This window comes from Schistocerca americana, chromosome 1, assembly GCF_021461395.2.
Source record: "Schistocerca americana isolate TAMUIC-IGC-003095 chromosome 1, iqSchAmer2.1, whole genome shotgun sequence".
Taxonomy (NCBI): Eukaryota; Metazoa; Arthropoda; class Insecta; order Orthoptera; family Acrididae; genus Schistocerca; species Schistocerca americana.
The window spans coordinates 1248391688-1248968403 of NC_060119.1; the positions used below are offsets into that span (position 1 = coordinate 1248391688).

At 41.2% G+C, this 576716-nt stretch overlaps 1 protein-coding gene, 2 non-coding genes and 1 pseudogene across 3 annotated transcripts; 1 reads left to right on the top strand and 3 right to left on the bottom strand.

The window, feature by feature from the left end:
- Nucleotides 1-94668: 94668 nt before the first annotated feature.
- On the bottom strand, nucleotides 94669-94750 carry Trnas-aga. The gene has a single exon. It is a non-coding gene; the product is annotated as a tRNA-Ser (tRNA).
- Nucleotides 94751-104884: 10134 nt separating this feature from the next.
- LOC124598582 (mucin-6-like) lies at nucleotides 104885-437059 on the bottom strand. The gene is made up of 12 exons (XM_047136011.1): nucleotides 436956-437059; nucleotides 380653-380820; nucleotides 351043-351115; nucleotides 304661-304715; nucleotides 261509-263294; nucleotides 245991-246159; nucleotides 236654-237179; nucleotides 231374-231534; nucleotides 175138-175652; nucleotides 168450-169989; nucleotides 106792-107446; nucleotides 104885-106716 (listed from the first exon to the last, which is right to left on the bottom strand). Exons 3-12 carry the CDS (start codon nucleotides 351054-351056, stop codon nucleotides 106567-106569), a joined length of 5571 nt encoding a protein of 1856 aa, XP_046991967.1. The 5' UTR covers nucleotides 351057-351115; nucleotides 380653-380820; nucleotides 436956-437059; the 3' UTR covers nucleotides 104885-106566.
- Nucleotides 194525-194599, top strand: Trnat-ugu. The gene has a single exon. It is a non-coding gene; the product is annotated as a tRNA-Thr (tRNA).
- LOC124552619 lies at nucleotides 371374-371491 on the bottom strand (annotated as a pseudogene).
- Nucleotides 437060-576716: the final 139657 nt, after the last annotated feature.

Sequence of the window (576716 nt, forward strand, 5' to 3'; positions counted from 1 at the left end):
TGTGTGGATAAGGAACGTTCTCTCAAAACAGACTTGCTGTGCCTTTGCTGGAAAATCCAAAAGACTTAAAAATCATCCAGCCAAAAAGATTCTCAGTATCAGGACTGAAAGTTATGTCCCTGGCCTCAGTTTTTATAAATGGCTTTCATGGTAAATTGACCTTACAATGGAGTGTTTTGCCTGTTGTAATTGACCAACCATTGAACTGTTGAAGTTAGTGTGTGCTGCCCCCCTAATTGGAAACGTTTTTGAAAATTGATGAGACTTATGATGGCCTCAACTTGAAAGTTGACTGTCTTGCCATTCACCTGCAGTGAAATGAGAAACACACAGTATTAATGCTCATTTGATTTTGTGATTGTGAGACAGGAATGGCAGCCCAACAAACAGATGTGAGGTGACCCAGAATGGACAGTCATCTCTAGCATGCTTCTGTAAACAGTCCGAGCAGAATGGATAAGACTACCACAACCAGGGGTGGCATGAGACCCATTGTTTACGTGCGGTGCAGCACATTTACTTTTGCTTGTGTATTGCTGCGATGTCAACACTGGCTGCTGAATCTGCCATGTATCTGGGTTCCATGTTTACTGCAGCAACTTTCACCCAAAAATCTAAGTTGCAGGCTGCCACTTGTGTGGCTTCATAGGACTGCTAAATGCAACACCTCATCTAATTTACTCTGCTATGGAGTGTAGCCATGTATGGAAGTGAAACATGGACGGTAAATAGTTTGGACAAGAAGAAAATAGAAGCTTTCGAAATGTGGTGCTACAGAAGAATGCTGAAGATTAGATGGGTAGATCACGTAACTAATGAGGAAGTATTGAATAGGATTGGTGAGAAGAGAAGATTGTGGCACAACTTGACCAGAAGAAGGGATCGGCTGGTAGGACATGTTCTGCGGCATCAAGGGATCACCAATTTAGTATTGGAGGGCAGCGTGGAGGGCAAAAATCGTAGGGGGAGACCAAGAGATGAATACATTAATCAGATTCAGAAGGGTGTAGGTTCCAGTAGGTACTGGGAGATGAAGAAGCTTGCACAGGATAGGGTAGCATGGAGAGCTGCATCAAACCAGTCTCAGGACTGAAGACCACAACAACAACAACAACATTTACAATAAAGTGCCTGGCAGAGGGTTCAATGAACCACCTTCAAGCTGTTTCTACTGTTCCACTCTCGAACGGCGCACGGAAAAAATGAGCACTTAAATTTTTCTGCGCAAGTCCTAATTTCTCTTACTTTATCCTGATGGTCATTTCTCCCTATGTAGGTGGATGTCAACTGAATATTTTCGCAATCAGAGGAGAAAACTGGTGATTGAAATTTCACGAGATCCCGCCACAACGAAAAACACCTTTGTTTTAATTATTGCCTCTCCAGTTCACATATCATGTCTGTAGCAATATCTCCCCTATTTTGTGATAATACAAAACAAGCTGCCCTTTGAACTTTTCCGATGTCATGTGTCAATCCCACCTGATGCAGATCCCACACCGCAGAACAATACTCCAGAATAGAGCACACAAGTGTGGTGTAAGCAGTCTCTTTAGTAAATCTGTTCCACCTTCTAAGTGTTCTGCCAATGAATCACAGTGTTTGATTGGCTCTACCCACAACTTTATCTATGTGATCGTTCCAATTTAGGTTACTTGTAATAATAAACCCTAAGTATTTAGTTGAATTTACAGCCTTCAGATTTGTGTGACATATCACATAATCAAAATTTACTGGATTTCTTTTAGTACTCTTGTGAATAACTTCACACTTTTCTTTATTCAGAGCCAAATGCCACTTTTTGCACCACAGAGGTGTCTTCCCTAAATCATTTTGCAATTCGTTTTGGTCATCTGATGACTTTACAAGACGGTAAATGACAGCATCATCTGCATATAATCTAAGAGGGCTACTGAGATTGTCTCCTATGTCATTAATACAGATCAAGACCAATAGAGGACCTATAACACTTCCATGGGGAACACCGCATATTACTTCTCGTTTTACTCAATGACTTTCCATCTATTACTACGAACTGTGACCTTTCTGATAGGAAATCATGAATTCAGTCGCACTGCTGAGGCTCGCAGTTTGGTTAGCAGACACTTGTGAGAAACGGTGTTGAAAGCCTTCTGGAAATCTAAAAATATGGAATCAATTTGACATCCCCTGCCGATAGCACTCATTACTTCATGAGTATAAAGAACTGATTGTATTTCACAAGAACTATGTTTCCTGAATCCATGCTGACTATGTGTCAATAAATCGTTTTCTTCGAGGTAATTCCTAATGTTCGAATACAGTATATGTTCCAAAACCGTAATGCAAATCGACTTTAGTGATATAAACCTGTAATTCAGCGATTAATCCTATTTACCTTTTTGCGTATTGGTGTGACTGTAGCAATTTTACAGTCTTTAGGTAAGTATCTTTCTGTGAGCGAGTGGTTGTACATAATTACTAAATATGGAGCATACACTGAAAGGAACCTGACTAGTATACAGTCTGGATCAGAGGCCTTGCCTTTATTAAGTGATTTAAGTTGCTTTGCTACACCGAGGATATCTACTTCTATGTTCGCAGTTGTTCTTGATTGGGGAATTCAGGAATATTTACTTCGTTTTCCTTGGTGAAGGAGTTCTGGAAAATTGTGTTTAATAACTCTGCTTTAGTGGCACTGTCATCAGTGACTTCACCATTGTTATCACGCAGTGAAGGTATTGATTGCATTTTGCCACTGGTGTGCTTTATGTATGGATTTTCTGACAGATTCCGAGAGAGAGTTTCCTTGTGGAAATTATTAAAAGCATCTCACATTGAAGTATGTGCTATATTTCGAACTTCTGCAAAACTTTGCCAATCTTGGGGATTTTGTGTTCTTTTAAATTTGGCGTGCTTTCTTCATTGCTTCTGCAACAGCAATCTAACCCATTTTGTGTACCGTGGGGGATCAGTACCGTCACTTATTAATTTATGTGGTATATATCCCTCAATTGCCCTTGATAGTATCTCTCTGAAACAATTCCACATCTTTTCTACGCTTACATGATCAGAATGGAAGGAGTGGAGACTGTCTCTGAACCTCTTCAGTCCCGAAGATAAACAAAGAATGGAAAAATGTTTCCCTCGCATTTTTTGGTGTAGTTGATCTCAAAGTAGCACAAAAAAAAACTAATTTTGAAATTTTATTTTAAATAATGTTAGAAAAATTGAATGTACACATATGTGTGCATCGTGTCTTTAACAGAGAAAAAAATGCTATTCTCGTCATCTTTTGATATTTTTCTTTACAATGAAAAATGTTCGCATTACTTCTCATGTTTATGAAATTTAGCAAAACAATTGTTTTTTAATATGCACAAATAAACATTGCACTTTTCGCACATCATGCGAGAACGTGATTTGCACCCTGGTAACCGACACTTTGAGGCAAAAATACTCTCAAATATATTCAGGTAGGTGGCCAGTCCTATCACATTTGCTTTCTCTAGTTGGCTTTGTCACAATTCGTCTTCTTTTTGTGTGGTTTGATGCTCCTCGTCTTCATCAGAACTGCTGACATACTCCTGTGTTACACTCGGAGAAATTTCTTTCGACAGTTCCAGTGAGTCTACAATTCTTGAAGATTTTACCAAGTCGTGGGCCATGTCAATTCTGAAGTTAATGAGAGGCATCCCCTTTTGTTTTGGTATCCTTTTGTACATAATCCATGAATTAATTATGGCTAAATCAGTGAAGTGGTTGAATACTCTGACAGTCCATTTTTTTGTCGTGCTGTTTGACCTTTAATATGCCATGTATCTATCATAAAGATCAATGCCACCCATATTGTGATTATAACTTTTGATTATGGCTGGCTGTTTGACACTAACTTTTGCTTTCTCCGTGTTACACCACCATTTGCAGGTACCCTCTGGTTTGCTCCCTATGCACAAGGATAACAAAGTGACAGATTTATTGCCCTTCCATTTGAGGGCACAAACTTCCTGGTCCTCCCTTATGTTCTCATCCCATTGTACCCACTGTAGCTCCTGGTGTGTCTTGAACTTAGGCGGTACTTCTTTCATTCTGTTGGCCATCTCAGTTCCTGTTTGAAATATATTTTTGTCTAGCAAAATATGAACAGATTTTGAACTGGTGAAAAATGTATCACTGTAAATTACATGGTTGTAATCATTGGGTACAGTTCTTGCCAGTAGTTTGAGTATACCCGCTCCCAGGCAATGTTCTTTTTGATCGCTTTCAGGAATTGTTCCTTTGCCATTGTATATAGCAAAATCAAGGACAAGTCCATCTGATGACGCCAAAATAAAATTTTTGAGGCCAAGTAGATTAGGTTTGGGAGGCACATATGTCCGCATACAGACATGTGTTGAGACCTGGGTAAACTAATACATTTATTTCTAAAAGCATCAATTACAGGTCTAACCTTCCAGAGTTTGTCATTTGCGTCATGATCTTCCAAATTATTTACAAAATGTAGTTTATTCCGTAGTTTGTAGTATCTATCTCTTGTCATGGGTGATGATACAAGTTGAATATCAAGTTCCATATCCCAGTACAGTTGTGCCTGGTGCAATTTCAATGCAGCCATAAATATCTCATTGCTGACAAGGCACAAAATGTCATTAGTATTTGTACCAAGATTTTTTGAGTTCTTTTGGCAATGATATAAATTAGTTTGTCCTGCAACATTTTTCAAGAAATTTTTATCAAAGTACTCGAAGAAAAACTGTGAAGGGTTTCTCAGTTCACCGTCTATCTGTTCTTCAAAGTTGTCACCAGAAGGCTGTCGATTACACATCCTGCTAACAAATAGTACCACTGAAAAATACTGATCTGAATTGTGTCAGATGACACACAGAATGACACCAGTGTATTGCTTACTTAGATAGTTTCCATCTTAGTGGAGGACAGTGAGAAAATGAAGCTGATGTTTCAGGATTGTGTGCGTCATTGTCAGATGGAGGTGCCTCAGGAGTAATAGCCACACTGCATGCTTCAGCTTCAAGCACACTAGTACATTCAGGTGGAGTTGGAAGTTCATCAACAGTATCCTCATCTTCATCTGACAAGGTACTCAAGTCGCTCGTCTCATGTAGTTTCATAATTTCATGTCGGTCAGAGCTGAGAAACAAAAATTTAATAAAGTGAAGGTAACTGTTGAAGCAATTAAATAAAGAAATGAAAGGGAACCTAATAACTAAATTAAAATTTTTAGAGATTACTGTGATTAGTACCCAAGACTAATGGATTACAAATCCAGCATGCTACCCGTAACACCCACAATGACTTTGTTCCTATTCTACCTTATTAATAACTAAACTTTCAGATTTTAATTTAGATTATGTTTTAAATTACGATTTCACAATGAGATCAGTCTTAGCATTAGCACCACAACATTCTGTGAGCTAAGACCTGATGTACACAAATGTGTACTTCAAATTCAACAGCTGATGTTTGTAAAACAACAAAACTATCATTTTAATTGCATGCACATATCGCTACCTTGATATCTTGTTTGGAGTAAGACACGATAAAAACAGCAATACAATTCAAAAACGAATATTTAAACTGAATTTACCTTTCTCGCGTGTCGCAGATGACGCCAACTTTAAGATCGGAAATTTCAGGATGCGAGAAAATCCGCTAAAACTGACATGCGCGTGACCTAGTTGCAAAAACAGAAACCACATGATGTGCACAGTCATGCACATCAGGTGTCAATTCGTGAAAACTACACTTGGCAGAATGGCACCACAAAGTCCTGATGTGCACATATGCATACGTCGGGACTGAAGAGGTTAAGAAGGAGTTAAGAGCATTTTTATCAGCTTTTTTTAAATAGATGTACTTCGCGTTTCATTTTGATGGTTGTGGGTGTTACGGTATTCAGTCTAGCAGCAACTGCCTTGGTGTCGCTTATCCCCGTACCCATCATGATACTGTCTATTTGTCCAGGATTATTTGTTGCTAAGAGGTCAAGTATGTATTCACAGCCATTTATGCTTCGAGTGGGCTCAAGAACTAATTGTTCAAAATAATTTTCTGAGAAAGCATTCAGTGCAATTTCGGATGATGTTTTATGCTGCCAGCAGCTTTAAATGTTTAATTTTTCCAGCATATCGAGGGTAGATTGAAGACGCCACTGACTAATTCTATGTGCGGTACCTATTTGAAATGAGACTCATTTTCTTTGAAGCGTTCAGCAACTATATCTTCTGAGGCCGGGGTAGTCAGTAAAACGATCCAATTAATAGTTTAGTCTGATCGTCAAGTATAACCTCTACCCATACTATTTTGCAGGCGCGATCCAATTCAATTTCACTGCAAGGTAAACTACTTCTGACAGCAATAAATACTCCTCCACCAACTGTATTTAATCTATCCTTTCTGAACATTGTTAGGTCATCTGAAAAATTTTGGATGAACTTATTTCTGGGTTTAGCCAGCTTTCTGTTCCTATAACTATTTGAGCTTCAGTGCTTTCTATTAGGGCTTGGAGCTCTGGTTCCTCCCCAACACAGCTACGACAATTTACAACTACAATACTGATCATTTCTACAACTGCCTTAGTGCGTTTTGCCTGCCCCCTTTTAGACAGACGCCTTTTCTGTGGTTTCCTGAGACCCTCTAACCTAAAAAACCACCCAGTCCCTTCCACACAGCCCCCATTGCCCATGTAGCCACTTCCTGTGTGTCATGGACTCCTGACCTATTAAGCGTAACCCGGAAACTCACCACTTGATGGTGCAAGCCAAGGAATCTGCAGCCTAAACGGACACAGAACTGCTTGAGCCTCTGATTCAGACCCTCTACTTGGCTCTACACCAAAGGACCACAGTCGGTTCTGTCGACGATGCTGCAGATGGTGAGCTTCGCCTTAATCTTGCAAACAAGACTGACAGTCCTTACCATTTCTGCTAGCCACCCAAAACCAGACAGAATCTGCTCCGATCCAAAGCGACACACGTCATTGGTACCGACATGAGCCACCACCTGCAGTTGGCTGCACCCTGTACTCTTCATGGCATTTGGAAGCACCCTTTCCACATCCGGAATGACTCCCCCCGAAAGCACACAGAGTGCACACTGGCTTCCTTCCCCTCCTTGGCAGCCATGTTCCTAAGGGCCCCCAAAACGCTCCTAACGATGGAGCTCCCAACTTCTTCGGCAGCGGCATCCAGATGTCATTGTTTCTCACCTTCCCCCTTCCGTTCAAAAATGCTGGGTTGGTTACTAATCTCTTTGGCCTCTCTGTGTATCTGTGTACTCTTTTGTAGTATCAGCTTGCGGCTGCAGTTTCTGCCCTTCAACAGTTGCCCTTATATTCCTTTAGTCATTTCCTGACCGTTCTGATTACCCACGCCCACCTCTCCACAGTTACATGTTATCTTGTAAAATTCTGCTTTTTTTTTGCTAGCATCCTTCACCACCTTTTCTGTATGTTCTGGGTTGGTTTGTAGATCCTAACGATATTCCGGATCGTCAAAATCTTTTCTATGCTGTCAGTGACTTTTTTTTATGAACTACAAGAATACCTTGGATTTTGCAGACAGCTGTACATCGCTATGTTCATTTCATGGCCGTCTTAAGGCTCCTTTTATCTCCGCAGACGAGTATCCATTTTTTACCGAAGTATTGGTGAGATATTCCAGTTGCACGTCCAGCAGCGTTGACTCCGTCGCCGAGCGCGTGGCTCAGTGGTTAGCGCACTCTAGTCGCATGCAGGAGAACGATGGTTCAAATCCCCGTCTGACCATGCAGATTAAGCTTTTTCGCAATTTCCCTCAATCGCTCCAGGCAAATGCCGGGATGGTTCTTCTGAAAAAGGCACAGTCGTTTTCCCTCCCCATCCTTTCGTAATCTGAGCTTTATCTCTATCGACGGTGCTGTCGACGGGACGTAATACTCCAATCGTCCTTCCCTGAAGATGTGCGCAGATGGAGACGAAGTGTTGGGTTTCAAAAATAAATTCATCTGTTTCATCAGCCCACGGGATAATAGCAGGGAATATTTTAAGAATTGTGGTATTTCCGATTCTGAAATTTTATATTTTACGATTTTAGTGCAATGTTTTCTAAATGGATTATGTGTAACAAAAATGCCATGTTATGTAGATGGTGATATCCTCATTTTTCTTTTAAAACAAGAAAAGAAAAGAAAAGAAAAGAAAATGAGCCAAGTGTACAAAATATTATCAAGCTAGGAATAAAATTGTCAATTTCTTAACGAACATACATATACATGACCTTCTGTATACTTCTTGTCGGTGACACACTTTTGCGGACTAGTAAAATTAGTACTTGGAAGCAGGATTTTTTAATTTCGTGTAGGCGCTAATTTTCAATGCCTTTTAGATCATGTTCTTGAATAATATAAAACGAGGTGCATACGATTCGCACAACCATTGAGTCAACTTCCCGGAATTCTAGCCCGAATGTGAAACCAGCGGCTTAACAGTAATCTTTAAGTAACCTCGGTCGGTGTAGTGATTAACCCATTGGAAATTACTCGTGGATGACTTGCTTCCTTTGTGGAGAGGTTTTTCATACGCCGTCCACAGAGTCACCGCTGAATATGACCCCGTGTATCTGTCTCATATTATAGGAAATATTTACCCTGTTTATCATTTTCAGCTCTTCGTTGAGTCGAAATCTTCAACTTGTTTCATATATCTAGGCGCACATGAATGAAATGTGTCGGAGAAGGAGGTACATCTACTTCCAGATACATACTGTGCATCCCACCATATGGTGCCTTGCAGAGCCACCTCGTATCACTGTTGTTCCTCTCACAAATGTAACGAGGCAAAAACGACTCTGATTTCTTTTCTCTTCATGAATTTTAATTTCTTTTCTCTTCGTGAATTTTACGAACACGTGCCTCCTCCCCCACCCCTCACCCCCAAAAAACCTGTATTTTAGTGGAAGTGCCTATATTTTTAAATACATCAATTCCCAAATTTCACATGAAAACTAAAATATCTCAAAAATGGCTAAGAGTTTTATAAATTAGTAGCTACGCTTAACACAATGTACTTCTCAGTTACTTGAGAGAGCACCTTGCGTACTTGAATGGGTTTCGATCTAATCGGTAATGTTTCAGCCAGATTAAGTTGCACACTCACAGGCTGTCAGCAACAAATCCGAAGCGATTCTTGAAGAGTACAGGACGAGGGAAGGGAAGAACCCCCCAAAAAGGAAATAGAAGACCGGCCTCAAGAACGTAGGTGGAACAACTGAAATTAACAGCTTTCCATTCACCTCGTTTGCACATCCCACAGTCGTAGTCTGAAGACCTGACTTCATAATCGTAGCGCTTAGTGCGATACTGATAATGGTGAATGCACACCGTACCTCTCAAATTGTCAGCAGGCTGCCGTTCAAATACTATATTCCTCTGAATTACAATTTCTTGGAAGTTATGCTAAACAGAGTTACTAAGCACAAAGGGAAACACGTTTTTATTATGATATTGAAATATTTAATATGTGGTGGTGTTCATATTATTAAAATTGCGGGCATTTGTTTTACGCCAAAAATGGATGTTACGGGAAGTTGTGCCTGGTGTGTGTGTGTGTGTGTGTGTGTGTGTGTGTGTGTGTGTGTGTGTAAGGGGTGGAGAGGGGCAAGTAGAATCATTCTGCACGCTATTGCAAATGTCGGTTGTGGGGTAGGGAGGATTAGCACTTGGAAGGAAGCAGGTTAATCAGAGTACTAGCAAGGAATTTTCAGAAGTTCTCACTGGTGTAACCGCTTTAATGACACTCAGTCACTCTGCCCTGTTATCCTACTGATGCATTGCCCACAATATCATGGACTAACCCAACAGATTTTGTCATTCACAGTTAATAAAATGTTCCGAGCTATTATGGCGTGGTCGAATGGATTTCACCTTAAAACCCAACATTTCGTCCCCATCTGCAGAGGAAATTTTCAAAGGTGATCGAAGTTTCTTTGAATGTCCGATTCACTCTCCGGCCCAATACTGACTAGCAGAGTGCAAACCGGACATGCAAAGAAGCTACGATCCCCTTTGAAAATGTCCTCCATAGATGGGGACAAAACATTGTGTTTCAAGGTGAAATCCATTCGATCACGGCATAATAGCCCGCAACATTTTATTAGGTATATTTCCGGTCGTGAAAGTTTACATTTTACAATTAGATTTGTCATTGTCACCATCACATTATTGATGCGCTTCTTTCGTTTCTGAAAAGGGTAACACTACAAAAATACAGCAAGTCGCCACTAGGATTTTGTTTTTAAAAATGTTTATTCAACAACTACAATCATACAGGTTATTTTTTTCCACTGCAAACAAGATGTTCATGTTTTTGCCATGCCACTTTATTAACAAATTATTCCATTTTTAAATTAATTTAAGGTCAAATATCAACATCTCGTGTGTTTCTACATGCACTTGTTAGTATACTATCTCAGTATTAATATGAAATTATTTACTGCGACTACCGACAACAGTAATACAGTGCGGTAATTATGTTATTTTAAGTGACTGATTAAAACATCTTTGAAAAGAATCAAATCTCGGTAAATTTCTCCATCACAACACACAGTTGTGCTATACGAAAGTAAATTTTTGTGAGTAATAAAATCGCATGCTCTACGACATTCGCCTGTACAACTATGGACAACCGCTATAAACAAGGTATTGTATGTGGAGTTTTAAGTAAGGAGGGACCTTTCATTCGTCTACCGCATAACCAACTATCATTATTGCGTACGGTCTTGAACGAAGTTACTTAAATAATAACTGAATAGAAGGCTTAATTTTGAGTATTTCTTTGTAAGTTGTCGAATTTTTATTTATTTTTTCTGTGCCTTTTATACTTTCTTTTGTTTATAAATGTTGCATTTTCCTCTGCTTCAGTGCCGCTAATTGGCGACAGTAAATGACAAAATTTTCAGATTTCTCTAATTATTTGCACTTCATGCATGCTTTCTTCACTGTCTTAGTAATTCTTATTACCGATGCATCAAATGAGCCTATATTAATACTTTCCTTTGCGCTGCTGGTTCCTGTTGCATGGTATGTTTCTCATGTGCTACTCCGGCCTTCAGAGACAAGCACTTCTTCAGTATAGTGTTTGTCGCTCTGTGGAGATAATCGTCATTGCTTTATTTGCATCAGTTTTTTCACGTTCGTCAGTGCATCTATTTCCTTTCCATGCATACAAGACACAGGGCAGTTATTAATGCCTGATACCTTAACAAATAAGGCTGTTAAAGACATTTAGTGACATAGCACGACTAATCCAGAGTTTGATTGTGTTGGCTTTTACGTAAATGCTTAACTTTTCTCTTGCAGGCACTGAGAACTGCAAAGTGAGGTCGTGCCCCTATTTCAGGCAACTTTACAAATTCGGTAGCTGTTTTACCAGCATGTTGTTGTTGTTGTTGAGGTCTTCAGTCCTGAGACTGGTTTGATGCAGCTCTCCATGCTACTCTATCCTGTGCAAGCCTCTTCATCTCCCAGTACCTACTACAACCTACATCCTTCAGAATCTGCTTAGTGTATTCATCTCTTGGTCTCCCTCTATGATTTTTACCCTCCACACTGCCCTCCAATACTAATTTCGTCACCCTTGATGCCCCAGGACATGTCCTACCAACCGATCCCTTCTTCTAGTCAAGTTGTGCCACAAACTTCTCTTCTCCCCAATCCTATTCAATACTTCCTCGTTAGTTATGTGATCTACCCATCTAATCTTAAACATTCTTCTGTAGCACCACATTTCAAAAGCTTCTATTCTCTTCTTGTCCAAACTATTTATCGTCCACGTTTCACTTTCATACATGGCTACACTCCATACAAATACTTTCAGAAATGACTTCCTGACACTTAAATCTATACTTGATGTTAACAAATTTCTCTTCTTCAGAAACGCTTTCCTTGCCATTGCCAGTCTACATTTTATATCCTCTCTACTTTGACCATCATCAGTTATTTTGCTCCCCAAATAGCAAAACTCCTTTACTACTTTAAGTGTCTCATTTCCTAATCTAATACTCTCAGCATCACCCGATTTAATTCGGCTACATTCCATTATCCTCGTTTTGCCTTTGTTGATGTTCAACTTATAGCCTCCTTTCAAGACACTATCCATTCCGTTCAACTGCTCTTCCAAGTCCTTTGCCGTCTCTGACAGAATTACAATGTCATCGGCGAACCTCAAAGTTTTTATTTCTTCTCCATGAATTTTAATACCTACTCCGAATTTTTCTTTTGTTTCATTTACTGCTTGCTCAATATACAGATTGAGTAACATCAGGGAGAGGTTACAACTCTGTCTCACTCCCTTCCCAACCACTGCTTCCCTTTCATGCCCCTCGATTCTTATAACTGCCATCTGCTTTCTGTACAAATTGTAAATAGCCTTTCGCTCCCTGTATTTTACCCTTGCCACCTTCAGAATTTGAAAGAGAGTATTCCAGTCAACATTGTCAAAAGCTTTCTCGAAGTCTACAAATGCTAGAAACAGGTTTGCCCTTCCTTAATCTAGCTTCTAAGATGAGTTGTAGGGTCAGTATTGCCTCACGTGTCCAACATTTCTACGGAATCCAAACTGATCTTCCCCGAGGTCGGCTTCTACTAGTTTTTCCATTCGTCTGTAAAGAATTTGTGTTAGTATTTTGCAGCCGTGACTTATTAAATGATAGTTCGGTAATTATTATGTTCTTCTTGAAGTCTGAGGGTATTTCGCCTGTTTCATACATCTTGCTCACCAGATGGTAGAGTTTTGTCAGGACAGGCTCTCCCAAGTCCGTCAGTGGTTCCAATGGAATGTTGTCTACTCCGCGGGCCTTGTTTCGACTCAGATCTTTCAGGGCTCTATCAATCTCGTCGCGCATTATTGTATCTCCCATTTCATCTTCATCTACATCCTCTTCCATTTCCATAACATTGTCCTCAAGTACATCGCCCTTGTATAGACCTTCTATGTGCTCCTTCCACCTTTCTGCTTTCCCTTCTTTGCTTAGAACTGGGTTTCCATCTGAGCTCTTGATGTTCATACAAATGGTTCTCTTATCTCCAAAGGTCTCTTTAATCTTCCTGTAGGCAGTATCTATCTTACCCCTAGTGAGATAAGCCTCTACATCCTTACATTTGTCCTCTAGCCATCCCTGCTTAGCCATTTTGCACTTCCTGTCGATCTCATTTTTGAGACATTTGTATTCCTTTTTGCCTGCTTCATTTACTGCATTTTTATATTTTCTCTTTTCATCAATTAAATTCAATATATCTTCTGTTACAGAAGGATTTCTGCTAACCCTCGTCTTTTTACCTACTTGAACCTCTGCTGTCTTCACTACTTCATCCCTCAAAGCTACCCATTCTTCTTCTACTGCATTTCTTTCCCTCATTCCTGTCAATTGTTCCCTTATGCTCTCCCTGAAACTCTGTACAACCTCTGGTTCTTTCAGTTTATCCAGGTCCCATCTCCCTAAATTCCCACCTTTTTGCAGTTTCTTCAGTTTTAATCTACAGATCATAACCAATAGATTGTGGTCAGAGTCCACATCTGCCCCTGGAAATGTCTTACAATTTAAAACCTGTTTCCTAAATCTCTTGTCTTACCATTAGATAATCTATCTGAAACCTGTCAGTATCTCCAGGCTTCTTCCATGTATACAGCCTTCTTTTATGATTCTTGAACCAAGTGATAGCTATGATTAAGTTGTGCTCTGTGCAGAATTCTACCAGGTGACTTCCTCTTTCATTTCTTAGCCCCAATCCATATTCACCTACTACGTTTCCTTCTCTGCCTTTTCCTACTACCGAATTCCAGTCACCCATGACTATTAAATTTTCGTCACCCTTCACTATCTGAATAATTTCTTTTATTTCATCATACATTTCTTCAATTTCTTCATCATCTGCAGAGCTAGTTGGCATATAAACTTGTACTACTGTAGTAGGTGTGGGCTTCGTATCTATTTTGGCCACAATAATGCATTCACTATGCTGTTTGTTAGAAACATGATATATGAATTCTTAATACGTGCATATAACGTTCTCATACGTACAAGTAGGAAACGAACACATCAGTGTTCCAGGTTTTGCTGGTGTTAAGTATCCATATTGAGAGATAACAATGTCTTTTTATAATCGAAAATTTAACATTTTTGTCATAAAAGACTGGTATTCTTATGTGACATCAGGAAAGATTTTTAAAAACTGCATTTCGGTAAGAAAAGAAGGACAAGGTCAGTTGACAAGTAACAAGAGAAAAAAGGGCTAATAAATACATAAAACATGCTCTGAGAATAGCTGATATTTTAGAGACACTGTGGCCATTCAAAATTTTACGGGAACGTAGTTGAAGTTTTGTTTCAGTTTTAATGAATGTTCTCTTGTAGTAGGAGTTCCACTTCATCGGCAACAGTATAAAAGGCAAAAAAGTAATTAAATATCAGAGAGCAGTAGTGCATAGTGTTTCAATGTGTCACTTTTATTAGCTTAAAGATTATTACGCGGACAGATCTCGAGAATTATTTATTGCAGACGAAACGAAGTGAAGAGAGATTAACTGTTTATTCCGAAGGCGAAATATGTTTCTAAGGGTTAAACGTGTGTCGTCTTTATAATGATTACTTAATGGCATGTTCGTTAAATTAAGATGTAGTTCCTGAAAACAAAAGTAAATTGCTTGAGCATCGTTATTAGCTCTGTTTAACAAGTCCATGTCTAAAAGCTACCATGTTAATATGACCTGTCAACATAGTTCCTATTGCTCCATGAGACAGTTCAAAATTGTTTTGTTGCAGCCTTTCTGTGGACTATAATATGTTTCGATATAATTTGGATTAACCGTCTTGTGCCAATTTCTTCCCTCTCACATAGCTCTCGGAAAAAGGGAAGACGTGTGGAATAATGCAACTACCAAGAGTGATTCTAAATTTTTAATGTGATTTCCTTATCTTTGTTGATGCATTGCACGAGCAAGATAGTCGTAGTGCGTATGATGCTATCATCATGTCGACACTCTCTTCAAAATAATGAAACATGGACAAAATTTGTACAACAAGGCAGATAATATGCGTCTCTCTGATAAACATCAAGAACCTTGTCCGCCCTTCGTATGATCAACGGGCCAGACACGGTAACTGCATCAAAAATTCATCCTCCGAATTCACTTCCTTCTTTTACCATATTATGATAATAAAGAAGACAATTTTTTCTTGTACCAGTTTTACATTTGGAAATAATTACCAATAGCAAAATGCAAAAGAAATGCATCTCATAATTCTTCAGTATTTTATTTGTTCGCTATGTTTACATTGTGTCTGTGAATAAAAAATGATATGAGACAAAGTACACAGAAAAAGCAAGTATTATTCAGATGGTTACAGATAGTAATTCGTTTGTACAGAAGATGACAAGACATGTAAAGTATGAAGAAGTAACTATATAAGAGTATCTTTCACTAACTGATTATTCTGTGTTAAGTGTAGTATTCAGGGTCTCAGGCCTTTTTTGCGTAATTCCTCCTAACCAACAAGGCCAAAACCTTTCTGGCTGCAGATCATAGCTCGAAGAAACTGGCTTACACGTGTCCCAGATCTGTGTCCTTGTGCTGCGTACTCTTCGTAGACTTTTGTGTTAGCTTTATTTCTAATAGTAGTCTCTTCTGCACACTTTAATCAGTTCCTATAATCTAAATCTGTAGTAGCTCATCGTCTTGTTGTTGTTGTTATGTCGAGTCCGAAGACTAGTTTGCATTTATTATTTATCGTACCGTAAATTCTCCCTCTCTCGGCATTTGGTGTGAGTTACGAACATGGACAGCTAATATTTGCATTCTCAGCATAAAAATTGGCACTACGGTGTAAGGCAGTAACGGATTTCCCGTTCAACTAAATCTCTGTTACTGAATAATGTGACGCTTTTGCAACTTGCAAGAAGGAAAATGTTATAAAGAAAACGCTCTAATTACATTGAGTGATTAAACTTTAATAAGGTTTTAGCAGGATGGCTTCCAACTATTGTTAAGTATTATGTTTTAGCTTGGATTTCGCCATCATATAACCACATTACTAATTATGGTGATATGATATCAACTCTGATGTCTGTGCACCGTATTCCTTGGCTTGCACCGAACGACTTGGCAATGTGTTGGGACACTGCACACCTATTCAACAACAGAGGTTGACAATTTCAAACCTCGCCCGTGGAGTTTTTGGTCTCGCAGTCTGAAATATTTGACTGAAAAAAAAAGTCAGCCTTACACATTTAATACTTTTTTTAATGCAGTCTGCTGTTGTATTTATTTTAACAAATACAAATGGTTCACATGGCTCTGAGCACTATGGTACTGAACATCTGAGGTCATCAGTCCCCTAGAACTTAGAACTACTTAAACCTAACTAACCCAAGGACATCACACACATCCATGCCCGAGGCAGGATTCCAACCTGCGACAGTAGCGGTCACTCGGTTCCAGACTGTAGCACCTAGAACCGCTCGGCCACACCAGCCGGCTTAAGAAAGACAGTGAGATTCGTTGTTTACTAACATGTGCAGATAAGTTGTAGCTGCATTCGGTTTCATGTGTTGCACACAGTCACCTCAGTAATATGAATGCTGAGTACAGCATATGAAGCCTACTGATTGCTCTGCAACAGCGATTAGTCTACAAATGTTCATAAGAAAGAAATCAACTGTCATCGTAAAAATAATGATAAACCAGAATAAAAGACATTATAATAATTCAGTTGTTGACAATGTGTCAAGTTTTCATCCAGATTTACCTGTTTTACCTTGTTGGTTCCTTCCAAAACGTCTGCAGTCCATGTTGTCCCATCGTAGTCCAGTCCGCTCTCGTCCTCTGCGCCTATGGACTTCGCCCTTAAATCTGAACAGTCCTTCCTCAAGTCTGCTCAGACTCATATAAGATTAGTTAAACATAAGAAATTTCTCTTCATGTATAATTTTTTAGTACAAATAAATCAATAAAGCAGATGAAGCATAACTTATTGTTTTCATCTGTCACAAGCAATTCAATTTTCTATACCCTTCACCAGCATGAATGGAAGAAGACTAAAAGTCAGGTAGGTTCACTGAAGAAGCAGTGGAGCTTCTTTACTCCCTTGTCCCTCCGACCTATCACCCCTCCCAGTATTCATTCTTCCTCCCTTCTCCCTCTCTCCTTCCCCCTCCTTTCTGTTCCAGATGGTGCAGTACTTAAGACACAGGATTCACATTCAGGATGACGGTGGTTCAAATTCCCGTTGTCATCCTGTTTTAGGTTTTCCATAGTTCCCCTAACTCGCTTAAGACAAAACGCCACGACCTGTTGCCCAAACAACAATTGCCTCTGATGATGTCTCCAGCACTAGTAAATCAAATATTAGACGCAGAAACATGCCTTAGAGGACTGCCTAACACCCATATCGCTACTATTGCCAAGGACATTAATATCGTCTGTGCATTGTATGGTGAAGTGCAGTCATTCTGTAATGACACATCGGAGACCATGTGTTCCTCATTCTCCTCAGCCCCGAGAATGGTTCGCTATGAACAACTTAATAATAAACACACAGAAAACAAACACTGTGCATCTACACACAGTGCAGAATCAACAGCCTCTAACTGCAACCATAGAACTGTTAGGGAAAAGACTTGAAACTGTAAATAGCAGCAAATTTCTAGGAGTAGATGACCTAAGATGGCAGAACCATACACAACACCTATGTGTTTACTTCTGCCAGTACCTCATCTCCTACCTTCCAAACTTTACAGAAGCTCTCCTGCGAACCTTGCAGAACTAGCACTCCTGAAAGAAAGGATAATGTAGAGACATGGCTTAGCGACAGCTTGGGGGATGTTACCAGAATGAGATTTTCACTCTGCAACAGAGTGTGTACTGATATGAAAGTTCCTGGCAGATTAAAACTCTGTTCCGGACATTCATTCTGGAAACATCCCCCAGGCTGTGGCAAAGCCATGTCTCCACATATCCTTTCTTCCAGGAGTGCTAGTTCTGCAAGGTTCGCAGGAGAGCTTCTGTGAAGTTTGGAAGGTAGGAGACGAGGTACTGGCAGAAGTAAAGCTGTGAGGACGGGGCGAGAGTCGAGCTTGGGTAGCTCAGTTGGTAGAGCACTTGCCTGGGAAAGGCAAAGGTCCTGAGTTCGCATCTCGGTCTGGCACACAGTTTTAATCTGCCAGGAAGTTTAATACCAGTACCAGTTTCGCAAGCAAGTCAGAAGATTAAAGGCAGAAAAGATTAACTCGAAAATACAAAATTCAGATTGTATCTCCAAGACGTGCTGGTCAATAGTAAATGAAATAAGAGACAGTAAAACAAAACTAAAAGGTAATATCAACATACAGATATCTAATAACAATATTGATGTCACCAATCCTCAAGAGATCAGTAACATTTTTAATGACTATTTCATAGATATCATAGAATCTGACTTTTGTACCAGAGATAAAGTACCTATTGGAAATCTTGCTGGGGACAATTCTGAAGCTAATCAACTCCATGATATTGAAATCAAGGATATTTTGCAGCTCATCAGAGAATGTACAAACAAAAAATTCCGCTGGCTGGGATGGAATTTCTCCATTTCTACTTAAACAGTGCGAAAACAATCTAGCATATCCTTTGGTGCATCTAATAAATAGTGTCTTAAAAGAAGGAGTGTTCCCTGACATACTAAAATTAGCCATTGTTAAACTTCTCTACAAAAAAAGGTGATAAACAACTAATAGAAAATTACAGACCACTCGCTTTAACTTCCGTTTTTAACAAGTTAATTGAAAAAATAATTCTGAAATATATGTTCGAGCATTATAATAAGCACAACATCCTGGGAGATTTTCAGCATGGTTTCAGAAGTGGTCGTAGCACCATGACTGCAACACTTCAATTTATATTGAAAGCTCTTTGACAATATTGATAAAGGCATGCAAATAGCTGGAGTTTTCCTAGACCTATCAAAGGCTTTTGATAGGGTTGATCATAAGGTACTTCTGTCAAAACTGGCCAGAGATGGCATAAGTGGAAAACTATGGCACCTCATCACATCACATTTCAATCTCACACAATAATGGAGAAACATTATAAAGTTATACATCAAGGGTCAGGAATATTAAATTTGGTGTGCCTCTGAGATAGATAATTGGTCCCTTCCTTTTTATATGTTACGTCAATGACTTCCCAAAGATAGTAAAAAATGATACCTTCATTACAATGTATACAGATGACACTTTAGGCCTTTGTTGGGGAAATGATATTCTTAATCTCGGTAATCATAGAGGTAAAAAACTTTATAGATATTGCAAAGGAAAAGTTTGAAAATGACAATCTAAAAGTCAATTACAAAAAACAAATATAATACCCTTCAGTGTTGGTGATTTGCAAACTTGTATTGATTCTCAAGATTGTAATATTTTAGGGAAAATCTGCAGTGAGTGTAAATTCCTAGGAACATGCATAGATAGCAAACTACTATGGACACAACAAATTGACAATATATGTGTAAGGCTATCATCTAGCCTATATGTTTTAAGAAGAATGGCTCCATATGTCAATACCCAAACAATGAGGATGATGTATTTTGGTTTAATACATCCATTTCTAGCATATGGTCTTACATTGTGGGGGGGGGGGGGGCTTCCAAAACTCATGTAGACCAAGTATTTAAACTCCAGGAAAGAGCCTTGTGAATATTAGGCAAAAAAGATGCTAGAACATCATGTAAGGGATTGTTTATAGAATTTAAAATTCTATCTATTCAATGTATATGTTTGAAACAATAGTATTAACTGTAGAAGATAAGAAATATACCTGTCATAGTGCAGAAATTCATGATCACAATACTAGACAAGCACAAAATTACCGTATGATACAAAGAAGACTGAAAAAAATGCAAACTGTCCATATATTCATGGAGCAAAATACTTCAATGCATTGCCAAATGAACTGAAGGTAATAAATGACGAGACATTCAAAAAATATCTAAAATCGTGGCTCATTGAGCAGTGCTTCTATAGCTTACTGTAGAAACTAAAATGTAAAGTGTTATTATGCCAAATAATTTGGACTACATTCTTTAGTTCCTATTATAAAGTAAAATTAGATTATGTACTGTTGTATTGTACTACCAATTGCTATGCATGTAATTACATGTTTTATGCAAATTACAAAACTTACCACAAAGATACTTGACATGTTGACCTCAAGATAATTTGTCATCCAAATATACCCCTAAAAACATAACTAGGATCACCAGATGGTAGCTTGTCTTTTAGACTAAATACTATCTGCTGAGTTTTATTTTCATCAAGCAGAAATCCATTTGCTTTAAACCAGGATTATGCTTGAGCAATTGTCCCTGTAACACAAGTTTTAAGACTATTGAGGTCATTACTGCTGTTCAGAAAAGTTGTATCATCTGCACATAGTACAGTTTTTGATTTAATACATGACGGCAGGTCGTTAATCATTATTAGGAACAGGAAAGGGCCCAGTACAGATCCCTGTGGGACACCTACCTTAACTTGTTCTACACTGGACAATTCTTTGCCAACACAGACAGCTTGCTTATGGTTCTGTAAAAATTATCTTAATAGTTTAAGGCTATTACCTCTAACACCTTAGAAGTCCAATTTTTCAAGTAGTAGTGTATGTTGTACACAGTCAAAGGCTTTGCTTAGGTCACAGAAAGTCACTTGAGCAAAGTCTTTATCCTCAAATATTTGATGGATGAATTTTACAACAGCATCTATCGCATCAGTTGTTGACATATTTTTCCTAAAACCATATTGACATTCACTAATAATTCCTAGATTATCAAAGTAATTAGATAATTATTTGTAAATTGTGCATTCCAGAACTTTAGAAAAAGATGGGGCTATGGAAATTAGCCGGTTACTTGAGGCGGAGTCTTTATCCCCTTTTTTATAAACTGGAACTACCCTAGACAGGGTAGACATTTGTTTATACAATGTGTTAAGAGGTATACTATACTGCCTATGACTTTCTTCAGTATGTTACAGGATAAGTCATACATGTCTACACTGTCTGATGATTTTAACTGTTTCACTATTCTTAATACCAAATCCTGTGAGACCTCAGAGAAACTGAAGATACTTGTATTTGTTGATGATCTACAACTATTTTTTGACAGTGACTGTGATGAGCTGATTTCGGGGTTAGCAATACCACTTCCTACTTCTTCAACCGATTTATCAAAATAATCATTGAATTTTTGGGGAGAGATATTAATTGTAACATTTCTTTCATCTTTAGCAACACTATTTATTAGCTTCCGAGCAGCTTTGCACTTGTTGGTGGATTTCTCAATACTTTTGAGATTGTGTGCTTTTTTTGCTTCTATGATCTCTTTTTTTATATTCATTCCTACATATAACATAGGCTAGTTTAGCTTGATTAATCTTCAGTCTACAATAAACAAGCTTGATTAATCTTCAATCTACTATAAACATTGTGCAACAACATATCTTGGTTTTTCAGAATGGTCAACTGTTCTGTATACCACGTATTTGTCTTTTTGGAACTTAAGTTTTCAGGACTCAATCAGTTAGGCCTTCTTTGAATTTGTTTGTTGGAATGCAGTCATTAAAGTGTGCCAAAAATACTTTAAAAAACCTATCAAATAGTATATTTGCTGGCAGATCGTTACTTAAAGTATAGGGTGTGTCGCCATAACACTGGCGAAACCAGTCTGTCAGCAAGGGAGTTACAAAACCTATGACTTTTTTCATCTGAGAGAGGTCTGGTGATTTCAATTTTTGGGGCAGGCTTAGTTGTACTAGTCTTATCAGGAGGGAACCTACTTGTATAATTTAAGGTTACAGAACTATGATCAGAAAATGTAATCTCTGACACATCACATGATTTGTCTGTTGTTTTAAAATTCACATAAATATTGTCAAGACATGCTTGTTCTCTTGTGGGCCTATTATTGACACAGTATAAGTTGGATTGTCTTAGTAGAGTTTGAAGTTCAGTGAAACTACGTTTGTGTGTTGTTACGTCAAAATCTGCATTCAGATCAACACCTATTACAATATCGTAATTTATCCATCTAGTTTCGCCAAGTACATATAACAGCTGGTCCAGTTTCTCTAGAAATACACTGATGATGCCCTTAGGTGATATGTACAGGGATATTACCAATAACTTAAAACTGTCTAAAACCATACCAGCAGCTTCAAAGTTCAGTTCATCACATAAGAAATCTAGATCCAATCTATTGATTGAACATCTAAGTGACTTGTTAACATAGATTGCTACACCACCTCTTAAAAGCAATTTTCTGCAGTAGGTATTGGCTATATTATAGTTATCAAATTTGACAAATGTTAGGTCATTCTCAGTAGCCCAGAGTTCACTCAAACACAAAATATCAAACCCCTTTTCTATTCCTTATCCCTCACTTCTTGAATGTTGAGATAGCATATTTTAAGATCAAACCTGTATTTCCTCACAGATGAACCATTATGGCGAGGGGCTATTAAATCTCCTGCACTGTTTACCTTATGGGCTTCTTCTCCTTGCTGGCTTTGACTAAAAAGTTGTTTAGACAGAGAGGAGGAACTGTTAATTTCGCTTACCCACAACACTTGACACTGCTACTGCTCATTGAACTCTCTTCCCTTCTTCGTGTTTTCTTGTCTTGATCTCAATGACTGGGTTCCCCTTGTGGGTAGTTCCGATGTTGCCACAGAGTGGACACCTGTACCACTTGATGGAATAATAGTTTTTGTAGCTGAGTATGCTGCCACCCTTGCTGTTTCTGTTTTCGCTGTTCCTTGCTGTGTTGTTCTATCTGTTGTAGCTGTTAATATGCCTGCTTCTCTACCAACACATTCTTCTGTAATCAATGTTTCTTCAAGTTGTGTTACTGCAGCAGCTGGAGTAGTTGGTAGGCAAGATACATTGCAGCTCTCATTCACTATCAGCAATGGGATTGGATTACATTTCTTACTTCTAAGAGAAACACTTTCCACTAGTGCCTTGATCTTCTGGCTGAGTAGCGATTCGCCCCATTTATTTAAATGCATTCCATGTCTAGTGAATTGCTTTCTCTCCAGGTCATCAATATTAAGGAAAAACACATTTGAAGTGGCCTTGCAGATCTTTTTGTACATCCTGTTTGCTTTTTGGATCTCTCTGTTGACACAAGAAGATTCAATAAGATCATATCTGTGTGGTATGCCTACCACGATCACGTTTTGATTCACTAATGTACATAGCGCATTTCTTAACACACTGTTTGCCACTTTTAGTTGATTCTTATACACATCATTTGCACTGCCCATTATTACTATACATTCACTTTGCGACATGCAGTTATAGTTTTTACAGCCTTTTAAAACTTCTGTCAGACCTGCTCCAGGTTGGGAGGTGAAGAATACCCGCAACTCCTCTCCTGTGGCTGTCAGCAAGCAAAACTGTAGGCCTACTAAAGTTTATTTTCATAATTTTACTTGCATTGTCGCGGCAGTTACGATTTTCTGACATTTCCCATTTTCGTCCTGCCACTTCAGATAAATAATCTTGGTGCGAATTGCCGGACTCCTCATTATTAACTTCACAATCTGTAATAAGTCACTGAAATCTGTTTCTTAACAGAACTTTAAAATTGTTTGAAGCAGATTTAGGTTTTGCACACTTCTTTGGTTCACTTTGCCCCTGAAATTGTTCAAGTTCTTTAAGTGGTGGACCAGATAGGCTTTTAACCATATTTTCCAACAACTGAACATGTTCTCTTGTTGCTTTCAGTTCATTCTGCAGTGTTTCTAGTACCATAAATTCACGATTTGCACCGTACACTTCAGTTGCAGCCAAATGTCCGTTTCACTTAGTTCCATAAGCACACGAAAGGTTCTCTTGATTTATTTTCGTGAAGCAGTGTGACTGATATCATGTATGCATCACTGAGCATGTTCTAATACCACTTGACACAATTCTGTCACATAATATGCACCTTATAGACGCTAAATACTCGCAATTTATGGAGCGATTTACTACCACATCTATACTCGCCGCCGTCTTACCAACCATGGGGCTAGCATTAGAACATGTATCAGAGCATGCATTGGCATCTGTGGTGTTCACACACCCTATTAAGAACCATATCTTGCTGTTTGTTGTGTACTGGGGACTATCTTGATTCGCGGTGACTTCATTATACGAGAGTTGGAACTTTAATAGTGGCAACTATTTATTTGCAGCTCATACAAAATCGATACATGTTTCAAAGTTTTACTGAGCTTCAAAGTAGTCACCAGCATTGTGTATAACCCATTGCCAGTGATGTGGAAGTCGTAGGATACTCTTTAGCAGTGCCAGTTGTGTTAACAGTTCAAGTGGCGCGATCTATTGCCTGACGAGTTTGTAGCAGTTCTGAAGCGAATGCCGGAAGTGTTTCCTTCATTTTAGAAGTCCAGTTGAACTCACGAGCGCTTAAGTCAGGGGAGGGCAGTAGGTGGTATAGCACCTAGCAGCCCCATCAGTCAAACAAATCAATAACAGTTTGCGCTGTACATGCTTGAGCATTGTCCTGCACAATGATGGACAGGTCCTGCAGAAAGTGTCGTCACTTCTGTCTCTAAGCTGGTCGTAGGTTGTGTTAAAAAATGAACAGCATAAGAAATAGAAGTGATGACGCTTTCTGCAGGACCTGACGAAGATAGTTGGCAGGATGTTGTGCAGTGATCATGAGGTCCACACAGATGATGATATTAGCTCCAGGGTAAAAATAGACAACCAGTTGTAAGAGTATAGAGCCTAAGTATATGTGGCTTGGGTAGCTTATAAGACAGTGTGTACTAATTTGAACTTCATAATATGGGTGTCCCAGAAATGTTGTGACAAGCTTCAAGGAGTTGTAGAGAGTGTCTTGAAGAACAAATCAGGGTAGGAATCTGTATCCTGAATGATGTTACAGAGCATCAGAGTTATAGGTGCCAGCACCTATCACTAGTCCACCCTTCGGCAGAAAATGTGACTGTACACTGACGAACTGTAGGTGGAACATCTTGCAGTGTTGTTTATTATTCAGTGATCACGACTGATTGCCACAATCATTAGTGAAGGAGATGGAGCTAGCTGCTGTATAGAAGGGCCTTGTCTCATATGAATCCAATGCTCTGTTGCCTTGGTGAATGATGGTTTCAGATATGGGGTTCCATCCGCAGTTTATTTTTTTCCTGTATACCAACAAACATAGGGTATTTTAAGAGGGTGCCAGGAGAAAAATAAACTGTAGATAGAAACCTGTGCTCGAAACTGTCATCCACCAAAGCAACAGAGTATCGTATTCTTAGGAGACAAGGCCTGTCTCCGCAGTAGCTAGCTCCATCTTTTTGCTGGTGACCGCAGCAATCAGTCATGATCAATGAATAAAAAACAACATCATGAGACATTGCACCCACAGTCAGTTGGCATACAAAGTCACATCTGTTGTGCAGGGGTTGATTGAGTGGTATGCGCCAGAGCCTGTAACTTCAATAGCCTGTATCATTGTTGAATGAAGTTTCTGGAGATGGGTTCATATCCTCAGTTTGTTCATCAAGACACCATCTACAACCTCTCAAAGTTTGGCACATTTCCATTGGACCGTATATGAATGAATGCTTCCAAATATTCCCACAATTGTAAGTATATAGGGAATAAAGGCTGACAAAAATTATTGCCATAAAAAGTAGGTAACATACAGGGTTATGAGTTCATACACCTGTGTAAGCTGGAATAATTATTCACCAGACATAAACTTTTTGATCCAATACATCCTGTAGATGAAGAGAACGTGAGTCATTAGAATATACCAGTATGTAATAAGTGTGTCACAAGAGATCTACTTGTACATGCATTCTGGCTGGGACCTGTCTCTTGGCCAGTACCACTACTGGTGTGTTCATCTGGAGCTGGGGGGTTGCTATACTCCTGACGTCAGTTGCCAAATCCAGCGTGTATGCAGGCATTCTAAACCGTGGCCAAACACACCGCATGATTACTAACATTGGTGGACACAATATCAGCAAACCAATGTGCGTACACATCAGATGGCGACAGTCACAAGTCTCTCTGTGTACCCCTCAGACACTAGCAGGCTCCTCAAGAAACATTAGCATCGCCTTGTGGCTGCACCTCGCTGCCACCTGTTGCGAGCGTTCACCAGCAGCAGTTCCAGCACAGCTCAGGGTGCCAGCCAGACACCATCCCCTTGGAATTTCCTGACACTGTGAAATTACAATGAAATCCTGACCTTTAGCTACTTACAGGCATTGATATATATCAACCTGGACAGTTGAAAATGTGTGCCCCGACCGGGACTCAGACCCAGGATCTCCTGCTTACATGGCAGATGCTCTATCCATCCAAGCCACTGAGGACACAGATCATAGTGCGACTGTCCACACACTACATTTGTAGTACCCCTGCCCACTATAATCAATACTCGTGGCAGTCAATCTGCCAATTCCCATAAGAGTTTCGACATTGTAAGTGCATCAGCACTGAAGAAGAAGATCATTGGCCAGTAAGCCTTATCTATATGAAGATGGTATCTGTTCTTTCATCCATGGGATACTGAATGTATAGAGAGAAAGGCAACACAAATGGCCAAAGGTTTATTTAATCCATGGAGTGGTGTTACAGAGGTACTGAAGGAACTAAACTGGAAGACTCTTGAACGTAAACATAAAGTATCCTCAGAAAGCCTACTAACAAAAGTTTCAAGAACTGGCTTTAAATAGTTACTCTAGGAATATACTGCAACCCCCTACATATCACTCACATAGGGATCGTGAGGATAAAGCTGGGATAATTAATGCACACACAGAGGCATTCAAACAATCATTCTTCCCATGCTCCATACGTGAATGGAACAGGAAGAAACCCTAATAACTGGTACAATGGGATGTAACCTCTGTATTCACCTCACATTGGTTTGCAGAGTATATATGTAGATGTTAGTTTGAGAATTCATAATTAATAATTCCAGTGTTCATAGTTTTAAATGTGATTGAAACACATTGGAAATATGAAAGATGATAGTGTTTCTTGAAAAATAATGAAATTAGTTAATATGTGTTGTAGATCCGTCATTTGAACATTGATTCTTATATCTGGACAATATTAGAAATAGAATAGATTGCTACTCACCATAAATATGATGCATTGAGCTGCAGACAGGCACAACGAAATGACTGTTACACATGTAGCTATTGGCCACAGTCTTCCTCAGCAAAGAAAATATACACACATTCACATAAGCAAGCACAACTCATGCATACTCAGCTGCCACCAATGGTCAGAACTGCAAGTGGCGGTGGCTGAGTATGTGTGAGGTGTGCTTGCTTGTGTGATTATTTATGTGTATTCCAAAGTACAAAACAAAATGAAAATGCTACCATTAATCAGTTCCAGGGGTGGTTTAAGTGCTGCCAACAAAAGAAAACCAAGGTGAGCAAGAAAAGGTCTTCACAAGCATTCCTGGACTCCGTCAATCAGTCTACTTATTTTATGGGAGTAGGGGAAGCCATTAACAAGATTTCTGATAAATGCAATCGGTCACCATAGCAGCAGTTTTGAAGCAAGGATTTCACCAAATGTCAACCGGAGACATTGTCCAGACAATTGTAGAGCATTTTGCAGTGACTACTGGCACTGCCAGCCAGGGTCCATCATTTTGTTGGTACTGTGAGACCATGGAGAGGGCTGAGTTGTACTTCAGATCCAACTATTCTGAGTTGTACAACTGCCCTTTATTCTGAGTTGTACAACTGCGCCCTTTATCCATGTGGAAGCTGGATGTGACATTGTCAGAAACTTGTGATACTGTGCCCAGTCATGACCAAACCCAGCACAGGATCTGAAAAAACTTGCAGACAGTGTCGAAGGAAATCCTAGAATATTTTAATTTGATTTGCAGACGGGACAATTTCCCAACTCGCGGAAAGAGGCAACTCTGATACCTTTCCTCTGAAACCAGAAGTGTCTGGGGGTTAAAATAGTGTTACCTTAATGAGCTGTGTAAGAAAGACCTTGGAATGAATGTGTCAATTGCGTTCTGGTCTGGATATTAGAGACCAGGCATCTCCTTAACCATTTTCAGTGTGGATTTAGGAGACATAGATCTATTGTCAACAACATTAGCCAGCTAGTGCTGGCTTTCCAGCAGTATTTCCTACATAACACTTTTTCAGGTACCAGGCTGGTGACATGCTGTCGAATATTTTTCAGCAGGAGAATAGTAATGCCAAGGGAAACATAAGAGCTAACCTCTTTGCCATAGCCATAAAAAGCATGACATGAATGGTAAGGTGTCATATGTGATATTCCTTATTTGTAGACGATATTTCAGTTTTTGTTCCTCCAATACTGCAACAATGACTCCTCAGTTGCAACGTATCAGTGACGCTTTTGAAGGAGTGGGCTGCAAAGACAGGTTGTCCGTTTTCTGCAGATAAGTGTGTGGGTCTGTTTTTAACTATCATCCCCCCCCCCTCCGCCATGAACCATGGACCTTGCCGTTGGTGGGGAGGCGGCTTGCGTGCCTCAGCGATACAGATAGCCGTACCGTAGGTACAACCACAACGGAGGGGTATCTGTTGAGAGGCCAGACAAACGTGTGATTCCTGAAGAGGGGCATCAGCCTTTTCAGTAGTTGCAAGGGCAACAGTCTGGATGATTGACTGATCTGGCCTTGTAACAATAACCGAAACGGCCTTGCTGTGCTGGTACTGCGAACGGCTGAAAGCAAGGGGAAACTACAGCCGTAATTTTTCCCGAGGGCATGCAGCTTTACTGTATGATTAAATGATGATGGCGTCCTCTTGGGTAAAATATTCCGGAGGTAAAATAGTCCCCCATTCGGATCTGCGGGCGGGGACTACTCAAGAGGATGTCGTTATCAGGAGAAAGAAAACTGGTGTTCTACGGATCGGAGCGTGGAATGTCAGATCCCTTAATCGGGCAGGTAGGTTAGAAAATTTAAAAAGAGAAATGGATAGGTTAAAGTTAGATGTAGTGGGAATTAGTGAAGTTCGGTGGCAGGAGGAACAAGACTTCTGGTCAGGTGACAACAGGGTTATAAACACAAAATCAAATAGGGGTAATGCAGGAGTAGGTTTAATACTGAATAGGAAAATAGGAATGCGGGTAAGCTACTACAAACAGCATAGTGAACGCATTATTGTGGCCAAGATAGATATGAAGCCCACACCTACTACAGTAGTACAAGTGTATATGCCAACTAGCTCTGAAGATGACGAAGAAATTGAAATAATGTATGATGAAATAAAAGAAATTATTCAGACAGTGAAGGGAGATGAAAATTTAATAATCATGGGTGACTGGAATTTGAGTGTAGGAAAAGGGAGAGGAGGAAACGTAGTAGGTGAATATGAATTGGGGCTAAGAAATGAAAGAGGAATCATAGCTAACACTTGGTTTAAGAATCATGAAAGAAGGTTGTATACATGGAAGAACCCTGGAGATACTAAAAGGTATCAGATAGATTATATAATGGTAAGACAGAGATTTAGAAACCAGGTTTTAAATTGTAAGACATTTCCAGGGGTGGATGTGGACTCTGACCACAATCTATTGGTTATGACCTGTAGATTAAAACTGAAGAAACTGCAAAAAGGTGGGAATTTAAGGAGATGGGACCTGGATAAACTGAAAGAACCAGAGGTTGTACAGAGTTTCAGGGAGAGCATAAGGGTACAATTGACAGGAATGGGGGGAAGAAATGCAGTAGAAGAAGAATGGGTAGCTTTGAGGGATGAAGTAGTGAAGGCAGCAGAGGATCTAGTAGGTAAAAAGACGAGGGCTAGTAGAAATCCTTGGGCAACAGAAGAAATATTGAATTTAATTGATGAAAGGAGAAAATATAAAAATGCAGTAAATGAAGCAGGCAAAAAGGAATACAAATGCTTCAAAAATGAGATCGACAGAAAGTGCAAAATGGCTAAGCAGGGATGGCTAGAGCACAAATGTAAGGATGTAGAGGCTTATCTCACTAGGGGTAAGATAGATACTGCCTACAGGAAAATTAAAGAGACCTTTGGAGAGAAGAGAACCACTTGCATGAACATCAAGAGCTCAGATGGAAACCCAGTTCTAAGCAAAGAAGGGAAAGCAGAAAGGTGGAAGGAGTATATAGAGGGTCTATACAAGGGCGGTATACTTGAGGACAATATTATGGAAATGGAAGAGGATGTAGATGAAGATGAAATGGGAGATATGATACTGCGTGAAGAGTTTGACAGAGCACTGAAAGACCTGAGTCGAAACAAGGCCCCCGGAATAGACAACATTCCATTGGAACTACTGACGGCCTTGGGAGAGCCAGTCCATCTGGTGAGCAAGATGTATGAAACAGGCGAAATACCCTCAGACTTCAAGAAGAATATAATAATTCCAATCCCAAAGAAAGCAGGTGTTGACAGATGTGAAAATTACTGAACAATCAGTTTAATAAGCCACAGCTGCAATATACTAACACGAATTCTTTACAGACGAATGGAAAAACTAGTAGAAGCCGACCTCGGGGAAGATCAGTTTGGATTCTGTAGAAATACTGGAACACTTGAGGCAATACTGACTTTACGACTTACTTTAGAAGAAAGATTAAGGAAAGGCAAACCTACGTTTCTAGCATTTGTAGACTTAGAGAAAGCTTTTGACAATGTTGACTGGAATACTCTCTTTCAAATTCTGAAGGTGGCAGGGGTAAAATACAGGGAGCGAAAGGCTATTTACAATTTGTACAGAAACCAGATGGCAGTTATAAGAGTCGAGGGACATGAAAGGGATGCAGTGGTTGGGAAGGGAGTAAGACAGGGTTGTAGCCTCTCCCCGATTTTATTCAATCTGTATATTGAGCAAGCAGTAAAGGAAACAAAAGAAAAATTCGGAGTAGGTATTAAAATCCATGGAGAAGGATAAAAACTTTGAGGTTCACCGATGACATTGTAATTCTGTCAGAGACAGCAAAGGACTTGGAAGAGCAGTTGAATGGAATGGACAGTGTCTTGAAAGGAGGATATAAGATGAACATCAACAAAAGCAAAACGAGGATAATGGAATGTAGTCGAATTAAGTCGGGTGATGCTGAGGGAATTAGATTAGGAAATGAGACACTTAAAGTCGTAAAGGAGTTTTGCTATTTGGGGAGCAAAATAACTGATGATGGTCGAAGTAGAGAGGATATAAAATGTAGACTGGCAATGGCAAGGAAAGCGTTTCTGAAGAAGAGATATTTGTTAACATCAAATATAGATTTAAGTGTCAGGAAGTCGTTCCTGATAGTATTTGTATGGAGTGTAGCCATGTATGGAAGTGAAACATGGACGATAAATAGTTTGGACAAGAAGGGAATAGAAGCTTTCGAAATGTGGTGCTACAGAAGAATGCTGAAGATTAGATGGGTAGATCACATAACTAATGAGGAAGTATTGAATAGGATTGGGGAGAAGAGAAGTTTGTGGCACAACTTGACCAGAAGAAGGGATTGGTTGGTAGGACATGTTCTGAGGCATCAAGGGATCACCAATTTAGTACTGGAGGGCAGCGTGGAGGGTAAAAATCGTAGAGGGAAACCAAGAGATGAATACACTAAGCAGATTCAGAAGGATGTAGGTTGCAGTAACTACTCGGAGATAAAGAACCTTGCACAGGTTAGGGTAGCATGGAGAGCTGCATCAAACCAGTCTCTGGACTGAAGTCCATAACAACAACAACATTCATCCTTAAACTGTAAGTAGTTTTTATTCAGTAACCCGTTTGAACATAGTTGTTATTTCTGTTATTGCTTCTGTAGTGAGGTTGCTGTGAAATGTGAAATTTTATTCTATGACTTCTATTGTTTCTGTATAGGGATGAAGTGAATGTATTTTCTAGACTATGTGATCAAAAGTATCCGGACACCCCCAAAAAACATACGTTTTTCACATTAGGTGCATTGTGCTGCCACCTACTACCAGGTAGTGAGGGGTGAGATTAATGTTTAACATCCCGTCGACAACGAGGTCATTGGAGACGCAGCGCAAGCTCGGGTGAGGGAAGGATGGGGAAGGAAATCGGCAGTGCCCTTTCAAAGGAACCATCCCGGCATTTGCCTGAAGCGATTTAGGGAAATCACGGAAAACCTAAATCATGATGGCCGGAGACGGCATTGAACCGTCGTCCTCCCAAATGCGAGTCCAGTGTGCTAACCACTGCGCCACCTCGCTCGGTCTACCAGGTAGTCCATGTCAATTGCCTCAGTAGTCATTAGACATTGTGAGACAGCAGAATGGGGGGCTCTGCAGAACTCACGGTCTCTGAATGTAGTCAGGTGATTGGGTGTCACTTGTTTCATATGTCTGTACGTGAGATTTCCACACTCCTAAACATCCCTAGGTCCACTGTTTCTGATGTGATAGTGAAGTGGAAATGTGAAGGAACACATGCAACACAAAAGCGTACAGGCTGACCTTGTCTGTTGACTGACAGAGACCATCAACAGTTAAAGAGGGTTGTAATATGTAATAGACAGACAGTTATCCAGACCATCACACAGGAATTCCAAACTGCATCAGGATCTGCTGCAAGTACTGCAGCATCTACTAGTCAGTGGGGCAAGTCCTTTCTGGCACTGCTACCATTTACATCTACTCTCTACAAACCACCATGAGGTGCATGGCAGAGGGTATATCCCTTCGTACAAGTTATTAGGGTTTCTTCCTATTCCATTCATGTATGGAGAATTAGAAGAATGATTGCTTTAATTCCTCTGTATGTGCAGTAATTATTTTTATGTAATCTTCACAATCCCAGTGTGAGTGATAAGTAGGGGATTGTAGTATATTCCTAGAGTAATCATTTAAAGCTGTTTCTTGTAACTTTGTGAAATACTTTCTCGTGATAGTTTACTTATATCTTCAAGAGTCTTCCAGTTCAAATCCTTCAGTATCAGTGTGACACTCTCCCTTGGATTAAAGAAACCTGTGACCATTCCTGCTGCACTTCTCCATGTACCTTCAATATCCCTCGTTAGTCCTATCTGGTACGATCCCACACACAGTTGCACGAGTGATTTGTAAGCAATCTCGTTTGCAGTTTGATTGCACTTCCCCAGTGTTCTACCAATAAACCAAAGTCTACCATCTGGTTTACCCATGACTGAACGTATGTTGCAAAGTGTCACACCCAGGTATTTGTATGAGTTGGCCGATTCCAACAATGTCTCATTGATATTATAGTCATAGGATACTACACTTATTCATTTTGTGAAGTGCAAAATTTTGCATTTCTGAACATTTAAAGGACGTTGCCAATCTCTGCACCACTTTGAAATCTCATCAAGATTTGACTGAATGTGTATGCAGTTTGTTTCAGATAGTACTTCATTACAGATAACTTCACCATCTGTAAAAAGCTTGATTTTACTATTAATGTTGCCTGCAAGGTCATTAATATACAACATGGACAACAAGGGTACCAACACTCTTCCCTGGGGCACACCCAAAGTTACTTCTACATCTTACAATGACTCTCCATCCAAGATAACATGTTGTGTCCGCCCTATCAAAAAGTCCTCTGTCCAGTCACAAATTTTACTTGATACCCCATATGATCGTACTTTTGACAATAAGTATAGGTGTAGTACGCAGTCAATTGCTTTTCAGAAATCAAGAAATACTGCATCTATGTAACTGCCTTGATCCAAAGCTTCCAATATGTCATGAGAGAAGAGACAGTTTGGTGTCTCACGATCAATGTTTTTGAAATCCATGCTGGTGGACATTGAGGAGTCATTCTGTTCAAGATACCTCATTACAGTTGAGCTCAGTATATGTTCTAAGATTCTACAACAAATGAATGTCAAGGATATTGGATGGTAGTTTTGAGGGTCACTTCTACTACCCTTCTTGCAGAGGGGTGTGACCTGTGATGTTTTCCAAGAACTAGGCATGGTTTTTTGTTTCAGGGATCTACAATATATTATAGTTAGAATAGGTGCTAACTCAGCTGAAAATTCAGTATAGACTCTGACAGGGGTTCCATCAGGTCCTGGAGCTTTGTTCAGTTTTAATTATTTCTCAGTACCACTGACACTAATACCCATTTCATACATCTTTTCAGTGGTACAAGGATTAAATTGGCACTTTCTCGTGGATTTTTCCTTTGTAAAGGAACATTAGAAAATTGAGTTAAGAACTTCAGCTTTTGCTTTGCTACCCTCAATTTCTCTTCCTGTCTCATTCACTAGGGACTTGACACTAAGTTTGGTGCCACTAACAGCCTTGACATATGACCAGAATATCTTTGGTTTCTGTGAAAACCACTTGACAAATTTTCTGCTACAGTAGTCATTGAAGACATCATGCATTGCTCTCTTGACAGCCAAACACATTTCATTCAGCATCTCTTCATCTATAACCCTACCCTTTGTTTTACCCCTGTTATGCAGTAATCTCTGTTTCATTAGAAGTTTCTTTGCAGTGACTGTATACCATTTAGGTTGCCTCCCATTATGAACTGTTCTACTGGGTACATGTCTATCCAGTATGTGGTCAGCTATTCTTTTAAACATGAGCCAGAGTTGACATCCTCCTGCCCTATGGTGAAAGTTTCAAGTTCCTCATTGAGATATGACACTGCTAGTTTACTGAACATATATATCTTTCAGCTTGTTTTAGTTGTCCTTTTTTCTTTGGTAATCGTTGTTGCCACAATCGTTTCATGGTCACGGATACCAGTTTTGATGTGGACATCCTCAAAGAGTTCAGGTCTATTTGTTCCCATTAGGTCTGATGGGATCTGACACAAATGCACTGTTAAATGCTCTGAGGGGGTCATTTGTATGCAGCAACAAAATGAGACAATGGAACTATCCAGTCTAGGTAGTTTTCAGAGAAGGCATTTAGTAAAGTTTCATAAGATGTGTTATATGCCCACTACTAACAAAACTGTAATATTCCCAATTAATTGTTGAATGATTAAAGTCTCCACTGATGTTTACAGTAGGATTGGGGCTCTTAACTTACAAGTGAACTGAGGTTTTCTCTAAAGTTTTCGGTTACTGTACATCACGAGATGAGTCTGGTGGCTGATAAAAGGCCACCCCTGTGACTGAGCCTATGTGGTCATTCTGTTTCATATCCCTTCAAAATATTACTCACAAGTATTTGTGCGATTTGGCTTATTCCAGCTGTGACTCATTGATATTATAGTCATAGGATACTGTCATACTTTTTTTTTTTCATTTTATGAAGTGCACAGTTTTAATTTTCTGAACATTTAAAGCAATTTCCCAATCTTTGCATAACTTCGGAAGTTTTTCAAGGTTGTGTTGTTGTTGTGGTCTTCAGTCCTGAGACTGTTTTGATGCAGCTCTCCATGCTACTCTATCGTGAGCAAGCTTCTTCATCTTCCAGTACCTGTTGCAACCTACATCCTTCTGAATCTGCTTAGTGTATTCATCTCTTGGTCTCCCTCTACGATTTTTACCCTCCACGCTGCCCTCCAGTACTAAATTGCTGATCGCTTGATGCCTCAGAACATGTCCTACCAACCGATCCCTTCTTGTAGTCAAGTTGTGCCAGAAACTCCTCTTCTCCCCAGTTCTATTCAATACCTCCTCATTAGTTATGTGATCTACCCATCTGATCTTCAGCATTTTTCTGTAGCACCACATTTCAAAAGCTTCTATTCTCTTCTTGTCCAAACTATTTATCGTCCATGTTTCACTTCCATACATGGCTACACTCCATACAAATACTTTCAGAAAAGACTTCCTGACACTTAAATCAATACTCAATGTTAACAAATTTCTCTACTTCAGAAACGCTTTCCTTGCCATTGCCAGTCTACATTTTATATCCTCTCTACTTCGACCATCATCAGTTATTTTGCTCCCCAAATAGCAAAACTCCTTTACTACTTTAAGTGTCTCATTTCCTAATCTAATTCCCTCAGCATCACCCGGCTTAATTCGACTACATTCCATTATCCTCGTTTTGCTTTTGTTGATGTTTTCAAGGTATGATTGAATATTTGTGCTGTTTCTTTCAGAAAGTAATTCATTAAGGGTAACTGAATCAGCTGAGAAAAGTCTGAAGTTACAATTAACTCTTGTGTGGGGGTACCAGTTTTAACAAAACAAGCAATCATACTGCATAATTTGTACACAGGTAAAGAATAACTGTTTCTATGTTTTAATGTAATCATGTATGAGCAGAATGACAGTTTAGTCTTAGTTTAAGTAATCAATGATAAAATAAACTTTTACAAGCTAAAACACTGTTTAATTAAACAATAACAAAAAAACTTCCATTGTCTCATTCTGTTGCTGCATACAAGTTTTACCCCATAGTAATGACCCCCTTGGAGCATTAACAATGCAGTTGTGCCAGATCCCAGCCAAATGCTTATTTAATTACTGTTTATTTTGTAGACAACTACTTCATTGTGGGATTGTACTGCTAGCTCAGAGTCTGGGGAGTTTTTTTTTTTTTTTTTTGCATGGATCATAAAGTTTTTCACATAGCTCTGTTTATTTTATATTACTGCTGTTTACTTGGGTGTACAGCACCACATCTTATCACTGTGTTAGCTGAAGCAATAATGAAAGTACAGGTTCGGGCTCACAATTGTGAAACAACTACAGAACGGCACAAGACAAGTTATTTGTTATAAGTGCACACTATATGCAATGAACATGGGTTGCTAGGCTGTATGAAAAGTATTCCTTGGTACGGAATGGGTGGCAGCATTCAAAGTGGAGGTGTAGTTTGTTGTTGGTAGGTTTGATGCGGATCGAGGTTCTGATGTGGCCCCATGCTTCCTCCCTTACTCCCACCACCCACCCTAGCAGATTGCTATTCACACAGTCGCAGCCCAGTCCTGGTGCCCGGTGATTGTGGCCCCGTGTGTGTGGACTGTGATTGTGTCAGTATGTGTGTGTTTTTTATTTTGGAAGAAGGACTTTGTCCAAAAGCTTAAAATATTTGAGCAGTCTTTTTCACTGTGCCTGTCTCTAGCTCAATGAATTCTCTGTGTGGTGAGTAGCAATCTGTCCTCAAATTGTTGTTACTTTGGTAATTATTGTTGCTACATCTGCCTCTTGGTCATTCATAATAGTTTTGACGTGGACATCGTCAAAGAGTTCAGGTGTATTTAGTGCCATTGGATCCAATATATTTCCATCACGAGTAAGGTTCTGAACTGTCTTTTCAAGGTAGTTTTCAGACAAGCCATTTAGTAATGTTTTATAGGATGTCTTGTCACACCCACCACTAACAAAACTGTAATTATCCCAATTGATAGATCTATGGTTAGTCTCCTCTGGTGATAACAGTATGATTGGGGAACTTATGTACAAGGAAACTGAGGTTTCTTTTAAGTTTTTGATTGCATCAGGAGGTGGGTCTGGTGGTCAATAGAAGAATCCAAATACAATTTTATGCCCATCGTTCATATTGACTTTTGCCCATATGATCTCACACACATTTTCAAGTAATATCTAGGTGGATTTAAGTTTGTTGTCCACTGTGATGAATACGGCACCTCCATTTCCCATTTGCCTATCCTTTCAATTTGTGCTTAAATTTTCCCCAGAAATCTCACTTCTGTGAATTTCAGGTTTTAACCAGTTTTCTATACCTAGTATTATGTGAGCTTCACCGCTTTTTAGGACCACTTCAAACTGCGGCACTTTGTTGCAAATGCTTCAGCAGTTATCTACTAGGATTTTAATATTCACATCTGTTGTTGTGGTCTTCTGTCCTGAGACCGGTTTGATGCAGCTCTCCGTGCTACCATATCCTGTGCAAGCTTCTTCATCTCCCAGTACCTGCTGCAACCTACATCCTTCTGAATCTGCTTAGTGTATTCATCGCTTGTTCTCCCTCTTTGATTTTTACCCTCCATGCTGCCCTCCAATACTAAATTGGTGATCCCTTGATGCCTCAGAATATGCCCTACCAACCAATCCCTTCTTCTAGTCAAGTTGTGCCACAAATTTCTCTTCTCTCCAATTCTATTCAATACCTCCTCATTATTTATGTGATCTACCCATCTAATCTTCAGCATTCTTCTGTAGCACCACATTTCGAAAGCTTCTATTATCTTCTTGTCTAAACTATTTATTGTCCACTCACACCTATGAGGAGCATATCTTTGGACCTTACACTGATACTTTGGGGTCTGCTATAGCTTTCAATATGTGGAATGGATGGACTCTTAATCTGAAAAGCCCTTGTGTGCACCCCACGCATTGTCAGCTACATGGTACTAGTCTCTTATGTGTAGTACACATCTGACCCATATCGGGGGACCATAGAATTCTCAGGATTGTGCCACAGGATTGCCTACTTTGATCTTGGCCACAGTTTGGCGGTGGCCATTCATCCTGGTAGCCACCCCAAAATAAAAAATGTCATATACCAGCTCCACTGCAATCATTGGCCAGCTTCTCATCTTCTCACCCCTTTTGTGTGCCATCCTCTGCCAGTGCACCCACTCGTCTTTCCTCTTTCCCACTCCTCTCCTTTTCCACTCTACATTTCTCACCCTCCCCACTTCCCTGCCCCACAACCTCCTGATGCTGTACCTGCTGGCAGTCTTATGCTTCCTTCTAGTCCCTGCTATCCGTTCCCCTTCATCACCCCCTCCTGATTGCTGCTTCCATTCTATGTGACAGTTGCATTCTGGTCCGAGCTGCTGAAGATGGCACTTTTGTGTGTGTGTGTGTGTGTGTGTGTGTGTGTGTGAGGAATGGTTGCTTGTGTGAATGACTGTGTGTGTGTGTGTGTGTGTGTGTGTGTGTGTGTCCTTCTCTGAAGAATTCTGTGGCTGAAAGCTAAACGTGTAACAGTCTTTCCATTGTGCCTGTCTGTAACTCAGGGTGTCATCTATATGTTGATTAGCAAGATATCTCTTTCCTTATATTGTTGATATTCCAACCTGGAGTTCCCATTGTTCTTCACAGTCTCCCATTCAAGCCTTACATTCAACTACAAACTAGGGAGTCATGAACTTTTCTGGGGAAAAGTGCTGTAGATTGTGATCCTTGTTGAAATTCTGTGAGCAAGGATGGCATTCTCAGTCTTCTCTGCCAGTCGCTGGAATGATCCAAGTATGACCTTAGGGCCCAGATGATAGAAATTGTTTGTTCAAATGTGCACTACAGTCTGCAGTTGCTTACATCCTTTGCTGCTGGAATAGCCTCTTCAACACATTAAATGAAGTCTCCAAGCATACACACTGAGTGCACGTAGCATTCCTTCCCATTCCTTGCTGCTGTTTTCCTGAGAGGTTCCATTATTTGCCATCCATTTGAATTGCCAACAATTAACAGACTATGCTTTTGTCTTTGCCTCCTCTTGACACAAGATAGAGCATAGTTCCCAACAGGTAAAGTGATTCTCAAATGGCTCAGTTTCAGTTTCAGTGGAAGACAGCGGCTCAGATTTGTTGGTTAGGGGGATGGATTTAACAACCTGAGTTCTCACTGGTGCCTGTCTCCTCCATACACAACACCTTAACCTACTGAATGCCGTTCACAGTCAGGTGTAACAGTAATGATAGAAAAATCTGTTTTCTGCAGAACAGACAATATGCACTGGAGATGGTAGTACTTGAGGTACATTTGTTATCTGTGGTACACAACTCTCAGTAGCCTTCCAACAACTCATTCTCACCAACTTCCAATTGCTTGGCAGTAGTCTGTTCAATGACCTTCTGCATATGAACAGTAACTAACTCATCCCGTGCGTGAAAACAATGTGTGCAGTGGGGCTGCATTATGCCTGGTGCAATATCTCACAGAACATTGTTTGTTTGCTCATACAATGGGTACTGACATAAAATTTTAAAAGATTTTTCCCACTGCTCACAAATTTGTTATGTTATTACATTGTTATAGTTCTGTTTAAGTTTTCAGTTATATTTTCTGATAATTTTTTTTCATTTGTTCATAATCTGTTTTACCTCAAATTTTATATTATTATCTGAAAGAAATTCATTAATATGTGCAAAATTAAACAGTTACAAGAAGTTACATAAACAAAATTGAATATATTGTCCCATTTAATGATCTGAAATACCATTGTTAGCTTCCATTCTCCTAAGGATATTATTAGTACTCATTATTTATTTATTTATTTGTCCATATAAATCTCTTTTCCAGTACATATATTGTACACAGGATATTGGACAGAAAACCTTTTTAGCTGTTAGTTTTTCAAACGTCAAACATACATTATTTGAATTTTTATGACAAATTGGATCCATACAGTTAATCATTACAAATTTTTGAAATACTGTATATTTATAACTTATTTCCTACAATTATATGTACAAATTACATTTTTTCTTGCATAAGATACTGTGAGATTGAATAGTAGCAGTTTTTCAGAAGGTAGGCTGTCACAGACTTTTTAAAGCTTTATAGTTCAGGAAGAGATTTTATATGTCTTGGTAATCTGTTGTAAAGTTTTGTTCCTGCATGATATACACCTTTTTGGCATAATGTAGTGTTACAGTGATTAACATGTATGTCACTGGGGCACTGAATGACTCACTTGTTACTTTACACAGTCATCATCAGACACTCACTGAATACTGATTTATGCAAGATGCCTATTTATAAATGCATAGGTTACAGAAATTGCAAATTAGTAAAATATAGGACAAATATGTTTTAGACAGTAACAGCAAAGATAGAAAAAGTGAAAGATACAGTATTCAGTAAAGTAAATTTATCCAAACAAAATCTCTATGATTAGAAAACGGCAAAATATAGGTGCTATTTTGTGAGAGGGAAGTCTTAGTGTGCACTGAGATTCCCAAAGTTTACCAAGAATTTTCTAAAAAATGAAATTTTCTAATTAGGGTTATTAACTAATAGGTTACTTTATTAAAAGAACGCATTTTTGGAAGCAGGAAGTCAGGGCTACCAAATTATAACAATTATTTTTGTAAAGAATTACATCTGAAGATTGAAACAATCAGGAACATGAAAGACTAACTTGACATATCAAATTTTTGGACGAAGTAAAACTGTTGTTTGAGCGAGGAGATGGGGGCTTTCAAATAAAGTGAGAAACAAACAGTGTTTAGCAGATTCAAACTCTGAACTGAACATGGTGTATACATATTGTAAATTTGGAATATTTCTCTAAATAAATTATTTCTACATGACAATATTATGAAAAGGATAGATTGCTACTCATCATATAGCGGAGATGCTCAGTCGCAGACAGGCACAAGAAAAAGACTGCTAAACATGTAAGCTTTCAGCCAGAAGACCTTCTTCTGAAATAACACACACACACACACACACACGCACACACACACACACACACACACACACATATTCACATAATCACAACTCACATGCACATGACCCTTGTGTATGGAAGCTGGGGCAGACTGTGATCAGCTGTGCATGATGAGAAAAGCAATCTGATAGGTGGGGGTAGCTGGATAGGGAGGAGGAAGAAGAGCGGTGTGTGGGTGGGAAATGGTAAAATTATAGTAAAGCACTTTATTCCACCTGTACCCTGCACTCCCTCCCCCTCCTTGCCCCAGCTTCCCCTGCTATCCAGATTCCTTCTCTCATCATGCACAGATGCTTGCAGTCTGGCCCGGCAGCCAGAGACAGTGGTCATGTGTGTGCGAGCTGCGTTTGCGTGAATGTGTTTGTGTATGATGTGTGTTATGGAAGAAGGCTTTCTGGCCAAAAGCTTAGCTGTTTAGTAATCTTTTTGTTGCACCTGCCTGGGACTTAACAGCTCTGCTATATGCTGAGTAACAATACTCGTATATCCTTTTCATAACATTATCATTGTTCTGTGGCATGGAGCACCATAAATATCGATATTTGTTCTGTGCGTAAGTGTGCTATCTTTGAGGAGAGGGCTTTATGGCAGGATGTTGGACGCTAACAGGAGTTAGCCTCCGGACTTGTATCTGTGTAGAAGCTAAGTGTGAATAAATTTGTATCTGAGAGAATTCTAGTTGTTTACCTACAACTATACCATATTCCCTCACTGGTGACCCTGCTTTTGTGTAATACGCGTCCGAGTTACCGCCCAAAGGTTATTTACGCGCCTACCGCATCGGGTTTCTCCGCGATCACAAGGGCCTTTGTTCAGCTCCAGACAATGGCCTTTCAGCATTCACCGCCGCCCGGATTCCACCAACATCTCTCCAGCACTCCTGCCGTCGTAGTGGACATGCTGCAAGAATCTTCGGAATCCTTCAGCCAGAACATGCAGTGGAATTCATCGAGTGCCACCAGTTTCTTCCAACCGCCAACGGTCGTGGACTCTGGCTTTGTTAGCCTGGACCTTCCCATGTGTTCTCCACAGAGTGTTGGTCGGAACATTCCTACTCCTGTGTCGAACAAATAATTCAATACAGTTCATGGCGTCGAGTGAGGTTTTGCTACTTTGGAAAATCCAGTAGTAAATTCAAACTCGAATCAGTTCCCGCCACGTGTGTATCCTTCTGCGCCGGCTAGTCAACAGGTGTTCAATGCTCGCCAAACAGCATATATCACACCGAGTGTGCATCCTAGTGGAAGTGTGTGGGATCCTTGTGTTGCTTCTAATCAGGTCAACAATTCTATGCTGGACAGTAATTACTCCGACATCTACAATCAGCCCCACCACTCACAGTCGAGTGAATACTGTGTGCATAACGAACATTCACTGGCGTACTTAAGCACTTGGGGCTTCTCTCCGAGCTACCACGTCAATGAGAATGCACATTTTGACTACGATCCTCACACCGTTCGAGCGTCCGTCGCTTCTCAGGCGCCCCCCCCCCCTCCCCCCCCCCCTCCTCCGGCGTCAAGTGAATTTCGCGATTCCTGCATTACAGGACGCCAATAATTCGGACTCGCAATCTTCTGCATGCTCTACTTCCGTCCGAAGTAATAGGCGGGCCTCCCCAGTGACTGCAGTGCCGAATCTGCCAAAATTACCAGACTTCAAAACCGCTCACTCGGAGTTCTGGTTTAACCTGGCTGAGCAAACATTCAATGTCTGTGCTTTGGACGACAACGCACGCTTCGCCTGCCTCATGTACCATCTTCACGACCGCGTCGATTTAATTTACGATCTGGTCAAAGCACCCCCGTAGCAGGGAAGTATGCTGTGGCGAGACAGACGATACTGGAGCGCGTCTCTAAAACCAGGAGAGAAAATGTGCGACAGCTCATCTACGAAGAGCGTCTCGGTGACAGGTCTCCGTCCCAGCTGTGGCGGTGCATCCGTCTTCTCATCGATGACACGCTCGCAGAAATGTGGACTGAAAAGCTGCCTTTGCCTGTCCAGACTGCAATCTCTGCGTATGAAGATAGGCCAGTAAATGAACGTTTACGCGCCGCCGACAGAGCATACTCTGCCAGGCAACGTGAGCTCCGTGCACTGCATTCTGGACGTGACCGCACTAAGACGCTTTCTGACGCCATGCCATTGTCTGGTGCTGCTAATAACAAGTTTGTTAAACTAGCCGCCCTGCCTGCACCTTCAACTCCCCGCAATGACAGTGCATCGGCCTCGGTGGAAGACTCTGGGGCACATACTCCATCACCTAGCAACTACCCACAGGAGCACAGGCCCGCCCAACCTTACTGTTTCTTCCACGCGAGATTCGGGGAGCAAGCTCGCAAATGCCAGTCACCGTGTTCTTACCCAAACTCCAACCGCAGGTAGGCTACGGTGCCACCTCCTGCGATGTAAACAGTACTTTGTGCAGTGAACTTGTCTACCCTACAGTGTTCGGGTTCCACTTTGTATACAGTGAAACTTTCGCCTGAGTGCAAGCTGGAGTGGACGTTCCTAGTGTCAACAATTGAAGAACCTATTCTCAGAATTGATTTCCTCAAGCACTATCAGTTGTCACTAGATTTTGTGCATAATACTGTGTTTTACCCCCCCCCCCCCCCCCCCCACCCCCCCTTAACAAACATATTCCTTTCGCTTCGCTGAGTGACAGTTCGGCTAACACCAAACGTGTGCTGTGCTAAGAAGTGTGTAAACCTATCCTTGGAGCTGCAATCTTGGGCAAACAAGTGGCTAGTGGAGTGCACCAAGTCTTCGAAGTTGCGGATGGAACGTATGGAAATGCTGCTGCATCTCCGCGACATACACCACGAGTTGGCCTCCACACAACAACGCCTCGCGGCACTACAAGCAGACGACTCGTCGGCTACAGACAAGGTCAGTCCGTGCCAATCTGGTGTCCCCGTGCCCGCACACGTTAACGACAATGTTGTGAACTCTGTAAACTGTGTCAGCAACCCCTTTTGTAATGATAGGGTATGCCCGAGTGCTCATGCTCCTTGCGTTCCGAATGGACAATTAACTTGCCAAGCTCGTGGTAATGAACTACGGCCATCTGCTGTTCAGCCACACCCACTCGTGCCTACAGCGCTGGTAGTGGCACGGCCCGCTACCAGGAACCAGTGTACCAACCTCGCCCATGTTAACATGTGTGTGGCCATTACGCAGCCTACGAGCGGGTGGCACACCTGTACTTCCGTGCCCTCAGCGCCACAGCTTGGCCCGTCCGCCACTGCCTGCTCCGCTTCACGGACATCTGACTGTCGTGCCATGCCACGTATTGCAGTAGTCACTAATGGCACAGTTCATCGGTTACGTCTAACCGATGGGCCGCCCGTATCGCAACGCCCACGCCGCCTCAAGCCGGAATTTATGAAAATTGCAAAAGAACAATTGGACGATCTGTTTCAAAAGGGAATAATTGAACCTTCTTCCGGTTGCTGGGCTAGTCATATCCTGTTTGACCAAAAGAAAGACGGTACTTGGCGTATGGTCGGAGACATAGGCGTTTAAATGCCCGCACCATCAGTGATAAATATCCGGTCCCACACATCGCAGACTTCAATCATACGCTCGCAGGTGCAAAGTACATCTCTGTTTTGGACTGTAAGCACACATTTCATCAGATTCCTATGGCTCCGGAAGACATTGAAAAGACTGCCATAACCACTCCCTTCGGGCTGTTCCAATACAAATTTATGCCGTTTGGGTTGAAAAACGCCTCCCAAACGTGGCAGCGTTTTATCAATCAAACTTTATCCCATCTAGACCTTTGTTTCGTATACATGGACGACATATTGGTTTTTGCTTCTACTTTAGAACAGAGTGAGGAGCGTGTTCAAGTTGTGACAGATATTTTAGCAGCCGCTGGTATTGAACTGAACAATAAAAAGATTCAATTGCACCAGTCATCCGTCAAATTCCTAATGTCATCAGACGGTCTGACACCACCACAGGACAAGATCAAGCCTGTTCTCGAGATGCTACGCCCTCAGACCTATAGGGAATTGCACAGGTTCATTGGAACAGTTAATTATTACCGGAAACATTGCCAGCCGCTTCTGCGGTGCAGGCTCCTCTCACAGATGCTCTCGCTGGCCCACAAACTTCTGGCACCTCCCAGGTACCATGGACACCAGATATGGACAAGTCATTTAATGAACTCAAACAGCTGTTGGCCTCCGCTGTCACTATTGCTCACCCACAGGCGGACGCCACAATGTTTATCACTACTGATGCTAGTGACAATGCTATCGGCACAGTACTGAGTCAGACATACAATGATGTTACGAACCCTCTGCAGTTTTTCTCAAAAAAGCTAAACAACGCGCAGAAGAAATACTCAGCATTCGACAGAGAATTACTTGCAGTTTACGAGGCCATAAGACACTTCAGAACTGATGTTGAGGGATGAGATTTCTATGTGCTCACTGATGATCACAAGCCGTTGGTTCCTGCCATAAAACCTGCGGCTGATCCGCCCCCACGACGCTTTCATCACATCGATTACATCTTGCAATTTACAAATGACATTCGCTACATCCGAGGAGCGGACAATGTGCTCGCTGATTTTCTCTCGCGTGTTGGTGCTGTCACAACCTTAATTGACTTAACGGACCTACCTCGGTTGCAATCGGCAGACCCCGATACCATGCAGTTAATTTCAGACCACAGCTCCTCTCTCCAACCGGTACGCTCTACTTTCCCTGGCATATCTGACTTAGTGTGGTGTGATGAATCGACTGGTACGTTGCGGCCATTCATTCCTAAGCCCCTTCAATGCCAGGTCTTTGACAAACTATACACTTTAGCACACCCCGGTGTCAAAAGCTTCCACCCGTCTGGTAACTGAACGGTTTGTCTGGAGAGACATGCGCCATGACTGTCAGTCTTGGGCAAGGGCATGCATGGTGTGTCAACAGAACAAAGTTTCCAGGCACACTTCTCCACCCCTTGGCTGTTTTGCCCAACCGCCAGGCCGGTTTCACCATGTTCATGTCGACCTCGTAGGCCCTTTGCCCCCCTCCGAGGGTTTCCGTTACTTGTTTACAGCTATTGACAGGATGACTCGGTGGGCTGAGGCTGTGCCTATTCCGAACATTACCTCCGAGACAGTAAGTCGAGCATTCTTAGATTCGTGGATCTCTAGATTTGGCTCACCTGTTTACCTCACCACTGACCAGGGGCGACAATTCGAGTCTTCAGTTTTCTCTGACTTATGTAAAATGTGTGGTATTCTCAAAATTCATTCTTCTGCATACCACCCCCAAATCAATGGGCTTGTCGAGCGATGGCATCGCACCTTAAAGTCTGCCCTGCGTTGCCATGACTCACTATGGACAGAGGCACTGCCCTTCGTGCTTCTTGGCCTTCGTGCGACTTTCAAGGAAGACCTCAAGGGTTCCGTAGCCGAGTTTGTGTATGGCCAATCTCTGGTTTTGCCTGGAGAATTAGTCTCTCCGACCCCACTTCCACGGCCCTCTGAACTCCCTTCACTTCTCGAGTGGGTGCGCTTGCACTGCAGCAAAATTCAGCCGCCACCTCCAGCTGCTCATACACCTCCGCGCGTGTACGTACCGCGCACGCTAGACTCTTGTGAGTACGTGTTTCTCAGAGACGACTCAGTCAAAGCCCCGCTTCAGTCGCCCTACACAGGTCCCTACAAGGTCGTCAAATGCTCTGAGAATAACATGGATCTCCTCATAAAAGACTCTGTAACCACAGTCTCACTCAACCGAGTGAAACCAGCTTTCATTGAGCCTCAGGTGAACCTCTCTGATTCTGCCCATATTTCTCCTACTCCTGCTTCGAGTGGCCATCCATCTTCCCACACCATGCATTTGGGTATTGATTCTCCACAGCGTGCTTCTCTGACGAGCACTGCTCCTTCTCCGCGTTCATCTAATTCGAGTGGCCAATCTTTTCGGGGCTTCACTCCTCACAGCCCTTGCAGTCGAACTGCCAACCACTTGGATTCTACCATTGTGTTACCATCTACGTGTGACAGCTCTTTGTCACGCCGTTCAATCCACGCTGGCTACTCGTTGCCTTCGGTCACGCTCCCTCGTCTGTCAGCTGATCGCCCGAGGTTGTCTCCTCCGCAGTCCAGTGAACCTGCCACCCCCCTCTTAGCAGATGCTTCCCCCTGCCATGGCTTTCCTACACCTCCCTGCCTCCCTACCATTGCTCGTACAGGTGCCATCCAAAAATTCACAACACATGTGCACCCTGATGACATACATAAATTATCTGTTGTTGTAGATGGCGATACGGTGTTTGTGGTACTCGCGTGTGACAATACTGAGGGAGGAAGTGCAGAATCTCATGTGGTGCGCCGCTTTAAATTGAGCAGAAGTGCTGCGTGTGGCAATTTGCGTGCCTTTGTTAGGCCTTCTGGCAAGGTGATTCTCCGCCTGCTGGCTGACGAAGTGCTACACCTCCACTCCAGGACGGGACGTCGTCTTCAGCCGCCAGCGTCGCTTGCTGACTTCACCGTCGACGTACCGGGTTTCACCCCCCGGTCTCCTACCAGTCGACCACTTCCGCCTGACGCAGAAGAACTGTGCGTTACCTTCCTAACTTCTCACCCCCCCTCCCCCCCCATTCACAAGGACGTACTCCATACTGTGCGGGGGGGGGGGGGGGGGGGGGGGGGAGGGGGGGGGGCTATGTGGCATTGAGCGCCATAAATATCGATATTTGTTCTGTGCGTAAGTGTGCTATCTTTGAGGAGAAGGCTTTGGGGCAGGATGTTGGATGCTAACAGGAGTTAGCCTCCGGACTTTTATCTGTGTAGAAGCTAAGTGTGAATAAATCTGTATCTGAGAAAATTCTAGTTGTTTACCTACAACTATACCATATTCCCTCAGTTCCATCCTGGATTTTCCATTATTTCTACATGAGCTATTTACACTACTGTCATCAGTAAACTATACTGTGAATGGTAAAACTTAGAAAAATGTAGCTGGAGTAGGAAATTAGCAGTTCATGTAAATATTGTATATGTGGTTCTAATTAAGAGAGATTAGGGAACAAAATAATAATATTAGCATCATGAGTGGTGTAATAACAAGTAAAATATTTTACATTTATTTATTTTTGTGTTCCGTTGATCCTAGATGCGAATGTATCACTAGGATGTAGAATGTGTCAGGTTATTACAGAAATAGCCACATGTAGATGATCATGAGGCGACCAGTTTAACATATATAAGCAGATACGTGAAAAAGGACATCCACATGTCAAATAATTACACACAAAAATTCAGATAACAACACAGATAATAGTACTGTAATGACATAGATGATAATAATATTGCAGTAATGACATAGATGATTACATAAACAAATTTAAAGAAATTCATCTAAAAATATTCTGCCAATAAGTGGTATGTTAATCTACATAACCAGTTCTATTAGAAATGCATGAAATTAAACATAAATTCAAGAAGTATTGCACATTATCAAAGAATTGCTGCAAAGAATAGAAAGAATTATCTGAAAGATAAAGTTTTAGCTCTGTTTTGAATTTAGTAAGATCCCCAATGACTGATTTGATATGGACAGGAAGTTTATTGAACACTTTTATAGTTGAATAAAGAACTGCTTTCTGTGCCACACTGAGATTTTTTAAATCTTTGTGAGGATCATGCTTTCTTTTTGTATTGTGATCATGGTACGCACTATTCATTTTGTAAATTGCAGAATTTTTGTTCACGAAGCACATTACTGACAAGATGTATTGACAAGGCATGGTGAGGATCCCCAGCTGTTTGAATAAATATCTGCAAGAAGATCTAGGATGCACTCTACTCATAATCCTGATAACTGTCTTCTGTGCAACAAAGACTTTATTTGCTTGTGGTTGAATGAAAATAACCAACGTATGCAGTTTTGATTGTTTCCTTGTCACAAACAGATCCAGTAGAGCAAATGACAAATGCTGCTGAATTAAGTCCTTTACATAGGTCAGTGATGTTGACAGACCAGTTTTGTTTGCTATCAATATGTAAACCCAGAAATTTGGATGATACAACTTTCACTATTTCTTTGTCCCAACCTTTTATTTCAACATTTTCCAATTTTTTGTTTATTGTTTGAAACTGAATGAAATGAGTCTTATTAACATTGAGGGACAGACCATTGGCAGTGAACCAATCTAGAACTTCTTGGAATATAGTGGTCGCAGAGTTCTCTAGACTGCAGGTGGGTACCTTGTCAATCACAATGGTTGTGTCATCTGCAAATAGGGTGAAGTGCGCTTCTTGGGTCACACACCATGGGAGGTCATTTACAAAGATTAAGAAAGTAAGGGACCAAGCACCGAGCCCTGCGGGACTCCACATTTTTTTTGTACCCCAATCAGACCTGGCACATTTGCACAATTGTTTAATACTACCTTCTGATTTCTGTCATCTAGATACGACTTAAGCCACTTCCCTACTTTATCTTTTAAGCCATAATGCCCAGCCTTTCTTAGTAGAATCTTGTGGTCTACACAGTCAAATTCTTTTGACAGATCAAAAAGATTCCAACTGGTGACATGTCCTTGTTTATTGATTCAAGGAGTTGGTTGACAAATGAGAAAATGGCTTGTTCAGTCAAAACACCCTTTTGGAATCCAAACTGATTTTTATTAAGGATGTCATATTTATTAAGGTGAGCCATGATTCTATTGTACATAAGTTTCTCAAGGATTTTTGAAAGACTTGTTAACAATGAAACTGAACGGTAGATAGAAACCTCTTCTTTATCATCACTTTTTAAAGAGTGGTTTAACAACTGCAAATTTTAGTTTATTAGGGGCAGTACCTTGATTTAGAGATTCATTAAAAATGTGACACAGAACTTTAAGAATATATTTGTGGCAATGTTTCAGTACTTTGATAGATATATTGTCCACACCAATGGAATTTTTGTTTTTCATTTGGCATATCACCTTCTCAATCTCATCTGCTGTGATGTAGGGTACAAAAAGGTGAATGGCCTTTAGATTAGATTAGATTAGATTAGATTAGATTAATACTAGTTCCATGGATCATGAATATGATATTTCGTAATGATGTGGAACGAGTCGAATTTTCCAATACATGACATAATTAGGTTAATTTAACAACATACTTAAGTTAATATAACAACATTTTTTGTGTTTTTTTTCTTTATTTTTATTTTTTTATTTTTTTATATTTTTGTTTTTTTTCTTTTTTTTCTTAATTTATATCTAAAAATTCCTCTATGGAGTAGAAGGAGTTGTCATTCAGAAATTCTTTTAATTTCTTCTTAAATACTTGTTGGTTATCTGTCAGACTTTTGATACTATTTGGTAAGTTACCAAAGACTTTAGTGCCAGTATAATTCACCCCTTTCTGTGCCAAAGTTAGATTTAATCTTGAATAGTGAAGATCGTCCTTTCTCCTAGTATTGTAGTTATGCACACTGCTCTTACTTTTGAATTGGGTTTGGTTGTTAATAACAAATTTCATAAGAGAGTATATATACTGAGAAGCTACTGTGAATATCCCTAGATCCTTAAATAAATGTCTGCAGGATGATCTTGGGTGGACTCCAGCTATTATTCTGATTACACGCTTTTGTGCAATAAATACTTTATTCCTCAGTGATGAATTACCCCAAAATATGATGCCATATGAAAGCAATGAGTGAAAATAGGCGTAGTAAGCTAATTTACTACGATGTTTATCACCAAAATTTGCAATGACCCTTATTGCATAAGTAGCTGAACTCAAACGTTTCAGGAGATCTTCAATGTGTTTCTTCCAATTTAATCTCTCATCAATGGACATACCTAAAAATTTGGAATATCCTACCTTAGCTATATGCTTCTGATTAAGGTCTATATTTATTAATGGCTTCGTACCATTCACTGTACGGAACTGTATGTACTGTGTCTTATCAAAATTCAGTGAGAGTCCGTTTACAAGGAACCACTTAGTAATTTTCTGAAAGACAGTATTGACAATTTCATCAGTTAATTCTTGTTTCTCAGGTGTGATTACTATACTTGTATCATCAGCAAAGAGAACTAACTTTGACTCTTCATGAATATAGAATGGCAAGTCATTAATATATAATAAGAACAACAAAGGACCCAAGACTGACCCTTGTGGAACCCCATTCTTGATAGTTCCCCAGTTTGAGGAATGTGCTGATCTTTGCATGTTACGAGAACTACTTATTTCAACTTTCTGCACTCTTCCAGTTAGGTACGAATTAAACCATTTGTGCACTGTCCCACTCATGCCACAATACTTGAGCTTGTCTAGCAGAATTTCGTGATTTACACAATCAAAAGCCTTTGAGAGATCACAAAAAATCCCAATGGGTGGTGTTCGGTTATTCAGATCATTCAAAATTTGACTGGTGAAAGCATATATGGCATTTTCTGTTGAAAAACCTTTCTGGAAACCAAACTGACATTTTGTTAGTACTTCATTTTTACAGATATGTGAAGCTACTCTTGAATACATTACTTTCTCAAAAATTTTGGATAAAGCTGTTAGAAGGGAGATTGGACAGTAATTGTTGACATCAGATCTATCCCCCTTTTTATGCAAAGGTATAACAATAGCATATTTCAGTCTATCAGGGAAAATGCCCTGTTCCAGAGAGCTATTACACAGGTGGCTGAGAATCTTACTTATCTGTTGAGAACAAGCTTTTAGTATTTTGCTGGAAATGCCATCAATTCCATGTGAGTTTTTGCTTTTACGCAAGGTTATTATTTTCCTAATTTCAGAGGGAGAAGTGGGTGAGATTTCAATTGTATCAAATTGCATAGGAATGGCCTCTTCGATTAACAGCCTAGCATCTTCTAATGAACACCTGGATCCTACTATATCCACAACATTTAGAAAATGATTATTAAAAATATTTTCAACTTCTGACTTTTTGTTTGTAAAGCTTTCATTCAATTTGATGGTAATACTGTCTTCCTCTGCTCTTGGTTGACCTGTTTCTCTTTTAATAATATTCCAAATTGTTTTAATTTTATTATCAGAGTTGCTGATTTCAGACATGATACACATACTCCTGGATTTTTTAATAACTTTTCTTAATATAACACAGTAGTTTTTATAATTTTTGCTAGTTTCTGGGTCACTACTCTTTCTTGCTGTCAGATACATTTCCCTTTTCCGGTTACAAGATATTTTTATACCCTTAGTACGCCATGGTTTGTTACAAGGTTTCTTACGAGTATATTTAACTATTTTCTTGGGGAAGCAGTTTTCAAATGCATTTACAAAAATGTCATGAAATAAATTATATTTTAAATTGGCATCAGGTTCACGGTACACCTCATCCCAGTCTAACTGCTGTAGGCTTTCCCTGAAATTTGCAATTGTTAAATTGTTGACTGAATGTACTACTTTGGAGGACTGTTTAGTATTGCTGAATGGAGCTATGTCATATATTGTAACTAGCTGTGCACCATGATCAGAAAGACCATTCTCAACAGGCTGAGCATATATATGATGTGCATATTTTAACTTTAAAAAATTTTTATGCTGCAACACGTGTTAAATATAGTCATCAGCTGTTCAGGAAAGCTGATCCAGTTGCTGTAGAGACCTTTGTAAACCTTATAAAGGAACAAGAGTGGCAAGATGTTTATAGCGCTGATACAGTAGACGATAAATATAATGCTTTTCTCAAGACTTTTCTCATGCTCTTTGAAAGTTGCTTTCCATTAGAACGTTTAAAACAGGGTACTAGCACAAACAGGCAGCCTGGGTGGCTGACTAGAGGGATAAGAATATCTTGTAGAACAAAGTGGCAATTATATCAAAACGTTAGAAACAGCCAAAATCTAAATGCAGCAGCCCATTACAAACAGTATTGTAAGGTGCTTAAAAATGTTATTAGGAAGGCAAAAAGTATGTGGTGTGCAGATAGAATAGCTAAGTCTCAGGATAAAATTAAAACCATATGGTCAGACGTAAAGGAAGTTGCTGGTCTGCAGAGACAGGTCGAGGATATAGAATCAGTGCGTAGTGGGAATGTCCGTGTTACTGATAAGTCGCATATATGTACAGTATTTAATAATCACTTTCTGAATATAGCAGGTGAACTAAATAGAAACCTAGTCCCAACAGGGAATCATATAGCACTCTTAGAAAAAAAGTGTTCCGAGACTGTTACCTGAAATGCTCCTCCATGATACTGACAAGAGGGAGATTGAGTTAATAATTAAATCACTAAAGACCAAGAACTCTCATGGATATGATGGGGTATCTAGCAGAATACTGAAGTATTGTTCTATGTATGTTAGCCCAGTTCTCAGCCATATCTGTAACTTTTCCTTTAGGAGTGGTCAGTTTCCTGACCGATTAAAGTACTCGGTAGTGAAGCCACTTTATAAAAAGGGAGACATTGATAATGTTGACAATTTTAGACCTATTTATATGCCATCGGTGTTTGCTAAAGTTATCGAGAAGGTTGTATATACAAGGTTACTGGAGCATTTAAATTCACATAATTTGCTGTCAAATGTTCAGTTTGGTTTTAGCAATGGTTTAACAACTGAAAATGCTATATTCTTTTTTCTCTGTGAGGTTTTGGACGGATTAAATAAAAGGTTGCGAATGCTAGGTGTTTTCTTTGATTTAACGAAGGCTTTTGACTGTGTTGACCACAAAATATTACTGCAGAAGTTGGACCATTATGGAATAAGGGGAGTAGCTTACAATTGGTTCGCCTCTTACTTTAAGAACAGAAAGCAGAGGGTAATTCTCCGCAATATTGAGAGTGTTAGTGATGTTCAGTCCCAATGGGGCACTGTTAAGTGGGGCGTTCCCCAAGGGTCGGTGCTGGGGCCACTGCTGTTTCTTATTTATATAAATGATATGCCTTCTAGTATTACAGGTGATTCAAAAATATTTCTGTTTGCTGATGACACCAGCTTGATAGTGAAGGATCTTGTGTGTAATATTGAAACAGTAACAAATGATGTAGTTCATGAAATAAGTTCGTGGCTTGTGGAAAATAATTTGATGCTAAATCACAGTAAGACTCAGTTTTTACAGTTTCTAACTCACAATTCAACAAGAACCGATATTTTGATCAGACAGAACGGGCATATTATAAGCGAGACGGAACAGTTCAAATTCCTAGGGGTTCGGATAGATAGTAAGCTGTTGTGGAAAGCCCATATCCAGGATCTTGTTCAGAAGCTAAATGCTGCTTTATTTACCATTAGAACAGTATCTGAAATAAGTGACACTTCAACATGAAAAGTTGTCTACTTCGCATATTTTCATATGCTTATGTCATATGGCATTATTTTTTGGGGTAATTCTTCTGATTCAAAAAGGGTATTTTTGGCTCAAAAACGGGCTGTTCGAGCTATATGTGGTGTAAGTTTGAGAACCTCTTGTCGACCCCTATTCGAAAATCTGGGAATTCTGACATTGCCCTCACAGTATATATTTTCTTTAATGTCGTTTGTTGTTAGCAATATTAGCCTATTCCCAAGAGTTAGCAGCTTTCACTCAGTTAATACTAGGCAGAAATCAAATCTGCATGTAGAATGCACTTCCTTGACTCTTGTGCAGAAAGGAGTGCAGTATTTTGCTGCATCCATTTTCAATAAGCTACCACAAGAACTCAAAGATCTTAGCAGTAGCCCAAACTCTTTTAAGTCTAAACTGAAGAGTTTCCTCATGGCTCACTCCTTCTATTCTGTCGAGGAGCTCCTGGAAGAGCTAAAAAATTAAGCAAATTCCAGTGTTACATTGTTGATTTTCTTCATTTAAACTTACGACTTGTCACCTGAATATGTTTTTTTTTTTATATTTCATTTTATCTGTTTCTAATATTGTGTTATAATTTCATGTATTGACTCGTTCCATGCCCATGGAGACTTCTCCTTAATTTGGTCCCACGGAACAATAAATAAATAAATAAATAAAAAATAAATCCATCAGGCTAATTTTTCTCTGCAGTGCTTTTTGTAGAAGGTTCATTGCTTCATCCATAGACCCTTTACATTGTTCTATTACAGGTTTTCCTGAAATATATATAGTTTCAACATATTGTTGTTAGGGAACCAGCAACTTTATAAAATTTCTTAAAGTGTTTATTAATGATTCTGTTAACAGTTGCAGTATTTATATTAGGCAACTAGTTTCAAATCTTACAGGTTCATTTTCAATCCTGGCCTACTGAGGCTGCCCTGACAGTGCCTGATCTTAATTATAAATATCAGCGTGGCGACACATGCTTCATAAATGTTTGCAGAATGAAAGCCACAATCCACACATGCCTCTTACCAAGTCAAAATCAAGTTGCGATACTGCAACTATTGGCTGAATCATTAATAAATGGTTTAAGAAAAAAGTTATAATGTATGCTTTATTATTACTATTTACCTGTGTTTAACTTTTTACCAAACCCCTTTGTGTTATTTACGTAATTGTTCACATACAGAGTGCAAACATAGTGAATATGTTAAGGAATGAAAGAAAGTATTTTATGTCTTTACTTAATATGAACTTGTCGCCAAAACATTATTGACCAACATAGTCTCTTACAGAGTAGAAACATTATTTGAGTAGAAATTTTTAAAATTTTTCTGCTATAAGGTTACTGCCATCTTCTAACTTTCTGTTGTAGACTGGCAGTTAGTTGTGAAGTTTAACATCTACATGGCTCACATCCCTTTGTGTGGTCTTTTTGTTTGGTGTATGTGGAGTGCTGTATTATTTAAAGTGTTGTAGTTACGACGTTCAGCATTTGTCTGAAAATATTCAAATTGTATATCTATGTTGAGGGTATTGTTAGTATTTTAAGCTTCCTGAATATGAATCTGCAGTATTTCTTTGGAGGCCTGTAGGTTATTATTTGAATACCCATCTCTGTGTAAGTTTTATTACATACCTCAGTTTCTGTGCAAGTTTTATTAACCCCGTACATTAGCTGCACTATCTAAGGCAGTGGCTCCCAACCTGGGGATGCTTACCCTGTGAGTGGTAAAATGAAAAAGGCTGAATTTTGTTTTGGGAAGGAAACTAAACTAAAAGATCTTTAATGTTATCACTATTTCATAAGACTGTAATGCTGGTTACTAAAGTTACCAAATACTAGCATTAACATGTGGCACAATGTGGTGGAAGTTACAATTGTTAAACAAATGTATGAACAAAAGCTTCTCTCTCTGTCCACCCACTACACGTGCTTCTATGACAGGAAAATTGAGATATATCACATATGCTGAAATATCTCATGAAAATGCATACTCCCAGTTGTTCTCGCAATAGACTAGATATTGCTTCATTGTCACTTTGGAACAATGAACAAACTTGAGGTGGATGCTTGGGTGAGATACACCAAACAGCACCTTATAATCAGGAGTTCATTTATTTACCTCTTCACACAAGTAAGGCTTACAGAGAACTGGATGGCGGAACTACACAAAGATAATGTTTTGCTCAGTTCAAAGATGATGCTCAGATCGATACTGGTATCGATCTCATTGACGCCACATAGCCCCCCCCCCCCCCCACCACCACCACCACTACCACCACAGTGTAGGGTACCACTAAGAGGCCGGGGGGGGGGGGGGGGGGGGGTGTTACTATGGCGTCGGCAGGGGTGGTCCGCAGGAGCCGGGCCACGGGCAGCGTGACTGTTGTCGTGGAGCTATGTGGGTAGATGTCGTGAAGGAAGGTCCGGCCACCGAACCTGGAAGTCGTTGAAGCGCTTGGGGTGTCGTGCTGGTCGTGCGGCGACAGGTAGACCGGCGGTTTGCGGTGGGTGTGGCGAACACACGAAGCATGTTCAGGTCGACGTCAGGCGAGAGGGGAACACATTTCTCCAGGTGGCAGGGAATGGCTGAGGTTGTGTCCTGAGCACCAGATGAATGGGAACAGTGAATCATTGGGTAATATTATAGAGATGTCGTGGATTATGTCTGGGGGGGACAGGCACAAACACCTCAAGCGAGGGCACGTTCAGGATGGGGAGGTGTGAGAAACCTTGACAGGGCGAGGCAGGCGACGGGGGAGAGGTCGAAGGGACTGGAGAAGGGCCCGGCGGAGAGGGCATGATCGTAGGTAAGTTCGACGTAGGGAGCATGTGATCACTCGACGGAGTCTGTGAGACTGGAGTAGACAAGGACGAGGTCGGAGAAGAGCTCGACGATTGGAGCTGAAAGTCACTCAACTGAGTGAGTGAGTCTGACGTGTAGGGAGTGATTGGAGCATCATGGGCCACGACAGTCGACGATTGGAGCTGGAAGTCACTCAACTGAGTGAGTGAGTCCGACGTGGAGGGAGTGATTGGAGCATCATGGGCCACGACAGTGAGTGGCGTGGTCGTGGCCTGAAGGGGGGTAGAAGCGGGCTCAACATGAGCAGGCTTAAGTCTGTTGAGAGAGACTGTAACAGCTGAATCGTTCATCTGGATATCATAGGTGTTGGCTGAGCGCCGGAGGACTCGGTACGGGCCGGTATATGGGGGCTGGAGGGGAGCACGGACAGTGTCATCTCGGAGCATGACGTACTCGCAATTGTTCAGAGATTTTGGGACGTGAACCTTAGGGCGGGAATGGCTGGTGGGCGGAGGGATATGGAGATTGATGAAGTGGCGTCTGTTGCGGTCTACGAAGGAAGGTAAGTCAGACTGAGGTGGAGAAGTGGAAGGGCTCACAAGTTCGCCAGGGAGAACAATGTTCTGGCCGTATACGATCTCGGCTATTGTGCCTTTGAGGTCTTCCTTATAGATTGCACAAATGCCGAGTAGCACGAGGGGAAGGGCCTCCGTCCATAGAGGGTCATGGCATCGAAGAGCTGCCTTGAAAGTGCGGTGCCAGCACTCAACTAGCCCGTTACTTTGTGGGTGATATTCTGTGGTATGGATGCGCCGGATGCCGCAAATGTTACAAATCTCGTTGAACAGGGCCGACTCAAATTGTCTGCCCTGGTCAGTCGTGATGATAGTTTGACATCCGAAACGCGATACCCATGACTCGACGGAAGCTCGAGCAACAGTTTCTGCCGTGATATTGGGGAGGGGTACATCCTCAACCCAGCGAGTTGTTTGGTTGATAGATGAAAGAACATAACGAAAGCCATTAGAGGGGGGGGGGGGGGGGGGGAGGGCCGAAAATGTCAATGTGAATATGCTGGAAACGCCCAGGAGGGATCAAAAAGGCACCGAGGGGGGGTGAAGTGTGCTTGTGTACTTTGCAGCGTTGACACGCAACGCAGGAGCGTGCCCATTGCTGGCAGTCCTTGTTGACATTTCTCCACACAAAGCACTCCGCTACAAGGTGTGCGGACGCATGCACGAACACCGGGGTGGGCTAAATTATGCAGTGCATCGAAGACAGCTCGACGGAGCGTGGTTGGGATGAGGGGGCATAACATGCCTGTACTGTCGTCGCACCAGATCTCACCAGAAATGCCAGGGAAGGTGGTGCAGACGAAGTGTAGTGAAGAGGTAGAGTCTGAAATCAGGTTTTGTGTGTGTCCTCGTCAGCGAGTTGGAGGTTAGGCAGTTCAGAGAGGTCTAACAGCGAATGAATGGCGTCTACTGCTGAAAGGAAATCAGCAACTATATTTTCAACACCGTTTATGTGTCTGACATTGGTGGTGAACTGAGATGTGAAGTCCATGTATCTGAAACGGCGAGGAGGTGGGTCAGCTGGCGGGTTTGAAATGGCCGCAGCCAGGGGTTTGTGGTCTGTTAAAACATAGACAGGGCGTCCCTCAACGTCGGTCTTAAAATGCTTGATCGCTTTGTAGACCACGAGCAACTCCCTGTCAAACGCAGAATATTTCCATTGTGCATTGGTGAGCTTGCGCGAGAAGAACTGCAGTGGCGAAGTTTGGCCGTCGACTGTCTGGCTAAGGACAGTGCCGATGGCAGTATCGCTTGCATCTGTGGTGGTGAAAAGCTGCACATTGGGATGAGGATGCGCAATGGTGCAGGCCTCAGCAAGAAGATTTTTGAGGGCAGTGAAAGAGTTGGTCATAGCAGGGGTCCATGGAACGGGCCGAGATCCAGAAGTCTTGGTGCCTGCCAAGGCGTCCGTCAGTGGAGCCTGAATCTCTGCAGCCCGAGGTAAATGGCGGCGATAATAATTAACCGTCCCCAGAAAGCGCCAGAGTTCTTTGAATGACGAAGGTCTGGGTAGGTTTAGTATTGTTTGTACTTTGTCAGGGGGCGGTGAAATGCCTTTGGCAGAGACCCGAAAACCAAGAAAAGTGACAGCGGGTTGATGTAGCTGCAATTTGTCGTGGTTGGTCTCGATGCCTGCTGCCGCGAGAGTGTTCATAACAGTTTGCACATGTCGAATGTTGTCCTCGACAGAGAAGCTGAACACAAGAATGTCATCAAGATATGCAAAGCAGAATTTTAGTTCGAATAGCACTTCGTTGATGAAGCTTTGCCAGGTCTGGGTTGCGTTTTTCATACTGAAGGGCATTAAGCGAAACTGAAATAACCCGATTGGGGTGGTGATTGCTGTCTTCTCGATGTCTTCAGGAGCCATGGGGATCTGGTGGTAGGCTCGTTTGCAATCAATGACAGAGAACGTGGTCACACCTGCGAGGGAACTGGTAAAGTTGGCAATGTTGGGTATGGGGTAGGTGTCCATAATTGTTCGTGCATTTAGTTGATGGTAGTCTCCGCACATGTGCCAGGACCCGTCTTTCTTGGGTATCCTCTGCTGGCAGAGGGTTCGATAACAGCGGAGCTTAGAAGTTCAGAAATTTGATTTTAATGTCGGAGATGCGCTCGGATCAAAGTCGACGTGGTTTACTGGAGATCAGGGGGCCTGGCGTGAGGCGAAGCTTGTGAACCGTGCCATTGATGATGATGGAAATGTTGCCAGCGGCACAGGAGGCAGTTTGTTTACAATGTGAGGCGGGTGGGGCAGGTGAGGCGAGGTCATGGTGTTCGGAGCCACTCAGCGGATCCGACGGGAGCCGAGGCGGCAAAGTGTCCCAGCAGTTAACGTGACAAGATGGCTGCCGGCCCGAAGCAGTGGCACCATGGCCGGGTGAGCTTGATAGAGTTCGTGAAGCGTTAGTGAGTCCATTGTCCGAGGGTGCTGCCTGTGGCAGCACAGTCGCGGGTGAAGCGCTAGGCGCAAGTGCACTGTTTGTATTGTCAGTGGCGGTCGCACGGCAGCGTGCAGGAGCCACTGTTGCATAGTTTGAGGTGCTGTCCGCGAGGGGAGGGGTAGGAGCTGTCAGTACGGGAACACGTGACGCTCATCATGCATGCACACTCGTGTCCGGCCGAGTGTCAAATGCTGCCATGTTGGAGAGTGTGGTCCTGTGGAACTGTCAGTACATGTAATGGTAGACTTGATAGCACAGTTGCGAGGGGTAGTGGGAGGTAAGCACACGGAGGCTCAATTGCTGGGACTACAAGCAGATCCTGCACACTTAACTGACCCTGCTTTGTCCTTGCTGCAGTGTCTGTAATTCCTTTGCTGCTTCGGATAGCTGGAGCTGAGTTTCGTGGAGCCGGAGGGAGAGCTCGAAGTTTTCCTTGCTTAGGCAAGCGACGTTTCCAAGCTCGACAAGGCACTTGTGCGTTGTTTCTTGTAACGACGTCGACAGAGCCGAGCATGTACGGATGAGATGAGCCCGGACCGACGTGTCACAGGGGGGTTTGTTCGACGTAGCACAGGGGAAGTGAGTTTTGGACAGGTGATGAAACACGGTGTTTTGCACTAGGTCTGGTGAAAGTTTGTGGTGTCGCAAGAAGTCAGTGCCTAGTATAGATTCCTCAATATTCCACACTAAAAAAGTCCACTCGAGTTTGCAGTTTGCGGAGAGTGAGACGACGTGGGAGGTTGAATCCAAGCATTGTAGTTTTGAGGAATTCACAGCTTGCCATGAAGTATGATGAGGGCGGATGTTCGACGACACTGAGGACATAGGCAGCAGCGAAACATGGGCGCCTGTGTCCACTAGGAAAAAATATCCCAACGAAATGTCTTTAATATAAAGTCATCTGTAATTATCTAATTGTTCCCGGACAGAATGGAGCACTGGGAGGTGCCTGTCATGTTGTGCACAGGAGGCGGCACCCAGAACTACCTGCGATTTGCATTTGGGAAGCAGCATGGTGGTTTGCAGTTCCGCGCCGCCTCACCAAACCATGTGTGGAAATAACAGTATGGGTAGTGCAGCTGCATTTCGTGCAGAAAGTTCGTTGCCAGAGCCAGTGGCCGAGGTTCGGAGGCCGCAGCCGGTTCCATTGCAGGAGGGGGCATGACCGAGGGCAGAGCCGGTGACGTCCCAGCTGTTTGTATACTGCGCCCCGGAGCGAGCGGAACGGTCAGTACAGTGCAGCCCCAGCTGCGTCCGGCCGCGGGACGAGGACCCTGAACCTGAGACTTGCCAGGTAGGCAGTGGCTGGCGAAATAGAGCAGTGATGCTTCATGTAGTTTGTCAGCAATTGTCATTCATTGCTTGACAGGTTCGGGAGACCTCTGAGCCAGAGCAAAGCGGATGTGGGGAGGTAGTTTATCTGCACAGATGGCGAGGAGATCTGTGTCGGAGAATAGATCGTTGCTGACCAGGGCCCGTAGCCATCTCCAAAGTTGTGAAGGGTTGCCATTGCCTAGTTGCTCGACGTGGAGCACTTGCCGTATTGCTGTGTCAGTTGAGCGCGCAAGCCAACGTAGAACTGTCTTTTTGGCTAGAGTGTACTGGGTAGCTGAGTCCGAGGCGTCGACCAGGTCAGCAATCAAGTCGTCCTGGTCGTGCAGGTGGGTGATAAGGCACAGAAATCTGATTGATTCGTCGAGTTTGAGATGGTCGAACACTTCATCCACAAATTTGTCGGTGCACTGCCCGAAACGAGCTGTTGTTGCTGCAGTATTCCAGGAGACTGTGTCTCCAGTGTATGTGGCGACGACAGCTGGTCAGGTGGCAGCATGAAGGTGACACATTGTGGTTGAGCGTGATCCGTTGCGAAGCGGCTGAGACACCGTAATGTGTCAATTGCAGTTGCAGAAGTTCGACTGGAGCCGGGGGGGAGGGGGGGGGGGGGGCACAGGTGAGAAAAAGTTCAAAGTTTGAAAATGCGTGCCAGTCCGCCGAAAGCTCGATGTATGATCAGAGCCAGCGCCACCTGTGTTGCAGGGAGGCTGCGGAGGTGCGGGCTGTCCAGAAGCACAGTGTGGGAAATGATGTCGAACGTGGGATGGAATGTGTGAATGTTCACTGTTCATAGTCACTCCATCCAAAATGGTGTGCGGATAAGGTGACTGTCGTGGCACAAAACACTGAGGTGTAGCAATGGGATAGAGGTGGAGGTCAGGCACAGATAACAAGTTATTGTCCCTGTTGCAGGCTGAGGTATCGAAGGAGGAAGGCATTTGCTGATGCTGAACTGAGGCAGACACGGGTGTGGTCGGATACTGAGGAGGTTGACCTGTGAACGAAGCAGTTCTGGCCACGTGGCAGGAATCCGCGTGTGGTACTGCACAGATTGTGGCATGGCAAACCGTTGTCCTGGCGGTGGTAGGTTATCCAAAGGAGCATTTGCAGAAATCGGCATTGATCCCGCCCTGCATGGAGATCCGTAAGATGGTTCAAATGGTTCAAATGGCTCTGAGCACTATGGGACTTAACAGCTATGGTCATCAGTCCCCTAGAACTTAGAACTACTTAAACCTAACTAACCTAAGGACAGCACACAACACCCAGCCATCACGAGGCAGAGAAAATCCCTGACCCCGCCGGGAATCGAACCCGGGAACCCGGGCGTGGGAAGCGAGAACGCTACCGCACGACCACGAGATGCGGGCAGGAGATCCGTAAGAGGTAACTGCACCATCAATGAGGGAGGGCACATGTGGCGGGAACAAAGGCGTCTGATATTCGCAGTCGTGCACATTCCTAACCTCACTTATTGTTGCAGGCATGAAAACGTCCGACGAAATCGGCGTAATCGACGAGTGAGAGGCATTGTGTTGCAATCCTGGTGGGTGTACATCGCCCGCAACACGATGCATGTCGATCACAAAATCCGGCGTTAGGCGTTGGGCCAAATCCATTGTTCGAATGTTGTGTTGATGTAATACATGAGAAAATAACCGACGCAGAGGCCGCGGACACAGTAAAACGGCGAAAACAGATTACATTACAACTCTGGGTCACCAGAGCTCGGGTGAGATACACCAAACAACACCTTATAATCAGGAGTTCATTTATTTATCTCTGCACACAAGTAAGGCTTACAGAGAACTGGATGGCAGAACTACACAAAGATAATGTTTTGCTCAGTTCAATAATGATGCTCAGATCGATACTGGTGTCAGTCTCATCGGCACCACAAACTAATTGACAGTACACACAACAGTAACTATATAATGGCTGCTACAATGCTGTATGGTCTACACTTTGATATTATTATTATTATTATTATTATTATTATTATTAGTGGCAGTTGAAACATACAAAGCGTTGGCAGCTGGAGGTCTTCCAATTTCTGCCAGTTCACGACTATGGAGTTCAACAATGAAGTGGTCTACAAACAGCACCCTAACAAATTTTAATTTTGTTGATTCTAAATTGGGGTGCAGGATGTGTATGAAACAAGTGATACTATGGAGAGAAGTGGTGCATAGTTCGCATGTTTTGCAACAAGTGTCTACCCTCAGTGTTGATCACTAGCTCTCTTTTCTGAGAAGGAGTTTAAGTAGGACTCACAGTGTACTGAAAATTGCATTCTGAAGAGGGAAAAAAAAAGTATATCCAACTGTCTCATTGACTCATTGGTTAGAGGTTTAATAAAACAACTGCAGAAACGAAATATCATTTGTCTTTCATCAATGTAAAAAGCAAAGTGTTGAAAGGAAATTCTTTTTCATTCTAATGATTATTTAGGTGCTAATGTTGTCCAGTGATTGGGCAGGTGAGGGAGGGAAGGAAGAGGAGGGGGGTGTGGGATAAATCTAATGTCTGACTGGATTCAGGGATAATTATCTCTCTACTGATGTAAGGTGTGTGTCATTTGTAGAAATGTAACGGCCTGTTTACTTCTCAACTTTCACTCTTTTACATTCTATGGTATCATCACTGGAGCAACTCTGTGCCTTCATAAAGAACGCTCTTAAGCCAGAAAGATGTAGTCAAAATGATCTCAGTTATTAAAGAAGTTGCGCAGTTAAAGCATCTCTCAATTCTAACTTTGCCATCCTTGTACATAAACTCTCACCTGCAGTTAATAATGTTGACACACTGAAAAGGGGCAAAGAATACTAGTTAAAAAATGATTTATTCTTCGAAATAATTCCTGTAGCAGTTCTACAGAATGATGTACTCTCTTGAGTCGTTTCTGAAGGTTTCCTTCTCAATAGGCCACCAGCAGGCTTGAGAAATTTGGGTGATATTTTCTAGATTTCAAAAACTTCGTTCAGACGTACTCCACTTATTCTGTGCTGGGATTCCTTGCAGTAGTTTAAAGGCTTGACCTCTGCACTGTAATACGTGGTATGTTGTTGTTGTGGTGTTCAGTCCTGAGACTGGATTGATGCAGCTCTCCATGCTACTCTATCCTGTGCAAGCTGCTTCATCTCCCAGTACTTACTGCAATCTACATCTTTCTGAATCTGCTTAGTGTATTCATCTCTTGGTCTCCCTCTACGATTTTTACCCTCGACGCTGCCCTCCAGTACTAAATTGGTGATCCCTTGATGCCTCAGAACATGTCCTACCAACCAATCCCTTCTTCTAGTCTTCTCCCCAATCCTATCCAATGCCTCTTCATTAGTTATGTGATCTACCCATCTAATCTTAAACATTCTTCTGTAGCACCACATTTCGAAAGCTTCTATTCTCTTCTTGTCCAAACTATTTATCGTCCATGTTTCACTTCCATACATGGCTACACTCCATACAAATATTTTCAGAAACGACTTCCTGACATTTAAATCCATACTTGATGTTAACATATTTCTCTTCTTCAGAAACACTTTCCTAGCCATTGATCGTCCACATTTTATATCTACTCTACTTCGACCATCATCAGTTATTTTGCTCCCCAAATAGCAAAACTCCTTTACTACTTTGAGTGTCTCATTTCCTAATCTAATTCCCTCAGCATCACCCAAGTTAACTCGACTACATTCCATTATCCTCTTTTTGCTTTTGTTGTTGTTCATCTTATATCCTCCTTTCAAGACACTGTCCATTGCGTTCAACTGCTCGTCCAAGTCCTTTGCTGTCTCTGACACAATTACAATGTCACTGGCGTACCTTAAAGTTTTTATTTCTTCTCCATGGATTTTAATACCTACTCCAAATTTTTCTTTTGTTTCCTTTACTGCTTGCTCAATATACAGATTGAATAACATCGAGGATAGGCTACAACCTGTCTCACTCCCTTTCCAACCACTGCTTAGCTTTCATGCCCCTCGACTCTTTATTACTGCCATCTGGTTTCTGTACAAATTGTAAATAGCCCTCTGCTCCCAGTATTTTACCCCTGCCACCTTCAGAATTTGAAAGAGAGTATTCCAGTTAATGTTGTCAAAAGTTTTCTCTAAGTCTACAAATGCTAGAAATGTAGGTTTGCCTTTCCTTAATCTATTTTCTAAGATAAGTCATAGGGTCAGTGTTGCCTCACGTTTACAATATTTCTACAGAATCCAAACTGATCTTCCCCGAGGTCGGCTTCTACTAGTTTTTGATTTGTCTGTAAAGAATTTGTGGTAGTATTTTGCAGCCGTGACTTATTAAGCTGATAGTTCGGTAATTTTCACATCTGTCAAAACCTGCTTTCTTTGGGATTAGAATTATTATATTCTTCTTGAAGTCTGAGGGTATTTCGCCTGTCTCATACATTTTGCTCATCTTTTCCATCTGAGCTCTTTATATTCATACAAGTCGTTCTCTTTCTCCAAAAGTCTCTTTAATTTTCCTTACATTTTTCCTCTAGCCATGCCTGCTTAGCCATTTCCACTTCCTGTCGATTTCATTTTTGAGACGTTTTTATTCCTTTTTGCCTGCTTCATTTACTGCATTTTTATATTTTCTCCTTTCATCAGTTAAATTAAATATTTCTTCTGTTACCCAAGGATTTCTACTAGCCCTCATCTTTTTACCTACTTGATCTTCTGCTGCCTTCACTACTTCATCCCTCAAAGCTATCCATTCTTCTTCTACTGTATTTCTTTCACCCACTCCTGTCAATTGTTCCCTTATGCTCTCCCTAAAACTCTGTACAGGACCCATCTCCTTAAATTCCCACCTTTTTGCAGTTTCTTCAGTTTTAATCTACAGTTCATAACCAACAGATTGTGGTCAGAGTCCACATCTGCCCCTGGAAATGTCTTACAACTTAAAACTTGGTTCCTAAATCTCTGTCTTACCATTATATAATCTATCTGAAACCTGTCAGTATCTCCAGGCTTCTTCCATGTATACAACATTCTTTTATGATTCTTGAACCAAGTGTTAGCTATGATTAAGTTATGCTCTGTGCAGAATTCTACCAGGTGGCTTCCTCTTTCATTTCTTACCACCAATCCATATTCACCCACTACATTTTCTTATCTTCCTTTTCCTACTATCGAATTCCAATCACCCATGACTGTGAAATTTTTGTCTCCCTTCACAACCTGAATAATTTCTTTTATCTCATCATACATTTCTTCAATTTCTTTGTCATCTGCAGAGCTAGTTGGCATATAAACTTGTACTACTGTTGTAAGCACGGGCTTCGTGTCTATCTTGGCCACAATAAGGCGTTCACTACGCTGTTTGCAGTAGCTTACCCGCACTCCTATTTTTTTTATTCATAATAAAACCTACTCTTGCATTACCTCTAATTGATTTTGTATTTATAACCCTGTATTCACCTTACAAAGTCTTGTTCCTCCTGCCACCGAACTTCAATAATACTCACTATATCTAACTTTGACCTATCCATTTCCCTTTTTAAATTTTCTAACCTACCTGCCTGATTAAGGAATCTGACATTCCACGCTCCGATCTGTAGAACGCCAGTTTTCTTTCTCCTGATAACGACGTCCTCTTGAGTAGTCCCCGCCCGGAGATCCGAAGGGGGGACTGTTTTACCTCCAGAATATTTTACCCAATAGGACGCCATCATCATTTAACCATACAGTAAAGTACTGTATGGTTTGTTGTATATACTGCTTGAAGTTGTGTGTGTGTGTGTGTGTGTGTGTGTGTGTGTGTGTGTGTGCTTTTTTAGTTTTTATAGTCTTTTGTTTTTCTTTGTAAATTTTCTTATCAGATTTCTGTGAATTATGTTGTGACTCATTCTAAGACCAAGTTCCTTTGACTCACATTGTCACTTAGAAAACAATAGTTAAAAAAAAATCAATCAATAGAACTGGCTTGTAGTGGCTATTTCTTCTTTTTAATCTGCAACTTGACTTTTTCCACATTCCTAAAGGCTCTACCTCATGATGGGATCTACTAAACACTACATGTGGATGAATGAACAGGAGGGAATTCACTGTGCAGCAACAAAAATGTTTGGTTACTTGTTCAATAATACATGGTGTCTGGCAGGTAGTAAAACAAATCTTAACACTAATGAGAAATCATTTCCTGAGGTGACTTCCTATTCTGTAAATGTATAATTAAACAAACAATAGTAGTACAGTAAATGAAGGTGGTTCTTCATTGTTAAATTTATGTACCACTTGTAGTACAAGTACTGATATCTATAATATATTTTCCTTAAAATGTAAGGTATGCTGAAGTGAAATTTTATGCCTAATCGTATTTTACAAATTCTGATCATAAGCTTGGATTGTTAAGAAGTGCTCAGGGTCAAGGAATATGGTACTAAGTTTTCTGATGTCATATTTGGATAAGGATTATATGTATACAATAAATCCACTATTATACTGACTTTGTCCTGAAAGTTGATAATGCAAAATATCAAAAGTAATAATTAATGCAAAAAGTCAAAAATAATAATAAGCAATCATGAGTATAGCCTAGTAAAGATTGATGCTGGACTTTCAAATTTGCTCTTATAATTCTGACACAAAATTGTCAATTGACCAATGCAGTGACTGATACCCTATTCAGTTTGGACCACATTTCGTGGGTCAGTTGAATTCACTTTATTGTTTTCCAGTTGTTGTTGTTGTGGTGGTCTTCAGTCCTGAGACTGGTTTGATGCAGCTCTCCATGCTACTCTATCCTGTGCAAGCTTCTTCATCTCCCAGTAACTACTGCAACGTACATCTTTCTGAATCTGCTTAGTGTATTCATCTCTTGGTCTCCCTCTACAATTTTTACCCTCGACGCTGCCCTCCAGTACTAAATTGGTGATCCCTTGATGCCTCAGAACATGTCCTACCAACCGATTCCTTCTTCTAGTCAAGTTGTGCCACAAACTTCTCTTCTCCCCAATCCTATTCAATACTTCTTCATTAGTTATGTGATCTATCCATCTAATCTTCAGCATTCTTCTGTAGCACCACATTTCAAATGCTTCTATTCTCTTCTTGTCCAAACTATTTATCGTCCATGTTTCACTTCCATTCATGGCTACACTCCATACAAATACTTTCAGAAATGACTTCCTCACACTTAAATCTATACTCGATGTTAAGACATTTCTCTTCTTCAGAAATGCTTTCCTTGCCATTGCCAGTCTACATTTTATATCCTCTCTACTTCGACCATCATCAGTTATTTTGCTCCCCAAATAGCAAAACCCCTTTACAACTTTATGTGTCTGCTTTCCTAATCTAATTCCCTCAGCATCACCCGACTTAATTCGACTACATTCCATTATCCTCATTTTGCTTTTGTTGATGTTCATCTTATATCCTCCTTTCAAGACACTACCCATTCCGTTCAGCTGCTCTTCCAAGTCCTTTGCTGTCTCTGACAGAATTACAATGTCATCGGTGAACCTGAAAGTTTTTATTTCTTCTCCATGGATTTTAATACCTACTACGAACTTTTCTTTTGTTTCCTTCACTGCTTGCTCAATATACAGATTGAATAACATCGGGGAGAGGCTACAACCCTGTCTTACTCCCTTCCCAACCACTGCTTCCCTTTCATGTCCCTCGACTCTTATAACTGCCATCTGGTTTCTGTGCAAATTGTAAATAGCCTTTCGCTCCCTGTATTTTACCCCTGCCACCTTCAGAATTTGAAAGAGAGTATTCCAGTCAACATTGTCAAAAGCTTTCTCTAAGTCTACAAATGCTAGAAACGTAGGTGTGCCTCAGATGTTCCAATATTTCTACGGAATCCAAACTGATCTTCCCCAAGGTCGGCTTCTACTAGTTTTTCCATTCGTCTGTAAAGAATTCGCGTTAGTATTTTGCAGCCGTGACTTATTAAACTGATAGTTTGGTAATTTTCGCATCTGTCAACACCTGCTTTCTTTGGGATTGGAATTATTATATTCTTCTTGAAGTCTGAGGGTATTTTGCCTGTCTCATATATCTTGCTTACCAGATGGTAGTGTTTTGTCAGGACTGGCTCTCCCAAGGATGTCAGTAGTTCTAATGGAATGTTGTCTATTCCCGGGGCCTTGTTATGAATTGGATTATTGAAATATTTTGCTGCATGTTGCATAAAAACCAATAGTTGGTTATACTTTGATAGGCATGCTGAAAGAAATTATTATCAGGAAGTCTTGTGTGTGGGTGGGTGGTGGCAGGGGTAGGTGACTCCATCTTGTCCCAGTTATGGTAGTTGTAGGAGACCCTAAAATATTAGTGTAAGATCTGAAGAAATCACTCACAGATGAGATGATTGAAAACTTATGAGCAACTGCTAAATGAGTCACAATGAAGTCCCTGTGCTTGAAATACTCATAAAAAGTAGTTGAGTTCACACAGCTACAAAAAGCTGGGCAAAATGTGAAATTGACAATACTCACTGAGATTTTTTGCGTGACTCTAACAAGGGAAATGTGCCTACTTGTCATCACTGATTTTGTCCACATTTATGATATGTACAAGGTCTGTTCAAAAAATTCCAGAACATTCTTAATTTTGTGCCAATGGTGTGTTGGAGCGAAAAGTGGTCGGCATCCCTGCACACACCAGTGATTAATGCGTAACTGCCAGAAGTTTCAGTGTTGTTTGTGTGTTTGTTATTGTTGAGTGCTGTATTGGGTAGAATGTTGTGTCGCACAATTTTGTAAATTTCGAGACAGATAGAGCAGTGCATGTGCATTAAATTTTGTACGAAACTCAAGAAAATTCTTACAGAGAGACACCAAATGAAGCATGAAGCCTACGGTGATGTGTGCTTAAGCTGTACTCGGTGTTATGAATGGTTCACATGATTTAAAAATGGCTGGACGAAAGTTAAAGATGACCCTCATTCAGGATCCCCTTCGATGTCTACAGAAGACACTCATGTCAAGAAGGTCTACAAAACTGAGCATGCCAATCAACAACTGACTCTATGAGAGTCTGTAGAAGAATGTAACATTTCAGTTGGATCATTTCGTGAAATCCTGCTGACACAACATCTTGCAATGCATCGTGTTGCTGCCAAGTTCATCCCATGGCTCATCCCACACCTCATGAGTCAAGATCAGAAAGACCTTCGCTTTGCAATCTCTGAAGAGCTTTTGGATCATGTAAATGAGAACAAAATGTCCCTTAATAGAATAGTTCAAATGGCTCTGAGCACTATGGGACTCAACTGCTGAGGTCATTAGTCCCCTAGAACTTAGAACTAGTTAAACCTAACTAACCTAAGGACATCACACACATCCATGCCCGAGGCAGGATTCGAACCTGCGACCGCAGCGGTCTCGCGGTTCCAGACTGCAGCGCCAGAACCGCGCGGCCACTTCGGCCAGCTAATAGAATAGTAACTGGTGATGAGATGTGAGTCTATAGTTATGATGTTGAGGCCAGGGTTCAGTCTTCACAATGGGTCGGGAAAGGTTCTCCAAGACCAGAAAAAGCTCATCAGGTCAGGTCAAATGTCAGAGCCATGCTAATTGTTTTCTTTGACTTTGAAGGGTTAGTTCATCATGATTTCGTGCCACAGGGACAAACTGTTAATCAGTGGTACTATGGGAACATGTTGCAATGCCTGCAAGAAAATGTGAGAAGGAAATGGCATGAAATGTGGCTCTTGCATCACAAAAACACCCACACATACATCCCTGTTGGTGCATGATTATTGCCACTGTGCTGCCTCATACTCTGTACTCTACAGACTTTTTTTATTTCCAAAGTTGAAAACTCCATTGATAGAATGAAGATTTGCAATGATAGATGAGATAAAAGAAAATTCACAGATAGCAGTTCGCGCGATCCAGCAAGAGGTGTACCATGACTGCTTCCGGTAGTGGAAATGGCATTAGGAGCAGTGTATCAATTGTAGAGAAGAGTATTTCAAAGAAGATCATGCACAATAAGTAAAAGGTAAGTGAAGAAAATTTTTGTGGACAAAATTCCTGAATATTTTGAACATACCTTGCACAGGAATGGATAGAAATGAAAGTGACAGAAATGGGGGCACCAGATGAATAAGTGATTAGAAAAGTAGCATTTTTGGTGCTGATCAGGAGAAGCATTAGCATTTATGTTAGCATACTTTCCAGGTAGTGGATGACATAGTGGAAAAAGTATAGAATGGCAATCCAAGGATGGTGGGGTTGAGTCCCTAAGCACACTTTTCTTTCACATTACTTACCCTGCAAGTAAACCAAAACAAACAATGCTCAATACATTGTATTCAGTAATATTTTCATAAAAGGTGTGAAAAGGAAAGGCAAAGGAAAATTTTGGATCAGGGGATTCAAAAAATAGGTTATAAATATATGGCAAAATATAGGAATCTCATGATTAGTTTGTCAAAGTCTAGCAAACATAGAACAACATCATTAAAAAAAATTTATTGATGTAATGAAGCCCTACGTGCAGGAGAACAAATGTATTCTGCTAATGACTCGTGCCAAAGACATGCTAATTACTCATGCCAAAGACAAACTTATGTACAACTATAATATGAGATTTTTGGAGATGAAGGATTGCCATACCGTAGTACTGAAGCGATTCCCCTTCTCCAAATGCATTCTACTAACAGCAACTCTGTGATGACTATTTTATTGCAGGGTAGTAAAGAATGTGATCAGAAAGCTTCATAACTTCTCATATCTCATAGATAGGTAGAAAAGAAATCACATCCTGAGAAGACTGCCTCAAAATACATTCCATTGTACACAATCAGCTATCCCCACCAATATTTGGTGAAATGTAGAGTTATGCATGGCTTGCTATGAAATAGTGTGACGAGGAAGAACCTTTTATGAATGTAAACCGAGTTTGTTTTTGCAACTAAACTTTAAAACAACTACATTACTGTAAAAATTCTGCATTTATAAGTGTTCCAGATGCTGAGAAAATTATAGCTTTCCCTCTTGTTTTGATCAATATTGCCCCAGAAATTGTAAATCATCAACTGTATTGTAATAAAAGTATCTGTTTGTGCCCTATATCTTGTCCTGCAAATTTATTTTGCAATCCTAAATTTTTCTTAGGCGCTCTTTTTCATGCCTTTTATGCCATCTGGAGCTTCCAATTCTATCACGTTTATTTCTGGCCAAGCTGTACATGCAATGCAAATCTGGACAAAATTGGTGATGGTGAGTAAGTGTGGTCCCCATGTAAGTCTGTTTCAAAAGGATAAACTGATGGAAAAGTGTATTCACCGCAGTGGACATGAAAGGCATACCCAACAAGATATAAATCGAAACTGCCTGGGAGATCATTTGGACAGGACTCAGTATCAAGTGTAGACATTAATTTATAATTGGATCCTTCTACTGACCACCAGACTCACTATTAAATTTAACCAAAAACTTAAGATAAAGCCTCAGATCACTATCCAACATACTGTCATCACTGGACGAGACATTATGGAATCAGTAGGGTAGTTACGGTTTTGTAAGCGGTGGGCATTACAAGACGTCTTGTGAAACAATAATAAATGCTTTCTTTAAAAGTTAAGGACAATATTATGAAAAGAGTAGTTGCTACTCACCTTATTGTGGAGATTCTGAGTTGCAGATAGGCTCATAGTCTGGCCTTGGTAGTCAGAGACTGTGTGTGTGTTTGTGTGTGTGTGTGTGTGTGTGTGTGTGTGTTGTCTAATTCTGATGAAGGCCTAGTTGGCCAAAAGCTTTGTTTGACAGTCTTTTTGTTGTACCTATCTACAGCTCAGCATCTCCAGCTGTAAAATAAATTCTGTGAGTCTTAGAAGCCACTGAACTAAAACAAAATTTCCGTCTCCAGAGGAGTGATTTACCAGGGATATTTAATAGTCTTCAAAAAATTTGATGCTTGCTGTTGACCCAAACACATCCATACCATATATATTCTGGAGAATAATGGAATAGGCTTACATCTGGTTTACAACAAACAGCAGTCTGTAAAATGTAAACTTTCATGGCCAGAATTGTCAAAATTAATAAAATATTCTGGGCTATTATCCCTTGTTCTAAGGGATTTCACTTCAAAACCTGACATTTCATCACCATCTGCGGAGGACATTTTCAAGGGGGATCATAGTTTTGTTGAATATCCAATTCACATCCTGGCTTGCTACTGACATCACATGTTTTGAATACGTGATCACTATTGGCTGCTGTTGATTGCCGTCGTCTGCTGTTACTATCATACCATGGTGGAAGACTGGTACACATCTTTTTCAGCACCGGAATACAAATTTCATTCAGTTTCATGCCCTCCTCCTTCTTATTAAAATTCCTGGGTTTTTTACAATCTCTGTGGCCTCTCTGTATGGTCTTTCGTGGTATCTGTTTGTGACTGCCAGTACTTGAATCCAGTCAAAATGAATGTGATGGTCTCCTGGCTATAAAACATGTTCCACAATAGCTGATTTGTCAGTCTCCCATCCTCTGCAACTGCCTTGTGTTTTTTGAGTCATTTTTTGACCGTTAGCCGCTGGGCTAGTGATGCACCACTTTACGTTATCGAATAAATCATTGCTTCCTTTGCTGATGGCCAATGAAGCTCTCAATTTAAATGTGCAATCAGCACACAGGTAAGTAATCATAGTAAAAGTCTGACATGGCTAAGTCAAATATTTTGGGCGAGAGAATTGATTTAAATACACTACACACAGTAGACGAGCTCTGAACTTGCTCTTTGGAGATACGGTATATCTATAGTTTTATAGTTATTCAGTTGAAACTTCTCACATCTTTATGATTATACCGGATCTCCCTTCTACTTAAATTTAAACATCCTAGCCTTATTTATTCGCCTACCTAATCTATCTTGCTTCCTTAATTTTTTAAGACAAAACCAGAAAATCATGAATTTTAACTAAAATTTTAATTTGTTGGATCCAGAATACTGTTTCTACTAAATTATTATGAAAAAGGAATCTAAATATAAATTTTTAAGTTTCTAGCTCTTTTCTGTTGCTCCAATGATTTTTACAGAAAAACGTCCAAATTTCGATTATGGTTAAAGTTATTGAACTGATATTCAGTACGTATTGATTTAGTATTACTCCTGACATGCTAGAAACGTTTCAGGTTATTTACTTGATTTTTAAAGTATTGCGCAACATTTATGACGTCAGAGCTAGTCACAGCGAACTAGGCTGGCATACAATGGAAAGACTGATGTGAATTTTATATGGCATGAGTAGGCTGCTTCCCTATACTCTCTTGAAAATGTCCTCCGCAGATGGTGACAAAACATCGGATTTTGAAGTGAAATCCCTTAGCCCATTTCATAATAGCCCAGAATATTTTATTAATTGAAGTAGCAATCTTACAAAGACTCAAGTCAATGAAAAAAGAATTACAACAAAAATCATCAAGATCCATCCTTGTGGTAGAACCTGACCTACAGTCTCTCCTTAAAACCTCAGGTCCCTTACAAGGACTAACACTTTTGAGGTAATCGGCGAGTTGTGGCGCACTGAAAATATTCCAAGTTCGGAGTTGGCGTGGCTGCGGAGGCCGCTCGGCAGGCTGACCGCATGGTGCCAGACAAGAAGAGTAGCCCCAGCTCATGGTACAGGCCGCTTGGCTGGGAATTCCATGTTGATGCTGTGATGAGGACTGTGCTTTGTGTCGGTGAAGGAGATTTGTATGCCAAGAGTGCCAAAGATGGCGGACTTTGTGAAACCTTAATAGCAGACATTTCACAGTTCATATAGAAATTAATAGTAGCCAGATGAATCATGATACCTCAAAAAGAAACGTGTACATTTCTATGATTTGCAGAATGATTCTGATGGTGGAATCAGATTTTCAGTACCTTTATTGGTTTAAAGTTTAGTATCTGGGGATAAAGTATACAAGTAACACCCAGCAACGAATTTCCAAAATCTAAATGGCTCATGCACTTTTGTCGATCAATGGGTCTTTAGAAAGCTATTAGTGTAAACCCAAATTGGTATAAATTACAGGAATGTGACTTGAATAGTACATGAGTTATTGGATGTCAAAGTGGCCGATTACTATCAATCGCCATAAGTACTCCACAGTTACACAAGAAAATGGTAACAGCATGCTTATTTATTATTATTGGTGTTTCGCCCTTAAAGAGCACAGTTGGACTAAACTACATGGCCAGTTCCTTTTGCTGCCTTCCTTGTTGCCCAAACTTCCCTCATTCGCTCACTGTGTTTCTGTTTCCGGTCCTCTGTCCATGCTTCTTGTCGGCTTTGTGTCTTCGGCTTCATCTTGATTGCCTTTTTGGTTGCCCATATTTCTTTCATCTTCCGGCTGTGATCTTGCTTGCGTTCTTCGGTCCATTTTACGTCTGTTCATTTGTCACAGTGTATCTCATGTCGTTTACTTTTCTTAATGATGTTTCTGAATTTTATTGTGTCGTTTATTGTGTCTGGTGTTATGTTGAGTTGATTCAGGTGGTTTTTTACCTCTTGTTGTTGTTTCTAGTGGTTACCCAGTCAAAGATCTGTTTGGTCAGTCTGTGTTATAGCATTCTGCATTTTCTAATCTTTTTCTATGATTGTCTCCGTATGCTTGTATAGTTCCTCTGTAGGTTTCTTGATCCATACTCCCTTGTTATTAGTTGTGCCAAATATTTTCCGAAGTACTTTCTGTTCTACTTTTTCTAGTTGTCTGATACGTGTATGCCCTAGGATTAGTGTGGTCTCTGCTGCAAATAGCACCTCGAGAAGCACCACCGTGTCGTAGTAGTGTAATTTGGCTTTTTGGTAAAAATGGAAGCAGCATGCTTATATATTTATTCATCTACATCTTTGTTTATATCCAATATATACTATTCATGAAGTAATTGGTCGATTATTTACTGTGTTTTAGAAAGCACAGAGACATTAGGCTACTGGCTTACTGCTGTTCTATGCCTTTGATATATGTTTATTTAATTTGTTTATGTATTTAATAATGTGTGTTAGAGTGTATTTATGGTCCAGTCGTAGGAATATTTAGTTAATTTCAAGTTATTTCAATGTAAATCCAGTTTTCGAATGTGTTTCAAAATGTTTGTGAGTGTGCATTGGCTTGGAGGCATGATGGGAGCACTGTCGCCAATTACAGCGCTCGTTACTAAGGGAGGCCACTACCGAAGTGAATGGAGGGGGAGTTCTGTACAGTGCGGCACAGGATACGGCCGCACAGGAAACGGGGAGAGTCCTGGACAGTACTGCACGACGGACGCACGGTCGCGGGAGAGACTTGGACAGTGGAGCAGTTTGCGCCTGGTCGCAGAAGGTAGAAATATTTCGTAGTGCCAACTTGTGCACTTCTGAGATTTCCATAGCTACTGCAGTGAAGATGTAGTATGTGTTTAGAAGTGAATATCTCATGATCCATGTTATTGCTCATAACTGATTATGTGAAGTAGGAGTCTATTGTTTCCCTGTTATTCAAGTTATATTTTATTTAATTGCTGGACCATCAACACCAATAAGTATTTTACAGTAATAAAGAGCATTCTTAAAGGTACTTCTGCTGTTGTACTCATCATTTAAAGTCGTTAAAATAGTACCTGCAGAATTTATTTAATTGCAGTCTTTCATATATAAATGTCTAAGTTACATTCAAAATTCGCAATTGCCGAGTGATAGGAACCTTCGACCATTTGATTCATGTGTATATTCATATTGTATATTGTACACGCAGCAGTATTTGGCTTGTAATGCGACGGCTACGTATCCCAGTCCCTAGACAATGAAACCAGCCAAAACTTTTAATATTTCAACTCTTGAGTCTGAGGGCCCACACAACACCTCATTTACTATTTTTGAAAGCCCGCAATTGGGGGCTCATCTGGGATTTGTGCCCTGCAAAATGGTAATTCCTTTGCTCTCTGTTATTTGGCATACTATGTGAAGCGTAAAAACATTTGCAAAACCAATAGAGGTTTCTGTAGAGTGAGCCTCTCACAACACAGAGTGTGAGATTGGTTTTTTTTTCCCCCGCAAGTAGGTTTCTGGAAATAGTGACATTATGCAGTAATTTTCACAACTAACACATGCTATCGATAGAGGTCCTAATCTATCATGTTAAAGGCAATTTGCATGGGGGCTCAGAGTCTAAATAAGTTGAGTGCAGGGAACAGTATCGCTTAGCGCATTTAACAGACAGCTGTATCGGATATGGTTGGAACAAGCGGTAACGGGCGGCAGCTACGGTTACTTCAGTTGCTTCTCCAGAGGCAGACGCAGCTCAACAGCAGTACCATGGCAGCACCTTTGAGTACTCCAGGGCAGTCTTCAATGTCGTCTTCGACTACAACCGACGGCATCACCATGGCAGAGGTAACCATCTCAAACAGATAAGTGCCTGCGCAAATAGTGAGATAGTGTTTAACTATGAAGTTAAAGCACCACTTATAGATCTTGCAAGTATAAAACAGTCACCTAGTATGTGTGCAATTCTGAAAACGAAAGTGAGCCGGTTAGTCCGAAATCAAAGCGCGAATGTGTAACCAGTAGGAATTCAGGCAAGGGGAATGAATTTGGGGGGGATATGATGTATCAGCTAATGCAAGTGATCCAGGCATTGGGAAATATTATGAACACAATGGCAAATAATATCAGTACAATTCGAACAGATATGAGTACAATGTGAACTGAAATAGGTTCCGCTGTGAAAGAGGAAGTTGAAAAAATTATAGGTAACCTTGAAAAAGCAATTGATGATAAATTAAAATGTGTCCGAGTGGATATGGGGGAAATTACAGATGAAGTTGTAATAGTAAAATCTAAAATCGAATCAGTGGAAAGAGATCTTGGGGAAAAAATGGATAAGATACAAGCGGAACTTGGGTTCAAGGTAAGCGACTGCATAAAGGTACAAGATGCTCATAAGAGCGATATAAATTTAGTAATTAGTGACATTGCCAATTGTGTAGGTGAGGGGGAGAAAGTAATGGGTAAAATTAAAGATAAAATAGAGTCCAGTATCAATAGTGAAAAAGAATTTAAAAAACAAATGCAACAGATAAAAAGTGATTCAAATTTGTTAGCATCCCAACAGGCCACACCGGTTATAAATATCCCTTAGGCAAATACCAGATCTGTGAAATGTTACTCAGATGACGGAAGATATCACCCAGTAAATTTCTTGGCTGCGTGTAGGGACGCTTTTGTTCGCGGCATGTCAGACGAAGCGAAAATAAAATATATTAGATGGCATTTGGAGGGAGACCCACAGTCTTGGGCAAATGTTAAATGTAGTTCATGCAAATTGTACGAAGAGTTTGAAAAATGTTTTTTGAATAAATTTTGGAGCGAGGCAAAACAGATGCGGATCCAAAATGAATTCTTAAAAGGGCTGAGTTACAGGTACAGTAATGGGACGCTGAGAGATTTTTGCAAGTGCGAACTTAGCAAGCTTATGCATGTGAAACAGTGGGATCTTGTCCATTGTCCATGTGATTCCGTGGATGAATTTCAAGAATTTGTAGAAAAATTATAGAGGGCTATAAAGTTCAAATATCAGAGCAAACTGGGTGGTATTTATCAAAATGGGGATCCAAATAAGCATCACCAAAATAAGAATTGTGAGAGAAATCAAATGAATTCTCAGGGGGATAGTAGTTGGAATGAACAGAATGGTCAGAGAATGAACAGGAGTGATAAATTCTGTGAATGGGACCCAAGTAAAGAATGCAGATTTGATGGGGGAAATTCATGCGAAATGCAATCACGTAACAATCAGTTGGGAAACTGATGTTTTCCGCATCTCAGATCCGGGGATGGCAATCTGAACAGGTGATGAAAAGGACTGGAGATAATGATAATAGTAGAAATGTTCACAGGTTTGGAGAAAGGCAACAAATATGTATGATTAGATTAGATTAGATTAGTACTTGTTCCATAGATCATGAATACGACACTTCGTAATGATGTGGAATGTGTCAGATTAATTAAAGGCGCCTATACAAGATATTACATTACACAAAATATTACATGACACTTATTATATCCAAAAATTCATCTAATGAGTAGAAGGAGTTGCCATTAAGAAATTCTTTTAATTTCCTTTTAAATGCTATATGACTATCTGTCAGACTTTTGATGCTATTAGGTAAGTGACCAAAGACTTTCGTGGCAGCATAATTTATGTTAAAGTCAAAGGCTATATAGGTGGCTCTTTCAATAACAGCAGGCATGAACGGTGGAAGCATAGATTTGTGAGAGATTTAAGTAAAAGTAATGGGAATAAATTTGCGGGGAATGATGTAAGTTATGAATGTGTAATGAATGAGTGTGTGAATGGTGATGAATGGAAGATTCAGTGGTTCAAAAAGAAGTTAAAGAGGAGATGAATTTTGTGAAAGCAAATTGTGTGGAGAGTTCTGAAGAGGTATTAGCAGATAGTAGCAATTGGACTGAGGGTGCGTGGAGGTCAGTGACCTCATGGATTTAAGTAAAGTATGTATCGATTTATGCTTTGTATAAGAGTGTGGCAAAGAATGAAGTGGTAAAGTTGAAGGGTATTAAAATTGCAATTGTATGTGCACGCATTTTTTGGTGCGTGGAGGTAGGAAGGATTTATTAAAGTCAATTAAATAGAACTTGTGGGAATTTGAGCTTACTGTGATTCAGTCGTTTGCCTTGTGACTTTGTTCCTAAAGTATCGTTTCCACTGGAGGGAATCTTTACCGAGGTTCCTAGTTGGTTTGGGAAATGGTTTATTGACAGGTTTCTACTTTTGGTTTTCGTTGTAGACAGATCTGTCACGATAAATGGTGGAACTCGGAATTCAGAGGCAGACACGATTTCTGCGAGGCACTTGGTCAAAAGACTGATGTGAGTTGATCAATACTTCATGCTAAAATCCGTGTGAGCGTGTGTAGTACAGCAGAAAAAATTAGTGCATGAAGGACCCTTAGCACTGAGTGAGTGGCACAAGAAGTGCTTACAAAATTGCACATAAGTAAAAGTGCATTTAAAAATTTTATTTCTTGTCCAAAAAATTATTTATGCATAACTGAAATGCATGCATTTATTTAATATGCCATTACATTGATAATTTGTGTTAGTTTAAGTTTATTTCAGAATTCATGCTTGGTTCTGCATAACTGAAATGTAGGAACTTGTTTAATATGCCGTTACATTGGTAATTTGTGTTAGTTGAAGTTTCTTTGAAATTCATGCTGCTCCCACACCATGACAAAAATTTTGCAAAAAAACTGTTGGCCCGGCGTTTTAATCATTCTTTGCAATTTCTTTTATATGTACTCATATGAACTGAAGGTTGCTGCTTCTGAACATTCGGGCAACTAGAATATTAATAAGTGGAGGTGTGTGAGGTAACGGGAGAGTTGTGGTGCCCTGAAAATATTCTAAGTTCGGAGTTGGCGTGGCTGCGGAGGCCGCTCGGCAGGCTGACCGCATGGTGCCGGACAAGGAGAGTAGCCCCAGCGCATGGTCCAGGCCACGTGGCTGGGAATTCCATGTTGATGCTGTGATGAGGACTGTGCTTTGTGTCGGTGAAGGAGATTTGTATGCCGAGAGTGGCAAAGATGGTGGACTTTGTGAAACCTAAATGGCAGACATTTCACAGTTCATATAGAAATTAATAGTAGCCAGATGAATCATGATACCTCAATAAGAAACATGTACATTTCTATGATTTTCACAGTGATTCTGATGGTGGAATCAGATTTTCAGTATCTTTATTGGTTTAAAGTTTAGTATCTGGGGATAAATTGTATAAGTAACACCCAGCAACAAATTTCCAAAATCTAAATGGCTCATCCGATTTTGCCAATCAATGGGTCTTTAGAAAGCTATTAGTGTAAACCTAAATTGGTTTAAATTACAGGAATATAACTTGAATAGTACATGAGTTATTGGAGGTCAAAGTGGCCGCTTACTATCGACTGCATAAGGCCATAAGTACTCCACAGTTACACAAGAAAATGGTAGCAGCATACTTATATACTTATTCATCTATGTCTTTGTTTATATCCGACATATACTATTCATGAAGAAATTGGTCAGTTATTTACTGTGTTTTAGAAAGAACAGAGACATTAGGCTACTGGCTTACTACTGTTCTGTTCCTTTGATATATGTTTATTTAATTTGTTTATGTATTTAATAATGTGTGTTAGAGCGTTTTATGATCCAGCTATAGGAATATTTATTTAATTTCAAGTTATTTCAATGTAAATCCAGTTTTCGAATGTGTTTCAAAATGTTTGTGAGTGTGCATTGGCTTGGAGGCATGATGGGAGCACTGTCGCCAATTACAGCGCTCATTACTAAGGGAGGCCACTACCGAAGTGAATGGAGGGGGAGTTCTGAACAGTGCAGCACAGGGTACGGCTGCACAGGACACGGGGAGAGTCCTGGACAGTACAGCACGACGGACGCACGGTCGCGGGAAAGACTTGGACAGTGGAGCAGTTTGCGCCTGGTCGCGAGAGATAGAAATATTTCGTAGTGCCAACTTGTGCACTTCTGAGATTTCCATAGCTACTGCAGTGAAGATGTAGTATGTGTTTAGAAGTGAATATCTCATGACCCATGTTATTGCTCATAACTGATTACGTGAAGTAGGAGTCTATTGTTTCCCAGTTATTCAAGTTATATTTTATTTAATTGCTGGATCATCAGCACCAATAAGTATTTTACAGTAATAAAGAGCATTCTTGAAGGTACTTCTGCTGTTGTACTCATCATTTAAAGTCATTAAAATAGTACCTGCAGAATTTATTTAATTGCAATCTTTCATGTATAAATGTCTATGTTACATTCAAAATTCGCAATTGCTGAGTGATAGGAACCTTCGACCATTTGATTCATGTGTATATTCATATTGTATACTGTAGACTCGGCAGTATTTGGCTTGTAATGTGGCAACTATATATCCCAGCCCTTAGACGATGAAACTAGCCAAAACCTTTAATATTTCAACTCTGAGGGTACGTAGTTGAGAGTCCACACCATATGATTATTATTTGAAAGCCTGCACACTTCAATCCATGGGCCGTCTTGCCCTACCAAAACCATGCACTCCCATCTGTTATATTCTTTCTAAGACCCGCAAATGCAAAACCACCGCCGGCCGCTGTGGCCAAGCTGTTCTAGGCGCTTCAGTCCGGAACTGTGCTGCTGCTACGTCGCTGGTTCGAATCCTGCCTCAGGCATGGATGTGTGTGATGTCTTTAGGCTAGTTAGGTTTAAATAGTTTCAAGTCTAAGGGACTGATGACCTCAGATGTTAAGTCCCATAGTGCTTAGAGCCATTTGAAACAAAACCATCGTGACTGTTCCATTGCTGCTTGCTTCAAAAGCACCCTCTGAAGGTCTCTGTACCGTGGTTGATCAACACCTGCAGCCTGCAGAACAAAGACACCCGCCCATATGAAAGACACCAGCTATTTTCTAGATTGTCTGAAATCTGTGCCCATCCATTTCCACCACACACATAGCTTGTCACCATTGATGCTACCTCCCTCTATTCCAACATTCCCCATGTACATAGTTTGTCTTGTGCTGAATACTACCTCAATGAACACCCATCTGATTCCAAACCTATGACATCCTTCCTGCTCATCTTAACAAACATTATACTTACCAACAACTACTTTACCTTTGATAGGCAGACAAACCAACAGATCAAGGGTATAGCCATGGCAACCACAATGGCTCCTTCCTAACCTAACCTTTTCATGGTTTGCTTGAGGGGGACTTTTCTGGATTCACAGGCCTTCAGCCCCTTGTTTGGTTTAGATACATTGATGTAATTTTTGCCGTATGGTCTCATGGTGAGACTAACGTGTTGAAATTTTTGGAGTCTCTGAATCTACGTCTGCATCTAAATTCTGCAAACCACTGTGAAGTGCATCTTTTTCACGTTCCATTGACATATAGAGCACCCAAAGAATAATTGTTTAAATGCCTCTGTGGATGCTGTAAATAATTGAATCTTGTCCTCAAAATCTCTATGGGAGTGATATGTAGGGGCTTGTAGCATATTCCTACCATCTTTTAAAGCCGATTCATCAAACTTTGTTAGCAGACTTTCTAAGGAAAGTTTCTGTCTGTTCAAAAGTCTACCAGATCAGTACAGTATAGAGTGTGACCTGGTAAAGATTGCGTCGGCATCGAGACACACCAATGTTGAATTTGTATCTGTCCTGAGACGCCATGACCGGCCTCATTTGAACTCTTCTGTTGGGAGAGTTAATTTGGAGTTGGAACGGCTGCTTGTGTCGGGTGCGGGGGCTCATATTGGTGTGGTTCCTGTTGATTATCTCAGTAGGTGGGACTATACCAGGCACGGCCTACATCTCAACAGGAAAGGGAAGGGGAAATTGGCTGGGGTAATAGCAGGAAATTTAAGGGGGGGAGGCACTGCCATGAATGGTAAAATACCAGTGGTTACAGGTGTTGGAGCAGCACCTTTTTTAGAATAGGTAAGACAGAAAGATGTCAAGTTCTACGAGAGGTCAGGATTGAAACAAATCTTCAGTTTAGGAAAGAAATTCAACAGCACAATTCTAGCACATTGGATCACCAATCACAGCTATCAATTATAAATTTTCATCAATCACCAGAAATTTTATCTCCACCAAGTTGTATCTCAGTCCTAGGTAATTGCATTGATGAACTAAAGTCACCCAACCCAATTGACATAATCTGCCTCTCTGAACACCATGTGACCATTGGTATAGGAACTAGGCCTAAGCACAATGAGAAACTCAGACAGGAGAGTACTGCAAATGTTAGAATAAGGAAAGGTTCTCATAAAAGTATAATTAAAAATAATGTAAGTATATTTCATCAAAATATTGGGAGTTTAAAGAATAAAGTAGATGAGCTTCTGGTTTGTTTGGAAGATTTAGAAGCTGAGAATGAAATAGATATACTATGCCTGTCTGAGCATCACATTGTTACTGATATGGATAAGGTAAATGTATGTGGTTATAAGCTCTCTGCACATGTAATGAGAGAAAATATGGAGAAAGGAGGAGTTGCCATATATGTCGAAAGTTATCATTGTGCAAAAAGTATAGAAACAAAAAAGTTTTGTGTAGAGAAACATATAGAAGCATGTGCCTGTGAGCTTAAATTAAATAAAGGCACATTTATAATTGTAACTGTATATAGGTCCCCATCAGGAAATTTTCATCAATTTCTGAAAAATTTGGACTCCTTGTTGTGCTATCTGTCAGACAGGGGGAAGCAAATTATTATTTGTGGGGACTTCAATGTAGATTCTCTGAAAGAGGGTAATAGGAAAAATGACCTTGAAGTATTACTCGGTTCTTTCAATTTGACACCCGTTATTGATTTTCCTACTCGGGTGGTAAAGGATAGCAGCTCACTGATAGATAACTTCTTTATAGACCAAGATAAGTTTAACCAGATAAATGCTCAGCCTGTTGAGAATGGTCTTTCTGATCATGGTGCACAGCTAGTTACAATATATGACATAGCTCCATTCAGCAATACTAAACAGTCCTCCAAAGTAGTACGTTCAGTCAACAATTTAACAATTGCAAATTTCAGGGAAAGCCTACAGCAGTTAGACTGGGATGAGGTGTACCGTGAACCTGATGCCAATTTAAAATATAATTTATTTCATGACATTTTTGTAAATGCATTTGAAAACTGCTTCCCCAAGAAAATAGTTAAATATACTCGTAAGAAACCTTGTAACAAACCATGGCTTACTAAGGGTATAAAAATATCTTGTAACCGGAAAAGGGAAATGTATCTGACAGCAAGAAAGAGTAGTGACCCAGAAACTATCAAAAATTATAAAACCTACTGTGTTATATTAAGAAAAGTTATTAAAAAATCCAGGAGCATGTGTATCATGTCTGAAATCAGCAACTCTGATAATAAAATTAAAACAATTTGGAATATTATTAAAAGAGAAACAGGTCAACCAAGAGCAGAGGAAGACAGTATTACCATCAAATTGAATGAAAACTTTACGAACAAAAAGTCAGAAGTTGAAAATATTTTTAATAATCATTTTCTAAATGTTGTGGATATAGTAGGATCCAGGTGTTCATTAGAAGATGCTAGGCTGTTAATGGAAGAGGCCATTCCTATGCAATTTGATACAATTGAAATCTCACCCACTTCTCCCTCTGAAATTAGGAAAATAATAAACTTGCTTAAAAGCAAAAACTCACATGGAATTGATGGCATTTCCAGCAAAATACTAAAAGCTTGTTCTCAACAGATAAGTAAGATTCTCAGCCATCTGTGTAATAGCTCTCTGGAACAGGGCATTTTCCCTGATAGACTGAAATATGCTATTGTTATACCTTTGCATAAAAAGGGGGATAGATCCGATGTCAACAATTACCGTCCAACCTCCCTTCTAACAGCTTTATCCAAAATTTTTGCGAAAGTAATGTATTCAAGAGTAGCTTCACATATCTGTAAAAATGAAGTACTAACAAAATGTCAGTTTGGTTTCCAGAAAGGTTTTTCAACAGAAAATGCCATATATGCTTTCACCAGTCAAATTTTGAATAATCTGAATAACCGAACACCACCCATTGGGATTTTTTGTGATCTCTCAAAGGCTTTTGATTGTGTAAATCATGAAATTCTGCTAGACAAGCTCAAGTATTGTGGCATGAGTGGGACAGTGCACAAATAGTTTAATTCGTACCTAACTGGAAGAGTGCAGAAAGTTGAAATAAGTAGTTCTCCTAACATGCAAAGATCAGCACATTCCTCAAACTGGGGAACTATCAAAAATGGGGTTCCACATGGGTCAGTCTTGGGTCCTTTGTTGTTCTTATTATATATTAATGACTTGCCATTCTATATTCATGAAGAGGCAAAGTTAGTTCTCTTTGCTGATGATACAAGTATAGTAATCACACCTGAGAAACAAGAATTAACTGATGAAATTGTCAATACTGTCTTTCAGAAAATTACTAAGTGGTTCCTTGTACACGAACTCGCACTGAATTTTGATAAGACACAGTACATACAGTTCCATACAGTGAATGGTATGACGCCATTAATAAATATAGACCTTAATCAGAAGCATATAGCTAAGGTAGAATATTCCAAATTTTTAGGTATGTCCATTGATGAGAGATTAAATTGGAAGAAACACATTGATGATCCGCTGAAACGTTTGAGTTCAGCTACTTATGCAATAAGGGTCATTGCAAATTTTGGTGATAAACATCTTAGTAAATTAGCTTACTACGCCTATTTTCACTCATTGCTTTCATATGGCATCATACTTTGGGGTAATTCATCACTGAGGAATAAAGTATTTATTGCACAAAAGTGTGTAATCAGAATAATAGCTGGAGTCCACCCAAGATCATCCTGCAGACATTTATTTAAGGATCTAGGGATATTCACAGTAGCTTCTCAGTATATATACTCTCTTATGAAATTTGTTATTAACAACCAAACCCAATTCAAAAGTAAGAGCAGTGTGCATAACTACAATACTAGGAGAAAGGACGATCTTCACTATTCAAGATTAAATCTAACTTTGGCACAGAAAGTGGTGAATTATACTGGTACTAAAGTCTTTGGTCACTTACCAAATAGTATCAAAAGTCTGACAGATAACCAACAAGTATTTAAGAAGAAATTAAAAGAATTTCTGAATGACAACTCCTTCTACTCCATAGAGGTATTTTTAGATATAAATTAAGAAAAAAAAGAAAAAAAATATTGAAAAAAAATAAAAAAATAAAAATAAAAAATAAAGAAAAACAAAAAAACACAAAATATAAAGTTGTTATATTAACTTAAGTATGTTGTTAAATCAACCTAATTATGTCATGTATTGGAAAATTCGACTCGTTCCACATCATTACGAAATATCATATTCATGATCCATGGAACTAGTATTATTCTAATCTAATCTAATCTAATCTAATCTAATCTAATGTAATCTTCAATATCTCTACAACACTCCCCTGCAGGTCAGAGAAACTTGTGACCATTCATGGTATCCTTCTCTGTATATATACAATATCTCTTGCTAGTCCTATTTTTATGGGTTTCACACTCTTGAGCAGTATACTAGCAGGGTTCACACAAATGACTTGTTAGCAGTCTCCCTTGTAGAATGATTGCATTTCCTAGTATTCTGCCAACAAATTGAAATCTGCTGTGTGCTTTACCCATGACAGAGCCTATATGATGATTCCATTTCATGTCCCTACTAAGTGTTATAACCTGATATTTATATGGATATACAGATTGTAGTTGTGATTCACTGATATTATATTTAGAGGATACTATGTTTTTCTGTTTTGCGAAGGTAAAATTTTACATTCATGAACATATAAAGCAAGTTACCAATCTTTGCACCACTTTACAATATTAGGAAAAAGATGATTGCTACTCACCTTAAAGACTATTTGTTGATTTGCAGACTGGCACAATGAAAAGACTGATACACATTATACCTTTCAGCCAAAGCCTTCTTCAGCATAGAAAACAAACACACACACGCGTTCACACAAGCAAGCGCACCTCATGCACACAAGCACACTACCACCAGCAGCTCCAATGGGAATTTGCCTGTCACAGGAATAGCAGTTTGGAGTTAGGTGGGGAAGGGGCAGGGATAGCAAGGTACAGGTGGGGGGAGGGGGGGGGGGGGAGAGAAGTGCACTGTGTGGCGGGATGTACAGGGATGAGAGATTGCCAGCCATAGCATCAGGAAGTGAGGTGTGGGGGAAAAGGAGAGGAGCAGGGAAAGGGGAAAGAATGGGTGGGTACATAGGCAGAGGCCAGTGCACTAAGAGAGTGAGGGTATGTAAAAAGGAGGGGATGATAGGACTAAGGAATGGAAACTGTTGTGGGCAGGATTGGTGACAGTAGGCTACCACACGTGGGGGGGGGGGGGGGGGTAATTTCAGGAGGGGAGGATCCAGATGGCCCAGGTTGAGAGTCAGTCATTGAAATCAATCATATTAAGTTGAGCTGCATGTTGCACCACGTGGTGGCCTACTTTACTTGTGCCCACAGTTTGGCAGTGGTCGTTCATCCTGGTGGATTGCTAAATCTATGATAACCTTCTGTCCCCACACCCTCCAACAAAAAGTTTCTGCCCCCTCATCTTATCAACTTCTCCTTTTTGCACATTCCCTCACCCTTCTTGTATGCTGTGCTCTGCAAATGTACCTGCCCATCCTTTATCCTTCCCTGTTGTTCTCCTTTTCCACTCCCTGTCTCCCCCTCCCCCCCCCCCCCCCACCCCCTCCCACCCACACATCCCCTACCTCCATACACTGCAGCTGGCATTCTCTAGTCCCTGCACATCCCACCAGCCAGTGCTCTCTCTTTCCCCACTCGTACATTGCCATGCTTCCCACTTCCCCATCCCACTCCAGATTACTACTCATGTGACAGTCACATTACAGTCGGAGCTGCCAGTGGCAGTAGTCTTGTGTGTGGTCTCTTTACAGTGAACAGCAATCTGTCTTTTTCCTAATATCCAGAATGAGATTTTCACTCTGCAGCGGAGTGTGCGCTGATATGAAACTTCCTGGCAGATTAAAACTGTGTGCCCGACCGAGACACGAACTCGGGACCTTTGCCTTTCGCGGGCAAGTGCTCTACCAACTGAGCTACCGAAGCACGACTCACGCCCGGTACTCGCAGCTTTACTTCTGCCAGTACCTCGTCTCCTACCTTCCAAACTTTACAGAAGCTCTCCTGCGAACCATGCAGAACTAGCACTCCTGAAAGAAAGGATATTGCGGAGACATGGCTTAGCCACAGCCTGGGGGATGTTTCCAGAATGAGATTTTCACTCTGCAGCGGAGTGTGCGCTGATATGAAACTTCCTGGCAGATTTTTCCTAATATTATTGATATTCCAACCTGGAGTTTCCATTGTTTGATTTTGTACCACTTTGAAATCTTCTCAAGGTCTGACTGAATATTTGTACAGATTCGCTCACAATGTACGTCTTTGTAGATAACTGCATCATCTGTGAAAAGTGAGGTTACCTTTAGTTTTGTCCATAAGATCATTAATATACAATATGAACAGCAAGGGACCTAAAATAGTTCCCTGCAGTACAACTGAAGTTACTTCTATGTCTAGCTATGACTCTTGATCCCTTATAACATTTTGCATTCTCCCTATTCTCAATCCAGTCACATATTTCGTCTGATGTTCTACATGATTCTACTTTTGATAATGAGGTTATGTGAGGTATTGAGAGAAATGCTTTCTGGAAATCGAGAAATCCTTCATCTGCCTTGATCCATGGCTTCCAGGGTATCATGCAAGAAAAGCGCAGGTTGGGTTTCACAGATCTGTGTTTTCAACTTCGATACTTGTTGATGTGGATGAGGTAATTCTCTTCAAGGTACCTCATTATGTTCGAGCTCAGAATATATTTTAAGATCCTGCAACAAATGAATGTCGGGGACATTAGCCAGTAGTTTTGTGGATCACTTCTGCTATCCTTCTTGTAGACAGGTGTGACTTGTTCTTTATTCCAGCTACTGGGCATGGGTCAAAGGAACTACGATAAATTATAGTCAACAGAGTGGCTATCTTAGCCTTGAATTTGGTATAGAATCTGACAGGTATTCCATGGGCCCATGGGGCTTTGTTCAGTTTTATAACTTCAAATCTTTCTCAGTGCCACTGGCTCTAATATCTGTTTCATGTATCTTTTCAGTGATAGGAGAATTAAACTGGGGTACAAAAGGAACATTTGAAAACAGACATAAGTATTTCCAGTTTCATTTCGTATCTTGTTTGTGAGTGAATGGACTTCAACTTTTGTGCCACTAACAGCCCTTACATGTAAACAGTATTTCTTTGGGTTTTGTGAAAGATCGTTTGACAGTATTCTGCTAAGTTATTCATTTAAGGTTTCTTGCATTGCTCTCTTGGTTGCCAAATGTGTTTCATTCAGCAGCATTCTATCTATAGCCCTATGCAGTAGCCTCTGTTCCTCTAGAAGTATCCTTACAGTGACTGTATACTGTGGAGGATCTCTCCCATTGTGAACTCTTCTACTGGGTACTTATCTATCCACTGCTTAGTCAACTATTCAACTTGGGCCATATTTCCTCTGCATGCCTCATCCTGAGCAAAATGTTTCAAGTTCGTCATTGAGATATAACAGTACTGCTTCTCCATTTAGTTTGCTGAACATATAAATCTCTCAGCTAGTTTAAGTTGCCCTTTGTACTTCAATATTCATTGTTGCCATAACTGTCTCGTGGTTGCTGACATAAATTTTGATGTGGACTTCCTCAGGCAGGTTGGGTCTGGTTATTGCCATAAGACCTAACATATTTCCATCATGAGTGAGGTTCCAAACTAATTGTTCTGTGTAGTTATCAGAGAAGGCATTTAGTAATGGTTCACAGGATGTCTTGTCATGCCTACGTCTAATAATACTATAACTATCCAAATTGATTATTGGATGATTAAAGTCTCCTCCAATGATTAGAGTGTGATCAAGGAACTTATGTACCAGCAAACTCAGGTTTTCTCTAAAGTTTTTGGTTACATGAGGAGGTGAGTCTGGTGGCCGATAGAAGACACCCATTATCATTTAATGCCAACCCTTGATACTGAGTTTGCCTAAACTGCCTCACATTCAGGTTCAGTTTCTATCTTTTTGAATTTGAGTTTCTTGTCTAACCGCAATAAATACACCACCTACATTTCCCATTTCTCTACTCTTTCGGTATATGCATAAGTTTTCCTGAGAGATCTCCCTACTGTCAACTTTGGGTTTTAACCAGCTTTCTGTGCCAAATATTATGGTAGCTTCAGTGCTTTTTAGGAGTGTTTCAAACTCTGGCACTTTGTTCTGAATGCTTTGGCAGTTGATCACTAGGATTTTAAACTCTCACCTGCAGGAGGCATTTCTTTGGATCTTACAGTGATACTTCAGGGTTTCCTGCAACTATCATTATCTGCGTGTGACGGAGAGTCGCCTAATCTAAGAAATGCTTGTGTGCACCCCACACACAATCAGCTACTTGGGTAGGTGCCCATGTTGTGTGGTGCACATCTGACTCGTTTAAGGGGACCCTACAACTCTCACCCATGTGGTGCATGTCTAGGAAGTCACAGCCTAGCCTAGCTTATCACAGGACCCTCATTGTCTCTGGTTCAAGCCTTCACACACAATCAGCTACTTGGGTAGGTGCCCATGTTGTGTGGTGCACATCTGACTCGTTTAAGGGGACCCTACAACTCTCACCCATGTGGTGCATGTCTAGGAAGTCACAGCCTAGCCTAGCTTATCACAGGACCCTCATTGTCTCTGGTTCAAGCCTTCCTCTCAACCCAGAACCAGGGAGCCACGATGTGTTCTGGTGACAATGCTGCAGATTGTGACCTTCATTGAAACACTGTGAGCAAGGCTGATATTCTCAACCCATTTTTCTAGTCATTGGAATGGTCCAAGTATGACTTCAGAGCCCACTTGATAGGCATCATTTGTTACAGTGTGCACAACAATCTGTAGTTGGTTGCCCCCTGTTTCCTGAATGGCTGCCAGAATAGCCTTTCAAGATGCTGAATGAGGCCTCCAGGCATACACACTGAGTGCTCCTGGTGTGCCTTCCTATCCCTGCCATTTCCCTAAGGCGTATCATAATTTGCCATACTTTTGAACTGTCTTATGATTAAACAGACCCATAACTCTTTGCTTTTGCTGTCCATTGACATGGGACACAGCAGGTTTTCCAACAGATGAAGCTAGTTCTACTGGCTCAGTTTTGGTTTCAGTAGAAGACAGCACCTCAAACCTGTTGGTTAGTTGGATGAGTGTAACATCCTGTGTTTTCCCTGATCTCAGTCTCCCATGTGCAGGATGCCTAGATCCATCATTGACACATCTGTCATGGTCAAGTGGGCGAGCAATAATGGAGCTTGTATTTCCTGCAGGAAAGTCAGTATCCACAGGAGAGGATAGTACCATAGGTATTTTTGGTACCTGTGGTACATAACTTTTGGTAGCACTCACAAGACACACATTCACAGCAACTTCTAATTGTCTGACAGTAGTCAGAGTGATTTCCAGGTGCTTATGAATAGCAACAAACTCATCCCTTGCCTAATAACAACAAACACAGTGGGTCTGCATTATGCTAGATGCAGTTTTCTATGGAACAGTAAACAATACCTTATGCCCAGTACATTTTTTTCTTCAATAGTAAACAAGTTCCTTTATACTAAGCTTGCTGAACACACTTCCCCAGTTAAATTTCACATGGTCCTGTTCCAAATCTCATGCCACTTTTCCTGATGTTGACCTTCCCTTACTAAGGGTTAGCTATACCTTTCTATTCACAGTAAACCTAAAAACAAACCAGAGTACTCACATTTTGACAGTTGCCATCTTTCCATGCCAAACATGGCATTGGAGCCAAATGTATTTGTTCAGATACAGACTCTTTACACCAGAGCACCACCATTCACAACTCAGCCTTCACTGTATGTAATTATCCCACCATCCTAGTTCAAAAGTTGATATCTTGTGTTGTCATGGCCAATCCTGGTCCTATTGTTCCACCCAGAAAACAGCTTAGTAGTATGCCTCTTGTTACTCAGTTCTGCCATGGTGTTGAAAATATTAATCAGTTACTTCAACAGCTTGAGCATATGCACTGCTTCCCTACTCCCGCATACTTACTGCTTCTCCCATTTCTACCACTCCCCTCAGCTTGCAGTCACTGCTGCCACCACTTCTTGAGCTAGCCTAGCAGCTGCCAACGAGGGGCAGGGAGGCATGAGGAGTGGTTTGTTTGGATCTCATTCTCAGAGATTGTTGGCTCAGCAGCCAGAAATGGCGGTCATGTGTGCATGAGTTGTGTCTGACTGATTGTGTGAATGTGTGTGTGCTTTCATTTTCTGACAAAGGCTAAGGTCAAAGATTTAGTTGTGAGTGTGTGATTGTCTTTTCTATGAGCTTGTCTGCAGCTCAGCGATCATCTTCACGGTGAGATGCTACCTATTCGCATTAATGTTGATTCTCAGAGTAATTGTGTAAGTTATCTGTAGCATGGATTGATCACCGTGGGCTCATTTTGTCAACATGGAGTCTGTGACACTTGACTAGCTGGCCACACAATTGAACTTCCATGATGGGTCAAAACCGCAGACCGTTTCTATTGGTATCTCTGATGGTTTGGGACCTGCCAACCTTAAGCTCATCATTTCTCACTAATGTGCAGGCCCTGTCCCTTGGGTCTAGTCTCACTGATCTGTCCACAGGCTGGGTCTGTTTGTGTGTGGCGTAATCTGGTGGATTTTCATGGTTTATCCATGGTCACAGGACTGCAGTGCTCCTCAGCAGGGCAGAGGCCACAGACAATGGATTTCAGGAATTGCGACTGTCTGACTGCAAGTACATTGTATAGAACCAAGATTTTATTGGTGGTCACCTATATTTATTGTTTACACAACCGTTCCCCGCCTTATACACTTCTTTCGAGAGGCCTACTTTTTTCTGAGCTTACTTCTGAAATCAGTGAAGGTATTTTAAATATGTCTTGAGACTCCAAGGAAATGCATACTTTTGTCACCAAATGTGTTTTGTTTTATTGAAATAAAATAACATCAGTGGTCTTAATGAAACACATACACCACTTGGCTTGCTTTCTCCATCTAAAAACAGTTCATTACAAAAAATGTTAATGTTGGTACTTAAGATTTTTGCTCACACATTTAGAAATACAGAAGTCCTTACATTCTCTCTCTCTCTCTCTCTCTCTCTCTCTCTCTCTCTCTCTCTCTCTCACACACACTTTTTCTCTCTTTGTCAACTTAAAATTCACAAGCATCTCGAATGCAATGTTTCCCACGTATTCGCTCATTTCACGGTTCCGTTGGAGATGCTCTTCACCTCTTGACACAAAAATGAAACGCAGTCGGTAGGACTCGAACCTACGTTCCCAGAGGGAATCGGATTTCTAGTCAGACGCCTTAACCACTCGGCCAAGACTGCCGGTCGCAGAAGCGTCTCTTGAGAAGTGAAACTGCTCCTTTTAAAGCAACCTGATGGCAGAAAACGACATGGCCTCACTCGTTTCTGTAGTGCTTCCGTGGCCAGCACAGTAGCCGTTACGACTTACCCTTGAGATCTCAAAATTTCTCAGGGAATAATGCTAAAACTTATCTGGAAATCAGTGAAATACAGGGAATTTCACTTGGAGTAACTTTGGCAACCATGCTGAAGCATCCCCCTACCATGACCTGCACTATCCCTGTAACTGACAGAACATATGCTATCAAAGGGAGAGCCACATGGGAAAGGCAAGCTATGTACCAGTTGCCAGCAGTTATGTAAACTCTATTCAACCTTTTATATTGTTATGACTACTACCAAGTTATCTCTAAGGGCTAATGGTGTATACTGACAACACACTATATCGTTCGTTTTGCAGAGTCGACTCTACAACCATACATGCCATGTGGATTCTCTCTCCTGACACCAGTTTCTCAGTGCCTCATGGGTGGGAACTGACTTTACAACAAGTGCTTGGCTCTTGTAAAGTTACATTAATTTCTGTGGTCTCACCATTTCTGTCCACTCTGTATGCCCTTCTCCCTCCCACTCATCTGTCTGTCATGTCCATGTGTAATGCTCTTTACTTTCCAGTCTTACTGATTCTGTCACATTGCTTTTCAGTGACCCATTTAGTTTATTACCCAGTCTTTCATCTTTAAGTTCTCAGATTTCTAAATCTTGTCCAGTGCCATCTTTCTTTGTCATCCAGTGACCTGGTGTCCTGGATGTCTTTTCTGTAACCCAGCAGTCCTTTTCCTTAATCCATCTTCCCTCCTCTTCAACCCTTTTGCCAGAAAGAGCCACTGGCTCCAAAAGTACACATGTTTGCAAATTTTTTGTGTGTTTTACCCTTCTGTTGCTTGGTTAGTAGATTTTTATCTACCCATACTATATTTTCAAAGACTCAACAATTAAAAAAATAAATTTACTTATACCTAGACAGTGATCAGTGGACATGTACTGGATAATGTGCCATGTATGAAGTTCCTAGGCATCCATAAGGCTAATAAACTAAACTGCATCTGTATGTGGGTAAGTTATGCAATACACTCGGTTCTACATGCATTACACTTAGATATATCTTTCATTGTGTTGATGTGCTGATGCAGTTGTTAAGCATACTTTCACTCAGCACTGTTTTACTGTGGAAGAACATTAATGACCACAATGTCATGTGCCCTTAGGCGAAAAAATTACAACAACCTACCTTGAACAGAACTGTAAAGGCAGAATTTTATTCTTGACATGCACCTAATATCTGTTACCACAGTTTCCCCCAATAGCTGCACATTCTTTCCCAATTCAGTGCACAGAGAATATTAAATTATGAAATTTGTATTCAAAATTCTGGATATAAATACACATTTCGACAATTTTAATATGCATACAAAATCTATTGCACAAACACATTTTTGTAAACATATAGGTTTTTCAAGAATTTCTTCACAACATTTTAATACATTTCTTCATAAATTAACATCTCTTTTAAGATATTGAGAAACATTTAACATCAATATTTTTTAAATTCTTTTGATTTGATTCCACACTCGGCTGATCTGAGCAAACTGTTATAAAACCACTTTTAAAAACAGCCTTCTACACAGTAAAGAACTCACAAATAGCAATGGCAAAGCTGCTGCTATTTTTTCACAAAACAAAGACTTTTAGCACATATAGCAGCAGTTTTTTTATACTTTTATAAACACACAATCTGCACATGTTTGTGTAGTGTGAATAGGTCGGTAGCCTCTTCATCGTTAAAAATATGAATGTTAAAATAGTTTGAAATATATTTTGTAGGAAGAGAACTTTAAATTTTCTCTTTTGACAATAGATATTGTATTTACTAACTTCAATTCCTTTCAGAATTCATGCAAAATAATAATCTTAAACTTATATTTTCCTTACATGTAATATAAGTCTTTCAAGAAAATATCTTGTTTCTTTTCTTTTGTTTAACAAAATTTACTACCATTTTTCTTTTATGGCTTTTTGGAACTGCCTGTTTTGAATATTAAGTAGATCATATTTTCTACACACCTGCTCACTCTTGTTGTGAGTAATTTACAGTGGATGAGGTATTTACTATGAATCATATGAGATCCTAATCCCATAATGAATAGTGATTTAACCCAATGCTTTATACAGAGACTAGAATGAACTATTAAATTTTCAGCTGAAGATAGTGCCAACAATTGACTACAGATGGATGTCGAAGAAATTGTGTAATTTTGTAGAGGCACGATGTTGTTATGTGAGAATGTAGCTCAGTGAATTTGTTAGCTGTGGCTTTATTTAGCATGAAAGAATTACTCTGTCTTGCACAGTAAGAAAACCTATGGGCCTTTCAGTCTAATTAATAATTTGTTGTGATCTAGCCCTTATGAACAGAAAAACAGTATGTACATGGGATTCTGGTGGTCTGTACATAATCAAAAGCCTTCGAATTGAATGTAAAGCCATGCTTGAATAAGTAAATTTATGTCTTTCTTGGTTAAAGGAAGTTTGGAGAAACAATTTTTTTGGTGCCCAGTCTTGTGGAAGCACTAAGAAAATGTAATGATGGTATTTATATTCAAGAATGCTCCTTTAAGAAATGCAAATGGATATGTTGCCAAAGTTGTCATAACTGAATCTTTAAATGCAAGTTGGTTCTTTAACATTCATATTGTAATTAACTTGATTTAAACGAAAGTACTGATATATCAGTGAAAGTACTGATCTGTATGAATAAAAATAGAAAATTAGTTAGACTAATAATAATGATGAGACTATGATTTGCTGACACATGATGGCAGTGTGAAATGTTGCAAATAAAATATGATGTACTTAGATCAGCTGTACACAAGATTGAAAGATTTTCAAAGTTTCTCTGTGACATGCAGGAAAAGTAACCGAGTGTAAATGTAATTAATTCATTAAATAGAATAAATGAGTCTCAAGGGTGAACCATGCAAAAGGGAAAATGTAAAACACAGAGAAAAACAAAAGTTGTATGATTAATTAAAGGCTGAAAAATAAAATTAAAGTAACATTGATCTGGCAAAAAGGCATTTGGAGACATATCTTCACATGAAGAAGCTGGCAGTTGAGAATGAGATATGTGGTTAATTATTATTGTGTGAGGTCATGTGCAATTTCAGTGAGGGTTAAAAAAGTTGTCACCAACTAATTTTTGATATATCAGTGACAGAAGAAAGTATTCAGGCAACTGAAAAAGAATACTGTGCACTCACGTTTCACATCCTTCAGATTAAAACACTGCACTTTTTCTCTTTGGTAAATGAAACAACCATGCCTCTCTTCCATTCTTGAATACTTAACTGTTATCACACATTTCGTACAGTGTTTGTATCTCAGATATTGAGAATGGAGAGAATAATTTTGTGTTTGCATCTTTGTATAACATTCTCTTTGTGTTAAAACCACATCACATTTGAGTAGAAACTCAGACGTCCAAAGAATTGCTCCATTTTCATTGACAGTCTTCTCCTGATGATGAAGACTGTGCACATTTTTAAGAGCTTGAGTTGTTGCTATGTATGTGGTTTAACACTAATGGGTTTTCATATTGCTATTGCTGAGCATCCTTCTCCAGAGCTGACAGACAGAAACAGAAATACACACAAACACACACACACACACACACACACACACACACACACACAAATATCAAAAATTAGTTGGTGACAACTTTTTTAACCCTCACTGAAATTGCACATGACCTCACACATTAATAATTAACCACATGTCTCATTCTCAATTGCCAGCTTCTTCCTGTGAAGATATATCTCCATATGCCCTTTGCCAGGATAATGTTAATTTTATTTTTCAGCCTTTAATTAAGCATAAAACTTTTGTTTTTCTCTGTGTTTTACATTTTCCCTTTTGCATGATTCACCCTAGAGACTCATTTATTCTATTTAATGAATTAATTACATTTACACTCAGTTACTTTTTCTGTGTGTCACAGAGAAACTTTGAAAATCTTTCAGTCTTATGTACAGCTGATCAAGTACATCATATTTTATTTACATTTCACACTGCCATCATGTGTCACCAAATCATAGTCTCATCATTATTATTAGTCTAACTAACAGGGGGAAGGTGGGATATGCTCAGCTACACTTTTTGGAGTGGGCTTAACAATGAATAAGAAAATATGAGGTAAGCTACTATGGACTGCGTAGTGAACACATTATCTTAACCAAGGTAAACACAAAGCCCGTGCCTACCACAGTTGTACAAGTCTATATGCCAACTAGCTGCACAGATGATGAAGAGATTGAAGAAATATATGATGACAGAAAAGAAATTATTCAGATAGTTAAAGGAGACGAAAATTTAATTCTGATGGGGGACTGGAATTCAATAGCAGTAAAAGGAAGAGAATAACAGGGGAAGCAGCCTGGTGGAATTTTGCACAGAGCATAATTTAATCATCGCTAACACTTAGTTTAAGAATCATTAAAGAAGGTTATATACGTGGAAGAGATCTGGAGGCACAGGAAGATTTCATATTGATTATGTAATGGTTAGACAGAGATTTATGAACCAGATTTTAAATTGTAAGACATTTCCAGGTGCAGATGTGGACCCTAACCACAATTTATCGGCTATGAACTGTAGAATTTGCGAAAAGATAGGAAATTAAGGAAATGCGACCTGGATAAGTTGAAAGAACCAGAGGTGTTTGAGAGTTTCAGAGGAAGCGTTAGGCAGCAATTGACTAGAATATGGGAAAGGAATGCAGTAGAAGATGAATATGCAGCTTTAAGAGATGAAATAGTGAAGGCAACAGAGGATCAAGTATGTAAAAATACAAGGACTAGTAGAAATCCTTAGATAACACAAGAGATATTGAATTTAATTGATGCAAAAAAAGATTTTAAAATGTAGCAAATGAAACAGGTGAAAGGGAATAAAAAGTCTAACAACAGATTGACAGGAAGTGCGAAATGTCTAAATAGAAATGGCTAGAGGACAAATGTAAAGATTTAGAAACATTTTTCACTAGGGGAAAGATAGATACCCCATAAGGGAAAATTAAAGAGGTCTTTGGGGAAAAGAGAAGCAGCTGTATGAATATCAAGGGCTGAGATGGAAAACCAGTCCTAAACAAAGAAGGGAAAGCTGAAAGGTGGAAGGAATATATAGAGGGTCTATACAATGGAGATGAACTTGAAGGAAATGTTATAGAAAGGGAAGTAGACGTAGATGAAAGATGAGTGGGGATATATGGTACTGAAAGAAGAATTTGACAGAACTCATGAAAGATCTAAGTTGAAACAAGGTCCTGGTGGTAGACAACATTTCATCAGAACTATTGATAGTCTTGCGAGAGCCAGCCATGACAAAACTCTTCCATCTGGTTTACAAGATGCATGAGACAGGCAAAATACCCTCAGATTTCAAGAAGAATATAGTAATTCCAATTCCAGTGAACACAGTTGTTGATAGGTGTGAAAATTAGCAAATTATCTGTTTAATAAGTCATGGTTGCAAAATACAGACTCTTTACAGAAGAATGGAAAAATTGGTAGAAGCTACTCTTGGGGAAGATCAGTTTGGATTCTGGAGAAATGTAGGAACTCGCAAGGCAATATTGACCCTACAACTTCTCTTAGAAGATGGGTCAAGGAAGGGAAAACCTACATTTACAGCATTTGTAGACTTAGAGAAAGCTTTCGGCAGTGTTGACTGGAATACTTGCTTTGAAATTCTGAAGGTTACAGGGGTAAAATGCAAGGATCGAAAGGCTATTTACAACTTCTACAGAAACCAGACGGCAGTTATAAGAGTTGTGGGGTATGAAAGGGAGGCATTGGTTGAGAAGGGAATGAGAGACAGGGTTGTAGCTTATCCCCATTGTTATTCAATCTGTACTTTGAACAACCAGTTAAGGAAACCAGTGAAAAATTATCAGTGAAAAATTTGGAATAGGAATTAAAGTTCAGGGAGAAGAAATAAAAACTTTGAGGTTTACCAATGACATTGTAATTCTGTCAGAGATAGCAAAGGACTTGGAAGAGCAGTTAACAGAATGTACAGTGTCCTGAAAGGGTGACTTTAGATGAACATCAACAAAAGCGAAACAATTATAATGAATGTAGTCGAACGAAATCAGGTGATGGTAAGGAAATAAGATTAGGAAAAGGGCTGCTTAAAGTAGTAGATGAGTTTTGCTATTTGGGCAGCAAGATAACTGACAGTGGCCGAAGTAGAGAAGATATAAAATGAAGACTGGCAGCAGCAAAGTCAGTTCTGAATAAAAGAAATTTGTTAACATCAAACATAGGTTTAAGTGTTAGGAAGTCTTTTCTGAAGGTGTGTAGACATGTGTGGAAGTGAAATGTATGATAAACAGTTTACACAATAAGAAAACATAAGCTTTCAAAATGTTGTGCCACAGAAGAATGTTGAAGATTAGATGGGTAGATCATGTAACTAATGAGGAGGCACTAAATAGAAATGAGGAGACAAGAAATTTGTGGCACAGCTTGTCCAAAAGAAGAAGTCAGTTGATAGCTTACATTCTGAGACATTAAGGGATCACCAGATTAGTATTGGAGGGAAGTGTGTGTGTGTGTGTGTAGGGGGGGGGGGGGGGGTTGAACATCATAGAGGAGACATGAGATCAATACAGTAAGTAGACTCAGAAGGAAGTAGGTTGCAGAAGTTATTCAGAAATTAAGAGGCTCACACTGGATAGAGTAGCATGGAGAGCTGCATCAAACCAGTCTTTGGACTGAAGACCACATCACCACCACCAGCAACAACAACTACTTTTTCCAATCTGGCTACATTATCTCAACAATGCACCCTATCAGGCCAGTAGCACAGCTTCACTGATGCAATTTAGCCCTTCAGGACAATGTAGCTGTCTGTGTTTTTGTTAGTACACTCTGAAGGAGGACATTAGTAACAATTTCATTCTTCTTTGTTTGCCTATTGACCACTCACTGCCACTGCTATACAATGAGTGTTACCGTTATTACCTTCAGCACTTATATTAACGTAGAGTTTGATGACATACAAATCAACAAAATCAAACAATCTTGAACATACATTCTATAAAGATATTGCTTGACACATTTAAAGGTATAAACAATGAACAAAAAGAATAAAACATTGCCCATTGGAGGAAATTAATTGGTTATTTTTGTTAAATTTAGCATCCTGTGCCATGATGTATGTCAGTTATGGGATCTCCCACTCTGTTCACATTTCCCATGTACTCTGGTAAGCAACATTCTCTGAAATATTATTCCATATCTATCACACATTTCTGTGCATATTCAGCATGATACCACTTTTATTTATTCATTTACACACAGTATAAAATAAAGCAGATTGAGATGTACCAAAAGGATTCAGATTGGCATTATGCATGATTCAAAATAAAGTTATTGGTGAATGGAGGCAGTATTTGATTTGCATCTGTCATAGAAATTAATTGGTGAAGATAGTATGCTACAATCACCAAGCAGCTATAGCTTCGTGAAATGCTGTCAGTCTTTGGCAGATTAAAAATGTGTCCCAGACTGGGACTCAAACCTGGGACCTTTTATGGGCAAGTGCTCCTCTAACTGGGCTAACCAAGAACAACTCATGACTTGCCCTCAAACTATTTTTGTTACTTCATGAGTGTACAAGAATAATGATTTTACAAAGGATTAAGTTATAAAAGTTCACTCTTTACATCAGCAGAGAGGACATAAATATCTTGCTTGTCAGTAGTTTTAGTGGAAAAGTGGTTGGTCGGAATACACAAATGCAGATGCTGTGTCCTGAGATATAAAAACATTTGTCTTTGAAAACATGCAGTAACAGAGCAGGGAATAACTTTTTGTTAGATCACTCCAGTAGAAAAATAAGTGCCCTTCTATTCTCTTGGTACTGTTAGGAAGAGGACACTACTAACACCATAAAGTGGATAAGAGCATGTTGTGACTGACTGTTAGAAAAAAAAAGAAATATTCTACTAAAAAATTAACAATGCCCTCCACTCAGAAGGTGGCATAGCAGTCATAAACCAAAATTAATGTTACCCACTCATTAACCGAGACTTTCAGGTAACAAGTAATATGAAGAATGTGCGAGTGTAAGCAGATTAATGTAACAAATGACTTGTCTCCATGTTCTGGTTTAAGGAACAGCTAATCCAATGACCTCAGGATACAGTACCATGTTTTTCCATGTGGCAGACTTGTAGACCATAGTCTAGCCACATTATACAGATCAGCCTTTATATACATCATATTCAGCTTGTAGCTTCCATTTTTTACTTTCGTATATCATGATCAGTGCACAAGAAAGGAAAAAATGAATAAATTGAACTTAAATAATACTATCAACAGCTGCAATTTATGATTTTCTTCCTTTTGTTTGACTACACATACATCTGCACTTCTTTTCATTCTAAACTTAATGACCGTCTCAATTTCCATTACACCTGAGTACAAAGCTGTGTGACAGATGATAAATCATGAATTGTTCATCCATCTGAGGAATGAGGATGTTTGTTAAACAGCAAGCTTCATATAATCTATGGCACAGTGAAGCATAATAGCACATCAGTATTTAATATTTTAATAACAGCAGAAGATGGCAAGGGAAATATTTTCTGTTGAGATCAAAAATTAAAAACAATCCAAATCTTATGAAAGGTAGGGAGATGAAGAAAGTGAGAAAAAGAATGAGAGATGAGCACCTAAACAGTATTCCATCAAAGTAACTGTATTTGATTATTTTCATGATTTACTGTTACCTTCACATCTTTAATTATTTGCCATTTACATTTTTTTGCATGTGTGTCACTCAGCTTGTGTTAATGTTTAATTATTGTTATAATGGAAGGAAACATTCCACGTGGGAAAAATTATATATAAAAACAAAGATGAGGTGACTTACCGAACAAAAGCGCTGGCAGGTCGATAGACACACAAACAAACACAAACACACACACAAAATTCAAGCTTTTGCAACAAACTGTTGCCTCATCAGGAAAGAGGGAAGGAGAGGGGAAGACGAAAGGAAGTGGGTTTTAAGGGAGAGGGTAAGGAGTCATTCCAATCCCGGGAGCGGAAAGACTTACCTTAGGGGGAAAAAAGGACAGGTATACACTCGCACACACGCACATATCCATCCACACATACAGACACAAGCAGACATTGTGTCTGTATGTGTGGATGGATATGTGCGTGTGTGCGAGTGTATACCTGTCCTTTTTTCCCCCTAAGGTAAGTCTTTCCGCTCCCGGGATTGGAATGACTCCTTACCCTCTCCCTTAAAACCCACTTCCTTTCGTCTTCCCCTCTCCTTCCCTCTTTCCTGATGAGGCAACAGTTTGTTGCAAAAGCTTGAATTTTGTGTGTGTGTTTGTGTTTGTTTGTGTGTCTATCGACCTGCCAGCGCTTTTGTTCGGTAAGTCACCTCATCTTTGTTTTTATATATAATGTTTAATTATTGTTATTCATTTGTTCTTCTGTCAGATCATTTTACTGACTTCCACATCCTTTATCAGCATAAGTCAATTTTTTTTCATTTCTTTTACAAAATCTTGTGCTTGAAATTAACAAGTTCCCTTTGTCTGACATCTTTCGAGTCTCATAGTTTATTTTGTTGCTGTAATTTGTTCACTGTTAAATGACTTGGGAATTTTTTCCATTAATATCTTTGTATGTATTGTGTTATGTTTGCCTGGAGAAAGGATTTTCTCTGGCCACAAATGGTAGCTACTTCTATCAGCTTTGTTGTTAGGATACTTGATATTATATTAGTGCAAGAATTGTTACAGGAGTATAGTGTCATAATGTGCAGATGGTGCAGGTACAGAATGCAACAATTTGTCCCTAACACTCAATGGAGCAGGTTGTTCTTTATACAATCACATGGTTTAATACTTGAAGTCTGAAGTAGATAATATATTAGTATCAGTCTTTTGACAGATAGAAATACATTGTCATAAAAATATATTATCTAAAGAAACAATTTATAAGATTACACAATGAAATATTAAGATTTCAGTAAACTCTTTTTTATAAGTACAAAATTTGTTTTTGAGCATTTTTATTTATTATTACTGCTAAGCAGCAGTGAATACAAATAGCAGATGATAAAAATGCTGTAATTTTCATCATGTTGATACTACTAGAAAAATTCTCTACTTCAGTCTGCACACAAATGGGTAACTTTCCTCTCTGAGAAGTGTTGCTTTCATACTTCAGTCTTTATACATATAGGTAACTTCCCTCATTGAGTGTTGCTGGAATACATAACTTTAACACAATGTCAAGTTACATACATGATCTTTGTAATTTTCAGAATGAACCAAGTAAAATTCTTCACACAGAACAATAATGCTAACTTCTGTCAGTTATAAAAACAAAGTCAGTATAGAAAACAGAAAGGTAGTAAAATATAGATACATAGTAGTGTTCTTAGAAAACACCAATATTGTAACAAAACAACCACAAATGGTCAAATTTTAACTACACACAATGTTCTTCCTTAATCATTTCTTTGCCTGAAATACTGGCCTCAGAATAGAAACACGAATGTCATAAGTTTAAAGCACTTCCTTTCAACTAATAACAATATAGCATCAAAAATCTATATTACCAGTGCTGTTAACGTCAGCTCTTTTCTTTGCTACCACTATTATTCTTTTATCACAGTTTTCCTTGGGAACCATTGTTTCTAATAAGAGAAAACATTTAATTTACTTTCTTTGAAGGGCCACATACAAATCAGCTGCAGTAATTGCCTCAGACCAACAGCTTCATTGGTACTACTGTAAGCTGTAATACAAGAAAAATAACAACCAGTAATGGCACACAAAAATGCTTATGCTTCAACTCGAGCATGTTGATAGTCGCAACTATCTGTATTTCATGCTTGCTTATAAATGTGTAAAAATAATATGCTGGCTGTGTGCACATTGTAGCTGCTAGTAGGAACTGGTATGCTGATTGCCTTGAGAGATTTCTAAACATGAGTTTCATAGTAAAAATTGTTGTAGTAATGTATACAACTTGCTGTATATTGTGGGGAAATCCAGCATGTATTATAAATTAAATGTCGGGTACATTATGAGAAACAGACATCTGGGATTTAGAAAAGTTATGGAGTAAAAATAACAGTAAATGTCATCAGCAAGGCACACAGTCCTATATTATATTGCAAGGCAATGATGCCATTTAGAGTAAGTGATAATGTCCTTCAAGATCAATGTTTCTCATAATAACATCATTAGTGCCATTCTCAAAAGTTATTTTTCTGTTAATGTTTAAAAGATTTGACATCTATTAACAAAGGTGGATAATACATATCTTAAAGGGCACTGGCCCTTAATTTAATTCAGTAATGTTCTGCAATATATTTAACACATACACACACTACACACACCTAAAGACATACAACTAACACTAGTACCTTAAAAGTAATCATTCTCACTGACTTACAGTTATAAACCTGACCAGTTATGAATGATAATATGCAACTTTTCTTCAGTGCAAATATTAAAATTATTAATTCTGAAAACATCAGTCAAAAAATGAAAGCTAAAACTTAGATTTTCAAACATTTTGTAAGCACATAGCACCACATATATCTTATTAGATAATACTCTTTTTTTAGAAATGAGTCAAATAGCATTCAAAAATATAGATATGTGATGATAGAAAAATATTTTTATTACTGCTGTTTACTAATTTAGGAACTTCCTTTTAGGTTTTTAAAGATTACATGCATTACGTCTTTGATCGGCGTGTGGAATATCTACGTTTCACACCTTTCCGAGTTTGCTGAGCCTGAAATGTGGGTGATGCTGTGTCACTTGTCTCATCTGCTGTGGCTGCCACTCTCATATCTGTTGCAGATGTACTGTCAGTTGATACAGGCTGGAAAATAACCTGGGAATCAGAATTAGAGACAAATTTAGCCGACACTGTCAAATTTGCATCAGGATTACTTACACGGGTTGCCTTTCGGAGAGCATTCGCAACTGCTCTACTGTTTCTAGGTGCCACTGCTGTTAGCGGTCCATTTCTAGTATTGATACTAACAGGAACAGTAGCCATAGCTGGATCAGTTATTGCTTCAGATGAAGTACATGTATGTTTGTATGCACTGTTGTGAAGAGAAACTGGTTGAGCATGAGATGTATCATCAAGTGTAGGTATAACTTCTTGGGCACTATCACATTTACTACTAAGTGTACTGTCTGATGGAGGCTCAGTGTCCATATCTTCTTCTTTCTCAAATGATGTCCTTGATCGCCGCAGTTTTTTCCGTTTCGCTTTTGGCCCCTTGGCGTCAGGAAGTGTTTTCATTTGCACTGGAATTGGTGAGGGACTACTCTGAGGCATTTGAACAACGGGGACCAGATGAACAACTTTTGAAGTACAGTGGTCCTCATTCAGCTGTTGCATGGTCTTCGAAAGATTGGAAGCTGTTGAACCATTCATTGGGGACTGACAATACTCGGATGTTCGAGTCGTGTGGGAGGGTGGAGTTGCTGGTACATCAGGAATTTCAGACTGCTGCAGTGACACAACTGCATGGTAGGCTGCATTCAGATCTGCTTCTTCAACATCTGTGTCCTCCATTCCATCCACATTCAGATAAGATCTGAAAATATATGGAAATACAAACATCAAAATACTTTGAAATAATATACATTATGGTAACAAAAGTCATGGTTTAGCAATATACACTTATACAGATGGTGGCAGTATCGTATACTCAGGGATAAAAGGGCAGTGTATTGGTGGAGCTGTCTTTTATACCCAAGTGATTCATGTGAAAAGGTTTTTGTGTGACTGTGGCCACATGATGGGGATTAACAGACTTTGAACATGAATCATTTCAGACATCATTAGGGAAAACAGTAGTGTGGCGAGAATGCCAGATTTCATGCATTACACCTCACCGTGAACAACGTTGTGGCTGACAGCCTTCACTTAACGACCGAGAGCAAGGCTGTTTGCATAGAGTTGTCAGTGCTAACAAACAAGGAGCACTGCATGAAATAAACACAGAAATCAATTTGGGATGTACGATGAATCTATCCATTAGAGCAGTGCAGTGAAAATTGGTGTTAACGGGTTATGGTGGCAGACAATTGGCGTGAATGACTTAGCTCACAGCATGAAATTGCCTGCAGTGCCTCTCCTGGGCTTGTGAGCATATTGGTTGGATCATAGATGATGAAAACCATGGCTCAGTAAGATGAGTCCCGATTTCAGGTGGTAAGAGTTGATAGTAGGGTTCGAGTGTGGAGCAGACCCGACAAAGCCATGGACCCAAGTTGTCACCAAGGGACTGTGCAAGTTGGTGATGGCGCCATAATGGTGTGAGCTATGTTTACACAGAATGTTCAGGATCCTTTGGTCCAACTGAACCGATCATTTAGTAGGAAATGGTTATGTTCAGCTATCTAGAGACCACCTGCAGCCATTCACTGACTTTATGTTCCCAGTCAACCACGGAATTTTTATGTATAACAATGTGCCATGTCACCAGGCCACAGCTGTTTGTGATTCGTTTGAAGGACATTCTGGACAATTTGAGCAAATGATTTGGCCACCCAAATCACTTAACATGAATCCCATCAAAAATTTATGAGACGTAATTGAGAGGTCCGTTCGTGCACAAAATCCTGCAGCGACATCACTTTTGCAAATGTGGGTGGCTGTAAAGCAGCACGGTTCATTATTTCTGCAGGGGACTCGCAACAACTTGTTGAGTCCATACCATATCAAGTTGCTCCACAATGTGCCAGGCAAAACAAGGGACAGCAAATTATTAGGAGGTATCCCATGACTTCTGTCACCTCAATGTGTTTTCAGACTGTTTGAAATGTGTTTAGCATTAAATTTTCTCTTCTGTTGAAATTAAATATTTTCTTAAAAGTTAAAATTAATGGTGTGATAAACATCTTATGAAGACTATCATCAAAATTTGTGACTTAACAGGGTGGACTACTGGGCAGTTCATATTAAACTTTGCTTGTATGATTGGCACTGACAAACAACAACACATATTCTCTCATGGGTCAAATAATAAAGATATTATTAAGAACAAGGGGTGACAACAAGAATAAAGAAGGGGCAAAAGTTCTATGAAGTATAAAACATTTGTTATAGCCCACTGCATGTCATTCAGTTTACAAATAATGCTATGTAGATGGCTTAATGTATTTTCGTTTATAGTTAGATTTTGTCTACTGTCATCATCATATAAGAACTTAGAATTTGTGAAACAAAGTCAGCGTTCATTACAATAAAATGTAAGCATAAATAGGGCAGTTGACATAATGCAAAATATATATATATATATATATATATATATATATATATATATATATATATATATATATATATATATATATATATATATATATATAACACAAACGCACTACCTTTGAACACTTTGTAACACAAACCCTTTATCTTAGTGTCTTTTTTATGCTGTTTTGATGATATTTTATTCCAAGCACCACTGTTCCATTACATTCCAGATGACAAGATGCTCTACAGTAGAATTCCTACTTCTGGACTGCCTCACAATAAATAAATAGTTCATCATAAATAGTTCACCTAAATCACCTTTGTGTCATTGATCACAAATTGTAACAGTAATGCTTCAGTTACTGCCAAAACTCGGTACATTATTATCAACCAGCAAAAGGCATCCAGTTAGCTCAAGGACAAATTGTACAGGCTGAAAATTATTTAATGTGTTTACTACAAAGAAAAAAATAGTAGCTTGAATACAGTTAGACAGTGTATTTAATTCATCCATTATAGAGGTAGGTAAGAACTTATTAAAGCAGTGATATACAAAATTACTGGTGTCTTACTGTAATAAATTAATTGAGACTCATAAAACTACCCAAAACACACAAATAAACGTACATTATAAGTGCCAAATTTATACTGAATATGTAGAGAGAAATCAAAGTGAAAATTATGTAAGCAACTACAAAATTTAGTTCATATGAACTAGAAAGTAAGTTAAATAAAATGTGGATTCACAAATGTAGTCAATACTGTTCTAAACTCTGACCTTTTTACTGAATGTCTTCAGGTGTTTTTCAAATATACTGAGATATACACTGAAGGATTCAAATTGTAAGTGCAAAAAATAAATAACACTGAATGACTGAGAATCCTTGAACTTTTAACTCCACTAAACTTTTTAAATACAGTATTTGTAAAAAGAAACTGGCAGACTAACTTGCAATAAACTTTTTAGTTGTGTTTCTGCAAAGGTTGCTTCAGACACTGTTCTGTGAATAGTCCAGGTTAACCTACTGCAATGATCTAGCAAAGACACTGAATGGCCTATGAAAAATGTAATGCATGCTGGGAAATAAATATCCAAGTTCAATAAACAAACTCTTTGATTAAGGAGGTCACTCAGTTAGTATACAGATGTTCTTAGTATACACATTAACTTTTAAACAAATAAAAATCATCACATGCAGTTACAGCCAAAGAAAGTAACAAGTGCAAGTAAATGAAACATAATATATGCTTTCGTGTTGTAATGGATAGTATCTGTTCATCAATACATTTGACTGTGTAGATAAGCATTTGACTGTGTAGATCACAAGATTCTACTAAGAAAGGCTGAGCATTATGGCTTAAAAGATAAAGTAGGGAAGTGACTTGAGTTGTATCTAGATGACAGAAATCAGAAGGTAGTATTAAACAATTGTGCAAAGGTGCCTGCCAGCTCTGATTGGGGTACAAAAAAAATGTGGAGTGCCGCAGGGCTCGGTGCTTGGTCCCTTACTTTTCTTAATCTTTGTAAATGACCTCCCATGGTGTGTGACCCAAGAAGCGCACTTCACCCTATTTGCAGATGACACAACCATTATGATTGACAAGGTACCCACCTGCAGTCTACAGAACACTGCGACCACTATATTCCAAGAAGTTCTAGATTAGTTCACTGCAAATGGTCTGTCCCTCAATGTTAATAAGACTCATTTCATTCAGTTTCAAACAGTAAACAAAAAATTGGAAAATGTTGAAATAAAATGTAGAGACAAAAATATAGTGAAAGTTGTATCATCCAAATTTCTGGGTTTACATATTGATAACAAACAAAACTGGTCTGTCAACATCACTGACCTATGTAAAAGACTTAATTTAGCAGCATTTGTCATTCGCTCTACTGCATCTGTTTGTGACAAGGAAACAATCAAAACTGCATATGTTGGTTATTTTCATTCACTTACGACATATGGCATCATATTCTGGGGAAATCAACCACAAGCAAATAAAGTCTTTGTTGCACAGAAGAGAGTTATCAGGATTATGAGTAGAGTGCATCCTAGATCTTCTTGCAGATATTTATTCAAACAGCTGGGGATCCTCACCATGCCTTGTCAATACATCTTGTCAGTAATGTGCTTCGTGAACAAAAATTCTGCAATTTACAAAATGAATAGTGCGTACCATGATCACAATACAAGAAGAAAACATGATCCTCACAAAGATTTAAATAATCTCATTGTGGCACAGAAAGCAGTTCTTTATTCAAGTATAAAAGTGTTCAATAAACTTCCTGTCCATATCAAATCAGTCATTGGGGATCTTACTAAATTCAAAACAGAGCTAAAACTTTATCTTTTGGATAATTCTTTCTATTCTTTACAGGAATTCTTTGATAATGTGTAATACTTCTTGAATTTATGTTTAATTTAATGCATTTATAATAGAACTGATTATGTAAATTAACATATCACTTGTTGGCAGAATATTTTTTTAGATGAATTACTTTAAATTTGTTTATGTAATCATCTATGTCATTACTGTACTATTATCTGTGTTGTTATCTGAATTTTTGTGTGTAATTATTTGACATGTGGATGTCCTTTTTGATGTATCTGCTTATGTATGTTAATGGGTTGCCTCATGATCATCTACATGTGCCTATTATTGTAATAACCTGACACGTTCTACATCCTAGCGATACATTAATGTCAAGGATCCACGGAAGTTGAAAATAAATAAATAAAATAAATAAAAAAATAAATACACTTTGGAATGAACCGTGTTCAGAGTAATTTTTGATTATCAGTATTTCCTAATTTGCTGACTTCTGTGCAAAAATGATGGCACATTTTGCATATCTTCACACTGTGGTTTTATGCGGTGTAATATCCTGCCATACTGCAGAAAAACTGCAAGGTATTTGTGCTTCAAAATCAAGCCATAAGAACACTTTTGCAGTGTTTGCAGCTGACTACCATGAATTACCTTGTTTGTTAAGTGCCATAGTGCTGAGAGCCATTTGAACCATGAATTACCTTGTTCATAGACATCTTGGACACAAACATAAATGAAGGGAACTTATATCAAAAGCTGTAAGACAAGCCTGAAAAGTAATTAAAAAGACTTGGACTACATTTCACTTCTTGCTGCACTTTCCAATAACTGATACACAATCTGAGTTGCAGTTGTGTTTGCTGGTGTGTCATGAGAGACTCCTTGTATAATTTCGGATGTCTTAGGATTAAAGATCAACTCAGTGAATGAAACTGTCATGTGCAGACAAATGGCGAAATTCTGCATAACCCACTGAAGTGTCGGAACATCGATGCTGCCAATGACCTCCTGAATGTTGTTTCATCTCAGCAATGGATTTGAGGTTATTGCTGTTCACCTTGTCTTTAATACAGCCCCACAAAAGGAGTCGCACGTGTTCAGATCCGGAAAACATGGTGGCCAATCGAGGCCCATGCCAGTGGCCTCTGGGTACCCCAGAGGAGAATGCGGTCCCCTAAGTGCTCCTCCAGCACATCAAACACTCTCCTATTTCAATGGAGCCAAGTTCCATCTCGCATGAACCACTTCTTGTCGAAGTCAAGGTCACTTTGGATAATGGGAATGAAGTCATCTTCCAAAACCTTCACCTACTGTTCAGTAGGCACTGTGCCACACCAATTGTTCCATGACCAGCCATTGCACACTACACAGACACCCGTTGAGAGTGAAAAAAACTTCTCGATCAAGAAATGTGCCCCAAATGTACCAATTTTCCTTACTGACGACATTTACATGTACAAATCGCTGACAACAACAAGTTGCGAGCACATGCATATACAAATTCCCATCATGCCTCATGGCCAAATGTTCAGTTTGAATGACCCAATGCATACCGTTCAGAAGTTATGATGATTTTATTCCATATAGTTCAATAATTGTCACCCTGTAAGATTGCATATATCGTTGTCAAGAAACTTCTACTAAATTAGATTCCGTTTTTGTTCAATAGACCCAAAAAATGAGATGATTGTCGTGGGTGTCGAGCATGTCAGAAAGTATAACATAAAACGTTTGAATATAATACTTACTACCCCGATAATTTGTCAGGAGATTGTCGAAATAGGTGAATACAATACAGTAAATAGCTAATAGCTACAGAATTAATATGCTGTCAGAATGAAACATTGTTATGCACTATTAATAAATTTATTATACACAAAATACCTAATCTTGACTGTTGTGACAAAGTGCTGTCAAAACTGAAATCTAACAGACATTTTTACTTAAGCTGTCTTAACAGTCACTGTTAAGATATTCATCTATAGAGTATGAGGAGTAGCCTGTCAAAAAGTCTTTCAAACTCTGTTTAAACCCTGCTTTATCTGAAACCAAGTTTTTAATAGTCGCTGGCAATTTATTGAAAATGCATGTTCCTGAATATTGGCCCCTTTTTGGACCAAGGTAAGTGAGTTTAGGTATTTATGTAGTGGATTGTTTTTATTTCTAGTATTGATATTATTGGTTGGAAATAGAGATATATTACTTGCAACAAATTTCTTTAAGGAATAAATATACTGAGAAGCAGTGGTTAGACTACAAAGTTCCTTGAACACGTTTCTACATGATGTTCTTGAATTTACACCACAAATGATTCTCACCACATGCTTTTGGACCCTAAGAACTTTTGTTCCGTTTGATGAGTTACCACAGAATATGATACCGTATGACATAATAGAATGAAAGTAAGCAAAGTATGCAAGTTTTTTTATATTTATATCTCCTACATCTGATGACATTCTCAATTCAAATACAGACTTGTTTAGGCGCTTAAGCAATTCTATGGTATGCCCTTCCCAACTGAATTTATTATCAAGTTGTAATCCCAGAAATTTAACACTTGTCAACCTCTTAGATCTGCATGTCTTCATATGTTATACACATGCTGGAAGGAAATCTCTTACAGGTTCTGAAATGCTTGTAGTGGGTCTTCTCAAAATTTAAAGACAGTGAATAAGCTTCGAACCATTTATTAATGTCAGTGAAAATTTTAGTAGCAGCTATTTGACCATCTGCACATGATTTGCTACTTATTACAATGTTTGTATCATCTGCAAGCAAAACAAACTTAGCATCTGGCAATGTAACAGACAAGACATCATTAATGTACACAAGAAAAAGCAATGGAACCTTGAAGAACACCATATGTAATTAATTCCCATTCAGATGAAGGCTGACTGCTTACTGCACAGGTATTTTGCAATGACATCCTTTGTTTCCTGTTAGACAGATAAGATTCAAACCGTTTTCAGCATTGCCAGCGGCCCTATAATATTCTAATTTACTTAAGAGAATGCTGTGGCTCACATAGTCATAGGTCACAGAAAATGCCAGTAGCCTCTAATTTATTATCTAATGAATTAAGTACATTCTCAGTGTAATTGTAAATAGCTTTCTCTATATCAGAGTCCTTAAGAAATCCAAACTGTGACTTGGACAACATATTATTTGCAGTCAGATGCTTAAGGAGATGCTTGAACACAACCTTTTCAAATATTTTTCAGAAAGCCGGCAAAAGTGAATTTGGTCAATAGTTTGATGGCATTTCTTCTTGTAAAGAGGCTTAACTTCAACATATTTTAGCCAGTCTGGAAATATTCTGCTGATAAGGGATTGATTACACAAATAACTTAAGGTAGAACTGAACTCGCATGAGCACTCTTTGATTAACTTCGTTGATATGTTATCATACCCACTGGAATACTTAGATTTTAAGGATTTTATGATGGGTACTACTTCTTTGGGAGACATGAGTGTCATTTCCATTTTACTGAAGTTATTTTTAAAGACTGGTCTCAGGTACTCCATTGTACTGTTCACCGAAATTGATGACCACAAACTGTCACTAACAAAAATGAAGTACTTGTTTAAGAGATTTGCAATGCTACATGCACTTGTTACCAAAGTCTCATTTATTTTTAGAGCTATCTGTTCCTCTTCCTTTTTGGCCCCACCTGTCTCTGTCTTCACTATATCCCATACAGTTTTTATTTTGTTGCCTGATGTAATTATCTTTTTCTCATAATAATGCTGCTTCGATTTCTGGATTACTTGTTTCAATATTTTGCAGTATTCTTTATAATACATTACAATTCTAACATCAGAGCTGTTCCTAGACACTAGATACAGCCTCCTTTTTGTCCCACATGATATCTTTAGTCCTTGTGTAATCCACAGTTTATTTTTTGACTTCTGTGTGATTTGAGTTACCTTTAGGGGAAAACAATTTTCAAAAGTGGAGGTAACATTATTAATGAATGCTTTGTCTTTTCCATTTGAGTCAGAAGTACTGTAAAAAACTATCCAGTCCACATACTCAAGCAATTTTCTGAATTTCTCAATTTTTAACTTATTTGTTACCCTCCTGTACTCAGATTTAATAGATTTTTTATCCTGGCAAGTTTCAGCTTTTAACGCAAGATGGTGCATGTCATGATCAGATAGCCCACTTCTATTGATTTTTTGATATGACTTTTTCCCTAGATTTGTCTACAAAGATATTATCAGTAGCAGTCCCAGAGCATTTACATATCCTAGTAGCAAAGTTCAAGGTAGGAACTAATTGAATGATAGTGTTACTGACTGCAATAATTGTTCAGTGACAGAGCTTTTCAATAAATCCACATTAAAATCATCAGCAACCATATTTCCTTGTTTTTTACTGTGAGATGGGACAACGGAGCTTCCAGATTTTTTATGAAGGTGATCTGTATATACATACTATTATAAACGACCTACTATGAAACACTACTTCTGTTGTATAAGCTGCTCTGAACAGTATTCTTGAAATCAAAACAGTTTCTGACAAATGTGGCAACTCCTCCTTTCTCCATATTTTCTCTACAGAAGTAAGAAGCTAACTTGAATCCTGCAGCATCTAACATATCTATACCAGTGGTCACATGATGTTCAGAGAGGCAGATTATATCAACTGGTTTGCTTAACTCTAATTCTTCAGCACAAATAAGCAAATCATTAAGCTTACCCCATAGTCTTTGGAATTCTGATATAATAAGGATAACTGATTTTGCACTGGCTGAATTACAACTGGATGAAACTAATTTTCTAGTCAAATTTTGAGTATCTCTAGTTTCAATCAGAGACTGTCTGCATGAATTGTTGACACTAAAATTTGCTTTCTGGCTGCTGTTTTATCAATGTGAATGTCATTTTCACCCTGTCTCTGAATATCTTTTGTTTCTGCCCTCCCTACCCTGAAAAAACTGCTGATCTGTCACTTGTAAGCACTGGTACTTTACCACTTGTGACAGTGCCCCTCCATAAGTTATTTGCTATCAGCCCAGACAGTTTCCCCTTCCCTTTGCTGTTGAGGTGACGGCCGTGCCTAGTATAGTCCCACCTGCTGAACAGGAACCACACTGATATGAGACCCCATTCCTGATTGAAGCAGCCATTCCACCTCTAAATTAACTCTCATAACAGAAGAGTTTAAATGAACAGCACAAGCCCAACACCAGTATGTCTCGTTGCTGAAGCTATCTTTACCAGGTAACTCTCAGTTGAAAAATAGGGTTCTATGCTGATGCCCACCCCACCCACTATTACCACGGTGTCTTCCTTTGTGAAATCTTTGCAAAGTGAACAGGTTTAAAAAGCTGACGTGTGATTTTAACTACCTACAAAATAATTTTCCATGCCATTGCTAAAACAGTACTGCTAAACTGTTTCTTGTCTATTTTCTGCGTAAATGCAAAAGCATGTGCAGCCAAATTACATTGTTATTACAAATCTCCTCATGTTGGAAAGTAGTTTTGAATCATTATTTCAATTGATGGAAGCTGACAGTTTATCACAAAATTATCTTTTCGCCAAGAAAGAAATTGTTGCTCACTTGAATGTCTTGTGTGTGGCAATTTGTTTTCAAGAGTGATTGGCAGCTGCCAGCTACAGCACCCATAGTAAAGCCTCACCAGGTCTTCTTACAATTTGCGACAGTATTCTTACATTACAACCTCCCTACACGCAACAGCATCATCCACCAAAAGCATCACAGAGCTTTCAGGACTACGTTTATGTGGAATTTCATTCTTTCGCAGTTATAATTGACACCTTGTTTGACTTACATGGTACTCTTTCAACTTGATTTTCATTGCAGGAAACTGAAATTCATCATTCGTGCAGTAATGACAGGTCCACTGATCAAGTATGCCAACTGATTGAATAGTACATCAACAAAAAATATATGCATTTAAAACCACATGGTAACTGGTATTACACTCAATATTTACTTATCATTACACATTTAAAATGCTTATGCCATCTTCAGGGTCAATCTTGATCCCAGTGTGTCAGCAAGAATATTGTTTTTGTTATACTTGTGCCATATATGGCCATGTGGAATTTTAATTCTGTGATAAGTTCTCCATGTTTACGCTACACCATTTTACAGTTTCTAGTCTGGTGACTGACACTTTGCAATTTTTATTTTATCTTTCTATCAATCATTTCATACTCCAGTTCTGCTGAAGATAAATCACACAGAGCTAAGGGAGCCATATTAAAATTTAGATCACGTGCTGAACTCTTATCAATAACACTATAGTACAGTATAATATTGCATGTATGTCTGAAGGAACATTGCATTGCATTGTATTTCTGAATAACACAGGCACTGCTGTATCGTATTTATCCGCCGACATTGGACAAGCTACTTTCAGTTAAAATGTCTCCCCTGTATGGGAACAAGTGCAGATTGTAGACACATGATTGACAATATGTGGAAATTTGGATCTGGCCACAAGTTGTGCTCGGATAACCTAATGGTAAGGCGACCGCTTGTAATCCGAGTTCAAGTCCCAATCTGCACAAATTTTCACTGTTGTCGTTCCATTACATAGCTGGTTGTTGCCAATATTGGCAACCGTGAATGCATTTTGTGCAGCACAGTAGGACGATGAATGTATGCTTACGTTCCTTTCTTCATTCCCGTAAGGCATTCATGTTTGTAGCACTTTTCCCACAATCTGTGCAGGTAACAGAGTCAGTGTGTGTGGACAAAAGTGCTCTGTCTGGACAGGTAAATAGTTCATCTTGGATCTCCTGTGACAAGACTGGAATAATCCCACTGTCCAAGAACATGTGTTAATGGTTTTATTACTGGACCATCAGTTATAATTAGTGATGGTTGGAAAATACTAACCTGGGCAGTCTACAGAAGAATGGCACAACCTGGGGGAAGATCAGATTAGATTCCAGAGAAATGGAGGAATGCACAAAGCAATATTGACACTACTACTTATCTAAGAAGACAGATTGAACAAACACAGACTCACATATATAGCACTTATAAATTTAGGAAAAGTGTTCTCCATTGTTGATAAAATATACTCTTTTGAATTCTGAAATTATCAGAAATAAAATACATAAAAATGAATGGTATTTACTACTTTCCAGAAACCACATTGTAGTTATAAGAATGTAGTTATAAGAATTGAAGGCCAGGAAAAGGGCACAGCAGTCAAGAAAGTAATGAAACAGGATCAGAAACAGTTCCCCATGTCATTCAGTTTTATCCACAGAGCAAGTAGTAAAGGTATTAATGAGCATTTTGAAGTTTAATTCACGTTCTGAGAGAAAAAATAAAAACTCTTGTTTGCTGATGACAGTATAATACTAGACAAGAAAGGATTCAGAAAATCAGTCTTCCGAAGTGCCTTGAAAAAGAGAATATAAGATAAGCATCAACATAAGTAAAATAATGAAATCAAATTAAGTCAGATGACACAGAAGATTAAAATTAGAAATTAGATGCTAAATGTAATAGATGAGTTTTGTTATTTGAATAGCAAAATAACTGATGCTGGTAGAGGTAAGTAGGATATAAAACGCAGACGGGCAATAGAAAGAAAAGTATTTTTCTTGATCTTATCTTTATATGGAAGTGAAATGTGGACAATTAACAGTACTGACAATTAAAAAACAGGAGCTTTTGGTATATCATGTTACTGAAGACTGCTGGAAATTAGATGGATAGCTGAAGAAGAGGGTCTGTATCAAACGAGGGGGGAAACAGCTTTATGATACAACTTGACAAAAAGAAGATATGGATTGGTAGGACACATTCTGAGGTATTGAGGAATAGTTATTTCGTAATCTTGTGAAAAAGGACAGGGACGGACAGTGGGGTAAAAGTGTGACATAACAAAGAACTCTCTGACATGCTTAGATTTATTATGTGATTCTTGAGTTTCTCCCGGCGTATTTGATAGTCAAAATATCCACGGGTGTGCTGCCGGTCTATAGTGTCCAACGGGCACAATATTTCGGCGATCATACATGTCGCCATCATCAGGTGAACTGACGGACTGAGCTCCTGTGAACGTGCCGGCACGGAGATCCGTACGCTATCGGCGGCCGATTTAAATACCCTCCGCCCGCGGCGCGCTCTCTCCGCTGTCCGCGCCCCGCGCCACGGTCGCGCGGTGGAACAGATTGCGACGGCGTCTGAGATGACGTCGGAGTGATGGCTCTGTCCGCCGTGGTCGTCACAACTATACGTTTGCTCGATTTACTCTTGATTAACCCGATCGCTGGTTCCCAAGCCTTGCTAAGATTATAGCCACAGTCACGGTTTATGAGGTCGTCATTGGTGCGAATTTCGATGGCCTCTCTAACAACGCTGTCCCAGTATCTCGACGTCTGTACCAGAATCCTCGTGCGGTCATATTCCATGGCGTGATTTTCCGACAAACAATGTTCAGCGACCGCCGACTTGCTCGGATACATCAGGCGAGTGTGCCTCTGGTGTTCACGGCATCGATCCTCGACGGTACGCATCGTCTGACCAATATACGACTTGCCACATTGACACGGAATCTGGTACACGCCGGCCTTCCTCAAACCGAGGTCATCTTTGGCGCTCCCCACCAGTGCACGAGTTTTATTTGGAGGACAAAAAACAGTTCCGACCCGGTGTTTCTTCAGAATGCGAGCGATTTTCCCCGAGAGTGCGCCTGTGTATGGAATAAATGCAGTGCCTACCTCCTCCCTCGTGACTTCATCCATCTCAAGAGGTTGTGCTGCAGTGGTTGGGCGGAGAGCACGTTGAATCTGCCACTCTGAGTACCCATTTTTTCGAAATACAATTCTCAGATGTTCCAATTCCTGGGGTAGACTCTCTGCGTCAGAGATAGTGCGCGCCCTACGTACTAGAGTTTTAAGTACCCCATTCCTCTGTGAAGGGTGGTGGCAGCTGTCTGCGTGCAAATACAGATCAGTGTGCGTAGTCTTCCGATACACCCCATGACCTAGGGTGCCGTCCGCCCTTCTCTTGACCAAGACGTCAAGGAAAGGTAATTTACCCTCCGTTTCAGTCTCCATAGTGAATTTGATATTGGGGTGTATGGAGTTTAGATGTGTAAGGAAGTCAAGGAGTTTATCCATACCATGTGGCCAGATGACGAACGTGTCGTCCACGTAACGGAAAAAGCAAGTAGGTTTCCATACGGATGACGACAGGGCTTCCTCCTCGAAGTTCTCCATGTACAAATTCGCTACCACCGGTGAGAGTGGGCTACCCATGGCGACTCCCTCCGTTTGTTCGTAGTATTCTCCATTAAAAAGAAAATACGTCGAAGTCAAGACATGCCTAAAAAGTTCAGTGGTCTTCTCGTCAAACTTCTGACTAATCAATTCTAGTGACTCTCGCAGGGGTACCCTCATAAACAAGGAAACGACGTCAAAACTCACCATGATATCTGACTCATCCAACCTGAAGCTGTCAAGGCGTTTAACAAAATCCACAGAATTACGGATGTGATGAGGGCATTTACCCACATAAGGACTTAATATTCCCGTCAGGTATTTGGCCAACAAATATGTAGGTGCCCTGATGTTGCTGACAATGGGGCGTAATGGTATCCCCTCTTTGTGAACCTTCGGGAGTCCATATAGTCTAGGCGGTACCGGACCTTGGGGTAACAATTTCTTAGCGTCACCCTCCGGTAAATCTGCGTCCTTGAGAAGCGCCCTCGTCTTGTTCTCCACCTTCTTTGTAGGGCCAACGCTGATCTTCCGGTAGGAATCGTCATTTAGCAGGCTCTGCATCTTATCAGTGTAGTCCTTATGGAAGACAACAACTGTAGCATTGCCTTTGTCAGCCGGTAAGACAACAATTTCAGAGCGCTCCCTCAGATCACGAATGGCCGCCCTCTCTTTACTGCTGATATTTGACTTCATCGGCTTGGATTTCGTCAACGCACGACAAGTTTCACGACGTATTTCCTCGGCTGATTCTGGCGGAAGTCGAGCTGCAACCTGTTCAACAGCACTAACAATTTCTGCGACTGGAGTGGACTTGGGGGTGGGAGCGAAGTTGAGACCTTTCTGCAAAACCGAGACTGCATCATCACTCAACACCATGCCACTCAAATTGATGACAGTCTTGCACGGAACCTGCAGAGATGGTTTGTCAAGGAGACGTGAGAACTTAGCTGTTTGACGTCCCGTAGCCTTCTTATGGGCGGAATCAGCTGACACCCAGGTGACACCATCAATCCAATCCCAGGAACAAGAAGTAAACTTACTAGCCAGTTGCAAATGTAGTTTGAGTAATTCCTGTGAGATAAACTCAAGGCTCCGGCGGGTGAATTGCACTCTCTCACGTACCAATGTGAGGCTGGCTCATTTCTTGATTCTCTTAGCTGCTGCAGAATCGATGTGATGCATAACCTTAGCAAAATTTGGAACAACATTCTCGGAACGACATCTCTTTAGAAAGGCAAGAGTACTTAGCAAACGACATCTACGGTGGCGCAACTTTTCAAATTTCTTCATGCTGCGATACATCTCCTCCCCGTAAAGGTGTATGATGTGATTCTTGAGTTTCTCCCGGCGTATTTGATAGTCAAAATATCCACGGGTGTGCTGCCGGTCTATAGTGTCCAACGGGCACAATATTTCGGCGATCATACATGTCGCCATCATCTGGCTAGTAAGTTTACTTCTTGTTCCTGGGATTGGATTGATGGTGTCACCTGGGTGTCAGCTGATTCCGCCCATAAGAAGGCTACGGGACGTCAAACAGCTAAGTTCTCACGTCTCCTTGACAAACCATCTCTGCAGGTTCCGTGCAAGACTGTCATCAATTTGAGTGGCATGGTGTTGAGTGATGATGCAGTCTCGGTTTTGCAGAAAGGTCTCAACTTCGCTCCCACCCCCAAGTCCACTCCAGTCGCAGAAATTGTTAGTGCTGTTGAACAGGTTGCAGCTCGACTTCCGCCAGAATCAGCCGAGGAAATACGTCGTGAAACTTGTCGTGCGTTGACGAAATCCAAGCCGATGAAGTCAAATATCAGCAGTAAAGAGAGGGCGGCCATTCGTGATCTGAGGGAGCGCTCTGAAATTGTTGTCTTACCGGCTGACAAAGGCAATGCTACAGTTGTTGTCTCCCATAAGGACTACACTGATAAGATGCAGAGCCTGCTAAATGACGATTCCTACCGGAAGATCAGCGTTGACCCTACAAAGAAGGTGGAGAACAAGACGAGGGCGCTTCTCAAGGACGCAGATTTACCGGAGGGTGACGCTAAGAAATTGTTACCCCAAGGTCCGGTACCGCCTAGACTATATGGACTCCCGAAGGTTCACAAAGAGGGGATACCATTACGCCCCATTGTCAGCAACATCAGGGCACCTACATATTTGTTGGCCAAATACCTGACGGGAATATTAAGTCCTTATGTGGGTAAATGCCCTCATCACATCCGTAATTCCGTGGATTTTGTTAAACGCCTTGACAGCTTCAGGTTGGATGAGTCAGATATCATGGTGAGTTTTGACGTCGTTTCCTTGTTTACGAGGGTACCCCTGCGAGAGTCACTAGAATTGATTAGTCAGAAGTTTGACGAGAAGACCACTGAACTTTTTAGGCATGTCTTGACTTCGACGTATTTTCTTTTTAATGGAGAATACTACGAACAAACGGAGGGAGTCGCCATGGGTAGCCCACTCTCACCGGTGGTAGCGAATTTGTACATGGAGAACTTCGAGGAGGAAGCCCTGTCGTCATCCGTATGGAAACCTACTTGCTTTTTCCGTTACGTGGACGACACGTTCGTCATCTGGCCACATGGTATGGATAAACTCCTTGACTTCCTTACACATCTAAACTCCATACACCCCAATATCAAATTCACTATGGAGACTGAAACGGAGGGTAAATTACCTTTCCTTGACGTCTTGGTCAAGAGAAGGGCGGACGGCACCCTAGGTCATGGGGTGTATCGGAAGACTACGCACACTGATCTGTATTTGCACGCAGACAGCTGCCACCACCCTTCACAGAGGAATGGGGTACTTAAAACTCTAGTACGTAGGGTGCGCACTATCTCTGACGCAGAGAGTCTACCCCAGGAATTGGAACATCTGAAAATTGTATTTCGAAAAAATGGGTACTCAGAGTGGCAGATTCAACGTGCTCTCCGCCCAACCACTGCAGCACAACCTCTTGAGATGGATGAAGTCACGAGGGAGGTGGTAGGCACTGCATTTATTCCATACACAGGCGCACTCTCGGGGAAAATCGCTCGCATTCTGAAGAAACACCGGGTCGGAACTGTGTTTTGTCCTCCAAATAAAACTCGTGCACTGGTGGGGAGCGCCAAAGATGACCTCGGTTTGAGGAAGGCCGGCGTGTACCAGATTCCGTGTCAATGTGGCAAGTCGTATATTGGTCGAGGATCGATGCCGTGAACACCAGAGGCACACTCGCCTGATGTATCCGAGCAAGTCGGCGGTCGCTGAACATTGTTTGTCGGAAAATCACGCCATGGAATATGAACGCACGAGGATTCTGGTACAGACGTCGAGATACTGGTACAGCGTTGTTAGAGAGGCCATCGAAATTCGCACCAATGACGACCTCATAAACCGTGACTGTGGCTATAATCTTAGCAAGGCTTGGGAACCAGCGATCGGGTTAATCAAGAGTAAATCGAGCAAACGTATAGTTGTGACGACCACGGCAGACAGAGCCATCACTCCGACATCATCTCAGACGCCGTCGCAATCTGTTCCACCGCGCGACCGTGGCGCGGGGCGCGGACGGCGGAGGGAGCGCGCCGCGGGCGGAGGGTATTTAAATCGGCCGCGGCCGCGGCCGAACCCAGTTCCCTCTGAGCAGCCATAGCGTACGGATCTCCGTGTCGGCACGTTCACAGGAGCTCAGTCCGTCAGTTCACCTGATGATGGCGACATGTATGATCGCCGAAATATTGTGCCCGTTGGACACTATAGACCGGCAGCACACCCGTGTATATTTTGACTAGATTTATTATCTTTGTCGTAATAGTTATGTTCAGTGCATTAACTTTTAAGTTACTTTTGTGGAACATTCTTGTGTGCATTTATGAAGAATAAAAAGTTGCTTCTGTTTGTTATTTATGTGGATAGCCTAAGGGGCCACATAATGGGTGACCCTGCCTAAGAACTGTCATGCCCCTGAACGACATTTCAAACAAACAGTTGAAATACACGCAGAGATTATGAACAACAATGACAGATTATTCCACATCATCACTGACTAAATTAGCTTGCTGTTCCCCTTATATGAGCATGAAACTCATACAGTGCAATAAGAGCAGCGTAAAATCTGCAGCACCTGCATGTCGCAGCACAGTGAACAGTTTTGTTGAGATAGAAGAAGCTGTTAAACCAGACTTAAAGACCCTATCGGCTCAGATAAATACTCTTGGGTTGCAACCATATGTAATGATGAAATCTATAACAGAACCGTTACCACTGTTCAAAACAATGAGATGTATGTTGGCCAGTTCCAGCAGTGTGTTTGCACTGCCCCTGCAATTGCGGGCACCACCATTTTAAGTCCACCCAACTGAAAAACGTAGTTTGTGGTAATGGAGAACATATTTCATCAGCAACAAGTGATTGACAGAAACAACCTTGATGATAAGCAATCTGGACCAAAAACCACAACATAGGCATCAGACATTATAACACACATTCTGCCTGATGGATCTTACAACAAGCTGAAAGATGCACTGATATCTTGCTGTACAAAGTCCACTGACCTCAGAGTCAGGCAAGTACTATATCAGAAGAAACATGGTGACAAGTCCCCTATCAGATTTCTGGCAACATCATTGTAATTTAGTGAATAGCTCCACAGTGTCTGATGACTTGTTACTACACATAAGGGAGCAACCACTACCAAGATAAGTACAGATGTCATTAGCAGTATACAATTATAAGTCACGCAACAAATTACTGAAGGTTGAAGGTTGCCGATAGCATCCATGAAATGCTAGAGTTCCCCAAAACAATTTCCACGACATCAGTGGACCACACTGGTCCAGCTCATCTGAGCCGATGACTGGACTGCACAGCCATCAGTCAAGATGCCCATCAAGCATTTCCAAAAAAATCCAAAGCTTAAGAACCACAGAGGAAGCACTGTCAACACAGATGTACATGCAGCAGCAATGACACATGCTAACAGTTGAACTCAAGATCAGCAGAAGAGCTCCTGCGGGCTATGCTGGTACCAAAAACATTTTGGCCAACATGCTGCAAAATGTACCTCACAGTGACTAACAGTCAGTGGGTCCACAGTAGCAGTGCTGTGTCTACCCATTGTTGGCAGCAGCCACCTCCATACATACATTCAACTGTGTTGAAATGACTGCATTTGTCAGACAGGCATGCAGGCATGATGTTGCTTGTAGACATTGGCTCAAACATCAGCACACTGTCAGCTGTGTGCCAGACAACAAACGGGTTGTTCAAGCATGACTGAAGGCAGTCGACAACTCTGCGATCAACCCTTGCAGACACAGAGTTTTCACTTTCAACATCGGTTACTCCAGGCCTTGCACATGGTCATTTGTAGTTGTCGATGTCTCGGAACCTCTTTTAGGCACCATCTTCCTTGCGCATTTTGCACTAGCAGTGTGCAGGGAACATGATTACTGAGCCCAGTTGACCACTGTGCAGTATCAGGAACTAGAAGGACGTCTGCTTATGGTGTGCTGCAGAGGATCAACAGCTCATGCTCCTCTAATAAATGCAGCACCTCTGCAACACAGACACCTTCTGAGGATTGTGAAATTAAACCATCAAGTGAGTTACAGTTACAGGTTCACTGTAATGGCATCAAGCACAATACAGTGCACCCAGACAATCTGTCTCACTACATGCACACAGAATTAACCCTCAAGGCGTAACAGAAACAAAGGCAATTTGGAGGAAAAATTACAGGATGGAATCATTTCCCAGTCTGACAGGCATAGTCTTTGCCCCTACAACTTGCCTGCAAGAAAGATGGCTCATGGATGCCACGTGGCAATTGCCAGGCCTTAAATGCAAGAGCAACACCAGATGGATATCTGGTCCCCAACATACAGAACTTCATATGCATGATAGCTGTCACAGGAGTTTTTAGTGTCTTTGACTGTAAAAAAGCATATAAGTGGATACCAGTAACAACTAGTGACATTCCAAAGACTGCGGTGATCATGCCACTTGGTTTATTTGAATTTTTATTCGTTCCTTTTGGGCTCAAAAATACTGCTCAGGTGTGCCAACATTTTGTGGATTTTGCACTCAAAGGACACATTTTGTTTAGCTTATTTGGACGTCATCTTGGTACTCTCCCCTGGCACTCAAGTGCATGAACAACAACTGTGCAAAGTGTACCAATGGCTATTTGGCCATGGAATTGTATTAAATGAAAACAAATGCATCATTGGGAAGGCTCAAGTCATCTTTCTGGACCTACTGGTTCAGCAACCAACAATCACCTATTGGCACTAAGGATTCCAGTGCTACAATCTTTGCCAAAGCCAGCAGATTACCAACAGCTGAGATGATTCATGTGTATGGTAAATTTTTATCACCACACTACCTGGCAACAGCAACTGTACAGACACCATTCACGAATGCACTTACAGGCCATGATGCCACTCGATGCAGACCTCTTAAGTGGATACCTGAAATGGACAAGGCATTTTGCAACCTCCAGGTGATCTTAAGTCAAGCAGCGTCACTTGCTCACTCAGTATCTCATGCATACTCGGTTGTAGTTGTTGATGCAAGTCAGTTGGTAATCGGAACAGCATGCCACCAACAAGTAGATCAAAATTGACAGCAATCAAGTTTTTCTCTAATGGTTGCAACCATCCCAAAAGAATGGAGTGCATAAGATGGAGAGCTGTTAGCAATCTATGAGTCAGTCAAATGCTGTTGACCTCTAGCAGACGCTCAACCAGTGACTTTTTTTACACATCATAAACCCATTACCAGAGAATTCCAGAACATTAGTGACAAGTACAGTTTCAACACATTGGGTTCATAAGTTTATGACAGACATTCGATGTGTACATATTCAGTTCATAAGTTTATGACAAGCATTCAATGTGTAAAAGGTGCTGAAAATTTAACGGCTTCCTACATTTCTCATATTTGTGATGTGGCAGAGATTATAGACTACAGAGAACTGGCTGTAGAGCAGGCAGTGGATCAACAATTACAGAAGTTGTTGAATGACTCTTCTACAGGGCTATGCCTCGACTAGATTTCTCTGTCCAACTCTTAAGCTGAAACTATAGTGAGACACCTCTCAGAACAAACCACAGCCGTACATTTTGTGGATGCTCTGCAAGACAGCCTTCGACAGCGTCCAATGCTATGTTCAGATTGCTTACAGACTGCTTTGTGTGGCCTTCCATGTAGGATTTATTTAGGAATAAAGGAGACGACTCACTGAAAGGCAAAAGTGCTGTGTCATCGATAGTTATACAAACAAAAGGTACCAAGCTTGTAGGAAAAACATGCACACACACACACACACACACACACACACACACACACACACACACACACACACACACACATGCATATGTCTGTCTCCATACATTTTGCTCAGTCAACTACAGTTCTTTCCTGGCCCAAGGTGAGTGTGTTGGGGTGAAGTGGGGGTGTGGGTTGGGGTGAGATGCGGGATGGAGAGAGAGGTGGGAGGCAGGAAGGGGGTTGGGGGAAAAGCGGCTCATAGGAGAGTGGTGAGCCATCTGTGGGATAATTAGGGGTGCAGGTAGAGGGGGCAGGTGGCAGACAGCTGGGCATGCAATTTCCTAGACTAGGGCATGAGATAACAGCACACAACTAGCTGATGTGGGGACACGATTTGGTCAGGGATACTGGGACAGGGTGTACATACACACACACACACTATTGGGTGGAGGTGAGGGGGCAATGAATTACATTAGGTTTAGGCTAGAAAGGTTACGGAAGTGAAGGCTGTGCCATAGGGATAGCTCCCACCTGCACTGCTCAGAAAAGCTGGTAGTTGTTGGGAGGATCCAGATGGCACAGGTTGTGAAGCAGCCATTGAAATCTCGTACCTAATGCTCTGCTGAATGTTGTAACACTGGATGGTCCACCTTGCTTTTGGCAACAGTTTAGCAGTGTACCTAACGATGATGCAGCACTTCTGCCTTTCAGTGAGACATCACCTTTATTCCTAAATAATTTGTAATTCTCACCAGAACTTTCTATACATGATTATACTTCCAAGTACAAAGATGCACACACTTGGGCACCTTTTTGTGCCAATAGAGTCAAGTGGATTGTCATTCGACCTGGTACGGCCTCTTAAATCATTGGATGGATACAGATACGAGTTGATTTCAGAGAACAGTAAAAAGAAGTGGAAGGAATTCTCAAAGAAGAAACTTTGAAAATGATACAAGAAGTAAGGATGCATTGGAACTCCACATTTTACATTGTAAGAGTTTTGCATTTTTGAAATATTGTTCTATCCTAACTCATCAGAGGCCATCTGTGTAAGCAACCATGTCCTATACCAGCTATGATTGCACAGATTTTTATATCGGTATGACTACCAACCAGCTGCCCACCAGGACGAATGGCCACCTCCAAACTGTAGGCAAGAACAAAGTAGACCACACTGTGGCTTAAAAACAGCTGAACATAACAAACTTGATTTCAATTGCTGCTTCACAACTGAGGTCATCTGAATCCTTCCTTCCATCATCAGCTTTTCTGAACTTCGCAGATGGGAGTTATCCTTGCAACACATTCTCTGCTCCTAAGGTAACCTACTGTTCTCACACCCTCCACCCGACAGTTCAACCCCATCTGTCCTATCACCTCCTCCCTATTTCATACCCTCACCCTCTTTGTGTGCTGCCTTTGACAATGCACCCAGCACCCACCGGTCTTTCCCCTCCCCCTGTTTCTCTCCTTTCTGGCTCCCCCCCCCCCCCACCCGCCTCCCCACCCCCATGCTCTCTAACCTCTCATATTGCATGTGTTGGCAGTATTGTCATGGCCCCTTCTAGACCCTGCACACTCTGCCAGAGAGCACTCTTCTCTCACCCCACCTGTACACTGCTATCACTTCTCATTCCCCGCCCCTCTAGATTGCTGTTTCCATTCTACATCACAGTTGCTTTCCAGTCCAAGCTGCCAGATATGGCAGTCATGTGCTTGCGTGTGTGAATCAGGGTTCATATGTTTCTTAAAAGTGCTTAAAAGTACTTAATTTTCATGCTGTGCAATAAAAGTCTTTTAAGCACTTTTTATCCATTATTTTTTTTATTACAGTCCTTATAAGTATTTATTTTTGTCTTTGCAGTTATATTCAAGTTCAAAAATCAATTAACTTGTCGGTTAGAAAGGAAAAAGAAAGACTGCATGTGGAGGTCGAAGACCAAAACATTTACGAAGGTCATTCAGCTGTGAGATGTGTAGGGCAGGGCGAGAGAGATAAAGCTATTCCCACCTCAGGCATGTAGAATATAGTTGGGGGAGGGGGGTATATGATAAAACACATTACTGGCAGCTGACACCATTTGCTGTATGTAAACTCATTACTGCAATGCCGACAGTAGGAGATACTATACGTTGGCAGCAATGGCAAAGGGCATGGAAACCTTATCCAAATAGAACACCTGTGGCAAGAAAATATCTGTGGCAAACTATCAATCTGCAATTTATCGGCCTTTCTTACTTTTTTGGTGGAAACATGGCAGAACAGGCGTGTTTTTAAAATACTTGGAAAGTGTGCATTTAGCCAACTGTAGAATGAATGTAAACAGTGGCTAGTGCCATCAAAAGACATTCACAAAGAAAAGTGTAAGATTTACATAAAGGACATTGGTATAGTGCTGATGGGAGAAGCAGCATTAAAAGCCAATATGAAAGGTAAGTAATATATCATGTTATATGTAACTTGATTAGAATGACATAACTTGATGTGCTTATATTTCCACCACTTATAATTATTTGTATTGATCCCACTTCCTTCCTCATCCTTGCATATTTTGGCATTTTATTTACACATAGCCCTGCACCTGCTATACGGACGTCTGAGTCACAGCTCCTGTACAAGATAAGTAATTTAAGTAGTAATAAACTGTTTTTAACACTTTAAACTAATTTATTACATTAATTATAGTGCTCTTCAAGCGTACCATTAAAGGTTTTTGTCTTACTCATGTATTTTCACAATAATCACGTAAAGTTTGTTTTGTTTACATATCGCGGCCAGGCCAAACTTTTGAGCTTTCAGATTACACTTCATACAGCAATTTTAAGTGCATTTACTGATAGTTTAGTGTGCTAAATACGTTTGCTGCCCCTTTATATCTGTAGAGTATCGTCATCTCTTAAGTAATTTCCAGTAAAAAACTTCTGAACCACTGTTTACATAGTCGCAAGTAGGCCTAATTTTTTGTACACGTATTTTCATTGTTCTCCGGCAACTTTATTGTCTTTCTGTCACTAAAATCAATTTGTACCATGAGTGTAAAGTACCTGATGTGCCGTAGAATCGTTAGCTCTGGGGTCTGGTGTGATGGATGTAGTAACTTTTTTCATTGGGGCAATTGTAGTGGCGTGGGAATTGGGAAAATGAGCGAGACTCATCAGTAGTTCTGTAAGCTATGCAGTAGAGATAGAAAGATTGTGGAACAGGAGGGGAAAATTGCTGCCCTTCAGGCTGAGTTAGATGAGGCTAGGCGAGAACTGGGCAGGTTAAGGGGGGAGAAGGGTAAACAGGGGTGGGAAGTGGCAACAGGCATAAGGAACAGGCCAAGAAATTCTTCTGACGGCTTTGTTATTAATGTACAAAATAGGTTTGACCTGTTGCCTCAGTCAGAAACTGATGAGCCTCTCACAGAAGTAGATGTAGACAGGGCTCAACAAGCTTTCAACAGCAAATTGAAGAAGAATGTAGGGAAGTCTGCAAAGAGAAAGAAAGTCTTGTTGCTAGGTAGTTCGCATGCTAGGGGTGTGGGCCAACTTCTGCAGGATGAATTAGGGTCAGAATACCAGGTCACAAGTTTTTTCAAACCTAGTGCTGGACTGGGGCAGGTTACAGAGGATTTAGGTTCACTATGTAGAGGCTTTACTAAGGAAGATACCGTGGTTATTGTGGGTGGGCCGGGTAACAGTATTGACAGAGATCCAAAGTACAGCATAGAGTGTGACCTGGCAAAGATTGTATCAACATCGAGTCATACCAGTGTTGGGTTTGTGTCGGTTCTGGAGCGCCACAACCTACCTCATTTGAGATCTTCTGTCAGGAGAGTTAATTTGGAGTTGGAACGGCTACTTGGATCTGGTGCAGGGTCACACATTGGTGTGGTTCCTGTTGATTCACTCTGTAGGTGGGACTATACTAGACATGGCCTACACCTCAACAAGAAAGGGAAGGGTAAACTGGCTGGGCTGATAGCAGGAAATTTAAAGGGGGAGGAACTACATCTCATGGTGGAAACACTTTTTTTAGTGTAAGATCAGTGTCCAGTGGGAAACTCAGCCAGGCAAGTACTAAAGATGTTAAAAAAGTTCAAGATACTCACAAAAGTAAAGTGAAAAATAATGTTAGTATATTTCATCAAAATATTGGGGGATTGAAGAATAAAATTAATGAGCTCCTGCTTTGTTTAGAAGATATAGAAACTGAGAATGTAATAAATGTACTATGCCTGTCTGAGCATCACATTGTCACTGATATACAAAAGGGTAGCATCAATTGGTACAAATTAGCTGCACATGTAAGTAGAGATAATATGATGAGAGGAAGAGTTGCCATATCTGTCAAAAGCTTCCATAGTGTAAAAAATTTAGAAACTAAAATTTTTTGTGTAGAGCAACATATGGAAACATGTGCCACTGAACTTAAACTAAATGATGGCACTTTCATAATTGTAACAGTGTATAGGTCCCCCTCAGGGAATTTCCAGCTATTTCTAGAAAACTTGGGTGCTTTGTTGTGCTATCTGTCAGACAGGGGGAAGCAAATTATCATTTGTGGGGATTTCAATGTTGATTCCGTGAAAGAGTGTAATAGGAAGACTGACCTTGTGGTATTACTCAATTCTTTCAATTTGAGCTCCGTCATTGATTTTCCTACTCAGATAACAAAGAACAGCAGTACATTGATAGATAACTTTTTTATAGACCAAGATAAGTTTAAGGACATAAATACTTATCCTGTTGAGAATGGTCTTTCAGACCATGGTGCACAGCTAGTTACAGTACATGACATAGCTCCATGCAGTATATCAAATCAGATAGTTAAACATAATTCCAAGAAAACATATAAAAAACCTTGGCTAACTAAAGGAATAAGAATATCTTGCAACTGTAAAAGAGAACTGTATCTAACAGCAAGAGGGAGTTCTGACCCCGAAATTGTTCAATATTATAAAAACTATTGTGCGGTACTAAGATGTAATTGTAAATGATGTTTTTCACAAAATTATTAAGTGGTTCTCAGCAAACGGACTCTATTAAAATTTTGATAAAACACAGTATATACAGTTCCGTACAGTGAATGGCACAACTCCAGTAGTAAATACAGACTTTGAACAGAAGTCTGTAGCTAAGGTAGAATTTTCGAAATTTTTAGGTGTGTCCATTGATGTGAGGTTAAACTGGAGGCAACACATTGATGGTCTGCTGAAACATCAGAGTTCAGCTACGTATGCTATAGGGTTATTGCAAATTTTGTTGATAAGAATCTCAGTAAATTAGCTTACTATGCTTACTTTCATTCACTGCTTTCGTATGGCATCATATTCTGGGGTAATTCATCGTTGAGTAGAAAAGTATTCATTGCTCAAAAACGTGTAATCAGAATAATTGCTGGAGCCCACCCACGGTCATCCTGCAGACATCTATTTAAGGATCTAGGGATCCTCACAGTAACCTCACAGTATATATATTCACTTATGAAATTTGTTGTTAATAATCCAACCCAGTTCAAAAGTAATAGCAGTGTGCATAGCTATTACACCAGGAGAAAGGATGATCTTCACTATGCAGGGTTAAATCTGACTTTGGCACAGAAAGGGGTAAATTATGCTGCCACAAAAGTCTTTGGTCACCTACCAAACAGCATCAAAAACCTGACAGATAGCCAACTAACATTAAAAAATAAATTAAAAGAATTTCTAGATGGCAACTCCTTCTACTCATTGGCTGAATTTTTAGATATAAATTAAGGGGAAAAATAAAATAAAATAAACAACAACTTAAACATTAGTGTCATGCAATATTTTGTGTAATGTAATATCTTGTACAGACAGCTTTCATTAACCTGACACGTTACACAACATTACGAAGTGTCTTATTCATGATCTATGGAACAAGTATTAATCTAATCTAATCTAATCTGCCACACAAACTTGTGGTCCTTGAGCTACCCAGTTCCTCTCTCTTCCCTTATACCAACACACATATACTCCCATACCTCACATGTTCCTTTTCTCACAAGCATTTGTGCATATTTTTACATAGTTTCACGCATTTATAGGCATTTTTCTATACTTTACATATCTCAGTATGTCTTTACGTGTTTTTACATGTCTTTCTGTTATCCAACGCCGTCATTTGCCCATTTCCCCATCATTCCCGTTTCCCCTACATCATCCTTGTCACAGTAGTTTCCTGCTCCAGCTGTCTGCACCAATTCATAAAACTATCCCTTTCCCTGGGCAAAACCCAGTCCCATTCTCGTTTTTTAAGCTGCCTAAAACCATGGAATCCCCCCCCCAGTGGCTTACCATGAATGTTCCTTTTTCTGGGTCATATCCCTCCTTTCTTAATGACCTTCACCTTTTTAAGATTACACCAGCCCCTGGCTCTCATACACCTGGTACTGCAAAAACACATCATCACTGCACAGGCATCTGAGAAATAACTCTGCTCCCTGCACAAGATACTGCTGCTCTGCATTCTTTACATCACGTCTGTGTAATTGAATCCCTTGCTCTCCGAACTGGCCTCAGAAAGCTGAATGGTACTGAGAGACTGCTGTGTCGTCCTCAGCTGACAGGCATCACAGGATGCAGATATGGAGAGGTATGTGGTCAGCACACCACTCTCCTGGTCGTTGTTGGTTTTTATGACCTGAGCCGCTAATTCTCAGTCAAGCAGCTCCTGAGTTGACCTCACAAGGGCTGAGTGCACCCCATTTTTCAACAGCATTTGGTAGATCCAAACCATCACCCATCCAAGTGCTAGCCAAGCCCGAGAGCATGTAACTTTGGTGGTCTGACAGGAACCAGTGTTACCAATGCGGCAAGGCTATTGGCCCAATAATAGTAAGTGTATATCAAGCACCTGCAGGTAATTTTAATCTGTTGGAAAATCACGTTGAAGCTCTACAGACTTATTTAACAACAAAAAACAATGACATAGTGGTGGCTTGTGCCTATAACATTGATTTTATTAAAAACTCTCCCAGCAAAAATCCAAAAGAGGCAGTAACACTATGATTTGACTTGATTGCTACTGTAAACTTCCCAAGCAGGGTAGCTAATTGCTCACAGAGAGCCAGTGATAATATCTTTATAGAAAGATCTAATGAACAAAATTATATTACAAAACCAGTAGTCAAAGACCTGTCAGACCATAAGAAGTAGTTTCTTTTGTTAAATGTTAATACTGAACAGGAAATAAAATTTGTCAAATCTGAATTCAAGAGGCTGTTCAGTAATCCAAAAATTGGTTATTTTAGTACACTTCTCAAAGACATGAAGTGATGTTTACACCACTAATGGCATGAATGAAAAATACAACACTTTTATTAATAAAGTACTTATCTTATTTATTCAGTTTGCACTGAAACTAACCTATATTAGACCAAAGTCTACAAAGAAATCATGGATTACTCAAGCAATAAAGGTATCATGTAAAACAAAGAGGAACTTGTATCTGTCAGTCAGAAACAGCTCTGATGTTGATGCTGTAGCACATTAAAAGATGTACTGCAAAATATTAAAGGTAGTAATATGTATGTCAAAGAAAATACATTAGAAAAAGTCACATCAGATAACAAAAGAAGACAATGTGGGATATAGAGGAAGAGGAGATTGGTAGAACCAGATTTGAAGAGGAGCAAATAGCATTAAGAGTGAATGATACACTGCTAACAGATGTGTGCAGTGTTGCAAAACATTTTAACAAACATTTTGCATCTGTTACTAAAAAGATTAAGCAGACACTGCCATGGAATACCTCAAACCAGAACTTCACTATCAAGAATCTGATCCTCACTACTCAAGCAGAAGTAATGCCCATTACAAAATCTTTACAATCAAAAAATTTTAGTGCTTATGATAAAATATGAACAAAGTTAATTAAAGAGCATGGTTCTGAGCTTAGTAACTTATTAAGCTACCTGTGTTTCAAATAATGTAACTGGATAGGTAAAAAATCTACTCACCAAGCAGCAGCACGAGAACACACATATAAGAAGAGGTTTTACGTATGCAAGCTTTCAGAGCCAGTCCTTTCCTAATAACCACAATCTTCAGCAGGAGAAAGGACAGCCATGCTTAGCCTCAAAACAATCCTGACCTAAACATTTTACCTGCAGACAAAGGTTCCACCACTATCATTATAATTACAGTGACAACCTGATGGAAGGCCTCTGCCTTCTCCACCAATAAACTCTGTCAAACGTAACCTCCAATCCCTGCTTAAAGCCTTAGGCCCTTTGCAGAACCTCTCCCCTGAATCCATTTCTCTCCACAAACCCAACAATCCTGGACACCAGATTGTATCTGATTATTGTGTCCCCCACTAAAAGAATTTTGGCTCTCATTGACCAACACCTCCAACCAACTGCCTGTAATCTAGCTTCCCAAGTCATAAATACCAACCACTTCCTTCACTGAGTCTCCACCATCCCCACCCCTTTGCTTCCTTGGTCCCTACTCATCACTGTTTATGCCACTTCCTATACATTAACATCCTTCAAGCCTATGGTCTTGTCGACATTGAATACTACCTTTCCCTACATCATTCAGAGTCCAAATCTATTCTGTCATTTCTCGTACACCTTACTAACTTTATAATAAGTCACAAATACTTCTTCTTTAAAGTGAAGATACAGAAACAAATCAAAAATCAATGGCACAGCCATGGACACCTGCATGCCAACCTGTTTATAGGCCATCTAGATGAGACCTTCCTAGCCTCCCAAAACACCAAACCCCCAGTCTGGATGAGGTTCATTGATGATATCTTCACGATCTGGACTCAGGGCCAGGACACCCTATCCTCATTCCTTCACAATCTCAACATCATCTCTCCCATGCACTTCACCTGTCTCTCCTCAACCCCATGTGTCACCTTCCTGGACATTGACATCTTCCTCTCTCATAGTTCCAGCCACACCTCTGTCCACATTAAACCCACCAACCACAAGCAGTACCTGCATTTCAATGGCTGTCATTCCTTCCACATCCAAAAATCCATTCCATACAGTATGGCCACTCAGGGACAACATATCCACAGGGACACAATCTCTCTTGTTCAGTATGCTGATGGTCTCACAAAGGCTTTCACAGACAGGCACTATCCCCCAGGGTAATCCACAAATAGATCTCCTGTGGCATTTCCATACACTCCCTCTATACTCCCACCATCCTCAAGAACCAGCCACAAAGGAGCACCACTTGTGTCATGCAATACCACCCCTAACTGGTACAACTGAAACCCATGCCTCATCAGGGATTTGATCCCCCATGGAAGACAAAGATGCAAAATCTGCACAATCCACCCACCCAGTACTTAATATTCCAGTCCTGTCACAGGCTTATCCTACCCAACAGAGTTCGAGCCTCCTGTGAAAGTAGCCATGTCATATATCAGCCCTGCTGCAATCATTGCACAGCTGTTTATATTGGTATGATTACCAGCAAGGATGAATGGACACCATCAGACTGTGGCCAAGAGCAAAGTAAACCATTAAGTGGCACAACATGCAGCTGAACATAACGTGCTTGATTTCAATGGCTACCTCACAACCTAGGCCATGTGGATTCTCCCCTCTATCACCAGCTTTTCTGAACTGCTCAGATAGAAGTTATCCTCACAACACATTCTCCACTTCTGAAATTATCCCAGCCTTAACCTATAGTAACCTAATGTCCTCACACTCTCTACCCAACAGCTTCTACCCCCTCTGTCCTATTATCACCTCCCTATTCTCATCCCCTTGTCTTCTTTCTATGCTGCCCTTTGCCATTGCACCTTCTGGTCTTTCCCCTCTGCCGTTCCTCTCCTTTTCCACTCCCCATTTCTCCTCCATCACCACCTCCCTGCCTCACAGCCTCCCAACTCTGCACCTGTTGGCGGTCTTATCATGCCTCCTTCTAGTCCCTGCATGTTCCACCAGAAAGTGCTCTTCTCTCACCCCACTCATACCCTGCTATGCCATCCCCATCCCCACCTCCTCTAGATTGCTGTTTCCATTCTGTGTGACAGATGCCTTCTGGTCCGAGCTGCCAGAGATGGTGGTTGGTGGTTGCGTGTGTGTGTGTGTGTGTGTGTGTGAGGTGCTTGTTTGTGTAAATGAATGTGCATGTTTCCTTCTCTGAAGAAGGCTTTGGCTGAAAGCTGAATGTGTAACTGTCTTTTCATTGTGCTTGTGTACAACTAAACGTGTCATCTTTACTGTCAGTAGCAATCTGTCTCCTTCCTAATAGTGTTGATATTCTAACCTGTAGTTTCATTGTTTTTTTTATAATGTTTATGTAATTTTCAATTTTTTTTTACAATAATTCAATTGATTTTGCCACCTTTTGTGAGAGTGAATGAGCTGGATGAACATTTGTATGTCTAAAACATTCAAGCTGTCCTGAGCCACAGTACTGGCATTATCAGAGATGGTTCAGTCCTTGTGCTGTGTAGCAAGACAACAGATTATAATATCTTATGACATTACATTCAAAAACTAAAGAACATGTTAAGTGATTGTGGTGAAAGTGCGTCCATGAAAATTTAAAGGGATCTGTGAATTTTTCGTATTAGTGGATTATGTGCTCCAATTTATTATTGTTTCTGCCAGAACTTTTCTTGTAAAATTTATTTATTTGTATTATTCCTGTTATGATTATTGTGAGGGCCAAACACTAGTATGTAATGATTTAATATGACTTGTTTAATGCTTGTAGTTACAGAGACATAAAGGCAAAAGAACAGAGGAAAATATGATTTTTATTGTTATTATGTTTATTATTATTATTGTTGTTGTCAAATTTCTTCCCTCTAAATGCTATGGAAACACTTTTAGTTTTTCATTAATTTCAGTGTTACTTATCTGATGGGCAGCAGCCATCTGTTAAAAAATCATGCTATTAATTTTATTTATATCAAAATTTTGAGGAATAATTGTGATAGCACAAGTCACAGCATTCACTAAAATATAATAAAAAGTTATGTATGTAATCAAAGAGATGTTTTAAGTTGAAACAATGTAATGAATGCACCGTTTGGTAGCTAGTGGTTGTGATATCAGGCAAGGGGTGCAGGAAGGGACACTGTGTTTGGTGGCCTTGAAGGAAACATATATTGTATAGGATCATAACCTATGAGATCAGTAACCACGTTCAGTGAAAGTGGAACTTTTATTTCAATCAATCATGGATATTACTCAAACGTTTAATGACTTGTATTTTTAAAATTGTAGAAGAACATCACAACAGCATTATCAAGATTGGACCATAGATTAGTGGAAATTTGTCACCTGGTCAAATGAATCATGTTTCATGTTACAGCAGGTCAATGGCTATGTCCAGATACGCCATCATGCAGGCAAAGCTGCTTGAAGCATGGACCATGCCATAAATGCAGGCCAGTGGGGCAGTATTATGCTATGAGGGACATTGACCTGGGCTTCCATGGGACCTGCCCTACTAACCGAAGGCACCAAGACAACTGTGGATTACATGGACATTATTGCTTGGTATTAATAAAAGGTGCCATACAACTGTGGACTATGTGAACATTATTGCAGACCACCTACATCCCTTCATACTTGTCTTTCCCAATGGCCATGCTTCTTCCAGCAGGATATCTGTTTGTCACAAGACCAGAATTGTGCTCAGTGACTTGAGGAGCATTATAGTGTTTTGTCTTGGCCTCCAAATTGCCTGATCTGAATAGAATTGAACACCTCTGGGATTTTATCAGATGCTAGCTCCACACACAAACTGTAATTTATGGGAACTGCATGACCTGTAGTCATCTCAAGCCACATGCTTCCTGAAACCTACTGAGGACTTGTCAAATCCATGTGACACAGAACCTCTGCTGTATTGCATTCCAAAGTTGGACCAACACACTATCAAGTAGCTGTAGTCATAATGTTTCAGCTCATCAGTACATCTTTCAGAATGTGTTTTCCATTATTCATGGAGGTAGAATATTGAATTTTTTATTTCAGCATAGTCAAATACTATTTGGAATAACACTTATTTCATGTTCTCCGGAATCGTTGTTAGTGATGCTATGAGTATGACCTTTGGAAATAGCGGCTAAGACGAATGCCATCCATACATACTATAAAAATGGATCTGTGTGTGTGTGTCCCACATCTCCTCCTAAACCATTGGTGGAAGGAGACTCATGAAAAACTGCCACATCATGCAAGACTTTTAAAATTTATTACTTCTTTTCTACTAACTATTTTTACAGTGATTTTGCAGACAGTACCCACATATGCCACAAAATGTACCTACAAAAATATATTATTGTATGACATGTGGTTCATGAGATATGTCATCATAAATACTAAGGTGCAAGGGGGGAGGGGGGGGGGGGGGAGAGATGCATCATGCATTAAGTTTTAATACATTTACTCTTTATTACTAAGGCACTTCTACAGTTGAGTAAAATTAAGGAGCACAAACGGCTGCAGGCTAAGACGTGCGAAGCAGCTGCATCCAGTGTACAGAAACTGTCCATGATCATCTCACACCAAGTCTACTGCATAATTTCAGACATGTTTTCATTAGTACATGGAACTGAAAGTTTTTCAATATTATGCCACAATGTAGTTCATCTTATGCTTTTGTTTGTAATAGAAAATTGGCACCATAAATATCCAGGCAATGCTGAGTTTGTCAGCTAGTACTAAAAATCAACATGGGATATATTAATGAAACAACAGGAACATTCATTTATGCATGTGATCATGTAAAGATTGGGGGGTGGGGGGATGAGAGAGAGAGAGAGAGAGAGAGAGAGACAGCTGTAGCCTACAGGTTCAAAGCTATTCTGTCGCATTTTCATGTGATCTTCGTTTGCAAACTTGACATATTCCATACACTATTAGAGGTGTTAACAATTGCTGGATATGTCAGACATTTTCTGTATGAATTTTTTGTGTCTTCATAACATTTTTCATTGCTAATATTTTTATTATTTTATATTTATGGTGCTGTATGGCAGCAGACTTTCATGATATGAAACAATTTACACTGCCTTAAACAAAACTCTTTCGGAATTTACTCTTTTACTTTATTGAGAATGTTAGGTCCATATATTTTATACTAGGCCCATAGATTTTCCACATAATTGTTTCAGTGAATAATCTGAAATATTTCCAGTAGCTGGGCATGTAAATTATATAATCAAATGAAATTATTAGATGATTTTTCTAGAAATTGGCTGCTTCTGTACTTCAACAAAATATTGATGTACAATTCCATACTGTAAAAGATTTTATTAACAATAATGCATAAGGGAAAATCAATACACTAATCATAGTGCACTGAATTTTGGGATGAGTTCGTCCAGTCTTAGAGTATTGTTCGTCTGTATGGAACCCTTACCAGTTGGGTCTGATTCAAGAGATTGAGAAGGCCCAAAGAAGAGCAGCAAGATTCATGACTGATACATGTAGCCATTGTGAGAGTGTTACAAATCTCATAGAATGTTTGAAGTGGGACACACTTGCAGATAGACGATGCGCTAAACGGAAGGGGCTGCTCACTAAATTCTGAAATTTGATCTTCGTGAAGGATATAGAGCATATATTATTGCCACCAACTTTCAAATCACGCAATGATCACCACTCGAAGATAACGGAAAATATAGCTTGTACTGAGGCATTCAGACAGCCGTTTTTCCCTCGTGCAATCCGCAAGTGGGCAAGTGGAACAGTGGGAGGGATATGACTTTGACGCAAATTGTGCCCTCCGCCACACACCATTTGGTGGCTATCAGAGTATACATGTAGATGTAGATTGATAGGAGCTTGAATAGGTTGCTATGTATCACAGATATCCTGTAACATATCTGGTCTTTGGTCTTGTGGTTAATAGTGAACTTTTATTATATTCCATTATAATAGATGAATTACCTTTGGATGTTACAATTTGGAGCTTACTTTTAACAAAAGTGCTACATTTTGTACATAATGGAAAATTGATGACAACAAAAATAAGAAATTTTAACGTTAACGTTCCTAAAAAGCTCTTGAGTGCAGGCTCATAAGATTCTCACTCCATCACATGAAGGAAAAACGAGAAACTTTTAAAAATATTTTATAAAAAATAAATTTTAATTGAAAGTTTAAATTATGCTTATCCCAACATGATACCTTTTTATTCTATAAATAATTTTTTGGTCACTCAAAACTACAGCATTTCAGCAAATTCATTTTGAGTGATTTTTAAATAAACAAGTACATCTGATTTAAATGTATGTATAATAAACCTTTTTTGTAATTGCCACTACAGAAATGCTTAAAAGTTAATTTATTTAATATATTTTACCAATTAATGTTTTTGACTGGAATACTCTCTTTCAAATTCTGAAGGTGGCAGGGCTAAAATACAGGGAGCGAAAGGCTATTTACAATTTGTACAGAAACCAGATGGCAGTTATAAGAGTCGAGGGGCATGAAAGGGAAGCAGTGGTTGGAAGGGAGTGAGACAGGGTTGTAGCCTATCCCCAATGTTATTTAATCTTTATATTGAGCAAGCAGTGAAAGAAACTAAAGAAAAATTCGGTGTAGGTATTAAAATCCATGGAGAAGTAATAAAAACTTTGAGGTTTGCCGATGACATTGTAATTCTGTCAAGAGACAGCAAAGGACTTGGAAGAGCAGTTGAACGGAATGGATAGTGTCTTGAAAGGAGGATATAAGATGAACATCAACAGAAGCAAAACGAGAATAATGGAATGTAGTCGAATTAAGTCGGGTGATGCTGAGGGAATAAGATTAGGAAATGAGACACTTAAAGTAGTAAAGGAGTTTTGCTATTTGGGGGAGAAAAATAACTGACGATGGTCGAAGTAGAGAGGATATAAAATGTAGACTGGCACTGGCAAGGAAAGCGTTTCTGAAGAAGAGAAATTTGTTAACATTGAATATAGATTTAAGACACTTAAAGTAGTAAAGGAGTTTTGCTATTTGGGGGAGCAAAATAACTGACGATGGTCGAAGTAGAGAGGATATAAAATGTAGACTGGCACTGGCAAGGAAAGCGTTTCTGAAGAAGAGAAATTTGTTAACATTGAATATAGATTTAAGGGTCAGGAAGTCATTTCTGAAAGTATTTGTATGGAGTGTGGCCATGTATGGAAGTGAAACATGGACGATAACTAGTTTAGACAAGAAGAGAATAGAAGCTTTTGAAATGTGGTGCTACAGAAGAATGCTGAAGATTAGATGGGTAGATCACATAACTAATGAGGAGGTATTGAACAGGATTGGGGAGAAGAGAAGTTTGTGGCACAACTTGACTAGAAGAAGGGATCAGTTGGTAGGACATGTCCTGGGGCATCAAGGGTGACGAAATTAGTATTGGAGGGCAGTGTGGAGGGTAAAAATCGTAGAGGGAGACCAAGAGATGAATACACTAAGCAGATTCAAAAGGATGTAGGTTGCAGTAGGTACTGGGAGATGAAGAAGCTTGCACAGGACAGAGTAGCATGGAGAGCTGCATCAAACCAGTCTCAGGACTGACGACCACAACAACAACAATGTTTTATATCCATGTAGAGTTGCTAGTCTCCCATTTGGCACCTATCCAGGTGGCAAAAAGGGGAATGGTCACCAGATATGATGGGTACCAGGGAAGTAAAATTACCAGGATGAACTAAAACTAGTGGCTGCTGCCTTGTAGCATAATACTGGCTTATCAAAGGCTAAAGCAAGGAAACCTTAAGAATAAATTACCTGGTTGTCCAGGTTGGGGATTGTGCAGTGGGCCAGCTTCTCACTCACATGAAAAAATTAAATTAATGTAGTAATATGCCTCAGAAAAAACTGGAATCTTAATGACAAAATGGCAAAGGTATAAGGAAAATAACATTTGGTTGCTGGAATGTGCAAGGTGTCTGCACAAAATTGAATGTATTACCAACAGAACTTGACAGGTTCAAAATAGATGTTGTCATACTTTCTGAGACCAAGAGGAAAGGCAAAGGAGAAGAAGAAGTTTGTAATTATGTACATATTTGGAAGGGTTCCCAAGCGGTAAGAGCCTAAGCAAGAGTCTCCATTATGATAAAAAAAGCATGGAAAAAGAGAATCACAAATTGGTGACTTATTTGTGAATGTGTTGTTCTAGCGGAAATGACTCCATTTGCCAGGAATTATTTATTGGAGTATACACACCCAACAATGATACAAGAGATCAGAAGAAAGCACTTTCTGGAAAATCCTTAGAGAGACTGGAGAAAAAGTCCCAAGGAGGAAAGAACTAATTATTACGGGGATTATAAACTGATTAGTAGGAATTAGAGAATCATGTACGATAGTGGGGAAACGTGGAGAGACTGAATTTAATGACAATGGAGAATGATTTATTGAAATTTGAGAATTGGTTCAATTTGAAAATTATCAACAAATTTTTTAAACACAGGGATATTCATAACTGTATGTGGCAACAGAATATTAGAGAACTTCTTTCTGTAATAGATTAGAGTGGGCCAAGTAAAAGTGGCCTGGAGAACAGAGTTCCAGGGTGCGAAGAAACAAAGCAGAAGAAAGGAAATACAGTACTAACCTGACACTAGCATATGTTGAAAGGGACTAACATTCATCTCTTTGCACTTTTGAGCACTGGTCAGCAGGTTGCTGAAGGTGGTTCAAAGCTGGATTGCTGGAACTCCGCAGTCTGATCCAAAATGTTCTGCTGCAGATTTTAGATCTGTCAGTGTGTGATTACTTTTTATGGAGAGCCATGAAGTGTAAGGTGTATCACAACAACCATCATAGTCTTCTAGAACTGCATCAGAACATTTCGGATGAGACTGCAGCAGAACAGCTTTGAACCACCTTCAACAACTTGGTGACCAGGCCCCAAAAGTGCCAAGAGATCAGTTGTGGTCACTTTCAACATCTGCTATAGTCAGATTAGTACTGTATCTCCTTTCCTTTGCTCTGTTTCTTTGATCCCTGATACTCTGTTCTCTGGGCAACTTTTATTTGTCCCAACCTTTGTTATCATTAGACAGACAAGAAATTTCTGGGCAGCACATGTTAGATCTTATAGACGAGCCCAGTGTGGATCTGACTATTATCCAGTAACAATGAAGAGTTTTTGGTCATGGAAGAATGCAAAGAATGATACTAACCACACTAAAATGAATTTTTCTGAGAAAGTTCAAATTGGGCACTTAAATATTGATGGTCTACAAGGTGAAAATGTACAAATGTTCTTTGCTGCCAGAATGAAAATGACATTGGAAGAATCATTAGAATGGAAATGACATTGGAAGAATCATTTGAAGAAAGTACAGAGGAAATGTATGAATACATAAAAATCAACATTACAAGTTAGCAGCAGAGGTGCTGAGCATAAGATGAAACAATCACAGGCGTACAATAGAATAATGTCAGAGGAGAAAGAAGTAGTAGTTAAAGAAAAGAGGAACGCATTCAGTCAGTGGTTGAACGATAAATTGCAAGCAACAAGAACTGTCTACAGGGAAAAGAAAAATGAAGTGAAGAAAAAATGAAGATAGCAAAGAATGAAGCATGGGGAATGGCATGTGCTAATGTCAATAGCAAACTAGGATTTGGGAGAGTGAAAGAAGTGTGGTCAGTATTAAAAGGGCTTCGACAAGAGATGAAAGCCAAACCCAATCTTCAACTGATAAGACCAAAGAAATGGGAAGAATATTTCTGGAAATTATTAAATGAGGATAGAGAAGATTATCTGGAGAAAGGAACAGAGGAAGGGAAGGAACAGGAAGAGAAGGAGATCCAAATTTTAGAGGTGAGTAAGGTATTACGAACAAGGAAGAATGGTAAATCACCTGGATCAGGCAGTATCAGTCTGGAGCTCTTAAAATATGGTGGTGACAAAATTGTGAAACTAATAACACAGTTATTCAATAAAATGTACCCAAGGAAATGAAGCTAAGATATATTAATACCATATTTAAGAAAAGGGATCGCTAAAGCTGCTCGAACTGTCGAGGAATTTGTGTTATAAACATTAATGAGAATTTTTGTGAAAATAATTAAAAACAAGTTGGTAATAAATTTTAAAACCCAGAAAGAATAATGTAGCTTCACATCTGGTATCATGCATAGATCATATTTTCACATTACAACAGATCATGCAGGAACATAGGGAAAAATCAAAAAACATAGGATTAATTTTCATAGATTTAGAAAAAGTGTATGGTACTCTCCTGATGAAACCACTTTGGAGAGTGTTACATATGGTGAACATAAAGGGTCCTTTAATTAAAATAATACAATAAATATTTAAAAATAACACACATCAAGTGAAAATTGGTAAAATAAGAACAAGCAAGGGTGTTTTACAAGGCTGCCCCATGTCACCAACATTGCTTTAAAATCTAAATAGACATTAGTCTTAAGTCATGGTCTCATAATTGCAATGGAATATGGGTAGAAGTTAAAGACAGAGTTTATTTGAACCACCTACTATTTGCTGACAATCAGGTAGTTATAACACAAGGTGGGGAGGATGAAAATTATGTACGTAATCAGCTAGCAATGAAATACAAAAACTGGGGATTGAAGAATAATTATCAGAAAACAGAAGACCTCACTAGTAATCCAAGTGACTTATATATAGAGGGAAAGAGAATTTAGGTCAGTTCGTTCTGTTATTTTGGATCCATTATAGAGATGGAGGGAAAATCAGAGGTAGAAATTAATAAAAGAATTAGCAATGGAAGGAACATCATTGAGATGCTGTATTCAATCTTATGGAGCAGAAATGTGATAAACCAAACCAAAAGAGTCATATATAAATCAATACTAGATACCATAGTTGTTTATGGAGTGGAGACAGGTACTAATTACCTGAAACACATAAAGAGCTACAAACAGTAGAAATGGACCTCTGGCTAAGATAAGCAAGAATTTCTACAAAAGAGAACATAAGGAACGATGAAATAATAAAGAGAATGGAAGTGAGAGAAAGAATACATGACGTGATATACAGAAGGAAGAACAAAGAAAGCCACAATACCAAAAATCATCCTGGAATAAGAACCGGAGGGAACAAAGAGAAGAGGATGCTTGGTGACCAACTAGCTCCAAAACATAGAATTAACAATGACAAGTCTTGGCGCAGAGGAAGGAGATACAGAAGGCCGGGACATCTGTAGGGACATCGTGAAGAGATGAATTAAGATCTTATGTAACAGAGATAATAGTTTCCTGGTGTTTGTTATGTTGGAGAAAAACCTCTGTACAGAGGAAAATCTCAATAAACAAATTTTTAAAAAGTTTTTGGAAAAACTTTCCACAGAGGAAGAAAGTGTTCATTGCACATAATATGGACCTTTTCAGTTGCTTTTTATGTAGCTTGGTGACTGAAAATAGCATCACTTCCATGAAGGTGTTCTCAACAATAAGTTCGGAAAAGGATACTATTATTCAATATACTTGACACAAAAATAAACTGTGCAGCAACAAAAAATGCTTTACCATTTTTTCACAGCTGTGAAATCTTCCCCATTCTGAGAAAAATTCTTAACCAGTGAAAGAGAGCAAGTGATAAGGGAACATTGTGGGATCCTCTTTCTTCTCTGCAAGTGAACTTCCAGCCCCCATACACATACGAAAGTAGGATAGTAACTGCTGATTAAAATGATGGAATGTACCTAATCTTTCTCAAAAATGTAGGAGATAAGCCTAAGCACAGGAATGAGATGCTGTTCCATTACATTATGTCTGCCTTCAGATTTGTGGAAATACAACTCATTCACAGAGAGATGTAGCCATCAGATAATCACTTTGTATGCTCTGTGAAAAGTCAGCTATGCTCAACATACTGTTTTCTGTTTGTACTTAAACAGCCTATAAATGAAGAAAACAAAATTATCAAGAAAGCTGCTACCATGGAACAAACATGTTTCATCTATTTACAAAGCTTCATTTGACCTCACACTGTAAGAGCAGGAGTAGATCTGAAGTGAGCATTACACCAAGCTGTTGTGTCTAATTCATAGGAAGAACTGCAAGTAAGATATGGTTTTAATTTCTTTTCAATTTGTAGATATCCACAGTTTATTCTGCTACGTCTCCTAGCTGGGAGAGCAGTCTAGTAAAATTTATTTTTATGGCCTTTATAGTGTTAATGTTAATTATAGTTAGTAAAAAACTTATTTTTCTTATTAGCAACAAATACATCTACAGCTACATGTATACTCTACAAATCACCATGAAGTGTATGGCAGAGGGTACATTTCATTGTACCAGTTATTAGGATTTCCTCCCACTCCATTCACACATTGAACATGGGAAGAATGATTGTTTGAATACCTCTGCATGTGCTGTGATTAGATCTTATCCTCCTGATCCCTATATGAGCAATAAGAAGGGATATGTAGTATATTCCGGTTGTGGTATATTCCTAAAGCCATCATTTAAGGCCGGTTCTTGAAACCCTGTTAGTAAACTAGATTTTCTCAGATAGCTTACATCTGTCTTCAAGAGTCTATCAGTTCAGTATCTGTCTGACAATTTCCCACAGATCAAACAAACTTGTGAACATTCATGTTGCCCTTCTCTGTATATGTTCAATGTCCCCTGTTAGTCATATTTCGTACAGGTCCCACACACTTCAGCAATATTCTAGAACTGGTTGCATGAGTGATTCATAAGCAATCTCCTTTGCACACTGATTGCACTTCCCCAGTATTCTACCAACAAACCAAAGCCTGCAACCTGCTTTACCCATGACCGAGCCTATGTGATCATTCCATTTCATATCCCTACAGAGTGTTACACCCAGGTATTTGTATGAGTTGGCCAATTCCAGCAGTGACTGTTGATGTTATGGTCACAGAATAGTACTTTTTTTCATTTTTTGAAGTGCACTATTTTCAATTTTTGAATATTTAAACATTTGAAGCAAGTTGCTAATCTTTGAAACACTTTGACATCTTACAAGATCTGACCAAATATTTATGCAGCTTCTTTCTGACAGTACCAAATTATAGATAACTCCATCATCGGCAAAAAGTCTGATGTACTATTTATATTGCCTGGAAGGTCATTAATATACAGCATGAGCAGGAAGGGTCCAAATATACTTCCCTGGTGCTCACCTGAAGTTACCTGTACCTCTGATGATAACTCTCCATCCAAGATAACATGCTGCATTCTCCCTGCCAAAAAGTTCTCAATCTAGTCAAGATTTTATTTGATACCCAGTATGAGCTTACTTTTGACAATAAACATAAGTTTGCTACAGTGCTAAATGATTTTTGGAAACCAAGAAATACTTCATCTACATGGCTGCGTTGATCCAATTTTTCTGTATGTTGTGAGAGAAAAGTATGACTTGGGTTTCACATGATTGATGTTTTCAGAATTCATGCTGGGTGGAATGGAGGTGGTCTTTCTGTTCGAGATATCTCATTATGTTTGAGCTCATAATATGTTCTAAGATTCTACAATAAATCAATGTCAGGCATATTGGATGGCAGTTTTGTGGATCACTTGTACTACCCTTCTTGTAGACAGGTGTGACCTGTGTCTTTTTTTCCAAGAACGGAGCATGGTTTTTTGTTTGAGGGATTTATGATAGAATATAGTTAGCAAGGGGGCTTACTTAGCTGCAAGTTCAGTATAGAATCTGACAGGGATTTCATTGGGCCCTGGAGCTTTGTTAAGTTTTAACAATTTCACCAGTTTCTCAACACCATTTACACTAAATCCTGTTTCACCCATCTTTTCAGTAGTACGAGGATTAATTTGGGGCAGTTCACTGGGGTTTTCATTTCTAAAGGAACATTTGAAAATGGAGTTAAGCATTTCAGCTTTTCCTTTGTTACCCTCAATTTTAGTTCCTCTCTCATTCCCTATGGACTGGACACTAACTTTGGTGCCACTAACACCTTTTACATATGACCAGACTCTCTGGATTTTGTGAAAGATCATTTGACAATATCTAGTACGGTGGCCATTGATGGCATCACTCATTGCTCTCTTGGCATCCAAATGCATTTGATTCAGCATCTCTCTATCTATAGTCCTATGCTTTGTTTTACACCTATTATGCAGTAATCTCTGTTTCTTTAGTAGTTTCATTATAGTGACTGTGTACCATGGAGGGTCCCATCCTCCCATTACTAGTGCATGATGAATTATTCTTTTAAACTTGAGCCATAGTTTTCTACATTCTTCTGCAATGTGCTGAAAGCTTAAAGGTCCTCACTGAGATATGGCGCTACTGCACTACTGATTTTTTATCTATTTTACTCAACATATATATCTTTCTGCTTGTTTAAGTAGTCGTTTGTAATTTGGTAATCACTGTTGCCACCACTGCATCTTGGTCACTGATATCAGTTTTGATGTGAACATCCATCATGAGCTGGGTTCTGAACTATTTGCTCTAGATAGGTTGCAAAATGGTTCTGAGCACTATGGGACTTAACTTCTGTGGTCATCAGTCCCCTAAAACTAAGAACTACTTAAACCTAACTAACCTAAGGACATCACACACATCCATGCCCGATGCAAGATTCGACCATAGCGGTCGCGCGGTTCCAGACTGTAGCGCCTAGAACAGCTCGGCCACTCCATAGATAGGTTGCAGAGATGGCACTTAGTAATGTTTCACATGATGTCTTACCATGCCCACCACTAACAAAACTGTAATTTTCGCAATTGAATGGTGGATGATTTAAGTCTCCACTGATAATTACAGTATGATTGAGGAAGTTACGCTCAAGTGAACTGAGGTTTTCTCTGAAGTTTTCAGTTATATCAGGAGATGAGTCTGGTGCACAATGAAGGATCCAGTTATCAGTTTATCCCCATCCCTGATACTGAGCCTTGCCCAAAAAGTGTCACATCCAGCTTAAATTTCTATCTCAGTGGATTTGAGTTTCTCACCCACAGCGACAAATACACCACCTCCATTTCCCATTTGCCTATCCTTTCAATATAAACTTAAATTTCCCACAAAAATCTCACTGCACTCAATTTCAGGTTTCAACCAGTTTTGTGTACCTAGTATTATGTGGCCTTTACTACTTTTCAGGGGCACTTCAAACTCTGTTTCTTTTTTCCAAATTCTTCCGCAGTTAATCAGAATGATTTCTCTCACCTGTGTGAGGCAATTTTTTTTTTTTTATATATCTAAATCTGATACTTTTGGGTTTCCTACAACTATCATTATCTGGACTGAATGGAGAGTCACCTGATATATAAAATCGTAGTAAGCATCCCGTACACAGTCAGGTACCTGAGTAGCAGCCTCTGTTGTATAGTGCACTCCTAAACCAATTTGAGGGACCTTGTGGCTCTCAACCCTATAGCGCAAGGGCAGAAATTCACAGCCTAGCTTGTCATAGAAATTTCGAAGTCTCCAGTTCAGCCCTTCCACTCAATTCAGCACCAAAGGGCTGTGATCGGTTGTGGGTCAATGCCGCAGATTGTGAGCTTCATTGAAACTTCATGCACTAGGCTGGTCTTTCAACTTTCTCTGCCAGTGGCTGGAATGACCCAAGTATGAACTTGGAGCCTGCATGACAGGCATCAATTGTTCCAGTGTGCACCATGATCTGCAGTAGGTTGCACCCTGTTCGCACAAAGGCTGCTGAAATATCTTCTTAAACATGTTGAATGGGGCCCACAGGCATACACGCTAAGTGTGCCTAGTGCCCTTTCTTGTCCCTTGCTGCCATTTCACTAAGGGATACCATCATTTGCCATGTGTTTGAACTGCCAATGATTAATAGACCCCTACCCTTTTGCATTTGCCTCCTCTTGATTCCGGACAAAACAGGTTTCCTCAAACCAGGTGAAGTGAGTCCCACTGGCTCAGTTTCAGTTTCAATGAAAGACAGCACCTCAGGGCTTGTTGGTCTGGGTGGATCGGTACAACACGCTGAGTTCTCCCTGGTCCCCACCCATCCTTTACAAGATGCCTAGCTCTACCATTGAATCAACTCTCACAGTGAAGTGGACGAGTAATGACAGATCTCGAACTTTCTGCAGAGGATGCAGGATGCACAGGAGCAGACAGAACTTGAGGTACCTTTGCTCCCAACACATTGATTTGCAGCAGCCACCACTCGTTTGACAGTAGTCAGGGCAATTTCCAGCTGCTTACGAGTGTCAACTGACTCATTCAATGTTTGACAGCAGTATTCGCAGTGGATCTGCATTTTATCTGGTGCTATCCATTACAGGACAATGAGCAGATAACTTTAAATTTAGCCTGATCATTATCTGTTGGGCTAAAAAGTTGCTAATTCCTTGTAAGGATTGAAGCAAATATATCACAATATAAATGAGTATTGTTACAATCAATGAAAGATTATCTAGAAGCAAGGCAAATGGTAAAATATACAAATCTAGAATTTCAAATTGGCACATGAATCTTGGGTGGGTGGTCTCACACAAAGGAACATTGTAAAGTTGGCTTTTATGTATAAATAAGTATGTGAATTGCATGGATTTTTCATTTATCTGTTTCTGTGCCAATTTCTATACTGGTGCACCAAAGACAAACACTGTAGCATAAGTTTATTTCAGTCAGAATTGCTACCATGTGGAGCACCAAAAAAGCACATCTTTTGCTTGTTGCAGTTTAAGAAGTAACTTTAATGGTAGCCAGGTACAACAACTACGAGATTCCTGAAGTGCTGAAGTGGTCCTTGCAAGATTTGTAGTTATCCATTTTACATAATTTCTTGTAGCAAACGTTTACCACATATGAGGGTGGTTTGGGAAGTCTGGTAAAAAGTAAGAAAAAATGTTGTTGAGTAAACAACTCACTAGGTCCATCAATACTCCAACTTTTTCATCCCATTAGCAGAATACTTTCTGTCAAACTCTGCAAAATACTATTTTGCTGCAACCATCATATCCTCATTTGATGAAAATTTCTTCCTGGCAAGCCAAAATTTCAAGTTAGGCAACAACAAGAAGTCATTTGGAGCGAAGTCTGGTGAATAGGGTGGGTGAGGAACCAATCAAAAGCCCAATTCAAGCACTTTAACTGATGTATGGGGTGGAGCTTTATCGTGGTGAAGGAGCCCTTTTTTGCATACCAACCTTGGTCTTTTTTCAGCCAATGTAATTTTCAAAATAGGCCAACAATGAAGCATATTAGGTTCTAGTTATGATTCTGCCTTCTTCCAAGTAATCTATGAGGATTATTCCTCGAGAAAACAGTGTCCATCACCTTACCAGCTGACAAAATGGTGTTTGCCTTCTTCGGTGGACTTTCACCAGCCTTTATCGATTGTTTTGTCTGCTGCTTTTACTCAGATGTGTAATTATGGATCCATGTTTCATCAACAATCACAGATTGGTGTAAAAAGTCTTGCAGATTGCGATTAAACATCGTCACACATTGTGTTGAAATGTTGTGCCAGATGCGCTTTTGGTCGACTGTGAGCAATCGCGTCACACTGCTCACATACAACTTCTTCATAGCCAATACCCCATGCAGGATATTACGCATTCGTTCACCTGAAATGCCTACAGGTCCAGCAATCTCATGAATTTTTATTCAGCAGTCTTGCATTACTATATCATGGATTTTGCCAAAGGTTTCCTTTGTGGTGAGCTCAACTGGGCAGCTGTAGGGCTCTTGAACTTTTGATGCATGTCTGACCATGTATAAATTCATTAACCCAAAGTAAATGGTCATCGATGGTGTTGTGGAAACCACATGATCTTAAATTTCTGATCTGATTTGTGCAGCAGTCCAACCCTTCAAATGACAATGTTTAATAACAGCACAAAACTAGGTTTCCTCCATTTTCAATCATAGTTGACATACTGACCAAGACAAACAGCTGTCACCAACGAACTTTAGGCTGTAAAAATGTTACATTCTTTCATGAAAATATACCAGACTTATCAAACCACCATCATAAATACAAGTCGGTGCAATTCCAAGCAGAAAACATGCCAAACTGAGCTTCAAGTTTATCTATAAGTTGAAATTTCAGTTTATAAAATTCCAACTACACACCTTGAATTTTTATGCATAGTGTTTCTTTTAATTTCAGACTATTAATGCTTTTTTTTATACCTACACAACTGTTTTATTGGCATAAAACTGAGTGACGTGAGTTGTTTTGAGATTAAGATGCTTAACTGTGAACATGTAGCTGGGTGTGGCTATGTTTTCATATAGTTGAGACTGAACCCTTATTACTGTTTTTGATCCATCTTTAAAAATTCTTAGGCCAATACTTATGGAGGTTAAAAACAGGAGTTAATTTAGTAGCACTCATTTAAGGTTTCCAAATCCTCTGTCTCCTCATTATGAGCTTAGTTTCACTTCTGTGCTGCAGTTTGCCACTGGCATGTTTTCCTTCCCGTTATGAAGATAAAATTTTTTGACAGTAATGACACCTCTCTTCTGTAACGCTACCAGCAGGATTTTATGCTCAACACTATTAAAGTCATTGGGAAAATAACAGAATATCCTAACAGGATATATTTTCCTTTTTAGTTCATAATGGGTTCATTTGTGGTAATGTATTCAGTAGTCTCTCTAGAGAATCGTTTGTGGCAGTTAACAAATTTTTCTTGATAGAGTGGGGCACTATTGTATTCCAGACAAATTTCTCAGAGAATTTTGGAAAGACTGTGCTGAGTGAAACAGGTCTTTAATTAGAGGTGATTTATTTAACTTTATTTGTGTTCAGGAGTGTTACTACTTAATATTTTAAGTATCTGAAAATATGCCATCAGTAACTGACTGACTTCAGAGATAGTTGAAGGTCTGTCAAGCATAGAGTTTCAGTACTCAGCTAGAAATGTCACTACTAGGGCTTAACAATGTAATGATTTTTGTGATTTTTGTAATTCCATAGAGGGTTCTATATTTGAAAGTAATGTCAGTTCATAATGTGTAATATGTCTGCCACAATAAAGCTAATGTTTTTTGTTGTTTCTTTTTAATCATATCATGTATAATACTGGAATGTATTTCCAATATTTGATTACAGTCCATTGCCTTTATTAGATTTAGCACACTCGTCCTTCCAAAAGATACTTTAAAAATATAAAGCACCATATAGATATAAATTCTTCATATGAGCAGTTTGCTTTCTAAATATCTTCCCAGTGTTCATCCTGCATGTTCTCACTAAGTGCTGGAAACTGATTCATTTGTTTTGATACAATTATTTCATATTTTCTTTAGTATTCAACTGTATCTGTTCAGCACATTGTATTGTTAGCATTTGATCTTTTTGATTCATTACACCTTTTTTTATAGAATCTTCACATTTTTGCAGTGTACTGCTTATACTATACAAGTTACAAGCTTGGAGCTGTATGCAGTGAATTTCTTGTGCCAATGTTTCAGCCGAGAATCATCCAGCCATCTTCTGAACTATGAGAGATGGTGCAGTCCTTCCATACTCCTGATAAATATATCACTCATGCTACTGTTCATGTGGACACAGACCATCACAACTGCAGAAATGTCACTAAGACTGTAGAGACGTATATTACTGGCATGTGATCTATAATGAATATTGTGTCACATGTTCTAGTTTATGAACATTAGTGCTTGATTTCACATATTACCATAAATAAGTAAATTGTTTGTTGGATGGATTTTGATTACTTTCTTAATCACAAAGTCTTGGAAGAATGGTGTAGATGTTGGGGTCTTGATTTCTTAGTCCATGGAGTGACCTCTCTCAATGCTGTGCTTGAGCACTGTAGATTTGTCAGACTGTAGCAGACAGTTGAAGCATTGGTCTCCATGCAATATTCTTGAATGATTCATGTTGTTTGTCTAACATATGTAAGTGCACACTGGCAGGGGCCTTGTGTACACTTACCTTATGTAACAAATAGTCATGCTTCACAGAAGTGATGGGAGTGGCTGTTCATGATGCTGGGGTTAACTTTGTCTTTGTGCTTACAGAGAATTCAACTTTTGTCAGAAGAGAGACTTCCTACATATTGTAGGATGGCCACGGATTTGAGCCTTTCCTCTTCAGCATCTTGACCTATGATGTTCACCTTCAATTTGAATAGAAAATCCTTGCATATTTCGGGTGGTAGGTACCTATTATATTCAAAAATTTTTTTGAGGTGTTAAAGTACCTCACAAGATGTTTATCATCCACAATAGTTTGTGCCCTCTGAACAAGTGTATTGAGGACACCACTTAGATGTGATGGATGGTGACAGTTGTCTGCTTGCAGATATAAATTCATATAAATCCATTTGTGTTGGCTTAGGGTAGACTCCATGTCCCAAAGTGTTATTTTTTTTTTGCAATGAACTAAAGCATCAAAAAAACAGGGAGGTATCTGGTCTTTCCCATGCCGATGACATTTTGGATATTTTCAAGGATGGAAATATAATAATGCAAAAATTGATGGAGTTTCACCTCACCATGGAGTCACATCACAAATGCATCGTCAACATACCGCCAACAAATATAGGACTTAAAATTAACAGTACAGCACCTCCTCCTCATAGTCCCTCATGCAAATTGCCCATCAGATGTGATGGAAGGCTCTCCATGTTAACATTGTCTTTCTGTTCATAAGAATTTGCTGTTTATTTAAAAATATGTTAAAGTAATCACATGTTGAAATAAAGTTATGATCTATTTCTGGAAACAAAGTTAAGGACTCCATAAAGGGAACTTCAGTAAGCAATAATACTTCATCAAAAGTGACTAGTAAATTTGAACTGTTATCTGTTATGAGTCTTCAGCCTGCTGATAAATTCAGTTGTTTTCTGTAGACAGTCTTTGGTGGCCCTGCACCCCAGGTTTTTAAAACTACTACAATTTCTTGAGGGAAGGAGAATCCATTCTAGAGCACAGCCATCATTTAGGCCAGTTAGTTAGTGAGGTCCAAAATTTTATGAGGCTGCTGAAACCATTGTTGTACTAATTTGCAAGGTAGTAAAATTGTTTGGATGTTATATGACATCCGGAGTTCTAAAATTTCAGTGTGCTATGCAGTTGCACATATCTCAAGATGAATAAGGTGTCCTCACTTTTAGGAGCACTTGTTGAGAAACGTTCTCACCACATTCAGAATTCAGATGAATTTAATAGGTGGTTGAAGATTCTCAGGCTCCACAGTACAGACTCACATGTCAGGTTTGATGCAGTTTTATTGTTTATCACCAAATCCAACACATAATCCTTATCTTTGCTTGCAAAAGGTTTTCATAAAAAGATAATAACTTTATTTCAGCATGCACCCATGTAATATTTTTTATTCAAATCTGATTTCTTTGCACAGGCTGATGGTGTTGCCAATTGGAAGACCTCTGTCACCTCCGGTGACTAATTTGTTTACACACACTTTGAGGAAAAGCCATGTAACTCTGCTAACTTTAAGCTCAGTATTTGTGTGAGGCATGTAGATGACACATTTGTGATATGGCTCCATGGTGTGGAGAAACTTCATCAGTTCTTTGCCACCTTAATTCCATTCTGGAAAACATGTAATTCATGATGGAGATGGAAAACGGTAGATGCCTTCCCTGTTTGGATATTTTAGTTCATCACAAAACTGTGGCACTTTGGGGCATGGAGTCTATTGTCAAGCAGACCCCTATCACCATTGATCGTGCACTAGTTGTGTAGTTATGTCCTCAATACACATGTTCATAGGGCACATACCAGATGACCAACAGGAATCAGATATTTTTCGTTGAGGTAGAGTGGGGGAACCTTCAGCAGTGCTTTTGCTACCAGATGCCATTTTAGTAGTGATGGTGCAGTGGGCAGCAGAGCACTGCATGAGACAGTTGTTGATTCGGAGTCTATATTGTTCAGCAGCTGAAGGGAACAGATAAGCATCAAGAAGAGAGGACTTTACCATCTGAAAGCATGTGCTGCTTGAAGACACTGTAGCTGTGATAATCATTGAGTGATGAGGCTCATTTTCATTTGAGTGGGGAGGATAACAAGCAAAATTTTCAATACTGGTTTTCTGAGAATACACTTGTAATTCATGAAACACTGTAACTATGTGCTTGTGATTAGCTGTCTCATCATTGCCCCCCCCCCCCCCCCCGTATTTTCTTGAAGATGAAAATGGTGTCACTGTGACAGTCGACAGTGAACATTATTGCATCCACAGCTGTGACGGCGATGTCTACATGACAAGAACAATGTTTATTTTCGACAAGATGATGCCACCCCACACACTGAATGTAAATCTATGGTCGTGGTTTGTAGTATTTTTCAATGGTGTGTCATTTCCCATTCCTGTGATATCCTGTGGCCTCCAAGGTCTGCCAGTTTAAGCATTTGTGACTCCTTTTTGTTGGCATACATAAAATCGCAAGTTTATTCCCTTGAATGATTTGAAGAAGGTAGTTATGCAGAAAGTGGAAGCAATTGATCATGAGAAGTTTGACCATTTACAGTGATTTTCAGCAAGGACTTGAGATTTGAATTTGAGAAAGTGAACACACTTGTTGGACATTATCTTTCTTTCATAATATGCATTTCAAATGGCATGTAATTACAAAGATGTAGTAAATTTACATCTGAATTACAAATTAGATGCATACTGTTCATTTTGACAATGTCCAATTCCCATCAGTCATCCTGTACTACTTTGGGCAATAAAGTCTGCATGAGGAACTTCAACAACTCAAAAAAGTGCTATCAACTGTACAAAGTACAAAAGGCTTTGCTATTAAAACTGAAAGTGGGTCAGGAAGCTGACAGAGGAAAATTTCAAATTCATGGACTTCTTACTATATGTAGTGAGTCTTTTTTTTTTCTCATATATAGCAGATCCTAGACTGGCAATGGCAAGGAAAGCGTTTCTGAAGAAGAGAAATTTGTTAACATCGAGTATAGATTTAAGAGTCAGGAAGTCATTTCTGAAAGTATTTGTATGGAGTGTGGCCATGTATGGAAGTGAAACATGGACGGTAAATAGTTTGGACAAGAAGAGAATAGAAGCTTTTGAAATGTGGTGCTACAGAAGAATGCTGAAGATTAGATGGGTAGATCACATAACTAATGAGGAAGTATTGAATAGGATTGGGGAGAAGAGAAGTTTGTGGCACAACTTGACCAGAAGAAGGGATTGGTTGGTAGGACATGTTCTGAGGCATCAAGGGATCACCAATTTAGTATTGGAGGGCAGCGTGGAGGGTAAAAATCATAGGGGGAGACCAAGAGATGAATACACTAAGCAGATTCGGAAGGATGTAGGTTGCAGTAGGTACTGGGAGATGAAGAAGCTTGCACAGGATAGAGTAGCATGGAGAGCTGCATCAAACCATTCTCAGGACTGAAGACCACAACAACAACAACAACAACATAGCAGATCCTCTGTAAGCATAACATGAAGGTCACCCAGCATCGAGGACAATCACTCTAGATGTTTCTGTGAAGGATGACTAACGCTGTGTACGACATGCATACAAAATCATCTGCCAGTGTCAACTCTTGGATATTGGGCAGGAGATGCCAGCTATTCAAGAATGTTTCAAAAAGAAAAAAATGGTGCTTCACCAATTGCCCCATGAATTAGAAGTGGCTATGCATTCCATTGAGACAGGTGATCCAATAGACTACAAAATCATTGATGTCTTACATCCACATAATTCTGCAGTTGGTGATTAAGGGAGCCATCTGAACACAATGGCGATTTTAATTTGGGTAAAATGTGGAATCCACCACATCAAACAGTCAGCTCTCAAAATCAGTGGTACAGGATCACTACACAGAGAGTGTGTCAGTAGCGTACAGCTCTGCCACCTCAGTGACATTCATGCATGTTGGGAATAACTATGTTTTTTGTGGTAATTTGTTATTTCTGTCTTTGATCTCTCTTGTAATTTTAACAGAGTACATAGTTGTGATAATTTGTGTTCCTGGCAATGTGGCATATGTAAATTTCATTCATTAGTGAGTCAGCATTATAATCTCCTACAAGGCTGATTGGAGTCATCGCCCAGTGGTTTATGTGCCCAGCAAGAGATCAGTGAAGTTTCCATATCTGTAACTACCATCTGTTCAGAAACTGATTATTCAAGACCACTAGTATCCACTTGACATAGATTGTTGTCACTTTTACTCATGAGTTACCATATTTTGAGTGTGTTCAATGTGATGGCATTATATTTTTGTCAAGAAAATTCAGGATTTATTTGCTGAATTGAACTAAGATGGCTTTGGTTGGACAGTCACAGTTTGGTTGTGAAAAGTTGACTGGTATGGCCAACTGCAACAACTGGAAATTTATGACTAAAATTTACCTAAAACATGAGGGCCATAGGTAACAGTTGTTGGCACTGATGAAGATCCAAAGAATGTACATAATGTCTCTATATCCAAACTTCATGCAGCAACAACTGCTGAAGGAGCGTAGTAAAATTTGCTAGCTGTATTCAAAGATAAGAGCTTATCTTGTTGTATTGAGCTGCCTGATGAACATACAGTTGTCTTCTGAGAAAAAAATTTAAGCGTATTTGTCACTTGCTGAACAAATTCGAAGTGTTGTTCAGTTAGTTCAGCAAATAAATCTTGAATTTTCTTAACAAAAATATAATAGCATCACATTGAACACACTCAAAATATGGTAACTCGTGAGTAAAAGTGACAACAATCTATTCCAAGCGAATACTAGTGGTATTGAATTATCAGTTTCTGAACAGATGATTTCTGAACAGATGATCTGATAGCTGTGATCATGCTAGTGGATTTCTAGCAGATTTCCAACACTTGATTATGGCAATTGAGGATTCAGGTGTCAATATTACTATTGATTTAGAAAGCCAATTGCTAATTTGACAATCAATGAAACACAAATTTTCTTTGAGAAATGAAACCAGAGATTTGTAAGCAGATGCGCTAAAAATAATAAAGGGAAGAGAGAATTGAAGGAAGGATTAATGAATCATTTTAAGATGAGAGATCTTGGTGAATTCAGTTGCTGTTCTGGCATGAGAATAAAACAAGACAGAAAGCAAGGCACGATTAGCATTGATGAAAGAAAATATGCAATTTGAACCTTGTTTGAAATTATAAAAATGAGAAGAAAAATTGACAGACGATGAACTTGTTACATTGCAAGCTGTTGGGCCATTCCTATATCTGGCTCGAGGCGCAAGACCAGGAGGAGGTCATAAGTGTATTCAGCTCCAACTATTGAAAAATCCATTGGGAAGCAATCAAATAAATTACAAGATACATGGTAGGGCTGACTTTCCGAAAAATTGCAATTACTGAAACTGAAAGTTTGACAGGCTTCATTTTTAAGTTCACTGGGGCAGCAATTTCATGGAGTTCAAAATGGCAACAAATGATTGATTTGTCAGTGACAGAAATCAAATACATAGACCTATCAACAGCAATGCAAGAAACAATGTACAGTCAATGATTGCACTATTAATTGTGTGTTATATACAGTGAAAAACCAGTAAGTGTGTTCTCTGATAATAGAGGAGCCGTGGCACTAAGTCAAAATTATGTGCATCATGTCCGAACAAAATGCATCAGTGTGGGGCACCACTACATTAATGAGAAAAATTTCAGCATTAATTCAATCAGTACCAACGAGCAGCAAGCTGATTTGTTTGATGAACATGCTTTCAAAGATTAAGCTGTGATAGTACTTCCAAGCCATTGCACTTTCAGAGTTCATGAATTAACATCTCGAGAACTTGTGAGGGTGTTGGGAAAAACTAAGTTTCTTACTGACACCTGGCAGTAGTTGGTTATTTTCATCTTTGATCTCTCATGTAATTATCACAGAATAAATAGTTGTAATAACCTGTGCTCCTAGAATATGGTGTATGTGAATTTTATTCATTACAAAGTCAACTTTATAAGTGTTTAAAGGATTGATTGGAGTCAATAACTAATACTGCATCTGTGATAGGCTGTGTCCATAGGTGCAGTAGTGTGAGCAACATGCTTATTATCCCTCAGGTTTATCTGGTGGGCAGGATGGCTGTACCATTAGTCTTAGTGACTCAGGAGAAAGTTGGATGGTTCTGAATTGAATCTGTAGAGAAGACTTATTGGTTACAGCTGATATCTTCATTACTGATTCACAACTAAATTACTGTATATGTCTGCGTCTGAAAATAAATCATCAGTGACTGTCACACCACACTTTTCAGTTAAAACAGCAGAAATTGGACTCCCACAGCTGTAGGTGTCCTTACTCAATCCAACAGAAAATCAGGTCTTTACCGACAGTGATTCTACAGTTAATTCCACGTAACTTTATTAATACTCTAACTGTGTGATAAATCTTAAGATTCCTTTTGGTAGCTTTTACACTGTTGAGTATTACTATAGTCTGTATGGCAAGAGAAGCCCTGATGTTAAATGAGTCTGGTGTGACTGTTTTGTGCATCTTCCATGGCCAGTCACATAACATGACATTGTTTATGTTTCTGTGGCAACATCTCAGTGTTTCTGCAGAGTTGGGCAGCTATGACTATTAGTCATTGTGGCAGCAATTCGCACATCACAGCTGAAAGCTGTCAACATGTTTCTCATGCAGTAATAACACTACGCCTGCTCCTGACTGCCTTGATGCAACTTCCTATTACTTTTATCCATATTCTCCATTCCCTTAATCCATTGGCACCTACATGAAAGTCTTTTTTTTTTATCTAATGTTTTGTAATATGGTTTATCAGCAAATTGTTTGACCCCTCATTTATTACAGTTTCACTTGGTGTGTCGACAGTTTGCACATTTTGCTGCATATCCATTTTGTTGAAAATATTTATAATGCAGCTAAGACAGCCATAGCAGTAACAGAGTAAATTTTAGTGCAAATGTTTACCATTCTCAGGTAAAAGAAGCTAGAAGGCAATGTGAGCTTACTTATGTGAGATGCATTAGAGTCTGTGTGTCACTACAGTTGTCTGCTTTATATTTGAGGAACATTAAAAAGTTCATCTCACAGCTAGAATTAGTTCTTACAAAGCTTTACAGAAATAACAGAATATAGTACTCGGCAATTTTAACATTATTTTTCTTTCAAATAGTAATAGTCATAAACAACTGGAATTCTCAGTTTTCAACCTACTCCCGATGGTTTTATTCGCAACAAAACTGTATGGACACAGCAAGACCTTGATTGATAATCTGTTCCTAGACCTCACAAATTACAATGATGTAAAAACACAAGCCATAATAAATGGTCTGTCTGATCACGAAAGTCAATTGACAGCCTTAAAACTCACCTGTAGAAAAAAAGTAAATGATAAATGATCACACCCATGTTAAACATGTTTGAATAATAAATGCAGAATCTGCTAACTTGTTTAGAAACAGTTTACACCATGAAAAATGGGAGGAAGTGCACCAGGCAGTTTCAATGAATGAGAAATTCAATTCATTCCTGGACTTATTTCTCACACATTTTGAAGCCTTTTTTCTGCAAAGACAGATTAAAATGAAATCAACATGTTGCGGAAGGATTGAGTGGGTAACAGCTGGCATCAAAATATGTGCCAAAAAGAGAGACCTGTATATAGAACAAAGGGATAGTAGTACAGACCTGTATATAAAAAAATGCTAGTACAATCCTAGCAGTGAAACTACATTAAAAAAATACTCTAAAATTCTAACACATGTAATCAGGAATGCCAAATAAATGCATTATGCAGAAAAAAAACCAGCAAGTCAAACAATGAAGCAAAAACCATATGGAACATCATAAAAAGTGAGACAAATAGGAACATAAAATGTGAACAAGTAGGGACTCCACAGTCCTGTGGTAGTGGTTCAGACAAGAATAATCAAAAAGTTGCAGCCTCTGATTTTAATAACTTTTTTCTCACTGTAGCTGAAAGAACAGGGAACCATAATAAACAGTCTTCCACAGAAGACATGGAGCTACTAAATCACATGCAAATCACACCAAATACAGCACATCACTTCAAAAGCACAACTCCTAAAGATTCTGAATGAATCAAAAATTACTTAAAAGCTCTGGATCTTCTGGATATGATGAAATATCAAATATGATTGTAAAATCATGTGTAGACTCAATCCATCATATATCAAGCTATTTATGTAACCAGTCAATGAAAACTGGGACATTTCGAGTCAGACTGAAACCTGCAATAGGTACCCATCCACAAATGTGGGGCAAGATACATACTGTCCAATTATTGGCCCATCTCTTTGCTGCCAGTGCTCTCAAAGGTGTTTGAAAGAGTAGTGGATTAAATCTCAGAAGTTATCTAATTGGGATCTTTTGTGATCTTGCTAAAGCTTTTGGCTGTGTAGATCACAGAACACTGCTAAAAAAGCTTCCATCCTATGGCAGCAAAGACAGATCTTTTGACATGGCCAGACTCTTATCTACACAACAGGAAGCAAAGAGTTATCTTAATGGAGGCAGGTGTAACAGTAAACTCAGGCTGTGTAAATGTAAAATATTGAGTCCCCAAGTGCTCAATCCTTGGGCCATTGATTTTCCTGATCTACATTAATGATCTACCAGTTACAAATTATGACAGAGCAAAAATAGTCATGTTTGCAGATGATATGAGTATTCTGATCAAGGGTCCCATCTCCATAGTGTCGAATACAGTCCTGACAGTCATTAACCAAGTACAAATGGTTCCCACCAAGTAGCCTAACCCTAATTTTTTTCAAAAGCTAACAAAAAACAATAAAGCTAACTCCAAGTTAGTTGCAGCAACCAAACAATTTACGAAACCACACATACAAAATTCCTAGGCAGCCAGCTAATAAGGGAAACTCACATGGCGCCCACCTCAGATTTAGTAGTGAGAAGCCCTAGTGGACAGCCCATCAAAAACTGAACACAAATTAAGCATGAAAACAGAAAGAAGGTGTACTGGACTGTGGAAAAAAAGCAGAATAGAAACAGTGAACAGCCCAAGTATGAAGAAGTCCAATATAGAGTAGTTTGAAGTAATGGTAGTGTCATGGTTTAGTGGTCATGGTGGTGGACTGAGAAGTGGGTGAGCCATGTTCGAACCTCTCTCAATGTTTGATGACAAGGCAACAAGTCAGCTGAATCCTCCAGTATATAACAAGTCTGGTGTGTCATACTTGGCATTAGTGACAGTATGTGTGTCATATGATAGGAATCTCTTATCGACGCACCTAATTTGTACACCTGGTAAATGAGTGAGATAGGCCTCATTGCCCATTTAGATGTTCCTATGAATATGAATGTGATCAATCCCAAGGAAATGATGCAAATGTAATAGTTTGTCACATAAGGTGCAACAAAGGAACACAACAATTTCACAGTCACACAGTTTCTCTGTGCCCTGTCAAAACATATGTTTTTAATGTTTTTGAAGTTTCGTTCTGTTTTGGAAGTTTTGACTCTTGAATTCTTTTGGTGCAACATAGTTCACACCTGTTTATTTGTTGTTTTCATTTCTATGAGACATCTATGTGGTATCTCACCTGCTCTCACTGCTCATCACATTTACTTGTGACAGTAATGTATTCTTACCACGACTCATACTCTATAACCAACGTATAGTATGATGACTGCCAAGACTACAGAAAGAGGACAAACATTTCAATGACTGGATGGACAGTTCCGTATGTTGTGTGGAAAAAAAGTCATCAGGGAGTTTTGAACATGGCTTGTCCGGTTTACAATCCTACATCATGACCCCTCAGCTATAATGCCATGGCTGATCATATTCTCTCAATATGGCACTTGTTGAACTTGGACCGTTCACTGTTACTGTTTCTATTTTGATTTTTCCCCCTCCACAATTCAGCGCAGCTTCTTCCTTGTTTCATGCTTGATCTGTATTCAGTTTGCCGCACAGGGTAGCCATGTGGTCTGGGGTACCTTGTCACGGTCTGTGCGGCTCCCCCAGTTGGAGGTTCGAGTCCTTCCTCAGGCATGGGTGTGTATGTTGTCCATAGCGTAAGTTAGTTTAAGTTAGATTAAGTAGTGTGTAGGCTTAGGGACTGATGACCTAAGTAGTTTGGTTCCATAAGACTTACTACACATTTCCGCATTTTGTGTTCAGTTTTTGACGGGCTATCCCCTGGGCCATCTTACCACTATACCCGGGGGGCCAGGTGGGGGTAGGGGTGGTAGTTTCCCTTGTAAGATGGACAGAGCGAATTGATCAGCTGGTCAAATAACTTAGCTCAGCCTATTCTGCCCTGAGAGCTATTTCTCACCATGTTAACAGGGAAATATTGCGGTATATTGATAATTTTGAGGAGGATAGGACTACAAAAGTTGAAGAGAAATATTGCTTTTGTCATATTTTGTTATTTCCATTTGTACTCTCATATGGTTTTATCTTCTGGGGAAATGCTACAGGAGTTTAAAGGGTCTTCAAACTACAAAAATGAGCAGTGAGGTTAATATGTGGGGTCTCTAACAGACCATCCTATAGAGGTCTCTTTAAGACTCTCAGAATATTTACTGTTACAGACCAATATATGCATATATATATGTAAGGTAAGTCTTTTCGCTCCCGGGATTGGAATGACTCCTTACCCTCTCCCTTAAAACCCACATCCTTTCGTCTTTCCCTCTCCTTCCCTCTTTCCTGATGAGGCAACAGTTTGTTGCGAACGCTTGAATTTTGTGTGTATGTTTGTGTTTGTTTGTGTGTCTGTCGACCTGCCAGCACTTTCATTTGGTAAGTCACATCATCATTGTTTTTAGATATATATTTCCTACGTGGAATGTTTCCCTATTATAACTATATATATACACAAGCAGACATAAATATGTCTGCTTGTGTCTGTATATGTGTGGATGGATATGTGTGTGTGCGAGTGTATACCCATCCTTTTCTCCCCCTAAGGTAAGTCTTTCCACTCCCGGGATTGGAATGACTCCTTACCCTCTCCCTTAAAACCCACTTCCTTTCGTCTTTCCCTCTCCTTCCCTATTTCCTGATGAGGCAACAGTTTGTTGCGAAAGCTTGAATTTTGTGTGTATGTATGTGTCTGTTTGTGTTTCTATCGACCTGCCAGCGCTTTCGTATGGTAAGTCACATCATCTTTGTTTTTAAATATATTTTTCCCTCGTGGAATGTTTCCCTCATATATATATATACACACACACACACTCGCAGATAATGTTTGTAGCCAGCAACAAGGAATTATTCCAGAAAAATTGTGAAATTCACATGCATAACACAGGATGGGAATAATTTCCACCAAGGCTCTGAAACTCTCACATAAGTCCACAGAGGAGTAACTGAGTCAGGAGAAAAGTATATATCAAGCTTTCCAACAGTATAAAAAAGGAAATTAATAACATGCAAGTATTCAAAAGTAAATGAAAAACACTCCTCAGAGAACAAACTTAATTCCTAGAGTAATAAGAATTCTTTTTAGTAAAAATAGTGGAAAGAAACTCTTTACTTTCATTATGAAGACAAAATTGTGTACTCCTAACATAAGTTACAGTGATAAAATGTAAATTTATTTATATCATAGGTTAAAATGTGATCTACCATTTATTCCGCACTATTAAGTATTCATTTGAACTTATTTATGTGATGACGATAATTTTGTGTTTAAATTTAAATTGTAATGACAAAATGTAAATTTCATAATTTATTTGTGGCACTGGGATAAAAATGGGTGCTTCCATCCATTTTGCCACTTCAAGCATTTGCTTGAACTTATACCAATAAAATTCAGGTTGTAATATTGTCCACAGTCAGTTGTTCATAGAAAATAAGTATTTGTGTGATATATGTAATGCTCACATGATTTTGTGTTATTTCATTTGACTTGTTCTTTATTACTAGTACACCATTTGTTCATTATGTAATCAACAGGACCAGATAAAAAAATCAGATAAAATCAAACTGGAAAGGACATCTACATTTAGACTTGGCAAGCTACTGTGAAGTGCATGGCAGAGGGCATATCCCATTGTACTAGTTATTAGGGCTTTCTTCTGTTCCATTCATTTATAGATCATGGAAAAAATGACTGCTTAAATACTTGTCTGTATACTGCAATTGCCTTCATATACATACGGGGTGGTAATACATTGCTAGGTTTATCACTTACAGTTGTTTCTATAAACTTTCAAAGTAGGTTTCCATGCGGCATTTGGATAGTGACCATTATGTTCTTGGCTTTGACAATACTTGAATTTTTTTGTGGCTTACACATGTTTCAGTTTTATTGTTATTTTTCTCAATATTACTTTTCAGTTTGGTTAACTGTGTTTCATTAGATGAAATATTGGTAACCAGAGAGTTGCTGGTTCAGGTCATACCTTAGCATGAGTGTGAAGATAAATCTACTAAGCAAATAGTTCATATTAAACATCTTTAAGGTGCTGATAAAATGAAGAGAAAACAAAAGAAATAAAACACTACAAAATAAATGTAGAAATTTATAGAACTGTAAAATTACAAAATCATGTAGCGTGTTGTGGTCAGAATTCCTTGTGAGGCAAAGTAATTGAAATTAATGATATGCAAAGCAACACTACAGAGGGCACGTTTTTTGTATTACACTGAAAATATATTTTTTACCTGTATTTGAGAAAGGTCCATACATTCTGAACTTATACTACTCTATCTCAATATGTGTACACACCCAAATGATGGAAGCTCTAGGAGATTTTGTTGTTGGTCTGTATTCTGCTGCTGCAACGTATCTAATTTTATTTCATCCAGTTCCTCCAGGAAGTCAAATGTTTCTTGATTCTGTTCATTTGTGGTCTGATCACAAATTTCTTCAATATCTTCTGTCTTTACTGTAATATTATCACACATAAGTTTTTGTACATGTCTTTGGCTACTGAGATCCAAGCCATGGGTGTCATCAACCATTTGTGAAGACACTGTGTCATCATGACTGAAGGAGAGATGTTTTCTCTGTAAGTCTACTCGAAATTGTGCCTGTTGCAAATCTTCTGCTACATTTGCTGTATTCAGAGTACTGTTACACCACATGTTCAGCCGAGCTTCCTGATCTTCCTTAGATTTTATTACAGTTCCTTGAGATGGCCTAGAGATTGTCTCTTGTTTAATGTATTCAGATATTTTCTGCTGTACATGCAGATCAGTAAACAGATTCTGCACATGCAGTGATTTTTTGTTCGATATATTAAGAGGCATTTCTGGTTGCTTTGTTTGCCTAGGCTCTGTAATCACCTGTTCAGCAACTGTCTTTGATGTTCTCAGAGCTTTCTTTTGTTTTTGAACATTTCCCTTTTGACACATACCGATTTCAGACTGCCCTTGCATAAGCAATTGTGTTAGTTGTGACATTTTTGGTTGCTCTTTGTGTTTCACTTGCTCTGACTGATCTGTCTGAGAATCCTTCATATTTTCATTGTTCAGATAATGGAATTGCTGCTGATGCGTACATTCTGACATTTGATTCACATACTCCTTCCCATGCACAATTACACCTCTCTGCATTCTTCCTACTGAAGAGCTTTGTGAAGCTTTATGTCCTTCAAAACTCTTTGCCCATTGCACGGTGCATTCTTGTTCAAGTGATTCTGATTTTCTTTTGCAGCCTCTTTTTGCTTTTACTTTGTTTAACTGCAGGTTCATATCCTGGTGTGGCGTTGTTTCGAAGTGTTGGCTCTGTGTAATGATCCCATGTTCATTTCTGTGGTGCTGTAGAACTGGAACACAGAGTCCATCTTTCAAGGCATGGGCTGTTTCTGCTTCCTCCTGTATCTGCGTCTGAGTTTTCTTCTTTTTCTGGGTGCACTGTGACTGTTGTTCTTGTTCAATATGTGCCTGTATCACTTGTTTCTGGAGCTCTTCATTCAGTCGCTTCACTGTGTCTTCTTCAGTTTTTCTCTGCTGTTGCTGCTGCAGCTGTTCATTCCTCCTTCTCAGTGTTTCTTCATTCATCCGTATCACTGTGTCTTCTGCACTTTTCCTCTGCAACTGTTGCCTTTGAACTAGCTTCAAGTGCTCCAGTTCTTTTTTTTGCTGTTGCTTCTTTGTTGTTTTACAGTTTGCATTATTACAGCATCCACTGTTACTACAAGCAGGTAAAGATGGAGTTTGTGCTGAGGAATTCGTATCTTGTAGAGCTGACCTCAGGAAGTCACTCTGATATGATAATGAGGTAGCAGATCTTCCGCTCTGGGTGTATTGTGCCAGGGCAGAACCTGAAAACAATAAATGCAAGTGTTAAAAAAGAACTGCTCATAGTCAACTGAGAGCTATTACTTACCTAACAAACTTCGACATAATCATTACATCGAAACGGCTGACAGTTTACCATGAGATTTCACAATCGATAACAAGTACAAAATGCTGAATAAAAATATGCAGTTTATTTAAAACCTGGTTGATTTGGGAAACCCCCTGAAATTTTAATTTTTAGTTATGGCTGTCTAAAACTGCTAATAAACATTGCTACAAGGAAAATGAAAGAGAAAAACATCAGTGAATGGAAATAGTTGTTGTTGTTGTGGTCTTCAGTCCAGAGACTGGTTTGATGCAGCTCTCCATACTATTCTATCCTGTGCAAGCTTCTTCATTTCCAAGTAACTACTGCACCCTACATTCTTCTGAATCTGCTTAATTAATCTGCTTAATGTATTCATCTCTTGGTCTCCCTCTACGATTTTTACCCTCCATGCTGCCCTCCAATACTAAATTGGTGATCCCACGATGCCTCAGAGCATGTCCTACCAACTGATCCCTTATTCTAGACACGTTGTGCCACAAATTCCTCTTCTCCCCAATTCTATTCAGTGCCTCCTATGTGACCTACCCATCTAATCTTCAGCATTCTTCTGTAGCACCACATTTCGAAAGCTTCTATTCTCTTCTTATCTAAACTACTTATTGTCCATGTCTCACATCCATACATGGCTACACTCCATACAAATACTTTTAGAAAAGACTTCCTGACACTTAAATCTATATACGATGTTAACAAATTTGTCTTCTCCAGAAACAGTTTTCTTGCCATTACTAGTCTACAATTTATATCCTCTCTACTTATACAATCATCAGTTATTTCTCCCCAAATAGAAAAACTCATCTACTACTTTATGTGTCTTATTTCCTAATCTAAGCCCCCCAGCATCACTTGATTCAATTACATCTACATCTACGTGATCACTCTGCTATTCACAGTAAAGTGCCTGGCAGAGGATTCAATGAACGACCTTCAAGCTGTCTCTCTACCGTTGCACTCTAGAACGGCATGCGGGAAAAATGAGCACTTAAATTTTTCTGTGCAAGCTGTGATTTCTCTTATTTTATCGTGATGACCATTTCTCCCCATGTAGGTGGGTGCCAACAGAATGTTTTTGCAATCAGAGGAGAAAACTGGTGATTGAAATTTCATGAGAAGATCCCATCGCAATGAAAAACATTTTTGTATTAATGATTGCCACTCCAATTTATGTATCATGTCTGTGACACTATCTCCCCTATTTTGCGGTAATACCAAATGAGCTGCCCTTGTGTGTACTTTTTCGATGCCACTTGTCAGTCCCACCTGATGCAGATCCCACACCACACAACAATACTCCAGAACAGGGCAGACAAGCATGGCATAAGCAGTCTCTTTAGTAGACCTGTTGCACCTTCTAAGTGTTCCACCAATATGAATCACAGTCTTTGGTTTGCTCTACCCACAATATTATCTATGTGATCGTTTCAATTTAGGTTATTTGTAATTGCAGTCCCTAAGTATTTAGCTGAATTTACAGCCTTCAGATTTGTGTGACATGTCGTTTAATCGAAATTTTGCTGAAATCTTTTAGTACTCGTGTGAAGAACTTCACACTTTTCTTTATTCAGGGTTAATGACCACTTTTCGCACCATACAGATATCTTATCTAAATCATTTTGCAAGTCATTTTGATCATCTGATGACTTTATGAGATGGTAAATGACAGCGTCATCTGCAAACAATCTAAGACGGCTACTCAGATTGTCTCCTAAGTCATTAATATAGATCAGGAACAATAGAAGGCCTATAACACTTCCTTGGGGAACGCCGGATACTACTTCTGTTTTACTTGATGACTTTCCGTCTACTACTACGAACTTTGACCTTTCTGACAGGAAATCACAAATCCAGTCGCACAACTGTGGCAATACTCCGTAGGCACGCAATTTGATTAGAAGACGCTTGTGAGGAACGGTGTCGAAAGCCTTCTGTAAATCTAAAAATATGGAATCAATTTGACATCCCCTTACTACTTCATGAGTATAAAGAGCTAGTTGTGTTTGAGAAGAATGATATTTTCTGAGTCCGTGCTGACTATATGTCAATAAATTGTTTTCTTCGAGGTACTTCATAATGTTTGAATACAGTATGCGTTCTACAACCCTACTGCAAATCGACGTTAGTGATATAGACCTGTAATTCAGTGGGTTACTCCTGCTTCCCTTTTTGGGTATTAGTGTGACTTGAGCAATTTTCCAGTCTTTAGGTACGTATCTTTCTGTGGGCGAGTGGTTGTATATAATTGCTCAATATGGAGCTATTTTATCGGCATACTCTGAGAGGAACCTGACTGGTATACAATCTGGACCGGATGCCTTGGCTTTATTAAGTAATTCAAGCTGCTTTGTTACACCAAGGATATCTACTTCTATGTTTCTCATCTTGGGCAATTGTTCTTGATTAGAATTCAGGAATATTTACTTCATCATCTTTGGTAAGGAGTTTTGGAAAACCGTGTTTAATAACTCTGCTTTAGTGGCACTGTCATCAGTGACTTCACCGTTGTTATCGCGCAGTGAAGGTATTGATTGTGTCTTGCCACTGGTCTGCTTTGTTGTATTACCAGAATCTCTTTGGGTTTTCTGCCAGATTTCGAGACAGAATTTTGTTGTGGAAATTATTAAAAGCATCTCGCATTGAAGTGCATGCTACAGTTCGAACTTCTGTAAAACTTTGCCAATTAGACTACATTCCATTATCCCTGTTTTGCTTTTGTTGATGTCCATCTTATATCCTTTCAAGACACTGTCCATTCCATTCAGCTGCTCTTACAGGTCCTTTGCTGTCTCTGACAGAATTACAATTTCATCGGCAAACCTCCAAGTTTTATTTCTTCCCCGTGGATCTTAATTCCTACGCAATTTTTTTTCTTTTGTTTCCTTTACTGCTTGTTCAATGTATAGATTGCATAACATTGGGGATAGGCTACAACCCTGTCTCACTCCCTTCCCAACCACTGCTTCCCTTTCATGTCCCTCGACTCTTATAACTGCCATCTGGTTGGTGTACAAATTGTAAATAGCCTTTTGCTCCCTGTATTTTACCTCTGCCAGCTTCAGAATTTGAAAGAGAGTATTCCAGTCAACATTGTCAACAGCTTTCTCTAACTCTACAAATGCTAGAAATGTAGGTTTGCCTTTCCTTAATCTAGCTTCTAAGTGAAGTTGTAGGGTCAGTATTGCCTCACGTCTTCCAATATTTCTGTGGAATCCAAACTGATCTTCCCCCAAGGTCGGCTTCTACCAGTTTTTCCATTTGTCTGTAAAGAATTCACGTTAGTATTTTGCATCCATGACTTATTAAACTGATTGTTCGGTAATTTTCCCTGCTTAGACTTTTTGCACTTCCTGTCGATCTCATTTTTGAGGCGTTTGTATTCCTTTTTGCCTGATTCACTTACTGTATTTTTATACTTTCTCCTTTCATCAATTAAATTCAATATATCTTCTGTTACCCAAGGATTTCTGCTAGCCCTTGTCTTATTTACCCACTTGATCCTCTACTGCCTTCACTATCTCATCTCTCAAAGTTACCCATTCTTCTTCTACTGTATTTCTTTCCCGTGTTCTTGTCAGTCATTCCCTAATGCTCTCTCTGAAACTCTCTACACTCTCTGGTTCTTTCAGTTAATCCGGTCCCATTTCCTTAAATTCCCATCCTTTTGCAGTTTCTTCAGTTTTAATCTACAGTTCATAACCAATAGATTGTGGTCAGAGTCCACACTGTTATTTTCAGAACCAGAAAGAGTAATGCAGAATGAGTCATGCATTTTGATTCATGGACATTATTTACCCACTTCTCAACAGATGCCCAGCTGTTCATGCTGAGAAAAATGAAAATATATCACTTACACTTAATCAATGACTTATGTCTCGTTTGAGATGGATGAGGATTATATTAGAACTGATTGCTCTGCAATGCAAGCAAACTAATATTATAATTTCTTTACTGCACTGTATCTTCCTCCCCATCATCACCACTAGTCTTAAGAGTTTATGGTTCCTTGTGTAGATCCATGGACTCTTTGTATGCAACATGCACAGATCTCACTGGGAGAGTCAAATACGGAACATTTGAATAAAAATAATATGTTCTATGAGTTAAAATTATGCACAAAAACAAGAAAAGAGAGAACACCTTTCTTTATCGATATATATAGTATTCTCTGAGATAACATTATCCACAAAACCTAGAAAAACATAGAACAACATGCATTCTACAGCACATTCTTTCAGAGGCAGGGGCAGTTAGTTACAGGATGTTCAAGACCAGATTGTCACTGAATAAGTGAAGTCTGTGGATCAGAGAACTGAAAACCAAGGTCCGTAGTCATTTCTAGGAACAGTGCTAAAGATTGTGAGCATCATCAAAACAAAACAAGCAAGGGAGGCTGTTCTCACTCTCACTGTGAGTTGTTAGAAGGAAAAGGATTGATGAGAATCAATGCGTATGGCATTATTTGTACTGACATGTGCACTGTGGGGACTCAGTCACTGTCTGTTCAGCATGTTTAATAAATTGCCCAGACATACAGACTGAGACACATACAACTATTGGTGGCTGATGGTTGGAGGTACAATATCATTGTTGCATGCAGTCTGTGAAAACCAATTCATAGACGTTGGCCACTGATTGAATCATGTATATGATTGGTGTTAACCCCCTCAACATCACTTAAGGCCTGAAGATGGTGTACTGAAGCACATGAAACACATCAAAAGGACTGCTGTAGATGTCCCATTTTATTACATAATCACATTATAGGACATCAGAGTGTAGTATGGTGCTAACCAATTATCTGTGCAAATTTAAGCAGATGAGACTCGATTTGACCATAAACCATAGGTTATTCAACATCAAAGTGCTGTTGAAACGTTTGAACTGTAAACTTGGTGTGGACTGCATCATAAACATTTTTCATCCAGATTTCATGGAGGCACAGCTATGCTACAAGATGTATTTCGCGTTCTCAATAAACACATCATTTAAACTTATCAAACTATAGCTGTAGGAGCATTTTATTACCACAACACTAAAGAATATTATAAACAGAAATTTTTCTAACCATAGGCAGAAAGTGGATCTGATGTGCTGGAATGTATAGAAGGTGCCGGAGGAAGTGCAGCAAGTGGCGTTGCTGATCCAAGGCTGCCACGGGCCAGTATCTGGTGATCAAGCTCAGCAAGGGCATGTCTGAACTCTTTGTCTCCCCTCATTTGTTGATATAGTTGTGTTCCCAGTTGATCAACATGTGGTGTCAGATTGGTTTGTAACTTCGGCAAGAGGCCTAGTTTGAGAGCTTGCTGCTGATAAACAGATGTCCAAAAGCTCTTCATAAACTTCTCTCTTTCTTCAGGTGTGCTTTTAAGTCCCAGATAAGGTGCTACAGATGGAAATGGATCTGGTAACATTAGTCTCCCACTGGTGGCTAACAGTCCAGTATTCGTTTCTCTTGTAGCAACATCCATCACCTGTCCAGTAGATGGCAGCAGTGCTGTGTGGGGATCCTTTGGTGTTACACTCAGGGATGACTGTCCTGGGTGTACATGTAAAGCATCACCAAAGGATCCTTCCATGTACCTGTCAACAAAAGAACAGCTATAACAAATAATATAGTATTTTATCATTTAAGGCCAAAAAATTATGATTACATGCACAAGAATTTAACTGTTGTAATGCGAAAAGGAAAGTTGCCACTAACCATATAGCAGAGATGCTGAGTCACAGATAGGCACAACAGAAAGACTGTCACAATATAAGATATCGGCCAACAAGGCCTTTGTTGAAAATAGATGATACACATTCAAACACAGCTCACATACACATGTCGGCAGCCTCTGGCAGCTGAAACCACACTGCGAGCAACAGCAACTGGCTTGTCTGTTTTCAGCAAAGGCCTTGTTGTCCAAAATCTTATACTGTGACAGTCTTTTTGTTTGAATGCATTGAATAAAATGTTCTCAGGTTTCCAACTGCGTCAATTGCTTAAACTACACGAGCTTTCAGCCAAGCACTCCTTGGCCATTGTCAAGTGTTATGACTGCCAGTGGGCTGTTGGTGTGCCCTTATATATGCCATGCCATCAGCAATCATCATCCAGCACAGAAGTGCACAGTATTACAAACATTGGTACAACGTGCAAGAGTAATATCAGACGACGACAACCTGCCCCACAAACTGAGCCACCTATGCAAGGTTTTCAAGAATAACGACTACAGGGCCCATCAAGTGAAAGAAGTGATTTCTGGGAAATATCAGAATAAGACCACCGACGAAGAGCAGGAAAAGAAACTTGCTTTGTTGCCATTCTGTGGCTCTGTGTCGGGCAAGATAAGCCGCCTATTGAAAAGACACAAAATCAAATCCCTCTTCAGGCCTCCAACAAAAATCCGTAAATTACTGAGAGCAGTTAAAGACGCAGTAGGTCTCAGAACACCTGTAGTTTACGAAATACCTTGTGAGTGTGGCCAGAAGTACATCAGACAAACAGTGCACACTGTGGAACAACGCAGGAAAGAACATGAGAGGTATTATTGCCTACGCTATCCAGAGAAATCTGCATTAGCTGAGCATGCGCTAGAAAACGTTCACCACATAAAAATTGATGATACCTCTGTTGTGGCTCGCACTAACGGCTTCTGGGACAGTTTAATAAAGGAAGCTATTGAAATAAAAAAGTACCGCAAACACCCTGAATAGAGACAGTGGCTTGCAGCTCAGCGCTGTGTGGGATCCAGCGATCGCGCGGCTGAAGAGGTCACATCGAACGCCGACTCAAAACATGCCCATATATGACAATGTCACAGGCACCAGTGACGTCACAGCCAGCAGCTAGCGTATATAAGGGCGCACCAACAGCCCACTGGCAGTCACAACACTTGACAATGGCCAAGGAGAGCTTGGCCGAAAACACGTGTAGGTTTAAGCAATTGACGCGGTTGTAAACCTGAGAACATTTTATTCAGTCTTATTGTTGTGTCTATCTGAGACTCAGCATCTCTGCTATATGGTGGGTGGCAACTATCCTTTTCATAATATTGTTACATTCCATCCTGGACTTTCCATTGTTTGATTTTTAACTGCCATAGTGGTTAGATGTGATCATTGTTCTGATGTCATCAGCAGCTTGTTGCTGTTGCTGTTTGCTATTTTGAACAATAGGGAATCCAGGATGGAGTAATGACAGTGTTATGAAATGGCTTGATTGCTACTCACCATACAGTGGGGATGTTGAGTTGCAGACATGCACAATAAAAAGACTGCTAAACAAATAAGCCTTTGGCTAAAAGGCCTTCTTCTGAATTTGACAATACACACACACACACACACACACACACACACACACACACACACACACATGCGTGTGTGACCACTTTCTCTGTCTCTGAGTCTGGCCTCGGCAACCAGTGCCAATGGTCATGTGTATGTGAGTTGCATTTGCATGTGTGTGTGTGTGTGTGTGTGTGTGTGTGTGTTTTAAAGTTCAGAAGAAGGCTTTTTAGCCAAAAGCTTACTTGTCTAGCAGTCTTTTCATTGTGCCTGTCTGCGACTCAACATCTCTACTATATGGTGAGTAGAAATCTATCCTTTTCGTAATAAAAGTTGAATCTTGTCATAGAGGCGACATGCAAAGGAATCAAATTGGCCACAGATTTTTTTTTTTTTAATTACAGTGCAGGGACTCATGTGTTTTTATGAGTGGTTCAGCAGTGCTTCAGATATTTATTGATACACAAATAAAAATGAGGATTGGAAAAGTGGAGTTAAAAAATTTAAGTGACGCTACGTGGGTCTGTCAATATTCTTCATGTCTGGCTGTGAGGAAGACAACTGGAGCCATCATTGTAACTCTAGTAAACATTCAGGCAGAAATTTCCAAACAAGCTGCAGGAGCATCAGAATCCAGTGCAAAGTTGAATTTTTCTTTTGTTTTTCATTTATGCCTGTTCACGTGTTTGCTAAATAAGTGCACGCCATTCTCTGATTTACTTGAGGGGAAAGACTGTGATACTGTTATTGCAATCAACTTAATAGGTGCTACAAGGGATCAGTTCAAACAAATGCGGGAATCAGATGCAAGTTTCACATATGTATGTAAAAGAAAGTTTAGAAGTGGCAACAAAAATAGGTGCTGATATAACTCTTCTCTTGGAAGAATTCAAAAGTTGCCAAAACATCTTGGAGTATGTGTGTGTGATTTGCCAAATAAAGGTAGCCTGGAACCTATACATTCGACTGATTTCAAATCTTTAGTATTTGATAAAGTTTTACTTATAATGGACACTGAACTTGAGAGATGTTTTACTTCAAACTTGAGAGATGTTTTACTTCAAACTCTGGAATCACTTGTCTAAAGCCAGAAAGTGAATATTTTTTGTGAATGAACAAATGTTACTGCCACAATACTATGAAAAGCTATTCTTTTGATAATATTGTTACTCTTTTGGTAATAATGTTACAGTCCGTCCTGGATTTTCCATTGTTTAAATGTTTCTGTCATTGGCACAAAATTATTCATGTAATACTGAATAATTGGAGGCAGAAATTAAGATATTAAAAAATCTTATCATTAGACATGAACAGCATAACAGAGTGAAGACTGACAATTTACCTGCATTGCTCAAGGTGTTAGAGCAATATAAACTAGTGTTACATGATTTGAAGAAATTAAATCAAATAGTAGTGACTGTTCCACATTTCCCTGTGTCTTGTGATAACCATTTTTTGTGTATGTGATATGTAAAAAATTATTTAAGGAATTCATTGTCTAAATGAATTTTATTCATAGTGGTTGCTGTTGAACTCCGTGACTGTTCCTTTATAGGGTATAGAAGTCACAATACTGGTAGCGGAAATTTTTCTACACCCTATAATTCATTGTCTGATGAACAGCTAAGGTTTATTTGTCTATTCTTGAAATAGAAAGGGCTGTGACGAAACTGTTGATGTGCAAAGAGTAGTTGATAAATTAACCACCAGTCACAATAACAGAAGGATTGATGGAACAATGGAAAATCAAGCATGGAATGTAACAATATTATGTTAAGGAAAGTTGTTACTCATCATATAGCAGAGATGCTGAATCGCAGACTGGCACAACTAAAAGACTGTTGCAAATAAAGGTGTCACCCAGTAAGGCCTTCATCAAAAATAGACGACAGACACATGTACACACACTCTCAAGCAAACGCAACTCACACACACATGACTGCAGTCTCTCTACCTCTCGTCATGCCCTGAAATGAAAAATGTCCTACTACTATCCTTCCCACTCCTCCCACAGTGGTATACCACTGTCCACCGAACCTACACAATATACTCATCCGTCCCTATATGACCCCTGCTCCCAACCCCTTACCTCATAGCTCATATGCCTGTAATAGACCTAGATGCAAGACCTGTCCCATACATCCTCCCACCACCACCTACTCCAGTCCAGTCACAGACATCATCTATCCCAGCAAAGACAGGGGTACCTGTGAAGACAGTCATTTGATCTACAAGCTAAACTGCAACCACTGTTCTGCATTCTATGTGTGCATGACAACCAACAAGATGTCTGTCTGCATGAATGGCCTCCAACAAACTGTGACCAAGAAACAAGTGGATCATCCCGTTGCTGAGCACTCTGTGAAACATGACATCCTTCATTTCTATGACTGCTTCAAAGCCTGTGGTATATGGATTCTTCCCACCAACACCAACTTTTCTGAACTGCGCAGGTGGGAACTTTCCCTGCAATATATCCTATGTTTCCATAACCCTCCTGGCCTCAACATTCATTAGTCATTGTCCTCACCCATCCAACCCCTTCCCTGTTCCCATTCCAGCACTACACGGCCCTCATTCCACTATCACACCAAGTCTTTTTACTTGTCTCCTTTTACGCAACCCCACCACCCTCTCCACCTCTCCTTAATCCTCTGTCTAACCTACCACCTGCACATAGCTGCCCTGCACTCTCTCCACCTCATCCCTGTGCACTCCCCAGCAGCACTTCACTGTCCTCCACTCATACCCTACTATCTCTCCCCCACCCCACCCCAGCTTCCTCCTTACCCCCACCCAGTCACAACTCCCATCATGTACTTGTACTTCTGCTCATAGTGTGGCTTATGTTACCCGAGACTGGAGTCGTGTGTGTGAGTTGCATTTGCATGAGTAAGTGAGTGAGTGTGTGTGTGTGTGTGTGTGTGTGTGTGTGTGTGTGTGTGTGTGTGTGTCATCTGATTTTGACGAAGGCCTTACTGGCTGAAATCTTTATTTGTGAGAGTCTTTTTGTTGTGCCTGTCTGCAACTCAGCATCTCTGCTATATGGTGGGAAGGATTAATCTGTTTTAAAAGTAAGTAATCACCTGTTTGTTATTTTTCATAGTTTTTCACTTTTTTCCCAGTGATACCAATTTTTCTGCTTTCCAACTGAACATAAAATTAATGTAATCTTGAAAATGCTTGTTTTGAGGCATAATTTGCTTTCGGTGCATTGTATGTTGGGACGTATTGGAGTATGTTATATACAGACATTATATTGTGGCAGTTTTAGGTAGAGGATGTTTTGGTCTGTGGTTCCTAAAGATACCAGCAGAGGTCATGCCCGAACTACACGTTTACAGTACTGTCAACCTCAGCAAACAGTCGCTCTGTAGTTTTTGATGAATGTTTTGTGTACTCTGCTTTGCTTTGTGTTGTGCATTCACTGTTGTTTACTCTCCTTAGTTTGAGATGAGCGAAGACACTAAATATGGTCCTTGGTGGGGTTCAAGTATGACCTTCACAACTCGAGTATGACCTTCACAACACCAGAAGGGACTGGCATCCCTTATGTACATTACTTTAGCCCATCTACTATGATGCAGTGTCTGAAATACCTTTCAAGACTTCACTATTAATAGTGTATATGTGTATTGGAAGATATAGCTTATGTATATAGTTTTACTTTAGTTTCCTATACAAGAACTGAAATATTATTTCACCGTTACAAGGGAGTATGTGTATTAGAAAATATGATTTATGTATTCAGTTGCACTGAAGATTCTGGTGCATGGATATCAATATTTGTCAGTATTTTAGTGTTGGCGTACATGGAAGTATAGTTACATATGTTGGTGTGCTGGGGTTTCTGAATTTGTTTATTGTTCATTTTTTTGTAATGTTTGTGTTGTCCCCATTCAAAAGCCCTATATTTTCGCTGTGCTCCTGATGATTTGTTTGAAATGGAAAGAACATGTCAGGCAGAAGAGGATGACATAGCAAGTAATGAAAGATACCCTTATACTCGTATTTATGGCCACAGCACAAAATATAAATTGGAAATGTTATAAAAATGAAATGTCATTCTAATATTTTACTGCCTCTTAAGTCACTATTATTAAGTTACTGATGTAAATTAACTGTCACAAGTGCTTTTTTACAAATACTTTCATCCAAGATGGAATGGCTTTTGAGTCTGTTACTGTATGCTTAAAATACCAACAAAAAGATAGAACCAGTCACTGGCTTCAGTATATAACTACAATGCATTTCGATCATTTCAGTGATTACTGTGTAACCTTCAGTTGCTATATACTCAAATTACATTGATTTACATTCCTTTTATCACCAACAAGTAAAGTCACTGTGATGTTTTGAATCTTGCAATTTTTATTTCTGCATTGAAAAGGTTATCCATATCCATATTATTAAACTTCTAATCCAGGGCACAGTTACCAAACCCATTTGCAGGTTGCCTACCAAATTTGATTTTCAATATTTCATGTAATTATTGACCCACTTTAAAAATCTAAAAGCTGCCATAATCTACTCTTTAAGAGGCACAATCTTTTGTTAGAAGCTTAACACAATAAGACAACTACTACAATTAGAAACTGTGTGTTTGTCTTGAGGCAACATAACTGATAGCATGCAAATGCCTGGACTTTATTTACCCAGTATTTAAGAATGAGAGAATGCAGGAACTTCCAACAAACTGTACACATTATTTCAAACCTTTCAAAAAAAGTTTCTGCTGACACCCTCCACATAAAGATGAAAGACAAAAGTTTACTGCTTACTGTATTTCCACTGTCCATGCAGTAATACAGCAGCATCAAGGTATGATAGTTTAATTTATTACTTCTTTACTACTAACTATATTTGCAACACACTTTGCAGACAGTATCCACATAAATCTCTGAATGTACCTGCAAAATTGTGACATGGTGTGACACATACAGTTCAGGAGATATGATGACATAGACACTGAGATGTGTGAAAAACTAGCTTTTGCTTGAAATGGGGCACTAATTACCCATATTATATTAATTCAGTATCTGATAGTGACAGCACTTCATAACTTCCAACAAATTTTAAGCATAATTTCAAACCTTCCCTAAACTTTTTCTCTTTTACATGCTTATTTAACATATTAAAACAGGTGTTACGTAATCAGATGTTTGAAGCTGTTTTATACATAAGAGTTTGATTCTTTCACTGGTTTTTACTAAAATTTTACTTGTTACTGCCATTATACATTGAAACCAATATTGTTTACTGTTTATCAAGGAAAAATAATGATAACTTGAGCTATTTAAAGTTAGTAAAAGACAACTAGAAAGGGTGTTCAAGAGGGCATGACAAACCAGATGTTGCCTTTGACTGAAGAAAAAATGGCAAACAGAAGTTCAGTATGCTGCAAATACATGGAGCCACTCAATGAAATTTTATCTCAGTGATACAGGTACATGAATTCACACAATAACTACAAATATACAATGACTATAAATACACAGTAATAAATTTAATGTGCACTACTAACCAAATATGGCATTTTACGATATCTGTTATAATGAATTTATTGGCATAATTATTAACGTCAATAAATTAATGTTTTAAACTATATTTTGTCCTCCATATTTTTCAATGTGAACTCAAGGCTAGGCCCTCCCTTGGCCCATCCATGTGACAGTAAATGCATAAACTGTCAAATGTTAATCATTGTGAGATTTGTCGGGGCAAATTTGATGGGAAAGCTAGTAAAATACTTGACAGGCCTCTCTCATCAGCCTCTACATCATTCAGGCAATGTAAGAGAAGTATATCAAAGGAATATTGAGGCCCCTCTGGCAAAATTGGAAATAGTGTATTCCTAATCGCATAGGATGAAAGGAAAAAAGATTGGTGAGGAAAGGTAACAAGTAAACAGCAGAATGAATGACAGATATAAAAGTCCTGTTGTTAATTGGAATAATTACTATGGGCAGTTTGAAGTTTCATAGGAAAGCATTATTATTTAGTATAGGTTGTAAAGTTCCAAGAAACAGACCAAATTGACATAGTGAAGAGACTGATACCAGATTTGATTAACAGTGTTTGATGCAATTTCAGTTCAGCAATGTGTGATAAAACTTTACTGATGAATTACTTAATACATTTGGACTGTTTTTGTCACAACACTATCTTTAATGCAGAAGTAATCTTTTCAGCTGTGATTTTTTTTTCTTTTAGCAAACGTTAACATGATATTTCGTAACTAAAATCCATCATTTTAATCTTTCACTTCCAGAATAAATAACAGCAGCAAAAAATAGATCTTCACTGTGGTAATTACCATTGCTTTTCTTTTATACTTCTTATTAAAGTGCAGGCTGAAAAATTCAAAGCTACTCAGAATTATCAGAACTCTATTTGAAGGGTTAAAGTAATCATTTATTTCTCATTACCTTGCATTCACTTTGCTTCAGCTATAATTGACTTGGAGGTGTTTGAGTTTTGTAACATCAGTTTCTATCATTTCATGTTGAATTGCCATTGCCTTGCGTGAAACACAACATATGTTCTGTGGTATTTTGCAATGTGTAATGAAAGGATGAACCAAAACGAGGCAGAAACACTCTCTACATCAAAAGCACAACTTGTGAGATGTCATATTGTGATGGTGTTTTCAGTTAAAGCCCATTTTTTAGGGAGTTTATATTATGACCTACACCTTTGAAAATATATGCTGTTACTAAGCAGCACAATGAAAATGAGTTGTTATTAGTAAGTATTGTTTTAATAAAATGTTGGAAAACATCATGTTTGTGGTTAAAGAATTTCAGTGTTCAGTTATTTTCATGTTGTAACTTGGTGTTGTGAAAGTACATTGTTTTAAGGCAACAGCACGTTGAACACTCATCAAAAAAGCGCCAGTTTTGGAAGGATTTGTTATAATTAAAGGTAGGAAGTGCATAAAACAAAAGCTGGCTTAAATGCTGTTTGTTTACTGACCAGTTTCAGTTGATGACCATGTTCACAGTAAACAAATATGCAATTGTAAAACCAAGAGTACATATCATACATTTTCTGAAATCCAAGATACATAATTAAAGTCAAGTAGAACAATTCTGAACACATTAACTGAGTTGAATGTAACTACAAATGAAGATATCAAACTAGTTCAGGATGGTCAACAACAGACTCTCACACATAAAGAGATGTATGTGGACTGATGACTGAAATCAGCATTAGTGTTGTGCATTTCCTCAAGATGTTCATCGTTTAATGTCACATAGTAACACAGCAGAAATTAAAGCTCTCAGAAGATTGTTACATGATATATATGATTGTTTGTTGCAGAAGTTATGTTTTTTTCTTTTTTTAGGGCTTTGAGTCTTTCTCAGTAAATTAATTGAAATAACTGTTTTTTGTAATACTCAGTGTTATGTAAATGTAAATGCACTCTCTCACAAGTGTGAGTTTGTCCAATTTTTTGAGATGTTATAAGCTGCTATCCTTACTGACGGGACATGGAACTTTATTTAGTCTTATAACATGTTCATTGGATATTGAAATTAATAAATATGTGTACTATGGACAGAACATGGTTGTCATATGGACAAGGGAGGATACACGTGTTTTAAAAGAGCTAACGTAGAAATTTTACACATGTCCATTTTCATAAACAGTCTGTGTGTCTTGGGAGCCAGTTACAGCTAACAGCTGCTACTGAAGAATGCTAGTCACAAATCTAGTTAACTAGTACGTCCCAAGTGATGCAGGTGGCATGTTTCATGAGGCTGGATTTCCCATACACATCAATGCCAGTTGTCAAATGAGCAAGTTGTAGATCATTTGTTCCGTCTCAGTTATCTCATTGCTTTGGTAGCAGTCAAACTTGTTATTTGTAAATCATTTATTTCAAAGTTCTTTAGGAGCAGTTCTATTAAACTCTCTGTGTGTAGTAGCTGATTCAGCAGTAGGTAAACAACAAGAAATGAACAACAATTGTTCCACCATAGTAGGGAAGGACCATTGATATACACACACACCAATGGAGTACAATGGGCATTCTTTCAGGTCCTGTGCTACTCTCCTTCTGAATGTTCCTAGTGGCAGGGATTGCACTTCTTGACGCAGTGAGTTGAACATCTTTAGGGCAACCACTGGAAAGCTGTCTTGCGTTCCTGTCAGTCGACACCTGGGTATTTCGATGCTCCTCTTGTTACGGGCATTGTGATTGTGTATATCTTGCCTCACGCTGAAGTGAAGATTCCTTGGTTTTCTTTCATGCTGATGAGACATAAGAACACATACTAGCTGAAGACTGTCATAATTCCTAACTGCTTGAATATAGGCGTGCAGTGCTCCTGTCTTTTGTTTGATGTGATTATTCTGAGAGCTTTTTTCTGTAGAATTAGCACATCCTTACAACCTGCAGAATGTCCCCATAACAGTAGGCCATAATTGATGTGGCTATGGAATAGGGAATAGTATACTGTTATGAGGTATTGGTCACTCAATACACCTTTTAACCTCCTCAGAAGGTATATTACACGGGAGAGCTTGGAGCACATTTACACTGTGTGTTCGTTCATTGTTAGTTTCCTGTCTATCATGAAGCCCAACAGTTTGACAGCCTCCATATTATCATGGCATCCGATGTTGTTAAGGGTGCATATCAGATGTTGTGGTTTTTCTTCATCAGTCATTTTATTTTTGATGAACCATTCTTTAATGTTTTCGAAGAGTACATCTGTTTCTTGCAGTGATTTTGCAGCAGTTCTTCCTTTGGCAAAAAGGGTGGTGTCATCAGCAAACTGTAACATATTGTTGTTATAACCCATATCATTGACATAAATAAGGAACAGGAGAGGCCCTATGACGGACCCTTGGGGTACTCCATGTTCCAGCTTTTGTTCTTGAATTGGTACCACTTGTCTCCGGTTTTCCAGATAAGACTGAAAAGCTGCCAGAACAACACATCTGACACCGTAACACTTCAATAGTATCTTGTGGGAAATGTAGTCAAATGACTTGCTAAGATCTAAGGTCACAGAGTGTCAGTGCCACACTTTCTCTGTCTTTGAATCCTTGCCTTATTTTTCTGGCTAAGTCCAGTGCTACCGTAAACGTTGACTTTCCCTTGCGAAAACCGTGCTGTGTGTCCTGAAAGAGCTTATTTACTTCAATATAATTCTGAAACTGGAGTTTCATAACAGACTCCATAACTTTAGCTAGAATAGGAATGATAGAAATTGGTCTGTAGCTGGTCACCTTCTTTGTAGATTGGTACTGTCCATGCTAGTTTAAGAAATTTTGGGAAGACACCAGAGGATAAGCATTTGTTAATTGCTATAGATAATGGTTGAGCAAGCTCTAGAATAACTTTCTTCAGCATTGTGCAAGACATACCATAGATATCTTTGCTCTCTGAGTTCTTGTATGACTTAACTATTTTTACGATATCCTTAGGGTGCACTTCCTTCCAGTTTTCAAAATTGCTACTGGTTATGTTTCTTATGTGACGTCTGGGGACTAAGCCTGAGTCAGGTATTTCATTAATAGTATCTTTCACTATCCTAACGAAGTACTGATTGAAGGCATCAGGGCTACCACAATTTAAGGCTGAGGTGGGCTTTTTTCTGCACTCGTTTACCGGATTCCAAGCTGCTTTGCATGGATTGTGGGCCTCTTTAATGAACCTGCCATTGTATCTCTTTTTTGTCTCCTCCACTCGCTTTCTGTAAATTTGTTTGGCTGTTACATAGTTACAATGAAGCAGGTCTCTAGATGGCAGATCTCTAACTGCTTTCATACGGTGCCTGAAAATGCATTTTAAATTGTTTAGCTCAGGGGTATACCACATCTTTCCTGTAGTAGGTTTGTCCCTTCCTTTAGCTTTGCCTGTAGGATACTTCTTGTGGATTTCTGCAAATAAATCATCAAATTTAGCTTTTAATGATTGGAACAGACATTCGAATGAGGCACTGGCCCCCATTCCTGCAATTTTTTGCTGCCAGTTTACACTTGACAGGGCTATTTTAAGACCATTTAGTCTTTCATCTTTTATGATCCTTTTACTAAATGTGTAACTGGAGTGCCATGAGCTTGGTTGTCGTTGACTCAAGCATTTCATACTTATTTCCATTACTAATGCACTATGGTCAGCAATCGTTGGTTCAACTGTACATACCCAGATATTGAGGTTAGTGATAACTGTGTCTAGGCAGGCATCGCCTCTTGTTGGCAGTCGGTTTGCAACAAACAGCCCATAGCTATTTATCAAAGTCATGAAGACTCTCTCTTTAGTGCATCCATCACCTATATGTACGTTTAAATCTCCACACAGTGCAATTTTAGATAGTGACCGGGCCAAATATCTCATGAAATAAGCGATTTGTGTTAGATGGTGCTGTATAGTCGCAAACGTTTAAGTACATGGTATCACGCAACATTCCACCAGTGTGGACGGTATTTGCTTCGTGATACATTACCTGTGTTAAAATTGGCCGCTTACCAATTGCGGAAAAGGTCATTATCATGCTGATAAACATGCTCTTAACGCCTTTTTAAGAGACAGTCTTCACTCCTTCCGATCTGATCATGTAAGTGTAGAAAAGTTGTGGAATGTTTTCAAAGAGATAGTATCAACAGCAATTGAGAGATATATACCACTTAAATTAATAAATAGTGGTACTGATCCCCCATGGTACACAAAACGGATCAGATCATTGTTGCAGAAGCAACGAAAAAAGCTTGCCAAATTTAAAAGAATGCAAAATCCCCAAGATTGGCAAAGTTTTACAGAAGTTCGAAATATGGCGCGTACTTTAATGAAGTTCGAAATATGGCGCGTACTTCAATGCGAGATGCTTTTAATAATGTCCACAACAAAATTCTGTCTTGAAATCTGGCAGAAAACCCAAAGAGATTCTGGTCATACATAAAGCACACCAGTGGCAAGACACAATCAATACCTTCACTGCGCGATAACAATGGTGAAGTCACTGATGACAGTGCCGCTAAAGCAGAGTTATTAAACACGGTTTTCCAAAACTCCTTCACCAAAGAAGACAAAGGAAATATTCTTGAATTCCAATCAAGAACAACTGCCAAGATGAGAAACATAGAAGTAGATATCCTCGGTGTAACAAAGCAGCTTAAATCACTTAATAAAGCCAAGGCCTCTGGTCCAGATTGCATACCAGTCAGGTTCCTCTCAGAGTATGCCGATAAAATAGCTCCATATTGAGCAATTATATACAACCACTCGCCCACAGAAAGATACGTACCTAAAGACTGGAAAATTGCTCAAGTCACACTAATACCCAAAAAGGGAAGCAGGAGTAACCCACTGAATTACAGGTCTATATCACTAACGTCGATTTGCAGTAGGGTTGTAGAACGCATACTGTATTCAAACATTATGAAGTACCTCGAAGAAAACAATTTATTGACATTTAGTCAGCACGGACTCAGAAAATATCATTCTTCTCAAACACAACTAGCTCTTTATACTCATGAAGTAGTAAGGGGATGTCAAATTGATTCCATATTTTTAGATTTACAGAAGGCTTTCGACACCGTTCCTCACAAGCGTCTTCTAATCAAATTGCGTGCCTACGGAGTATCACCACAGTTGTGCGACTGGATTTGTGATTTCCTGTCAGAAAGGTCAAAGTTCGTAGTAATAGACGGAAAGTCATCAAGTAAAACAGAAGTAATATCCGGCGTTCCCCAAGGAAGTGTTATAGGCCTTCTATTGTTCCTGATCTATATTAATGACTTAGGAGACAATCTGAGTAGCCGTCTTAGATTGTTTGCAGATGACGCTGTCATTTACCATCTCATAAAGTCATCAGATGATCAAAATGACTTGCAAAATGATTTAGATAAGATATCTGTATGGTGCGAAAAGTGGCAATTGACCCTGAATAAAGAAAACTAGCTGAGATAAGAAATCAATGTTTTGAAGAGAGCTGTTTCCCAGAGGTACTGAAATATGCTGAAGTCAAACCACTCTTCAAGAATGGATCCAGAGAGATCATGGGAAATTATCATCCTATCTTGATTCTCCCAGTCCTATCTAAAATATTTGAAAAACTTGCTGTTGCACAAATCCAAAACTTCATTGCAAGATATTCTGTTATTCTAAACAATCAGTTTGGTTTTCAGCATGGTAAAGACACCATTGATGCAGTAAACAGTTTCATTGAGAAAATAAGCACATCATTAGACAAGAGAAATAAGGTGGCAGGAATTTTCTGCGACCTCACAAAGGCGTTTGATTCTGTAAACCATGCATTGCTTGTTTACAAACTTGCAAAGTATGGCATTAGCGGCAGTGCCCTAGAATGGCTTAAATCCTACTTATCCAACAGAAAACAAAGAGTTAGCATTTGTTCAAATGGCACATATTACTTTTCTGACTGAAAAAAAAAAAAAAAAAAAAAAAAAAAAAAATAATAATAATAATAATAATAATAATAATAATAATAATATTCTCAGGGTGTTCCACAAGGCTCCATATTAGGCCCAGTCCTATTTTTGTTTTATGTTAATGACTTACCATTAAATATCAGCTTCCCATCAGTTCTGTTCGCGGATAACACTTCTGTCTTTCTTGAAGATAAGGACTTGGAAAAAATTCCCAAATCTGTGATCAGTACCCTCACTACCTTAGAAACTTGGTTTCAGCTAAATGGGTTGAATATAAACATATCTATGACTCTATATGACGGTAGTATCTGTTCCCGAAAGAACAGTTACCGTGGATGACCATGCAGCTTTGCTAGAAATGAAATGATAATTAAATGGACACCCTAGCTGCAAACAGGCGTTGATGTACTTCATTGGGGACATGTTGAAAATGTGTGCCCCGACCGGGACACGAACCCGGGATCTCCTGCTTACATGGCAGACGCTCTATCCATCTGAGCCACTGCGGGCACAGAGGATAGTGCGTCTGCAGGGACTTATCCCTTGCACGCTCCCCATGAGATCCACATTCCCAACATGTCCACACCACTACATTCGTAGTGCGCCTAATAGATGTTTGCCCATCATACTCATTACTCGTGGCAGATTAATCTACGAAGTCCCGTACTAGTTCGGGCATAGCGTGTGCGTTCACACAAGAAGGTCAATGGCCGGGAAGTCATATTTTAACTATATATGACGGTAGTATCTGTTCCCGGAAGAACAGTTACCATGAATGACCATGCAGCTTTGCTAGAAATGAAATGATAATTAAATGGACACCCTAGCTGCAAACAGGCATTGATGTACTTCATTGGGGACATGTTGAAAATGTGTGCCTCGTCCGGGACACAAACCCGGGATCTCCTGCTTACATGGCAGATGCTCTATCCATCTGAGCCACCGCGGGCACAGAGGATAGTGCGTCTCCAGGGACTTATCCCTTGCATGCTCCCCGTGAGATCCACATTCCCAACATGTCCACACCACTACATTCGTAGTGCGCCTAATAGATGTTTGCCCATCATACTCATTACTGATGGCAGATTAATCTACCAAGTCCTGTACGAGTTCAGGCATAGCGTGTGCGTTCACACAAGAAGGTCAATGGCCGGGAAGCCATATTTTAACTATCTATGACGGTAGTCCCCCCCATGAACCATGGTCCTTGCCGTTGGTGGGGAGGCTTGCGTGCCTCAGTGATACAGATAGCCGTACCGTAGGTGCAACCACAACGGAGGGGTATCTGTTGAGAGGCCAGACAAACGTGTGGTTCCTGAAGAGGGGCAGCAGCCTTTTCAGTTGTTGCAAGGGCAACAGTCTGGATGATTGACTGATCTGGCCTTGTAACAATAACCAAAACGGCCTTGCCGTGCTGGTACTGCGAACGGCTGAAAGCAAGGGGAAACTACAGCCGTAATTTTTCCCGAGGGCATGCAGCTTTACTGTATGATTAAATGATGATGGCGTCCTCTTGGGTAAAATATTCCAGAGGTAAAATAGTCCCCCATTCGGATCTCCGGGCGGGGACTACTCAAGAGGATGTCGTTATCAGGAGAAAGAAAACTGGCGTTCTACGGATCGGAGCGTGGAATGTCAGATCCCTTAATCGGGCAGGTAGGTTAGAAAATTTAAAAAGGGAAATGGATAGGTTGAAGTTAGATATAGTGGGAATTAGTGAAGTTTGGTGGCAGGAGGAACAAGACTTCTGGTCAGGTGACAACAGGGCTATAAACACAAAATCAAATAGGGGTAATGCAGGAGTAGGTTTAATAATGAATAGGAAAATAGGAATGCGGGTAAGCTACTACAAACAGCATAGTGAACGCATTATTGTGGCCAAGATAGATACGAAGCCCACACCTACTACAGTAGTACAAGTTTATATGCCAACTATCTCTGCAGATGACGAAGAAATTGAAGAAATGTATGATGAAATAAAAGAAATTATTCAGATTGTGAAGGGAGACGAAAATTTAATAGTCATGGGTGACTGGAATTCGAGTGTAGGAAAAGGGAGAGAAGGAAACATAGTAGGTGAATATGGATTGGGGCTAAGAAATGAAAGAGGAAGCCGCCTGGTACAATTTTGCACAGAGCACAACATAATCATAGCTAACACGTGGTTTAAGAATCATGAAAGAAGGTTGTATACATGGAAGAACCCTGGAGATACTAAAAGGTATCAGATAGATTATATAATGGTAAGACAGAGATTTAGGAATCAGGTTTTAAATTGTAAGACATTTCCAGGGACAGATGTGGACTCTGACCACAATCTATTGGTTATGAACTGTAGATTAAAACTGAAGAAACTGCAAAAAGGTGGGAATTTAAGGAGATGGGACCTGGATAAACTGAAAGAACCAGAGGTTGTACAGAGTTTCAGGGAGAGCATAAGGGAACAATTGACAGGAATGGGGGAAAGAAATACAGTAGAAGAAGAATGGGTAGCTTTGAGGGATGAAGTAGCGAAGGCAGCAGAGGATCAAGTAGGTAAAAAGAAGAGGGCTAGTAGAAATCCTTGGGTAACAGAAGAAATATTGAACTTAATTGATGAAAGGAGAAAATATAAAAATGCACTAAATGAAGCAGGCAAAAAGGAATAAAAATGAGATTGACAGGAAGTGCAAAATGGCTAAACAGCGATGGCTAAAGGACAAATGTAAGGATGTAGAGGCCAATCTCACTGGGGGTAAGATAGATACTGCCTACAGGAAAATTAAAGAGACCTTTGGAGATAAGAGAACGACTTGTATGAATATCAAGAGCTCAGATGGAAACCCAGTTCTAAGTAAAGAAGGGAAAGCAGAAAGGTGCAAGGAGTATATAGAGGGTCTATACAAGGGCGATGTACTTGAGGACAATATTATGGAAATGGAAGAGGATGTAGATGAAGATGAAATGGGAGATATGATACTGCGTGAAGAGTTTGACAGAGCACTGAAAGACCTGAGTCGAAACAAGGCCCCCGGAGTAGACAACATTCCATTGGAACTACTGACGGCCTTGGGAGAGCCAGTCCTGACAAAACTCTACCATCTGGTGAGCAAGATGTATGAAACAGGCGAAATACCCTCAGACTTCAAGAAGAATATAATAATTCCAATCCCAAAGAAAGCAGGTGTTGACAGATGTGAAAATTACCGAACTATCAGTTTAATAAGTCACAGCTGCAAAATACTAACACGAATTCTTTACAGACGAATGGAAAAACTAGTAGAAGCCAACCTCGGGGAAGATCAGTTTGGATTCCATAGAAACACTGGAACACGTGAGGCAATACTGACCTTACGACTTATCTTAGAAGAAAGATTAAGGAAAGGCAAACCTACGTTTCTAGCATTTGTAGACTTAGAGAAAGCTTTTGACAATGTTGACTGGAATATTCTCTTTCAAATTCTAAAGGTGGCAGGGCTAAAATACAGGGAGCGAAAGGCTATTTACAATTTGTACAGAAACCAGATGGCAGTTATAAGAGTCGAGGGACATGAGAGGGAAGCAGTGGTTGGGAAGGGAGTAAGACAGGGTTGTAGCCTCTCCTCGATGTTGTTCAATCTGTATATTGAGCAAGCAGTAAAGGAAACAAAAGAAAAATTCGGAGTAGGTATTAAAATTCATGGAGAAGAAATAAAAACTTTGAGGTTCGCCGATGACATTGTCATTCTGTCAGAGACAGCAAAGGACTTGGAAGAGCAGTTGAATAGAATGGACAGTGTCTTGAAAGGAGGATATAAGATGAACATCAACAAAAGGAAAACAAGGATAATGGAATGTAGTCTAATTAAGTCGGGTGATGCTGAGGGAATTAGATTAGGAAATGAGACACTTAAAGTAGTAAAGGAGTTTTGCTATTTGGGGAGCAAAATAACTGATGATGGTCGAAGTAGAGAGGATATAAAATATAGACTGGCAATGGCAAGGAAAGCGTTTCTGAAGAAGAGAAATTTGTTCACATCGAGTATAGATTTAAGAGTCAGGAAGTCATTTCTGAAAGTATTTGTATGGAGTGTAGCCATGTATGGAAGTGAAACATGGGCGATAAATAGTTTGGACAAGAAGAGAATAGAAGCTTTGGAAATGTGGTGCTACAGAAGAATGCTGAAGATTAGATGGGTAGATCAAATAACTAATGAGGAAGTATTGAATAGGATTGGGGAGAAGAGAAGTTTGTGGCACAACTTGACCAGAAGAAGGGATTGGTTGGTAGAACATGTTCTGAGGCATCAAGGGATCACCAATTTAGTATTGGAGGGCAGCGTGGAGGGTAAAAATCGTCGAGGGAGACCAAGAGATGAATACACTAAGCAGATTCTGAAGGATGTAGGTTGCAGTAGGTACTGGGAGATGAAGAGGCTTGCACAGGATAGAGTAGCATGGAGAGCTGCATCAAACCAGTCTCAGGGCTGAAGACCACAACAACAACAACATGACGGTAGTATCTGTTCCCAAAAGAACAGTTACCATGTATGACCATGCAGCTTTGCTAGAAATGAAATGATAATTACCGTCATATATAGTTAAAATATGGCTTCCCGGCCATTGACCTTCTTGAGCGAACTCACACGCTATGCCCGAGCTCGTACGGGACTTGGTAGATTAATCTGCCATGAGTAATGAGTATGATGGGCAAACGTCTATTAGGCACACTACGAATGTAGTGGTGTGGACATGTTGGGAATGTGAATCTCGTTGGGAGTGTGCAAGGGAAAAGTCCCTGCAGACGCACTATCCTCTGTGCCCGCGGTGGCTCAGATGGATAGAGCGTCTGCCATGTAAGCAGGAGATCCCGGGTTCGAGTCCCGGTCGGGGCACACATTTTCAACATGTCCCCAATGAAGTACATCAATGCCTGTTTGCAGCTAGGGTGTCCATTTAATTATCATTTCATATCTATGACTCACATGATGCAGTTCAGAACCAAATAGTCAAAATGTGAGCAGATTAAGATTGTACACAACAACCAAGGTATAGAAGAAGTTGACTCAGTCAAATTCTTAGGTTTAAATGTAGATAAAAATTTGAGCTGGCATGCACACATTGAATACCTGGCAAACAACCGGAGCAGCTTTGCATTTGCAGTGCAAATACTGTAATTGCAATTGACATGGACACATGAAAAGTAGCATATACAAGCTACTTCGTATCCATTATTAGGTATGGTATTGTTTTTTGAGGTAACTCGACAAACGTGGTTCATGGTGTGGGTTCCTGGTATCATGTCCTAGTTCATGAACCACGGGCGGCGTATGAGTGGCCAAGTAAGTGGTCCTGACAGTCGAGATACCAGTTTCTTTGGAGTAAGGGTGGGCATCTCGGACATATTCCGAGTTGTGACCACCTTTGTGCTCAGATGGCAAAGACTACGAAATCCACCGGTTAGTCCCTCAACCGTTAGGGGTAAAACTCAATGGGACCCGGGGCAAGTAAGGCTAGCAACCTGCTTCCCTGGTACTATAAATATGATGCTGGCAACAATCAGAGCAAAATGCCTCGGACCTTTGGAGGTGACGGAGTCCCACCTCTAATTGACAAACCAGGGACTCCTAAGATACGACTCGGCAAACGTATGGTAACGAGATGGGGAGCTATTAATATCAATGGGGGCTACTCTGGGAAGTAGGTAGAGCTGGCAGAGGCTGCAAGTAAGATGGGGTTGGATGTTTTAGCTGTTAGTGACATTCGAGTAAGGGGTGAGAAAGAAGAAGTGGGAGAATACAATGTCTACCTGTCAGGAGTCAAAGCAGGAATGGCACAATGGGGTGTAGGGCTTTTCATCAGGAAAGAAATGGAACCCAGCGTAGTTGCAATAAGGTATGTAAACAAACGACTGATGTGGGTAGATCTGACAGTGTCTAGCAAGAAAATTAGGATTGTGTCAGTATATTCGCATTGTGAAGGGAGAGATCAAGATAAGATGGATAGTTTTTATGACGCACTCAGTGATGTAGTTGTTAGAGTAAAGGACAAGGACAGTGTTCTGCTCATGGGTGATTTTATGGGTAAATTTGGAGAGGATATGGAGGCCAACAGGAACGGGAAACAGCTCTTGGATTTCTGTGCCAGTATGGGCTTAGTAATCACAAACTCCTTTTTTAAACATAAGAACATTCACCGGTATACTTGGGAAGGCAGGGGAACCAGATCTATCATTGACTATATAATAACAGATCAGGAATTCAGGAAGGCTGTGAGGGACACACGTGTATTCAGGGGATTCTGCAGTGAAATTGGTATTGTGAGGCCGAAAGTGCAGGAGGTCAGGTCCATGTGTAGGAGGATAAGAGTGGAGAAACTTCAGAATAAGGAAATCAGACACAAGTACATAACAGTGATCTCAGAAAGGTAGTCAGGTCTATGTGTAGGAGGATAAGAGTGGAGAAACTTCAGAATAAGGAAATCAGACAAGTACATAACAGTGATCTCAGAAAGGTACCAGTTAGTTGAATGTAGTCAATTACAGTCATTGGAAAAGGAATGGACAAGGTACAGGGACACAGCACTAGAAGTGGCCAAAGAATGTATTGGAACAGTAGTGTGTAAAGGTAGGATGAAGCAAACAGCTTGGTGGAATGACACAGTCAAGGCAGCCTGTAAAAGGAAAAAGAAGGCATATCAAAAATGGCTACGTACTAGAACTCAGGTAGACAGAGAAAGTTATGTTGAAGAAAGAAACAAAGCCAAACAGATAATTACAGCATCCGAGAAGAAATCTTGGGAAGACTTTGGAAACAGGTTGGAGACCTTGGGTCAAGCTGCTGAAAAACCATTCTGGAGTGTAATTAGCAGTCTTTGAAAGGGAGGTAAGAAGGAAATGACAAGTATTTTGGACAGGTCAGGAAAACTGCTGGTGAATCCTGTTGATGCCTTGGGCAGATGGAGGGAATATTTTGAAGAGTTGCTCAATGTAGGTGAAAATACGATCAGTAATGTTTCAGATTTCAATGTACAATGGGACTGGAATGATGATGGAAATAGTATCACATTTGAGGAAGTGGAGAAAATGGTCAGTAGATTGCAGTGCAATAAAGCGGCTGGGGTGGATGAAATTAAGTCGGAACTCATCAAATACAGTGGAATGTCAGGTCTTAAATGGCTACACAGGATAATTGAAATGGTGTGGGAGTCGGGACTGGACGAAAGCAGTAATCACACCAATCTTTAAACATGGAAACAGAAAAGATTGTAACGACTACAGAGGTATCTCTTTGATCAGCATTGTGGGTAAAATCTTCTCAGGCGTTGTTGAAAGGAAAGTGCGAGTATTAGTTGAGGACAAATTGGATGAAAATCAGTGTGGGTTTAGGCCTCTTAGAGGTTGTCAGGGCCAGATCTTTAGCTTACGGCAAATAATGGAGAAGTGTTACAAGTGGAACAGGGAATTGTATCTATGTTTTATAGATCTAGAAAAGGCATATGACCGGGTTCCTAGGAGGAAGTTATTTTCTGTTCTACGTGATTATGGAATAGGAAGCAAACTTTTGCAAGCAATTATAGGTCTTTACATAGATAGTCAGGCAGCAGTTAGAGTTGACGGTAAATTGAGTTCATAGATTCAGGGGTAAGACAAGGCTGCAACCTGTCTCCACTGTTGTTCATATTATTTATGGATCATATGTTGAAAACAATAGACTGGCTGGGTGAGATTAAGATAGGTAAACACAAAATAAGCAGTCTCGCATATGCGGATGACTTAGTTGTGATGGCAGATTCTACTGAAAGTTTGCAAAGTAATATTTCAGAGCTAGATCAGAAATGTAAGGACTATGGTATAAAGATTAGCATCTCCAAAACAAAAGTAATGTCAGTGGGAAAGAGATATAAACGGATTGAGTGCCAAATAGGAGGAACAAAGTTAGAACAGGTGGACGGTTTCATGTACTTAGGATGCATATTCTCACAGGATGGCAACATAGTGAAAGAACTGGAAGCGAGGTGTAGCAAAGCTAATGCAGTGAGCACTCAGCTATGATCTACTCTCTTCTGCAAGAAGGAAGTCAGTACCAAGACTAAGTTATCTGTGCACCGTTCTATCTTTCGACCAACTTTGTTGTATGGGAGCGAAAGTTAGGTGGATTCAGGTTCCCTTATCAATAAGGTTGAGGTTGCGGATAGGAAAGTAGCTAGGATGATTGCAGGTACTAGTAGATGGGAACAATGGCAGGAGGTTGTGCACAATGAGGAAATCAAAGAAAAACTGGGAATGAACTCTATAGATGTAGCAGTCAGGGCGAACAGGCTTAGATGGTGGGGTCATGTTACACGCATGGGAGAAGCAAGGTTACCCAAGAGACTCATGGGTTCAGCAGTAGAGGGTAGGAGGAGTCGGGGTAGACCAAGGAGAAGGTACCTGGATTCGGTTAAGAACGATTTTGAAGTAATAGGCTTAACATCAGAAGAGGCACCAATGTTAACACTGAATAGGGGATCATGGAGGAATTTTATAAGGGGGACTATGCTCCAGACTGAACGCTGAAAGGCATAATCAGTCTTAAATGATGATGATGATGATGATGATCGACAAACATAGTGTGGATACTAAAAATACAGAAAAAAATCATACGAAATATGTGCACTGCAAATCATAAAGAACCATGTTGACCATTATTTATAAAACTTAAAATATTAACTCTGCCATCCTTATACATACATGAGATTATTATATTTTTGTACACCAGACATGAATTATTTGAGGGAAACCATTTTGTCCATTCACATGATACCAGAAACAAAGAAAATTTTATGCTCCCCACCCACCGCCTCAGACTGTATGCCCAGGGACCTCAATACATGGGAATGAAAATTTGTAATAAATAAAAAGGGAACAAGTTGATGCAGATGAATTTAGGTTCACTTAAAAGAAAGCTATATGAGGTACTGACACTGAAGTGTTATTACTCAGTGGATGAATTCATGCAGGACAAACTGGAAATTTGAGCTGGGTACAATGAGTTATCCTTATAGTGTTGTTATTTATTATAGTGCTATTATTTATTAATGTAAAAATCATTGTAATTGTTTTATAAATTTTTGACATGTCTCCTGTAGGCAAACCAAATGGATTGCAAATGTATGTCATGATATGAATAAAACACAATTCACAAAAAATTCACAATTCTGCATGATTGACTGATCTGACCTTGTAACATTAACCAAAATCGCCTTGCTGTGCTGGTCTGCAAATGGCTTAAAGCAAGGGGAAACGACATCTGTAATTTTTCCCCAGGGCTTACAGCTTTACTATATGGCTAAACGATGATGGTGCCTTCTTGTGTAAAATATTCTGGAGGTAAAATAGTCCCCCATTCAGATCTACAGGTGGGGACTACTCAGGAGGACTTTGTTATCAGGAGAAAGAAAACTGGCATTCTACGGATCGGAACATGGAATGTCACATCCCTTAATCGTGCAAGGAGATCAGAAAATTTAAAAAGGGAAATGGATAGGTTAAAGTTTGATATAGTAGGAATTAGTGAAGTTCAGTGGCAGGAGGAACAATGCTTCTGGTCAAGTGAATACAGAATTATAAATACAAAATCATATAGACCTAATGCAGGAGTAGGTTTAATAATAAAAAAATAAAAGTGTCGGTCAGCTACTACGAACAGCATAGTGAACGTATTATTGCAACCAAGATAAGACACGAAGCCCACGACTACCACAGTAGTAAAAGTTTATATGCCAACTAGTTCCGCAGATGATGAAGAGATTGAAGAAATTTACAATGAGATATAAGAAATTATTTACATAGTGAAAGGAGATGGAAATTTAATAACCATGGGGGACTGGAATTTGATAGTAGGAAAAGGAAGAGATGGAAAAATAGTAGGCGAATATGGAATGAGGGTAAGGAATGACAGAGGATGTTGCTTGGTAGAATTTTGCACAGAGCATAACTTAATTGTAGCTAACACTTGGTTTAAGACTCATGAAAGACGGTTGTATACATGGAAGAGGCCTGGAGACCCTGGAAGGTTTCAGATAGATTATATAATGGTAAGACAGAAATTTTGGAACCAGGTTTTAAATTGTAAAACATTTCCAGGGACAGATGTGGACTCCGACCACAATTTATTGGTTATGAATTGTAGATTAAAACTGAAGAAACTGCAAAAAGGTAGGGATTTAAGGAGATGGGACCTGGATAAACTGAAAGGACCAGATGTTGTAGAGAGTTTCACAGAGAGCATTAGGGAATGATTGACAAGAACTGGGGAAAGAAATAAAGTAGAAGAAGAATGGGTAGCTTTGAGTGATGAAATAGTGAAGGTAGCAGAGGATCATGTAGTTAAAAAGATGAGGGCTAGTAGAAACCAATGGGTAACAGAAGAAATATTGAATTTAATTGATGAAAGGAGAAAATATAAAAATACAGTGAAGAATGCAGGCAGAAAGAAAGACAGACGTCTCAAAAATGAGATCGACAGGAAGTCCAAAAAGTTTAAGCAGGGAGGACAAATGTAAGGATTTAGAGGCATATATCACTGGGAGTAAGATAGATACTGCCTACAGGAAAATTAAAGAGACCTTTGGAGAAAAGACAACCACTTGTATGAATATCAAGAGCTCAGATGGAAAACCAGTCCTAAGCAAAGAAGGGAAAGCAGGAAAGTGGAAGGAGTATATAGAGGGTCTATACAAGGGCAATGTACATCAACATTATGGAAATGGAAGAGGACATAGGTGAAGATGAAATGGGAGATACATTACTGCATGAAGGATTTCACAGAGCACTGAAAGACCTAAGATGAAACAAGGCCCCGGGAGTAGACAACATTCCATTAGCACTACTGATATCCTTGGGAGAGCCAGCCCTGTCAAACCTCTACCATCTGGTGAGCAATATGTATGAGACAGGTGAAATACCCTCAGACTTCAAGAAGAATATAACAATTTCAGTCCCAAAGAAAGCAGATGTTGACAGGTGTGAAAATTACCAAACTATCAGTTTAATAAGTCATGGCTGCAAAATACTGACACACCTTTGTATATGGCCACATGAGGCAGCAATGCTTACTGTATTTCTGGGACGCCTTAACTCCCTCCATCCAAGCATTTGCTTCACCATGGAAGTGGGGAACAATGGAGACTTTCCATCGTAAATATCTTGGTCTGCAAAAAAGTAATGGTTCTTTTGATCACAGGATGTTCCATAGTTCCATAAAACAACTCACACTGATCTATACCTGTGAGTTGCGAGCTGCCATCACCTATCTCAATGCAATGGTGTAATACAGGCGGCTAGAGTTACAGAGGCATCTCAGATGCATGGAGCTTATCAGCACAGCTTAGCTATCTTTGCTCTGTTTTTATACAAAACAAGTACTGTGATTAACAGATCCATAATGCAAGTCAACCTGCCTGCAGTAAACCTCAAGAACAGCCAAAAGAAATGGAAAACTCCAAGAGGATGCTTCTTCTACTCTACGTTGGGTGCCCTTTAAGATCAGCAGGAGGGGTGATGAAGAGGTGGCCGGTTATAGCACAGACTGATGTCCCCTTTACTGATATTAGCTTTTCACCTAGAACAGTTTTTTATACAATGTGTCATTTCAAGGTATTTAGTTTTCTCAAGTTAAAAGAAACACCACGTATATGAATAAATGTGAAAAGCTGGCAGATATACATATTCAAAGTGTTTGTAAGGAAAATCATGATAATTCTGTCATGTTGACTAAATCCCAGAATGAGAAATTTATATTTTATCTAACTGCTGCTGGAGATCATTATTATTCTGACAAATATCTGATAACACTAGAAGCTACATTGTGAGAAAGTGAATTTAAATACAAAGTTGTAAGTGGTGTGTTTATTTGTAATGTCTAAGACAGTTTGACAAGAGAAACCTATTTTGTGTCAGTGTTATATTTAGTTTGGAATTTGTATCCGAGAGAGCCAAAACAAGCTTATACAAACAGATTACTGACAGTAGTTGAAGCACATGCTGTAGGAAGAACTGAAGATGTAAATGAGCATTAACTCTTGAATCCCAGTGGATCATAAGATCTTTTCGTTACATGTGACTGATGAACACAGGACACGGTGCAGAAATATTTTCCTGTTTTCATTCTTCAAGGCTAGATAATTTCCATAACTTACTGAAATCTTTCTAGTGCAATCTCATAAGGTAATGGAGAAACTTATTTATATTCACAATTGAAAATTGAAAAATATTCTGATGTTTTTGATATGAAATCTGTGTCTAATTGGGTCTGTTTGGAAGGTTTGGAGTGAAGTAAGATTTAATGTACTTTATTATTCTGAAAGGGAAAATTTACTTACATTTATACTTGAATAGGGAAATTTTGTTGTATTTTTAAAGGAAATATAAATTTTACTGTTTTTGAAGGAAAATATTTTTGCATGACATCATTTTGAGGTGTTTGTATTTATGCTCTATCTGGACTCTGTACATCAGACATACATTATGTCTTTATACTGTTTGTGCTGGAATAAGTTTATGTTATTGAATATTAAGTGAATTTAAGAAATTATTACGTTTTCTTAATGAATTTTGGATATGTTTGGCTAACTGTTGTTCTGTATTTCTGGCAATTTGTGTCTGTTTAAATATTATTTTCTCTGTTTAGAAATACAAGGTGCATTCCATAGGTAGTGCAATCAAATTCATGAAAAATAATTTACTGAATATATTCATACAAATAATCAAAAATTTTCAAATAATCAGAAATTTTCAGAATAGCACCCTCTTGCATCGATATATTTCTGGAGGCGGTGTTTCCAGGCCTGGAAGGCATCCTGGAATGCCTTTTCCGGAATGTCCTTTACAGCTGATGTAACATGCACCTGGATGCTTTCTATTGTGTCCCAATGTTTTCCTTTCATGACTCCTTTTAACCGAGGAAACAAAAAAAAAAAGTCAGCAGGAGCCAGGTCAGGACTGTAGGGAGGCTGGGGAACTAATGGGGTCTTGGTCCTGGCCAGGAAGTCATTGACAATTAAGGCGCTGTGACTCAGCGCATTGTCGTGGTGAACTTTCCACGTGTCCTTGATGTCGCTTCAGCAGTGTGAGACCCTCCTTTTCAGTCTTTTGAGCACTTCCAAGTAGAAAGCTGAGTTCACTGTAGTTCTGGTAGGTACGAATTCGTGGTGGACAATGCCTCTGACATCAAAGAAGACAATGAGCATCGTTTTGATCCTAGACTTGCTCATGCATGCCTTCTTGGGACGGGGCAACGATGGGGTGTGCCACTCTGAACTCTGCCTTTTTGTCTCAGGGTCATACTCAAAATCCATGACTCATCATCAATGATAACTGAGTTTAAAAAATGAGGATCATTTTCACACATTTCCAACATTTCTCGGCACCGAAGCACTCGCATGTGATTGTGTTTGTTGGTCAACACTTTTGGGATGAGTTTGGCACACACCTTTCACATGTTCAAATCTTTGGCCACAATGGGGAAAACGGTTGTTTTTGACATGTTTAGAGTTTGTGCTACCAATCAAAGGCTCAGCCGTCTGTCAGAGTTCGAACGATCGCACACACGCGTCACATTTTCATTGACTCGTGAGGTTGATGGCCGTCCACTGCGAAGTTCATTTGTGATCTCCTCTTGGCCTTCCATGAACGACTTGTGCCATCAGAAAATTTGTGATTTGGACAAGGAATCAGTCCCAAAAGCATGCTGAAGTAATGGAAACATTTCTGTGGCGTTCTTCCCAAGTTTAACACAAAATCTGATAGTGTACCATTGCTCTACAGAATGATCCATTGTGCCGTGTTACATAAACTCAAAACGGGGTTGACGGAAATGCATGTTCTGACTCTCTGGCAGCTCGCAGCCGAATTGAGACAAAGAGCATTTTGAAGCTAACACCTCCCTCCACTTTGCCCAGACGGTTACAACACGCTGTGGTGTACCGTTGTGTCAGAAAAAAATTGGTCGCATTACTTATGGAACGCACTCTGTACTTAATGAAAGATACAGGGTGACTTACTAGTTTACTGTTGTCAAATTGCAGTCAGAATTTGTACATGATTATTATGGAAAACCTGAAGCATTAATAACAATTTTGTTCTGAGTAGAGGACTCAAGCTGAAATATCATATAATTGAACACCTTTTGACTGTGAAATATCATATAATTGAACAAATTTTGCCTACCATCCTAACTAATATTTTTTTCAGCTGATTGTGTTTAGAGAGAAGAAATTATTTTTCAGACCATATATGTCAGAAATTCTGAAAAATTTTCACAGGTGAATGAATTTTCTACATAAACTGGATTGTTGTTAAAAAATATTTTGAGGAAGAAATTAACTGTTGAACATGCAGTGGATGACTATAAAGTCAGTATGGATGTACTGTGTTAAGATGTTTCTTGTAATTTGAAGGTGACAAGATGAATATTATGTTGTGTTGTTGAGACTGTCTACTTATTTTGAGAGTCTTTGAGAAATGTGATGCTGATGCTACTGATGATGAGTATAGGATTTTTGTGTGTTATGAAAAGATCGCTTTATGTTCGACCTCTGCTTAAAACAGAATTACTACTCAGCACACATATTGGTTGAAAGCACCAATGATGGCTGTTAATCAGTTGAAATCGATTTACAAAAGTGAATAAATAACACATGATTTTGCGATTGGTTGCTGCATATTTGGTAATTTTATGATATGAAGGGTTTTCAAGTATGATGCTGATACTGTATAGCTGTGAGGTATAGGTTATGTTGAAGAGTTATGGTGATGTTTCAGATGATGAGAGTGTTGAAAGTACTAATGATGTGTTAGGGAACATGTTTGGATTTGTGGTATAACATGTTCATTTACATCATGTAGTAGGCCTACGTGTTTCTAACAGGCAGTAAGAGAAAACTTTGTGATGTGTTCACTGTGAGTCTGATGGCTGTATGAAGAATACGTAGGTTACATCCAATGATCTTGTCACGAATTTTTTTGGGACTATAATAAAGGGTTAGTGGTTAATTGTGAAAAACTGCTGTAATATTGCGCTGCAGCTGTTATCATTAGTACTATCAGAGTGTTTACTGAGACTATTCAAGAGCATATTGCAGAAAAGGTGTCATAAATTAATTTTAATTTTGTTATAATACCTCTCCGGAAATGCATTTTGGCTTGGGCTGTGAACTGCTGAGGGATTACGATTAAACGTTTGCCGTCATTACCAATAAGAAGTATACTTATGTTTGTGTATAAATAATAAGAAATTTTCTTTATGCTTTGAAAAGGAAAACATATATTCTGTTGTTCCAGACTTGAAAATATTTTGACAAATAACCGTAGCTTAATGTATCTCACTCTGCTAATTTTAATGGATAATTATATGCATGGTATTTAAATATTCATGTTGCCATTCTGAAGGCTATGAATGAAACTTGTGTGGAATATGGGATGCAAATAAACACAGCAAAAGCAAAGAGTATGGTCATCAGTCTTCCCCCCCAAGAACCATGGACCTTGCCGTTGGTGGGGAGGCTTGCGTGCCTCAGCGATACAGATAGCCGTACCGTAGGTGCAACCACAATGGAGGGGTATCTGTTGAGAGGCCAGACAAACGTGTGGTTCCTGAAGAGGGGCAGCAGCCTTTTCAGTAGTTGCAGGGGCAACAGTCTGGATGATTGACTGATCTGGCCTTGTAACACTAACTAAAACGGCCTTGCTGTGCTGGTACTGCAAACGGCTGAAAGCAAAGGGAAACTATGGCTGTAATTTTTCCCGAGGGCATGCAGCTTTACTGTATGATTAAATGATGATGGCGTCCTCTTGGGTAAAATATTCCGGAGGTAAAATAGTCCCTCATTCGGATCTCCGGGCGGGGACTACTCAAGAGGATGTCGTTATCAGGAGAAAGAAAACTGGCGTTCTACGGATCGGAGCGTGGAATGTCAGATCCCTTAATCGGGCAGGTAGGTTAGAAAATTTAAAAAGGGAAATGGATAGGTTGAAGTTAGATATAGTGGGAATTAGTGAAGTTTGGTCGCAGGAGGAACAAGACTTCTGGTCAGGTGACTACAGGGTTATAAACACAAAATCAAAGAGGGGTAATGCAGGAGTAGGTTTAATAATGAATAGGAAAATAGGAATGTGGGTAAGTTACTACAAACAGCATAGTGAACGCATTATTGTGGCCAAGATAGATACGAAGCCCACACCTACTACAGTAGTACAAGTTTATATGCCAACTATCTCTGCAGATGACGAAGAAATTGAAGAAATGTATGATGAAATAAAAGAAATTATTCAGATTGTGAAAGGAGACGAAAATTTAATAGTCATGGGTGACTGGAATTCGAGTGTAGGAAAAGGGAGAGAAGGAAACATAGTAGGTGAATATGGATTGGGGCTAAGAAATGAAAGAGGAAGCCGCCTGGTACAATTTTGCACAGAGCACAACATAATCATAGCTAACACGTGGTTTAAGAATCATGAAAGAAGGTTGTATACATGGAAGAACCCTGGAGATACTAAAAGGTATCAGATAGATTATATAATGGTAAGACAGAGATTTAGGAACCAGGTTTTAAATTGTAAGACATTTCCAGGGACAGATGTGGACTCTGACCACAATCTATTGGTTATGAACTGTAGATTAAAACTGAAGAAACTGCAAAAAGGTGGGAATTTAAGGAGATGGGACCTGGATAAACTGAAAGAACCAGAGGTTGTACAGAGTTTCAGGGAGAGCATAAGGGAACAATTGACAGGAATGGGGGAAAGAAATACAGTAGAAGAAGAATGGGTAGCTTTGAGGGATGAAGTAGCGAAGGCAGCAGAGGATCAAGTAGGTAAAAAGACGAGGGCTAGTAGAAATCCTTGGGTAACAGAAGAAATATTGAACTTAATTGATGAAAGGAGAAAATATAAAAATGCACTAAATGAAGCAGGCAAAAAGGAATACAAATGTCTCAAAAATGAGATTGACAGGAAGTGCAAAATGGCTAAACAGCGATGGCTAAAGGACAAATGTAAGGATGTAGAGGCCAATCTCACTAGGGGTAAGATAGATACTGCCTACAGGAAAATTAAAGAGACCTTTGGAGATAAGAGAACGACTTGTATGAATATCAAGAGCTCAGATGGAAACCCAGTTCTAAGTAAAGAAGGGAAAGCAGAAAGGTGCAAGGAGTATATAGAGGGTCTATACAAGGGCGATGTACTTGAGGACAATATTATGGAAATGGAAGAGGATGTAGATGAAGATGAAATGGGAGATATGATACTGCGTGAAGAGTTTGACAGAGCACTGAAAGACCTGAGTCGAAACAAGGCCCCCGGAGTAGACAACATTCCATTGGAACTACTGACGGCCTTGGGAGAGCCAGTCCTGACAAAACTCTACCATCTGGTGAGCAAGATGTATGAAACAGGCGAAATACCCTCAGACTTCAAGAAGAATATAATAATTCCAATCCCAAAGAAAGCAGGTGTTGACAGATGTGAAAATTACCGAACTATCAGTTTAATAAGTCACAGCTGCAAAATACTAACACGAATTCTTTACAGACGAATGGAAAAACTAGTAGAAGCCAACCTCGGGGAAGGTCAGTTTGGATTCCGTAGAAACACTGGAACACGTGAGGCAATACTGACCTTTCGACTTATCTTAGAAGAAAGATTAAGGAAAGGCAAACCTACGTTTCTAGCATTTGTAGACTTAGAGAAAGCTTTTGACAATGTTGACTGGAATACTCTCTTTCAAATTCTGAAGGTGGCAGGGCTAAAATACAGGGAGCGAAAGGCAATTTACAATTTGCACAGAAACCAGATGGCAGGTATAAGAGTCGAGGGACATGAAAGGGAAGCAGTGGTTGGAAAGGGAGTGAGACAGGATTGTAGCCTCTCCCCGATGTTATTCAATCTGTATATTGAGCAAGCAGCGATGGAAACAAAAGAAAAATTCAGAGTAGGTATTAAAATCCATGGAGAAGAAATAAAAACTTTGAGGTTCGCCGATGACATTGTAATTCTATCAGAGACAGCAAAGGACTTGGAAGAGCAGTTGAACGGAATGGACAGTGTCATGAAAGGAGGGTATAAGATGAACATCAACAAATGCAAAACAAGGATAATGGAATGTAGTCGAATTAAGTCGGGTGATGCCGAGGGAATTAGATTAGGAAATGAGACACTTCAATTAGTAAACGAGTTTTGCTATTTGGGGAGCAAAATAACTGATGATGGTCGAAGTAGAGAGGATATAAAATGTAGACTGGCAGTGGCAAGGAAAGCGTTTCTGAAGAAGAAAAATTTGTTAACATCGAGTATAGAGTGTCAGGAAGTTGTTTCTGAAAGTATTTGTATGGAGCGTAGCCATGTATGGAAGTGAATCATGGATGATAACTAGTTTGGACAAGAAGAGAATAGAAGCTTTCGAAATGTGGTGCTACAGAAGAATGCTGAAGATTAGATGGGTAGATCATATAACTAATGAGGAGGTATTGAATAGGATTGGGGAGAAGAGAAGTTTGTGGCACAACTTGACTAGAAGAAGGGATCGGTTGGTAGGACATGTTCTGAGGCATCAAGGGATCACCAATTTAGTACTGGAGGGCAGCGTGGAGGGTAAAAATCGTAGAGGGAGACCAAGAGATGAATACACTAAACAGATTCAGAAGGATGTAGGTTGCAGTAGGTACTGGGAGATGAAGAAGCCTGCACAGGATAGAGTAGCATGGAGAGCTGCATCAAACCAGTCTCAGGACTGAAGACCACAACAACAACAACATGGTCATCAGTACAAAACACAGACTGTCTAAGATTAAAATAGGACAATCTCCCATTAGCCAAGTGCGTGCATTTAAATATCTGGGAAGCACAGTAACTGAAGACTTGAGATGTCACCAGAAGGTGAAAAGTTGAATTGGCATAGCAAAGGAGGCATTCAACAGAAAGAGGAGACTCTTGTGTGGCAAATTAGATAAAGATCTAAGGAAAAGGCTTGTCAAATTTTTTTTTCTGGAGTGTGGCACTGTATGGGACAGAAACATGGACACTGAGGTGAGAGGATGAAAAAAGGTTAGAAGCATTTGAGATGTGGATGTGGAGGAGCATGGAGAGAATAAGGTGGATGGAAAGAGTGAGTAATGAAAGAGTATTGGAAAGGGTTGGTGAGAGAAGATGTCTGCTGAAGGTTGTAAGAGAAAGGAAAAAGAACTTGTTTGGACATTCATTGAGAAGGGAGTGCTTGTTAAGAAGATGCTTTTGAAGGATTGGTTTGTGGGAGAAAGCTGCGTGGGATTAGCCGAGCAGTCTAAGGTGCTGCAGTCATGGACTATGCGGCTGGTCCCAGTGGAGGTTTGAGTCCTCCCTCAGGCATAGGTGTGTGTGTTTGTCCTTAGGATAATTTAGGATAAGTAGTGAGTAAGCTTAAGGACTGATGACCTTAGCAGTTAAGTCCCATAAGATTTCACACACATTTGAACATTTTTTGTGAGAGAAGACTGAGAGGAAGAAGAAGATACAAGATGCTAGATGACATAAAGGGAAGAGGAAATTATGCAGACCTGAAGATGGCAGAAGACTGGACAGCCTGGAGAACTACCAAGTGAAAACCTGCCTTTCGGCAGAACACTGATGATGGTGATGATGTTGACATTAAAATGAAATTAATATCCTCTTGGCACAACTTACAAAAAATGAAATTAAGTAGCGTATCAAGTATATTTTATTAAGACTCAAAAAATATATGAGGTCTGTTCAAAAAATTCTGGAACATTCATAATTTTGTGCCAGTAGTGTGTTGGAGTGAAATGCGGTTGGCATTCTGCAAATGCCTGTGTTTAATGTGTATCTGCCAGAATTCTCATTGTTGTATGTGTGTTAGTTATTGTTCAGATCTGTATTGAGTAGAGTGTTGAGTCGCACAACTTGCAAATTTCAAGATGGCAGAGTTAGCGGAGCATTGCGTCTGCATTAAATTTTCCGTGAAACTCAAGAAAACCTTTACAGAGACACAGCAATGATTCAGGAAGCCTACAGTGATGAGAGCCATACTTGTTGCTGTGAATGGTCAACACAGTTTAAAAATGGCCGGATGGAAGTTAAAGATGACTCTCACTCAGAACGTCCATCGACATCTACTGATGACGCTAAAACCAATTAAAGACTGACTGACTGAGAGGTTGCAAAATAATGTAACATTTCAGTTGGACCGTGTCATCAAATCCTGACACGGCATCTTGGAATGCATTGTGTTGCCGCCAAGTTCATCCCACAGCTCATAGAGTAAAGATCAGAAAGACCTTTGCCTTGCAACCAGTACAGAGCTTTTGGAACATGCAGTTGAGATGTTCCTTAAGAGAATCTTAACTGGTGATGAGACATGGATCTATGGTTATGATGTTGAGACCAAGGTCACTCTTCACAGTGGATCAGGATAGGTTTTCCAAGACCAAAACAAGTTCATCAGGTGAGGTCAAATGCCAAACCCATGCTGATAGTTTTCTTTGACTTTGAAGGATTAGTTCTTCATGAATTCATTAATAGATGGCACTATTGGGACATGTTGCGATGCCTGTGAGAAAATATGAGATGGAAATAGCCTGAATGTCTTGAGACAATTCATGGCTCTTACATCACAATAACACACTCAAACATTTAACCCTGTTGGTGCATGACAGTTGCACAAAAAACAAAATCACTGTGCTGCCTCATCTTCCGTACTCTCCATACCTGGCTCTTGTGGACATTTTTTTATATTCAAAGTTGAAAATCCCTTTGAAAGGATTAAGATTTGCAATGACAGAAAATGACAAATAGAAATCCAAAGCTAATGGATTATCCTTGGCTTTTCTATCTTAACGAACTTATCAAAGTTATTACATTTGATAAAAGGTTTTCTCCATTACAACAGGAAAAAACCTTCGTCTCTTGGTCACATCTCTTGAACAAGACATAAAATGAGGATTGAGTAAGCAGGTCTATTTCATTTAAACAGGAAAAAAGAGTCTTGGACATGATGCCTGCTAAATCTGAAGATGATAATAATAATGAGAAAAACAATCTGACTGACAATTTCTGAGTGAAATTTGTTATTGTCAAGAAAACATTATGGCAAAAAAATCCTGTAAACAGAAGCTGAATGTTCCTACATGCAAAAGCATTATAGTTAAAGACTTTAACAGTGGTGAACAAGAAAATTCAGATACCGAAATGGATGATATGAAAAGTGAAGCGTCTTCTGCCCATAATGACACTAACCAAATGTCAAAGTTATTAGGAAAAAACTGTCCCTGTTCACTCAATTTTATGGTATCAATAACACAGACAGGGCAAGAGTAGGACTTACTGGCTAAATTTTAGGTCATAGTGAATGGCGATTCAGCCTTTGTGTAGGATGTGTTTCAGCAGTTCCAGTCCATTGTGGTTTTGTATAATGAAGAGATGCTTCTTTATGTGGCTGCTGAAAATTTTGTGTAATTGCTCTGCATTTCAGTGGTGTTGCAGAAGTCTTCAGGACAACATACAAAAACATGGACAAGCAACTATTCACATGTAGATGAGTAATGATCGCATAGGCACACTAAAATTTCTGGAATCACACTATTTTTCAATGTTTTATTCTCCAGTGGATTTCCCTCCCCAAACGCCCACCCCTCTCTCTCTCTCTCTCTCGCCCACCTGTCAATCTGTCACACATGCAAGAACGAGTGCGCACACACACACACACACACACACACACACACACACACATGCACATAGAGGAAGAGTAAGGAGGTGGATGAGCTGCAGAAACAGAAGGAGCACTGAAATATTCAATAAATGAGGAACATCATTTCCAATTGTATAATGTCCAACAGTGGACAAAATTGAGTGTTGAGCTGTCTTTCATTCTGTGAAGTCAGATTGTAACAAATCATATTCACTAACAGTGTTGATAGCTGCCGAAAACTAGCTGTTGTTTCAAATCGCATTCAGTCCTCTGTAGTGTGGGTTTCAAATCCTATTGTGACAAGCACTAACACTACATGAAGCTGATTACTTACTTTGCTCAGATGGCTTTATTGCCAGTGAGTGTGCTTTTGTTGATAGTACTATGTATTACTTGTGAATTATGCATAGGGGAACAATTGCCTGGCACAGTTGTTAATTTGGTTACTGCTGGTACAATGGCAGGTTATCCAGCTTGAAGTGAGTTTGGACGTGGAGGTATAGTCGGTGCATGAGCAAAGGGCAAGGTAGCAATGAAGTGAGGATTTTCCCATATGACCATTTCACGAGTGTACCGTGAATATCAGGAATTCGGTAAAACATCAAATCTCCAACATCTCTGTGGTTGGAAAAAGATCCTTTAAGAATGGCACCATTGACAACTGAAGAGAATTTTTCAACATGACAGAAGTACAACCCTTCCACAAATTGCTGCAGATTTCAGCACTGGGCCATCAACAGTGCCAGCGTGCAAACTGTTCAACGAAACATCATCGATATGGGCTTGGAGCTGAAGGCCCACTCGTGTACCCTTGAAGACTGCATGACACACAGCTTTACAGCTCGCCTGGACCCATCAACACCAACATCGGACTGTTGATGACTGGAAACATGTCGCCTGGTTGGATGAGTCTCATTTCAAATTGTATCAAGAAGATGGACATGTATGGGTATGGAGACAGTCTTATGAATCCATAGACCCTGCATGTCAGCAGGGGACTGTTCAAGCTGGAGGAGACTCTGTAATGGTGTGGGGCATGTGTAGTTGGAGTGATATGAGACCCCTGATATGTCTAGATACGACTCTTGACAGTTTGACTCGTATGTAAGCATCCTGTCTGATCACCTGCATTCTGATGGACTTGGCAATTCCAGCAAAACAATGCAACACCCCACACATCCAGAGTTGGTAGGGTTGCTCCAGGAACACACTTCTAAGTTTAAGCACTTCTGCCCTGGCCACAAACTCCCCAGACATGAACATTATTGAGCATATCTGGGATGCCTTGCAACATGCTGTTCAGAAGAGATCTCCACCCCCTTGTATTCTTATGAATTTATGGACAGCCCTGCTAGGATTCATGGTGTCAATTCCCTCCAGCACTACTTCAAGACCAGACATTAGTCGAGTCGGTGCCACGTCGTGTTGTGGGGCTTCTGTGTGCTTGTGGGTGCCCAATACATTATTAGGCAAGTGTAAAAGTTTCTTTGGCTCTTCACTGCATATATATGGTGGAAGAAATCACAGTAGGGACAAATCAACTTAAACCACTATACAGCAAAGTGAGTGAAACAAAGGAGACTGATGTGTATAATACACTATGTAAACATTTTAGGGATAACTGATGATAATAAGAGATTTATAGTTCTAAGCTAACATAATTGATTCAACAGCTGTGGTAACTGGCAGTGAGGTAAAGTCTGCAGCTCATAGTCTCGCGGTCGCGTTCTCGCTTCCCGAGCATGGGCTCCTGGGTTCGATTCCCGGTGGGGTCAGGGATTTTCACCTGCCTCAAGATGACTGGGTGTTTGTGGTGTCCTCATCATTTCATCTTCATTCATGAAAGTGGCGAGATTGGACTGGGAATTTGTACGGGCGCTGATAACTGTGCAATTGAGCGCCCCACAAACCAAATGTCATCAGTCATCATCATCATCAGTGGGGATAAAGTTGGTGTGTCAGCTTGTAGCTGCTTGGAAGGAGGAGGATTGAACTAAATTTGAAGAGAAGCTGATGGTCTTTCCGAACTTGTATACATTAAAATGTTTGACCAAAGGATTTAGGTTTTGGATTAACAGTTTTGTTTAATAATAACACAAACAAACATGTAAATAATACAGCATATCATTAAAGAGTTATAGCAGAAAGACATTGTGAATTGTATATCATAATGGGTAATGTGAAAATTTTTGTTGTGTTATAACATGATTATGTTAGTTTGACATAAATCCTATTAAACTCAATTGGCAGCAAGAAGAATGTTATGAGTATTCTGTACATTAGAATGTTTATTGTGAAAAATTTATTTTTTATGAAATGATAATGTTCTTCTATAATAATAACAAAAATAATTGGTTAGTTACTCTTTTTTTTGTATATTTTATAAATTATTGAATCAAAGCATACTAAGTCCAACAAATGTTATATAAATTTGAAGAACACAACTGCAAATTGATTTCCCCATTTCATGTTTCCAGAAGTAAGTGACAAACACAACAACTTCACATTGTACCATGTATGAAAAATTTCTCAGTTTAGGAGTAGTCAGTTTTTTGCTTCTCCTGTAAAATTTTGCATTTTGGACACAATACAATTTGAAATGACACTCCTCAAATGGTCTGCTACTTATCTTATTTCTCTGCAAAGCAAGATATATCAACAATATTGCTTTGAGGAATGAAAATATGTAAATCTGGCTGTTCAAAGATTTTGTGTGTGCATAGTGATTGGGACTGAAGTTGAAATCAGATATTATGAGAATGAAATTTTCGCTCTGCAGTGGAGTGTGTGCTGGTATGAAACTTCCTGGCAAATTAAAATTGTGTGCCAGACTGAAACTCGAACTCTGGACCTTTGCCTTACGCGGGCAAGTACTCTACCAACTGGGCTACCCCCCCAGCGTGACTCACGACCCCTCCTCACAGCTTTAATTCCACCAGTACCTCATTACCTACTTTCCAAACTTCACAGAAGCACTCCTCCGAACCTTGCAGAACTAGCACTCATGTAAGAAAGGATATTGCAAAGACATGGCTTAGCCACAGCCTGAGGCATGTTCCCACAATGAAATTTTCACTCTGCAGTGGAGTGTGCACTGGTATGAAACTTCCTGACACATTAAAACTGTGTGCCGGACCTAGACTCGAACTCCTGTGAACTTCTCTGAAGTTTGGAAGGTAGGAAATGGGGTACTGGCGGAATTAAAGCCGTGAGGACGGGTCGTGAGTTGTGCTTGGGTAGCTCAGTTGGTAGAGCACTTGCCCGTGGAAGGCAAAGGTCTCGAGTTCGAGTCTCGGTCCAGCACACAGTGTTAATAGCAAGGAAGTTTCGTGCCAGCACACTCCACTGCAGAGTGAAAATTTCATTCTGGATACATCCCCCAGGCTGTGGCTAAGCCATATTTACACAATGTCCTTTCTTCCAGGAGTGCTAGTTCTGTGAAGTTTGGAAGGTAGGAGATGAAGTACTGGCGGAATTAAAGCTGGGAGGATGGGTCGTCAGTCATGCTTGGGTGGCTCAGTTGGTAGAGCACTTGCCCACGAAAAGCAAAGTTCCTGAGTTCGAGTTTCAGTCCGGCACACAGTTTTAATCTGCCAGGAAGTTTCAGATATTATCAGTCACCCAAACACTTGAGTTCAGCATCATTTTCTCAATGTATGTCATGTTACAATCTACTGAAGGACTTAATTTCTGCTGTGTTAATATGTGGCATTTAACTATAAACATGTTGTCCAGGCAGAAATCAGCATATATATAATGTAGGAAATGCACGACACTAATGCTGATTTCAGTGCTGTTTATTTACTGACCAGTTTCATCAATACACATATACGGACACAGGCATACATCAAGACAGATGTCTGCCTGTCGCTGTATATGTGCGGATGGATATGTGTGCATGCGTGCGAGTGTATACCTGTCCTTTTTTCTCCCTAAGGTAAGTCTTTCCGCTCCCGGGATTGGAATGACTCCTTACCCTCTCCCTTAAAACCCACATCCTTTCGTCTTTCCCTCTCCTTCCCTCTTTCCTGATGAAGCAACCTTGGGTTGCGAAAGCTTGAAATTTGTGTGTGTGTTTGTGTGATTATTGTCTCTATCAACATACCAACACTTTCGTTTGGTAAGTTACAGCATCTTTGTTTTTAGATATATTTTTCCCACGTGGAATGTTTCCCTTGTGTGTGTGTGTGTGTGTGTGTGTAAGGGGGAGGGGGGTGAGATTTTGTGAGAAATCACAGATTTTAGTGACAATACCACAGAAAATTAATGTATTTTGTGTACTTTCATTCACTGTCATACAGAATAATTTTCTGGGGCAATTCCACACAGAGACACAAAGTATTCACTGCACAGAAATGCACAATAGGCCATGTATAATATCTGCTCTAAATTCTCTAATGTCATCTAGGCAGCAGTTTGAAAACATTATGCATACTAACAATAGCATCTCAGTAGTCTCTTATTCAGTTTCTTATGAAGAATCAGGCATGACTAGAAAATAATACCAGCATTCATAAAAACAAACAAGAGCAAAACTAGTCTCCTGTCTCTATAACTTAATTTTGCTAACGCATAGAAAAGAGCACAGTATGTGCAGTTATAAAAATATTTGACTTCCTGGCTTGTAAGATAAAGGTTCTTGCAGATGATGATAGTTTTAAAAATAAATTGAAATCATTTCTGTTTAACATCTCCTTCCACTCCAGAGATGAATTTCTGAGTAGACAGTATGTGGTTGCCGCACTTATCAAATGTTGTAGATTAAGATTTTTAAAAAGCCAGCACACAGTCATGTTTTCTAACAGAAAGTATACCTTATTTATAAATCTAATAACATATCACAAATATTATTCATTGAACATGCAAGTACATGACCATTGGAGCACTGGCGGCTTATGAGTGGTTATCTGGGCAGATATCCTCACTGAGGAGATATTCACTTTAGAGATAATGATACACTATGTGATCAAAAGTGTCTGGACATCTGGCTCAAAATGGCTTACAAGTTCGTGGGGCCTCCCATCGGTAATGCTGGTATTCAATATGGTGTTGGCTCACCCTTAGCATTGATGACAGCTTCCACTCTCGCAGGCATACATACATTCAATCAGGTGTGGAAGGTTTCTTGGTGAATGGCAGCCCATTCTTCATGGAGTGCTCCACTATGGAGATGTATCGATGTTGGTCAGTGAGGCCTGGCACAAAGTTGACATTCCAGAACATCCCAGAGATGTTCTATAGGATTCAGGTCAGGACTCTGTGCAGACCAGTCCATTACAGGGATGTTATTGTCATGTAACCACTCTGCCACAGCCCGTGCATTGAGAAGAGGTGCTCAATGGTGTTGAAAAATGCAACCGCCACCCCAAAATTGCTCTTCAACAGTGGGAAGCAAGAAGGTGCTTAAAACATCAATGTAGGCCTGTGGTGAGATAGTGCCATGCAGAACAACAAGGGGTGCAAGCCCTCTCCATGAAAAACATGATCACATCATAACACTGCCACCGCCAAATTTTACTGTTGGCGCTACACACACTGGCAGATGACGTTCATTTGGGCATTCGCCATACCCACACCCTGCCATCGGATCGCCACATTGTGTACCATGATTTGTCACTCCACACAACATATTTCCATTGTTCAGTCATCCAATATTTATGCTCCTTACACCAAGCGAGGCGTCGTTTGGCATTTACTGGCCAGATGTGTTGCTTATGAACAGTCGCTCGACCATGAAATACAAGTTTTCTCACCTCCCACCTAATTGTCATAGTACTTGCAGTGGATCCTGATGCAGTTTAGAATTGCTGTGTGATGGTCTGGATAGATGTCTGCTTATTACACATTACAACCCTCTTCAATTGTTGATGGTCTCTGTCACTCAACAGATGAGGTCTGCCTGTACGCTTTTGTGCTGTATGTGTCCCTTCACATTTCCACTTTACTGTTACATCTGAAACAGTGGACCTAGGGATGTTTAGGAGTGTGGAAATCTTGCATACAGACGTATCACACAAGCGTCATCCAATCACCTGACCACATACGAAGTTTGTGAGTTCTGCAGAGCACCCTATTCTGCTCTCTCATGATGTCTAATGACTACTGAGGTTGCTGATATGGATCACCTGGCAGTAGGTGGCAGCACAATGCACCTAATATGTAAAACGTATGTTTTTGGGGGTGTACAGATACTTTTGATCACATAGTGAACATCTAAAGAGATCAAAGCCAAGCTAAACATACATCTATAGTCTGAAAAGCATTGTGAAGTGCATGCAGAGGGTACTTCTCACTGTACAATGTCTAAGGATTCTTCCCATTCCATCTGCATATGGGACATGACAAGAATGATTACTTAAATGTCTCTATGCGTGCAAGGATGTAGCCAGAGGTGTGGAGGGGGGCTCCAATGGGTCCGGACCCCCCTATCACCCAAATGAAATTACACATGATCTAGATGCCGTGTAGTGATATAGGAAGATATTTTGATTTTCAATCATAAGACAAAATGGGATATGCACTATTGATAGTCAGCAAGGCCAAAAATAGAGTTAGACTGTTTATAGATCCTTAACACTATCAGCTGTTAACCATCCCTATTTTCGTCGAGATCAGCTGTTGGTTGTGCTTCAGCTCAGCTGTTATTTTGTTAATTAGTTCAGTTCTTGGTCGCAACTGAATTTAATTTAAGTGTTACCAGTTATTGTTTTTGTGCTATGTGCTATTGCAATAGTTTCTAATTAGGGATAAGTTTGTGACAAGAAATAAGAGGAAAATTGATTTTGATTGTCCTCTGGCATTATGGTAAGTTAAAACTATATATGCACTACTATAACAACCTAAATACCTATCTATAGCAGTTTAATATTAGGATTGGAGTCACATGGAGGCTGACAGACTTTTGAGCTTCAGTATTTCAGCATGTTATAAGGCAGTAGGTTGTACTCAGGCAGTAGGTTGTACTCAATTAGGAAGATTAGAAATTAGATTAGATTAGATTAGTTTTTCATTCCATAGATCCGTGCTGAGAGGAGATCTTCGTGGATGTGGAACATGTCTTTCTTTCTTTAAGCTGAAATAACAATACTAATACTGTGAGTATATACAATACACCATTTTTTTAGCTGAAATAACAATACTAATAGTATGAGTATATACATCATTTGTTTCTATTAAAAAACTCATCAATGGAATAGAAGGAGTTGGCCACTAGAAAGTCTTTCAGACTCCTTTTAAACTGATCTTTATTTGTAACTAAACTTTTTAAGTTTGCTGGCAGATTATTGAAGTTGAGTGTCCCTGAGTAGTGGACCCCTTTTTGAACTAAAGTAAGTGCTTTTAAGTCCTTGTGCAGATTATTTTTGTTCCTGGTATTGTATGTATGAACTGAGCTGTTTGTTGGAAAAAGAGCTATATTATTTAGGACAAATTTAATTAAGGAGTAAATATACTGAGAGGCAATAGTATACCCAGTTCTTTGAAGAGGTTTTAACTGGACGCCCGTGAATTTACTCCACAAATAATATGTATTACACGCTTTTGGACTCTGAAAACTTTTGTTTGACTTGAAGAGTTACCCCAAAATATTATACCATATGACATTATGGAATGAAATTAGGCAAACTATACCAGCTTTTTCATTTTTATGTCGCCTATGTCTGCTAACACTCGAATTGCAAATACAAATTTGTTAAGGCGTTTCTGCAGTTCTGTGGTGTGCTCCTACTAACTGAATTTATTATCAAGTTGTAATCCCAGGAATTTAAGACTGCCAACTTCTTCTATCTGCTCTTCTTTATGCATATGCTGGGTGGAAACCTCTTACAGGTTCTGAATTGCATATAGTGAGTCTTTTCGAAGTTTAATGTAGTGAGCTGGCTTTAAACCATTTATTAATATCCATGAAAATATCATTAGCAGATGTTTATAGAACTACACTCAACATATTATTTATTGCAATACTTGTGTCATCTGCAAAATAAACGAACTCTGTTTCTGGCAGTGTAACTGATGAGAGATCATTAATGTACACAAGAAAAAGCAATGGCCCTAAGATGGATCCTTGTGGGACACCACATGTAATTTCTTCCCATTCTGATGATGACTGATGACTTAATTCACTAGTCCCTTGCACCGACACCCTTTGTTTCCTGTTAGCCAATTCTGATACAGAACGATGGGGAGGGGTTTGTGAAGAAGAGAAGGTGTATGTGATGACAACACATTCTATAGTTCATTCATTTTTAAAAAATGTTTTTCAGTGGGCTGCTTGAATTTGTCTGAGCTGATTGCACTCTGCATCCCCCCGTCCCTCCTTTCGTCGAAAGGAATTTATGCTCTTGTAATACTATTGCAACGGAATTCTGCAGTTCCATGCACAATTAAATTTTAAAACACATGCATTCATACACTATCAAATGACTAAATATGCATAATTAAAGGTAAAATTGCTTTAGCAGAATTCAGTCTTTTATTGTAATGCATTTTATTTTATTTTAAAACATTTACAAAAACCAGTTTCTCCAAATTCTCCACGGATTTGTGGTAGCTCTGCATGTTGAGTTGCTGAGCTAGCAATCCTTTGAGGAGATGAGATGGTCAGAATCCATCCACTACCAACATTGAAAATGGTTTCCTGTGGTTTCCCATATTCAATTTAGGCAAATGATGGAGTAGGTCCCCTACATAGGCCACAGCCAATTCCTTCCGAATAGCTTTCTTTCCTGGCAGATTCCAATTCCCTTAAAGATGCAGGCCCTCTACTTAAGTGAAAAGAGCTGTATCAGAGACAAGTCGAGCATCTCTTTAGAGACTCCCGGCACTACAAACCATATGCTAAATAAATAATAATCCAAATTCTGCTCATTTAGGCTCAGGCTTTTGTCTGCAGGATATTCTTTAATGCAGACAGTGATCTTTCTTACACTGCAAAATGTGACAGATGCATCCTTAAATGAGGAAGAGTAAAGCTGAATAATTCTAGATCTCTACATTTTCACCACCAAAAATTTTTCTAGCTTCTCTGTTGAACAGAGATCTCTTTATTCCAAAAGCCCTGTCAGTAATAATGGAGGTGCCCCTAAAAATTAGCACTCACGTATTTCTGACCATTTCTTCAGCTTGTGACAAAGCAAGCTGTGATATTTTACTTCCCCTCTTGTTTTTCCATCTGCCTCCTCAAATTCATTTTTTAATTTAACTAATTACCGTTAACATATGTGAATATAATCTGTACTTTAATAAAAGAGGAAGTTTTAAACAATATAACACCATGTCTAATTTTGTGCTTAGTTTTATATATGTAATTGATTTTATTCCAAAGTAACTAACGATTTTGTTAAAAGTATTTTTTGTGTAATGATATTTGTTAATTTCATCATTTAAACAAATAATTAGGCCTAACAGTTGTAGCAGAAGAAACTGTTAAATAGAACCAATTTTTCAATGTATACAGTTAATCAAATGAGTTAAGTTTTAATTGTAATTTCTGTAAATTGAACTTTGAACAATGTGTAGTTTCAGTACCTATTATTGTGAGGTTTTTTGGTGTCGAGACAGGCAGTCCACAGCTGAGTTTCAGACAAGAAACCTGTGTTGGTTAGAATAACAACAATGCATCAATGTAACTGTGATGTAAGTGTTACACAATTAGGCCATGTGTAAAAACAATGACAGTGTCTGCTCCATACATACCTTTCTATTCTTCAAGAACTGTGAACTTTGTGGTTAGGTTTTTACTGTTCGTAGGTATTCAACAGTAAACTATTGTAGCTGTATGTGGATGTTCATGTGAAAACTATTAATGAGGCTTATCTAAAGTTAAACAGTAGTGCACTGGCCATGTTAAATGTCTATATGAGGTGTTGTGAAAAGTGAAAGTGGAACACAAATGTGCACCTTTTGGCTACGTCATATACAGTAGACAGTACTGCACTTCCACCCCCTATTTCTTCAGCCTGCTCTTCAACACCGAGGACAACAAATGAAGAAATAAAGAAGGCGAACGTCATCACAATCTCAAATCCAGGCTGAAAAAAGATTAGTGTAAAATGACCTTGGAGTGTGAAGGGAGATTGGATCATGACTGCTTCTCTGTGGTTTTCCAAAATGCAGCACTCCTAAGTAACAAGATTATATCTCCACTTCGAGATCATTTTTAAATAAAGAGGTTTATTGTTCTTTATGTAAATTTTCAGAATAAATGGAAGACTGTGCCTTTTTAAGGTCCTATGTAACAAATTCCCCCACCCCCCACCCCCTGGCAGATTTCTGGCTACGTCCTTGATGCATGTTGCAGTTAGTTTACCTTGTTTTCACAGATACTACTACAGGAGCAAAACATAAGAAGCTATTGTAAATTCATAGCTCTGAAACTTTGTAATACTGTTATAAATAAAGCTGAGATTGATTGCTGGTATAAATAAAGTTGAGAGTGATTGTTGTATTTATTCAAGTAATTTCAAGAGAAAGCTGGCTTCTATCTTCAAGCCTCTACTAGTCCAGATTCCTCAGCAGTAACAGGAGTGTGCATTTGTGGGTCTGTGTGGTTTTGTGGGTGTGAATGTGTGTGTTATTACTTGAAAAAGAGCTAGTACTTAAAAAGTTAGTTTGAATGCTGTTTTCTGATATGTATTTTGTGTGCCACACATGGATCTACTGTTGCCTTTCCCTTATTTGACCATTCCATTTCATATCCCTACAAACTGTAATAGTCAGGTATTTGTTTTGAGTTCACTGATTTTAGTTTAGAATTTCTGATGTTTCTGTCATAGGATATTCTTTTTAATTGTGAGGTGTACAGATTACATTTCTGACCTTTTTAAAGTGTGTTGCCATTCTTTGTACAACTTTGAAATTTTATTAGATTCTGTTGAGTGACTGGAACAGCCTCTTTCAGATGCAACTTTATTATAGATAACAGCATCATCAGAAAAATCTTAGAATAGATCAGTAATATACACCTAGGACATATCTGTAGTTAATTCTGCATCTGTCAATGACACTCCATCTCAGGTAACACATTGCATCCTGCCTACGTGGAATCCTCAATCCAATGACAGATTTCCATTAATAACCTGCATACGATCTTCCTTTCATGAATAAGTGTATGTATGGCAGTGAGTCAAACGTTTCTTGGAAGCCAAGAAACAGTGCATCCATCTGATTGCCTTGGTGTATGTCTTTCAAAATGCCAGTGTAATTTGGGTTTTGCTTGACTGACATTTCCAAAAACTGATGCTGGTTCACATGGAGTAGGTTATTCTGATCAAGATAAATCATTAACTTTGACCTCAGAAAATGGTCTGGGATTCTGGAAGAGATAGATGTAATAGATTCTGGAAAGTTTTTTTGTTGATTACTTCTGCTACTCTTCTTTTATGGGCATGAATTGAGCTCAGGTTTTGTTCAATTATCTGCAGCATATTAGGGTTCAAATAGGCACTAGATCATGTGGTAATTCTGGGTAGAATCTGATAACAATTCCATTGAGCAGTGTTCTGTACCAGCAGTTTCACTTGTTTCCCAGCAACAGTCACATGAATATCTGTATACTCATCCTTTAAGTGTTGTGAGAATTACATAGTGGCAGTACTCCTAGATTGTTCTTTAAACGAAGCAACATTTGAATTCAAATTTCAGTATTTATGCATCATGTTCTCCTAGTTTTTATTTCATGTGTCATCAATAAGTGTTTGGACACTAACTCTGCAACCACTGAAAGCTTTTGAAATGGTAAAGACTTTGCTATGGCAGTTATTGAAGGCTTCAAAGATTTTCCTTTTGAGAGCTAAACATTTTCAATGTAGCATTTCTCCATCAAGTGCCTCCTTGAGATATGACACTACAGCCTCATTATCTGTTTTACTGAGTATGTAAATCTTTCTACATGTTTTAGTTGCCCTTTGTACTTTAATAGTCAGTGTTGCCACAATTATTTTGTGGTAACTGATACCAGTTTCAGTGTGGACATCCTCAAAAAAGTCAGGTCTATGTGTTGCTATTAAATCTATTTCCACCATGTGTGGGCTTCTCAACTATCTATTCTACAGACTTTTCAGGGAAGGTGTTTAGTATTGTTTATAAGGATATCTTGTCACTCTCATTTACAAAACTCTTAAGTATCCTACTCGATTGTTGGGTAATAAAAATCACCTCCAATGACAATGTCAGTACATTGCTCACATGAAAAGAAATGTGTCTGTACATAGGAGTAGCATTTTATTCATTTGATCAGCCACTATAAGATAGCACTATAGGTATTATTGACAACAAGCAAAGACACCAATTTAAAGGGGAGAAGTCACATGAAGTCTGTGGTATGGTGCAGTTCATTGCTCAGTAAACACGTTGTTTTCCCCAAAAGCAATGACTTTTCATTGTGTAACGGTATTTTGCCCATTGCTCATATGCTTGTATTGTACATACATGTTGTGGGGAAACAGCCAGATACAGCAATACTGAAAAATTCAGTAATATGAGATCAGTTCCCCAATGTAAACATGCAGAGAACCATGAGATCTGCCATTTTGACAAATGCTGAAACTGCTGAGGTGAGGAAGATGATGCAACATGTGCTGTGATGAAGCAAGCTGGGATATTTTTAATTACCCTCTTGTTTTGCCATCTGCCTCCTTTAAATTCATTTTTTCATGTTTAACTGATTATCATTAAAATATGTGAATATAATCTGCATTTCCAAAAAAGAGAAATATTGGCCCTCATTTTTAACGTAACTAACACCAGATCTAATTTTATGCTTAGTTTTATGTATGTAATTGATTTTATAATTTATTTTGACTATTCCTAGTTAGTATCGTTTGTTATAGAGTGAAATCAGTGATTGTTCCATAACTTAAATTCTGTTGTTGACATATAAACAAGTGTAAATTCTGTAATAATTGTAAACATTTGGAAGATGAAATATTAGTAATCTTAAAGTATTTATTTGGCTCTATTTGAAAACATGTTAGCAAAGCCAGCTCTTAATTAATTCCAAAGTAATTAACAGTTTTGTGAAAAGTATTGTTTACATAACTATATTTGTTAATTTCACGATTTAAACAAATAATTTCGCATAACCCTCGTAGTAGAAGAAACTGCTAAAAAGAACCAATTTTTCGATGTATTCAGTTAATTTAGTGAATTTAGTTTTAATTGAAATTTCTGTAATTTTAATTTTGAACAATGTTTAGTTTCAGTACTGATTATTGTGATGATATATATGGGCCCGATTTTTGGTCACGAGTCAGTCAGTCCATGGCCAAGTTTCAGGTGATAAACCTGTGTTGGTTAGAACAACAACAATGCTTCAAATTAATTGTGGAACAAGTGTTAAACAATTAGGCCGTGTGTAAAAACAGTGACAGCATCTGCTCCATATGTACTTGTGTATTCTTCAAGTACTGTGAACTTTGTGGTTAGGCTTTTACTGCTCGTAGATATTCAATAGGAAATTATTGTAGCAGTATGTGGGGTTTTGCCTGTAAACTAATAATGAGGCTTATCGAAAGTTAAACAATAGTACACTGGCCATGTAACTGTGTATTATTGGGGGGTTGTGAACAGTGAAATTAAAGTACTGAAAAATGTAAATTATGCATCTGTCGGCTACATCATTTTTAAAGTAGTCAGTGTCCGAATCCACAAACCCCATTTTTCTGCCAGTGTAGCAATGCAGTATGTCAACATTGAGGACAACAAACAAACAAATCAAAGCAGGTGGAACCGCTACAGTGCCTTCAAAATGTTTGAAGAGACTGTCTGTTCAATCTCAGATTTCATGTGGTAGTGCTCAGAAAGCAATGTAGAAGTTAAAATTTCATGCTTATCATGTTCATAATATGCAGGAATAGAAGGGAACATGCAAAGAAAAGTGTCTAGCATATTTTACATGGTTTTCATTATTTGTTGACGTTCAAAGAATCACAGAAGTGGACCCTGTTTTCTTCACTGATAAGGCATGGTTTCACCTTAATGGATGCATGAATACTCAAAACACAACAATTTGGTCAATCAAAAATCCACATGCCTTATGTGTAAACGCCTTGCACTGTCAGCAATTTGGATTGTGGTGTGCCATGTCTTGTCATCAAACAGTGAGCTCTAGTTTCTTTGAACCTACAGTGAACAATGTTGTGATACAAGACATCTGTACACAGTTTATTTCACTTCTTGGGGCTGATGTGTACAACTGTTTGATCACCACATATCCAGCTGATGTTTTCTCTAACATTTTCTGTTTTCTTTAATGTTTTCTGTTATGTCTGGGGGTGAGTCCAGTGGTTAGTAGAAGAACCCATTTATAAGTTTTCACCCATCTTTGATACTTAGTCTTATCTGAACAATCACAAATGCAGCTTCCGTTTTTATCTCAGTGGATTTGAGTTTCTTGTGTACTACAACACGTACACCACCTCCATTTTATGTACACTGATCTGCCAGAATATTATGACCACATATCTAATAGCTGGTACGTCCAACTTTAGCATGGATAACAGTGGCAATGCATCATGGCATGGAAGCAGTGATGCTTCAGTTGGTCACTGGAGGAAGTTGGCACCACATCTGCACTCACAAGTTACCTAATGATCTCTGACACCACATTCAATCACATCCCTGATGTGTTCGATCAGGTTCAGATCTGGTGAGCTGGGAGGCCAGGAAATTAACTGGAAGTCACCACTGTGCTCTTTGAACCACTTCATCACACTCCAGCCTTGTAGCATGATGCATTAGTTTGTTGAAACATGCCACTGTCATCAGGAAACATGATCATCATGAAGGGGTGTATGTGGTCTGCAGCCAGTGTACAATACTCCTTGGCCACCATTGTGCCTTGCATGAGCTCCACTGAATCCTAGGATCCCCATGTGAATGTTCCCCAGAGCATAATGGAGCGGCTGCCACCTTGTCTCCATCCTGCAGTACAGGTGTCAAGTAGCTGTTCCCCTGGAAGATGACAGATTTGTGCCCTCCCATTGGCATGATGAAGAAGGTATCAGGATTCATCAGGCCATGCAACACTCTGCCACTGTACCCATGTCCAGTGCTAATGATCATGTGTCCATTCCAGTCACGATTGCTGATGTCATGGTGCTAACATTGGCACGTGCAAGGGTCGTCGGCTGTGGAGGCCCATTGTTAGGAGTGCTTGGTGCTCTGTGTGTTCAGACACACTTGTACTCTGCCCAGCATTAAAGTTAGTTTTGCCATAGTTTGTCACCTGTCCTGCTTTACTAGTCTGCCCAGCCTATGATGTCCAACATCTGTAATGAGAGGTGGCTCCCAACCCCATGATGTCTGGATGTGGTTTCACCACATGTTGAAGACACTCACCACAGCACTCCTTGAATACCCGACAAGTCATGCAGTTCCTGAAATGTTCGTGCCAAGCCTCTGGGCCATCACTATCTGGCTTCAGTCAGAATCAGATAGATAACATGCCTTTCCATTTCAGCATATGGACAGCGTGCTCACTGATGCTACATGCAGTGTGCTTGTGTCTGACTAGCAGTCATTCCTCACCATGTGACACTGCTACCACCTGGATGGGTTTATATCAATAGTAGGTCAGTGGTTGTAATGTTCTGGCTAATCAGTGTGCATCTCTTCTTCTGATATACAGAGGGGTCCAAACAATGTATCCACTGTTTAAAAGTCCATAACTGGCAAACTAATTGATGGAGTTGTCTCATCTTTGGTAGTGTAATAGTTTGCAGTTCCAGCAATCACCATACAAGCATTGTATTGCTTTGTTTTGTTTTGTCAGATGACAGTCGCCAGATAGTCAGTGTTTTGTTCTTAGTTGCACCTAGTTACTCGAGTAAACATGGCTGATGCAAGGCTTACATTCGATGAAAGGAAGTCAGTTTTGAAGTGGTATTTTAAATATGAAAACATTAATGAGGTTGAATGGTAATGGCGAAATGAGTATCAAACAGAGCCACCAACACGTTTAACGATTCATTGCATTCGAGACAAATTTGAAGCCGAAGGCTGTGTTAAAGAGGTACACAAACAACAATCTGGATGACCTGTAACAGTAACAAGTCGAGCTAACTTCCGTCGTGTGTTACAACAATTCACTCGCTCACAACAGAAGTCTGAGACAGTGTGCCCGTGAAACTGGAGTGAGTCACTCAAGTGTTCGGTGAATTTTGAAGACAGCAAAGTGGAAGTGCTACATCCCACGATTACTACATGCAATGAAGAGGACGGCCCAGATCATAGAATGGAGTACTACGAGTGGTTTAATATCATGGTGCGGAATGATGAAGAGTTTGCAGAGATGATTGTGTGGTCTGACGAGCCACAGTTCAAACTCTATGGTACAGTAAATCGCCACAATTGCATCTACTGGGCCGCCGAAAATCTGAACATCCATGTAGACAAAGCCGTGAATTTGCCAGGAGTAGATGTGTGGTGTGGGTTGTCTTACCGGCGCTTGATTGGGCCATTCTTCTTTGATGGCACAGTTACAGGTGAGGTGTACATCCAGAAGCTTCAGACATCCATTTTACCTGCCATCCGAGACTTGTATGGAGACAGAAGAGTTTACTTTCAACAAGATGGTGCCCCAGCCCACTACCAAAATCGTGTTAGGGCGTATCTCAACAAAAATCTACCAGGAAGATGGATAGGCCATAGAGGTTCTGTGGAGTATCCACCACATTCCCCAGACCTAACTCTTCTGGACTTTTACCTGTGGGGAACACTAAAGGACATTGTTTATCAACAAAAGCCATGCACATAGGATGAACTTCGAGAATACATCGTACATTCATGTGCAAATATCCAACTGAACATGTTGCAGTCAGTAGTTCGTGCTGCAGTTCTTGCAGTCAGTAGTTGGTGCTGCAGTTCAGCGACATTGTTTGTGTGTGGATTTTAATGGTGACAATTTTGAACACCTACAGTGATACCTTTAAGTTGGACTTTAAGTTACACTTTCACCAAAAATGAGACAACTCCGTCAATTAGTTCGTAAGTTATGGACTTTTAAACAGTGGATACATGTTTTTGGACCCCTCTGTACATTCAGATACTCCAAAATTGGAACTTTGCTTTTGTTTAACACCTATTTGCAGTAGTCACTGCTCTTTGAAAGTTTCTTTACAGAGACTGTATACAATGGAGGGTCCATCCATCCTGAATAGTTCTTGAAGATGCATATCTGCCAAGTGATTGGCCACGTATTCTTCTAAACTTGAACAACAATTCATCTACATGATCCTGTCTAGAGCTAAATGTTTGGAGTTTCTCCTCAGGCAGAGAGACACATATCCAACTTTGTAAACAATTTCACACAGAAGACTGTGTAATGAATTAAGTACACTATGAAATAGCAGTGCACAAACTGAAAGCTTGCATATTTGGATACCAGCTGAACATTATGAGCAGTAGTGCTGACACCAGTTCAATGATAAAAACTTCCAAAACTCAGCGGGTTCTCATATATACTGCATATTGCAGTAATTTAAATGTAGTAAAGTAATGTAGAATGTTGTCAACTTTAAAATACATGGAAATACCAATATCATTTGAGTTTAACAACTTCCAAGCTTAAAGTAAAGTGGTTCTTGTCACATACACTATGTGATCAAAAGTATCTGGACCCCCCCCCCCCCCCCCAAAAAAAAAAAAAAAAAAAATACGTTTTTCATGTTAGGTGTATTGTGCTGCCACCTATAGCCAGGTACTTCATATTAGCGACCTCAGTAGTCATTAGACATCATGAGAGAGAAGAATGGGGTGCTCCACGGAACTCACAGACTTCGAACGTGATCAGGTATTGGGTGTCACTTGTGTCATACATCTGTACACGAGATTTCCACACTCCTAAACATCTCTAGGTTCACTATTTCCAAAGTGATAGTGAAGTGGAAATGTGAAGGGACACAAACAGCACAAAAGTGTACAGGTCGACCTCGTCTGTTGACTGATAGAGACCGCCAACAGTTGAAGAGGGCTGTAATGTGTGATAGGCAGACATCTATCCAGACCATCACACAGGAATTCCAAACTGCATCAGGATCCAGTGCAAGTACTATGACAGGCGGTAGGTGAGAAAAATTGGATTTCATGGTCGAGCAACTGCTCATAAGCCACACATCACCCCTGTAAATGCCAAACGATGCCTTGCTTGATGTAAGGAGCATAAACACTGACAACTGAATAGTGCAAAAGTGTTGTGTGGAGTGATGAATCATGGTACATAATGTGGCAATCCGACGGCGAGGTGTGGGTATGGCGAATGCCCAGTGAATGTCATGTGCCAGCGTGTGTAGTGCCAACAGTAAAATACAGAGGCAGTGGTGTTATGGTGTCGTCGTGTTTTTCATGGAGGGAGCTTGCACCCCTTGTTGTTTTGTATGGCAGTATCACAGCACAGGCCTACATTGATGTTTTAAGCACCTTCTTGCTTCCCACTGTTGAAGAGCAATTCAGAGATGGCGTTTGTGTCTTTCAACATGATCGAGCAGCTGTTCATAATGCACAGCCTGTGGCGGAGTGGTTACATGACAATAACATCCCTGTAATGGACTGGCCTTCACAGAGTCCTGAACTGAATCCTATAGAACACCTTTTGGATATTTTGGAATGCCGACTTCATGCCAGGCCAACACCAGACCGACACCAATATCTCTCCTCAGTGCAGCACTCCATGAAGAATGGCCATTCCCCAAAAAACCTTTTTCCAGCATTACCAATGGACTTGTAAGTCATTTTTAGCCAGGTGTCAAGATACTTTTGATCACATAGTGAAAGTGAATGGAGCTGTCGAATATGGCACACGACTATAACATCATTTCAACCTGCACCTTCTGTATGAGTGAGAGGTGCACCCAGGATGGTTGCCTCACAAGGTTTCAACCCATTTTATCACAGAGATAATGTTGAGTCCCGATGAAAGACTAATCCATTTCAAGAGACCCTTGTATTCTTTTAAGTCAGAAACTATGGAAATAATACGATACTGAAAAAAAAAATTAAATTAACTGTACACCAATTTGATATAAAAGCTTCATAGGAAAAAAATTGGAAGGAAAAATCCTGGGAAAAATCAAGAGACAGGCCCAAAACATCTGTATTACAAAGTTTTATCAGCAAAATGAATTGTAGCAACTACAACCAAACACTAAAGATGGCAAGAGACAGAAGGATGGCTACATCAGCAAGGTATTGCCATCAGCGTCTGATGATGATTGTGGTCAACAAGCTAACTGCAGGTGTTATTATTGTTTAGCTTGATTCATTATCACAATAGTCGTGCCAGACAGTGATATATGTTTAGCCTTACTATTCAAAACTGTCTCCTTACCATGGCATGCAAGAATGAACATTCCACATGAAAGTGTTTGTTGACTGCAGTCACAGTTTACAGAAATTAGTCGGATTTAGGAACAGAGGTTCAGCATAGTCGGAGCTTGCAGTGAAATTACCTGACTTGATAAAATATGTTATTCACCAATACAAGCAAGTGGCAGCATAATAGCATGTGTTTACAGAACACATTGTTCATTTTTATGGCATTGCCCCTGACTGCTAAGTGAGAGGAGAGGCTAACAGCAGATCAATGACGCCTATTTGATAACTTCATAAAGGGAGACCTAAACATTCAGTATTATAATGTGGTTTTGTTAACAGTCTAGAGGCAGGCTGACTTTGATTTCCGCAAACCTCATACCTAAGGAGCACATCTGGAATAGTGTTAAGCTGGCATAATCAATTTTCATAATTTGCCTGTAGTTATTCTATGGTCATAGGTCAGTGCAACTTCTCTATTTTTCAGGTGGCTTTCCATGTAATGCAAGTCAGTACTTGATGAAGGCAGACAAGGTACTAGTTGTTATTAACTGAACTGCTGATAACTTTAAATGGTTGTAATTCCCTGTAAATGTTCAAAAATGTTTTGCTTCAGATCAGTTCTTATTTATTCAGTATACTTACAATCTGAATAGCTCTTTAAGCTGGGATGTTGTTGCTGCTGTTGTTGTGTCATCCTGTTGGATGACAGGACTAGTAAAAGGCACTGTTAGCTGATCACTAACTTCTGTGGCCTTTCTTGGGTGATGGCACAGTCTCTCCTTTGTATTGTCTTCTTCATTTTCCTGCAGAAAGTAAAAAGTAAATTTCACTTGTGGCTATGTATTATAATTCAAATCCTAAAGTCACCATTAAGAGGAAAACAGCTGATAACTAAACATTTGAGCAAAATATTTTTCTGTGATAATCACCGTCCTCCAATACCAGATACTTTTTATCAGATGCTATGAATCAAACATTAAGCTTCCCTATGGAACATCTATGAAAATTAACTAAAATGGTTTTATGTTCATGAGACACTACGGCAATATATTTTGAATCCTTTGTATTACCAAGGAGACCCAACATCAGCACAAACCAGAAAATTGTACACAGCATTGTATCACCATTTTAAATTCATTTTTGTTCATTTGATACTTATAAATGTATGAGCTTAAGGTCTTGGTACACACAAATCATCAATTAAGAAACTAGATGTATATGAGGTCTGTACAAAAAATTCCAGAATATTCATAATTTTGCACCAATGGTGTGTTAGAGCAAAATGCGGTTGGTATCCCTGCACAAGGCTGTGCTTAATGTGTAACTGCCAGGAGTTTCATTCTTGTAGTCTATTAGTTATTGTGTAGTGCTGCATTGAGCACAACATTGTGTCACACAGTTTGCGAACTTCAGGATGGCAGAGTTAGAGGGGCAACACCTCTGCATTCATTTTTGTGTGAAACTCAAGAAAACCTTTACAGAGACTCACCAAATAATGCATGAAACCTACAGTGGTGAGTGCTTAAGCCATACTCAGTGTTACAAATGGTTCACATGGTTTAAAAATGGCTGGATGGAAGTTAAAGAAGACCCTCGTTTAGTGTGTCCTGACAATGTTCATGTCAGGAACATCAGTGAAATTGTGCAGGCCAATCAAAGAGTGACTGTACGAGAGATTGCAGAAGGATATGGCATTTCAGTTGGATCACGTCATAAAATCCTGACACAGTGTCTTGGAATCCATTGTGTTAACGTCAAGTTCATCCCATGGCTCATCAGTCAAGACCAGAAAGACCTTCACTGTGCAATCCATGAAGAGCTTTTGGATCACGCAAATGAGAATGAGACGTTCCATAAGAGTCATAACTGGTGATGAGATGTGGATCTATGGTTATGGTGTTGAGGCCAAGGTTCAGTCTTCACAGTGGGCTGGGAAAGATTCTCCAAGACCAAAAAAAGCTCATCAGGTGAGATAAAATGTTCAACCCATGCTGATACCTTTCTTTAACTTTGAAGGATTAGTTCATCATGAATTCATGCCACAGAGAGAAACGGTTAATCCATGGCACTGTCGGTATGTGTTGCAACGCCTGTGAGAAAATATGAGAAGGAAATGGCCTGAATGTCACGAGACAATTCAAGGCTCTTGTATCACGATAATGCATCCAAACATTCATTCCTGTTGATGCGTAACTATTGCACAAAAGAATGTGCTGCCTCATCCTCTGTACCCTCCAGACCTGGCCTCTGTGGACTCTTTTTTTATTTCCCAAGTTGGAAACCCTGTTGAAAGGATGAAGATTGGCAACGGAAGATGAGATCAAAGAAAATTCACAGACGGTGCTTCGTACGATCCAGCAAGAGGCATACCAAGACTGCTTCCAGAAGTGAAAACACCACTGCGCACAATAAGTAACAAGTAAGTTAAGAAAAATTTTGTGGGCAAAGTTCCAGAATTTTTTGAACACACCTCATACAAATATTAAATACAAGATGCTAATAAAGAGAAAGTTCAGTATTGCTGCCATGGAGTCTGAGTTTAAGTTTCATCTCATTATTAGTTATGACTACTTTGCTGACACTTTCATATACTCTGGCTCAAGGTATGGAGTAAATTTTACTTTCTGTGACAACTTATACACAGTTCATAACTAGTATTATTCTTTTTTCTCTACACAGTAACTATTTAGAACTTTGCAAGGATAAAGTGAAATACAGCCATTCAGTTGCAGAAACGAATGGTTTATTCGAACCCCTTAACCTAGGTTTTGACTTTTTTTTAAGTCTTCTTCAGAAGGCTTGATGGATAGCTACAGTATCTAAAATTATATGCTCGTTAAAATACAGCTATACAGAAAAACTGAAAAATAACTCACAACAATACAAATAGTTATTTACACTTACTGGTTATATGACCAGTACATGGTTACATAACTAGTGGCAATGTAACTAGTTAATGTGGATAACTTGTATGGTAGTGAGTTATTTTTCACTTTCTCCTTGTACCTGTTTTTTAACATGTATGTAATCCTAATTATCAAAAGAGATTAAAGAAATTGCAAAAATACACTTATTTAAAAAGGCAGCTGAAAAGTACCTGTTATGCAATGCATTTTATACATTGAAAGATTACTTAGACAAAACAGAGTAGGGGTTTGCTTAAAAAAAGTTATACAAATAAATAATAATAATGATTATAAAACGTCCAACATTCCGCATGACACATTCACACTATTTTTTCCTTTTTTCCTTCTTTTTTCCTTTCCCAGAAAAACTTACGCCCAAGATATGCATAGCACAATACTAACAATAAATAAATGTCTTCCTCTTTCTGAGCTCATTGCAATCATTATAGAGGGATGCTGATTCAGTTTTTCAGGATAGCAAAAGGGAAGTTGCAGTACAGAAAATGGCCCAGAGAACACCATTGTGTGTGTGTGTGTGTGTGTGTGTGAGTGTGTGTGTGTGTGTAACAGTGTGGCATTACGTTATGTAATAAGTTACTTGTAAAAAAAAAAAGTATTGTAGACCAGGAGTAAATCTAATGATTATCTCTAACTCGAAGTGTTTAAGTGTATGTGTATACAAATTAGCTTATTTTAAATTGGTCTAAACTTGTAAATACTTTTGACATGTAGAATATCCTTGTAAACAGAAATCTATGGATGAATAAAGCTACTACTACTACTACTACTACTACTACTACTACTACTCACTATTGAGGTGTGTAACCATTGATCCTTCTGAGAAAGATGTTTTTAAAGATGTCAAAACGTAAGTCAAGGATTTGAATAAACATTTCATTTCTGCAACTGACTGGTTGAATTTCACTTTATCCTCAGAAAGGTTCCATTCTACAGTTGTTTCATCCAGCAATGTTCAAGATTTTAATTATTTAAAGATTGTAGTAGGTAGGGATTCAACTTTTTATTTTATTAATTTAGTTACTTTTCTAGACTTCACATCACCATTGGTCCTGTGTGCAGTCATTTCCACACTTTCACTCACCTGTGAAAGCAATCCTTGTACCCTATTTTTCTATTCTCTCTCCCGTTACTTGTCCCAAACACTAATTTGACTGACAGGAGGCAGAAAGTTTACCAGACTTTCTCTCTATTTGTCCTAATTTGATTTTGAATTGTATATGAAATTAAAATAAAATAATGATCAAAAATAGGAAATATTGTGCCTTCAGGGATGTATGAATAGTTATGTACTGGTGTTTTCCTCATGAAGGGCAAATATGGAAGGGGAAATTGCCACTTGCATACAAAAGCAGAAACCATACAAATTCTTGCCAAGATCAGCAAGCTGAAAAATTTTCTTAGTTAATTGTTAAGAATGTGTGTTGTGAATGTGCATAATTTGCCACTGGGGGATTCTGAGACCACTGTTAGACAATTTATATCTTCAGTATGTTATCGGTCAGTATTTCCTGGTGATATCAATGTAGGGGTCCAAAAATATGTTGATGGAGAAATATTCTAGGAAAATTATGACATTCCTCTGGTTTGATTTCAGCAGCATGTGGAAGTATGGTACTAAGGTGTTCTAGAAACACTACCGTATGATGTACAATGTGGTTATAAATGAATTTTTTCATTCCATAGAGTGAATTTACAGAGCTTCCACACTGTCTGATGACAGGAAGATAAATAATTTACTATCATGCAGAACAGAAGACCACCATGAAAAATCAATAACACTGATTAAAAATATCAGAAACAAGTATTTGAAAAATATTTGAGAGAGGAATATGGACATGCACTTTATAAGAAATTACCAGCATTAGATTTGATGTTTTTTTTTTTTTTTTTTTTTTTTTTTTTTTTTTTTTTTTTTTCAAAATCATACCCACGATCCACGATCTGAGAATGGAGTACATGAAAGTTCATGATAGTTTTATGGTATGGGAGGATTGAAGGCAGTAAGGTATCTTATTACAAAATGGAAGACAAAATTTCTGAAATGAAATTATGAATAACTAAACACACCAGTACTACAACTTCATATTAGGCATGTGTTACCTATTAGTATTTTATCTTGGTCATTGAAGTTTGTATGAGATTTGAACATATTTTGCTGTCTGGCAGGTAAAGTTCAAATACATGCAAATACTCTGTGTATTTCCTTTTGGTACTTTTGACCAGCTAGTAACATGAGAAAAGATATTGTGAATAGACTATACAACACTACTGGAAGCTTCCAGAAAACAGAGTCATCTGGTGTTTTCAATTGCAAGAAGAGTAACACTAAATATTTTTGAGGTTAACAATAAATGGCTCCGAGTACACGTGCTACTAGCCAGGATGCATTACATGTTTGGCTTCCTTCAAACTGGTTGTGAATTAATACACCTGCTTATATGGTGGGTAGCACGCAAACTCAGTTTGTAAAAATTATAATTCTTTTTCTCTGGAGAGTAAATCAGTAGACCCCCTCACCGCGCTGCCTTCGCCTGCATTTGAAAGTAGCTTTACTATTAAAATAATCAAAAATTACATTAGAGAGTCATGTATGATCATGAATCCTTAGAGATATTAAAAGTCTCTCATCTCCAACACATTATCTTCTGGGCTGCCCATTTTTGTGAGTATACTTAAAGCAGTATTTACATAAAATATTAAACTCACAATCACAAGGCTGCAGCTGTTTATGTAGACTGTTTTACAATGAGAGTGTGCCGTGTTTATTTTTCACAATGCTTCAGGCATAATGAGAGGCTGAGGAGATGTAGTGTATCATTCACATAAATGGACACGAACAACAAATCTGATACAATAATTGCAATAGAATTTGGTGAAAATCAGTTTTTCATTTCTGGTCGGTTCCAAGGATTAAGGAATTATAATTACTACAGATATATGAAAAATGACCACTTTAAAAACATGTATCTGGTTTGGCACAAGATATCATTCCCACCTGGCTGACCGAAGTAGCTTCAGTGCCGGGCCACGGTGCTGCCATCAGCGCAGGAAGTACTTGTGGTGCTGGCAGTGCAGGCAAGACAGGTGGTGCTGGGAGTGCCGGCGTGCTACGGGGAGACTCCGTAGCTGCAGGGCTGGGCCACGGTGCTGCCATCAGTGCAGGAAGTACTTGTGGTGCTGGCAGTGCGGGTAAGACAGGTGGTGCCGGGAGTGCCGGCATGCCAGTGGGAGATACCCCGCCACCGGTAGTTACACCCGGAGCTGCCGAAGCAGCCCCACCAATTGTTCTTCGAACAGCTGTGATTGCAGACAACAGCGCACAGGCTTCGGCACCCTTTTCGTACAATTGTTCATTCAGGTCATCTCGGTGCTGTTTGTGTGGCACAACTGTTCTGTCACCTCCATTAATATTCACATTCACTTCTGTCAAATTACGTAGCCGGGAACATGGAAGTGGCACGTTCCGCACTCGACGATTACTGTAGCAGTGGCCGCGAACTCCACGCCCGTAATGTGATGAGCTACAACAAAACATATGCCGTACTGTTATGTAATTGCTTGTTTTTCTCTTTTGTCACAATTATTAAATTGAGACCATTTTATCACCCAAATTTCCAGCTGTAATTCTCCTTTTGCTGCCACGAACTATAACAGAGAATTTCACAGGATGCCTCAGACTTTAGTGTCACAGTTAACAAGACGGTAGTGGACCCTATACCGAATGTTTCAAGATAAAGAATGTGTCATGAGTTCTTTACACAGGCAGCTGGCTTGCAACAAGTGGAAAATGGTGCCAGAACTATTTCACTGACACTGCTGCATTTACACAATTATCAGTCAGAAGAGAAAGATACGTCATAGACAAACTACACCACTCATCTATAATTCAGCTGACTAGTATGTTAGACTTTATATTTAAGCACCAGTTTCTAATTAACTACATTTAGATTATTGGTAATAAAGCTTCATATGTACAGTGTTTTGGTGTCCATACACACAGAAAATTGATGTGAACTGGACGTGAAGATAAACCACGTAAGGAAATTCAGTTTGGCTGCTTTGGATGTAGTATTATACAGAATATTGAAGTGATAAAATAGAGTTCTCACATATATGTAACAGTTTCATTGTTGGCACAAAAAGTAGATTTGCCCTGCTGCCACAGTTAAGTAATGAAGAGCCTCATGTAGATGTAGGTGTAGCTGATGCATGGCAGAATTCAGTTAGGAAGCCTGTTGCTTCAGAAAGAGTAGGAAGAAAATTCTGCTGTTAGGTAGCAGTCATGGAAGAGGTGTGGGAAAACTTCAGCAGGGAAAATTAGTTGGCAGCAACCAGGTCACAAACATTTTTAAGTCTGGTGCATCTCTCAGCCAAGTGATGGAGGGCAGAAGATTTTTGTGTAAAGGTTTCACCAAGGAGGATCATGTTGTAATAGTGGGTGGAACAGAGAACAGTATTGATAGGGACCAGGGCTACACCATTGAGAGTGACCTGGTAAAAATAGCATCAGCAACTAACCACACCAAAGTTGAGTTTGTGCCTCTTTTCAAGTGGTACGATCGACACCAGTTGAACAGCTCTGTGAAGAGGGTCAGTATGGAGTTGGATCAACTGTTTCGAGCTTCTGCTGGGTCAGGGATTGATTTAGTTCCTGTTGACACTATTGGTAGGTGGGGCTTTACTTTTTATGGCCTGCATCTCAATAGAATAGGGAAGGATATACTGGTTAGGTTAATAGCAGATTCTTTAAGGAGGGACACTGCAACTCAAGGAAGTAGTTCTTTTTTAGGTTAATCTCATTATCTACACATTCAATACTGAAACAAAATGTATCTGAAAATGTTAAGCATAATACTTGTGAAGACAAAAAGGTAACAGTAAATTGACTACGTCAAAATATCAGAGGTTTAAAAAACAAAATTAATGAATTTCAGATCTGTTTAGATGAGCTACAGTCTACAAATCCTGTTGATATTATTTGTATTTCTGAACATCATTTAGGTAATGAAACTGAAATGCTTAATATGGAAGGGTATACCTTAGCTTCAAAGTACTTTAGAAAAGAGATGGAGAAAGAAGGAGTTGCCACTTACATTAGAAAGTGTCACAATTATAAAAACACTGACATTCTTAAATACTGTGGTGATCAGCATTTTGAAGCATGTGCCACACAAGTAGAAATACGCACAAGAAAAATAATTATAGTCATAATATACAGGGCTCCAACTGGTAATTTCCAGCTATTCACTAAACAGCTTGATGCAGTATTAAATTTCTTAACTCCTAAAAATAATGAACTCATACTAAGTGGAGATTTTAATTTAAATTTTCTGGAGGATAGTCACTCAAGATCCATACTAGAGTCTCTTACCACTTCTTCTGATCTCATTCCCTTAGTACAGTTTCCAACCAGGCTTATGGGTACGAGAAGCACTGCTATTGATAACATGTTCATAGATACTGCCACACTAGCAAATCATAGTATAAATCCAGTATTTAATGGCCTTTCAAATCATGATGCCCAGTTGCTTACATTTAATATAGTAGGGTCTGATTCAACTAATAACAGGAAGTGGGTAACTATACGAATAATCAATGAAACAGGAATTGAAGGTATAAAAAACTGTTTGAGGAATACAGACTGGAAAGATGTATACAATTTATCTGGGAAAATGAAAAATATAACTGTTTCTCTAATACAGTCATAGGTCACATTGAAAACTGCTGCCCTAAGATAGTAATCAAAGCAAATAGATTAAATGTTTCAAAACCTTGGATTACAAATGGAATAAAAGTATATTGCAAAACAAAAAGAAGACTGTACTTAATGTCAAGCAAAAACTACAGAGCTAAATCACATAACAAATTATATTGTAAAATTCTAAACAAAGTAATCAGACCTCAAAATGTATTTACTTTCAAGAAAAAAAATAAATGCCTCTAATAACAAGATAAAAACAATATGGAACATAGTAAAAAGTGAAACAGAAAAAACTATCAGACAAATGAAGAAATTATGTTAAATGTAAATAATGAGTTGATTAGAGATACCTCCAAAATTGCAGACACTTTCAACAACTTTTTTCCTTTCAGTAGCAGACAACTTAGGTTTGCATGGTTCCTCAGAAGACAGCTTAAAATATTTAAAAAATGCATTTCCACAGAAGTATAACAAAATTCAACTATATCCTACCTCACCAAAAGAAATTTCTAATATTATTAGCTTTCTCAAAAACAAATGTTCCTGTGGTTATGATGAAATCAGCACAACGATAATTAAATGTTGCTGCTCAGAACTTTGTGAGATACTGAGTCACTTACGTAATGAATCCCTTCACAGTGCTACTTTTCCAGATAGGCTTAAATATGCTATTGTCAAACCATTACACAAAAAAGGAGACAAATCATCAGTGGAAAACTTCCGCCCCATTTCATTATTGGCAATATTTTCAAAAGTGTTTGAAAGGGTTACGTACACTAGCCCTTATAAACACTTAGTACAGAAAAATATTCTCATTCACAATCAGTTTGTATTTCAGAAAGGATTGTCAACTGATTAAGTTATATTCACTTTTACAAATGATATATTAGAATCAATAAATCAAAAGTTTTTACCATACCACTTTGCATATTCCGTGATCTGGCTAAAGCTTTTGATTGTGTTAAGCATGATGTCCTCATACAAAAGTTGAAACATTATGGGATAACAGGAGTAGCAGGCTCATGGTTCTCATCCTATCTTTTTAATAGAAAACAGTGTGTGTCTGTATCAGGCTTACCACATAACAACAGTCATTCAGAATATGAAACCATCAGGCAAGGGATGCCCCAGGGTTTTATTTTAGGCCCCTTGTTGTTCCTATTATAAATTAATGACCTTCTATATGCAGTGTCACAAAATGCAAATTTTGTCTTATTTGCAGATGATACAAGTATTGGTATAAAGAACAGTACCTGTGATCTCGCTGAGCAATCATCTAATGAAATATTTGTAAGTATCAATGGGTGGTTCACAGCAATTGGATTGTCACTGAAGTTTGACAAGACTCAGAACATACAGTTTAGTACCTCACAAAGAATACCTGACCTTATAAGTATAATGTATTCAAACAATGAAATTAAAGCTGTTGACAGTATCAAATTTTTAGGGCTATAAATTGACCACAACCTAAATTGGAAAACTCACACTCTAGGCTTAATCAAACGCCTTAATTCAGCTACATTTGCAGTATGCATGATAGCAGAAATAGGTGATTTAAGAATGATGAAGTTAGTTTATTCCGCCTACTTCCATTCACTAGTTATGGAATCATCTTTTGGGGAAACTCCTCTCACAAAGAGAATCTTTTCAAAATTCAGAAACGAATCATTAAAATTATATCTGGTGTCAATCCTAGATCATCACGCAGAGACCTCTTTAAGAAATTGGTATTCTAACTACTACTTCTCAGTACATATACTCATTAATGTCCTTTGTCATTTCCAACATGTCTCTTTTTACATAAAATAGTGCAAAACATGATTATAATACCAGAACCAAAAACAATCTGCATAAGGACTATAAAATCTTAACATTAGTACAAAAAGGAGTCACATACATGGGTACTCATATATACAATAACTCACAACAGCATATCAAAGGTTTTGTAAGTGATAAAGATTGGTTTCCGAGTGAATTAAAGAACTTCCTGTTGGCCAACTCCTTCTACTCCATCAATGATGAATATCTTCACAAGGATTATAGCTCATAACTCTGTCTGCATTAGAATTGTACAATATCCATATATCTGAGACTCCTCACCAAGGGATCCATGGAAAACAATAAATGTGTGGTGTCGATCCATGGATTGATAGGCCAGAACATCATATGTGTATTATGTCTTCGAGTTGATCTTTGTTTTGCATACTTCCGGAACCTCAGTTCCAGCCTAGCCTTAGAACTGTACATTTGTCGTGTAATAAAAGTATTGATGGTTAGAAGAGAAAACCATGCTCATTACCTTACCACCTTGATATCTCCTTCAGTGGTGACCCCGAAGTTCGAACAATCCGTCAAACCGAGTACAAAGTGACTACCGCGCCGGCTTCCACATTCCGCGTGGACCTTTGTCCACTACACAATGACCTTCTACAACGTGCCGCCGCTGCCCAGTTTTCACCAGCAACAGCAACTAAATTCAAGCACGTCAGCTGTAGTCGGTGCCCGACGCAAATTTCCGCAGTCCTATAGCCTTGAGAACCCAGGGACCTCGTCAGGTGCAGTGGTTTTCAACATAACACCAGTGGTCTCCGACTCCGGCTTTGTTAGCCCCAAAGTGCTCCAGTTTTTGCCGCACAGCAGTGCAAGAAACCACTACACACTGATACCGAAATTAAATGCAAGTACTGTAAATAGTGGGGAGCATAGTTTTCATAATGTGCCACAACAGGAAGCCTTTTTGAACGTGCAAGCTCCACGTGTGTCTCACACCATGCCGGTTGCACACTACGTGAATAACATTCTCCAGCCTGTTACTCCGAGTGTTCATCAGTGCAGTAATTTGAGCGCATCAGGTTCCACCAAGCTCATCAGTGACTCTGTGATGGACAATTTTGCTGCAGATGTGGAGGACCAATTGCATAATAACCTGTCGAGCAACCGCCGTGACCTCTTTGACCTTCTGCCGCAACAACCTGTCCCACTTCGCTCCATGCTGGGCTTCCTGCCATGGAACAAGCTTTTGACAAACTGAAGCACCTACTAGCAAATGCTGTGACTGTCGCCCACCCGCATCTGGACGCTACATTTTTTATTATTGCGGATGCCAGTGATACTACAGTAGGCGCTGTCCTCAGCCAAACCGTCGGAGATACTACCTCTCCTTTGCAGTTCTTTTCTAAGAAGCTCAACGGCGCCCAAGAAAAGTACTCAGCCTTTGATAGGGAGCTCTTGGCAGTTTACAAGGCTGTGAAACACTTTCACGCTGAGGTTGAGGGTAGGGACTTCTACATTTTAACTGACCATAAACCTTTGGTTGCCGCTGTAAAGAACCCTCCGACTGACCCTCCACCTAGATACTTCCGTCATTAGGACTTTATATTGCAATTTACCTCTGACATACGCTACATCAAGGGTGCAGATAATGTGGTCGCAGATTTTATGACTCATGTCGGTGCTCTCACAACTCTGATAGACCTCTCTAACTTGCCTCAGCTGCAGTCTGCCGACACGGACACTATGGACCTTATTTCCGATCACAGTTCGTCACTCAAACCAGTGCGATCCACCTTTCTGGTGTCATAGGCGAGGTTTGGTGTGATGAATGAACTGGTATGCTGCATCCCTTGATACCCAAATCTCTACAGAGACAAGTGTTCAACAAATTACACCACCTAGGTTATCCAGGTGTGAGAGCCTCTACCAGACTTATTTCAGAGCGTTTCGTCTGGTGCAACATGCATCGTGACTGCCAAGCCTGGGCCTGTGCCTGCATTCTGTGCCAACAAAATAAAGTTTCGCGGTACACATTGCCCCCACTAGGCAGTTTCACCACTCCTCCCAGTCGCTTCCAGCATGTTCACATCGACTTGGTGGGCCCCCTCACCCACTCCGAGAGTTACAGATACGTGCTATCTATTATAGACAGAGCCTCTTGTTGGCTGGAAGCTGCCCCGCTACCCAATATTACATCCGAATCAGTGACACGATCCTTCATAGACACTTGGATTTCACACTTTGGCTGCCCTGTTTACTTGACGACCGACCAAGGCCATCAGTTTGAGTCTGCCTTGTTTTCTGAACTATGTAGGCTGCACGGCATCAAGAAAATTCATTCAAAAGCATACCACCCCCAAAGCAACGGCCTCATGGAACATTGGCATAGGACGCTTAAGACGGTCCTATGTTGCCATGGCCTCCTTTGGATGGAAGCCCTGTCATTTGTCTTACTCGGTTTGCAGACCACTTTCAAGGAAGACCTTAAAGGCTCAGTGGCCGAGTTCGTCTACGGCCAGTCCCTTACACTGCCAGGCGAACTTGTTGCTCCTACTCCAGTCGCCAAACAGTCCGAACTGCCGTCCTTGGTAGAATGGGTGAGTTACACTGTAACAAGTTTCAACCCCCACCCCCTTCCAGCCACACTCCGCCGCACACATATGTTCCCAAGGTGCTCGACACTTGCAAATTTGTATCCCTACACGATGACACTGTAAAAGCCCCGTTACAGCCCCCTTACACAGGCCCGTACAGAGTTGTCAAATGAACCAGTAACACAATGGACATCGTAATTAAGGGATCAGTAACTACTGTCTCTCTCAACAGGGTTAAACCTGCTTGTGTTGAGTTTTTCCCTACCTCACCCACCGTTAAAGAGACCACGCTCTCTGGCCACCCCCAGCCTTCTTCCTCTGCTCATGATTCGAGTAAACTCACGCCTACACTGGCCCCGTCAACCACCCCAAACTCATACTGGGGTTTGCCGCCTCCCGGCTCCCATAGCAGAGACCCCAGCACCCAGGGTTCTAATATAACAGTTCCATCTTCGTGCGGCAGCACACCGTGCTGCTCTTCTAACCGGTGCAGCCCACAGGTTCCTGCCACGCCCACTCAGACATCACCATCTGACACTCAACCCTCTACTCGCAGCACACTGCCTTCATCGTGCTACGGTTTCCCCACCCCACTCCATCAGCAGGTGCCACTTACGAGCTCTCCACCCACATTCATCCTAATGACATTGGTGGTTATTAGCGCTGCTTGCGTGTGACAATTCGTGTGACTCGTTAGGTGGTGTGACACAACGTGTAGTGAAGCATTTCAAAATCTCTCGAAGTTCTACGTGTGGCAACCTACGTGCTTATGTTAGGCCAAGTGGAAAGGTGATCGTTAGGTTCCCTGCCCACAACACCTTTCCACACCAGTGCTCCCGCACTGGCCGATGACTATGACTGCCAACGTCACTTCAAGACTTCAGCATCAGCATTGCAGGATTTGCTCCACGCCCATGCCGTTAGACGTGGAGGAACTCACTGTAACCCACTTAAACTCTCGCCAACGCCCCCCCCCCTCCCCCCCCCCCCCCCCCCACCTTCGGGTACGTATTCCATACTGCAGGGGGGCAGCGGGCTATGTGGCGTTGATCCACAGATTGATAGGCCAGAACTTCATATGTGTATTATGTCTTCGAGTTGATCTTTGTTTTGTATACTTCCGGGACCTCAGTTCCGGCCTAGCCTTCGACCTGTAGGTTTGTCGTGTAATAAAATTATTGATGATTAGAAGAGAGAATTGTGGTTATTACCTTACCACCTTGATATCTCCTTCAAATGTAATGTAATATGTTGTAAACCTGAAGTACACAGTTACATGATGATAATGAGACTCAAGAAATTGATAGAACTGGAGAGACTAGCAGAAGACCATATATTTTGAAAAGCTTGTTGACTCACTATTTATAGTAGCATCATAATATTCCTGTTTTGTATTTGCTTTCTGTTGTCATATTGACACATATTATGATTCAGTTAAGTTATTGGGTTTAGGTGTTGAGAAGTTAGCTCAACAGAGAGTCAAGTTCAGCATTTTGGAGGCTCTCTACACTTGGCCATACCTTGTCATATATAGCAGATGGGGACTGGGCATTGTTTTGGGAGAACTTTTGTAACATAAATGATTTTATTCAACTGATAGGCATAAAACCCTTGATTTTTTACACATTTATTTAAGGTATAATTTTGTCTTCCTGGTGATGAGCACTTGCAACTGTGATTCCTGTTCATCTACTACAGTTGTATAATCATGAGAAATAAATATGTGTGTGCCAGATAAGACTAAATTGACTGTGTAACTGCACACTACAACAGAATTAGATGAGCTTCAGAAGTATTGCAATCAACATACCTGTGATAATATGACTTAAGGTAATTATTAACAGTCTAAACATTAGATAGATGTGCTCACAATAAATAGTGATTTAATAACGATCTTGAGATAATACCAGAATCCATAGTTATTGTCCATTTCATGTTAAGTGTTGCTTTTTTAAGTAGATCTTTCAGCAATGACAATCAGTGTGCTATAGAGACACCATCTTCATCATCTGTGAGGACGAAACACTTTGTTTGTTGGAAGCCATATTGAGTCAAATTATATGAACATGTACTGAGTCTTCAAACTGGAAGAGTGAAATCCCAAGCAGCAACCTTGCACTGGGTCCAAATAATAAAGGCAGCTAGAATCTGTCAATTTAGTCACATAGGAAAACCACAGTAAAATGAAGTGCACTGTTTTTTTCCCTTTCTTCTGTACATTGGATATGGTAACAAAGCAAGTAGTGTATTCTGGCGAGTTATACCTGCACTTATCATCCATCTGCATTGCTGAGTTGTCCATGTCAGGATGTAGCTGGGTTGGCACATGGTATCTGGCAAGCCGATGGGGCACATCCTGTGACCATCTTGACATCACGGTGTCAAATGTTCTTCTTTTAGCATCTGTGTGGTGAGGCTGCTGGTACTCTGGAGCTGAGCACAATTCCACTTCTTATGCAACTAGCCACTTTATTGCATGTTAAGTAGGTTTATTGCACAGACACTACTGCATTGAGATTTTTTTTTTTTTCTGTACGAAAACTGTTAATATTGGCACATCATCATGGAAGATATCAGTACATTTAATGAATTAAAGTTAAATACATTGGGCAGCTCTAATAATGTTTGTTTAGAATTTGTTATTAATACTAGTGGGTTAATAGGGAAGGTGGCTTTGTTAACAACTAGGGAACAGATTTTTATGTAAATAAATGTTTATTTTTGAATATAATAGAGGGAAACAATCCACGTGGGAAAAATATATCTAAAAACAAAGATGCTGTAACTTACCAAACGAAAGCATTGGTATGTTGATAGAGACAAAAAACACACACACAAATTTCAAGCTTTTGCAACCCACAGTTGCTTCATCAGGAAAGAGGGATGGAGAGGGAAAGACGAAAGGATGTGGGTTTTAAGGGAGAGGGTAAGGAGTCATTCCAATCCCGGGAGCGGAAAGACTTACCTTAGGGGGGAAAAGGGACAGATATACACTTGCACACACGCACATATCCGTCTGTACATGTGCAGACTCCTTACCCTCTCCCTTAAAACTCACATCCTTTCATCTTTCCCTCTCCTTTCCTCTTTCCTGATGAAGCAACCGTGGGTTGCGAAAGCTTGAAATTTGTGTGTGTGTTTGTGTGTTTTTTGTCTCTATCAACACACCAACACTTTCGTTTGGTAAGTTACAGCATCTTTGTTTTTAGATATAATGTTTATTTTTGCTTATAGATAAAAAACTGTGACTTAAGATAGAAATTCCTGAAACGAAAACAGTATACTTCAGTCATACATGAAATTTTGTTCACATAAAAATACATGTTCTGTAATATTTTATGTAAATAAATATGTTGAATAATTTAGCTAAAACACATAATTTGTCACTGATCTTTGTTATAATTTTTAAATTGAACAAAAAAGTCATAGATTATCATATTACGAATGAACTTCTTGCACAGTGAGTGACCGTCACTACACATGCTGCCTCACTGTCTAAAAGGGGAGGAATCCCTTGTTTATGATATGGATGGCTGACACAATGTCTACAAAAGTCTTCATTCATCACCCTTGTCTTGTTTAAAGCATAGGGTTTGTACAGTATGGTATCTTAAATGGAATGTTTGGCAATATAAAATAATATCCTGGACGTATGCAATAGGCGGGACCAAGCAATAACCATGTAAGTCAAAGTTGCATATGTCAGGGTCCAATTTTGCATATAAATACATAGAAATTATGCTCAGTTGGAGCCAGAGACTAACAAAAACAATGTAATTAAGAAGAAGAATGTCCAACAATACAGCAGATTATACTACACTACAGTATTATGCATTGCAACAATGTAAATTGAAGTTAATGTGATGTAGAAGGCTTCATAAAATTTAACAATATTGTCTGACAAGTCGAATTCTTTTTCTTCTAACACAAAATTTCCTTGCAGCATGCTAATAAATTTTTTATTCCTTCTTTTGTATCAGGAGTGCATGTTTCATTAGAGTCTATTTTTTTCTAAAATTTGTACGTTTTCAATCGAACTGAGGCCTTCTGTCAAGTTTGCAACCATCATCTGAACTTTGATCAAACTGAGTCTAATGAATCAGGGTATTCAATGTTTTGCTCAGGCCATGTATTTCTATAAGCTCAACAGTTGCCAGCTTCCGATTGTGTGAATGCAGCAGTGTTGAATGTAATCAACATCCACCTGCTGAATTTAATTGCCTGGTAAGATTGACCATTTCTTCAGTCACAATTTCAATTTGATCCGGGTCTGGTGCTGAGTTTCCTTAGTTTCAGCGGTGAAAAAAATGGGTACAGTTTGATATAAAAACATTATCTATGTGAAGCCACTAAGCCACCTGAAATAGTTTAAAGTAATTGACTGAAAACTAAATTTGGAACAAGAAGGTCCTTATTTGTAATAGATTAAATATCATTTATATTAATGATAGAGGGTTCTACTTACAGCACTTGATTACATCCATTAAATCTACATCTACATTCTACTCTGCAAGCCATCTAATGGTGTGTGGTGGAGGGTACTTCCGGTACCACTATCTGGTCCCTCCAACCCTGTTCCAATCGCAAATAGTGTGTGGGAAGAATGATTGTTGGTAATCCTATGTATTGGCTCTAATTTCTCCAATTTTCTCCTCGTGGTCAATACGTGAGATGTATGTGGGGGAAGTAATATGTTGTCCGACTCCTCCTGAAAAGTGCTGTCCCGAAATTTCAACAGTAAATCTCTCCGTGATGCCCAACGCCTCTCTTGTAATGTCTGCCAGTGGAGTTTGTTTAGCATCTCCGTAACGCTCTCTCGCCAGCTAAACGGTCCCGTGACGAAACACGCCGCTCTTCATTGGATCTTCTCTATCTCCTCCATCAATCCTGCCTGTGCCGGCTGGAGTGACCGTGCGGTTCCAGGCACTACAGTCTGGAACTGAGCGACCGCTACGGTCTCAGGTTCGAATCCTGCCTCGGGAATGGATGTGTGTGATGTCCTTAGGTTAGTTAGGTTTAATTAGTTCTACGTTCTAGGCGAGTGATGACCTCAGAAGTTAAGTCGCATAGTGCTCAGAGCCATTTGAACCATTTTTTGAGTTCTGCCTGGTAGCGATCCCAGATAGATGAACAATACTCAAGAATCGGTCGAACAAGTTCCTTTAAGCCACTTCCTTCGTGAATGAGTTACTTTTTTTTCAGTTTCTTCCTATGAATCTGAATCTGGCATCTGCTTTTCCCACTATTTGTTTCACGCGGTCATTCCACTTAAAGGTCGCTCTGGATAGTTAATCCTAGATATTTTACGGTAGACACTGTTTCTAGCAGTTTGTCATCAATAGTGTAGCTGTACAGAAGTGGATTTATTTTCCTACGTATGTGCAATATGTTATATTTATTTACGTTCAGGGTCAACTGCCAGAGCCTGCCACGGTCATCAATCCTCTGCAGGTCGTTCTGCAAATTCTTACTATCTTCTGGCGTTTCCACTTCGTTGTAGACAATCGCATCATCTGCGAACAGCCTTAAACAGCATCCGACGCTTCCTACTAGATCGTTTATACACATTGTAAACAGTAACTGTCCTATCACACTTCCTTGGTGTATTCCGAAATTAACTTTACATATGTCGATTTTGTTCTGGTTAGCGCGACGTGTCGAGTTCTATCTGCAAGAAAGTCTTGAATCCAGCCGCAAATCTGCTCCGATACTCGATAAGCTCGCATTTGTTTATCTAAACTGCAGTGCGGGACGGTGTCAAATGCCTTCCAGAAGTCAAGCAATACTACATCAACCTGAGCGGCGTTGTGTACTGCTCTGTGGAACTCATAGAGGAACAGAGCGAGCTGAGTCTCGCAGGATTTCTTGTGCACGCCACACGTACCCCGCTACCCTAGTAACCGCTTCCTGCATGTAGTGTAGTATTAAGGGGAACCCTAAAATTCTGCACTCGACAGCGGAGGTCGACAAATTCGCATCCGATAAGGTCGCAGAATAATCTGAGCCTCTGGTTTAGACCTTCCACTCTGCTCCAAACCAGAGGACCGCGATGAACCCTGGGTACAATGCTACAAATAGACAGCATGCACCCCACGTGCGATGCTAGTCGCCTTCACCAAATCAGCCATCCTCCGAAAGGAGCCAAGGATGGCCTCAGAACCCAAGCGGCAGGCGTCATTCGTGCCGCCATGTGCCACTACATGCAGCCGGTGCACCCAGCGCGCTCGATAGCCGCCGGCAGGGCCTCCTCCACATCACGGACGAGACCCCCCGGCAAACATACCGAGTGCACACTGGTACCCTTTTCTACCCTGTCTGCTATTCCCCCGAGGGGCTCCATCACCCGCCTAACATTGGAGTTCCGAATAACAAGCGCCACCCTTGCACTTGTCCGGGCTCGGCAAAAAAGTCGGCCGCTGGCCCAACAGGAGAGGCATCCCGTGCTGGCTCAGAATTATCATCAACACTCGTACCTGTTGCTAAGGCGTAGGGAACCAGCCGTGCGACCTGCCCCCTCTTTCGCCTTCCACCCAGTGATACACGAACCCGCCACTGTCTGCCACCGACTCTTCCACTGCCTGCCATCCACTCTCGAGTGAGGACGGACCAAAAGCACCAAAGGTGTTGCACGTCTCGTCCCCAGCCCCCCAATGTCACCGCAATTTTGAGCATCAGCCAGAAGCATGTCGGCGATAGCCAACGCAGTTTCCAGCTGTTTACGGACAGCAGCTAATTCTCCTTGTGTCTGCTCACAACTAGCACAGTCTCTAGCCATATCGTGTGTAAAAAAGTAGATACAACATCTCAAATGGCGCCACTGAGTTTGGAATGTACGTAAAATATAACGAGGAGAATAAAGAAACACTAAAAACTGCTCTGCAGATTTCTCACTATAGCCTGAGACTGCAAGCTGTTAAACAGAAATAAGTTTCTCTACTGAAACAGAAATAAGTTTCTCTACTGAAGTCGACGTATCTACTGTAACCTTTTACTAATAACTCTGCTTACCCAAAGTACTGCACGAGATAAGTATGCAAACTAGAATGCACTGATGTAAATTATATGCTGTGCACCAGCACGAGATTTAAACTCAGTGTCGTGACGTGAAGCTTCTGGCGACGGGAAAATTACGCTAGGAAGCCGCCTTACACAAGGACATTATAGATCACTTCTTTGCAGAAGCACGTGAAAAAAGAAAACAGAAATTAGACTAAGTTACTGTGTATCAGACAACTGCTGCTGCTCCTGGCGCGTTCGTTCGTCTCGTCAAGTGGCGCTATGGGTAGGAAATTTCCAAACCGATCCCCAAACAGCTGTAATGAGGTGAGCAGCATGCTAGGAGGGAGGCACCGACCCGTTCCCATCCAGTTTACTGCCGTATCACACCTCTCCCCCCTCCCCAACTGACATCTTCCGTTTCGCTCATACAGTTTTACGTATATAGTTTAGCTTCTCTGTTTCTTCGCTCTTTTCTCTGTATTCAGAACCAATCTTCCCCCTCCGATCCTCAGTTCCCCCCACCCCCTTGCCACCAACACGTTTTTCTTATTATTGGTCTATTACGATTCCAATGCTGTACAGCCAGCCTCTGATATACAATTGGATTCCCTAGATGTAGATAGTTAATTACATGAACCTATTAATGTTCATGTGTATAACATTGTAAATTGGTAGGTTGCAGTCGCTACTGCAGCTACTTGTTTGCAAGGGGGCGTTAGTTTCAATAATTTGCAGTAAATCGCTGTACTCAGACGGTCGTTAATTTGCTGTTTATAACCACCAAAACCTTAGCAGTATTTTACACATTACAACTTGGACGTACGCTGTTACCTAGCTATTCACAGCTACAATTAGTCAACCTTCTACTGTTTGGTTCATCTTTTACATAAAGCTAGTTCTTTTACAACACAGATTTTTAGTAAATTGATAGATCATCTATAGTTACAGGTTTTTAGGTATCTACAGTTTTTTAGGTACTGTATCTACAGTTATGAGTGCTGAAGCATATTCAGTTCTAGGTGGTTAGCCACATCTATTACTAGGTAGTTCACTATTTATAACTGCAGATACTAAACGATCTACAACCTACAAGTGGCGATTTATTTTTGCTACAGGTGGTTAGTAATATGTAAATAATGATGTATACATATTCTATTCTTAAAGTGCTCCATTCTTAAAATGCTCTACTTTATAGTTACAAGTAGTGATTATAGTTAATGAGCCCTTACTCATTCACGGAAAGGTAGTCAAATTTACTGTACTTATTACATACAGCTAGCTACATTAGTAGTGGGGCACTGCAGGTACGAGCCAACCTTCAACTGTTGACCTTTGGGGCAGTATTACAGCTGCACTTTCAGCTTCCACAAAATGACGCAATTGCAAGTGCCAATAATTCGCTGACTTCAGTATCACCACTTTCTTGTTTCCAAGGACATTCCAGGAATCATGAGAGCACAGGGGAGGGGAGGGGAGGGTCCTTCGCCTCCACCTGCACTTCTGAAAGTTTTGGACGAAGCATCCCCCACCCGAGCCTCGGCAACAGTGACGATGTGAGAAGGGGAAAATTGGGTGAAAGATTGAACGGAAGTTTGTGTTAGGGAGGACATCGGACCTACGGCCTGGCCAGACAGAATCCGGCCTGGCCGTCCCACCTGCGGCCTTGAACCGCAGAAGGCAGGCCGCACTGTTGAATCGCTCGTTACTCTATGGCGGCGGTCACACAGGGTGCGGCTCTGACGCAACGGAAACCGGCCGCCGCCGGGTTGTCACACATTACAGATTCGCAGCAAGCCGAAGCGGCTGCTCTGTTGGCGCATTCAACTGCTCTGTTGTCACACTGGAAGCGGCGGCGTGCGCCAGTTTTTGTCTTGCAGCTCGTAGTGCGCGCATCATGGACACAGGAAGACTTACAGAGGAGGTGAGAGAATACAACTTTTTGTATGATACACGCGATCCTGATTACAAGAACATTCTGAAGAAGGCTAATGCTTGGAGGGATACAGCTGCTAAACTGGATCAAAATGGTAAAGTTCCACAAAAGCAAAAATGTAGTAAAGTATATTATTAAGTACTGGAATTTATCTAGTGTATATTATAACTTAAAGGAGCTGGAAGTATGTAAGCAACGATGCCATCATAATGGAAAACTACACACAGAATGTGGAAAGAGAAAAGAACCGTCACCTTTGTTAAAATCGGTCTTGATGTATGATAATAGTGTTCCATTTAAACGAAAATTCATTGTCTCTCCCCACGTCGTATATTTTGAGGTCGTGTGTTATTCCCATGCTTGTTTTTAACGCTAACAACACAAGATGCTATTCCACGCAACTCCTCCACGATACAAATTAAAGTAGTATTTCCGATATTATGAGAATAATTTTGCCAATGATCTGAAACATTGTTGTTTGTTTAACATTTACAGTCACTTAAGAATTTATCGACTAAATTACACAGAAATAGGATATTGTTTGTAGCGTCACAGAGGTGTCTTGGTTATCTTTCCTTAAAAGGTATTTTGTTACCCAAATGTGATATTGTAGTAACCACGTAACTGCCATTTATTGAAAATGCGACATGTCTTGCTCTGCAGTTAATTGCCTTATGAGATGCTATAGTGTCTGTCTCCATGACTATGACAGGCTCAGCTTGTTAAGAGTTCACATGGATCATACAAATGCTTATATAGTTCGATATATTAATACCCATTTGTTTTACTGCCAAGAAATGGTAGAATGTTCTACTTCAGATGTAAATACTACCGTTCTGGTTTTGTCAACTTGCCAAATATGCGGAAAAAAAACTGTCACAGGACGAATACTCAATACTAGAGGAACAAATACGGAAAGAGAATTTCATATTTGAATGGGAATAGTAGCATATCATAAGAAGCATTTTCATATGATATTAACATTAGAGATCTCTTTGAATGTGATTTTTTCCATTTCAGACATCTGCCACAGTCATTATTTTATTTATACATCTACAAGAATACATTACCGGTACATTTGTTCATTTGCAGCCTAGACCTTGAAAACGAAGTGGAGGAACTTGAGAGATGCCTACATCAAACACAAGAAGATGGTAAAAGGCACCACTGGACAGAGCTTGAAACGGTACAGATCATGGCCGTGGAGTGAACACATGAGGTGCATGGACTGTGCTCTGGAAGCACGACCAACATCAAATATTCCTTGCTGAAGAGAGGCCGTCACAAGTGACAAGTTCACAGTCAGCTGAACACTCATCAGACCCCACAATTTTTCCTCAGCCAGAGTTACTAACACATGAGTATGAAGGAGAATCTCAGGAGCAGTGCACAGAGGTTTTGGAACCATCTTCAGCACGAAAGAAGCCAACCGCTAAAAAAACTAGAAAGCAGGGACGAAGTGCTGATGTTGAGTGTATAATTAGTTACTTGCAAAAGAAACATCATTATAAGGATAAGTATGATGAAGTTGATCATTTATTTTTAAGCTATGCAAAAACATACAAACGTCTTACAATTAGATCACAAGTTAAGCTTAAAGTTCAACTGACACAGTTATTTACGGAGGCTGAGCTCGCGGAATTAGATGAGCAACAGCCAACACATGTCTCTCAAAGTCTTTGAGTAGACTCGGCCCACGTTGATTTCCGTGAACCCGCTGCATTTGGTGGTGCAAATACTGGCACATCAACTGACGATGTAGGTCAGGACATGAATCCTGATAAGATCACCCTCACACAACTTTGAGCACATCAGATTTTTCACATGTAAAAGTTCTGTACTTGTGTAATTTACACTTGTATACAAATAATATTAATATTTTGTTAACCAATTGCTGTAGCAAATGGAATACACAAAACATTGAACTTTTCTAAAGAATCTGCTAGTCTTTCTGTTCTCACATATTAGCCCTTTCGCAGTTTATCAAAACTTCATTGCTTTTGTCACAAATGCGTTGTGTTGACAAACTTGTCGAAACACTTGGTAGGTATTCAAAGGTAATCGCACAACAATATATTTATCTTCTGTTGAAATAATCAGCAAAATGTTCACGAACTTGAATTGCAGCAATAGGTAACCTTCGATTAGTTGATCCAATATCTACGAATGCACGTATTGGCGTGAACTCTTCTTCCCTTTCAGAAGGTGGGTATTCTTTGTTATTACATGATATAACGTAATTGTGTAAACAGCATGCCGCTTTAACAATATGTTCTGCAGTTTCAACATCGGTTTCTATGGCTCTTAAAAATACGCGCCATTTCATTGCCAACATACCAAAGGCATTTTCCACTACACGACGTGATCGGCTAAGCCAGGCATTGAATTGCTTCTTCTTTGCATTGTTGATTACTGCAGGTTTTGGATATGGTCTCAGCAAATAAGTTTGAAGTGCAAAACCTTCATCACCAACGAAAACACGAGGAACAGGGATGTCTATACCCGGTAGTGGCTTTGGAGGTAGAATACTTTTGCCCTCGATATACTCTTGATAGAAAGCTGAATTCTCAAAAATAGTGTTCTCACTGTGACGTCCATAGCTTCCGATGTCAACTACTGTAAAATTGTAGTATGGATCAACGATCGCCAGGAGAGCTAGCGAAAAGAATTGTTTATAACAGAAGTACTGGGATCCACTATCCTTCGGGCATTTTAACCTGATATGCTTTCCGTCTATGCTTCCAAGGCAGTTCGGAAACCCCCAAAGTTCTAGAAATCCTTCTTCAGATTTCTTCCACATCTCTGCTGTAGGAGTAGGCAAATACTTGGGCTGTAGAACAGTCCATATTGCCTGGCACACTTCTTTCACAATTTCTGAGACCGTTGAACATCCTAACCGAAAAGAAAAAGCTATGGTCTGCTGACTGTCGCCTGTAGCCAAATATCTGGAAAAGGTTAAAATAAATTATGCTGGTAGAACGAATAGACAAGTTAACGACCAAAGATATGTTTGTTTAAATTCAGTGACAATGTTATGAATACAATGAAACAAAACAATCTATTTAGTAGAAAGTTCAGCCTAGTGGGACATACGGAAGTAGATGTTAACTATCGTTTGCTGTAATCGTAAACACTGCAGATCAATTCATCACTCCATTCCTAATTACATTGTGGGATAGCACTTTTTTCCGCCGAACCTTTCATACGATACAGCAAAACTGAAATGGAATTATTTATATGACTTCTGTATGAAGCACAAAGAGGCCACAAATGGTAAACTTAGCTCAAATAAATGGCTAGTCTTTGCCTTGTATCGATTGGCTTTCTCCAGTTCGTTGTGCACTTCTCGGTGCTCCCTTCTATCAGGAGATGCAGTTCCTCGAAACATTCTCGCGACATACGAAAATACTTGAAGAACCTATCTTCGTCAGACTCTAGTTCAATACACAGACGGTGGTATTCTCCTAAGCTTTCTCTCTTGCTATTAATGTCGTGCACCCAACATCTCCTCTTCTTGGTGCCATTTCGTATCGCTAATGCGAGGAGGAGTTCTTCCTCGTCCGAACGACTCATTTCTGCACTTAAAAAAAAAAAAAAAGTACTCGCACAAAGAAGCGTGAAGCTTCCAAATCGTCTAACGCCAAGACAATCGCGCTACGCATGCAAGCTCAATAATGGGGTTCGGCCCCTTCCACAGTGTAACAGCTGACGCAGCAAGAGTCACTGCGGCCGTTGCCTGTGTGTCGTCCCTGGCCGCTGTCGGGCCCGGCAACCCGCTGCGCCGTCCGTCGCAGCGGCAGGCCGGATTCTGTCTGGCCAGGCAGCGCTGGCTACCACAACGCTACTATGATGTAATGTATAGTACATCAGCCTAGTAAGCAGGAGACCTGGGTTCAAGTCCTGGCTCTGGCACGAGTTTTAATTCATTCCTTCAGCTTCTATCATTATCCAGTATAATTATATCACTTCGGCAATTACTGGTAATGCCTCACCGCTTTTGCTGCTGTAATCACATTATTTCTTCTCTTTTTTTCCATGTACTACGACGTCCAATATCTTCGTCTCTGCGAACTGGCAATTTCATGCTGTTACACTACAATGATTAGATATCAAACCTCGTAAAATTTGCAGCTAGTTTGTTTGAACTACGCTTATTGGAAGTCCTAATACAGATGATGTGGTTGAGGTCTTGATATTAAGCTAATATTCCAGTTGAGGTAGTTTCATGGACCAGTATAATCTCTAACGTCATTTCCAGTGGCCCACTAAATTTCGGAACACGACAACATCTAAATATTCATACGGTATAGAGAATAGCATCAATTTAATACGTGGAGTGGCATTTGTTTAGTATTTGAGCAATGGAGGGTGTCCATATAAAGTCTTATGTTAGGCGTATAATGATAGCTCTTTGTGTCTGAAAAGTGGACAAAGTCGAATTTTCGTAGCGATTTTATCTTACGATAAACATGTATATTAATGTGTCAGACAGATACATCAGATGCATCAATATTTAACTTGTTCTTGAAAAGTGTGAGACGTCTTGCAATGTGTGATAAATAGATTTTCTGAGATAGCGACTCATTGTCTTCGGAAATGTCATAGCTCTCACTATTACCGCATTTCAGGTTGTGTGTTTGCAAGCTGTAGGATACATGGATACATGTTCTTATTCTTTCTTTGCCTAACAAGACAATTGTGTTGTGTGTCTTTGTGGTGCTGTAGTTGGTTACAGTTCTTTCTTTCTTTTTTTTTTTTTTTTTTTCTTTTTTTTTTTTTTTTTTTTTTAAACACGATGCATTTACTTTCTCCCTCCTTAAATGTTGCTTGAGAACTTTTCTAAATGCTGCAATATATGCTTTGAGGGTGTGATGTAAGGTTGTAAGTCACCATCTTAGATGTAGTGTGGATAAATAATTAATTTATAAGTCTGTTACGTTTTCAACCGTGCAGCAATCTATCGACGGCAGAGTGAAATCGTGGTCTAAAGATCGAACATCCTTGTTTTACAATGCAGCTGTCTGCTGGTGGCGCTATGACTTCGTTCTTTACAGTGCAGCACTCTGCTGGTGATGGTAGCAAGCAGGATATGGAAGTGAACTTACTTTTAATTGCGTTTTCAGAGCTTTTGGGTAAGTATTTGAGGTAAAAAAACGCATTTTCAACAAAAACGAATTTCTGTTTCGTTATTTAAATTTTATTAGCAAATGCTGGTTTTTAATTGTTTATAGAGAAATATTATATCTACTCAATCCGGTATTTATTAGTGAATGATTTAGAGCTTCAAATGAGAACTATGAATGTGACTGTTGAAATATCCAAACGACGTCCTCCCATCCACCTCCTTCCCTCCAGTACGCTGATGGCACTGCTTCCCTCGCCTTCTGTCCTACGCTCCAGAAATCCCAACGGTCCCTCCAAATCTACCTCAGCCACTTTACCTCCTGGTGTAACCAATGGCTCCTTAAGATTAATCCATCCAAAAGGCAGGCAATAATTATACGACACACTACCCGCACCTTTCAGCTAACTACCATACTAAAATTTCCTGAAGTATTTACTCCACAGTAACAAAAGTACGCAATGATGACCACGTGTCCTTTCTAAAGGTTCAAATGGCTCTGAGCACTATTGAACTTAACATCTATGGTCATCAGTCCCCTAGAACTTAGAACTACTTAAACCTAACTAACCTAAGGACAGCACACAACACCCAGCCATCACGAGGCAGAGAAAATCCCTGACCCCGCCGGGAATCGAACCCGGGAACCCGGGCGTGGGAAGCGAGAACGCTACCGCACGACCACGAGATGCGGGCGTTTCCTTTCTACTATAGTTATTTTTGACTCGTCGTTGTAGCTACTGACTAACAACGAGAACTGTTTCTCCATTTACTCCAGTTATTGCTTCTCACCGCTTGGTTCATCTCGTGTTTGCTCGGCCGTATTCCTGTTACCACGCTATTGAACTCTCTACACCCGTTCAGCGGCGTGTTTTAGGTATGCAGCCTGCTAGGTAGAATTCTATTACGAGTGGTACTTGCGACCTGCAAATCTCTCGATACTCGTCGTTTTACTGTAGTACAATGGTGCCCATACTTTCCTTTCTCTATAGTCACTTTCCGACACTTAATATTTGCCAATGATTGAGAATTGTCTCTTCACTTACACCAGTTACTGTTTCCAGTTCCATGATGCGCTTCGTACATTGTTTTTACTGACAAGTTCCCTACTAATATGCTATTGAGTTCACTACAGCTGTTAGGAGATTAATCCACAAATTTCCCACACATAGCGTCACTTGTCTTTGATATTAACTCATTTTATTTATCATTAGGTTTTTATAGGTTACTTATTCTGATGCTTATGCGCAACTACATTTTCGTTTATGCTGTATGACAATTATAGTTGTGTAAGGTTTTGTTTTATTATTTTATCGTTGTTTTACCCTCACCCTGAGACCAACCTCAAGATATGCCAGTCATTAGCTAATTAGCACCAGTTCTCACTGGTGGCTGCACTTTTTGTTTCAGTTTCTTGTACCATATTTGTTCGATCACCCAAAATCATTACTAGGGAGAAAGATGACCTGGAACAAAGTCCGACGAAATCCTCGACGCCGTTTATCTGTGCAAGTGGGAATTTGGTTTCTGAGTGAACTGGAATCACTACTTTTGGATCCTCTGTTTTTCATTTCTTCATTTGAGGACTTGTTCGTATGTAAACCCACAGAACATGGGCCATTATCCATCAGACTATTTCCATCAGTACTTTGAAGAATCGTTGAATAATCTCAAGATTGGTGTAGAGTGCACAATGTCTGGTGTCCGCACCGTGAAACGATTCTTTCACCAAATTCTTTATCCTAACCAGTACGTTCAGAAAGTGTTTAAATCCGTACGTGAATCAACTCACAGATGATGAACGAATGTATTGATATTTTCAGCAAGACAGAGCAACAGCACATACTACCTTGACAACCTTGTCACAAGTGTGTGAGGTGGATGACGAGGAGAGAACAGTTAGAGTAGGCAGAATAACCTCCTAGACACCTCGCTAGTCTCATCTCTTTCCCTGTGATTTATATCTGTGGGGTAAATTGAAGGGTCAGGGATGCTCAGATAATCTTCACACACTGGAAGACCCTAGAAAATGTAATAGCTGCTATTCCTCCGGCAGAGCTGCTAAATCGAACACAGCGCTGCATCAATATCAATGGCGGCCATTTGCCCACGTAAGTAATTCTACATTCATATTTAATTTGTGAACTTCATATATATATCAAAAAAAGTTTTGCATCACCCCGGTTCCCAGAACTCCTGAAGATAGACGTTGACTGTAGATATTGTATCACAGAGCAGTCCCTTTGACTGTTCAGAAATGCCACTAAATCCGCCCAAAGATTTAAACAACCATGCATGCCAGCGCCTGTTAGATGAAGGGGGTCCGACAGCCGATCAGTTCCACAAGGAGGTGCACGGCTCATGTTGTCTGCAGTTCAACCAAGCCCAGACGGTCAATACCCCAGTTCGATCGCGTCCGCACTGTTACTTTGTGCCAGGAAGGGCTCCCAACAAGGGAAGTGTCCAGGCGTCTCGGAGTGGACCAAAGCGATGTTGTTCGGACATGGAGGAGACACAGAGAGACAGGAACTGTACATGACATGCCTCGTTCAGTCAGCCAAAGGGCTACTGCTATAGCGGATGACCGCTACCTACGGATTATGGCTCGGAGGAACCCTGACAGCAACGCCACAGTGTTGAATAATCCTTTTCGTTCAGCCATAGGACGTCGTGTTACGACTCAAACTGTGCGCAATAGGCTACGTGATGCGCAAGTTCACTCCCGACGTCCATGGCGAGGTCCATCTATGCAATCACGACACCATGCAGCGCGGTACAGATGGGCCCAACAACATGCCGAGTGGACCGCTCAGGATTGGCATCACGTTCTCAATCAGACAATCGTCGGAGACGTGTCTGGAGGCAACCCGGTCAGGCTGAACGCCTTAGACACACTGTCCAGCGAGTGCAGCAAGGTGGAGTTTCCCTGCTGTTTTGGGGTAGCATTACATGGGGCCGTCGTACGCCGTTGGTGGTCGTGGAATGCGCCCTAACGGCTGTGCGATACGTGAACGCCATCCTGCGACCGATAGTACAACCATATCGGCAGCACATTGGCGAGGCATTCGTCTTCATGGACGACAATTCGCGCTGCCATCGTGCACATCTTGTGAGTGACTTTCTTCAGGATAACGACATCTCTCGACTAGAGTGGCCAGACATGAACCCTATCGAACATACGTAGGATAGATTGAAAAGGGCTGTTTATGGACGACCTGACCCACCAACCACTCTGAGGGATATGCGCCGAATCGCCGTTAAGGAGCGGAACAATCTGGACCAACAGTGCCTTGATGAACCTGTGGATAGTATGCCACGACGAATACAGGCACTCATCAATGCAAGAGGACGTGCTACTGGGTATTAGAGGTACCGATGTGTACAGCAATCTGGGCCACCACCTCTGAAGGTCTCGCTGTATGGTGGTACAACATGCAATGTGTGGTTTTCATGAGCAATAAAAAGGGCGGAAATGATGTTTGTGTTGACCTCTATTCCAGTTATCTGTACAGGTTCCGGAACTCTCGGAACCGAGGTGATGCAAAACTTTATGTGAAGTATTTATATACATAGGGACTTATTCATTCCAGAACACATGATGATGTGGTGAGGACAAAATGCTGAAACTGCAATCTTGATGTATAACAACGAAGGCTTCTGGTATGGCCAAAGTGGAATGACAACTTTCATTAATAAGTTATATCCTCCTCTGAATAAAGGCCACTTACCTATAGGTGGAGATGATTTGCTTTGCTGGTTCCAGTACTGCTCATGGTAACCGTGAGGATGACTTGAATACAGATTTCCTGTAACAGGAGACAGAGTCTTGTCATGCTGGTCTGGAGGTGGTGTCGGCATAGCCAGTAGGTGCGACAACAGCGTCTGGTTTGACGATTCCATATGCTGCTGTGGTGACTGTAGAGATGGTGGCAGAGGCGGTGGTAAAGGTGGTGGCCGTAAGCGTGGAGTCTGCAATGGTGGAGGTACCCAGAAGTTCAGAAAATTGGGCAGGCCATTGGCCAAGCTAGAGGCTTCACGATCATCCCTTCTGTAGCACGGATTGTACTCGTCCCTAAATGCTTCACGAGAGGTGTGATGTGTGCCTCCACGATTTGCAAACGGTGTGTCCAAAGAAGCATTCTTATACGACTCTGTGACATAAGGCTGCGGTCTACAGTGAGCAGTGGAATGTTCGGTCATTCTTCGTGAATGCGGTCGATGTTGCTGTGCCCTGTGGGGCGATTTTCCATGGGTGGGTGGCACATCAGTTAGGGGCATGTGGGGAAGTGGGGTCATAGGTGGGTAAGGACGGTGGGTAGGTATGTGGGAATGAGAACTGTGATGTGTAGGCATACGATGCTGGGACACATGAGGTGGTGCCTCGTGTCTTGGCACCTGGGGTTGGGTCAAATGGTGCAGAGGCATGAGGGAGTGGTTATTGTTAGCTGGAGACACAGTGTGAGATGGAGGAAAATGATGCACCGGCATAAAGGGCTGTGACACAGCAGCCGGAGTCGAGTTAAATGGAGTCACGGTGCGCAGCTGCGACACTTGGACTTCATTCGGGTAAGTCGGTGGAACAGTTTGTGTATGTTCTCGGGGATGGGACATGTGAGGTTGAGAAACATTTGATGGAGGAACATTTAGTAGGAAGCCATTTGTAGTATGCTCAAATGCAGCATGTCCGAGAAGTGATAGTATGTTTGAGGGTATGCTAGGTGTCTGAGATATTGGTGGAGGTGGGACTGAGAAGTCAACTTGAAAGTTGTACGGTAAACTGGGAGGTGCAGCACTTTGCTTCTCGCGCGGTGGACTCCGCTCCCGGACGTTTCCGCTGTGAGTCGGAAGAGCATTGTCTTTGCAGTTGGGAGGCGGTGGAGGATACGGAGTCGGTGCGTGGGCGGCCAGTGGCCGTTCGGTGGCGCCAGTGCGCTGCTGCTGCCGGTCCTCCAACGAGGGGGGGTGGGCGCTGGCTGTCAGCTCGCGAGGCGGCAGGACGGTGGGCGGGCCGTAGCGCACGGCCGGCGGCGGCGGCAGCCGGTTCAGTTGTCTGCCGCCGGTCGTAGGCGGCGGCGGCGGCGGCGGCTTTGGTGGTGGCGGCGGCGGCGGCTGCGCTGGCGGGGGCGGCGGAGGAACCGTCAGCAACATGTGCACGGTACGCGCGTGCTCGTCCGCCGGCGCAGGGGGTGGCGGTGGCGGTGGCGCTGACGGCGGCGGCGGCGGCGGCGGCGGCGGTGGCGGCGGCAGCGGCAGCGTCACGGCAATCGAGTAGTGCGTGCCTCGCTCCTGCTGCGGCTGCGGCGTGGGAGGCGGCGGGGGCGGTGGGGCACAGGCAGAGGCGGCCGCTGCGGCTGTCTTGCAGGAAGCGGCTCCGTGGCGCGGGGGCGTCATCGGCGGCGTAATGGGCGCGTCTGCCGGGTTGACGCGGTACTTGGCGTGTGTGGGCGGCGGGGGCGGCGGCGGCGGCTGCTCCACCTTGCTGTGTTGGTCCTCCTCATCGCTGGGCGGCTCCTCCTGCCAACCCAGCAGAGAGGCGGAACTCGGTTACTTGTTCCACAGAACATACACTGACGAGTCAAAACATTATGACCACTGAAGCTCTATGCTGCACGGTGGCGCCGAGGGCACACGACTCGATAAGAGAAGTATATGAGCGGAGCAGAGGCGGAGCAGAGGCGAACAGGGAGTAATTCTAGCGACGGTAAGTGACGCAAATGCGAAGATTCGCAGACTTTGGCGACTTTGAGCACAGCCGGATTGTTGTGGCCCAGTGCCTGGGAGCGAGCATCTCGGAAACGGCGAAGGTGGTCGGCTGTTCGAATGCTACTCTCTTCAGCATCTATGGAAAGTGGTTGAAGAATGCTGAAACCACCAGTAGGCGACAAGAAGTTGGGCGTCCATACCGCATCACGAAACATAGGGCTCGGAAGCTTGCCCGCTCTCTAAAGCAAGATAGGCGGTGACCTGTGGCAGATCTGACGTCAGAGTAGAGTGCCGGCGCAGGCACATGTGTTTTGGAACACACCGTTCAGCGCACAGTGTTGAACACGGTGTTCCACAGCAGAGGACCGCACCTGTTCCCATGCTGAGCGAACAACATCGTCATTTACAATTACAGTAGGCACGGAATCATCGAGATTGGACTGCGGACCAATGGAATCGTGTCGCCTGGTCGGATGCACCCCGTTTATTGTTAAACCAGGTCGGTGGTCGTGTCCAGATACTTCACGATCCACGTGAACGACTGATCGAAACGTGCACCGCGCCAAAGACGCTGGCAGGTGGGAGCAGTATTATGTTATGGAGGACATTCACCTGCCTTCCGTGGGACCTGCGATAGTAACCGAAGGCACCATGATAGCCGTGGACTACGTGAACATTATTCAAGATTTATGCTCGATGTCTTTCTCAACAGCGGTAGCATCTTCCATCAGGATAACTGTCCGTGTCACAAGATCAGAATCGTGCTGCAGTGGTTTGAGAAGCACGATAGTGAACTCACGTTGATGTCTTGACCACCAAATTCGGCTTATCTGAAACCGATGAAACACACCTGGGACGCTATCGGGCCTCATCTCCGCGCGCACAAACCGACTACCCGTAAATTACGGGGAGTGTGTGACCTGTGCGTAGGCACCTGATGCCACGAACCTCTGTCAAGTACTTGTAGAATCCATGACACGCAGAATCACTGCTGAATTGCGTTCCAGAGGTGGACCAACACGCTTTTGAGTAGATCATCATAATGTTTTGGCTCATCAGTGTATTCACGATAAACGTTACGATGTGGAACACGTCGACAGGAAAAAATCTAGAACACATAAAAAGTCTACTCTCTAAAAATTACAGGGCTATTACAAATGATTGAAGCGATTTCATAAATTCACTGTAGCTCCATTCGTTGACATATGGTCACGACACACTACAGATACGTAGAAAAACTCATGAAGCCGCACTTCAGGTTTCTGCCGCCAGAGCGCTCGAGAGCGCAGTGAGACAAAATGGCGACAGGAGCCGAGAAAGCGTATGTCGTGCTTGAAATGCACTCACATCAGTCAGTCATAACAGTGCAACGACACTTCAGGACGAAGTTCAACAAAGATCCACCAACTGCTAACTCCATTCGGCGATGGTATGCGCAGTTTAAAGCTTCTGGATGCCTCTGTAAGGGGAAATCAACGGGTCGGCCTGCAGTGAGCGAAGAAACGGTTGAACGCGTGCGGGCGAGTTTCACGCGTAGCCCGCGGAAGTCGACGAATAAAGCAAGCAGGGAGCTAAACGTACCACAGCCGACGTTTTGGAAAATCTTACGGAAAAGGCTAAAGCAGAAGCCTTACCGTTTACAATTGCTACAAGCCCTGACACCCGATGACAAAGTGAAACGCTTTGAATTTTCGGCGCGGTGGAGATCATGATTAGCAATTCATGTCATGGCCTCCACGCTCTCCCGACTTAACCCCATGCGATTTCTTTCTGTGGGGTTATGTGAAAGATTCAGTGTTTAAACCTCCTCTACCAAGAAACGTGCCAGAACTGCGAGCTCGCATCAACGATGCTTTCGAACTCATTGATGGGGACATGCTGCGCCGAGTGTGGGAGGAACTCGATTATCGGCTTGATGTCTGCTGAATCACTAAAGGGGCACATATCGAACATTTGTGAATGCCTAAAAAAAACTTTTTGAGTTTTTGTATGTGTGTGCAAAGCATTGTGAAAATACCTCAAATAATAAAGTTGTTGTAGAGCTGTGAAATCGCTTCAATCATTTGTAATAACCCTGTACTTACTATTTCTTTTCAAGAATTCCTCTGTGGGACAGGTGGATTTGTCACGCAGAAACGTCTTTTGATTCATATTGAAAGATTTTCTGCTATGCGTTCAGACATTGTTTGTCCGTGGGTACGTTGTCAAAGAGTTTTCACCTCTATCTGTGCCAACGATGGATTCGTTAAAGGGTAATGCACATTATTTTTCCTCCTAGTGTTTTACTTGTGAATGTTTCTGTTACTCTCAAACTCAGATGGACCGTTTGTAACGAATTTCGTACGTGAATGTACAGTGGAACCTCACTAATCCGACCCATACTGGACCAGGAGTGTGGTCGGAACCCAAAAGAGATCGGATTAGTAGAGGAACACTGTTACTGGCCCATAATATCCCTTTACAACTGATAATACTGTCTGGAATACGATTACATGTTAAAACAGTAACAAATAGAAAAGAAAACGCAGACGACGATCGATATTGATTTTGCTGCGATGTTCCGGTATTTCCTAATCCACAAAATGTCTATTGCGGTAAACGTAGAGCTTTGTTCGATGTACTGAAGGGCTATATGACATGCATTTTTAGCATTTGTGTGTGATACTCGAGCTGTAGGTTCGTTACTTTTCTTGTCGTCATCATCTTTTTCGGTCTCATCGGTTTTCGAATAACAGCGTCAGTGAGTTGTGCAGTGAACGTCAGCTGTACTGATCCACTCACTCAAGTCACTGAGCGCAACATGTGTACCTATAGTTGGTAGCACAATTTATTTTCACACACATCAATATGTAACAGGAGCACTGTCACTAATCTGTAAAACAAAGCGTGCACAATAACAGCTGCTGATCGACTTACAAACAAGTCGTTTCGTGCTAAAACTGATCGAACTATTGTATGTAGCAACGGCCAACTGCCTACCGATCCATATCGCAGACGATGAGTCACGGACAAGTCCAGATCTGAATGTAGCAGCGGCCCTTGTAGGTAAACAAAACCGCAAATGGGCTCGTCGTGCTACACGGAGAGACGGACCATTCGAGGTCGGAGTAGTGACGTTCCCCTGTACAGGATGATCCTTATTAATGTTTTAAAACCCCAACACGACAATGAGACAAGTAATTTAACAAAGGACACACGGGGCCGCAAATGTCAGAAAATACCCGAAAAGTGAATGACAAATGTTGAACATGGGTCGGCAGCGGCACGTGCAGCTGTTGAGCGTATTTGTCTGTCCCTCCTGATCTTCCCAACCGAAGTCAAGTATTCACGTCAGTGTGGCTCCGGGCCTACATGCACGACGATAGCGCGTATGCGCTAACGGTTCGAATCTTGCATGTGACAGTAAGAATTTTTCTTTCATTGTGTTACACGGTTATGTGTTTGCATTGCGGTAATACCATACTTATTATTTCATTTACGGGTGTTCCGGACCCCGCTGGCTTATTTCAAAGTACAGTACGACAAAAAACTAGTTTTGCGTCATAAGTATATGAGCATAGGATTTCGAATTGCGTCCCTACCACTAAATGATCTACATTTTCTTTACTAAATAAAGTACGTAAACAAAAAAGAAGGGACAAAAGGAAAGAAACACAAAATAAAACAGCTTTTGCTTGGTTACAGCATTGACAATAATTTTGTATCTTCTACGTTTACATTTTCTGTATCCAGAAAGGCCCGTACAGGACCTGCAACATGCGGTCGTGCATTATCCTGCTGAAATGTAGGGTTTTGCGGGGATCGAATGAAGGGTAGAGCCACGGGTCGTAACATATCTGAAATGTAACGTTCACTGTTCAAATAACCGTCAATGCGAACAAGAGGTGATCGAGACGTGTAACCAATGGCATCCCATACCATCACGCCGGGTGATACGCAGTACGGCGACGATGAATACACGCTTCCAACGTGCGTTCACCACGATGTCGCCAAACACGGATGCGACCATCATGGTGCTGCAAACAGAACCTGGATTCATCCGAAAAAATAGCGTTTTGCCATTCGTGCACCCAGGTTCATCGTTGAGCACACCATCGCATGCGCTCCTGTCTGTGATGCAGCGTCAAGGGTAACCGCGTTCCGTATTACCTTCCTGAACCCACCGATTCCATATTCTGCTAACAGTCATTGGATCTCGACCAACGCGAGCAGCAATGCCGCGATACGATAAACCGCAATCGCGATAGGCTACAATCCGACCTTTATGAAAGTCGGGAACGTGATGGTACGCATTTCTCCTCCTTACACGAGGCATCACAACAACGTTTCACCAGGCAAAGCCGGTCAACTGCTGTTTGTGTATGAGAAATCGGTTGGAAAGTTTCCTCATGTAAGCACGTTGTAGGTGTCGCCACCGGGGCCAACATTGTGTGAATGCTCTGAAAAGCTAATCATTTGCATACCACAGCATCTTCTTCCTGTCGGTTAAATTTCGCGTCTGTAGCACATCATTTTCGTGCTGTAGCAATTTTAATGGCCAGTAGTGTATTTTATTTTCCATATCGGAGTCTAAATCGAAACTTAGGTTAAGTAACAGATTCGACGTACTTGTTCTAAAACTAATTTATCTACAACACTTTTGATCTGATTGGATACCTTCATAGGAATCCCATTATTTTAGTTTTATTACTACAAACTTTTAAATTGTAATCCCTGTATGTTTTGTTCAGCTAGTGCAGGGATCTTTGATCTATGATCATTCTTTTGAATGGTAACGATATCAAGTACTAACATAAGAGCGAAAAAAATTGTTAGGATAATTGATTCGAAAGCATTCAGTTGTATTAACAAAGCAGTCTCCATCCGTTCCCCACTCCCCCCTCCCCCCCCCCCTCCCTCACAACTCTCTCTCTCTCTCTCTCTCTCTCTCTTCCCTGTGACGCTCATGAATGATTGTTTTCTTAGCATTTCCTGTGAGGATTTCATTATATTCTGAAAAGCGAATGTATCTGTCAGTTGCCTCGACTTCGGCTGTTGCAGAATGAGTCAATTTCCTTGCCTAGTTGTCAATTTTTTAGTCGATATTATCCTGTGAAATTTTACCCTGCATTAAAGTTTACATTTTCAAATAATTTTGCGGGCGAAGTAGATAAGGTAGGCATATATAGACGAATACTCCTGTACTCATATTGATGAAATAAAAAAAGAAACCATCAGAGTTAATTCCTACTAACAAATTTCGGCGGAATATTTCCTTTCCATTGCTTCGAAGAAGTGTGGTAAATCCCCTGATATTCTAGCTTTTGATGGAGGATATCGTGGATGTAGAATATCGTAACACCGTTATGTATCCTTGATGTGTGAGTACTGGAATAACCTCAGTGTGTGTCTGTGTACTAAGAAATTCCCGATGCACACATTTAAGCGGGAAGGATTACCCAGTTTTGAAAAGCATCATGTGAGTTTAGCTGTAGATCACAGAAACTTGATACCACATAAAAAATTTATGTAAGAGAGTGTTTCTCCATCTTTTTATCTCTCTGCCAACGAAACTGCCACGAACTGCTGCAGAATTTGGCCATTACCTTCATGAACATGACGATGTGTGGCGCTACTGGTGCAGTCAACCAAGATAAATCTTGTAGTCGAAAATTTCTGTATAGTGGTAGGTGGTAGCGTCGTGACAAATACTAAAAATCCCTACCGATGGGATGTGAGCATAGGGGTGGGCGTGAGTTTAAAGGTAAGTTTTTTTATGTTTTTCCTGAATAACTCGTAAATCGCGGCTGTTTCCCAGTACAAAATTAAACTACATTAAACTTGATACAATAAATGTCTTACTCGTTTTTGCTCTAGGACTAAGCCTTTCTAAGTTGCAGGGTTGGAAAAACGTTTTCGGTAGAGGACGGGGTTTTCGAGTTATTTAAGGAAAACATAAAAAGAGACATTTAAACGCCCCCCCACCCCAGTCCATCCCTATGCTCATGCTTACAACCCGCCGTTCGGGATGTTTAGTGTATTGTTCATGACACTCTTTCCTATCACCGCAGAAAAATTTGCGATTACACCATTTTTGTCCCCCTACTCGACCTTTCTTCGTCTTCGTTGACTGGGCTCTACCTGTTTACAAATCTTTCCTGACGAGATTTTGTCATGTACGTCAGTTTTGTCTGATGTGCTTATTTTGCTGAAGTTCACATAATTTTTCATCTATCTAACTGTACTGCTTGACGGAATAAACACTGAACTAATTGCAGGTTCATAACCAGAAAGAATGCGCTAGGTAGACTGTCTTCAAAATGTAGCCCATGTTTTCATCAAGTTTTCTTTCCTCTACCGTGTCCTCTACTCTGATGTTAGTTGTACGAGATTATTCACCAAAGGAGACATAATTAAAACTAAATGACGGCATTAGGAGTTATTCACAGTCTAAATATGTCACTGAATGAGATTTTCACTCTGCAGCGGAGTGTGCGCTGATATGAAACTTCCTGGCAGATTAAAACTATGTGCCCGACCGAGACTCGAACTCGGGACCTTTGCCTGTCACGGGCAAGTGCTCTACCATCTGAGCTACCATAGCACGACTCACGCCCGGTACTCACAGCTTCTGTAAAGTTTGGAAGGTAGGAGACGAGATACTGGCAGAAGTAAAGCTGTGTGTACCGGGCGTGAGTCGTGCTTCGGTAGCTCAGATGGTAGAGCAGTTGCCCGCGAAAGGCAAAGGTCCCGAGTTCGAGTCTCGGTCGGGCACACAGTTTTAATCTGCCAGGAAGTTAAATATGTCACTGTTACTGAGAGAGTGTGTCAAGGCAGCCGCGCGGAGTGGCCGCGTGGTTTGAGGCGCCATGTCACGGACTGCGCGGTCACTCCCACCGGAGGTTCGAGTCCTATCTCCGGCATGGGTGTGTGTGTTGTTCTTAGCATAAGTTGGTCTAAGTAGTGTGTAAGACTAGGGACTGAAGACCTAAGCAGTTTAGTCCCTTAGGAATTCACACACATCTGAACATCTGTCAAGGCAAAAGGATTATTCAGATGGTTCAAATGGCTCTGAGCACTATGGGACTTAACATCTGAGGTCATCAGTTCCCTAGAACTTAGAACTACTTAAACCTAACTAACCTAAGGACATCACACACGTCCATGCCGGAGGCAGGATTCGAACCTGAAACAGTATCCGTTACGCGGTTCCAGACAGGAGCGCCTAGAACCGCTCTGCCACACAGGCCGGTCCGGCTGGCTCAAAATGATTGTGTTGTCTGCATTGTGTAATTAACAATCGATGTTTTAAAAGGTTTTCAGCGTAGCTGTTTTTCGCACAAAATACCGTGGCCGGTAGATGTCAGTCGGCAGGGCACGTTTGGGGAGAGCGGCAGTGATTGGGGTTAGGGACGGGCGCTGCAGGGGAAGTGTTGAACGCTGGAGGGGACGTGCCGATCTAACTTGAAGCCTATGCTCACATTTTCTGTAAATATTAAGTGGAGCCCCTCCACGCCCACGCTTTCATGGTGACTATTCAAAAAGACCTGTCACCGTTGCTGTGATTAGTATCTAAAACGAATTCTGGAGAAAATGCAGTGGTTTATTTCGCTTAGCTTGTTAACAATTTTTAACTTTCAGAGAAGTGTCATGAGTGACGAATTTTGAGTGCAACCTACACATTTCTCTTATTGCCATGTTACAAATTTGCTTCTTTTGCCAAAACACAGCGGAGGTGACAATATGTCATCTCACTAACAATGGCAAACACAACAGTGAGAGAATTCTGAAACTTGGAAGAGCAGTTGAACGGAATGGACAGTGTCTTGAAAGGAGGATATAAGATGAACATCAACAAAAGCAAAACGAGGATAATGGAATGTAGTCGAATTAAGTCGGGTGATGCTGAGGGAATTAGATTAGGAAATGAGACACTTAAAGCAGTAAAGGAGTTTTGCTATTTGGAGAGCAAAATAATTGATGATGGTCGAAGTAGAGAGGATATAAAATGTAGACTGGCAATGGCAAGGAAAGCGTTTCTGAAGAAGAGAAATTTGTTAACATCGAGTATAGATTTAAGTGTCAGGAAGTCGTTTCTGAAAGTATTTGTATGGAGGGTAGCCTTGTATGGAAGTGAAACATGGACGATAAATAGTTTGGACAAGAAGAGAATAGAAGCTTTTGAAATGTGGTGCTACAGAAGAATGCTGAAGATTAGATGGGTAGATCACATAACTAATGAGGAGTTATTGAATAGAATTGGGGAGGAGTTTGTGGCACAACTTGACAAGAAGAAGAGACCGGTTGGTAGGACATGTTCTGAGGCATCAAGGGATCACAAATTTAGCATTGGAGGGCAGCGTGGAGGGTAAAAATCGTAGAGGGAGACCAAGAGATGAATACACTAAGCAGATTCAGAAGGATGTAGGTTGCAGTAAGTACTGGGAGATGAAGAAGCTTGCACAGGATAGAGTAGCATGGAGAGCTGCATCAAATCAGTCTCAAGACTGAAGACAACAACAAACAACAGTTCATTAAGTTTATTAAGTGAGGAACTGAGGAAAAATAAGGTCAGTAGCATATGAGAAATCACATCCTCAGAATAAATTAAACGTCTAAATGTCCTCACTTATGTTGTTCCAAATCCCACAGCATCTCTTGTTTCACCCGCTATCGATGTCCCTTAAAAGTTTAATTCCTTCATTAAAAAAATCTGTAGTTAGTGGAATAACACGGTAGATAATTAATAATTAAGTTTTCCCTAATAAACATGTAGCAATATATTCCCCTCCTTGCATACTGTCATTTGCCAAAATCTCTTTTCGATACCTCAAATTGTTTCTGAAATACGGGGAATGTTGGGGATGTTTGTCGCTGGGGCGGCGCGATCGCAAATGAGTGTGCTACATCTGATCAGTTTTCTCGTTATTGATGACAGGTAGAGACCTCCGCCCAAGTCTAAAGAAAAATTCGATATGTTAGCTAAATTTCATATGCAGCAACATACTATGCAATATGCACCAAAAGCAAAATCATAGCGACTCCTATTTTTCATTCCAAACTTTTTCGAATTTCTCGCCATGTCCTACTACCACGTAAATATCACAGTAACTACGATAATTAACGAAATGATGGCCACATCTTCATGAACGTGACATATAAAGCTCTAAGTAAAGCGAAAATGAATTTTTTCTTACCGAATAGTTTCCGTAAAGTCGTTTGAGAAAGATTGCGGGGCATGCGGCGCGATTCTGTCATCGCCGACTGCCCGAAAGGTGGCAAACACTGTTGGCCTCCCCTTCTGAACGAACGAATGAACTCGCCCATTGCTTTGGACGAAAGCTGGTCTCTGCGCATCGATCACCATATCATGTGCAAAGTCTACTATTTGATTTACGTAGAAGATACGAGGAACTAGTCATATTTGTAGACATTAAACGACTGCTCTCACTCGTATTTTAAGTTTTGTCAAACGTCTACGTGAATTCGGTGGTACATGGCCTGCAGCGCCGACCCCAGCGAGCATGTGGCATGCCGAAAATACTTTCTAGCCGAAGAAAGTAGGCGTAGTCTTTTGGAGAAACTGCTATCATTTCAGTTCAATAGTGCGCTAGTGGGCGGCAGAGTGCAGATCTTTCCAGCCTTATTACGTCCTTCCAGCATTTGCCTACTTAATTCACGGACAGAACGGACAATAGTAGCCAAACGCAGATTATAACCGTGAAACTGAAATCACAAGGAAGGGTGTCGAGACGTGGGAGAGAAAAGCTGGTAGAGAGATGGAACGAAATGAAATAAAATGAGGAAATGACATCGTTGGCCGTGAGGCCCCATCCCGGGAACTTCGGCCGCCAAGTGCAAGTCTTATTTCATTTGACGCCACACTGGGCGACTTGCGCGCCGGTGATGAGGACGAGGTGATGATGAGGACAGAATAACACCCAGTCCCCGAGCGGAGAAAATCTCCAACCCAGCCTGGAATCGAACCTGGGCCCACTTGCATGGGAAGCGAGCACGTTACCACCCAGCCAAGCAGGCAGACAGAGAGATGGACATGAACGCCAAATCAAATCGAACAAAGTAGCGCGGACTGGCTTGGGATCAGGTGTTATTAACGCTTGTATCCGATGCGTGGAGTTCAAGGATGACGACAGACAGGCGTGATGCCTAACCGGCAGGGAGCGGCAGAAAACAAGGCCGCTCGTCGTCCACTGGAAACGCACTGCGTCGTCTGACAGGCAACTGCCTCTCGCGTACGGAACTCTTTTCTCCTTTCATTCAATATTGTTGCTTTTTGCTGTAAACACCTTACCCTTCTATAAGTCCTCATTAACGTTGGTGCAGGGAGGAAAATCTTAAACTCGGTGTAGCTAGGTTAACTGATACATTGTCACGAACTCAACACTCATACAGAAAAACCAATTTTGTTTTGTTGTAGTGGCACTTCAGATTTCTGCCATGAGAGTGCAGCAGCGAGGAGCTAGGCAAGATGGCAGCAGCTGGCGGGAAAGTTCATTTTTGTGCTTGAAATGCTTAATACATAGTATGCCGTAACAGTGCAACGATACTTCAGAACGAAGTTCAACAAAGATCCACCAACTGCCAACTCCACAAGCCGATAGTACGCGCTGTTTAAGGCATTAGGTTGCCTCTGAAAAGGGAAATGAATGAGTCGGCCTGCAGTCAGTAAAGAAACGGTTGACCGCGTGCGGGCGAGTTTGGCACGTAGCCCACAGAAGTCGACGAAGAGAGCGAGCAGAGAGCTGAACAAGTCACAAACAGCCGTTTGGAAGGTCTTGAGGAAACGACTTAATCTGAAAGCTTACCTTTTCGAATTGCTACAAGCCCTGAATCGCGATGCAAAGCCAAACGTTTTGAAATTTGGGCACTGCTGCAACAGCTTATGCAATAGGATGGGTTGTGTGAGATACTCGTCTTCAGTGATGAAGGAACATTTTTTTGTGAATGGAACAGTGAACAGGCACAGTGTGCGATCCCGGGTGATAGAGAATCACACACATATTCGAGAATCATCGAAAGTTAACGTGTTCTGTGCAGTCTCTCGGTTTAAAGTTTACGGTCTCTTTTTCTTCCGCTAAAAAACCATTACAGGACACGTATCTGGACATGCTAGGAAAGTGGCTCATGCTACACCTGGATACTGACAGCGTGAACTTCCACCTACCAACAGGACGATGCTCCACCCCGCTTCCATTATAATGTTCGTGAATTCTTAATCAGGAAATAGAGAAACCAATGGATCAGTGATGGTGAGGTTGATGATCAGGAGTCAGGGCCTCGATACTCTCATGACCTAACCTAATTTGATTTTGTGTGTGTGGTTTTGTGAAAAATTCAGTGTTTATGCCTCGTTTAACAACAAGCATACCAAAACTACGACCTCGCCTTCACACTGTTTTTCACCATACTGATAGCAATATGCTTTTATCTGCAGAATCAGTGGGAGACATATATGGAGCACTTTCAATATACATATAAAAAAAACTCTCTGAGTTTTCCTACGTATGTGCAAAGTTCTGTGACAGTATGTCAAATAATATAGCTTGAGCACTTCTGTGAAATCGCATCAATCATTTATAATATACTTGGACTATCACTATTTAGTGCCCCTGCCGTGTTTTTCTGTCTGTATGTGACGATTAATTTGAGGAACTACTGTCGTGATTTTGACACGGATTTCACAAACAGGTAGATGATCCACAAGGAAGAGTTGTGTATACGCTTTATTAATATTTCGTGCAAAATGGCTGAAATGTGATGATGATTGTTTATTAAGTCGCGCTTCACAAGAACTTTCCTTGCATGTGCTGTTTCAATCGCTTAAGTTACACCAGAATTTTGATTTAAATTCAGTTACATAACGTTGTTCTCTGAATTTTAACCAAAACTCTGCGCAGCTGTACGTGCTATGCAAGGGCGAGTCTAGGACTAAGCCTTTCTAAGTTGCAGGGTTGGAAAAACATTTTTGGTAGAGGACGGGGTTTTCGAGTTATTTAAGGAAAACATAAAAAGAGACATTTAAACGCCCCCCCACCCCAGCCCACCCCTATGCTCATGCTTACAACCCGCCGTTCGGGATGTTTAGTGTATTGTTCATGACACTCTTTCCTATCACCGCAGAAAAATTTGCGATTACACCATTTTTGTCCCCCTATTCGACCTTTCTTCGTCTTCGTTGACCGGGCTCTACCTATTTACAAATCTTTCCTGACGAGATTTTCTCATGTACGTCAGTTTTGTCTGATGTGCTTATTTTGCTGAAGTTCACATAATTTTTCATCTATCTAACTGTACTGCTTGACGGCATAAACACTGAACTAATTGCAGGTTCATAACCAGAAAGAATGCGCTAGGTAGACTGTCTTCAAAATGTAGCCCATGTTTTCATCAAGTTTTCTTTCCTCTACTGTGTCCTCTACTCTGATGTTAGTTGTACGAGATTATTCACCAAAGGAGACATAATTAAAACTAAATGACGGCATTAGGAGTTATTCACAGTCTAAATATGTCACTGAATGAGATTTTCACTCTGCAGCGGAGTGTGCGCTGATATGAAACTTCCTGGCAGATTAAAACTGTGTGCCCGACCGAGACTCGAACTCGGGACCTTTGCCTGTCGCGGGCAAGTGCTCTACCATCTGAGCTACCATAGCACGACTCACGCCCGGTACTCACAGCTTCTGTAAAGTTTGGAAGGTAGGAGACGAGATACTGGCAGAAGTAAAGCTATGTGTACCGGGCGTGAGTCGTGCTTCGGTAGAGCAGTTGCCCGCGAAAGGCAAAGGTCCCGAGTTCGAGTCTCGGTCGGGCACACAGTTTTAATCTGCCAGGAAGTTAAATATGTCATTGTTACAGAGTGAGTGTGTCGAGGCAGCCGCGCGGAGTGGCCGCGTCGTTTGAGGCGCCATGTCACGGACTGCGCGGTCACTCCCACCGGAGGTTCGAGTCCTACCTCCGCCATGGGTGTGTGTGTTGTTCTTAGCATAAGTTAGTCTAAGTAGTGTGTAAGACTAGGGACTGAAGACCTAAGCAGTTTAGTCCCTTAGGAATTCACACACATCTGATCATCTGTCAAGGCAAAAGGATTATTCAGATGGTTCAAATGGCTATGAGCACTATGGGACTTAACATCTGAGGTCATCAGTTCCCTAGAACTTAGAACTACTTAAACCTAACTAACCTAAGGACGTCACACACGTCCATGCCGGAGGCAGGATTCGAACCTGAAACAGTATCGGTTGCGCGGTTCCTGACAGGAGCGCCTAGAACCGCTCTGCCACACAGGCCGGTCCGGCTGGCTCAAAATGATTGTGTTGTCTGCATTGTGTAATTAACAATCGATGTTTAAAAAGGTTTTCAGCGTAGCTGTTTTTCGCACAAAATACCGTGGCCGGTAGATGTCAGTCGGCAGGGCACGTTTGGGGAGAGCGGCAGTGATTGGGGTTAGGGACGGGCGCTGCAGGGGAAGTGTTGAACGCTGGAGGGGACGTGCCGATCTAACTTGAAGCCTATGCTCACATTTTCTGTAAATATTAAGTGGAGCCCCTCCACGCCCACGCTTTCATGGTGACTATTCAAAAAGACCTATCACCGTTGCTGTGATTAGTATCTAAAACGAATTCTGGAGAAAATGCAGTGGTTTATTTCGCTTAGCTTGTTAACAATTTTTAACTTTCAGAGAAGTGTCATGAGTGACGAATTTTGAGTGCAACCTACACATTTCTCTTGTTGCCATGTTACAAATTTGCTTCTTTTGCCGAAACACAGAGGAGGTGATAAAAGTCATCTCACTAACAACGGCAAACACAACAGTGAGAGAATTCTGAAACTTGGAAGAGCAGTTGAACGGAATGGACAGTGTCTTGAAAGGAGAATATAAGATGAACATCAACAAAAGCAAAACGAGGATAATGGAATGTAGTCGAATTAAGTCGGGTGATGCTGAGGGAATTAGATTAGGAAATGAGACACTTAAAGCAGTAAAGGAGTTTTGCTATTTGGAGAGCAAAATAATTGATGATGGTCGAAGTAGAGAGGATATAAAATGTAGACTGGCAATGGCAAGGAAAGCGTTTCTGAAGAAGAGAAATTTGTTAACATCGAGTATAGATTTAAGTGTCAGGAAGTCGTTTCTGAAAGTATTTGTATGGAGGGTAGCCTTGTATGGAAGTGGAACATGGACGAGAAATAGTTTGGACAAGAAGAGAATAGAAGCTTTTGAAATGTGGTGCTACAGAAGAATGCTGAAGATTAGATGGGTAGATCACATAACTAATGAGGAGTTATTGAATAGAATTTGTATCGAAGTGAAACATGGACGATAAATAGTTTGGACAAGAAGAGAATAGAAGCTTTTGAAATGTGGTGCTACAGAAGAATGCTGAAGATTAGATGGGTAGATCACATAACTAATGAGGAGTTATTGAATAGAATTGGGGAGGAGTTTGTGGCACAACTTGACAAGAAGAAGAGACCGGTTGGTAGGACATGTTCTGAGGCATCAAGGGATCACAAATTTAGCATTGGAGGGCAGCGTGGAGGGTAAAAATCGTAGAGGGAGACCAAGAGATGAATACACTAAGCAGATTCAGAAGGATGTAGGTTGCAGTAAGTACTGGGAGATGAAGAAGCTTGCACAGGATAGAGTAGCATGGAGAGCTGCATCAAATCAGTCTCAAGACTGAAGACAACAACAAACAACAGTTCATTAAGTTTATTAAGTGAGGAACTGAGGAAAAATAAGGTCAGTAGCATATGAGAAATCACATCCTCAGAATAAATTAAACGTCTAAATGTCCTCACTTATGTTGTTCCAAATCCCACAGCATCTCTTGTTTCACCCGCTATCGATGTCCCTTAAAAGTTTAATTCCTTCATTAAAAAAATCTGTAGTTAGTGGAATAACACGGTAGATAATTAATAATTAAGTTTTCCCTAATAAACATGTAGCAATATATTCCCCTCCTTGCATACTGTCATTTGCCAAAATCTCTTTTCGATACCTCAAATTGTTTCTGAAATACGGGGAATGTTGGGGATGTTTGTCGCTGGGGCGGCGCGATCGCAAATGAGTGTGCTACATCTGATCAGTTTTCTCGTTATTGATGACAGGTAGAGACCTCCGCCCAAGTCTAAAGAAAAATTCGATATGTTAGCTAAATTTCATATGCAGCAACATACTATGCAATATGCACCAAAAGCAAAATCATAGCGACTCCTATTTTTCATTCCAAACTTTTTCGAATTTCTCGCCATGTCCTACTACCACGTAAATATCACAGTAACTACGATAATTAACGAAATGATGGCCACATCTTCATGAACCTGACATATAAAGCTCTAAGTAAAGCGAAAATGAATTTTTTCTTACCGAATAGTTTCCGTAAAATCGATTGCGGGGCATGCGGCGCGATTCTGTCATCGCCGACTGCCCGAAAGGTGGCAAACACTGTTGGCCTCCCCTTCTGAACGAACGAATGAACTCGCCCATTGCTTTGGACGAAAGCTGGTCTCTGCGCATCGATCACCATATCATGTGCAAAGTCTACTATTTGATTTACGTAGAAGATACGAGGAACTAGTCATACTTGTAGACATTAAACGACTGCTCTCACTCGTATTTTAAGTTTTGTCAAACGTCTACGTGAATTCGGTGGTACATGGCCTGCAGCGCCGACCCCAGCGAGCATGTGGCATGCCGAAAATACTTTCTAGCCGAAGAAAGTAGGCGTAGTCTTTTGGAGAAACTGCTATCATTTCAGTTCAATAGTGCGCTAGTGGGCGGCAGAGTGCAGATCTTTCCAGCCTTATTACGTCCTTCCAGCGTTTGCCTACTTCATTCACGGACAGAACGGACAATAGTAGCCAAACGCAGATTATAACCGTGAAACTGAACATCACAAGGAAGGGTGTCGAGACGTGGGAGAGAAAAGCTGGTAGAGAGATGGAACGAAATGAAACAAAATGAGCAAATGGCATCGTTGGCCGAGAGGCCCCATCCTGGGAACTTCGGCCGCCAAGTGCAAGTCTTATTTCATTTGACGCCACATTGGGCGACGCAGTCCCCGAGCGGAGAAAATCTCCAACCCAGCCTGGAATCGAACCTGGGCCCACTTGCATGGGAAGCGAGCACGTTACCACCCAGCCAAGCAGGCAGACAGAGAGATGGACATGAACGCCGAATCAAATCGAACAAAGTAGCGCAGACTGGCTTGGGATCAGGTGTTATTAACGCTTGTATCCGATGCGTGGAGTTCAAGGATGACGACAGACAGGCGTGATGCCTAACCGGCAGGGAGCGGCAGAAAACAAGGCCGCTCGTCGTCCACTGGAAACGCACTGCGTCGTCTGACAGGCAACTGCCTCTCGCGTATGGAACTCTTTTCTCCTTTCATTCAATATTGTTGCTTTTTGCTGTAAACACCTTACCCTTCTATAAGTCCTCATTAACGTTGGTGCAGGGAGGAAAATCTTAAACTCGGTGTAGCTAGGTTAACTGATACATTGTCACGAACTCAACACTCATACAGAAAAACCAATTTTGTTTTGTTGTAGTGGCACTTCAGATTTCTGCCATGAGAGTGCAGCAGCGAGGAGCTAGGCAAGATGGCAGTAGCTGGCGAGAAAGTTCATTTTTGTGCTTGAAATGCTTAATACATAGTATGCCGTAACAGTGCAACGATACTTCAGAACGAAGTTCAACAAAGATCCACCAACTGCCAACTCCACAAGCCGATAGTACGCGCTGTTTAAGGCATTAGGTTGCCTCTGAAAAGGGAAATGAATGAGTCGGCCTGCAGTCAGTAAAGAAACGGTTGACCGCGTGCGGGCGAGTTTGGCACGTAGCCCACAGAAGTCGACGAAGAGAGCGAGCAGAGAGCTGAACAAGTCACAAACAGCCGTTTGGAAGGTCTTGAGGAAACGACTTAATCTGAAAGCTTACCTTTTCGAATTGCTACAAGCCCTGAATCGCGATGCAAAGCCAAACGTTTTGAAATTTGGGCACTGCTGCAACAGCTTATGCAAGAGGATGGGTTGTGTGAGATACTCGTCTTCAGTGATGAAGGAACATGTTTTTGTGAATGGAACAGTGAACAGGCACAGTGTGCGATCCCGGATGACAGAGAATCACACACATATTCGAGAATCATCGAAAGTTAACGCGTTCTGTGCAATCTCTCGGTTTAAAGTTTACGGTCTCTTTTTCTTCCGCTAAAAAACCATTACAGGACGCGTGTATCTGGACATGCTAGGAAAGTGGCTCATGCTACACCTGGATACTGACGGCGTGAACTTCCACCTACCAACAGGACGATGCTCCACCCCGCTTCCATTATAATGCTCGTGCATTCTTAAACAGAAAATCGAGAAACCAATGGATCAGTGATGGTGAGGTTGATGATCACGAGTCAGGGCCTCGATATTCTCCTGACCTAATCTAATTTGATTTTGTGTGTGTGGTTTTGTGAAAAATTCAGTGTTTATGCCTCGTTTACCAACAAGCATACCAGAACTACGACCTCGCCTTCACAGTGTTTTTCACCACACTGATGGCAATATGCTTTTATCTGCAGAATCAGTGGGAGACATATATCGAGCACTTTCAATATAAAAAAACTCTCTGAGTTTTCCTATGTATGTGCAAAGTTCTGTGACAGTATGTCAAATAATATAGCTTGAGCAATTCTGTGAAATCACATCAATCATTTATAATATACTTCCAGTACTACTATTTAGTGCCCCTGCCGCGTTTTTCTGTCTGTATGTGACGATTAATTTGAGGAACTACTGTTGTGATTTTCACACGGATTTCACAAACAGGTAGATGATCCACAAGGAAGAGTTGTGTATACGGTTTATGAATATTTCGTGCAAATTGGCTGAAATGTGATGATGATTGTTTATTAAATCGCGTTTCACAAGAACTTTCCTTGCACGTGCTGTTTCAATCGCTTAAGTTACACCACAATTTTGTTTTGATATTCAGTTACATAACGTTGTTCTCTGAATTTTAACCATAACTCTGCGCAGCTGTACGTGCTATGCAAGGGCGAGTCTCTTGTTTCATGCAGATACATATGTGCAGATGTAAGGATTTGAAATTTGTGTCCTCTTCTTGTAAGTATCATAGTATCAACTTGTTAATTTCGAAACTGTTCAATATTCCTTAAGAAGACTTATCAAATCTTTGCGATATTTTTCCATAGTTCAGTTTCGTGGAGAGTATACTAAATGTACCTCAATATAATATGGTTTGGATCTTCATTGTCATCTGGATGCTCAGTGCATCTACCGCTGCGGTCCTATAGAGGTGCGCAGGGTAACATCTGTGATCTAACATTATTCGAAAAATTGGCGCAAAAGAACTCTCGCAAAATTCAAAGGCGGCTCTTCAAATTTGGTTTGGAATGCCCTTACTGGTGATGAGTTTTGGTTTTATTTTTATACAGAAAAGTCATTCGCCTCAATCGGTCATGTGAACATCAGCTCGTGCTAAAGAAGTTGGACGAATTGGTAGTATTGGCAAGAAAAGGTAGCTATTTTTTTAACGGCCATTTTGCTGCCTTAGCATTAGAAGACAGACGTACCATTACTGCCGATTGGTACATAATTGTCTGTTTGTTGCAAAATTTTGAAGAATTTTGTGAGAAACACCCAAAATCTCAAATGCCTTTACATCACGGCAATGCATCGTCCAGTATAACGAAACCAAATACTGAGTAACTAGATGCTCTAAAGGTCAGCACCATGGAGTTTCCACCAGAAACCCTGACCCAGCAACTTATGATTTACTTTTTTGCTCTAAGATTGGTTCCATCGAATGCATAAAAACGTATTGATTTTTAAAGAGGGAATATTTTGAAACGATCATTTAAATTTTTTAAAATAATCGCTGTTTGAGTTTCCAAAACTTTTCAGTGTTTAACTGTAATACTTGACTTACTGTGTTAAACCTTTAATATAAGAATATACCCATTAATGAGTTGGTTATGAGACCTTTTAAGATCTTCAAATTTGGTCATTAATTATATGAAATACTGAGAATTAAATTTTTGTTGCTCCTGGAAGCCGTTAGATTGGCAACCTGGAATCAGGGCTGTGCCACTGTTTTAGCCATTTAATAAAAAAGGTGGCTTACAACTTTCGTACATCCTTATTAGAAGGCAAGCTATAGTTGTGCAGCATACCCATTTCTCCAGCAGTGTTTTGCCAAGGCACCCTGTATTGGAGCTCGTCTGCCATTAGTTTTCGCAAAACGTAGGCAGTTACATCAGCATCATTGAAAAATTTGAGCCAGGCCTGCAGGCGTTTCGCGGAATGAGTTCTTTCAGCCAGTCGGACACAGGAGCCATTTTGTTGGCCATTCCCCGCACCAGCTAACAACACTCATCTGGCGGACTGCTGCTTCCGGCCAGGGATTTCAAGACACGTGTTGGAAACGACCTACCGTCATAACAGACTCACTCACTGTCAAGCCAGCTTACTACATCCGAACCGTAACCAGTGTAGATGTCGCTGTTGTCTGTAGGGAGATAGCAACGCCAGAAGACGGTAAACATTTGCAGAAGGATCTACAGAGGATTGATGAGTAGTGTAGGCACTGGCAGTTGACCTGAACATAAATAAATGTAACATGGTGGCGCATGCTAGGAAGCGAAATCCACTTGTGAACAACAACACCATTCGTGTCAAATTGCTGGAAACGATTGCTATCGTGAAATATCGAGGAGTATCGAAGAGGGACATTCAATAAGTAACGCAACACTTTTTTTGTGGAAGCAAGTTGGTTTTATTTAGGATCCCAGTACACCATATTATTCCCCTTTCTTTACGCCGCAAAACCCTGTTTTTCAACGTAATCTCCGTACAATGCCACCGCCTTATACTATCTTACTGGGACGGCTTGTATACCCGCACGGTACACTACTACTAGTCGACGTACAAGCTAACGGCTTGCTGCATCAGTAATCTCCCCATCATCCAAGCACTGTTTCCCGCGGAGGGCATCCTTCATTTGGTCAAACAGATGGAAGTCGGCAGGTGCGAGATCCGGGGCGTACGGTGGATGAGCAAGAACTGTCAGACTTGTGTGAGGCCTTGCGTTGTCACGAAGAAGGAGACGCTCGTTCACATTTTTGTGGCGACGAACATTCTTCAGTCGTTTCTTCAATTCGCTGAGAGTAGTGCAATACACTTAAAGTTTATCGTTTCACCATGAGGGAGCACATCTAGCAGAATAACCCCGTGAGAGTCCTAGAAGTCCGTTGCCACGATTTTATCGGCTGAGGGTGCAGCTTTGAACTTTTTCTTCTCAGGAAAGGTGGTGTTTCCTGTAGAGACACATGAATCCGTGTTTCATCGCCTGTGACGATTATCGACAAAAAATAGTCACGATCAGCCTCGTAAAGCGCAAGGAATTCCGCACTGATGGTTCTTAGTTGCCCTTTATGGTCTTCTGTTAGGTGGCGACGAACCCAGCGCGCACACACCTTTAAGTGAGGAGTATTCCACGATGTCCCACAACAAATTCCGCATTTTTTCAACCGAAATTTGCCGAGAAAAATATGTGTCGCATTACTTATTGAAAGCTCCTCGTAAGTAGAATGACCACGTAAAACAAATAGTAGGAAGACAAGATGACAGATTGAAATGCATAGGAAGAATCTTAGGAATATGTAATCTATCAGCTAAAGAAGTGGCTTACATGACGCTTGTTCGACCGACTCTTCAGTATGATGTTAGGAAGAAGTTGGCTTACAGCTGGTAAGATTGTTGTTTATTATTACGGTCGGTCTTAAAGCAGCATCTTCAGGTGCGACAACGTTAAAAGATCATTGACACTCCCATTGCTCCTAGTCGAAATTTACTATTCAGAGAATATCGTCAATACTATGTCGAGTGAAACGCAAAGAAGACGTGCTTCATTCTTTAAAATTTGCCTGCGCCAGTCTGACAACAGGGCAGCTCGGTGCAGGACAAGGCAAAAGCTGCCGGCACGAACGATAAAGCGTATTGTTCACCACGCTGGAACCCTTACCAGGCAGGAGTCACAGAAGAGGCAGAGAAGATCCAACGAAGAAAGGCGCGTTTCGTCACGGGATCGTTTAGTCCAGGCGAGGGCGACAAAGAGATCATCAACAAACTGTGGCAGACGCTAGACGAGAAGCGTTGTGCATCAGGGAGAGGCTTACTATTGGCATTTCGAGAGGATACGTTCCGGGAAGAATCAGACAACATTACTTCCGCCCACATACATCACGAGAAATGACTCCAATGAGAAAACAGAAGAAATTAAAGCTAATACACAGACCTATCGAGAATCATTCTTCCTACGCGCCATACGCGAGTGGGAAAAGAAATGGGGGATCAGTTAGCGGTACCAGAGGTGCCCTCCGCCACACACCGTCAGTTGGCTTGCCTGTACTGACGAGACTTCAACGAGAAAATAGAAGAAGTTACAGCTAATGCAAAGGGTTATCGAGAATCATTCTTCCGCGCAATACGCGATTGGAACAAGAAATGGGGGATCTGTTAGCGCAGGGGCGGGCAGGAATCCTGCACGTGTGCGGTGCACTTGCACGCGTGCAGTTAACAGGTGTTCTGCGTGCAGACAGGGGCAAGTTGGCCACCCGCTTATCTCCCCTCCCCACCATACCTTGTGTCCGCTCCTTGCTCTGCAATGCGTTTTGTTTCCTAGCTTGCTTTATCGAATGAAGGAATAAGATTAGTAGGAGTGCTTGAAAGATACCGTGTTTTGAAAGAGTACCTATTACGTACGACACGTTTTATTTAATTATCACAGGTGGAGTGGAACAAAATTTCTACATACAGACAAACACAAACAGTTACTTAAATTTTCATCAGTGATGTTTGCTGTTAACCGACACTTACTAATTCAGCAAATGGTTTTCCAGCTCTCGCTATATTAAGCGCAATCTTATAACTTGCACGTACCGCTGGGCAATTATTGTTGTCGTCCTGAAAAATTGAAAACAGTGCTCCATAAAATGTTAAATCAGTTAGATGAGAGACATGACGAAAGGAAGTCGCAGATCTCTCGTGACAACAGCAACTACGACAGATTCATCTAGTGTCGTCAGATCGCTCGTCTTAAGCTCAGTCAATTTCCCCATCCGCTCAGAATCCGACAATAAATTGTACTCGTCCTTGTGAAATTTGTTATAATGGCCTTGAATACTAAACTTCCGCTGACCAGCGAGAATACTGCCACATATTAAACATTTCGAATTTTCACGTTTTTGCACAGAGAAAAAATGATTCTCCCATTCCTTTTTAAAAGATAGCAAATCTCCACTTCTCCGTTTCCTTGTTTCACTCTGCATTTTCCGGTTCTTGAAATACAACGTTCACTACATAGTGATCGCTACGCATCAACGTCCGCAGCTTAGCCTGGCACTACACTGCCGCAACCTGCCGGCTGTCGCCACTGCCCCGGTCGACGACTGCACGCGAGCAGCACACGTGCAGCGCTGTGCGCTCATGAGCCGCGTGCAACGTTTGCCCGCCCCTGTGTTAGCGGTACCAGAGGTGCCCTGTGCCACGTACGGTCCGTTGGCTTGCGGAGTACTGAGGTAGATGCACACGTAGAAGAATTAGGGAAAGACAGACTCATCATATCCAGGCTTAACAATGAGCCCTGCCTCCGCGTACTGGAAGCCGATCCTTGTGTCCACAGTAGCGGAGAGCACGAGACCCCGGTCGCGGGCAATGAGTGGTGTGTTGCAGGTCCTCTTCGGAAGCTGGAGGAGAGAGACTGGAGGATGGTGTCGGCGTAACTCCCACTGGGCGCCTGCCCACGGCGGGCTTGTCCCTGGCTAATGGCGGCCGTGTCCGCGGTTACGGCCCATTACGACGGCCGAACAGCCTAGGTGGCACCGGCCCGGTGTCGCGGGCGAGCGCAGCGCGCTGTCACGCCAACAACTACGTAACTCCTCGCAACAGCCCTTATTTCCACCTTTTTGAAATGTATCACTGTGGCCTCCGACAGTTAAAATTACACTGAAGTGGCAAAAGCCACGGGATACCTCCCAATACCGTGCCGGACCTGCTCCAGGAGGGTGTACTGCAGCAACTGGACGTGGCAAGGACTCGACAATTCGTTGGAAGTCCTCTGCAGAAATACACAGCCATGCTGCCTCTATAGCCGTCCACGACTGCGAAAGTGTTGCCAGTGTAGGATTTTGTGCACGAACGGTCATACCGACCCATAAATGTTCTATGGGATTCATGTTGGGCAATCTGGGTGGCCAAATCATTCGTTCGAATTGTCCAGAATGTTCCTCACACCAATCGTATAATCCATAAAAATTCTATCGCTGTTTGGGGCATGCAGTCCATGAATGGCTGCAAATGTCTCCAAGTAGCCAGCGATCGGCTCATATGGACCAGAGAGCCAAGTCCATTCCATGTAAACACAGGCCACACCATTATGGAGCCACCATCAGTTTGCACAGTGCCTTGTTGACAACCTGTGTCTGTGGCTTTGTGCAGTCTGTGCCGCAGCTCTTACAAACTGAAATCGTGACTCATCTGACCAGGCCATGGTTTTCCAGTCGTCTAGGTTCCAAACGGTATGGTGACGAGCCCTCGGGCCCTATTCTGTATCATTCATACCGATCGGTGTATTAGGTTTGTCTCGGTAGTGACGTCATTTTCGGTTCTGTACCGAAATATCCTATTCAGTAAGCTTCTGTTACCAAACGGTCCTCCCACCCATTTTACAATAGTACTGAGAGGTTTTGGATTTCGGAGTGGCCCTGTCGATCGGTGAGCTGTGGTTGATGTACACCTATAATTTGTTATTTTAAACATATTTAGCGGTTTTAGCTTTGGATTTAGTGATTGTGTTACTAAGCAATCACCAGAGGACGCATCCAGTTGGAAAGTGAGTTCATAATAGATTATTTTACTTTATTAGAAATATGGTTAGGTTTGGTTGTTACTGTGAATGATTACATCCAAAAAGAAAACATTTTCCGTCAATATTCTCTCAAAATATGTGTTATTTTAATGCAAATAAGAGTTTAAAGATCAGCCGGCACGGTAGCTCAGCGTGTTCGGTCAGAGAACTGGTTGGCCTCTGTATAAAAAACTGAGTGGAAGGGTCTACAAAACGAACTTGAACGAATGTCATGTGACGTCCGCAACGACCAAACACAACGATCAATAACGAACAAAAAAAAGGGTTAGCACGAGGGAGTACTACACGTACATATACAGGTTCGCGCACGGATGGGTGCTAAAAAAATTTTTTTTTCCTCTTTATATATGCAACACGTTCTGAGCCATTGTTATTCGTGTAAGTTAAGAGTTTTCTGTAATATTCGTTATTACTTACATGTAAGAGCGCGCTTCCAAACCAATGTTGCAAGAATTCCTTTTTAATAAGGGGCATGAACTTATTACCTGGATCTTTCACGTTATACACTAACCCTGTTTTCATTTCTTCATCAAAATTGTTCTGACTTTGCCCATCTGAGGAGTTAATGCTACGGAAATACTTTGCTTAATTGCTCTTATCCTCTCTCCAAGTGTGCTTCGAGGTACAGAAATTGCTTCAGCTGCCTCTCTCGCTGCCATTTTGTTAGACATAACCTTGCAGTGCACATTTAATTTTCCTCTTACCTTTTCTCATTTTCCGCCGTGTCAGTACGGAAGAAAGTAAGAAGAAGAAAATACAACTTAAAAATTGAAACTACTTCTGGCCGACAATGGAGTAGCCGTCACAGCACGACAAACACGCTGTAAGATCTGTTCATATTGTACGTTCTTTTATAAAAAGTATCATGAAAGATTTGTTGGATGTCATTCCTTACATAACATAGATAACCGAAATACAGCAACGAAATTAATGACTTAGCTTAAAAAGGGATACCACATGCCTCAAATTACCTTCCATGCGCTAGGAGCTACAGGAACGACTATCAGGCACTCAAAGTAGACAAAGAACTGAACCGAGGAAGATGATATCTGACTGTAGTCACATGGATACACAAGCTTGCTGCTGCTTACTTTACATTTCTGTTGTCTGCAGGCGGAAAGGGAAAGCATAGTAGTAGCCAGAACTGTAACCCGTTCGATACTGAACGACTCTCCCATGTACATAAAACTCACTAGTGCAGTTTGACCCTGTAGCAATTTTCAAGTTGAGTATAATAAAATTTTATGTTTCAGCTTATTAAAATGTTAAACAACAAAATCTGACATGCATATATGTCAACAGGACATTCTCACGCAGTATAATGTTTTTGCATCTTTTACATATATGACATTAAACCACAGCACATTTTCACTATTAACTGATCACTTGTTTGAAAAGTCATAGGCGACGATAATCTCTTTCTAAAAGTTATGCCATACATAGAACGCAGTCTTCCACGGCCGGTATTTGTGTTATCAGTGAATTTTGTTTTATGGGCGTAAAGTCTACTGAAATCCCACTCACACGGGTATATACCGTCATAAAAGCTGCTATCACTATTCCGAGGAGAAAAGAAGAGTGATCAGAACATTGGTGGACCGGACTAAAAGAACCTGTGAATCACAGTGCTTTGACGACAAGCTCAATCACTTAGGAACTGCCTTCAGAGAAAATGGCTACTCTGACAAAGATATAAATACGGCACTACAACCTCAAAGGATCGGAGCTTCTAATGAACCACTTGTAAAAACTGGCAAAGATCACATCAGTGGAGTAACTAGAAAAAACGGTATTGGTGCACTGTTTAAACCAATAAGAAAGGTGTGCGAAAATCTGAGCCCGCCGCTTGCTTCAGCAGAGTGAATAAAATCTCTTGCTCTTGCCGTCAAGAGCACATGTTGTTGTTGTGGTCTTCAGTCCGAAGACTATCTGATGCAGCTCTCCATGCTACTCTATCCTGTGTAAGCCTCTTCATCTCCGAATAACTACTACAGCCTACATGCTTCTGAATCTGCCAACTGTATTTATCTCTTGGTCTCCCTCTAAGATATTAATCCCTCCCCCCTAACCACACAGACAGACTTTTCCCTGCAGTACTAAATTGGTGATCCCTTGATGTCCCAGAATGTGTCCTATCAACTGATCCCTTCTTCTAGTCATGTTGCGCCACAAACTTCTTTTCTCCCCCATTCTGTTAAGTGCCTCCACATTACCTACGATATCTACCAATCTAATACTCGGCATTCTTCATTAGGATCAAATTTCAAAAGTTTCTATTCGCTTCTTGTCTAAACTGTTTATCGGCCATGGCTCACTTCCATACAAACACTTTCTGAAAAGACTTCCTGACGCTTAAATCTATATTCCTTGTTAACAAGTTTCCCGCCTTCAGAAACGCTTTTCTTGCCACTGCCAGACTATATTTTATATCCTCTCAACTTCGGCCATCATCAGTTATTTTGTTGCCCAAATAGCAAAATTCATCTGCTACTTTCCTAACCTAATTCCCTAGGTGTTACTTGATTTAACCGTTTGGTTTCTGTATAAGCTGTACATATTATTTCGCTCCCTATATTTTAGTCCTGTTACCCTCAGAATTTCGAAGAGAGTTTTCCAGTCAACATTGTCAAAGGCTTTCTGTATAGGCTAATAGAAGAGAAATCTAAGAGAAGTTAATTTTGCCTCGCGAGTTCCTACATTTCTTCGGAATCCAAACCGATCTTCTGTGAGATCGGCTCCTCCCAGTTTCTCCATTCGTCTCTGTGCACAGGAACTACAAAAAGAACCATTATCATCCGTCTTGAGGAGCATAAGAGTGATTTTCGTTAGGGGAAAAGGGAAAAATCAGCAGTAGCACTGAGACCAAAGAACCACCAAGTACGTTTCTGTGATACTGTGATTTTAACAAGATCTGATCATCACTATGCTAGGATGTACAAAGATGTCACAGTAATTCAAAAGCACAGAAACAAACGGAAAAGGATAAGGATCGAAATTAGAAAGTTGTGGATCATAGTGCTAAATAAAACAAACACCACCAATTCTTCCCCTTTACAAGCTCCATAAAAACGTCGGCGCGATCCACGATCTGAAGCAGCGGTCCTATAAAACCAAAGTTGCTGTATACTTTCTGGCTGACTGGTTTAGGATTTCGCCCATTTACACAAGCCATCTATTACTGAGAACAAAATTCGTTATGAGTGGATGTGTTTATATAAACAATTCCGTCTCCTGAGAGTGTTTGAGGCTGTAACTGCTTCCCAAGTAGGTAAGGCCTTTGAAGATGTCTCCAAAAAATGGTTCAAATGGCTCTGAGCACTATGGGACTTAACTTCTAAGGTCATAAGTCCCCTAGAAGTTAGAACTAATTAAACCTAACTAACCCAAGGACATCACACACACCCATTCCCGAGGCAGGATTCGAACCTACGAACGTAGCGGTCGCTCTGTTCCTGAGTGTAGCGCCTACAACCGCTCGGTCACCCCGGCCGGCAGATGTCTCCAGCATTGGAAGACGAAACGGCAGGCAAAGAGTTATGCCTTGACCCACGGCCTAATGTTCATAAAACAAAAATCACTCACTATGCCACACATTTTATTTTTCAGATTCAGTTCTATTACTCTGTCTTGGGAGCCATCGAGTCTAAGTACTCCAAATGCAAAACGCGCAGACGGACCCACCGGGTCGAGTATAGTCGCGGGAAATACTCCACGATACGTTTATGGCGGAGACTGCCGCAGTCACGATTTACAAGAGCTTCAGCCGTACGCTGCGGACTACACATCACGAAGTCGCTCTCCTTGGCGTTCTCTCAACCTTTCCTTGGAACGCAACCAAATCCGCCAATCTGACGTGTGCGTTCCCGCAGTGCAGCTGTACTGCTGTCGCAACTCGACGTGCGTATCCTTCCTTCTTCTTGCTTGCAATTCGGATTCTAAGTCTATTATTGCACAGAACGTTTGCACTCCGCAGGCCGATTTTCAGTGCGCGGCTTAAGACAGTTTAGTAGGGATATTCTTTCATGTTTTCGTTGGCTTTTATTCCGTTTAATTATGAGCTCTGCTGTTCTCAAGTCTTGACACATTTATTTTATTTAACTTTGCGGCCGGATGCTATCCCTGCAGCCGCACTCGTGAGCCGCCTGAGGCAGGGAAGTCGTGTGCACCACCTGTGTGTGAACTGTGTAGACTTTCTTCTGTGTGTGATCGTATTTTAGCTGTTTGTGTATCGTAATTTCTGGGCCGCAACGTGGGAACCAACCCAGAAATTTGCTAAACGAGCAAGGAAAACAGCCTAAAAACCACTCTCAGGCTGGTCGGTGTATCGTTAATCCGTTGCAAGGATTCAGTGCGAATCCAGCTCAACTTCCTGTCTCGTAGGCTAGCGTGCTGCTTGTTAACGCTATACGAGTAGGTCAGTGCAATTGAAATGGTGTATTTAATAACAGTCATCATAATAATAAACAATCCTCGAACACTGCTTGGGTATTATGTACGAGTAAATCAATGAAAGATATTTTGTTGTACAGTACCGGATGTTTTGCGAATATTGAACTCCATTTACATCAACAAAACTCAGTTCCTCCTTTTACATCAACTGCATACAGATTCTAACAAGGGAACCTCCCCATCGCACCCCCATCAGATTTAGTTATAAGTCGGCACAGTGGATAGGCCTTGAAAACCTGAACACAGATGAATCGAGAAAACAGGAAGAAGTTGTGTGGAACTATAAAAAAATAAGCAAAATATACAAACTGAGTAGTCTGCGTGAAGATACGCAACATCAAGGACAATGTGAGCTCAGGAGCGCCGTAGTCCCGCGGTTAGCATGAGCACCTGCGGAACGAGAGTTCCTCGGTTCAAATCTCCCCTCGAGCGAAAAATTTTTCTTTATTTTCGCAAAGTTTTGATCTGTCCATTCGTTCATTGACGTCTCTGTTCACTGTAACAAGTTTAGTGTCTGTGTTTTGCGACCGCACCGCAAAACCTTGCGATTAGTAGACGAAAGGACGTGCCTCTCCAATGGGAACCGAAAACATTTGACAGCAAGGTCATAGGTCAACCGATTCCTCCACAGGAAAACGCGTATGATATATTCTATACGACACTGGTGACGGCATGTGCGTCACGTGACAGGAATATGTTGTCGACCCACCTAACTTGTACACTTGGCCAATGGGTAAAAAGATTCTTCTACGTTGCCCGATTTAGGTTTTCTTGTGTATGTGATAATTATTCCCAAAAAAGTGATGAAAACATAAGAGTTTGTCACATAAACTGCAACACATGAATCCAAAAGTCTCACAGTCGCACACTTTTCCCTGTGTTCTGTCAAACATATGTTTTTAACGTTTTCAAATTTTTCCGTGTGTAGACCGTCAAATCCTGCATATGTCCAAGCAAATCTGAACATGTCCTGGAATTTTGGAGAGCGAAGTTGATTATGTGTGAGTGCCTGAACTTTGATAATTGTATGAAAATAAAAAATTAAACTTTTTCCTCGAAGGATGACTTGAACAAAGGACCTCTACCCCCGCAGCTGCTCAGGCAAACCACGGGACCACGGCGCTCCTGAGTTCTGGCTATCCTTGATGTTGCCTCTCTTGCGCATGAACTACTCAGTTTGTACATTTTGCTTACTTTTTTAATAGTTCCACACAACTTCTTCCTGTTTTCTCGATTGATCTGTGTTCAGTTTCTCAAGGTCTATCCACTGTGGCAACTTATAACTAAATCTCAGGTGGGTGCGATGGGGAGGTTCCCTTGTAAGTTTTACGTCTGCTTTTTATTTATTTATTTATTTTTAGCTCTAACTAACTAGGACCTTGCCTAATATGGCGGTGCGGGTCTCCCGCATCGTCCCCTACGCTCCTCGGACTATGGGACGTCGTCAACACCATCATCATCAACTAAAGGAAACGTGATAGCTGTTAATAAAGTGATAATAGCATGTCAGATGAAACTCATTATACACGATGACTCACTCAGCTGCCCCTACCGTGGTCTTTTATGCAACCTGCAATGTACAGCTAGCCTTCATAAACCACACGAGGGATTTCTCTCGATCGCTACGCGCAAACTGCCCCGAGGTGACAAAAGGCATGATGCAGCGATAGGCGCATATATATATGGCGGTAGTATCGCGTACACAAGGTATAAAAGAGCAGTTTATTGGCCGAGTTGTCTTTTGTGCTCATGTGATTCATGTGAAAGAGTTCCCACGTGATTATGGCCATACGACGGGAATTAACACACACTGAACGCTGAATGGCAGTTGGAGCTAGACGCGTAGGATGTTCTACTTCGGAAATAGTTGCGGAAGTCAGTATCCCAAGATCCGCCGTGTCAAGAGTGTGCTGACAACACCACATTTCACGCACTACCTCTCACCACGGACAACGCAGTGGTGGGTGGCCTTCACATAACGACCGAGAGTGTAGCAGCAGATAACCGACGCGAGCCGGCGCCGTCTCCATAATGGTGTGAACCGTATCTGCATGGAATGGAATGGAAAATGGTTATGTTCGGCTACATAGAGACTATTTGCAACCATTTATGGATTTCATGTCGCGAAACAACGATGGAATTTTAATGGATGACAGTGCACCATGCCACCGGGTCACAACTATTCGCGATTGGTCTGAACAACATTCTGGTCAATTCGACTGAATGATTTGGCCATCCACCAACGTGCATGCCGACGTGAATCCCAGCGAACATGTGTGGGTCATAATCGAGAGGACAGCTCGAGCACAAAATTCTACAGCGGCTACAGAGGCACATCTCTGCAGAAGACTTCCAAGGGCTTGTTGAGTCCTTACCACGTCGAGCTGTTGTACTACGCCGCGCAAAAGGAGGTCCCACACGATATTAGGAAGTAACCCGTGACTTTTTTCACATCAGTGTATTAGTCCTAAAGAGAAAAATGTGCAAGACCATTATGTAGGAAATTTAAATTAGTTAAATTTTGTACTGCGATATGTTTTCGATGTAGCCTACTGTTTTTGTGTTATTGAAGAGAAACGCACAAAAATGACCTTCAAAGCTCCTTCACCCCACACATATCCCTTACCAGTCAGGATATCTAGTATGTTGTTCGTGGCACTCCCTCCCATCGCTGTAAAGACATTTCTGACTACGAGAACTATTCGCGATATTCGACCTTTTTTTTACTGTCTCAATTGATTGGGCAATTACGCCATAAGAATAATTGCCTATTTCGTTAACATTATTAATTTGTATGTGGCCATGAGTGTAATGAACTAAAAACGACTTTTGTAAACAATACGCTAAAACTAAGGGCGTTGACAATTCGATCCAAACTTAATCCTCACAAGCATAGTACGGCGAATACAACGATTTAATTGTTTATTCTATGTTGTTAAAATTCACAAAAATTGTCAGGTCAGATAACGCAAACGTCAATTTTACAGTCTTTAAGTGCTCGACTAAGACGGAGCGAAATAAAGCTAGTCAGTGAAGGTCGATTGTGGGAAATAACTTGTGCCGTCGCAAATATTACTACAATAGTAGGAGGAAGTGTCATGAAAAATATACTGGTGGGGCTGAGTGTGGGGGTAGGGGTGCGTTTGACAGTCACTTTTTTACGCTTTTCTTGAATAACTCGAAAACTACGGTCTCTAGCGAAACCGCATCTCAATGCGAAATTTAACTGCATTAAATTCCGTAAAGAAAAGTCGTGTTCATTTTTTATAGGAGTGGTAGTCTGCGCGTAGCTAGCGAGAGAATTTGCATCAAGTGACAGCACTAGGGGTGACTGCATCGCCCTGTAAATCTAGCTGAGACGTTGGTAGAATGAAAATGACTTGCGGTGCTTTTGGAAACAAAACAGTTAAACTTAGTACGCGCCTGAAAAGAAACGTTCTGACTTATGGCAACGAGACGTGGATTTTAAATGAGTAAGGGAAAAAATGTTCAAAAACTACCGGTCGCTCAGCGAGCAATACAGAGATGCGTGATGGAAATACTACGAAAGAAAGGAAACAAGCAAGTGATCGGAGAGAAGGCTGGAATGGCCGAGGTAATTATTCCCTCAATAAAAATTAAGTTGGAATTACGGGGGTGTAACAAGAAGCCAGATAAATGGCTGGTACTCGAAGCAATGACGTATTTTGTTAGACTACAGAGATAAGAAAGGACCAGAAGAAGAACAACGATCTGTCAACGACAGTACCGCGGTGTATACACCGGTCCCTGTCAGATCACAGAAGTTAAGCACCGTTGGGTATCTCTGGCACTTGGACAGTCGCTATGAGCTGTTGACCTGCTGGGGTGCACTCAGCCTTGTCATGCCAATTGAGGAGCTACTTGACCGAGTAGCAGCGGCTCCAGGTCACGAAAACTGACAACGGCCGAGAGAGCGGCCCCCAACCGACGTCGCCAGTCGGCTGAGTTCGCCCGCAACCGTTGGGTCTTCCGACGTCTGTTGTGGTGGACTTTAGTTTTAGAACAACAATCTAACAGAAGTGGGTACACGATACCGGAAGTGGTGCACGAGCGACGTGGATGCGTGGGGCTGGAAACCGTAAAGGTGCATACACACAATACCTTTCTTCTGTTCCAATTTGTGTATGCGCCTACATTTCCAAAAATGCAAGTAAGTATGCTTTTTTTGTGCATGCATAATTTGTTCGGGTTGGAAGGCGTGCATCATGCTGCATTGCTTCCCGAGTTAGGTGGAAATCTCTTGCGCTGTTTAGCACAAGACAGGCAGCTGGCGCGCATGTGCGTATCGTTGTGTAGTGTGTGAGATTATGCTTTAAGGTGATTTACTTGCAGTTATGTGTGCTGGCGTTGAAGATAGCACGCTGAAATTTGAAGATGAGTGTAGACAAAAAGAAGTTTCATGGAAAGGCACTTCTAAAATTTATTTGAATAAAAATTGAGATCTAATGTTCTGAGTTCATAATTAGCTTGACCTTAGCGGGGAATAAAAATAAGATTAAGAGTCTCCGATCATATTACCGTAAAGAATGAAATAATTGGCGAAATAGGAAAACAGGTAAAAATTAGGTATCAAATTACAATAAAATTCATGTGAAAACTGTATTCATATTAATAGCACAACCACTGAACAGGCTGACATCTGAACAAAAGAAAAGGTGGGATAGGTGGAGCTCCTTAAAGTACTACTAGCTGCTGAAAAGAAGGCCAATGGCGTTGCAAAAAATACGAAACTGGAAAACACAATCTTCATTGTAGTGGATTGTGGGATACATGACATTCGACAATCCTGGATTCGTCGAGCCAGAGGATGTTAATCTATATATAATCTTTTTATTGAAGTTGTGTAAACAAATTTTAAATAACATACTGAAAATCAATTGACCTTCACATTTCGACGTTGAAAATCTCTCAAATACTTCTCAGTTTAGGAAATAATCACTGAAATGCTTTGTTTTGAAATGCGAAATAAATAGCGCAAAATGATTTTTAAGTCGCCGGCTGCCAGCTAACGAAGTGTTCAAATGCTGAAATGCGTGTGAAAATCTTATGGGACTTGGCTGCTAAGGTCATCAGTTCCTAAGCTTACACAATACTTAACCTAAATTATCCTAAGGACAAACACACACACCCATGCCCGAGGGAGGACTCGAACCTCCGCCGGGACCAGCCGCACAGTCCGTGACTGCAGCGCCTCAGACCTCACAGCTAATCCCGCGCGGCAACGAAGTGTTATTGCCAGCCTTATGGCTGCATTTTCCCAATTAAAAAATCTAAAATCTTGCTGTGACATCTTCGTACCTCTGTTATTTAGATACTGTTTTACCCACAGCCGCCCTCATGCCTTTTCTGTCCGCGTTTCATCACAATAAACGCAGAACAGGGTGCCGAAGAAACAACTGGATGCAATGGAGACTGCTTGAACGACGAGACAACGTGTAGACACGATAGCGCGTTTGCGTATAGTACTTGCAATCCACTATTTTTTCAAAATCGTCTTTGTTCCCATGCTTCTGTGATAGCGCAAGAGAAAAGAGGCATGTGTGGACGTACCTTAGTGCACACGAAACTCTCGAGGAAGCCATTATCCTGAGTGGGTGTCAAACGGCTAATGATGACAATTAACTAGAAATATGAATTTGCGAGATCAGCTTCATTGTGACTGAACATTTTGCCTTCTGTGTCAGTGAAAAACTAGTATATCTGCATTTGCACTCTGTTGGGAAACTCGTTCTCTTGGATAAGATGGGCGTCAGATACAATGACCATCGTCTTACCGTAACTGATAATCAACATAGTGAACTCAGTTATGTGCTAGATTCAGTACCTCGTTTGTAAACAACAACGGTGAGGTGCACTGAAAGCTTACAGGTAAAACCACAATATACCACGATTTCATCGTGGTGCGGAGCATGCCATTAACAATGCACCCACGCAAGCATATAATTCATACACGTCGGATATGTTTCTTCACGAGTTAATGATTTTGAGAGTCGAAGGGCATGAGAGGGAAGCAGTGCTAGAGAACGCACTGAGCAAAGATTGTTGTCTATCCTCGATGTCACTACATCTTTACACTGAGCAAGCTATAAAGAAAGCCAAAGAAAAAATTATAGAAGGAATTAAAGTTCAGGGACCAGAAATAGAAACTTTTAGGCTTTACGATGACACTGAACTTCTGTCAGAGATAGCAGATGACTTGGAACTGCAAATTGGATGGAATAGGCAGTATCTTGAAAGGAGAATATGAGATGAGAAAAAAATCGAAGCTGAGGGAATCAGATTGGAAAATGAAATACTAAAAGCAGTAGATGAATTTGGCTATGCGGACATTAAACCAACTAATGATAGCCGAGGTAGACAGGTTATAAAATGCAGACCGGCAATGGCAAGAAACGCGTTTCTGAAGAACAGAAATTCGTTGCTATCGAAATAAATTTAAGTGACAGGGAGTCGTCTCTGAAGGCATTCGTCTGAAGTGTAGCCTTGTACGGAACTAAAGGGTGGACGATAAGAAGTTCAGACAAGAAAACAATAGAGGCTTTTGCAATGCGGTCCTACAGATGGTTCAAATGGCTCCTCCCCTAGAACTTAGAACTACTTAAAACTAACTAACCTAAGGACATCAAACACATCCATGCTCTCACGCGGTTCCAGACTGAAGCGCGGTTCTAGGCGCTTCAGTCTGGAACCGCGTGACCGCTGCGGTCGCAGGTTCGAATCCTGCCTCGGGCATGGATGTGTGTGTGATGTCCTTAGGTTAGTTAGGTTTAAGTAGTTCTAAGTTCTAGGGGACTGATGACCTCAGAAGTTAAGTCCCATAGTGCTCAGAGCCATTTGAACCTTCTTTTTTTTAAGACGCAAAACGCAGACAATGAATATCCCATTGCTGATAAAGATACTAGGGCGTACTGAAAAGCTATTTAAGTAAATCAAACGTTACTAATGTTCTAAGGCGACCGTCTTGCCGCAGTGGGAACACCGGTTCTCATCAGATCACCTAACTTAAGCGCTGTCGGGCGGGGCTAGGACTTGGATGGGTGACCTTCCAGTCTGCCGACCGTTGTTAGCAGGCGGGGTGCACTCAGCCCTTGTGAGGTAAACGGAGGAGGTACTTGATAGATAAGTAGAGCTCCGGTCTCGTAAACTGACATACGGCCGGCAGAGCGTTGTGCTGACCACGTGCCCCTCCATCTCTGCATCCAGTGACGCCTGTGGACTGAGGATGACGCGGCGGCCGGTGGGACCGTTGGCCTGTTCGTACAGAGTTTATTGATGTTCTACATCTTCATTCTTCATGTCCCTGCCACTATAGGACTGCGAATTCTGGCGTATAACGAGGCAGTTACAACGTAACTTTGTCGGTGCCTGAGAAACAGCATACTGTACTCGAGTTTCAAATTCGATGATCTCTTCCACACATGGAGCACCTTCTCCCTCAGTATAACAATGCCAAACCACAGACGAGCTCCGCGACATGTGCAGCAATCAGACGTCTTGGGTTCACTGCCATCGATTATCCTCCATACAGCCCCGACTTGGACCCATATGAGTTTCATCTGTTTCCAAAACTTAATGAACACCTTCGAGGACTTCGGAGGAATTCGATAGTCACGAAGCGGCACAAGTGGAGGTGAGACTGTGCCTCCGTCAACAAAAACAAACATTCTACAGTGACGGTATGAACAAACTGATCTCTCGTTGAGAAAAATGTGTTCGTCGCCGGGGTGACTGTGTTGAGAAATAAATATATAGAGACAAAGAATTAAGATATATAATGTTAATAACGTCTGCTTTATTTAAAAAGCTTTAAGAGTTTTCACACAAAAACTTCGGAGGAATTACTTTTCAGCACGCCCTCGTAAGTGTGTTATTAGACAGCAGTTTCTGCGATATTATGAATATTACAAGGAAACGCTGTACCAAGTTTACAAATGTTTCGGTCGCAGGTTCGAATCCTGCCTCGGGCATGGTTGTGTGTGATGTCCTTAGGTTAGTTAGGTTTAAATAGTTCTAAGTAATAGGGGACTGATGACCACAGCTGTTAAGTCCCGCCGGCTGGAGTGGCCGAGCGGTTCTAGGCGCTACAGTCTGGAACCGCGCGATCGCTATGGTCGCAGGTTCGAATCCTGTCTCGGGCATGGATGTGTGTGATGTCCTTAGGTTATGTTAGGTTTAAGTAGTTCTAAGTTCCAGGGGACTGATGACCTCAGAAGTTAAGTCCCATAGTGCTCACAGCCATTTGTTAAGTCCCATAGTGCTCAGAGCCATTTTTACAAATTCTTCCCATCTTCACTCGCACAGAATTAGTCCTCAAGACTACCAGAGACGATTAAAAAACTTTTTTGTGTGTGGTTTAGTGATTGAAAGGTACCATAATAAACGAGTTGCCACGTGCGAACCTGATGACATAGTTTCAAAAAAGACACATTACATCATACTTTTCCGAAATAAAACGTTAGAATGTAAGTGATCAGTAGGTGAGTGATACGTGTTATACTGTGAGTAAATGCTAGGGTAGTTTGTCACACACATTACCGTTCAAAGTTAAGCTGCTATGATGTGCAGGGTATTGTATAAATGTGTACCATGTGGCACTGCCCCACTTGTACGAGTAGCAGATGTACGCTATTATTGTCCCTCGAGAGTAAACACTACGGTGCGGAGACTCTGGCCAGATCTTGTCCGGTAAAACGTGGTTTTGGGGACTGAGGGATGGGAGTGAGGTAGCGAAGCACTTGTTTACTTTTCTTCGGATCCATTACGTTCACTCGGTCGGTCGCCGCTCAGATATGGAACGGGACGATACGCGTGAAATATTGCAGACAGTCGGCGCGTCGTAAGTCAAAGCTACTTGCGCGTCCTTTCGACTTCCGTGTGAACTGGGCCTTTTTCAACGCGGCGCATGTTCCCACTGAGCTGCCGGTTTCTCGGAAAGGGCATTCCGCCCTCCTAGGGGCGCGGCATGAAGCTTAACTCGAGCTGACGCTGTGAAACTTGCAGGAGTCCTTCCGGGAAGTGTTCGGCCCAACGCGTCAAAGACAGCCGCCACAGGCGCACTACATCGCCCCTGGCAGAGGGCAGACGTGCACACGCCGCCGCTGGAAGACCAGTCTCACGGATAACGCCGCCCTTTCGTGAACGCGTCTGCTGCCTCAGCATCGGAGGCTATTCCTGTATCCATTCGCTCGGCCTACTCTGCGAAATCCATCTCAAGCTACGTTTTCCTAGCTGCGGGAACTTCCCGCAACGTGCTGCCTGAAAAGCTTACAAGGGGAGGCCGCCAATTGTGAAATTCAGATTCGATTCATACTGCGCATAATAAAAGCTCATGGCCAGAGGTGTAATGTGGCAAAGCACCAAGATGCACTTCTCAGCCGTTGTCGAGAAAATCGACAGTTAAAAGAAACCGTTGCGGTGAAATACTCTCTACGATTAATAGTTTTCCACAGCGTCGTGGCGCAGCGGTAAGCGCTCTCTGGTTTGTAATCCGAAGGTCGCCGGATCGAATCTCGCACCATGCGACTTTTTTTTTTTTTAGTATTTGTTTTTTGTAATTCAAATGTGTGTATATATGATTCCCGGCAATCAGTTGCAACAATTATGCATATAATAAGTTGTTGAAAGTCGTTTGTCGTGGAAAAACTGGCGACTTCGAACATCATTATGTTTTCCGCAAACAAAGTTGTATTTCACAAATTTTATTAATTGTCTTCATAATGTTAACCACGCATAGTTAACGGAAGACGTAGAAACGATATTCCGAAACGAATACGTATAGCGTAAGTCAAACGTTCGAATTAGAATAGAGACACCACGAACACAAATTTGCTGTGGCAGGTATGAAATATAAACTCCGTTACTCGCTCGTTACACTTGAAGGACAGATGTTGAATGGGCCGAAACGAGCCGCCGCATAACAGCGTAGTTGCCTGCTAACTTCGAAAGAAGGTAGATGCGGTCCCTAGCGCAACTTATAACATCGTCGAAAATCAGTGCGGACGGGAGAGTTTTGGTACACCCTGTTAAAAAAACGGAAAAATGGAGGCGGTACAATTGGAGAGCGATCCGCCTTCAGCAACATGCATAAGCAATTCATTAGGCGCAGCGGTAAGCGCTCGGTTTCGGCGACCTTCAGATTACGAACCCGAGCGCTTACCGCTGCGCCACGGCGCTGTAGAAATCTATTAATCGTAGAGAGTATTTCACCGCAACGGTTTCTTTTAACTGTCGATTTTCTCGACAACGGCTGAGAAGTGCATCTTGGTGCTTTGCCACATTAAACCTCTGGCCATGAGCTTTTATTATGCGCAGTATGAATCGAATCTGAATTTCACAATTGGCGGCCTCCCCTTGTTAGTAGAGCGCGTGTTCCCTCGCACAATGCAAACATACCAGACCGTTTCCTTGTGGTGCGGCCCTACCTGCGGGACACGCTTGCGTGCTTCGTCAGGAGTCCGTCGCGTCGCGGCGTTTTACTCCGTTGGAGGAATGCAGGAGCTCGGAACTGAGCAGCAGTGGTTACTGGGCGACAGCTGCAGTATTTGGCGCGCACAGGCAACAAGATCTAATTACTGAAACATTCATTCATCAGAAATGGTTCGCCGCTTCTCTGCTTCAGGGGATGGGCAGCTTATCGAGTCGATATTCGAACAGCATGTTTTGTGAAATATGGCTTACAGAGAGATGAAAAAGGAAATGCAAAAGCTGTTAATTTTGCCAGAAATCGCAAGAAAAATAAATGAAACATGTCAGGAGAAATCTCTTTGATTATGTCCAATGTAATACATTCGTAAATATATTTCTACTGGGCAATTAACTAAAGTTATAATGAGCTGGATGTTGTTGCTGTGATCAGTACTGTGAACGCCGCTTAAAATTCGGCCCATTGAAGTAATCTGTGAATACGTTTCTCACAGCGAATCCCTCAGTTTTCGCGTAACCGCCGACACGTAGTAAGTTATTGTTGGGGACTTCATTAACTTCGATATGTTTGCGTTGTGAGGCAGTGGGAACTGGCATTTCTCCGCTTCATCGAGCAACTGTTTTGTTCTTCTTCACGATGTAAGAACATTTGTGTGACTGCTTTGCGCTTCCGGAGTACGCTTCTCAATAATACACAGTCTTCCTCGTCTTAACTAACTTCCATGTGCTTTCGAAGTGCCAAAATTAGCACGCTTTCAGATCTATCACTACGCTACATATTTTACCTACACTGCTCCGGTAATACTGTCGCGCCGCACTGCATCGAGTCTGTAGTGACAAATGGCCAATGAGCCACATAATACTGCTCTCGTCTAGGGGGAACTGTAGCACCCACCGATTTCCAACAAACTGTAAAAATAAATTCAAACCTTTACGACACTTTTTCTCGTTTTGATCCCCCACAAAAAATGTAAAGCGGAAAAGTTTGTCGCTTGCTACATTTCGGTTGCTGGTTTGCTAAAAATTACGCGTTATACGTGACATTTTAATTTATTACTTCACAGTTACTGATTCTATTAGCCATGAAGTTTGTACACGTAGTCGAATTGCACTACTGAAGCCAACTATGAAATCATGTTGTTATAAGAGACATAGGTTAGGAGATACGACGTGATAACTATTGAGTAGCGCGAAAAATCAACTTTTCTTCAAAACCTAAATATTTCTCTATTTCAAAAGCACAACATTTTCATTGAATTAAAAAATGGCGTCAGAAGGTCTTTCTAGTATCACGTACTGTTGTCAAATTACAAAAAAAACACCACTTTCGCTTTTTAAGCTCTGACGCTCAGCGCTTCTTGCCTAGGAAAACATTTCACGCAGCATCCTGCGCCTCGCATCGGACATCGAAAGACGCAAACGTGTTCCGCAGAACACTGCGATAAATTTCCTCGCCTAGGAAAATGTAGCTTTACTGATCCGTGATACTCTGCAAGACACACTCTAAACAATCAGGCGCGGGTCCTAGGGAGGACGCGGAATAACCTGGATAAACGTGGGTGTCACGAACACCTCCCCCTTCAATATATAGTATATGAGTTTCCACGTTCCTCACTTGACTTTTGGAGAATGAAGTTGCGTGAAAACTAAGTGTGTTGAAAAGAGCAAGGAATTCTGTAAATTGCAAAGGATATATCTTTCAGTTGCTTACGATGATGGCCTGTCTAAGCACATGAGCTTAAAACCTGACTGCTGACTTTCCATCTAAGTAACGGCACACATGCTGACCGTACCTGCTATAGACCTGACACAGTTCTTTAAGCCCACAAGTAAAACCGACAAATCATTGGAAGTTGACTAAAGGCTTCCCCACACTATCAAATAATTTTATCAGAAAAAGTATCTAAATAGCCCGTCACTCATTCTTGTGATAGGAAATAATATGTTATTTTGCTATGACTTTTCGTACGCTCACTCTGTCTTTCCGCCCTTTCCCATTTTTTTTGTTTTTCTTAATCTCTCGTCAAAAAAACTGTGTATCAGATGAACCATTCATCTCTTTTATTGATATTGAACTGATATAACTTGTTTCTAAATTGTACAATTTCATCTTCACATATCCTTCTGCAAGTCCACACAACGGAAACAAGGCGATCTGAAGAAGAAATTGTATTATTTCTAAGGCAATAATGAGAGCTGAATCGTAGCGATAAAACAGGTGAGTGGATTAACCAGCAACAATGAATTAATGAAATACACTTGAACTCCTTTATGTTTCTATCAAAGGAGATGAATCACATCGAAATAGAAGTAATAACAGTTTACTGAAATAAATTATACATACCCTCATCTGGCTGATCTTCATTGGACGGCTAAGTTTAGCCTTCCTTCGGTTCATTCTGAAAAACACAAACACGACACGTAAATAGAAGCAACAGTGTGGAAAGTAGCAATATATGATCGTTAGGATAAGTATGCCATGAAGTGTTGACCTCAAGTGTCAGGCTGTCACATTTACAGGCTTACATAAATTTTGTAACACTCTCATTTCATTTATCTGGTTAGTATAATACTCAATTTATTATACTGATTCATACTGCACATTAATTATATTTCAATTCCATCGGGTGCAAAAACACCGCTGCCTTGATTCCACTGCTAATAATCGATACTTAAACATAAATCATAACCAATTCTCAGTTTGTAATTCTAGAATAATTTTTACGTCCAATGAAACTAACTTTTCGTTTGTATTTGTGTTAAGAACTTAATGTACTTGTTAGGAACATTTTCCAACCAATAACTTTCACCATACACGTAATTTTGTAAATCGCATTGTTTTGGACATATGTTGTAAATTGAATGACAACAATCTGATGCACTGGTTTTTGTTAGTTTGCATTGTCCACTATTGTACTGTGTCGTCTGTATAGCTACTTTTCACGTGGCATGTTGCCAATGAAAATCTAGAAACTATTACATTTTAACAATATGCAGTGCCGGAAAAAAATGGAGCACCAGTGGCATACTAAGGGGTTCTAGTATTAGTGATTCATTTGTCACACTCATCGGTGATCAGAAAGCACTTAGGAGGGCTGTCCGTGCGCCCTCTGTTTTCACTCTGCAGGCAGCAACTGCGGTGAGTGTAGAGGAGAACACTGTTTCCAAATTCATTCATGTCCGCGCTGACGAGAACCTATTCCTGTTGAACAACTTCAGCCATTTGAATGAAGTCGCATTGTGAGCCTGCGGAAAGCTGGATGACGTCTCCACGGATTGCTGTAGATTCTGGCCATAACGTATCGGTGACGTGTCGCTGGTTTCGGCAGTCGTCTGTTCTGGATAGTACAACGATAAAAGCATCCCAGATTTAAAAGAATGCAAAATCACCAGGACTCACGAAGTTTTACAGAAGCTCGAAATGTAATGCAGACATCGTTTCAAGATGCTTTTAACAAGTTACACGAGACTCTCTTTCGAAAACTAAAAGAAAATCCTAAGAGGTTCTGGTCGTATGTAAAATAAACCAGCGGGAAGACACATTCAGTGTCTTCACTGCGCGATAGCGATAGTACTGTTACCGATGGCAGTGTCACAAAAGTGGGGTTACTAAATGTGGTTTTCCGAAATGTCTTCACCAAAGAAGACGAAGTAAATTCCCCAGAATTCGAATCAAGAACAGCTGCCAATCGGAGTAACTTACAAGTACCGCGTGACTCAAAAATTTTTAACATTTGAAACTACATTAATTCACGGAATAAAATAGGTAGATAGGTGAACCTTGACACATGTGCTTGGAATGGAATGAGGCTTTATTGAAACCAAAAACGAGTACAAAAGCCGGCCAAAAGATGGCGCTGCACTGCAATACGAAGTGCCGCTGCATGAGTACACCTACAACTGCAGAATTTGGGCTACCGGAAATCATAGAACTAGCGTGGAAACTCTTTTGCATGACGAGAAAGCGACGGTGTGGTGTGGCTTTACCATACCTATCGTAATCGGACCCTTTTTCTTCGAGGAAATGTAAGGCGCTGATTTTCAAACTGTCGCCGGAGAAGGGTGCGAAGTACGTCTATATGTTACAGAATCCTAAGGCTGGCTGATAAACAACTGCTGGACTTACTTTCATGCAGGACAGCGCTCCACCTCACAATACCATACTTGTGAATGATCTCTTGCGAATATATTTTGGTGAGGATCGAGTGCTAAGTCGCCACTTCCGTCACGTCTTCCGAGACCTCAATCTGTGTAATTGTTGGTTGTGGGGTTACCTGAAGTCGCAAGTCTACCATGGTCGTTCGACCTCATTAGGGATACTAAAAGACAATATTCGAAGGCCGTTTCCCATCATACCTACTGAGTTGCTGTCTAGTGTTGCTCATAACTTTGTCCCTCGACTACAGGCATTGTTGATGAATGAAGGCTGGTATGATGAGCATTTGCTATAAAGAACATCGTCTTTGCTAAAAATCAATTGCTTTTGTATCATATGAAGCGCGATTTGTTGGTAATTTTCTGCAATTTTTTTGGTCTCAATAAAATCCCATGTCATTTCAAACAAGCGTTCATTTTTTACCTCCTACCCATTTAAAAAATTAAGGTTACCATAGGAAGTTGAATGAGGCATCGACCCGCACACCTGTCTGTGGTCGAGGTCTCAATCGTGGCCATGGTCCAAGTCCATTGGTACTGTCACTGAGTCTCTATCCACTTCGCCTGACTGCTGTCTGGCAGCCAAACTCCATCAGTACTGCCAGATACGGTCACCAGAGTCCGCACACAGTCGAGGCTCATTCACAGCCCAACTGGTCTGCCAACCAGCTCGCTAACCACAGCTCCGACCATCCAACCACTTAGCTGTGCTGATGGTATGCGGGCTGGCAGACAGCAGTCGAGCTAAGCAGTTAGAGGCTCAGCGGTAGAACTGACGGAGCTGGACCACAGACCCAACAGTGAGCCCATAGCCCACACATAGGCAGACGAGTTGAGTCAGATCCGCTCGGCGAGCGCGTCGGCGCATTAGGAATGGAAAAAAACGGACTTGAAGAGGCTCTGTGGAGCCGAGTGGTTGTTGGTGGTTGGCAGTACGAGCGAGCAGTCCCAAAGGCTAGCAGGACTGCCTGACTGGTGCTGCCTTGGTGCCCGGAAGTCTGTTCCTTAAGCCGCCCACTCTCAGGCCGACTCGCCTGACTGTGTGTGGGCACACAGCGACTGCGTGGCAGACAGTATCTGTTCCCAGTCGTGTGGCAGCTTTCACCACTCCAAAACAGAAGAGTAAAGGGCGGAGCGTGGTGTGACAGGTAGCGGTCGGCGTCAGGAGGCAGCGGTGCGGCGGTGGAGCCGACGCACCCCTTCCAAGGACCCGACCGCTGTAAAATCGCCCACACAAGGGCGAACGCGTCGGGGCAGACCCGGTCGGCAGGGGAGGTTGGAGGACTGGTCGGCTCTCTACTCCTAGAGAGTGTGGACTGAGGCGGCGATTTGGACAAAGTGCGATTCTTGCACACAGGGAGTCCCAAGAGCCAGTGCGAGTTGTTTTAAGTCTGCACGCTATACGGCAGTCTGTGTGCTGTCAGGAAATAGAACAGGCAGTAATGCTACGTAGCATATGTGGGCAGAACAAAGGTGTGCATGGTCTTGCACCGTCTTGGCTTATATTGTTTGTCGTTGGTAACGCCTAGTTATGAGTCCCGTGGCTGACATTTTTTTAGTGCAGTCCGAAGAAAATTTGTACTACGGTTTTATTAGGAACTTACATCTGGAAAATACAAGTGTTTTGGGGTAAATTAATCAAATATTTGTTGTTATATTATTAATTTTCATTTCATAGTTCAGTTGTGGGACTTTGAGAACGAAAAACTAGAGCCCAACTATTCTATGCATTTTGTGGTCAAGATTCTATGTGTAATTTATTCTGCTGTTTTTCCCGGTGTCGTCGATATTGGCTTTTCCCTCATAACATTATGTTTTGTTCTTTGTGGAAAAATGAAGAGAACATTAATTACTGTACGGAAATTATACACACATGTATTCATTGTCACTCAGAAGTTTTTCACTATTGATTGTCTCTTCGTTCACAGAGTTCTAATTTCTGTTATTCACTGTGTATTTATTGGAGAAACTTTTTCTATTCCTTTAATCATAGCCGTTGCTTTCTCCCACTAAAAGTTTCTCTATTGATTCAGAACTCATTTAATAGGTTGTCTGTAATGTTCTGTGTTTATTTTATATATTTGTAAAAGATTTACTTGTTTAGAATTATATGTGTTATTTATGTTATTAATAAACACTGCATTTTGATAAAAGTCCAGTCAGTTTTACTCTTCAACGCGTGTTGCTCCAAATTCGGCCGTACCACAACTGAAATATATTGCATGACGACAGTTTCAGAGCGGCGCAGAGTTTCTGTCAGAAAATCGATCGGTTAAAAAAAAATATTGTCTTATTCTTGTGTCACTGACTCTTCAAATATTTTGAACCTGTCCATTTGTGTTCCCATCTTCCCGGCTACACACCCATTACGCGAAACGTGTTCAATAACTGTGCCAAATAAACCAATTTGTCGCTGCTTTACAACTTCTCCAGTCTTCCCAAAAATACCAAATTAATTACGCCAGGATGTGTTGGAAAAAGTTCCCTCGAACTGTTCAATTTGGTGGAAATAGTTTTCTATATTCACCACTCTCCATACTCTTTCTTGTGCATCTAGGCTCCGCGCTTTATCTGTCACATTCTCGTCCATATTTTGCTATGAGCTACACTTAGTCTCGGAACTGTTTTCCACACCCGGACTTGAATGTACGGCATTAGTAAACTTCTATTCTTAAAGATAGCTTTCTTTTCCTTTGATATTAGCTCGTATAATGTTGTATTGCTTTGGAAATAACACAATTCTTTCACTTTCTCTGTCTGTCTTTCTTTTGTATCGATGTCAGCCAGATTCTAATTTAACGAGCTCCAATCAACAGCTCTTCTAATATTTTATTACTCTTCGTCATAAAAAGTTTGTATTCTGGGAGCAACATCGGCAACTGTTTCTTTTCTGCTTTTTGTCCTGAATGCATATTTATTATTTAACAAAACAGCATCCGCGAATGGCAAATGAGTCTAAGAGAAAATTCCATGGATGAAAAGTGTTAAATCTCTTATCTTGAGTATACGAACTTGATTGGAAATATTACAGATTTCATCTGTTACGCTCAGCAGCCTTCTTCTACGGTTCTTAAGAAACAGTAGAGCACAAAAATACAAGGAAGTAGAAATGTTTCAAATACGGTTACCGAATTTACTTCGGGTTAGTACGATTTATAGATGCTTCAAGATTCATCGACCAAACCCTGCAAGCAAATTCAAGAAGATCCGTTTCTAGAGTAGTCGCTAACTTACCCTATTTAGGTCGCGTGACCCGCTGACGGGGCTTCGCTCTCAAGCTACTAACTTATCAAGCCGTTTCATCTGCCCTGCTGGTATTCTAAGAAAACCCCCGACCTGAACTCTCACCTCATCTGCAACCCAAGTAGTCTCGGAGTGCTGCGCGAACAAAGCGAAAACTTTAGTTCTCTTTGTCATTCTGAGTTGACGTGACTTGCTCTGCCCCTTTGCAATGGATGTCGCTGACGCCTTTAATCGTCGTGCTCGTGACATCTGCAAGCTTCCTTTGGGTATGGACAGGTATCTTTGCATCCATAAATTTAAAGCGCTCTCTTTCTTGCCTTATTTATTTCCTCTCGTTTCCCAATATTTACAATAACAGAACAACTTTAATTTTCAGAAAGTTTTGCTTTATTATGAACCAAGCAAGGTGGCGCAATGGTAAGGCATTCGACTCACATTCGGGAGGGCATTGGTTCAAACCCCGCCCGCCTATCCAGATTTAGGCAAACGCCGAGTTGGTTCCTTTGAAAGGGCACGGACCACATCCCTCCCCAGTTAGAGCTTGGCTCCGTTCCTACTAACGTCTCTTGCCGGCGACGGAAAAACAATCCATAATCTTCCTTCACTCCCTTCTTCATTTTTTAGTAATCTGTGATTAGAATTTTGCTCTAAGACAGACGCAAACCACGCTGGGACAGCGTAACATTATTTTTAATTCCAAACATTGAGTTGGATTCTGTTGAATCAATTCCGTCAACCCAAAATCGGTCTCTCATATCTTTTGAGGATGAGATGCTGTTTTAGCGCAGTCGTTCTGAAACGAATCTTATCCAAAACAATTTCTGGTAAGTGAAAACTGTAGAGATAACCACCCATCATATCCCACTAGGTTTTAAAAGAAATTATGGGATTCGGCACACAGGGACGTGCCATAGAAATAAAAAAAAATTATACAATACTTATGGAATAAATTTCTTTTATTTCTGTCTACGATCATAGAACTTTTTGGTCCTTAGCTTACCGGTTGCGCCCAGTGATGGCCACCTTCAAATCCGCAGCAGAATACCGAAAAACCGAAACAGCTAGTGGCCAGTTTAGTCTTAAAACAATAAAACATGCGTAACTTTGTTTTAAAATGTAGACTGTCCACTAGTTTTTTTGGTGTTCCATGTTTGTTGCAGATGTGAAAATGGTCATCGCTGACGCAAAACTGTAGTCTACGGATCAAGAAGTTTTGTGATCACAAATAGAGATAAAAGAAATTTATTCTACAGATTATAGACCAGTGTTTTATTAGCGACTATGTCGCAGCTTGTGATATACACTCTAAGAAAGAAGAAGAAGAAGAAGAAGAAGAAGAAAGATGCACAGTGAAGGAATTACCCGAATGGGACGTAAATCTCTAGATGTGATATACATGTACAGACAAACAAAGGATTATAATTTCAGAAAAAAATGGATGATTTATTCGAGGGAAAGAGCACACAAATTGAGCAAGTCAATGAAGTGCTAGTTCGCCTCTGAGCCTTATGCGAGCAGTTATTCGGCTTGGCGCTGAGTGACAGAGTTGTTGAATGTCCTCCTGAGAGATATCGTCTCAAATTCTGCCCAGCTGGCGCGTTAGATTATCAAACTCCTGTGCTTGTTGGAAGGCCTTACCCGTAACGCTCCAAACGTCCTTTATTGGGGAGAGGTTCGGCGACATTGCTGGCCACGGTAGGGTTTGGCCGCAACGAAGACAAACTGTAGTAACTCTCGCAGTGTGCGGGCGGGCATTGTCTAGCTGAAATGTAAGCCCAGGATGGCTTGCCATGAAGGGCAACGAAACGGGACGCAGAAAATCGTCGACGTACCGCTGTGCTGTAAGAGTGCCGCGTATGAGAACCAAAGGGGTCGTCCTGCTATGAAAGGAAAAGGAACCCAAGACCATCACTCCTGATTGACGGGTCAAATTCAAATGGCTCTGAGCACTATGGGACTTAACATCGGAGGTCATCGTCCCCTAGACTTAGAACTACTTAAACCTAACTAACCTAAGTACATCACACACACATCCATGCACGAGGCAGGATTCGAACCTGTGACCGTCGCAGCAGCGCGGTTCCTGACTGAAGCGCCTAGAACCGTTCGGCCACAACGGCCAGCATTGATGGGTCATATGGCGGGCGACAGTCATGTTGGTATCCCACCGGTGTCCAGGACGTCTCCAGACATGCTCATTTCGAAGCGGAACTGATCACTGGAGGCACTTTCGCTCAGGCCAATGAGATTCGAGATCGAAGACGTGTCTGGAGACGCCCTGAACAGCGGTTGGATATCAGCCTGAGAGTCGCCCACCATGCGGTTCTACATCTAGGAGTCATGGTCTGGGGTGCCATTTCTTTTCATGGAGGGACTACCCCTTTGGTTGTCATCCACGGCACATTTACAGCTCATCGGTACGTCGACGATATTCTGCGTCCTGCTTAGTTCCCCTTCATGGAAAACCATCCTGGGCTTACATTTCAGCAAGATAACGCTCACATTGACATGACGACAGTTTCTACGGTTTTGTTTTCGTGCTTGCCAATCCATACCTTGGCCAGAAATATCGCCGGATCTCTCCTCAACTGAGAATGTTTTGAGCTTTATGGGCAAGGCCCTTAAATCAGCTGGGGATTTTCACGATCTAACGCACCAATTGGACATAATTTTGCACCATATCTCTCAGGAGATCACCCAACAACTCTATGAATCAAAGCCAGGCCGAATAACTGTTTGCTTACGGGCTAGAGGTGGACTAATACGTCATTATTTGCTCAATTTGTGAAGCTCTTTCTCTTAAATAAACCATGCAGTTTTTCTGAAATTGTAAATATTTGTTTGCACTTTTATCCCTTAGAGTGTATTTATCGTACTAATACCTTCAATTCTAATTATTTGCCCGGATAGTACTGAAGCTGTATGGAAGTGAAACGTAGATGTTTGGTTATTCAGACAAAAGGGAAAGCCGCGCGGGATTAGCCGAGCGGTCTTAGGCGCTGCAGTCATGAACTGTGAGGCTGGTCCAGGCGGAGGTTCGAGTCCTCCCTCGGACATGGGTGTTTGTGTGTGTGTGTGTGTGTGTGTGTGTGTGTGTGTGTGTGTGTGTGTTTGTCCATAGGATAATTTAGGTTAAGTAGTTTGTAAGCTTAGGGACTGATGACCTTAGCAGTTAAGTCCCATAAGATTTCACACACATTAAAACATTTTTGAACGAAAGGGAAAAATAAACTTTTTCACATCTACATCTACATTTATACTCCGCAAGCCACCCAACGGTGTGTGGCGGAGGGCACTTTACGTGCCACTGTCATTACCTCCCTTTCCTGTACCAGTCGCGTATGGTTCGCGGGGAGGACGACTGCCGGAAAGCCTCCGTGTGCGCTCGAATCTCTCTAATTTTACATTCGTGATCTCCTCGGGAGGTATAAGTAGGGGGAAGCAATATATTCGATACCTCATCCAGAAACGCACCCTCTCGAAACCTGGACAGCAAGTTACACTGCGATGCAGAGCGCATCTCTTGCAGAGTCTGCCACTTGAGTTTTCTAAACATCTCCGTAACGCTACCACGCTTACGAAATATCCCTGTGACGAAACGTGCCGCACTTCTTTGGATCTTCTCTATCTCCTCTGTCAACCCGACCTGGTACGGATCCCACACTGATGAGCAATACTCAGGTATAGGTCGAACGAGTGTTTTGTAAGCCACCTCCTTTGTTGATGGACTACATTTTCTAAGGACTGCCTCAATGAATCTCAACCTGGCACCCGCCTTACCAACAATTAATTTTATATGATCATTCCACTTCAAATCGTTCCGTACGCATACTCCCAGATATTTTACAGAAGTAACTGCTACCAGTATTTGTTCCGCTATCAGATAATCATACAATAAAGGATCCTTCTTTCTATGTATTCGCAATACATTACATTTGTCTACGCTAAGGATCAGTTGCCACCCCATGCACCAAGTTCCTATCCGCTGCAGATCTTCCTGCATTTCGCTGCAATTTTCTAATGCAGCAACTTCTCTGTATACTACAGCATCATCCGCGAAAAGCCGCATGGGACTTCCGACACTATCTACTAGGTCATTTATATATATTGTGAAAAGCAATAACACTCCCCTGTGGCACGCCAGAGGTTACTTTAACGTCTGTAGACGTCTTTCCATTGATAACAACATGCTGTGTTCTGTTTGCTAAAAACTCTTCAATCCAGCCACACAGCTGGGCCGATATTCCGTAAGCTCTTACTTTGTTTATCAGGCGACAGTGCTGTATCGAACGCCTTCCGGAAGTGAAGGAAAATGGCATCTACCTGGGAGCCTGTATCTAATATTTTATGGGTCTGATGAACAAATAAAGCGAGTTGGGTCTCACACGACCGCTGTTTCCGGAAACCATGTTGATTCCTATAGAGTAGAATCTGGTGCAACAGAGTAATGGTGAGGATTGGGTAGAGTGAGTGTCAGTAGGTATGCAGAGATGAAGAGACTTACACAGGATAGATCTGCATCAAACCCGAGTTGGGACTGAAGACCACAACAGTGACATGGGAAGTGACAGGTAGATCTCGTTCCGGAATTAATCCGAAAGAACTGAAACTGTTTTAACGAAGTAGAAAGCCCCTTCGGTGCGGCACGAATGCATCAAAGGAAGCGCAGGGGAGGCCATCCATTACTGAGATTCGTCGCAGCCACGTTGCGACGCGGGAGCTGCTGCCACCGCCCTCTGGCAGGCCCTGGCTGGGCGTGCGCCAGCTCCCATTTCCCGCTGTCTTTTTACAGCCGAACGCACGCACTCGCGTTACATATGCAGTGCCCTCTGTACGAGATCTGCACATAAAATTACGAGTAACACTGCCAGTTAGCGGAATAAAGAAGTACTCTCTGTCGAGATAAAGACACGCATGAGCTAAGCGTCAGTATATCGAGCGAGATACACACGTTACGCAGACTGTCTATACTTTAAAAATGGAGACATGCACTAAAGTCTTATCCAAATAGAGTACCATAATGGTCTAAATTATGGACAAAAACAGCCATTTATTTCCGATCGTGTTAGAATGAGTCTCCATTTCGTCCTCATCATACGGCTGCGTCATCATCGTCGTCATGTTTCAATTGTTACACTAAATCGTCAGCCTGTAAAACTTTTCACGAATCTTCAGGTTGTCTTGTTTTAAAATACAAAATAGTCATCTGTATCCTGCATCAGATTTTACAGGACTTCGTAAGCATACCGGGCAAAAAAATTTTAACCCACTCACGAAAGAGCGCGCTGGTCGTCTCTAGCCCCAGTTCGGCGAGGAAGAGAGTCCGCTACTTTCTTCAGGTGTGCCTGATACAGCTTGAACCACTCGCTGGCGATGGTGATCAGATCGCGTGGAGCTAACGAATTACGAGGAAGCTGACTGCTGTGTTCCACCCGCTGCTCGAGACGCACCCATACATTTTCTGTTCGATTAAGGTTAGGTGATTCAACGGTGCAATCGAAGTGAGATAGGATGGCGCAGCGTCAGTCCAAACAAGAACGTCTACGCACAGCCCTGTGAACACGGCTCTCGTCACCGTAGAAGACAAGAAATGGCACTTCATCACCTACGTTACTGCAGTAAACGTCCTGGGTTCATGCTCACGGTAACCCGAATGAGTGGGCAGAAGTCATGATACGTAAAATATCCCAAAAACATCATATAACGACCTCCCACCTGTACGACACTCTTCACACATCGCAGGTTAAACCTCTCACTCGTCCGTTGGTGCATTCCACGTCCTGCATCATTTGAGAAGGAGCAAAATCGTGACTCGACGGATGACACCGCACGCCGGCAGCCAGCTACTGCCTACTTTATCTGCCGTTTGGTCCACTGAAGTCATACTGCTTGCTGTGCCGTATCATTTCGCGAGGTACCCCCCCCCCCCCCCTGGCCCCCAAAAAATCTCCATTACATGCAATTCTATTCCCAATAACCGCTCGCAAACGGGTTCAGATAGACTGAACAATCCACACTGACATCTGCATCTACATATGCGCCAATACTTCACAAGCTACCAAACATTGTCTGGCGAAGGGTACGTCTGGACCGCTAACTGATCTCCCCTTTCCTGTTCCGTTCCCGATTGGCGCCTGGGAAGAATGACTGCCAGCAAGCCTCCGTATTAGCTGTAATTTCTCGAATTTTAGTATGAAAGCTTTCACGACCGGATGACATATCTTCTGGTAAACCTTCCGGGATGTAAGGTCGTGGTCCATGAAACTCTTCAGCTCCTAACGTTTCGTCCAGAGCTTCGCTGGACATCTTCAGAGGGGTGTTTCTCTTCCGGTGAGTCTTGCCGACTGACGGGTCGGGCGTCTGAGAGCGACTTATGTATCGTAGAAAGTGGACGTGACCAGAGTTACACGTGATATGCAGAGATAACCTTTGTCAGAGATAAAACTTAACTATCGATCGTAATCTCGTCACGGATAAAACTGTCTAGCAATTCTGTAGTGCTACTGTCCAAATATCACTAAGCTTCATGGTCTCTTCTTTCCGATTAAAATTATCCCCATGTTTATGTATTTCAATTGCTTCTCTACAAAGCCGTGGGTAATAGTTCGTCGTCGTAGATAAAATTTTTGTTTCGGAAAACTTCACTTGATGATTTCCTGGCTGAAAAGCGTGTTCTGCTACAGCCGATTTATCTGTTTTTCCTAATCGGCAAAGACTTCTGTGTTCTTTTAACCGTGTATTTACGCTTCTTTTTGTTGTTCCAACATAAACTTTACCACATGTATACGGAATTTTATATACGCGCCACTGGCTGATAGAGGAGAAACACCCCTCTGAAGATGTCCAGTGCAGCTCTGGACGAAACGTTAGGAGCTGAAGAGTTTCATGGACCACGACCTTACATCCCGGAAGGTTTACCAGAAGATATTCTCGAATTTTGTCGTTGTGGTCATTTTGCGAGTGGTATGGGTGAGGAAGCAATATGTTGTCTGACCCTTCCCGGAAATTCCTCTTTCGAAATTTCAATAGTAAGCCTTTTCGTGATGCACAAGGTCTGTTGGTTGGTTGATTTGGGGGAGGAGACCTAACAACGAGGTCATCGGTTCTGTCGGATGAGGGAAGGGTGAGGAAGGTAATCGACCTTGCCCTTTCAAAGGAACCATCCTGGCATTTGTCTGAAGCGATTTAGCGAAATCACGGAAAACCTAAATCAGGATAGCCAGACACGGGTTTGAACCATCTTCTTCCCGAATGCGAGTCCAGAGTGCTAACCACTGCGCCACCTCGCTCGGTGCACAAGGTGTGCCTTAATGTACAATACTCAAGAATCGAACATGCACCTTTTAAGCCACTGTTTTAGTGGCTGAACTGCATTTCGTTAAGAGTCGTCCTATGGACCTCAGTATGGCATCTCCTTTTCGTGCTATTTCTTTCATATGGTCATTCTACTTAAGGTCGCTCCGCATGGTGACACTTAGATAGCATACGCTCGTTACTGTTTCCAGCAATTTGTCATCAATAATGTAGATGTACGGTATTAGATTTCTTTCCCTATGTATGCGTAGTATGTTATATTTATCTACGTTCAGGGTCAACTACCAGTCTCTGCACCATTCTTTTGCCCTCCGTAGGTCCTTCTGCAAACCCTGTCTTCTGGCGTTGCTGCCTTCTCATGGACATCCGAATTATCTGTGAACAGCGTTGAAGAGCTTCCGACACATTCTAGTTGATCATTTCAATTTTTATCCGTCAGTAGCGACGTGTTCAGTTTGACCTGCACGGAAGTCTTATATCCGGTCAGAAACTTGCGCGGTACCTGTTGAGCTCGTTTCCTTTTTCTTCACTAAGCGGCAGTGCGGGACAGTATCAAACGCCTTGCTGAAGTCGAGGAACACAGCATCAACTTGACCGATCATTTCAACGGCGCTTTGGATCTCATGAAGGAAATGAGAGAGCTGAGTTTCGCAGAATCTCTGTTCTCGGAATCCAGGCTGGTTTTTATAGGGGGGATTTGAGTTCTCCATAAACGTCATAATACAGAAACATAAAACATGTTTCATAGTTCTAAAACTGATTTCAACGATATAGGCCTATAATTATGTGCATCTGTCCTACGAGCCTTCTTGAAAACGAAAATGGCCTACACTTTTTCCCAGCTGCTGGGTATCTTATGTTACTCCGGCGACCTACAATAAACCGCTACGACACACCAACAAAGCGGACTACTTCGTTGTCGATGAGGGCCTGGGCACGTCCAAACGCGACATCTCTTTTCTGCTATTCTGTCGCGTCCCCTACCTCGACCCGTCTTACTGTCATGATTCCTTACGAGCGACTGGCACGTAACACGCCGTATCACTGTCACGACGTATGTCATTTGTGGGGAGTCTCGTATCCGGCCGCGGTGGCAGAACGGTTCTAGGCGTTTCAGTCAGGAACCGCGCGACTGCTACTGCCGCAGGTTCGAATCCTGGCTCGGACATGGATGTGTGTGACGTCCTTAGGTTAGTTAGGTCTAAGTGGTTCTAAGTTCTAAGGGACTGATGACCTCACATGTTAAGTCCCATAGTGCTCAGAGCCATTTGAACCATTTCAGAATCTCGTGTGTTTCCAGTTGTATGCCACATACAGCGCTAAGCGACCAGGGTACTTTTTAAAGAGGCGCTTAACATTTGGTCCGCTGAACTTAAATCTTTGGCTGAAGAGTGGATTTTGTCATGCAACCAGCTCGCGCCCTGATGTGGATTTGAAATAACAATCAAGGCGAAAAAAGCTTAATACCATCGGTTTGTATATCTTTAGAAAAATATGCTGACTTGGCGTCCGAGTTAAACAAGTAATAAAATGAAATGTAATAACTTGAGAAGTAATGGAGATATTTATTGGCGGTTTGCTTATACAACGACCGTAACTCATTTTTTTTTCCCGTGTTTGCTTGCGACTTCGGGGAACTGGAGTTTGCCTTCTATGTCGGGCTACCACGCCAAGCACGCAGTTCCGGAGGCTACTGTTGAATCACTCCGCACGACCTTCCAGCGGAGTCCTCGCAAGTCAATCCGACAAGCAAGTAGGCAGTTACAGTTACCTCGTTCGAGAGTACACGAAGTCTCGTCCATAAAATATTGTCCCTAGGGGCGTAGAAACTGCAGCTCCGTCTCAAAATCAAGGTTGATGGCAGGCCGTGACGGAAGGCATTCGCGGAGACAGTTTTGGCGGAAATGGATGAAAACGAGGGTTTATCAAGACTCTAGTGAACCAGACACTTCTCGCATACGTGCATGTTACTCCTGCTATGGTACAAAACACTTGGAGAGGAGTGGAATGCAGATTAGAAACCTGTCGTGCTACGAACAGTACGTATATAAAGTTGCATTATTTGTGTGAAAAAACATTTTGAGATACTATACTTGTAGAAACATATCGTTAATTAATATCTAAATTGCTTCTCAAGTTCTTACATTTTATCTATGTATATGAAAGACAATGTCCAGACTGACAGACTCACCATCGCCCAGCGCAAATGGCTAAGGATAGAAACTTGAACTTTGGAGAGAGTGTTAATCTTTTTCTGTAGGCATTGTTTAAAAAGGGACTGTTAAAAATTCCACTTCTAAGAGGGTGAAATAGGGGACGAAAGGTTCTTTGGAACTATGTCGCTCTGAGGACAATTTTGAAGCTACGAAAATTTGTATTTGGTTTCTCAGTTAGAAATAAAAAGGTACGTGTTTCTGTAGTTTTAGAAATTCAACCACTAAGGGGGTAAAATAATGGCTGAACGTTTTATTTTTTTAAATAAATAATTATTAAAGAACTACTACATCATTTTCAAAGCTACGTCTATGAAAACTCATATTTGACTTCTTGGTTAGAAATAAAAAATACAAGTTTCAGTGATTTTGGATATTCAACCCTCCAAGGGAGTAAAATAGGGGATGAAGAAGTTTTGTGAAATTAATTTATTGTGATAGAATTTTCAAAGGTAAATCTGTGAGTATTTGAATTTGGCTTATCTGTTAGATCTTTAAAAAAAATAGGCGTTTCACTGTTTTTGGAAATTCATCCCCTAACGGGGTGAAACAGAGGATAAAAATTCTGAAGAAAATATTTCGTTACATTAAAAAATAGCTAAATCTACGAAAGCTGATATTCCATTTCTCTGTTAGATATAAATAAATATATGTGTTAGCGGATGAAAGATTCTATGGAAGTATCACCACAAGAACACAAAAGGCATGATTATAAAAACCTTGGACTGGACTCCAGCTAGCAGAAGCGTTTTTTGGTAAGAAGTACATTCGGAAAAGACCATGCTTCTATGACCATAATTTGTGTGAAAGGTTTAGAAGTTGTTGGAATTTGTGAACAACATAAAAAGTCTACTAAAAGAAAACAAAATTAATTTGTGCAGAACATGCTATCTACGCGACGGAAGCAGCAGGCCCTTATTATTATGTATTTAATCCGGACACCCTGTATTTCGTGCTACTTGCGTACTAAGGGCTGATAGGGCTCAGGGCGCGCCAGCAGGCGGAAGTCACCTTTTGTGTTGCTAACGATGAGTCGGGCGTGTCTCGCGATGTCTGCGTTCAATAAAGGAACGGCCCGAGCGTTGACCCCCGTGGGCTCTCGCCTCGTGCAGCACGCTAACCTTTCGTGACCCGCGTGTGACCCCCGGCTGTGCCAGGGGTGTCTGTCTCCGGTGCCAGGAGGTTCCCTACGAGCTGTCAGCTCTCTGATGTGACCCTCCACATCATACGTTTCAGTTTTATCTCCCCCCACAGGTTACGACGTACACAGACTGAAACGGAAAGTGTTACGTCACGAAGCACCACCCCGAAATTTATCAGCCTTCTTGGAAGAATTTTGGAGACATTAAATAAGTGAACTGTTCTCAACCAGCAACATCAGTCTGAAGTATGGTCATCACAGTGTAACGCCGGAAATGCATATCCTCCTATTTCCATCTATTGTACTATAATTCTTTTTCCTTATTTTGTTACCTGAAGATATGACATTTCTGTGTCTTTATATATTGTAATTGTTTTACTATTTGTATGTATATATTTATTTATGCATTTATGGCGATGTATAATTGGTTTGTTTTGTAAATACTATTTGTATTTTTACGCTGGGTCTTGCCTAGGGAAAACTATGCTATCGAACGAATACATCGATAGGTCGTGTGGAGAACAAAAGTGTTTAGGATCTTTGGTAGGGTTAACTCTGCCGCGTGGAGCGCGGGCAGAGCAGGGAGTCTGGCTGGAGTAGGGCGGTGGAGCAGGTGTGTTGAGTGACGCACCCGCGAGCTGCCCCGCTTTCGGGGTTTGGCAGCATGTAATTGCACTCGACTTGCTATGTTAGTTTCTGACACGGTGTCGCGGACGGGAAGCGTTAGCTGGCACACATCAAGAGCCCGTTTCGGCTGGAGACCGTGTCGAGAAGAAGGCGCGCCAACATCCAGCTTCTGCAACAGCGACGGCCGACAATGAGTGACTCCTCCTCGATCGACGACTTCATACCTTTAATCAACCAACAAGGAAGACTGGTAGCACGTAAAGTTTTAGAACTGTATGGTAGACCTCAGCTTTTCAAACTGTTAAATTTTTCTCACTGAATTACAGCAACGTAGCATGAACCTTTGTTGCTCATTGTCCCAATTGCATTACCAAGCAGGGTCTCTTCCTTTTCCGGAATGAACCCGAGTGTCGCTGAAATTCAAACGCCAGCATTAAAGTAATATCATTCGATTTCACTGCTTTAATTTCAAAGTTCAGTTAAGGTATTCATAGCTGGCTACAATATTTAGATTACACAAGCACAAATTAAGAGTGCGAGTTTTGTTACCGTATTTTAGCTTACCTGTGACTGCAGCTCAGCTTGGTACGTACTAAATTTTACTATTGTTAATTGTTCAGAATCATTTAATTCAAGTTCAAAGTTAAATCTCTTATTTCTAAATTGCGTAGATTCAAGTAGCTTTTGAAATGATTGTTGAGGTAGCCCAAGACTAACCGTATTTTACTGAATTTCGATGTGCTTCAGAAACAAAGCTCACTATTAATTTCAGTCACTAAATTAACTTTTAATTTTCCGGTTTTATTAATTACTTTGCTAATTTAAGTCAGAGTGTAGCGAAATTTATTACTTCTGACAAACTTTCAGTTTTCACACCACACGTGTCAACCTTCAGTTGCCACGCTTCTAGTGCTAATTATATGTGCAATAACCTTTCTTTTTCAGTTACTATAGTAATTGTTCATAGGACTGGCGACTGCAATTTTCCACCAATCTCAAATATCTAATCACTGCTAGTTAATTGTTAACGTAACGGCCGCACGTTTACTTTCTTGATTAGCTTTACCTCTTTTAAAAATTAATTTCCATCAGTTTCATTTGCATTTTTCCTTTCATTTAGATGTAACGCTTTCCTCCCTCTTTACCGACAGATTAACTTCGGTGACGATTGCTTTTTCCCAAATTTCCATTAGGTACACGCGGTTTAATTTTTCACTGTCATTAAGGTCGATAAGTGAGGGGAGGTTACAACAGGCAATAATACTCTGTATTCATGGTGGCACGGATGCGAAGTGTCATCTTGAGGATTTTCTTGCCGTGAACATGCTGTGTCAGTTCGTGAAGATTGCTTGCTGTAGGCTGGTATGAAAGTATACTTCTTCCCATCCAATCCTAGGCCTGTGACGTGTGGCAAACCAGACAACCGGACAAGTCAGTGAAGGATCGGTAGCTTATGCGCATGTGCCGCGAACAGCAGTGTCGAAGCTTGTGTGATCCTGCTGCAATATGCCATTTGGTGCTCTGGTTGTGAATGAGACAACAGGTTTTGTCATTCTTGCCACACATTGACGAGCATTCAGCCTTCTTTCAGCGGTTACCGAATCAGTCTTAACGTCATATCAACAATTCACCACAACTTGATTCCAGAAGTCAGAAAGGTGTGAGACTCGAGGATCGCTGTTTCTCGTGACCTGTCATTACGTCATCCACAGATATGTTAGTGTCGATCTCGCCGCAAAAGGAAGAAAAAAGAAAAGCGAGACTCATTGCCAGACATGAGGAAACGGACTTGATGTATCACTTGACTCTAGCTCTGCAACTTGTGAGCCTCCGTTGTGGGTGGTATAGTACCGGCAGGAAACAACGCACGGCAGCTTGAGAGGGTGTCAACCCAGTTTCCAGTAATATGTCCACGACGATTCGTAGTAGTCCACAAGTAACGTCTATCCGGACTTCAACTGTTGTCATCAGTCTGCTAGCAGAGCCAGTCGAGTAATTCTACGATCTCGTGGTGCAGTACTTCTGGAAGGACCAGAGCCTACTCTTCTTGCCACACTGTCATCCAGAATCTATCTCGTCACCAGCTATTCCTCAATAGACAACTGTCTGTGGGACCTGGCAGTATGATGCTCCCATGCACCCCACGCCAATGAGTCAACCTTTCTCTAAGCGTGGAAGATGGCTATAAGATACAACTGCACGTCCTCTCCTGAAAAGATCTATTAAGGTTATATGCATGCAGCAGCCGTCACTTATTCATGCAAGGTTTTTTTCTATGCCGAGAATACTGAGAAGAAACTCGCATTTGGATGGAACTTTTTTTTTCAACGTATTCCACAGTCAGTGTCAATTTCGTAGCATTGCGTCAAGTTGTTCATGGTGTAACATTTCCGTCAGTGTATAACGGATGCAGAAAAAAAAAATTGCTTCAGTCCATGGTCGCAGTTTGTATTTTGCCTTTTGGATACCGATTTCGATATAATGTACCATCATCAATCACCTGGTGCGCAGTCGTTTGCTTGTTTCCCAGGTCGGCGTGTCATGTGTGTGTATATGACACCCCTACTCAGCAAGTGGGCACGACGACTGCACACCATGGGATGGCCTGATGATGGTACGAGGGCGTTCTCAAAAGCGATGCCTCTGAACTTTTATGTCAAAACTCTATTAAAAAAAAAAAAACAAACGTTATCAAAAATACCTGACGTTTCCGGCTGGAGAGCGATTAATTAATTCAAAGTAAAGAGAGCTTCTGATATGAAGTTTATTATTGCCTTGACGGCGTGTACGTGCACTGGATTACTATTGTCGACAGAACTTAGTGCCATCTTCCGATCCACAGAATACGGCATGGTTTCATAACATATAATGGATCTGAAGATGGCAGCTCAGTCCTGTTGAAACTAATAATCCAGTGTACATACACGCGGACAAGGCAATAAAAAACTTCATATTGGAAGCTTTCTTTACATTAAGCGTTATTAATTCTACATCTTTATTCTGTACGTCTACATACTTGTAGACCTCTGCCACTAGACGGTGTGTAACATCGCGGTCTTTCACGTGACTGTGTCGGTGGGTGAAAAATAGAGTGCTGTAATCGAGTTCCGAATTCGAAGGGTTCACCCACACATGCAGCGCCCTCTCCTTCACCATGACAATACCAGACTACACACGGGCGCTGCGACATCTGCAAGAATCCGACGTCTAGGGTTCAGTTTTATCGGGCACCCCCCCCCCCCCCTCCCCTTACAGTCACGACTTGTACCCGTCCGATATTCATCTGCCTCCAAAATGTAAAGAACATGGAACCGCGCGACCGTTACGGTCGCAGGTTCGAATCCTGCCTCGGGCATGGATGTGCGTGATGTCCTTAGGTTAGTTAGGTTTAAGTAGTTCTAAGTTCTAGGGGACTGATGACTTCAGAAGTTGTGTCCCATAGTGCTCAGAGTCATTTGAACTATTTTTTTTTGTGAGGAACACCTGCGATGACTTCAGTTTGGTAATGATGAATTGGTGTAAGCAGAGATGAGGTAGTGCTTCCGTCAATATAGTCAAACAGTCTACAGTGACAATATCAACAAACTGGCTCTCTTTCGGAGAAATGTGTTCTTCGCCAGGATAACTATGTTGCGAAAAAAATATTAGGGCATGAAGAATAAAGATGCACAATGCTAACAACGTTTGTTTTATTTAAAAAGCTTTAAGAGTTTTCACATAAAAAAGTCATAGGCAATTCTTTTCAGCACGTCCTCGTGCTTTGAACCGAAACCGGTAGCCAAGAGGCAAAAGAAAAATTGCGACCATAGGCTACAACAAATTTTTTCTGTTTCTGTTGGGCGCTGTTCCAACTGACAGCATGTCGGGCATACGTAAAATGTTAAATTCTACAGGTTTCATCCGGTGTCTCGATGAATTAAGTGTCCGATCTGCAATTAAAACGGAGATCAGGAATAGTTCGGCAAACTGACTAACACCGCTGAACAATCGCACAGCATTCTTTTACCTGTGGAGATGAAACGTATTTGCAAAAAACACATAGAAATTTAGGTTGTGCTAGCCTAGGTGAGCGGTTGCTGGTTCGGAGGAGGCGAGGATATACCACCAGTCATAGGCCCGATCTACTGCACAGTACAATGTTCAAATAGATGCACAATTTGTACAAGAGGTTTAGTGAGCACGGTGCTGGAACCGCTGGAGCAATAACAACCCACCTTCAATCACATTTGGTCCGCCTCAGATGCTAAGTGCTCAGAGTGGCTGACAGCCACGTGGACTACCCGTGTTCGATTTCCGGCAGCGCCAGGGATTGGTCTCCACGTCGTATTATATGCATTGCGAGTCTTTATTAGTGAGTTATCTGTATCATTGTACAAAATCATCAAAAGTGTGAATAAATATTTTATTAACTTATGTGCCAATTGGCCCGTTCTCTTACTGGTTAATTTTCTCCATTTCTACGAAGATTTTGCAGAGAACCTCCTCATTCCTTTCCTTGTCAGTCCACCTAATTTTCAACATTCTTCTGTACCACCTCTTCTGTTCCGGTTTTTCCCAGCCCATATCTCACTGCCATACAGTACTGTGCTCCGAACGTACATGCTAAGAAATTTCGTCCTTCATTTGTAATGTTCAGTTTCTCGCTGTTCCTCATTTCTGATACTTCTCATAACTTTCGTCTTTCTTTGATTTACCCTCAATTCGTATTCTGTACTCATTATAATGTTCATTCCATTCAACATATCCTGTAATTCTTCTTCACTTTCACTGAGGATAGAAATATCATAATTTATAATAATATCCAGAATGAAATGTTCACTCTGCAGCGGAGTGTGCGCTGATATGAAACCTCCTGGCAGATGAAAACTGTGTGCTGGACCGAGACTCGAACTCCGAACCTTTGCCTTTCTCGGGCAAGTCCTCTACAGACTCAGCTACCTAAGCACGACTCACATCCCCTCCTCACAGCTTCAATTCTGCCAGTATCTCGTCTCCTACCTTCTAAACTTCACAGAAGTTCTCCTGCGAACCTTGCAGAAGAGCAGGAGAGCTTCTGTGGAGTTTGGAAGGTAGGAGACGAGATACTGGCAGAACTGAACCTCTGAGGCGGGGACGTGAATCATGCTTGGGTACTTCAGTCGGTAGAGCACTTGCCCGAGAAAGGCAAAGGTCGCGAGTTGGAGCCTCGGTCCGGCACATAGTTTTAATCCGCAGGAGGTTTTATAATAATATCTCTGTCTGCAAATGAATTCTACCAATGCAGAGGTTCCAATAAATTACCATACAATCAGTACCACTTGAGAAATAATCCAAAACCTCTTATTATACGTAAGTCACTAACAAAAGCATTTGTACGCTTTGCTGAGGTAGACGTAAATATCTCTGAAAGCGAAGGCTGTGACATCAAAGGTGTAAATGTCGAACGATTTCGTAGTTGCTTCTGGCACCACTGAATTTAGAGCTTCGCAAAGGCTTCGAAAACTATTGATCGACTCGTACATTTTGGATCGTGAGAAACGAACGGGTCGCAAAGGTTAATTTGAAGGCGTTAGATAAATAATGATGAGCGCTGAGTGTAAAATATTAATCCCTGGCCATGCGACATGCAGCGGCCACAAAGGATTTACGTAACGTATCCTGTCAATAATATAGACGCTCGTGCGAAAAGTACTAGACCAGCGGGTATAATTCCACAAGAAGAGGCGCAGACTGTTGCTCGTGTGATCCCCAGCTGTCGGCGTAGAATATTTCTGGGGCTGAGCGCATGGGAAGTGACTAAGTAAGGGACTAATTACCGCTAATGACCTTTAGTGGCAAAAGACGGTGACACTGTGGAGAAAGGCTAAATGCTACCTACAGTAGAAAGGAAGGGGGTGAGGTAATTGCGAATACGTTGTTCTCAGGTAGAAGGCGGCCTTGAAAACAATACTACATTGCTTACGATTGCTGAACTCATCTGGAGGAATGTTCGATCTTGAATATGAACGTTCGTATTAAGTTAAGAAAGTTTATAATTTTTGGTCATTTGCATGTTCCGTGGGCCACAACAGGGACAATCAGTTAAGATATAGAGCATTTCAGAATGTTTACAAATCTTGTTTCGTGCATTTTCTTCTGTGAAAATATGAGTACTTGCAGACTATAAAACTGAATTTTTAGTCTAATCTTAATCTCAATAAAATTTAATAAACATAGCCCAACCATTTGCAGATAATATGTATTCAAGAATTCGTGTATGAAGTAGAAGGATTTGTCAAGCAGAACTGATTTCAATTAGATTTTTATGATTGCCAGAAGTGTCTGCCGTGTCTTTACTTACCAAGGGAGGTAGTCTAAAATTTTTTGTGGTAACATACTCTGCTTCTTTCTATGCAAGAGTAAGAGTCATTTGTGAGTAGTAGATTTATTTTTGATCCTAATATTATGATTATGAAAGCTACTATTATAATGACATTGCGATTGGTTGTTCACAGAAATATTCGTAAGCGATAAAATGTATTATGAATAGCGCGACTGCAGGGACTTATCCCTTGCACGCTTCTCGTTAGACCCACATTCTCAACTGTCCACAATCTACATACGTAATGTACCTAATAGATATTTGCCCAGGTAATGTTCACATGCTTGCTTTTAATTTCACCCAAGGTTGTTCTGAATTTTCTTTATGCTAGATCTGTTCTTTCGGCATCCATTTCTTTTTCGATTTCATCACATTTAAGCTGCAGTAATTTCGTCTTAGCTTCCTTTGATTTGCTGTTTATGTAATTCCTAATCAATTGAAGTATTTCTTCTGTTACCCAACCTTTTCCGCAGTTACCTTTTTTGCACCTAAATCTGTCTGTTCAACTTACGTGATTACCCCTTTTGAGATGTCCACTACCCTTTAGCTGTACTGCCTACTGTGGTATTCATTATCGTACTGTCTACACTCTTAGAGAGCTTCAAACGTACATTATCATTCTTCAGCACTTTAGATTCCCATTTCCTCCCTCATCGATTCTTCCTGACGATTCCCTGAAACTTCAGCCTACTTTTCATCATTACCAAATTGTAGACTGAGTTGATATCTGCTTCTGAGTACAGTTTGCGATACAATACCTGATTGTGGAGTCTCTGTCTCGCCATTATGTAATCCAGCTCGTATCTTCACGTGTCCCTGACGTTTTCCAAATATACATCCCCCTATTGTGACTTTTAATAGTATATTCGTTATTACCAGCTGAACTTCGTTGCAGAACTCAATTAGTATTTCTCTTCTCTCATTCCTGCTAACGAGTCCATATGCTGTTGAACCAACAGCCTCAATTCCTTTCCCTAATACTGGGTTTAAATTCCCCATGATTGTTAGAATATCACGTCCCTTGACATACTGAATTACTAGTTCATTGTCCTTATATACTCCCTTTATCTCTTTTACCTTCTGCTTGCTACGTCAGCATGCATACCTGACCTATTGTTAAAGGACATCTTGTAAACACCATGAGCTGCATTTAAAATGCTTAATACACAACTCGGTATTCGGGTGTACAATCCATCGTCAGTGGGATATACGTATCACTATATCAATGACATATATGTTAATTATAGAATAAAATTTTCACTCTTCAGCGGAGTGTGCGCTGATTTGAAACTTCCTGGCACATTAAAACTGTGTGCCGGACCATGACTCAATCTCGAGACATTTGCCTTTCGCGGGCAAGTGCTCTACCAGCTGACACATGCCAGTACCTTGGCGGAAGTGCAATTGTGAGGACGGGTCGTGAATCGTGCTTGGGTAACTCAGTTGGTAGAGCACTTGCCCGCGAAAGGCAAAGGTCTCGAGTTCCAATCTCGGTCGGGCACACAGTTTTAATCTGCCAGGAAGTTTCATATTAGTTATAAATTCTTTGTGATGTTCAAATTAATGTTCACCTCTCACAACATAGACAGCCGTGTATGTTGCTGCTGTCAAATCGCAAAGGGTGACGTTCCTGGAAACAACTGCCTGATAACGTAAACATGGAAATGTCATTTTAAATGCAGCTCATGGTGATTATAAGATGTCCTTGACAAATGTTTGAAAATTGAGGAGCATCAAGCCTGAATTATTGTTGGAGCTGGTTTGCTGTCGATTCTGATGAAAATAATCCTATCACTGAACTATGCTTAAATAGGAGCCCTGCACTGCAGCTTTTGACATTCAAACGACTCCGAATGGAAGAGAGTGAGTTATATATGTCTTGGAAAAAATGTGGGGAGTATTATACATCCTCATTTATTGGAATTGCCAAAAAAGTTCTACGAATATATGACGCGAAGAGAGAAACGTATTACACACTCGAGATGATATTCATAGTGACTTTAAACAAACACTACGAAGAACTTAAAATATGTCCGGGAAAACAAGATATATGTGAATTAACTTTTAACGAATGTCATTCAGCAAATTTGTGAAAAGTAAAAGTAAATTTTAGAATAACATACTCTGAACACCTAAAGTACTGAAGTGGAGCTACATACTCCACATTTGCAAATCACCTCATATATCAAAATCACAACTCTACTGGCAGAGAAACATCAGTAAGCAGTAAAAGTAATTCGCAGACACCTAATGCCCACCTACCACGACCCTTTAAAGATTCCCTACAGTAACTTTAAGCATCAAAATTGACACACGCAATCTTTTTCAGTTACTCATATAGCTTTTTGAGGTAATAATATAGCCCCAAAATATCCCATACAGATGTTGCTTGTATTGAAAATGACGTGCGGCATTGAGAACATACATGAGACTGAAACGGCTCGACAGCCAGAGAACTTGCTTAATGTAATATAGCGTAACAGTCAATTAAATATCATTAAATTTTCAAGTTGTTAGAAACCTGTCTTTTCAAATAAGTTTGCTATTTTAGACCATGGGTTCCGAAAGATAACTTTGTTATGATATTTATTTCTCATCCTCGAGACGCTAGAAACTTCTCCTTTCGTGTACTAATCTTGAAAATGTCTCAATGTGCATCTTTTGTGTGTTGTAACTTGAGCCGATTCGGTCGGAGAAAACAAACTGGTCCGAATTCCATCGACCGTCTCTACACGTTCGGATCGTTGTGATCCGTTGTAATGAGACGGTGCACTTACGGGTGTATTGATTTGAAAAGATTCGGCAGATGCTGGTGCCACTGTAATCGCAGCCTAGGAATGCTATCATTCGGTGTACTTTTGTACTGCAGATCATTAACGGTTCCCTGCCCTTATGTACTTGCTTCCCCCTGGCACTTGTCACTGCAGATTTTCCAACAGGTGCAGTGTATCTGGCGTGTTCGGTGTCAGTTTCGACGCAAGATAACACCTCAGACTTGTTGGTTAAAGGGGATGGGTAAAACACCCTGAGTCGATTGGGTTGTTGTCTTGAGCTAGCCTAAATACAAACATCCGTCAGATGCTTCTTTAACTTCACTGATAATATACACATTTTCTTTTCGCCATGTTCAGTGTACTGTACTGTAATCTTATTTTCAGTTGATTTCGCCGGCCGGGGTGACCGAGCGGTTCTAGGCGCTACAGTCTGGAATCGCGCGACCGCTACAGTCGCATGTTCGAATCCTGCGTCGGTCATGGATGTGTGTGGTGTCCTTAGGTTAGTTAGGTTTAAGTAGTTCTAAGTTCTAGGGGAGTGATGACCTCAGAATTTAAGTCCCACAGTGCTGAGAGCCATTTGAGCCATTTTTTCAGTTGATTTTCTGCCTACTTTCCAATTTTCTGTCTTAAATCCATCTTTTCGTTATTGAAGGTAATTTACGTGTCCTAGAGACAGTACTGTGTAATCATGAATCGGTAATGGTTGAGGGGTGATCCATTTACCCGTGTTCCTTCATCGTTGTCCTTGTTCAAGAATATGAACATTTCCCGCAGAACTTCTGTGAATAGTTATGATGGCACGAAATCTTAGCTGAGTCCTTTTTGAATTCTAAATAACTCTCTATCTCGATGAAATAACGACAGTACTGCATACACTATTTAGAACACTAACACAGGTTGAATTAATGCAGTGCTTCTCAAGCAATGTTCATAAGGATTTCGTTGAAATTTAATCTGCATTCATAGTGTTCGTCTTCAAGTTGTGCAGCTGGGAAGAAAAAGTGCATGTAAAAACGCGCGGTTACTCATTCTCGGTAACATGACGGTAGTGAGCTGTTCTGGCGAATGTGGACTGGCGCATACGACTGCAGTCGTACGGCGGGCGGCGCATTAACTGCTGGTGAGTCATCGCTGCGCCTGGCGTCACGGCCTGGAGGTCGCGAGTTTGACCTCCGCCAGGTGTCGCCAGTCCCTGCCTCCTGCGGGCGCTGATCGATAACACAACATTATGTCGCGACGGGCCGCGTGACGCATCGGGGAAGCGCTGGGTACTGGAGGCGGCGCGTCAGCCTTCACGTCGCAGTCCCGTTTGAATTCTGTTTTCATTTCCTGGGATTCAGTTTGCTCCAATTAGTAGATACCAGAAAACCAGAACTGCCACGGATGTACTTGTCTTGGTTCAAGTGTTTCGTATAGGGTTCACTTCCGTGGATTTGTTTGATGTATCAGGTGGTATTGAGGTGTGATTAATAAACAAAAACTGTACGGGATGTTTGTTTACTATCAGTATCCAGCACAAAAACATGGACAAGTCGACAACAATAGCAGCATCAGGGAGTGAAGGCGATTTACCCCTATTTTTGTGAGTCAGCGTGTAATCGGGGCTAATAGTACATGAACAACTGAACTGCAATAATTCAAAGTGTGACGCGTTTTCCTTAGTCACCACTGTACGTGTTTTCATAATATAACCGCGTGTTTCCAGTAAAGACCAAGTGCAATAACATCGTGATTCAGTTGTATCTGATGTACTCCAATACGGCTGTCAACACTTTTCTCGCTATAACATTAATCAAAAAGTACAGTATCCTACCCATTGTTACATATGTGTAGCTCACTCCGTCAAACTATCCCATAATTTCAAATCATGCTGGAGGCCTATTTTATTAATGATACAGCCTATTAAAACGCGGTCTCTCTCAGGTAGCCAGTTTTGTTTGCATGCAAATCATTTTTATAACATATTGACTGAATCGTTCTGGTAAAGGGATAGAAGCGCTGTACACAAACAAAAATCACTGCAAAATGATAAAATAAAAAATTAATAGCATGTTCTTCTTACGTTACGTAAGAGGTGTACAGAACTGAAATCGGATATCCTCAATATTCTGAGTAACGAAAGGCATGGGAAAAATCTCACAGCGGTGCAGGGACAATATGAACGTTACTGTACATTGTACACTAAACAGAGAGAAAAGTTTGTATCCTGAAACGTACCGTTGCAGAGTACGTGACCTACGTCAGCAGGTGCGAGAATACAGAATTATGTCACTCCTAAAACTTCAAGCAGATGCCTTTGTCTCCGCGGCATCCCAAGCTGTGTGTATTTCTCCACTCTATAATTTTCATAATTTCTGTGATCTTCTCTTTTGAATATATTTTTAACTAAAGCTGTTGACCAACAGAAAGGAATTTAGCAATTTTCCGAGCATTTATTGAGTATATGTTGTATGGTGTCTCTCAATCTTATTTTTGGATTCTTCTGTTACTTCTTGCTAGACAATTTCCGTATTTTACGTTGAATAACAAGTACACTGTTTTTATTCTACTGAGTAGAACAGAAACAGTTTCTGCTAAACTGCATGTGACTTGCCTAGTAGCAGTGAACATTTAAGTTTCCTTTGAAACTGCCCTGACTGTCGATGCTCTACATGCAAAGTCAACAGCGCAAAAAGGAAATATTACTGTCTTACGTAATCTGACTGTCCTCAGGAACGATTCGTCACAGACACGCACATGTAATGCAAGAGAAATTGTTTCGGCGTCTGAAATGACCTAGTATTGATTATGACCTAGCAGTGTGACGTTGTCACGGAACGTAATAACAAGACGACAAAACAGTTTTTGCCCAGAAACTCTCGAGATGAAATTACCTTCCATAATCTGAAAATAATTTATTAATGCTAAAATGGCTTATTTCTGAATATTCGGCACAAGCAAAAACGGTACTAAGTGAAATATTAATTGAATTAGTTACAGAAACATTTTCCTTCATTACTTTCAAATAGGCATACGTACAACGCCTTAAAGTGGCTCCCATCTGTTATCTCACAAAACTGCACTTCATTTAACTGAATACATGAATAATATGGATTTGAAATAAAGGTATAAGACATGCGATGACTTTGAATTATTAGCTTCAAGCATACAAAAGTTCACATAGACCCACCGATTAAAGTTGCATGAAACGCGTACTATCCTTACCACACTCATACAAAGATCAGTTCCTCACATACATTTGAAAATAATGAAGACACGTAGTCTATTCGTCGAATGTAATTCCTGATTGCTACACCCGGTCACGAATCACACAGAACACGTAAACAGAATAGATTCAGTCCCACATTGATTGTAACCGCAACTGCCAATCTGTTACTTATTACCTAAGCAACACAACTGTTCCGATATGGCTCGCCAGGTCGTAAGATAAAGAAACACACTACCTAATAAATAAAATATTACGTTCGATTCTCAGTACCACTGCATGAATATAGACCGTACGCTGCTTTCAGTTTATCGCTCTTTATCTTTCTCATCGTAATGTCATGCAGCCTCTGTCAAAAGCACATCATATTATACACGAGAAAAACACAAACTCACACCAGAGCCTGGGCAATAGACTGAAACAAAACGCTTTGTTTTCCTTCAAAAACAAGCAAGCCGTCTTTGGCGACCACGCCCTCGCTACACATTGGCCGAAGACACTATCGCTTGAAACACCTCAGGCGGATACACTCAGCCACCAGTGCAGCAAAAGCAACCGTAAATATGCAGAAGTCGGTCAATGGGTCACAGGTATAACAGCAAAGAAAACTGCCCGAGACAAAGCTACGTAAAAACAATAGATGTAGAAGATGGGAGATTATAATGGACATATTTCAATGTAAAATTCTTAAAATGTATATTACACCACTGTATTTTAAAAGTTGCAAATTCATTTCATGTAATCCAGGTGCCTTTATAATTTTTACAACCTCACAAGCGGGCAAAATGTCGCCAGTTATAGTGATGCATATAAAGGTCAGTATATGTCGTGAGAGGTGTATGCATATATGCAGCCTCGCTGGTGAGGTTAACGTGGGCGACCAAGCTTTTACAATTCATTATGAGTGTTGTCTGTGACAGTAACACAGTGAATTTTAACCTAATTTTTTTAAAATTAAAATCTACTGATTGCGCCTGCTGTCACTTGTTTTCATTTTTATTTTTTGTCAGTCCTGAGGACTTAATCTGATTGCAGAGGAGCTGCCGATTCATACATCAACACGACAAAACCAAATACTTCCAAATGCAAATATATTAGAACTGGAAAAGCCACAACCAGGGTCATCAAGAAAAGAACAACGTTTACTGAACTTGAAACAACGAACATGCAAGTTTCTCAAGAAAGGGATCATCATTAATATAATCAACGACTTGGTTTATCATCATAACCATATAAAAGGAGCTTGTTAGCTGACAAGAAGAGGAATGTGCAACACATATTGCCATATTTGAAGAAAGATAATAGAGCATTCTTCGAGGAATTAATCATTTAAGATTGGTTTATGTTCTTTATAAGTAAAAATAAAGTTTCAAAATATTTAATTGTACAGTGTTATTACATAAAAAATTACTACAAAATCTCGATACTTCGGTCTTTGGCTCGTTTTGCCGAAAAAATTAAAGCACTTAGAATTCGAGTTTTCGTTGTAAAATATTACTTTCCATTCTTGTGAAGAAGAAAATTCATTATAATTTTGCGATAGTAATATAAATCTTACCATACATAATATAAAAATATGGTCCAGGATTTTTATCAAAAAAATTTTAATAAAATAAAAAAATATTAGGCTGGAATCATGTTTTTGGCAGTTGGCCCATTATTGTTCTCCAATCTGAAATCGTACAACTTCGGAACGCCAACGTTTCAGATTCATCTGATCGTGAATAGGAAGATGTTGATAATGTTAATGACGATGATGGTGAGCCCACGCTATGGAAATGTGTTCGAGATAGATGACACTCCAGAATTATATGATTATGTACCACTTTCAACAATTCAGGGATTAGAAAATACTTAGAGACATAAAAATTTTTTGTGCTGTACGTGTCCCTTCACGTTTCCACTTCACTATCACATCGGAAACAGTGGACCTAGGGATGTTTAGGAGTGTGTAAATCTTGCGTACAGATGTAGACACAAGTGACCCCCAATCACCTGACCACTCCGTCAGTTCCGCGGGCACCCCATTCTGCTCTGCTTTTGTTGTAATTTATGAAATACTGAACGACTGTTTTCGGCTTTTTTGACCACATGTTACTTTAAGAGTAGCTTCCGACACATTTGCCGGAACTTTTATTGTTAGGGAACATTTTCAATACTTTTGTTGATATAGTAAAATATACTAACATCAAGCACATTACTACAAAGGTAACTCAACGAATACTACTGTATTTGTAAATTTAATAAAAATGTAGCGTTTATAGTACTTGCGTAAATATATATTTCATTTATCAGTTTGTAAATGGAACTCCTAAAAGATATTGTGGAAAACATTTCACTAATGGGGTAAAAACAATGATTGATTCCTGATGTAGCATCATGTCCTAATATTTTGGTGAAAAATATCAGTTTTTTTCAATATTCGTGTTTTTGTGTTACTTAGTCCCAAAATGACACACTGACCACCTATATACACGTTTCGTTCTTGTAATCTAAACTCAAGAATGTTGAGGATAGCCCACCGTTTGTGGAACGTCAGCTTACAGTTTTGTCGCGGAACGCTAAGTCGGCCGGTGTGGCCGAGCGGTTCTAGGCGCTTCAGTCTGGAACCGCGCAACCGCTACGGTCGCATGTTCGAATCCTGCCTCAGGAATGGATGTGTGTGATGTCCTTAGGTTAGTTAGGTTTAAGTAGTTCTAATTTCTAGGGGACTGATGAAGTTAAGTCCCTTAGTGCTCAGAGCCATTTGAACCATTTTGTTAAGTAGGACACCTGGGATCGAGTCGTGCCAGAGGTACAAAATTTAATTCTTTGCTTTGGCTTGCATCATTATTTAACAATACTGTTCCGCTGATGAACCTGAAATGACAAAGAGCTACGGAAAGTATATTGTCTGACATTTTTCTGAAAAATACTTTACACTGTTGAAATTTTTTGCTCAGTCAAGAGGCTGAGTCACATTATTACTTCCACAAGGAATCAACATTACATTAACAGTATTTTCCTCACATTCCTAAAGACAAAGGTGTCGTTATGCCCAGGTCAAGAATCCAACAAAAGCAATGAACTATTTCCTGCAGATTGAAAGAAGACGTTTTGGATGTAACATTAAAAATTATTCAGTCTCATTTTTTCAGACTTTGATACGTAGATTACAAGATTTTTGCAAGTAAATAGTCCTTTTTTTAGGTTTTAGTTCTAATCTGACTTGATGTTCCGGAAATCGGATATAAAGTTGCGGAAACAGTAATGCATTGATACTTATCATTGGTATCGTTGTATACGGATGTGTCAGAATTCACGAACGACTTTGTCTTTCTTTCGATCGAAATGATAAAGTGCAGTATTCATGCAGTTATTGCACGAAAACTGACTGATTAACTTTATACACACATTTGAGTGAAATATAAGAGGCTTCGTTTTGACGCCAGCTACGAATTTCTCTTTAGTATTACCTATTAATGACATCTCCTCTCAGCCGACCTCTGTGGCCGAGCGGTTCTAGGCGCTTCATTCTGGAATCACGCGACAACTACGGTCGCAGGTTCCAATCCCGCCTCGGACATAGATGTGTGTGGTGTCCTTAGATTAGTTAGGTTTAAGTAGTTCTAAGTTCTACGGGACGGATGACCTCAGATGTTAAGTCCCATAGTGCTCAGAGCCATTTGAACCATTTGAACGGAACGCCAACTTACAGTTTCGTTGCCCAAACGGCAACTGAAATTTCGATCTCCTTCCTGTAATGCCTGAGTACACATGTTGTCCCAGAGCTACGTGGAACACGTTCCTGTGTTCTGCTCGCGCTCGGCTCGGCCCGGCTTTATGAGTCGGCATTTAGCCAAGCAGAGTGCCGCGACTGCGCATTAAAATTGTCTTAATGGCCACATAACCGCCGGTTGCGCCCGCGGCGAGCGCGTTTGTAGACGTCGGCCGCTACAGCCGTGACATTATGTCCCGCGGCTCAGCGTTTCGCAAGAGGCAGGCGGGCAGGCATAATCCCACGCAGTGATTCAGCTCGCGGCTCGGCAAAATTCTGCCCTCCACGTTCTCCCAGGGTATGAGGCGGCTTCATCATGAAACAGCTGGACGCTGCTGCCCACTCCACGTTCCCCGCGGTTCGAGTACCTGCTTGTACAAAATTCTCCAAACAGTGGTGTGTTCCAGGCGTACGGGTTGAGATTAGAGTCTTCTTCCGTAATCCTACGTCACTATTTGACAGCAGTAAAGGTTTTTAGTTGTATAAATATTTCGCTGTGTTCCCCACCTTACGATGCTACCTTGTACCATCTTGCTTCCTGGATTTCTTGCACTCCTGCTATTACGTCAATTGTAATTTATTTTGTTTCATTATTATTTTTTTTTCATTTAAGAATTCTTTGTTCCCCCAATTCAACGGTCACCATAAATATTTGTTTTGTTTATCCTCAACCAAAATTATGTGAAACGTAGCTTGCTAGTTAGATACAAGAGTTCTCCTACATTACTTATTTTCGATAAATGGGCGATGTCACCTGCGAAGATAGCATTTAACCGCCAGTGTACTTTTTTTTTTTTTAAATTTACTTACTTTAGAGAGATGCTCATACAGACACCTCAGTAGCTATTGTCAATTATGATGATACTAACTCGAGGACAACGCAACACCCAGACGACACGTGGTCGGGAATCAAACCGGGACCCCTCCGGTTAGCAATCCGCCGTGCTGACCGTACAGCTACGGATACGGAAATTCCCCAATGTACAGTGTTACTATGTTCTTAACTTGTATCTCACTTACAGGAGTCCCTTCGACGTAGAAGCTACAGAATCTTTCCTATAAGGTACAAGCTTGCCTTTCTTTTGAGTCAGCCGTCTTCTACCAACTTTCAAAATGGTTCAAATGGCTCTGAGCACTATGGGACGTAACATCTGTGGTCATCAGTCGCCTAGAACTTAGAACTACTTAAACCTGAGTAACCTAATGACTTCACACACATCCATGATCGAGGCAGGATTCTAACCTGCGACCGTAACAGTCGCACGGTTCCGGACTGAAGCGCCTAGAACCGCTCGGCCACCGCGGCTGGCCTGTGAGCTTTGATGCAGACCGCCACGAATTCCTCTCCTGAGCCAACCTTTTCATCTCAGCTAGCACTTGCAGTCTACGTCCTCAATTATTTTCTGGATGTATTCCGATGTCTGAGTTCCTCTAGTACTATGGAAGTTATTCCCTGATGTCTTAACAGATGTCCTATCATCTTGTCTCTTCTTCTTGTCAGTGGTTTGAAAATACTCCTTTACTCGCCGATTCCGTGGAGAACCTCCTCATTCCTTATCTTATCTGTCCACCTAATTTTCATCATTCTTTGTAGCACCACATCTCGTATACTTGTATTTTCTTACGTTCCGGTTTTCTCACAGTCATCACTGCATTATAACCTGTTAAGTATGAGTTTGTCTTTCATTACCTACTTCGATTTTAATTAAAGGTAACATGGTGTTTTGGCGACAATCATTCTTCCCACCCAGCCTGCCCAGAATGACACGCATGCTAGCAAGTCCCTTTTGGGATTCGGGACGGCGCGTCGACCCCGGATCGAATCCGCCCGGTGTGCCAGCCGTCGTAATCGCGGTTTTTAGGTGGATGCCCACATCCCATTAGGTGAACACCGGGCTAGCACCCATGTCCAGCTCAGTTACACCGAGTCGCAAACAATTAGAAAACTTTCGCACTGTTTCACAGGCATAACACAACACGTGGCCACTTGGAGTACACAAATTCCGTCCCGGTAGGTAATGGTGTGGCGATACGAAGGGCTTCCGACCACCCACTGCCATTAACAATACCAATTACGATAATTAATACGTCGATCCTGTGTAGATACGGGACGCAGTCAAAGGAAAAAGAAGAAGGTGACATACTGGTAGTCTTATCAAGGTGTTTCTGGCGATTAGAGACGCTGTCGCTAATGCATGTACACTGTTCAACTACCTTTTCATTTAACGGTAGCAAAGCGGCCTCTGGCCAGTGCGATGGGGATTCGCATACGATGGGACAATGAATTCTCGACCAGTAAGTGGACGTACGTACAGGTCGGTGATTCCGCCTACTCCCCCCCCCCCCCCCCCTTTTGTCTTGTGTGAGCCCCTAATGGGAGTGCATCGTCTTTGTAAGATTTCATCAGGAAAACACTTTGCGTGCTGTGTTCTAGTTTTGGGCTTGCTGCACGTTATAAGATTACGACTTGTCAGCCTTTGTTTGCAAAGTGATCGTTGCATCACTGCAGGACGTAACGCACGAGTATATAATATCTTTCATCCCAACGCAGTTTTCATCTACACTGCATTAAGGTGTGAAATGACAGATCAACCAAAAATTGTCATGGTGTCATTGTGGTCCGTTTCTGCTGCATTTGCCTCAGTTTACTGGTTTTAGTGTATTTATCGTAATAGTTGAAAGAAGTTTGGCTGCAATTGTTAACGCAGTTTTTCAAGTTAGTGATTGCATTTGAAAATGCCTACCCAGTGCGTCGAAACTAGTAATGTAACCTTTTAAAAATTTTATTGTTTTAGTGACTGTGGCTTGAGACCGTATGTGGTGCCAAGCGTTTTAAATTTCATTCTGTCGCCCTTCTAGATAACAGTTATGTCGAAATACACACGTTTATATTTAGGTGCACTGTAGCCATTGCTCAATCTCATTTGTATGTGCGGCGAGGAAGTATACACTTCGGATTATTTGCGTATGTGCTTGCGAGCCTTACAGTTGCGTTGCACACCAATACTTCCGGTGTTACTTGTCTTTTTATTCTGCCTGGGAGCCCTGGTAGATCTCGTCCAGAGTGAGCGTGCCGCCAGGTTTGTATGTACGATTCTTACAGCGTCGCCACACACTGGTAATATGCAATAATTATTTGATTAAATAGCGTATTGTGGTAAGTTAATAGTAATAATGTCTTGGGTTATTAGCACATCTGTGTGATCTCATTCATTATTAACGCACCGGTAAGTTTTAGTAGCAATAATTGTTTTAAATACTGTAGTGTGCTAACTGTCTAGGGTGTGTCTTTGGAATTGTATCAGTCTAAATTACATTAACAGCGATGGCCATATTCGGATTTTCCGGCGATTAATGTATGAGATTTATAGTAATATTGCATATACTAATAATATTGCAGGATTTATTTTGTGTGTGTGTGTGTGTGTGTGTGTGTGAGTGTGTGTGAGAAATCTTAAGGGGCTTAACTGCTAAGATCATCAGTCCCTAAGCTTACACACTACTTAAGCCAAATTATCCTAAGGACAAACACACTCACCCATGCCCGAGGGAGGACTCGAACCTCCACCAGGACCAGCCGCACAGTCCATGACTGCAGCGCCATAGACCGCTCGGCTAACCCCGCGCGGCTGATTTATTTTGTTTGGATATGTCAATGGTAATCATGTCTTCATTCCACTTGGGAGTGCTTTTTCCCTGTCACCCGCCCATAAGCACTGATCTTGACGGCTTCATTCTGATTGGTCCAGTGAGAATGGAGGAAGGGGAAAGTAGTGGTTGGCGTTTAAAGTGTTAGCAACGTTTATCCGCAAAGTCATCCACAGATTTCCGCAGGTGACTGTGTAGGCGGCTGTGAGTTGTGTGTGTTGAACTGGGGACGTAGAAACATCGGAGAGGCTTCGTCCCGCCGTAGCCCTCAGTGGTTCACAACCCCACAAAAGGCCAAAGCAGTCCACCCACCCCACCGCCGCCCCGCACCGAACCCACGGTTATTGTGTGGTTCGGCAGCCAGTGGAAACTCCTCCCCACCCTCCCCCACCCAGGAAACGTCTCACACCAGACGAGTGTAACCCCAAATATTTCCGTGGTAGAGTAATTATGGTGTACGTGTATATGGAGAGTGTTCATGCAGCAATTGCCGACATAGTGTAACTGAGGTTGAATAACGGGAACCAGACCGCATTCGCCGAGGCACTTGGAAAACCCCCTTAAAAATCGTCCACAGGCTGGCTGACACACTGGGCCTCGACACTAATCCGCCGGGCGGATTCGTGCTGCAGACCGGTACCACACCTTCCCGCTCGGGAAGCAGCGCGTTAGAGCGCGCGGCTAGCCGGGCGCGCTTGATTGTGAGTTACTACTAGTTGGTTGTGCTGAATGAATGATCTGGTAGCGGTGCCTTTAGTGCCAATAACCAGGCTGGTTGCGTCGGAGATAATTACACAGACAAACTGTTTAAATAATGCCAATTTCTCTACCATTCCTGAGGGGTGGTTTGGCGTATTGTTGGGGAGACATGTGGACCTCTCTCTTTCGTGACCAGGGATTGAGTGGTGACCGCAGCCGCTGGAGGAGTTCAGCACGCTACCAGCATGTCACCTGGATAATTTGACGTACAATGTCCGGCGAATGCAGAGGGTGGGGGGCGGTGGAGAAGGGGGGGGGGGGCTAGTCCCTGGAAATGCAGGTATGTATTTGAAGCACTCTTTGATATTTCCACCGATGTACAGGGCTATTACAAATGAGTGAAGCGATTTCATAAATTCACTGTAGCTCCATTCATTGACATATGGTCACGACACACTACAGATACGTACAAAAACTCATAAAGTTTTGTTCGGTTGAAGCCGCACTTCAGAATTCTGCCGCCAGAGCGCTCGAGAGCGCAGTGAGACAAAATGGCGACAGGAGCCGAGAAAGCGTATGTCGTGCTTGAAATGCACTCACATCAGTCAGTCATAATAGTGCAACGACACTTCAGGACGAAGTCCAACAAAGATCCACCAACTGCTAACTCCATTCGGCGATGGTATGCGCAGTTTAAAGCTTCTGGATGCCTCTGTAAGGGGAAATAAATGGGTCGGCCTACAGGGAGCGAAGAAACGGTTGAACGCGTGCGGACAAGTTTCATGCGTAGCCCGCGGAAGTCGACAAATAAAGCAAGCAGGTTTGGAAAATCTTAGGGAAAAGGCTAAAGCAGAAGCCTTACCGTTTACAATTGCTACAAGCCCTGACACCCGATGACAAAGTCAAACGCTTTGAATTTTCGGCGCGGTTGCAACAGCTCATGGAAGAGGATGCGTTCAGTGCGAAACTTGTTTTCAGTGATGAAGCAACATAAAAAAATGGTGAAGTGAACAGACACAATGTGCGAATCTGGGCGGTAGAGAATCCTCACGCATTCGTGCAGCAAATTCGCAATTCACCAAAAGTTAACGTGTTTTGTGCAATCTCACGGTTTAAAGTCTACGGCCCCTTTTTCTTCTGCGAAAAAAACGTTACAGGACACGTGTATCTGGACATGCTGGAAAATTGGCTCATGCCACAAGTGGAGACCAACAGCGCCGACTTCATCTTTCAACAGGATGGTGCTCCACCGTACTTCCATCATTATGTTTGGCATTTCTTAAACAGGAGATTGGAAAACCGATGGATCGGTCGTGGTGGAGATCATGATCAGCAATTCATCTCATGACCTCCACGCTCTCTCGACTTAACCCCATGCGATTTCTTTCTGTGGGGTTATGTGAAAGATTCAGTGTTTAAATCTCCTCTACCAAGAAACATGCCAGAACTGCGAGCTCGCATCAACGATGCTTTCGAACTCATTGATGGGGACATGCTGCTCCGAGTGTGGGAGGAACTTGATTATCGGCTTGATGTCTGCCAAATCACTAAAGGGGCATATATCGAACATTTGTGAATGCCTAAAAAAACTTTTTGAGTTTTTGTATGTGTGTGCAAAGCGTTGTGAAAATATCTCAAATAATAAAGTTATTGTAGAGCTGTGAAGTCGCTTCAATCATTTGTAATAACCCTGTATTGTCATCCATATCGTCGCCATTACCGAGGGCCGGAGGTCCCTCGCTTGATGTAGCAGCATCGATATAGCAACTTCAACGATTGTTTGCCGCCAGCAACCAAGCCGGAGATGATTACACCTAAAATAATAATCTTTCTCGGCCGGTGCTGGGGTGGGGGGCAGTGTTCACGGCTCTACACCACATGTTGGAATTTGAGGGGTGGGCTACCCTGCAGGCGACATACCTTTTACTAGTGAGCTTTCTGGGTGCGTATTTTGTAGTGCTGTGCTGTACACACAGTATCTTGGCTGGACGGATTAGAATTTTGCTACGATTTCACACAATCTGGTAACGCAGTGGTGACTTAATAGGGCTCATCACGCTTTAGTATTTCCTGTACATACTGTAGCTTTGGTTGGAAATGGTAAAACTGCAAATCTTAGAAAATGTCCTACGGTCGTGATTATTTCTATCCACTTGGTCCGTTTCTTACACACACGAGTAATAAAGTGGTGGCTTACGAATGATAAATAGATCGGGCCCAGGCTGCGCTGTGACTGACTGAGAGCAGAACGGTGACGACGCGACGCGATGCGACGTTGACGTGACGTCGCGACACGACACTACGTCGCGACACGACGTGACACTGTTACACGACGTCGTGGCGTGACGCTGTGACATGACGCAACGCCAAGGTGACGTGACGTCGGGAGCGGCGGGTTGGAACTCGCGAGAAACGTAGAATAATACGGAAAATTGTGGAACAATGAGAGTACTTACATATCTGCATGACTGTGGCCTCTACTTGTGCCTCAAATGACGTGATATTACACTGTTATTAACAAATAGAGTTCGAGTGACATGACGTAACGTTATTTGTTATTAACAAATGCACACAGACTGACCCTCTCCGTTTGCTGCCCAGCTCCAGAATGAACGCCAGTTATAAAAGATGAAGATCAGATGGGGAGCTTCAACAACAATGATGGATAATTCGGGAACATGCTGCATTGTGACTAACTGAGAGCATTGTGTTGTCGAGAAGAGCACGAGGGACCTCTTGTAATTGGATAAAATATGAGAAAAATGTGGAAAAAATCGTAAAATTGTGTAAATACAGAAAAAATACGAAAGTAGGTGATTAATACTTAATAACGGGGAAAATATGAAAAAAGGTGGAAATATGGATAAATATGTAATATTGGAAGAAAGAAAGTACGTAAAATTGTGAAAGAATAAAGCAATTAAATATCTGCCAGGGAGTGGTCACTGCCCGTGCCGTAAATGAGGAAATATTAATTTGTTATTAACAAACAGACCTTGATGACACGACTTGACATAATCTGTTATTAACAAATAGGTACAGCTTACAAATTCTTCCAGAGTTGTGCAGCTCCGGTGTGAACCTACCCACTTCTGTCCCAGTTATACAAGATCACGACAGAAAGGGGGTGTTTGAGCCTCATTGGTCCATGGTAGGAGAGGGGGAAGGGAGGGGTAGGGGTTCCCTGGGTGACCTTTATCAAAATGGTTCAAATGGCTCTGAGCACTATGGGACTCAACTGCTGAGATCATTAGTCCCCTAGAACTTAGAACTAGTTAAACCTAACTAACCTTAGGACATCACAAACATCCATGCCCGAGGCAGGATTCGAACCTGCGACCGTAGCGGTCTTGCGGTTCCAGACTGCAGCGCCTTTAACCGCACGGCCACTTCGGCCGGCCGGTTTCAGTGAAGACTGTTTTGAACTATGACGGCTAGATGTCAGCCCTGAACTATTGCGTTTACGACACTGTCAACCTAAGGAAGCAATTGGGGAGTAGCCTTTAATGACTGCTTTGTGTACTTCGCTTTGCTATGGATTGTAAATTAATCGTGGTTTTCGTATCGTATTTTGAAATCAGTGAAGAGGCCAATTCTGGTCCATCACGGAGGAGGGGGTTCGAGTATGTTTCTGACAACACCGAAAGGGTCGGTGATACCTACGACAGTGTGTCAGTTCTTCTCTTAGAGAGCACTGAGAAAGGGTCTAGAGCACGAGCTCTGGGAGGCGGGGCTTGCTCCCCTCAACCCTGCTCAGCTCTCAGAGTGTCTTACGTTCTCGTTTGTTTGCGCTCGCAGACCAGTGCCACGTTACAATGTCCTCACTAGATACTATCTGTCGAAACAAGCAAAAATAATACACTACTGGCCATTAAAATTGCTACACCACGAAGATGACGTGCTACAGACGCCAAATTTAACCGACAGGGAGAAGATGCTGTGATATGCAAATGATTAGCTTTTCAGAGCATTCACAACAAGGTTGGCGCCGGTGGAGACACCTACAACCTGCTCACATGAGGAAACTTTCCAACCGATTTCTCATACACAAACAGCGGTTGACCGGTGTTGCCTGGTGAAACGTTGTTGTGATGTCTCGTGTAAGGAGGAGAAATGCGTACCATCACGTTTCCGACTTTGATAAAGGTCGAATTGTACCCTATCGCGACTGCCGTTTATCGCATCGCGACATTGCTCCTCGCGTTGGTCGAGATCCAATGACTGTTAGCAGAATACGGAATCGGTGGGTTCAAGAGGGTAATACAGAACGCCGTACTGGATCCCAACGGCCTCGTATCACTAGCAGTCGAGATGCATGTCTGTAACGGATCGTGCAGCCACGTCTCGATCCGTGAGTCAACAGATGGGGACGTTTGCAGAACAACAACGATCTGCACGAACAGTTCGACGACGTTTGCAGCAGCATGGACTATCAGCTCGGAGACCATGGCTGCGGTTACCCTTGACGCTGCATCACAGACAGGAGCGCCGGTGATGGTGTACTCAACGACGAACCTGGGTGCACGAATGGCAAAACGTCATTTTTTCGGATGAGTCCAGGTTCTGTTTACAGCATCATGATGGTCGCATCCGTGTATGGTGACATCGCGATGAACGCACATTGGAAGCGTGTATTCGTCATCCCCATAGTGGCGTATCACCCGGCGTGATGGTATGGGGTGCCATTGGTTACACATCCCGCTCACCTCTTATTCGCATTGACGGCACTTTGAACAGTGGATGTTCCATTTCAGATGTGTTACGACCCGTGGCTCTACCCTTCATTCGATCCCTGCGAAACCCTACATTTCAGCAGGATAACGCACAACCGCATGTTGCGCATCCTGTACAGGCCTTTCTGGATACAGAAAATGTTCGACTGCTGCCCTGGCCAGCACATTTTCCAGATCTCTCACCAACTGAAAACGTCTGGTCAATGGTGGCCGAGCAACTGGCTCGTCATAATACGCCAGTCACTACTCTTCATGAACTGTGGTATCGTGCTGAAGCTGCATGGGCAGCTGTACCTGTACACGCCATCCAAGCTCTGTTTGACTCAATGCCCAGGCATATCAAGGCCGTTGTTACGGCCAGAGGTGGTTGTACTGGGTACTGATTTCTCAGGATCTATGCACCCAAATTGCGTGAAAATGTAGTCACATGTCAGTTCTAGTATAATATATTTGTCCAATGAATAGCCGTTCATCATTTGTATTTCTTCATGGTGTAGCAATTTTAATGGCCAGTAGTGTACGAAGCAGCGTATGAGGTTTGATACAAATGCAAATTCGATGTGACTTCTGCAGGGGTTGGACAAAAAGACCTAAACACAGCGAGTAATGCGTTTTTGAAGATAAATTCAAATGTTGGCCAAGACTGCGGGACCCGCTGTTGTACTTGGCGGCGAACGGCGGTCGTGCAGCGCTCCCAATACGTTGCGAGTTGCAGTCATGGTCAGAATAGTGTTCTGGGTAGTTGCGAGCGCGTTATGTGGGAGACACTGAATTCGAATGTGGGCAAATTATTGGTGTTCGTATGGTGGGTGCTTGCGTAAGGAAGGTAGCCGGGGTGTTTGGTGTTTCAAGAGGCACCGTATCGGAGAGCTGTACCGCATACAGGGAAACGGGAAAGACGTAATCAGCGAAGTCACGACGTGGACGAAAGAGTGTGTTGAGTGCTCGCGGCGGACGGGCAGTGAAGAGGATAACGACGAGAAAATAAGGGGGGCGACAGCTGCAAACGTCACTGCGGAACTAAATGCCGCAGTCGCCAACACTGCCAACACCAAGACAACGTGAAGGGAGCTCCATAATCAGGGAATTACAGGACGAGACGTAACTCCAAAACCACCCATCAGTCATGCAAATGACCGTAGCAGGAAAACGTAGTGCTGAAGCCATAAAATTTGGACTACGTAGCAATGAAAAAAGGTCATTTGGTCAGATGAGTTTTGTTTCGCAATGTTCCCAACATTTGGCAAAGTAATGTCCGAAGAATGTAACATGGTCGGGGATTGGACGATGATTCACGCAGCCACGTCGTGATGCACACTTGGTCTGGGGGCCCTCGTTCTGTCAACGGCTTTGCAAAGACGGTGGAGGAGCGGACAGAAGTTCAGGGCATTCTCTTGCCTTGGAGTGGTAACTGCCCTTAAAAGGCGGAAGAATCAGCAATGATCAACAGCATGAGGATCTAGAAGACAATGGAAACCACTGAATTAAAGACACATAATGTGTATCCACAGGACATATGACCTGTAACTGAAAAAGTATCATGAAGTTCTCTCCATTGGCAAAAGATTCCGGACTAGTCCCTCTTTCGTATCTCCGGAGGGGACTGCCAAGGGGGAGGCGGCCATGAGAAAAGGTTCGAACGTGGTAGGGAAGCTAGAAAATCTGAAAAGGGATATGCCGAGGCTCAGTGTAGATACAGTGAGCGTCCGTCAAGTGAAATGGAAAGAAGACAAGGATTTCTGGTCAGACGAGTATAGGATAATAACAACCGAAGAGGAAATGGTATAATGGGAGTAGGATGGGCAGAGAGTCAGTTACTGTGAATAGTTCAATGATAGGGTTGTTAAAAACAGGAAGGACAGAGAATCAGTTCAATACAATCGTTCAGGCATACATACCGACGTTGCAAGCAGAAGATGAAGAGATGTAGAAAGTATACGAAGATACTGAAGGCGTAATTCAGTATGTAAAGGGAGATGAAAATCTAATAGTCGTGGGGGATTGGAACGCTGTTTTACGGGAGGAAGGACTAGAAGAAAGGGTTACTGAAAATATGGGCTCTGTAGTAGGAATGAGAAAGGAGAAACATTAACTGAGTTCTGCAATAAATTTCAGCTTGTAATAGCGAATACTCTGTTCAAAAATCACAAGAGGAGGAGGTATAGTTGGAAAAGGCTGGGAGAGTCAGAAAAATTTCTAAATAAATAACTGTAAGATATAGGGAAAGACGGGTAATACACATTATGTACAAGAGCCCAGAGGGAATGTTAAGACTGAAAGACCAAGAACGAAGAGCCCGGATTAAAGAAGTTCTAAGACAGGGACGTAGCCTTTCGCTCCTACTGTTAAAACTATACATTGAAGAAGCAATGACCGAAGTAAAAGAAGGGTTCAAGAGTGGAATAAAAATGCAAAGTGGAAGGATATCAATGATGCGGCTGGCTGATGACATTCCTATCCTGAGTGAAAGTGAAGAAGAATTACAGGATCAGTTGAATGGAAGAACAGTCTGCTGAGTATAGAATAGGGATGGCGAGTAAATCGAAGAAAGGCGAAAGTAACGAGAGAAACGTAACATCTGAATTGGGGATCACGAATTAGGCGACATGAACGAATTCTGCTACTTAGGCAGCAAAATAACCCATGACCGACTGAGCAAGGAGGATATAAAAAGCAGACTAGCACTGGCAAAAAGGGCATTCCTGGCCAAGAGAAGTCTACTAGTGTCAAACATTGGTCTTAATTTGAGCAAGAAATTTCTGAGAATGTACGTTTGGAGCACAGCACTGTACGGTTGTGAAATATGGACTGTGGGAAAACAAGAACAGAAGAAAAGCGAAGCAGCTGAGATGTGGTGCTGTAGACAAATGGTGAAAGTTAGGTGAACTGTATGGAAAGGAGTGAGGAGATCTCTGCAGAATCAACGAGGATTAGAATGATAGAACATCTGTTCAGACATCAGGGAATAACTTCCATGGTACTAGAGGAGCTGTAAAAAGTCGATAGAGGAAGAGGTAGATTGGAATATATCAAGCAAATAATGTAGGACGTATGTAGTAATTGCTACTATGAGGTGAAAAGGTTGGCACAGGAGAGGAATTCGTGGCGGGTAGCATCAAACCAGTCAGAAGACCGATTATTAAAAAAATATAATTGTATTCAATGGCGGCCTATGGTTACTCTAAAGGGTCGCATTACTGTCAAGTATTACGTGACCAATCTGGCCGAATAGGTCCTTCTCATGGAAAAACTTTTGTTTCCCAAAGGCGATGCTGTGTTTGAAGACTACAGGGCACTTTTTCACACAGCTCGCATCATCCACGACTGGTTTCGTGGGCACAAGGATGAACTGTCTCATTTTCAGTGGCCACCAGTCACCAGATCTCAAAAGTACTCAGGCTTTGTGGTCTACTGTGGAGAGAGGGGTGCCTCATTGCCAATCACGTGCATCATCGTTACTTGAATTTGCCACTATTTTGCAGGAAGGAAAACCATACAGGATGTGTATTAATTCATCACGAGACGACTGGAAGCTGTTTTGGATGCCAACGGGTTTCATACATCATATTAAGACACTGTAATGTATTATGTTGTTGTTGTTTCCATTTTTTGTCCACCCTGTGGCGCGGCACGTTACTTTTGTACCGCCCTGCCAATGTCCAGCAATGTTCATTTGTCTAGCTAAAAGCTGTCGTAGAAAATACTAGACCACTACTGTCTACTGCAGGTCGCAACATACATAGAATTGTCCGGTAAACGGGATGTGGATAGCTACTGAAATAAAAGTTTTAACTTGGCAATGTAAATTTTCAGGTGTATTTTTACGATAAAGATCACAGTTAATACTGCGAAGTCCGCACTAAGTGGCAACACAATGTAAAGTTCACACGCACACTACAATTACACACGTCGCCAGTTTATGGTATTTACACCCGTTACCGAAGTTAATAGAGCTCACCGGATCATTTAGTTATGAAAATACTCGCTCTACACGTAATACCTGTTCCAGTCTTAGATCGCACAACAAGCCACGCGGTTTTAACTAACAGTTAAAAGCAATAATTTTGATATTCCGTCCGAAATTCCACACGACTTCCACTATACCGTTCACTTAAATATACTTTGTACTACTTCGCGAACTCGTAATCAGCATTTTTCCGCGATTTTACAGTACTTTCGTCGGAGCTCCTTTCAATGAGATGTTACTAGTTCGAACCCTCAGCCCCGACCCCCCCTAGATCACACCAAAGGCTTTGTTCCCAGCATAGATTGGCGCGAGCCTGCATTTTTCTGATTGGCTGATATCACAAACAGCAAATCAGGTTGCAGTATTATCCCGCGCTAACCCGCGCTTTACTTCAATGACCAATCACAGTAAAACATTTCTTTCAATGGTAATTGCTAAATAAATAAATTTAGAAGAGTATCAGAAATAAAATTACTGCTTCTGAAATGACCGATTAATTTGTGTTCTACTCACGATTTATTAGTACCATAAACGGACTGCACATTTAATTATAGTAAATCCCCTGTATAGTTTAACTGGTACTTCGTGAATAAACAAAACAATTACTTCTGTTCTTCACTCATACAACACTCACACTGCCAATTAGTACACATATAAAACAATTATAATTATGCAAATACATTAAATATTAATCAGACATAACTTTACAACATTGTTTTAACTACGACTGCTAGCACCGGCCGTCAACTGCTGACCTCTGCCGCCTACGAGCACAACTACGTGCGGCTCTGTAACTCAGGTCCATGTCAGCTGGTGACATCTGTCGATGATTCAACCCCCTGGACATCAATGGTACGCTAAAATGGCTAACACTGTTTAATATTTGTAGCTATTCGCAGTTACTTACGTGTTACAGAGCATGATGTAGTTGCTTCTCCTTCTCCGGGTTCTCTCTTCGTCGGTGAATTAAAACGCGACACCTGCGGACAACATACAACAAATCACTTTCCAGCCACAAACAGCAATATCGTCGCTAGTCTACAAGCTACAACCAGCAGTAGATTTCCTGTAATGTAATTCTACGTCTACGTATATGTCAGATTTCTGAAAGCCACTGTGAAGTGCATGGCAGAGGATACGTTCTATAACACTATGAATTATGGGGTCTGCCCGCTCCAGTCGCTTACGGGGCCTTGTGGGAACAATGACTGCTGAAATGAATGGTCACGCAGCGTTTTACGGTAGAAGCAGGTGACGGCCGGTGACAGAAGGATATTCTCAGCTACAGAAAGGAAATGTATCGAATGTTTTAGTGCTGTTGTCATCAACCACACCGTGAGAGAAACTGTGTGTCTGTGCTAGGAAATGATACGTGGGCAGCTCGGTGACAATGAAAGACTGAATCACTGGTAAGGTGCTCAGGTCCACTGAATGCTCCATAAGATTATTTGAAGGCTATGAGGAGTGTTGTTTAAGCTTTAGAAAATATAGAGTCATACGGAAAGTGTATAACGTTTGCGACATTTTCGTCGCTTTGGATTTAACGCCGTAGTGAAGACAGCGGAGGCAGTTTGAAACAGTTGTGACGTGTATGGGGAGGGCGCCATCGAAGAAATCGCGTCAGAAAACAGAATTGTCGTTTAAAGTAGGATCGTTATGGCGTGAATTACTCGCGACATTCAGGAAGACCGACGGTCTGTACGCTTTACCACTGTGGTTCACGTCACTGTACTTGACAGTTGGTAAATGTAATAAACTGCGACGATTTTACCTTCGACACTTATATTCACCTTCGACACATACATTCAATGCACAAGACTGGTAAGCTGCGGAAAAAAAAAAAAAAAAAAAAAAAAAAAAAATTCGGTTTGAGTCCCGATTTGGTATAAATTTTCAGCTGGCCGTGGTTGTTCATCACAATGCATACTTGGCGTATTTCAACTGTTTCCACTGTTGACATTCCCTGTCTTTGCCTCTTCACTTATGTCAGCTCCTCGATCCATTCATTTTAGTCCTTTAATTTATTTCAGTACGATAGAGATAATATATTCTCCTTCGAAGAAAGAAGATCTTTCTACCAAGCGCTATCAAAGACGTTTACAGACTCAGCGTTTGCGACAGATTGCAGAAAGATTCTACTGCCTCCACCGTTTTTCTTGCGTAAGGACCGCACAAACAAATTAAGGTATACTGGAAACCGTACCGCCGCACATCAAAGAAGTCCCAAACTGAGGGATTGAACGTAGGGGAGCACTTAACAGCAACCCTACACCGCCCTTCTGGGCAAGGTCCGTGTGGACGTGGTTTACGATTGCCTTCTTCCGACCTGGTATGAAATGCGATCTCCACATGTGCATCTCCATGATTACTCTGCAATTCACAATTAACTGTCTGATGGAGGTATCAACGAACCACCTTCAAGCTATTTCCATACTATACCACTTTCAAACAACGAGCTGGAAAAAGAAGGCTTAAATCTTTCCGTGCTAACCACTATTTTCTCATTTTATTACAATGATAATTTCTCCCTATGTAGATGGGCACAAACAAAATATTTTCACACTCCGAGAGGAAAATCGGTGGCCGAAATTTCATTAGAAGGTCCTGCCGCAACGAAAGACGCCTATGTTTTAATGATTGCCATCCCAATCTACGTACCATATCCCTGGCACTCTCTCCCGTATTTCGCAATATACCAAACGAACTACCCTTCTTTGAAATTTTCGATGTCTTCCGTCAATCCTGTCTGATGCGGATACAACTCCAAAAGATGATGAACAAACGTAATATAGGCAGTCTCTTTAATAGATCTTTTGCGTTTTCTTTCTGACAGTAAATCGCAGTCTTTGGTTCGCTGTCTCCACAGTTGAAGCTATTTGTAGTTGTAATCTCTGAGTGTTTAGTTGAAGTCACAGCCTTTAGATTCGTGTGATTTATCGTGTAACAGAAATCTAACGGGAGCCTTTTAGCACACGTGGGGATGATTTCACAAAAAATGGTTCAAATGGCTCTGAGCACTATGGAACTTAACATCTCTGGTCATCAGTCCCCTAGAACTTAGAACTACTTAAACCTAACTAACCTAAGGACATCACACACATCCATGCCCGAGGCAGGATTCGAACCTGCGACCGTAGCAGTCGCGCGGTTCCGGACTGAGCGCCTAAACCGCTAGACCACCGCGGCCGGCATGATTTCACACTTTTCGTTATCTAGAGTCAACTGTCACATTTCGTACCATACGGATATCTTGCCTAAATCATTTGCAATTGATTTTGATCATGTGATGACTTTGCAAGACGGTAAATGACAGCATCATCTGCAAACAATTTAACCCTGTGGCGCATGAGTTTCACTGCAGTGGACAACTTTTAATGGTCAATTCTCTGGCTTTTTCAATCAGTCATGAGGCTGAATACGCATGCAGGACACAACTCCAGTAGGGAGTGCCCATTGCAGTGAACTGTGTGCATTTGCAGCCTCAGGACTGATTGAAGATGCCAAAGCAGCGACCATTAACAGCTGTCCAATGTAGTGGACGCTACGCGCCACAGGGTTAAGAGGGCTGCTCAAATTGTCTCCTAAATCGTTTAAGTAGATCAGGAACAGCAGAGGGCCTATTACGCCATATACTAATTCTCTTTCACTTGATGACTTTACGTCAGGTACTATGAAGGCGAATTTTCTGACAGAAAAATCAGAAACATAGTCGCAGAACTGAGACAATACTCCGTAGGCACGCAGTTTGATTGGAAATATCATGTGAGGAACGGTGTCAAAATCCTTCTGGAGATTTAGAAATATCGAAACAATCTAGGAATATCGAAACAAACTGAGATCGCCTGTCAATAACATTAATTACTTCGCGGGAATAAGGAGCTACTTGTGCTTCACAAGAACCATTTTTTCTGAATCCGCGCTGTGTGTCAATAGACCGTTACCTGAGAGATAATTCTTGATGTTCGAACACAGTATATGTTCCAAAATATCACTGAAAATCGGCATTCGTGATATGGGTCTGTAATTCAGTGGATTACTCGTATTTCTTTTCTTGGGTGTTGGTATGACTTGTGCAACTTTCCAGTCCTTAGGTACGAATCTTTCGACGAGCATCCGTTTGTATATGGTTGTTAAGTATGGAGTTATTATAACAGCATGTTCTGAAAGTAACCTGACTTTTAGCCAGGTGTAGTGAAGTATGTGTCTGTGCTGTATGAAGGATTGCGATGAATGCTCGTGTGGCGTTGTGTTGTTGTGGATGAAGGAATAGGGTGAAAGCCGGTGTCGGCACACACCCTGCTCTCGAATAACAAGCGGCCGAGCTTAACGCCCCATTCTACGGGTGATCAACAGTTCCACATGCCCACACTTCATGAGACACTGCGGAGAACGTTGGAAATTTAATCTAGGACATTGGTTGGCGCAAAGATTGCTGATCAGGAACTTGACGCCTCCACTTCTCCTCCCCTTAGCAGTCGAATACTGGCAGTAAAAATTTTCCACCACCAGGATTCGAACCGGCTTGATTGTGAGGCAAGCGTCACCGCACAAACGTGCGTTTGCGATCTTTTTGTTGTTCTTTTTTTCTTGCATTTTGTTCGTTATTGTTCGTTGACTTGGTCGTAGCGGACGTCACATTACACCCGTTGAAGTTCGTTGTTGATTCCTTGACTCACAAGGAAACCTCCCCATCGCACCCCCCTCAGATTTAGTTATAAGTTGGCACAGTGGATAGGCCTTGAAAAACTGAACACAGACCAATCGAGAAAACAGGAAGAAGTTGTGTGGAACTATGAAAAAAATAAGCAAAATATACAATCTGAGTAGTTCATGCAGAAGATAGGCAACATAAAGGATTATATGAGCTTAGGAGCGTCGTGGTCCCGTGGTTAGCGTGAGCACCTGCGGAATGAGAGGTCCTTGGTTCAAGTCTTACCTCGAGTGAAAAGTTTAACTTTTTATTTTCAGACAATTATTATCTGTCCGTCCGATGCGAGGTAACTGCGCCGTAGTATGGGGACGATACACCTAAACAAACATCCAAACACTCGACGTCAGTCGACTACAGCGCACGGAAGAGAGAGTATTCCTGCTAACGAGGCTCCCTGGCTGGCAGTTGAGTGTTCGCTACTTTGGACGAGAGTGCATTAAATACGTGAGATGTATTCCGACTGTGAAACTGTTCCATTCATTTGTTGCAGTTTACGTGACAAACTCTTATGCTTTCATCATTTCTTTGGGAGTGATTATCACATCCATAAGAAAACCAAGATCGGGCAAGGTGGAAGAATCTTTTTACCCATTCGCCAAGTGTACAAGTTAGGTGGGTCGACAACATATTCCTGTCATTTGGCGCACATGCCGTCACCAGTGTCGTATAGAATATATCAGACGTGTTTTCCTGTGGAGGAATCGATTGACCTTATGACGTTGCGATCAAATGTTTTCGGCTCCCATTGGAGAGGCACGTCCTTTCGTCTACTAATCGCATGGTTTTGCGGTGCGGTCGCAAAACACAGACATTAAACTTATTACAGTGAACACAGACGTCAGTGAACGGATGGATCATAACTTTGCGAAAATAAAGACTGTAAACTTTTCACTCGAGGGAAGACTTGAACCAAGGACCTCTCGCTCCACAGCTGCTCGCGCTAACCACGGGACCACGGCGCTCTTGAGCTCACGCTATCCTTGATGTTGCCTAACTTCTGCATGGACTACTCAGTTTGTATATTTTGCTTATTTTTTTCATAGTTCCACACAACTTCTTCCTGTTTTCTCGATTGATCTTTGTTCAGTTTTTCAAGGCCTATCCACTGTGCCAACTTATAACCAAATCTGAGGGGGGTGCGATGGGGAGGTTCCCTTGTCAGTTGTTTATTACCGAGACCAGCCAGCTCTCTCTCTCCCTCTCTTTTTTTAAAAAAATCTCATTTTTATCTCATTTTTGTTCGCTTTCGTTCGTTGCATCTGCTTGGGGCGGACGTCGTAAGACATCCGTTTAAGTTCGTTGTTGATCGATTAACTCAGCTTTTTATTACAGAGGGGAGCTAACCCTCTGACCGAACACGCTGAGCTACCGAGCCAACTGCGATCTCAGCCACAAAGGCGGGTACTACAGAGGCCTACAGGCAGTTGTTTTCCTCTTAGGGAAGGAAATAACTAGCAGTGATGTAATAGTTTGTCAAGTATGTATGTAAATGTGGGAAAAGCAAAGGCAAAAGCATCGACGGAATGCTAATCGGTGACGCAAAGTGACTGTCCTTGAGAGACACGCAGCATCCTGCGGAAGAAGCAGGTGACGTCCGGTGATGGAGGGATAAGCGAAGCTACAGAAAGCAAGCGTGCTGGCGCACAGATTAGCCGTGAGCGGTCGCGAACGGAACACCTGTGGGTCGGTCTGGACGGGGTCCCCCGCGCTCCTGGAGAACGCTTTGATGTTCTGCACGGAGACGGAGCAAGCAACGCGGCATCAGATACGCTTCAAGTCCCCGGGAGCAGCACGAGCGATAGCAATCTGTCGTGAGACACAGCGCGATGTCTGAACAGCGGTGCTCGTACGTCGCAGCACGGCTGTGACGGCAAACACGAGGCCCATTGAGAACTACACTGCCGAGGCACGAACACAAGAGAGAACTTGTAGGAAGTTGCTTTTATTTTGCCGAACAATTCCTATGACTCACTGTTTCGGGACGTCACACTTGCGGTCGTCTTCATGTGGTGCTGCTGTTTGCCAGTAACGGCATCAACCTCCAATCTCTGGGAACGCTAAGAGGACAAAATTCGCAAAGATATGGAGAACAAGTGCTAGTAAATGAGGGATATGTTTCTTATTTTCCGCAACAAGTTTTCCCATAGCCAGGCATTATTTACATGTTTTCATTAGGCTACAATAAGTATTATGTCCGCCTCCGGTAGCTGAGTGAAGATCGCTTTCCTCCTTCGAGTGGGGCCGCAAGCAATAGAACCACGTATACTACTTCTCCCAGATAGGACATATTATCCCCGAACAAAGACAAACGCAGTGACTTGGATTCGAGGTTTGACTGTGCGTTATCTTTTCCGAGACGGCAGTAAGAATGTGCTCGACTTTTGGGCCTTACTACAAGAACATCACTCACAGCTTATGAGACATCAGAGATATCGAACATAATACGCAAATTTTTTAGGGAGTGCCTTGCTTGATCCCCCACCCAGCTGGGGTGTCCCAGGTAGGAGAATGTAATTATTGCCTATATGTATCAGAACAAGAAAGGACCAGGACAGTGGAGAGGATCCACCACCACACGTGAAGACGTACCCGACACCGACGCGAGGTATAATGGGATTAGCGAGGTACGCACCCAAAAGAGGAACGTGGTCCGTTATTGTTTTGTACTGACAGAAGCAGGATATTTTTTCATTATTATGTAAAAAAAAGGTCCACTTATTTACGTTTCCCAGAAATATTTTATTTTATAAAGGTCATCGTCTTATATATATATATATATATATATATATATATATATATATATATATACACTCCTGGAAATGGAAAAAAGAACACACTGACACCGGTGTGTCAGACGCACCATACTTGCTCCGGACACTGCGAGAGGGCTGTACAAGCAATGATCACACGCACGGCACAGCAGACACACCAGGAACCGCGGTGTTGGCCGTCGAATGGCGCTAGCTGCGCAGCATTTGTGCACCGCCGCCGTCAGTGTCAGCCAGTTTGCCGTCGCATACGGAGCTCCATCGCAGTCTTTAACACTGGTAGCATGCCGCGACAGCGTGGACGTGAACCGTATGTGCAGTTGACGGACTTTGAGCGAGGGCGTATAGTGGGCATGCGGGAGGCCGGGTGGACGTACCGCCGAATTGCTCAACACGTGGGGCGTGAGGTCTCCACAGTACATCGATGTTGTCGCCAGTGGTCGGCGGAAGGTGCACGTGCCCGTCGACCTGGGACCGGACCGCAGCGACGCACGGATGCACGCCAAGACCGTAGGATCCTACGCAGTGCCGTAGGGGACCGCACCGCCACTTCCCAGCAAATTAGGGACACTGTTCCTCCTGGGGTATCGGCGAGGACCATTCGCAACCGTCTCCATGAAGCTGGGCTACGGTCCCACACACCGTTAGGCCGTTTTCCGCTCACGCCCCAACATCGTGCAGCCCGCCTCCAGTGGTGTCGCGACAGGCGTGAATGGAGGGACGAATGGAGACGTGTCGTCTTCAGCGATGAGAGTCGCTTCTGCCTTGGTGCCAGTGATGGTCGTATGCGTGTTTAGCGCCGTGCAGGTGAGCGCCACAATCAGGACTGCATACGACCGAGGCCCACAGGGCCAACACCCGGCATCATGGTGTGGGGAGCGATCTCCTACACTGGCCGTACACCACTGGTGATCGTCAAGGGGACACTGAATAGTGCACGGTACATCCAAACCGTCATCGAACCCATCGTTCTACCATTCCTAGACCGGCAAGGGAACTTGCTGTTCCAACAGGACAATGCACGTCCGCATGTATCCCGTGCCACCCAACGTGCTCTAGAAGGTGTAAGTCAACTACCCTGGCCAGCAAGATCTCCGGATCTGTCCCCCATTGAGCATGTTTGGGACTGGATGAAGCGTCGTCTCACGCGGTCTGCACGTCCAGCACGAACGCTGGTCCAACTGAGGCGCCAGGTGGAAATGGCATGGCAAGCCGTTCCACAGGACTACATCCAGCATCTCTACGATCGTCTCCATGGGAGAATAGCAGCCTGCATTGCTGCGAGAGGTGGATATACACTGTACTAGTGCCGACATTGTGCATGCTCTGTTGCCTGTGTCTATGTGCCTGTGGTTCTGTCAGTGTGATCATGTGATGTATCTGACCCCAGGAATGTGTCAATAAAGTTTCCCCTTCCTGGGACAATGAATTCACGGTGTTCTTATTTCAATTTCCAGGAGTGTATATATATATATATATATATATATATATATATATATATATATATATATATATATATATATAAAAGAATGCTAGAAGCAGCTTATGTTTGATATTGTTACACCATTATGTAAAAAAAAAAAAAAGTGGGCAGCGTGACAGAATGTCAATCCTAAGAGTCCGGGTTCGATTCCCGGCTGGGTCGGAGATTTTCTCCACTCCAGGATTGGGTGTTGTATTGTCCTAATCACCATCATTTCATACCCATCAACACGCAAGTCGCCGAAGTGGCGTCAAATCGGAAAAAAAGTTGGTAGAGCACTTTCTCGCGAAAAAAAACAAAAAAACAAAAAAAAGTGGTCAGCGTGACAGAATGTCAATCCCAAGGGCCCGGGTTCGATTCCCGGCTGGGTCGGAGATTTTCTTCGCTCAGGGACTGGGTGTTGTGTTCTCCTAATCATCGTCATTTCAACCCGAATCGACGCGCAAGTCGCCGAAGTAGCGCCAAATAGAAAGACTTGCACCCGGCGAACGGTCTACCCGACGGGAGGCCCTAGTCACACGACATTTACAATAAGTATTATATCTGAAACTTCCCGGCAGATTACAAATGTGTACCGGATCGGGACTCGAACCTCAGGCCGTTGGATTTCTACTCCTTTCAGAGTATGCTGATAGACTAGTTCCATACTTAGCAATAATGTACAATCGTTGTTTCGACGAAGCATCCGTATCTAAAGACCTCGAAGTTGCACAGGTCACACTGATACTCAAGAAAGGTAATTGGGAGTTATTCACTGAATTACAGATCCATATCTCTGACGTCAGTTTGCGGTAGCATTTTGGAGCGTACACCGTGCTCGAACTTATGAATTATCTCGAAGAAAACGATCTATCGACAGTTAGTGAGCCCGGTCTCAGAAAATATCGTTCTTGTGAAACACAACCATTTCTTTACTTACACGAATTAACGACTGCTATCGACAGGGGATGCAAACTGATTCCACACTTTTAGATTTCCAGAAGGCTTTTAACATTTTCCTTACAAGAGACGTCTAATCAAACTGCGTGCGTGCGTCTAAGTTGTGAGACTGGATTTGTGATTTTCCGTCAGAAAGTCACAGTTCGTAGTAACTGGTGGAATGTAGTCGAGTACAACAAAGTGATCTCTGGCGTTCCACAACGTTGTGTTATATGCCCTCTATTAATCCTAATCTGTACAAACGATTTAGGAGACAACCTCAGCTGTCCTCTTAGATTTTCTGCAGATGATGCTGAGGCTTGCCGACCCGTAAAGTCAACAGAAGATCGAAAACAATTGCAAAATGATTCAGGCAAGATATCTTATGGTGCGCAAAGTGGAACTGGCTATAAATAATGAACTATATGGTCTCATCCACATAAGCACTAAAAGTAACCCGTTAAGTTTCGGTTACACGTTATATCACACAAATACAAAGACTGTTGATTCAATTAAATATCTAATGATTACAGTTGCGAACAATTTAAACGGAAAAGATCACTTTGAACGTGTCGCAGGGAAGGCGATCCAAAGTCCTCGTTTTATTGGCCAATAACACTTAGGAGAATCAACACACATATTAAAGAGACTGCCTACACAACGCTTGTTCGCTCTGACCTGGAAAAGTGCTGCTCTTTACTGGATTCTTACCAGATACTATTGACTGCGCGGTATGGGATCCTTAGAAGACAGAATCGACGGAGGGCATCGAAAAAGTTCGAAGAAGGGAAGCTAGTTCTGTATCACTGCGAAACAGGGGCGACAGTAACACGGATATGATACGCGAGTCAAGGGTGGCAGTAATTAAAACAAAGGCTTTGCGGCGAGATCTTTTCACGAAATTTCAATCACCAACTTTCCCCAGCCACGTGGAATTATTCTGTTGACGCCCAGCTTCATTTGAAATAATGATCATCGTGATAAAATACGAGAAATCAGAACTCGCACGGAAAGATTCATTTGTACCGCGCGCTCTTCGGGAGTGGAACGGTCTAGTCGTCGAACCGTCTGCTAGGCACTTAAGTGTGAACTGCAGTAGAGTCCTATAGATGTAGATGTTCCAAAATCACGTTTCACAGAATAATTTTCTTTCGGGCTACATCCTGTTCCAGGCTTTAGTCTTAGTTTTCAAGATCACATCACTGTACTCGTTACATATGTGATTCAGAAAAATCGTTTGCAAAACAAAAATAGGTATAATTCTGTCTTACGTACGGGTGTATATAGACACAGAGTGCGATGTAAGTCGATACTGCGAAACATCGATAGAAATGTGCACATATTTCAGCATAATTATTGGGTACTGCACCGGTTTGATGGTCTGAGAAATCCAGTCTTTATAATTTTAGTCACTGATGATGACAATAATAGTTACTACGCTTGAGAAACTTCTAAAAATGTTGTAATGTTATCCACTGAACCACCTGAAAACCCTCGAAAGAGACCGTGAAAGGCAATAAAGGTGACTGAAAGAAATAATTGTTTTAATTTGTCTTTTATATCACGAACAGTTGCTGTTTCCAAATCATAGTCCAACGTCGACAACATAAGACTCTTCATTACTCGCATTTTATGTATCACACCTTTTCTTACTGTATCAGCCTCAGCCTTTTGTGCTGTATTGGCATTTTATATGCAAAGCTCTCAATATATTTCTATATCTGGAAAACTTTGATGAACAGTCTAGTTTAGAATATAGCACATAAGGCTACCTCGATTTCGCTGTATGCCTTAAACAAGTTACGCAAGCAACCCGCAACAAATTTTCTTTGACTGTGCTGACAATTCAGTAAACGTTACTGAGGATTAAAAATAGCTGGGTAGATAGCAGCATGGGTGAGACAGGGAGGAAAGTATCTCCTGCGGACTGGCAAGCGGAAGTTCAGGGTATGCCTTCCGGGACCCTGTGTTGAAAGCACCCTCCCCCAGTAGTGACGGGCGGCGTGGAGTGTCCGCCAGAAATAGCTTCTCCAAACATTAAAGGCGCCGCCGTCCCGGACGACCGGCGACGTATTTATATCTCCCCAGGCTAAGGCAATACAGTGCAGTCGGAAGGCGGGCTGTGCGTATGAGGAAAATATTATCACGTCGAAACCACAATCGAGTCCAAATCCGAAGGCAGGGTCAATGAAGTTCTCAAAGCATGATCAGTACCGACACCAACCTACAGCCAGAGCGTAAGTGTACTCCTGGAAAGAGAGTGCAGCTATTTATATAAATATCGAATATTTCAGAACATACACACATTAAAAACGTAAGACGGTCCAAGATCATTCCTGAAATCATAAATACTAAATAAAAAAATAATTGCTGATGATCGGGTTTGAAGTGGTGATTTGCAGCACACCAACTAGTGAAGGTAAACACTACGCCACACAGCGTACTCCATAGCTCGTTGCAGTATTACGATCATTAGACAACTTCTAGTTCTGTGTCTTTCATATTCAAGGGATACGCGATATAAAGAATGTCATCCTACGAATTCAATGAAACTGAACGATCATAAAGCCTCAGTCGCAGACTTAGGTTCATAGGTAGAATACTAAGGAAGTGCTATTAGTCTACAAAGAAGATTGCTTACAAATCACTGGTGAGAGCCTTCCTAGAATATTGCTCAGGGGTGTGGAACCAGCACCAAATTAAGACAAGCAGGACTTATTGAACGCACACAAAGAAGGGCAGCTCGCACGATCACGTCACAGGTTTGTTTGATCCTTGGGAGTGCGTCGCAGAGATGCTCAAAGAACCGCAACTGGCAAATGTTTGAAGACAGGAACAAATTATCTCGTGAAAGCCTACGCAGTAAGTTTCAAGAAAAAAATTTAAGCGGCGAATCTAGGAACATACTATAATCTCCTACGCATCGCTTCCTTAAGGAACAGAAAAACAAGTTACACTAAATGAAGACTTGAAATAAAACAAGCTCTAAGTGCCAAACTCATGAATTTGCGGTAAATGAGTTTACTGGGTAGTTAATAGTCACAATTGCACTACTGATGTGTGTTACTTGAAAGTTAAGCATGGTGTGAATGCAGTGCCGAAGGGAAATTACAAACACTGTATTGAAATAGCATAAAAATTTTACTGAAAATGGAAATGCAATGAAAAGCTCTAAATGATATAGTTCAATACTCATCAAAAACTTAGAAAAGTTCAGTCCGTTTTTTTAAAACTATAAGTGGTCATTATCTATCAGGTACTGCATCATTTCAATCAAATATTTCCTCTTTTCTTCGCAAATGTCGCAGGTAACATCCAGGACAGGTAGCTGCATTTTCTTGTGTCCTGCATTCGTACACCTTTCCTCAAAGCAGGGACACCTTTCCAGGCCTCGGTTTCATTTAAGCTTCTCCTGGTCTTAACTAGATGAGGCTTATGTTTGTCAAATCACAGCCATTGTACTTCAGCACACTGGACTCGCATTCGGGAGGACGACGGTTCAATCCCGCGTCCGGCCATCTTGATTTAGATTTTCCGTGATTTCCCTAAATCGCTCCAGGCTATTGTCGGGATGGTTCCTTTGAAAGGACACGGCCGACTTCCTTCCATAATCCGATGAGACCGATGGCCTCGCTGTTTGGTCTCTTCCCCCAAACAACCCATTGTACTACAGATATGTTTAGACTTGCTGTGTTTATGTTACAATCTGCTGCTTTCTTGAAATCTAAGGAGTCAGATGCATTCATGTTACTGACGATAAAGAGCTTTATTTGACTTGATTGCTTTATAGGGTCCTTTACATATTCTGGAACAATACATTTGGTAGCTCAAGAACAAACAGTCTGTCTAATTATGGTGTAGGTTAGCGATCAGTAATGAGACTGCTACAAGACTGACCCCATGGTGTGGCGTCACAGAAGCTTCAAATATCCAATGTTGTGGTTTTATCCCCAGATGACTGGTACAAGGAACGTTCACCTGCCATGTGACACGCACTTTTTCAGGATTATTTGCAACGCATTTCAGCTTCTGATCTTTAACATGTCTCGCACAATTATTGCGTTCTTTTTGTTAAAAATATTTAAAATAACTGAGAATTAAAAGAGCAATCAAAAACTCTGACCCAAATGATTTTTTTTAGGAACGAGCTAGAGAATTTTTTTTACATTGCCAGCTCAAAGCTGCCTGTAAACTTCGTGATCACAAGAGCCCCCTATGTAATATATGTGTTGAAGCCTGGAAAAAATACGGAAATCTTTAAACTTGGACTCTTGATTTACGTCCATTTGTTGCTGCTGGTCACATCCGTACAACAGTGATGCAAATATTAGAGTGCAACTTGATCTTATCCATTGTGTTTGAAATAATTTCGACCATAGTAATTCGTGTCGGGACAGATGGGAGGACATTTTCTCCCTGACTGTTAAAGACAAAAATATGAATTCTTTTCAACGGCACTGACGTCATCTGTGCAGATGAGTCCCGGAAGACGGCCCATGTTCTTCACAGCTGTAACACAGTTTACTGAAGGATGCACTTTTGCGAAATGGATGGGGAAACGTGAAAGAGTCTCTGGCGACAGAGAACTCACGGTTCAGTTCAAAGAGAGTCCAAGCGCAATATGAAACTACCGGAGACTGATATGTCATGCTGACAAGCCTTGGTAAACATCTGTGAGTACTGGAAGGCTGCCATCTCAGTCTGTCATCACAAAACGTTGACTGCGAAGAGCGAGTGCCTTGCTCTTTAGAATCACAGTCAGATTTACAGGACGCTTGACTTAGTACGTAGTTAACGTTTCTCTCCAACGGTTGCGGCTAGGAACATTCCGCTCCAAGCCGTGATATTTCTGTCCCGGGGACATTTGTCCGTTATGAATGCAGAATTCCTCCACAGCAATTCCGCTTCACCGTTCCTATCAAAGTCTGTCAACCAACAGTTTGATTTCAACAGCTTGTTGCAGGCTACTCACAACACTGCTGGAGTAGCTGCGCTCCACAACTTCCTCCGAGCTTTGATTCCTCTCACGGAGGCTGTTGCATGCGAGGCTATACAGATTAGTCTTCATTTTCATACATTCACCTCAAGCCACTGTGTAGTGGGTGGAGGACGGTATTTTATCCTGATAATAAGTGCATCTTACAACAATGTATCAATTCCACGTTGATCTCATAGCAACATGCACTTAAGAATTTCAAGCAGTCAAAGATGGTATGCCACAGGGGGCTGTTTTGAGTCCTCTGTTTTTTCTGGTACATAAATGAGCCATCTGCATTCCAATAAGATGCAAATTTAGTCCTTGTTTGCAGGTGATACAAGTATAGAATTAAAAAACATCACCAGTTCTTCTACTGAAGAGGCAGCTAATGAACTATGTGAAAAACATATGAACACGTACACAGTTCTAGAGATTTCCTCGCCACTTGTTGATATGATGCCCACGGCTTTTGTCCCGGGTCCTTTGGCCGACGTTTGTCAATTTTTTGACGTGTCACCAAACCAACCTTCGGTTTGATGACAGCTACATTAATTTTCATCTTGCTCTTCGAAAGTTCTCTCTCTCTCTCTTTTTCCCCTACCCCTACCGAGCGAGGTGGCGCAGGGGTTAGCACACTGGACTCGCATTCGGAAGGACGACGGTTCAAACCCACGTCCGGCCATACTGGTTTAGGTTTTCCGTGATGTTCCTAAATCACTTCAGGCAAATGCCGGGATGGTTCCCTTGAAAGGGCATAGTAGGCTTCCTTCCCCATCCTTCCCTAATCCGATGGGACCGATGACCTCGCTGTTTGGTCCCTATCCCCCAAACCAACAACCAACCATCTTTTTCCCCTGAGTGGTTTGAGCAGCCCGTCACAACATTCTGTCCTCTTTATTTCAGAATAGCACTTGCACAAACGTTCTCAAATAGGAGTTGGAAGTTGTTCAGTCCCTGTCTCCCTCTACAACTACCTCCAGTATTATGGAATTTATTTCCTAATGATTATAACTGCATGCTGGGCCCGGATTCGAAGCTGGGACCTTTGCCTTTCACGGCCAAGTGCTCTACCGACTGAGCTGTTCAGGTTACACCCACAACCCGCCCTCACATCTTCACTTCCGCCGGTACCTCACCTCCTACCTCTCGGTCTTCATAGCCTTTCTCCTGTGTACCTTGCAGGAGGACTAGCACTACTTGAAGAAAGGATAAAGAGGAGTAATGGCTTAGCTACAGCCTAGGGCATTGTTTCCAGAATGAATTTTTCACTCTGCAGCGGAGCGTGTGCTGATTTGAAACAGTGCACAAGGACTGAATCAGTGCTCACTCCGCTGCAGAGTGAAAGTTCATTCTGTCCCCTGATGTCTTCACAGATGTCCTATCATCGAGTCCCTTCTTCTAGTCAGTGTTTTCCAAATATTTCTATCCTCGCTGATTCTGCAGAGAAGCTCATTCCTTACCATATCAGTCCGCCTAGTTTCAAACATTCTTCTGTTGCACCACATCTCAAACATTTCCACTTTCTTCTTTTCCTGTTTCCCCACAGTTCCTGTTTCACTTGCATACAATGCTGTGCTCCAGACGTACAGCCTCAGAAATTACAATGAGGTGACAAAAGTCATGGGCTACCTCCCAACATCGTGTCAGACCTCATTCTGTCCGCTGTAGTGCAGCAGCTCCACGTGGCAAGGACCAACAAGTAGTTATATGTCCCCTGCAGTCGTACTGAACCTAGCTGCCCCTGTAGCTGTTCATAATCGTGAAAGTGTTGCCGATGCAGGACATTGTGCACGTTCTGACCTGTAGATTATGTCCAGTAAATGTTCGATGCGATAAAGAGGCTTGTGTTGCACTTTTTTTTTTATCTTCAAGATATCACTCGTAAACATAAGTGTTAAAGTACTTCTATATCGAGATTCACTTTCCATTTTAAACGTGGTTTTGCCTAAGAAATGTGCTGATGCAACATTTTACTGCATCTAAAGCTAAACAGTGACAGCAGTCATACAGCAGCCACGGTTAGAAGCGCTGAGAGCTATCTAGTGAATGAGAACGACGAGGCATTCAAGGCTGCGTGATTAGATGTAAATTGTCACAGATGGAGCTGAAGGACACCTCTTGGAAGATCAGAGCGTCGGGGCCCTGCGCCATTATTAAGCAATCGCGACGGAGTAGCTCCGTCCAGCTGCTAGCACCGCTCCATGCAGGGAGGAAAGCAAACCTCCACACTTACTGCACGCTGGAGTTTTTCAGCTATGACGTTACGGTAATTGTTTCTTCGTGACAGATACTCTGAGTAACAAGGAGGATCCGGTTTCAATGCCCGATACTGCCAGGAATTTTTCCTTAGTGGGAGGACTAGCAGGGGTTTCACTCGGATGCTAATAGAGGACCTGCTTGAACGAGAAGTGGTGGGTCTACTGTCCGGGAAGCTGACAACGTACACTATGTGATCAAAAGTATCCGGACACCCCCCAAAACAAATATTTTTCATATTAGGTTCATTGTGCTGCCACCTACTGCCAGGTACTCCATATCAGCGTCCTCAGTAGTCATTAGACATCGTGAGAGGACAGAATGGGGCGCTCAGCGGAACTCACGGACTTCAAACGCGGTCAGCTGATTGGGTGTCACTTGTGTCATACGTCTGTACGCGAGATTTCCACACTATTAAACATCCCTAGGTCCGCTGTTTCCGATGTGATAGTGAAGTGGAAACGTGAAGGGACACGTACAGCACAAAAGCGTACAGGCCGACCTCGTCTGTGGACTGACAGAGACCGCCGAGAGTTCAAGAGGTTCGTAATGTGCAATAGGCAGACATAAATCCAGACCATCACATAGGAACTGCATCAGGATCCACTGCAAGTACTATGACAGTTAGGCGGGAGGTGAGAAAACTTGGATTTCACGGTCGAGCTGCTGCTCATAAACTACACATCACACCAGTAAATGCCAAACGACGCCTCGCTTGGTGTAACGAGAGTAAACATTAGACAATTGAACAGTGGAGAAATGTGTGGAGTGACGAATGACGGTACACAATGTGGTGATGTGATGACAGGGTGTGGATATGGCCAATGCCCGGTGAACGTCATCTGCCAGCTTGTGTAGAGCCAACAGGCGGAGGCGGTGGTGTTATGGTGTGGTCGTGTTTTTCATGGAGGTGCATGCATCCCTTGTTGTTTAGCGTCGCACTGTCACAGCAAAGGCCTACACTGATGTTTTAAGCACATTCTTGCTTTCCACTGTTGAAGAGCAATTCGAGAATGGCGATTACATCTTTAAACGCGATCGAGCACCCGTTCATAATGCACGACCTGTGGCTGAGTGGTTACACGACAATAACATCCCTGTAATGGACTGGCCTGCCCAGAGTCCTGACCTGAATCCTATGGAACACCTTTGGGATGTTTTGGAACGCCAACCTCGTGCCAGGCCTCATCGACCGACATCGATACCTCTCCTCAGCGCAGCACTTCGTGAAGAATGGGCTGCCATTCCCCAAGAAACCTTCCAGCGCCTGATTGAACGTATGCCTACGAGAGTGTAAGCTGTCATCAAGGCTAAGGTTGGACCAACACCATACTGAATTCCAGCATTACCGATGAAGGGTGCCACAGTGTTAAAGTCTCAGTTGATCAGTTTATTTGAATATTTGGATAACTTTGCTCTATTAATCTGTTGTTACTTGCTTGAAGAATTCAGAGGAACCAAACTTCTGTTATACGAATACTTGACTTAAATTTGAAGATCGTTTAACGTGTCCGACAATTATTCCTGGTTGGGTGAGACATTAAACATACATATATGTTAAAGTTTTAAAGGACTGAGGCGCCTGTGTTGGCAGCTTCGGGCAGGTGACCATTACACCAAGAGAGCCATCTGGTAGCCGAAAATATAAGTAGGTTACTTAACATTTAAAATATAGACAGCTGAATGTTAAGATGAACAGTATTTAGTACATGAACTAACAGGCAAAGTTTTATTTGACAGCAGCAGACATGGTAACTTCTTTTTTATGTAAAAGCTTAGATATACAGTTTGAAGACTGAAAACTGATTAACAATACTGTAGTATGACTAGGACCTCCCGTCGGGTAGACCGTTCGCCTGGTGCAGGTCTTTCGATTTGACGCCACTTCGGCGACCTGCGTCTCGATGGGGATGAAATGATGATGATTAGGACAACACAATACTCAGCACCTGAGAGGAGAAAATCTCCGACCCAGCCAGGAATTGAACCCGGGCCCTTAGGATTGATATTCTGTCGCGCTCACTTCATTATTATTTTCTTTCTTTATTTTGTTCCGTGTTGCTCGTTGCGGTTGGTCTGGGCGGACGTCCCATGACATCCGTTCAAGCTGATCGTTGATTCCTTTATTCAGTTTTTTTATTACAGAGGGCCACCGCCTCTCTGAGAGAACACGCTGAGCTACTGTGCCGGTTTTATAAGGGGGATGAATGATGATGATGATGATGATGAAGACGACACAACACCCACTCATCTCGGATCACTCAGCTACAGGGGGTGGCCATTAACAGTACCGTTAGTCAGCTTTCAGCCTTCAAACTGTATTCCTATGCTTTTACCTAAACAATAAGCTACAATGTCTGCTGCTGTCCAATAAAACTTTGCCTGTTAGTTCCTGTACTAAATACTGTTCACTTTAGTATTCAGCTGTCTATGTTTTAAATGTTAAGTAGCCTACTTATATTTACGGCTGCTAGATGGCACTCTTGGTGCAATGCTCACCTGCCCGCAATTGCTAACTCGGGCGCCTCAGTCTGTTGCTACCTGTGGCTTTATAAGTATGAGCAGCCCATAGTGGTTCGCGTTCCATGTATTCTTTTTTAAATTTTTGTGACTAAAGCCTTTCTCGCTTGATATTTATCTTCTACGTGACTTGTAGGTACTGTTTCTTTCCTTTCCTGTACTGTTAGCCACTACTTACACTTTTATATAAAAAAATTTCCCGTAATTTTGTATTTATATTATAGGCCAATTTGAATATTTAATTGCTGATGAAAGCACTCATAGAAGTGTCGAAACCTGGTCAAAAGACTTACATTTTGTGACCGAGGGTTGTAATTGCTTTAACTTTAATATAGTATATGTAACCTATTATATACCCAGTTTGTTAGCTTCACTGTGTCGGCATTATCTTTGTGCACAGTAGCCAAATACAAGGATAAATAACTTATTATTTTGTGAAAGCAACAAGCTTTGCACTCGTTCTTCTGATATCAATACGATTTGGTTTTACTTGTTATTGTATGATATCAACAAGCACTGTACTCGCTCGTCTTGCATCCCTAAGATTTGGTTTCATTAACTGGGGAGATCTGAGTCCACTTCCACTACATGTATGAATTGACCGTGGGCTGACATTAATTCACAATTTAACCAGCAGACTAGGAATTTTCAACAGTACTGACAAGAAGCGAATACCTGCAGAAGCTTTTGAAATGTCAAATGGAACTACGCGTACATGATTCCAGAGAGCATTTCATGTCTTAAACATCCATGATGTATGTATGCAGACCGAAATGACAAACGAAAATTTTTACCAACGCCTGGTTCAAATGGCTCTGAGCACTATGGGACTTAACATCTGAGGTCATCAGTCCCCTAGACTTAGAACTACTTAAACCTAACTAACCTAAGGACACCACACACATCCATGCCCAAGGCAGGATTCGAACCTGCTACCGTAGCAGCAGCGCGGCTCCGGACTGAAGCGCCTAGAACCGCTCGGCCACAATGGCCGGCCCAAAGCCTGGATTCGAACACGGGTCTCCTGCTCGCTAGCCAGATTCTCTAACCTCTACGCCAATCCGACACAGTGGGTGTGCACCACTGCGCGGAATTCCTTAGCATGCCTTCCTCAATCGAAATTCCGATTCGTGCCTCTGCTCACTTGTTATTCCCCCTAAACTCGAATAGGCAGAAGCTCGCCAATTGTACTGGAATACTACCTCGGTACTGAACGAAATGGGAGATCCTGCCTGAAACCCAGGCCTAGGGCCTTGAATCAAATGAAACTATATGGTTCCGGAGATTTTTTGGGGTCTCAAACATCTGCGATGTATATATGCAGACTGAAGCGCCGAATGAAATTTTTTGCCATTCGTTGCTTCAGTCTGCATATACGTATCTTTTGAAATGTGGAAGAAAACCACTCCGTCATCAGGCCACAAGTGGCCTATCGGGACCATCCGACCGCCGTGTCGTCCTCATATGAAGATGTGGATAGGAGGGGCGTGTGGTCAGCACACCGTTCTCCCGGTCGCTACGATGGTTTATTTTGACCGAGGCCGCTACTATTCGGTCGAGTAGCTCCTCAGTTGCCATCACGAGGCTGAGTGCACCCCGAAAAATGGCAACAGCACATGGCGGCCCGGATGGTCACCCATCCAAGTGCCGGCCACGCCCGACAGCGCTTAACTTTGGTGATCTGACGGGAACCGGTGTATCCACTGCGGTAAGGCCGTTGCCCTTTGAAATGTGGAGCTGTAGAAAAACGCTGAAGATTAGGTGGGTAGACTGAGTAACCAATTGGAGGTACAGAACCGAATTAGGATGAAAATAAACTTATGGAAAACTTCACAGGTTAAGAGATCAAATGAGACGACATATCCTAAGGCATCAAGGAAACGTTAGTTTAGTAATGCAAGGGGTAGGAACTCTAGAGCGAGAACGACATTTGACTACAGCAAGCAGATTCAAAAGGATGTGTGTTGTAGCTGTTACGCAAAGTTGATGAGGCTTACACACGACAGGCTAGCGAGGAGAGCTACATGAATCCGATCTTCAGAATGTGGGCCCGCAACAGCGATGTTTCAAACTTTTTGTAGTTCCGTGATTTATTCATCCATGCCCTACTTTTCAACAGTTAGTCTGTCGTTGCTGCAACTTTCGCGTCTTTGCCTCACACTGAAAAACAAAGGTGCTAGTACAGAGCCGTGGGGGCAATCCTATATTCTGCGAACGCCCTTGTCTTGAGTAGCGTTTTTTTTTTTTTTTTTTTTGCAAGAGGAGAAGCTGTAGCGGTACAGCAGCCACCTAAAGGCAAAGCGGCGAAAACAAAGAACTCGCTCACAGCTACGGCGCGGCTGCATAAATCAGAGTGCGGGCGGTTCTGTGCGGCGGCGCTGCCGGCTTTTACGACGCACGCCCCTACCTTGGCAGCCGCATAGGCACGGCCCGCCAAACAGAGGCGGAACGAGGGGGGGAGGGCACAGCCAGGGCACGACAGCCCAGGCGTCTGCCCGGAAATTACTTAACTACTCCCGCACAATGCGACGCGGAGAAATGGCCTCCAAATCCTCCAGCGCGTATCGCTTTCATTGCGTCACAGAAACATAGTGTTTCGAAGGTACAGGAAGCGAAATCTACTCATGGTTTAACTGATCTATTCCAAGAAGGATACCGTGAAGCATCGATTTTTAATTATAATTATACAGTGAGGTGACAAAAGTCATGGGATAGCGATTTGCACATATACAGACGGCGGTGGTATCGCGTACATAATGTTTATAAGGACAGTGCGTTGTGGCAGCTGTCACTTGTACTCAGGTAATTCATGTGAAAAAGTTTCCCATGCGATCGTGGCCGCACGACGGAAATTAAGAGTCTTCGAACGCGTAATGGCAGTTAGGGCTAGACGCATGGGACATTCAGTTTCAGGAATAGTTTGACAGTTCAATATTATGAGCTCCGCAGTGTCAAGAGAGTTCCAAGAATGTCAAATTGCATGCGTTACCTCACCTCACAAACAACACAGTGGCCAATTGCCTGTACTTAACGACCGAGAGCAGCGGCATTTGTTTAGAGTTGTCAGTGCTACCAGACAAGCAACACTGCGTGACATAACCGCAGTAATCAATGTCGGAGATGGGACGAACGTCTCTGTTAAGGCAGTGTGGCGAAATTTGGCGTTAATGGGCTATGGAAGCAGACGCCCCACGCGAGTGCCTTTGCTGACAGCACGGCATCGCGTGCAGCGCTTCTCGTAGGCTCTTGACCATATCAGTTGGGCCCTTCACGATTGGCTCAAAATGGCTCTGAGCACTGTGGGACTCAACTGCTGTGGTCTTAAGTCCCCTAGAACTTAGAACTACTTAAACCTAACTACTCTAAGGACATCACACACATTCATGCCCGAGGCAGGATTCGAACCTGCGACCGTAGCGGTCGTGCGGTTCCAGACTGTAGCGCCTTTAACTGCTCGGCCACTCCGGCCGGCCCTTCACGATCGGAAAACCGTGGCCTGAGTATACACGACCATTTTGAATCACATCAATACAGTATTTTTCCTGACGTTATTGTATCTACATTTATGACACGTATGGAGCACTGCACGAATCAGGATGATACCGATCGTAGAAACATATAAAGCAATCGCTATTATGGCACATAGTACACGTAATGAACGCCGAGTTTTTAGATGAGCATGGTTTTTTTTTTTTCAATATTTCTACGGCAAAACAAACTTGGTTTAGGTTAATAAACGGTTCTCGATCATCACTCAGCTACACGGCGTACTACGCATTCTGACCAAATCACCGAATATTGGGACAGACAACTGATTGTGTACGATTGATTGAAATTTTATGCAACCTTATCTTGATACTCTCTCTCTCTCTCTCTCTGTTGTGTTTCATTACGTACGAGCAATTTTGAAGTCGCTTTATAAGGTTTTTCATCTGCCTGTAGAAATAAACAACGCAGGACTGCATCAACGGAGTACATTTTGGAGGAATTACTTCCATACTGCACGTTGGTACACCCTCTTGCCTTTGTCTGAAGAGCACGACCCACGAGTCAGAAGCTTGAAAATTTAAATCAGGAAATTGACTAGCATCAGCAAGAGCCCATTGCTGCAGGTTTCTCGTCGTCACCTGCCGATTACATTCTTGAGCTTCTATGAAACGGTCATAGACCCACGAATCAATTGTTTTGAGTTGTTCATGCCTTGTTCCACATTTTTATGTTCTTTCCATGTTTTCAAACCTTTCACGCTTTTGATGCGCGCAGCTCCCCTCTACGAAGACTGGCCAAACTCCATGCTGGAAGCTCTCTCGCCAGATTGGCGGCCGTAATCTTGTAATGCTGCGGAACGTAATCGCTGGCCATTTACGACTGCTTCTCTTCGGCCTCGTAATCGTCTGACGAATGTGAGGCGACTTCCTCAGTTTCTTCAACAACACCCTGTTCATCGATGTCTTGGTGGGCAATTAGTTGGTCTTGTACCACGAGATGTCTCCCCGCGAGCATTTCGAAAATTCTGTGAAATATCTCTTCTCCAATTTCCGTGTATCCTTGTGTTATTACTGCATAAGGCTTTGACGCGATGAGATTGTTTTGGAGAAGGCGCTGTTTACTGTACAGAAGTGCCGTTTTTAATCGTACTCTTGAAAATTCACTGTAAAGCGATTCGGTTTCACAATCAGGTTCACTTCTCTTGCAAAGTACCAAGCTCATTAATACATTTACTTGTAAAATCAGACATCTTGGGGCGTTGACTTGTAACTACCTCGGGGGCTAACAGAAGAACGAAGTATTTTTCGTGTTTGTAAACGCCGTTCCCCTTCTCCCTCCAGCAACCAAAAGTTGCTTGTGTACATGCAGCTACTTCTGGCGGGTCAAAACTAACCGCAGGATTACCGGAAAAATGGGTTCATACGGTGAGCCTGCACCTATACCGGTAAAAGAGGCTCATGGTAGGTTGAAATGTACCTGCAGGGATCCGATTATAATAGAAAACTGCTTCCTAAATGTTGGAAAAAAATCGAATTTTCAGATTTTGTCATCAACAAATAATTCCTTACATGCTGATAATTTGCACAATGATAATATACCTGCTATTAAAATTACGTGAGAACGAAGAAAAGGAAGGCAGTAGCAGCAGCGAGATTCAATCCAGAGTACTCCATCTTATGAAACCAAGCGCTTCCTCGGTCGGGTACGGAGTCCTTAGCTACCCGCCATCACACATCAGTGTAGATGCTTGCCCAAACTTTCAAACTCGATTTTGTCAAAAACTATTGACAGTTGGTCCTTCGTTGCCGGCCGCGGTGGCTGAGCGGTTCTAGGCGTTTCAGTCCGGAACCGCGCGACTGCTATGGTCTAAGGTTCGAATCCTGCCTCGAGCATGGATGTGTGTGATGCCCTTAGGTTAGTTAGGTTTAAGTAGTTCTAGGTTCTAGGGGACTGATGACCTCAGATGTTAAGTCCCACATTTCTTAGAGCCATTTGAACGATTTTTGGTCCTTAGTTTTTACATATGTTGATGTCCTAGCCATCATCTACACACGCTATTAATACGAATCAAATCGGTGAGGGTAAGTACGTACGATCCTCTTGTGAGCTGCCATCGTCGCATGGCTCTCCGGTCCGTTCCTGAAACAGTGTGGCCAGTGGCGTATCGGTCTGAAATGAGAAGCTCTACGGGTTTGAAGCGACTTCGAAAAGCGGCCGAGAAAACCGTTTCGCCGTTTACCTTTTAGACTACTACGCCAAATGCATCTGCATACAGACCTGTGCACATAATGAAAAGTTAAACTTTACAAAGTAACTGCAGTGCACCTTACTGACCAATTCAGATTTAGTCTTCGTGATTACTGCAACTATAGTTCAATTCTTTTATCTTGGCGGCTCGCGCATGCCCGCCCAGACGCGGGAGATTGCTGCGTTGCCAGTTGCACACGACGCACGCGCCAATAGAAGCAGCGCCATAGTATAGCATAGTTCGCAAGCTTACGTCTAGAGGGGAGCGCGCAGTTCATCAAGTAAAGCCACCACGGCCGCATTAACCCTTTCGCTGCTACAAAGACGTGCTCCCTGCATTCCGCGCTGTGCGCGATTTTGTCACTGCACTGCTCGCCTGTGCAGACACATCGTGTTCCGACTGCTTTGACACTCTTATCAATCGATTCCACAAAAACTATTTGGCCCAAAAATTAGATTTTTACACATCTTCTTGACTGATACCTTCCCCCCATAAATGACTTAATTTTGTTTCGATGTTCAGCGCAGTTATTATGCAGCATTAAATATAGTAAACCATTGCGCGAAATTTTGAAGAGTTTGCAGAGGTAAAAGTCCATAGAGTATACTTTCCGTATGGTCGATTTTAGTTGCCGCAATGTTGAGAATGAAATATGGACAAGATACCTAAATTTCATATAAAATTTACTGTACAACAATAGCTCATTTAAGTACGACATAGGTGTCGTATGTAATATTGAGAAATATTCCGTCTTTCGCGACTGTAACAAAAGTTTTATTTACACTGAGCACGTTTGGCTTTATTTTAAAGCACTTCAATCAATCAAAAGGAAGTAGACAAAATACATTAAACAAAACTGTGAACTTACAAAAACATTAGGACTTGAATATACCGTCTATCAGTGAAGTGCTCTGAGCTATGTTAAATATAATTTTTGTGTGTGGCACACACAAACATAATTTATTTGCTAAAACACTGATCTGCCAACACAAACGTTGAATATTGTGTTACCGCAGCACAAAACTACGAAAGGTGACTTGGCAATTGAGGAGATAAAATACTGTCCACTGAAGATGCTTCAAAAGAGAGAAACGCGTCTGGTCTAAATAAGCCCCTTATTAAAGTTGCAGAAGAGGAATATATTTCAGTACCATTGGTAAAACTGCGACTGTGGAACAAAAACAAGAAAGAGAACATGAGTACCATTGTGTATGTGCCATACCTTTCCTTGATTGAAGTGCTTTAAAATAAAGCCAAACGCGTCCGGTGTAAATAATACTATTATTACAGTCGCGAAAGACGGAATATTTCCAGTCTCGAAAGACGGAATATTTCTCAATATTACATACGACACCTATGTCGTACTTAAATTAAATGAGATATTGTTATACAGTAAATTTTATATGAAATTTAGGTATCTTGTCCACATTTCATTCTCAACATTGTGGCAACTAAAATCGACCATACGGAAAGTATACGCAATGGACTTCTACCTCTGTAAACTCTTCAAAATTTCGTGCAATGGTTTACTACATTTAATGCTGCATAATAACTGCGTTGAACATCGAAACAAAATTAAGTCATTTATGGGGGGAAGGTATCAGTCAAGAAGACGTGTAAAAATCAAATTTTTGGGCCGAATAGTTTTTGTGAAATCGAATGATAAGTGTGTCAAAGCAGTGGGAACACCATGTGTCTGCACAGGCGAGCAGTGCAATGATGACAAAATCGCGCACAGCGCGGAATGCGGCGAGCACGTGTCTGCAGCAGCGAAAGGGTTAATGAAAAGACAAAGCACTAGAAATTTCAAAAAATTGCATTCAAACGAATATAATTCATGAAGTAAGGCACTTCGATATTGTTTTTAAGTAATGAAAATATTAAGCACAACATAAGGTTTGAACTCATAACCTTTTGCGTAGCAGCCCAACTCCTTATCCGTTACGCTAACACACCTCGCCTGACTACATAACGCCATGAGGACTATAACACATCACGCAAAATACTGACAAACACTGTTGGTATGACTATGAATTACTCACACTTCGTCGAAGTACAATAGGAAATAAACAATTACCGCTGTTCTTTATTGCGAAAAAGCGGTTCGTGAGAGTGATACAAACACCTTTCCTTGCTATCGCCTGAATTAGGAGTCTTATTGCTTGTTTGGTTTAATTAATTAATAGAATATGAAGCAATTGGTATAAAGAATGATTTTTCCAAACTTTCTATAAAAGAATGTCTGCTATCAAGACATTGCTTTTGTTCTATTACTTTATTTATGACTGAACGTTTCTAAAACTGAAGACACTCGTCCGTGCTCTGCACCACAGTCGAGATGTGGCAACGTCGTTCCCTGTTCATTGGCTGACTGTGTTTTGTGACGTCAGATGCGCAGAACGAACCTAAACTCGGCCGCCAACATAAATGACACGCACTTTAGTTGTCACGCATTATGGAGAAACTGATCGTGAAATTGTAAGTCTAGGGACCGGTGACCTCGGCAGTGTGGTCCCTTAGGAATTCACACACATTTGAACATTTTTTTAAAGAAAACTTTGTAACATTTATAATTTGGTTTCGAAGCTCTAGCAGTAGCCGCATTTGGAGACAAAATTTGCTGGATCTCGAGTCAGCCTGATTATAGATATTTATAAATAAAATGATCTGCCAACTCTCCAATCGACTCACAGTTTTCTTGCTATCAGTCTTCTGGCTGCTTTCATGCGGTCCACCACGAATTCCTCTCCTATGCCAACCTTTTCATCTCAGAGTAGCACTTACAACATACACCCTCAATTATTTTCTGGATGCATTCCAATCTCTGTCTTCCTCTACAGTTTTTACCCTCTACAGAACCCTCTTAGTATCATGGACGTCATTCACTGAAATTTTAAGAGATGTCCTATCATCCTTTCACTTCTTCTTGTCAGTGTTTTCCATATCCACAGTAGGCAATGGAAACCTCATACTGCATTTTGATAAATTTTACAAGAGAAGCCAAAACATTTTCTTAAAAAATATGTTAAGAGATGTTGTGTCACCGCCAGACACCAGACTTGCTAGGTGGTAGCCTTTAAATCGGCCGCGGTTCGTTAGTATACGTCGGACCCGCGTGTCGCCACTATCAGTGATTGCAGACCGAGCGCCGCCACACGGCAGGTCTAGAGAGACTTCCTAGCACTCGCCCCAGTTGTACAGCCGACTTTGCTAGCGATGGTTCACTGACAAATTACGCTCTCAATTGCCGAGACGACAGTTAGCATAGCCTTCAGCTACGTCATTTGCTACGACCTAGCAAGGCGCCATTATCATTTGCTATTTATCTTGTGATGCATGTACCGTCAGACCGATGTTCACCAATTATGGATTAAAGTTAAGTATTCCAACAGATACGTACTATTTTTGCTAGTCTCATATTCCTGACCTGTTCCAGACCTCACGCCATCCTGCGTGAGCTAAACGCGTGCCTTTCGGCTTCCTCCTAATGGCTTGGCTGTCTTGCCATGTCACAAAAAGAGATACAGATAAAGTTGCTAAAAGTCTAACTATTTAGTAGAAGCCCAGACAATGACAGTTTACAGAAATCCATGAACTTTCAAATCAATCTTTGATAATGGAGTTACTGGTTATTGAAATGACGAGGTCTTCACATACGGAGGAAGTTAAGAAGTTTTCATTGCCTATGATCGAATTGCTCCTTTCCTCGCCGATTCTGCAGACAACCTCCTCATTTCTTAACTCATCATTCCACCTTATTTGTAGCACTCTTCTGTAGCACCATGTCTCAAATAACTCTATTCTCTTCTGTTCCGGTTTTCTCACAGTCCATGCTTCGCTACCATACGATGCTGTACTCCAGACGTACATTCTCTTGGCGAGGAATGCCCTTTTTGCCACTTCTAGCCCGCTTTAAATGTCCTCCTTGCACCGTCCGTCGTGAGTTATTTTGCCACCTAGGTAGCAGAATTCCTTAACTTCGTCTACTTCGTCGTCTCCAATTCTGGTGTTAGGTTTCTCGGTTTTCTCATTTCTGATACTTCTCATTAATTTCGACTTTCTTCGATTTACTCTCAATCCATATTCTGTACTCATCGGATTGTTCATTACATTCTACGTATCCTTCACTTTTCTTCACTTTCACTGAGGACAGCAATGTTATCAGGGAAACCCATCCTTTCATCTTGAATTTTAATCCCATTCTTGAACCTTTCTTTTGCTTCCACCGTTGCTTCTTCGAGATAGGACTGAAAAGTAGGAAAGACTACATCTCAACCTTACACCCTTTTTAATCCGAGCACTTCCAGTCTTATTGTTCTCTTTTGGCTGTTGTAGATACTGGTTATCACCCGTCATTCCCTACAGCTTACCCTACACAGTAACGTCACTTAATTCAAGATGACAAAATGGTTCAAATGGCTCTGAGCACTATGCGACTTAACTTCTGAGGTCATCAGTCGCCTAGAACTTAGAACTAATTAAACCTAAATAACCTAAGGACATCACACACATCCATGCCCGAGGCAGGATTCGAATCTGCGACCGTAGCGGTCACGCGGTTCCAGACTGAAGCGCCTTTAACCGCACGGCCACACCGGCCGACCAAGATGACAAGCTGTCAATATACAGTAATGTAAAGAGGGTCCTACAGGACCTAACAATGGAGAAGAATCAAGGTAAAAACAACAGGCGACAAAAACTGTTTTAGGCCTAATTTTTTCACGATATTTATTACTTAAAAGTGCCTAAATTATATAGAACTGAATAAAAGTGTCAACTGAGAACGGCAAAAAGGTGGAGTGATATCACCGAGTTTTTATAAAAACAGTTGTCATAGGAGGTGGACCTTCGATACAATAAAATTTTGGAACATTATGCCCTAATTTAAAGTTTCCTCCACATAAATCTAGCAGATATACTCGTATGAAATCGTATGAACCACTGTTTTCTCAACCAAAACGATAGTGTTTCGTGTAAAAGTTATTAAATGATCTTCGCCTCCATCATTCTTCAGAATGCTCTCGGCCAATGGGCGAAAGCGTACTAGCTGTGGCAGAAGTCAGGGGCGCTAAAGCTAAAGTTTGTGTGCTGTAATGCAGTAACATTTTTACAAAATTACTTTCCATTGAGAGCAGTAAATACTCACGTGCGTGCGCGTGTGTGTGGTCAAGTCAGGTGGGACCGCTAGGGCCCACGGGGAGTCCGCTGCGGCTGCCGGACACAGGTACTGCGCTTCGTGACGGGCGAAGCTACCAGTGACCAATGGTCTGGCTGCCAGGCGGTGCTCCTGTCTGCGGGGCCGGCGTAACAGATCCTGCACATAATTCCAGAGAAGCCAAGGTAATAAAAGAACCACTAGAGTCTCACAAGGAGACGGCACGACCGTGGGGGGTCTGGGATGTGTCCGAAATTTTGTGTGGTGAAAGAGGACCCCTAGCACCTCACGTGGGTTAAAGTATTAGGACGCACTACTCGGAAAATCCCGAGAAAAATCGATCCAAAGTTTCTTACAAGGGAACCTCCCCATCGCACCCCCCTCAGATTTAGTTATAAGTTGGCACAGTGGATAGGCCTTGAAAAACTGAACACAGATCAATCGAGAAAACAGGAAGAAGTTTTGTCGAACTATGAAAAAAATAAGCAAAATATACAAATTGAGTAGTCAATGTGTAACATAAGCCACATCAAGGACAATGTGATCTGAGGACCGCCGTGGTCTCGTGGTTAGCGTAAGCAACTGCGGTACGAGAGGACCTCGGTTCAAGTATTGCCTCGAGTAAAAATTTTAACTTTTTTATTTTCTAGCAATTGACGTGTGTCAATTATCAAAGTTCAGGCACTCACACAATCAGCTTCGCTCTCGAAAATTCCAGGACATGTTCAGATTTGCTTGGACATATGCAGGATTTGACGGTCTACACACGGAAAAAATTGGAAAACGTTAAAAACATATGTTTTGACAGAGCACAGGGAAAACTGTGTGACTGTGAAACTGTTGCATTCATTTGTTGCAGTTTATGTGACAAACTGTTATGTTTTCATCACTTTTTTGGGAGTTATTATCGCATCCACAAGAAAACCTAAGTCGGGCAAGGTAGAAGAATCTTTCTACCCATTCGCCAAGTGTACAAGTTAGGTGGGTCGACAACATATTCCTGTCATGTGACGCACATGCCGTCACCAGTATCGTATAGAATATATCAGACGTGTTTTCCTGTGGAGGAATCGGTTGACCTATGACGTTGCGATCAAATGTTTTCGGTTCCCATTGGAGAGGAACGTACTTACGTCTACTAATCGCACGGTTTTGCGGTGCGCTCGCAAAACACAGACACTAAACTTATTACAGTGAACAGAGACGTCATTGAACGAACTGACAGATCATAACTTTGCGAAAATAAATAAAGTAAAATTTTCGCCCCAAGGAAGACTTGAACCAAGGACCTCTCGTTCCGCAGTTGTTCACGCTAACCACGGGACCACGGCGCTCCTGAACTGACCATATGCTTTATATTGCTTATCTTGCACATGGACTACTCAGTTTGTATATTTTACTTATTTTTTCCATAGTTCCACACAACTTCTTCCTCTTTTCTCGATTGATCTGTGTTCAGTTTTTCAAGGCCTGTCCACTGTGCCAACTTATAACTAAATCTGAGGGGGGTGCGATGGGGAGGTTCCCTTGTTAGGTGCCGTATGAGAATAAAATGTTAGTCCGTTGCCGAGTCGCCGTTTGGCCTACATGGCGCCGGCACGGTAGCTCAGCGTGTTCGGTCAGAGGGTTAGCTGTCCTCTGTAATAAAAAAAACTGAGTAAATCGATCAACAACGAACTTAAACGGATGTCTTACGACGTCCGCCCCGAGCAGATGCAACGAACAAAAGTGAACAAAATGAGATTTAACAAAAAAAAAACCAAAGAAAAAAATATGGTTGGCGCTCGGACCCTTAAGCCAGAGGTCTCGGGTTCGATTCCTCCTCCCGCACTTTTTTTTTATTCTGTTGCTTGCAAAATTGCAGCGCATTGTTACAGGAGGATCGTGAAATTAACTCCCGGGAAGATTGTATAAAAAATCATTCTATAATTCACCATCAATTATCGTCACCAGTATTCCGAGACATGATTCAATATTCCTGGTTTGCCTCAAAATTATCACAAACTCAAAATATTTTCGTAAATGTTAATGGGGCATTTTTTGTACAAATGTACTGCAAACGCCCTGTGATTGTAAAAAATCCGCTTTTATATGTTGCGAAAGATGTTGCAAAAATTATTGCTTTGTCTGTTTTTACGATAATTACCACTGCGTTTCTTGTTTATAATTATTATATGTATAAAAATTGAATGTTTCCCAATCGACTTTGTTATTCGGATTAAAAACCCAATGTTTCTGCTCATATACTTTACAATGAAAAATGGAAAACCCACCGCCATCAATTGTGTTGTTGGACAAAAAGAAAATAATTTTTATTCAATAATGTAACTAATTTGTTACAGATAATGTAGGTTTGGGAAACTTTCTGAATAATTGGTGGAATAACAAAAGAAAATGAAACAGAAGAAAAAAAAAATGCCGGAGGAGGAATCGAAGCCGAGACCTCTGGCGTAAGAGTCCGAGCCCTAAGCATCTAGGACAGACGGCGGCTCGGCAGTGCGCTAACATTTTATGCTCATACGGCACCTAAGAAACTCTGGATCGATTTTTCCCGGAATTTTCCGGGTAGTGCGTCCTAATATTTTAACCACGTGAGGTGTTAGGAGCCCTCTTTCACCACACAAAGTTTCGGACAAATACCCGACCCCACGGTCGTGCCGTCTCCCTGTCAGTCCTATATTCCTATTAATCATGAGGATAGAATGAATGAATGAATATATGCGTAAGTAGTGTTTAATATACCCTCGAGGTGCACGGTGACGTCTGAAGATAAACTGATCTGTGTTTCTAACGAATGAATGTTGCACTTATGAAGATTTCATCAGTGTTAAGATAATACTCGAAGAATGCTCGCATGTATTCGACATCTGCATTGGATCGAGGTTTGGTGCAGGGCGTGGCAATTGACACTCCACACAGTACATGCGGCTTATTTCGCGTAAATAAGCAGGACATTACTGCTCGATTGCTTTATTAATTATCGATCACTGGAATCAATGACGATCGTAAAATGTCTAAGAGTAGGAGTCCGAAGCAATTTAAGGTCAAACGATGACATAAAACTGGCTGTAGGAAAGTAGACGTGAAATGGATTCATTGCAAGATTCTTGTCATTTTCGGACGTTAATGAGGCAGGCTTGGTGATGGATAAATAAGAATAAAGTTGTGGACCAGCCACAAGCCGCATACAACATTCCTGTACTATTGATTTCGTTCGTAAGAGGCGAGCATCTCCAGAACTGTGAGAAATTAGAACAGCATAAACTGATGTATACAGGGTGTTACAAAAAGCTATGGCCAAACTTTCAGGAAACATTCCTCACTCACAAAGAAAGAAAATATGTTATGTGGACATGTGTCCGGAAACGCTTACTTTCCATGTTAGAGCTCATTTTATTACTTCTCTTCAAATCACATTAATCATGGAATGGAAACACACAGCAACAGAACGTACCAGCGTGACTTCAAACACTTTGTTACAGGAAATGTTCAAAATGTCCTTCGTTAGCGAGGATACATGCATACACCCTCCGTCGCATGGAATACCTGATGCGCTGATACAGCCCTGGAGAATGGCGTATTGTATCACAGCCATCCACAATATGAGCACGAAGAGTCTCTACATTTGGTACCGGGGTTGCGTAGACAAGAGCTTTCAAATGCCCCCATAAATGAAAGTCAAGAGGGGTGAGGTCAGGAGAGCGTGTAGGCCATGAAATTGGTCCGCCTCTACCAATCCATCGGTCACCGAATCTGTTGTTGAGAAGTGTACGAACACTTCGACTGTAATGTGCAGGAGCTCCATCGTGCATGAACCACATGTTGTGTCGTACTTGTAAAGGCACATGTTCTAGCAGCACAGGTAGAGTATTCCGTATGAAATCATGATAACGTGCTCCATTGAGCGTAGGTGTAAGAACATGGGGCCCAATCAAGACATCACCAACAATGCCTGCCCAAACGTTCACAGAAGATCTGTGTTGATGATGTGATTGCACAATTGCGTGCGGATTCTCGTCAGCCCATACATGTTGATTTTGAAAACTCACAATTTGATCACATTGGAATGAAGCCTCATCCGTAAAGAGAACATTTGCATTGAAATGAGGATTGACACATTGTTGGATGAACCATTTGCAGAAGTGTACCCGTGGAGGCCAATCAGCTGCTGATAGTGCCTGCACACGCTGTACATGGTACAGAATCGAGAAAGTACAGTACATACTCACGAAACTAAAATGAGCTCTAACATGGAAATTAATCGTTTCCGGACACATGTCCACATAACATCTTTTCTTTATTTGTGTGTGAGGAATGTTTCCTGAAGTTTGGCCGTACCTTTTTGTAACACCCTGTATATGCAGACTGCAGCGAGGAATAAAAATTCGTACCAAGGCCGTGGTTCGAACACAGGTCTTCTGCTATCTAGCTAATGCGCTAGCCACTACTTCACAATGCCTTTGCACAACTGCACTGATTTCTCTGACACGCCTCCCCCCTCAGTGAAACTTTCCATTCACACCTCACCCCACGTGGTATTCGCCATAAACTCGAACGGCATTTCAGACGCTCTTCACTTGTATTGGTAAAGCACCTCAGCATAGAACGAGATGGGGATTCTGCCTGAAACCCAGGTATAGGTGCTTTAATAAGATGGAAATATATGGTTCCAGATACATTTTCAAGTCTTAAACATCTATGATGTATATGTGCAGACTGAAGCGATGAATGAAAATCTGTACCAAGGCTGGGATTCGAACTTTCGTCTTCTGTTCACTAGGTGGATGCGATAACCGCTACGCCACCCTAAATGGTTGAAATGGCTCTGAGCACTATGGGACTTAACTGCTGCGGTCATCAGTCCCCTAGAACTTAGAACTACTTAAACCTAACTAAACTAAGAACATCACACACATCCATGCCCGAGGCAGGATTCGAACCTGCGACCGTAGCGGTCACGCGGTTCCAGACTGTAGCGCCTAGAACCGCACGGCCACTCCGGCCGGCACGCCACCCTAGCACAGTGGCTTTCCATAACTGCACGGACTAATGTCTGAGACTTGCAAAGGTCTGTGGATCCATATACTTTCACCCGATTAAAGTAACTATGCCCCAGTTCCGGGCCGCACCCCCAATTCTTTCGATGCTGAGGTGCTATTCCGATACAGTCGGAGAACCTCAGCAATGATGTTCGAGTTTAGGTGAAATATCAAGTGGGGTGAGGCGTGAATGGGAATTTGCGTTGAGGAGGGAGGACGTTCGTCTGTGCAGTTGTGCAAAACTCCTGTGCCATGGTGGTGTTGTGATTAGCGCATATCGCTTGTGAGCAGGGTACCCAAGTTCGAATGCCCGCCTTTGTACAAATTTTCATTCGTCGCTTCAGTCTGCGTATATACGTCATAGATGTTTGTGAACTGAAAAGGTCTCTGGATCCATGTAGTTTAATCTAAAATAAAATCAAGTAAAACAACAGATTCCTATTTAGTAGTGAAGTATCATGCGGTAAATGTATCTGATTGTGTGCGGCGCCGACGTCAGAAAGATACAAAATGGCGTAAGTTGGCCGTGTTTCGGTTATCGTAAGCTCTACGCTCAGCTTTTACCCGACCACGATATTACTGCACTTGGCCTCCCGTGGCCGTCATAGGAAGCAGTCGGTGCACTAAACAACTTGAGTTGTGCCTAAGGAAAAGACATCGCATGGTGAATGATTTCAAGACAGTCGTGCATGTACTCTCAAGTAATGCAGCTTTTCCTTGCGAAATATCACAACAAAAATTTCACCATAAGCCGACCGAAGCGCGCTCACTCCCAGGTACAATAATATTGTGGTCGACTAATTCATTCAAAGAAAAACCGTTTCTTGTTGGACGAGCCAAATCTGTATTTATGTACACTTTGACGCAAAACTACCTCATTACTTATTATTACTCTGTCAGCCCACAATGTGTGTTCTTGGTACTTGCTCTCCACTTGTAAATATTGGATTTGTTGCATGGCATCGACGCTGACATAATTTGACGTTTCATAAACGTTGTGTCTTTCACTGCCATAATGGGAACTAGCTGTTCCCGTTTGTGTAGTCATCATCATATAATGATCACAATTAGCCACATCCGTTGATCATTGAAGATAATTGTACTCACGACGTTGCCAGTGTCGTCATTATTCGTCTTAGTACTTCCGTATTGCTTGGATATGAAAGTTTTTATGTAATTTATGTTTCAATATGTTCATGCGCGCTCTAAAATGACCTCCTGTCAGAATGGAATCGTTGTGCGAGAGACCAATCTTTGAAAGGTTTAAGAAGAAAAAAAGCATTTGACGTTAATTCTAATGGTATTAACAAAGTGGCGCAAGTATGAGATAGTACGATAACACACATAAAAGCGTCGGTTATTTACCACCGTTTAAGGACAGTTTTTTTCTAGTATTACATTGAGCTTAACAAGATAGTTTTCCATCAAAACGTCCATTGATACGGCTGTGACGTGCCCAACAAGAGACGATAGTTGCTGATTTGTCTTGGAACGTACCTGACTGTAGAGTTTATGATCACTCTAACCCAATCAACGCACTCCATTTCATATATCTCTGACGTCTGCGCCGTACACAGCCACACACAGGGTGACAATAATTGAACTATATGAAAAAAGGTAAATTAGTTACAAACTACGGCGTGCACACACTTTATTCAACTTGTAAACGCCACTACAGATATTCGGATTTAGGTTATGGCATGTTCGATACGCCTGCCATCATTGGCGATGATGTGGGCAGAAATTCTGCATGACCCGCTGAAGTGTCGGAACATCGATGCTGACGATGACCTCGTGAATGGCTGCTTTCAGCTCAGCAATGGCGTTGGGATTATTGCTGTACAGCTTGTCTTTAATGCAGCCCCACAAAAAGGAGTCGCATGTGTTCAGATCCGGAGAATATGGCGGCCAAATGAGGCCCATTCCAGTGGGCTCTGGGTATCCCAGAGCCAGAATGCAGTCAGCGAAGTGTTCCTCCAGGACATCAAACTCTCTCCTGCTTCGATGGGGTCGAGCTCCGTCTTGCATGAACCACATATTGTCGAAATCAGGGTCACTTCGGATAATGGGGATGAAATCATCTACCAAAACCTTCACGTACCGTTCGGTAGTCACCGTGGCATCAGGGAATACCGCACCGATTATTCCGTATCTGGACATTGCACACTAGACAGTCACCCGTTGCGACCGAAGAGATTTCTCAGTCTCCCAAATGCGCCAATTTTGCTTATTGACGAACGCTTCGAAAAGAAAGTGGGCTTCGTCGCTAAACCAAACCATATTCACATAAAAATTTCCATCATGCGCCGCGGCCAATCGTGCAGTCTCAACGGCCTACCGTAAACCGTTCAGAAATTATTACAATTTCATTTCATATAGTTCAATACTTATCACCCTGTACATTTAACATATAACCGTCTGCTACTAAATGTTGGTTAATATGTTGTGAGTTAATCTGTGGTATTATTTCATTTTATATCACTCCAACGAATGGTAATTTTCCATGTCTCGTGCCTGATAAGCGAAATTGATAATAATGGGAAGCTGTACGCGATTTGCGGCTGCTGTATCACAACTTTATTTCTTACGGTTGCTGTTTCGCCCTGCAGGCGATGCCTGACGTCGCTAAATTACTACAAGGGGTAGAGCGGATTAAAAGTAGAAAATCTATCTTATTCGGCTCTTCTTGCTTCCTTAGTGCTGCACATTAGAGAAATAAGCCGTACAATATTTTATTCTGCAGAATAAAGACTAATCTGTTACTATTTTGTTTCCAGTCACCTGTGTTTATTGATTCTGGTCTGTTTGGTATCGATTTAGAAGCTGTGTGGCTTTAACGTCAGGCACCTATATATCAAAACAAGGACAGGAAGATGTCCTAATGGGGAGAATGAAGCCTTCTAATTGGCCAATATACATTGATTTTCTTGTCAGACATAGGAGGAGAAGTGCGGGCGTTAAAACGAACACCAGTGTAGCTGCTCTGGAAGGAGAATAACTTTTTTCGTAACTTGGACGAAAGCGTTAAGTACGGGCCATAACTCGGTAAATCTGCCGTATAAACATATAGGATTTAGTCACTGTTCTGCAAGTAGACGACGTTTCTTCAGAATTACTGAGCTTCTTGGAAGAGCCAGATATGACAAAACTACTCCGCTCAGCGTGCAAGATAAATGGGACAGGCAGAAATACCCTCAGACTCTAGAACAATATAATAGTTCCAATTCCAAAGAAGGCAGCTAATTATAGGTGTGCATACCATCGAAACATCACTTCAATAACTCATGGTTGCATAACACTGACGTGAATAACTTACAGAGGAATGGAAAAATTGACGGAAGCCGACCTCGAGTAAAGTCAGTTTGTGTTCCGATAAAATGTGGGCACAGGAGAGGCAATACTGACTCAGAAATTTATTGTAGAAGATAGACTGAACAAAGACAGACGTAAATTTATAGCATTTGTAGTTTTAGAGTAAGTTTTTGACAATGTCGGCCGCGCGGAGTGGCCGTGCGGTTTGAGGCGCCATGTCACGGACTGCGAGGCCCCTCTCGCCGGAGGTTCGAGTCCTCCCTCTGGCATGGGTGTGTGTGTGTTATTCTTAGCATAAGGTAGTTTAATGGCTGGCTCTGAGCACTATGGGACTTAACATCTATGGTCATCAGTCCCCTAGAACTTAGAACTAATTAAACCTAACTAACCTAAAGACAGCACACAACACCCAGCCATCACGAAGCAGAGAAAATCCCTGACCCCGCCGGGAATCTAATCCGGGAACCCGGGCATGGGAAGCGAGAACGCTACCGCACGACCACGAGATGCGGGCGAGGTAGTTTAAGTTGTGTGTAAGTCTAGGGACCGATAACCTCAGCAGTTTGGTCCCTTAGGAATTCACACACATTTGAACATTTTTGACAATGTCGGCTAGAATACACTATTTCAAATTATAAGGGTAGGTGGGATAAAATGTGGGTAGCCCAAAATTCTTTTCAACTTGTACGTACAGGAACCAGTCAGTAGTTATAAGAATCGAGGGGCAGGAATGGGAGCAGTGGTTGAGAAGGGGGTGAGACATGGTTGTAACCAATCTGCAATGTTATTTAATCTGTATAGTGAGCAAGCTGTACAAAAAATAACCACAGAAAAATTTGGAAAGGAAACTAAATTGAAGGAGCAGACGTAAAAACTTTTAAACTTGCTGATGTCATTGTAATTTTGTGGCAGACAACAAAATACTTGCAAGGGAAATTGGATAGTTTCTTGAAAAGAAGTTAGAAGATGAATATCAGCAAAAGTAATGCATGGTTAATGGTATGTAAACCAGGTGATGCTGAGGCAAATTTGGTTAGGCAATGAGACACTAAAAGTAGTAGATTTCTGCGCAGCAAAATAACTGATGATTACCGAAGTAGAGAGAGTATTAAATGCAGACTGCCAATTGCAAGAAAAGCGTTTAAGAAAAAGAAGAATTCGGTAACATCTAACATAAATTGAAGTGTAGGAAGGCTTTCCTGAAAGTATTTGTCTGGATTGTAGCCTTGAACGGAAGTGAAGCGCTGGATAAGCAGTTAAGGCAAAAAGAAAATAAAAGCTTCTAAAATATGGTGCTACAGAAGAAGGCTGATGATTGTACGGGTAAATCGAATAACTAATGAGGAGTACTGAATCTAAATGCGGAAAAAAAGGAATTTGTGGCACAAATTTGCTAAAAGAACGGATCGGTTGTTGGAACACATCCTGAAGCCTGAGGAAATCGTCAGTTTAGTATTGGAGGGAAGTGTGTGTGTATGTGTTTGGGAGGAGGGGGGAGGGGGGGGGAATTGTAGAAGGAGAGACCTATCATGAATATAGTAAACAGATTCAGATGCATATAAGATGCTGTACTTATTCAGAGATGATAAGACGTTCACAGGACAGACTAACCTGAAGAGCCGCATCAAACCAGGATTCGAACTGAAGACCACAGCAACAACAACAACTGTTGTTTTTTTGAGGTCGCTGCTCAGTTAAAGTACCAACCATTTGCGGTTCAAAATGGTTCAAATGGCTCTGAGCACTATGCGACTTAACTTCTGAGGTCATCAGTCGCCTAGAACTTAGAACTAATTAAACCTAACTAACCTAAGGACATCACACACATCCATGCCCGAGGCAGGATTCGAACCTGCGACCGTAGCAGTCGCTCGGATCCAGACTGTAGCGCCTAGAAACGCACGGCCACTCCGACCGGCAAACAATTGCGGCTTATCGATATAATAAAGTGTTATTTTTTCATACGATGTTCATATTCTGGAAAGTATACTAGTGGCGAGATTGCAAAGAACTTAACATGATTATTTGAACTGTTCCAGCAATATGAGTATCTGAACTTCTCACAATCGCGCTGCAAAACTTGATTTCATTATAACTTGCAATTAAGCAATATACAAAAAAAACTGTGCGCTATCTGCAAGGTTCATTTTCAATAGGCTTCCACAAGGATTAAAAAAAAGAAAATGAGTGAGAAATAGCAGATTTTCAAATCTAAGATCGTACAGGAGTTCATCGCACTAGTTTAGAGCTTCGCAATGCAACGTATTATTATTGTACACAGTATCATAAATCTTGTATGTATGTGTTTTTTTTTTTAATTTCTACAGGTTTCTTTTTTTGATTGTGAAACTTTTTCGTCAGGCTTCTGTGAATTATGTAGTGGCTCGTACCATGACCGAGTGGCTTTGTCTCGCATGATCTCACAGTATCTGGTGAATTAAAATTAAACCTCACAAACAGATTAGAAATTACCTAGTTCACACGTGGTCGAACTTTCTAGCAGTTGTAAAGCTACTACATCGACTCCTATTAACTCGGAAGAAAGGGAAAATCAAATTGTGTTATTAAAAAATGGAGGGCACGTAAGTGTAACTGTTCTACAGAGGACGTAATGGGAATTTCAAAGGATGCACAGACAATGCTGTTTTGCCGGTGTGTTACCTGGCTGCTTGTTTGCCGGTAAGAGTACAGAGCTATTCCTACTGCACTCGATGTCTGAAGAAAGACGAAAGGACGTGGGTCGCATAAAGTACAGGAAACTGAGGCGTAAAATGTACTTTATCATTAAATGGAAGATAAATAAAGCAACTGAGGCTCAGCGAATAATGTTTACGCTCCTGCAAAACTCATTTTCTCGTGCAGTGATACCTCTCGCGATGTTTATAGACGGCAAGTTCCCGGCGACATAAGGAAGGAACATAAAAGAAACGGCCAACAGAGGTGGCGGCTGCGAAGATAACATCCTTTACTGTTGGCGACATCGTACGAGCGCTGTTCGGTTATCACTGGACGCCTCTGTCTTTTTGACGGCAGCGCAGTCCGTCTGGAGAATCGCGACGTCGGAACGACTACCCAGAAAGCACTTTAAGGGATCGTAGGCACAGGGCTCGCCACTTGGCGGCGATACAGCACGACATGTTCTGCCGAAGCTGTGATTCCAGTGTAACGACAAACGGCTCCGGTCGAGCTTCCCGTAACGTCCAGTCTAGAACCGCACTAGTCGTTCTCTGATCTCCAGATGCCATGACTTCTAGGTGCTCCGCGAACTTGTACACGACCACCGCCTGGTACAAAGGTTGGCAACTGATTCTAAACATGTATAAATGCAATGTAGTCTGCACAAACAGACAATAGGAGTTGACATCTTCGATTACTCCGACGGCAATCGGACACGATCTGAAGGAATCTAAGCGAGCGTTTTAAGGTGTGGACCAATTTAAAGTGGAATGAGTGCTTAAAACTGGCCGTGGGGGAGGCAGATGCTAGACGCAAACCTACTTGAAGAATCCCAAAGAAATGTAACTGTGAGGTAGCATTTTTTTGTTTTTTTGTTTTTGCCATCAGTATTCTGACTGGTTTGATGCGGCCCGCCACGAATTCCTCTCCTGTGACAACCTCTTCATCTCAGAGTAGCACTTGCAACCTACGTCCTCAATTATTTGCTGGCTGTATTACAGTCTCTGTCTTCCTCTACAGTGTTTTCCCTCTACTGCTCCCTCTAGTACCATGGAAGTCATTCCTTCATGTCTTAACATCCTCCTCATTCCTTACCTTATCAGCCCACCTAATTTTCAACATTCGTCTGTAGCACCACATGTCAAATGCTTCGATTCTCTTCTGTCCCGGTTTTCCCACAGTCCATGTTTCACTACCATACAATGCTGTACTCCAGACATATATTCGCAGAAGTTTCTTTCTCAAATTAAGCCCGATATTTGATATGAGTAGGCTTCTCTTGGCCAAGAATGCCTTTTCCTCTTTGCTCCGTCCGTCATTGGTTATTTTACTGCCTAGGTAGCAGAATTCCTTAACTTCACCTACTTCATGACCATCAATGCCGATGCTAAGTTTCTCGTTGTTCTCGTTTCTACTACTTCTCATTACCTTCGTCTTTCTTCGATTTACTCTCAATTCATACTGTGTACTCATCATACTGTTCATTCCGTTCAGCAGATCATGTAATTCTTCTTCATTTTCACTCAGGACAGCAATGTCATCAGCGAATCGTATCATTGGTATCCTTTTACCTTGAATTTTAATTCCACTCCTGAACTGTTCTTTTATTTCCGTCATTGCATCCTCGATGTACAGATTGAACAGTAAGAGAGAAAGGCTACATCCTTTTCTTACACCCTTTTTAATATGGCCACACGTTCTTGGTCGTCCATTCTTATTATTCCGTCTTGGCTTTTGTACTTATTGTATATGACCCGTCTCTCCCTATAGCTTACCCCTACTGTTTCAGAATTTCGAACATCTTGCATCATTTTACATGTCGAACGGTTTGTCCAGGTCGACAAATCCTATGAACGTGTCTTGATTTTTCTTTAGTCTTGTTTCCATTATTAACCGCAACGTCAGAATTGCGTCTCTCGTGCCTTTATCTTTTCTACAGGCAAACCGATCATCATCTAGCGCATCCTCAATTCTCTTTTCCATTCTTCTGTATATTATTCTTGTAAGCAACTTGGATGCATCAGCTCTTAAGCTGATTGTGCGATAATTCTCGCACTTGTCAGCTCTTTCCGTCTTCGGAATTGTGTGGATGATGCTTTTCCGAAAGTCAGATGGTATGTCGCCAGACTCATACATTCTACACACCAACGTGGATAGTCGTTTTGTTGCCACTTCCCCCAATGATTTTAGAAGTTCTGATGGAATGTTATCTATGCCTTCTGCCTTATTTGACCTTAAGTTCTCGAAAGCTCTCTTAAATTCTGATTCTAATTCTGGATCCCCTATCTCTTCTAAATCGACTCCTGTTTCTTCTTCTATCACATAAGACGAATCTTCCCCCTCATAGAGGTAGCATACTGACGACTAGCTCTCACTGGTTTCTCAGACAACGTGACGCGGCGTTGAGACTGGTCAGTGGCGGGCATATTCGCGAGATAGGAAGCTACTTGCACCACGACGAATTAAAGTATGATGTGATCATGACGTGTTCACCTTGCGACGAAGGCGGCAGAAGCCGTTTATCGAGTTCTCTGATCGTTCGAGTCGCTAAACTGCCGTAGCCTTCTAGCAGACGATTAAAAGGAGTAGCTTATTATATCTTCATGTGGCACATTCATCGCATTTCTGGAAGCTATTGGTGTCTTTTCTTTCTTTCAAATTGATAACCTGCCAACGTTACGAAAAGTACCAAACAGTTTGGTTTTGTCAATGGTGAATTAGCACTAACTGATTTTATGTCATCGTGACTCAGTCGCTTAAATGCTGTTGTACTAAGGTACACGTTCTGTGTTGAAACCTACTACCAGACTACGGGGCAAGTAAGTGAACTAGCGTATTTTGATGTGTCCGGTATCCGAAAACAACAGAGTATCGCAGTACATCTGATTTTCGCCAGAAACAGAAATAGAAGGAGCTGGATATTAATGTAAATATTCGTTATAGTGGCCTTGTAAACACTATGGAGTACATGTTTCGTAAAAATGTGTATAGATATTTCGGATTCTGATGAACTGCAAACTACCTTCATAATTCAGAAATGAGTAATACAGATAACAAAAAATGCCAGAAATGCTCAGTTCATTTCACGGTCTGAAACGACAGAAATATTGAACTCCTTTTCAAGATAATTTTAAGAAAAACATTTATATAGCAGTGAACCTGTTAGACAGAATTACCATACTGCAATATGCCGATGATCTCTGTGTTTGTGCTACTGATGAATCATCGTAAGGCGTTAAGAACAATTTGAACCAAACAATACAAAACTTCAGACACTGGCTTCAGCTGAACGGAATTAACGTTACACTTAGTAAGTCGGCAGTCACCATACACTCATGACGAAGGTTCAAAACGATTGAAACTATGCTAGTGGCTGCTCACTAGATTTCCTTTAGAGGATGTGTTAAATATCTACGACTTCTTATGAACAATAAGCTTCGAAGGTCCCGCCATATAGACCATGCCAAAGCTAAGAGTGAAAGCGCTCTGAATATACTTCTTCGCATGACGGGAAATACATAGGGCACGGCTCCTGTAATAGCTTCTCATTTGTATCGCGTGCTACTAAACCAGATTACGCCTGCATGCTGTATGGCACAGACACAAGGCAGCTACTGCTGACACTCAACGCGTATCAACACAACGCAGTGCGACCACGCACAGAAGCTCTAGGATCTACTCCGATGAACGCACTGTTAGTCGAAACAATGGAAGCAGCTTTCTCACTGGCTAAAAAATGCCTCACCAGAAAATTTGTTCTGGAACGCCAAAAATGGATTGGGGACATGCTACAGCAATTGTTACTGGATCCATAGATCAACACCTGCATCTACATATATACTCATCTAGCCACCAAGCGGTGTGTGGCGGAGGGCACAATTAGCGCCAAAGTCATATTTTCCCCCCTCTGTTCCACTTGTGGATCGCGTGAGGGAAAAACGACTGTCCGAACGCCTCAGTACGAGCTCTAATTCCCCTTATCTTCGAATGGTGATCATTGCGCGATATGAAAGTTGGTGGTAATAATATATGCTCTACATACCACTTGTGGAGGCAGTTTCAACGCTAAGCAAGTACCAGAACCTCGTTCACAGAACCCAACTGCTACCTTACAAGTGCGCGCACATATGAACGTACGTATTATTGTGAACTGGTCTGAGAACTCAATAATCAATAAGAGCAATTTAGAAAGCGTTCTCGAACAATAGCCAGGTGTTCAGAGTGTGTATACCGATGAGTCTAAATACAAGAGGTCTAAGAGCTCTGAAAAAAAAAAAACTGAATTATTTTGCCTACCGAAAGCGCCGTCACTTTACATGGTTAAACTCTTAGAGTTTGAAAGAGCGCTAAGATGAACACCGCAGCTAATCATGTTGTAATAATGACGAACTAGCTCTCTGCTGTGCAAAAAACACTGGCGTCAACTGGTAGAGCCAAAAGGAGTTGATATCTACCATAGCGAATAGCTGCTGCTGTAATAGAGTTGCAATGAAACCCTGTACTAGATCGAGGGCCACGCTGGGACAGTGGAGAATGAGGCAGTTGACATGGAATACAAATGCGATGGATTCCGGCGGATGATTGCATTTTTATAGGTAAAGGCATAACAAAAAGCGAATAGAACAAGGCGAAGGACAGCGGAGCTCTACACAAGGGCACGTGGTACAAACAAATGCACCAGCATTTACCGAAGGCCCAATGGTATGCTGTAAAGGTGGCTATAACTCAGCTGACATAGGCAGCGAGAAGCAGTTTGTAAGGATCGTTGCCAGGTTGAAATTCAACTGCGGCTGCTATCGTCAATACCTCTATGAACTCCACATCATACCATCGCCCTATTGCAACTCTGGGGAGATACAGGACGTCGACCACATCTACGTTGGCTGCCCTCGTCACGGAAGAGAACCAGACTAGCTACTTAGGGGGCTGATCAACATGAATCAAGAACGTCCTTAGAATTTGTCAACTCTCTTGACTACAATGAATATAGACATTTATAAATTGCTTGTGGAAGCCGGCCGCGGTGGTCTCGCGGTTCTAGACGCTCAGTCCGGAACCGCGCGACTGCTACGGTCGCAGGTTCGAATCCTGCCTCGGGCATGGATGTGTGTGATGTCCTTAGGTTAGTTAGGTTTAAGTAGTTCTAAGTTCTAGGGGACTGATGACCACAGATGTTAAGTCCCATAGTGCTCAGAGCCATTTGAACCATTTTTGCTTGTGGAATTCTTGTTAATAGCTGAGATGAAATTGTAACCATTAAGTTTTGCTTTGTAGAGCGCGCGTGTGCGTGTAGGCAGGTGTTTATTTCGATTTGTTGGTAATCTGTTGGTTAACCAACGAGGAGAGTGCATTTATTCATATGTTATTCATCTTGTCTCTGAGATTGGTTTTAAATTTACGAAGAACTGAAGAAACGATAGAGTCATGCCTTGAAATGATAGGCAGTACTGCAAGTTTGGACTTGCTGTATTTGTGTACCCAAAGACCAACAAAATAATCGTAAATGACACTTAGAAAAGTCCGAAAGTTTTCTGTGCAACTTGTGACATCGTTTTCGAAGAACAAAATTCCCCGTGCCGTGCTGTGCAGCCGTAAGTGAGTACTTTCAAAGTCCGAATAAGAGCGAGCATTCGAACCATTAAAATCCGTGTGTACTTTCGGCAGCGTGAAAACTTTAACAGGCTATTAGAAATTGTGACTAAATTACTGCACACTGCGTTAGGTTTCGTTCTTTATGTTGAAAGCTTCAGACTATTCTTTTTCCTTATTTTGTAGTCTCATTTTGTTTGTTTTCGTTCGTTGCATCTGCTCGGTTCGGACGTCGCAAGACACCCGTTTCAGTTCGTCTTTGATCCATTAACTCAGTTTTTTTATTACGGAGGGCAGCTAACTCTCTGACCGAACACGCTGAGTTACCGTGCCGGCAAGGTTTCGTTCTTTATGTTGAAAGCTTCAGACTAGTACGGACTTGGTGGCGTATATTTGTACAGTAAATTAAGAATATATCGGATTTTACAGTCAATAACTTTCGACCATTTGGTAGTTAGTCAGATCTGAAACTTAGATTAACTTATATCCTCAATAAAAGCAATACCAAACACCGTTGTATAGGTTTTTTTTTTTTTTCAGGCAAGCGGTTTCGACGTTACACAACGTCGTCTTCAGGCCTAAACTGCTCCAATCCAGTAACATTCATGCTATAAATATAGCAGTGCACGAAGGTTACTGGATTGGAGCAGTTTAGGGCTGAAGACGACGTAGTGTAACGTCGAAACTGGTTTCCTATAAATATTTATTTATTTTTTATTTATTGATTTGTTTAACCTGGCAAGATTAGGGCCATCAGGCCCTCTCTTACATCTAACCAGGCATTCTACTTATTTTACATTCATATGTTTTAGTAGGCATGTTAAACTACATCTAGTACAAAAAGTGAAATAAACAATTTGAAAGGTACACCTGGAAAAATACATACATATAGAGTTTATATTCTTAGGTCACAAGTACTGTTATAATTAGACATTATTGAAGAGACAGATTTTAGATAGGAGTGCCGGCAGCACGGAGTATGAGGGAGACTCATGGTGAAGGGAGGAGAAGAATAGAGACATGATGAAACATAATTAAGGAAATATAAAGGAAAAGAAGATTGCGTGGCTAATAGAGAAAGATGAAGAGGAAGGCATCCCAGGAGCAAGATAGGAGACGCTAGCTTTGCTATTTGACAGATGAGGGGATTGTCCTTGTACATTAATTTTGTGGAGAACTTTGTGAGGATGATAGTAGGAAATGCTTCAACTTCTTCTTAAAAGCAGCAGGAGATCGAATTTTGCGCAAGGTAAGGGGCAGTTTGTTCCATAGGCGGACAGCGGCAACTGAGAAGGAGTTTGCAAAAGTTTTTGTTTTGTGAGTGGGCACAGTTAGGATACCAAATAAGAGTGACCTCGTGTTTCGATTATGATGACATGACAGGTTTTTAATCTCTGAAGCAAGGTACTGGGGTGCTTGCGCGATGAGGAGTCGGTGGAGTAGACATAGAGTGTGGTAGTCACGCAATTTGTCCGGCCGCAGCCACCCTAGCTCGGAGTATGAAGCACTAACATGATCATATCGGCGAATGTTGCAGGTGTAACGCACACAGGCATTCATGGTTAGCTCTAGCCGTCTTTTGTTTTCACTACTCATGCCTTGTTGAACCACATCACAATAGTGGAGGTTCGGTAGAACGAGTGCTTGCACGAGCTGGCGTTTCAAGTCCTGTGGAAATATGTTCCGAAACTTTTTGAGAGCATAGAGACAAGCAGACGTCTTTCGGCACACTGCGACTGTATTCTCCGCCCAGTTGAGATGCTCATCCAAAGTTACACCCAAGTTCTTCACTGTTTTCTGATATGGTATTGGAGTACCGTCGAGCAGAATAGGAGGTAGCCGTTCGCGGAAATCTGAACTTATTAATTTCTGATGGGCTATTAAGATTACTTGCGTCTTTTTTGCATTTAGTTTAAGCCCCAGGTTTTTCGCCCATCTCACTACTGAAGACAGATCATCATTCATCTGAGCGATTGCAGTGTTTACATCTTCAGGTCTGACGCTTAGGTAGAGCTGGAGGTCGTCGGCATAGAAATGATATTTACAGGAGGACAGAACCGACGAAATATCGTTGACATATAAAGAAAACAAAAGTGGTCCTAAGACTGATCCTTGTGGCACTCCCGAGGAAACATGTTTCCAGGAAGATTTTTCATTTACGCAGACAACACATTGCTGTCTGTCTTTTAAGTAGCTTTCAAACCATCTCATTGCACTATCAGAGAAATTAAGCTGTTGCATTTTTCTGAGCAATATGTCAAAGTTAACAGTGTCAAAAGCTTTGCTGAAGTCCAGTAGCGTCAATATTGTTGCCTTTCGATTTTCGATGGCATATTTCAGGTCATCAGTTACTTTAATTAGAGCAGTGTTTGTGCTGTGATGTTTACGGAAACCGGATTGAAATTTGTCATATAGGCTGAATTCATGCAAGTGTTCAGTGATTTGGTCATGAACAATATATTCAAGTGCTTTGGAAACAGCAGGCAGTATGCTAATTGGTCGGTAATCACTAGGCAGTTGCGGGTTTTCGATCTTAGCGATGGGTCGAATTAGGCTTCTTTTCCATGCAGTAGGATATATTCCGTTCACGAGGGAAAAATTAAATATGTCAGTTAAGACAGGTACTAAGATATCGGCAACATTCTTAATCATGGTTATACCGATACTGTCGTTGCCTATTGCATCAGAAGAGATTCTCATTATTGCTTTTCTTGCCGTATTTGTTGTTACATGTTTTAGATGGAAGGTATCGTTGTTAGTTATCCTGTTTGGGGATTCTTGTGGACGGTAATTATCAGCTGTGCTGGTATTCAGAGGTGCAGAGAAGAATTCATTTAATTCGTTAGCAGACACATGAAAAGTAGTTTCCGATTTTGCCTTTCCGACCCCCAAGCTACGGAGATTCTTCCATAGAGTCGTGGGCGTCAGATCGCTGCATACAAGGGAGCGAGCGTGCCTGATTTTAGCATTGCGAATGCATTGTTTCACTCTGTTCCGTAGCTTTCTGTATTCTTCGAAACGCTCGGGTTTCGGATCTGCCTTGAAACGCCTGTGGGCAGCATCCCTATTAGTCATCATTTGACGTAATTCAGCTGTCAGCCATGGAGCGGGAGATTTTCTTACACGGATTGTGCGCACAACGGCGATTGGTATTATTTTTATTGAACATTGAATAGCCGTAGTCCCATACGCCATTAGAAGAGGGAGTTACATTCATATCTTACATCCTGTCGACAAATTTAGTGCGGCTAGTTTTTCTTACGGCTCTTCTAGTTGAGAACACTAAACGTTGTGTCAGGGCCGGCGTATGTTCTGCAGAGACCACCAAACGTGAGTGAACTTTCTAATGCAGTGCAACGAACCGCGCCTCCACAAGCGTCTGGGAAATAGAAGTTATCAATATTTGAGTTGTAGACACTTGATTTTTTTCTCTGCGGCTTACTTGCTCTTCTAGGTTTAAACCGCAATTTCATAACACTAGCTTTTCTTTCATATGATAAAGAAAGCCGGCCGCAGTGGTCTAGCGGTTCTAGGCGCGCAGTCCGGAACCGCGCGACTGCTACGGTCGCAGGTTCGAATCCTGCCTCGGGCATGGGTGTGTGTGATGTCCTTAGGTTAGTTAGGTTTAAGTAGTTCTAAGTTCTAGGGGACTGATGACCACAGATGTTAAGTCCCATAGTGCTCAGAGCCATTTGATAAAGAAAGTGATGGTGGTATTATTGTAAAACATCCGAAAGATAATTAAAATTGAACTGTTTTGTCCTGTTACGAAACACACAGAAATCAATGCTTTCAAACTGTTCAGTTCTATAGTAAACACACGAAACAATTTTAAAAACGCTGTTTTAACCACAGACTCTCACGTGGTCTTTTGAAAACTAATTTGTCTAAGTTTTCGTATATTTTATACACTAACAGCTGTCAATCCGGATGTTACGCTCCTAAAAAATATCTTTCCCCTTTTTTATCTCTTTTGTAATCTGGAACTTAAAAATACAAGGGCTATTCGTAAATTAAGACCTGATCAGGCGTGAAATGGAAATCACAATGAAAATCCGATGAAACTTAGCGTAGATGTGTTGGACAGTTCTGTAGTATCCTCGTCGATCGCATCACCTCGCTCATTTAAGTTCTGAGCACACAGTGAGAAGGTAAACAAGGGTAGAAAACGGTGTCCGTCGTCAAGTACAGGGACCTAGTGGGAGATATCGCCTGATGTCATGCAGCCCACTTAACGTAACTGTCATACGTTTCCTTCTTCACCACAATTCTCGGCCGCATTCTGCAGGGACAATGAAGACGCTCCTGAAGCTTTTTCGATCACCCACAATACAGCCCGTAATTGGCTCCCCTATGTTTCATCTCTGCTCCCACGAACCTCTGGTTATGAAAACAGCACTTTGGCACAAACAAAGAGATGCAGACCAGCGCAAAAAAAGTACAACGCTGCGACAGACGTCGAAGTCGGAGCGGCGGCTATCCACAGAAGTAGCTGGAAGATGCAACTAACTATTGCAAATAAAACATTTTTGATTCTGACAGCGGTTTCCATTTCGCGACCGATCGTCTCGTACTTTCAGAACAGCCCTCGTAACTACAGACAGAAAATTTGTGGCTATCAGTGGTCTTAAATTCATTGAAGATTTTTCGATATGAGGACGTTTCTCCGACCACTTCAACGGTAACACCGGCTAAATACCACGGCAAATTAAACAAGTAACGGGAAGAGATCGACAGCAATAAAGATCACATCGGTATTTGCCTTGATGTTGTGGAGCTAACGAACTGTAAGTTTCTTAAAAGAAGTCCTTTTCCATCGTAAATTGCTGTTTTATTTTGAAACAAATATTTTAGTTCATTATTTAGCGATCTGTAAATTCGCATCCTTGTTCAGTGTCAAACTACATCACAAAAAGATATGCTTACAATATGCCATTTTCTACACATCAGAATGCGGAAAGCACATGTGTTACGGCGTCCGTAATTGAGGGTTTCGTACAAACATCGTAGATAAAATGGGAGAAGTGCAACACTTCGTCACTGTGCCAGAGTACATAGCACCTTAAAATACGTTAGCGCAACTACTGAAGTGAAGACAAAAGCACAGCCTACAGAAAGGATGGCTCCTTTAAAGAACTTTACACCTTTTGTTGAACTTCTACATACAAAAGACTAGTGAACTGTAATTTAAATTCCTCTCGACTATTGCTCTCACAATGACAAATTTTATGATGATCTTCCACGCCTACATTATCCCTGACATTAGCTCTTCGTGTCATTGATGTTTATAATTATACAAGCTTGGATGTTGTCACAATAATTCGATGAGTAGTGCGTGATTTATTTCAAGCTGAAAAGCTGCCGGAGATTCAAACGAACTACGATGACGGCACGTCATAATTACGACAGATGTTGCGACTGTGCTAATGGACGCTGAGTATTGGGATCGTACGCCTCGAGGTGCCTCTTTCGAGTCTCTGCTGACGCATCGTCGGTAAGGCTTCCTTCCGCTCATTTTCCATGTAGTCCGATCAACAAAGGGCGAAAACGAGAAATAAATCATGTAATCGCTAACTTTTACACAGTTGTAGGAGGGAGTGTCATGACCAACACACTAAAGACCCTGATTAGTGGGGGAGAAGGCGGGGGAGTAAGGGCGCGTTGAAAGTAACTTTTTACGTTTTTCTTGATTAACTCGAAAACTAAGGTCTCTAGGGAAACCCTGTCCTGGTAAAAAAAAATTAAACTAAATTAAATTTCCTAAAAAAATGACCCGCTCATATTTTCTCTATGACTAATAGTGTGCACGATACAGGAGACTCAACAATTGCATATTATTAAAAGTAGTTTTTTAGTGATAAAAATGTTTATTGTTAAATGGAGTTGGCTAAGAATAAATATTAAATGTGTGTACTGCATCTAAGTGTAGAAGAGCCATATTAAGGCATGGAGTGTGTTTCTGGGCGTGTGATGGGGCAGGGTGGACAGTAGAAGTGTGAGGGAAGGCAGGTCAGAGGACTGTGGTCACGCACTTCCCTCCTTTACAGGTCTGCAAATTGAAAAGCGAGCAGGCTCGTCTTGGGGCAAGTCTACTTTCCCAGAAGAACCCAACAACGGTCGTACAGGATGACTAAGAATCAATTTCCCTCCGGCAGTGTGGAACAGTGTGCAGAGATTTACATAGATTTTCTCCATACGTGTTTCTTGCGTTAGTATTAATAACCCATATGTGCTTTCCATGTAATTTTAAAGCACTTTGTGGGAAGACATCCCACGGGCACGACTAGGTCAGTGTAACATTGTGAAACGCTCTGTAGTTGTTTCTTATGACGTACTGGGGTACAGACACTGTGGACTCGCCTGCTCTCTCATTAGTTTGCAGACCTATGAAGCAGGTAAGTGTATGACCACAATCAGTCCGACCTGCTTTCCCTCACTCTTGTTCCGTCCATTTCTCCCCCCTTTTTCACCCCATGACACCCTCAGAAACACACTTTATCTCTTGAAACGGCGCCACCCCAGTTACAAATAAACCTAACCAAGGGATACACTTCGATTTTGATCGGCTTTGAATATACTGTAGTATAGAGCAAAACGAGAGAGGCATATTTTCTTATACGTGACCACGTGGCGTTAAAGGGGTGAAACACCCTGTTGAAAACAATTGTGTTATATATATATGTGTGTGTGTGTGTGTGTGTGTGTGTGTGTGTGTGTGTGTATTAAATAGCTGTTTCCGTTTTAACGGTATTCATTAAGAAATATAAAACTCAATTGTTATCAAGAATGTGTTTCACTCCTTTAACGCCGTGCAGGCACGTATAAAAAAATACGCTTCTCTTATTTTGCTCTATACTGCAGTATATTCAAAGCCGATCAGAATCGAAGTATATATATATATATATATATATATATATATATATATATATATATATATATATATTCTGTTGTATTCATGTTTTCTTTTTACATTTGGTGTACTTTTTTAATTTTTTTCAAGTCGTAACATTTTCAGATTTAATTACGTTATATCTGAAATTGTTTGTACATTGTTGTTCTAATATTATTGTAAAGCTGTAGTAATGAGGAAGCGCAGAATTGTTTACGTCAAAAAGAGCTGAATGCACTTTGATTTTACGCAGCAGGCATGTCAGACATTGGCAATTTCTTGACAGGAGTCACAAATAGGATCAAGTTTTTAAAGCATGATTGAACAGGTCTCTCACATTTACGTGGTTTCTGTTCAATGTAACCTTTCTTGCATCATGTGTGTTTACTCCCTTAACGGCCGCTTGGACACTCATAAAAAAAATACATGTCTCTTATTTTGCTCTACACTACAACTTACTCAAGCCGGTCAAGATCGAAGTGTATATATACCTTGGTTTGGTTTAGTTCTTAGTCACTGTACATAATTTAACAACATAATCTAACAACAAACATTAATTTAAAAACACTGAAACACTATTTTAATGATATGCGATTTTTCTGTCTCCCGTATCGTGCAAACTATTAGTGCTAGAGGAAAATAATGGGCAGGATCTTTTTTGTAGGAAATTTAGTTTAATTTTGTATCGGTATATCTTTCCTCTAGAGGCTGCGATGCTCAAGAAAAATTTAAGAAACGCACCCCTGTTCCCGCGCTCATACTCCAGCGGACAGGATTTACAGCATTTTAATCACAGCACTTCCTCCTACCGTGGGCAAAAATTAGCGACTCACGCATTATTTCCCCCCTTAAAGGTGTTTTTGGAGTTCACTGACGGGGCTGTTAAAAGAGTTCCATTTGACAGACGTACTGTCACAGCCACGCTTCGAGAGTCGTTTCAGCAGTCACAGTGGAAGGCGTCATCAAGCAGCTTTTGGAGTGGCATGCGTGATGCTCTTGTTTCTCCCTCCCGTTGTCAGCGTAAGTATCGCAGCCGATACTCTTTCTTTATTTAGTTTCTCATTTGTCTTCACGAGATCCAGTGGGATCCATTTTTTATCTTCCCCCCTCCCCCCCCCTCCCGCCACCGAAGAAAGTGAGGCAGCCATGCCAAGTGTTCTGTTACGGAGGGAGGCGACGGTATTCCAGGAGACATGCGTCTACGACACGAAATCAGTCGAAAAAACTTGTGCAAACTTGACACAGATTCGCTTGTTTATATTACTTACTGCTGGTGAGCCATTTTCTGTCTCACTAGCGCTACCGAGAGCACCGTTGGAAGTTCTTGCTCTGGTTTCACTGCCTCGTGGAACTCGCTTTACGCGGGTCTGGTGGTTCCTTACGACTTAACGCCAAGTCGCCAGTCGTGTGTCGTATATACAGGGTGTTCACACATACACAGTGGTCAGAAATAATCAGAAAAGCTTGTAAGGGCCTTACGCGGTAGATGGTGCTGAGAAATAATTGTTAAGAACAACGTTCGATTCGCTGCGACGTTTCCGAGTTAATTAGCACTGAAGTTGGCCCGTCAGGCAGTTCCTCGCGCAAGTACAAGCGGCCCGACAGGGACAGTGTTGCCACACGTATTCCTCGTCGATTTCCTAAAACTGAACGCGAGAGCGACATCAAAACTGGATGTGGGCCGGTAGTAAGTATCGAACCGGAGCCAAAGGCTGAGCAGTCTCGTGCGCTATGAGAACAACGGACACTAATCGTATCTGGCGGGCCGCTTCAATCCGCGCGAAACGGCCTGATTGGCTAACTTCAGTGTTACTTAAAGCAGAACCGGCCCAACGTATTGAATTTTTCTCTTGACAGTTTTTTCTTAACAACTATTTCTCTTCACAGACCACCCTGCAACACCCTTACAAGTATCTGAGCACACTGTATTTCTACTTAGATTCCCCAATAAGGTGGGTCGGCAATGGTTGAAATTATTTGCTAAAGTTATCGAGAAGGTTGTATATACAAGGTTACTGGAGCATTTAAATTCACATAATTTGCTGTCAAATGTACAGTTTGGTTTTAGAAATGGTTTAACAACTGAAAATGCTATATTCTCTTTTCTCTGTGAGGTTTTGGACGGATTAAATAAAAGGTTGCGAACGCTAGGTGTTTTCTTTGATTTAACAAAGGCTTTTGACTGTGTTGACCACAAAATATTACTGCAGAAGTTGGACCATTATGGAGTAAAGGGAGTAGCTTACAATTGGTTCGCCTCTTACTTTAAGAACAGAAAGCAGAGGGTACTTCTCCGCAATATTGAGAGTGATAGTGATGTTCAGTCCCAATGGGGCACTGTTAAGTGGGGCGTTCCCCAAGGGTCGGTGCTGGACCACTGCTGTTTCTTATTTATATAAATGATATGGCTTCTAGTATTACAGGTGATTCAAAAATATTTCTGTTTACTAATGACACCAGCTTGGTAGTGAAGGATCTTGTGTGTAATATTGAAACAGTACCAAATACTGTAGTTCATGAAATAAGTTCTTGGCTTGTGGAAAATAATTTGATGCTAAATCGCAGTAAGACTCAGTTTTTACAGTTTTAACTCACAATTCAACAAGAACTGATATTTTGATCAGACAGAATGGGTATATTATAAGCGAGACGGAACAGTTCAAGTTCCTAGGCGTTCGGATAGATAATAAGCTGTTGTGGAAAGCCCATGTCCAGGATCTTGTTCAGAAACTAAATGCTGCTTTATTTACCATTAGAGCAGTATCTGAAGTAAGTGACAGTTCAACACGAAAAGTAGTCTACCTCGCATATTTTCATACGCTTATGTCATATGGTATTATTTTTTGGGGCAATTCTTCTGATTCAAAAAGGGTATTTTTGGCTCAAAAACGCGCTGTTCGAGCACCTCTTGTCGACCCCTATTCAATATTCTGGGAATTCTGACATTGCCCTCACAGTATGTATTTTCTTTAATGTCGTTTGTTGTTAGCAACATTAGCTTATTGCCAAGAGTTAGCAGCTTTCACTCAGTTAATACTAGGCAGAAATCAAATCTGCATGTGGAATGCACTTCCTTGACTCTTGTGCACAAAGGAGTGCACTATTCTGCTGCATCCATTTTCAATAAGCTACCACAAGAACTCAAAAATCTTAGCAGTACCCCAAACGCTTTTAAGTCTAAACTGAAGAGTTTCCTCATGGCTCACTCCTTCTATTCTGTCGAGGAGCTCCTGAAAGAGCTGAAAAATTAAGCAAATTCCAGTGTTACATTGTTAATTTTCTTTATTTAAATTTACGAATTGTCGCCTGAATACGTTTCTTGTATTTTATTTTATCTGTTTCTACTATCGTGTTATAATTTCATGTATTGACTCGTTCCATGACCATGGAGACTTCTCCTTAATTTGGTCCCACGGAACAACAAATAAATAAATAAATAAATAAATTCTTCAGCTATTATGTAAAATTTTGAATACAGACTTCAAAAAATCTGTGGTGGCATCGGAATGAATCCGTATTTACTAGAACAATAAATATCCTTTGACTAGGAAACCAATTTCTTGTTGCTCAACGTTTCTCTCACACGTTTCGATGACGTCACGCCATTAATGATTTCTCTCATTCTTTTAAGATAAAACGTATTTTGCACTGGTTAAAAATGCATGCAGGTGTGTGTAATCATTTGATTCACAAAACATTTTTTTTAAGAAAAGAAACATACAGTTCAGCAGCACATTTGGTTGTTATGTTGATTGTCTTGTCGAATACAGGTGGTCGTCTTACAGTTTTTTCGTGATTAAGAAACATTGTATTCTGCAGCGTTATGGGGCAAAAAAGAATTAGAAAATAGAAAAAATTAAACCCAGACATGGTATTGGATTCTCGAACTCGAGCACGCCAACATAAATACTAAATGTCTTTTTCCAAAGCTGTTTCACAGAGGAAGACAGCACTGCAGTTCGTTCTCTGGATTGTCGCACAGATGATAAAATGGCAGATATCGAAATAGACGACAGAGGGATAGAGAAACAATTAAAATTGCTCAAAAGAGGAAAGACCACTGGACCTGATGGGTTACCAGTTCGATTTTACACAGAGTACGCGAAGGAACTTGCCCCCCTTCTTGCAGCTGTGTACCGTAGGTCTCTAGAAGAGCGTAGTGTTCCAAAGGATTGGAAAAGGGCACAGCTCATTCCCGTTTTCAAGAAGGGACGTCGAACAGATGTGCAGAACTATAGACCTATATCTCTAACGCCTATCAGTTGTAGAATTTTGGAACACGTATTATGTTCGAGTATAATGATTTTTCTGGAGACTAGAAATCTACTTTGCAGGAATCAGCATGGGTTTCGAAAAAGACGATGGTGTGAAAACCAGCTCGCGCTATTCGTCCACGAGACTCAAAGGGCCATAGACACGGGTTCCCAGGTAGATGCCGTGTTTCTTGACTTCCGCAAGGCGTTCGATACAGTTCCCCACAGTCGTGTAATGAACAAAGTAAGAGCATATGGACTATCAGACCAATTGTGTGATTGGATTGAAGAGTTCCTAGATAACAGAACGCAGCATGTCATTCTGAATGGAGAGAAGTCCTCCGAAGTGAGAGTGATTTCAGGTATGCCGCAGGGGAGTGTCGTAGGACCGTTGCTATTCACAATATACATAAATGACCTTATTGATGACATCTTAAGTTCACTGAGGCTTTTTGCGGATGATGCTGTGGTATATCGAGAGGTTGTAACAATGGAAAATTGTACTGAAACGCAGGAGGATCTGCAGCGAATTGACGCATGGTGCAGGGAATGGCAATTGAATCTCAATGTAGACAAGCGTAATGTGCTGCGAATACATAGAAAGAAAGATCCCTTATCATTTAGCTACAATATAGCAGGTCAGAAACTGGAAACAGTTAATTCCATAAATTATCTGGGAGTACGCATTAGGAGTGATTTAAAATGGAATGATCACATAAAGCTGATCGTCGGTAAAGCAGATGCCAGACTGAGATTCATTGGAAGCATCCTAAGAAAATGCAATCCGAAAACAAAGGAAGTAGGTTACAGTACGCTTGATCGCCCACTGCTTGAATACTGCTCAACAGTGTGGGATCCGTACCAGATAGGGTTGATAGAAGAGATAGAGAAGATCCAACGGAGAGCAGCGCGCTTCCTTACAGGATCATTTAATAATCGCGAAAGCGTTACGGAGATGATAGATAAACTCCAGTGGAAGACTCTGCAGGAGAGACGCTCAGTAGCTCGGTACGGGCTTTTGTCAAAGTTTCGAGAACATACCTTCACCGAAGAGTCAAACAGTATATTGCTCCCTCCTAAGTATATCTCGCGAAGAGACCATGAGGATAAAATCAGAGAGATTAGAGCCCTCACAGAAGCACACCGACAATCTTTCTTTCCATGAACAATACGAGACTGGAATAGAAGGGAGAACCGATAGAGGTACTCAAGGTACCCTCCGCCACACACCGTCAGGTGGCTTGCGGAGTATGGATATGGATGTAGATGTAGATAAAACTGTACCCACTGCACTAATTCTGCAGCATGGCAATTAAGATATTTGTCGTACATGTGAGTGCAATGTTGCGAAATTGTATTTCAATGACGTCTATTTTGTACCTGAAATATGTAAATGGCGAAATTTTTCTAGATACTCTTTGTACTGTTAGTGCACAAGAGACTGCGCTGTGGCGTCCGGATGTACGAATTTTGGTGCGGCCTGTGACCAGACAGAACGTGTCCTTACAGCAGGGGTCTCTCTCCTGAAGTGGACAGTGGGGAACGCGCGGCTCAGAAACGTCTGCTGCGCGCCGGATGCGGCAGTAATAAGCGCTGGACGGGCGATTAAAGAAAGCTCTGACTTCACAAACCGGTTGCGGTCGCAGCTCGCGGACCGACTTAACCAACGCAGCCACGCCGCTCCGGCTCTAAACGAAGAGAATGAAAAGCTGGAAGCATTAAAGGAACCAGTTTCAACACCGACTGAACTAATATAATACCTCAGAATTCCACAACGGCATCGCCCGAACTGGATACAACGCGTGATACGACGAACACAATACTCTACAGTACGCCCTATCCAAGCTCGGAAGTGTTGAACTGATTGATATAACTGAATAGCGAGCAGCGTTTTTGGTGGGCGAAGGGATATTTCCATGAGTCAGCTACAACTGCCGCACAGGAAGGTTAACATGGGGACGGTTTGACACGTGTATCACCGATCTTGATCACGTTTTGCAAGGACGAACTACACTGAAAATAAAGACGCGCGTGTCTGAGCTTTTTCATAGACATTCCATAGTTTTTGAAAGTCGTACTTTCATTGCTATACATCAAAAGATCGTCTAAGGGTTCCAAAAATAGTAATATGCGAATTTTTGTGTTTTCATGCTGTAGGAAGAGTACCAGTCATCCTACGCGGCTAGCAGAGCGAGGTCGGAGGTCGAGCGATCGAGACATTAGGCTATCGATCCGCTGGTACGAGTTCGATTCTTGATCGTAGCTTTCTTTTTCATTCGATGTTTTTTTTTCGGTGTATCTGATAATATTCTGATAATCGGAATACTTTTCTTTGCCTTTCTTTGAAGTAAACCATCGGCAGGTGTGATTAATAATCAACTAAGTGTGTATAATGTACTGACACTTTCATCGTGATACATGACGCCCTACGATAGGACTTTCGCCGGCCGAAGTGGCCGAGCGGTTCTAGGCGCTACAGTCTGGAACCGCGTGACTGCTACGGTCGCAGGTTCGAATCCTGCCTCGGGCATGGATGTGTGTGATGTCCTTAGGTTAGTTAGGTTTAAGTAGTTCTAAGTTCTAGGGGACTGATGACCTTAGAAGTTAAGTCCCATAGTGCTCAGAGCCATTTGAACCATTTGATAGGACTTTCCTTGATGATGATATTATGTCGACCTTCACCGTGGAAGTGATTCCACTGAAATGTTCATCTCTTTGTCAACCGTGTGACGTTTACTTTTTTTCAAAATCATGCGACGTCATAGCAGAGAACTACGAGATAGGGCGGATGTTATTAATATTCCTACTTTGGTCCCTAACCAACTGTCCGCATCTGTTTTTCCAAATATGCTTTTATACGCATGGTACGCACCCAACTGATTCGTGATAGATCTCTTTTTAGGAACGTGAACCAGATATGTTTTGCACGAACTACGTTCCGGAAGAAATGTCGATGCGGAGAGATTTAGTTCGCTTGTTGAGCATTGTGCGAGAAACATTTATGTTTTCATCAGAATATTATCAGACACACCGCAAAAAATATCGCATGGAAAACGCCTCGACCAAGATCCAACACAGACCACAAGTCTCGTAGTACAATGCTTTGAGCTATCGACCACCGAGCTCGCTCTGCTACATGCGCTAGACTGACGGGCTTGCTAGGCTACAGTACGAAAATACACAAAAAACACTAATAATTCGAACATTATTAAATTTGGACCTCACATTGTAGTAATAAAAATGTTTGTTTTTACACAATCATTCGACGTATTACATTGATAATACGGGCTTCAGGCATCAACTTTGACCTCGATTCGTTCAGAAACTAGTGTATCTAGCAGAAATCCGAAACACTGGTCTCTTTATTTTCAATACAGATCGTTGTTGCAAAATTGTATCAAAATCGGTGACCCGCATGCCACATCCTCCCCTTATAAGAATCTGTAGTGCAGTGCAGTGCAGCGTGCGGTGGTTTACGCTGATTTTGTTGTTCTGGGTTTCTTCCATTTTTTTTTTGATATTAGCAACTGATTCTGCATTCCGTATGGTGCTAATGCATTTAGTTGTAAATAAATGCTTCGTCGGGAGATCTGCACGCTGCGTTCCCACTGATTTAAAAGACGCGCTGCCGAAGGGTCGGTATCGTTTTGTGTGTGAAACGGTGTGTGTTTGCTACTTATGACGTAGCGATGTACGTACAGTGAGGACTTGTGTGCTCGCTCCTCAGTTACAGACTATACACTGGCGTTGTCTTCAGCAGGATGGCCACTGCGACCTCGTGGTTTTAGTCGTCCTTCCATAAAACCTCACAGGCGAGGCATATCTGCAGCTCCTGCGCGTGACACTGTTTCCCCTTCTGGAAGACGTGCCTTTGCTGGCACAAAGGATAATGTCGTGCTCGAGTTCACTGCCCTCTTGACTCTAAGCTTAACCACTAGTACAGAAAGAAGGTTCCCACTTGCAATGTGTGTTCTCGTGTTTGATTTAAACCACTGGAAGAATGACTGTCAAAGACCTTTTATCTCCGCCATCAAGTGGGTGTAGCTCACTTGGAATGCACTGCCGGCCTTACGTCCATGTAACGGTTTTTTCTCCTTATACTCCTAGGGATCGTTTCCTGCAGTTTGTCCTGGTTTAGCAAAATCACCCTGTATATGCATTCGCGTGATACGTGTAGCGTTATCTATAATTTTATTTTACTCACAGCGCTACCTTTAAAAGTATAAGCAGACATAATAAAAGACGCAGACAGATTTAAGGACAATGATTTTTATTGTCACGTAGACTGTACGGCCTGCAGAGATTTTTGTTTTGCTTTTATGTTGTTCACAAATTGCAACGTCTTCTAAGCTTTTCGCGCTAATTAAGGCCATATCAGCACGGTCTTTTCCGAATGTACTTCTGATCAAACAGCGATTCTGGAAGCTCAAGCCCGAAGTTTTTGTGAATCACGCTTTTTGAGTTCTTGTGGGGATATTCCCATAGCAACTTTCATCCTCTGACTAATATTTCTTTATATCTAATCGAGAAGTGAAATACCAATTTTCATAAATTTAGCTTTAAATTTTTTTTAATGTATCGAAATATTTTTTTAAAATTTGCACTCCATTAGGGAGTGAATTTGCAGAAACATTGAAACACGCACATTCTTTATTTCCAACCGAGAAGTCAAATACCAGTTGTCATAGATGTAGCGTTTAAATCCTTTAGTGGTTCATAGTAATTTTTCATTTTCAAATCAACCTTCATCCACTATTTTACCCCCTCAGTGGTTGAATTTACAAAAATGCTGAAACAGGTATTTTTCATTTTCTGACTAAAAAACCAAATACCAATTTTTGTAGTTCTTGCTACAAAATTCCCTTAACACCATCATACTTTCAAAAAGTCTTTCATCCCCTATTTCACCCATATAGCAGTAGAATTTAAGACAGTCCCTTCTAAAACGATGTTTACAGTGCAATATCTACACACTCTTCAAACTTCAAGTTTCTATCCTTAGCGGTTTAGGCTGGGCGACGATCATCATCATCATCATCATCATCATCAAACAGTTCCAGTTTCCTGGGTACTGGTAATGAGCCTCTTCCACTTCGTCCTGTTCAAATACGCCTGTTCACGGAGAACATCATCCACTGTCCATCCTCTGGTCACTAGATCAGCCTTAATCAAGTCCATCCATCGGGTTCGAAGTCTTCCTTGAGGTCTTTTCCCATCCACCCGTATTTCCAAATTTATTTTGGCTGTTCTACTTGGGTGCATTCTCATCACATGCCCGTACCATCGAAGTCTAGATGCACCAATTCGATCTAACAGGGATATCTTTATTCCGGCTTCTTTCCTCACCTCCTCATTCCTTAACTTGTCCATCTTGGTCTTCTGGATGGTGAATGTAAGAAATTTCATCTCTGATGCTTGCAGCCTTGATGATTCTCTTTTTGTGAGGGTACATGTTTCAATACCATAGGTCAATATTGGTATCAAATAGATATTAAGCATTATCAGTTTGGTCGGTTTTGTAATCAAGTCATCCCATAATAATGATCTTACTTGTTGGTAGAATTCACATTTTTTCACTCTGTTGGTGATTTCATTTCTGACCAAATTATCACTGGAGATTACACTTCAAAGGTAAGGAAAACTGTCCACACACTGTAGTTGGTGGTCTCCTAGTTTTACACTTGCTGGTTGTCCATCTCTGTAGACTGCCATCACCACTGTGTCTTGGTCTTGCTGATGTTGAGGTTATATACCTGGAACTGAGATTTCCATTCATTGAGTCTGATCTGCACTTCCTCTTCAGTTTCATCCCATATCATGGTGTCATCAGCAAAGGCAAACGCTTTCAATTCACCTGACTTCATCTTGACGTGCTTCATTATTGTATCCATAACACTGATGAATAGTGGTGGGGACAATGCACTTCCTTGCTGAACTCCACTCTTGGTCTCAAAGCATGATGGTCGTCCTTCCCAATTTGTACACAGCTAGTACAGTCTTTATACAACATCTGAATTTTTCTTATTAGTCCTTCAGGCACATTCTTTTTCCTCGGGTATTCCTAGATCTTACCTCTTATAACACTATCATAGGCTTTTTCTATATCCAGGAATACAATGACCAGGTTCTTGCCTTTCTCCGAATACTTTTCCATCAACATGCGGGTGCTAAAAATTAGATCAATTATTGATCTGTTGCTTCTGAAGCCATATTGTTCCTCCTTCAGCTGTTATTCCATGAAAGTTCTCAGTCTCTTTTCTATGATTTGCACTAGTATTTTCAGCCCATGAGACAGCAGGGTTATTCCTCTATAGCTGGAGAGTTTCCGCCTGCTATCTTTCTTAAACAGGAGAATTGTTACACTCTTGCTCCAATCTGCAGGTATTTTGCTATCGGCCCATATGGCATTGAGTACTTGGTGCAGCCATTGTATGCCTTGGATGGTTGCTGCCTTTATCATGTCTGCGTTCACTTCATCTGCACCTGAAGATTTTCCTTTAGGCATAGATTTTAAGGCTGCCTCTGTTTCTGTCCAGGTGATGCGAGTTTCCTCATTGTAAGTGTGGATTTCCAGTTCTGTATTTGGTTCTTCAACTGATCTATTTAATAGGTGGTCATAACGATTTTTCAGGACTTCTGTCCTAACCAGATTTCCATTCTGGGCGACGATGAGTCATTGAATCAGTCTGACCATGTTTCACCCCCTCAGGGGTTGAATTTCCAAAAACAGTGAAACAGGTATTTTTTCATCTCTAACCGAGAAGCAAAACACCAGTTTTCAAAAATTTCGCTTTAAAATGTTTTCGCAATGAAAAATTTCATAAAACGTTTCACTCCCTTAGGGGCTAAATTTCCAAACGCAATGACACTCGTATGTTTTATTTCTAACAGAGAAGTCAAATACAAATTTTCGTATATTTAGCTTCAAAAATGCTTCACAATGAAATATTTCCAAAAAAAACTTTCATCCCCATTTCACCCATTTAGGGGCTCAGTTTCCAAAAACGTTAAAAAAGGTATTTTTTATTTGAGAAGTTAAATACTGGTGTTCATAGGTGTACTTCAGAAGTTCTCTAATAAAAAAGCATTCACCCACTATTTCACCCCATCTTGTTAAATTTAAAAAAATGCTGAAACAAGTGTTTCTTTATTTCTGACTGAGAAACATTATACCAGTTTCCTTAGGTCTAGCTTCAAAATAGACTTAATAGTGACATGTATTTAAAAAAACCTTCATCCCCTGTTTCATCCCTTTAGGGCTGGAATTTCGAAAAGTTGCTTCTTAAATGACGCCTGCACCACATGATCCACACTTTCTCCAAATTTCAAGTTTCTGTCCTTAGCGGCTTGGGCTGGACGATGATGAGTCAGTCAGTCAGTACAATGACTTTTATGTACAGAGAAGATAATTAAGAAAGCATGTCTTTGTCTCTTTTGTGCAGATAAAAGGTTTAACGACTCTTCCTATCGTATCTTACTATTCTGTTGGACGTCGCCCAGATTAAACGTAAGTCTAATGTAGTGATCTCTTAACTGAATAATATTCCATTTCGCTATTAATAGTGTCGGAAATCTATTCCAAACTTACGCTTCATAAAAATTAGTGAGAGAAATAATCAGGTAATGTTAAATGTGGCCGTCTTTGAAACAGAATAGATTCGTTTCGTGCGATAATTTTGAGTGCGATTTGTCCCCAAATTTGTTCACTAAAATTTTGAAAACTGAACTTGCAGAATTAAGAGACGAAGCCCGAATATTACACTAAATGAGATTTTCCTGTAAAGAAGGTTCCATAAAGATTATGAGCTTAGCAGATATTTTCCAATTCTGTAAAAGCTGAATGAAAACCCCATTGATGTTTAAAGTATTTCATTTAAAGGAGGAATATCCGCTACACTCATTGCCCTTGGGCTTCTAGTGAAGACGAAGATTAATTTTATTTATTTTTCTAATATGGTTTCTACGTTGTATCATAAATTTTAATATTAAGGGAGGGTGGTAACTATTTATCCATCAATAGCAGTAGGGCTCATGAAATACTGCCAGGCTAACAATAGCAGTATTTACATAAAGTGATCAGACATTCACTTCTGTGTATTCAAACGCGTCGTAACTAGACTTGGCCACTGTTTCTATGTTTCGATACAGTGTATCGATATGTGGAACTGTTTCAGTGTTTCGGAACGGCTGTGGTTCACTGTTTCGAAACAGTGGTGTTTCATTCCACCCCTGTCTCGGATAACCAGACCAGATTCGATATCGAGCCAGACACAGAAACTGTATCGTTGTTTCAAAATAAGGCTGTTTCACTCCACCTGTGCTTAGAACGGACTAATTGTATCGAAACAGGGATGTTTCATTCCGCTCTGTGTCGGACGAGATTCGGGCTCGGCACGGGTACTGAAACACAACATACCACTTCGTGAAACACTTTCAAGAGTGTCGAAATCTTTTTGCCAAGCAATAGCATGAAGCTTAAGATGTCCGAAAATAAAGCTTCGTTTCTAGCTGACTGTCCTATTCCGAAATGGCGTAACATCTGCTTTGTAAACACTAACAAAACAATAAAACAACGCATACTATTCACATTCAAAATAATAGATATGTGAAAATCATTTAGTTAAATTACACTTTTTTATAACATACGCTTCTCTGTTCATGTGCAACAATCATATTAAGAAACGCAAGTAAGCCTACTACATTTTGAATAAAAAAAGGCGTACAGTGACAGTTATTAGACATATACATAAATTTGATGTAGGTATAATTGGAAGCAATCTGTTTGACATATCACTGATAGTGTAATGGTGAACGTGAAGGGCTGGGAAGCATGGTGAATTTATAGTAACGGTTCGAAACACCTTGAAAGAAAAAATTTTTTTCTGTTATATTTTGTTATTTATTCGAATCATTTGGCGTTATTTGTGAGTCTATAGTCACTGTGCCTATTATCCACAATGATTCCCTTTGTGTGCATGGAAATTAGCAGTTTGGGTATATTACCCATACTAACGGAATGTGGGAATCCCAGTAGCATATTCGTTGTTTCTGCAGTTTGCTCCCACCTCCAGTTCCGTTCGTGGTGGTTCTTCTGTCTTCAGCTACGGCTGTCCTCAGCCAATTGAAAAGTATGAAAGCCACACGACACGAAAGCAGCGCATTTGCTTCAGGAAATACGAAACTGCCAAGACACCTAAGTGATAGTTTCATACTTTCTGCGATAAGATTAGCGCTCTCGCACCTCATTTGTGTTTATATGGACATACTTATACAGTAGACATTCAAGATGATAAAATGTGTAGGTTTATTAGGTTACAAAACACAAACTGTTTCACTGTTTCGAAACAGCGTATCGAAACATTACATTGTACTGTTTCATTTGTTTCGAAACAGTTACGTATTTCAGTTTGCCCATCTCTAGTCGTAACTGAACTTGAGGCACCACGAATCAGGTGACCAGAAATGAAACGTCGAGTAACTACCGCGGATTATGCGGGACTTATAACTGCCATAACAGTCTGCTGTGGTTAATATGCAAAGTTGTGAGTACTTCGGATGCATCACTTTCAGAATATACGCAAGCGTGCGCTTAACTTGTGGAACTTAATTTAATATCCCCTCCACCTGGGCAGAGTAGCGCTGGAACCGACTGTGAATCAGTGCGGAGTTGAGTCAGCTTGGCGAACCGTGTCCCAGTGATGTTTTCACGATTAAGAATTTACGTAGACCCGGTATTTTATTTGTAACGAGATCTGGGCACACGATAAACCCGCCGAGAATGGTTCACCATCGTTAACAGGGAGATAAGAAACCGCTAAACCCAACACACGTTTGTAACCGCGAAGGTGCTTGCAAGGCGTTTAAATAGAGTGCAAAGAAAATCACAACTCAGCTTCACTCTGCAGCGGAGTCTGGGCACTTTTGAAACTTCTTGGTGGTACAGAGGAAATTTAGGCAGCAACATAAGCTGTGGTGTGGAAGAGAACAGGGGTTGCGAAGGCATAATCATAATTTAGTAGTGTCACCATTTTCTGACATTTCTAGTACTGAACATTTTTATTAATATATTAAATATACAGATGTAATACAGATTATTTAAAACGAGCATAATAATGACAGCAAAAACTTCACTGATTCACATTTAATAATAATATCCAAAGCAACAGTGCTAAAAATCTTTCATGAGACACATATCAATATCTACAGTTCACACAACAGTGGAACTGAACCCCTCTTAAAAGATATATTTACCAAATCTCACAAACCATAGCTGAGCTCTGGCCAAAAGTCTAGAAATCCTCTGTTATAGAATTCATCAACAAGCGAACCCTAAGACATTGACCTAATACACAGAAGCTGGAGGGACATGCAGAACTTAGATGGAGGGGATATCTATGCAACATTTACATTTGAGAGTATGGATTAGATCAAGATTTTTGCAGGTGTGGAGTATAATGGGATCCTCAAGTTTGGCCATTTAGTAGTTTTGGTAACTTTAGTCTGTTGTGGGCTTTCTGTTAGGTGGTTAGTAGGTAACGTTTCCATGTTAGTTGCCAGTCGCTGGTTAGTCCAAGATATTTTAGTGTACTGTAGATGGTAAAGTAGAAGTCATGGAGGTGGAAGGTGCAGGTGCTTCATCCTTTAATTATTTCGTGGGTTTTGAAGTGGTGAGCTAAACTAATTGATGTGGAGCTGGAGGGATCGTTGAGATTTCTGGAGTGGGGGTGCTGAAAGTGGTGTCATCAGCATACTGAAGGAGGTGGTCTTGTGTAGAAGGTTTGGGTGTATTGGCAGTGTAGAGAAGATATGGGAGAGGAGAGATGCACAGTCTTGGGGCACACCTGGAATGGGATGGAAAGCACTGGTACTGCTATTAGTGCCAACGGTCACGTGATTACATAAGAAGGTTATAATAAGGCAGACATTTGATTGGAAATGAGTAAGTGTGGAGTATGAACAAGAGACTGGAATGCCATACATTGTGATACGCTGTCTCGAGATCTAAGGAGACAAAGATATCCAATTTACAATTATTGATCTATTAAAATAGGAGATGAGTGGAATTGGTCATCAGAGAAGAAGTTGGGACAGAAGCCACACTATTTACAGGAAGGAGGGCTTTTGGTTCATGTTTTGATGGATGCATTGGGACAGAATGGATTCGAAAATCTTTCTAAATACTGAGATGAGGCAGACGGGGCGGCAGGAGAAGGTATTTGTAGAAGATTTGTGCAGTTTGAATAAAGCAAGGCTCTTCCACAGTTCAGGATAGTAGACTGTATAGAGGATCGTGGTCTAAAGAACTGTAAGGGTGACTAGAAAGGCGAGGGAGCAGCTTTGAGACGTTGACAGGTAATGTGCTCATGATAAGGGAAGTGTTGCATTTATTGTGAAGTATGTACTTGTTTATGTAGTGGGCTGTGACTGCTGCATTTAATTACTTTTGTGGTATATTGTCCAAGTAGTAGAAGTTACGACCCAGGAGTGGAACAATGGACAATGTGCATTCACGAATTGGAGTAATCACAATGAGGGCCATGAGGAGTTGACAAGATGTCAGAGAGATATGCAAAGTGGTCATCTTCGCTCAGGTTGTCAGGTAGGGGATGATTGTTGTGGAGGAGCAGATGGTGAGGGATGGAATAACTACCAGTGAGTTGACAGAGTGCTTTACAGTGTGTTAAAGAGTTAATGGGAAGTGTAGCATGGAGTCTGGTGCATGTCTGACACCAGTTCCAATATTTTTAGCACTAAACAAATTTTTGACATTTCTTTTTATTTGTCATTGGTATGTGATTGTATCCTGGTCAGAAGTCTGTATGAAGGAGTGGTGCAAATGAAGGGATTCTCAGAAATGGAGTAAGGCTTGTTGGAGGGAGAATGGGGTGCTAAGGACATATGGGGGCTCATTTAGCATCTGGCGAGATTTGCTGCAAAAAGGACACGGCAGAGGGGGCATCGTCAGATTGCTGGAAAGTTAGGTGGGAGGGGCATCCAACCATTCAGTCTTTTTATCTGTGGATTCTCAGCAGGCATTCCAATTAGCGTGGGAGTAGTCTTGGACAACTTTTAGATGAAAATGGAAGGGTGCATGTGGATGCAGTGTGTAGGATATGGTGATGAGAACAGGTAGGTGGTCACTTTCAATTGGATCAAGGACTTCTCCAGTGAAGTGTGCAAGAAGGTTGACAGATACTAGGATGACATCTGGAGTGGTGGTGTTTCTGGCATAGTTGTGCTGTGGGATGGGCACAGTGTCACCTTGGGGGGGAGTCTGTAAACTGACGCTACTGCTGGAGTATTACAGAGGACTTACTATGGATGTTGAGCTCAGTGTCAATAATAGAGGTGGAAAAGATTGTAAATGTGGGAGAGAAAGTCATTGAGGATGGGGAGATTAGGTCAGATGTAAATGGTGCAAAGCTAAGGTTAGGGTTCGGAGGAAGGTGGTAAAAATAAGATGTTTGGCAGTAGTATTGTACAATACTGTAGCTGAACAGGGATGTTGCCTCTGGAGGCCAGTTGCAACTCTGTCTCTGGTCAGGGAAAGGGGGTTATCTGTATGGTGGAGGACACAGGGAGAGGTTCAGATATGATATGGTTAGAGGATTGTTTCATTAAGGATATTGTGTTAGGGCAGAGTATGCATTAAAAATATGCTGTTCAGTCATGGTGAGAGGCTAGGGAGTGGGTCGCGTAGTGAGAGGTGGACAGGGTTTGAATGAGAGTGTCACAGCATGTGAATATGAAATGAACTTGGTTTGATGAGTAGGTGGCTTGGATGTTGAGATGGAACCTGGAGTGGGCACCTTGGGAAATTTGTTGGTGGATATGTGGCCAATGGAATGGGTGGATATTTTGGATGATAAGGGAGACAAAAGGTGAAGATATCACTGGCAGTAGGAGGTGAGCATTGGGAATTGTTGAGATGAATTGAATTATCAATACTTTGGGTGGGCACAGTTAACTCTGGTTTGATGGGTGGCAGCTTGGCTTTGCATTTGGTGGAGTAGATAGGGTTGGTATCACTGCAGACACTGCAGGTCTGTGTGGAAGTTTATGGATTTAGTAAAATGTGAATCTTTGTGAGGTGTGGTTTTTGCAACAAGAAGGTTTGGGAAACACTTCTTGATTTCAAGTGAGGGTTTGGCATTATGGAATTTGAGTCTGGATGGGATAAGATGAAGATATAAATAGGCAAGGAAGAATATGCATGGCAGAGGTGAGGGCAGTGTGAAGGGGTAGCGGGGTTCATGTGTTAAATGGGAATGGGACTGGTTTGCAGTTTTTGTTAACAGTGCTAGTAGTGGTGTCTCTGTTAAGGCTCTTCTGTGGTTTCTCTGAGATAGTGGGATGGAGGGGGAGTTGGGGAACTGTAGATCAGGAAACATCTTGTGGTGCAGGCCCTTCCAATTACCTTGCGGTGGTGCGGCAGCTCATTGACTGGGTGACACATATTGAGACTTTTCGTGTTGTCATGGTAGCACAGCATGATGTTATGCTTGCTGGCAGTGAAATATCAGAAGTGGCAGATGTGGGATAAGCTAGAAGTGCAGAACAGGTAAAGGCAGGGATGAGGTCGAGGGGATGGTAGGGTAGACAAAGGAAGTAATTGTAGATGGAAGTGAGACTGTGAGTAGGAGAGTATGGACATAGGTTGGAGGATTGGGGGAAGTGCTCCATTTAGTGACAGTGGGAGCAGGGGATGGGATGGTATCGAAGATAGATGTAGCAGGAGTGTCCATACTGGGATAACGGAACAGGGCACAGTTAACAGATGACAATTACTGGCAATGAAGTGTCATCGAAATGATGAAGTATGACAGCATTTGGTATCATGGGTGATATGAGGATGACAACAGTTGAAGGTGGCGAGGATGGTGGCGGCAGTGGAGAAACTGATGGGGACAGCGATGACGAGATGACTGCAGCAGAGGTGGTGAGATACATGTGGCAAGGAGACTGTGACAACAATGATGATGATCCATAGAATTAGAGGATTATGATGATGAACATGCATGCACATAGAAGCAGTCTTGAAGAATCAAAAAGTAACACACACAACAGTTACTGAATGAGAAGTGTAGGAGAGAGCTCTTACCAGTCCTTGTGGGATGGGAGATGGGTGTGCCTAGGCCAGTCTAGCCAATAGCCACTGGGAATGAGAGAATCCAAATCTCAGTTGCTTGTGGCTATCTAATCAAAACATATTGTAAATTAAAGTCCTTAGCCACGTTTTTCTGTCTGTATGTGAAGGTTAACATATTGATTCACCACAAAGATTAAGTTATTGATTCATGATGAAGGTTTGTGTATATTATTTAATCCTGCTCTGCTAGACATTTCATCCAGCTCTAGAAGCTACCAGGTGCTTATAATTAAAGGGCAGCTACTCACAGAGGTCCAGTGTGGGCTGTAATTAGTATATGGAATCAAAAGTTTATAGTTATTGCAGTGCATTAGTATGGAATCAATTTGCAATGGAAAAGAATTAGTTCCAATTTTGGTCACCAGGTGCAGATCTGGCACTGTGAATGCAAGAAAGATATATAGAAATGTTTCCATATGTAATGGATTAGGAACAGGAAGTGGGCAGAAAAGGTCAAACAAGTGAGAAAGGCAGCATGTTGATTTTATTATTCACAAAACCTAACACAATTTTATGAGCACCAGAGACACAGACGAGGTGTTGTACAGCACCAAATTTACACTTGTGGTCAAAATTGTAACTATTTTTTTCAGTGTAAATTAGTTCTTTATTATACATTAGCATATCTACCAAGTTTTGCAGCCATTGTAGCTTAACCAGTTTGGTAGTGAATCTTTGTATTTTGTTTCTTTAGTAATTGAGTTACGATGGCTGTGCTTCTTCATAAACTTTAAAACTCATCACAATTTTGGTAAACATTTTTGGAAAGCAGTGATCAATTAATTGTTATATTTTGACTAAAGTTCAGTCTTGATCACATCATGTATGTTTTAATAATGTAGGTAACCGGTTTTGGTTCTTTCTACAAAACCATCATCAGACCCATGGCTCCCTTAGGATGGTAGGCGGAGCTCTCCTCGCTGCTACGCAGTCAACTGCGTAGCAGCGAGGAGAGCTCCGCCTACCATCCTAAGGGAGCCATGGGTCTGATGATGGTTTTGTAGAAAGAACCAAAACCGGTTACCTACATTATTAAAACATACATGATGTGATCAAGACTGAACTTTAGTCAAAGTATATTTAAAACTCATATTTTAATGATAAATAAAAACAATTTTGTAGTGGAACATTATTTTATCATACATCAGGTGCAGCACATCTCCTTTCATTGATACAATATTTTCAAAATAATTGTTTATTTGCCATAAATTCAACCTGTGTAGCACGCAGACATATAGCAGCAACAAAAAAGTTTGGTATTCCATCCATGAAATCAGTATGTATGCAGTTAATACTTATAGGTCTAATAGTATCTGACTGTGGTACTGTAAATATGCATGAAGTCATATACTACTCTACATCATTCATATGTAAACTGTGCTCATACTGACAACAAACAACATCACTGAATAAAGGTTTAACATATGGCATCCAAAAATAACATAGCCCCAATATCACAGAAGTTCATAATGACTGAATGATCTAGATAGATGGAGAAGTGCTGCATCCCCATACATCTCTGTGATAGATAGCCTCAAATCAAAGCAGCAGATGCCTGGGGAGGAGATCAAGATAGGTCATATTCTGTAGAAACTGAGAATTGATGTATGGTAGTGCATGGCATAGCTTGTTACAACCCATTTGACTAATCTGCTATTTATTACCACGTTTGACACTCTCAATTTTCACTACTTCTTGGCATTCACTGTCTGCTTTTATGGCTGTTTTCGACCCATTTGACTAATCTGCTATTTAATACCATGTTTGACACTCTCAATTTTCACTACTACTTGGCATTCACTGTCTGCTTTTATACCTGTATTCATATGCATTGACCCGCAGGCAGTCAGATTACATTTTGTGGCAAACAGTAGTACACTGAGGTAACAGAAGTCAAGGGATAGCGATATGCCCACATACAGATGGCAGAAGTATCATGTACTTAAGGTATAAAGTGGCAGTGCATTGGCAGAACTGTCATTTGTATGCAGGCAATTCATGTGAAAAGGTTTCTGACGTAGATACGGCCTTGTAACGGGGATTAACACACTTTTGACATGGAATGGTAATTGTAGCTAGATGCATGGGGCATTCTATTTTGGAAATTGTTAGGGAATTCAATATTCCTAGATCCACAGTGTTTGAGAATACCAGATTTCAGACACTACCTCTCATGACAGAACAATGCAGTGGCCAAAGGCGTTCACTTAATGACCAAGAGTAGCAGCATTTGTATAGAGTTGTCAGTGCTAACAGACAAGCAACACTATGTGAAATAACTGCAGAAATCGCTGTGGGATATAAAACTAACATATCCATTGGGACAATACTGCGAAATCTGGCGCTAATGGGCTACAACAGGAGATGATCGACAGGAACGCCTTTGCTAGCAGCACAACATTGCCTGCAGTGTCCCTCCTGAGCTCTTGACCGTACTGGTTGAATCTTGGATTAATGGAAAAATATGGGCTGGTCAGAGGAGTCCTGATTTGTTAGTAAGAACAGATGGTAGGGTTCGAGTGTGGCACAGATCCCACGAAGCCAAGCACCCAAGTTGTCAGCGAAGCACCTGAGCAAGCTGATGATAGCCCCATAATGGTGTGGGCTCTGTTTTCATGGAATGGACTGGGTTCCATGGTCCACCTGAACTGATCAGTGGCTGGAAATGGTTAACTTCGGTTACTTGCAGACCATTTGCAACCATTCATGGACTTCATGTCCCCAAACAATGATGGAATTTTTATGGATGACAATGTGCCACGTCACCAGGTCACACTTATTCACAATTGGTTTCAAGAACATTATGGAAAATTTGAGCGAATAATTTGGCCACCTACCAAACATTTATGAGTCATAATCAAGAGATCAGTTCATGTATAAAATATGGCACCAGCAAAATTTTTGAAATTATGGATGGCTTTAGAGGGAGAATGGCTCAAAAGGCAAAGGGAGGTCTGCTGTGATGTTAGGATGTACCCCATGCATGACTTTTGCCACTTCAGTGTAAACCACTTCACTGTGATTTGATGAAGGGTGTGTGTCCTGATCAGATATATCTGGTGGCCCATATGTGCATTCCTGTGGCTCAACAAGTGCTCTTGCAGCTGATAGATGTTCAAACAGATGTGTGTCCTGCTCCAACATGGCTGCTTGTACTGCATCAGGAGGCTGCTGCTGAGCTGCTGAAAAGAAGGAAAATATATAAATACTTGTGCACATACACATAAACACATAACAAACAGTGAGAAGAAATGGTTAGGTTAATAATAGCAATAATAATAATAATAGCACTTACTCTTGAATGTAGCAGTATTCTTCTTGTTCTTCTTCTTCTTATTCTGCCTGGCGGATCTCTGCTGCTGATGCCCCATCACAGTGAACAGAATGCAACTGACTCAGGTGGCAGGTGACCTGCAGCACCTTCATGACACAGTCTGCCATCTTGTGACATCATAACCTGCCGCAGTCTGCCATTGCCAACCATCTTGTCTGCCACAATATGCCATCTTGTCTGTCACAGTCCGCCCTCTTGTCCACCGTAGTCCGCCATCTTGTCTGCCCTAGTCCGCCATCTTGTCCGTGGTGAATTACCAATGAATTCGTTGCAGTCTGTTTCATTTTGAATTAATTTACTGAGATGTATGGTTCTCATCGCCAGAAATGTTAAATGATCAAAGGCTGTTTAATACCACTATCACTGATTCTGCTCTTAATTTGCCTGTAACTGACTATGATTGACATTAATCTTGGATGTTCTATAAAATTACTTATCTTTGATCAAAACGTTAACAAAATGCTGTTTATTATTTCAAAAAGATTCATCCAATTTCGAAAGATATTCCACATGATTTTAACTTTTGCATCAAAACTAAAAGTCTACCTTGCCGCCTTTTGTCGGTGCAGCAGTAGACAGTAGGAGACTCCCTTGTGCAACTATCTCACTTGCTCGTTTTTGTGGCATTTTCCACGGTTACAAGAATGTAGCGAAAATTTCATTTTTCAACGAAAGAGAGCAATAATAGCAATGACTGCATGTGCAATTACGTGTAAGAGCGTTTGTTAACAATAAGCTAGCTTCATTGTGTATGTATTGTAACTGAAGAAAGTTTCACAAGCCAAGATTTCTATAAAAGTATTTTACTGTATGAACGGCTTCAACAAAGCTACACTGTCATCATCGAAACTTAGGCTAATAGACAGGAAGTTCGCAAAGGAGAAGACAGAGAGAGAGAGGAAGAGGAGGAGGCATGTTGTGTGGGTAGCCTCGGCATGCCTTTCAGGGGTAATACCTGCAGATTGACACAACTGAGCAGAGAGATGTGGGAAGAAGGAGATATATAGCGAAACAGGGGAGAATGAGAGCTGGACAGAGATATGGAAGAGGAAGAGATGGACAGAGAGAGGGGGTGGAGGAGATTGATAGATAGTTCGGCAAAGTGAGTACAGAAAAGGGGAGTAGGAGAAGGATATCTACAGTGAGAGGGAGGGATGCAGGAAAAAAGTGGAGAAAGGTGAGGGGGAGGTGGTGATGGACAAATGGGTGGGAGGAGGATATGGACAGAGGGAGGGGGGCAAGAAGTTGTCGTCAGGGAAAGGGGAGAAGGAGATGGAGAGTGGGAAGGAGGAGATAGACGTATGGAGGTGGGAGGATAAGGGGGGCAGAGAGGTGGAAGGGGGGAAGTGGTGAACACATCTGTGTCGAATGTGCATGTCGGCAAATCTGTGGAGAAAATGCCAAAATAATTGTGTGTGTGTGTGTGTGTGTACAAGTGTACAAGCTAGGAAATTTGGAAAGGATCCACAACTGCTAAATATGTATGGGAATTGGATAAATGTCCTAATCTCAGGTATCTCTGAGAATTGCATCACAACTCAAAATTTTGGCTCCTTCTCCCGATTTTGACCATTTTTAAGGTATTCGTAAGGAGTTTTTGATTTTCAGTGTTGTAAATGCTTTTTTTACATTTTTGTACACAATTATAAAACTTCAGAATATACATTTTCCGTTATTTTGGATACTCTGTGATAGGAATAAGCATTGGTTTTCTGAACTACAACTTCATGAAGTAGGAACATACAACTGACCACACAAAAAACACTCTGCTCATAAAGCAGTTCTAACATGTTTGAGCGCCTGACCTTCAACCTTTTTTTACTGTTATTATGAAACCTTGATTGGGAAATGAGTTCACTTTCAATGAACAGTAGGGACCATTGGTATAGTGGAAACGACAGTGACCACCCGAGCCGCTGGATCTGTTAGGACAGTAGCTTCAGTGACACTGTTTTGCACAGATTAAACCTACGAGAGGGAGAGCAATACTGAGTTTCGGACTTCCTACATTGGTTTTCTGTTAAAAACGACTGCAACAGCATCCCTCCCAGAACCGATTGCGGTCTTCTGTTTTGGAGCTGCATCGTAGATTTGAATGAGAACCTCAGACGATTCTGTGACGATTTGATTGTGGATTTTTCGACCACTCCACTAAAAAGTCAGGCGTGCACTACACACAGAAAGTGGCAACTAGCGTAGCAGAGTACATTCTTGTGATTGGTTTGATGTAGCCTACCATGAGTTCCTCTCCTGTGACAACCTTTTCATCTCACAGTAGAAATTGCAATCTGTGTCCTGAATTATTTGCTGAATGTATATAGAGAGTTTCAGGGAGAGCATTAGGGAACGATTGACAAGAACAATGGAAGGAAATACAGTACAGGAAGAATAGGTAGGTTTGAGAGATTAAATAGTGAATGCAGCAGAGGATCAATTAGGTAAAAAGACGAGGGAAATCCTTGGGTAACATAAGCAATATTGAATTTAATTGATGAAAGGAGAAAATACAAAAATGCAGTAAATGAAGCAGGCAAAAAGGAACACAAATGTCTCAAAAATGAGACTGTCAGAAAGTGCAAAATGTCTAAGCAGGCATGGAGAGAGGAAAAGTGTAAGGATGTAGAGGCATATGTCACTAGGGATAAGATAGACACTGCCTACAGAAAAATTAAAGAGACCTTCAGAGAAAAGAGAACCACTTGTACGAATATCAAGAGCACAGATGGAAACCAAGTTCTAAGCAAAGAAGGGAAAGCAGAAAGGTGGAAGGAGTATATAGAGGATCTATACAAGGCGATGTACTTGAGGACAATATTATGGAAATGGAAGATGATGTAGGTGAAGATGAAATGGGAGATATGATACTGCATGCAGAGTTTGACAGAGCACTGAAAGACCGAAGTCTAAACAAGGCCCTGGGAGTAGACAACATTCCATTAGAACTACTGATAGCCTTGGGAGAGCCAGACCTGACAAAACTCTACCAAGTGGTGAGCAAGATGTATGAGACAGGCGAAATACCATCAGACTTCAAGAAGAATATAATAATTCCAATTCCAAAGAAATCAGGTGCTGACAGATGTCAAAATTACCGAACTATCACTTTAATGAGTCATGGCTGCAAAAAATACTAATACGAATTCTTTACAGACAAATGGAAAAGCTGGTAGAAACCAACCTTGGAGAAGATCAGTTTGGATCCCACAGAAATGTTGGAACGTGAGGCAATACTGACCCTACAACATATCTTAGAAGAGAAATTCGGAGTAGGTATTAAAATCCATGGAGAAGAAATAAAAACTTTGATGTTTCCCAATGACATTGTAATTCTGCCCGAGACAGCAAAGGACCTGGAAGAGCTGTTGAGCAGAAGGGACAGTGTCTTGAAACGAGGATATAAGATGAACAGCAACAAAAGCAAAACGAGGACAATGGAATGTAGTCGAATTAAATCAGGTGATGCTGAGGGAATTAGGTTAGGAAATGAGACACTTAAAGTAGTAGACGAGTTTTGCTATTTTGGGAGCAAAATAACTGATGATGGTCGAAGTAGAGAGGGCATAAAATGTTGACTAGCAATGGAAAGGAAAGCGTTTCTGAAGAGGAGAAATTTGTTAACATCAAGCATAGATTGAAGTGTCAGGATGTCTTTTCTGAAAGTATTTGTATGGAGTGTAGCCATGTATGGATGTGAAACACGGCTGATAAATAGTTTAGACAAAAAGAGAATAGAAGCTTTCGTACTTCATACCTCCTCATAAGTTATGATGAGGTACTGAACAGAATTGGGGAGAAGATAAATTAGTGATACAACTTAAGTAGAACATGGGATCGGTTAGTAGGACATTTTCTGAGGCATCAAATGACCACCAATTTGGTACTGGAGGGCAGTGCGGAGGGTAAAAATCGTAAAGGAAGACCAAGAGATGAATACACTAAGCAGATTCAGAAGGACATAGGTTGAAGTAGGTATTGGGAGATGAAGAAGCTTGCACAAAACAGAGTATCATGGAAGCTGCATCAAACCAGTCTCTGGACTGAAGACCACAACAACAAAAACATTCCAATCTCAGTCTTCCTCTACTTCCATGGAAGTTATTCCCTGCTGTCTTGACAGATATCTTACCACTGTATCCCTTCTTCTTGTCAGTGTTTTCCATATATTTCTTTCCCCACCGATTCTGCAGCCCCCCTCGTTTCTTCACTTTCAGTCCACCTAATTTTCAATAATCTTCTGTAGTGTCACATCTCAAATGCTTCGATTCACACCAGTTCCAGGTTTTCCACAATCCATGTTTCACTAACATACAATACTATGCTCGAAACATACATTCTCAGTAATTTCTTCCCCAAATTAACACTAATTTTTGATAATATTAGCCTTTTCTTAGCCAGGAATGCCTTTTTTTTCCGCTGCCAGTCTGGTTTATGTGTCCTCCTTGCTCTGTGGGTCAAGGGTTAATTTTCCTACCTAGGTACCTGAATCCCATAATTTCTCTACATTGTGATTACCAGTTCTGACGTTTAATTTCTAAGGATTCTCATCTCTGATGCTTCTCGTAATTTTCGTCTTTGTTTGATTTACTCTCAATCCATATTCTGTAGTCATTAAATTGTTCATTCCAATCAACAGAGCCTGTAATTCTTCTTAACTTTCACTGAGAATAGCTTTGTCATCAACGAAAGACTACAGCCAATTTTAAGCCCTTTATAATCCAAGAACTTCATACTTCCACTTTTATTGTTCCCTTTTGGTACTTCTACACATCAAATATTACCAATTTTTCCCTATAGCTTACCCCTATATCTCTGAGAATTCCGAACACCTTGCCACATTTTACATTGTTGAACACTTTTTACATGTTGACAAATCCTATGAATGTGTCTTGATTTTTCTTCAGTCTCGCTTCCATTATCAGTCACAATGTCAGAACTGTCTTTCCAGAGCCTTTAGCTTTCTTAAAGCCAAACCGCTCGTCTTCTAAGAAATCCGCAATTTTCTTTTCCATTCTTTTGTATCTTAGTCTTGTCAGCAACTTGGATGCATGAGCTGTTAAGCTGATTGTGCGGTAATTGTCGCACTTGTCAGTTATTGCAGTCTTTGGAATTGTGTGGATGATATTTTTCCAAAAGTCAGATAGTATGTGGCCACACTCATACATTCTACATACGAAAGTGGACAGTCGTTTCGTTGCTGTTTCGCCCAATGATTTTAGTAATTCTGATGGAATGTTATCTATACCTTTCTGCCTTATTTGATCTTAAGTCGTCCAAATTTCTTTTAAATTCCAATACGTAATCCCTTATGTCTTCTCTACTGACTCATGTTTCTTCTTCTATCACGTTTTCAGACAAGTTATTTACTTCATAAAGGCCTGTAGTGTAGTCTTTCCACCCATCCGCTCGTCCTCTACATGAAACAGTGCAATTTCCACTGCACTCTTAATGTTACTGCCCTTGCTTTTAATCTCACCAAAGGTTGTTTTGACTTTTCTGTGTGCTGAATCAGTTCTTCTGACAGTCATTTCTTTTTCTATTTCTTCACATTTTTCATACAGCAATTAATATTTATTTCATTCCTGAGTGACATATCTCTGTGTTCCTGAATTTCTATGAAAATTTCTTTATGTCTTTTTCTCATCAATTAGCTAAAGTATTTGTTTTGTTACTCATGGTTTCCTCACAGTTAACTTTCTTGCACCTATGTTGTTTTCAAACGCTGCGATATTTTTAGAGATGTACATTCCTCCTCAACTGAACTGCCTACTGTGCTATTCATTATCGTAGTATCTACAGAGAACTTCATATTTCTCTGTTCCTTAGTATTTCTGTATCTCACTTCTTTGCACTTTGATTTTTCCTGACTCATCTTTTTTTTAACTTACCTGATTTCGGAATCTCTGCCTGACTATGAGGTAATCTAACTGAAATCTTTCTGCCTCTTCTTGTTTCCAAGTGTATCTCCTTCTCTTGTGATTTTTGAACCAAGTATTTACTACTGCTATGTCCTCTATCACTCCTGCTAACAAGCCCATATTCTCCTGTAACCCTCTTTGACCTCTTTCCTACAACCACATTCCAATCCCCTATGATTACTAGATTTTGATCTTCCTTTCCATAGTGATTTACCCATTCAGTATTCTCATATACTGTGTCTATCTCTTCATCTTCTCTTCAAGCTGAACAGATGGACTTTTACTTCTTGATGGCAGTCATCTCCACAAAGATAATGAAAACTATTGTAAATTTAAGACCATATTGTGAAACTTCTTTGAAAACATACCTCATTGGCTCACAGAGTGATGACATGACTGAAACATATGTAGTGATGAGAAAGTATTTTTCCACATCTACATATATTCTACTCAAGTCATGGTGCATGTTGGACGGTACATAATACCACTTCCAGTCATTTCCTTTTCTGCTCCTCTTGCAAATAATGTGAGGGGAAGAATGACTGTCTGTAGGCCTCTGTATGAACCCTAATTTCTCTTTGTGGTTATTATGCAAATTCTTCATTGGCAGAAGTAGAACAGTTCTGCAGTCAGCTTCAAATGCTGGGTCTCTAAATGTCCTCAACAGCATTTTCCAAAAAGAATGTCATCTTCCTTCCTGGGATTCCCCCTGGAGTTCATGAAGCAGTCTTTATAATAAGCATGTGTTGATGTCACCTACTAGTAGCAAATCTAGCAGCCCATCCCTGAATTGTTTTGATGTCTTCCAATACCAAAGTCAACCATTTGCCTTGCCTGCTACCATCCTTATGTGCTTGTTCCATTTGATATCAGTTTGCAGATTTAGGTGTAGATATTTAACTGATGTGACTATGTCAATACTGCATATTCGAACACTATGGAATTGTTTCTCGTCATCATCTGCATTAGATTACATTTTTCTGCATTTAGAGTAAGCTGTCATTCATGATGCCAACTAGAAATTTTCTCTAAGTCATCTTGTATGCTCCTGCAGTCACTCAGTGACGACACCTTTCTGTACCCCACAGCATCATCAGCAAACAGTGCAGATTGCAGATTGCGGGAATTCTCTTGTCTCAAATGGTTTGTGAAACTAAGTTTGGTTAAAGATTGCAACAAAATGTTATTAATTTTTACAATAATCAAGCAGAATTGTAAAAAAATTCTCAGAGAGTACAGTCACCAAATAATTCATAGTAACTGAGATTTTCCAGTTCATCTGCTCCAGATATCATAATATAATGGGTAATTCTGAACTGATTCTTTATTTGTTCATTTGCATACTATCTTCAGTTACCACACAGGCTTCAGTCTCTTAATGAAAACGATATTACATTAAATACATAAACTCATTGAGTATTAAACAGATGTAAGGACAACAAGAACGTTATTACAGTGATAAAACATACAATTTTCATAAGATACCATATACAGCATTTAATATAATCTGTAAGTTGCTTAAATGTCATGGTAGAAAAGGATAAACATGGAATAAAGAGAAGACAGAATGAAAGGAAGAAAGTTAAACTATAAATGAAAACTAAATTGAAGATACAATAGGAAATAAGTAAACTAACAAATCAAAGAAAAATACCTAAAGGCGAGAAGTGGCCAAGAACAGTTGAACTTTTGAGAGACAGGTAGATGTTCTCAAATCAAAACCAGTTAATTCTTCCAACTGAGTGGGCTATACATTCTGAATAGTACTTAATTTAGATGTCCACTTACATCAGTATCGATTGTATAATTTGTGCAAATCAAATTCAGTAGTCTAAAATGGTGTAATATTAGTATTATTTAGAAGTGAATTAAAATATATTGTCTTAAAAATTAGTATTAATTTTTCCTAATATCCTTCATTTTTGTTAATCATGTATTAGGCTGACATAGCGTAATTAATACTTTTTACCTTGGTATTATCTGAGTGCCCAATGTTCTATTAGTCCATCTCCTCCTCCCCACTCTCTGTCCATCACCTTCTTCAACCCCTCTCTGTCCATCTTCTCTTTCCCCTCTCTCTGTCCAGCTCCTAGAAATGCCCACCCCAACTCTCTTTCCATCTACTTCTGCCCCTCTCTCTGTCCATCTCATCCAACCTCTGTCTCTGTCCTATCTGGTTTTCCCTCCTCTCTCAGCCCATCTACTCCTCCCCCCTGTACATCTCCCTCAACCCCCTTTGTGCGCCTCCCCCTCCCCCTCTCTTTGTCCATAACCTGACTCTCCCTCTATCCATCCCCTCTCTCTGTCCATCTCCTCCTCCCTCTCTTCCTGTTCATCTCCTCCTCTTTCCTTTCTTTGTTCATCTCCTCCTATCCTCTGTCTCTCTGTGCATCCTCCTCTCTTCCTTTTCTCTGTCCATTTCCTCTTCATTTCTCTCTGTTCATCTCTTCCCCCTCCCTCTTTCTACCTACCCCTTCCTCCCCCTGTCTCTGTCCATCTCCTCCTTTCTTTTGTCCATCTCCTCCTTTCTTTGTTAATCTCCTCCTCTCATCTTTCTCTATGTCCATCCCCTCCTCCCCCTCTCTATCGATCTCCTACTCCCACTATCTTTGTCTAACCCTCCTCCCACCATCTATCGATCTCCTACTCCCACTATCTTTGCCTATCTCCTTCTTCCCCCTGTCTTTGTCTGTTCATCTCCTCTTCCCCCCCTCTCTCTCCACATTGCCACCCTTACCCTAACCATAGGTTGGTGGTTCTTAACCCCATAGTTTTTCTTTCCGTAGTGTAACTAATATGTGTACCAAATTTTGTTGTAATCGTTCCAGGGGCTTACAATGAGCTATTTATGCAAGGATTTGCTTGTGAACACATTTGCCAAATATATTTAACATATTTCACATGTATCTCTGGTGAATTTCACCCTGAAATTTTATTTTCATACAGCTCAATGTTTATGACATCATATCTCCTTAACTGCTGTACAGAGGTATAATTTTGCAGGTAGATCCAGTGATCTATGTGGGTACTGTTTATGCTCTTTTTGGTGAATGGAGTTAGTAGTAAAGAAGTAATAACTGAAAGTCATGCATGATGCTGCAATATTCGTGCATCATGGGATATACTTGTTTTTCACTGCCTCCCCTTTGATAGATAGGTGGTTCCCACTTCTAGAATGATTCTTTCCAGACAGTAACTGATACATATACCATGTTTGGTTGAAATTGGTTTTGGAAGAGATATGTTCCATGTATACATACAAACACTTTTATAATGTGTCTGGATACCACATTTTATACACGATTTTTAAATTATGTACTCTTAAGTTAACCTTAAATTACATTTTCAGCTCTTATAACAACGAACACTCAATGACAGAAACGAAAATAGTATAGTTAACAAGAATTAAGACTAAGATTAGGAAGTCTCGAAAAATTCAGGAATTATATCATTTGCATGTATAGTAAGGCACAAAATTGCCCTTGACATTGACAAGGAAACATCTGCATAAATGGTAAAAATTTCTATTTTTTGTAACTTCCTTAATAAATAAAATACAGTTCTCTAAAAATATGGTCAGTAATACAGCTAATTTCGTTCCCACTTCATTTGTGAAAAATAGGCTTTTACTTTACAACTGCTGGAGGTATAATTATTAATTTTCATACTTTGTTGGTTTCCTTATTTTCCAAAGTCTTGTGAAAATTTTCCAAACAATAACTGAAACGATTTATATTTGACTTCAGTTAGGTTTAAAGAGCACCTTCCACCCATATTGAAAACACTCAATAAAAGTGTCAATTTTACAAGAAACCATATTCAATATTTGCCAACGACATACAGTTAAATTGTCATTCTAATAAATTGAAAATTGAATAAACTCGAATCTCGCAACACAAAGTTACTTTAAGAGAGGAAAGAAACATGTACTCTTGCAGAAGAGATCATAAAAGAAACCAATTTGTGTAGGCCAATGAAATAACCGATTATCTAACTTAAATTCTCAATCACCAAAACCTGTACATTCTGACTTAAGCGCGTTACTACCCGAAAATGAGGTACAGTAAGCAAAAGTTCATCAAGTTTGAATCACAAGTGAGGCTGGCCAAGTGGCGATGTGTTCTCGCCTCTCTTAATTCAAAGATTTTTGTTGCGTATAGTGTGACAAGCAGAAAAAAGTTAAGAAATATTCTACAGACACACTGATTATCAAAATAAAACACACAGATTAAAACCACGCTTCTTGAATTATTGATGAACACAGTGTTACGCAATACAAGCATTCATAGCGTCGTAGATTTCAGCGATAAAAGCTACTTACCTTCAATCAAAAACTGTTTGTGTTGATCATCTTTCCAGTACATGTGTATGCCACAGCGTTAAAATTTACCTTCTAAACTTAAGAATGCTCTTTGAGGACAATGCATTTACAATTATGGAAACAAGACTAATGCTCAGAATTTCATTTAAAATAATCACGAGAACTCTGTGAATGATGGATATAAACACGAATCTAGTTTCAAACTAATTCATTTTATAAATTACATATTTACATAAAGCAGATGTGAAGCTACTCGTGATGAAACAACACAAACTGAGTATGAAAGTTTCGCGCTTGTTAAAAAGACAACACGATTCGTATATCAGATTAAGTGATAGACTTAAATAGGAACAACTCAATGTTTCAACTCTGACATGCTTCACTGTGATAACATCAGGGGCTGAGAACTTTGCATGTGAAGACGTCAATCATAATTATGAGTATTACGCAACATACATCGAATTTTCTTACTGTTTACTTCTTGTAATACAAAAATCGAACTGCGGTGTTAGCTCCTGTTCGTTTTCTTTCCCAGTGACTGACAGCAAACACTTGAAGAGTTTAGAGGGAACCGGGATAGTAACAATGTGTTAGCGCTTATTCGTTTTGTCCGCGAACCCACAACTAACGACAGTAAAATCATTCGACCACAATTCCAACGTTACACTGCAGATTGAAAGTCATATTATGGTTACGCCTGATGATGCAATATTACATCCCTAAAAAGCGTCAAACTAAATTTTCTAATCATAAGCAGTACCGCGGTAAAGGGAATTATGTAGCATAAGTTTCGGATGTGTGGAAGAGAAGTGCTTACCCGTTCACTGGGCTGCGGGGCTGTCAGGGGGCGCTGCTGCCTGGGGTAGTCGGCTGGCGACGTCTTCACCTCAGCAAGCGTCCAACCAGTTCGAGGCCTCGAGCTCAACTGGTGCGCGGCAGGCCGCGCGCTCCGCACTAATACCCTCTGGCGGCCCACGCCGGACATGCGCAGAAAGCGCGCGCGCGGAAATCGATTGCCGGCGGCGCTCGTAGGTGGCTCTGATTCGCTGCCCTCTGATTTCCGGCGCTGCGAAGCGACAGGTGAGCCACGAATCACACGCGCTGGCGCTAACGCGCTTCCCGTGTCTTGTGGGAGGGGGGAGGGTCGAGACAGCCCAGGGGCCGACTGCGCAGGTGTGGCCCACCAAGTGGCTTGCTACCAGTTCACTCCCCGCCGCACCGCCGCGCAAATAACAAAAGAGATGCGCGTAAATAGCTGCTACCCGCCGCGCAGAAAACCGTTTGAATTTTCCAGACGGTCTTTGCTATTCGCAACGGCGCAGGCAATTACTAGCAATGTCGTTCAATATTCTCGTGTCTTAAGTTCGTCGGTGTGGCCGTTTTCTGCAAGTTAATAAATATTCGCTCTATATGTTCAAACGCCTTTTTCTCGCTACAGTATATTTAATTTTCAGAAGCGTTTTTTCTCTTTTCTGAAGGCATGTTCAGTAGATTTCTTTTTTGGAATAATGTACATTTTTGTTTTTGAAACAGTTCACAGTTGCTACAAAAGCAAATTGTTGCTTACTGTTACTTGTCAGACAGATCTGCGTTTCGCCTCATCTGGTCATAGGTTAGGAACTGCACATCGACTTCTATTTCCAAAATTCATAAAATCTATTTTTTTTCTTTTTCCTACCTCACAGAAAGTTGAGAGAAGGTGAAGGATGTAAACACTTCATGGGAGATGTGGCAATAACTTTAGATTTATAGTACATGCGGCGTCATGCTTTTGCTGTAAGAAGATTTTTCTTAGCTTATAGGTAAAAACGAAGCCGTGTATTGTTAAAACAATTTACTGCAGGCGCCCTAAAACGGCGAAACACGTCTGGAAAGTAAATATATTGCAGCAAGAAAGAGGCTTTCGAATATGTAGTATCTATCTGTCCATCCAGTTGCCCCAACTCTCCAACGCGAGCAGTTATCTGAAACTCGTGAGTGTAAGTCGAGTCGTGTTTATAGACAGAATTTTAGCTTATGCGCCGTTCGTTTATATGATGTAATATCTTGCTGTTGCTTCCTTTCGTATACCCACTTACTATCACAGAATATTTTTGTTTATTCCTCTTGTTTTCTGGTTCATTACAGACAGCTTGTATTCATATACACCATACTCTGCATAGAAGTGTACTTTACTGAAAGTGACGTTAAAATTGTTTTTAGACGTCGGGATCTGTTTAAGTGTACTTTTAATCGCAAATGGCTCTGGCGCCCTTACCAGTCTCTACGACAATAGACTGTTCTGCTGTTCAAATGGCGTACGGTTTTCGACGATTTCGCTAATCCAGTTCATAAATTTTCCAGACTAGTGACTTCGTCACAGAGGTAGGTGACGCGTTGCTCTGCAGTTGTGTGTGTTAGTGTCCGTTTGCAGTGACTTGCCGGATGGTGACATTGTTATCCCAGATCTTGCTTTCTAGGAAGTGTGACCCGATAGTAATAACTCATCATAATAACTAACCATAAATGAAATAAAGCAATTCGTATACCAAATTAGAAAGCAAAAGACCTAAGAGATGTGAGTGCACTTGCAATGCAGATATTTAAATGCAATCTCCAATGGCAAACTTCGCACGAAGTCTGCGTTGCAGTCGACCTGAACAACAAATATAATACTATTAAAAATGATTTTGGGCTTGCAGCCGGTTGTCGTTAGCTTTCATCCACAATGGAAGCTAACGACGACCGGCTGCAAGCCCGAAATATTTTTGAATATTTAGTTCGCCAGGAAAATTTTAAATTTCACAAATATAATACTTTTCTTCAAATCTCTATCACTTTCTCTAGTAGCTATTGCTCATCAAATAAGTGTAGACACATATTTCGTAGCAACAGGCAACCGATATGGGTAACTGGTGGCATTAGTACGTCACGTAGGAGAAACCGGGAGTTGTTGTTTTCTGGTTCATTACAGATAGCTTGTGTTTATATAGACCGCACTCTGCATGGAATTGTAGTACGTTGAAAGTGATGTTAAAATTGTTTTTAGACTTAGAGAACGTATGAAGAGATCGTATGAAGAACACTCAGAGTTCGGTAACAGATTTTTACAAGAAAGCATGAAAACGATTTGGTCAACTATGAAAGAGGTATCAGGGCAGAACGCGGGTGCTCAACGCAATACACTTCTCTTGTGAGAGAATGAAACTGCTACTGATCCACCAGAGTTCTTTAAAATCTTTACGAATCATTTCCTGTCATTAAAAATTTTAGTGGCACAGAAATGCAGAATCTCTAAAAGCTTGTATTTGAAGGCAGTACATCATTTGCAGCTACACGTAGCAAACAAAGATGAAACTGTATCACTTATTTGTTATAAAAGAGTAGATTACGAAGATCGGTGCATCATACATTGCTTCGGTACTCAGTCACCTGTGGAACTAATGTTTCAGGTGTTGTCAAGTTCCTGATAGACTGAAATAGTCATTAGAAAAAACATTTTGTAATAAGGTTGAAGGAAATAACGCTGACAGTTACTACCCCGTTTCTTTGTTACCATTGCTTACAAAAGAAAGCAGTGTACAGGAGAGTAGTTGCACATCCCACTGTACGTAATTTGTTGTCTCTCTTAGGAAGGGCTTCACGCTTCATGTAGGGCTAGGAGATACGCGGAGGATAGTAGGTAGTTTTTTCGTTTTAACAAAAGCATTTGACTGTGTGGACCATGCAGTACTGTTGCGCCAATCGGAACATAATGGGATTAAGGAAAAAGGTGAACAATCTTAACTTCATATCTGGAGACTGGGAAGCAGAAGGTTGTCCTCCAGTCTCAACAAACGGGGAAGAGGTTTGAGTCTGATTGGGGTCATATAATTTTGGGACTATCAAAGCTTTCAGTTTCAGATCCACTGCTTTTATTGATATATGTTACCGATATCCCGCTAAGCAACGCGGGCCAAACATGCTTGGACTTTGCACGGGTCAGTACATAGTTTACAGAATACTGAGCGGAAAGTTCACAAAAAAGATTAAAGAATTAATAAAACACTAAAGAAATAGAAAGTAGGAGGAGGTTTCCTAAAATGGCTTACCATTAGGGAAAAATTTTACTGTTGGCACATTTTTTGAATTATAAGCTTTGTTTTTTGTAAGTCAGCACTAAAAACCATTAATTACACATTGATTCATGAAAGAAAACTTTATTATACTTTATATGATTATTACAGTATATTATCAGAAAGCTTACACAGTGTCATGACATGAGAGAAGCTGGGCAAAATGACATACTCTTTAAATCATCTATGATACTTATTTTTATTTGCAAACGTCAAATGTAAACGTCACAGAAGTGTATTTTGTCGAATTACATGTAGGCTATTAAATGTTTATTATTTGTTTTATTAAATTTAATAGATATTTACCTGCCATCAATGTCTGCTTCCTTAATCGATTGCCAATTTCATTCCTCTTGACTAACTTAAATGACAATTTCCTTACGTTATTCAATGTAAGTCCAAATTGCCGGGATTGAAATTCTTTAATGTGCTGTAATAACGCAGTTTTTAGTTCTGCTGGAAGCGTTTGATCGAACCGACGTAAACATCCTGCAGCTTGCTTACTGTTGCCTTGCGCTCGCCTTTTTAAACTAGACTGAGAAAAACCTAACATTGTTGAGGCATACTGCCAGCACATTTGCTTGTTATTAACAGCATGACTAGCCTACTGCATGCTCTCTGGATCCCAAGACTGGCGGTTACCGATTCTCATACAATTTCCAATCATTATTACTGATGTAATGACAATAGTAATGACAACGAACTATGTCTTATAGAGTGTGTTCGTAAATTACTTGCAGAGGGGACTGAGTACACAACATTTTGAATACGAGTCCATGACCGGAAACGTCATACGACGACGCTACGGAGCGTCAAAGTTACTGGCGCCGGCGGTTGTAAACGTGTGTATATACAGGGTGATTCCGTGATGATGTTACCAACTTTCTAAGATGACAGAGAAAGATAAATATATCAATTTGAGGTTGACGCCCATGTACCGAAACGAACGAGTCGGAAGTTATAAGCGAAAATTGTATTTATACCTCCAACAGTGGAATACGTGTACTGCAACTGTTGTCGCTAAGATTACAGGATAGGCAACTTTCAGAATAGGTAGTATGGACCAAACCAAGAAAAAATGTCTAGTTAAGACGGGCTATAAAATGCATACTTTATGTTTGAGCACTTGTTCAATAAATGTTCCGCAGGTTTCCCAGTGGCGAAGATGAACACGTGCTCATAGCTCCTCACGTGTGCATTTTAGAGCCCATGTTTATTACATAATTTTTCCTTGTTTTGGTCCATACTACCACCTCAGAAAGTTGCCTACGCTACAATCTTGCAACAACAGTACCAGTACATGTATTCCGCTGTCAGAGGTGTCAGAACGGTTAGCGCTTATAACTTTCGACTCATTCGTTCCCGGTAGGGGGACAGTTATCTCAAACTGATGCATTTATCGTTCTCCATCATCCTAGAAAGTCTGTAACATCATCACAGAATCACACTATATATACAAACATTTAGAGGAGCCTCCGTGTATAGCGTTGACGCTCCGTTGCGACGTTGGATGACGTTTCCTGACATAGTTCCTAGTCAAAATATTATGTACTCACTCCCCTCTACAAGCCATATGAGTCTACAAAAGGAATTTCCTATCACCTTGTATTATCCCGAACAGAAACAAATGGAAAGACGGGAACCATAAACTGTGATTGTGGATAAAATGACGTACCTACGTTTTTTTTACCACATTCACAGTATGTCACTTCACCCACAGTAACAGAATTCTCTGTACACATTGACCCTACGTACCCAGAAACATGCCTGAAATGTTCGCAGAAGACGCGTTTACTCACTTTCTGCGTAAAAAGTATTATAGACCAAATGATCGAAGCATACCACGGCGGAACAATTATCACAGCCTCTAATACCTGATGTGCAGGATTTCTTCACATAACACATAAGCGTCCAAGCAAACGGCCTCGAAATATTTCTGGTGTAACAGTGTCGCCAACACAAGAACATGTTTCTGTGCCATAAAGTGCTGCCACTTTGGCAGTAACAATAAACACGAGATATGTCATTTTACACGCTTCTATTATTTTAGGAACTTTCCCCTATATACGAATAAACAACAGATTGCAGAGAGAAGTTCGCAACTACCGCGAGGAATTCCTGTAAGGAATAGAAAGTGTGTGCCACAAGGAAACCTGTCAACTTTGATTTTAATACTGGAGATTTATCTATCAATTTTCTAACTTCTGCTGAAAGCCTGCTGAAAAGGAAACCTGCCGAATTGTGCACACCTTTTCGCACAATGCTTAAGAAAGTCTTATTCATACCGAGGAGCAAGTGTTCAAAACGCTTAATGTCCAGTGGTTGACGATATTGTGTTTGATATGAAAGCAGATACTTTCTAGTTGGCTCTATACACCCCTATAACTATACCCAGTCAAAACGCCTCTTAAAGCCTCTAAAACGGGCTTTGAAAAATAGCAGATGTATCAAACAGCGTTTTTTCGTCTGGGATGAACGAATCAAAGTGCGTAAAACCTGTTAACTTATTTCATTTTGTTGGCTACAATGTAAGACTGGTAGACTGAAGTGAAGCCTTATAACTGAGCAACAATAACCAATTAGTATCCGTTATCAGTTACAGCATTTTTTGGCATATGGTTCTTTTTTTCATTCTGTCTGTTAGAGATACAGAAATCAAATGCGAAAACATTGTTCTGTTAAGATAAAGACTATAGCAGAGTGTGGATGAGTTTATGTCATTGATTTTCGACATTTTTATTTAGAAGAGAATCTCCAGGGCATGTGAATGATGTAGTTCTCCGCTTTACAATTCGGGGACACTCTTTTTTACCTGTCGACCGTGTTTTGGCCGAGTAGAAAAGAAACCTGGAAAAATTTCAGGAATATTTATCCCATGAAGGTCATGGTGATGTGATTGAAACAAGCATTTTGGGGAAAGATTCGCAAATATTTGATTACAAGGAACTATATGAAAATCTGAAGCCTGTAAATGGGACCAGTGATCTGAAAAGGATTGATTTTAACAAATACGTAGTAGGCAAAAGGGCAATTGGTGTGAGAACGAAAACTCACCTCAATTGCGATTCTGACGACCTTTCAAAGTGCTTTTTGCCGTAACGGAAATGTGGATACAGCTTTAGCAAAGTTGCAAACAGATCAACAGTTTAATCTCTGAACAGGATGAAACAAGAACAGAAAGACGATGTAGAAAAACAACTATACCTCAAACTTGGAAAAAACTGGAGAGAAAATGAAGTACTTTAGTTTTCGCCTGGATTATTAATTTTCCATGTAACGAACTCATTGGCCAAGATACTGTTTGTGAGAATAGGAAGCAGTTCTCGGAAAAATAATGTCAATACTATCATTGAAAATAAGGAAAGTAAAATTTATGTTTCTACATCTAGTGTCAAAGAGCATTATTGAATCTAAAAAAAATGTATTATTACTGAGTTCTCCCTCTTAAGCTACCTGTATTCAGTTAAAGAGAACTTTACACCAAATTCATTTTGCTTTTATTTACAAGGCATCTTCTGTGGTCATTCTGCAAATATGGATGTACGTTTTTGGTTGTTTTAGATTAAAAACAGTATTTTGTTTATAAAGGTGGTGTGCAATTTACTCGGGATGTTTCTGTTACATATATACACTTATATGCGTGTAAATAAGTTTCTTTCGACGTCAGCCTCGGCTAAAGAAGAGGAAGGAGGCAATGGTTTGCAGAACATGTGAATACGAGGGAGAATCACCGTAAGGAAATTGCCTACAATTTTAAAACAAATCTAAAACAACCAAAAGCATATAAACACATGTGAAAGAAAATTTCTTTCGACATCAACCTCCCCCAATAACTCGCAGAATAAGTGAACGAGAGGAGAAACACCGTAAGTAAACTGCTCTCCAACTTAATACATAAGATACTGTTTTCAATTTGAAACAACCAAAAATGTACAAACATTCATAATACTGTAAACGCGAAAATAGCTCAGTCTGTACGATTTAACGATTCAACCGCTGAACCAATTTTGATAAAATTTGGCATAGTGATAGCTTGAACACTGGAGAAGAACATAGACTTCTTTAGAAAGCGTGTAGTACAACATATTTATTAATTAGAAAAATATAACGCGAAACATTGAACAATAATTACTCTTTGAAAAAGTTATTTACTCTCTGACTTTTGAACTTTGTCATATTTGTGAAAATGCTTTAATTGTTTGAAATGTTCTACATAATACGAGTCAACGTAATGTTTATACAATCCTTGCGCTGAGCGCCATGCGTCTCTTTTAGCTTCTGTGCTGTGTGTGTTCTAATTTGCGTGGATTGCTAGCAGTTATACGGTTAGCGCTGTTTCACGATCATGGAGTCCCGGGTTCAATTCCCGCTCGGGTCTGTTTCTCCCGCTCGCGTCTGGATGTGTGCGTTTTCGTCATCATTTTATCGTCATCGACGCGCAAGCCATTGAAGTGGCGTCAAATGAAAAGGCTTGCACGAAGCTCCTAAACATCCCAACCGGTCTCTCCAGGCCAATAGAGTGAAACGCACATTTCATTTCATTTTACCGTTACGCGAGCGCAGATATGGGTAACAGCTAGAATACCCTGCTTGCACAATCGTCAACGCATTTAATCTAAGCCAATCCACACTTCCGTACTAATATTATAAATGGGAAAATAACTCGGTCTGATACGTTTTCACAACTAAACCGCTAAACCAATGTTCATGAAATCTGGCGTGTGATAGCTTGAACCCCGAGGAAGAAGATAGGCTGCTTTACAAAGCGTGTAGTGCAAGATATTTTTTGATTTGAAGAATATTGCTCAAATTAAGAAAAAGTATTTACTTTTTGGAAAAGTTATTTACTCTTTCACTTTTGAACTTTATCATATTTGTGAAAACGCTTTTATTGGTTGATACATTCTACATAATATAATTCAACGTACTAAATACAATGCTTTTTCAATGCTCAACGTATTTAATTCATACTTCCATGCTAATATAAGTAATATTAATTTCGAAAGTAGCTCACTCTGTTACTTTCACACGACTCTGCCGCTGAACCGATTCTGATGGTATTTGGTATGGAGACAGCTTGCATCTTGAGGAAGGCCATATTCTACTTTAGAGGGGTATATTCTTTTGAGTACTATTAACGTTTTTAAATGTGGTATACGTGAGTGGCATGCAGACAATGCTGGCGCGATGGTCGAGAACTCTCAGTAACTGTAGATTACTCCGTGTCGTGCAAACCAATGTTATCGTTCGCGTGGTTTATGATAATGAGTTTCTACACCACGTGGCATAGCTGGAGAATTTTGCTGCGGATTAAAAAAAAATAAAAATAAACGGACAGTAAGCTTCAAAAATAACTGTTCTATAAGCCTCAACAGTGTCTGATTTAGCGCACAGTTCTAAGAGAGTTCTAGCAGAAAAAGTTACTCGAATCCAGCAACCTTCAGAGCATTTTCATGTCCCCCCGGAACTTGAATGCAGAACATCAGGCGACCGTAATAGCTACAGGCACATTGTAAGAGTCACAATCTCGTCTCATTTTAGACCCTGAGCGACCCGCTTCTCTTACAGCTCCCTAGACCCCCGAAGACTCAACAACGACGGCGTCATTTAAAGGCTGTACGACAAACAGAGAGGCGCACCTACACACGTGAAACGTCAGAGGCTTTCGGTGAGGCTGCACTTGATAATGATCTTTTAACTGACTATGTTAATCATAAGTAAGTGATCATAGAGGCATTGATCAAAATTGTAGGCACCATAACGCATTAAAATGGGAGAAATGTTGGTATGTGTTACTCTGGCGGCAAAATTACACATCCAGTACTAGCTGAGCCATAGAAAACCCTAAAAACTCTACTTCTGCACCAATGTAATGGATCAAAGCATTTTGAAATGTGATTTGAAAATATAATGCATGCTTTCAGATTCGACATGCAGCAAAATAGTAGAAACACATTCATTACGTACCTACACGCCGGGCTACGCACATTTTTTGTAAATACATCTCTGCACCACTACATAAATAGACATCTCGTAAAATTACTGTCTTACTTACTCACCATCACTCATCGTAACAAAACTAATGATATAAGAGCGAAGCAGCAGGTGATAGCTAGTCTGTCCACATTTGCAGAATGACCAAAGAAGGTAATTTATAAATAAAAGCGAAACGCGTCTGATGTAGAACTCTTTTGAATTGGTTCAAAATGGTTCAAATGGCTCTGAGCACTATGGGACTTAACTACTGTGGTCATCAGACCCCTAGAACTTAGAACTACTTAAACCTAACTAACCTGAGGACATCACACACATCCATGCCCGAGGCAGGATTCGAACCTGCGACCGTAGCAGTCTCGCGGTTCCGGACTGAGCGCCTAGAACCGCTAGACCACCGCGGCCGGCAACTCTTTTGAATTAATTGTAGTAATCTTAAGACGGAGAGACCAATAACAGTTGATTTTAAAAGCAGGTGCTTCAGAGAATGGCCAAAAAACAAGTATATTACAAAAGCGAATTTTCAAAAAAACAAAAAACAGAAAAAAGAATTATTTACCAGTTCGATTCAATGTCACTGAAAAATAATCAAAATGCATTGTGTCCAAAATAGCTTGCATTAAAAGGTGTATTGTTGAATAGAAGACAAAAAACTGTATTTAGTCCACCACAAAAGCCCTCATATCTTGAAATTAAAACAAAAAAATCTTCCTTGTAATAAACATAATTTATCAACAACTCCTACGTGCATACTTTGTGTAAAATTAAAAAAATAGTAAGATACTAATTATGGTATAATTTTTCCCTTCTCCTGAAAATTTTACTTTCTGTAACATTATGCTTTCTGAAAAGTTGCTCTTCGACATTTTTTGTCCAGTTTTCACTGAATGAAGTTGCAGTTTCTGCTGAATGGTTCATTATAGTCAACAGCATATGCCGTTGTGAATGTCACAACGATTATTATTCGTGTAGATGACTGAAGTGTTAAACTGTAAAAGCACTCAACAGTGACTACCATTTAAAATTCTTAGGACTGAGGGTGGAAGGAAGGCTTTCCAGGTAGCACCGCGTTCAAGATGTTGTACAGAAACTGAAACCACCCATCTTCGCTATAACAATTATCTCCACATCTCTGACAGTAAAACACGAAGGCTCGGGTTTGTTCAAGTGCCGTGGAATTCTAACTGTGGTGTCCCTGTATACAAATTACATAACGGGATTTGTTGTTGACAATATTGACTCATGCAAAAGAAACTGCAACACTCATTCAGTGAACACTGGACGGAAAATCTATATTCACTTGGATACTACTTCCTTAAGCACTGTGCGGAATGGCTAGCACTATTCAGCAGGTTTAATTTTCAGTATGATTCCAGTAGAACTGAAGAAACTGAATGAAAAACCCGAAACATTCCAAATGAAGTTGAAAGGTATACTTGTAGCACGCTCCTCCTTGTGTTCGGTGCAGGAGTTCCTTGAAAATCTTGAGAATTTTTCACCATAATGTTCTCTTTGTTTGTATATAGTCTTTGTTTTTTCGACTTTTATTAATTCTTACCAGAATGAAATTTTCGCTCTGCAGCCAAGTGTGCTATGATATGAACTTCCTGGCAGATTAAAACTGTGTGTCGGACCGCGACTCGAAATCGAGGCCTTTACCTTTTGCGGGCAAGGGCTCTAGAAGAACTTCTGTGAAGTTTGGAAGGTAGGAGACGAGGTACTGGCGGAAACAGGGCTGCGATAGGCAAAGGTCCTAAGCACGAATTTCGGTCCGGCACAAGGTTTTAATCTGTCAGAAAATTTCTTTAATTCTTTCTTTATAAACTTTCTAATCAGCCTCCTGTAACTCTGTACTGGTTCATTCCATGACCAAACGGCTTTGACTCGCATTGTAGCACGGAACCCGATAAATAAATAAATCAAAATCTGCAGTATGTATCAGTCCCATGCAAAGACTAAGTTTACAGATTAAGAAATATTTGCCTTGGTATTGAGAGGCTTTCTTTGTATTGCTGAATGGCTGTTTCTTAATATGTTCAGGTCCTTGTTTATTTAATTTGTTCGCAGTAATCGTCTTGAAAATAGTAATCAATAAATATTTAATTATTTAGCATACGACTGTAAACGTTTTATGTACAGATAGATGAGAGGCAAAGTAGAATCAGCTTCCGTAACAAAAGAAAGAGAAAGAGCGAGTGATAGAGAGAGACAGAGAGATGGAGAAAAAGAGAGAGAGAGACAGAGAGAGAGAGGGCGAGAGCGAGAGAGAGAATTGTCGTATATCGTATCGGGTATCGGGTATTGTGTTTGGTGCTTATGTTCTGGAGTATGTAAATGTAATTGCCTCAGTAACTGATTAGAAACATTTTTTCGTGCCGTGGTAGCCGTGCGGTTTTAGGCGCTTCAGTCCGGAACCGTGCGACTGCTACGGTCGCAGGTTCGAATCCTGCCTTGGTCATGCATGTGTGTTATGTCCTTAGGTTTGTTATGTTTAAGTAGTTCTAAGTTCTAGGGGACTGATGACCTCAGATAAGTCCCATAGTGCTCAGAGCCATTTGAACCATTTGTTAACGTCAATTGGAACCGCTTTCACCATCTAGGAACCAACAAAAGTGACAATCCATGTATACAACTTACGCTGCGTAAATTTATTGCCTAATCTGGTACAATCATGATACCGAACGTGCAGATTTTAGGAATCTCTGCCTCTGCAAATTACTGAAAAATAAATATGTTCAAAAAATGGTTCAAATGGCTCTGAGCACTATGGGACTCAACTTCTGAGGTCATCAGTCGCCTAGAACTTAGAACTACTTAAACCTACCGAACCTAAGGACATCACACACATCCATGCCCGAGGCAGGATTCGAACCTGCGACCGTAGCGGTCTCGCGGTTCCAGACTGCAGCGCCTAGAACCGCACGGCCACTTCGGCCGGCAATAAATATGTTGATGGAAGGTTAGTGTCGAGTTCCACATATCACATAATTCTGGCTTTTATGAACCACTTATTACCAAGTGATTAACTCAAATTAACGTGAATTCATCATGAGATAGCCAATAAAGCGAACTGTGGAGCCGGTCGCAGTGCAATCTAATTTTATCACGAGACTAGGTTAACATCTGACTATCGGAAAAAATATCGTCCGCCTAATCCAGAAGATAGCAAGGTTGAAGCGGCGAGTGGACTGTCGCAGAACCGTCTTAACATCTCGTGCATCCAACCTACTAACGAGAATAATATAGGCAGGATAGCAGATTCAGTATTAGTATCGGAACATAAAAGAGAAATGAACATTGATAGGTAACATTCTATCGAAATTTCTAAAACCACTGGGGGAAAATGATTACTCACGTTTGTTGTAGAATATGTGAGACTAACTACGAGGGCTGTCCAGAAAGTAAGTTACGATCGGTCGCGAAATGGAAACGACTATGAAAATCCGATAAAGCTTTGCAAAGATGTGTTGGGCAGTGACTCTAGTATGAATCTAGGTAGAATTATGTCGATCTCTTCATTCCTGAGCTCTTAGTGAACGCGTAAAGATGTTATAGAAAATAGTGTCTCCCGCCATGTACGAGGGCCTGGTGAGAATTTTCCCCTGAAGCTATGCAACCAACACTACATAACTGTCGTGCGGTTTCTTCGTCAAGACAATTCTCAGCCTCATTCTGCAGTGGCAATGAAGATGTTCCTGCATCGTTTCAATTGGAAATGTTTTGTTACCCACAATACAGCCCGTAATTGTCTCCCACTGAGTTTCATCTCTGCTCAAACGAACCGCTGGCTATGAAGACAACATTTTGGCACACACAACGAGCCTTAGGCCAGCATAGAGAATTGGCGGAAAGCACTGGCGGCTGCCTTCTATGATGAGGGTATTGGAAAGTTGGTACAACGCTACGACGAATGTCTGAGTCAGAACGGCGACTACGTAGAGAAGTAGCTGAAAGGTGTAGCTAACTGTTACAAATGAAACATTTCTGATTTTCACTGTGATCTTCATTTCGCGAGCAATCGCAACTTACTTTCTGGACAGCCCTCGTATATACCATCAAACTTTCGGAAAAAGCATATCCATACAACTTCGAAGGTAGCAAGAGCTGACAAGTGCTAGATTTATGACACAATTAGTCTCACAATTCATACGCCCAAGTTGCTGACAAGAATAATATACAGCAGCATAGAAAAGAAAATTGAGGATCTGGTAGGTGACAGTTCGGCTTTGAGAAGAATAAAGGCACTAGAGAGTCAGTTCTCATGTTGAGCTTGATAATGGAAGCAAGAGTTAAGAGAAATGTAGACACGTTTACAGATTTGTCGACCTAGAAAGGCATTCGAAAATGTAAAACGGTGCAAGATATTTTAAATTCTCTGAGAAACAGTTGTAGGAGACAGAGGGTAGTATGCAATATGAGAGAGAAAAATAAGAAAGGAGGACAAAGATCGAAGTGCTCCGATTAGGAGGGGTAGAAGGCTGGGGTGTAGTCTTTACCCTGACTGTTTAATCTATACATCGAGGAAACAACGAAGGAAATAAAAGAAAGGTTGAGGAGTGGGATGAAAGGATATCAATAATAAGATTTGCTGAAGACATTACTGGCCTGAATGAAAGTGAGTGAGAATTTCAGAAGATGTTGTGCGTAAGAAACAGTCTAAGGAGCCCACATTAAGGACTGAGAGAAAACCGAAGAAAGACGAAGGTAATGAGGAATAGCAGAAGTGAGCTGTACATAGAAATTGGAGAGCTCGAAGTAGATTTAGGGAAGGAAGACCGCTCGCTTGGTATCAAAATAACACATTACGGAAAAAACAAGAAAAAGTAAAGACCAGACTAGCATAGACAAAGAGGGCAGTCCTTTGCCAAAAGAAGTCCACTTATGCCTAACGTTGGCCTCAATTCGAGGGAGAAATATCTGAGAATGTACGTTTGGAACACAGACTTGTGTGGTAGTGAATCATGGACAGACAAAGAACCAGAAAAAAGAATCGAAGCGGTTGAGACGTAGTGCTACAAAAGTTTCACATTTACGACCTGATAAGAAATGGGGACGTTCTCCGCAGAATCGGCGAGGAGAGGAGTATGTGGAAAACGCTGACAAGGAGACGGAACAAAATTATAGGACATGTTTTAAGACGTTGAGAAATGACTTCCATGGTGATTTAGTGAGCTGCAGCGGGTAAAAACTCTAAGGGGACACGGACACTGTGATACATCCAACAAATTATTGAGGGCGTTGAGAGCTTGTGCTACGCAGAAGTGAAGAAATTGTCACAGGCGAGAAACACATGGCAGGCTGCATCGAACCAGTCAGAAGACTGATGACGTAAAGCGAACAAAAGTACAGTCATGTTCGAGTTCAGAGTAGTATGAGTTGTTAGCTCGTAGTGAAAGCATGGGAAATACACTGCCTGGAAAGAAAAGAATAAAAAGTGAAGTACCCAGAGGGAGGGGAGGGAACAAAACGGAACTCATGGACTAGGAGGGTTTGCTATGTTACTGCAATGATTACAAAATCGAGACAAATGTACAAATAACATCTACATCAGATTCTGCAAGACGGCTAACGGTGTGTGGCGGAGGATATTTCAGGTACCACTAAATGAGCCTCCCTTCCCTGTTCTACCCACGAATGGCGCGTGGGAAGAATGATTGCCTGTAAGCCTCGGTATTAGCTACAATTTGTCTAGTTTTCTCGTCGTGGTCATTTCGCGAGATGTGCGGGAGGATGTAATTGTTTTACGGCTCTTCCCGGAAAGTGCTCTCTCGAAGTTTCAATAGTAAACCTCTCCGTGATGCACAAAGACACTAACGTAGCCTTTGCGGCTGGAGTTTGTTGAACATCTCTATAAGACTCTCGTGTCGAGTAAACTATACAGGGTGTCCCAGCTATCTTGTCCACCCAAAATATCTCTGGAACAATAACAGCTATTGGAAAACGACTTTCACCGGTATCAATGTAGGGCTGGGGCCCATGAATGTACATATTTGGAAACATTCTAAAACGAAAGCATATGTGTTTTTTAACACAAACTTATGTTTTTTTAAATGGACCTCCTATATTTTTTTTTCAGCAATCCATAGCATGACAAAGCACATACACAATCGCGTTGATTACATCGCAATATTCCCATTACATCCCGAGATATTGAGACGCGAAGTTGACGCTTGAAACACCCGACATGCGCTGCTAGCGCACGTCCTGAGGCTCAGGCGTGAACCCCATGCTGCCCGTAATCGCAATGTGATTATGTGTAATCACACCTCCATACTTATCAAGAGGTCCGAAACAACGGTAAAACTTTTAGTCCACTTGCTCGTTTCACTAAGACCATCAACATGAATTTTACTATTACGAGTGAATGGTCAACTGTCACTTGCGCTAGATCTACAGTATAGTAAAGTTTTAGCGCTGAACGGCATTACCTTTTCAGTAACGGATTAACGATAAGCGAAGTTAACTTTGTGACTAACGTTGCGGTACACAGATATGTTACAGAATCGCATCACCCCTAGCCTATGGGATAAATACCTGCTGGAATGTACGACGTTAATGCAGGATGGAAGCAGACCGTATTATTCGTTTCGGACCTCTTGATAAGTATGGAAGTGTGATTACGCATGTCAATCACATCGCGATTACGGGCAGCATGGGGTTCACGCCTGAGCCTCAGGACGTGCGCTAACAGCGCATGTCGGGTGTTTCAAGCGTCAACTTCGCGTCTTAATATCTCGGGATGTAATGGGAATATTGCGATGCAATCAACGCGATTGTGTATGTGCTTTGTCATGCTATGGATTGCTGAAGAAAAATATAGGAGGTCCATTTAAAAAAACAAAAGTTTGTGTTAAAAAACACATATGCTTTCGTTTTAGAATGTTTCCAAATATGTACATTCATGGGCCCCAGCCCTACATTGATACCGGTGAAAGTCGTTTTCCAATAGCTGTTATTGTTCCATAGATATTTTGGGTGGACAAGACAGCTGGGACACCCTGTACAGTGACGAAACGAGCCTCTCTTCGTTGGATCTTCTCTATCTCTTTTATGAAGCCTACGTAGTAAGGATCCCAGATTATGAAAAGTACTCAAGAATCGGTCGAACAAGCGCCTTGTAACCACTTCCTTAGTCGATGAGTTACATTTCCTTGATATTTTTCCTATTAATCTCCGTCTGGTATCTGCTTTTCGTACTAGTTGGTTTATATGGTTATTCCACATAAGGTCGCTCAGCATAGATGCATCTAGATATTTTACGGTAGATACTCTTTCCAGCAATTTGTCATCAGTAGCGTAGTTCTATACTACCGGATTTATTGACCTACGTGTTCGCTAAATGTTACATTTATTTGCGTCGAGGGTCAACTGCCAAAGTCTGAACAATTCATCAATCGTCTCTAGGTCATTCCACAAGCCTACACTGACGTTGCTATTTTCTTATAGAAAAATGTATCACCTGCGAACACTCTTAACGAGCTTCCGACGCTTTCTACAGTAACGGGCCTATCACACTTATTTGCTGTACTCTGGAAATTACCATTACATCTATCGATTTTCTTCCCCTAAGAGCGACATGTTGAGTTCTATCTGTAAATGCGTACTGAGGCCAGTCGCAAATCGGTAAGCTCGTATTTTGTTCACTAAACGGTAGTGTGGGACTGCATCAAATGCCTTCCTGGAGTCGAGGAACACGGCATCAACCGGAGCGCCGTTGCCCACTGCACTATGGATATCATAGATAGAGCCGAAGCACATATCGGTGGAGATCTGCCCTCTGTTTTAGCTGATGATGAGACGAGTGTGACCAAGGTTTTACAGTTTTGTGTTGTGTCTGGACTCTGGCATAAGCTTTTAGGCTGGAGGTTTTAGTGTGTTACAGAGTGACTGGCTCATCCTTTTCTTTTTTCTTGCAGTCAGCCAGCCACTTACGTCTGCTAAATTGTTTTATCTCATTCTACCGGTTTCCTCTTGTTTAGTTGATGTTTTCATATTGGGATAATACTACATTTCGTACTCCCGTGGCGGTACTCACGCACAGTATCCCGCATTTTGTGACTTTTCGTTTCCGTGCTGTTTTATACTCCTCTTTAGTGTATTTTCCCGACGCTCGTCTCAAACTGTTTCCGCACAGGCGCTGAAGAGCTCGCTCACGTACGTCCATACCGACACATCCATCCACCCATCCGTCACATTTCATGGAGGAAAAGAGTGAAATGAGATATCTCTGTCTGCAGAATCCATGTTGACTTTAACAGAGGAGACTTTCGTTCTCCAAAAACGTCATATTACGTGAGCACAAATCATGTTCCACAATTTTACACCAGATTGACATCAGTGATATAGGCCTATAAATAATTTCATCTCTCCTACGAGCCTGCTTGAGAATGGGAATGATCTGCGCTTTTTTTCCAGAGATACCTTTCGTTGCTCAAGCTACTGCTAGCAGGGGAGTACCTTCTTTCGCATAATCTTTGTAGAATCTTTCAGGTGTTTCATCCGGTCCTGATTCCTTTCCACTACTAAGACATTGTAGTTGATTTTCTGTTCCGCGGTCGCTTATCTCAATATGAGTACCTGCCATTTCGATGTTCGTACGATGATTCAAAGGAGGGACGGCATTACGATCTTCCGCGGTGAAACAGTTTCAGAAGATCGTAATCAGTGTTTCGGCCCTCTCTCTCTTGCCTTCGGTTTTGGTGCCAGTATGCTCACTGACTGAATAAACAGACGATTTGGAGCCGCTTACTGATTTTACGTAAAACCAAAACCTCTTAGTTCATGAAATGTATTCGCATCGCGAGTAGACAACCATCAGCTGTATAATGGAATGACCACAATGAAAAATTGTACCTGACCGGGATTCGAGCCCGGATTTCTTGATTATCACATTACCATTTCATTTATTCATTTAATGTTTAAGGTCTTTGTTGTGTCTAGGCAAGACAGCCTAGACACAATGAGAGGAAGCCGAAAGGCACGCGCTTAAACTCAAGCAGGCTGGCGTGAGGTCTGAAACAGGATACGTAATGAATGCTATAAAGAAAAGTACGTAGCTTCTGGAATACTTAACTTTAATCCACATTTGGTGAACATTGGTCTTGTTGATACAGTATTATCATCTCAATATAACTTGGTGATGGCGCCTTGCTAGGTCGTAGCAATTGACTTAGCTGAAGGCTATGCTAACTATCGTCTCGGCAAATGAGAGCGTATTTGTCAGTGTGGCGTCGCTAGCAAAGTCGGCTGTACAACTGGGGCGAGTGCTAGTACGTCTCTCTAGACCTGCCGTGTGGTGGCGCTCGGTCTGCTATCGCTGACAGTGGCGACACGCGGGTCCGGCGTATACTAACGGACCGCGGCCAATTTAAAAGCTACCACCTAGCAAGTGTGGTGTCTGGCGGTGACACCACAGTCTTCTTCCTCCCCTTCAGCACCTCCTTGCGCTCTCCAGTTTAGCTTTCGTCGCCGTCGGCTATAGGTTCCTTTGAGGTGAAAATAACTTATTTGGTGTTCAATTGCCATGTAATGCTTTCTTCGCCTTCAATGACACGGCATATTTCATATAGTTCTTCTTGTAATTCTCGTTTAAGGAAGCTAAAAATGAGTGTGAGCGACGCATACATTACAACTGAAAACTCTTCACATGATACAAATAAATATCATCCCTTTGACTTAAATATTTGAGAAAGAATACACGTTGTAAAATGAATGGGACTGCATATTTTTTCTTATGCTGCCTACATATTTCGCGTATGATGTAATACTAAACACAGTTAGTTTCATTCCGTTGTTATTAATTCATCTGTTTTTTTTCTGGACATTATTATCATCCAAAATAATGAGGAAAAATAAATAATAAATAAGCGAAACACGCAGTGTTCCATAATGCAACACAAATGGTGATCCAGCCTTACACAACTGTTTATTTAAAAAAATCTGGGTATATCCCCTTATACACTACTGGTCATTAAAATTGCTACACCACGAAGATGACGTGCTACAGACGTGAAATTTAACCGAGAGGAAGAAGATGCTGTGATATGCAAATGATTAGCTTTCCAGAGCATTCACACAAGGTTGGCGCCGGTGGCGACGCCTACAACGTGTTGACATGAGGAAAGTTTCCAATCGATTTCTCATACACAAACAGCAGTTGACCGGCGTTACCTGGTGAAACGTTGTTGTGATGCCTCGTGTAAGAAGGAGTGATGCGTACCGTCACGTTTCCGACTTCGATAAAGGTCGGATTGTAACCTATCGCGATTGCGGTTTGTCGTATCGCGACATTGCTGCTCGCGTTGGTCGAGATACAATGACTGTTAGCAGAATATGGAATAGGTGGGTTCAGGAGGGTAATACGGAACGCCGTGCTGGATCCCAACGGCCTCGTATCACTAGCAGTCGAGATGACCGGCATCTTATCCGCATGGCTGTAACGGATCGTGCAGCCACGTCTCGATCACTGAGTCAACAGATGGGGACGTTTGCAAGACAACAACCATCTGCACGACTACGTTTGCATCAGCATGAACTATCAGCTCGGAGACCATGGCTGCGGTTGCCCTTGACGCTGCATCACAGACAGGAGCGCCTGCGATGGTGTACTCATCGACGAACCTGGGTGCACACATGGCAAAACCTCATTTTTTCGGATGAATCCAGGTTCTGTTTACAGCATCATGATGGTCGCATCCGTGTTTGGCGACATCGGGGTGAACGCACATTGCAAGCGTGTATTCGTCATCACCATACTGGCGTATCACACGGCGTGATGGTATGGGGTGCCATTGGTTACACCTCTTGTTCGCACTGACGGCACTTTGAACAGTGGACGTTACATTTCAGATGTGTTACGACCCGTGGCTCTACCCTTCATTCGATCCCTGCGAAACCCTACATTTCAGCAGGATAATGCACGACCGCATGTTGCAGGTCCTGTACGGGCCTTTCTGGATGCAGAAAATGTTCGACTGCTGCCCTGGCCAGCACATTCTCCAGATCTCTCACCGATTGAAAACGTCTGGTCAATGGTGGCCGAGCAACTGGCTCGTCACAATACGCCAGTCACTACTCTTGATGAACTGTGGTATCGTGTTGAAGCTGCATGAGCAGCTATACCTGCACACGCCATCCAAGCTCTATTTGACTCAATCCCCAGGTTTATCAAGGCCGTTATTACGGCCAGAGGTGGTTGTTCTGGGTACTGATTTCCCAGGGTCTATGCACCCAAATTGCCTGAAAATGTAATCACGTGTCAGTTCTAGTATAATATATTTGTTCAATGAATTCCCGTTTATCATCTGCATTTCTTCTTGGTGTAGCAATTTTAATGGCCAGTAGTGTATTTTTGTTTGTGGTTATGGTAGTCCATCTGGATGTAAATAGCTTGCTAGTGTGATACTGTAGGTGCTGTCCTGGATATGCAAGCTAACATTTGTCTATTTTCATAACGGCTCTAGTCATCGCAGTGCCCGTTCCTTTGTACACGTAAGCATGCTTGAAGGAACACTGTATCGTAATTCTGAACATCTCAAGCACTGGAATGTCGTATTTATTCGCTGACACCGGGCAGGCGACTTTCGGTTAAAATCTATGTTGGTTTATCATGGACAGGGGACATCGGCTGGTTAAATAATTGTCACCCTCTATGAAATTCTCCAGCAGTCGTGTAACCGAGAAGTTATTTTATTTTGAAAGCTGCCAGTTTCGGCATTCCACTGTGCTATCTTCAGGCCCCATATGCATTTCTCCAAGTAAAAGATAATGTCATATAGTGCCATACATCCCTGGATGTTGTGAATTCAAACGTTTCACTAGTACTTCATTCGAAGACTTGCTATCAAGTCTTCGAATGAAGCTCTAGTCAAACGGTTGGATACCGATATCGAAATTGCGTCAGCTTTCCCTTTGTCTACATCATTAGCCAATAGGAATACAGTATTCTGAGGAGAGATAAAAACCTCCATCTTTGTGTTTGGGGACATTGGTTCACACAGACGAGCTGGGAGTGGGCTTTGGAGTGAGACAGAAACAGGAAGCGAGCCTGGAATTCGCGAGTCAATTGAATGTCGCCACTTGATGCTTCGTTTGGGGACCAGAAGATCAAGGGACGCTGACATCCGGTACGTGGTCAGTGGTATTTAGCAACGTCATCTGTAATTAGGACATTTGGCTGTTTTGACCTTCGTCGCGGCGCTCTGACGATAGACACAGACCCAAATAGAGGCTACTATAGCACACTCCGTTCCAGATCCTGATCATTACAGTTATTATGTCATGGGGAGGAAGCGTAGGTGGGGAGGGGGGGGGAGAGCTGTAGTCATGATGTGTACCCAAGTTGGGGAACACTGCCTCCCGAAAACTGATTAAATAAGGAAATGTGTCAATATATTGTCACGGAGAAGGTGTAATTAGATGACGAACACTAACTTCACTTAACGAGGGTTTATTCAGCACTTGCCCACACAAGAGTGCGGAGCGAACTGCCTCCGCCCAGAACACATATCGTATATACAGGGTGTTACAAAAAGGTACGGCCAAACTTTCAGGAAACATTCCTCACACACAAAGAAAGAAAATATGTTATGTGGACGTGTGTCCGGAAACGCTTACTTTCCATGTTAGAGCTCATTTTATTACTTCTCTTCAAATCACATTAATCATGGAACGGAAACACACAGCAACAGAACGTACCAGCGTGACTTCAAACACTTTGTTACAGGAAATGTTCAAAATGTCCTCCGTTAGCGAGGATACATGCATCCACCCTCCGTCGCATGGAATCCCTGATGGGCTGATGCAGCCCTGGAGAATGGCGTATTGTATCACAGCCGTCCACAATACGAGCACGAAGAGTCTCTACATTTGGTACCGGGGTTGCGTAGACAAGAGCTTTCAAATGCCGCCATAAATGAAAGTCAAGAGGGTTGAGGTCAGGAGAGCGTGGAGGCCAGGGAATTGGTCCGCCTCTACCAATCCATCGGTCACCGAATCTGTTGTTGAGAAGCGTACGAACACCTCGACTGAAATTTGCAGGAGCTCCATCGTGCATGAACCACATGTTGTGTCGTGCTTGTAAAGGCATTTTCTAGCAGCACAGGTAGAGTATCCCGTATGAAATATGATAACGTGCTCCATTGAACGTAGGTGGACGAAACTAAAATGAGCTCTAACATGGAAATTAAGCGTTTCCGGACACATGTCCACATAACATCTTTTCTTTATTTGTGTGTGAGGAATGTTTCCTGAAAGTTTGGCCGTACCTTTTTGTAACACCCTGTATACAGCTACAGAACATTTCAGTACAACGATTCTTGACATTTGTCGATACTTCTAGAATGTACTCGAACGGAATATAGAAATTAAAATTTTGCACTTCGGGTGAGTTTTGAACTTACGACCCTCCATGCAACAGTCTAGTATCAGAACCACATTTTTGCTATTGATCTTTTTTTACTTTCTTTTATCTTTTATTTTTTTTACACATTCTTTATGTTTTTTCTATAAAACAAAAATGTAAAAAAGAAAAAGGATTTTCGAAGGCTTGTTTTTCTTTTTTCCTTTTTCTTTTCTTTTATTTTATTTTTGTACAAATGGGTAAAGGAAAGCCATTCCTCTTCGGCTACATAAACAGAATAATAGGAAGTCGTCACGTTACGACATAAGGATGCTCCATACTATAGCCCGCTGCGAATTTTTCGATGACTGTCGTGTCGTTGCTGTGCTGTTTGTTCATTATAAAAAAGAAACTGGAAAGAGGTGCTATGGTTATCTTCTCATGTCATCGATAATCCAGCTGCGAGACGGATTATGGAATGCGCTCCAAAGAAAATTAGAAAAATATTGCCTGTATTTAGCGTTCTTGACGATCGCACAATGGCGTTCGTTGAGGTAATACCAAAAATCGGGTACTGTGTTTTCGCCATTACCGAATAGGTAGTGAACAGCGTGGCCGCTAATCCGCGTCACAGAGTTCGTTTTTGCTCTTGGGAAATACATCTCATAGGGGAAAAGAAGTGATCGGCTAGTTATCCTGTCGGGAGTCGTGCGTGTGAGGAAAGCCAATATCTGACGCACCAAATACCAAACGTCCTTTGCCGACCCGCATTCTAAACGATGTTCATCCGTGTCAATTACTTGGCATGTGGCAGACAGGGGTAAATCAGAGAGGTGGGTGTGATGTAGGCGGGACTAGCACAACTGTTTCCCATTAACAGTTCCGTACCATGCAGATTGCACGTCAGTATCAAGGGTGGTGGCATTCACTGCCTGCCACACAGCACGCCACTTTGTGGTGAAGTGTTTGCTTTCAATCACATTCGGCGTCCTGTTCTCTTGCATGGCAGCATATCTCGCCCTCGTCATCATCAAGCGTGTGGGTAGTAGTGCGGTATGGATGTAGCTTAATTCAAGGAAGAATTGGCTAACGTAAAAGAAAGGTGCTGAGATATCCGATATCATCAAAGGGGGTGCCAGTGAGATTGGTCGCAAGGCCTCCAGTAAGAGACTTGTGAGGCACGTCGGGCTTCGTCGCCACAGTTGCACGCGACAGCTGACGAACAGGGCCTTCGCTCTGTTCTGAACATGACAAAGGCCTAAACCCCCTCTGCTCCTCGGGAGAGTTAGGGACTCGTAACGAATCTTAAATAACATGCCCGTATTAACAAAGGATCCCAAAAGCGCCAACATGCGGTGAGCCAGAGTAGGTGGTATCGGGAGTACCTGAGCAAAATGGGGGACACGTGACGCCAAATAGACGTTAGCATTGTAACCTCCCCACACGAAATATTTTTTAAATATTATTTGGTTAATGATTCTAATTTTTGTGTAACCTCACAAAAAAACTTAATTAATAATAATAATATGATTCTATTTTTTGTGTAACCTCTGAACGAAATTGGTTCCCATTTAATGTACCCACAAAATTCTTTTCTCATTTAATATAAGCTCGAAACAGAAAAATTCCTAAACCTCGTAATAAAAATAAATTGAGTAACCTGGTAAAATTTGGACGACAGCAGTGCTGTGTCATGGCCCTGTAAGATCATTCTGAATGAAAAGCAAAAATTCTCACCTCGATAAAGTCGGCAACTATCTGCTCTTACAATAGCTCTTTTCCGGCACAGCTCTGTGCAATGCTGGCCTATACATTTGTTATTTATGAAAGGAAGCAAATGATTTTTCTTTTGCAACAGTCGGAATGATCATGCATTAAAAAAAATTAAATTCTTTAAATTGAAATGACTGCTTGTTAGAAATTAGACAAAGATTATTATTAGGACATTTTTAAAAGTTTACATAATATTACTAGATATGCGCGAGGCTGCTTTTTTTTTACCTTATACAATAATCCTCAGGCTCCGGCATCGCTGCACCGCGACCGGCCCAGCCAACACGATACACCAGACTCGACTGACAAGCGCAGACAGGCGACTGCTCGCTAGCAACAACTTACTGCTACTGCTACACAGTTCGTACTGCAGTCAACACTGCTCTTTGGTCTCAGATTCTCTTACAGCTTACATATCGCAGGCAGCACATACCTCTTACAGCATGTCGCGTCCGTTGCAGGAGGTCTAGATGTCTAAGACGGTGGTCACTTATTCTTGCTCTCATCTGCTTCAATAAACGCTTAGGGTTGTTGAACGCTTCATGTCAGATGTGAAATCAATGCCAAGACAGCGGTTGTGTCACTGATTCGTAGCGGTGCGACGCTCTCGTCGGGTAGACCTCTGCCCATAGACAGGGCGTGTGATTTGTTGAGATTGAGATGGCTCCCCGATGCCGCCCCGTAGGTCGCTACCCACGCCAGTGCTGCACGAACATCGTCATTATTGCGAAGAAGGAGTACCAGATCATCCGCATAGGCAGTGCAGCAAAAAGTGTGTCCACCCAGGGACATCCGAGTCAGGCGTTGTCGGAGGCCGCAGAGGAGTGGTTCCAAGGCGAGGGCGTATAATATCGCCGAAAGAGGGTAGCCTTGTCGCACCGATCGCTGGATCTGTGACGGCCGTTATATAACACCCTGGACGTCGCGCCGCGTAGGAGACGCGTCAGTACCTTAACTATGATACCCCATGTGTCGTAGTACCTCCATCAGAAATTTGTGGTCGACTCTGTCAAAGGCCAGGCTAAAGTCGAGTGAGGCCAAAACTCCCGGCAGTTGGCGAGCTTTGGCTAGCGCGATCATATCTCGATATCGGCACAGTGCAGTGCGAATATTATGGTCACCAACAACTAACGATGCCTGGTCCTGCGACACAACACATCGTACCGATCGCTTTAGGCGTGCCGCTAGAAGCCGGGTGAAAATCTTCAAGTCACTGTTGAGTAAGGACAAATGGTTCAAATGGCTCTGAGCACTATGGGACTTAGCTTCTGAGGTCATCAGTCCCCTAGAACTTAGAACTACTTAAACCTAACTAACTTAATCACATCACACACACCCATGCCCGAGGCAGGATTAGAACCTGCGACCGTAACGGTCGCGCGGTTCCAGACTGGAGCGCCTAGAACCGCTCGGCCACCCCGGCCGGCAGTAAGGTCAAGGGGCGATAATCACTGATCCTGGATCCGCCTCGTGGATTGTGTATTGGCACAATCAGTCCTTCTAGGAACGTCTCAGGGATCTGCGTCGTCGGAGACATAAGACCGCGGCACATATCTGTCCATGCTGGTGCCAGCAATTGTTGATACCATAGCGTGTAGGCTTTCACGGCCGGCGTCTTCAGTAATTAAAACTTCCGGGCTAAGAGGCCGTGGTCCAATAGTAGAATTACTTCTCCCTGACGTTTCGTTGCCAGCTGCGGGCAACATCATCTCAGATGATGTTGCCCGCAGCTGGCAACGAAACGTCAGGGAGAAGTAATTCTACTATTGGACCACGGCCTCTTAGCCCGGAAGTTTTAATTACTGAATTGTTGATACGTCCGGTAAAATTCCGGAGGAAGGCCATCAGGTCCCGGGGACTTATGAGCAGCACCCCGTCTATATTGCTTCAATGATTTTCTCTTCCGTTACATCTGCAGTCAAATCCGCCGCCGCTGTCGGAGAGATCGAGCCATAACTGAGCTGAGAGACTGCGGCGATCACCTCTGGGGGATGTCGGTGTTCCGAGTACAGCCTAGTGTAGTGAGCATGAAGGGCGTTTCCTATATCGCATTGGGTATCAAGCCGTCCTCCGTCGTCCGTCGTCCGTCTTCCGTCGTGGTAGCTTGGAGCAGTGTCCTGCATCGGCGCCGTCGTCCTGCAATGTCGTGGTACATGGACGGTTCCGCCTGGGCCACTCTGTCTTGAGTCCGAGCTGCGACATTGCGCCCTCCTTAAGAGAAACGTCGTCCTAGTTCGAAAAACGAGTCATCGGTCCTGCATACTCCCGATGACTGATATTCGACCTGACTGTGATCTTCTTAGAACTTCCATTGCCGTTATGCTCCTCGTCACCTTTTCGCTTGTTGCCTGTCGCTGGAGCTTCGAATTTACCCTGGGTTGCAGGATCCTTATAGAGCTTCATTCGAAGGACGTGGACCGATATTTCGTCGTCTTGCGTCGGGGTCGTGTTTTAAAGCCTTATAATGTCCAAAGTAGCGCCTGAGGAGCTTCTCAGAGAGACCAACCTTCCGAACAGGAGTGAAGATCCAGACGAGGTCACCAGGCTGGTAGACAACAGGGCGGTGGCTGCATCATACCTACGGCGATCGTTTCCTTGACCCTGCAGCGTTAGTTAACTTCATTTTTCAAACGTGATTTTACGACTCATTTACCATTTTTAGTAATTAATCATTTGGCAGAGTAAAATTTGTTGTGAAAGATAAATTTTATAAAGATGATTGTAATAGTCGAACAATGAGTTTCAGTTTGTGCAATATGGTCTTTTAAAGACGAATTTCACTTCAATCATGGACACTCGTTGTCCTCGTATTGTACAAGCACAAAATTTAGTAATCTGTAACAGTAATTCTGTATGGTCTACGCAGCAGTGGAGATGTAAAACAAGGTGCAAAGATGTGAAAGAAACATAATTGAAGTATCCAAATAAACAGCAATTCAGTGCCACAGATCGGTCGCAAAGAGCACTGGACCCATTACAGTTGGCAATAAGGACAACAGACGTGTAAGAAACATTTTCAGCAATAATACCCACGACAGTGAAGTTAACAGCGTCCATTCATCACAGCAGAAGCGCGATTTACTGAAGAAAAACGTACGAGCAAGCAGAACACGCGAGTCTCATGGCTTCACCTGTACTGTCCAAGCATCCAGCCCAAGATTCAGACTTAGAAGCAACTATTGGCACAGGCAAAACAACACACAACAACACTGAACCGTGGCGTTGCTGCCGCGCCAGCGTATTTGCAAGTACCTCGCCATCGCGCTTTTACCTTTGCTTGTGGCGCGCACTGAGTTTTGGCAGCCTTATCCTCGCCGGAGGAGTTAAGTAGAGGCTCTCGCTATGGACGGGAGAGTTGGCGGTCGATGCTACCTGAGGCCGGAGTGCGCTGGTAGTGGAGCGGGAACCGACCACGTGTACGGAGCAGCCTGGTGGAGAGGCTTGTTACTGCGTGTTACCATGGAAGTAAAGGTGTGCCTATGACCAGTTCATGGTGTTCAAGACAGGTGTTAAATATTAATATAATGCACCAGCGTGTCTCTTCCAGCTCGTGGGAAACTGTTGTTTGATGTGATACGTAATCAGTTGCAAGACCGTAATCTGTTTGTCAAATTTACTGCATTCGAGAGTTTGGTAGCCTTAGCGCAGCGAGCCCCAATAAAGCTTATAATGAAATTTTCAGAATTGTGCTCGTTACGGTTTTCACTGAACACTGGGGCATATGAGTTCACGTAATTTAATTGTGATTAAGATTGGAGTGTCCACTGGCCCTTCTAGTAAAAAAAAAAGCACTCTGTCTTCAGGCCACTAGTGGCCTACAGGGATCATCCGACCGCCGTGTCATCCTCTGAGGATAGGAGGGGCGTGGGGTCAGCACACCGCTCTCCCGGTCGTTATGATGGTATTCTTGACCGAAGCCGCTACTATTCGGTCGACTAGCTCCTCAATTGGCATCACGAGCCTGAGTGCACCCCGAAAAATGGCAACAGCGGCCGGATGGTCACCCATCCAAGTGCCGGCCACGCTCTACAGCGCTTAACTTTGGTTATCTCACTGGAACCGGTGTATCCACTGCGCCGCGGCCGTTGCCGGCCCTTCTAGTAATTGTAAGTTTTTTTTAAATTTCTTAACAGCAGGCAATTCTCCTTAAGGTTATTGATACGATTTGCACTGTTGGTTGTACCTTGCCTGTGTAGTTCATTCATAGTGGGGCAGAAGCAGTATGCGGTTTTACTAGTGAATAATTTAACCTGTTATTTAATATCTTTTGGTGGTTCTTTACATTGTTCCTGTGCGCTTGTTAAATGTTACAGCTGGCTGGCTGGTGTTTTGGAGTAAGCGTTACCTTTCCAGCTATGGGTACCGGGGCTGTGAAATCCAGGATAGCGGGAGGTGACTCCGGGTCTTGTACGAACTGCCGCCTTCCGCCTTCATCCTTGGCTTCTCCAAGTTAAGTTTCGCTCTACCTTCGAGCTAATTAATTTTGGCGCTAATTGTATTTACTTGGTTATATAATATATTCATTATTTTTACTAAACGCCGTCCGTGGGTGGCCGAGCGGTTCAAGGTGCTACAGTCTGGAACCGCGCGACCGCTGCGGTCGCAGGTTCGAATCCTGCCTCGGGCATGGATGTGTGTGATGTCCTTAGGTTAGTTATGTTTAAGTAGTTCTAAGTTCTAGGCGACTGATGACCTCAGCAGTTAAGTCCCATAGTGCTCAGAGCCTTTTGAACTATTTTTATTAAACCTTGTCTCAAGAGCAACATACACTTGTGAAAGGTTGTTGCTGTGCTGCTCTTAGTAAGACTTTGCGCTGACTAATTGTGTTACAGGGCCTTGGAGCCGAAGTTTGAAACATTAGTAAGCCTTAGTGATATTGATTGACTCTTGACTGCGAAACAAGTGCCTCTGTGTTAACTTCATCCTGCTATTTATTGGGTGCCTCTCTGGCAGGTTGTTGTTTAGGTAACTGTTTTTGAGAACATCAGTTCTCAGTGTCCGAAGACTAGTAAGAAATATTGTGTATCTTAACTTAAGCCGTCAGGCGCATAATTGTCGGCGGTTTTTAATATTTTCTTAAATATTAAGCAGACTTTGTTTCATAAAAAGAGATTGGTAGCAGACTTACTATTCTTATTACCTAAAGTAATTAGGATTAAGATATCGTTGTTCTAAAGGCTTTTGTTGATATGATTGTTAAATAAAACGAATCATAACAAAAGGGGTCCAGTCCTTCCTATTGTTTCCCTATTCCCTAATAGAAGACCGTTTCAATGGTACCAAAGTGTGGTTTTGTTCTGTTGGCAGGAGAGGGTAGAATTGCCTCCCTTTCCTTTTTTAGCACCCGTTTATTTTGGATTTCTGATTAAAATATTGTTATTGTAAGTTATCGCTTAACATTGTGTTTCCTTCTGAGGTGCTTGTCGTCCAATAAGGCTTTAAGGGAGTGTCCAGGCACCGGTTATTTGAAGAAAGAATTGTTACAGTATACAAACTTCGAATTAGAGAGCAACCGGTAGCCGGAAGTGTTCCGGAACTAGCCGCTAGGTTGCGCGGGGCGTTAGACCGTCCGGTTCCCATCTCCCCTGACATCGTTGGCAAGGTAGGTGATTCAAATGGTTCTAATGGCTCTGAGCACTATGGGACTTAACATCTGAGGTCATCAGTCCCGTAGAATTTAGAACTATTTAAACCTAACTAACTTAAGGACGTCACACACATCCATGCCCGAGGCAGGATTCGAACCTGCGACCGTAGCAGCAGCGCGGTTGTGGATGTAGCGCCTAGAGCCGCTCGGCCACAAGGCCGGCTTTCCGACGGTCTTTCTGATAAACTTGGAGTTACAAAACTCATTCAGAATCAAATTCAGTTATCCGATAATAACGCGGTTCGTCAGTCTCCGTATCGTTTTTCGCCTCCCAAGATGAAAATGTTAAGGCATAAGTTAGAGAGCATGTTAAAAAACGGCATTATAGATGATCAACCTCTGCTTGTGCTTCCCCCATGTTCCTTGTCCCTAAGGCTAATGGCCAGGATTTTCGACCAGTGTTAGACTACCATGTGTTAAATAAAATGGTTACTCTGGAATCTGTACCTCTACGAGATACTCAAAATTGTTTTACCTGGTTATCGGGCGCCAGTTGGTTTACTGTTCTGAACCAGGCTTATTTTCAAATTCCTCTGAGTGAGCAGTCTAAGCGGGTCACTGCGTTCTGTGCTGATTGGAATGTCTAGGAGTTCAACGCAGTTCCTTTTAGTTCGGCCACTGGTGCCGCGGTGTGGTCCCGCTTGTTAGACCACGTTTTCGGAAGTTTAAATTCGTGTACAATTATTTGGACGACGTGCTCGTGTATAGCCGAACCTTTGAAGACCACCTCCTCCATCTTAGGCAAGTGCTCGCTAGGTTTCGCGCTGCTGGATTAACTGTCAAACCAACTAAGATTACTCTGGCTAAGCAACAAAGGCTCATTCTCGAGTCATCTTATTTCTGAGGACGGAGTCAGAATCGGCCAAGAGCGCACAAGTGCCCTCACGCAGTATCCTCCGCCGAGAACCAAAAGGAGATGGCACGTTTTATCGGGATGGCCAATTATTTTCGAAGATTCGTGTCCAATTTCGCGCAGTTGGTCGGTCCACTGAATGATCTACGTAAGAAGGGAGAGGATTTTAATCGGGGAGATAGTCAGCTGGCTGCATTTGAAGCGATTAAGACTGCCATCTCGAACCCCCCAGTATTGGGAGTTCCGAATTTCGAGAAGCGCCTTATTGTCCAGACGGACTCTTGTAATGCAGAAATTGCACCTGTACTACCTCAGGAGGATCTGGGCGTTGAACGGCCGTTGGCGTATGCTTCAAGGAAGCTCAGTAGAACAGAGCTAAATTATTCCATCTGTGAATGTGAAGCACTTGCCGTACTCTTTGCGTTAGAAAAATTTAGGTTCTGCTTAGAGCATAGAGAGTTTGACCTGGAGACCGATAATCGGGCCTTCAGTTGGGTTCTGGGTCGTCCTCACAAAACAGGGAGGATCGCTAGGTGGGAAGTCCACATTTCTGCCTTTCCATTCAAGGTGCGCCACATCAAAGAAATGGATAATCAGGTTGCGGACACACTTAGTCGAATGTTTGGTAAAGATCGTGACTCTCAATTGAGTGAACAACCTGAGTCACAGTACCCTTTGGTTAACAGTGTTCTCACAAGTATTCCTGAGCTCTTTGCCAACCTTCACGCTAACAAGGGAACCTCCCCATCGCACCCCTCTCAGATTTAGTTATAAGTTGGCACAGTGGATAGGCCCTGAAAAACTGAACACAGATCAATCGAGAAAACAGGAAGAAGTTGTGTGGAACTATGAAAAAAATAAGCAAAATATACAAAGTGAGTAGTCCATGCGCAACATAGGCAACATCAAGGAGAGTGTGAGCTCAGGGGCACCGTGGTCCCGTGGTTAGCGTGAGCAGTTGCGGAATGAGAGGTCCTTGGTTCAAGTCTTCCCTCGACTGAAAAGTTTAGTTTCTTTATTTTCGCAAAGTTATGATCTGTCCGTTCGTTCACTGACGTGTCTGTTCACTGTAATAAATTTAGTGTTTGTGTTTTGCGACCACACCGTAAAACCGTGCGAGTAGTAGACGAAAGGACGTGCCTCTCCAATGGAAACCGAAAACATTTGTTCGCAAGGTCAACCGATTCCTCCACAGGAAAACACGTCTGATATAATGCGCGTCAGCAGTGACAGGAATATGTTGTCGACCCACCTAACTTGTACACTTGGCGAATGGGTAATAAGATTCTTCTACCTTGCCCGATTTAGGTTTTCTTGTCGATGTGATAATCACTCCCAAAAAAGTGATGAAAACATAAGAGTTTGGCACATAAACTGGAACAAATGAATGCAACAGTTTCACAGTCGCACAGTTTTCCCTGTGCTCTGTCAAAACATATGTTTTGAACGTTTTCAACTTCTTCCGTGTGTAGGCCGTCAAATCCTGCATATGTCCAAGCAAATCTGAAAATGTTCTGGAACTTTGGAGAGCGAAGTTGATTTTGTGTGAGCGTCTGAACTTGATAATTGTCTGAAAATTGAAAATTAAACTTTACACTCGAGGGGAGACTTGAACCAAGGACCTCTCGTTCTGCAGCTGCTCACGCTAACCACGGGACCAGGGCGCCCCTCAGCTCACAATCTCCTTGATGTTGCCTATGTTGCGCATGGAATACTCAGTTTTTTTATAGTTCCACACAACTTCTTCCTGTTTTCTCGATTGATCTGTGTTCAGTTTTTCAAGGCCTATCAACAGTGCCAACTTATAACTAAATCTGAGGGGGGTGCGATGGGAAGGTTCCCTTGTAAGTAGGATCACAATCCGCATTGGGGTCCCCTTAAAGAAAGACTTAAGACTAGAGAAGAGTTGCTGGGTTGGTCTTTGAGGAAAGGTGTCTTGTGTTAGGAGGTTGGGGAGCTGGGAAGCCCGGTGAGTTTACGGATTTGCTTACCCCTAGATTTGATTGATCCTGTTTTCAGATATTTCCATCATTCTGTGTTGGGAATGTACCTTGGACTTTACAAGACCTTGGCCAAGGTGCGGTCATATGTTGTCTGGCCGTCGCTATACCGCGATGTGAATCATCTTGTTGGTGAATGTGAGGAATGCAAGAGGGGTAAGGGTGGTTCGAACACCTCCTTGGGATTACTGCAGTCTCGTCAGGAGCAGTAACCCACGGACAAGATGTTTGTAGATTTTGTGGGTCCCTTGCTCTGAACAAAAGGAAGGCACCGTTACGTGTTTGTAGCGGTCGATGACGTTACACATTTCGCCTGTTTTCTTCCGAGTAGCGAGATTACGCTGGGGATAACCATCCGCCACCTCACGGGTATATTCTTATGGTTTGTTCCACCTAAACAGTTGGTCGGTGACAATGTTCCTGCCATTCTGTCCCAGGAATTTAAGCATTATTGTTTTTGTAATGGCATTTACCACTTGACCACCACGTCTTATTATCCGCGAGCTTGACTTGTGGAAAGGATTAATCGTAATCTGAAGGCGGCCCTAATTATTTACCATGCTAATTCCCCTCATCACTGGGGCACTACCCTTCCTTGGTTGAACTCTGCCTTTAACATGACCCAGCACGAAGCTTCACAAGCAGTTACCGCCCAATTAATGTTAGCCTGTCCGATTAATTCGCCCCTTTCCGACCTCTGGGGAATAATGACCTATTACCCGTCTCTATTACACTGGATACTCTCCGTGAGAACTGGCGGTGGGCCCGTAACAACATGCAAGTAGCCCACAAGCGACAATATCGACGTTATAACCTGGTTAGGCGGCCTTTTAAGGCCAAGGTAGGCGATAGGCTGTTTGTGAAAAACTTGGCGGCCGGAACCCTGGTCGGGTTGCCTATGGTAAATTGGTATACTGCTATCTGGGAACATATGTTGTCACCAACGTTTTGGGCCCGGTAAATCCTTTATTTAAGGAAGTGGCAACTGGGGCGGTGTCTCGGGTCCATGTAAGTCAGGTGAAACCATCTAAGTGACTTTCTCCCTTTGGTTCTTCCCTGTCCTGTTGGTCAGGCTTTAGTGGGGTTGTGAGGTTGTGAGGTTGTTGGGGCACCAGCATCTTTGGAAATACCTCGCCTTCGAGCTCTTATCTTTGCATGTGGCACGTACTGAGTTTGGCTCCCTTATCCTTGCCGGACGGTTAGCTGGAGGCTCTCGCCAAGAATGGGACAGTTGGCATTCAATGTTACCTGAGGCCAGAGTGCGCTTGTTGTGGAGCGGGAACCGACCACGTGTGTGGGGCAGCTTGGTGGAGAGCCTCTCCTGTCGCCTGCGAGGTGTCTTGTGGCTGCCTTGGGTTGCGTGCTGCTGGTTCCGGACACGGCGGCCTATGGTCATCTGCTGCCTTATTGCCGCCTGCTCTACTTGACGCAAGCTATGTCGGACGTCCAGTGAAACGTTAAGTGAGATTGTACTTTGCGCATGTGTGTGAAGGTGTTGACGGCTGTTATCTCACCTCTGGTAACTGTAAGCACATGGGTGTTACCATGGAAGTAAAGGTGTGCCCATGAAGAAGAAAAAATGGCTCTGAGCACTATGGGACCTAACTTCTAAGGTCATCAGTCCCCTACAACTTAGAACTACTTAAACAGCCATGCCCAGCTTTTGCTGGAAACCGGCTAGTTTGTGCACAGTCAGCTGAGTACAGTATTTGTGTATGGCTGTGCTAGTGGTGGTGTCTTTCCTGATAATGGTTGTTGTATTCTCTGCGAGGTGCATTCAAGTTCTAAGGCCTCCAATTTTTTTTCTCCACACTGGAAAGAGATAGAAACATGCGTATTGTTTTAAAATGAGGCCGCGTGCATTGTCAATATGTCACGGAGACGGCAGCACCGTACGGCAGATGGAATTTTACCACCAGCGGCGAGAATGAGAACTGTTTTAAATACTTAAAATGGCGACGTTTTCCTTACTTGAACAGCATGCAATCATTCGTTTTCTGAATTTGCGTGGTGTGAAACCAATTGAAATTCATTGACAGTTGAAGGAGACATGTGGTGATGGAGTTATGGATGTGTCGAAAGTGCGTTCGTGGGTGCCACAGTTTAATGAACGCAGAACATCGTGTGACAACAAACCGAAACAACTTCGGGCTCGCACAAGCCGGTTTGACGACATGATCGAGAAAGTGGAGAGAATTGTTTTGGGGGATCGCCGAATGACTGTGGAACAGATCACCTCCAGAGTTGGCATTTCTGTGGGTTCTGTGCACACAATCCTGCATGACGAACTCAAAATGCGAAAAGTGTCATCCAGATGGGTGCCACGAATGCTGACGGACGACCACACAGCTGCCCGTGTGGCATGTTGCCAAGCAATGTTGACGCGCAACGACAGCATGAATGGGACTTTCTTTTCGTCAGTTGTGACAATGGATGAGATGTGGATGCCATTTTTTAATCCAGAAACAAAGCGCCAGTCAGCTCAATGGAAGCACACAGATCCACCACCACCAAAAAAATTTCGGGTAACCGCCAGTGCTGATAAAATGATGGTGTCCATGTTCTGGGACAGCGAGGGCGTAATCCTTACTCATTGCGTTCCAAAGGGCACTACGGTAACAGGTGCATCCTACGAAAATGTTTTGAAGAACAAATTCCTTCCTGCACTGCAACAAAAACGTCCGGGAAGGGCTGCGCGTGTGCTGTTTCACCAAGGCAACGCTCCCGCACATCGAGCTAACATTACGCAACAGTTTCTACGTGATAACAACTTTGAAGTGATTCCTCATGCTCCCTACTCACCTGACCTGGCTCCTAGTGACTTTTGGCTTTTTCCAACAATGAAAGACACTCTCCGTGGCAGCACATTCACCAGCCATGCTGCTATTGCCTCAGCGATTTTCCAGTGGTCAAAACAGACTCCTAAAGAAGCCTTCGCCGCTGCCATGGAATCATGGCGTCAGCGTTGTGAAAAATGTATACGTCTCCAGGGCGATTACGTCGAGAAGTAACGCCAGTTTCATCGATTTCGGGTGAGTAGTTAATCAGAAAAAAAATCGGAGGCCTTAGAACTTGAATGCACCTCGTATTATGAGATCAACAAAATTTTTTCATTTTTACATTTTCTTTTTCTATGGTGCTTTTTATTTTTGGGTGAACTGTGTTTATATCACTGCACAGTTGGTGGATGCAACTGGATGTGTCATCTAGAAGGCATATTATGTCAACTACATAGTGATATCAATTTACTGTCCTGTATTGTTTGTGTCTTAATACTGTTTCAAATATTTTGTTTTTCAGTGTGATGAGGAAGATGTTGGCTAGGAGTCCACTGACTGGTGATCCCTTTGGAAGCTCATCCTGTTGTGAGTGGAACTGGTTGTCAAATGGGCAATAATTTTGCTCTGTGATTAGTTTCAGAATGATAGCTATTTCTTTTATGTGGTGTTTGGGAATGACTTTCTGTTGTTGCGGTTGTTGATTGATGATGATGATTTCAGTTGTGGGAATGTTTGTGTACATAGATGTGATGTCAAATGATATGAGTATGGCTGTTGTGGGTATACCGATGTCTTTAATTTTTTGTATCTGTTGTTTGGTGAGGTGTATGCTTCTGTTGGTTATGTATACAAATATTTCTGTAGTATATTTGTATTTATCTGGCTGTATCTGTTGTTTGGTGTAGTGTATGCTTCTGTTAGTTATGTATACATAATATTTCTGTAGTATGTTTGTATTTATCTGGCTAGGTGATTGGGGTTCACTTCTAAAATTTACAATTGGGTGTATCAGAATATCCTTCTTGTGGAGAGCTTCAGTAGACTGTTCATTGTCGGTACCTTGAGGTTGTTTTGTTTTAGCCATTTCTCCTTCTGTTTTGTAAATATGAGTAAAATATTTTTTAGAAGTGTGTGTGTAATTTTCTGGTATCTTTTGGTGTTGGGACACTTGTTTAGCTTTTTTACGTTGTCCTCTGCTAGAAATATTAAGGACTTATCTTTATATTCATCCTGTGGTATTATTATCATGGTGTTGCCCTTGTCTGATTTCCTGACAAGAACCCAATGTTTTGAACTTTGTTCGTTATTTTCCTGCAAGCTTTTCTTCTTCAGTTTTTGTTCCTGTCAATATGTTTTTTTTTGTTTTCCTTTATGATGCATATTGTGTCGTCTGCAACCAACTCTCTTGTCAGACTTCCAGTGAAGTTTGAGTTATTGTTTGTTTCTTGTTGTCTTATTATGAATTCATTTTCTGTGGTGAGATTCTGTACTTTCTTATGTGTAATGTGTGTGTTGACATTGTATTTAGGTCCTTTTTCTAGCAAATTTGTTTCATGGTTAGTTGATTCTGTGTCAGTGCAGTTGACCAGATGTTTGCAGAAAGTATGGTTTGTTTGCCATTTGTTTTGGTTTGTAAGGTCTCTTAGTTTGTTTCAAAAGTGTGTTTAGCTGTTGTTATTATTTCCCCAATTTTATTTTTGTTGGTGTGCCAGAATTGTCTGGTTAAAACAAGAAATTAGATACCTACATTCTAGAAGTGGGAACTTAATGCCACAGAATTGAAAATTGATCTGAAACTAGGAAATCACACCAAAATCTCTGAAATATTGACATCAAGAATACAGTCAAACAAAACACAGAAACACTACTATTTCTTTGCAGCAGAATTATGTTCTCCGTTCTGAAAGAACTATCAGACAATACCAACCTATAAACATCCCAAATCCCCATCTCTATGCACACATACACACACACACACACACACACACACACACACACACACAAAATATTCTATACAAATTAGTTAATGTTAGGCATAACCCATACACTCCCAGTCATAAAATTTATATAATTTATAGATTAAGTTTGTTATTTGTAAAGATGAAGAACTGTGAAAGAAAGCACCTGCAATAAAAAACCTAAAAATCCAGGAAAACCGCAACATTTGGTAACAATGTATACATACAAAACCATGTGTGTTTTTCACAATTGTAAATACTGACTGAAAAACTCAAATTTATATGTGTACAAGCAGTAATGAACATTTCTCCTGTTTTATAGAAAGAAACTTCAGTGAAGCATGACTGGGAAATAAAAGAAAAGATAAAAATTATGTTTTGCTTAACGTGGATCCTCTCCAAAAACAAATCTGACTGGGTAACATTTTTGTGAGAGGTGATGAATGACAGATTTGTCAATGAGTACAGGCAACATTTTAGAGGTTCACTTTTCAGAAATAGGAAAACAGAAAGCTTTGAAACAATTTAAGGATGGTTGGATAAAAGTTAACTAACACCAGAAATTATAAGCAAGTAAGATAGTTAATGAGCACACAGAAATTGAATATGTAATGGGGATAGATATGTTAATCATTGTGGTCAATGACAAGCCAACTAGATAAATGAGCATAGAAATTTATGGTGTGTGAGTTAACACTCTCAGGATACAAGAATGATAATTTTAATTGCAAAACATTTCCTGATAGTTGGAAGATTTAAAGTATTTCTCAAGTGCAAAAAAAAAAAAAAAGGAAAGGGAGGGAGGGTTCACTACTCCACTGAACATGGTCCAAAGCTATTGCACTGCAGTTTCTATTTTTTAGTTTTCTGTACTGCTTCCTACTCTTCTACTGTTCTTTGCATCTGTTACAGACAACTCTTCAGCTATCAAGCTGTCCAGCGAAAAGATACAGTAGTTATAACTGGACTGGATTACATTACTCAAAAGTGACATACTGTATGATGATGACAAAATAAGATAGTGATAGATGAACATTTGGAAATAAAGCAACCCCGGAAATCAACAAGAATAAGAATTATGTTTATAAAGATTTGTCTAGAAAATATGGGACTACTGATAAGAAGCAAAAAATGATATTGTAGTGTTGTAAGGTATTAACTAAACTGGTTTGGGCTGTGTAATTTGAATGGTAATAAAAAAGAATTTTGAATATATTGTTTCTGTGTAGAAATAAGGATTGAAGATAGAAAGGAACTGATGATGCATAATATGTATGAAGAAGAGAGTACTGAAGTGATATTCCAGAATGAAATTTTCGCTCTGCAGTGAAATGTGCACTGATGTGAAACTTTCTGGCAGATTAAAAGGCCTCTTTCAACTCTCACAGGCAAGGGCTCTACCAACTGAGCTACCCAAGCATGACTCACACCCCATCCTCACAAATTTAATTGCACCAGTGAATTTGAAGTGAGATTCTTTTGCTGAAGTGTGTGTTTGAGAGTGAGAGGTGATTGCTGGATGAAGCCATGAATTCTGATGGTTCATGGTAAGGAAAAGTATTAGACAATTACTGACATGAAGAAGCAGTAGGTCAGAATAATAGCTAATGACAAAAGGCATCAAATAACTTGAGAAATTACACTGGGAGGAATATGAGATAAAAATAAACAGAGAAAAAGAAAATAAGGTACGAGGAACAGAAAAGAATGTTGTAGGCAGAAGTTATTATGAACCCTAACACTATTCAGTCAAGAGGAATGTATGGAATTCAGTAAAGTAAAAAAAAAGTGGAAGTAAAGTCACATTATGATTTGATGGATCAGCTAACAATGTGGAAAATAATGTTTGCTGTAATGGTGTGCATGACACAAATTTGAAAGAGGACTAGTTAAAATGAAACATAGACAAGTTGTACAGTGATAATAAATTTCAGTATTATGACAAATGGTGAATCCAATGAAGACAGGATTTTGTTAATCTGCCCAAAAGAGAGGCATTTGCACGCTAAAAACTTTATGTACATGCAAGAATAGAGGATTGCCCATTTCACAAGTGTGAAACTAATTGCTGAGTATAAAAATAGCATCATTTACTGAATAGTTGAGGAAACTTTTTTATTTATGTATATTTTTAAATAGTTACATTCTTGTATTTAATTTTCCATGTTTTCATCATGAGATATGCATTGCTACAATTTTTACTGTTGGATTTTTTCACATGTCTTGCATTGTAAAGTAGACATATAGTATTCTGTAGTTGATACTTTCTATGTAATGAAAGATCTTTGTATATGTTTAAAGAGCTAATATCTGCAAAAAGAGTTACAGTGAAAAAATTTGTTCTAAGGAATGCTACACAGAAGGAAATGATTACACTTGCATGATGAACTGAAACTAACTAATAAGAAATTCTGAGAAGTGTGCACAAATGAGGGAAACTGAGATAAAATTAAAGACACTACTTACTTTTTCTTGTAACATAAGCAATACACTTTTCTTTTTAAATTTAATCTTTCCTGCCATGGTGTAATTTAACTTTTAAGTTATAGAATGACCTTATGTAAGTATATGTTTTGATAACATTCCTTTCAGATTTTAGGTACAACAATGAAATTTAGGGACATAACTGTATTAGGTAAGTTATATCACATGTCAACATGAAACGCTAAGCATAGCGAAAAACCAAAATGGAATAACTCACTTTTTTCCTGGTGTGCTAGAGAAATGTAATACTTGATGAATGATATGTATTTAGGTTTGTGCTGTGATGTGATTTAATGGTTGGAAGAATTAAGAGGAAATCTACATAGATTGATGCTATGTGTTTAGGTTTCTTAGCTGTTTGTGATGTTGAGGGTTTTGAAAAAAAGAGATTAGTGGGATAGATATATGAATAATGTGGCATTATAGGATATTGACAGAGGAAACATGGTAATGAACTAGAGGATTTTCTTCTTTTTTTAGAAACAAGGTATGGAATGCTGACAGAGGAAACAAGAGGAAGAAGTAAAGGTGTTACTTTCTACTGGTCAAAATGTGTATGAACTGAAAATGTGATGAAACTATGGAAACTATATGAAGCTATGGTAATTATTATAATAAGAGAAATGTAGAGAAAGTTTAGAAGAAGTTGTCAAAATGAAAAAAATGAAAATGTAAGAGATAATGGTAAAAAGAAGTATATGTTTATAATGGAAAATATAGTAAGAATTAAAGAAGGAAATAAGAATTCTTATGAGTTCAGTGCACTGAAGGGAAATTGTGGTTACTTATTTTGTGTATATTTTTTACTGCTGATTCCATTGGAACAAAAATGCTGAAGGTGAGGCAACAAAACAGGTCATTTATAAATTATTTAAGCAGAAGTTAAGTTTAGCTTGGTGTACCACTTTGATCTTTTTGCCTTTTTCTTTGTTAGTATAGAATGATATTTAAATTTTTTTTTTTTGTTTGACTGGCTATCGGCAAAAGACTTTCTAACAGGAATTTTTTCATCAGTATTTTGAATGCATTCAATAATCTTTGCTTGAGTTAGTCCAACCATGGTTGTTACCTGTCCTTATGTGTCTGTAGTTATTTCATTGCCTGGACTTACATGTGTTTTAGCTGATTTATTGCCCATACTTACATTTTTCTGCAGTGGCTGCACAGTGTGTAGTCAGGTAAATAATTAAATAACATTTTCTTAAGATGTTCACACAAATAATTCTTTTTCATTCTTTCTTACCATTAATTATTAGTAGGTAATATTTTGATGTTCACTCCTACACACATTTTCTTACCCCATTTGTTATGTAACATTTGAAATGTTTTTACATTTACAATTCCTAGGAGTGTCATTTTTGCTTGTTTCTTTATTTATTTATTTTATCCATCTTTCAGCACCTACATGCAATCGATGTCGTCAGAAGAGTTACAGCTATTTGTACATTATGTTTTACATACCAAAATATTACATAGTAAAAATATAGCAATGTTGTAAACTATTAGCTTACAACAGCCTCTACACCTAGATCCATACATAACAGTAAGCCATAATTTATCAGCATTAACATGCAATCAATGTTGTCAGAAGTATTATAGCTATTTGTACATTATGTTTCCTATAGCAAAAATATTACATGGAAAAAAAAGATAGTGTTGTACCCTATTAGCTTATAGCTAGCTGCCTCTACATCCATAACTATACATAATAGTAAGCCTTAGTTTATCAATAAATCTTGTGTAACACATGTGTGTAGTTTGGCTAGTAGGTAGATAACTCGTGATAGCTTTCGACATACATAATCTGTATGTGTGTCCCAAGTTAATTTTGAGTCAATGTGTATTCCTAGTAGTTTAACAGATGATAACTCCGTGTTACTGTTTGATAAACTGAAGATTATCTTGACAGTCTTTTCATGGTTCATAGATAAGTCATTAGCTTTAAACCAGATATTAGATATTTTGAGACACTCTTCACTTTCCTCCTTCAATATGTTTATATCCTTTCCAGAATTAGCTAATGTTGTGTCATCAGCATAGAGGATAGATTTACAGGGTAAGTTGTTCGGAAAGTCATTTACAAACAATATAAATAGTAGAGGGCCAAGCACTGAGCCCTGAGGAACATCTCGTTTTATACTTAAAGTCTGTGACTGTTGGTCATTATGCTTTACTATTTGTTTTCTATTGCTGAGGTATGATTCAATTACTGAGAGTTCCAGGTGCTTGATTCCATAGCAACACAGTTTATCTAATAATAATTTGTGGTTAACTGAGTCGAAAGCCTTACTCAAGTCAATTAGAATGGCTTCAGCAGATAATTCTGACTCAAATGCACTTAGTACAAAAGAGATAAGGTTTTCAACTGCTTTGACTGTTGATAAGTTTGACCTGAATCCATAGTGAGAATCATTTAATATATTATTGTCTGATAGGTGTATGCATATTTGCTGCATTATGCAATGTTCTATTATTTTTGAAAGAATAGGCACAAGTGAAATTGGTCTATAATTATTGATACAGGACTTGTCACCCTTTTTGTATAATGGTATGACAACTGTTTTTTTGAGACATTCTGGAAAGTGTCCACTCGAGAGCATCCAATTTATCAGTATGCAAAGGGGGTATGTTCTGAGATCTACAACTTTTTTAATTACATAGTTTGACAGACCATACACATCTTCAGATCTAGAGTATCCTAATTTAGGGGTTGCTTTAATTATATCAGTTACTTGTACTTCTCTCCATTTACAAGCTGACACTATGTTTGTAATGTTTTGTTGAAAATTTCTGCCAGATATGGGGTGAGAAATAGGTGTATGTGTTGAATTGGAATTCTGGTTGCTATGGGTTGGAAGGCTAAGATTGGCAGAGTTGCCAAAAAAGTGATTGAAATCATCAGCAGTGACATTAGCAGCATTTGTGTTGTCTTTGTAGTTTATATCCATACCTAGCTCTGCTTTTATTACTTTCCATGCAGCCTTACATTTATTGTGTGATTTTTTAATGAAATCACCATTTGCCTTACACTTGGCTATTTTAATTTCAGATCTATATTTTCTTTTCAGGTTTTTGTAAGTTTCTTTATCTACTGCTCTCTTTTTGACCTTATCATGACAAGTAATTACCAATAGTCTCAGTTTTTGTAATTGGGGTGAAAACCACTTCTGTAAAGTTGAGTGGCTAGGTTTCCTAACATTTTTGTTTTTTTGTTTTTTAACCAGTGGACAGCATGTGTGGAAGATTTCAGAAATGATTTTGAGGAATGTGCTGAAGGCTTCATCAACATTTCTGGAGGAATGTATAACAGTATTCCAATCTATAGACTTAAGTTCTTCTCTATACTTGCTAATATTTGTATCTGTAGATAGTCTGACACACTGAGTTTGTTCCTCGTCTTCTTTTGGTTTTTTAGTAATTAGTTTCACCCATATACCTCTGTGGTCTGACAGATAATCGACATTAAGTAAGCCTAGCTCAAAATCACATTTGTATACATTTGTTATTAGATTGTCAATACAGGAGGAGTGCCTTGTAGGACTTTCATTAGCACAAAAGAGATTATAGGATCTTAACATATTTACTAAATTAACATTTCTGGTTGTCATTTTCCTAATGTCTATGTTTAGATCCCCAAAGATTAAAATTTTGTATTTAGTATATTTTTGTATACTGATCACAAGTTTTTCTAAACGTTCTGTAAATTATTCTACATTACTTTCAGGAGTGTGATATAAAGACACAGTTATGAGCTGTATACTAGGTATAATAAAAGCAGCTGCTTCAAAAACACCTTTAGTGCATAGGTCACTAACTTCAAGAACAGAAAACTTTAGGTCTAGATCATTGGTAATATATATGGATGAAACCCCATAGGATTCACTGGGTCTGCAGAAGTATGTAGCTAATCTGAAACCTGATGGTACATAAAATTTTATATCCTCTTCCTTTAACCAATGTTCGTTTATACATAAAATCATTCTTTTGTTACTTTTTAATAGTATACCAAGCTCATCAGCTTTATTTTTCAGAGACCTGACATTTAAGTGCAGAAATAAGATAGAGTTACTGTCACAGGAGGGGAGGAGTACAGTATTATGGGGCAATGGAGATTATTTAATTGTTTTTTCAGCCCTGGAATCTACGTTAGGTGGCGGTTGGGCTTCCTTGGGATAAACCATAAAAAATCTTCATTTCTCTTAGGTAATTTTTTGGGTCTGTTTGAAACACGGTTGGAAGTTTGTTTCACTTTGCTGTCCACAAGTTTTATAGGAACATGTTTTCCCAAATCATTTGGTATCACTTCATCATGAGACAAAGATGATACTTTACTTACTGTGACTGGTCTATTCTTTTCTGCTACTCTTGAAGGTGATGGAGGAGGAGCTTGTACTGTTTCTGCTGTTGGTGAAGTTGGTTTAGTTGCTGCTGATGGAGGAGTTGTTTCTGCTATTATTGGTAAAGGAGTTGGTTCTACTACTGCTGGTGTGGGAGATGGTGCTGCTGCTATAGGAACTAGTTCTACTGCTGGAGGAGTTGCTTCTGCTGTTGCTGATGGTGTTTCTTCTGCTATTTCTGGTGAAGTAGTTTGTGCTGTTACTGCTGGTGAGGGAGATGGTGTTACTGCTGTAGGAGCTCGTTCTAATGCTGGAGGAGTTACTTCTGCTGTTACTGAACGTGGTTCTTCTGACGCTGCTGTTGATTCTACTTCTGTTAGTATTGATTCTTTAGGTACTTCTGCTGCATTTTCTGTTACTGTATCTAATTCTACATCAGTCACTCCTAGAGATACTTTCTGTGATGATGATACAGGTACCACTGAAGATGTTGTTGGTAAGTATTGCAGTCTCTGAATAATTTCCATTAGCTTTAATGTAACAAGTTCCTTTCCAGGGCCATTTAAGTGCAGCCCGTGCGTAGTGTGGAATCTGCGTCCAATGGTATTAATATTAACAACAGAAACATTTCTATATTGTTTGCATATACTGGAAAAAAGTTCATTGACGGCACTAATTTCCTTGTTTACACACGACCAGGACATCAAGTCGTACCTTCGTGGTATATTTACGAGGATAACATTTGTATGATTTAGTTCAGATAAACACTTGTTTAGTTCGCAACAGGCTTTAGATGTATCATTTTGATAAATGTCATTAGATCCACCAAAGAGGACCACAAAATCTTTCGAAGACAGCTTTTTTATTTCTTCAGAAAAAACTAGTTTTCTTATTTCTGAGAGGGGCGCCCCAGGCTTTACAAAGCTCATCGATTTCACATTTGAAGCTTTATTTATGCGTGAGACAATACCGCGGCTGTGGCTATCGCCTAAAATGTAAAGTTTTGGAACATGGACGGGAGTTTTAGACTGATGTTTTCTTTCGCACTCGCAACAGGTTACACCACTGTTTGTGTTTTTCCCGCACTTTCTACAAACATAAACAACAGAACTGTTATTAACAAAAGTTACAGTATCTTGAGGTAAAACGCTAAGCCTCTTTGCTTCTTTTTCATACTGTTCGTGTTCGTGATGTTTTATAACTGAAAACTCTTCCAGTAGAGCACTGATAACTTCGTCTTTGGTGTTTCTCATATTAGGTTTTTGACCTAAGTCGCCTTTGAAACAGCTATTGCAGAACCATAGTTTCCTTTTAGGACTGACATTAACACACGAATAATGAAAAACCGTTTTACAATTTAAGCACATTATACCTTTTACAACACGTTTCTTGCAATGGCATGTTGTATCAGAGTTCACCATTTCCCACGAATGAGTCGAAGTACTTGCTGGATGAGATGCCTGATTATAACATTTTCCTGTTACCAGGTTTTTTTGGCGTCTACTTTTGCGATAATATAACATGGCATACATGTACTGTCATAATACACACAGAATTTGTTGCATATCGAACACTTTTCCTCGTTATTTTTTGACTTTTGTACGGAACTAACATACTCCCGATCTACACTAGGCGCCATCTTGAAGTGCTACCTGTTATGATTACATTGAATATGAAATTTTACATTAGCAATTATGGATGATTGCCTTGATTTTTATATTAATTTTTTTACAAACAATTTACAACTAGCAACTTAGGCATATGTTATCATACATGTCACTGTTCATCTTTCAAACATTTTCCTTCACCTTGAATGGCTTATTGTGTTACATGTTAGCCTTGTGAACGTGTCAGGGAGATTACTATCATTAACAAAGCACACAAAGGCCTATGACGAATGAAATGTACGGAATGTTGACACTATTACTAACTGACTGGGCAAAGTGGCATTCAATACACAAATATGGTGATTTATACTGTCATGAGAAAGAAATAGAAGACATTCATTGCATTGTAAATCGCAATACCCATCTGGTAGTACAAATAAGACCTTGGCAGAAGCATTATTACAAATAATGAATTTGTGGAGTGTTATTAATGAGCACACTACACTATCTTCCTGAGTCTGCACCAGCGAGAAACATATGCTGCAACTACGTTACATGTCATGTGCTAATCACTGTTATCCAAGAGAAGATGCTAGGTGAGTTATCAGTGGACATATCACATAACTGCTTTCCTGAGTCTGCCCTCTAGTCCCCACATTTGTACACTTTCAGCACTTTCTGCTGATTTCATTCTTGACAATCCACTTTTGGAGAATCCTGATGTGTTGTGGTGTGATGTGTGCAACTGCAACTGTGTCTTTGGCTACCTAAATAACTTTTGGTTAGTTCATATCCTATGTACGTGAAACTCATGTAATCAAAAGACTAATTTCATTACAGCTGTATTATGTACTGGAAATGTAATAATTTTTTCTTCCTTGTCAAAGTCATATTACTTTCGTTCAGGATTTCAATTTAACATTTTTTTTTGTCTCTTTGCTATGATTCTCTGTGTTACAATTTGTTGTCTTTTCTTTCCTTTTTGTAAGAAACATCCTGCGAAATTCTAATGGGTAAATGGGAGAGGGGGGATAATGAAAGATTTCTAGTTTCTTTTTGATTTTTGAGGAAAGTGATGTGAGGTTTTACATTTTCGTTGGGTGATTAACATTTCATATTTGTACACTAAACATTTTTGAAACAGTAGTACCGATAGTTGATTTGTTATGCCACAGAGGTTCTGAATGCTACCTAGTTAGTTAGTTAGTTAGTTGTTTGTGTGTTCCATTGATCAGTCGCACAGTACGGTAGCCATTATGATGTGGAATGTGTCAAGTGCTCAAGCAATGCACATATGAAACAAGATTTTTTAATATAACAATACAGAGCTAAATATTAATATTTCTATTATTTACCCCATTCCTGGAAATGGCACAAAATGCATGTACTATATTTACAGATTTATTTATTCCTATTCAAGAATTCATCTATGGTATAGAAGGCGTTGTCAAGTAGATATGATTTCAATTTATTTTTGAAGCTATTACTGCTGTGTCTCAGACATTTTATTTTACCTGGTAATTTGTCGAAAATTTTTATAGCAGCATATTTTACCCCTTTCTGTGCCAAAGATAGCTTGAGCAAAGGATACTGTAAGTCTTTCTTTTTTCTTGTATTATAATTATGAATGTTAATGTTGTTTTTAAACTGGTCCATGTTGTTTCATTGGTGAGTAAATGTACTGTGAGGCTGTTGTAAGAATTCCCAATCTCTTTAAAAGATGCCTACAAGATGTGTGACTATGAACCCCACATATTATTCGAACCACTTTCTTTTGAGCAGTGAATACTTTTTGTCTAAATGTTGAGTTACCCCAAAATATTATTTCGTATGACATCAGAGAGAAAGTATGCAAAGTATGTTAGCTTACTAATCTCTATATCCTCAAAATTGGCAATTATTCTGATTGCAAAAGTTGCTGAACCTAGTCACTTTAGAAGACCCAAAATATGAATTTTCCAATTAAGATTCTCATCTATATGTGCACCCAAAAACTTAGTATGCTCTACCCTGTCTAAGATTCCTGTTGATATGTTATATTTATTGAAAGGACTGTACTTTTTGCAGCAGAAAATTGGATGTACAGTGGTTTTTCAAAGTCTAGAGCAAGCCCATCTGCTGAAAACCAATTAATGACTTTTCCAAAGAACTTATTTGTATTATTTTCAATTGGAGTATCTATCACTGGATTAAAAATGATGCTTGTATCATCAGCAAACAGTATCAGTTCAGCTTCCTGTTTCAGATAGGAAGGGAGGTCGTTCACATATATAGAACAGAAGGGGACCTATGATTGAACCCTGTGGAACACCTAATGTAATTTCACTCCAGTTACATGAAGTGGCAAACTTATAAATCTCTTGACCCATATAAGGAAACTTTTTGCTTCCTGTTCTGTAGGTATCACTTAAACCACTCATATGCTATTCCATTTATAACATAGATGGTAGTTTCTGTAACATAATGTCATGGTTCACACTATCAAATGCTTTGGACAAGTCACAGAAAATTCCTATTGGTGACATTTTACTATTTAAAGGCTCTATTATGTGTACAGTGAAATTGTATATTGCTGTCTCAGTGAAGCAGCAGTTTTGAAATCTGAACTGTGATTTACTAAGTATCCCATTACTGTTGAGATGGCTAACCACTCTTGAGTACATTACTGTCTCGAAGATTTTTGAAAATGCTGTAAGCAAGGATACTGGCTGATAATTATTGACATCTGTGGTGTCCCCCTTTTTGTAGAGAGGCCTGACAGTGGCATATTTTAAACTGTCTAGGAAAGTACCTTGAGTTAGTGATGCATTACATGTGTGACTCAGAACATCAGCTGTAATTGTTCCACATTGTTTTAATGTCTTATTAGAGATGTCATCTACTCAAACAGAACATTTATTTTTCAAAGATTTAATAATTTTACTTATTTCACAAGAGGTTGTTAGGTGAAACTTAATCTGACTAAATTTTTTTCAAAACAGACTCTTTCATGTACTGCCTAGCTTTTTCTTTTGAACTGTTTTCAACAATTTTTTCTCCTACTTTTAAGAAATGGTTGTTAAATACATTATCTACTAATGTACTGTTGGTTAGGATGGTCTCATTCTCTTTAATAGTAATACTACCTAACTCAGTGGTTACTTTTCCTGTCTCCCTTCTAACAACATTCCATATTGATTTGATTTTATAGCTGGAGTTGTTAATTTCTTCTCTAACATACATAATTCTTGACTTCCTTACAACTTTTCTCAGTATGCTACAGTATTTTTTTATACTGTAAAACTGCTTCTCGATCTTTACTAATTCTTGCTGTCTCATACAGTTTTCTTTTTCTTTCTAAAGACACTTTAATACCTGTAGTAATACAAGGTTTCTTTAAAAAGTGGGTGGTGTTACATTTAGCAATTTTCTTTGGGGAACAGTGTTCAAAAAATGATATATATTTATCAAGAAATAAGTTGCATTTATCATTAGCATTTGGCTAATTATATACATCTCCCCAATTAACATTTCTTAAGCTTTCTTTGAAGTGCTCTATCGATAGTGAGTTGAGCGACCTCACACTTTTACTTAATGGTTCCCGAACTGTACACTCTGTTAGGCTTTGTAAGTTTTGTAAGTTGTGCATCATGGTCTGACAATCGTTTTACCACAGGCAAATCATGTGTTTGTTTTACATACTCTTCCTGTACAAATACATTATCTATTAGCATGCTAATGTCTTGAACTATACGTGTAGGGAAATTGATCACTGATTCTAAGTTATATGTTGTTAATAACACTTCTAGTTCACTTTTCCTATCAGAATTACTTTGAAAGTTCACATTGAAATCACCGCAGGTTAATAACTTGTTCTTTTTGTCTGACAGTCTGACAGACAGCATAATAGGGAGTCAAACTTTTTTATGAACATCTCCCAGTCTCCCAATGGAGACCTGTTCACTGTTGCTAATATCAGTATTACATTATCTAGGTGAAGTTCACATGCACAAACCTCAAAGTGCTGATCAACACAAAATTTGCTTACTTCTACAGTTTTGCATTTATACCCTTGTAGCATAGTGAACACATTATTGTGGTCAAGATAAACACAAAGTCCACACCTACTACAGAAGTACAAATTCATATGCTAACTATCTCTGCAGATGACAAAGAAATTGAAGAAATGTATGATGAGATAGAGAAATTATTCAGATAGTGAAGGTAGACGAAAATTTAATAGTCATGGGTGACTGGAATTCGATAGCAGCAAAATGAAGAGACGGAAACGTAGTAGTGGAATATGGATTGGGGGTAAGAAATGAAAGAGGAAGCTGCCTGGTAGGATTTTGAACAGAGTATAACTTAATCATAGCTAACACTTGGTTTAAGAATCATGAAAGAAGGTTGTATACATGGAAGAAGCCTGGAGATACTAGAAGGTATCAGATAGATTATACAATGGTAAGACAGAGATTAAGGAACCAGGTTTTAAATTGTAAGACATTTCCAGGGGCAGATGTGGGCTCTGAGCACAATCTATTGATTATGAACTGTAGGTTAAAACTGAAGAAACTGCAAAAAGGTGGGATTTAAGGAGATGGGACCTGGATAAACTGACTAAACCAGACGCTGTACAGAGTTTCAGGAACAGCATAAGGGAACAATTGACAGGAATACAGGAAAGAAATACAGTAGAAGAAGAATGGGTAGCTTTGGGGGATGAAGTAGTGAAGGCAGCAGAGGATCAAGTAGGTAAAAAGACGAGGGCTTGTATAAATCATTGGGTAACAGAATAAATACTGAATTTAATTGATGAAAGAAGAAAATATAAAAATGCAGTAAATGAAGCAGGCAAAAAGGAATACAAACGTCTCAAAAATGAGATCAAGAGCAAGTGCAAAATGGCTAAGCAGGGATAGCTAGAGGACAAATGTAACGATGTAGAGGCTTATCTCACTAGGGATCAGATAGATGATGCCACAGCAAATTAAAGAGACCTTTGGAGAAAAGAGAACCAGTTGTATGAACATCAAGAGCTCAGATGGAAACCTATTTCTAAGCAAAGAAGGTAAACCAGAAAGGGGGAAGGAGTATATAGAGGGTACATACAAGGGCGATGTACTTGAGGACAATATTATGGAAATGGAAGAGAATGTAGATCAAGATGAAATAGGAGATATGATACTGTGTGAAGAGTTTGACAGAGCACTGATAGACCTGAGTCGAAACAAGGCCCTGGGAGTAGACAACATTCCATTGGAACTACTGACGGCTTTGGGAGAGCCAATCCTGACAAAAATGTACCATCTGGTGAGCAAGATGTATGAGACAGGCGAAATACCCTCAGACTTGAAGAAGAGTATAATAATTCCAATTCCAAAGAAAGCAGGTGTTGACAGACGTGAAAATTAGAGAACTATCAGTTTAATAAGTCACAGCTGCAAAATACTAAAGCGAATTCCTTACAGATGAATGGAAAAACTGGTAGAAGGGTACCTTGGGGAAGATCAGTTTGAATTCTGTAGAAATATTGGAACACGTGAGGCAATACTGACCCTACGACTTATCTTAGAATATAGATTAAGGAAAGGGGAAATCTACGTTTCTAGCGTTTGTACACTTAGAGAAAGCCTGAAAATGTTGAGTGGAATACTCTCTTTCAAATTCTGAAGGTGGCAGGTGTAAAATACATGGAGCCAAAGGCTATTTACAATTTGCACAGAAACCAGATGGAAATTACAAGAGTTGATGGGCATGAAAAGGAAGCAGTGGTTGGGAAGGGAGTGAGGCAGGTCTGTAACATCTCCCCATTGTTATTCAATCTGTGTATTGAGCAAACAGTAAAGGAAACAAAAGAAAAATTCGGAGTAGGAATTAAAATCCATGGAGAAGAAATAAAGACTTTGAGGTTCGCTGATGACATTGCAATTCTCTCACACACAGCAAAGGACTTGGAAGAGCAGTTGAACGGAATGGACAGTGTCTTGAAAGGAGGATATAAGATGAACATCAACAAAAGCAAAACGAGGATAATGGAATGTAGTCGAATTAAGTGTGATGCTGAGGGAATTAGACACTTAAAGTAGTAAAGGGGTTTTGCTATTTTGGGAGCAAAATAACTGATGATGTCTTAAACTTTTATAGTCCTGTCTTCCTCAGTTGCGTGTAATATTACGGTATTTTAATTATTTTTACTTATGGATCGTCTGACAGCAACTGAATGAAACACAATTTTAGTGCCAAACGCGTTTCGCCTTTATTTTCTGCAAGGCTTCATCAGTGGCCTGGAATATGTACGTATGTTAGCTATTTTATTTATATTTTTGTCATTGTGCCTATAGGTTATAAACAGTTCTGGTGGTTGGTATTTCCTATTAAGTAGTAATGTTTTGAACTGTACTTACAGGTTGCGTGGACAATTTCCTACATATTACGCTCCTGTTGCATTTTTGGTGTTGTTCTTCTTCTTATGAACGCCAATTTGCGGTTTTTTTCGCCATTCCACAACACTATGCACAGTTTTAAAGCAATGTTTTGGTTTCTGTTGACGACTGTAAAATGTTTTTGCCAAAGATCGAATGTTATTGCCAAACTTATGAGTGTAACTATTGAAGTATCTGTGGTCTGTTCGTGTATGCATTTGAGTGTGCGTTTGTGTATATGTGTGTGTGTGTGTGTGAGTGAGTGTTTTTTGGTGTGCTATATATTTTTTTGTGCTGTGTGTGTGTGTGTGTGTGCGTGTGTGTGTGTGTATTTTTTTTCCCTGTGTGAGTGTGTGTGTGTGTGTGTGTATGTGTCTCCAGATGATGTGGGGAAGAGTTCTCTTTTTTTTATTTGTTTGTTTTTTTATTATTTTTTGTTTTATGTTATCATTTCCTTTACTAAGTGTAGTAGGGAGCCTGTGCTGATGTGTGTTTGTTCATTTATCACATGTTTGTTTTCTGCTATGGCTTTCTGAATGTGGAAGTTTTCTTGCATTTGTATAAGATGTTTGTCATGGTTGCTTATTCTCATTATTTTCATTTCTTGTTCCATGTTTGTAGGATGATGGTTGTAGTGTTTTAAATGCTCTGCAAATGTGGAATGGTTTGTTTCATACTTCCAACATCTGATATGTTCTTTGTATCTTGCTTGAAAATTCCTGCATGTCATGCCTATGTATACTGCATCACAACTCTGACATTCAAGTTTATATATTCCTGATTGTTGGAATTTGTCTCTCTTGGTAGCTGGCTGGCTTAGGCGTGATTGAAGGGTTTGCCCAGGCTTATATGCTATTTTGAAGCCCTGTCTCTTTAGGATGTTTGCAACTCTGTGTGTTAGTTTATATGTGTTGGTCATGGTATACCATCTGGATCTTTTCTGTGTGGTGTTGTCATTGCGTGTGTTTGTTGAGTGTGTTTGTAAGTTTTCAGCTTGTAAGTTCTTTTGTATTGTGGAACTGTTGTGTTTGTTTTTTATTTGTGTTTTTATTTTTTGATCGAGCTTGTGCACCACATGTGTGTCATACCCGTTGTTCCTAGCTATTTGTATGATTGTACCCATTCCTTGTTCATAGTTTCTCTTGCTGAGTGGGATTCTGTTTAATCTATGTAACATGTGTCTTAGTGCTGCAAGTTTCTGGCTGTGGGGGTGGTTGGATGTGGAATGTATTATTGTGTCTGTGGCTGTTGGTTTTCTAAAGATGTTAAATGTATGTTTACCATTTTCTTTTTTAATTGTAATGTGAAGAAAATTTATTTGATTTTCTTTTTCTTTTTCAAGTGTGAATTTTATGTTCTGATGAGCTTTGTTTATTTCTGAATGAAGTTCATCTGTTTTTTCACTTGGTTCATCTACCAGACAAATAATGTCATCCACGTATCTGTACCAATATATGATTTTGAAACTTTCATTTGTGGTTATCTTATCAAATATCTGATTTTCTAGGTGACTGATGAAAGTGTTTGTTAGTGTTCCTGATATTGGGGATCCCATGGGCAGTCCATCAGTTTGTAGATAATATTCTTTCTCAAACTGAAAATAGTTTTGTTCAGTTGTCAGTCTGAGCATATCTGTTATTTCTTTTATTGCGTCTGTGGTGAGGTTGCTGTGGGATGAGAGATTTTGTTCTATGATTTCTATTGTTTCTGTGATAGGGATGGAGGTATACATATTTTCTATATCGAATGAAATCAGTGATGCTGTGTGTGGTACCTGTATGTTCTGTATGTTTTCTATTAGGTTTCCTGTGTTTATCACTGTTCTGTTGTTTTCTACTGTATAGTGTTTTGTAACTAACTTTTGGAGGTGTTCAGGTATGCGGTATGTTGGGGCTTTCTTGAAGTTGATAACAGCTCTCATTGGCATTCCGTCTCTATGTCTTTATGAAAGGCGAAACGCGTATGGCACTAAAATTGTGTTTTATTCAGTTGCTATCAGACGGTCCATAAGTAAAAATTATTAACATACCGTAACTGATGATGGTCGAAGTTGTGAGGATATAAATTCTAGACTGGCAATGGCAAGGAAAGCGTTCCTCAAGAAGAGAAATTTGTTAACATTTAGTATAGATTTAAGTGTCAGGAAGTCATTTCTGAAAGTATTTGTATGGAGTGTAGCCATGTATGGAAGTGAAACATGGACGATAAATAGTCTGGACAAGAAGAGAATAGAAGCTTTCGATATGTAGTGCTACAGAAGAATGCTGAAGATTAGATGGGTAGATCACGTAACTAATGATGAGGTATTGAATAGGATTGGGGAGAAGAGGAGTTTGTGGCACAACTTGACAAAAAGAAGGCACCGGTTGGAGGCATCAAGGGATCACCAATTTAGCATTGGAGGTCAGTGTGGAGGGTAAAAATCGTAGAGGGAGACCAAGAGATGAATACACTAAGCAGATTCAGAAGGATGTAGGTTGCAGTAAGTACTGGGAGATGAAGAAGCTTGCACAGGATAGAATAGCGTGGAGAGCTGCATCAAACCAGTCTCAGGACTGAAGACCACAATAACAACAACACCCTCGTTTTATGAAAATGACAATTCCTCCTTTATACAACCCAGATGTGCAAGTGTAAGATGCCAAATTATACCCACTTATACTGACACTATCCATGCCCACAGTTACATGGTGTTCAGACAGACAAAGTATATTAATCTCATTCTTATTTTTGATATCATCTAAACACACTAACAGCTCATCTACTTTACATTTTATTCCTCTGATATGTTGATGAAGTAAGTTGATACTGCCCTTAGCTTTACCCCTGTTTACTATACATAAAAGTTCTTCTATTCTATTTACCTTGATTGTCATCTGTCTGGACTTTGGCTTTAACCTAAAACACCTGTGTGCCTGGACCCTTGAACCACAGGAATCACCCATTGTGTGACTGTGAAACCCCTTAGAGTTTCTGCTAAAAGAGAAGCTAACTTATTTTTCCCCATCCTATTCAGGTGCAGGCCATGTGTAGAGTATCCCCAGCTACCAATAGCATTTACTGGAACAACACTTACGTGCAAGCACTGTGATCTTGGGTAGTCAGTAGCACTGTCAATTTCGTAGCATTCATAGAGAAATGCAAACGACTATGCTACTGAACGATCTATAAGAGCTTGCAGAGCACAGAAAAGGATGGATTTTGGAATATAATTAAGTAAAGATTAATTTCAGAATTAAAAATTATCTGATACAGTTATTGCTGCAATGCTTGCTTGCACATAATTATGAAGTATTTGAATAATGGAAGGTTTTAATAAAATTTTTCTTTGTTGAGTGAATAAATTTCATAAAGAGACATGAATAAGTAATGTTGTCTGTTCACGTGACTCGCACTCCGAGGTTATAGATTTTTCCACTCATTCGAGATTTTTAGTAATTAATCACTTGGCAGAGTAAAATTTGTTGTAGAAGATAAATTTTGTAAGGATGATTGTAACAGTCAGACAATGAGCTTCAATTTTTGCTATACAGTTCTTTAAAGGTCAATTCTCCTTCAGTTGTTTAGCAAGTTTAAATCTTTTCTCCATCTCCTCACGAATGGATGTTATTTTCTGATTATATGCGTCTGTGCTGCACAGAACAGAACGTAGTTTCTTAAAAAATGAAAGCTGATCTGTTTGGAATAGTAGCACGTCCTTACATTGGACTGTGTAAGGCTTCTTCTTTCGTATTGACCACGCTTGCATGCTGCTTAAGTGCATCTTTTATATTCAACACATCGAACAGTACCACATTTCCGCTGCCACAGGTAGGACTAAGCTGTATGAAATTTGTTAGGGTCAGTTTTAAATTACTGTCAGGTTACAGTTAGGCCATTCTCAGTCAGCTTTCGTTTTCAAAATTAATTATCGGTTCAGTGTAGATGAAGTTCATTGCAGATTTCATTTAATATCCAGATAGTCTTATTCACAGCGCAGTGTGTATCATTTAGTGTTTGGAAGTGTGTTTAGCCGGATTGCATACATAGAATGATGGGGAATTTTTATAGAAATACACTCCTGGAAATGGAAAAAAGAACACATTGACACCGGTGTGTCAGACCCACCATACTTGCTCCGGACACTGCGAGAGGGCTGTACAAGCAATGATCACACGCATGGCCGTCGAATGGCGCTAGCTGCGCAGCATTTGTGCACCGCCGCCGTCAGTGTCAGCCAGTTTGCCGTGGCATACGGAGCTCCATCGCAGTCTTTAACACTGGTAGCATGCTGCGACAGCGAGAACGTGAACCGTATGTGCAGTTGACGGACTTTGAGCGAGGGCGTATAGTGGGCATGCGGGAGGCCGGGTGGACGTACCGCCGAATTGCTCAACACGTGGGGCGTGAGGTCTCCACAGTACATCGATGTTGTCGCCAGTGGTCGGCGGAAGGTGCACGTGCCCGTCGACCTGGGACCGGACCGCAGCGACGCACGGATGCACGCCAAGACCGTAGGATCCTACGCAGTGCCCTAGGGGACCGCACCGCCACTTCCCAGCAAATTAGGGACACTGTTGCTCCTGGGGTATCGGCGAGGACCATTCACAACCGTCTCCATGAAGCTGGGCTACAGTCCCGCACACCGTTAGGCCGTCTTCCGCTCACGCCCCAACATCGTGCAGCCCGCCTCCAGTGGTGTCGCGACAGGCGTGAATGGAGGGACGAATGGAGACGTGTCGTCTTCAGCGATGAGAGTCGCTTCTGCCTTGGCGCCAATGATGGTCGTATGCGTGTTTGGCGCCGTGCAGGTGAGCGCCACAATCAGGACTGCATACGACCGAGGCACACAGGGCCAACACCCGGCATCATGGTGTGGGGAGCGATCTGCTACACTGGCCGTACACCACTGGTGATCGTCGAGGGGACACTGAATAGTGCACGGTACATCCAAACCGTCATCGAACCCATCGTTCTACCATTCCTAGACCGGCAAGGAAACTTTCTGTTCCAACAGGACAATGCACGTCCGCATGTATCCTGTGCCACCCAACGTGCTCTAGAAGGTGTAAGTCAACTACCCTGGCCAGCAAGATCTCCGGACCTGTCCCCCATTGAGCATGTTTGGGACTGGATGAAGCGTCGTCTCACGCGGTCTGCACGTCCAGCACGAACGCTGGTCCAACTGAGGCGCCAGGTGGAAATGGCATGGCAAGCCGTTCCACAGGACTACATCCAGCATCTCTACGATCGTCTCCATGGGAGAATAGCAGCCTGCATTGCTGCGAAAGGTGGATATACACTGTACTAGTGCCGACATTGTGCATGCTCTGTTGCCTGTGTCTATGTGCCTGTGGTACTGTCAGTGTGATCATGTGATGTATCTGACCCCAGGAATGTGTCAATAAAGTTTCCCCTTCCTGGGACAATGAATTCACGGTGTTCTTATTTCAATTTCCGGGAGTGTAGTTTGGTTATTGATTCTCCCAGAATTTGTGTTATAATTTTACGATGCATTTTTATTCTGTTAGCTTTGTGTGTTGTAACTACAAGTCACGTACTGTGACGACATGCATCGTAGCATTGCTCACAGTAATGCACAATACAGTGTTATTTATTTAGTTTGTACTTCTGGCTTTATAATTAATTTAGTTGACTTAATTAAAACACAGTTGTACAGTTTCAATTTTAGCGACTGATTTATGAGACAGCATTTCTGTAACTATACCACTTGCATTGTTCAGGATTACAACACAGATACACGAGTTATAAAGAATAGCGGTTTAATTTACACCAGTTTCAGTTCACAAGACTATACGCAGAAAAGTTATAAATCCATCCCCTATTACAACCGCAAGATGAAGAAAATTACTCCGCGCGGGGTAGCCGCACGGTCCTGGACGCGTTGCCACGGTTCGCGCGGCTGCCCCTGTCGGAGATTTGAGTCCTCCCTCGGGCATGGGTGTGTGTGTTGTCCTTAGCGTAAGTTAGTTTAAGTAGTGTGTAAGCCTAGGGACCAATGACCTCAGCAGCCTGGTCCAAGGAAAAAAAAAAAAAATACTAGCGATATTCTGTAACCATAATCTGAAGCGCTCTACCACTACAGCTCCTGATTCAGCCTGTCTATAAAACCACACCCAATTACCATTTTTGACCGACCTGTGATGCTTAACTGCTCACAGATTAAGTCACATCCGGAATCGGTGATAACCGCGCTAGATATTATCGAAATCTTCAATGCAATAAATACGCTGCCATCATTGGTGACTAATTTGTCCTTATGATAAATATTCTACTCTGAACTTAGGATTTCGTTGCTATTTACATCTGGTTTCAATCAACTTTCTGTTAGTAATATGTCTGAGCATTATAACATTCAATTAACGATACTAAGTCTGGATCTTTACTTGGATGCTCCTTCAGTTTATTAACATCATATTAATCTTTTCTATATTTAAACTGTGAGGACACTCTCTGAGATCATTGAGGCGGAAGTAACCACAATTTTGATACGTAGTTCGTCTCTGATATGAAGGGACATAAGAAACCCTCTCTGATACTAAGGGACAGAAGAAAGTTCCATGTGTATGCCACCCTAGTGGCCACTTCCTGCTTGTAATGCACGCCTGACCGATTACAGGGAACCCTGCAATTGTCCTCCTGATAAATGAGTTCGAGGAACTGGCATCCGCTACATTGCAGAGTCACCTCAGCCTCTGGCTCAGACACTGCAGTCTCCTCCAAACCAAAGGACTACCATCGACCCTGGGTACGACATAAACAGCTCTGCCTGCGCTCTGTGTACGATGCTAGCTGCTTTTCCCAAATCATCAGTCCGCAAAAAGGAACCGAGGACGGCCTCATAACCCATGTGTCAAGCGTCTTTAGTGCTCACGTGTGCCACTGTTTGCTGCTGGTTGCACCCAGTGCATTCGACAGCCATAGGCAGAGCCTCCGTCGCAACCGAAACTCCCACCCCCTGGTTCCATTACCCGCCCAACGTTGGAACTCCGAATGGAATGACTAACATACCCGACCTCTGCACTTGTCCATACAGGGTAGGAATACTAGCCGCTACGCTGTCAGGAGAGGCAACCAATGCTGGCTCAGAAGTATTATGAACAGTAGGTAGTATCTGTCAGTGGGGTGTAAGGAGCTAGCCCGGCAGCCTGTTCCCTCTTTCGTGTTCCACCTAACGACACACTAACTCACCACTGTCCGTCGCTCACTCTCGAATGAAGACGGTTCGGTCGGGTGTTGCATCTCAGAAGATGCAGCAACAACCAGGCCACCAAGATATTCCAATGACACCTAGGGTGTCGCAGGTCTCGTCTCCGACGCCATGTTGTCGCCCCAACTTTGAGCAGCTTTAACTTGGCAATGTGAGCCCACTTTCCACTACGACGCTGCCCCAATCCTCAGGCATGGATGAATGCTCCGGTTTGGTTGGGGAGGGTGTGATAATGATTTAACAGGCTCTGCTGATGAAAAGTGGATCGTGGATACAGTCAGTGGCATAACGTTGACGTCCGAGCTGTTTCCACACATGTTTCGCTGGGGGCAAATAGGGAGGTTAAATGAATTTTAATGTCGATTAGTGATGGGGGTTGATCTGAAAATTGTTTTTCAACCTACCGTCAGTATGATCTGAAAACTGATTTTCAAATTACCGTCAGTGTGCAAATAAAATGGCGAACTAAATCAGGTCTATGTGACAACTTTGGGTTATTTAAACCATTCTTAATGTTTTGAAAAGCCTGTTCACAGTCTTTATTCCATAACAAAACAATGTTCTCCTTAAGCAGATCACTTAGACAGGGTACACTTAAACTTTGATCACTTACAAATTTTCTGTGAAAACCACATAAACCGTAAAATGCTTTCAATTGCTACCTATCGCATCTAGTAGGAAAGTCTCAGAAATTACTTCTTTAGCAATCACATGTCCTAAAAACTATAGTTCAGGTACTGCTAATTTACATTTCTCTATTTTTAGTGCTATTCCTCCTTGCTTCAGTTTTTCACACACTTTGTCAATTGCCCACTGTGTTCATCCCACCCTCACCCAATCACTAAAATGTCCTCTGCATAAACTGTTAATTTAGACGTAAATTTCTGCCCAAATACATTATCTAATGCTCTAGTGAACTCTGCTTGAGACTAATTAAATCGAGAAAGTTCTTTTTTTTATTTTTTACTTTTTTTATTTTATTTTATGTTTGAGTTACCAGTCTCCTGTCTGGTCTGATGTGGCCCACCACGAATTCCTCAACTGTGCCAACCTCTTCCTCTTGGAGTAGCACTTGCAATCTACAACGTCAATAGTTTGCCAGATGTATTCCCGTCTCTGACTTCCTTTACAAAAAATGGTTCAAATGGCTCTAAGTCCCCTAGAACTTAGAACTACTTAAATCTAACTAACCTAAGAACATCACACGCTTCCATGCACAAGGCAGGATTCGAACCTGCGACCGTAGCACTTCCTGTACAGTTTTTACCCTCTTCAGGTCTTTCCAGTACCCTGGAAGTTAGTCCCTGACGTATAAACATATGTCCTATCACCTTGCCCTTTCTTCTTGTTAATGTTTCCCAAATATTACTTTCCTCTCCAATTCTCCACAGAACCTCCACATGCCTTACCAGAAGGTACTACACAGTATTGATAACATCCACTGCAAAGAAAAGCAGTACACTTTCTAGATTCTGGTGTTAAAAGAACCTGATGAAATTCTGATGTTAATTCTATACTTGACTTGGTTGATAGGTTTTACTGTTAGTGTAAAAGTTCATTAGTTTCCTCAGTGTGATCTGTTTTTACAAAAATTTATTCAAATGTCTGGAATCTGGTAGTAGTGTTTCTACAAAAATTTGTTCCAACGTCTGGAATCCAATAATAACCTCATGCCTCCATTTCTTCTTGAAACAGTAATAAGGGGTTTGTTATAAGGACTAAATTTCACTCAATAATGCCACGCTTCCATTTTCAATAACTCCTTTTCAACAGCTGCTCGTTTGCTATGGGTACACTATAACGTTTTATGAAAAACTGTTTCTGTGGTTTTAACTATAAAGTGCACTGGAGTCCTTTAACTCTTCCTAGAATGTTACTAAAAGCAGCACTGTATATTATCACAGTAAACATTCCAGCTCAAGTCTCTGATTCTCCATGAGCCCAACTCTTTCAGCAATCTTTGTGTGTACAAGTCTTTTAAATTCTATTTCATCTGTATCTATCCTGATATATCTCTCTGCATAAATCCTCCCTTTCTTGAAAGTTTTATGCTGTTAATTTTTTCATTACAACTTACATTAGGTTTAGCAAAATTTGTATAGATACAGTTTTCATTCAGTGCTGCTATAAAGCTTTTGTCATGCCCAGTCAAATTCTGCACACATACACTTCCCATCCATTCATCCCCAAAATAAAGTGCTCAGGAAGTCCCGGAATGATTAAGCATCTGTAAGTAAAAGTCACTCTTTCAACAGTGAAAGCCAATAAAGTTTGATTTTCACCGTTTTACTGTGTCTTCCTATTGCACCTTTTATTTTAACATCAGTTACAGGAAATTCACTATAATCTTTTCATGTTTCATTTTTGTCTCAATGCCTCTGAAAATCCTGAAACCAGACTACCTGTCTGTGAGGTACATGCCTTCCCAAGTACCAGTTTGTTCTTTGATAAACGAACTACAAATTTCATCACTTTTATCACAACTAAAATCTTCATAAAACAAGCTCTCTTCAGTTTGTTTAAAACTGTGCCTTACAGATTTGCTGTTATTTTTGCTATCTTCATTTGCATTATACACATTCATTACACCAACACAAGCATCATTGTTATTACTATTCTCATCAATAGTCTTATCAATCCAACCATACTAAATTCCGCTACATTGTTTCTCACAGTGGTACTTACCTTTCAGTTGTTCAACAGTACTGTGACTTGTCTTATGCCATCAATTACGATACAAAGTTACACACACAGTGATATTCATTTTTCTGAAGTTCTAATCTATACTAATAACATTACTGTTTAGCCATGTAACATAAAGAAATAATTCATCTTTTCCCATTACGACAGGTAACCTCTCTTCAGTGTCATGTTTGGTAACTGCAATCTCTTTATCGATTACAAGTGGTTTTTCGCAAGAAATCACATCAAGAAACTCTACATTGTTCTTAGTATTAGTTAGTTCTTTAATAGTGTCCTTGGGCATCTCCACAACATTCTTGCAATCATTAACATCTTCATAATGTCCCAATGCGTAGAATTCCTGCTTAAAACAGATTAAATGCTTTTATTTTTCATCAGCATCGTCTATTATTAAGTCACCATAATAATCACAATTCTTGCTCTCTCAAATGTCATTAAAATTCTCTTCCCCTAATCCTTCAACATTGGTTGCACACCTAATAGCATTAAAATAATTTTCAATTAACATAATGCTTACATATTTCTTACTTCATTCCTTGATCATCTTTTCAGTTCCTCAATCATCATAAATATCAGTTACTTATTCATTTTCTGACAAGTTTCTACTCAATCATAAAATTCTGACAAGTTCATTACTTCTTAGTGGTGGCTCTGAGCACTATGGGACTTAACATCTATGGTCATCAGTCCCCTAGAACTTAGAACTACTTAAACCTAACTAACCTAAGGACATCACACAACCCCCAGTCATCACGAGGCAGAGAAAATCCCTGACCCTGCTGGGAATCAAACCTGGGAACCTGGGCGTGGGAAGCCAGAACGCATTACTTCTTAATGTTATTCTGACCTTACCAGTATCGTGTTTCACTGGTTGATAAAGTTCTTTTTCAACAGACATTATACTGATTATGTTGTATGAAACTTTAAAATAACTATTAATTACTTCACATGAGTTCTTGTGTTATTTTATTGTTGTTATCATTGGCCCATTTATCATTTAATTTATTTGCCACTACCTTGCTGACTGAGAGTGGAGTGCAGGCTATTTTTTTTATTTCCTGATTAAATACATCACCATATCTCCTTGTGTCATTGTGCTTGTGTCGACCTCTATTTCTGTTGCGAAAATCTCTATTTTCATTTCTACTCCAGACATTTCTGTAGTGTCCCTTGGATGAAAATTATTACCATTACTGTTATTGATGGAAGTTATTACCATTATAATCATTGTGCACCTTTCTGTGATAGTTAGCGTTTCCCCCATTTTGATTATCTCCTTTTTGTGTTTGACTGTGACTGTTGTGATGTTGTCTGCCCATTTTTCCATAATTCTATTTAATTTTTCCACATATTTTAAAAATTAATCTACTGCATAATCTAGCCCATAAAATAAGTACCATAGTATTTCAGATGACAACCCCTTTTTATAGCATCTACCTGTGTTAATTCACCAGATGGATTCTTTAAGTGTGTCGATTTTTTAATCTTATCTTTACAAAACTATATCATACTAAGATTTCCTTCGCTATAATTTGGTCCACTCAAATATTCACTCTTTATTCTGGCCTTCTCAGTTCCTGATCAGAACTTACTTAAGAACGCATTTAAAATTTTCTATATGACTTGCGCACAGAAAAATTTTGATTAGCCCAAGACAATGCTTCACCTTGAAATTTTTTTTTAACAAACATAATTTTCATATTATAACTCATATTAACTACAAAACCGTCTTTACAATGCTGTGAGAAGTCAGTTGGGTGCAAATTACCCTCATCTGAAAAGTTATCATTGGAATATTGCACAACGTAGCACCAGCAGTATTATCAAGGCTTCTAGTTAGTGTGTCATTACTAAGCTCATCAAATCTATTAGCAAGTACAAAAATACTACTTTATAAGGTTGTTACTTACCATTATGATGACATATTAAGTTGCTCCTTCTCTGTTGGTAACAGTAATAGAAAAACCAATTAACATAGCAAATAATTTGTGTGATAATAGATAATGAGCAAGTGGTTGTTAAAAACAATAAAAGTTACTTAACTTTAGCCTCGTTGATGTAGAGTGCTTCTTAGGCAGGTTTCTAATTTTATGATCTCACTTCTGACAAAAAGGGATGGGTTGTCACATTCATAGATGTACTGTGAAATGTAATAATGAAGCAGGAACTATAATTTCAGTTGAACGTTTTTAATGTGTGTCGCTTCTTTCACTTCGTGACATCAGTCAAAAAAACTTTCCGTAATTCGAAGAAAGCATTTACAAAAACCAGTATTCAAAGCAGCGCATCACAACTGCTTGCATCACAGCTGTAGAATAACATGTTTAGAGTCCATCCAACAACGCCATCACACAACTAGTGCTAACTCATGACTGCTTGCAGCAGACATGGATCAACAAGTTCTGTGATACACAGAGTCGCAGTACAGAGATGTGTGTATACATTGATCTTTACATCCAAAAACCTTGATATTATTTACTACTTCTTGTTAAACGTTTTCAGAATAAATCATGTAAAAGTAAATAATGACACTAATTTCAAATTATAATTACGATTTTGCCTTTTTGAGTGATAGTAAAAAGTGTTATATTAATAGCTCATTACGAGAGTCATTACTTTCATCTGTGCAGTATCGTAATCTACAATACCTCACGTAAAGCAGGGTGCTTGAGCAGATCCACTGCAAACAGCAACAGCCAGTCACGAAGCAGCAGCACCAGCTCTGACGTCTGTGATAATGTACCAGTGGCCAACACCGAAGCAACAGCTGCAGCAGCACAAGCTGGTCCCGTCGACGTCTGCGACGATGTACCAGCTGCCAACCGCGAAGCAGCGCCAGCAGTCAGTCACGTTGATAACTGTGATGCAACCTCAGCCATCTACGTCCTGCGACATACCGCGGCACGGCGTCACAACCCTGGCCCATTTTCCGTGGGATGGGCAACAGTCCTCTCGCCCTGGCCCATCTGATGAGCGCCACTACCACGAGAGATCTCTGTGACATCGCTCTGGTTGTAGCAGCAGCAGCAGCATCGCCGCACACGCCATTAAGGATCACCAGATGAGTCCCGTAACCTCACTGCACGGCTCAGTGATCGCTGGCGCATTTGCGGACAGGGTCTCACTTGCCTGAATCAATAATAATGTGAATGCAGGCCACCGAAATCCTGCCACTTCCGTCAATGTATGTGAAGCTGTTTTGGGAAGAGCTCGTTGGATATGTCAACGACCTGTGGTATCTCACCATCAGTGGAAGTCGGCTCTGTACTGTAAACTGGCGCAACCCTCCCCTGATAGAGGACTGTGGCGACGGGGAGACAAGGATCATCCAAATTTGTGTGAGAACTGGTGTGATATCGTGGGGCGTGTCGATCACTGAGTGGTTTGGAACTTTTGCCAAGAGCTTCATGCCGGGCCATTTTTCTGAGATGCAGGAAAGAGCGTCTGGTTTGGCGCTCAGTCGTGTACTTCACCTTGATGTTTACTCATGTGTCTCTGATCACTTAATAGGGGGTCCAATTAAATCCCTCTTCCGAAGGATATTGCTGCTAAAGGTACAAGCATTAATGTCCAGAATATGGCTGAGAGGGGTATATGTTGCTTCTCCTGGTCGCTTCTGGCTAGCGACAGAAGTTATAGTAGTCATGCATGAGATACAAAAAGATACAATACATCTCATATCTGCAGGCATTATAGTTTCCAATAGTTTATTCCCCATAAAACTCGCGGACATTCCAGAATTCGAGATGCATCACGAAGATTCGCGTGTACATACTGGGAGCTGATGAGCCAGATGAAGACGGCCATGAGCACACTGCGCAGAACAAAGAAGTCAAACATGAAGTAATTTTATCCCACTACTTTTCCAAATTAGCTGGTAAACATTCGAGATAAGTAGACTTCTTGCTAGTCTCCAACGGCAATGAGCAATACTAAATGTATCAAAAACATGTCCCATCTACTTTCCTCCCAAACGTCAAAACTTAACAGGGCATAGTATTTTTGCTGCAGATCTTTCTACCTCGTCTATGGGTAGCGTCTTTGATTCATAATCAAAACGTCTTCGGTCCCGGGTTTGAATCCCGCCACTGCTTAAATTTCGATTAATAATCAGCATTGGCGGCCAAAGATTTCCGGCATAAGAAGTCACCCTAATTCTGCCATCGGCCTTGTCAAAGAGGGCGGAGAAACGGACAGAGGTTCAGGGCACCCTCTTGTCCCAGGAGTGGGAAACTGATCCTAAAGGCGGAAGAATCAGCAATCATCAATGGCATGAGGATGCAGAAGGCAATGGAAACCACTGCATTATAGACACGTAACATGTATCCACATGACATGGGGCCTGTAATTGAAGAAGTGTCATGATGATCTCTCCGTTGGCAAAAGATTCCGAAATCCCCCATTCGGATATCCGGGAAGGGATTGCCAAGAGGGAGGTTACCATGGGAAAAAAATTGAATGATCAACGAAAGGATAACGTTCTACGAGTCAGGGCGTGGAACATCAGAAGCTAGAATGTGGTAGGGAAACTAAAAAATCTAAAAAAGGGAAATGCAAAGGCTCAATGTAGATATAGTAGGGATCAGTAAAGTGAAATTGAAAGAAAACAAGGATTTCTGGTCAGATGAGTAGAGCGTAATATCAACAGCAGCAGAAAATGGTATAACGAGAGTATGACTCTTATGAATAGGAAGTATGTTGCTGTGAACAGTTCAATGACAGGGTTGTTCTTATCAGAATCGACAGCAAACCAACACGGACAACGATAGTTCAGGTAAACATGCCGACGTCGTAAGCTGAAGAGATAAAGAAAGTGCATGAGGATATTGAAATGGTTATACAGTACGTGAAGAGGGATAAACATCTGATAGTCCTGGGGGACTGGAATGCAGCCTTAGGGGAAGGAGTAGAAGAAGATGTTGCAGGAGGATATGGCCATATGGGCTTGGGACAAGGGATGAGAGAGGAGAAAGACTAATTGAGTTCTGTAACAAGTTCCAGCTAGTAATAGCGAATACCCTGTTCAAGAATCACAAGAGGATGGAGGTATACTTGGAAAAGACCGGGTGATACGGGAAGATTTCAGTTACATTACATCATGGTCAGACAGAGATTCTGAAATCAGATACTAAATAGTAAGGCGTAGCCAGGAGCGGATATAAATACAGATCACAATATAGGGTGTTACAAAAAGGTACGGCCAAACTTTCAGGAAACATTCCTCACACACAAATAAAGAAAATATGTTATGTGGACATGTGTCCGGAAACGCTTACTTTCCATGTTAGAGCTCATTTTATTACTTCTCTTCAAATCACATTAATCATAGAATGGAAATACACAGCAACAGAACGTACCAGCGTGACTTCAAACACTTTGTTACAGGAAATGTTCAAAATGTCCTCCGATAGCGAGGATACATGCATCCACCCTCCGTCGCATGGAATCCCTGATGCAGCCCTGGAGAATGGCGTATTGTATCACAGCCGTCCACAATACGAGCATGAAGAGTCTCTACATTTGGTACCGGGGTTGCGTAGACAAGAGCTTTCAAATGCCCCCATAAATGAAAGTCAAGAAGGTTGAGGTCAGGAGAGCGTGGAGGCCATGGAAGTGGTCCGCCTCTACCAATCCATCGGTCACCGACTCTGTTGTTGAGAAGCGTACGAACACTTCGACTGAAATGTGCAGGAGCTCCATCGTGCGTGAACCACATGTTGTGTCGTACTTGTAAAGGCACATGTTCTAGCAGCACAGGTATAGAATATCCCGTATGAAATCATGATAACGTGCTCCATTGAGCGTAGGTGGAAGAACATACTGACGAAACTAAAATGAGCTCTAACATGGAAATTAAGCGTTTACAGACACATATCCACATAACATATTTTCTTTATTTGTGTGTGAGGAATGTTTCCTGAAAGTTTGGCCGTACCTTTTCGTAACACCCTGTATAGTAGTGATGAAGAGTAGGCTGAAGTTTAAGACATTAGTCAGGAAGAATCAGTACGCAAAGAAGTGCGATACGGAAGTACTAAGGAATGACGACATAGGTTGAAGTTCTCCCAGGCTATAGAAGAGCAATAAGGAATATCTCAGTAAGCAGTATAGTTGAGGAGGAATTGACCTCTCTAAAAAGGGTCGCCACAGAAGTTGGGAAGAAAACATAGGTGCAAAGAAGGTAACTGCGAAAAATACCATGGGTAACAGAAGGAATACTTCAATTGATCGATGAAAGGAGGAAGTACAAAAATGTCCCGGGAAACTCAGGAATACAGAAATACAAGTCACTGAAGAATGAAATAAATAGGAAGTGCAGGCAAGCTAAGACTAAATGGTTGCAGGAAAAATGTGAGACATCGAAAAAGAAATGATTATCGAAAGGACAGACTCAGCATACGGGAAAGTCAAAACACCCTTTGGTGACATTAAAAACAAGGGTATAATATAAAGAGGGCAACGGGAGTTCGACTGTGAAACACAGAAGAGAGAGCGGATAGGTGGAAGACTACATTGAAAGCGTCTATGAGGGGGGAGATTTGTCTGATGTGATAGAAGAAGAAACAGGAGTCGATTTAGAAGAGATAGGGGACCAAGTATTAGAATCAGAATTTAAAAGAGCTTTGGAGGACTTAAGACCAAATAAGGCAGAAGGGATGGATAACATTCCATCAGAATTTCTAAAATCATTGGGGGAAGTGGCAACAAAACGACTATCCACGTTGGTGTGTGTAGAATGTATGAGTCTGGCGACATACTATCTGTCTTTCGGAAAAGCATCATCCACACACTTCCGAAGACGGCAAGAGATGACAAGTGTTAGAATTGATAATATTCTTCCCGGGTATGCAGCCGGATCATAACGTCTTCATGACACAATATTTCCGCAGTCCAACTGGCCGCCATCTTCAGGTAAGAGTGCTGGTGCACGATCTCGCCGGAACTGACTTCCCAGCGTTTTTTTTTCTTTATTGTATTTCAATTCCCCATCGGGGTGGGCTGGCAGCAGCATATGCGCTGCTCTTCAGCCAAAAGACATAGAACAAACAATAGAAGATATTTAAAAAGGACATAGGAGAGAATATGGTGAACATAGATATAAAAAAGGGGGAACATCAGGGAAGGCAATAGACAAAAAACGGGGGTGACGGTAAAATGGAGATAAAAAAACTGTTAAAACTGTTTAAAAGTAGCACACACAAAAAGCCACACACTGCGAGAATTAAAAGAACACAAGGCACAGTATGACTGGAGCACAAAAAGTATCGACGGATGGTGTAGCACATAACGTAACACTGACAGCGAACCTCAAGGCAGTACACAATTAAAATCACACCTCTTGACGCCCAGGAGAAACAGCACTAAACACAACACTGATGTGGCACACTGACGATGATCAAAAGAGAGGATCTGCCAGGCGCAAGGAGATGAGGGAGACTGGAAGAAGGGAGGGAGGGGAAGAGATGGGGGAGATGAGCGGGGGCGCGCTGAAGAGGGACAGGTAGGGAGGGATGTGGGAAGGAAAGAGGCAAGTATGGGGTGCAGGGCCTCAGGGGAGGGGAGGGGAAGGAGGAAAATCCGCTCTGGGAGAAGGAGGGAAGAGGAAAAAAGGGGGCCCTGGGGTGGGGGGGGGGGGAACAAGGCCAGGTTATAGTTGGAAGGAAGGCTAGATGTCACGGCGAAGTTCGTCATCCGGGAGGGGGAGGCGTTGGAAATTGCCCTGATGAAGGAGATGGAGGGTGTGGAGGTGGTGAGAGGGAGGGATACAGCGATAGAGGCGCGGCAACGGGCAGGAGGTGGAGAGGAAGGAGGAAACCAGAGGGTGGGGGGGGATCAAGCCTGCGGACAATGTAAAGGATGCATAGATGTTGGAGGAACAGGAGGAGGTGGGGGAAGGGGATCAGTTCATACAGGAGCCGTGTGGGGGAAGGAAGGCGGATACGGAAGGCAAGGCGGAGCGCATGGCGTTCAAGGATTTGGAGGGCCTTGTAAAAGCGGGTGGGGGCGGAGATCCAGGCAATGCTGGCATAACAGAGGATAGGACGGATGAGGGATTTGTAGGTGTGGAGGATGGTAGAAGGATGCAAACCCTATGTCCGGCCAGACAGGAGTTTCAGAAGGCAGAGGCGGGAATGGGCTTTCTGCTGGACGGTCTGGAAATGAGGGGTCCAGGTGAGGTGTCGGTCGAGGGTGAGGCCAAGGTATTTCAGGGTGGGGGTGAGCTGGATGGGACGACCATAAAGGGTGAGGTAGAAATCATGGAGGCGAAAGCAGCGAGTGGTGTGGCCTATGATGATTGCCTGGGTTTTGGAGGGGTTGAGACGGAGGAACCACTGGTTACACCAAGTGGTGAACTGGTTATGGTGGGTTTGGAGGGTATGTTGAGACCGTTGAAGGGTAGGATAGAGAGCCAGGAAGGCGGTGTCATCAGCATACTGGAGAAGGTGGACTGGTGGGGGTGGCTTGGGCATATCAGCTGTGTACAAGAGATAAAGGAGAGGGGAGAGGACAGAATCCTGGGGGACGCCAGCTGTGGGATAAAAAATACGGGAGTTGATGTTGTGGAGGGTGACATAGGAAGGACGGTGCGAGAGGAAGGAAGCGACCAGACGGACAAAATTGATAGGCAGGGCATAGGTTTGGAGTTTAAAGAGGAGACCGGGATGCCATACACGGTCATAGGCATATTGGAGGTCAAGGGAAACAAAAATGGCGGAGCGACGGGAGTTGAGCTGGAGGGACAGAAGGTGAACAAGGTTGAGGAGTTTCTCTTCAGCAGAGAAGGAGGTTCGGAAGCCACACTGGGTAAGGGGGAGGAGGTGGTGTTGAGCAAGGTGCCGATGAATACGGTGGGAGAGGATGGATTCAAAGATCTTACTGAAGACGGAGGTGAGGCAGATGGGACGATAGGAAGAGGCGTCAGATGGGGGTTTGTTGGGTTTGAGGAATAAGAGGACGTGGGAGGTCTTCCACAGGTCAGGGTAGAAGCCAGTAGAGAGGATGACGTTATAGAGATGGGCGAGGACAGTCAGGAAGGAATAGGGGCTTTCTCGAAGGTGACGGTAGGTGACACAGTCGTGACCAGGGGCCGTGGTGCGTTTGGACCGGAGGATAAGTTTAATGTCTTGTGCTGTGATGGGAGTGTTTATGTTGGAGGGGGGACTTCCCAGCGCAAGCGGCAGCCTCTATATAGGCCGCAGAAGACCCACAACGCGTGCGCGAGAAGGTGCCGTAGCTGCCCTCTAGCTCAGTAAACATACCGCGCCGCCAGTGCTGGAAAGAGGCGGAATCGAGATATCGCTGTCAAAAATAAAAGAAATTTAAAAAAAATATTTATTGCGACGATTGAAACACAGACCGTTGTTTTTTTAATGTCAGATAACACCGGGTCCCAAGTCTTACTTAAAAGATAACCCTTGTCTCTAATAATAAGATAATACAGAAAGGATGATCGGACACTGGGACACAGTGTTTATTGAAAGCCTACGCACACGGACAGTTACCTGCTTGTTTCTAGCTGTCATCCATCGTTCCAGCGTACGGGGTCCTACTGACGTTGGCGAGAAGAGCTTATGCCATTTCAGATGGAGAAAGCTTGACACAAGAATTGGACCACCTTAAGGTTGTGTTCAAGCAGAATGGCTGCACAGATAAACAGATCCGTCGTGCTTTCCAGTTTGGACCATCGCCTGAACCACCAGAAGATACCTGGAAATGGCTGGCTTTTCTGCCTTTTGCTGGGAGCATTTCCTCGAAGATAGGAAGAATTCTAAAAAGATATCATATCAAAAGTATTTTTCGTCCGCCAGCCAAGATTAGAGCGCTTCTTGGCTCTGTTAAGGATGACTTGGGTTTGAGGAAGCCCGGTGTGTACAAGATCCCTTGCCACTGTGGGAAGGCTTATATTGGTCAGACAATCCGGACCATTGAGGACCGATGTGTTGAGCATCAGCGGCACACACGGCTGCTTCAACTTGAGAAATCCGCAGTGGAGGACCACTGTCTCACCGAGGGACACAGAATACTATATGACGCGACACAAATGGTTGCCCCTGCATCTCGCTATTGGGACTGTGTTTTAAAAGAATCCATAGAGATTCGTTTATCTGACAATCTTATTAATAGAGAGAAGGGTTATCTTTTAAGTAAGACTTGGGACCCGGTGTTATCTGACATTAAAAAACAACGGTCTGTGTTTCAATCGTCGGAATAAAAATTTTTTAAAATTTCTTTCATTTTTGACAGCGATATCTCGATTTCGCCTCTTTCCACCACTGGCGGCGCGGCATGTTTACTGCGCTAGAGGGCAGCTACGGCACCTTCTCGCGCACGCGTTGTGGGTCTTCTGCGGCCTATATAGAGGCTGCCGCTTGCGCTGGGAAGTCAGTTCCGGCGAGATCGTGCACCAGCACTCTCACCTGAAGATGGAGGCCAGTTGGACCGTGGAAATATTGTGTCATGAAGACGTTATGATCCGGCTGCATACCCGAGAAGAATATTATCAATTATTACGCCGGGAAAGCCTTCGTAGTCACAAGTGTGAGAATTATCGCACAACCAGCTTAACACGTCGTGCATCCAAGTTGCTTGCAAGAATAATATACAGAAGAATAGAAAAGGGAATTGAGGATGAGCTAGATGACGATCAGTTTGGCTTTAGGAAAGGTAAAGGCACCCCGAGAGGCAATTCTGACATTGTGGTTAATAATGGAAGCAAGACTGAAGAAAAATCAAGACACGTTCGTAGGATTTGTTGACCTGGAAAAATAGTTTGGCAGTGTAAAATAGTGCAAGATGCTCAAAATTCTGAAAAAGGTAGGGGTAAGCTATAGGGAGAGACGAGTATACACAATATGTACAACAGCTAAGATGGAATAATAAGAGTGGACGACCAAGAACGAAGTGCTGGTATTAAAAAGAGTGTAAGACAAGGCTGTAGCCTTTCGCCCCTACTCTTCAATCTGTACATCGAGGAAGCAATGATGGAAATAAAAGAAAGGTTCAGGAGTGGAATTAAAATTCAAGGTGAAAGGATATCAATGATACGATTCGCTGATGACATTGCTATCCTGAGTGACAGTGAAGAAGAATTAAATGATCTGCTGAACGGAATGAACAGTCTAATGAGTACACTGTATGGTTTGAGAGTAAATCGGAGAAAGACGAAGGTATTGATAAGTAGTAGAAATGAGAACAGCGAAAAACCTAACATTAGGATTGATGGTCACATGGGAGATGAAGTTAAGGAATTCTGCTGCCTAGGTAGTAAAATAACCAATGACGGACAGAGCAAGAAGGACATCAAAAGCAGAACAGCAATGGCAAAAAGGGCGTTCGTAGCCAAGAGAAGTCTACTAATATCAAATATCGGCCCTAATTTGAGGAAGAAATTTCTGAGAATGTGCGTCTGGAGTACAGCATTGTACGGTAGTGAAACATGTACTGTGGGAAAACCGGAACAGAAGAGAATCGAAGCATTTGAGATGTGGTGCTACAGATGAATGTTAAAAATTAGGTGGACTGATAAGGTAAGGAATGAGGAGGTTCGGCGCAGAATTGGAGAGGAAAGGAATTTGTGGAAAACAGTGACAAGGAGAAGGGACCGGATGATAGGACATCTGTTAAAACGTGAGGGAATGAGTTCCATGATACTAGAGGGAGCTGTAGAGGGCAAAAACTGTAGAGAAATAGAGGAAGACAGAGATTGGAATACACCCAGCAGGTTGGAAGGAGGAATTCGTGGCACTAGTCAGAAGAAAGACTGATGGAAAAAAAAAAGCATGAAAGATTATCCTGAAAGTTACTTCGTTGTCTGCTCAAACCAGGAAATTATACGTCTAGAAATGCGTACCGAAGATAAAAAGGTATTAGGGTTTAAGAACACCCACCACCAGGAGCGTTTCCTCTTCATTGGTATGCAGATTTCACGTGCCTTCTTGCTCCTTTGGCACGTTGTGAAAGCGAACCCTCTGCCTCCTATACAGAACAGCACAGACCGTAGGTGGCCTGTGTGCCAAGTTGTGTGCACATATGACTAGTCAAAACAAATTAGAATTTTGCATCGAAGATAATCTTGTGTAATGGTTGTTCACTGAGCTCCAAAAACTTGCGTGGGAAATTGATCGCGTTTATTGGGACAACGTCCCCATGACCCACTCGGAGGAAAATGATACACTGCACGAGAAGGCAGTTGGGTGTCGTATTGTTGGCTGCCATTGGGCAGAGATGCGGACATCCCCTAGAGAGTACTGTCATCTAAAGGGAAAGTTCTGCGACCCAGCTCATAATGCATGCAACCTGAAGTGCCTACTGCCATGTCACACACCCGTCTTTCTACACAACTTGAGCATGTATGATGCCCACTTCTTAGTTCAACAATATAGAATTCATATCATCAAAATATCCACGGGTGTGCTGCCGGTCTATAGTGTCCAACGGGCACAATATTTCGGCGAACATACATGTCGCCATCATCAGGTGAACTGACGGACTGAGCTCCTGTGAACGTGCCGGCACGGAGATCCGTACGCTATGGCTGCTCAGAGGGAACTGGGTTCGGTCGCGGCGGCGGCCGATTTAAATACCCTCCGCCCGCGGCGCGCTCCCTCCGCTGTCCGGGATACAGATCACAGAAGGGCTGACGGCACCCTAGGTCATGGGGTGTACCGGAAGACAACGCACACTGATCTGTATTTGCACGCAGACAGCTGCCACCACCCTTCACAGAGGAATGGGGTACTTAAAACTCTAGTGCATAGGGCGCGCACTATCTCTGACGCAGAGAGTCTACCCCAGGAATTGGAACATCTGAGAGCTGTATTTCGAAAAAATGGGTACTCAGAGTGGCAGATTCAACGTGCTCTCCGCCGAACCACTGCAGCACAACCTGTTGAGATGGATGAAGTCACGAGGGATGAGGTAGGCACTGCATTTTTTCCATACACAGACGCACTCTCGGGGAAAATCGCCCGCATTCTGAAGAAACACCGGGTCGGAACTGTGTTTTGTCCTCCAAATAAAACTCGTGCACTGGTGGGGAGCGCCAAAGATGACCTCGGTTTGAGGAAGGCCGGCGTGTACCAGATTCCGTGTCAATGTGGCAAGTCGTATATTGGTCAGACGATGCGTACCGTCGAGGATCGATGCCGTGAACACCAGAGGCACACTCGACTGATGTATCCGAGCAAGTCGGCGGTCGCTGAACATTGTTTGTCGGAAAATCACGCCATGGAATATGACCGCACGAGGATTCTGGTACAGACGTCGAGATACTGGGACAGGGTTGTTAGAGAGGCCATCGAAATTCGCACCAATGACGACCTCATAAACCGTGACTGTGGCTATAATCTTAGCAAGGCTTGGGAACCAGCGATTGGGTTAATCAAGAGTAAATAGAGCAAACGTATAGTTGTGACGACCACGGCGGACAGAGCCATCACACCGACGTCATCTCAGACGCCGTCGTAATCTGTTCCACCGCGCGACCACGGCGCGGGGCGCGGACAGCGGAGGGAGCGCGCCGCGGGCGGAGGGTATTTAAATCGGCCGCCGCCGCGACCGAACCCAGTTCCCTCTGAGCAGCCATAGCGTACGGATCTCCGTGCCGGCACGTTCACAGGAGCTCAGTCCGTCAGTTCACCTGATGATGGCGACATGTATGATCGCCGAAATATTGTGCCCGTTGGACACTATAGACCGGCAGGACACCCGTGGATATTTTGATTATCAAATACGACGGGAGAAACTCAAGAATCATAGAATTCATATCGTTTTCCAAGAGAAAGACACTAAGAACAACGCTCCGCATCCAGGGTTCACTTTGCTTCACGCACGCATCTCTTCAGAAATTTACTGAGATGATGTGTCCAGAGGATGTACACATCGCCAGAGCCCCAGCTGTGAAGGGGTCTTTCCATACGAATACCTGGATTCGATAAAGAGACTCAACGAAACTACATTGCCCAACAGAGTGGTGTTCTATAAGAAACTAACAGGCTCTGTCATAACGGATGTGAAGTTTGAGCATGCAGTGAAAGTTTGACAGGAGTTCAATGTCACCAATTTAGGTGAATATGCAAAAAATTACATGAATACTGACGTCTACCTGCTGAAAACATCTTTGAGAAGTTCTGGAGTATGTGCGTGGGCACGTATTTTCGGGATCTTTTCTTCTATTCCTCCACCGCGCCTGGGCTTTCGTGGGATGCTAAGATAGCGAAGACGCGTGTCAACATCGAACTTTTTACCAATGTTGGCACGCTGCTATGCTTTTGAACACAGGAGTCGTTGGAGACTTTGCCATTGCGTGCAAGGGTATGCCAAAGCGAATAACCCACGAACGACTGAGAAGGACTACAGGTCTTCTGACGACTTAAAGGGAGACAGCAGTCGATTTTTTTATCCCTATTCTGCCAATGCTATTTCATCCTTTGAATAAGTACACTTTTCAAAAAAACTGTAAGTGTTAAAACAGTGAAACTTTTACCGAGTGTATATAACATATACACCTTAATTTAGGAGTAAAATGAAGCCAATACCACTTAAGAATTTGAAGATTTTTTTTTTAATTTTCACTAATACAATTTCACTTTTTTAATATATTACTTATTATGTCTTATTGCTCTCCTGTTGGGTTGGTGGTTCTCAATTTACTTGTAGTAACTCACTACCATCTTGAGTACAATTTGACCAAATTTCATGTTTCTAACCCAATTAGTTTAGAAAATAATGGTACCTGAAAGTTAAAAAATTCAGTTTTCAGAGAAATCAATTTAAAGTTTAGTATTGCAATTTTAGTACAGTTATTACTCAGAATTACTCACCACTAATACTTTCCTGCATCATATTGAGCGTCAACTGAACCATACTGATCTTCTTTTCTTCTCTTGGTCCCTCTTCTTTTCTATCTAGCTTATTTTGTGCATTTTCAATTAGTAATTTGTGCTTTGCGGAGTCTCTTTATCTATTTGCACCAAGGATTTTGTTGTATTTTCACTTGCTTTAATACTCAATATTTTCAAAATATCCAGTTTTCTTTTTACGCCATCATTGAAGCATAAAATATCATCATAAACACCACATTTGAGGGTTGTAATCTGAACAAATACATATTTCGGTAACCGGGTCCAAAGACAGGATTCACTTTCATTTAAATTTTGCATTTTCCCATGAAGACATTTCTTCAACAAAGTAGCTTTACATAGCTCACTAAATATAGGTTTAATTTCATGTTTTGCTTCTGCAGGTAAAGAATGTTTGTGGTCATATGTTGCTCTTCTCTTTTACTTGCGCCAGGTGTCAGGATCATTCGTGCACAGACAGTGTTGAAGATTTTCTGTTGTGGAAAGCTTATGGAAAAAGATAGCCTATACAGCTTTCTTCTTGTTTTCTAAATTTCCAACGTTTCTTCTTAGGGCCAAGCCATAATAATTCTGTATTCGATCTATTTCAACATTTGTCAGGCGAGCTATACCACCTATCGTCTTACCATCTTTTAATAATATCCTCAACTTGTATCCCATTCTCTTCTGAACATGCCAAATGCATTCTGATTTAGAAATAGAAGCAGAAAATAACGTGCAAAAAAGAAGGCGTGACATTTAAATGACAGATCGCACAGACCATCAGGAAAACCACCATATTTCACGAAAAAACTGTCTTATTTATATGAAACAAAAACTGTTTTGCGCAGAAAGTAGCGGCCATTTGAAACACGTAAAAATCTAAAAATTGATTTTTTGAGACTGTTTGCCTTCCGTCTCCCCTTAAGTTACACCCTTTACTTGAATGTAACAATCTTCTACAGTCAAGCCATGCAACGAAGTCTACCTTCTGGACGGTTCCCGTCGCTGCACAAGGAGAAAACCGACAGACTGAGGGAAGAGATACATAATATGGCTGAGGCGGCTGGTGAGGAACATGTTCTGGAGGCAAAGCCGGAATATCCCACTCATCTGCACAATAAACACAGTGGCCTACTGCTATGCCCGGAGCACGTAGTCCAAGCAAAATGGTTCGATGACAAAGCTGTTGACAACGCTGGGGACAAACATCGCTATATTAACCAATATAGAAACCTCCAGCAGTGTCTCAGGTTGGGGAATGAAACTTGTTAGTATAACTCACGGACTCTCTTTCATGCAGCGTTCGTGGTCGAAGGAGTACATTGATTTGACTATCTTACTGAATGCTCTCGTGACATGTGATTTTGGGAAAGGCGTTTACAAATTAATGAATAATTCGTTTTTGGAGAAGAACATGCAGAGTGTTAGAGAATACCGCAAAGTTCGTTTAGTTTACTGCTGGCACTGGCGTTACGGTGCACGAGATTATGTTATGACGCAAGAGATTATTTCACCAGACCAAATTTCAAACGGGTCACCAGGTTCAGTGAAGGACTAGTCACTGTGGAAATGAGTAAGGCTTCAGTGCAGTTCCCCAAACCTGTCTTCATCAGTATGTGTGAGCTGGACCTCTCCCAATCGTCACTTATACAGCTTTCACTAAGACTGGTAAGCCAAACTTCGTGAACCACAAGTTACTTGAGAAGCATGCAAAAAATGTTCAAAACGTATGTGAAATCCTAAGGGACCAAACTGCTGAGGTCATCGGTCCCTAGACTTACACACTACTTAAACTAACTTATGCTAAGAACAACACACACACACACCTATACCCGAGAGAGGACTCGAATCTCCGGCAGGAGGGGCCGCGCAATCCGTGACATGACGCCCTAGACCGCGCGGCCAATCCGATGGTTTCATTTAGTGGACAAATGTCTGTGATCCATGTGAAAAAACTAGGCACAGTTACGAAGAATTCGACACGTCTGAATATGTGACCAATATTCCTTTTGGAATAACACCTCAGAACAAAAAGGTTATCGGCCTGATGAAAGACGAGGCAAATGTTTCACAGATTGTGGAGTTTGTAGGGCTCAAATCTAAGACGCATACCACCCAGAGGAGGGCTAAGAGTGTGCATCGAGTGGCCTCACAGGTTCTCACGATTAAAATTTGTAAGTGGTTACGTTCCGAGTGTGTTGGCACACTCCACACATGGTGCGTGAGGTAATCTTCGTACTGGGAGGCCAAGAGGTACATACTGTACTACGACTGAAAGTAGGGCTTTCTGTCATGGCAACAAATGTTCTTCTGTTGGTATGGAATCAGGATCGTTCCATACTGATTCTATTCGCTGGAGTTATTGAGTGTTATTAGTAACTACACTCCTGGAAATGGAAAAAAGAACACATTGACACCGGTGTGTCAGACCCACCATACTTGCTCCGGACACTGCGAGAGGGCTGTACAAGCAATGATCACACGCACGGCACAGCGGACACACCAGGAACCGCGGTGTTGGCCGTCAAATGGCGCTAGCTGCGCAGCAATTGTGCACCGCCGCCGTCAGTGTCAGCCAGTTTGCCGTGGCATACGGAGCTCCATCGCAGTCTTTAACACTGGTAGCATGCCGCGACAGCGTGGACGTGAACCGTATGTGCAGTTGACGGACTTTGAGCGAGGGCGTATAGTGGGCATGCGGGAGGCCGGGTGGACGTACCGCCGAATTGCTCAACACGTGGGGCGTGAGGTCTCCACAGTACATCGATGTCGTCGCCAGTGGTCGGCGGAAGGTGCACGTGCCCGTCGACCTGGGACCGGACCGCTGCGACGCACGGATGCACGCCAAGACCGTAGGATCCTACGCAGTGCCGTAGGGGACCGCACCGCCACTTCCCAGCAAATTAGGGACACTGTTGCTCCTGGGGTATCGGCGAGGACCATTCGCAACCGTCTCCATGAAGCTGGGCTACGGTCCCGCACACCGTTAGGCCGTCTCCCGCTCACGCCCCAACATCGTGCAGCCCGCCTCCAGTGGTGTCGCGACAGGAGTGAATGGAGGGACGAATGGAGATGTGTCGTCTTCAGCGATGAGAGTCGCTTCTGCCTTGGTGCCAATGATGGTCGTATGCGTGTTTGGCGCCGTGCAGGTGAGCGCCACAATCAGGAATGCATACGACCGAGGCACACAGGGCCAACACCCGGCATCATGGTGTGGGGAGCGATCTCCTACACTGGCCGTACACCACTGGTGATCGTCGAGGGGACACTGAATAGTGCACGGTACATCCAAACCGTCATCGAACCCATCGTTCTACCATTCCTAGACCGGCAAGGGAACTTGCTGTTCCAACAGGACAATGCACGTCCGCATGTATCCCGTGCCACCCAACGTGCTCTAGAAGGTGTAAGTCAACTACCCTGGCCAGCAAGATCTCCGGATCTGTCCCCCATTGAGCATGTTTGGGACTGGATGAAGCGTCGTCTCACGCGGTCTGCACGTCCAGCACGAACGCTGGTCCAACTGAGGCGCCAGGTGGAAATGGCATGGCAAGCCGTTCCACAGGACTACATCCAGCATCTCTACGATCGTCTCCATGGGAGAATAGCAACCTGCATTGCTGCGAAAGGTGGATATACACTGTACTAGTGCCGACATTGTGCATGCTCTGTTGCCTGTGTCTATGTGCCTGTGGTTCTGTCAGTGTGATCATGTGATGTATCTGACCCTAGGAATGTGTCAATAAAGTATCCCCTTCCTGGGACAATGAATTCACGGTGTTCTTATTTCAATTTCCAGGAGTGTAGATTGTGTGTATGTGCAGAATAGTTCAATGAGAATTTGTCATAGTTTTGTGTGTGAGAGAGAGTATGAATGTTTTATCGCACACTGTGTATGTACGTGTGTTGGCTGCACACTATGCCTCTTTTAAAAAATATTGTTAATATATTTGTGGGCGCGTGTATGTGTGTGTGGTTTTTTTTCTCTTCACCTGCTGCTGCCTGTCCCTGTTTCCAATGTAAATATTGCATACAGAACAGAAATCAGCGATTAAAGATAAACAGAAACAAATGATTCAATAAATGCAAATGCTGTGTGTACTGAAAGAAAATGTAAATGCTGTACATTGTAAGTGCAAGCAATGAAAAAGAAAAATGTAATATATAATAGGAAACATAGTATTTAAGTTGTTGTATCTGATAGTCATAAGTCTTCAGAAAAAGTACTTCGTAAATAAGAAATATGTATGTGTACAGCGGAGGTTCGAGTCCTCCCTGGGGCATGGATGTGCGTGTCTGACCTTAGGATAATTTAGGTTAAGTAGCGTGTAAGCTTTAGCAGTTAAGTCCCATAAGATTTCACACACATTTGAACATTTGTATGTGTAAATACAACAATAAAAATTGAAAATTATTGCATAGAAGAAAAACTGCTTTGTAAAAATACACTGTATGTACAACAAATAGCTTTATAAAGAAAAATTGTTAATAAACTAGAACAAAGACATTGTAAATAAAAATTTCACTGTGCGTATATCACAGAAACAAATAGCACTGCTAATAAAGGAAAGATTGTAGGAAATATATCACACAAAAGAAATTCTTAATAGTAAACTATTAGTTGATTTGTTGCACCTGTTTTATTATTTATTATAAACCCCTTCAGTATTAAAAATGGAAATGCCGTGTGGCCAGGGCCTCCCGTCGGGTAGACTCCTCGCCTAGTGCAAGTCTTTCGAGTTGACGCCACTTCGGTGACCTGCGTGTCGATGGGGGTGAAATGTTGATGATAAAGACAACACAACACCCAGTCCCTGAGCGGAGAAAATCTCCAACCCAGCTGGGTATCGAACCCGGGCTGCTAGGTATGACATTCCGTCGCGCTGACCACTCAGCTACCAGGGGCGGACCCTTCAGTGCTGAAAGTAATTGACTAGCCCTATGCAGTATATATATATATATATATATATATATATATATATATATATATATATATATATATATATCCCACGACACTTAGACCTAGAGTGAAGAGTAAGGAGGAGAGGGTGATTGTTCCCCATTGGTCCTATTGGGACTCCTGCCGTGTTTTATGTCATGTGATGACTACAGAGTTACGTCATGACCTTGAATATAAGTCACAGAATTGACTGAGTGATTGCCCTGGGTGACCTTGACAGTTTCTGGTGGTTTTCTGTGGGAGAAGGAATGGGGGCACCAAGGAGCCCAAATCTGTAACCTGAAACCCTATGTCCTTAGCTTATCTAGAGATAAGAAAAAAGTTGTAATCGGTCCAGACCTTGAACTCTTCTTCTTGTGTTATTCATGTAGTCAGTGAAGTCCCTTGCTACTACCTGCAGTTGCAAGTAGTTGACTCGATAAACAACGAGAAGTTCTCGGTTGTAGGTGATGCTGATGATGATGAAGTCCCATACTGCTAGACGATGCGGGAGACCCCCACCGCTGTACTAGGCAAAGTCCTAGCGGAGGTGGTTTGCCATAGCCTTCCTCCGACCGTGATGGAGACGAATGATGATGATGAAGACGACACAACAACATCCACCCATCTTGAGGCAGGTGAAAATCCCTGACCCCGCCGGGAATCGAACCCTGGACCCCGTGCTCAGGAAGCGAGAACGCTACCGCGAGAAGACGAGCTGCAGACCGGTCGCAGGTACACCATATCAATTGTGATGGCCAAGTTTTTGAGAATAAAGAGCTATTGATTGCCACGAGTCATCTGCCCATTCTTGCAGTATCACACTTACAGATGGTAGGCTTTCTTGAACTACTATCGCTAAGAGGGTGTGGAGTTTAGGTTGCGACAGAAATGCAGCATCTGCCACGTTTCGCTTCGAAGGTGGAGTTCGGCGGCCGGAGTCTGGAGCCGAGCGACCGCTACGGTCGCAGGTTCGAATCCTGCCTCGGGCATGGATGTGTGTGATGTCCTTAGGTTAGTTAGGTTTAATTAGTTCTAAGTTCTAGGCGACTGATGACCTCAGAAGTTAAGTCGCATAGTGCTCAGAGCCATTTGAAGGTGGAGTTCATTGCCTGGGTCCAGTGCACATGAGAGTTCCGTCCGATCTTATGGCCAGACAGCTCTGCAGTTTACGGCCCTTGTAGTTCTGCTACTTGTCGTAGGTGTCGGCAACAAAGATTTAGCATCCCGATGAACCGACGCAACTCTTTGATGGTGCTTGGCTTACGAATGGGCAGAACAGCTTCAACCTGGTCCAGAAGGGACAGATGCATGCGTGAGATACACAAAGACCTAGAAAATCGACTTGAGATCACCAAAATACACACTTAGCTGTGTTTAGAACAACACCGTATTGCTTCAGCTGTACTGCTTGAACACATCTCTGTGGTGCTGCTGATGCTCTTCTTTGGTGGCCGAAAAGGTGGAGATGTTATCAAGATAGTCAAAGCAGAGTTAATAAACCTTTGCCAAATTTGAGCCACAATGCCCAGACCAGGGGTCATACACATACTTTCAAACAATCCAAATGGTGTGATGGTTGCTGTTTTCGATACATCTTCTATCTCCAACACCATCTGGGAATAAACCTTGGCGCGATCCAGCACAATAAAGATAACGTCACCGTGCAAGACATGATTGCACGACTGTATAACGGCCTGGAATGATTATTTCACTAGGAGGTGAATAATCACAGCATGGACGTCATACTCCACTCTTTTCAGGGACCACGTGCACTGAAGACGACCATGGACGACTTAAGGGCCAGATAATGCCTTCCTTTAACATGATGGCGAACTTTGTCTTAGCTACTGCTAGGCGATCTGGCTTCAAACGTGCCGGCCGCTGTGGCCGAGCGGTTCTAGGCGCTTCAGTCCGGAACCGCGCTGCTGCTACGGTCGCAGGTTCGAATCCTGTCTCACGCATGGATGTGTGTAATGTCCTTAGGTTAGTTAGGTTTAAGTAGTTCTAAGCCTAGGGGACTGATCATCTCAGATGTTAAGTCCGATAGTGCTTACAGCCATTTGAACCATTTGAACTCCAAACGTCTATGCGTACATGACACTGAGGGACTGTTCATGTTTTTCATAATATGTTCGGTATTACGCTGCGCCTGCTTAAAGAGCTCCAGGGGGCCTAGTCAAAGCAGGATTTGGCATACTATGGAAGAATACTTGTGGTCTTTCGTTTGCATAGTCTGGCTCGTCACGTTGTTCACGAGTCGATAATTCGCCACGTCTGGCACCAGTTTGTGGAATGCCAGGAATTCAGGTACGGTGATTGGCTCCGAGGCCTCGGCGACGGTAGAGTGCCAGATCAATTTGCAGCGCAGTCCCAAGTCCAATTCCACACGATGCTTCTGTTATGCCGTTAATGACAAATAGTTGGCGGTCGACTAGTAGAGAGTGGTCGGTGGCCGACAACGACGCACTGAGGTCCGCAGTAGTATGCTCAGGTCGGAACCTGTATATATACACTCCTAGAAATGGAAAAAAGAACACATTGACACCGGTGTGTCAGGCCCACCATACTTGCTCCGGACACTGCGAGAGGGCTGTACAAGCAATGATCACACGCACGGCACAGCAGACACACCAGGAACCGCGGTGTTGGCCGTCGAATGGCGCTAGCTGCGCAGCATTTGTGCACCGCCGCCGTCAGTGTCAGCCAGTTTGCCGTGGCATACGGAGCTCCATCGCAGTCTTTAACACTGGTAGCATGCCGCGACAGCGTGGACGTGAACCGTATGTGCAGTTGACGGACTTTGAGCGAGGGCGTATAGTGGGCATGCGGGAGGCCGGGTGGACGTACCGCCGAATTGCTCAACACGTGGGGCGTGAGGTCTCCACAGTACATCGATGTTGTCGCCAGTGGTCGGCGGAAGGTGCACGTGCCCGTCGACCTGGGACCGGACCGCAGCGACGCACGGATGCACGCCAAGACCGTAGGATCCTACGCAGTGCCGTAGGGGACCGCACCGCCACTTCCCAGCAAATTAGGGACACTGTTGCTCCTGGGGTATCGGCGAGGACCATTCGCAACCGTCTCCATGAAGCTGGGCTACGGTCCCGCACACCGTTAGGCCGTCTTCCGCTCACGCCCCAACATCGTGCAGCCCGCCTCCAGTGGTGTCGCGACAGGCGTGAATGGAGGGACGAATGGAGACGTGTCGTCTTCAGCGATGAGAGTCGCTTCTGCCTTGGTGCCAATGATGGTCGTATGCGTGTTTGGCGCCGTGCAGGTGAGCGCCACAATCAGGACTGCATACGACCGAGGCACACAGGGCCAACACCCGGCATCATGGTGTGGGGAGCGATCTCCTACACTGGCCGTACACCACTGGTGATCGTCGAGGGGACACTGAATAGTGCACGGTACATCCAAACCGTCATCGAACCCATCGTTCTACCATTCCTAGACCGGCAAGGGAACTTGCTGTTCCAACAGGACAATCCACGTCCGCATGTATCCCGTGCCACCCAACATGCTCTAGAAGGTGTAAGTCAACTACCCTGGCCAGCAAGATCTCCGGATCTGTCCCCCATTGAGCATGTTTGGGACTGGATGAAGCGTCGTCTCACGCGGTCTGCACGTCCAGCACGAACGCTGGTCCAACTGAGGCGCCAGGTGGAAATGGCATGGCAAGCCGTTCCACAGGACTACATCCAGCATCTCTACGATCGTCTCCATGGGAGAATAGCAGCCTGCATTGCTGCGAAAGGTGGATATACACTGTACTAGTGCCGACATTGTTCATGCTCTGTTGCCTGTGTCCATGTGCCTGTGGTTCTGTCAGTGTGATCATGTGATGTATCTGACCCCAGGAATGTGTCAATAAAGTTTCCCCTTCCTGGGACAATGAATTCACGGTGTTCTTATTTCAATTTCCAGGAGTGTATATTCGATTGCTTAGGCCTGACTTCAGTCGCTGATGACAAGGCACTGCGATCCTTCCCGGCGTTCAGCTGAGCGTAAGATCGGCTGCCACTTATGTTTGGGTGCGAGCACGGACTCGTGCACTTGCAAGCTTGTTCTCCAAACTTCTGATGATGGCAGGATGTCGACTGATGTATCATGGGACTAGCAATTATTTCAGTATCGGCTCCTGGTCTGCAACGATAGTGTCTTTTCTCCGTGTCGGCACCTTCTGGAGATAATAGTTCGCTGAGCTGCTTGTATAGTGTGTCTACCTTCGCCGCTAACGGATCATGATCCATGGGTGTAAGAGCTGCTGATACCGTATCGCTGCGTGGCTCTGTCACCAAGCTAACAACTGCAAGAGTGATAACCTGTTGTAGGCGACCTGCAACTTCTGCAGTGACAACTCAGCTTGAGACACTACGCTCACCTTAACCTGTGGTGGTAGGCGTTGATCCGTATTGTGAGCAGCAGGTTGTCTGGAACAGCACTACCCTCCACTTCGCTCCTCTAAGTGCCGGTCGTACTGGGACTGCTTACAGTCCGCGATGTCCTCTTTTTTGAGCATTTGTCAGACACGATATTCTTGCGAAGCAGTTACTCTTCGGATGACCTCAATTTCTATTCTCTTGTAAGATTCTTCCGTCGGTGGCTCAGTTATCATATCCTGTACGCATATTGATGGTCCAGCCGGCTCACTACCACGGAAAACACCGTTGAATCAGCAGTAATTCCTGCGTGATGAAAACTTACCTCCAATTGGGCAAACCATCGCACGCGATTATACTGCCCGACTGGTGGCAGCGTACGGTTAATGTGGCTATTCTGGCTTCTTCTGAAAAATACTTAACGACTGTCATGTGTATTCTTCAGGTTTAAATCGTGTCGGGGTCACCGGTAGTTGGGAGCAGCTGACATCAGGACTGCTCGAATTTTTTAAGCGTGCTTCTTCAAGCCATCAAAGCGTATAAAAACGATTCAGCCTCGATTAACTTGGAACAATAATTTATTTATCGAAGAGTAACATAATCGCATCCAATCCGTTATATTATGAGAATACTTTTTACGTGAGCGTAATATAGACCTCAACATTCTCGGTAGGCTAAGGGAGAATGAGTAGTAGAGCTACAGTTCTGACGATGTGCAATTGCGCAGAAAATGAAAGAAACACAAAGAATGAAGAGACTTGTCACTGTAGCAAACTATATAGTGCCGCAGAATTTCCCTTGACTGTGTGAAAACCGCATACAGCCGACAAAGGTGGTGACTGATGTATCGCTACAAACTCATACATTTATTATAGCCGGAATAGTGCTATTTTCACAGTCAATTGCCTTGGGCCGATGTCAGAAAATTCCTTTTGGCCATGAAAATAATTTATTTTTAGGTTACTGGACTGTTAGATGCTAGTACCGTATCAGTGAAAAAGATCTTTTTGAACCAAAGTTATTATAACCTTATTTTTACATATATGCTTAACTGTACTTAATTACATTATGTTTACAAAACCTATTGAGACTTGACCGCTTCTGTGCTGTATTTGAACAATGACAATAAAAAAGCCTTCATGTATGTAGGTTTCAGACATGAATTTAGTCATTAAATTAATAGCTGTAAGAACCGTTCTTGGCAAACCTGGTAGTCTGCCTTTATCTAGTCCCCTATAATATTTCAATTCTGAAAATAAATGAAATCATTTTAGACCTAACTAACAAGCCAGAGGTCCTTCACTCAGGAGTCACTCCACGTATCTTTTGCTCTGAACGTAACTTTTCTGTGTCGTTGATTTTGAAAGATGCTCCGACAAATTTATGTCCACTGCCAGGATTCTTTGGTTGTTAACTGATGTTTCTTCCCCAAATTTCCTGTTTACCAAGGTACCCTTCGTTCCACATTTCTTCATGCGTTACATTTGAACTTCGAGAAATGAAATTATGATGACGAATTTTTTGCGTCTGTCAATTGCCACATTTAGTATGTTAATTTCTGCTCTAATAATAATAATAATAATAATAATAATGTCATGTGATTAGGGCCTCCCGTCGGGTAGACCGTTCGTCTGGTGCAAGTCTTTCGATTTGACGCCGCATCGCCGACTTGCGCGTCGATGGGGATGAAATGATGATGATTAAGACAACACAATACCTAGCCCCTGAGTGGAGAAAATCTCCGACCCAGCCGGGAATCGAACCCGGGCTCTTAGGATTGACATTCTGTCGCGCTGATCACTTTTTTTTTCCTTTTTGATCGTTGTGTTTGGTCGTTGCGGACGTCGCAAGACACCCTGTTCAAGTTCGGTGGTTGATCCTTCCACTCAGTTTTTTTATTACAGAGGCCAACCGGCTCTCAGACCGAACGCGCTGAGCTACCGTGCCGGCACCACTCAGCTACCGGGGGTGGACGATTTCCGCTCTGGTTAAACAGGACTTGACTATGTTATCTTGAATATTCCGATTCTTCTATAGCACCACGTTTCAAAACCTAGTCTTTCCTTGCCTGTACTGCTTACGGTTTCACGTTTCACAACCGTACAAGGTTAAGTTTCAGACATATATTTACGGAAACGCCTTCCTAAAGCTTCAATTTATGTTAGACTCGCGATCCGCCGCAGCTCCACACGCGTAGTACTAACAAGGGAACTGTCCATGCCGGCATGTCGAAACCTGTCCTGAAATTTTTTGCACAGGAAGAATATACCGAAAGAAATACAATGTCAAAATTTTAGCCGAAGACACATTGCAAGCATTTAAGAAAATGTTGAAATTTGCTAAATTCGTGGCTCGTCAGGCAGCTAGAGAATTGTACACCTTTACTGTTGCTGCAGAAGACAGCACATGCTCAACATGGCGGGCACAAAGCCTTGATTGAGGCACAACGGTTGACAGCACAACGCGATCGTAATTTGTAAAGCGAATTTCAAAGTCCGTTGATAGTTTCTCTGAAAAAAAATTGTTCACAATAATTGTTCGCTAGAATTTGCAACTCATTTAATATCCATAGTAATCAAGTGTACTACCAAGGGGAAGATGACCATAACTAACGAAAGGATAAGATTATACGATTCTGGGTAAAAAATTTCTGAAGTTTGAACGTGGTAGGCAAGCTAGAAAATCTGAAAAGGGAAACGCTAAGGCTCGATCCAACAGATCAGTGAAGTGAATGGAAACACAAGGATTTCTGGTGATATAAGTATAGCGTAACATCAAAAGCACCAGAAAATGGTTTAACGGGAGTAGGATTCGTTATGAGTAGGAAGGTTAGACACAGAGTTAGTTACTGCGAACAGTCCAGAGATAGGATTGTTCTACATCTACATCTACATTTATACTCCGCAAGCCACCCAACGGAGTGTGGCGGAGGGCACTTTACGTGCCACTGTCATTACCTCCATTTTCTGTTCCAGTCGCGTATGGTTCGCGGGAAGAACGACTGTCTGAAAGCCTCCGTGCACCCTCGAATCTCTCTAATCTTACATTCGTAATCTCCTCGGGAGGTATAAGTAGGGGGAAGCAATATATTCGATACCTCATCCAGAAACGCACCCTCTCGAAACCTGGCGAGCAATCTACACCGCGATGCAGAGCGCCTCTCTTGCAGAGTCTGCCACTTGAGTTTATTAAACATCTCCGTAACGCTATCACGTTTACCAAATAACCCTGTGACGAAACGCGCCGCTCTTCTTTGGATCTTCTCTATTTCCTCCGTCAACTCGATCTGGTACGGATCCCACACTGATGAGCAATACTCAAGTATAGGTCGAACGAGTGTTTTGTAAGCCACCTCCTTTGTTGATGGACTACATTTTCTAAGGACTCTCCCAATGAATCTCAACCTGGTACCCGCCTTACCAACAATTAATTTTATATGATCATTCCACTTCAAATCGTTCCGTACGCATACTCCCAGATATTTTACAGAAGTAACTGCTACCAGTGTTTGTTCCGCTATCATGTAATCATACAATAATGGATCCTTCTTTCTATGTATTCGCAATACATTACATCTGTCTATGTTAAGGGTCAGTTGCCACTCCCTGCACCAAGTGTCTATCCGATGCAGATCTTCCTGCATTTCGCTACAATTTTCTAATGCTGCAACTTCTCTGTATACTACAGCATCATCCGCGAAAAGCCGCATGGAACTTCAGACACTATCTACTAGGTCATTTATATATATTGTGAAAAGCAATGGTCCCATAACACTCCCTTGTGGCACGCCAGAGGTTACTTTAACGTCTGTAGACGTCTTTCCATTGATAACAACATGCTGTGTTCTGTTCGCTAAAAACTCTTCAATCCAGCCACACAGCTGGTCTGATATTCCGTAGGCTCTTACTTTGTTTATCAGGCGACAGTGTGGAACTGTATCGAACGCCTTCCGGGAGTCAAGGAAAATAGCATCTACATAGGACCCTGTATCTAATATTTTCTGGGTTTCATGAACAAATAAAGCGAGCTGGGTCTCACACGATCGCTGTTTCCGGAATCCATGTTGATTCCTACAGAGTAGATTCTGGGTTTCCAAAAGCGACATGATACTCGAGCAAAAAACATGTTCTAAAATTCTACAACAGATCGACGTCAGAGATATAGGTCTATAGTTTTGCACATCTGCTCGACGACCCTTCTTGAAGACTGGGACTACCTGTGCTCTTTTCCAATCATCTGGAACCTTTCGTTCGTCTAGAGACTTGCGGTACACGTCTGTTAGAAGGGGGGCAAGTTCTTTCGCGTACTCTGTGTAGAATCGAATTGGTATCCCGTCAGGTCCAGTGGACTTTCCTCTGTTGAGTGATTGCAATTGCTTTTCTATTCCTTCGACACTTATTTCGATGCCAGCCATTTTTTCGTTTGTGCGAGGATTTAGGGAAGGAACTGCAGTGCGGTCTTCCTCTGTGAAACAGCTTTGGAAAAAGGTGTTTAGTATTTCACCTTTACGCGTATCATCATCTGTTTCAATGCCATCATCATCCCGGAGTGTCTGGATATGCTGTTTCGAGCCACTTACTGATTTAACGTAAGACCACAACTTCCTAGGATTTTCTGTCAAGTCGGTACATAGAATTTTACTTTCGAATTCACTGAATGCTTCACGCATAGCCCTCCTTACGCTAACTTTGACATCATTTAGCTTCTGTTTCTCTGAGAGGATTTGGCTGCGTTTAAACTTGGAGTTTCCTAACTTTGTTGTTGAACCACGGTGTGTTTTTCCCGTCCCTCACAGTTTTACTCGGCACGTACCTGTCTAAAACGCATTTTACGATTGCCTTGAACTTTTTCCATAAACACTCAACATTGTCAGTGTCGGAACAGAAATTTTCGTTTTGATCTGTTAGGTAGTCTGAAATCAGCCTTCTATTACTCTTGCTAAAGAGATAAACCTTCCACCCTTTTTTTATATTCCTATTAACTTCCATATTCAGGGATGCTACAACAGCCTTATGATTACTGATTCCCTGTTCTGCACTTACAGAGTTGAAAAGTTCGGGTCTGTTTGTTTTCAGTAGGTCCAATATGTTATCTCCACGAGTCGATTCTCTGTTTAATTGCTCGAGGTAATTTTCGGATAGTGCACTCAGTATAATGTCACTCGATGCTCTGTCCCTACCACCCGTCCTAAACATCTGAGTGTCCCAGTCTATATCTGGTAAATTGAAATCTCCACCTAAGACTATAACATGCTGAGAAAATTTATGTGAAATGTGTTCCAAATTTTCTCTCAGTTGTTCTGCCACTAATGCTGCTGAGTCGGGAGGTCGGTAAAAGGAGCCGATTATTAACCTAGCTCGGTTGTATCAGAAACGACTGGAAACAAACACGGACCACAATAGTTCAAGTGTTCATGCACACTCCACAAGCAGAAGAAATTGTATGATGATACTGAACAGGTAATTCAGTACGTAAAAGGAGTAGAAAATCTAATTGTCGTGGAGGATCGGAATGCGATTGTAGGAGAAGGTGTAGAAGAAGGGGTTACACGAAAATATGGGCTTAGTAGTAGGAATGAGAGAGGAGAAAGACTAATTGAGCTCTGCAAAAAATTTCAGCTAGTAATATCGAGTACTCTGTTCAGTAGTCACAAAGAGGAGGAGGTATACTTGGAAAAGGCCGCCAGATACAGCACGATTCCAGTTAGATTACATCATGATCAGGCAGAGATTAAAAAATCAGATAATGGATTTTAAGGCGAATCGAGGAGCAGATATAGACTCATATCACAATTTATTAATGATAAAAATAGTCTGAAGTTTAAGAGACTAGTCAGGAAGAATCAATATGCGAAGAAGAGGGATACGGAAATACTGAGGAATGAAGAGATACGCTTTAAGTTATATGAGGCTGTAGATACTGCGATAATGAATAGCTCAGTAGGCAGTTTAGTTGAAGAGGAAAGGGCATTTGTAAAAGGAAGTTGGAAAGAAAAACATACATAGAAAGAAAGTAACTGCAAAGAAGCTGTGGGTAACAGAAGAGATACTTCAGTTGATCGATGAAAGAAGGAAATACAAAAATGCTCTGCAAAAATCAGGAATACAGAAATATAACTCACTTAGGAATGAAATAAACAGGAAGTTCAGGGATAGCTAAAACCAAATGGCTGCATGAACAATGTGAAGAAATCGAAAAAGAAATGATTATTAGACGCACTGAATTAGCATATAGGATAGTGAAAACAAACTACAGCGAAATTAAATGCAAGGGTGGTAACATTTAGAGTGCAGTGTGGATAGGTGGAAAAAGTACATTGAAGGCCTCTATGAGGGGGAAGCCTTGTCTGACGACATGATGCTGGAATAAACGGAAGTTGATACAAAGGAGCTGGGGGATCCAGTGTTAGAATCAAAATTTAAAAGAGCTTTGGAGGACGTAAGATCGAATAAGGCAGAAGGGATACATAACAGACCAGCAGCACTTTTAAAATCACTAGGGGAAGTGGTAACAAAACGAGTAGTCACGTTGGTGTGTAGAATGTGTGAGTCTGGCGATCGTACCATCTGACTTTCAGAAAAACAAAATTCACACTGTTGCGAGGATTGCAAGGGCCGACACGCGCCAGCATTGTCGCACAGTCAGTTTAACAGCACATCCATCCAAGTTGCGGACAAGAGTAATATACAGAATAAGGGAAAATAAAATTGAGGATGTGTTAGATGATGATCAATTTTGCTTTATGAATGGTATAGGCACCAGAGAGGCAGTTCTAACGTTGCGATTGATAACGGAAGCAAGGCTGAAGACAAGTAAACAATGTAAAATGATGCTAAATATTCGAAATTCTGAAACAACAGGTGTAAGACGGGTAATATATGATATGTACAAGAACCAGCAGGCAACTATAATATTAGAAGACCAAGAATGACACACTCGGATTATAAATGAGTGTAGGACAGGGATTTACTCTTTCGCCCCTACTGTTCAGTCCACACATCGAAGAAGCAATGACGGAAATAAAAGAAATGTTTAAGGGTGAGATTAAAATTCAAGATGAAAGGATATCATTGATAAGATTCTCTGACGACATTGTCATTCTCAATTGAAGTAAACAAGAATTACAGGGTCTGCTGAATGGAGTGAACAGTCTAAAGAGTGTAGAATATAGACTGAGAGTAAATCGAAGAGAGACGAAAGTAATGAGAAGAAACAGAAATAAGGACAGCGAGAAGCTTAACGTCAGAGTTTCTGATCGCTAAGTAGATAAAATATGTTATCTAGGCAGCAAAATAACCCATAACGGACGAAGCAACTACATCAGTAGCTGACTGTCACTGACAGAGGGGCATCCCCGGCCCAGAGAAGATTACTAGTATTAAACATAGCCCGTAATATGAGGAAGAAATTTCTCAAACTGTACGTTTGGTGCACAACATTGTATGGCAGAGAAATATGGACTGTGGGATAAGCGGATGACAAGAGAATCGAAGCATTTGAGATGTGGTGCTACAGAAGAACACTGAAAATTAAGTGGACTGATAAGATAAGGAATGAGGAGGTTCTCTGAAGACTCGGCGAGGAAAGAATTATTTGGAAAAAACTGGCAAGAAGAAAGGACAGGACGAGACCACATCTGTTAAGATGCTAGGGTATAACTTCCATGGTAGTAGAGGGAGCTGTAGAGGATAAAAACTGTAAAGGCAGACAGAGATTGGAGTACATCTAACAAGTAATTTCAAAGATACAATGTGAAGAACGTGACACATAATCGAAATCGCCTACTTCTCGTGAAGTCCTACATATGTGCTATTTATTAGATAATTTGTTGGATATCCTTTCCAATGATGTCAACATTTCGTTAGAAGTTGTGGGACATCGGAATACACAGGAAATAGCTCGGACTGTTCCCTGAACTGTGGTTCGAACCATGATTGTCGAGCTAAGTCGAGTCCAGAGCAAAAACAGAGTACCTTCCAAGCCCAAAAATATATCTACAACAGTAGCTTTTCAGTGAGAAAGAAAAGGCTGTAAATTTTTTGGATAAACGACAGAGGGAAAAGCACTTCAACGTCATCAGTGTGCAAAACCGATTTCGTTTCGTAAAATCTGAACGTGAATTGTACAAATGGAAGTAAGATTTACACGAACTACGAAATATGCGTCAAACCGAGATTCGCAAAAGTGTGAAATAAAAACTATTCGAAAGATTTAGAACTGCTCGCGGGAATTAGTGCACTGTTACCGAAGTAGATCTATGAGTCTCTATGAGTCTGGGTAAGTGAAATGTAAAAAATAACTGATTTACAGACTTATTCGACCTAGTTAAGCAGATTCAGGAACTTATCCGGAAAGGACGTCGCAAAATTATGAAGCTCACATCAGCTAAGCGTGTTGTGGAGATGTCATTAGTAGGTTAAAAAAAAAAGCACTCTGTCTTCAGGCCACGAGTGGCCTCCCGGGACCATCCGACCGCCGTGTCATCCTCAGTGGAGGATGCGGCTAGGAGGGGCGTGGGGTCAGCACACCGCTCTCCCGGTCGTTATGATGGTATTCTTGACCGTAGCCGCTACTATTCGGTCGAGTAGCTCCTCAATTGGCATCACGAGGCTGAGTGCACCCCGAAAAATGGCAACAGCGCATGGCAGCCTGGATGGTCACAAATCCAAGTGCCGACCACGCCCGACAACGCTTAACTTCGGTGATCTCACGGGAACCGGTGTATCCACCGCGGTAAGGCCGTTGCCTGTTAGTAGGCAAAACTATAAAGATATTCGTAGCTGACGTGATGACGAAGCTTCTTGGTATCTCCGAAAAGCTGCGTATAAAGCTTATCACTCAGGTTTCTTGCAAACCGCACTTTTATGATTTCGAGAGCAAAAAAAAAAAAAAAAAAAAAAAAAAATGTGTCGCTTGTGCAGTCGCTGAATGCTGTGTGACATTCGTGTACAACACCAGAGACATGTAACAGTACATTACTGTTTCCGCAACTTTATCCTTGACTTCAGGAACGTCAAGGTTAATTAGAACAAAAAATTAAAAAAAGATCTGTTTACTACCAAAAGCCTTTTTTTTTTTTTTTTTTTTTTTTGGGTCATCAGTCTACTGACTGGTTTGATGCGGCCCGCCACGAATTCCTTTCCTGTGCTAACCTCTTCATCTCAGAGTAGCACTTGCAACCTACGTCTTCAATTATTTGCTTGACGTATTCCAATCTCTGTCTTCCTCTACAGTTTTTGCCCTCTACAGCTCCCTCTAGTACCATGGAAGTCATTCCCTCATGTCTTAGCAGATGTCCTATCATCCTGTCCCTTCTCCTTATCAGTGTTTTCCACATATTCCTTTCCTCTCCGATTCTGCGTAGAACCTCCTCATTCCTTACCTTATCAGTCCACCTAATTTTCAACATTCGTCTACAGCACCACATCTCAAATGCTTCGATTCTCTTCTGTTCCGGTTTTCCCACAGTCCATGTTTCACTACCATACAATGCTGTACTCCAGACGTACATCCTCAGAAATTTCTTCCTCAAATTAAGGCCGGTATTTGATATTAGTAGACTTCTCTTGGCCAGAAATGCCTTTTTTGCCATAGCGAGTCTGCTTTTGATGTCCTCCTTGCTCCGTCCGTCATTGGTTATTTTACTGCCTAGGTAGCAGAATTCCTTAACTTCATTGACATCGTGACCATCAATCCTGATGTAAGTTTCTCGCTGTTCTCATTTCTACTACTTCTCATTACCTTCCTCTTTCTCCGATTTACTCTCAAACCATACTGTGTACTCATTAGACTGTTCATTCCGTTCAGCAGATCATTTAATTCCTCTTCACTTTACTCAGGATAGCAATGTCATCAGCAAATCGTATCATTGATATCCTTTCACCATTTTAATTCCACTCCTGAACCTTTCTTTTATTTCCATCATTGCTTCCTCGATGTACAGATTGAAGAGTAGGGGCGAAAGGCTACAGCCCTGTATTACACCCTTCTTAATACGTCTGAATCGACGTAGCAAAATCTAAAAAAATGGGAGAGAACACTTTTCAATGTTTCATTCAAAACGTCTTCTCGCCATTTGCAGAGCATAATTCATTTCTTTTGTTCGAATCTTGGCACGGACATAACGTCACCTCTGTCTTTAGGAGGAAGAGGAAAAGAATATTAATATAATTCGGATTCCAGCCGGAACTAAAACTGTGATTCAGCCTTTTTATAAAAAATTTCAACAATGTAAAACATTTTTCAGATACTTGGGGGAGTTACTGGTCTCCAACCAAGCGCCTCTCCAGGTGGCGCATAGAGGTATGATCACCAGATCAGAGTACCAATGGCACGGTGGTTACACATGTCAGTGGCGGTACCCCAGCAGTGTCTGATCCACATGTTAGTGGCGGCTGATATGATATATCTCAGGGCTAACAACCTTGAGTGTTAACTTCGTCATGCACTAGGGTGACCCCATACACACTCGTTGGACTCAACATGAAGAGAAATATCAATAGAAATAATACATATGTTTTTGGATAGGGTCCGCCTTTAGCAAAACAGAGTTTTGTTTTTTAATCCAAACATGTTTCACTGCAGTTGCAGCATCTTCAGTGGGCTTTTATTTCATGGCTATTATTGTTTTATTGTGGTCTTCGGTCCAGAGACTGGTTTGATGCAGCTCTTCATGCTACTCTATCCTCTGCAAGGTTCTTCATCTCCCAGTAGCTACTAAAACCTACATCCTTCTGAATCTGCTTAGTGTATTCATCTCTTGGTCTCCCTCTGCGATTTTTATCCTCCACACTCCCCTCCAGTTCTAAATTAGTGATCTCTTGACGCCTCAAAACATGTCCTACCAACCGATTCCTTCTTCTAGTCAAATTGTGCCGCAAATTCTCCCCAATTCTATTGAATACCTCCTCATTAGTTATGTGATCTACCCAACTAATCTTCAGCATTCTTGTGTAGCATTACATTTCGAAAGCTTCCATTCTCTTCTTGTCCAAACCATTTGTCGTCCATGTTTCACTTCCATACATGGCTACACTCCATACAAATACTTTCAGAAATGACTTCCTGACACTTAAATCTATACTAGATGTTAACAAATTTCTCTTCTTCAGAAACGCTTTCCTTGCCATTGCCACTCTACATCTTATATCCTCTCTACTTCGACCGTCATTAGTATTTTGCTCCCCAAATGGCAAAACTCATCTACTACTATAAGTGTCTCATTTCCTAATCTAATTCCCTCAGCATCACCCGACTTAGTTCGACTGCATTCCATTATCCTCGTTTTGCTTTTGTTGATGTTCATCTTATATCCTCCTTTCAAGACACTGTCCATCCCGTTCAACTGCTCTTCCAAGTCCTTTGCTGTCCCTGACTGAATTACAATGTCATCGGCGAACCTCAAACTTTTTATTTCTTCTCGATGGATTTCCATTCCTATTCCGAATTTTTCTTTAGTTTCTTTTACTGCTTTCTCAGTATACAGACTGAATAACATCAGGGCTAGGCTACAACCCTGTCTCACTCCCTTCCCAACCGCTGCTTCCCTTTCATGCTCCTCGACTCTTATAACTGCCACCTGGTTTCTGAACAAACTGTAAACAGCCTTTTAGAGCTTTCTCTAAGTCTACAAATGCTAGAAAAGTACGTTTGCCTTTCCTTAACCTATCTTCTAAGATAAGTCGAAGGGTCAGTATTGCCTCACATGTTCCAACATTTATACGGAATCCACACTGATCTTCCCCGACGTCATCATCTACAAGATTTTTCATTCGCCTGTAAAGAATTCGCGTTTGCATTTAACGGCTGTGACTTATTAAACTGACAGTTCGGTAATTTTCACATCTCTCAACACCTGCTTTCTTTGGGATTGGAATTATTATATTCTTCTTGAAGTCTGAGGGTATTACGCCTGTCTCAACACCTTGCTTACCAGATGGTAGAGTTTTGTCAGCAACTCTCCCAAGGCCGTCAGTAGTTCTAGTGGAATGTTGTCTACTCCCGGGGCCTGGTACGACTTAGGTCTTTCAGTCCTCTGTCAAACTCTTCACGCGGTATCATATCTCTCATTTCATCTCCATCTACATCCTCTTCCATTTCCATAGTATTGTCCTCAAGTACATCGTCTTTGTATAGACCCTCTATATACTCCTTCCACCTTTTTGCTTTTCCTTCTTTGTGTGGCACTGGGTTTCCATCCGAGCTCTTGATATTCATACAAGTTGTTCTCTTTTCTCCAAAGGTCTCTTTATATTTCCTGTAGGCGGTATCTATCTTACCCCTAGTGAGATATGCCTCTACATCCTTACATTTTTCCTCTAGCCATCCCTGCTTAGCCATTTTGCACTTCATGTCGATCTCGTTTTTGAGCAGTTTGTATTCCTTTCTGCCCGCTTCATTTACTGCATTTTTATATTTTCTCCTTTAAATTGAATCTATCTTCTGTTGCCCAACGATTTCTACTAGCCTTCGTCTTTTTACCTACTTTATCCTCTGCTGCCTTCACTATTTCATCCCTCAAAGCTACCATTCTTCTTCTACTACATCTCTTTCCTCAATTTTTGTCAATCGTTCCGTAATGCTCTCCCTGAAACTCTCTACAAACTCTGGTTCCGTCAGTTTATTCAGGTCCCATCTCCTAAAATTCCTACCTTTCTTCAGTTTTAATCTACAGTTCATAACCAATAGACTGTGATCAGAGTCCACATCTGCAACTGGAAATGTCTTACAATTTAAAACCTGGTTCCTAAATTTCTGCCTTACCATTACATGATCTATGTGAAACCTTCCAGTATCTCCAGGCTTCTTCCATGTATACAACCTTCTTTTATGATTCTTGAACCAAGTGTTAGCTATGATTAAGTTATGCTCTGTACAAAATTCTACCAGGCGGCTTCCTCTTTCATTTCTTATCCCCATTCCATATTCACCTACTACGTTTCCTTCTCTTCCTTTTTCTACTATCGAATTCCAGTCACCCATGACTATTAAATTTTTGACCCCCTTCACTATCTGAATCGTTTCTTTTACCTCATCATAAATTTCATTAATCTCTTCGTCATCTGCAGATCTAGTTGGCATATAAACTTGTACTACAGTGGGGCTTCGTGTCAATCTTGGCCACAATAATGCGTTCACTATGCTGTTTGTAATAGCTTACCTGTACTCCTATTTTTTTATTCATTATTAAACCCACTCCTGCATTACCCCTATTTGATTTTGTATTTAAAACCGTGTTTTCACCTGACCAGAAATCTTGCTCCACGTGCCACTGAATTTTACTAATTCCCACTATATCAAACTTTAATCTATCCATTTCCCCTTTCAAATTTTCTAACCTTCCTGCTCAATTAAAGGATCTGACATTCCATGCTCCGATCCGTAGAACGTCAGTTTTCTTTCTCCTGATAACGACGTCCTCCTCATTAGTCCCGGCCCAAAAATCCAAATGGTGGACTATTTTACCTCCGGAATATTTTACCCAAGAGGACGCCATCATGATTTAACCATACAGGAAAGCTGCATGCCCTCGGGAAAAAATTCGGCTGTAGTGTCTCCTTGCTTTCAGCCGTTTACAGTACCAGCACAGCAAGGCCGTTTTGGTGAGTGTTACAAGGCCAGATCAGTCAATCATCCAGACTGTTGCCCCTGCAACTACTGAAAAGGCTGCTGCCCCTGTTCAGGAACCACACGTTTGTCTGGCCTCTCAACAGATACCCCTCCCTTGTGGTGCATCTATGGCACGGCTATCCATGGTTCATGGGGGTTTATGGCTGTTAAAGATAAGGAATGTTCTTTACTGTTTGTATACATGTAACTATTAGCTTTTAAACAGTAATTACAGATATTTGAAAAAACACATAAAATTATGAATTCATCCCTTTTTATCACATGATGTGATTTTTCTGAAGTATTGTGTTTCTACAGTCACTGTTCTGTTTCACAGTTTGCCATTTTCAACCACTTACACCTTAAAGTAGATAATTGTTTAAGCCAAAATTGTGGTTTGAAAGTTGTTATTTCTATACCTGAAATTAATTAACTCTATGTGTGTGTGAGTTTGTGTGTGTCTGTTTACATTATGTTTCACTTACGTTTTCTTTTCCTTCATCTTCATCACTGTGAAACACTATATATTGAGCTGTCGCTGTCGCTGTTTACCAGCTGTAAAAACAAACATGGCCGACAGTGGAATTTGAAGGTGTAAAAACAAGATGGCTGACGGTGGAACGGTTGAAGGTGTACCTGGCAGTGGGGCTGGAGGGTGGTGTGGTGGGGGGTGACAGCTCTATAGGTTGGTCTTGTCTAATAATTATTTGAGGGCGGAGAACAAAGTTCCATTGCAGAGAGCTGTGTATTCATTTATCACTTGTTTTCCTTCCACTATGGCTTTTTCTATCTGATAATTTTCTTCAATTATTAGTTTTTGTGGGGGGCTGTTGCTGCATTTGAAAATTTTCACATCACTATTGATGTTTGTTGGGTTATGATTCTTGTCCATAAGATGTTCAGCAAATGTGGAATGACATGTTAGTTGGTAAACACCAGATATGTTGTGTTTGTCTGTACTTGTGTTGGTTGTGCTTAGTTTTCTCTGTGCTGAGTTCTCTGTCCTGTAGGCTATTTTACCCCTTGTTTTTTTGAGTGTGTTGCCTATTCTATAGACTGCAATGTTGTTGCAGGTGAGAGTGGACCACTTGTTTGTTACTGTGGTTGTTTCTTGTTCATGTGTGCTCATATGTGTGTTCTGTGTGTTTGTAAGTTGATGAGGAGGCTTTTTTGTGTGTTGGGAGTCCTTTTTAATTTTATGGTTCAGTTTATCTATAGTGTTTGTGTGATATCCATTCTCTACTGCTATTTGTCTGATTGTCTGCAATTCATTCTTGTAGTTGTTTTCAGTGCATGGGGTTTTGTTCAGTCTGTGTAGCGTATATTGGAAGCTGGCTAGTTTGTGTGTAATCGGATGATTAGAATCTTTGTGAATGGCTGTGCTGGTGGTGGTCACTTTCCTGAACATAGAGAATTGGTGTTGGCTGTTGTGTCTGTATATTGTGAGGTCAAAGAAGTTTAACCTTCTCTTGTGTTCTGTTTCTATGGTGAGTTTTATTTTTGTGTATACTTTGTTTATATCACTGTGGAGTTGCTGGATGCAGCTTCGTGTTTCATCTAGAAGGCATATGATGTCATCTTCATAACAGTACCAATATGTTATCTGGTGTTGTTTGGGTCCTACTACTGTTTCAAATATTTTATTTTCAATGTGATTGAGAAAAGTGTTGACTAGGAGTCCACTAACTGGTGACCCCATTGGAAGCCCGTCTTCTTGTGAGTAGAACTGATTGTCAAATAAGAAACACAGTACAACCAAAAATAAAATTTATCACAGAAACAGAACATGACAGAAGGCTAAACTTCCTTGACCTCACGATACACAGGCACAACAACAAACACCAATTCTATATAATTACATCGAAAGTGACCACCACTAGCACAGCCATTCTCAAAGATTCTAATCATCCTATTACACACAAACTAGCCAGCTTCCAATATATGCTACACAGACTGAACAAAACCCCACTCACTGAAAACAATTACAAGAATGAATTGCAGACATTTAGACAAATAGCAGTAGAGAATGGATTTCACACAAACACTATAGATAAACTGAACCACAAAATTAAAAAAGACCCCCAACACACACAAAAGCCTCCTCATCAACTTACAAACTCACAGAACACACATATTAGCACACATGAACAAGAAACACCCACAATGACAAACAAGAGTTCACTCTCACCTACAACAATAAAACGGTCCATAGAATAGACAACATACTAAAAAAAGGGGGTAAAAATAGCCTACAGGACAGACAATGCAACACAGAGAAAACTAAGGATAACCAACACAGGCACAGACAAACACAACACATCTGGTATGTCAGGACTGTAAATCAGTTTATGTAGGGCAGACAAGCAGAAACTTTAATACCCGATACGCAGAACACAAAAGAGCACTAAAAAGTAACAGCTGTCATTCCCCGTTTGTTGAACACCTTATGGACAAGAAACATAACCCAACAAACATCAATAGTGATGTGAAAATTCTCAAATGCAGCAACAGCCCCCCACAAAAACGAATAATTGAAGAAAATTATCAGTTACAAAAAGCAAGAGTGGAAGAAAAATAAGTGATAAATGAATACACAGCTCTCTGCAGTGGAACTCTGTTCTCTGCCCTCAAATAATTATTAGACAAGACCAACCCATAGAGCTCTCACCCCCCCACCACACCACCCCCCAACCCCTCGCCCCACCGCACACACACACACAAAAAAGAATCCTCAAAGCTATTGTCGCACTCACTCTTTCTTTCTCTCTTTCTCTCCCTCTCTCTATCTCTTTCTTCTCTCTCTTCTCTCTCTCTCTCTCTCTCTCTCTCTCTCTCTCTCTCTCTCTCTCTCTCTCTCTCTCTCCCTCTCTCACTACCTCCCAGTCCCTCTCTCTCTGTCTCTCCCCCTTTTCACACACAACACACACAAAAAGTACTTATAATAATAATAATAATAATAATAATAACGAAAAATCCTCAAACCTGCTCTCTCTCTCTCTCTCTCTCTGTCTCACATACACACACACACACAAATGCATAGACACCACTGAAAGTTTCATAACAACCGCCAGGAACACCTTCAATGTTCCACCGAGCCGTTTTGTTTTTACACCTTCAGCTGTTCTCCTGGCCACCATGTCTGTTTTTACAGCTGGTAAATGGTGAAACAGTGACAGTGATAGATCAGTATATAATGTTTCACAGTGATGAAGATGAGGGAAAAGAAAATGCAAGTGAAACATAATGTAAACACATGCACACATGCACACACACACACACACACACACACACACACACACACACACACACACATATAATTAATTAATTTCAGGTATAGAAATAACAATTTTCAAATCATCATTTTGGCTTAAACAATTTATCTACTTCAAGGTGTAAGTGGTTGTAGATGACAAAATGTGAAACAAAACAGTGACTGTAGAAACACAATACATCAGAAAAACCACAGCTGTGGTAAAAAGGTATGAATTCATAGTTTTATGTGTTTTTCAAATATCTGTAATTACGATTTAAAAACTCATAGTTACATGTATACAAACAGTAATGAACATTCTTTATCCTTAATAGCCATAAAATAAAAGCCAACTGAAGATGCTGCAACTGCAGTGAAACATGTTTGGGTTGAAAAAAAAAAATTGTATTTTGTTAAAAGTGGACCCTATCCAAAAACATATGTATTGTAAAGGCAAACATGGAAAAAAAAGAACTTTAACCCCAAAATGGTTAATAGAAATAATACCCCAGGTGCTAACCAGTCCACCCCCAGTCATGATGGGGCAAGCACGTCATCAGATTCTGGGGAGCCAGCACTTTCATGTAATTCACCACTACTGACATCACCTAAACAAGAACAAAAGAAGGAAAGAAACATCACTTACCTAGCTACAGTGAACATGAACTCCCTGTTAAAGGTTTGTAGACTCCAACATGCCCTTCATGTGTTGGAGAAGTATAACATCAAGATAGCAGCATTACAAGTGACTTGGTTCCCAAATGAAGGTGACTTGATTTGATTTGATTTTTATTGTTGCAGAGACCTCGGAGTCCATCTGAGGCATTACGAATGTCAATATTACACAGAATAAATGTTACACAAATAATTACAAAAGCAAGAAAAATATTACACAATGTAAGTATTACACAAATAATTATAGTACCTTCACACAAAACTGAGTTACTTCTGGTACAAATAGATATCGCATAGTAAATTTAACCAATTACAGACTTACTCAAATACAGAAGCATATACAAACTGATCACATAAAGTGTAGTCGTGCCATATACTTTGTGTCCCTTAAAAATTCATCACTTTCATAAATGCTGTTATCAGGAAGATATTCTTTTACTTTTTTTTTGAACTGTTGAAATGGAAGATCCCTGATAAGTTGGGGCATGGCATTAAAAAATTTTATGGACTTGTACAGGAAGCACTTTTTGTGTATTTTTATGTTACATTGCAAAGAAACTATGTCCTGCTTGTTTCTTGTGTTATAATTATGTCACATGTCATACTGTTGATAACTAGAATAGTTTACCTTAATATATATTACGCACTGTAGTATAAATATTGATAGTAGGGCCATAATCTGTAATTTTTTAAAGCTTGACCTACAGTGAGCTCTCGGTGCCAAGCTACATATTAGTCTTATTGCCTTCTTTTGTTGGTGAAGACATTAGCTGCCTTGCTTTGATGTTCTCACAGTACTGTGCCATAGGAAATGTCACTGTGTATTAAAGCAAAATAAACCACTTTAAGTACTAGCAGGTTTACACAAAGACAAACCTTCCCTAGAGCAAATATTCCTTTGTTAATGTTGCTTCCCACTTTTTCTATATTGCTGCCCCAGGATAATTTTGAATCAATTGAGATTCCAATGAAATTAACAGCATTTGAGCTCTCCTCAAATTGAGTGTTATTATTCCATGATACATACAGGTCTTGTATTTTTTTCAGTTGACACAAAGGGAATTAGCTTTACACCAATTTCCAGCTTTGACAGTGTACTGGTCTGCTTCATATTTCATCTTCTGTGCTGTTTCTGCAGCTATACAGACTGCCAGATCACGTGCAAATAAGTAAGTCTTAGTTGACGGCCCAACTATGTTACGTGGTAAGTCATTTATATAAATAATAAATACAATTGGGCCAAGCACAGAACCTTGTTGGATACCCATTCCCACATGTAAGTAATCTGATTTTGCACCATTAAAAACCACCTTCTGCACTCTATGACTTAGATAAGATTTTATCAGTTCCAGAGCACTTCCTGCAAAGCCATAGAATTGCAGTCTGTTCAATAAGATTTCATGAGACACAGAGTTGAAAGCTTTTGATAAATCACAGAGTTTATTTTTGAAGCACTAGCTTGCTTTCTAGTTGTTTCAGACACTGTGTGAAGAGTGACAGGCAGATTTAACAGTTCCTAACCCTGATCTGAAGCCAAATTTGACTATCAGTGAAGATTTTGTTTTCTTCAAAGTATTTTACTTTCTGGTTATTTAGTATAGCTTCTATCACTTTAGACAAGATTGGCACAATTGAAACAGGCCAAAAATCATCACAACTAGAGGACGCCTTTTTGTGTATTAGAGTGACTTTAACAAACTTTAGTGCCTTTGGGAACTGCGCCTTCAATATACATGTATTTACTACATGTGTTATCAATTCTGGCAGTTGAACTGAATCACACTTTAACATGGCTGAACTTAAACCATAGACATCATTACTGAAACTGTTCTTCATTTTCTTCAGTATATTAGTAACATCCTGTACCAGTTTAAAGCTAAATGTACTTTCAGGCTTTGTGGTGTATCTCGGGTAATAATTATGGTCAATGGCTATATTGGAAGTGCCAATCACCTTTATTATTTCTTGCACCTTTTCAGTGAAGAATGTATTTAACTATGCAGCATTCAGATTACTGCTTTCAGCCTGTGAAGTCACTTTCCTGTTGCACTACTAATGATCTTCCACACTGTACATGTCTTATTTTCAGATGTTAGTGTTCTATCTTCATTTTTTTTACATCTAGCTTCTTTTAAGGCCTGTCTTAACCTTTTCTTCGTCACTGTGAGCATGTTTTTAACTACTTGACAACCTGTACTTCTATACCAGTCATACTCCCTCTTGATCTTCAGCACCTTTTCGTCCTTGACCTTATTTGCTATAAGTGCCTTTTTATTATTTAGTGACTTAATGGAAAAGGACAGCATATACAGAAAGAGTAGATGTGAGATCTTCCACCTTTCTATCTATTGCTTGTTCTCAACAAACTTGCAACCAATTACTTTTGTTAATATGAGGCTTAAATGTATTTAGATTATCATAATTAACCACACATACTTTCTTTCCTGCCATGTGCACTGAATCAGTGTTACAATTACTTGTTATATCTTATCTAAGAAATAGTGGCCAGTGGTCAAATACCCAAGTCTTAATTAGCTCTGACTTGTGGTGCATTAACTCTTTTGATACATCTATATTGTCGATACAGGTTACTGTACCTTTATAGTGTTGCCTTGTTATTTCAGTGGTTGTAATATAAAGACCAAAAGAATTTACTAAATTATTTACATATGAGTTATAGATAGTGGACAACTGAAAATTCAAACTGAAATCTCCACAGATTATTGTCCTACACTTATACTTACAGACTGTCTCACTAACTTGTTAACAAAATCATCTGTTGAATTGCCTCCAGTCTTAGTTGAGTACAAAGTTACAACTATTATATTTGAATCTGTTAATCTAATAGCTGCAGTTTCACAGATAATGGTTTAACTTTTGCTATTGGTTCATATTTAATCCCTTTTTTGTGAGAAATATCACACACCCACCATGATTTTTATTAGTTCTACAATATTTGTCAGCTAGGGTGTAGCCCTCAGGGCAGTATAGATCTATTTCATCATGCTTTAACCAGTTTTCTATGAGACAGACTACAGCTTTTTGGTAAGTCTCTATGACATCTTCCACTACTTCCAACTTATTAGATAAACATCGTACGCTGCTGGCCACCGTAAATGCAACACCAAGAAAGACAAGAGGTAGCACAACAAAATTTATTTTGTAGATAACATGTTGACCAAGTATCAAATGATTACGTTTACAGACGTCTGTGACATGTGGTTCCTGCCAGAATCAGTAGCCAGAGTAGCCGCCATTGTTGGAGATCACCGCTGCCACACGTCTCGGCATTGAGTCAAAGAGACGTTGGATGTGTTCCTGGAGTACAGTAGCCTAAGCAGCTTCCACACGTTGCCAAAGATCATCTGGTGTGGCAGCTGGGGATGTAATCTGGGTCACTCCTTGGGCAACCATGGACCACATGTTTTCTATCGGCGAAAGATCCTGAGAGCGAGCCGGCCAGGGAAGCAATTCAATCTGTTTATTGACGAAGAACCTTTGGACAATGCGTGCCACGTGTGGTCGCGCATTATCCTGTTGAAATATGGCTGTGGCCGAGCCCTGTAGGTAAGGAAGGACAACTGGCTCCAGCACCTCGGATATGTAGCGCCGGCTATTTAAAGTACCGGCAATGCGTACTACAGGCGTGCGAGGGTAATAGCCAATACCGCCCCATACCATAATACCCGGTGCAAGACCAGTGTGGCGGTGCATAATGCAGCTGTCCAGCATCCTCTCTCCACGGTGTCTCCACACTCGAATCCGACCATCGTGGTGCTGCAGACAGAAGCGTGCCTCGTCAGTAAAGACAACGTCATTCCATTCTGCCGCCAACATCCGTCTGTCATCACACCACTGGCGACGGAGACGTCTGTGGTTCTGCGTCAATGGTAGACGAAGCAATGGACGTCTTGCGGACAGACCACTCTGCTGTAAACGGCGTCGAATGGTACGCGCAGACACTGGATGATGCGTTACAGACGCAATGTGCTGTGCTATGGTTCGGGATGTCACTGAGCGATCCGTCACTACCATGCGCACAATTTGCCTATCAGCACGTGCAGTGGTGCACCGAGGTGAATGTGATCGACCACGTCGGTCCGTCGTACCCTCCTGCATCCAACGGTCGCATATCCGCATTACAGTTGTTTGGTTTCGTCCAACACGACTAGCGATTTCTCTGTATGATAATCCACAATCTCGGTAAGCCACTATCCTTCCTCTGTCGAACTCGGATACTTGATCAAAAGATGTTCGCTGTTGTCTACGAGGCATAACTGATCGTCTTGTGAAACAACCACAAGGTAAACACACGTGCCGAACGTACACTCGTCGAAATCGCCAAGCCTTAAATGGCGCTATGAGGTGGCGCCACAGGCGCGCGTGATGTGCGTCTGCGCTGAAATTCTAATCAGTTGCATATCTCATCGCTGCAAACTCATGGTGTAAATTTCACTTGATTCGGATGCTTCCTTCAGGGTGTTGCATTTACGGTGGCCAGCAGTGTACATTCCAGTGGAGGACATTAAAACTGTCTGATCTGTGCTTGAGTCTGTTTACCTTGAGATCTTCCTCCCCCTTTGGCCTACCACTAAAAACTCATTTAGGTGGGAGGGAAGCATTGTTTTTCATTTATTCACCCTGTTAGTATTTGGTCTTGTTACTGGGATCAGTGATGATGCTGAGTCATCTGCTGCTGCTACTGCTGGTGGTAGTGGTTCTGCTGTGGCTGATGGTGGATTGTCAGCTATTGTTGTGACTATGCCTACTGTTCCTGTTGGTGCTCCTAGTGATTTCACAGTTTCCATTGTGATTAATTGTTTATGAGATGAAGCTGTGGCTTGACTGTCTGCTGATGTTTCTGCTTCTGCTGCTGATGGTGGTTCTGCTGTGGCATCTGATATTTGTACTGCTGCTGTTGTTGCAGTCACTTCTTTTTGAACTGAAGCCACCACTCCTCCTGTGGCTTGACTGACTTCTGCTCCTGATGGTGATTCTGTTGTGGCATCTGATGGTTGTACTACTGCTGTTGTTGATAATGTAGCTGTTGCTCCTAGTGTATTTACCATTTCCATTGTGGTTTCTTGTTTTTCATTTAATACTACTATCACTGGTACTGCTGGGCCTAATTATAGGGGACTGATGACCTTCGAAGTTAAGTCCCATAGTGCTCAGAGCCATTTGAACCATCTGAACATAATTATCTAATGTCTTCACTACTTTTTCTAGGTGAAATTGTTTTTAAGATATGATTTACCTTCCAGCAGGACCTTATAAATATGGCAATGTTTGCACATTGTTTGCTTTTTCCTCTTCCATTTAAGTAAGTACCATGATGTATGAAGTGCCCTCTGTGCAATACAATATAGTATTCACATCCAAGGCTCTGACATTGGAGTACACACTTCCAAGACCAATATTACACTATTTAGTATATACAGGGTGTTTCAAAAATGACCGGTATATTAGGAACGGCAATAAAAACTAAACGAGCAGCGATAGAAATACACCGTTTGTTGCAATATGCTTGGGACAACAGTACATTTTCAGGTAGACAAACTTTCGAAATTACAGTAGTTACAATTTTCAACAACAGATGGCGCTGCGGTCTGGGAAACTCTATAGTACGACATTTTCCACATGTCCACCATGCATAGCAATAATATGGCGTAGTCTCTGGCGAAACCTTTGACAACGTGTCTGGCGGAATGGCTTCACATGCAGATGAGATGTACTGCTTCAGCTGTTCAATTGTTTCTGGATTCTTGCGGTACACCTGGTCTTTCAAGCGTCCCCACAGAAAGAAGTCACAGGGGTTCATGTCTGGCGAATAGGGAGGCCAATCCACGCCGCCTCCTGTATGTTTCGGATAGCCCAAAGCAATCATACGATCATCGAAATATTCATTCAGGAAATTAAAGACGTCGGCCGTGCGATGTGGCCGGGCACCATCTTGCATAAACCACGAGGTGTTCGCAGTGTCGTCTAAGGCAGTTTGTACCGCCACAAATTCACGAAGAATGTCCAGATAGCGTGATGCAGTAATCGTTTCGGATCTGAAAAATGGGCCAGTGATTCCTTTGGAAGAAATGGCGGTCCAGACCAGTACTTTTGAGGATGCAGGGACGATGGGACTGCAACATGGGGCTTTTCGGTTCCCCATATGCGCCAGTTCTGTTTATTGACGAAGCCGTCCACGTAAAAATAAATGGTAGCGGCGCTGAGGGGTTGCCGCGTTTGAATTTTGAATGGATAGAGGTGTAAACTCTGGCGCATGAGTCGATACATGGACGTTGGCGTCATTTGGACCGCAGCTGCAACACGGCGAACGGAAACCCGAGGCTGCTGTTGGATCACCTGCTGCACTAGCTGCGCGTTGCCCTCTGTGGTTGCCGTACGCGGTCGCCCTACCTTTCCAGCACGTTCATCCGTCACGTTCCCAGTTCGTTGAAATTTTTCAAACAGATCCTTTATTGTATCGCTTTTCGGTCCTTTGGTTACGTTAAACCTCCGTTGAAAACTTCGTTGTTACACTGTGCTCTAGGCGGTGGAATTCCGACACCAGAAAAATCCTCTGTTCTAAGGAATAAACCATGTTGTCTACAGCACACTTGCACGTTGTGAACAGCACACGCTTACAGCAGAAAGACGACGTACAGAATGGCGCACCCACAGACTGCGTTGTCTTCTATATCTTTCACATCACTTGCAGCACCATCTGTTGTTGAAAATTGTAACTACTGTAATTTCGAAAGTTTGTCCGCCTGAAAATGTACTGTTGTCCCAAGCATATTGCAACAAACGGTGTATTTCTATCGCTGCTCGTTTAGTTTTTATTGCCGTTTCAAATATACCGGTCATTTTTGAAACACCCTGTAGATTGCTAGACTGTTTTCTGGCTTATCATAATGATACAGAATTGTACACATCACAATTCTGGTGTTGGTAATTACTGAGCATAATCTTTTTGTGGTAATCATAAGATTGTTACAGTTTTTATCATAGTCGTTTGAGCCTGAAAGAATCACAATTACATCATCTAAGGTAAAGTCTTTTGTCAACACGTCTATATCCTTGATCACATTCCGAAATAATGTATTTGGTTTGATCATTGCAGACACACTGAACAGTGACTCCAGAGTTTCCCTTAAAATTGAAGCACAATGTCTGCCTTGAGCATCTGACAACAGTAGAATCTTTTTTGATCGATTAACATTACTTTTCACAGTGTCCCTGCTTTCATAATTAATATTTACACTTCTGTCTACAGTGTTACTGTCACATAATTTCAATACACATCTCAGTCTCAATTTTAGATACTTTTGTGATGATGTCCTTGTCTTCATTTTTTTTAGTAATTAATAAACTGGATTTGTCAGTACCTAAACCTACAGCCTTTTTTTGTGTGTTACGTTGGGGGGACGAATTTTTTAGGCCTACCACTGTTTGTTTGCTTTGTGGCCTCTCCTGGAACACTTAAGTGTTCACATTAGGCCTAGCTGCAGAAATATTATTTTCGTCCTCTGTTTGAAGAAGAAACCTGTTGCTTGTCCTTCTAATTGATGAACAGTCTTTTGAAATGCCTCTCACTGTTTTAAATGTCTTTTTAGGCACCATATATTGTTTTGTGTTCGCCACAGTTTCTGTAACACAACATTGATCTTTACATGATTTAGCAACATATTTTTTTCTCTCTTCCTTATTCAAATTTAGTCCTAATTCGTCTTCCATACATAACCAAAGTTTTTGTTTCGAATTCACATTTACACAGGTGGAATGAAACACAGTTTTGCATTTGATACACATTATGCCCTTGCACACACGCTTTCCACAATAACAGAGTCCTGAGACTTTTCGAGGTGACATTGTACTTTGCTGGTAAGATGTTGTTGCTATGCTGTCTAATTTGACCGTTTCCTCACGTATCTTTTCCATAACGTTTGATGTTATAAAGCATGCTGAACACATATTTCCACTATATGTATTACTCTCATCAGTATATGAGTTACATTAAAACACTTACTTACGCGAATTTTACATTTATTTGTCGAGTGTTGTGTCTGATTATTCGAACTTGACGCCATCTGTCTTACGCTGACAGAACCACAGAATGCAATGGAATCCCAAGGATACCGGATCTATAAAGGAAAACCAGGTGAAACAGTGATGAAGACACATGGGTACTGGCTTTGCTGTGCGTCATAGAATCGTCGACCATATTTCAAAATTGACATCCCCCAATGGCAGAACCTCCTCGTTATCCTTGAGGTCTCACAATAGAGCAAACACAATAGTTAACTTCCATGCATCTACAAATGACACCAATAGGAAAGATATGGAAGCAGTAGAATACTACTGGAACACCCTTAAAGAGACCCTAGACAAGATCCCTAACCACCACACCATCATACTCATGGGTGACTTAAACAGACAAGTTGGCAAGGAAAAGAAGTACTGCGGGATAGCAGGCGGTCACCCAGCCTGCAAGAGGACCAACAGAAATGAAATGGCGAGCGCCTCATAGGCCTTTGTGACAACTACAACCTGGTCCTAAAATCAACTGCATTCAACGACTACCAAGGAAGACCACGACCTGGAGGAATCCGAATCACATGCTGGGTGAATTTCAGGTAGATCATGTGGCTATTGACAGGAGATGCCGCAAGGAAATACTAAATGTCAACGTATTGAGGGGAGCAAATCTCGACTCTGACCACTACCTCTCCCTAGTTAAGACCAACCTAAAACCTTTGAGAAGAGCTCACAACCCCCAAAGGTTTTGAGAATACCAAGGTTTAACACCCGCCAGGTGAGCGATAAGGACTGTGATTTCTAGACCGCCCTTGAGAAGATCACACAGAAACAAGGGTGGCCTACTCTTCAAATGTGTGTGAAATCTTATGGGACTTAACTGCTAAGGTCATCAGTCCCTAAGCTTACACAATACTTAACCTAACTTATCCTAAGGACAAACACACACACCCATGCCCGAGGGAGGACTCGAACCTCCGCCGAGACCAGCAGCACAGTCCACGACTGCAGCGCCTTAGACCGTGCGGCGCCTACTCTTCAAAAGGCTCTACTGGATGCTGCTCATGAAACTACACTCCTGGAAATTGAAATAAGAACACCGTGAATTCATTGTCCCAGGAAGGGGAAACTTTATTGACACATTCCTGGGGTCAGATACATCACATGATCACACTGACAGAACCACAGGCACATAGACACAGGCAACAGAGCATGCACAATGGCGGCACTAGTACAGTGTATATCCACCTTTCGCAGCAATGCAGGCTGCTATTCTCCCATGGAGACGATCGTAGAGATGCTGGATGTAGTCCTGTGGAACGGCTTGCCATGCCATTTCCACCTGGAGCCTCAGTTGGACCAGCGTTCGTGCTGGACGTGCAGACCGCGTGAGACGACGCTTCATCCAGTCCCAAACATGCTCAATGGGGGACAGATCCGGAGATCTTGCTGGCCAGGGTAGTTGACTTACACCTTCTAGAGCACGTTGGGTGGCACGGGATACATGCGGACGAGGATTGTCCTGTTGGAACAGCAAGTTCCCTTGTCGGTCTAGGAATGGTAGAACGATGGGTTCGATGACGGTTTGGATGTACCGTGCACTATTCAGTGTCCCCTCGACGATCACCAGTGGTGTACGGCCAGTGTAGGAGATCGCTCCCCACACCATGATGCCGGGTGTTGGCCCTGTGTGCCTCGGTCGTATGCAGTCCTGATTGTGGCGCTCACCTGCACGGCGCCAAACACGCATACGACCATCATTGGCACCAAGGCAGAAGCGACTCTCATCGCTGAAGACGACACGTCTCCATTCGTCCCTCCATTCACGCCTGTCGCGACACCACCGGAGGCGGGCTGCACGATGTTGGGGCGTGAGCGGAAGACGGCCTAACGGTGTGCGGGACCGTAGCCCAGCTTCATGGAGACGGTTGCGAATGGTCCTCGCCGATACCCAAGGAGCAACAGTGTCCCTTATTTGCTGGGAAGTGGCGGTGCGGCCCCCTACGGCACTGCGTAGGATCCTACGGTCTTGGCGTGCATCCGTGCGTCGCTGCGGTCCGGTCCCAGGTCGACGGGCACGTGCACCTTCCGCCGACCACTGGCGACAACATCGATGTACTGTGGAGACCTCACGCCCCACGTGTTGAGCAACTCGGCGGTACGTCCACCCGGCCTCCCGCATGCCCACTATACGCCCTCGCTCAAAGTCCGTCAACTGCACATACGGTTCACGTCCACACTGTCGCGGCATGCTACCAGTGTTAAAGACTGCGATGGAGCTCCGTATGCCACGGCAAACTGGCTGACACTGACGGCGGCGGTGCACAAATGCTGCGCAGCTAGAGCCATTCGACGGCCAACACCGCGGTTCCTGGTGTGTCCGCTGTGCCGTGCGTGTGATCATTGCTTGTACAGCCCTCTCGCAGTGTCCGGAGCAAGTATGGTGGGTCTGACACACCGGTGTCAATGTGTTCTTTTTTCCATTTCCAGGAGTGTATATCTGCTTCATCGAACAAAGGTAAGCACCCCTGGTGGACCACATAATGTGATCAAGCTGTAGAAGAAAGGCATAGAGCCTGGATCAAGTGGAATCAGCACAGAGATGACCCCAACCATCTGGCTTTCATGGAGCAAAGAAAAACAACAGCATCATCCGCAAAACCAAGAGGAACCACAACAGGTCTCAGATACTACAGGCAGAAGAAGACTTTAGGAAAAACAATCCAAGAGAGCTTTACAAGTGACTCAAGAAACCGATTACTTCATACATGGCCCCAACCCGACATCTCAGAGAGCCAAACGAGAAACTCTAAATGAATAACAGGGACTGCACAAAAACCTTTGCAGAATACTTCCAGAAACTCCTCAATGCAGAAATACCGAAAGGGAGACTTGCTTTCGCCAAGCCCACTGTCAGGAACCAGGACTCTATACCACCCAGCAGGGAAGAAATGGAGAAGATCATCAAAGACCTTAAGAACCGCAAGGCCCCGGGTAAAATGGAAATGAGTGTTTGGCATCATTGGCTGGGAGGCCCCTTGTGGGGCAGGTCTGCCCGCCTTGGTGCACGTCTTATTACATTCGACGCCACATTGGGCAACCTGCGCGCCGGATGGGGATGAAATGATGAGGAAGACAACACAACACCCAGTCCCTGAGTGGAGAAAATCCACTGTATAGTTGCGGAAATGTGGAAGCACGTAGCTGACCTCTCCCTGGCAAAGTATTAACCTTATCATTCACGACATTTGGAGAACTGATGTCTTGGCAGAGCGATGGACCTCAGCCGTGATCCATCCACTACACAAGAAAGGAAGTAAGACCGACCTCAACAACTACAGTGGCATCTCCTTGTTGCTTATGACCTACAAGATCTTCTCTAAATCTGTGCAAAATAGAGTCACCAAATAGCTAGTTTCCCAACTAGGTGAATACCAGGCTAGTTTCTGTGCAAGTAGTTCCTGCACAGAACAGATTCAAAACCTCAAGACCATCCTCTCATATGGGAGCCGAGGAGGACACCGCTGGGAAGCCATTATGGTAGACTTCTAAGAGGCGTATGACTCGATAGATCGACAGACCATCTTCTCTACCCTGCGGGAATAGGCCTAGATGGGAAGACTAACAGACTGGTCCAAGCTATCCTGAAGAACACCACCTCCAAAGTCAAGTTCAGGGATGAACTCTCTGTGAGCTTTCCCATCTACACAGGAGTCAGGTAGGGGGATGGCCTCTCTTGCATCCTCTTCAACTGTGTTCTGGAGAAAATCGTCAGCGAGTGGACGTCCATATTGTCACCAGAAGCAGGACTGAAGCTTGGGTACAAGAAAGACAACCTCCGTGTACCCTGTCTAGCCTCTGCTGATGATCTCACCCTATTCGTCAACAGCATGGAGGAGGCTACTCACCAACTACAGAGGCTCTACAGCATTGCGGCAAAACCGGCTTGAAGGTCAACATACAGAAGACTGAGTTCATCACCAATATCAAGCAGGCTTCTTGTACAATCCCACTAGGAAACAATACTATCCGTAAAGTTCCTGCAGTCAAGAACTTGGGAGAATGGAACTCAGCAAGCGAGAGTGAAACCTCGACCATAGACGCCAGGTGCACCAAATTAGAGAGGGCCTATCACTCCTGTAAGAACATCTATACCTCCAAGTACCTATCCAAGAACATAAAGCTGAAGCACTATGTTGTTGTTGTGGTCTTCAGTCCTGAGATTGGATTGATGCAGCTCTCCATGCTACTCTATGATGTGCAAGCTTCTTCATCTCCCAGTACTTACTGCAACCTACATCCTTCTGAATCTGCTTAGTGTATTCATCTCTTGGTCTCCCTCTACGATTTTTGCCCTCCACACTGCCCTCCAATGCTAAATTTGTGATCCCCTGATGCCTCAGAACATGTCCTACCAACCGGTCCCTTCTTCTTGTCAAGTTGTGCCACAAACTTCTCTTCTCCCCAATTCTATTCAATACCTCCTTATTAGTTATGTTATCTACCCATCTAATCTTCTGTAGCACCACATTTCGAAAGCTTCTATTCTCTTCTTGTCCAAACTATTTATCGTCCATGTTTCACTTCCATACATGGCTACACTCCATACAAATACTTTAAGAAACGACTGCCTGACACTTAAATCTATACTCGATGTTAGCAAATTTCTCTTCTTCAGAAACGCTTTCCTTGCCATGGCCAGTCTACATTTTATATCCTCTCTACTTCGACCATCATCAGTTATTTTGCTCCCCAAATAGCAAAACTCCTTTACTACTTTAAGTGTCTCATTTCCTAATCTAATTCCCTCAACATCACCCGACTTAATTCGACTACATTCCATTATCCTCGTTTTGCTTTTGTTGATGTTCATCTTATATCCTCCTTCCAAGACACTGTCCATTCCGTTCAACTGCTCTTCGAAGTCCTTTGCTGTCTCTGACAGAATTACAATGTCATCGACAAACCACAGAGTTTTTATTTCTTCTCCTTGGGTTTTAATACCTACACCAAATTTTTCTTTTGTTTCCTTTACTGCTTGCTCAATATACAGATTGAATAACATTGGGGAGAGGCTACAACCCTGTCTCACTCCATTCTCAACCACTGCTCCCCTTTCATGTCCCTCGGCTCTTATAACTGCCACCTGGTTCCTGTACAAATTGTAAATAGCCTTTCGCTCCCTGTATTGCACCCCTGCCACCTTTAGAATGTGAAAGAGAGTATTCCAGTCAACATTATCAAAAGCTTTCTCTAAGTCTACAAATACTAGAAACGTAGGTTTGCCTTTCCTTAATCTTTCTTCTAAGATAAGTCGTAAGGTCAGTATTGCTTCGCGTGTTCCAACATTTCTACGGAATCCAAATTGATCTTCCCCGAGGTCGGCTTCTACAAGTGTTTCCATTCATCTGTAAAGAATTCGTGTTAGTATTTTGCAGCTGTGACTTATTAAACTGATAGTTCGGTAATTTTCACATCTGTCAACACCTGCTTTCTTTGGGATTGGAATTATTATATTCTTCTTGAAGTCTGAGGGTATTTCGCCTGTCTCATACATCTTGCACACCAGATGGTAGAGTTTTGTCAGGACTGGCTCTCCCAAGGCCGTCAGTAGTTCTAATGGAATGTTGTCTACTCCCGGGGCCTTGTTTCGACTTAGGCCTTTCAGAGCTCTGTCAAACTCATCTCGCAGTATCGTATCTCCCATTTCATCTTCATCTACATCCTCTTCCATTTCTATAATATTGTCTTCAAGTACATCGCCCTTATATAGACCCTCTATATACTCCTTCCACCATTCTGCTTTCCCTTCTTTGCTTAGAACTGGGTTTCCATCTGAGCTCTTGATATTCATACAAGTGGCTCTCTTTTCTCCAAACGTCTCTTTAATTTTCCTGTAGGCAGTATCTATTTTGCCCCTAGTGAGGTAAGTCTCTACATCCTTACGTTTGTCCTCTAGCCATCCCTGCTTAGCCATTTTGCATTTCCTGTCGATCTCATTTTTGAGACGTTTGTATTCCTTTTTGCCTGCTTCATTTACTGCGTTTTTATGTTTCCTCCTTTCATCAATTAAATTCAATATTTCTTCTGTTACCCAAGGATTTCTACTAGCCCTCGTCTTTTTACCTACTTGTTCCTCTGCTGCCTTCACTACTTCATCCCTCAGAGCTACCCATTCTTCCTCTACTGTATTTCCTTCCTCCATTCCTGTCAGTTGCTCCCTTATCCTCTTCCTGAAACTCTGTAGAACCTCTGGTTCTTTCAGTTTGTCCAGATCCCATCTCTTTAAATTCCCACCTTTTTGCAGTTTCTTCGGTTTTAATCTACAGTTCATAACCAATAGATTGTCGTCAGAGTCCACATCTTCCCCTGGAAATGTCTTACAATTTAAAACCTAGTTCCTAAATCTCTGTCTTATCGTTATATAATCTATCTGATACCTACTAGTATCTCCAGGATTCTTCCATGTATACAAACTTCTTTCATGATTCTTGAACCAAGTGTTAGCTATGATTAAGTTATGCTCTGTGCAAAATTCTACCAGGCGGCTTCCTATTTCATTTCTTAACCCCAATCCATATTCACCTACTATGTTTCCTTCTCTCCCTTTTCCTACTCTCGAATTCCAGTCACCCATGGCTATTAAAGCACTATAGCTCGGTAGTAAAATCCCTCCGCACTCTATGCCTCTGAGTGCCTCTTAATGAATCGAAAGGGACCATTCAGGAAACTAGAACTTAAAGAGAGGATGATCCTGAGGAGAATACTAAGGACCATAAGAGAGGAAGACGGTATCTACAGAATCAAGCACAATAAAGAGCTGTACGAAGATCAGGAAGATTTAGTAACATGTATGGGGAAAAGGCGACTGACCTTCTATGGGCACATGACCCGCCTGAATCACTCCAGACTCACCAACAGATTCCTCACAGTGATAAGTGGGGGAAAGGCGTTAGGACGTTCAAATTTCACTGTTGGCCGCGGAGCATGATGGGAACTAGTATGGGCATGCCTGGTTTGGTTTAGCGACGTTCATTTGGACGGGTTTGTCAATACGCAAAACTGGCGCATTTTTGGGACTGAGAATCCGCATTTCGCCATCAACAAGTCTTTCCACCCTTAACGGGTGACTGTGTGGTGCGCAGTGTCCAATCACGGAATAATCGTTGCGATATTCCTTGACAGCACAGTAACTACCGAACAGTATGTGAAGGTTTTGGAAGATGGCTTCATTCGTGTTATTTAAAGTGATCCTGATTTCGACAAGATGTCGTTCATGCAACACCGAGCTTGATTCCATCGAAGCAGGAGAGTGTTTGATGTCGTGGAGGAGCACTTTGGGGACTACATTCTGGCTCTGGGATAACCAGAGACCTCGATTGGCCGCCATATTCTCCGGATCTGAACACACGCGACTCCTTCTTGTGGGGCTGTATTAAACACAAGGTGTGCAGCAGTAGCCCCAAAACCATGGCTGAGCCATGCAGAGGAGCCATTCAGGAAGTCATCGATAGCATCGATGTTCCGACACTTGAGCGGGTGATGCAGAATTTCGCTTTTCGTCTGCGCCATATCATCGCCAATGATGGCAGGCGTATCGAGCATGTCATAACCTAAATCTGAATATCTGTAGTGAAGTTTACATGTCGAATAAAGTGTGTGCACACCGTGGTTTATAACTAATTTGCGTTTTTTTCATATAATTCAATAACTGTCAAGTCATACAGTGCCTTGGTTTTCTTTCCTGAACAATTCATTTGTGTAACAATTACAACTGCAACAGTTTGTCTATATGAACTGCAATTTATTCAAAAAATAAATGGCGTGAGTCATTTTGATGTGGTTTGAGTTCTTAATATTTACATGTGTGCGCTTTGGACACCACATTACGCATTGCTACGTCCTCTTCTTACAGCTATGTCTGCTTATTCGCCGAAGGGCTGTACAAATCGCTGTTACAAGTGGTTCTTCGTGCAGCAAAAATGAGTAAATGTAACATTTAAAAAAATGTTTGCAGTGCGTTTTAGCTGTCGAAATTTTGACATTACATTTAGTTCGGTGTATTGTACCTACTTGAAACATTCCAGGGCAAGTTTCGACATGTCGGACTGAACCATTCTCTTGTAAGTGTCTGCATCCGGACGAATTTCCTCGCGTAGTGGTGATAAAATGTATACAAACCTCCTTCGCCAATCAGTCTATCTATTAGTGAAAAAACCCTACAGTATTTTCTGAGATTAGCCGTCACAAACAAACAGAAAAAATGCGGCGGGAGACTTTAATTCCTCAAAGCTCAGGAAAATTGCACGAAATATTTATAAATTATGTGCACAATCCATCCTTGTGAAGCAACCTCCGTATCAACGAAAACCGTGTCAAAACTCCTACAGTAACTACTGAGATAAGCCTTGACATATAGAGAGGAAAACGGTGCGAGGGACTTTATAATGCGTCTAGAAAACTCCGCCATAGCCAGTGCCAAGCCCGGTTGAGAAAGGAGGAGGGGGAGGAGTCACACCTCGTAAAGAAAACCTTGGTTCACCTGGCCCGGGTGATAGTTCCTTCTGAGGGTCTCTTGCCACGGTAACGGTGAAGACCCCAACAGCAGTGAAGACAGAGACTATCATTACGGCGGAGCTGGCGGAAGAGGCGGCCCTGCCTTTAGGGTTAATATAAAAGCTAACGATAACAAACCCAGACGCCTCTGAACCCATAATGGTCGGCTTTCTGGTCAATGTCTGCTCCCAATGTTAGGGGTGACTGCAATAATTGCTGCAGGAACTAACAACATTTGACAAACAGTTACAAGCTATCACTATTCCTGAAAGTAATAATAATATTACCCTAGGTGTTACTCAGTCCACCTGTCAACAGGCGGCAACCGGGGCTTCGGAGTCTGGGGGATCTGGGCAGTCACGAACAGAGAGAGAGTCGCAGTTCTCTGGCAGACTTGCAGCCAAAACTATCACTTATATAGGCAAATTTAATATCAACACTCAGATTCAACCGGAAAAATCACACAGCCTAGTACAGGAGTTAGATCGACAAAAAATTTCAGATTCTAGCCCTTCAAGAAACACGATTCACCGATGAAGCCACAGTAGATTATGGAAATTACCGCATTTTTAAGTGTGAAACAGAAAAACGCATTGCTAAAAGTGCTCCGCTTCTGGGAATGGCTGTTGCCATACATAAAAATATAATAGACTCTATAAGATATGTGTGCCCCATAAGCAACTGCACATGCATGCGCTAACAATAAATATACCCTCATTAATGTTCATGCCCCCACCAACATTGCTAACAGAAAGGATCCACAGACTGTGGAGAAATTCTGGACCGATCTTGAGAAAGTGTAGCTAACATTCCAAAGCAGAACATCAAAATCTTATTGGGTGATTTCAATGCTCAGATAGGCAAAGAAAAACAATACTTGAAAATTGTAGGAAAATATCCCGCCCATAAATTTACCAAAAAAACGGAAAAAGGCTTATCGAACTATGGCAACAAAACAATCTTAAAATCATGTCAACATCATTGAGGAAGAATCCCCAAAAACAAAAGACCTGGATATCCCCAATAAAACAGCTCGGTGAATATCAGATTGATCATGTGGCCACCTCGTATCCTCTACGGAAGGAAGTTCATGACATACAAGTCCGCAGAGGTGCAAACATCGATTCAGACGCTATCTAATACGGATAAATATGAGATTTACCCCAAAGAGAGTCCACCGCAAGGAAGTACACCAGCAGAAATTTGACACCAGAAGAATCAAAGAAACTAAGCTTGGAGAAGAACTGGGAAACGTCCAAGCAGATACTTGGGAAAAATTTCACTGTAAAATAATCTAGAGCGCTAAAGATTTAGTCCCCCTGAAGAAAAACACAAAACATCCATGGTGGGATTCAGAGTGTGATAAAGCTTTTAAAAAACGAAAAAAGGCTTTTCTTAACTACAACAGAAAGAAACAAGTGGCGAAAATCATTAGGCAGAACAAAAGAAAATACCTGAAAAACCAACTGCACTTAATCGAAGAAAATTTCCGCAAGTACAATACTCGAGATTTTCACAGAATCTTTGCAGAAAAAATTCGTGAATACAGCCCACAAAATCGATGTTTCAAGAAATCTGACGGAAAACTTGCGCTCACTAACAAGGAAAGCTGTAAGGAACTGGCACATTATTTTTCAACACTCCTTAATTGTACGGAACCACCTCCGAGATTCCCTAAAGAAAGACCTACTTACACGCAACCCGAAATCATCTCCACCAACACAAGAAGAAATTCACAAATACATTTTTAAATTAAAAAAACTATAGAACACCTAGTGAAGAAGGGATTATTGCTGAGCTACTGAAAACACTAGGACCAAAGTCTCTCAAAGAGTTAACCCAAATCATTGCAGATATTTGGGAGACAGGAAAATTCCCCTGGAATGCAAATGTGCGCTTATTCATCTGTTACACAAAAAAGGAGACAAATCTGATGTACGTAATTAAAAACAGTCTTGATCGCAAATTTCTTTTAATCGGAGTGACCGGTTTTAATCCTTAAGGATCATCTTCAGACCCCAGAACGGCAGGTGGACGTCCATGGAGCAAGCTGCACCGACCCACGACGCTGAACTGACTGCTCATGGAGCAGTAATCGAACAGGTTGAAACCCTAAAAGAATGTGCAGAGAAAGTTGGTCTGCAAATATCTTTCCCAAAGTCTGAGTTCATCGCCACAAAAACTGACACTCAAAACTTGACTACAAAATACGGTCACATCAATAGAGTCCCATATTTTAAATACTAAGGTGAATTCCTTGAAGCTACGGGGCTATTATTCAGATATTTTGGACAGAAAGGTATTTAAGCAGAAAGTGGACAGATGAGAATTTATGTCAGAGAACGAATCTCCGAAGAAAGCAGGAACAGAATGGACAGAGGGAAGAAAGAGAGCCCATGCAGAACAAATGAGAACAATGTGGAAAAAAAGGAAAAAGAATCAAGAAGCTTTGCGTGATCAAACAGGGTCTAATCGCACGTAATTATAAATAATAATAATAATAATAATAATACGTCTAGAAGACGGAGATATGTATAGAGTTTGGTAGTATTAATTTCGCGTGACTGAATGACTTGGTCTTTCAAGTGAACACCTATTCAGCGACTTGCACGTCCCTAATCTATCCCAGTTATTCAACTGGCGAAAAGGGACCTATAGCTGAAAGTGGAATCCGAATAACGTGTCGTTTGTGGCGCAACTCCACATCATTGGAGGTGAAAAGGCAAAGGAAAAAGTCCTTGGTCCTCCTGAGAATCTATTCTGTGAACTTTACGTCTCTAGATATGCACTTTACCACTTCCTTGTTTTTTTTCCCTTTTCTGTCGTCTCTCTTTCGATCTCTTTACTCATCGTTTTTCGTAAGTTGTTCTGTGCGGATCACACATGACGTCTGTCACAGTTTTTTTTTCTTTTTTTCCATTTTGTTCGTTATTGTTCTTATTGTTCTCGTTTTTTGGCCTAGACGAACGGCACACGATATCCCTTCAAGTTCATTGTTGAATACCTTACTGATTGAACACTTTGCGCTAGCATGCCGGTCAGCTAAACCACCAAGCCTGATACAGATTCTGCACGAGCTTCGCATTTGCAGCGGCTGTTATTTTACTAAATGAAATAACAAGTTTACTGTTACCAGTCACTGTTTATTTATCTCCACGACGCGTTTCAAAGGTTTAAACCTCCATCATCAGGTGGATTTACATTTGTTAGTATGACATTTGTGTGTATATGTTGTGTTACGTTTTGTTTGGAGGAACTTGTGGCACTGTCTGGTGGAGAAACAACACACTATTTCAAAACATGGTTTAGGGTTTCTTTTGACAAAAAGCTAAACGTATATCTATCGGTAAAAATAAATAAAATAAAATAGTGTACCTACAGTGGGCACATGTTGCTTTTACTGTCGTAACACATCACATGTATACTGTCATATTTTGTAAACAAATATGGCATCTTGAAACTATAAGGTGCAAAGATCGTACAGCAGAAGAGAATAAATTATCACAAAGTACAAAGGATATACTACCTAACAACACAATTATAGAATAAATTTTTAAATGATTTGAGAGATGTTTGTTTTGAGGTGTCTAATGCAAGTGTTGGAATAAATACTCCAAAAATGGTTCAAATGGCTCTGAGCACTATAGGACTCAACATCTGAGGTCATCAGTCCCCTAGAACTTAGAACTACTTAAACCTAACCAACCTAAGGACAGCACATACATCCATGCCCGAGGCAGGACTCGAACCTGCGACCGTAGCGGTCGTGCAGTTCCAGACTGAAGCGCCTAGAACCGCTCGGCCACATCGGCCTGCCATAAATATTTCAGGTGGTATATAAATGCAATTTTGACATGTTAATATAGCTTAAACTTCATACTCGTTTATACAATCGGATGGTATGTTACAAACTTTAAGTACAATAATCATGTTGGGGACAGTGGTAAAATTGTACACAAATAACAATTTTGGTTGGGATTCACAGTTAGGCTGGAGGCAGAGGGAGAGGAAGAGAAAGAGTTAGTGAGAGGGAGGGAGAGGGCGGAAGGTGTGATTGCATGAGACCAAACTTTACAAAACAGGGGGACTTAAGATTATATCTGTTACATGTAATGTTCGCATGTAATTGTTATTTTATTGTAATAAATGAAAAGCACCAGTTTGCTTTTGTTCTACAATACTACTTTTATTGCTAACCGGTTTTCGGCTTACAAGGCCATCTTCAGACATTTACTGAGTATTATCACCAAAGAAGTTAAATGTTAGCAGACAACATTGGAAGAGAAGTAACACATCTAGACTGAAGTAGAAACATACAGTAAGTAACAACTTTGCAGTGAAATAGTAAAAACTGAACAGTACATAAATAACAATGGAGTTAACAGGAAAACCTTTAGCACAAAATAGGAATAGCATGCCTAAATAACAGTTTCCATTAATAAACAAAACTAATAAAATAAGATAAAATTAGTACTAGACAAGGCTGCATCAAGAGGTATGAAACATGGAGAGTGATACACTACCAATTAAAAAAGAAGAGACAGTTGCCAATGTAAATACAGAATACATAAGGAACTTAAGCAATATCAATAAGATGAACAGAAATTAATAAATGCAGGAAAAAGAAGGTGTTTGAGGGAACCTACAGTTTGAGAGTGTGGTGGTACTGCATTTTAACATTAACATTATAATCAAAGCAGTGGCTGTGTACCAGTTTTTATTAAATAAATGAGCAAAGTAAAATATGAACAGTATTTGATGAGACAACTACAAGGGGAGTTAAACATGGACAGTAATACAAGTACAAGTTAAAAGGAAACCCTTAACTATTGAAACTACAGCCTATGTGGAATACAAAGACAACAGCAACAAATAAAACAAAATGAATACAGGAAAATGGGAATATGTAGGAAGAGAGAGTGTGGGAAGTAATGAACAACAAAGATGATTATATGAAGTTTAGGAGAGGGGAAGTGTTGAGTTGTGTCTGGTCATTTAGGATGAGATCTGGGCTGTGAGTAAGATGTTTGTTAATTTGCAGGGCTTCGAGCAGGTTGAGTTTATGGGCTTTGTTTGCTAAGTGAAGTACATGGGACACTGGTTGGTAGTTGTGACCCTCACTCAGTACATGCTCAGCAAATGCAGAGTCTGAATTCTGCAACCTCCAGCTGCGTTCATGTTCAGCCAGCCTAGTTGATATGTCATGCCCGACTGACCAATGTAAAATTTTGTCACAATCAGAACAGGTGATTTTGTACACCCCACTGTTGGCTAATAACTGGATCTTGTCTTTGCTATTAAAAACACTCTGGGCTGTCGTGTTCCTGACATAGTAGGAAACCCTATACTTGCAGGATTTCAGTGCTTTGGCTACAATCTGTGATACCTGACCTAGAAATGGTAGTGTACACCATTTCTTGCAGACAGTGGATGGGGAAGCAGGTGGGGCATAGAGGAGGGGTATAATTTTCCGTTTTTGTTTCCTGTGCAAGATGTGATCAATACGAACTGGATTGTAGCCATTGGCTGTGGCAATAAATTTTATTGTATCTAACTCTGCTTTAAAATCAACTCTGGACATGGGGATGGATATGAGACGGTGTACCATTGAATGGAAAGCTGCATGTTTGTGAGCTATGGGGTGTTGTGAGCAAGAAGGTATTTCTGTGTCTGTAGTTGTTGTTGTTCTGTAAATTTTGAAACAATGTGTGTGTGTACTGATGTCAATGGTGAAGTCTAAGAAGTTTATGGATTTGTTGCCAATTTCCATAGTGAACTGGATATTTTTATGTTGACTGTTTAGGTTTTTCAAGAATGTGTTGAGTTGTCTTGTAGTACCAGTCCACATACACAGGACATCATCTACATATCTAAACCAGTATTTAATGTTTGCGCTCAAAGGTTCTGTTTTTAGAAAATTTTGTTCAAAATGGTCCATAAATATTTCAGCCATTTTATTGTTTCTCCTGCCAGACACCATCACCTCTCGAGGTGAGCAGCTCGCGGTGTCACTCCAAATACCTAAATGTAGAACATAAAAATACATATATTACGGACTCACCATTACTTAGCGGTAAAAAAATATACATAAATCATTCCTCGTGAATAAATCTATTTATTAGTGAAAACTGTATAAAAATCCCTGCAATAGTTCCTTAGATTAGCCCGAACATATAGAGAGAAACTGTGTCTGGAGATTAATTTATAATATGCACAGAAGAAGAACATGAAGCTTCTAACTGTCCGAAATTGGAGATTACACTCATCCACTATCATCCACACCTATAAAACCTTGGTCTGACGTATCCTCTCCTATGCAAATGTTGCATGGATATCCGCCCCGCCGAAGTTCTATAAGACCCCCAAATCCTTAAACTTCATTCAATCCGGCTCGTTTTCTGCATCCCTTTTTCTTCCCTCACATGGATCCTCTGATATCTCATCACTCACATCGAACACCTCCACATATCCTACACTTTCCACTAACCAGATTCGAATAACACAATTTCTTCCCTTCTGGTCACCATTCCCTGTGTGCTACCGTCTCTTTACAAACACATCCCACTATACCTACACCTACACATACTACACACACTGTCTCAATGCGGCTTGAACTGACTACCTCTCCCAGACAATGAGATCCGCTCCGATATTTATCCATCCCGCCAGCTATAACTTTTCTGCACCTATCCCATAGACATCACGACAACCCCCTCCTTTCCTTCTCTGTCTCTACCCCTTCCTTTCCTTTTGATACCAGTGCTACGCCCACAAGGTAAACTCCCCCTAACCTTCATCTCCGTAGTTTCCTACCTAAACGACCTCTACATTTTTCTACCCACTCCCCTCAGCCCTACAAAACGTATTCCCTCCTTCCCAAATAATTTTTGTTCCAATGCAAATTCCTCAACTTTAAAGTGAAAGTGCACTGCTGTTTTTAAATGTATGTATTTTTGTTTCTTATTTTTTTGTCCTTTGATTTTTACTCAAAACAGTAGTTTTAATGTTTTTTTATGTAAACGCCACCAGAATTCATAGTTTTTATAGTTCTTATACCCATCTGTAAGCTTTTGATCTTTTAATAATTTTTATTTTTCGTCTTCGTTATATTTTTAAGGATCTTGGCAGGAAAGTGGAATGTTAATACCACTGACAACTCCCACCCCCCCCCCCTCCCGCCATATGGGGCGAGGGGGATAAATAACAACAAAGAAAAAATGAGATATGGGAGATAAATGTTAAGAAATTCTTCTTTTTCAGAAATGCTTTTCTTGCTATTACCAATGTGCATTTCAAACACTCTCTACTTCAGCAATCATCAGTTATTTCGCTGCGAGGATGACAAAACTCATCTACTACTTTTAGTGTCGCGTTTCCTAATCTAACTCCCTCAGGATCGCCTGATTTAATTCAGCTACATTACGTTATCACTGTCTTACTTTTGTTGAGGTTCAAGATATCACCTTTTTGAAGATACCATCCATTCCATTCACTTGCTCTTCCAAGATGCTTGCTTTGTCTCTCTCTGAAATTCAGTTCCCTTTCCAAATTTCTCCTTGGTTTCCTTTACCGATTTTCCTTTGCTGATTGTTCAGTGTACAGTCTGAATAACATTGGGAATGAACTACACATTTGTCTTACTCCAATCTTGCGCACAGCATCCGCCGACTTTTATATCTGCAGTCTGGTTTCTGCACAAGATGTAAATAACTTGGATGAATACAGTAAGAAGGTTCAAATGGATATAGGTTGGAGTACGTAGACGGAATTAAAGAGGCTCGCAAAGGAGAGAATAGCGTGCAGAGATGCATCAAAACAGTCCTCGGACTGAACAAAAACAACTTACATTATAGTGTGAAGGACCGGATGTCCCATATGTTCACTTTTCGATTTTCATATTGGAACAGCGATAAGCAACGAAACTTCCTGGCAGATTAAAACTGTGTGCCGGACAGAGACTCGAACTCGGGACCTTTACCTATCGCGGGCAAGTGCTCTACCGACTGAGCTACCCGAGCACGACTCACGAACCGTCCTCACAACTTCAATTCTCCAATACCTCGTCTCCTACCTTCCAAAAGATCCCGAGTTCGAGTCTCGGTCCGGCACACAGTTTTCATCTTCCAGGAAGTTTCATATCAACGCACACTCCGATGCAGAGTGACAGTCTCATTCCAGCGATAAGCAAGTTCACAAAAAGATATTGTACGTCAATAGTTTGTTATTTACTGTATTCTGATGCGAAGTTTTCTTTATATGAAGAGCATCTTCGTGAATTAATAAAGCAGCACTGAACGTATGACTTTAGTTCCAGCCTTTTTCGCAGCATGCTCAAGGCATTGCTGTTGCATGTGTGCAATTAACATATACACACTTGCCACACATTTTTCTATTTTCTAAAGCTTATGATCGTAAAAACTCGCAAACGAGTTTAAAAAGATTTAACTAATCTGTTATAAATATTATTTCCGAAACACAAATTATAGACCTTCAAGGATGCTTGGATAATAAATACTGAAATGTGTATGATCAACGATTTTCATACCAAGACGTACTTTTGATGAAGGAAAATTGTCATTTAAAACAATATTTCCAACAGACAGTCTGATGGAATCCTTGTAATGCTTAAGTTTAATCTGAGAGAGTCTGGGTATCATGTCTTTACAACGGCGCGCATCGGTCCATTCAGTGCGTTGCGTCAGCAGCTTCGCTGGAATTGGACGCCGTCGCCGCTTTATGGTCTGCTGCTTGGGGCGCAAAGTTTTATACTGGACGCATAACACTTCTGTCAGCACAAAAGTTGTGAGCGAGCAATTCTTCACAGGAAGCACCTTATCGCCTGTCCCGCTCTCGTAGCTCTCAACGCGTTCTTTCAGGCCGCGAGACTTTTACACAGAAGTAAATGCCATTTGGCACAGTGGCGACTTTACACGCGAGCGTTTATCGCTGTAAGGGGCACTCGAATGCTTTGCCCTGCTGTCGTGATGGGTAGTGACGTAAAGCCTCAGCCCAAAGGAGAAAAACTCAAGAGAGGCAGACAGCGTTCTTAGAACACGTTATCTCCTTTCGGAAATTAAATTCTTTAGGAAGAAAGCAGTGATTCTGAAAGCACCTATTGAAATCCTGCACAGTAAGGTTACCGAAGCAGAGTTGTTACTGCTCGCAGCGGGCTCATGTGACGCTCTGAACACAAAAGAATGAGACGGAGAGGTGAAATTCATTTAATCTTGGCGGAGTTCACTCTCTGTCGCTAATACTGACAAGCTTACGCCTCGGTAGGAAGCCACTGGGAAGTTGATGTTCTGAGTTTTCGCTGGTTAAGTACCATACTACAGAATCAAAGATCGTTGTTCGATTCCCAGTTGGCCCTAGGATTCTTTTTGTCACTTCAAGGAAATGCTTTGTTGTTGTGGAAAATTCCAAGAGTAATCTTCCGCACCTTACTTGTCGTCGCTCTGTCGTTATGGTCACAGCATAATTATAAGCACATTTAATTGAGGTAATATATCCAGGTCGGAGAGAAACTTTACCTTCAGGTTAGACGTTAGAGGATGCGTACCGGTCACAATCAGGTACGGTAGAGATCAACATAACAAACTTACTGGTTTATTAACTCGTAACACTTAACAACCAAAATTACACGTTCCAACAGGCCACTGGTATTGTGGCGTCTGCCATTTGATTTTTTAAAGCAAGGAGTGCACAGGCGCAGCACATACATATGGATTATGAGTGATTTGGCGCGAGACAAAGAGCCACAAAATTGAAGAATATGAAAAAACAAAATTACCTTTATATAATCATTGTATACATAATATTCAGCGGGTCAATCAAAATTATGACATATGTGTCACAATAAGAAATAAATGAGAATTCGAAAATAAGTTAAAATACCAATGGAGGCGTCATTTTAGTGTTAAGTATAGCAAATAACAATGAACGAAAATATATTGCTATCCAAGTAGCATGCTTATTAATCAGCAGAAATTAAATAATATTTATGTATTAGTGTAAATAACACAAAATTGACTAAAACGTCAAGCCGGCCGATGTGGCCGAGCGGTTGTTGGTGCTTCAGTCTGGAACCGCGCGACCGCTACGGTCGCAGGTTCGAATCCTGCCTCGGGCATGGATGTGTGTGATGTCCTTAGGTTAGTTAGGTTTAAATAGTTCTAAGTCTAGGGGACTGATGACCTCAGATGTTAAGTCCCATAATGCTCAGAGCCATTTTTTAAAAAGTCAAGACAGCATTAATTCCATGTAACCTTGTTATTATAAGATAGGCTACTACATCAAGCAAACTGGTTGCACATATTCAGACGTGAATATTGTTGAAATATTACCGTTGTGAAGAGAACTCCACGACGTTTCGAGATTGCAGCCGGATAACTCGGCTTCTTGCCACGATCTTCCGGTTGATAAACATTCAGCCATCTTCAGGTGAGTGTTTTACATTGGATTGCTAGCTAACATCGCTAACTATACCAAAAACTGGCACGGAGACTCACGCGCAAAGATAGCCACTACATGAGCAACCTGAGCTATTTTCGCGCAATCTTCGAATATTGCTCCACCTATGGGGCGCAAGCGCATCCATAATGATGATACTATATAAGTGCTCGCTGTCGAAATGCGGGCTCACGGAGATAAAATTCGGGAAAAGCTGCAATCACGTTTAATTCTGAAGGGGCCAAAATAGTAATGATTAAATTTTTCAGTTTTATCTTTGAGATTATAAGATTTATATGAGATCTGACGAGAATCCAAACATTCACTTCATGTATTAAAAGCATCACTAATTTAACATGTCTCTGTTTGCGAACATTAGCTCTCTTATTAATGAGGTCTAACACTTGGGCGAATGTTATTGTGTGGAAGATCTCTTCATTTGTTCTGCCCCAGTAAATGTATCTTAGATGAATTATGGCAGGGACGCAAGTAACCCCAATAGGAGTTAAAAACAGCTGTGAGACTAACCCATAGATTAGATCGTCTTTTTCCTAAATAAAATTTTCTTCTTTACAAAATGAAATTTTTTGTCTTTCGTCGTAAATCTAATCACAAAAATGTATTTCTCAAGTTTATCAAACATTATTACAGCTACCTGAATACAGTGACAGCACCATCTCAGATTTTCATTGTCACTGATTCTCTGACTTTCGAGAATTACTACTGGAGCTTCCTTCACGCACAGCTACATCTAAATCTACATTCAGTTCACTATTCACAGTTAATACCCTGCAGAGCGTTCATCAAACCACCTCCAAGCTATTTTTCTACTATTCAACTCTCGTACAGTGCGCAGAAAGAAAACAAAACACTTGAATCTTCCCGTGTAAGATCTGATTTATTGTATTATGTTGATAATTTCTCCCTATGCAGGCGACAACAAAATATTTTCACACTCTGAGGAGAAAGTTCATGACCGAAATTACAAGGAAAGATCTTGCCACAAAGGAAAATGTATAGCACCACCGGTTCGTACTAAATCAGCTATACACCGATAATAGCTCCTGTGAAAGGGCTTGTGTATGACCGCTGCTGTGCTTAATAGATAAGGTATCGGACTGAAGTTCCTTTCTCGAAAAGATTACTATTGAAAGAAAACAGTATCACAACAAATGGGATTCGAACCGAAGTTCTGTTAATTATAAGTAAACTGTAGTTACGCAGAGAGGACGATTGACCGCCAAATTAGGTAAATTTTTAGCAAGTGCTTGCACAGTTTACAAAAAATGTCAGCTGTTGGTATTTACTTTACTTGATACCGAAATACTATTTTTGCTCTTGGAACAGAAGCAACAGTATACTTTAGCAAGCAGTGTACTAGTGGTTTACCATGAGTAACTCAGAAGGAGTATTAAAACGTTCTGGCAGCAACCGGCTCTCGGTAACACTTGCTATCTATGTTAATGCATAAAGCTAATGATGATTACAAATAAATATTTATTAATGGTGGAGCACTGCCAGCTTAGACTTGAGGATCTTTTATCAGCTTAATTATTGGGAAATATTGTCACAGGTAACTGTAATTTCTGTTGTGGTTACTATTTGTATTTTCAAAGAGCATTCAATTCTTTGCACTATATAGTTCAAATGAAATATTGAGTTCCTAGATCTGTTACAGTTTCCACTATGTAGCCATTTACTTATTATAGCACACACAAGTTATAATAATGAAAGTTGCACATCTTTAATATTTATATTGTAATACATATACTGCAAAACTGGCTCGACGGCTGACGTAGGCACCCAGTAACTATTCTTTGAACTGGCTCACATCGAAACCGAACATTTTACTTAGCGCACAATATGAGAAACACTTCTAACTATTAATATATGAAAATGTAAACACTGTAACTTACAAACTTGTACAATAATTATAACTGGTGCTGGTCCTTCAGTTATATTTGCTAGTAAACTATTCTGAATGATCCCAGTATTATTCATGTAACTTTAATATTGTACTGGGGTTTCAATAAGAACGACATTTAAGCAAAACAGTTTAAATGATCTCTCTGCAATTGTACTTTGCTGGAATTTTAACTATCCGTTTATGGAAAATACGGGGAATACTTCAAACATACGGCCCACTGAATAACTGTAAAATTTACTACTCCACTAAGTATATTAACTGTAGTGAAAGACGAAAATTACTTTCCAGTTCAATAGAATAGGAAATCGGAAATATCGTAGCACTTGGGATAGGACCCTGTCTAGTTAAATTATTAATGAAAGAATATAGTTGCTAAAGACAAAGTTTGAAGAACTCAAACTTATCGTCGAAGAATAAAATACATAACTGGTCCATGAAGTTATACAGTACTCAACTGATTCCTTGAGATTAAGGTAATAGCTGTGGCGATTTCCTGTGGCTATTTTTATAATAAGGTCTGAATATTCTCCTCTTAGCGTCGTATTTTTGTATTTCAGAACCAACCACTGGACGCCATGAATAATGAGGCTAATTTCTTCCATATCCGCGGCTATATAATATAACTATGCTGCTCTTCTTGCCTCATTCCGCTCTCAAGAAGCGAACACTTCGCATGCTAGCCACCGACTAACTGATGTCACAAAGGAGCGTTACAGTTCAATTGCCAAATCCATCTTCTTTTATTCCTGCCAAGCCATTTTCGTTGCGGAGGTACTTTACATCATTACAAACCTAAGAACCCCATACATGAACCGGTATTACAAGTAAACTTTTAACATTTCCGTTCTTTCGTAGAATATTACTTTTAAAATTATATCCATAGATTAATTACGATTACGTAGATGGTTGCCAAAGCGTACGTTTACACAGACGTCACAATAAGAAAAGCAGACAAAGTATAGGTAATATCGACTTTGGTCTTACAAACTACTTCGTTTGAAGGATTGCCACACCAGTTCGCTTATCGTATTCGTGGCACTCTCTCCCCTATTTCGCTATAGTACAAAACGAGTTTCTCTTCTTTGAAATTTTTCGACGTCTTCCGTCAATCCTATCTGACACACAGCACATACCGCACAGCAGTACTACAGGAGAGCGCGGACAAGCGTAGTCCCGGCAGTCTCTTTAGTAAACCTTTTGCATTTTCCAAGTGTTCTGCTAATAAATCCCAGTCTTTCCGCACAATATTATCTATGTACTCGTTCCAATTTAAGTTACTCGTAACTGTAATCCCTAAGCCTGTAACTGAATTCACAGCCTTTAAATTTTTGCGATTTATTGTGTAACCTTAATTCAGCGGATTTCTTTTAGTGCTCACGTTGATGACTTCGCACTTTTCATTATTTAGAGTTTATTGGCACTTTTGGCGTCACACAGATATCTTGTCTACAACATTTTGCAATTTTTTTTATCATCTGATGACTTTAAAAGACGGTAAACGATAGCATCAGCTGCAAACAATGTAAGAGGGCTGCTCATAGGCCTCCTAAATCGCGTAAATAGATCAGGAACAGAGATCCTGTAACAGTTCCTTGGGGGGGTTTCATTCGATGACTTTCCGTCGGTTAGTATGTACTGCGATCTTTCTGAGAGGCAATCTCCAATCGAATCACACAGCTGAAGCGATATTCCATAGAGAAGCAGTTTGATTAGAAGTTGCTTGTGAGGTTCTAGAAATCTAAAAATATGGAATGAATTTGCCATCTCCTGTAGACAGTACTAATCAATTCGAGAGAATAAAGAGCTTGTTTCCTTTCACAAGAACGATATTTACTGAATCCATGTTGGCTATTTGTCAATAAATCGATTTTTCGAGGTAATTTGTGCTGTTTGAACACAGTGTATATTCCAGAATCCTACTGCAAAACGACTTTAGTGATATGGGTGTGTAATTCAGCGGATTACTTCTGTTTCGTATCTTAGGTATTGGTGTGACCTGTACAGCTTTCCAGGCTTGAGGGTCGGATCTTTCGACGAGCGGACAATTCTGTATGGTTGCTAAGTATGGAGCTATTGTATCAGCATACTCTAAAAGGAACCTGACTGTTATACAATCTGACCGCAGACCTTGCATATTTTTAAAATGATTTAAGCTGCTTTGTTACAACGAGGATTTCTACATTAAGTTACTCATGTTGGCAGTTGTTCTTTAATCGAATTGTGGAGTGCTTACATCGTTTTCTTTGATGAAGGAATTCCGGGAAACCGTATTTAGTAACTCTGATTTAGCGGCACTGTTATCACAGAGTGAAGGTATAGAGCATAGCAGGAAAAATGGATTTGATAGAGTGTATTCTCTGTCTATTGTGCTCCACGCGAGGGAAGCATTCAAAATTTAAGTAGGTGCTGCAGTTGTAATCGAATAGCCTAAATGACAAAAAAAAATATTGTAATAACTACTTGCAGGAAGTAACAGATGATGGCTCAAATCCCATTCCACAGAAATTTTCATCTGTCGGGATATTTTCAGATAAAAATACGTACCGTATGCGAAAAAAATAAAGAAAATATTCTCTGTGTTGCTTCAGAAATTGAGCTTGGCAGAACTTCCTATACTTACATCGCCGAGTACGATTCTGCTAAAAGACAACAGTTCATGAAGGACGTTAGAAAATCATGAACCATCTATAGATCATGAAAGACAGCCACAAAGGCAGTCACGAGAAGCAAGCGCTCCTATCGATGACGATAAATTATGTTGCGGAAAGATCGATTTCTTCCTCGGAACTGACAAGACAAGAAGGCTGAACAAATATCTGCACATCACGAGAAGGAGGCATCGAGATATTTGTAACCTCTTTGTGTCCTCTCTTCTGTTTAGTCCCCAACTGTTTTGTCTCATTCGTTTGCTCAGAGCTTACTTTTTAGATGCAGTATCACGGTTGGCGTTTCGTGCAGGTGACGCAAGCATACATAAGGAAAAAAAATGAATAAAGTACAAGTGGTGACAAGGGAAAAGGGCGGAACGACGAGGAAAGGGAAGCCGCTTAGGAGGAGGGGTCTTCTTTTGATTTCTTCTTCCAGCGACCAGCAAAGTGGAGAAGTCAGCTCAGAATAGCACAATAAAAAGTGAGGGAAACGCAGCCTTTTGAAGTTCCTCGTGAAGGGCTAATGAGGTTGCCAAAGTTTCCGAGGACACGGCCCGACAAAAATGGCGCTGTCATATCACGCAGCGTGGAGGCGGAGCGTCGGCACGTGGCAGCAGGCGCTGCTCGCGCGTTGTTTGCCTGCTTGTGTGAGTTTGGCAGGGGGGGGGGGGGGGGGGGCTGCCGCCAGCGAGTTCACACGTCGAGTGTCGTCATGACGATACAGGGCGAGCCATCTTCATGAAACTAACCTAACAGTTACATCTGTTCGCACTTTTACCTTCCTATAAAGGGGAGTCAAAGCTTTAATTATAAGCGTAACCTCGATAAAAAAAAATCAACTTACAAAAAATGAAATTTGATGATTGTGTATTGTGTTTTTAAAACGGAGACCTAGAAACGACGGAGAGCATGCGTCCCACCGTAGCCGTCAGTGGTTCACAAACCCACAAAAGGCCACAGCAGTCCACCCACCCCACCGCCGCCCCACACGGAACCCAAAGTTATTGTGCGGTTCGGCCCCAAGTGCCTTCCCGCTCGGGAAGTAGCGCGTTAGAGCGCGCGGCTAACCGTGCGGGCTACATTTGATGATGGTGATTTCCTCCTTATTTTTCATCCATCTGACCCTTCGTCCGCCCTTTCATTCCACAGTGCTAATGTGCTAATGAAGCCGTAAACAATTTAAATTACGTTAATAAACACAAGATCCAAAATTAACGAAAATTTGAGGAAAAATGTGCGAACGAATAAACTGCCAGAAAGGCTTTGGAAATAACGCAACTGTATGAATACACAGACATTTTCTCGAATACCACAGACCCCGATGTTGAGTGGCAGTGTAACCTCCGAAATCTGTAAATAAAAGTTACAATATTGGTAAAAAAAAATTGCTTTTGGCTCCCTTCTTTATCACTGCCGAGTGTCGTTTTTCTCCTGTCATATGGGACACACCCCGAGCGGCAGTCGAGTAAAGTTTGCAGAACTCGGATCGGGAAGAGGGGTAGGGGGGCGGGGGGGGGGAGGTGTAAATGCAATGTGTAATTTTCGCCGATATATCCGAGTGTATTGAGTGCATGCGCTTGTATGTCTGTATGCGCGTGTGTGCGTTGCCATTTTCGCAGACATCTGCGACTGAGCTGTGTATGTGTGTGTGTGTGTGTGTGTGTGTGTGTGTGTGTGTGTATGTGTGTGTGTGGAAGCTTACATCGTCAGCAGTGGCACTTTCCAGCGCGACAATCTCGCCGCCCTCCGTCAGCCTATAGGCCATAGTTCGATCTACCGTGTGCAACTCTTGCGCCAAACAACAGGAACAAGATGCCCCTTCGCGACGAACAGTGTACACTATCTATTGGTCAAAGTTTACTAGGTTCATCAAATATTTGACAGTCTACGGCGCTGTTTCGCGTATATGTTAAACACAGATCATGTTTGATGTATCTGAAAGAAATTTTGATTAGCGGCAGATACGACACGATAGTAAACGTTGTTTGCGTCGATGGTTCTCGATGCTTCAGCGCACATGTTTAGCGAAAAGGAGTTTATTATAATTTACCTCAACGCAACGTGAGTTTTCGCAACTGTGGAAACTGCGATCAAGGATAAAAATAAAACAACACTGGTAGTTACCAAAAGGTAGAGATGTTGCGTCTTTCCCAGCTATTTATTAAGCATCAAGAGGTTAACAACAAAATAAGTATATTGCGGACAACATAGAAACAAGACTACAACAAAATAAAGAAAATTCCAAGTTCTCCGAGTCATCCACGGGCAATGTATACCGCTATGTTCTCACGTTGTAGTATTTTGATGAACTGGCACTTGAGGACGGAGAAGAAATAAATAAATTTTCACATGCTTGTGTTCTCTTTTTTAGCATGGGGCGAAGTAATTCACTTATTAAAAGTTTGGCTCTCCATTCGGAGAACACTGATTTGTTCATCAGGTTCTGAGTCTAGTATTTCCTTTAACAGATTTTCATGGGTATATTTCTCTCTCAGTTTCAACCATTCCCCGGAGCGGCACCTGTCTTCTCTTTCTTCTTTGTACACAGTGCCAAAGAAATGCTTTATCTGAATTGGTAGCCGTTCCCACTAGTGTCAAAACACTTAACGACACGAACAGTACCTGCTTCAAAAGTGCGGTTAAACTAACAAACTTTTTTGGTACGTGAACAGGCTTGTTTGGCAAATTCATGGACAGAAAAGAGCAAGTATGTTAAACAAGTATTATGGTGTATGAGGCTCTTTAGCCCTTCTATACGTACTCATTCTTCAAAGTCACACATTTTTCCCAACTACGGATGACATGGCGGAAACTTTAGTTGTAGACATTTACACTTTGATGTTCAGGAAACTTTCCATTGCGAAAAGCATCTCATCATTCTGCAAATGCATATCCCGCAATGATTTCTTCGTTCAAGGAGAAAAAAAAGACAGGTGGGATTACGACGGATGTCACAAAACTTGATAACTCATTTGCAGCATGGGAGACTGTGTCGTATAACAGAATGAATTGTGGAGTTGTCATGGAACAAAAACATCACCTTGGACAGCCTACCGTAACGCAATATACACAAATCTAGCAAGTATACGACTCCAAGAAACTAGTCTTATTACACAAATATGTTGTTCCACACATAACACGCTAACGAACAACACCAACATACATCGATGAAAAAAAATCACAAATACAAAAAAAATAATAATTAATGTAGAGAATTGAAATTTCAGGAATACATTTGTCTAGGTAACATATTTAAGTGAATATCATTGAAAGATCACAGGTTAATGTAAGTGCGAGATAAGCCATTGCAAATATTGAAACTTCCTGGCAGATTACAACTGTGTGCCCGACCGAGACTCAAACTCGGGACCTTTGCCTCTCGCGGGCAAGGGCTCTACCATCTGAGCTACCGAAGCACGACTCACGCCCGGTCCTCACAGCTTCACTTCTGACAGTATCTCGTCTCCTACCTTCCAAACTTTACAGAAGCTCTCCTGCGAACCATGCAGAACTAGTTGCAGTTTCACAGTGGCGTTACTAGAGCCACTCTTATGCCATTAGCGCGATACTGGAGTACACGTCGTCTTTCATATGTAGAAAGACCCCTACTAACTTTCGTTTGTGTCGCACGACTCTTTCTTGGGATTTTTTTTCTGTCACTGTATATTAAACCAGACTTCAAGAAGAATATAATAATTACAATCCCAGAGAAAGCAGGTGTTGACAGATGTGAAAATTACCAAACTATCAGTTCAATAAGTCATGACTGCAAAATGTTGAGACGAATTCTTAACAGGTGAATGGAAAAACTTGTAGAAGCCGACCTCGGGAAAGATCAGTTTGGATTCCGTAGAAATGCTGGAACACGTGAGGCAATACTGACCATATGACTTATCTTAGAAAATAGATTAAGGAAAGGCAAATCTACGTTTCTAGCATTTGTAGACTTAGAGAAAGCTTTTGACAACGATGACTGGAATACCCTCTTTCAAATTCTTAAGGTGGCAGGGGTAAAATACAGGGAGCGAAAGACTATTTACAATTTGTACAGAAACCAGATGGCAGTTATAAGAGTCGAGGGGCA

Coding starts and splice junctions, on each gene's coding strand:
- LOC124598582 (XM_047136011.1), bottom strand. Junction 246,160..261,508: donor CAAATCATCTCCACCTATAG/GTAAGTGGCCTT, acceptor AATTGTGCTCAG/CTCCAGAGTACCAGCAGCCT. Junction 231,535..236,653: donor AAGCTACTTCGGTCAGCCAG/GTGGGAATGATA, acceptor TACTTTCTGCAG/GAAAATGAAGAAGACAATAC.